Raw genomic sequence first — 576716 nt, 5'->3', positions numbered from 1 at the left:
GCATGCTAAAGAATTTAGGGATAGAGTGAACTGATGCTGCACAACTTACTTTGAAGTGCATAAAAAATTAAGGTGGACTGATGAATGGCTGGATAGATATGCACTAAAGTCAATATAGCCAGCTGTTAACAATAGTAGAACTTAGGTGATAAGGATGTGTGTGTTCATTGTACAATTCTTTTAGCTTTTCTTTATGTTCAGGAGTTTTTACAATAAAATGTTGGGAGAAGAACATGATTAGATGAGGGAAGAATATAAATAATTATAATAATGACTAATAGTTACTGAGTGCTTACTATGTGCCAGGCCCTGTACTAGTGCTTTGCATGCAATATATCTTTTAATTCTCACGATAGCCTATGAAGTAAGAAATTCTATTATCTCTATCTTACAGATGAAGAAAATCAGGCCCATAAAGGTTAAGTAACTTGCCCAAGGTGACACAGCCTGCAAGTAAGCGAGCCAGGCTATGAATCCAGCCTGATTCTAGTGCCCAGGCTGTATATGGAATTAGATAGTAAGTGGGAGAATCTTGCTGATAGTTCATCTAATTAGAATGTGGTAGCACCGGAGTAGCCTAACTCCAAAGTCCACACACTTTATCCCTACTCCTTGTAGTTTCTCTCGAGTGGCTCCTGGATTTCTGGCAAGCACAGCTGAAATAGAGAGGAACAGCAGGTGGTGGCGATAGGTAGACGGTTGGGGGAAGTGATGCAGGATTGGTGGAGGTGACGGTGGAGAATATGATGAGGTCACTTTTGTACATGCAGGTTTGAGAGGTCTTTGGGACATCCAGGGAGAGATGAAGACAGCAGGTACTAGAGCAGAGGACACAGATCTGATTCTGCATGTCCATTAAAGCCTTGGCAGTGAGAAGAGCAGAGAGTGCTGAGGACAGAACCTCATTTAAAGAGTTGATGAAAAAAAAGAGTATGCAGCCAAGCTGAGGATCGAAGAAAAAGCAGGGGAAAGTAGTGTCATAGAGATCAGCATTTGTTGTGTATCCCAATTTCATATCATTTTCACTTAAGAACATCTGGTCTTGTATTGGAAAATACCCAAACAGCTTTATGTAGCTTGTCTTCTATAGGAACATATGAGAAAATTTCCTCATGAGTTATATTCACCATATATATATATATATATATTTTTTTTTTTTGCGGTACGCGGGCCTCTCACTCTTGTGGCCTCTCCCACCGCGGAGCACAGGCTCCGCACGCGCAGGCTCAGTGGCCATGGCTCACGGGCCCAGCCGCTCCGCGGCATGTGGGATCTTCCCAGACCGGGGCACGAACCCGTGTCCCCTGCATCGGCAGGCGGACTCTCAACCACTGCACCACCAGGGAAGCCCCCCCATATTTTTAACAAGATGAAGGAAAAGCAAGTTCACTTTAGGAAACATAACATTGTTTCTGTTGATGGTGAAGTGCGGGTTCTTCCATATTATTCCAGTAATTCCTCTTGTTCTCCCAGAATTTTTCCAGCCCTAGGTTACTTTGACTATATGACAGAGCACTTTGAATGCTTTAAGAGAACGAAAATGTCAAACTGTATCTGTTTTACAGTGACTTCTGTTCTTTTGTTGCTTTGAGTAATTTATGTAGAATTGTGCTTAAAGGACAATCCTGTTTAAACACTCTATGTTGGAAGTCTGGGGTGGTTTTTCAACTGACTTGTCAGGAGCAATTATAATTACTATCTATAGTATTGGTTTTTAAAGTGTATCAAATTTGATTTTAGTACAGTCATTCGACAAAGGCTTAAGCATCTCTAATTTGCTTAAATTGCTTTGGCCACCAAACTGGGGATATTACTAGAGCTATTTCTAGGATCTGCTCAAAAGCATCGACTTGGGAAACACTGTTAAAGTCATTGCTTCTAATTTATTTCATGCATACGTGATGGTGTTCTACATTGAATAATTTGAAAACAGCCATAGTTTAGCTTAATGCATAAATATGTTATTTTAATTTTGACAGAGCTCTTAAATTTTAGGATAGGAACTGACTGTATTGAATGCAACTGGAAATAAGTATACCTGTTTGACAGTAAAAACATATTATCAGTAATTTTTCTAAAGACAAAAACTTCATAATGCCCCCAGGCTTTTAGGTGCTGATTTATGTTATACCATGGTTGATTCAGACAAAATTTATAATCTTTAATATTAATAATTGGAAGCAGTATTTGAATAAATAGCGATTCTTTCTTGAACATGAAAAATATCTTAAATCAGAAACCAAGAATATTGTTTTTGCTTCATCAAGTTGAGCAACTCTCACTTCCTTTCTTCCTGGCCCAACTGTATGATCTTCCCCACATTTCACAGTATAACTGAAACATGGCTTAAACTTTTACTTGTAGGTACATTATTAACAATAAGCACTTTTGAAAAAGTTTGACTACCGTGATGGTTGTGTGTGTGTGTGTTTAGCACTGTGTTTTTAAAGTGTGGTCAGATGAGGTTCCACCAAGTGACCTTAGGGGAACTGGCCTATCATATAATAATCTCTATTTTAGCTTAGTACAGATTCTTTAGGATAGTGAATCTCAACCACAAACCATCACATTATTCTTGACAAAACCAGCAAAACCAGCATCACTCTATCAATTAGTGTGTGTGTGTGTGAGTGTGTGTGTGTGTGTGTCTTGTGATGGGATAACCAGTCAGTAGGGGTTTTAGTTATGCTGAATTGATTTTTTAATCATCACCCCAGGCAATGACTAGTCTAAGCCAGAAAATAGTGGCAAAGCCACTATTGAATTCTGGTCTGAGCTTGCTAGCAAATTTGCTATGTGACCTTGTGTATCAAAATTAAACTCTGCTAGTCCTTCACCTGTAAGTGGAGAGAACCACAGCCTCCTTTCCTTATTAAAGGTTTCTTTCACCCTACAGAGAAATCAACGTGCCAGATCCTTGGGCAGTACAAGGATCCAGTAGTGGATATCTCTCATAACATTTTGTTGAAGGTTAAGTCAGTGATAGGGAAGTCTAGCTGGAACCAATCTGGAAAATTACGGGACATTAATTCGCTGCTTTGACAGCCGACTATTTATTTACTTACTTACTTACTTACTTACTTACTTACTTATTTATTTAGGCTGCGAGGCATGCAGGGTCCTAGTTTTCTGACCAGGGATTGAACCCATGCCCCCTGCATTAGAAGGGCGAGTCTCAACCACTGGATAGCCAGGGAAGTCCCAGAAAGCTGATTATCTTAGAGTAAGGCTTATCCAGACTTCATGATGGGGTGACACTAAATTGAAGGCATCTAGATTCAATCCTAAAGTGTAAGCGCATATAATTTTCGCAAATTTCAGGGGTGACGTGATTTGTCCACTAAATTCCTCACATTGAACTAAGTAGGTAAATACCTACCAAAGCAGCTTATGTGGCCTTAAGCAATTTTCAGGCTGGAGAACATCAACTACTCAAGCTAGAAGGGAAAAGGAATGAACATTTATAGAGCGCTTACTATGTGCTGGATGTTTTATACATATTGTCTCATTGGATCATCACAACGATCCTGGGAAGTAGGAGTTATGCCCATTGAGGCCCAGAGCAGTTATCTATTGTATTTTTTTAACTTACTGTAATTTGGCCAAGATCACAAAGCTAGTAAAATAATAAATTGGCTTAAATGCCACTTCTTTTTTTTTTTTAGCTTTTCAATTTTTATTTTTATTTATTTAAAAAATTTTTCTATTTATTTATTTATGGCTGTGTTGGGTCTTCATTGTGGTGCACGGGCTTCTCATTGTGGTGGCTTTTGTTGTGGAGCACAGGCTCTAGGCATGAGGGCTTCAGTAGTTGTGGCACATGGGCTCAGTAGTTGTGGCTCGCAGGCTCTAGAGGGCAGGCTCAGTAGTTGTGGCACACGGGCTTAGTTGCTCCGTGGCATGTGGGACCTTCCCAGATCAGGGATTGAACCCATGTTCCCTGCATTGGCAGGCGGATTCTTAACCACTGTGCCACCAGAGAAGTCCCTATTTTTAAAAATTTTATCTTATTGAAGCATAGTTGATTTACAATGTTGTGTTAGTTTCTGGTATATAGCAAAGTGATTCAATTATACACACACATATATATATTCTTTTTCATATTCTTTTCCATTATGGTTTATTACAGGATATTGAATATAATTCCTTGTGCTATGTAGTAGGACCTTGTTGGTTATCCATTCTATATATACTAGTTTACATCTGCTGATCCCAAACTCCCAACCCCTCCCTCCCCTCCCCTGCCCCATGGCAACCACGAGTCTGTTCTCCATGTCTGTGAGTCTGTTTCTGTTTTGTAGATATGTTCATTTTTGTCGTATTTTAGATTCCACATATAAGTGATAGCATATGATATTTGTCTTCCTCTCTCAACTTACTTCACTTTGCATGATAATCTCTATGTCCAACCATGTTGTTGCAAATGGCATTCATTCTTTTTCATGGCTGAGTAATATTCCACTGTGTGTGTGTGTGTGTGTGTGTGTGTGTGTGTGTGTGTGTGTATTCCACACCTTCTTTAACCATTCATCTGTCAATGGACATTTAAGTTGTTTCCATGTCTTGGCTATTTTGCAATAGTGCTGCCGTGAACATATGGGTGCATATATCTTTTTGAATTATAGTTTTGTCTGAATATATGCCCAGGAGTGGGATTGTTGGATCATATGGCAACTCTATTTTTAGCTTAGTGTTTTGGGGGTTTTTTGGCCATGCCGAGTGTTTTGTGGGCTCTTAGTTCCTCAACCAGGGATTGAACCCATGCCCTTGGCAGTGAAATGTGGAGTCCTAATCACGGATCGCCAGGGAATTCCTTATTTTTAGTTTTTTGAGAAACCTCCATACTGTTTTCCACAGTGGCTGCATCAGTTTACATGCCCACCAACAGTGAAGGAGGGTTTCCTTTTCTCCACACCCTCTGCAGCATTTATTGCTTGTGGACTTTTTAATGATGGCCTTTCTGACTGGTGGGAGGTGATGCCTCATTGTAGTTTTGATTTGCGTTAAATGGCACTTTAGAGAAACCTCACTTGATACTCTGTGAAAAGTAGATTTCCACCTCCCCCCATCCCCACAGACTATTTCTATCATAGTATTTACTGTATGACATTTATCCAAATTTATAGTTATTTGTTCATTTGCTTGCCTCTTGCCTGTTTTCCCAACTAGAATGTAAGCTTTGTAAGGGCTGGGACTACCCCAGTATCAGCCTTGTTCATCTCTGTCTCCAGTGCTCAACTTGGTGACTGACACATCATGGATACACCATAAATATTCCTTTAGTGAATGAATGAATGAATCAAAAAGCTTGTCTGACACAGACTCTTTTTTCTTTCCACAACATAACATTGACTCACATGTTTAGAGGTGGAAACGCTGAGAGTCAGAGATGTTAAATAACTTGCCCAAGAGGCCTAATACAGGTCAGACCATGAAGGCTGATCGTGGTCCAAAGACATGTGATTACATCAATTCACACTGGCCCCAAGTTGCTTGTATTTTGGTTTGCTATAGAACCATCAAACAAGCAGCACAATGGATCTGGGATCAAGGACATAAGCAAGGGAGTGGAAGCAGTTCCCAATGACTCAGTTTCTTTCAGAGGTCTGGTGGTCAAGGCAGTCTTCTGGGGGTGAGAAACCTGCCAGGTGGGAAGAGCCCTGGAGCCAGGCTTACAACTTTGTGTAATATTCTTCTGGGAGTAGCCACATCCTTCCTCAAGGGGCTTCCCACTACAGCAGGCAATTCTTTGCTGCACTGTGGTGGCATGCTGAAGACTTCTCTGTCGTACTGGGTCTTTGGGCTCCCCAAACGTCACAACTGGCTAGTGGCAGAGCAAATTCAGCTCTCTTGACTGAAAGCCAGATTCATGTCACAATGCATACTGATGTAGTTTGCTATTACTGCCCAATATAGTAGGATATGATGTGATCATTATCTGGGAAATATCCATATAGGAGAATTAGGGAAGAGTCAAGTTGTAGGGCTGCAAGAGTAAAGTCAGAATCATGAGGTCATGGTCCAGAAATGGCCCACAGTGGAAGAAGTGTGTGCTCGTGGGCAATTTACTTAACCTCTCTGTGACTCAGTGCCCTTATCTATACAATGAGGATATGGGAAAGTTTTTAACACCCTTAGTTTCAGCTCATTTCTCCATTAAGTGGAGATAATGAGGGCTAGTGTGTGGTTTTAATGAAATAATAAGACATAAATTTAGCAAAAGTCTTGGTCTATAGCAAGCACCCAATAAATGTTAGTAGTTATGAATACTAAAAAATAATAAAAAGAAGATGAAAATTAAATGAGTAATATCTGTAATTGGAATAGTGTCTGACACATAGTAACCTACATATTTGGGCTTGTTAAATAAGACAAATAAAAATAAAAATGAGGGACTTCTCTGATGGCACAGCAGTTAAGAATCCATCTGCCAATGCAGGGGACACGGGTTCGATCCCTGGTCCAGGAAGATCCCACATGCTGCGGAGCAACTAAGCCCGCGAGCCACAACTACTGAAGCCTGCGTGCCTAGAGCCTGTGCTCTGCAACAAGAGAAGTCACCGCAATGAGAAGCCCGCGCACTGCAACGAAGAGTAGCCCCCTCTCGCCTCAACTAGAGAAAGACTGCACACAGCAACAAAGACCCAATGCAGCCAAAAATAATAAATACATTTTTAAAAAATTAAAAAATGAAATAAAGTACAAAGAAAGAAAGTTATAGGTAGGGTGCCTTAACCTATCTTTTTTTTTTAAACATCTTTATTGGAATGTAAGTGCTCTACAATGGTGTGTTAGTTTCTGCTTTATAACAAAGTGAATCAGTTATACATATACATATGTCCCCATATCTCCTCCCTCTTGCATCTCCCTCCCTCCCACCCTCCCTATCCCACCCCTCTAGGTGGTCACAAACCACTGAGCTGAGAGCTGATCTCTCTGTGCTATGCGGCTGCTTCCCACTAGCTATCTATTTACATTTGGTAGTGTATATATGTCCATGCCACTCTCTCACTTTGTCACAGCTTACCCTTCCCCCTCCCCATGTCCTCAAGTCCATTCTCTACGTCTGTGTCTTTATTCCTGTCCTGCCCTTAGGTTCATCAGAACCTTTTTTTTTTTTTTAGATCCCATATATATGTGTTAGCATACGGTATTTGTTTTTCTCTTTCTGAGTTACTTCACTCTGTATGACAGTCTCTAGGTCCATCCACCTCTCTACAAATAACTCAATTTCGTTTCCTTTTAAGGCTGAGTAATATTCCATTGTATATATGTGCCACATCTTCTCTATCTATTCATCTGTTGATGGACACTTAGGTTGCTTCCATGTCCTGGCTATCATAAATAGAGCTGCAATGAACATTTAGGTACATGACTCTTTTTGAATTATGGTTTTCTCAGGGTATATGCCCAGTAGTGGGATTGCTGGGTCATATGGTAGTTCTATTTGTAGTTTTTTAAGGAACCTCCATACTGTTCTCCATAGTGGCTGTATTGATTTACATTCCCACCAACAGTGCAAGAGGGTTCCCTTTTCTCCACACCCTCTCCAGCATTTATTGTTTGTAGATTTTTGATGATGGCCATTCTGACTGGTGTGAGGTGATATCTCATTGTAGTTTTGATTTGCATTTCTCTAATGATTAGTGATGTTCAGCATCCTTTCACGTGTTTGTCGGCAATCTGTATATCTTCTTTGGAGAAATGTCTATTTAGGTCTTCTGCCCATTTTTGGATTGGGTTGTTTGTTGTTTTGATATTGAGCTGCATGAGCTGCTTGTAAATTTTGGAGGTTAATCCTTTGTCAGTTGCTTCATTTGCAAATATTTTCTCCCATTCTGAGGGTTGTCTTTTCGTCTTGTTTATGTTTTCCTTTGCTGTGCAAAAGCTTTTAAGTTTCATTAGGTCCCATTTGTCTATTTTTGTTTTTATTTCCATTTCTCTAGGAGGTGGGTCAAAAAGGATCTTGCTGTGATTTATGTCATAGAGTGTTCTGCCTGTGTTTTCCTCCAAGAGTTTTATAGTGTCTGGCCTTATATTTAGGTCTTTAACCCATTTTGAGTTTATTTTTCTGTATGGTGTTGGAGAGTGTTCTAATTTCATTCTTTTACATGTGGCTGTCCAGTTTTCCCAGCATCACTTAATGAAGAGGCTGTCTTTTCTCCATTGTATATTCTTGCCTCCTTTATCAAAAATAAGGTGACCATATGCACATGGGTTTATCTCTGGGCTTTCTATCCTGTTCCATTGATCTATGTTTCTGTTTTTGTGCCAGTACCTGGCTTAACCTATCTTAATACCTTCATCATTTTGGGTCCCTAATTGTCAATTGGGAGTTTTCCTTCAATGGGTATATATCTCTGATTTTATCACTTTCTTCATAGGTTTCCAAAATCAACTTTATAGGGACATACTTTATAATCAGCTTTATTAAAGCAAAGCAGTTTCTCCTGATTCTCACCCCAGAAAGGTTCAAAGAGGCCCAGGGATCCCAGGGGTGTAATGTCAGAATATCTTGCAAGAGGACAGGGGAAAGCTAGAATTATATGTTTCAACAGGTGTTTTATGATGGAAACTCATTAAACTACATGAACATGTGAAAATAATACCCTGCACTTGTATGATACTTTTCACTATTTCCTTCAAAGTATTTCATGTCTAGTATTTCTTTGTTCTTGTAAGGTCTGTGTGTGGTAGGGAGAGCAGGTATTCTCATTTGACATAAGAAGAAACTGAACCTAGAGACGTTCAATTTAGTCATCCAACATTTATTGAGCCATTACAGTGTGTGAGGCATTTGTGATACAAAGATGGATAATACATAGTATCTGCCTTTAATTAAGCCATGTCTTGAAATCGAGTATGTTAAATGCTGTCATGGGGTATAGGAGGGGCATGGTGATCAACTCTGTGTGTGTGTGTTTGTGTGTGTGTGTGTGTGTACGTGTGTGTAAGGGGGAGGGAATCGGGGCAGGCTGCACAGAAGTGCTCCTTGGATTGGGTTATAAACAGTGGTGTGCTGGTAAATACTTAACAGTGGGCTCTCTAGGGAAAACCAAGCCCTTACTTGTGGCATTTGCTGATTTCTGTGCTGTAAATACTCCCACCAACTTCAAGCTACCAATGTGAAGTCAATGAATGCAGAGTTGGGAAGGGATGTACAGCAGCACGTCTTTTTTTTTTTTTTACTCATCAGATTTATTTATATAATAGAATATTAAACATTTGCTTATAAAATATTTTTCCTATAATTCACATGCCTTTATGTGTGAGATTTTTATTTGGGATAGACAAGGGTTTTTTTCTAACTTTGCCTAAATTTATCTAATAAGTTTGTAACAGAGTTAAAAGCTTTTCTTGGGTCACATATGTAATTTGTTTTATTTTTTTAACATCTTTATTGGAGTGTAATTGCTTTACAATGTTGTGTTAGTATCCAGCAGCAGGTCTTTATAGAGTATTTCCACCACACAGATGCAATGGACATAAATAGCATCACAAACATGGATAACAGTGAAATGTGGAAAAATAATTAGGAAGTGATGAGTTTTGAGTATTTATTACCTTTACGTTTAATATAATTTACTTAATTTGAAGTTTATTTAATTTACCTTTGAATAATGGCAGCGTTTAACAACCAGTTCACAGAATTTGTGTTTAACAATCAGCTCTCATGAGCCTGTGATCTGATTCCAGCACACCACTGGCAAAGAGTGAGTTGCTAGGTAAGTAAGCAGGGGAAGGACATTTCAAGTAGAGAGAATCACAGGTGTCAAGGCAGCAAGCATATGAAAGAGCATAGTGCTTTTACAAAACTGCACATGATCTGGTGAGTGTTCTTAGAAATTGATTTTCTGTGATGCTAATGAATTTTAAGCTTCAGGGCTCCTCACTTTTGGGGCCTCTTCCCCGCAGAGAGTCTCTTACCTAATTTTGTATTTGTAATTTTGTATTCTTTTTCTTAAAGATACCTCATTGAGTGGTATATACTTCAGATGCCGAATTAACTCAACCCCTGAGTGCCCTATTTAAGAAAGAACAGAGCCAGAGATGAAGTTGTTGAGGATAATGGAGAATCTGTTATGTCACACAAAGAAGCGGACTTGGTCCTATTGGCACTAAGGGAAGTGATCTGATCAGATATGTGCTTTGCTAGCAGCAGCTTTTTCTGTGTGTGGAGAATGGGTGGAGGTGCTCTGGTAGCAGTCCAGGTGGTTTGGACTGGAGACGTGGTGGTGGAGATGGTGGGATGGGTTCAAAGATATTATGAGGTTAAGTCAGCAGGACTTGGTAGTGAATTTGATTATATTACATGGGGAGGGATAGTGAGGAAGAAGAGACAAGGATAACTCTCAGTTTTCTGGTTTAGGTCACCCGGTGGATGGTGGTTCCACTGAGCAGGACAGAGCCTTGTACGTAAGGTATATAAACTACAAAATTCTCAAAAGGCACTCTTGAATGGAGGATGGGATTTTCAGTCAGCCAGACTTAGGTTCAAATCCCAGCTCTGACAATTGTAGCAGAACTAGAAACGGGCAAGTTGTTTAAACTGAGCCTCGGTTTCCTCATCTCTAAAATTTGAGGGTTCTCATGGAAATTAAAGTTAAGTTTGTAAAATAGGTCTCAATACATTGGAAGAAGACCACATAGGGGGTGGGGAAGAAGATAAGTTGGACAAATCAATCGTGCTGGATCTGAAGTGCTTGTGGAATATCCAAGTGGAGATATCCAATATGAAGACAGAGCCCTGGAGATATGAATATTTTAAAGGACAGTTGAAGAAAGACAATCCAATAAAAAAGACTGTAAATGAGTGACCACGAAGATAGAAAGAGGACTAGGAAATAGTGATGTCATGGAAATCACTGCTGAGCCTCTTAGCCCCACAGCCTCCCAGTCAATTGGCTTCAACTCTGCTTACTTCAAACCCCGCATTTGCACTATCTTTTTTCCAAATCCCTATCTTTACCATTGAGTCTAGCGTCCATGGTCCATCCATACAACATCTGTCATAGCATACTCCTACCTCCCTTGTCCTTGCACTGATACAATACCCATTGTGCAAAATCCAAACTGTGGATCAATACAACAGCCCCCCTTTCTCTGCTCCCACACCTGGGTGGCTGGACGCTGCCAGAGAATATGATACACCCAAGTGGGGACTGATGTCTTCATGATCTCAGAGGAGTTCACCATGCTGCAGTTTAAGTGTTCATATCCTGATTCTCCCAATTTTCTCACAGCACTGGCTTGTGAGAATGCTAGGGAACCATTGACCAAAACAAAAACCACCCACCTTGGCCAGGCATGATGATAATCACTTGCATGAGTTGTCTCACAACAGGAGGTTCATAGCGCTGCCACCGAAAACTAACTGGGAAAGTTTGGGAGGGGGAAAAGAGGGAGGAGACTCCCGCCCATAATATGTCTTGTGAAACTAACTGGAAGAATCCAGGAGGGGCCAAAAGGAGGGAGGCAATGCCAGCCCATAATATTGTCCTACCAACCTCCCAGAATCCTTCTCGCTGGAATCCATCTTGGCTGAGGGATGTGCGTGCCACCAGGAAGGACCCTGAGTCAGATCAAATATGGGCACAAGCATGATGACTGGCCAGAGACAAGCCGGGAACTAACCCCATTCCCATAAAACCCGAGACTGCGAGCCATGTGACAGAGCAGTTCTCCTGGGTTCCCTCACCCTGCTGCTCTCCGCCCGGGTACCCCTTTCCAATAAAGTCTCCTGCTTTGTCAGTATGTGTGTCTCCTCAGACAACTCATTTCTGAGTGTTAGACAAGAGCCCACTCTCAGGCCCTGGAAGGGGTCCCCTTCCTGCATTAAGAACAGCTGAATTTTCCTGTAACCTCTAAGAAGCGCACTGAAGTTATCTGAGAAAGAGAAGAAGCTGGCAGATTGGAGGAAGTCTGCTTGTCATGACTGTATGCATTCAGGGCATGACTGTAAGGCTGGGAATAAGATGAAACTGGTCTTATCTCAGTGGAGCAATGTGGAGGGGTGACAATAGCTAAGATCCAATAGAATAATACACTCAGCATCAGAGGCTGATTTACCTTGAAGCTATTGAAGTTTCAGCTTCAGGGCCCCTCATTTGCACAGATGAATTCCAAGGCCTGTACTTAATTTTTTATTCATAATTGTGTGTTATTTTTCTTTAAAAGGCTCTCCAGGGGCTTTCCTGGCTGTCCAGTGGTTAAAACTGCACGGTCCCACTGCAGGGGGCACAGGTTCAATCCCTGGTCGGGGAACTAAGATCCTGCATGTCATATGGCGTGGCCAAAAAAGAAAAAAAAAAAAAGGCTCTCCAAACTGTACATTGGGTCCCATCAAACCTGGATCCACCTCTGATCTGAGTGTTACCAGCTTAAACAGCTGCTTATTACTGCAGCCACAAGGCTGTGTAAGCCTGCTAGAACTGAGATGCTAGCCAAGGAAGAAGGAGGATGATGGGAAGATTCTCAATTGATGAAGTTTGTTTATTTAAGTGATATGTTCTTTATTTTTTAATAGGCAAAATATGTAGATTGTAGATCATCTTCCATTCAGTAGGCACCAAAGAATATACAGTGAGACACAAGTCTCCCTGTCACCACCCCATTCTTTACCAAGACATATCCACTTGTTACTAGTTTCTTGTGTATTCTTTTCAGAGATAGTTACATATATACATGCAAGCATGTATATTCTTTTGTTTGGCTTCTCCTTTTTTACACACCTTTATAGTATGCTATACCCAATGTTCTTCACTTTGTTTTTTTACTTTACAATATGTTTTGGAATTCATTCCACATCAATCCAAAAAGAGCTACCTCATTCTTTTTTAACAGTTGTAGACTGTTCCATTGTGGACATAGACCATAATTTATTTAACCAATCCCCTATGCTGGACATTTTATTTGTTTTCAATATTTTGTTATTGTTATCACAAACAATATAGACTGAATTGAAATCCGATTATGACTTGAGATAGAGACTGAACTCTTATTGAAATAATAGTCACTTTTTTTTTTTAGCTGCACTGCACAGCTTCCGGGATCTTAGTTCCCCGACCAGGGATTGAACCTGTGCCCCCTGAAGTGGAAGCGCAGAGTCCTAACCACTGGACCGCCAGGGAATTCCCTAAAGTCACTTCTTGTGCACAACTGAACACAAATCACTTAAGACTTGTACTCTTTACAGTACTCACCTTAAAGTGTTATGATGATTAGGTTAGTTAATATCTATAAAGCACTTAGTACATAGAATGTGCTCAACAAATGTTAGTTCTTGTCCTCTTCCTTAGGGCTCACAGAATGAGAAGTGTCTGTTCATAACCAAAGCAAATCCCTCCATCTGTGTCCCAGGTCTCCACCCCTCCCATGCCTTCATTAACCTTGATATGTCAAGTGGGTCCTCTATCTCCCTTTCTACTGACTCCTTTCTCTAGCTATAAACATTATCTTGTGTCTCCCGTCCTGAAGAAAACCACCCTTTCTATTTCTTAGGATTAGATTCTGCTGTGAGTAACAAATCCACCCTAACAATGGCTTAAACAAAATTGAAGTTTATTTCTCACGTGAAGGATATGAGGAGGGCAATCCAAGGCTGATGTGGCAGTTGTACAGTTATCAGGGACTTGGGATCCTTCCAGCTTTCTGCTCTGCCATTCCCAGAGTGTGGCTCTGTTCCTCAGGGTCCAAGATGAAGTGCAAACCATTGTATCCATATTTCAAGCAGCAAGAAGGAGGAAGGGGTAGGAAGAGGCAAGGGGCACACATCAATGGTCTTTCAGGGAAATATGCTATTATATGACATTTCTGCTTATACCCCACTGGCCACACAGCGCTTCAAGAGAGTCAGGAAGCGCAGACTTTATTCTACTTTAGATGATCGTGTGCCCAGCTTAAAACCAGTCTTCTATAAGGAGGACAATGAATGTTGGTTAGGCAACTAGCAATCTCTGTATCATCTTCCCTCAGCCCTCCTTTCTCTTTTCTTTCATTTTTTCATAGTCATGCTTCTCAAAAGCATGGTCTACACTCATCTTCTCCATTTACTCCCCCTTCAGTTGTTTTTTAGCTCATTGGAAACTTCCTTACTCATGAACTTTTCCAAGGTCACCATTTTTTCACAAGTTTATTTATTAATAACTTATTCAACAGCATTTATTGAATGCCTAGTAGGTGTCAGGTACTGGGCTACATATTGGTGATATAGAGATAAATAAGTCAAAGTTGTCCTTGCCCTACAGGATTCTCATGGTTTCATGAAAGAAACAGAAAATAAAATGAATGATTAACATACAGAGTAGTAAGTGACAGGATAGGGAAGGCATGAGAACATCTGGAAGCACAGAGGCAGCTAGGATGGTATAAGAGAAGAAAATCTTAGAAAATGACGCTTGAGCTTGCTTTCTAAAGGTAAGCAGTAGTAAGCCAAGTGGATGAAGAAGTCAAGGGTGGGGAGGGGGAAGGGTAATCTGGGACGGAGTGAGAGAGTGGCATGGACATATATACACTACCAAATGTAAAATAGATAGCTAGTGGGAAGCAGCTGCATAGCACAGGGAGATCAGCTCAGTACTTTGTGACCACCTAGAGGGGTGGGATAGGGAGGGTGGGAGGGAGACACAAGAGGGAGGGGATATGGGGATATATGTATACGTATAGCTGATTCACTTTGTTATACAGCAGCAACTAACACACCATTGTAAAGCAATTGTACTCCAATAACGATGTTAAAAAAAAAGAAGTTAAGGGCTTCTTGGAAGAGTGTCATGGGCAAGGATACACAGCATTCTGGGAGGTGCAGGTAGTCTGAAATGGTTAGGGTGAGGGATGCAGGAGGCAGCGTGGAGAATAGGTCAGCTGGGTATAGATTACAAAGGCCTTGAGGTATACGTAATGCCACAAAGCCAAGTGGGCTTTGTACACATGTTTATGGAGCTCCGTCTTTAACTTTCTCCTGGGTGTAAGGTGCAACATGGAGAGCTGGTGAACAGAAGGACCTGATTAGATTTGTGTTTGGATAGATCACTTTAGCTACTGGGTGGAAGGTGGAGAGTGGGGCAAGAGTAGAAGCAGCGAGGTCAACTACAACTGTAGCCCAAGTGTGAGATGATGCTGGTCTGGACTAAGAGAGAGAGAACTTGATAAATCTGAAAGATATTTAGGAGGGAGAAGGGTAGGATTTGGTGACTAAGTAGCTGCATGAGTAAAGGAGGAGTCGAGAATGATTTTTGGCAAGTAGGTTGACGATGGTGCCAGTACTGAGTAGGGGAAGACTAAGAGGAAGAGTTTGGGTGGTGGGATAATTACAAATGTTAAGTTTGAGATGCCTAATAGACCATTAAGCAGATAAGTCAAGTAGCTAGTCATTTATGCAAGTCTAGAGTTAGTAATATCTAAAAACATGGCTAGAGACATAATTTTGGGCAACATTGGCATCTGGAAATTGAACGCTCGGTCATTCATGAGATCTCCTTAGAAGAATGCAGATTAATAAAAGAAGAGGTCATAGGACCAAATCTTTTGGATTTCCAACATCTAATGGTTTGATAGAAGAAGATGAGCCTGAGAGGGATCAGCCAGAGAAAAACAATGACACTCTAGTTTCATGGAGGCCAAGAGGAAGAGGCCAAGTGAAGAGACTGCTAAAAGAAAGAGGAAAGAGTTTCCAGTGCTGAATGTGTGGAAGATGATAACTAAAAACATGCCCACTAGACTTGAGGACATGTAGATCATTTGTGACTCTAATTAAAGATGCTGTGGTGGAGTTATGGGGAAAGAGGGTTGATTGATTGAGTGGAGAAGTGAGTAGAGGGTGAAAATGGAGATTTTCAATATAGATAACACTTTGAAGAAATTTGGCTTATGATCAGGAAGACAGAGCAACAGTAGGAGTAGGAAGGGAATGGAAGGATTCAGTTGAAAGGGAGCCATTGCATATATTCAGAAGGAAAAGATAGTTGAGAGTGTAAGGTTCCTGAGAAAGTAGGAGGGGTGAGGTCAGTGGTTCTCAAGTGTGGTCCCTGGACCAGTTGTAGCACCATCACTTGGAACTGCTTAGAAATGCAGATTCTTGGGCCTCATTTCAGACTGACTGAATTAGAAACTTGGGGTAGGGCCCAGAGTGCTGTATTTTAACAAGCATTCCAGGGGATTCTGATCTGCACTCAAGTTTGAGAGTCACTGTACCATAGATAAAAGGGAGGATATCTCTTTTACTGTAACTGGAGAGAAAGAGAATCAGAAAAGTACAGATGTGGGGAATACCATGACGGGCCAGTGGTCAGGACTCTGCGCTTTCACTGCCGAGGGCATGGGTTCAATCCCTGGTCGGAGAACTAAGATCCCACAAGCCATGCAGCGTGGCCAAAAATAAATTTAAAAATAAATAAATAAAAATTAAAAAGAAAAGTACAGATGTAGATAGATGCATCAGTTTGGTATGGGGAAGTTCATTCATTCATTCATTCAACAAATATTCATAAAGTATCTAACATGTTCCAGGCACTAAGGCTACAGACCAACAAATTCCTGACCTCATGCAATTTACATTCTACTAGGAGGAGACACAGTAAGCTAATAAATAAAGAACTCTATCATAATAAAGACCTCGGATCTTATTCTGAGTGATCAGGGAAGTCATTACTAGAATGTAAGCTCCATGAAAGCAGGAATTTTTATCTGTTTTGTTCACTGCTGTGTCCCCATGGCTTAGAATGGTACCTTGATTATGTTTGTTGAACGAAAACTTTGGAGGGTTTTGAGCTGACATGATTTGGTTTACAGTTTTAAAAGTCTCACTCTGTTGAAAATAGATATTTGAGGTCAACAGTGGGAGCAATGAGACCAGTTGGAGGCTGCTGCAATATTCCAAGCAAGAGTTGATCATGGCTTAGTACCTGGTGCTAGTAGTAGAGATGGTAAGAAATGGTCAGATTCTGAATATATTTCGAAAGTAGAAGCAGCAGGATTTTCTGACATACTGGATGTAGGGTGAGAGAAAAGGAGGAGAGTCAATGATGACTGGAAATGTTTAGGCTTGAGAAGCTTGAAGACTGGAGTTGCCATTGGCTGGGAGAGACAGGTGTGTGTGGCGGAGGGGAGAAGTAATGCAGACAAGGAGCAGAGGCAGATTAACGGTGAAGCTAGTGAAGCTTAGGTCTCTCATTTGCTCTGGCTCTAGCAATATATTAGGAAGTGACTTTTAAGCTCTTTTTCCTAAGTAAGGTACCCTAAATTGTATCAGTTTCAGGAACCAAACATTTGGATCTGCCCCTGATCAGAAGTTCCATTTTGGACGCATTAATGTTGGCATGTCTATTAGACCATCTGTTATGGACTGAATTGTGTTCCCTCCAAATCATATGTTAAAACCCTAGTCCCCAATGTGATAGTATTTGAATATAGGGCCTTTAGGGCGGTAATGAAGGCTAAATGAAGTTGAAAGGGTGGAGCCCTAATCCGATAGGATTCGTGTCCTTCTAAAAAGAGAAAGAGACACCAGAGAGCTCTCTTTCTCTTCATGAGCACACAGAAGAAAAGCTATGTGAGGACACAGCAAGAAGGTGGCCATCTACAAGCCAGGAAGAGGTCTCACCAGACACCAAACCTGACAGCTCCTTGCTCTTGGACTTCTAGCTTCCAGAACTGTGAGAAAAATAAATGTCCATTGTTTAAGGCATCCAGTCTGTGGACATATCTAGTGGGCAGCAGAATATGAGTCTGGAATTCAGAAGAGAGGTCTAGGCTAAAGATATAAATTTGGGAGTCGTCAATGCAGAGACAGTAGTTAGTCATGAAACTGGATGAAATCATCAAGGAAGTAAAGGTAGATGACAAGAGAGGAGGTCCAAGGACAGAGCCGTGGGGCTCTCAAACATTAAAAGTTGAGTTGATGATGAGAAACCAGCAATGGAGGGTGAAGAACAGCAGCCACTAAGGGAAAAGGGGAACAAAGAGACTGTAGTGTCTAGAAACAAGGGATGAAAGTGTATCAAGGAGAGGAAGAGACTGTGTCAAATGCTGCTGACAGGGCCAGAAAGAGGGGCACAGAACATACTGACAATCAGATTTATGAACATTGTATGAGTGTTTTGCATCTGATGGCTTCAATTTGCTGTCTGAGGTAGGAGGTATGGTCATCCATTGAGAGATGAAGGGGGAGGGGAGGGTTGTGGAGATGGCAAGGTGGGAGACTTAAGAAGAGTGAGGAAAGTTTGAGAAGGTCGTTGGGGAAAATGAAAGCACAAGTTGCCCGAGAGAAGGAGTAGGATTTGGGGGCAGTGTGGAGCGCCCGTTTGAGACGTACAAAAGGCAGTTGACTTCATAGCCGCAGTAGGGGACAGACTGTTAAGGGTTAATAAAGTTTTTTCTTTTCATCTATTTAAAAATCAGAACAGCAGATCCTTGTTTAGGGCCTCAAAGACAGTTTCAAGATAAGAAAGAACGGGATGCTGACAGTGCAGGAGAGGCCACTTGGACCTCAGGGGGGTGTCACGTAGCAATGCACAGCTGTAAGAAATCTCACAGCCAGAGTTTGCTGAACGAGCTTTTATCCCTGCACAAAGAGCTGCCCCTGAAGCAGTGTGACACTGGGCTGCACCAGGTGACAGTTGTTGTCCTGATGGTGCTTCCCATTTCCTGGCTGGCCTCAAGGAGCATGTATACATGTGTCTAGTATATTGCAAGTGGAATCAGGAATGAGATCCAGATGGCTGTGCTCTGACAGGCTCACAAATGCATTCCTTGCCTTTCTGGGGATAATAGTATCGTCATTTTGGAGCACTCTTCTCAGTGTTATACATGTCCTCTTACTGAACGTCCAGCTTAGCCCTCAGGGGTAGGTACTACTGTTTCCCTCGTTTTATAGAGGAGAGAACTGAGGCTCAGAGAGGTTAAATAACTTGCTAATGGGCACACCAGCAGGAAGCGGTAGAGCCAGAATCCAGCCCCAGGCTGACTATAAAACATAGTGAGTGTTGGCCATGTATGCACCAGGCCATGCACTAAGCACTTTACATGGATTATCTCATTTCATCCTCACTGGAACCTATTAAGGTTGACACCATTATTAATCGCATTTTACTAATGAGGTCAAGTAACTTAATCCAGATCACATAGCTAAGAAGTGATGCAGGGCAATTTTGAACTCGGCAGAGGGGTTAGGAGCAGAGCTAGTACCAGCGCCTGATGAATTTCTTGTCCTGTAGATAGATGTGAAAAGAGATGGATGTTTCTTGTAAGTGTGTGGGTTTACTCTTAAAGGGCCCTTAGCCCCGGTGGTGATAAGGGCTCTATAGCCCACAGTAGAAGACCAGGCTGGAGATATGAGGGCAGAGAGCAATTTGCGCTGGGGGGAGAAGTCAGTGGGTGGTGAAGAAGTGGAGACAGTGAGTACAGACAACTCTCTGAAGAAGCTTGACTGTGAAAGGAATGAGGGATATGATTTAGAGCCAAGAGAGAATTGTTTTAAGATGGGAAAGAGTTGATTTGAGCATGAGTATGAGCTGAGGCGATGGGGCGGGGAGGGGGGAAGATACAGGTGAGAAAAGGGAGGAACTAGCCTGGGTAAAGAGGAGTGGCACCTCATTCTGGGAGACTAGAGGCAAGTTAGTACAGGTGGGTGTCCATCAAGTTTGTAGGTTCAGGGGGGTACGGCTCCCCACCTTCCCTGTACCCCATGACTTCTCTTTTCTCTATGAGGCAAGGTCATTTGTTTAGAGTGAGGGAAATGCAAATGGTGTTGGGTGTTAGAAAAGTGGCAATTCACGAGATATGTATATGAATGGCCTGCAACGTGCCAGGCCATTTTTGTACATACCTCAGTTATTCTTCACAACAACCTGCAGGATAGATATTACCACCCCAGCTTGTTGATGAGGAAGCTGATACTCAGAGGCATAGAAGGTTGGGAATAGCTGAAGGATGACGAGAAGTAGCCGATGAAGGACAGATAAAAGCCAAAGGAAAGCTCTGGAGGCTGAGCTGAGCTGGGCTATCGTAACTGTGGACTGGCACCTGTCTGCCCCCCTCTTGCTTCAGCTATGGTCATCCTCCTGGAGTAGAGGGCAGACAGATGATCAGACTGAGGCAGAGTCGGGGGCCTGCCTGTCAGACAGAGGCTGAGGCGTTCCGTCACTGGTGAGAACGCAGTTCAAGTGGTCATGTGAGGCGTCCAAGGTGAGGGAAGGACGTGAAGTCAGAAGGGGCTGGAGGGGCTGGGAAAAGAGGGACAGCTCTCGGTTCTGAAAGTCTACTGGAGGTTCAAAGAATAGGTTCAGGGCTTCCCTTGTGGCACTGTGGTTGAGACTCCACCTGCCGATGCAGGGGACGCGGGTTCATGCCCCGGTCCGGGAAGATCCCACATGCCGCGGAGCGGCTGGGCCCGTGAGCCATGGCCGCTGAGCCTGCGTGTCTGGAGCCTGTGCTCCGCAACGGTAGAGGCCACAACAGTGAGAGGTCCACGTACCGCAAAAAAAAAAAAAAAAAAAAAGAATAGGTTCAGTGGGACAGTGAGAAAGTGGGAAGAACAGAAAGTCATGGTCCAGTGTGAGAGTGAGATTTTAGAGTTGGAGAGTCAGAAGAGGAGGTGTACCCAGAGATGGCAAAGCCAAAGTTATGTCCATGAGTATGTGTGGAAGGTTGTGAGTGAAGCCCTGGAAGAGAGGAGATAAAGGAACCATGAGGCCTGGTGTTTGGAGGGGTGTCCACTTAGGCGCTGGAGTCACCTTGGATGATGGCAGCACGTAAGGTTTGGAGCTGAGGCAAAGAGCAACCTCATCCGTTCTTCTTCTCATGGTTGGAGAGAATGGACCACCGCCACCGAGTTAGGAGGACTGGGGAGGAGACTCCATGGGGACTGGGCTACCTGCTAAGGTTAATGACCAGGGGAGGCACGCAAACCAGGCTTTCCTCACAGCCAAGGTCACCATGGTGGCTTTTGAAAATAATTAATTAATTTGGCCATGCCACGTGGCTTGTAGGATCTCAGTTCCCCCGACCAGGTATTGAACCCGGGCCATGCCAGTGAAAATGCCGAGTCCTAAGCACTAGACCACCAGGGAACTTCCCGCAGGGTGGCTTTTAATTGACAACATTTAAATAGTACTTTACCATTTAGAAAGTGTGTCTCAATTTAAATATTCTACTGGACGGATTTTAGGCAGCTTCTTAAAATATTTTCTCACCAAAATAGCTTGGAAACAGATTATGCTGGCTTGCACAGAGTTACAAATGCGTTTTAAACCGTTTTAAAAAGCTGCTTGAACAACACTCTCCTGGCATCTGAGACATGAAGCCTATTCATCTTTTGTTCATTCCTCCCCTGTCCCCACACAAACAAACAAGCAAACACACTCCTAGCATCACATCCTCCTTTCCAGATCGCCCACCTCTGTGGAGCCTTTTGCCCCAATGTGCTGGAAGACCAGAATTAAGGCTTCTGGACTAGTACTTTTTTTCTACCACATGAGGGCAGGCTTTTTAACAAAAAAGGGGGAAACAACTGTTTACCTTGTACTACATAGAACTGAAAATCGTGCTGGGGATGTATTGTACACCATGATGACTATAGCTAATAACGCTGTTTTGTATATTTGAAAGCTGCTAAGAGGATAGACCGTAAAAGTTCTCACCGCAAGAAAAACGAATTGTAAACTATGTGAGGTGATGGATGTTAATTAAACTTATTGTGGTGACCATGTCCCAATAACTGCATATATCAAATCATTATGTTGTACACCATAACCTTATACAGTGTTATATGTCAATTATATTTCAATAAAACTGGGGAAAAATGAAAAAACAAAGAAAATAGTGAGAAATATGTTAAGGCCATCAGTGGATGAACTGGCTCCTTTCTTCCCTGCCTTTCTTCTTTTCTCCCTTCTGCCACTCCCTTACTCCCACAGAGATTTATTGAACATTTACTCTCAGTAGGGTTGCCAGATAAAATACAAGACACCCAGTTAAATTTGAACTGCAGATAAACAACAAATATTTTGTAGTCTAAGGATGTCCCACACATACACTCAGGGAGTCCTTAGACTACAAAATATTTGTTGTCTATGAAATTCAAATTGAATTGGGTGACCTGTGTTTTTATTTGCTAAAGAGCAGTGCTGGAAGCTGACAGGGTGGGCTGCGTCTAGAGGCAGAGGCACGCCTAACAGAGCGAGCAGTGCAGTGCGAGAGCCATGGGGCCGTCCAGGAAGATGGCCTCGCAGCCTCCCCTTCAATGCTGCCTCTTGCCTCTTCAGCCTGCAACACCCAGCTGGAGGGTGTCCTCTTCTGTGAAGCCTTCCTGGAAGTCTCCAGGGACAGCTGTCACCTCAACGCCTTGTATCCATGCCTCTCATAACACCTATCACACTCTATGATTTACATTTCTGTCTTATTCACCAGACTATAGGGAACTAGAGGTCAGAGATTTTTCTGTTCATCTCTGTTTCCCAATTGCTTAACACTGAATAAGCACTCAGTGTGTGTATGATTTAGGAAAGGAGTGATTTTAGCTCTAGACCTTAAAAGACTCAACTAATTTTCTTTGCTGCTGTTTGGCTAACATATACAAGAAAGGGGTCTGATTAGATGACCTCTAATGTCCTTTACAGATCTAGAGGGAGCCCCAGGTTCAGCTGGAGACCTGCAGAGCACACACAGTAACCCCAGCTCTATTGCTGGTAGCAGCAAACTGCTCTTTAGAGCTTTTGGCTTCAAGAAGCCTGGCTGGGGAACACTGGTTACAAAGTGCTTCAAGTTTGGCATGTGGCTTAAAATCAACTGGAAAAATGCTTCATTAAAATGGACTTTTTACAGTATCAATGGCTCAAAAAATTACTGCACGTTTAGATTATAAAAATATCCTCAGAAATGCAATAGAATCCTCAGCATTAGAGAAGACTTTTAGCTCTTTTATACCTGGTTGAGTGAATAGAATTTGCTGTGAATGGGAAAAAAACAAAACAAAAAACCCTTCTTCACTTCTTATTGAGTCCCTTCTAATCTCCTATCTCCCTGGCTTGAACTTTTATTTTTATAAACCTCTATGCTCTTTACCTCCATCCCATCCTGGCATTCACTGGTTGAATCACACCTTAGACTTGCCCTTCAGGGTTAATTAAATAATAGCTACCACTTTTTGAGTGCTTACTCTGTCCCGGGAATTGTACAAAGTGCTTTACATGTATTAACTCAGTTAAGCTTAAAAGGAGGTAGCACAGCTCTGGAGCCAGACTGCCTAAGTTCATGGTTCAGCTGTACCATTTCCTCCCTGTTGACCTTGGACAAGTTGGATAGCTTCTCTGTGCCTCGAATTCTCCATCTGTGAAAGGGGGATGATGCTAAATCCTACCTCACGGGGTTGTAAGACGATTAAAATAAGTTAATGTATGTAAAACACTTAGAACAGTGGCTGACATCCTGTAAATATTATTTGTGTATACACAGACATAAATAATAAAATCTGTATGCATGTATACACATACAACCCTATCAAGAAGATACTCATTTTACAGATAAGGAAACGGAGATTCAGGAAACGCAAGTACACTTGACCCTGGAACAACTCAGGTGTTAGAGGTGTTCGCCTTCCAGCACAGTCAAAAATTCAAGTATAACTTATAGTCAGCCCTATGTATGTGCAGTTCCTCCATATTTGCAGTTCCTCTGATCTGTGGTTCCAAATCTGTGGATTCAGCCACCTCAGACTCTGTAATACTACTGTATTTTACTGCTGAAAAAAAACCATGTATAAGTGGACCCACACAGTTCAAACCCCTGTTGTTCAATGGTCAACTGTTGTTTCTTAAGGTCACCGAGCCTGCCATCCTAACCACTACACGATACTGCTTCTGTTTTTGTTTGGTTTGTTTTAAATAAACTTTTCATTTTAAAATAATTTTAGGACTTCCTTGGTGTCGCAGTGGTTAAGAATCTGCCTGCCCACACAGGGGACACAGGTTCGAGCCCTGGCCCGGGAAGATCCCATATGCCGCAGAGCAACTAGGCCCATGTGCCACCACTACTGATCCTGTGCTCTAGAGCCCATGCTCTGCAACAAGAGAAGCCACCGCAATGAGAAGCCTGCTCGCCGCAACTAGAGAAAGCCCACATGCAGCAACGAAGACCCAACGCAGCCTAAATAAATAAATAATTTTAGACTTAGAGAAGAGTTGCATAGATAGGTCAGAGAGTTCTGATATACCTCATACCCAGCTTCCCCTAATGTTAGCATCTTACATAACCAATCCACATTTGTCACAAGTAAGAAACTAATGTTGGTGCTATTATTAACTAAACTATAGATTGTTAACTATTAGCAACCTTAACTAAACTATAGACTTTATCTGGATATCACCCGTTTCCCCACTAATATCCTTTTTTGGTTCCAAAATCCAATCCAAAATACCACATTGCATGTAGCCATACTGCTGCTTCTTTTTTTATTAATTAATTTATTTTTATTTTTGGCTGTGTTGGGTCTTCGTTGCTGCGCACAGACTGGGCTTTCTCTAGTTGCGGCAAGCGGGGGCTACTCTTTGTTGCAGTGTGAGTGTTTCTCATTGCAGTGGTTTCTCTTGCAGAGCACGGGCTCTAGGTGCATGGGCTTCAGTAGTTGTGGCACGCAGGCTCAGTAGTTGTGGCTCGTGGGCTCTAGAGGGCAGGCTCAGTAGTTGTGGCGCACGGGCTTAGCTGTTCCACGGCATGTGAGATCTTGCCGGACCAGGGCTCAAACCCATGTCCCCTGCATTAGCAGGCGGATTCCTAACCACTGTGCCACCAGGGAAGTCCCTGCTTCGTTTTTTAAATTAATTTTTATTGGAGTTTAGTTGATTAAAAATGTTGTGTTAGTTTCTGCTGTATAGCAAACTGAAACAGTTATACATATACATATATCCACTCTTTTTTAGATTCTTTTCCATATAGGTCATTACAGAGTACTGAGTAGAGTTCCCTGTGCTATACAGTAGGTCCTTATTAGTTACCCATTCTATATATAGTGCCATACTGCTTCTTAATACCTACTGAGCAACTATTCTGGGTCAGGCCCTATAGTAGGCATTGGGGATAGGGAGATGAGTAAGAAACCGGTCTGCCCTCAGAAAGCTCACCGTCTGCCAGAGGGAGAGAAGCAAGCTCTCAGCTATAGTAAAAGGTAGTCAGTACAATTACAATTAAGCACTGAGGGCTGGGGCGGAGGGCACAGGCAAGGGGCATCTGATCCAGATGGGGTCATCCAAGCTGAGACCTGAAGGAGGAGTAGGACTTAACCAGGCAAAGTCAGGCTGTGTGTGAGTGAGTATGGCTAGTTTGGGGAGTGCTACATCTCCCAAGATTTCACTGCAAACTCTGAAACTCCCATTTTCACCACAACCTTCTACACTTCATCTAGACCTCATCTAGGCGTCTAAGTTCTTTCTATGCCTTGCGGCTCCCTTCTCACCTCCCCCCGCCCCCCACCCCCACTCCCCACACCATCCCATTCTCTTGGCTACGCTCACTTCCCAACTGAACTTATGTTGTCTCACCAGAACTGAGCTCTGAAGTCCTCTGGCCAACCCCAGGCCCTGGGAAAACCCCACACCTCCCACTCTCAAGTAAAAGTCTGCTGCTGTTTAATTTTGTTATAATTTCCTGCTAACCTTGGCCAAGCCTTGACTCTATGATATATGGCAAGGACCTGAGCTTTAGAGTTCTACAAACATGGGTTTGAATTCTGACTCCTCTTACCATCTCTGTGGCCTTGGACAACGTATTCACCATTTAAAATTTGTTTCCTCTTCTGTAAAATAGGAAAACCAATACTATCTACCTCCCAGTGCTGTTGAGACCATTCAAAATAATATAGGCATATAAAAATTAGCTCAAAATGGATCAGGGATCTACATGTAAGACCTAAAAGAATAAAACTCTTAGAAGACATGGGATAAAAGCTCCATGACATTGGATTTGGTAATGATTTTTTGTATATGACATCAAAGGCACAGGTAACAAAAGAAAAAAATAGACAAACTGGACTTTAATGAAAATTAAAAATTTTAGTGCATCAAAAGACACTATCCAGGGCTTCCCTGGTGGCGCAGTGGTTGAGAGTCCGCCTGTGGATTCAGGGGACACGGGTTCGTGCCCCGGTCTGGGAAGATCCCACATGCCGCGGAGCGGCTGGGCCCGTGAGCCACGGCCGCTGAGCCTGCGCATCCGGAGCCTGTGCTCCGCAACGGGAGAGGCCGCAACAGTGAGAGGCCCATGTACCACAAAAAAAAAAGACACTATCCACAGAATAAAAAGGCAACCCACAGAATGGGAGAAAATATTTGAAAGTCAAATATCTGATATCAAGAATATACAGAGAACTTCTAAGACTCAGCAACGAAGAAAACAAGCAACCCGATTCAAAAATGGGCAAAGGACTGGAATAGACATTTCTCCAAAGAAAAATACAAATGGCCAATAAACACATGAAAAGATGGTCAACATCACTAATCATTAGGGAAATGCAAATCAAAACTACAATGACATACCACCTCTCACTGGATGCTCCCATTACCCCCTACTATTGGGATTTTTGTGGAGGTTTCATCATGTAGGCATGATAAATTATTAATTCCATTTCCAGCCCCTCTCCCCTCTCCAGAGAAGTGAGGGTGGGGCTGAAAATTCCAAGTTTCTAATCATGGCGTGGTCTTTCTGGTGACCAGCCCCCATCCAGGAGTCCACCAAGAGTTGCCTCATCAGAGAACAAATGACTTGGGACGTCCCTGGTGGTCCAGTGGTTAAGACTCTGTGCTCCCAATGCAGGGAGCCTGGGTTTGATCCCTGGTCAGGGAACTAGATCCCACATGCATGTTGCAACTAAGAGCCCACATGCCACAACTAAGACCCGGCCCAGCCAAATAAATAAATAAATATATTTTTAAAAACCCCAAAACAAATGACACTCCTATCATCCAGGAAATTCCAGGGGATTTAGGAGCCTTGTGTCAGGAACAGGGGTCAAAGACCAAATATTAGAACACAAGATGCTCCTTGTGCTCTTATCAGTTAGGATTTTACAAGGGTTTCAGGGGTCCTGTGCCAGGAACCAGGGATAGAGACTAATATATATATTTTCTGTTATCTCATAGTGGTATACGCATACAATGGAGTATTATTTAGCCTTAAAAAGGAAGGAAATTCTGTGACAACCTACAACATGGATGAATCTTGAGGACACTATGCTATGTGAAATAAGCCAAGCACAAAAAGACAAATATTGTATGATTCCACGAATATGAGGTACTTAGAATAGTCAGAATCATAAGGATAGAAAGTGTAATAATGGTGGCTAGGAGCTGAGGGGAGGGGAGAATGGGGAGTTATTATTTAATAGTTTTAGTTTTACAAGATGAACAGAGTTTTGGCGATGGACGGTGGTAATGGTTGCACAACAATGTGAGTGTGTTTAATACCACTGAAATGTACACTTAAAAATAGTTAAGATGGTAAATTTTATGCTGTGTAGATTCTACCATGATAAAAACATAATCTAGGCAAAGTTCTTGTCATAGTGCCTGCCACATAATAGGTGCTGAATAGTTGGTGGCTTTCTTTATTATCGACCTCTTTTTTTGTTTATCACTAGGTGAATCCCCACAGGTTTCAAGGAGCTACCCCAAACCTTTCACTTTCCTCAGCCTTCAGTTCTCACTTTCTTCCTTTGCCTTCTATGTTCTTGGTTCTCCTCCTACTTCTCTGACAGTCTCTTGTGTTGCCTTTACTGGTTCTTCTTCTTTTTCTTATTTCCTAGATATAGGTATGCCCTCAAGATCCTGTGCTCAAAATTCTTCTTGTTCTGCATTCTCTCTCTTAGTAATGTCATTTCAGGCTTATGTGAATGACTTCTAAATGTGTATCTCTGGTTCCGACTTTCCACTTGGGCTCCAGACCTGATTTCCGGGCTCCCAACTGGCCATCTTCACCTGGATGTCCCAAGGGCCCTGCACATCTGGTATATGCTAATGTCATCACTTCCAGTTCTGCTCCCCATCCCACCTCAAACCTGTCCTTTTGACTATTTTATGTCTGTTAATGGCATCACCATATTCTTAGACCCTAAGGTTAAACTCTTGACCTCTTAGGGTCCTAAGGAATTGCCATGCAATTTTTACATTTCTATTCTCACTGTCGTCAGCCAGTTTCATACTTCAGCATCTTGTCCTCCAATAGAGGCAATCCCTTTCCTATAAATAGGCTGTTTGAGTACCGTGTTATCCAGAGTACTCCCTTTTCCTGATATCAAGATTGCTGGGAAATCCAATCAGAAATCTGCTTGGTGAGCTAGGATTTAAAACAAAGGGAGGGGAATATTCTTGAGGGATATTTTATTCCAGCTATGATGAAGCCTGAAGAACTGCCCCTGCTTTGCAGCAAATGGTACCTAAAGTTCAACTTTTCTCTACCCCATATGGTGCAAGATACATGTTGCTAAACTATGCTCATGGAACACCTTTTTCAATGCTGAGTTCTACGAAGAGACATTATTGAGAGTTGTTAACACCATTGGCTGAGTGACAATGGAGTTGACAGTCTCCTTCCATTATGAGATGATGTAATCAGCTGACATCTCAAAAAAGCAATCTTAATCCTACCCATAAATTCCACTCTTAAGCCATTATCCCCTAGGAAAACGCTTGCATCTGTGCTCCAAAGACATATAGATGATTACTTATAGTACCAAACTGCCCCAAACTGAAAACAACTAAAATGTCTATCAGTAGTAGAATGGCTGAATAAATTATGGCATATTCATAAAATGGAATACCAAAAACAAAAAGAATAATCTACAAGTACACCCAATATCACAGGTAAATCTCAAAAATAACGTTGAACAAAGTAAGTCAGAGAACATATGCAGTATAATTCCATTTATATGGAGTTCAAAAGAAGGTAAAACTAAGTAATACCTTATTGGTTGGAGATAAACACATGTGTGATAAAAAAAAAAACTCTAAACATAAGCAAGGAATAATTAGCACAGAATTCAGGAGAGTGGCTAGCTCTTGGAGGTGGAAATAAGAGGATGTTAAGCTGAGGAGTGGCATGGAAGGCTTTGAAGGCATTCTTTCTTAAGCTGGGTGGTAGGTCACAGATTTCCATTTCATTTTGATTCTTTAAACTGTGTATTTGCCTTACATACATTATTATACACACAATATACTTCACAGTTTTTAAAAGTTATTTTTTAAAAAGGTACTATTATCTCCAAGTTCTTTGCGATGAGAGGATGGCCTTTTTGTTTTTTAAGCTAGATAGCTCTTGTCCACCTTCAAAACTCACTTCACATCTCCTTTGGGAAGCCTCCTCTGACTCCGTAAGTTGATTTATTGAATATGGAAAATTTCAAACATACACAAAGTAAAGAGAATAATATGATGAACCACATGTAACTGTCTCCTAACTTCAAAAATTATTAACACATAGTCAATCATGTTTATTCTGAGACTTCCCTGGTGGTCCAGTGTGTAAGACTCCACACTCCCAATGCAAGGGGCCGGGGTTTGATCCCTGGCCGGGGAACTAGATCCCGCATGCATTCCACAACTAAGAGTCTGCATGCCCGCAACAAAGAAGTCTGAATGCCACTGCATGCCACAACTAAGAAGTCTGCACGCCTCAACGAAGATCCTGCGTGCCACAACTAAGACCCAGCGCAGCCAAAATAATTTTTAAAAAATCATGTTTATTCTATGCCCTGCCACATTCCCCTCCCCCTATTGGATCATTTGAAAGCAAATCTCTACCATCCTATCACTTCATCTGTAAATACTTTGGTGAGTCTCTAAGAGATAAGGACTCAAAAAAAAAAAAAAAAGGCACAACTTCAATACCATTATCCACTTAAAAATTTTGACAATGGGCTTCCCTGGTGGCGCAGTGGTTAAGAATCCACCTGCCAATGCAGGAGACACGGGTTCGAGCCCTAGTCCAGGAAGATCCCACATGCCGTGGAGCAACAAAGCCCATGCGCCACAACTCGCACTCTAGAGCCCGTGAGCCACAACTACTGAAGCCTGTGGGCCTAGAGCCCGTGCTCCGCAACAAGAGAAGCCACCACAATGAGAAGCCCACGCACCTCAACAAAGAGTAGCCCCTGCTCGCTGCAACTAGAGAAAAGCCCACGCGCAGCAACGAAGACGCAAAGCAGCCAAAAATAAATAAATAATTAACTAATTAAAAAAAAAATTGACAATGACTCCTTAATATCAAATATCCAGATAGTGTTCAATTTTCCCTGTGTCCTATAGCTTTTGATTTGTTTGAATCAGGATCTAGACGAACTTCACACATTACATTTGGTTGTTATGTTTTTCTAGATCTCTTTTAATCTAAGGTTTCCCCTCCCTCTTTTTTTTTTTTTGTCTTGCAATTTATTTGTTGACAAAACCAGATCTGGTCATTTTGCTACATTCTGGGTTTCTGCTCATTTTATAACCCTCTCTACCTTTCCTTTTTCTAGAATTTTCTATTTCCATCTATACATTTCGGGGGAATAGATGAGAAAGGATGCCTGGAGGGAACAGAATGAAGGTGGGGGTAATCCCTGTGCAGATACACCCTAGGACTCCCTACACTTGACTGGAATCATGGCTTTATTTGTTTGTCTCCCTCCAACACACCTCTTGGGGGCCAACACCGTGTCTTCCGTGATTTTGTATCCTCTATGTTTTATACAGAATTTTACACATAGTAGGTGCTAAATAAATGTTTATTGAATGAATGAATGAATGATGTTGCTCTCTTGTACTGCTATGTGCTACTTCTTTTTTTCCAGCTTGATAGGAAGATTAAGAATTTGTGAAACTTTGATTTCAACCCCCTGGGGTAAGGTATTATGCAAAATTCTTTTGATAGTTACTTTTCTCAAAACGTTTGACAAATTTCATTGTGAAGAGCACTTTATTTATTGTACTTTCCTTTGTTGCCTATTTCCTGAACCACTGTGGTCTTGATAAGCTTGTTTGAATTGAAACACAAAAGTCCCTGCTCTGTAACTTGATGGGGGGGGGGGGCTCCCAGCAGACTTGCCCTCAGGGGGAATTGTGGGTTAACGGCTTCTGAGTAATGCATTACTCACCACAGCTTCTTCGAAACTTCTTTTGAAGCGAATTGTTACTTTCTGAGATATCATTGCTCTGTTCCTTGAATTTCATGGGTCATCCCCTCTTGTAGATTTTTCAACTTCTCTCTATGAAAAACAAGTCACTGAGAAAGCTGGAAACAAACTTCCTTCTATGCACTTACTCTAGTATTTCCTCCTGATTTACAGTTGAGGCATATGTACTCTCCAGGGCCCACGGCTAAACATCCCTTCTGTTAGCTCTGTAGCAGGTACTTGGACTTGTATTTATTGTCTGTTTTACTTTGTCACAAACACAAAAGGTACCAATCCCACCAAATAAGAACACTTTCCTATCTGCTATTGGATTTTATATTATTGTACTCATCCATTTGATACTGTGAATACCACTGATGTCCTTAGACTTGTTTTAGAAGTACTTCCTGTTTTCCTAATTCCAGGAAATGAATCTGGTTCATGGGACTTGCAATATTATTTTTGTGAAATTGTTATGAACTGGACTCAATAATTTAGAATCCAACCAAACTAATCATGCTATAGCTCTGAGTGTGTAGGGTTTATCGAATTATGTTTGAAATGATAGGTGATGAAGTCCCTCCCTCATTATTTTTTAATGCAGCAGTTAGATAATAGTGAATTAAGATTTCCTGGAGAGCCAATTTTAAGCCATCAACTGACAGTGAAAGATGAACAAAGACTAGATGACATATTGAAATTATACCTAGTACATAAACTTATATCAAACACTTCTAATCTGGCAAACAATACAATGAGTGACAGCAAATGCAATAAATCAGAAACCTAGATCAATTATCTTAGAAAGATTGTAGTCTGCAGATAAAAATGGGACTGTGGAGTCTTCTAAATTAACTAGCAATGAGAACATGAATCAGTCTTTCATCTTTTATTATTTCATCCTTTTCCTTTGAAGTAAACTTAAAAATAATCTTTTTGCCAACTCCTCAAAATTAAATATTCACTATATCACTCTTACTCCCTATTAAAAACTGGTATTAGTGTGCCTTTATACTGAAGACATCAAAGAAACTATGGAGTATACTTGTATAAACATAAGGAAGCCTGAAGTATATTGTTTATTTTCCTATGGAATAAATGCAAAATCATGATCCTTCATTGTGCATTTACTGAATTCTACTTGGATTTGTTGAAAGAAATTCCCCCCCCCTTTTTTTTACATCTTTATTGGAGTATAATTGCTTTACAATGTTGTGTTAGTTTCTACTGTACAACAAAGTGAATCAGCTATATATATACCTATATCCCCATATCCCCTCCCTCTTGAGCCTCCCTCCCACCCTCCCTATCCCACCACTCTAGGTCATCACAAAGCATCCAACTGATCTCCCTGTGCTATGCAGCAGCTTCCCACCAGCCATCCATTTTACATTTGGTAGTGTATATATGTCAGTGCTACTCTCTCACTTCATCCCAGCTTTCCCTTCCTACCCTGTGTCCTCAAGTCCATTCTCTACGTCTGTGGTTTTATTACTGCCCTGCCACTAGGTTCTTCAGTACTGTCTTCTTAGATTCCATATATATGTGTTAGTATATGGTATTTGTTTTTCTCTTTCTGACTTCACTCTGTAGGACAGACTCTAGGTCCATCCACCTCACTACAAATAACTCAATTTCATTCCTTTTTATGGCTGAGTAATATTTCATTGTATATAAGTGCCACATCTTCTTTATCCATTCATCCATAGATGGACATTTAGGTTGCTTAAAAATATGGAATGCTTCACAGGTTTGTGTGTCATCCTTGCACAGGGCCCATGTTAATCTTCTTTGTATTGTTCCAATTTTAGTACATGTGCTGCCGAAGCAAGCACTCCCTGCCCTTTTTGATCCGATCTTTGTTGAATGGATGAAATATGTGGTAATTTGTTTCTAGCATTTTGAGGTCAGCTCCACTTTTCATCCATGATAGTGCCCACCAAGTAGACTACTGTACTAGTTTAGTTTTTCCAGTGGGTTTGGATTTTAATAGTTTTATTCCACTGCTAGCTAGTATCTAACTATTTTATCTATAATCGCATAAGTACATCTGGGTGTTATCTATTCATTCCACATTTTTAAATGTCTGAATATATCCTGGGACATGTTGTAGACACCATTGATTGCCTACCACCCCCACGTTTTCCATGATAACAGAACCCCAATTTGTACTGGTGTGAGGCACCACAGGTTTTAACAGAGGCTCGGTGCCTTCCAGCTCAGCCCTTAATCCAGCTAAGCCAGCCTTGGTAATTTTTTAAAAATTAAAATTGGAAGATTGGGATTGACATATATACACTACTATATATAAAGTAGGTGACTAATAAGGACCTACTCTATATAGCACAGGGAACGCTACTCGATACTCTGTAATGGCCTATATGGGAAAAGAATCTAAAAAAGAGTGGATATATGTATATGTGTCACGGATTCACTTTGTCATACACCTGAAACTAACACAACATTGTAAATCAACTATTCCCTAATTTTAAGAAACCTTATTTTATTTTTTAGAGCAGTTTTAGATTTGTTACTGACCCTCCCGAGCTGGGCTCCAGCAAGGGTCCTCCTGCCTGGTGTCCTTGGAGCCAACAGAATAAGACCAAGTTCGGTTCAGAAGCAAAGGAAAGCTTCATTTTCTGATCAAAGCATCGACAGGTGTGAGCTTGTGCTGCAGAGTACACGCCTGTGGGCAGGGCTGCTTTATAGGGCTCTTGTCAGTGGGGAGGGGCTGGGAGTTCTCCCGGATGGGGTGGGCGCAATCGTGCAGCTCACAGCGCTCACTCCAGAGCCAAGTGCCGGGCACAGCGCTTCCGCACACAGCCTGCCGCCACCATCTTGGATTGCAGTGTCCTGTGCAGTGTCTCTCTGCACAGGGTCTACCGCTGCCATCTTGGATTGCCGCGTTGTGCGCAGCGCTTCTGCACATGGCCCGCCGAGCTGAGGCGTCAGGCACAGCCGTTTCACACTAGGGACTCTGCTTCAAAATGCCGGATGCGAGACCTCTGCACACAGCCACCCATGAACAAGTGAAACTGGACTAAGCACAAAGGAAAAGAGAAGAAAAAAAAGGTTAGACTTCATTTTATTACCCAGATTCTCTTTTTATTTCCTGGGAATTGTTAATGGGCTTTGCCCGTGGCAGATTCACAGCAAAACTGAGCCTCCCCCGTTACCCACATCCCCCACCAGAGTGGTATGTTTGTTACAGCTGTTGAACTTTCATCGTCACATCTTTATCACCCAAAGTGCATAGTTTACATTACCATTCACTCTTGGTGTTGGACATTCTGTGCATTTGGACAAATGCATAATGACACATATCCATCATTATGGTATCATACAGAGTATTTTCAATGCCCTAAAAATCCTCTGTGCTCCGCCTATTCATCCCTTCCTGACCCCCAACTCCTGGCAACCACTGACTGATCTTTGTAATATCTCCATAGATTTGCTTTTTCCAGAATGTCATATAGTTGGCATCATCCAGTGTGTAGCCTTTTCAGATTGGCTTCTTTCACTTAGTGACATGCATCTGAGGTTCCTGCATGTCTTCTCATGGCCTGATAACTCGTTTCTTTTTAGCGCCGCCTAACAGGCCATTGTCTGGATCTTCCACAGTTTATGTAACCATTCACCTACTGAAGGACATCCTGGTTGCTTCCAAGTTTTGGCAATTATATGTGTAGCTGCTATAAACATCACGTGCAGGCTTTTGTGTGGACATAAGTTTTCAACTCCTTTGGGTAAATACCAAGGGGGACAAATGCTGGATTGTATGGCAAGAAAGAGTATGTTTAGTTAAGGTGTCTGTTAAGGTCTTTAGTCCGTTTTTTAATCAGGTTGCTTGTTTTCTTATTGTGTTTAAGTGTTCTTTGTATATTTGGGATAATATCCCTTTATCAGGTGTGTCTTTTACAAATATTTTCTCCCAGTCTGCAGCCAGGAGAATTCCATTATCCTTGTTAATGGCAGGCTTAGGCCTCGGACATGTAATATAATTCTGATAATGACACATGTGGAAAAGTCTGTTGGAGACCTTTTGGGAAGTCTTTTCTCAGTCTTAGAACGGAGCACCAGGAAAGGATGTCCTCCCTTCTGGCCTTTGGAAATTATTGTTCCAGGACATAGTGCCTGGCCGTGTTGTAACCATTCTGCAGCTATGAGGAGAGTAGCAGACAAACGGAACCTCAGAGTAGAAAATGGAAAGAATGTGAATCCTTGATAATATTGTTGAACCTGTGAATTACTGAAACTGCCTTATCTCCGTTTTCCTTGTCATATGCTTTAATAAGCTGACAATTGTTGAAGCCAGCTGACTTGAGTTTTCTATTACTTGCAATCCACGCATCCTAAGTGACATCCTACATAAACCTGGCGGTTCCTATATTGCATTAGGTGAAGTCACTCTCTTCGTTTCCAAACACTACACTAAAATTTCATAGATTCAGCCTCATTAGGGCTGAATATCAACATGAAATAATTGAAACTGAATTACAGAGTATGCTTTTCTATTATCATTACTTTTATTTTATTAATAAAATGTGTAGCTATAAAAGAAGTAGTTGATGTCATAGAAATTAGAAAAAATTATCTTTTTTTTAAACTGAAGAATTATTGGAGAAGGTGTGTTTATTAAATTTGTGGTGACACAAGATAGGAGAGCACCATATGACGGTCAAAATTCAGAAATATTTCAACAGGCTGTAATGATGAGCCCCAAACAACAAGGTGAAATGTAATAGAGAGAAATGTACGTTTTTGCATTTAGGTTAATGAGATGAGGGCTAAGGCTGTTTAGGATGAGAGTGAAAGGTTGCTTATATGACGAGCATCTGGGGATTTCAGTTTACTGTTAATTTTGTAAGTGCCAGGATTAGGACAAGGCCAAAAAATTACTAAAAGAGTAAATATATAAATCCTTTCTTCATTCAACAAGAATTTATTAAACGTGTATTCAACAGATACATATTAAGAGCTGGTTAAGAGAAAGGGCTTTGGACTTCAACTGATCTCAGCTTGGACTGTGTGATCTTAGGCAAGTTACTTCTTGGTGCCTCCATTTTCTTATTTGTAAAATATGATGAATAATAATGCATGGTGATTGAGAGAACCAAAATAAGATAATATACGCAAAGGGTCTGGAAAAGTATTTAGTAGCAATAATAATTTTTAGTGTTTAGCCTTGTTTTAGATCAGTTGTGATAATTCTTCCACAGTAATCTGCTTTGTTCAGTTTATACCTGGAGAACTTTATTTTTGTACCATATTTTGAAGCACACTGAGAGACTAGGGAACAACCAGGTAAGCATGAAAAGAGGATCTCTGGAAACAATATCAGATAAGGAATAACTTCAGGAATTAAATATTTGACCTGAAAAAACTTCATATATTTAAAAGAGAGCCATATAAATCAGGTAATGAATTTATTTTGTGTTGTTGCAGAGGGAACCCTGGGTACAATAAGGAGAAGCAGAATTCAGCTTAATATACTGAAGATTTTTAGCTATAATTGCTATGCGACAACTGCATGGCCTAATTGGAGAAGCAGTGACCTCCCTATCATTGTAAATACTTGGGCAGAGGCCAGATGAGCATCTGTCAGGGATGATACAGGGAATTCAGTGAGTCCTGCAATTTCTGCAGTTGTATATTTGACTTGAGTCCCTTTTAGCAATAAGGTTCTGATTGAATTTTCATCCATATATCCTTGGAAGGTTTTCTAACCTACAAGGAATATTAACACACCAACAAGAAAACTATTTTGTCTTGACTCTTTTGCAGAATCAAAAATTTCAGAACTGAAATGTCCTTCAGAGACTAAATAGATATATTTCTCAATTACTGGTCCATGAATTGGTAAGGGAATTAAAAAACAAATTATTCTTATTTTTACATTTTATTAACTTTTCTTTCATTATAAAATAATAGAAACATATTAAATAAAATGGTAGAAGAGAAAGAAAAAATAAGTTTCACCACATTACGCATAGTTGTTCACATATAACTTGCATTTATATATACAAATATAATATAAATATATAATATATAAAAATATATATTTTTTGCTATTTTCATTATATAAGGGTTGTATTAGTTTGCTAGGGCTGCCATAACAAAATACCACAAACTGGGTGGCTTAAACAACAGAAATTTAATTTCCTTTTTTCCTAAGGACACTAGTCACATTGGATTAGGCGCCCACCATACTCCAGCATCATCTCATCCTAACTTAATTACATCTGCAACAAACTTATTTCCATATAAAAGGTTACATTCTGAGGTACTAAGACTGAGGATTTCAACGTATGAGTTTTGGGGGTACACAATTCAACCCATAACAAGGGTCAAACCAATTTACAGTGTGATCTGTAATGTATAAGAGTACCATTTTCCTGTATCCTCAATGACATTAAGTTTTATTTTTAAAAGAAGTTGTTTTGCCAATTAGGTGAAGAATTGCACCACAGTGGTGTTTTAATATATATTCTTTTACTAGTGAGTGTGAATTTTTTTTTTTTTTTTTTTTTTTTTGTGGTACGCGGGCCTCTCACCGCTGCGGCCTCTCCCGTTGTGGAGCACAGGCTCTGGACGCGCAGGCTCAGCGGCCATGGCTCACGGGCCCAGCCGCTCCGCAGCATGCGGGATCCTCCCGGACCGGGGCACGAACCCGCGTCCCCTGCATCGGCAGGCGGACTCCCAACCACTGCGCCACCAGGGAAGCCCCCTGAATGTTTTTTTATGTTTGCTTACTAGATGAATTTCTTCTTTTGTGAAATGTCTGTTCCTGTCTACTGCCTCTATTTTTTTAATTATGAAGATAATTTATTACAAAAGATTTGAGAAACAGAGAAAATAAAAACCGCCCATAGTGCCACTATTCCAACACAGCTATTATCATTTTTATTGCCTTCTGGGCTATTTTCATATGCATGTTTTACCCTTTTGTAATTGTAGTGTACATGTAGTCTTATCTCCTGCTTTCTTTTTTACCTTACAATGTATTATAATATGGAAATGGGTTAATCCTCAGTGTACCAGAATAGCTCATTCTTCAACAATTATGAATTTGGAACTAGGCTTCTGATATTAGACAAATAAAAGCTTTTTCAAGGGTATACTACCTGGCCATTAATGGGGTACAAAATACGAGGATTCCAGGTTGCAAGAAAGTTAAAATTACATTTCCATACCATGGCCTATCTTCGGGTACCTGGCACTCAGGCATCCAATACATGTTGAATTAATTAATAGTCTAGTTATTAGACATCACTTTTATTCATTTTTTCGTGAGACAACTCCATTTGCAGAATTTTCTTCATTCTAGGTTCATGCATGAAATACAGCATTAAGACTATACAGCATAGCGTTAATTCATCTCAATCATACATTTAAGAACCAGCATCATACCGGGCAAAACAGAAGTTAAACTAGTATAAGATCCATCATTTTAAAAATATATTTTAAAAGTCATAAGTGAAAAAAGGATTTTACAAAGTGTCTTTCAAAGTAAACTTGTGTGTATCAAAAACTATGGTTCACAAAAACAAATTTATTTTGTGGACAAAATCCAAACATGGAATTCCTTTTTCTCCCTTGTAATAAAAATCTTCACATTAGAACCAAGAGATGATATAAGTTATCATTTGTCTATTGTCTGAGATAAACTGAGCTAAAATGAATATCTGATGGTGTCTGTAATGCTACTGGTGTATATTGGTAATATACACAAATGATTTATTTTTTTCTTTCTTCTCCTTCCTCTTACTTCATTGGAAATATTTTACACATACTGTCACTCATATTTCAGTCTTTCTAATTAAATTATAAAGACTGGCCTCAAACTGAAACTCAAAAGCTTCACATCCTTCTTCTCTGCCATCTTTTCTCCTCAAAAGCTTCGAATCTATAAAAAAAAAAAAAGTGGTATAAAAAATAGTGCTTCTCAAAATGTGTGGTGAAGGATGTTTCTAAAAATTTCCAAACTGCAGTGGACCAATACTTTTATAAAATACAATAAAAATGAACTATTAGAAGAATTTAAAAAGTCAATGTCATAGAAGATAAAAATCAAAAAAATTTTAGGGCTTCCCTGGTGGCGCAGTGGTTGAGAGCCCACCTGCCGATACAGGGGATGCGGGTTCGTGCCCCGGTCTGGGAGGATCCCGCATGCCGCAGAGCGGCTGGGCCCATGGGCCAAGGCTGCTGAGCCTGTGCTTCCGGAGCCTGTGCTCTGCGACGGGAGAGGCCACAGTGGTGAGAGGCCCGCATACCACAAAAAAAAAAAAATTTTTTTTAAAGATCCTATAGACATGAAAATTACCTTGTATAATTTCTATAAAAATTTAAAATGCTTAGGGCTTCCCTGGTGGCACAGTGGTTGAGAGTCCGCCTGCCGATGCAGGGTACACGGGTTCATGCCCCGGTCCGGGAAGATCCCACATGCCGCGGAGCGGCTGGGCCTGTGAGCCTGCACCGCTGAGCCTGCGCCGCTGAGCCTGCGCGTCCGCAGCCTGTGCCCCGCAACGGGAGAGGCCACAACAGTGAGAGGCCCGCGTACCGAAAAAAAAAAAAAAAATTTAAAATGCTTAATCTTAATTCCTGTACTTGTCTAGGCATGGACTGGTAACAAGCAGTCCACAGATTACACTTTGAGTAACATTGATATAAAACAATGACCGTGTCCTCAAGGAGCTAAGACTCTTGTTAGGGTGAACACTACAAGAGTACAAAATTGTATTATAATCTATGCTACCCCAGACCACGCCAGCCTGGAGTAACATATGAGACATGCTCACTGTAAGATAATAGAAAAAATATGTCTTGGTCTCTTCCCTGGTTCCTGGCACAGGGCTCCTAAAACCCATGTCATTTCCTGGGTGATAGGATTGTCTTTTGTTCTAATGAGGCAGCTCTGGGTGGGCTCCTGGCTGGCTCCTAGATGAAGGCTGGTCACCAGAAAGACCAAGTCATAATTAGGAGCTTGGAATTTGCAGCCCCGCCCCCATTCTCTTGAGAAGAGAGAAAGGCTGGAAATGGAGTTAATGGTCAATCATACCTAAGTAATGAAGCCTCCATAAAATCCCAATAGTGTGGGGTTCGGAGAACTTCCAGATTGGTGAACATATCCATACTGGAAGGGTGACATACACCAACTCCATGGGGACAGAAGCTCCTGCACTCAGGACCCTCCCAGACCTTGCCCTGTGTATCTCTTCATCTGGCTGTTCATCAGTATCCTTTATCATATCATTTAATAAACTGGTAAATGTAAGTAAGTGTCACCCTGAGTTCTGTGAGCCACTCTAGCAAATTAATCAAACCCGAAGAGAGGGTTGTTGGAACTTCTGATCTATAGCCAGCTGGTCAGAAGCACAGGTGACAACCAGTCACTGACTGGCATCTGAAGTGTGTGTGTGTGTGTGTGTGTGTGTGTGTGTGTGTGTGTGTGTGTGTGGCAGGGGGCAGTCTTGTGGGACCGAGCCCTTAACCTGTGGGATCTGACATATCTCCAGGTAGATAGTGTCACAACTGGGTTAAATCTTAGGACGCCCAGCTGGTGGCACAAAGAATTTGCTCGCTGGGGGAAAACCTCCACACATCTGGTGCCAGAAGTGTGAGTGTGCTAGTAGTAAGAGTAAAAGAGATACACAGGAGGAGGACTGAGGTTTTTCCTTGTCATCTTACAGGTAAAGATGGTACAACATGGATAGGGGAGCACATGTCTACATTCCCATAGATGCAAAAAATGTTAACAGTTAAAAGAAGTAAAATGGTCAAAAATATATGAAAGCAGCTGTATAAATTGTAAAACATAAGTCCTGGTTCTTTCAGCTGTATGACTGTAAAATTCACAGATTTCATGGAGAACACTTCCATTACCATGTTTAAACAATCACAATGTGGTCAGAATGTCACAGTCATCATTTCTCTAGACTTGCTTGCACCCAGTTCCCTTCCACACCAAGCCCCACAACAGTTCGTGGAATCCCCAAGAATATAATCTCATTCATACTCCCAGCTTTCCATACTTTTGGTCTTCTCCATACTTTTCCATTGTCTGGTGACCTGCTGCCAAGGCTTTTGGTGTAATGAAGTTATCATTACTTCCAGAGACTATCTAAGATACGACTGTCTTCAACTTCTAAGTTGCAAGTATGGGAAACAAAGGTTTTGTCAATGGACCATTAGGTTTAATGGTTCATGAAAGGTGCCAGTAACTTTTCCCACTCCTTGGTTCCCAGTCTCATGTATTCTGACAATGAGAGAAACAGCATTATATGTACTGTCAGCTGGCTCAGAGTGATTCCACATCCTGTAGCACAGCATCCCAACCTTGCAAGGTGTTAGTTTCCTAGGTGGTACCGTAACTGAGTCTTCAGTAACCTTTCCAACAGCCTATGAGACCTGCTGCTTCTGTGATGCTGTACATAAGACCAGTGAATCTCATGGACTTCAACCCAGTTTATCAGCAGCAGCAACAAACTCTGAGCCCCTGGTAAAGTACCATATTTTGAGGTGACTAGTCCTAACCTTATGGCAGGTTGATTGCACCGGACCCCTTCGTTTATGGATGGGGTAGCAATTTCCCTTACTAGAATAGAAACTTTCTGGATTTTATCTCTCTGACCCTGCTGGTACCGTCCCTTTGCGATGGAGACTAAGGCCTTTTAGGATGCATTCTACTTGAGACATGAAAGTTCTCATTCTTGAGGCCCATTCTGAAGCGTTCTTAACATTTTCAGCTTTCAAAGGCTTTGGTAGTCTGGTAAAGCTCATGAACCCATTCTCAGAGTAGTATTTTTACGTGTAACATATAAAATACATAAGATAATTAAGGAAACCAGTATTATATAATATTATATGTTCCATCTTCCAGCCACTTAGGATTCTGTGGACGCCAAATTAAGAGGTTAATCTAGTTACCAATTTTCTACTTTCATGTCTTCCAAATCCATAACCATCTAATCAAACCATTAGATTCTGACAAAGAATTGGTTTTAGATGAGAGGTTGGCAAACTCCAGTTTGTTAACTGCTTTTATAAATAAAGTTTTATTGGAACACAGCCATACCCTTCTATTTACGTATTATCTGTGGTCATTTTTTCACTACAAGAGTAAATTTAAGCAGTTGCAACAGAGATCATATGTGGCCTACAAAGCTGAAAATACTTACTATCCTGCCCTTTAGAGAAAAAGTTTGCCAACCCTTGGTATAGATCATGCGTGGCCTAAAGGCCAAGCAGGCAAAGTGGACCTTAAGTTGTACTCCTTGAAGTTCTGCCCACTGGGGGGATTTTACTTCTCCACTCTTCTTCAGGGATAGCTCTCAGGGCTATAAGGCTGGAACAATTCACTTCTGGTTGTTGCAGGCATATTATGAGCCAGCTGTAAACAAGCCTTGAACTTCCCATGAGGTTGTAGGAATTGCAAAAACAGTTATGTAGCAGGAGTAGATATCCTGGGACTTGTACGTTCAATATCTACTCAGGCCACATTCGAATATACAGCTTCCATTGAAGATGAAATACTTCAGGGCACACCTAAGTTTATAGCTAGGCAACTAATTCTTAGCATTCAATTCGTGATGGACAGTTTGGGTTACATCGTCACTTGAAGATCTATGCTAGAAATTCAAAGTCATCCAGAAACTAGAAGCAAGACATGTATTGGTTTTAATGGAGAAAAGTTACTTCTTTAAGGAAACAGGTTTGTTCGAGAACTCCAGGGACTTCTTGCTGTGATTCTCTGGTATGGACTTTCTACAAGCTATCATAACATCCCAATCTGCCACAGATGTTTTTGGTACCATTGGGTTTATTAGGTGATAATGGCCAGGTGGTTAGAACCACTCCCACTACAGCTTGGACCAGATGGAGCACCATCTCTTGCTCTGGGTTCTCTCAGAGATGGAAGATTACAGCTTTGTAGGCCAGTAGATGGAAGGAAGCAACCAGTCAGATGTGATATATGTTATCTCCAAAATCCATTGAAGTTCTTTAAATGATAGGGAGTCCAAGATGCAACAACTTTTCATTTACTTGGAAGGGATATTCAGTATGTCCCAGATCCTGGACGTACCTGCCCCTCACCCACCAAAATTTTATTGTGTCAGGAGAACCTTGTATTTTTGGGAGAATTATCACCCATTATCTAGCATCTGAGGTACCTGTTAATTTTTGCTCTCCATCTTTAGTCAGCATGATGTTATCAGTGGTAGACTAGCATAATGATGTCCTGTGGGATGGTGAGGTGATCAATGTTCCCTGCAAGTTAGTGGCACATGGCTGAAGAATTGACATATTCTGTGGCAAGACAGTGAAGGTATTCTGCTTCTGTTGTTCTCTGTTTGTTGCTAAGCCTGTCTCTATTTAAAATTTTGCTATTTTGTATGTCATGGATTTTTGTATTAATTTTAGTTTTGTAAATTATTGCATTCAAATACTGTTTATCTTGGTTACTGATTTTTTTTGGCAACTGATTTTTTTTTGGCAATCCCTTAAATTTTATACCAGAGGCAACTGCTTCACTCACTTCACCCTAGTCCCAGTCCTGATTGATATATAGAGAAAATGCTTTCATTAGGTCAATAGCTACTTGCCAAGTGTTTACTAGATCATATCTGGAACAGTAGCCAGAATTAGAGTTGACATACAATTAATGATAATCTAAGGTCACTTTGAGACCCACCTGACTTTTAAAGTAACCAACTATGAATTAAATCGTCACTTCTACATCTCCTACGTTGATGGTAACGTTTATCTCTGCAGTTCTACCAGGGAGGCAATATTGCTTTCTTGTTAGGGAGGTGGAACTCCAGGAGTCTCTACCTGGCGCCTTCTTCCATAATAGCCTTAAAAGCCCTGCCTCTGTGGCTCAAAGAGCCCAGGTGGGGATTCTGTCGTTTGCTGAGGATATGCATTTCATGTATACCTTCAGGAACTGGGGATATTATCCATTTTCACTGGATTGGGTTTGGTGGTTTCATTGGGCCTATGGCGAGGCTGACTAGGGTTAAAACTGCACTTATATCTTGTCAATCCTTATCCTAAAAGTCTATGACTGGTGACCATAGTGTTCTGGCTGTCCAGAAATTAGTGTTAACCCAGAACTAGGATCTACTGTTCTCCAAAGCGTGAGGTATTTCCTTTTCCCCAGGGCAAATGGCTGCAGTTTCACTGGGGGAAAGTGAGGAGGAAAATGTATACACACTTATGGTATTCTTCTCTATGGGTACCTGGCCTCCTTTTCTTTATGGGATCCTAAATCTATAAGCCAACTCAGATATTGTAATTGGGTGAAAGGTTGTGACTCTCTATTGTGGTAGAGCAAACCATGTTTCCCTTCACTAAACCAGGAGTTTTGTCAGTTGTAGAAGAACCTCAGTGGGCTGCCCATCTATATGTCCCTAGGGTGCCTGCTCAGTTATATAATGCCAAAGGACCAGTGAACTACAATTTCTGATTACCATACAGGCCCTGCTACCTATTGTAGTAGCTCCCCCCACCCCATATTATCCCCATTGAGACCAACAAGTTGGTTTTGACTGCAATATGTCATACTAGCATCCCCACCTAGAGAGAATAGCTGTTTTAAAAGACAAGGGACCTTGAGTATTGAATGGTAAATGTGGAGGGAGCCCTAGAGTTGTAAAATCAGTTTTCAACCAACATAGTAAAGATTGATTTAAGCAGGAATCATCAATTGATGCTAAAAACAAAGGGAAATTTTTGATGAGGATCAGAATATTTACATTGCTCTTAAAGTGTCTCTCCACAGACTGCTTATTAGTTAGTTGATAGAGAAAAAATAGTAAGTGTAAAGTGGAAAAATCAGAAAACAACTTGATTGGATGATCAAAATTTACATCACCCATGGGGATCAGATAGACATCCTGTGCCTCCCAGTATTATACCCTATGAAGGACACAGCATTAATTACATAGTTTTCTAGCCAGGAATGCATAATATGGATCTAAACATGAGGAAATATTAGACAAACTCCAAATGAGGAACAGTCTATTAAAACAAAAGGAAAGAGGACTATATTCTTCAAAAATCTCAATGTCATAAAAGAAAGACTGTGTGAAAGTTCCAGACTAAAGAGATGTGACAAATAAATGCAATACCTGATCCTAGACTGGATCCTGTGCTAAAGGGTAATAAAGTGCTGTAAAGGATATTACTGGTCAATTGACAAAATTGTACTATGGAAGTTGGATCATACATACATATACATATATCTAACATATATATATGACATAATTTACCATTTTAACACCCTGCTTCAATGTGGGTAAGAGATATACACATTAATACATAAAAAGATAAGGATCCTGTCACATAGCATAATCTTCGAGAATTCCCAACAGTTTTATGCTGGCTTGTAATGCGTGTGATAATTTGTGATACTGTTATCTATTCAAATCCTAGAAAGCTGCACAAGTTGGTCTAACAACATTTGGTGCAAAGGAGGAGAAAGTAGTGGAGGTTAAAAACTCAGATCTAGATGACTTCAAGAATGGTGAAGTGAGGAACTCTGAAAACCCTCCCCTCCATAAAAGCAATGCAAACACTAGCCAAAAATAACTTTTTCAGTATTCTAGAAAATAACAGAAAGCTTACAAAAATCCAGAGAGCATTTCTTCAAGGAAAATGGCTTAATCTTGGTAAGAACAGCAAGCTTTGTGTCATTAGAATGTCCCCCTATTTCCATGCTCCCTCCCCAGCTCTGTGGTAGCCTTGAAAACCAATAGCCCACAACCACAGTGAAAACCAGCAACTAAGTAGCCACTGGGGGATCAGAATGACAAAGAATGTAGACTTTACACTTTCTAATTTCAAAACTTACTATTAAGCTACATTAATCAAGGCAGTGTGATACTGGCTTAAAGACATATAGATCAATGGAGTAGGATAGAAAGTCCGTAAATAAACCCTCACTTCTATGCTCAATTGATTTTCAACAAGGGTGCCAGGACCATTCAATGGGGAAAGAATAGTCTTTTCAAAAAAAGGTGCTGAGGCAAATGTATTTCTGCATGCAAAAGAATGAAGCTGAACCCTTACCTCACACCATATATCAAAAATAAATTTTAAATGGATCAAAGAGCTAACACTATCAAACTGTGAGAAGCAAAATAGGTATAAATCTTCATGACCTAGATTAGGGAATCTAGGCACTTTTTAGATATGACAACAAAAGCACAAGCAACCAAAAGAAAAAAAAAAGATAATTTCATCAAAATTAAAACTTTTATACTTCAAAGGGTACCATCAAGAAAATGACAAGACAACCCACAGAATGGGAGAAAATATTTGCAGATTATATATATGATAAGTGTCTTGCACACAAAATATATAAAGAACTCTTACAGCTCAACAATAAAAAGACACTCCAATTTAAAAATGGGCAGTGGATTTGAATATACACTTTCCCAAAGATGATACACAAATGGTTAAAAAGCACATGAAAAGATGCTCAAAATCATTAGTCATTAGGGAAATGCAAATAAAAACACGAGATACCCAATGTGATACACCATATTAACAAATTGAAGAATAAAAACCATATGATCACCTCAATAGATGCAGGAAAAGCTTTGACAAAATTCAACACCCATTTATGATAAAAACTCGCCAGAAAGTGGGCATAGAGGGAACCTACCTCAACAAAATAAAGGCCATATATGACAAACCCACAGCAAACATCATTCCCAATGGTGAAAAACTGAAAGCATTTCCTCTAAGATCAGGGACAAGACAAGGATGTCCACTCTCACCACTATTATTCAACATAGTTTTGGAAGTCCTAGCCACAGGAATCAGAGAAGAAAAAGAAATAAAAGGAATACAAACTGGAAAAGAAGTAAAACTGTCACTGTTTGCAGATGACATGATACTATACATAGAGAATCCTAAAGATGCCACCAGAAAACTACTAGAGCTTATCAATGAATTTGGTAAAGTTGCAGGATACAAAATTAATACACAGAAATCTGTTGCATTCCTATACACTAATGATGAAAAATCTGAAAGAGAAATTAAGGAAACACTCCTATTAACCAATGCAATGAAACGAATAAAATACCTAGGAATAAACCTACCTAGGGAGACAAAAGACGTGTACCCAGAAAACTATAAGACACTGATGAAAGAAATTAAAGATGATACAAACAGATGGAGAGATATACCACGTTCTTGGATTGGAAGAATCAACATTGTGAAAATGACTCTACTACCCAAGGCAATCTACAGATTCAGTGCAATCCCTATCAAATTACCAATGGCACTTTTTTATGGAACTACAACAAAAAATTTCACAATTTGTATGGAAACACAAAAGACCCCGAATAGCCAAAGCAATCTTGAAAAAGAAAAACAGAGCTGGAGGAATCAGGCTCCCTGACTTCAGACTATACTACAGAGCTACAGTAATCAAGACAGTATGGTACTGGCACAGAAACAGAAATATATATCAATGGAACAAGATAGAAAGCCCAGAGATAAACCCATGCACATATGGTCACCTTATCTTTGATAAAGGAGGCAAGGATATACAGTGGAGAAAAACAGTCTCTTCAGTAAGTGGTGCTGGGAAAACTGGACAGCTACATGGAAAAGAATGAAATTAGAGCACTCTCTAAAACCATACACAAAAATAAACTCAAAATGGATTAAAGACCTAAATGTAAAGCCAGACAGTAAAAAACTCTTAGAGGAAAACATAGGAAGAGCACTCTTTGACGTAAATCACAGCAAGATCTTTTTTGATCCACCTCCTAGAGAAATGGAAATAAAAACAAAAATAAAGAAATGGGACCTAATGAGACTTAAAAGCTTTTGCACAGCAAAGGACACCATAAGCAAGACGCAAAGACAACCTTCAGAATGGGAGAAAATATTTGCAAATGAAGCAACTGACAAATGATTAATCTCCAAAATTTACAAGCAGCTCATGCAGCTCTACATTATAAAAACAAACAACCCAATCCAAAAATAGGCAGAAGACCTAAATAGACATTTCTCCAAAGAAGATATACAGATTGCCAACACACACATGAAAGAATGCTCAACATCATTAATCATTAGAGAAATTCAAATCAAAACTACAATGAGATATCATCTCACACCAGTCAGAATGGCCGTCATCAAAAAACCTACAAACAATAAATGCTGGAGAGGGTGTGGAGAAAAGGGAACCCTCTTGCACTGTTAGTGGGAATGTAAATTGATACAGCCACTATGGAGAACAGTATGGACGTTCCTTAAAAAAGTAAAAATAGAACTACCATACGATCCAGCAATCCCACTACTGGGCATATACCCTAAGAAAACCATAATTCAAAAAGAGTCATGTACCAAAATGTTCATTGCAGCTCTATTCACAATAGCCTAGAGATGGAAACAACCTAAGTATCCATCATCGGATGAATGGATAAAGAAGATGTGGCACATATATACAATGGAATATTACTCAGCCATAAAAAGAAATGAAATTGAGCTATTTGTAATGAGGTAGATAGACCTAGAGTCTGTCATACAGAGTGACGTAAGTCAGAAAGAGAAAGACAAATACCATATGCTAACACATATATATGGAATTTAAGAAAAAAAATGTCATGAAAAACCTAAGGGTAGAACAGGAATAAAGACACAGACCTACTTGAGAATGGACTTGAGGATATGGGGAGGGGGAAGGGTAAGCTGTGACAAAGCGAGAGAAAGGCATGGACATATATATACACTACCAAACATAAGGTAGATAGCTAGTGGGAAGCAGCTGCATAGCACAGGGAGATCAGCTAGGTGTTTTGTGACCCCCTGGAGGGGTGGGATAGGGAGGGTGGGAGGGAGGGAGACGCAAGAGGGAAGGGATATGGGAACAGATGTATATGCATAACTGATTAACTTTGTTATAAGGCAGAAACTAAAAAAAAAAAAAAAAAAAGAGTCATGTACCAAAATGTTCATTGCAGCTGTATTTACAATAGCCAAGACATGGAAGCAACTGAAGTGTCCATCAATAGATGAATGGATAAAGAAGATGTGACACATATATACAATGGAATATTACTCAGCCATAAAAAGGAACGAAACTGAGTTATTTGTAATGAGGTGGATGGACCTAGAGACTGTCATACAGAGTGAAGTAAGTCAGAAAGAGAAAAACAAATACCATATGCTAACGCATATATATGGAATCTAAAAAAAAATTGGTCATGAAGAACCTAGGGGCAAGATGGGAATAAAGATGCAGACTTACTAGAGAATGGACTTGAGGTTATGGGGAGGGGGACGGGTAACCTGGGACAAAGTGAGAGAGTGGCATGGACATAGATGCACTACCAAACGTAAAATAGATAGCTAGTGGAAAGCAGCCGCATGGGACAGGGAGATCAGCTTGGTGCTTTGTGACCACCTAGAGGGGTGGGATAGGGAGGGTGGGAGGGAGGGAGATGCAAGAGGGAAGAGATATGGGGACATATATATAACTGATTCACTTTGTTATAAAGCAGAAACTAACACACCATTGTAAAGCAATTATACTCTAATAAAGATGTTAAAAAAATACCTTCAGAAAATATTTACTGCTTACTTTGTGCTGGTTTTAAATTTTCAAACCTTTTATAATTTGGTAGTATATTTTTATTAATAAAAAGACAGAATGCTATGTGAGATAAAAGAATAGCAGATTTCAGTAAATACACTTCTTGCTTCTCATTATTTATATATATATAAAAAGATGGCTACTATCAAAAAAACCAGAAGATGTAGAGAAACTGAAACCTTTGTGCACTGGTGGTAGAAATGCAAAATGGTACAGATTCTATGGAAAACGGTATGGTGGTTACTCAAAAAATTAAAAATAGAATCACTATGTTATCCATCAATCTCACGTGTGGTTGTAGATGTAGAACAACTGAAATCAGGATATTGCAGAGAGATTTGCACACCCATGTTCATAGCAGCATTATTTACAATAGCTAAGAGGCAGAAGCCCAGTGTCCATCAGTGGATGAAAGGATAAACAAAGTGTGGTATATGCATACAATGGAATATTATTCAGCCTTAAAAAGGAAGGAAATCCTGTCACATGATATAACATGGATGAACTTTGAGTCATTGTGATAAGTGAAATAAGCCAGTCACAAAAAGACAAACAAATATGGTATGATTCCATCTATATGAGGTATCTCAAAAGGTCAAATTCATAGAAACAGAAAATAGAATGGTGGTTGTCAGGGGCTGAGCTGGAGCGGGGAATGGGGGCGAGGTGTTGTTTAATGGGTGTAGTTTCAGTTTTGCAAGACAAAAAAGTTCTGGAGATAGATTGCACAACAATGTGAATATAATTAACACTACTGAACAGGGCACTTATAAAGGGTTAAGACGGTGAGTTTTATGTTAAGTGTGGTTTTTTTAATCACAGTTAAAATTTTTTAAAGAGGAAGAAAAGTTGGAGGTGCTACTTTGCACCACAGGCAGCAAACGCAAGGACTTAATTAGCCATCCAAGAGCTGGTGTTGGTTCATATTGTAGATAAATTTAAGAAAAGTTTAAGTACAATTATAAGTGATAACATTAAAATGGATTTTTAGAAGAATTTGGGATGTTTTGGTGACACCCATATCTTTAAAAGCATCACTAACTAGGGGATTATTAGGCTATCAAAAAACCTAGCTTTTAGTACATGGAAGAGAGACTTCTGGCCTGGATGGACCATAGCTCTGATAGAATGAGACTATTATTATGTTCCAATACAATTTAAAGTCTGCGTGCCTGTTTAATTACTCAGTTGCTTAAATAGTATTATTTTAACTTTGTTAAAGCAAAGTGGTACCACACAGAGCTTTGTAAAACAACCAAACCAAAACAGTACTATATATTTAGAAAACTGAAAGGACCCTTAATCATTATTTTATAGTTCTATATTTTCATGGCAGATGTTGACATTTTACCATTGTTCCAGAATCAAATGTCAAGTTATTCCTGTTCAGAATTTTCCATTTCCATTTTCAAAGAATTCTATCTGCAGCTGTATTTATAAGTGAACTATCTGCTTGCAAAGGCCCAGCATTTCTAAGCAGGTTTGTAAATAGGTTTTGAAGGAGGACATGCAAGCACTAGAGACCTGCCTGGGTTAATTAATTCTCTTTTCAGGCACTAGAGCCTACACAAGTAGGCCAGCTGGAGGTGAATGTTTCCTTTGAAAGAGATAATTATATGCCTTACCAATTGTTTGCTTTTCTACATCTCCCCCAGTCAGATTCCCCAGAATTCATAAACTAAGTATCAGGAGAGGTTTTTCCCTTCCTGGGAAACTGAGTATGTAGATTAGCTGAGATAATAATTGTGGATAATACAGACAGTTTGAAGGTCTGGATGATGCATACAAATAATTACAAAGAGGGGACTGTGGGCTCTGCTAAAAATAGCATGTAGAAACTGCTATGGCACTACGAATACATGATGGTGCTTCAATTCCCGTTTTCTTTCTTTTGTCCACTTTCTTTCCAGCAGGGTGCTGTCCCTGCCTCACCTGGCATGTATAAGAGCCAGGGGGCCAGCCCCTTCCATGGGGCAGGGGTGGTGGTGGTGGCAGAGCATATGGTCCCGGCACCAGCAGGGGGCAGTTAGGACGCAGCTGGGAGCTCCCCGCACAACTGGCCTTTCCGCTCCAAAGCCGACCTCGCCCAGATGGCTTTCCCGTGCAGTTTGTCAGACAGACCAAAGTTCTCATTCTTCCTCCTTGTTGAGGATTCAAGTACGCCCGACACACCCTCAGAGGCACTGGGCAGGCCTGCTCCGTCACGTGGTGTGAGGCTGGGGAGAAGGACCTGTGTCCCAGGCTGCTTATCAGGGTGGTCGCGTGGACTTTGATGCCAGTCTGAATCTTACTCCCAATACTCTTTTCTTTACAGGTGCTTAGAAAATGAGCTGTAAAGGCTACAAGTTTCACGTGTTTCTCTCCTGCCATGCCTAAAATCTTGTTTGTTCTACACAATTGGGCTAGTGGAACTATATAAAGCTAAAGGACTATAGTTACTTGATGTTTTCCCTCTTCCAGCTTTATCTACACTCAAGGGAAAGAATATATGGGGAACAGATCAAGAGTGACTTTGCTTCCCTTGGAGGAATAGAAGGGGACCAGAGCGGGGTTGTCTGGTAGCACCTGAGACACAAGTTAACAGCTTTCTCCACAGTAAAAGCAGCAGGGACAGAGGAGCAGGTCACAGGTCAGTGCTGCTCTGTGCCTCAGGCTCACGCAGATTTCCTTTCTTCTTTTACCAGTACTGCTGTATTAGTGACTCCACAGAGGCAAGGAGCTCATGGTGGCTAATGTCTTCTCCCCATATGGCTGTTCCGAGGGAACGTGTGTGGTGGTTCATAAAAGGAACAGATCAACAAAGACACCAGACTTGCTGGTTGGAATGGAAGTTATCCAAACGGAGAAAGAGTGGGAGGCCCTGATGGGGGCCTCTGGTCTTAGTCCACGATGTGGCAGAGGAGGCGTGAAAGCCGAGCTGCCCTCTTCACACTGGCTCCTTCGTCATGAGCCCCTCATCCTATGGATCCGATCCTATCACTCAGTTATAAAACTAGAGGCCTGGAGTTCCTTATGGCTTCCTTTTTCCTTTACTTTATTATTACATGCAAGGAAGATCTGTAAAAAGGGAGATTGAGGATGACTGAATCTTGCCATAATTGGTGGAATGAAAGGTTCACAAAGGGAGATTTCTGGGGACAGGTACCCAAAGAGTGATGCTATCTGTGTTGATTTGGGAGCAGGATAGAAGCTGGTCTGTAAGGTTTTCTTTATTAACACCAGCATCTCCTTCATAATCCTCTATTGCCCTGGGCCTATGAGCTTTGGAGACCTTGTTCCCTTTCCTTTTGAGACACTGAAAAAGAGCAGCTGTATTAGTGTTTTTACAGAGATTGGGGACTGGAAATACCATCAGATTTTCCATTTTCCTACTGAATAATCTATTTCCAATAGAAACATATGCTGGAAGGTAGCCCAAAAGGAGAATTAGGGGGAGCCCTGGTATATGTTTACAGAGAGGAAGTTGTGGTGGAGGAAATGTTGCTGCCCTGGAAAGTCTAGAACATTGATTACAGGCCTCTGCTGCCCTGCACCCGTGGGCTTTGGATACCTCTCCTCTCTCTATTTTTGTTAAAATAAACTTTTAATTTTAGAGTAGTTTAGATGTATAGAAAAATTGCAAATATAGTACAGAGAACTCCTGTTTAGCCCACACCCAGTTTCCACTATTATAAACATATTATTATGGTCTATTTGCCATAACTAATGAACCAAAACTGGTACATTACTATTAACTAAACTCCACACTTTATTCAAATTTCACTGGTTTCCCCCTAATATCCTCTTTCTGTTTCAGGATCCCATCCAGAATACCACCTGTATTAGTCTGCTCAGGCTGCCATAACAAAATTCCACAGACAAGGTGGCTTAAAAAACAGAAATTTATTTTCTCACAGTTCTGCAGGCTGCAAGTGTTAAGATTAAAGTGTCAACAGGTTTGGTTTCTCCTGAGGCTTCTCCCTTTGGCTTGCAATGGCTGTCTTCTTTCTGTGTCCACACATGGCCTTTCCTCTGCGTGCATGTGCTTTTGGTGTCTCTTCCTCTTCTTATAAGGACATCAGTACTATTGGATTGATCAGTACTATTGGATCAGTCACCCTAATGACCTCATTTAACCCTAATTACCTCTTTAAAGGCCCTATATCCAAATATAGTCACCTTGGGGGTTAGGGATTCAACATGAATTTTGAGGGGAAACAATTCAGTCCATAACACCACCTCTCCTCTCTTTTTGATAGGTTGAGACTGAGCAACCATGTTTCTGCCATTATAGTAGTTGGGGACTGGAACTACTATCACAGTTTTCATTTTCCCAGAAGTATTTTTTTTTTATTTAACTATAGTTGATTAACAATATTGTGTTAGTTTCAGGTGTACAGCTTCAGATTTTTTCCACATAGGTTATTACAAGATATTGAATATAGTTTTCTGTGTTATACAGTAAGTCCTTGTTTTTTTTTTAATCTATTTTACATATAGTGGTGTGTATCTATTAATCCCAACCTCCTAATTTATCCCCCGCAGCTTTCCTCTTTGGTTATCATAGGTTTGTTTTCTACATCTGTGACTTTACTTCTGTTTAGTAGCTAAGTTCATTTGTACCCATTTTATTAGATTCCACATATAAGCGATATTATATGATATTTGTCTTTCTGTGTCTGACTTACTTCACTCAGTATGACAATCTCTAGGTCCATCCTTGTTACTGCAAACGGCATTATTTTGTTCTTTTTTATGGCTGAGTAATATTCCATTGTGCATATGTACCACATTTTCTTTATCCATTCATCCCTTGATGGACATTTAGGTTGCTTCCATGTCTTGGCTATTGTAAACAGTGCTGCTATGAGTATTGGGGTACATGTATCCTTTTGAATTATAGTTTTCTCCAGATATATGCCCAGGAGTGGGATTGCTAGATCATATGGTAACTCTATTTTTAGTTTTTTAAGGAACGTCCATACTGTTTTCCATAGTGGCTGCACCAATTTACATTCCCATCAACAGTGTAGGAGAGTTCCTGTTTCTCCACAACCTCTCCAGCCATTTATTATTTGTAGGCTTTTTGATGATGGCCATTCTGACTGGTGTGATACCTCACTGTAGTTTTGATTTGCATTTTTCTAATAATTAGCGATGATGAGCATCTTTTCATGTGCCTATTGGCCATCTGTATGTCTTCTTTGGAGAAATGTCTATTTAGGTCTTCTGCCCATTTTTTGATTGGGTTGTTTGTTTTTTCCTTATTGAATTGTTTGAGCTGTTTGTATATTTTGGAAATTAAGCCCTTGTTGGTTGCATCATTTGCAAATACTTTCTCCCAGTCCATAAGTTGTCTTTTCATTTTATTGATGGTTTCCTTTGCTGTGCAAAAGCCTACAAGTTTGATTAGGTCCCATTTGTTTATTTTTGCTTTTATTTCTATTGCCTTGGGAAACTGACCTAAGAAAATATTGGTACGATGATTTATGTCAGAGAATGTTTTTCTTATGTTCTCTTCTAGGAGTTTTAAGGTGTCATGTCTTATATTTAAGTCTTTAAACTATTTTGAGTTTAGTTCTGTGTATGGTAAGAGGGTGTGTTCTAACTTCACTGATTGACATGCGACTGTCCAGCTTTCCCAACACCATTTGCTGAAGAGACTGTCTTTTCCCCATTGTATATTCTTGCCTCCTTTGTCAAAGATTAATTGACCGTAGGTGTGTGGGTTTATTTCTGGACTCTCTATTCTATTCCATTTATCTATATGTCTGTTTTTGTGCCAATAGCAAGCTGTTTTGATTACTGTAGCTTTGTAGTATTGTCTGAAATCTGGGAGGGTTATTCCTCTAGTTTTGTCCTTTTTCCTCAGTACTGTGTTGGCAATTCTGGGTCTTTTATGGTTCCATATAAATTTTAGGATTATTTGTTCTTGTTCTGTGGAAAATGTCATGGGTAATTTGATATGGATCACATTAAATCAGTAGACTGCTTTGGGTAGTATGGATATTTTAACAATATTAATTCTTCCAATCCAAGAGCATGGGATATCTTTCCCTTTTGTTGAATCATCTTCAATTTACTTTATCAGTGTTTTGTAGTTCAGCATGTAAGTCTTTCACTTCCTTGGTCAGTCAACCAAGAATTCTAAATACATTGAAACTATACTTCAGTGTGGGAGGGAGACGCAGGAGGGAGGGGATATGGGGATATATGTATACATATAGCTGCTTCACTTTGTTATACAGCAGAAACTAACACAACAATGTAAAGCAATTACACTCTGATAAAGATGTTAAAAAATAGGGAGGCAGGCCTGAATGGAGATCTTTGCCTATCCCATGGAGTCACCCTAGCTGCCAGCCTTGTCCACGGATCTGCATCCTAGTTCTTTCCAGTTTCTACCCAGGAATTTTCCATGGCAGTGGAATATTGGTTCAAGACCTTAAAAGATCTCTTCCAACATATGAAGTGCAAAGAAGAAAAAAAGGGAGAAAAGAAGTGAAGGAGAAAAGAGGACCCCAAAGTCAGATATCCTCCCTGGGCTAGCTCATCCGCAGCCTCCATGAGACTGACTTTCTTACCTGTTGAAGTGACTTGGTGACAAACAGACCATTTCCAGCTATAGCAACAGAATGAGCAGCCTCAGGAGCAGTGGATTAAATCTCCACAATCAACTTGATGTACCCTGCATCTGTGGAATACCTGAATAGACAACGAACCATCCCAAAATTGAGGCGGTGGACTTTGGGTGAAATGATATATATATTTTTTTCCTTTTTCTCTTTTTCCACGTGGCTGACAGGGTCTTGGTGCTCTGGCTGGGTGTCAGGTCTGTGCCTCTGAGGTGGGAGAGCCGAGTTCAGGACATTGGTCCACCAGAGACCTCCCAGCTCCATGTAATATCAAATGGCGAAAGCTCTCCCAGATATCTCGATCTCAACGATAAGACCCAACTCCACTCAATGACCAGCAAGCTACAGTGCTGGACACCCTATGCCAAACAATTAGAAAGACAGGAACACAACTCTACCCATTAGCAGAGAGGCTGCCTAAACCCATAATAAGGTCACAGACACCCCAAAACACACCACCAGACGTGGTCCTGCCCACCAGAAAGACAAGATCCAGCCTCATCCTCCAGAACACAGGAACCAGTCCCCTCCACCAGGAAGCCTACAGAACCCACTGAACCAACCTTAGCCACTGTGGGCAGACACCAAAAACAATGGGAACTACGAACATTCAGCGTGCAAAAAGGAGACCCCAAACACAGTAAGTTAAGCAAAATGAGAAGACAGAGAAGCACACAGCAGATGAAGGAGCAAGGTAGAAACCCACCAGACCAAACAAATGAAGAGGAAATAGGCAGTCTACCTGAAAAAGAATTCAGAATAAAGATGCAAAGATGATCCAAAATCGTGGAAATGGAATGGAGAAAATACAAGAAACGTTTAACAAGAACCTAGAAGAACTAGAGAGCAATCAAACACTGATGAACAACACAATAAATGAAATTTAAAATTCTCTAGAAGGGATCAATAGCAGAATAACTGAGGCAGAAGAACGGATAAGTGACCTAGAAGATAAAATAGTGGAAATAACTACTGCAGAGCAGAATAAAGAAAAAAGAATGAAAAGAATTAAGGACAGTCTTAGAGACCTCTAGGACAACATTAAGTGCACCAACATTCGAATTATAGGGGGCCCAGAAGAAGAAGAAAAAAAGAAAGGGACTGAGAAAATATTTGAAGAGATTATAGTCGAAAACTTCCCTAATATGGGAAAGGAAATAGTTAATCAAGTCCAGGAAGCACAAAGAGTCCCACACAGTATAAATCCAAGGAGAAACATGCCAAGACACATATTATTCAAACTATTAAAAATTAAATACAAAGAGCAAATATTAAAAGCAGCAAGGGAAAATCAATGAATAACACATAAGGGAATCCCCATAAGGTTAACAGCTGATCTTTCAGCAGAAACTCTGCAAGCCAGAAGGGAGTGGCAGGACATATTTAAAGTGATGAAGGAGAAAAACCTACAACCAAGATTACTCTACCCAGCAAGGATCTCATTCAGATTTGATGGAGAAATTAAAGCCTTTACAGACAAGCAAAAGCTAAGAGAATCCAGCACCACCAAACCAGCTGTACAACAAATGCTAAAGGAACTTCTCTAGGCAGGAAACACAAGAGAAGGAAAAGACCTACAATAACAAACCCAAAACAACTAAGAAAATGGGAATAGGAACATACATATTGATAACTACCTTAAATGTGAATGGATTAAATGCTCCAGCCGAAAGACGTAGACTGGCTGAATGGATACAAATGGGACCTAATGAAACTTAAAAGCTTTTGCACAGCAAAGGAAATTGTAAACAAGATGAAAAGACAACCCTCAGAATGGGAGAAAATACATCTCCAAAGAAGATGTACAGATAGCCAACAAACACATGAAAGAATGCTCAACATCACTAATTATTAGAGAAATGCAAAACAAAACTACACTGAGGTATCACCTCACACCAGTCAGAATGGCCATCATCAAAAAATCTAGAAACAATAAATGCTGGAGAGGGTGTGGAGAAAAGGGAACCCTTTTGCACTGTTAGTGGCAATGTAAATTGATACAGCCACTATGGAGAACAGTATGGAGGCTCCTTAAAAAAGTAAAAATAGAACTACCATATGACCCAGCAATTCCACTACGGGGCATATACCCTGAGAAAACCGCAATTCAAAAAGAGACATGCACCCCAATGTTCATTGCAGCACTATTTACAATAGCCAGCACATGGAAGCAACCTACGTGTCCATCGACAGATGAATGGATAAAGAAGATGTGGCACATATATACAATGGAATATTACTCAGCCATAAAAAGAAACGAAACTGAGTTATTTGTAGAGAGGTGGATGGACCTAGAGTCTGTCATACAGAGTGAAGTAAGTCAGAAAGAAAAACAAATACCGTATGCTAACACATATATATGGAATCTAAAAAAAAAGGTTTTGAAGAACCTAGGGGCAGGACAGGAATAAAGACACAGACGTAGAGAATGGACTTGAGGACATGGGGCGGAGGAAAGGTAAGCTGGGACGAAGTGAGAGAGTGGCATGGACTAATACATGCTACCAAATGTAAAATAGATAGCTAGTGGGAAGCAGCCGCATAGCACAGGGAGATCAGCTCAGTGCTTTGTGACCACCTAGAGGGGTGGGATGGGGAGGGTGGGAGGGAGAAGCAAGAGGGAGGAGATATGGGGATATATGTATATGTATAGCTGATTCATTTTGTTTTAAAGCATAAACTAACAGACCAGTGCAAAGCAATTATGCTCCAATAAAGATGTTTTTTAAAAAATAATTAATTAAATAAAAATAGGTATTTCAGGAAATCTCAAAAAAAAACCCACTATACTTCATAAAAGAAGAAGCAATTAAGACATTCCCAGATGAATAAAAGCAAAGAATTCTTTGCTTTTCTTAAGGACCTGCCCTCCAAGAAATATTAAAGGGGGTTCTTCATCCTGAAGTGAAAGCACAGTAGATAGTTACTTGAATCCACATGAATAAATAAAGAGCACCAGTGAGGTTAGCTCCACAGATAGAGATTAAAGACTGTATATATGTATGTGTGTATATATATATATATATTTATTTATATTTATATTTATACACACACGTATAGTTTGTAACTTTTTTCCTATCTGATTTAAAAAGACAACTACATAAAGGAATAATTTTAAATCTATGTTCATTTACATACAATGTATAAAGTTGTAAAGCAAAAAGGAAGGGAGAAGGAATGGAGTTTTTGGAAAGCATACTTTTTGTAAACATTAAAATTAAGTTGATTTTAATACATACTGGATTGTTATAGATTAAGATGTTAATTGTAATCACCAGAGCAACCACCCATGTTACTATGCCATGCACACAATGTTAGTTTATTCTCTTTACATCTGCTCTCTGCCTGTAGCAAGCATGGTTTGCTCTTCCTTACTGAGTTCCCTGTGTTTTCCCTCCAGTGCTACTAAGTTAGAACCTTTACAGAGCTGGGGGTGTGGAGTGAGGGAGACGTTGTATACTCTGCTTTATGCATATCTAAGGTAAAGGAACTCATTATGTCCAATTCTGTATTAGTCACAGGTTATTTTCATCTGAAGTGAATTGAAGTGAAAATAATTCTTTTGTGGAATTATCTTTGGTGAAGAAGTTCCGGCTGGAGGGCTTGCCTTCTTGGGCCCTCTCTCCACCTCAGTCAGGCTGACATGCAGGCCACATGCAAAGGATCTGTCTATAGTCTATATGTATATAGTTTATAGCATGTCTGTGAATGTAGGCGGTCACTTGACAGAGCCTGGGGACTAACGAGGGATTTTCAGAGGCAGTGTCTATATACCTACTGAGTCACAGTACAGCTTAGAAGGATCAAATGAGTTCATGAAAAGATGAGTCTGGACGTTTCACGGCAGCTTCTCCTTCACAGGCCTTAGCTGCTTTGTGTCAACGACCTTTGTCAAACTCTCCGCATTTAATGTCCATTTTTAAACTTTACTTTCCTCTGCCCCCTAAGTGCTGGGTTAGTGGTTTGGTGCTTTGGTGCCTCTAAAATAAATGCACTTTTTACCCCAAGCTTGTAGTACTCACATGCTGCCCTACATTTTGAAGGGAAAGGAAAAATATTTGTTGTGTTCCCTCTCTTTCTTCCTTCTCTGCCTTCCTTCCTTTCCCTACAGGCTTGGGAGGTTATCTCTATCCCTAGAACAATGGGCTGTGGCTCATATTTTGGCCATGGGGATCTGAGGAGTGCCACGAGGGAATCACACTGGTATAGATTGGCCCCAAGACAACGAGCAAGCAGGTAACATTTGGAAGTGTTTGATGTAAAGGCTTCTGTTTTTTCTTTACTGTGAGTCTGGCGCAAAGGCCAGACCAGCAGGCCAAATGCAACCATAATAGGCAATCAGTAGCAATCAGTGGTGGGGGAAGGAGTGGTGGTCAATATCTGTGCCCAAAGAAGTGGGAAGCACCACCAGACGGGTGGGTTACTGTTGCAATGAGGAATCTGGTTAGATGACATGAGAGATCAAGGTAGGTTGACAGTCGGAAACTGTGAACATGTATCAAAGTCTGGACACAAATAGGATTTCGGTCCCTAGAAGGGGAAAGAGCAAGCCTGGTGTTGTGGGATCAGGGTATTTGGTAGGACACCAGAGTGAGGGCTTTGGCTCAGGGAGGAGGCATAGATCCAGTGACCAGAACTGGAGCACAAGGAGGGCCTGGACCTTAGGACAAGGTATGTACAGACCAGTAAAGAGCACAACTTTGTAGGCTTTCTTTCATCTTGAGCTTCTACCCTCTGCCAGGTGCAAGCACTGGGCTAGGTGCTGGATATATAATGATGACTAAGACAGGATGATCCCAGCCTTGCAAAGTTGGGGAATAAAAATGACTCTACTACTCTATGACTCTACTAGCTGTGTGACCTTGGGCAAGTCACTGAACTACTTTACAACTCAGTTTTCTCAACTGTAAAATGTTTTGAGGCTATGGCAGCTCCTGAATTTCCAGTCTGGTTTGAATGAACAGAGGTGTAGTAGGCTAAGGAACTTGTTTTGAAGATGCTTTCACAGAGCAAGCAGAGTTCGTTTTTTCTCCAACATTTTGTTATGAAAATTTTCAAATGTAAAAAAAGTTCAAAGAAGTATAGAGCAAACACTAGACACCCACCCCCTAGATTCTACAGTGATTAACATTTTACACTATTTACTTTATCACATATCTATCCATACCTCCACCCATCAATCAAAGTAAGTTGCAGACATTGGTATACTTCACCCCTAAATGCTTCAGCATGCATGTCATTAACTATAATTCAATATTTATTTATGGTACTTTTTCTTTTTGAGGTAAAACTCACAGACAGTGAGTTGTTTTTTTTTTTTTAACCCCAGAAAGTTCCCTAATGCTTCTTTCCAGCCAGTCCCCACTTCCCCCACCTTGTATTAGTTTCCTAGGGCTGCTGTAACAAATTATTACAAACTGGGTGGCTTAAAACAACAGAAACATATTGTCTCACAGTTCTGGGGGGTAGAAGTCCAAAATCAGGTTCTCAACGGAGACACGCTTCTCTCTGAGGGCTCCAGGGAAGAATCCGTTCGATTCCTTTCTTTTCACTTCTAGTGTTGCTGGCAATACTTGGTGTTCCTTGGCTTATAGATGCACCACTACAACCTCTTTCTCTGTCATCACATGGCATTCTCCTTGTGTTTCTGTCTTTGTCTCTCTTCTTCTTATAAAGACACCAACCATATTGGATTAGGGCCCACCCTAATGACATTATTTAAACTTGATTATATCCACAAAGACCCTATTTCCAAGTAAGGTCACATTCACAGGTACTGAGGATTAGGACTTCAACATATATTTTGGGGGGACATAATTCAACCCATAACACATCCCAGGTACAACTGCTATTCTCATTTTTTCCACCATTGATTTCGCCTGTTCTAGAATTTCATATAAATGGAATCATGCAGTATATATTGTTTTGTGTCTAGCTTCTCTTACTCAGCATGTTTTTGTAATTCATCCATCTTGTTGTATGTATCAGTTTGTATTTCCCTTTTATTGCCGAGAAGGATTCCGTTGTGTGGATGTACTGCAATTCATCCACTCTTCTGTTGATAGACATTTGGGATGTTTCTAGTTTTTTAGCTATTAAAAGTAAAGCTGCTATGAATATTGATATTCAAGTCTTATTGTAGACATGTTTTCATTTCTCTTGGGTAAAAACCTAGAAAGTGGAATTGCTGGGTGATAGGGAAGAAGGAAGGAGGGGAGGGAGAAAAGGAAGAAGGGAAAGGAGTTACATTTTAACAAACAAGGACAGGACTTGCAGCAAGTTGATGTTGAGTCCTAGAGTGTTGGGGTGACAGAGCTGTGTCTGGGGTTAGTACTAAGCCTGTAGCTGGGATCAAATTGATGTCTCAGCTATGGGTAGAGGAGGCCTTGGAGATTGGAATCAGGCCCTTGTAAATGACCTTAGAGCCAGGGTCAGGAATTAAGATTAATTTGTCGTGAGCTGTGTGTATTCCATCAGCCCCTTACTGTTTTTTATGGATAAAACCTGTAGTGACTGGGGTCCATGTGTTTCAGGTTTGGTTCTTTTTTTTTCTTTTTTTGGCCGGCTGCACAGCTTGCAGATCTTAGTTCCCTGCTGTGGAAGCGCGGAGTCCTAACCACTGGACTGCCAGGGAAGTCCCTCAGGTTTGTTTTTTTAAGCATCAATTGCTGTTTCTTTGTCTAATATATATATTTTAACCAAAGATCTTAGAGGCTTAAAATAAATCATATTCTGGTCTCCAAATGTCATATTAGTGGCCTTGTTGTGGCCATGTTTTCACAAAAAGAAGGAGGAGATGAAATTACACAGAACTGGAGAGTCCAGTTCTCTAGGAACCACCTCTCGGTACTCTCTGGCTACACTGGAGGTGAGTGATCCCTGCAGACAATTGGAATGGCTAGCCTATGCAGCTGGCTGGGATCCAGTTGCTTGGCTGCAGCCAGCCCTTGCTGCAGACCATGTTTAGTTCATCTCTATGTCTGGTATTCCTCTGACTCTTCTCCTGGATTTATTCCAAGTGGGTATCTTTCTTGCTCTTAATGAGTTCCAGGGCAGAAGATTCCACAGTCTCCCCTGACAGCTTATATTATAGAGCTTTGTAATATTGTCAAGAAATGCCTATTTCTATTACATCTCATTTCCTCTTTTTATGAATTAGTGAAAATAGAGATGAGGCCGCCACTGCTTTCTTCCAAGGTAGCCCTTATGTCCTATAATCCTGTGAAGGTAGTTTAGTGCATTAGCCCTCAAAGTTCTTTCTAGGAAGAGTAGGGGAATATATCTTTGTATGCTCCCAATCTGATGTACTACTAAGGGTAAACGAATCAACTCTTTGAGAGTTGAAGTGACTCTTTTGGGTACTTGTTCCAACTGGGCTATTATCACACAAAGACTTGTTTCTTTTCCTAGTTCACGTTCAATTAACACTTTGGCACAAGCCTGGGGAGGGCAGACGGTTTACTTTACTGATGATTGGGCAAAGCTCATTGTTCCGACACTAACCTGTCTGGTCCTGCTTACATCCAGCTCTTTGAACCCATGTCTGATCCTCGATTCTGGAACCATGCCTGCTATTTACAGTATGGTCACCTCAATGTCTGTGGCTTATACTGACAATGGCTTCTACTTTACCTTTTTGTGTGTGTGTGAAAGGATCTTTCAGCTTATTAGGGGAGAAGGACCTTGATCAGCCTCCAGGGCTAGACTATAGCAAGAACTAATATGTTGTTGGCCATGGTGGCAGCACATATTTGGTTAAAAGTACAGCTAAGTCTTTTCAGTTTGGAAAGACAGTGTAGCATGGTGGTTAAAAGCATTGACTCTGGCATTGGACAGACCTGGGTTTGAACACCAGTGCTATTACATACTTGCCTGTGATTTACCTCCATGCTTTACTTTTTCACATTTGTAAAATGGGCATGAATATAATATTACTTGTCTGAATAGGTAAACAAATTGTGGTAAATCCATACAATGGAATACGATTCAGCAATATAAAAAGGAATGGACTAAAATGGCGAATTTTATGTTACCTATATTTTACCACAGTTTAAAAATTAATACTGTAATATACCAAAACCATTGCATTGTATACTTTAAAAAGTATATAGATTGAATGGTATATAAATTATATATCAATGAAGCTGTTAAAAAAAGAGAATGGACTATTAATAGATGCAAGCACTTGGATGAATCCCAAAATAATTATGCTGAGTGAAAGAAGCCAGATAAAACAGTTTATAGCATATAATTCTATTTATATAAAACTAGAAAATGCTTACTAATCTATAATGACAGAAAGCAGAACAGTGGTTCCTTGGCAGGGGGATGGGAAGGGTCAGGAAGGAGGGATTATCAAGGGGAATGAGAAGATGTTTAGAGATGATGGCTATGTTTTCTTGATTGTGGTGATGGTTTCACAAGGTGTATACATGTGTCTAAGCTCATCAAATTTACAAATATGTGCAGTTTATTGTATGTCAATTATATCTTTAAAGAGCTGTTTAAAAAATAGTACTTTTGGGCTTCCCTGGTGGCGCAGTGGTTGAGAGTCCGCCTGCTGATGCAGGGGACACGGGTTCGTGCCCCGGTCCGGGAAGATCCCACATGCTGTGGAGCGGCTGGGCCCATGAGCCATGGCCACTGAGCCTGTGCATCCGGAGCCTGTGCTCCGCATCGGGAGAGGCCACAGCAGTGAGAGGCCTGCGTACGGCAAAAAAAAAAAAAAAAAAAATAGTACTTTTTCATATGGCTGGTGAAAAGTTGAAATGAGACAATGAATGAAAATGGCTTGACACATGGTAAATGCTTAATAAATTATAACAAAGAAATCAGATACAGAGAACAAAGTAATAGTTACCAAAGGGGAAGGGATGGAGGGAGGGCAAAATGGGTAAAGGGAATCCACTGTATGGTAATGGATTGAAACTAAACTTTTGGTGGTACGCACACTGTAAGGTATATAGAAATAGAAATATAATGTTGTACACATGAAACATATAATGTTATAAACCAATGTCACCTCAATAAAAAAATTTTTTAGGGGCTTCCCTGGTGGCGCAGTGGTTGAGAGTCTGCCTGCCAATGCAGGGGACACGGGTTCGTGCTCCGGGAAGATCCCACATGCCGCGGAGTGGCTGGGCCCGTGAGCTATGGCTGCTGAGCCTGCGCGTCTGGAGCCTGTGCTCCGCAACGGGAGAGGCCACAACAGTGAGAGGCCCGCGTACCGGAAAAAAAAAAAATTAAAAGGTAAAAAAACCAATCAGATATACAAATGGCCAATAAGCACGTGAAAAAATGCTCAACATCATTAGCTATCAGGGAAATGTAAATCAAAACCACAGTGAGATACCACTTCAGACCCACCAGGGTGGTTATAATAATAATTTTTTAAAAAAGACAGACAATAACAAGTGTTGGCCAGGATGTGGAGAAATTGGAACCCTTATGTATTGCTGGTTGGAGTGTAAAACAGTGCAGGCACTCTGGAAGATGGTTTAGCAGTTCCTCAAAAAGTGAAACATAAGAGTTAACATATGACCCCCTCCTAGGTATATACCCCAGAGAATTGAAAACACACACCCACCAAAAAACTTATACACGAATGTTCACGGTAGGATTATTCATAGTAGCCAAAACATGGAAACAACTCAAATGTCTATCAACTGATGAATGGATAAACAAGATGTGGTATATCCATACAATGGAATATGATCAGCATTGAAAGGGAATAAAGTACTGATACATGCTACAACATCAATGAAACTTGAAAGCATTATGCTAAGTGAAAGAAGCCAGTCACAAAAGATCACATATCTAAAATAGGCTAATCCATAGAGGCAGAAAATAAATTGGTATTTGCCTAGAGCTGGAGGGATTAAGGTGAAATGAAGAGCGTTTGGTAATGGGCGCAGGTTTCTTTTTAGAGTGATGAATGTATTCTAAAATTAGAAAGTGGTGATGGTTGTACAACTCTGTGAATATAATAAAAACCACTGGATCTATACACTATAAATGGGTGACTTTTATGGTATGTGAATTATGTCTCTCTAAAGCTGTTCTTTAAAAAAGCCAGTCCGTCAATAAGTATTTATTAATTATTTTCTTTGTGTTTGATATGGGGTTAATGTCCCTTATGCCAGCATCTACTAGGTAGTAATGTGAATAGAATTTTATTGAAGTATAGTTGATTTACAATGTTGTGTTAGTTTTTGCTGTACAGCAAAGTGATTAAAGTATACACATATATACATTCTTTTTCATATTCTTTTCCATTATGGTTTATCACAGGATATTGAATGTAGTTCCCTGTGCTATACAGTAGGACCTTCTTGTTTATTTATTCTATATATAAAAGCTTACATCTGCTAATCCCAGCCTCCCAATCCTTCCCTCCCCTACCCCCTAGCCCCTTGGCAATCACAAGTCTGCTCTGAATAGAGAATATTTCTTTTCTTTTTTTAAAATAAATTTAATTAATTAATTAATTAATTAATTTTGGCTGCATTGGGTCTTCGTTGCTGCACGTGGGCTTTCTCTAGGTGTGGCAAGCAGGGGCTACTGTTTGTTGCAGTGCACGGGCTTCTCATTGTGGTGGCTTCTCTTGTTGTGGAGAATGGGCTCTAGGCGCACGGGCTTCAGTAGTTGTGGCTCGCGGGCTCAGTAGTTGTGGCTCGCAGGCTCTAGAGCGCAGGGTCAGTAGTTGTGGTGCACGGGCTTAGTTGCTCCACGGCATGTGGGATCTTCCCAGACCAGGGCTCAAACCCGTGTCCCTGCATTGGCAGGCAGATTCTTAACCACTGCGCCACCAGGGACACCCCCTGAATAGAGAATATTTCTATCCAGAGGAAATATTTAAAATTTTTGTTGAATATGTTGGAAGTATGAATGAAAGGAGTGGGGTCTAAAAACATATTTGTTATAAAGTTTCTTGCAGAATATAAAGTTTCTTGTAGTCCAAAGCCTTGCTACTCAAATTGTGGTCCAGCAGTATGAGCACCACCTGGGAACTTGTTAGAACTGCAGAATCACGGGTCCCATGGAAACTTACTGAATCAGAATCTGCATTTTAACAAGATCCACAGGTGTTAGGCATGCACATTACAGTCTGAGAGCACTAGCCTGAAGTTTAGCAGGATGACTTCATGACACTTTAATTTGCCTTGTAATCAGTCTGTAAGTGAGATGGTGGCAGCATATTTAATATTGTATTATGTTGAATATTCTCTATATAGATTAATCATAGATGTAATCATAATCTTAAAAATTGAAGGTGAGCCCATTTTAACATGATTTCTGTCTTTATTTTAATCTATTACTTTCCATAGCTCTTTGTAAAATGCTATGATACATTTCTTTTCAATAATATTTCAGTGGTAATTTGTCATTATAATGATTAATATTTGTACACTCCAAGAAGGCATACCTGGTTAGCGTACTTTAAAAAAATTCTTCTTGGAACTTTAAATTAAAAGTATGGGTACAAAGATAATTCCCAGGTTTTTTTGTTTTTTTTTAAACATCTTTATTGGAGTATAATTGCTTTACAATGGGTGTGTTAGTTTCTGCTTTATAACAAAGTGAGTCAGTTATACATATATATATGTCCCCGTATTTCTTCCCTCTTGCATCTCCCTCCCTCCCACCCTCCTTATCTCACCCGTCTAGGTGGTCACAAAGCACTGAACTGATCTCCCTGTGCTATGCGGCTGCTTCCCACTAGCTAGCTATTTTACATTTGGTAGTGTATATATGTCCATGCCACTCTCTCACTTTGTCCCAGCTTACCCTTCCCCCTCCCCGTATCCTCAAGTCCATTCTCTAGTAGGTCTGTGTCTTTATTCCCATCTTACCCCTAGGTTCTTCATGACCCTTTTTTTGTTACATTCTATATATGTGTGTTAGCATACAGTATTTGTTTTTCTCTTTCTGAATTACTTCACTCTGTATGACAGACTCTAGGTCCATCCACCTCACTACAAATAACTCAATTTCATTCCTTTTTATGGCTGAGTAATATTCCATTGTATATATGTGCCACATCTTCTTTATCTATTCATCTGTTGATGGACACTTAGGTTGCTTCCATGTCCTGGCTATTGTAAATAGAGCTGCAATGAATATTTTGGTACATGACTCTTTTTGAATTATGGTTTTCTCAGGGTATATGCCCAGTAGTGGGATTGCTGGGTCATATGGTAGTTCTATTTTTAGTTTTTTAAGGAACATCCATACTGTTCTCCATAGTGGTTGTATCAATTTACATTCCCACCAATAGTGCAAGAGGGTTCCCTTTTCTCCACACCCTCTCCAGCATTTATTGTTTGTAGATTTTTTTGATGATGGCCATTCTGACCGGTGTGAGGTGATATCTCATTGTAGTTTTGATTTGCATTTCTATAATGATTAATGATGTTGAGCATTCTTTCATGTGTTTGTTGTCAATCTGTATATCTTCTTTGGAGAAATGTCTATTTAGGTCTTCTGCCCATTTTTGGATTGGGTTGTTTGTGTTTTTGATATTGAGCTGCATTAATCTCCAAAATTTATAATTCCCAGTTTTTAAGTGAAACTCAGTAGTAGGGAAAACTGGTATTTAGTGTATTATTTGTTTAATATGCCAAGTAGGTAAGTTATACTACTCAGTTAAGAGCCGTTCATTTTCAAAGGGTTGTTGTGTCCTTGTTAAATTGCTAAATTACATTTTCAGTTTTATGGGACTGCTCTTTCGTTCATGAAGAAATTAAGATCAAACGACAGACTGGTTTCATAAAATAAAACTGTTAGGTACATTAATTTGAGCAATATTTGATAACTATATATTGCATATATTTTGGAGGAGGGACCATATAATAAACTTTGAAAGCATTTTTGAGGTATCAATCATATATGTGCATTTTGTAAAATCCAAATAATTATTTCCTTGCCTTCCTATAGCAATATTAGGCCTTTTGAATATCCATTTAGATGATAAAATGGTTTTCTTGATCTTCCTATATTGCTGGGGATTTTATTTTGCAATTCAACTGCAAAATCTCTTATGAATGATCATTATTAATCATCACCAAGGCCAGAACCTGTGTACATTTTCTTCCTAAGTCATTGTGGCATAAACAGAATGTAGTTTATTTGTGGTTTATTTTAAGTATCCTTCATTAGTATGGTTTGATAGTATATATGGCCCCATTTCTTCTTGCCTTTGCTCTCCTCTGGCCCATTATTTACGGAAGAATAAGGACAACTTACTCTTTAAGAATTACTCTGTTGGGGTAATCCATGGAGATTGTGAGGGAAGAGTTTAGGTGTGAAAGCGAATGGTCATCCCAGTAGAACATGGTCAGAGCTGTCCACTAGTATTTTATTGTTGAAAACATTTTTGAGTATTAATTGCATTGTAAAGGCCAAAATTCTTCTTTTAAATTAATTAATTAATATTATTTATTTACTTTATTTTTTTGGCTGTGTCAGGTCTTAGTTGTGACACGTGGGATCTTCATTGTGGTGAACGGGCTTCTCTCTAGTTGTGGTGTGCGGGCTGAGTTGCCCGGCGGCACGTGGGATCTTAGTTCCCCGACCAGGGATCAAACCCGCATCCCCTGCATTGGAAGGTGGATTCTTTACCACTGGACTACCAGGGAAGTCCCCAAAATTCTTTTTTTTATTAGTTTCTGCTTTATAACAAAGTGAATCAGTTATACATATACATCTGTTCCCATATCCCTTCCCTCCAAAATTCTTAATATGATCTACAAATCCCTGCATCATCTGGCCCCTTCCTCACTCACTGCGAAGAAAATTTAGGAATATTATAACTATTTTATTTTGCCTAGTCTACGTCTAAAATTTAAAAGAGCCCTTTCCGTAAATATAGAATAAAAATTCCAAATGAAAAGAAATCATCAAATTTTTGTTTGATTGGCAGTGTTTATCTTTTCTTAGTATTGCATAAAATAACAGTGTGTCTTATAGTCACTGGTGGCTTAGATTCGCTGAAATTTAGTACTTGCTATTGTTATGTACATCTTAGTGCATTTTCCTATTCAGTTACCCTGGCCTCGAATCTTCTTCCCCTTTCTATGCATACTACAACCTCTCCCATCTTTCAGGCCCCAGAAACTCCATCACCTCCTCTATGAAGACTCTCCTAATATCCTCAGCTAGAAATAATCTTCTGCCTTGAATTTGCATATCATTTAATCCCATTTATGTACTTCTTATTTTCATCATTTTATTATAGTTATTTGTGTACAGGCCTATCCCTTTTTTTACTCTGTAATTTTTATTCATACTTATATCTCTCACAATGTCTTGAATTTAGTAATTAAATCAACATTTGGATAATAAATAAATATTTGGATAATAGACACACGACAAGTACTGGAAGACCTCTTCTCGTCCATCTCCAAAACTGAACTGAACAGAAGCATCAGCTCTCATCTCTTGATTTCTTTGCACTGAGCATTTCCATCCCCAGTCTGTAAGCCCTCCCACCAGGGAACCTCAGTGAAAATGAGTTTCTAAGATCTTTTTGACAATGACTGAAGATTCCAGGAAACATAGAGATCAGTGGAGGAGGGGGTGCAAAAATGGAAAAGGAAACCAGAAAGGAAAGTGAGTCTTTGGTGATGATGACAGGCCGACAAGTTGAAGACAAGTTTGCCAAGGGTTTGATGGAGCCATTGGCTTAACCTAGAATCTGATTTTATTGTTCGAGGACACATGCTTCTCAGGAATATCTCAGTTGTTATTGGATTGTCTCTCTTTGATTTTAAAATTTCCTGTTTTAAAAACTTCCTGACAAAATTAAAGGCAATTTTAGAAGGGAAAAAAAAATCACCCTAATTCTGCTACCTAAATATGACTCTTTTCAACTTTTCGTGTCCCATTCCACTGTTAGTATACACAGAATTTTGTATTCAGTTATTTGTATTATAGTATATATGTATATTATGTAAGACTGTTTATATATATATATATATCTTAGTGTCATTACATAATCTTTATAATTATTACCTCTAATAGTTACATACTATTCCATTGAATATTTATTTTTTTAAAAGATTTTTTTTATGTGGACCATTTTTAAAGTCTTTATTGAATTTGTTACAGTATTGCTTCTGTTTTATGGTTTTGTCTTTTGACGGCGAGGCATGGGGGATCTTAGCTCCCCAACCAGGGATGGAACCCGCACCCCCTGCATTGGAAGGTGAAGTCTTAACCACTGGACTGCCAGGGAAATCCATGAATATTGATTTATATAGCATAGTTTCTTTAAATTTTTCTCAGTAGTTGTGCATTTACGTTATTACAGTGTTTGCTACTATAGGTTAATACAGTTATTCATATAATACAGAGATAAAGTAAATATTGATGCATATAGCTTTTCTTCATTTGAATTTGTTGCTCAGGATAAATTCCCAGGAATGTGATTACTAGGTTAAAGTTTCTTTTTTTTGTTTGTTTATTTTGTTTTGTTTTTGTTTTTGTTTTTGTTTTGGCTGCATTGGGTCTTCGTTGCTGTGCGCGGGCTTTTCTCTGGTTGTGGCGAGCGGGGGCTACTCTTTGTTGCGGTGCGTGAGCTTCTCATTGCGGTGGCTTCTCATGTTGTGGAGCATGGGCTCTAGGCGCACGGGCTTCAGTAGTTGTGGTGCATGGGCTCAGTAGTTGTGGCTCGTGGGCTCTAGTGTGCAGGCTCAGTACGTGTGGCGCATGGGCTTAGTTGCTCCACAGCATGTGGGTTCTTCCCGGACCAGGGCTCTAACCCGTGTACCCTGAATTGGCAGGCGGATTCTTAACTACTGCACCACCAGGGAAGTCCAAAGGTTCTTGATAGGTATCTCCAAATTGCTTTCTGCAGTGGACCTTGTGGTTCTCTTCTTAGCAATCACTATGATATGTGTGGAATTGATTCTACAACCACCTGCGACTGTGAACCCTCATTACTCTTAACCAGTTTGGGTAATCCATTCTTTTTGCCATAGTATTTGGTTGAAATAACCCAGGCCTAAACTATTCAGCATATAGTATTCCCCTGGTCACAGAAATTGGTTCAGTGGTGGCCCAGTCAGTATGAAGCTCAGGACTTCCTTCCATGCTTATAAAACGCAGCAGACTCTCTTTCCCAAGATATTCAAGAGGAAGCACATAGTCTCATTGTTTTGGCAGACATTTTGTAGCAATGAGGAACAGCAGCCTGAGAATGAAGCCAACACAAAGAGGCAGGCAGATGTGAAGGAATTACAAAGAAACAGAGCTAGAACCATAATTAAACTGTGTCTTAAAACCTTCTTAGCCCTGAACTCTTGGTTATATGATTCAGTAAATTCCCTTTAAGTGAATTTGAACTGGGCATCCTGTTACAAGCGGAAGCATACTGACATATTTTTTAAAGAGAGGTCTATCAATTTATATTGCTGCTATTTGAACTGAAACTTCATTAAGCATTTTTAATTGCTAATTTAATTGTCCTAATGCCTTTTTATTTGAACATTTTTTCCATGTTTGCTTCCTATTTTTATTTTCTCATGTGAATTGGTTGTTCATGTCCCTTATTCATTTATATACTCATTCATTTGTTCAACACACTTTTCTTGACTGCTTACTATAAGCCTAGTCTTAATGTCATTTTCACAAATTCAGACAAATTCTTTATATAGAAGAGCCATTAAGCCTTTGCCTATCATGTCTGGTGGAATTTTCTCTATGGCAGAGTTTTCCTCTTATTTTAGTCTTTTTGTTCATTCATTCAGCAAATATTTATTGAGCTCTACTATATGCCAGGTTTGATTTCAGGCCCCAGGTGTATAGCAATGAAGAAAACAAGTTTCTTGCCTTCACAGTCCTTAAAATCTAGTAGGGTCAACAATTAAGAAATAAATAAACAAGTAAATTTATAGTATGTTAGAGATGATAAATGCCATATAGTTCAAGAAAAATAATGGTCAGTAATGAGGATAAGGAGTGCTGGGTGGAGGTGTTGCTATTGCATATAGGGTGGTAAGGGACATTTGAAGGTGTGTATATGAGTGGAGAACATTCCAGGCAGAGGAAAATAGCAAGTGCAAAGGCCCAGGAGAAGGATCATGCATAGTATGTTCAAGGAAGCCAGCATGGTTGGAGCAGAATGAGTAGATGAGGTCAGAGAGAAACTAGGAATCCAGATTATATAGATCTTTACAGGTTATCATAAGAATTTTTTATTTTACTGTTCAGAAGTTTACTTGTTTAAACAGTACAATCATAAAAGTTTATCATTTCCTTTTAAATTTCTTCTCCTGAAAAATATCTTTCCGAAGATATAATATGTGTTCTTTCCTAGTTCCAGTTTGTTTTTAATTAACTCAATTCTCAATATTTAATATTTTATCCATCCAGAATTTATGTTGCATAATGTAAAGTATGTAATTCAACCAATTTTTCCCCCAAAGTGGCTATAGTTATCCTAGCAATATTACCTAAATATTTCTTTCCTCGTGTTTGATGGTGCTTACCTCATTTGCATAGTAAATTCTTATTGGCTGTGTTGGGTCTTCGCTGTTGCATGTGGGCTTTCTCTAGCTGCGGCGAGTGGGGGCTACTCTTTGTTGTGGTGCTTGGGTTTCTTGTTGCGGTGGCTTCTCTTGTTGCGGAGCATGGGCTGTAGGCATGTGGGCTTCAGTAGTTGTGGCTCGCGGGCTCTAGAGCGCAGGCTCAGTAGTTGTGACACACAGGCTTAGTTGCCCTGCAGCATGTGGAATCTTCCCGGACCAGGGATCAAACCTGTGTCCCCTGCATTGGCAGGCAGATTCTTATCCACTGCACCACAAGGGAAGCCCCAGTACCATATTGTTTTGATTATTATTGTTTTATAATGTGTTCCAATATTTGGCAAAATTGGTACCTTCTCCTTTTTCTTCCTTTGCAAAATATTCTTCTGATATTATTGACTTGTTTATTTTTTCCAAATGAAGTTTAGAATCATTTTGTTGAGTGTCATAGCAAACATTTTGGGATTTAGATTAGGAATTTATGAAATTTGATACATTATCACTGAGGAAAGATCTATTATAATGGGAAATATAATTTTAGCTGTGTTAGTATACAACTAACTGAATTCTTCCTTGGTCTGGGGATTTGTTCAAATGTTGATTTTACTCTTTGTGGGGATAAGTCAGTATCAATTAACTTGGTTTAAATTTTGGGATTTAAAAGTTTTGAATAAGTAATAAGTACTTTATCTTAATTTCTAGGGAGGCTAATGGCAGGGGAGGGTGTGGCACACCATAATATAAAATTGAGAATGTAGTTATTTATCCATTAAAAAATATTTGTTGAATGCCTCCTATGTGTTCTATGTTCTGGGAACACAACAGTGGATAAACAGACCCAAATCCCTGCCCTCATGGAGCTCACAGTCTAATCATAGAGTGTTTAATGATCAGTGGTAACAATTGAAATACTTGCTCCCAGGCTACAGTAGATTTTACTGAGAAATACTAGAATGTCCATAATTTAGTGTGCTTTCTGCTTGTTTTATTTGGAACTGATTCTGAGGTTTTGTCAAGGATGGCTGGGAATGACTTGAAATGATATTGGGTGATATCCAGAATGTAATATGAACATAGAACCATCATCAAAATATGCTACCCCTGCACCTGGATTGCAGCTGTACCCATGAATCTTTATTCTGAGAGGAATGGATTTCTTGTTTGGCTTTAGATGAGTTCTGTGATCTCATGCTCAGTGACCCAGACACTATTGTGAATGTTGCATTGGGCTTATGGAACTTGTTTAGCTTGAACTTCTTGGTATATTTCCCCTAACTGTTTTTTAATATTTGATTTGATTCTTTAGCCTGATATTCTTTTTTTTCCTAATAAATTTATTTTATTTATTTATTTTTGGCTGCATTGGGTGTTCATTGCTGCACGTGGGCTTTCTCTAGTTGCAGAGAGTGGAGGCTGCTCTTCCAGTGTGGTGCATGGGCTTCTCATTGTGGTGGCTTCTCTTGTGGAGCACGGGCTATAGGCACGTGGGCTTCAGTAGTTGTGGCACGTGGGCTCAGTAGTTGTGGTTCACAGGCTCTAGGGCGCAGGCTCAGTATTTGTGGCATGCAGGCTTAGTTGCCCCACAGCATGTGGGATTTTAGTTCTCTGACCTGGGCTCAAACCCGTGTCCCCTGCATTGGCAGGCGGACCCCAACCACTGTGACACCAAGGAAGTCCTTGTCTCATATTCTTGATTGGCTATTTTAATCTGCTTAGGGACTTGGAGGGAGTTGAAAACAAAGGACAAAATGCAAAGGCAAATATTAGATGGCATCAGTATGTAGTGGTAGCTGGCATGGGGACATGGGAATGTTGAGAGAAGATGGCAAGGAAGTCCAAAGTAAGGGAAATGAAGGTTTGTAGAAATCTCCAGGTCACTGATGAAGTTAGACTCAGCCTAGAAGTTAATTAGGGCATGCTCAGTGGTGAAAAAATTTCTTTTGGCATGGGTCTAATCTGAGCAGTTTGGATTTCTCAAAAACAGCAGTTGTGGTAGAACAGCTGTTATTTTACATCTGTGAATCTCCAAAGGACAAACCCTGTGCCCTGTATTTGGCTATTTTTCATTAATTGGGCTAGAACCCCTGGAAGAGCATGCAATCTTGGGTCTTGGGATTGAAAAGAGTACTGACCCTTGACACCCTGGGGCTTTAACAGCAGCTTGCAAAAGGGCATTCGGCAGGGAGGGATGTTTGAAGAGGCAATAAGAGAGGTCAAAGAAGAAGAGGGGAAGGAATCAAGAGTAAAACTTCCTGTTACAAAAGGATAAGCAATTGGATCAGTGCAGTAGAACATGAAAGAAGTAATCTTGGGGTTTTTGCAGAGGAGACAGAGTTTATTAACAGCTACCTTATACATATCTCATTTATTCCTCATAACAATTCTCTGAGATAGTTATTATTATTACCATATTTTACAAATAAGGAAACTAAGGAACAGACAGGTAAAGGAACTTATCCAAGGTTACCCAAGTAGTAAGTGGCAGAGCTGGGATTCTAGTCTCAGCAGTCTGGTCTTGAGTCTATGCTCTCAACCACTACACTACACGGTCTTTCTCAGACCATGTGGAATCAGAGCAGGATTTTGACGTCATCCGAAGCCCAATTTTTTCTTTAGTTATTATTCTGTGTTTAGTGTATGAGGATTTATTTTGTGATACAGGATGCTTTGGGCCTCTTGGGGGTCCTCTTTGAATGAAGGCTACTTTTGCATTCTTTTTTCTTCAGACTGCACAGTGGAGAACAGTTGGATCTCTATATTCCTGAGCTAATTCCAGGATTAAATCCATGATCACTGGGCTGGCCCATGCTTTTAATGCTCTAAGCATTTTATTTGTGTACCCCTTCCATCCTCGAAGCAGCTCAGAGTGTGCAGGGGAAATGGCTGTCTTGGATGATTTAATGTGCTTCTATCCATCAGTATAAAAGCAACAGGCTTATAAAGCAGAAAAAAATGGCAATGTTAGAAGTGATTTTAAAAGGGGGAAATCAGTCTTGAGGACAAAATTCTTGAGAAAAGATGGAGAAAGCAGAATCAAAGCAAACAAGGGTCTTAGAGATGAGGGAGCTGAATGTGGATGAGGGTCTTAACAGCCAGGTACAAGGGTCTTCCTGTGTTCTGAGGATCTCTGGCATGAAGTTACCAGGGGAGAAACATAGCTATAGAACTCTATATGTCGGACAGGGCTGAAGTAGACACCCTTAGTGGACTTTGAGGTATCTTCCTTAAGGGCGTCAAGTAAAATATATTAATAAAAATATCCAAAGATTCTCCTTTCATAAGCAATCTAATTTCTGTGCATTTCTGGAGTTAATTTTACTCTAGAATGTGGTGCTTAAAAAATAACAAACTTTTCGTTTTGTTTATGGTTTCCTTTGCTGTGCAGAAGCTTTGAGCTTAATTAGGTCCTGTTTGTTTATTTTTGTTTTCATTTCCATACAGCAAAGGAAACCATAAACAAAATGAAAAGACAACCCGCAGAATGGGAGAAAATATTTGCAAATGATGTGACCGACAAGGGATTAGTCTCCAAAATTTACAAACAGCTCATGTGACTTGATATCATCAAAACCAACAACCCAATCAAAAAATGGACAGAAGACCTAAGAGGACATTTCTCCATAGAAGACATACAGATGGCCAAGAGGCACGTGAAAAGACGTTCAACATCGCTAATTATTAGAGAAATGCAAATCAAAACTACAATGAGGTATCACCTCACACCAGTCAGAATGGCTATCATCAAAAAATCTACAAACAATAAATGCTGGAGAGGGTATGGAGAAAAGGGAACCCTACTACACTGTTGGTGGGAATGTAAATCAGTGCAGCCACTGTGGAGAACAGTATGGAGGTTCCTTAAAAAACTAAAAATAGAGCTACCGTATGATGCTGCAATCCCACTCCTGGGCATATATCTGGAGAAAACCATAATTTGAAAAGATACATGCACCCCAGTGTTCATTGCAGCACTGTTTACAATAGCCAATACATGGAAGCAACCTAAATGTCCATCAACAGAGGAATGGATAAAGAAGATGTGATGCATATATACAATGGAATATTACTCAGCCATTAAAAAGAATGAAATAATGTCATTTACAGCAACATGGATGGACCTAGAGATTGTAATACTGAATGAAGTTAAGTCAGACAGAGAAAGAGAAATAACATATGATATCACTTATATGCAGAATCTAAAGAAAATGATACAAATGAACTTATTTACAAAACAGAAACGGACTCACAGACTCGGAGAATGAATTTATGGTTACCTGAGGGGGAGGGACAGTTAGGGAGTTTGGGATTGTACAAAAGGCTATATCTAAAATAAACAGCTGGGGATTTCCCTGGTGGTGCAGTGGTTAAGAATCCGTCTGCCAATGCAGGGGACACGGGTTTGAGCCCTGGTCCGGGAAGATCCCACATGTCGTGGAACAACTAAGCCCATGTGCCACAACTACTGAGCCTGCGCTCTAGAGCCCATGGGCCACAACTACTGAGCCCGTGTGCCACAACTACTGAAGCCCACACACCTAGAGTCTGTGCTCTGCAACAAGAGAAGCCAGCACAATGAGAAGCCCGCCCACCGAAACGAAGAGTAGCCCCAGCTTGCTGCAACTAGAGGAAGCCCGTGCACAGCAACAAAGACCCTACACAGCCATAAATAAATAAATAAATAATTTAAAAATGCAATTGATAAAAAATAAAATAAAATAACCAACAAGGACCTACTGTATTAAAAAAAAATGGAGAGAGTACAAGAGAATGATACAGATGTGATGAGATTGGCCATGTGTTGATAATTCTTGAAGCAAATTGATGGATTCATTGGGATTTATTACACTACTCCTTTCCACTTTTGTGTATGTTTGAAATTTACCCTAATAAAAATTTTTTTTAAATAAACGGATTCAAGGAGAATTTATATCCTTACATTATTTAGGGTTTCCATCTATGAACATAGCATGTGTATATTTAATTCATCTTTTTTATCTCATAAAGGAAAACGTCTACCTTTGTTAATTCAGTTAAGCCTAGAACCCTTAACTCTTGTCCTCCACAAATTGTCTTTCCCTGGGGGTCCTTTGAAGTAGGTAGCAGTGGAAAACATGGCGTTTGAAGTTGGACAGAGCTGTGTTTCTTTTACCTCTGCCATTTCCCTTGCTGTATAATTTTAGGTACATCACTACACTTTTCTGAGCTTCAGTTTTCTCATCTGTAAATTGAGATTAAAAAAGTACCTACCTCACTGGTTTGTTGAGAGGTTTAAGTGAGATTATGTGGGAATTCCCTGGTGGTCCAGTGGTTAGGACTCCCTGCTTTCACTGCCGAAGGCCCGGGTTCAATTCCTAGTTGGGGAACTAAGATCCGGAGGCCAAAATAAATAAATAAAATGAGATTACGTAAAGCAGTGCGTAGCTCAAGCACTCAGTTACCCACATAACTACCCACAACCCCATGACTGCCTGCCTATGAAAGAGGAGGTTCTGCTCCTCGCTCAGCACTTTGGTCTAAATGTAGATACGTTAAATTTTCCTAAGTACTGTCTAGCATAGTTGAGATAAGGCTGGAACATTTAACAAGATTGTTCTAAAACCTAGGGAATAAAAATAGATAAATAAACACAGAGAATAATATGAAACCAGATCATTATATTTTACAACATAAGGCTTGCTTTTCAGAGCCCCATCTTATCCTTGATCCACAACTATTTCCACAAAGTTGGTATCATCTTAGCAACCCACCACCCAGGAGCATAAGGAGAGAACGTCTGAATCCAAGAGCACTAGACTTAGAGAAAGACAAGCAGTTCATTTCCTTGCCCACCTAAGACCTGCCTTCTTAGTTTCACATTCTTGTCTTTTTGCTCAGATGATTGATAATCTGGATTAACCACTGTTTTCCAGGGAGACTCCATTCATACTTTGCCCACAGGAGTGTGGCCTTTTCCTGCAGGCATTAACTTGACAACAATTTTAGAAAATAACACAATAGTATCATTCATTCATATTAAAAATATACATATGGTTGGTTGAGGTGGGGGCTTTTTGTTATATCTTCCAATAGTTTTTATAGTTTTATTTATATAGGTTATATAAGTTGTCTTGTTTATTCTTCAGTTCTTTATATTTTGTATTTTCCATAATTTATTTAATACTTACACCTTATATCTCTTTTATATCTTATTGAATTGATCAGTTCTAAAACAATATTAAAAATGCTAGAAGATAATTTTATTTTTCTTGTTTTTTTTAAAAAAGAAATACTGATAATGGTCTTCAGTAAATATTATTTTGCTTCATGTTTAAAATAGATGCTCTTTGTCATGTTATCCTCATTATTTTCAAATATACCCTTAGCATATTTATCATTCCATTCCTAATTTTAAGGAATGCATATTAAACGTTATTATTTGCTCTATTGATTATCTCTTAGAAATAAATCTTGATCCATCTGGCGACCATTTATTAAGCTTCTGCTCTGTGTCAGGCACTGTACAAGGGTGCTAAGAGAGAAAAGGATGAACAGTGTCACAGACTAGTCAGAAGGACAAGATGCCAACCATTACAGTACAGGGTGGTAAGTCCTAAAACAGACTAAGAGTGCAGGTTAACCCAGATCTTCCCAAGTGATGCACATGACGGATTGGGTCTGGGTTGCAGGCAGAGCTTATATATTCAGCTGGTCCATACTAAAACAATTAGATCCTTTAAAAAATTGAAATACTTCCGTAGCAAATCACTGTTGCCCTAAGCGTCCTGAGTGCTCCCTCACTGACCCAACTATTTCCTGGGACTCCCCCCGCCCAGACCTCCCAAGAATCTACCAACTAAAGGGGTAACACCTGCTGTATGAGGCCACAAGGTCCCTGATCTAATGCTACTTCCCAGAATCCACGTACATTCTCATTGTTTGATTTGTGTGCCTTACCACTTGATAAATACTGTGACTAGCACCCTTGGTTATGGATGTACCAATATATCCGTCCCCTTGACTCTCAGGGTGGCCAGTGGGCTTGAGACAGCCAGAAACCCCTCTCCCCTCCTCTAGCTAGGAGCAGCCTCATCTGCATACACCAATGGCCCATACAAATATTTTTATTTTCTATCTATGCTCTGAAAAAGTTGGCAAGCACTGATTTTACCTATAGATAGTCTTATACTAATAGACTGCTTTAGTCTGAACCATTGCTTTCCTAGAATCAGTCCTTTGTGATTGTAATGTTTTGCTCCTTTCAAGCTTTGCTAAATCATGACTGCTAGTATCTTAAAGCATTTTTCCCCCTATATTCAGAGTTTATAGTGGTCTCTGATTTTTGTGTTTTATTTTATCTTTGTCAGGTTTTGGGATCAGGACCAGATTTGTTTCATGGAATAAAAAGTTAAGTGTATCCTAACTTTTTCTATGTTTTCTTCCTTGGAGATTTGAAAATATTATTAGATTTAAGAATTTTGTGTGGTGACAGTTTCTCAATTTATTCAAATTTTCTACTAGTTGTACTATGAATTTTAATATTTTGTATTTTTGTAGAAAAAACCATCCATTGCATTATATTGTAAAAATTTATTAGCATACAATTGTGCATAGCAGTTCCTTACAATTAAAAAATATTGTTTATACTGGTTGTTACATTCCCTTTCTTATTTCTAGTTTTGTGTGTATGTTTTTCTTACATAGGTTTGCCAGAGGTTCATCTACTTTATTAGTCCTTTCAAGCAACTAGCGCTTGAATTTATTTATTAATTCCACTGTTTTTACATCCTCTAATATTTTTTTGCTTTTATCTTTATTATTTCCTTCCTCCCATTTTCTCATGCAATATTTTTCTCTTTTTCTAAAATGTTAAGCTCAATGTTTAGTTAATTTTATTGGCCTTAAATTTTAACAGTGAGAGGTGAAGACGATGCCGTTGTACATCTGTCAAAAACCCCTTTCTCTGAGCTAGATAGGTGTTGGGGGAAATGGAAAATGGGGACTGCTAGAAGCCCAAAGCCAGAAAGAAGAATATGGCAATGAATGTTTTTCCCACAATAATCCCTGCACTTAACGCTTTCCCAAAAGCGTTTCTCCACAGTGGGGCAGTAGGGAGTAAGAAGTGTTGGACCTGGCTTTCAAGAGAGGAAAATGTATCCCTCTTTGCTCTGAAACCTGCGCGTGTTTGTGCTAGGTGCCCTCCACCCAGCCTGTCTGCTGTTTGTGCAGAGGCTGTGCTGGTAATTCTTGTCCCCGGTGTTTGCTTTTTCTGAGTCTTGCTTTCCTTCCTGCTCACCATAGTAGTTAGGAAGCTCAGCCCTCCAGACTGCTGTTTTAGCCAAGCTAAAACGGTCTGAATCTCTCCAGGGGTCAGGCAGAAGAAGCCCTGAAGCTTTGAACTCAAGCTGCGACGTGGCTGCTGCCACTGTCACCACTACTCCCTCTTATCTGACTCCAGGGCTTTAGCATTAGAGGCTCAAGGCACAACTTGGCTGTCTCATGGCATCAGGGGGAGTTGAAGGGTATGGCTTGCATGCTTAAATTGTTTTAGAGATGTGTGTGGAGGAGGAGGTGGAAGGAGGGTAAAAAAATGCAAGTAGGCTACACAGAAAGGTATTCCCCGGGAACAGAGGAAGCAGGTGCAGGGAAGGCCCATGCTTTCCTTCCCAGGGCCCAGGAATCTTACCTCTGAATATCCCCGTTCATAAACTTGTTTCTTCCAGCCAGGCTCTTGTTATGAATCAGTAGGGGGCAGCAGTCCCAATCCTAAGTGTAGGTACAATCGGAGGTGCCCAATACCTACAGAGTCCTGTAAGGTCTGACATCTATCACTCACCCCTCTGCTCCCTGTGCCCCACCCATACTAGCCCTCTTTTCCCCCCTTCAATGGGCCGAACGCTTTCTCAGCTCGTGGCCTCTATACATTCTGGTTGCTCTGCCTGGAACATGCTTCCTCTGGAACATGCTTCACCTATCATGGTTGGCTCTTTCTCATCATTTAAGTCCCAGCTCAAATGAATCATCACCTACTCAAAGAAGCCTTCCCTGACCTCTTTAGTCTCATAAAGCACTGCCCACCGCCATGCCCAAGCTACTCTTAATTCCATTTTCTTGCTTTATTTTCTTCATAGAAAATCTTGTTTTTTTTACTTGTCTGTCTCCTTCACCTGAATGTAAGCTCTACTAGGCCAGGGATCTTACTGCCTTGTTCACTGATGTATGGTCCAGTCCTATAACCAGTGTTCAGTATATAGTATGCACTCAGTGGATCTCTTTTGAAGGAATGAATGAACCAATGTGCCAAGCACTATGCCAGGTGCTGGTGGCACAAACTGAGAGGGAGCTCATAGCACAGTGGGAGAGGAAGATATGTAAATGAATAATTACTAAATAATGGGAGGCATGTGGACTGTACCATCGTAAGCCGTGCCTCTGCATTCAGAAAGGCCTGGTTTTAAATCTTGGCTCTACCATTTACTGGATGTGTGACGTTGGGAGGTTGCTCAACCTCTCTGTGGCTCGGTTTCCTCATTCGTAAAATGAGGATGATGATAATAATAATAATAATACTTTTCCATGGGATTGTTATGAACATTATATTATAAAGGGTCAATAGAGTGTTTGATAAATGGGACTTATTATACTGAAGCCTTAGAGTGGTGTGTATAGAGAGTGTGTTGTGATTCTAAATTTTTTTTGTTGCTGGATCTTTAGCTCTAGATCTTTAGCTCTAGTTGCTCTTATGGAAAGCAGTCCAGACCTAGACGGAGCCACAGTGATGTTCATTAACAGCAAGCCCACTCAGAATAGGTCGGGCCTTGTGGATGGAGCTGGGAAATGCTTCCCCGAGAGGGAATGCTACCTCCTACTTTCCATTCCATCTTACAAAGCCAGGCCAGTGGAGGGAAATTAATTGCTGATAAATACAGAGGCACTTACTGCTAATAATTCAATCAAGTGTCAAGATAGAACTGATTAAAAGAGGATTCAGAAGCTTCTAGTTGATGGAGGCTGCATTCCTTAACCATTGCAGTGTAAGACATTATTTTAATGACATTATTTATTCAGGTGAACCCTTTATTTTGTAGAGGAAAAACCGAAGCCCAGCATCTTGCTTGAGGACATTAGGTTTGAAAAAAGCAGAGTTTTAGAAAGTTTAGTCTGGTACCACAGCAGAAAACCTCCTATTGGTCTGCTACCAGTAGAACCTCCACTTTTCTGTTCTGGGCCAGCCTCTCATATTCCCATTTCGTTAATTCAACAGAGTAATTCAGTGCCTACTGTGTGCCACACACTCTGCTGGTGCTGGGTACGAGCAATAAACACACAGCCCCAGTTATTGTTCACCTGGTAATCTGAAAGAAAGACAAAAAGAGAAGCAAGAGGGGATGTACAGGATATTGGGGGAGCACCCAGGAAGCTTACTTAATTCAGGCTGGAGCGGGAGGGGATATGGAGGGGGCTGTCATCAAAGGCTTCCAGGAGGAAATCTTATCATTCCATCTAAATTGAGAACTGAAGTTTAAATGGGAGTTAGCCATGTGAGTCATGGGTGGAGAGGAGCTATGTGTTACTACCAGACGAGATACCATGTACAAAGGTCAGTGAAAGAGGACATAGTGTGGCCATAACAAGGAATGAAGTACTGATATATGCTACCACATGGAGGAACGTTGAAGACATTATGCTAAGTGAAAGAAGTCAGACACAAAAGGCCACATATTGCATGATTCCGCTTATATGAAAAGTCCAGAATAGCTAAATCCATGGAGACAGAAAGTAGATTAATTAGTGGCTGTCTAGGGCAGATGGGGAGGGGGTTGGGGGGTGATGGTTAAGGGGTGTGGGACTTCTTTTGGGGGCGATGAAAATATTCTAAAGTTGAGTACGATGATGGATACACAGTTCTGTGAATATACTAGAAGCCATTGAATTGTGCACTTAAAAAAAGAGAATGTGTTATGCTGTAGAAACTAAAAGACATATGATATGGCTAGAGGATGGGGGGGAATAAGTGGCAAGAGATAAGGTTGAAGAGATAATATTACTACGAAAAGCTAACATTTTATAGAGCACTGTTTGAATACTATGCATATATTAACAAAATATTAAAAACAACCCTAAAATGTAGGTACTGTAATTAACCTCATTTTACAGATGAGAAAACTAAGACATAGGGAAGTTAACTTGCTCAAAGTTACACAGCTACTAAAAATGGTAAAGCTGGGATTTGAACCCAGCCAGTCTTGCTCCCCAGTCTTACCATTACAATTTACTGTGAAAACAAGAGCTGATCATGAAGGACTTTGGAAATCACGTTAAAGAGTTTAAATTTTTGGGACTTCGCTGGTTAAGAATCCGCCTTCCAATGCAGGAGACACAAGTTCGAGCCCTGGTCCGGGAAGATCCCACATGCCACGGAGAAACTAAGCCCGTGCGCCACGGCTACTGAGCCTGCACTCCAGAGCCCGCGAGGCACAACTACTGAGCCTAAGCTCTAGAGCCTGCAAGCCACAACTACTGAGCCCGCATGCTGCAACTACTGAAGCCCACGCGCCCAGAGTCCGTGCTCTGCAACAAGAGAAGACACCGCAATGAGAAACCTGCGCACCACAACCAAGAGTAGCCCCTGCTCGCTGCAACTAGAGAAAGCCCACGTGCAGCAATGAAGACCCAGCACAGCCAAAAAAATAAAAAGAGTTTAAATTTTTTGTTGAGGTCATTTTGAAGTGTTTTAAACAGAGGTGGTAAGATCAGACCTGTGTTGGAAAAGACCAACTGCATTCTTGTTGTGGTGTGACCAAATGGATTGGGTGCAGGGCGGGGGGAGTAGTGGTAAGGTCAGAGGCAGTGAGTTCTGTAAGGAGTTGGTCTGAACTTGGGGCCCTGAAATAAGAATGGCAGTAGCAATGAAGATGAAGAGAAGTGGATAGATTTCAGAAATATTTACGAGAATTAATCGACAGAACTTGTTGATTGAGTGAACGTAGAGAGGGAGAGAGAGAGAGTCGAGGTTGACTCCGGGGATTTTCACTTGGGCAGCTGGGTTGATGGTGATGCTGTTTTCTGAGATCATAGAAAGAGGATGAATTCAGATTTGGGCATGCTGAGTATAAGTTCAAGTTTAAATGTTGAGTAGGAAGTTGGATATTAAGGTCCAAAAACCAAGGGGACAGACCACACCAGAAATACAGATTTGGGGAGTTATCAGCCTATAGATGGTATATGAAGCCATGGGAGTAGGTGCGTGCAGGATAATGTGTCAAGTGAGATGAGAAAAGGGCCTAGAAGAAGACACAGCCTCAAGGTACACCACTATTTAAGGATTGACAGGTGTGAGGAGACTGAGCTGGGGGAGCCAAAGAAGTAGGACGAAAAGCCGGAGAACCTGGTTTTCTAGAAGGCAAGCAAACAGAACGCTTCAAGAGCGAGGGCGGGTCAACTGTGTCAGTTACATCTGAGAGCTAATGACAGAAAAGTACCCGCTGAGTTTTGCAACGAGGCGTCAGCCCATTGGTGAGTGTAGTTTCAGTAGCGTGTGGGGAGAGAAAGACTGATTATAGTCATTGAGAGAGTGATTCATAAGAAGCTTGCTTTTTGCCCTCTTCCACAGATCCCACTAGTTGATTTTTCTACTTGACTTCCTCTCTGCCTGGTCTCGCCTCTCCAGCCCTTTATCGCACTGTAAATTTGGTAGCGCCTATTGGACACTCAGCCTCCTTTCCTTTTAAAGCTCCATTTTGCTGGTGATAACTAAATGGAAACAGGCAGCAGATTTAAACAAAATCTGGGAAGGGATTTAAGGCTTCTAGAAATCTGATAACTTTCTTATCATGGTTATTTCCTAGACCAGTTTTTTTCTAAAATATTTTCCGCAGATATTATATGATAAAAGGGTTTTATGATTAAGCACGTTTCTTTACTGTCTGACATTTGAAAGCCTTTAATATGCTTATATAACCTGTGAATCTGTGGGTGCACTGAGTGTAGAATTAATGAGGCTGTGTTTCTCAAACTTACTTGATCATGGACCTTTTGTTGAGAAGCACTGATAAGATTAGTGTTCCACAGAAGACACTTCGGGCAAGTCTACCCATGCTTATAATTCCAAATACACTTTTTTGATGGTTCTAGAAGTTTTAAAGCCCTCTTACTATTACTCTTCCACTCCTGAGGGTGGAGCTCATGCTCCTTCACCACTTCTTCAAAGTCTACATTCTCTTGCTCTTACCACCACCCAGGTAAAGCCTAATATGGAGGTGCATACAGGATTGGAGAGACTGAAGGATGGAAGCCCAGCCAGGATGCCATTGCAGAGGTCCAGCGTTTCATTTATTTATTCATCCATCCATTCATTCAGAGACTAATTAAGCACCTACTATGTGCCAGACACTGTGCATGGTCCTGGAGAAATATCAAAGAATTCGACAGCAAAAAAACCACAAAACTGCTCTCATAGAACTTATATTCATAGTAGAGGGTGAGAGACAGTAAACAGGTAGACAAAACTATAGAGTGATTTTAGGCATGAAGGGATGAACTCCTAAACCAAGTAAGGTAGAGGAGATAAGAATGGATTAGCGAAGTCTCAGGAGTCGATATAGGGAATAGGGAGAGAAATTTCAGTTTGGCAAAGCTGAATGAATGAAACCCAGTCCAGAGCTTAGCGTCACCAGTCCTATTTTTTGCTTACACTTTTCTCCTTCAGAGAAGCTTTGGGCAGCTGTTTCTCTGCTTACTTAGAAAACCAATTGCATTTCTTCGTATCTATTGCCTGGGTAAGGATGTTAAGGAAAGCACAGAACATTCTGAAGAGCATCAGAGGGGTAGTTTTAGACCCCTTGACACAAGTTGAATGATAGTAACTTGTCCTGTGCCTTGTAGTTGTCAAAATGCTTTTCATCCAGGGTATGATTTATTAACCCCATGATATAGAAAAGGACATTGAGGCTCAGAGGCTGACTTGCTGAAGACTGTGTAACTGTTCATCCTTGGGGTTGGGGCTTGAATTCAAGTCTAGCTGGCAGAACATCCACACATTGGTTACATTATTGCAGATTTAAAAATTCTCATGCTCATGGATATGTCTGGATTTTTCTTGTGTGTGTGTGTGTGGTAGGGAGAGGGGAGGGTAGAGAAGAGGAGGTTGGGGTAATGATTAACTCTCCTCAGGGGAAAAATGGTTCCTGTTAATGTTTTTGGATCGAATGAAAGAGTTTTCAGGGCAAGGGCCAAGTAGCGATTAGATCTTTTTCCCTCCGAGTAATCCCCATTCAGGGCCACATAAATTGCAATCCTGAGGGGAGGAACTGTGAAGCAACAAACCCTTTAGTCTCTCTCCCAACTAGTCAGACACTTCGAATGAGAGAATTTGGATGGAGTTTGTGTGAAGGTTTAGGTTCTTAGATAAAGGCAGATGTAGTGAACTTGAAGAAGGCTCAGAGGAGCTGATAAAAGGATTGAAGAATATGACTTGAATTAAAAAGGTTGAAAGGATTGGAATTGTTCTGCTTTAGACCTGCCTACCTCTCACATCATCTCTCATAGCTTCCTGCTTGCACGTGTGTTTCTGAGGTACTGAAATGCTTATGCCATTTCACATCCCTCCCCACCTTTCTATGGCATTTCTCACCACCCAGTCTGTGTATCATGCTGTCCAATCTGCTCAGAATGCCCTTTCTCCACATATCCATCCTTTACTAAGAGCCAGCACGTAATGAGCTCTTACTTGGTATCTAGCACTGTGCTAAATATTTTAGATGCAGTGGTTCATTTCATTCTCATAGAAACCTTCTGAGGTAGACACTGTTACCTCCATTTTACATACAGGTGAACGGGGTTCAGAGAAGTATGGTAACTTGCCCAAGGCCACACACCTAGTAAGAGGAACCAGAAGTTGAACCCAGATATTTCTGATTCCAGGGTCTGGCTGCCTATGTTAGTCTGGGTCCTCTGAGAAGCAGAAGCCCATATGGGATTAAACATGCAAGGATTTCATTAGGGGAGACACCCAGTATGAGAGAAACTGGCGAGGTTGCTGGAGAAGGCTGAGAGCCATCAGACTGAGATGTAGATCTGAGCCCTGGTGAAAAGAGAGGGGGAAAAAGGTCTGGTAGGAACACGGTAGATTGTCAGGTAGTCAAAGAAAGGTTAAGAGAGGCCTTCGCCGAGTCCTTGAGCCAAAGTCTGGTGTCAGTGGATTCCTTCATCTCCCCTCAATAGGAGTACCTTAGGGTCCCTGACGTGCCCAGTCCCTTCACTAAAGACAGCCCGCGGGAAGTGCAGCCTTGTGCACATTCAGGGATGGATTTCAGGACATGGCACCTCAGGCCCTTGATCAAATTATGCTCCTTGTAGTTCAGTATCATCTGGGCTAATTTTGTCCCTCCAGGGGACATTTGGCAACATCTGGGGACATTTTTGATTGTCACAAGCTGGAGGAGGGAGCTCCTGACATCTAGTGGGTGGAGGCCAGGGACGCTGCTCCACATCCTACAGTGCACAGCACGGCCCCTACAGCAAAGAATGATCTGGTCTAAAATATCAGTAGTGCTGAGGTTGAGAAATGCTGCTTAGCTGGAGGCCTGCAAGGTACATTCTCATGGGCTCTGTGATTCTTCCCCTCTCCATCATATTGCACCTCCCAGGAAGCTTTCTCTGCCTTTCCCCCTTACACTCACTCCATTAGATGCTCTTCCTCTCCCGCTCTTATAGCACTCTGCAGATATGCATCATAACACTTATCAAACCGCATTATTACTGCATGTTTACCTATCTGTCTCCCTCTATGGACAGTGAGAACCTTGAAGGCAGGAGCTCTGTCTTACTTTTTTTTATATCCCTTGCACCCAGCCTAGGGTCTGGCACCTAGTAAATGTTTATTAAATAAATGAAGGCAAGAGAAGGCTCTGAGCTGTTTAGTAGCAAATGTAGTAGTATAGGACAGGCTGTCACTTAGCTCCTTTTCAGGACCCGTCTACCCCAGTAGCTCCCATAACTCTCTGCTTAATGCTCACCAGTATGGCAAATCCCCTTCTGAACATTTTCACTTGAATGTCCTATAGTAGCTCAAACTCAACATGTCAGTAATAAAATGTATGGGCCTCCCCAAACTGATTTTCTTCTTATGTTTCCTTTATCTGTGAATGGCCCCATAATTTATCCAATTACTGAAAATAGAAACTTGGGAGTCACATCTTTATCTTCATCCCCTCCAACATCCCTAAATCACTAAATCCTAAGAATTTTACTTTTCTTCTTTTTTTTTTAAAAAAACATCTTTATTGGAGTATAATTGCTCTACAATGCTGTGTTAGTTTCTGCTTTATAACAAAGTGAATCAGTTATACATATGTCCCCATATCTCTTCCCTCTTGCGTCTCCCTCCCACCCTCCAGGCGGTCACAAAGCACCGAGCTGATCTCCCTGTGCTATGCGGCTGCTTCCCACTAGCTATCTATTTTACATTTGACTTTCCTTAATATCTCTCAAATCTTCCCTCTTTACTCCATTCTTACTGCCATTGCCTTAACACTGACTCTCATCACTTCCCTTCTGGATGATTGCAAGAGTCTCGTGACTCATCACCCTGCTTCCAGTCTTTCTACACATCCCCTTCAAATTTGCACTCTACACTGCTGCCAGAGTGATAGTCTTAACACACATCTGAGCATATTATCTTCTAGCTTGAAATACTTCAAGGGCTTCTTGTGATCTTCAGGATAAAGTCCAAACTTCTTATCACAGTGCACATAACTTTCATGACCTGGACCCCTGCCTGGCTTTCCAATCTTGTTTCCCATCACTTCCTCACACATACCTTTGGCTCTAACTGTTTCTCAACTAGGGGTGATTTTGCCCCCAGGGGAACATCTGGCAATAACTGGTGACATTTTTGGTTGTCACAGCTCAGGGAAGTGAGGTGCTACTGGAATAGTGGATAGGATCTAGAACTACTGCTGCCAAACATCCTACAGTGCACAGCACAGCCTCCCACCACAGTGAACTATCCAGGCCAAAATGTCAATAATAACTGTATCAACTACTTGTAGTGCCTTGGAAACATCATGCTAAATGCCTAAAACATGCCTGGGATGCCTTTCTCTTTCTCATCTTCGTTAACTTCCACTTGCCCTACAAAAATACAGTTAATTCTCATCTCTCCTGGGAAGCCTTTCCTAACCTCTCAGCCTAAATTAGATATCCCTCCTTTGTGCTCCCACGGCCCTCAGTGCCTGTCCCCTCAAGCACTTATTAGATAGCATTGCGATTATTTTATTGTCTATTCCCTAGACAGATTGAACTCCTTGAAAGCTGGGACTACAGTTTATTCACCTTTGTATTCCCCGTACTTAGCATGGTACCTGTTTCAATAAATGCTTCTTACATGAATGAATGACCACATGATCTAAACCCATGACTGCTCAGATCCAAAAGAGAGTAGAAGTTATTCCTCGTCATCATCCTCACCACTGGTCTTTCTTTGGGAGATGCCTAAAATATTTACTGTGATGTTTGGCCAGCAAACTTATTAGAAGTTGATCTAGAAAGGATTCCTTCATTTATTCATCAGTATTTCGTTGGTTACCTGCTACGTGCCAGACACTGAGCTAGACACTGAGGACACAGCACTGAATAAGACCGACATTTGTAAGTGGTCTCAAGGAACTTACAAATCTAGCAGGTTATACATGTGTGACTGAAATCTAGTTAGTCTAAGTAGACCACCTTGGGGATCTCAGTTAAGGGTCTGGAAATAAAATCTATTCAAAAGTTAGAGTGCTTCCCAGTCTGGTTTGATTTGCTTGAAGTAAATTGACCGTCTTGCAAATCCTTGGTGTAACAGGCATGTCCTTCCCCTGAGCAATACACGGAGTATAAATGCAGCTAAACTTGCTCTGTTTCTGGCCCTGATTCTCCAGCCATAGGAAAGAATGTATCTGAAAGGAAGAAAGAAGGTTACTGATCTGAATAAGCTGCAAAATAAGTGGAGACCACCCAGTTCCTTAATTGGCTTTGTATAAAGAAAATGAAAGCTCATTACCCATCTTGTCAGTTGCCCCACATCTCTGGAGCTGGGGCAGCACTTGAATAATGAAAAGCTCACTAGTGCAGAAACAGTTAACATTAACTATGGTACTGGGTGTCAAGTGAGGTTTGGCCTGTTATCTCTTTTCTAAGAGTCTCTCAAACTCAACTACAACACCAAGATATCCAAAACAAGGGAGTAAATCATTAAATTTTTTCAAGTGGGTCTAATGATATTCACTCGACTTATCTGAGTAGCTTTGGGCTGAACTAATGCTACTAAAAGACTTATTTTGACCACGATTGGAAAAAATGCTATGACAAAGGTTGTGTTAAACTCCAGTATATGAGAGAATGGGAGGGACAGTATCCTCCAGATGCCCAGAGCAATTTCCAACTGACATAACCTTGGGAGTTATTATGGAGTCTTTGGGCGGCAGAAGAAAACTTCAGCTTCTTTAATTTAACAAATATTTATTGAGCACCTACTGTACATCAGGCACCATGCTGGGTGCTAGAGATATTGCAATGGAAAGGGGTGGCAAGACAAAAATCCCTGACCTGGTGGAGTTTACATACTATTGGGTAAACATTTGGTGAACAAAGATAAGCTGCTCTGCGTGTATGGGGGAATTCCTACTGGGCTTATGTTCAGCCTACCTCCCCACCCGTGCACCCACTCCCCCAGGAAGGTCTCGTAAGTAGAGATTGGATTCCTTTACAGATTCTGTAACTTTTGGGGAACTGAACTAGATGGATATATCAAATCATTGATGAAGCTGTCTTGACCCTTAGGTGCAATTGGAGTTGTCCCTTAAACACTTAACCTTGCCTTTCAGGACTTTAAGGCTATAAATGGAATCATTCTCGTTCTCAGTATCCATAGTTAAGCTCCTCTGTTTGCATGTTCAAATCCTGAGGGTGCCCCTTGGGCATTTGGAGAGAGCATTTAGCACACTCAGCAGCCTCTGCAACAGAAGCCAAAGCGGCAGCGGGAGTGCATTCCATAAAAGCAGCTCTCTTCCGAGAGCCCATAATTAGAATGTGTTAACCACATCCTCTTTGCATCTGGTACACAGCAATTGAAGGGTGACAGAGGCAGAATGGAAATGGTACCCATAAAAATGTTCCACTATCTGTAAAGGTAAGAAGTTGGTGTTTATTCTCACTTGTCCACTGGAAGTCAGGTTTTTCTCCTGCCCGAGATTAGACACCTATGGACTCTACACTATTTTCAGAGCAAGGCATTCTATGTAAAAGACCAGAGTTCCTGGCACATCATAAGAGTTCAAAAAATGACAGCTATCATCATCATCACCATCACGATGTTAGCAGAGAATGAGGTACTGTAGAAGGAAACACGTTGGATTGAGAGTCATTCAGGTCTGTGATCTGATTTCGTCACTAAATAGTCATGGAGTCTTTGGGAAACTCACTGAATGTAAAGACTGGGCTGTCTCACGTGGCATGGTAAGAAGTGCTCTCTGGCGTATGGAGTAGGCAGGAAGGAGGGGGTGGAAGGAATCTGCTCTCAGGAGCAGATTGGGGTTAGGGAGGAAATAATCAAGTTGCATAGTGTTACTAGATATCCAGATCTGCCCTTCACCCTACTCTGTGCCACAGAAGGCTGACCCATCTGGATTGCATTAATGGGCTCCCTTGCCTCCTGACTTCTGGTTGTGTTTGGCACCGACTGGAGATTGGAGGGTGGAAGGAGAGTGAAGTTGGAGTATTTATTCCCTAGGCTCTCTCTTGATGGGTTGAGTACTGGCAGCAGCTGCTTCCCTCTACTGAAGGCCACAGCTCCTATAAAACCACACTCTTCACACTGTTCCCTCTCCTTGGCCCTTCGGGTGGATAATAACTCCCTGCTATTACTATTTCCTGGGTACCACCCTGTCTCTTGTGAGGTTCCTACACTCTACTCACAGCTTTTTAAATATCCCCTTTATGAAATTCTCCCTACGTTACTCAATTTGAGTATGCCATCTGTTTCCTGCCCAGACCTTAACTGATAAACCTGGGTGATTCTTGTACTATATCCCAAGCCCAAGACATCAGCATCACGATGGCGTAAGATATCCCTCCTTTTGGTCCCTCAGGCCCCTACCACAGTGCTTGGCAAATGGTAGGCACACAGTAAAGATTAGTTAAATGAATAAATTAATGACCTTTTGTCAGGATAGCTGGGTGGTCCAAAGGAAATAGCTAACTCAGGTATAATTCTGGTCATCAGGAGTTCTCAAAGGGCCAGTCTGGTAAAAGGAGCAGCCTTATGGTGGAGGCATAGGATTTAGGGAGAGCAGGATCCAGCTCTCAGAAAAAGGTTGGCAGAAATTGAGCAAGGATAGTATCTAAGACTCTAGTCACTGACTGAGGTTAACGATAGGGTCCAAATATGGGTATTTAAGGACAGAAAAAGCAGCAAGGCAGAGTTAGTCTTAATCATTGACGTTTTGGAGGAGAGTGTCCTGATTGATTGACTTAAGGTCTGGAATCTATGGAGCAGGGGTGAAGGAGTCTAATTCACTAGGCCGGCATAGTTTGAGACTCTTAACTAGTCATCCATGTAAGGTATTTATTGAGCTCCTTGTTCTGATTTTGACACTTAGCAAACAATCTTCAGGACTTAACTCGGTTTTCATTATCTTCCTTCTTAGGGAGAGAATGCACAAAGTAGCAACAAGTACTATTTTTCAGTATAAAAGAATGAGTGACTGTGTGTGTAAGGTTAACAACATGGGCATTAGAATAAGACAGACTTTTATAAGAATCCTAACTTGACCAGCTTGGGCAAGTCTTAACCTTTCTGAATCTTCGTTTATTTACTTTAAAAATGAAGGTGGTGATAGTACTTTTCTCTTAGTGTTGCTATGAGTGTTAAATGAGATAATTCAATATAAAGCACTTAGAACATTTCTTGGCATATAGTAAATATATAGTAAAGTAATTTTAGTTTATCATTTATATTAATATTTGACTTGCTGTTTTATCATGGAGCAATCCCTTTGAGTTTGATTAGCCCTAGAGCAACACATAAAATTAAGTTTCTGAATCCGCAAAACTGAGGAGATCCACGACCTGTGGCCAATCTTCATGATGCCACCGCAGCCATTCCCTAGCACATTTCTATGCCAATCACTAGCATTGGCCAGAGGAGAAGAGTTATCTCTCCTCTTGGCTCCCCCAGCTTTTTGTTTTGCTTCTGTCATAGTGAGCTCTATAAGAGAAGGGGAAGACACAAAAGTAGGGGCTCAGATACACTGGTTGAAGATTTTTAAAATAAAATTTCATTTCCATACATCCTTCTAGACCTCAACCTCTTCTGAAGAGTAAGTTGGGCACTTTCAACACTTTCAGGGCGCCTGCTTCTCTCTTCTGGTTCCCATCCCTATTCCTTCCACTCCCAGACACCTGCCTCTTGCTCTGAACAAGTGTTGGAAAGCAAATATGGCCGAAATAAATACCATTCAAGCAGTGCCTACACTGCAGGGAGCCCATAAAAGGAGAAGGCCCCTCTTAACTGGAGATCTGTTTATTTTGCAATTAACAAAAGGTCAGGAGGCCTGGCATAGAATCCAAGTGTTACTCTGCTGTGCTAGCAAGAATTGTGGGGTTTGAAAGTTATTGCTGGGGATTTGGAATTTTTATTATGAATTCCAGGAAGCCAAAGGTTTCTGGGTAATATGTGAACCACAGCAAAGTATTCTGCCATCCTTTGACCCAAAGTTAGCTCCTTTTTGGTGATATAAAAGGTCAATAGGTCATGGGAGCTCCTCTGTGTTACCTTAAAATGACCCCTTTTGAGGATGTAACAGATTATTAATCAGGAGCCATATCAAGGAGCTATGGCTACGGAGGAGCGAGCTTTCAACCTTTGATTTAGGAGCTGGGAACTTACAGTTCTCTTTCTTCCGTGGAGCCCTAAATTGACTTGACATAAGTTTAACGGGAACTTTTATTTAGCTGTGGTTCTTTTCATCACAGGGTATTATGGGATATCATCCATTCAAAAAAAGTGTTGAGCACCTACTGTGTCCTAGGTACAGAGCTAGAGTGATGAAGACACATAAAAGAATATGAAGACTTTGTCTTCAAAGTACTTAAAGTCCAGTGGGGACACAGACACGGAAACAGAAACGCAGTAAGTTGTTATGGGTGATGTGGTGGAGTGTGTACAGAGAGACCCAAAGGAAAGAGTGGCCCAATGGAGCCAGGGAAGGAGTGAGGGACAGGAAAGACCTCATAGAGGAGGGAGCAAAAAGCATCTTTTAAATAAGAAAAGCACCTCCCTAAGATTCACTTCCACCTGCTTTGGCCACAGCATCACTGATCCTGCATTTACTTTAGCCCTCTTCTATTGGCTTGTACCTACTTGTACTTTGAAGATTGGTTTTGAAGTCTTAATTGTAAGATTGTGCATCTCAAATTCGTTGACTTTGCCTTTGAAGCTGAAATGCTTATGCTCTTCTATCCCTCAGTTAGTGCATATATTACGTTGGTTAACAATGGAATATTTCTGTACTACGTGTGTCATCTCAGACCGGAAACTTCTTGGAAGGGGAATCCCTTTGTTGTCATAAGCTGCCTACCTCATAAGCATTTAAAGCTTATTTCATGAGGTGCATGCTGGGAGGTGAAGGATGATAAAGTATTTGGGCTACAAATCCCAGTTCAGAGTATTTTCCTCTTAGCACCAAACTGCCTCAGACCCTCAGTCACATTTCTCACCTGCTGCTCGCCAGGTAAGCGCCTATCACCAAGTCTTGACTCTCCCTTCCTATTAAAGAGAATCAGAACCAGAGAAGCATCATTGTTTCTTTTTCATTCCTATGGCTCTCAAAATGCTTTCTCAACAGCAGGTCACAATTCCTGTCATATAGGAAACAAATACAACTATAGATTGACGTGTGTGTGTGTGTGTGTGTGTGTGTGTGTGTGTGTGTGTTTATAAACACATATATAAAACCAAAGACCAAAAAAAAAACAAAACAAAAAAACAAAAAACCTATTTAAAGCTTCTGAACCTGGCTTGATGTCTTCTTGGGAAACTCCAACTACTGCATAAAGACTAGAACCCTTGCAATGGTGGGCTCCCACATGCTTTAGAGATGAAGTGCTCTTTATCTGATTAGAAAAATGAAATTCTCATTTAAATGTTCTCTTTCTACATGTCCGTTAAATAGCTTATGGTTAACTTTTTTCTGAGCATGCATTTATAGCTTGATGGTCTTAGAAAATATTATTCAAAAATAACACATCACAGGTATCATTGCAATCCAAAGAGATGTTTCAAAGAGAGTGAGTGGCCAGAGCATCCTCTAGGATACCTCTAAGTTATCTTATTGATGAGCATTTGGGCTTCATGTTTACAAATGAATGAAAGCTAATTTAATTTGACATTAGCTTAATAACTGTCATGAGACCAAAAGAGAGTCAGTCAAAGAAAAACAAATCTGTTTGGCACTCTGCAAGAAAGTCAGTGCCCATTCTTGCTGTAATGCAACTTTCTAGTGAGAACCAAGGTAAATAACAAGTTGGGAAAAATTGTCACCTATTGGTCCTAATAGTGAGATGTCAAACAATGTGTCTCAAATTAAGAGAGAGGGTGAGAGAAATCCCCTCTTTTTCTTTACCACTTGCAAACTACTTGAAACTCTGCCTCAGCAAAATCTCATCTATTTGGACTAATGGGGGTGGAGGCAAGCAGACCAATGTGAATTAGTGACAGGTTGGAATTCTGGAATGTTTTAAAACATGCCCTTTTATTAGTTGAAGTCTATGTGTACAATAACTCAAACTAACTGCTCACAGTGGTTCCCAAGAGAGATACTCAGAGACTTGCTTTCGTGAATAGATAAGACCCATTTGTTATTAGCAGTTTCCATTGACTCATAAACAATGTGCTGAAGTCCTTAAAAACAGTTTTTTTCCTTTACGGAGATAAAAATGCATTTGCGATGTGGTTTAAAGAATCCTGCCCAGCAAACTTCTTCTTCAGGGAGAATGCAAAGAGATCCATCTGTTTCTAGAATCTCTCACACACAGTTGGTGTCCCCTGAGGGACTGAGGTGTGACTGTGCTGGTGGGGTGAAGTAAAGGAGGTTCACCCACCTGTCTCTGTTAAGAGAGGCATAGAATGTAGAGTTAGGAGAAATACCCCTTGCCCACCCCCGCGTCTGCTAGAGCACTTCTGGTAGCAGGAATGGAGATCACTACCTCTGGAAGCTGGTCAGTGCTACTGTTTAGAAATGGTTTTCCTTTACTCTCCATTATTCGAAGGGAGAACAGCCCCTCTAAGCCTCTGTGAATGTGGATTTGCCTCCCTGCCTCCTCCACTTGAGTGTGAAAGTGGGAAGTTGATCTGGTTGCCCACCCATCTCCTTTCCTCCCCCACTTCTTCCTCTCTCATCCTGGAGCCCTGTAATAAAAAACAAGAAGCAAACTGTTAGCTGAAAACCAGTCTTGTCCCTTCTTGGGTTATTTGCCTACTCGTTAGGAATTGTGGAAGATCCTAACCCTTCAAGATTCGAAAGAAAGGACTATAATTTTAGACTGTATGACAAGCAGTGGCGTTGATATATTTTTGAGAAATGGATCAGGAGCAGCATCTAGTCAAATCACGCGGTGTGGACAGCCTGCCGTCCTTCCATCCCAAAATGCACTCACCTTTGCTCTGTTAGGTAATGTAAATATCCAGCTGCCTCTCCATATCTGGGCTGAATGTTTGTGTTCTCTTGTCTGTATGGCCTTGACACGCCTGGCCACATCATGAAGGGTCTGTATTACAATGTAAACTCCAGCAAAGGGTTTGGGTTTGTTAATCTTTGAACAATTCTCACAAAAAGAGGTTTAATAAGTGCTTAAATTTTTTTTAATTGTGGTAAAATACACGTAACATAAAATTTACCGTCATAATCATTTTTACGTGTACAGCTCAGTAGTATTAAGTATTTTCACATTGTTGGGCAGCAGATCTCCAGAACTTTTTCATCTTGTAAAACTGAAACTCTATACCTATTATGTGGTAAACTCTCCATTCCTCCCTCTTCCCAGCCCCTGGCAACCAACTGTTCTACTTTCTGTCTCTATGAATGTCACTACTCTAGACACCTTATTTAGGTGAGATCATACAGTATTTGTATTTTTGTGGCTGGCTTAATTCATTTAGCGTAATGTCCTCAAGGTCTATCCAGTTGTAGCATGTGTCAGAATTTCCTTCCTTTTAAAGGCTGAATAATATTCTATTTGTATGCATAAATGCTGCTATGAACATTAGTGTACAAACAGCTGTTAAAGCTTCTGCTTTCAATTCTCATGGACATATACCTAGGAAAGGAATTACTGGATCATATGGTAATTATATTCTTATCTTTTTGAGATAATAAGTTTTTTAATGAGACCAAGGAGGCAGAGAAACATAAAGTAGATGCATTATTATATTAGAGTGTCCCATTTCACCACATAACTATTGGGTTCTTACCATGTGCTCAGTGCTGTGTCTGATATAACTTGGAACCTTATGTTTCCTTCTTTTCTCTCCCTACAATATAATCTCCATAAAAGTGGGGATTTTTGTATATTTTCTTCTTCTTTACTGCTGAATGCCCAGAACCTAGGATAGTGCCCGGCATTCATTCATTCATTTGTTCAGCAAATACCATTGCATATCTAGTACGTACCCGGTGCAAAATGGTCATGAAAGTCAGTGAGGAAAGCAGTGTTTCCTGTCTTCTTGACTAATGGGCAGAGTGGATGGAAGGAGGTAACAGGGTCTTTCCCAATCACTTTGTGCCCTGTCAGGTAAACATTGGTGATCCCCTACTTGCAAAGGGAGGAGGGGTGAATTTAGAACTGAGAGAGAGCAGCTCAGCTGGAAATGAAGATCAGTGGAGCCAGAAGCTTTTTCCAAGTGGTCCTGGACAGACAACTGCCCATTCACAATACTGAAGCCATATTGAATTAGGAAGAGAGCAGAGAGCAGTACTTGATTATCCAATCAACTGCTTATCTTAGCAGGGCACAATCAACTCTTGACCGAAAAGAATTTTATTTCACGTTTGCATCAAATCTGAGTGAGGAAATGGGGAGCCACTATGGCCCAAGCAGTGCTTTCAAATTAGGGGGCTTAAGATGTTACCTCATACCTAGTCAATCCCACTGACTTCAACAAGGTAGTATTTACAGAATATTCTCAGAGTTCTCTGGGGTTCACAAAATGGTGCATTCATTTAACAATGCCAATTTAAGTCCCCTTCCCTAAATAAGCATGAGATATCCTATTGAAAAAGTTTGGGTGGTAGGAAAATACCTAGGGTTCCTTACAAAGCCCTCAAAGGCATTTTGCAGTCCTGTGCTGGTTCCAAATATGCAGCATTTCTTATCCCTTCTGTGAGCCTCAGAGATTTTCCTTGTCTATTTTTCTACTTTTAAAACCACCACCACCGCTTATTCCATTTCTTAGGGCCCTTTTCACTTCCTTTGGGGTAGGCTGTAATCTCTCCCTTATCCTCTTCTTGCTGTCCTCCCAGTGTTGCTACTTCAAGGGAATAAGGAAGTCTCCAATACGGAGAACTGTTATGCAAACTCAAGCCATTTCACAAAGTTCTTGTAATCAGTGTCCCTGCTTCCTTTCCTTTAAGGTACCCAGAAGCCCCAGTGTTCTCCTGCTTTCTTTTATCTGTGACGGTGGTGCTCCTTATTGCTTATAGGATAAGGCCACACTAATTAGCCTAGCATTCAAGGCCCTCTATAAGCAGACTAAGGTCTACCGCTCCATTATTATTTCCCACTCGTCTTCCAGTCTACAGAAACTGTCTGCTCGTGTCAAACGGTCTCCTAATTGTTTCCCCCCAAACTATTTTCATTCCTGTTTCCTGGTCTTTGTTCACATTAATTCTTTCAGGCTCTCTGCTACTCTTTCTTCAGGGCTTGGAGTCTTACCTTTTGTGACCACCCGGGCCCTTTGGGCAGAATTGCTCCTTCCTTGGAATTCCAATAATCCTTCTAGTGTGAGCCACTTCTCTGGACTTAGCACACCGGAGTACATGTGTGTGCAGGTGTGCCTAACGCAGGTGCTTATTATATCTGTAGGGCTAACAATGCTACACACTGAGTAGGGACTCAGTAAACATTTATTTTTAATGATGATGTCATGTTCTTGAAGGCTGTTCTTTCTTTCCCTAGGTAATGTTTACTAACGTGAATGAAGCGCTGCTGAGACTTGCTCATGTTTTTAAAAAGATGAGGATGGTGATGACTCAGTGGCAAGATCTTTTGGCAGAGAATTCATCTTGAAAATACTTGTACTATCCTAGCAACACACATGTAACAAGGGGAAACAGCCCAAATAGTCTTAAGATAAAGCAGGAGAGATTTTTAGGATTTTAGTAAGCAAGATATTTTCTTTCTTTCTTTCTTTCTTTCTTTCTTTCTTTCTTTCTTTCTTCCTTCCTTCCTTCCTTCCTTCCTTCCTTCCTTCCTTCCTTCCTTTCTTTCTTCCTTTCTTTCGTCAAGGTGATTAAACACTGGAATGAGCTATAGAGGTAGATTATTGAGAAGATTTGGAGGGGTGGACAATTTATTCATTCATTCAAAGGAAAACTGGGAGGCAAAGTAAAGGAAGGGGGAAAAGTTTAAGTATGAGGGATTTGGCATTTATCCATGGAAAACAGAGGAAGGCGGATACAATCTTTTTTTTTTTTCTTGCACTTTTTGGTCTCTCAACTATGTATGGCTTCCCCAGCAGGATGAAGAGCTTGTGGTGGGTGGAGCTGCTTCTTCGCTGTGTTGTAGAGCCATCAATCAAGCCAATAAAATAAAAGAAGGCAGCAGATGTTTTTCTCCCCAAAGAAAGGGTTGGAATGGTTACCGAGTAACTGTTTTTCTTGAAATGTCCATATACCTTCAGTCACAAAAAAATACAAACAAACAACCATAGCTCTGATATACTTCACCCAAAGGAGTGTTGTGGGGGACGGGTAGGGAAGGACGTGCTATTACGAAGAAGGGGCAACGGGAGTTGGAAAAAGATAGGCTCGAACATGTGGCAGGACAGGAAGTATAAGAATAAAAATAAGTGGTGCAAAAAGTCACTGAAGGAAAAATATGAAAACCAAAAAAAAAAGTTAGTGGGACACTCACTACATAGAAAACAAGTTTGGAAGTTTGTGATTAGATTCTTGGAGGAAAGTGTAGACAATGTGGCATATACTGCACAAAAAGCTGATGATCAAAGCCAATATGGAACACGTCAATCCCAGAAACATCTGAGCTTGGACTGCTCGTTCACGCAATAATTTTAGGTGTCCAAGAGCAGGAATCTGTATTTTTAATAAGTGCTTCTGCTGATTCTTAAGATCAGGCAAGTTTGGGAAGCACTCTCCTGTAAGGTAGTAGAAGGAGTTTCCATCAAAATGTGAAACACCAAATGATTTCACTTGAAAGACAACTCATACAAAAGACAGAAGGAGAAGCGGGATAAAAGACTGAAATTTTGATTTGGGGAATAAGTAATTATTTTTTTGCCCTGCTTGCTCCCAAAATGATTTAAGGTAGCACGGTTATAATATTAATAATGAAAGTGCTTTTTATCAGCTTGGCACTATACGTGTATTTTATTATTTGATGCCCACAACGACTCCCTGAGGTAGAAAGTACAATTGTTATCTCCATTTTACAGATGAGGAAACTGAGACTCAGAGAGGTTAAACTAGGAAAAGGTGGAGCTGGGATCCAGAGCCTCTGCTGATCGTAACTGTTTCATGAAACTGCTTGCAAACATCAAAACAGACCAATCCAAAAAGCCCAGAAACAGCAACAAAAAACACAACTACGTGAAGAAATTTGGGTGAAGAAAAGATAAGGGAAGGAAAATGGGTGAAGCTGGGATAGGGTCCTGTTCATTGATTACACGTTTGGCTCTAAGCTTTCCAACGGTCAAAGGGAGAAAGGAAACATCTCTTGATTCAGAGCATCTATAACACAAAAGCAAACCTGCTTTTTAGGAGAAACATAACGATTTCTGGTAGAATTTCCTGAGACAAATGTCCCATGTGGATCCTCAAAAAGAGGAGAAATGCTTCTATTGAATGTATTTTTGTCACAGGAGAAAGGAAACTTTACTGTATTAATTTTTTAAACCTTGGGAAAGCAAATGTTTAAAAAAGGAAATAATTTAAAGATGGATTATAATATCATTCCCTTGTAAATACGTTTTACAGTTCACACTTCTTATAATAAAAGAACTACATGTGGAGTTTTTGTCTTTGGAGATCTTAAAGAGAAGGGTGGCTATTCCTCTGGCCTGGATGCCTGAAGGCAAGGACTGCCTTAATGGGCCCCCTTCCAACTCGGGGGCTGTGATTCTATACTTTTTTTTTTTTTTTTTTTTACAGTACGCGGGCTTCTCACTGTTGTGGCCTCTCCCATTGCGGAGCACAGGCTCCGGACGTGCAGGCTCAGCGGCCATGGCTCACGGGCCTAGCCGCTCCGTGGCATGTGGGATCCTCCCGGACCGGGGCTCGAACCCGTGTCCCCTGCATCGGCAGGCGGACTCTCAACCACTGCGCCACCAGGGAAGCCCGATTATATACTTCTGTAGCTGTACAAACACTTCTACCTGGGGCAGCTTAACCAGGCTTAAATGTAAAGACTCAGCCACAGCCATGGCAATGAATGCTTCCATTGTGAGAATCCTTTCTGATAAAATAAATGTTTTTAAAAAAACACACATACACACACACACACAATAAAACAAAACCTCCACAACATTCGGGATTAAGACACACCCAAGTAAGACATTTGCAGTAACAAAAGTTTCACTTAGTAAATGCTTGTCACTGGGGATGGAGAGTCAGCACTTAGGCACCACTCATTTAACTTGGAACGTTTGCTGAAGTCCTTTGTGTCTTAGATGTCAAAGAAATCTTTTCTAAGGGGGCCATCAGCACCCCCTCAGGGGTGATGTTTTAAGCCTAATGTGAAAAAGAGAGCTTCTCTAAAACTTCTTATATGATTAACACAGTTGAATGCCCTTTATGACAAAGCATGGGGAGTGCAAATAAAATTCTCTTCAGGAGGAGACCTTCGTCCCCCCTTTTTTTCTTAAATCATTTCTTAGCCATGTAACACGGGGAAAGAACTTTCATATTTCAGGGGGGAGAAAGGCTCAGGGAGATACAGCTGTGCCGTTTAAACTGACCCAACTCTTCACGAATCGGGTCAAATGGCTCAGACGAGGCTTCCTTGCTGTATGTAGTGAGACTGAAACCCGTAACGGGAGAGAGAATCGAGTTAACATCACTGTGTGTGTTAGGAAATGTGTTATGTGGCAATAGCTAACTGAAGCGCGTTTGCCTTTGAGGGTCTATTTGAATCTTTGGCCTTCTGGCTAGCATGGCACGTCCAGGAAGAAGGCACACAGGAGGTTTGCCTAAAAAAAGAATGAGGTGCTTGCCTCTACAAAGAAGGGTATGGTTATGCTGCTGTCAAGTGAAAGACTTCATCCTTCCAACAGAAGGTGTCACCCTCTGGAGTGCTTGATGGACTCTGCTACCCTAACACATTTCCCCTTTATAAACAGAGTCCAGCCGCTTTGGCCTTATCTACTTGATTCCAAAATAGCTCGTCAATTTAATAGCATTCAGGTTGTTTATGCACACACAAGGCCCTTTGAAAATAACCCTTTTCATGTCGCCAAACAGGCATTTTGAAATCAACTAATTGGATGGTTGTCTGAATTCAACTCGTTGTTTTAAAAATAACCAGTTGTTCCACTGAATTACATTTTTTTACCCCCAAGCCAATTGGTGTGTGTAGACAGAGTTTGAGTCAATCCAGATGGCTGGCTGCATTTTTGACTTGAACTGACTGGATGTTTTGTGGTCAGATATATACAGCTCTTGATAGCCACTGGGGAAATGGAGTAGAAGGGAAGGAAGGTGTAGGAAAGTTAGGAGAAGTTATATCAACAAAAGTTTCCATCTTGAGTGCTGTGGATCCAGACATTTTCTGCAATCAATCCTCCCTCCTCCTCAACACACATGCACACGCACACGTGCACACACACACATGCACACACACATAGTTAAGAAAACAGAAATAAAGTAATAACATCCCTCCCAGCTGGCTCTGCTCACGGCTGTGGGTCTTTTCTTTCTTTCTTTCTCTCCATGAATTTCTTCACTGCTTGGGTGGCCTGTGGAGGGATTCTGGCAACTCAGCATCATTGGTTTAGCTCCCTCTTAGGCTAACTTTTCCTTCCTGTGGGGAGCTCTCCTTTGAGAGACTTAGTGCCCCTCTCAGTCTGTAAAAGCAAGGCAGGAAGAAGAGGGCTTCAGTCAGACAAGAACCCCCTAATTCCAAGCATGAGGCCTGACTCTGACCCATGGAACCACTTTTCCTGAGGGAAGCTGTGAATTTCCTGTAATGAATGGAACCAGTCCTCCCTACCCAGGCGTTACTACTACATTTTGAGAAATTCTGAGTTTTGTATCATCTATGGTCTCCGTAATTAGCTGTCAAATTCTGCTGGCATGAGGAAGTGCAATTCAGATGCTTTCAAAGGCTACTTCATGTGGACTTAATTTGATTTCTTCATTTACCTTACTGATAACATGATGAAAGTAGAACAGAGAGACTTCCCCTGAACCATCTTAGGTTTTTCACTTACAAGGAAGAAAAGGTTCTCCAAACATTTAAAATCAAACTGCAGGGATTTCCCTGGTGGTCCAGTGGGTAAGACTCTGCACTCGCAATGCAGGGGGCCCGGGTTCGATCCCTGGTCGGGGAACTAGATCCCTCATGCGTGCTGCAACTCAGAGTCCGCATGCCACAACTAAGAAGACTGCATGCCGCAACTAAGACCTGGCACAGCCTAAATAAATAAATAAATAAACATTAAAAAGAAATCAAACTGCAGGGGTGATTTCCAAAATGTCTTCCAGTTTTTTCACAAATTTTGAGTGAATTATATGACACAAACTCTCTTTTCTACTGCCAGCATTGTACCTTTTCTATCTTGTGCAAAGGTCATTGCTTGCAGTGAATCGAAGAGCACAAGAAATATTCTGTTTGAAACCTGGCCCTGCCTCTGTTGTCCCCAACTTTTCTCTGTCATCCAGTCAATCCCAAATTGGCATGTTTTTCATAACATGTCATTTTTCATGCCTGGCTCTTTAAGGTGAGTATTGATTCCCGTGAGGCTTTCAAAGACACCTGGATAACATTCAAAAGTTTTTGCCTATGACATTTAGGTTTTAAACCACTGCCACATGGCTTGTTGGGATTTTTTAGTTTGGGAGGTATTGGAGGTATATGACTTGGGTTATGGTCCTGTCTTCACTGCTGACCTGCTATGTGACCTTGGGAACATCACTTTACTCTCTGAATCTCAGAGGTTTTCTCATCAGTGTTATGGGGGTAATAATATTTGCATGCCTGGTCTATCTCAGAGGGCTGTTGGGAAGAACAATCCAAATAAGGTATGGGGAAGCCCTTTGTAAGAAGAATGAAGTCTTAAACAAATGTAAGAGATTCTAAAAGGAGACAATTTAACTGGGATTATCAGGTAGTCCTGAAAACTTGACCCTTCCTTCTCAGATCATGAGGTTTGTTGTCAGGTCACAAAATTGCACTGTGTGTTACCGTTACTTTAATCCCTGTTTGTTGGATTCAAACACCCCCGAAGATCAAATTCTACGGAAAAATGGTATGAATGGATATATTGCCTCAGTTTTGAGAATCCACAGTAATATTAGCATAGGGATAAGGAAACTTGGCAGGCTTAATTTTTTTTCAGTATTAATGACACTGCCAATGTGTTAAAGTAATCAGTAATATTACAAGTTCTATTTGCAGCAGAAGTAAAGTGAGAAAGAGAGAACTTCTCCCTGGATTTCAGAATCATGGCTGCTTCAGTTGTGAAGACAACTGTTCATAGAAAGATAACCTGTTGTTCTTCTCATTTTAGAGTCAAGAACTAAATCATATCTGTGAAAATATGCAAAAGGACAATAGGCAAATCCATGCTTCATTCTTTGATGTGTCTGTTTAACTGTCCCAGGGTTTCCCATCCTTGAGTGGTGTAGGGGCATCTGATAAACCCGAGATGATTTAGAAGCACACAGAATCCTGCTTTATATTTTCATCTTACCTAGCTGCTTGCATGGGATTAAATGACCTTTTGGCCATAGGAGCAGTTATGCGGAGGAAGATGAACTTTCCCTTCTATCTGTGGGGTAAACGTTGTTCCTCCACATGCAGACCGTCAGCCAAGGGACTGGCATTGTTTCCGGTTGTCAGGATATCATTGGCCTGTTTCCTCTGAAGAAGAGTCAGTTCATTGCCTGGTATCAAACAGAAAACAAGAAAAGTAAATACAGCATGATATTTCCCTACAATGGTAAATTAGAAATGGTATGAGTGTATGTGAGTATGACTGTGAAGTTTAAATCTGGGGTAGATCTGGCTGCAAGCTCAAGTTTGAAAACGTTTTTTTCAGAAGTGAATTTGAGCTCCTGTAGTTACATCCAGGAAATACGAGCCATTACCAAGGCTGGGAATTGAGGGTAAGGCCAAAAAAAAGGTCTGGAAATGTAATTGTAATTGGGGAGGCCAAACGACAGAGGTTAAGCCCTGGGAAATGGAAAGGCAAATCGGTGTCTGAGAATTCCTGGGCCTGTGGCAGGTCTCTTGCTGGACTCTGGCCATCACCGAACACTGCTTAGCTCTTATACCCTCCAGGTGGACCTGTTTTAAGGGAGGCTGAAGGAGGACTGAGCTGGGGCCGAGACTGTGAAGTTAAAGGAGACCCTCTGAGAGCATATGCCCCCTTCAAACTTACGAATCATGTGAAACCTTGATAATCTGGCGTTCCCAATGCTGGCATCGTGGTAAACCTGGCAATGAACTCACAACCGAAACAAAACTGGTTAAGGGTCAAGAGGGCAAAAATTTTGCCCTCATCACTATATCACCAGTAATTAGAACATAGTGACTGTTCTACAAACGTTGGTAATAAAAAATTAATTAACGTTTATTACAAACAAACAAACAAACCTGGCTTTGATGGCCTTTAAAAGAAATAGCCTTAAGGTTCACAGGATAATGTGAATACCTACAACGTGCCAGAAGCTTTACCTATTTTATCTCTAGTCTCTCAAAGACCTTCCAAGGTTATATTTTTCCTAGCATATAGAGAAGTTGAAAGAATATTATAGTGGACACTAGTATCCTGACTACTTATATTCTACAATTAGCATTGTACTATACTTGTATTATCACATGGATCTATCTATTCATCCATTTATCAACCGAGGTTAAGCTTTTAATCCTCATTTTGTAAGTGAAGTCTCAGCCAGGTAAGGCGGCTTGTCCAAGGTCCCCCAGCTAGTAAGTAATAGAGCTAAAATTTGGACTTGGGACTATCGAACTCTGCAACCTATGCCCATTCCACCACGCCGAGCGGACTCTTGTGATCACTGTGTTGCAACATAAGTTAAAGCAAGTAAACTGGAGAGTGGGTTGAAATCGACTGAGAGGTTGAAGTTACTAGTGCTAAAACCAGAGGAACATCCCAGGAAGGGCTAATTTAGCCTTTGACCCCAGAATTATAATCTGTAAAAAGCAGACTAATGCAGGAGGGCATGTGTCTATGCATTCTATATCATATGTTAAAGAGGAAGGGACAAATCATTACAGGGGATTCCTGTTGTTGTTTTTAAGAAAGCAAGTTTCATGATGTGTAGTAGGCCCAGTACAGACTCAGCTCACTGTCTCACTATTTCTGTAGATTCGTAACATAGTACAAAAACTGAATATGATATAACAGAGCATCAAGAATAGATTAGATTAGATTTCACACACTTTGTTTACTAAGGCAGGGAAATATGTAATACATTTCAGAAAGATTTCCATAGATAGGATTGACACAGGTTTTCAACAGGGAAAAATTAATAATAAACACTCCCAAAAGTTTATTACCATAATTTCCAAACAATATAATAATTTGTTAGACCCCCATACACTAAGATTTAGGTAAACATAGTCTCTTACCTTTAGTAGTTTACAATCTTAAAGAGTCAACATCAAAGCCTCAGTTATTTAAAAATTTTAATGACTTAATTACAAAAGTCTCTGACTTAGATTTCTGGAGGTAAAATACAACAGCAGTATGTCTGTTTATATCTCCACTCTTGCAATATTGCTTACAAGAAGCATTACTGTGCTGCTCGTTAGGAAAAAAATTAGATTTTAAATGTTGTACACAGTACTTTGTTTTTGTTTGAATTTTATTTTATTTATTTTTTATACAGCAGATTCTTATTAGTTATCTATTTTGTACATATTAGTGTATACATGTCAATCCCAATCTCCCAATTCATCCCACCACCACCACTCCCCGCCCCCCTGCCACTTTCCCCCCTTGGTGTCCATACGTTTGTTCTCTACATCTGTACACAGTACTTTGATTAAGAAGCGCACTGATGAATCAACAAATATTTCTTGAGAATCTCCTATGGAGCCATTTCTGGGGTCTGTGTTTTGAGGGATGCATTCAGCCATTCATTCAATAAATATGTACTGGGGCCCTACTATACATTCTAGGCACTGCTTCAGATTCTGGGTACAGAAGTATAAGAACCCTTCCCTCAAGGAGTTCACAACCATAGAAATACAGACTGTCAGAGGTAGGAGGAACCTTAGAGAGCGTGTAGTCCGCCATCCTCAATTTACAGTTAAGGAGGCTGCGGTTCAGAGATGTTAAGCTACTGATTCAGGGTCACAATGCTCAGAGTGGCAGAACAAGAAGTAGAAACCAGCTCTTTTGACTGCTGGTCCTCTGCTCTTTCGATTATTCCAGTCTATTTGGGAAGACAGGGTACTCCCCCATGAAACGACTTCAGAACAATACCAGACAAAAAACTGCTAACAAACCATATGACATTAACCATAAGTTTAACAGCAGTTAGGGAACGACTGGAGACATCCAACAGAGCTTAAATCTTCTGAGTAATGACATACAATTTATTTATGGCAGGGGAGACTTGCTATACTTCTGACATGTTATAAGAATGAATGAGATGAAGGCATTCCAAGGAAGCAGTACTTCCCTCTGGATCTTATCATCTTGCTTTGTTTTGGTATGTTTGCTATGTTTTGGTACACAGGCTAGCATCTCTTTCATTTACAACAGAAAACGACATAAATTAGGGGGGAAATAATGGAGAAAATAAAACACGAAGGTAGTGGAGTTCAACCTCCAATCTGTAATTTACACCAAGCTCTACTGAGATGCAAAATCTCATGCAAACCATATTTACTGACTTCTGAGTATTGCTTGAATAAGAGCGAGCCACAGAAGAAGAGTGTCCCTGTGGGATACTTTTTGTAGGAGAAATCTTTTAGTTAGACATTTATCCTCAAATGGGCTACCTATTATTGGAAAGTTTTTATGCCTTGTGCTTTTAATAGGAACTCTCTATCATTAGGGAATGCAGGAATTTATTTTTGTAAATAAAAGCATTTCAGGGCTTTATTTAAAAACATTTACTCAGTGACTACCATGGGCCAAAGCACTGTGCACATACTTAGCATAATGCTTCTCAAACAGTCTGTAGTGAAGGGTCAATTTACTTAATATATTATTTTTATTTTCTGATATTAATATGAACTCCTGTGCATCTAAAGCTCACAAGTCATGGTAGAGACAAAAATGTAAACGTGCATTTGCTACCCAATGTGGCAAATGTAGTGGTCACCCCAGGTGTTGGTACAACAAGTATAGCAGACTCTGGGCTTGGTTGGTAAGGTATGGAATGGTCTGGTACTGCTCTTCCCCTCCTTCGGCTCCAGGTCCCAACCATACTGCCTCTCAAAAACACAGTTCCTAATGGATAGACTTTACAATAACTATAGAGTTAGGGGTAGGGGTGGGGATGGCCTTTTCATATGAGATGCTACTGTTGAAATTCCCCAAGACTTAGGACTGTGGGTGAGGCTTGGGAAGTGGGATGGACGAGGCCACTGAAAGTATGAGTTGCTGTCTGTGGTGGTGGCTGGCTGTTGACTTCCTTCCATGTGTTGCTGGGAATCCAGGGAGCTGTGGGGATGGGAAAGGACCTTGAGGGAAGCAAACATGTGAGAGGTCAATGGTTAGAGACCAACTGTTGACCTATTGGGGACCCAGGTTCCAGAGCATAAAGACCCAGAAAGAACTTAGTAAAATTACTTACAGATTCTACACACCATACAGCAAAGTAAATATATTACATTACCTGAACCAATGTGTTTTGGGGGATACAATAATTCAAAGCAAAACAAAGTATTCGTGAATTGCCATGTGGCACATAAAGCTGTGCCTCAGGCGTCACCAGCCTTTAGATTTAAAGCTACCATCTTCTCAATCACCAAAGTACAAACCCCTTAAATTTTAATAGAAAACTGACCCTCCTATGCAATAGAGACAAAATGTTAGATATACATATAGTATATCTGCCCAATCAAAAAAAAAAACAAACTCAATGGACTAGGGGTATGAAGAAATATGTTAGGAATCTAGATCAATATTCCTTATACAAACGAAGACAGAATAGAATAATTTTTTATTTGCAGCAATCAACATGATGCCACAAATAAAAATCTCAATAGTTTTTTTTCAAAGTCTTGAACTCTAACTTACAAGAACCTCAGTACGTTTTGTGGATTTAGAGAGGGCAAAGCATAGTCCCGGCCTGGGGAGAGGCTATCCATCCACAACTCATAATGCAAGCATCTCAGCCGGTCCTATTAATTTTCCATACACATAGAGCCAAATTCTACCTGGGATTATTATGCAATTTTCAAAATGGCTTTAAGTCTTTCAACTTACAAAGTTACCATTTACATTGCACTGGCCTGCTGGCTGGGGTGAATGAATGAACACTCTTTCCCAAAGGACCATAATTCATTCTCTGATCATAGCTTATACATTTGGGAGAATTGGGATCAGTGTGCCTGGCGCCTCCCCTCCCCTCTGTCCCACAAAGGAGTCATACACTGCAAGAGAAGGAGACAAAGTGGCTGTGTGCCAGAGTGCAGAGGTGTGGCTAGGGAGGTGTTGACTGTGAACAGCACCCGTCTAACATAGAAGCAACTGTCTACATGATGTGATTTCAGGTGTACCTAAAAAGGCCTCATTGCCCCTCAGTTTAAACACTCCCTTCCCACTGGCAAATGCCTGGAATTCCACAGTTTTTAGAGCCCTGTTCCTTCGGTTTAAAGCTTTGATCCCTGTTTCAATACCCCTACCCCTGGGTGAGCAGCCCCATTGTATCCTATCAACCGTATACCCTGTAAGCGGATGAGTTTTAAAATTTCTTCTCAGAAAGCAGGTTTGGAGGGTGGTGTGAAGGGGAGGAGATACTGTGTACCTCAGGGGGCTGGGGAGGGGAGAGCATCACCTGTGGCGGCAAAGGGAACCAGGCCCAAGACAAACCGTGTGTGCGTGTGTGGCCGTGTGCAGGGCTGTGTATGAGCCCCTCCCATGGCGGCAGCTGTTGAACACCCTTTCTTAGCCCTCTCCCAGAAACCTTGATTTATGCTGCTTTTGGAGCCATGGAACCAGACTCTCCTCCCAGATACAGCAAGATAATAGCTGCTGGCTACAGCTGGGAATTCTCGAATTCTTTCAAACTGGAGACTAGGAACGAAAGGTGAAGAAAAGTTCTTCTGGGCCTGCTGTGCTAGGTAGCCTTCCTCTGAGGCCCAAAGAGGAAAATGGGGCCCAATGGTGTTATCTAAATGCTTCCAACTGGGCCTGAAAGCACAGAGCCATGAATTGTAGAAAGTGAACACCGGCTCAATCAGCACATCCTTTTGTGTTTCTAGACTGATTGTTTCTCTTTGTCTCTTCTAGTTGAAGAATAAGGATGAATCATTGGCCTGACTTCTAATATGAGGAAGGGAGCCTTGAGAAGTAAGACAGTTGTTTATGTAAAAGGGAAGGGGAAAACCCAATCTTAATTCATAATCACCCATCTTAGCAGTATACAGCATATAAAGGAACAGATTTGACGCTTTGGTAAAGGAACTGGATTTTGTCAGTAAAATTCCACACACTCGATAGACAGCTGTCCATAGTGCCCCTGCAGGCTTTCCTGACCAAAAACCTATTCTTCGGTGCTTATTCCAGTGCTTGAAATTCCACTGTTAGAGTTACAGCTTGTGGGCTGGAAGGCTAGAAAGTCTTTGAGAGTCACTTATTAAAAAAATGCAACCACTCCTTAAGCCTAGAAAGTTATATTAACTTCTACCTTAGGTCGGTTTAAAACCCTCATGTAGCTGCTTGGAGGGGGCGCAGAAGCTTTAAGGCCAAAGAAATATTTGCCAAAACCTCAGGGTCAGTTTGCTTACGACCTAAGTCCAAATCCTTGTCTTTCACATAGCACCGCACAAGTTTTTCTATATCCTCGTATTCTCAATACTGTTTAATATTTTTTTAAGCCAGCTCACATTTTTATTGAAGTGAATTTATCACAGTACTGTCTATGTAGCTTTGTCCTAATGAAGTCATGGGTTGAACGCACTACTATGTATATACATAATTTCTGATCCACATTACAACAAATATTTATTTTTAAAAAACCCGAAAACTTCACTGGCCCACATACCACCAGGGATTCACTTTGGGAAGCACTGCTCTGGTTCATACAAAGTGTATTAGATACAAAAGTATATATTAAAAATGAGAAGTCGTGGCTCTTTTCAAGGTACTCAGTACCCAGTAGTTGAAAACAACTGTTGCCTTTGTAGTTAGTTGCATGAGCTCTGGAAGATCATGAATTTATGGGAGGTCATGTCTTCCTCTGCGAGGTCATGAAATTCAATCAATGCTTGCCTTCCAATCTGCCCTTTGGTCACAGGGCTCCACAGGTGGAACATATCAAACTCACCAGCCAAATTATGACTCTTAATTGGTGTTTCTTTTAAAGTGGATATGTCATTTGTCAAATGTTCAATGCAGGCGCAGGCCTAGCCCCAGGCAAAATTATGAAGTAGGAGAAGAATGCCAGATACGTAGGCTGCACTCAAATGTTTGTTGAAAAAAAAAGAATGAATGAGCCCTCCGTCCTTGAATCTCTCTCTCCCAACCCCCAGATCCACTAGGTGCCTTTTGAATCCTGTCTCCTAAATATCTCCCGTAGTTTTTTCCCTTTCCAAGTCTCCTCTGACACAGGAGTTTATCATTTCTTGTCTGGATTATTTTCACAGCCTCTTAACTTGCTTCCAAACCTCTTCCTTTTCCAAGCCATTCTCCACAATGCTGCTGGAGAGATCTTTTCATAGGGCAAATAAGGTCATGTCACCTGTCTGCATAGAGTTTCCTTAAGTGGTTCCCCAGGCTCCTTTGCATGGTTTGGGGACTCTGCATAATCTGACCCTTGCTTACCTCTGCTGCTGTAGCTCTTCTAACTCCCCAGCCTGAAACCATTACTTGCACCTCCCACCATCCCACTGGGCCACGCCAGGCTCTCTCCTGTCAGAATCTTTGTTCATCCTGATTCTTTTCCCTTGGCCCCCTTCCCCCCATCTTCTTTTCTCACCTCAACTCCTACTGGTCTTTCAAGCCTGAGTTTAGGGCATCACCTCCTCTGGGAAGGTTTCTGTGACTTGCCTTCTCTCCCCCTTAGAACTCTGCATTTGCCTCTATGTTAGCACTTACCACATGCTGTGTTAACATTTTTCTGTTTAGTTGTCTTTCCCACAAGACCTGTAGCTCTTTGAGGTCAGGTGCCACAGGTTAATCTTTGTATCCCACTGTCTGTTTGTATCTCACAGTGTCTGGCACGTAGCAGCAATTCAAATATTTGTTACTGAATGAATGAATGAGCTCCTCGGCCATCTGTCTTTCCTTTGCCTCTCTTCTCAGTCCACAAGTTCTGGCACACGACCTCTCCCCCTGCCCCTGGCCTGGCTGGCACTCATTGGAGAATTCCTGGGGTGGAGGCTCTCCTTTTTCTTTCCTTACCTAAACCTGCTTTTACCTAGATCAGAGACAACACGATCAGATGATAAACTAATTCACACTGAGGTGTTAAATCATTTCATTGTACAAATACTTATCGAGTTCCTGCTATGTGCCAGACATTGTGCTTAGGTGTGTGTGGGAGTCACCAGGAAGAACCTGGGAGTTAAAGATCCCTACTTAGAAGCATATGGGTAATGACCAAATACACTCCTCCTCTGAGAGGTATCTGATTTTCAAAGAACTGGGTTTCAAATGATGAAACTTAAACAGGAGAGGTAGGGATTTGGGTCTCGGAGACCTCTCAAGCAGGCTAGCTCTGGCTCAATGAATTTGCTGTGTGAAACGATTTTCTAATGAGTTAGGCTGACTTTAAGTCCCAGGTTATCTTGTTGTCACCAGTTATGCTTTGCTTCATGAAAGGTCACCAGGGGCTACCTTACAGGATACAGATTTCATCCTGGATCAGGTGCCTTCTCTGACTTTGCGTGGTTCTATTAAATTAAATCTAGTAAGCCCCACGGGCTGTCAGACTTTCTAGGTACAGTATTCAAAGATGAGGCAGGTTGTGAACCTCCTGCCCCTCTCTGCCAGCGGTCCCCAGCTGCCCCTGAATGTGACTCTTTGTGGGGTGGGTTTCCGAACCCGGCCAGAGCTGCGTTGGGAAAACGGTTCGAGGGAAGCTCCTCAGAGAACAGGAAGAGGAGGTGGATTTTGTGCGGAGGAGGAAGACCTCTTGCGAGGCTCTGGTGGCCAGAGACGAGCTGGACCGGGCTGGGAGGAGGGATACCTAAGCCAGGGACCCCCACGCACCCCCAAGGAAGGATGGAGAGGTTGCAAAAATCCTAAAGGGAAAAGCCCTCTCGGCTGTAGGCCAATGAGCGGCGGGAAGGAGGAGTGAGGCTGGGGAACTTCTCCCAGAGCCAGTCAGAGGGGACGGCTGCTGGGAAGCCAATCAGCGCGCCCGAGCCTGCAGCCCCTCTGCAGTAGTTATGCCAGAGCTCTCTGTGTAGAGCGGCGGCGAGCCAGCAGCTGGGCTGCGGGGCCAGGAGCCACCGCACGCGCTCCGCGTCCTCCTCTCGCGCCGCTCCTGCCCGGTCCCCGCGCCGCGGTGCCCCAGCACTCCTCGCAGCCCCGCGCCCCGAGCCCGCAGCCTCTCCGCGCGGCGGCCGCCGCCGGCCCCCGGCCGCGCAGTTCGCCTCGCCCCGCCCCACCCGGTCCCTCCTCGCCCCGCCCCAACCCGGTCAACCCCGCCCCGCCCCGAGCCGCCGAGCCGTTCCCGCCCTCGCCCAGCGCCCAGGTAGCTGCGAGGAAACTTTTGCAGCGGCTGGGTAGCGGCACGTCTCCCGCTCCTTAGGGCCACTGCCAGGCTTGCTGAGTCCTGGGACCGCTCTCGCCCCCGCTGCCACTCTCCCGCTCTCTCCTCGCTCCCGGCGAAGCAGGATGGCAGGGCCCGTGCGCACCGCGTGCTTGGTGGTGGCGATGCTGCTCAGCTTGGACTGCCCGGGACAGGCACAGCCCCCGCCGCCGCCGCCGGACGCCACCTGTCACCAGGTCCGCTCCTTCTTCCAGAGACTGCAGCCCGGACTCAAGTGGGTGCCTGAAACCCCAGTGCCAGGTGAGGAGTCGTCCCTCGCGCGTTCCCCGCGCCCGGCGGTGAGCCAAGGGGCGCATGGTGGAGGTAACCCGAGCGCGCTAGCCCCGCGGGGCCGCGATCGTGAGCCTAGCGGCCGGGCACCTGGGAGTGGTCGCTGTGCCCGGGCCCGGCCAGGTCTCCCGAGAAAGGGAAGAAGGGTATATGTGGGCCGTGTCCGCATCTCCCAAGCTCGCTGGGCTGTCAGCGAAGGTGCGACTGGGAGGAACCGCGAGCATGGCCTTTCTAGCGAGCGCCCATTTTTGGGGGGAGGGCGGGAAGGCTGGAGCTGGTTCTCCCCGCCTCAGCGAACTGGCGCCCCACATCCGAGCTGGTGCCTTGCCTCTGGAATTTGCCACCCTCGCTCGCACGTACGTGCCAGAATTTCAGCCTCAGCTGGACCGCGGCTCCGGCCATTCTCTCCCCAACCTGCCCTCACGCCCTCCTTTCCGCAGCCTGGGTTCCCGAGGCTCGCGGGCCCAAGTGCAGGCAAAGTTGAGGACAGATCTCCGAATCCGCAGTGGCAGGTAAAGACACACGGAGGGAAACTTTTGAGTAGGTAGGAGGGTGCCCCAAATGAGGAGGACTGAGCCTTTTCCTTCAAAACAGCGTCTCTTCTCTAGGCTGGCGAAATCGTTTCCAAAACCGGGCCGCTGGCCCGGGGAGCAGGAGTCCAAAGATGATTTAACTCCTCCCCTTCTCAAACTCATCTGCCTTCTTGACAGGCTGGACCCTGAAGGGGAGATGATTTTAGGTGGAGGAAAGTTTCTGAACGCTTGCCTTTTGTTCTGCACAATCAGGTCGTGTTGTAAGGGCATATTTTAACCTTCCCTGAGCGCTGCCGCTGTCAACAGATGAATATTAATGGCCTTGTGTGATTGACTGTCCCACGGTTGGAGTCCTAAAAGCCTGCCTTAGAATCCAATTAGGACAAGTTGTTACACTGGCGATGCAGGCAAGAAGAGTCGGCTTCAAACAGGTTTATTTATCAGAGGTGCGCTCTAAGAAACGGCTGGTTGTATTCACAAACCGTAAGACGTTTGTGGCCTTCGGTGTCTCTTCGCCACCCAGGCATCCAGCGAGGCGCGCGTCCCGCGTTTCCGAGGGATCGGGGAGCAGCCCTCGCCAAAACTTGGCTCGTGGCTCTCAACAAGTCAGGGAGGCGGGCCTGATGGTTGGGCCAAGTTGTGAATGCGATGCGCGCCCTGTGGGCGCTGCCGGCGAGCGTTCACTAGCGGGAGGTTACCTAGGCAGCCAGCGCGCCCTCAGCCTTTTCTTTAGGTGGATGAAAAGAGCCGAGCGAGCCTGCTGTTTAGTTGCAAAGGTAATTGGTCACCCTTTTTGGTGACTGAAATGCATTTGCGCATATGTTAAATATTGCTTTGCAGGATTTAGCTCTAAGGAAGGGTAGAACTACCTCTCACTCTGTTAAGTGTTAATAACGTACCACGTGAGCGTGCGCAGGAGCTGTAAGGGGCAACCTATGAATCAGCTCCACAGAGCTGCAACAGCAGGCGAATCCCTCTCCCCTCGAAGTGCCCTGGTAATTAGCTTGGTAAGGCCAAAGAACATGCTTTTGTTGGTAATGTAAAAATTGGTCCTCACAGGATGAGCCCCCCACAAGATGAATGGGTCCAGGGTTGGATCGGGGGCCACACTGGGCGGGTTTGAAGCCAAGGGGTAAAGATTGTGCTTAAAAGAGGAAAAAGACCAGAGGGAATGCACAGATACTCATTTAGCAATCCCCCTCTACACAGGCTCAAGCAGGAGCTCACCCTTCCTTGCCCTCCCCCAGCTCTCTGGCTGCCTGCCTCTTTGCAGCATCTGTATAAAAGTGTTGGGAGGGCCCACACACTGTGTGTATGAGATTTGGCCTGGGCTCCCTCCTTCCAAGCTCCCTTACTCCTGGCCTAAGGATGGCCATGTTACATACAGAGAGCAGGGACTCGTAACGGAGATTTTTCATTTTCCTCAAGTATTTCCCAAACTCTATAGGAAAAAGCCCTTTCCAAGGGTCTTTACTGTATAAACCCAACATTCCCTACTTCACTTCTGTTTAACAAACATATGCCCTGTTGAGCACCTTCTACGTGGCAAGCACTGTTCTGACTCACCCTGGAGCAAAGCCAAATTTCAAATATGGCGATACCCACACAGCTACCATATAGCCTGCATTTTCTGGGACAGTGCAGATTTCCAATACTCTGTCCTGGCATGGAACCATGTGTCCTGAATTTTAGTTGGGCACATATGGTCACTGTAGATATGGAAAGCATGGTAAAAATCCTAATGTCCGTGTGTGGAAAGAGCTCATCAGTATTTCGGAGAAGAGACGATAATGGCCGACTAAATACAATGGCAAGTGCATAATTTCAAAGTGAATAAATGTGTGATTTGCTGCTGTCGTTCAGTGGTTGGAAATTGAAAGAGAGCTGCAAATTATTTGATAGTTATGAACCATCAGGATGACCGCTTGACTTTTCTTTCCCATCTATATTTTAAGCCATGTTCAGTTCTCCCGCTCCACTATATTAACTGCATTAAAGCTTTCTTTGTCCCAGATAAAACGAGATTTGGTCACAGTAAGGAGAAATCCTCAAGAATGTCTTGTCTCACTTAGGGGGAGCATGGGATTGACTGTTAACTTAGGCCATTAGCAGAATTGGGTTAGAGTGGATAAGGTACATTTCTTATGCTAATATGGATGAGACTAAATGGCATTTGAAATCAGCAGGCCTAAAAAATAAATCACTGGTGCTGAAGGACTACACTAGACTTCCACAAAGCTGATCTAAAGCCTTACGATCTCATGTTCCCATTTCTTTTAGTGTTCAAAGGCACAGGATAGCAATTCTAAATAGCATGTCCCCCAAATCCATAGATCTTTTCGTACCCCACTCTTTTTTTTCCTAAGGATTTGTAACTTGGAAAGCACCACAGATGGAAACCAGGCACACAGAGTTAGCATTTGGCAGAAAAATCCATATAACTGACTTTCAGTGCAGCTCTTTTGCCCTTATTTAATTTAGAAAAATTCAGAAAAAAGCCAATGAGCTCATAAGTCTAGATGTTTATTTTGTTTTGCTTAACCTACCCACAGGCGCAATCAAGAATGGATACAATTTTAGGCAAGGAAAGTGAGCTAGTAATCAGACAATGATGTTTCCAGTTGTCTCAAGGGAATGTTACAGAAGTCTGAAAAAAAATTCCTCTAAACAAAAATCAAGTGTAATTCACTTTATGAATGCCATACACCACTTTTGTAGGGGTGGTGGTGGTGAAGGGGACGGATGGGAATGAGAAAATCAAACAAACCGTGGTAGTGTTGCAACTCCCCAAAGACTGAGGAATCTTGCCTTAGAGGGCCTTGGAAAGTGCAAGAACCAATCCAGAAGGCCAAATGCCCGAATGGGTAAAAGGCAGCCTTGAAGAGCCAAAACTGACTTGGACTTTCTCAAATAGATGAAACAACATAAAAATAAAAATCTACGTTCTCGAAAAGAGAGTTTGGTATTCATTGTTGTTGCTTTAGAGTATGAGAACTAGCAACCTCCTCCGGGTTGCCAGCTGTGGTTCCCCAATTAGTTGGAAGCAGTTAGCGGTCCTAAAGTCGGGAGGGAGAAGAGTGAGGTGTGGGAGGGGTTTCTCTCCTCTGAGATTGCACTGGACAGTTGAGTGAGCAGGTGATTTGTTCAAACTTTGAAAAAGTGGTATCCCCATGTGCTAACTTGGGATAGTTCAGAAAACTCTCTCAAATGTGGTCTGAATGTATTTATTACGCTAATCCTGGTGATCGGTGATGAGATGTTCTCAGAGGGAAGCATCGATCTGATTGAGGAGAGGGCTGATGGTCAGTGGAGCGCCTTGGCCTGAAAGGAGTCTCAGACTGCCTGCTGCTTGGCAGGCTCTGTGTCAGGTTTTGGGGGTGCCAAGAGGAGTAAGACATAGTCCCTTTTGTCAAGGCGCTCACAGTCTAGTGGGGGAGCATACAAGTAAACAGGCTTCTCAGGAAACTTGTGGGATTAAATAGGGTGAAAAGGGCTAGAAAATACCTCCAGGAAATTGGCTGAAATGGTCACAATAGCCAGCCTGGGCAAGGGAAAAGAACTGACGAGATGAAGTGGGAGATAGGGAGAGGTCGCTTAATAGGGCCGCCATCTTAAAAAGTTTTCTTAATTCTTGGAGCAAATTCTGTGTGTAAGCATTAGGAAATACAAGCATAAGAGGATTTTGATGGATGCTAGATGACACAGATGGTGTCAGTTTTGCAATGTGTTTTTTTTTTTTTCTTATGGGCTGGTAGGTTGTATCCAATATTTTGATGCAATATTTTTGAGCATTCTGCTGCTCCCATCTTTGGAGTTGCAATGTTTGCTGTTCACTGTAGCCTAGAAAAAGGCTGCTTATTACCAACCTGGGAGAAAAGAGGTCTGGATTTGTCTGATGTGAGACAAGACAGAAAATATGTTCTCCTTAAATGGCAGCTATCAATAGGACCATGCCAACTGTAGTGTTTGATGCATATACAAAAGCATGGTTCTTAAGAGGTATCTTATTACTCATTTCTAAGAAAATTGAAGATAATCACTTATAACTTGTGCACACGATACATCATTTGGAAAGAATTTCACTGGGGATCATATTGCTCAACTGAAAAGTTCTGGCATGCTGAATTTGTACATTTTTGTGAATGCTTCCTTTTACTCTGATCTCTCGCTTTTTTTCTGCATATGGTTATTTGTATGTTTTAGATTATAAGCTCCTTAAAGGGAAAGCACTGTATTTGATGCAGTGTTGAGCACAATGCTAAGAGTACCATAGAGCATTTAGTAAATAATTGATAATAGAATTTCTAGATCGTTATGTATTCTTCTGTGAAACTCTCAAATAACTTTCTTAAGCTATGTGTCATCTTACTTATTTTAAAAGTCTAAGTCTACATTTTTATGAGACATTATTGGGGTATATGGACAAACTTTTCAAGCTGCATATATTTTGACTGGAAACTGGTTCAGCCTTACCTCAGTTAGCTGGCGACTCTTACCATCAGGCAGGGTTTATTAATGTTGAGTACCCAGAGAACAAATTGAAATTAGCAGCATTGTTATGACTGGCTTAGTATCATTAAAGATCAACAATTATAGCACATAAATTGTAAGACATCTCTTAAATCAAACTCTCTTTGATTTAATGTCGGCTAGACCTTTCTCACTAATGTTGACATTACCATATTTGGGGGTTGAGCTGTGACACATGCATGGACCTGTTGATGTACCTCACAGGTTTCTGTAACCTGGGGTCAGAATTGGTGCACAGGCTCAATTCCAGAGACCATACCAGGAGCCAGCATCTCTTCAGCCCTAGCTGAGCTTCTAAGGAGGTTTGATGTTTTTGGTAATCTAGGGTCTAATGGAAAGTGTGGGCAGAAAAATCCCCCACTCATCTGCCCATGTTTAGCAAATTGTCAGGCTTGAAACAGGATCCCCAGAACTCCATTAAGAAATGAGCATCAGAAAATAGTGTCCAAGTCATGGGCCCCAGACTGGCTTTAGAGACAGCATAAAGTAATGGGAATTTATCTTCTGAAACGTAATGACAGGAAGACTGCGATTCACAAAGCAACGCGAAGGTGAGCATATCAGCAGAGAAAATGTGCATTTTGAAATGCTGTGTGTGAGGGGAAAACGCTCACTGGGACCTTATAGTCTCACTTGAATACCTTGTTGAATATACAAAGTAAAGTATTAGTTCTCTTCTTCGAATTAGGCCAATTAAATATTGATTATCCAAGTGCTAATTATTAGAAATACTTGTTTGCCATTTTTAAACAAAAGTGAATCCGCATTGATTAACAAGGAAGGCACTTTCACTTTTGCCTCTCTATGTGTGTAGCTACATAAAGCCTTATTTGAGAGTTTGTATTTTTTCTCATGAGGAAAAAGGAGTCAATGTTAGGACCAAAATGCTTTGCTAGTGTTCTGAACAGTTAATTATGCCTAGTAGCTGAAATTGTATTTATATGCTAGATTAGTAAATCTACTAAGCTCTTTGAAGTATACTTAATAGGCTATATTGATAAATAATTGATAGGAAGAGAGAGAAAATACAAGTGAAAGTGGCAGTAAAAAGGGACAGAGAAGTTAAAGCCATTATAAATGAAATTTCCACCCACTGTATTCCAACCATTCACCTGAAAGTTGAAAGATGTACATTTCTCAGAAGTGATGATTTTGAGAGTATTCTGTATTTTTCAAAATTTCCACAATGAAGCATGCATTTATTTCTTATAAATTCAGCAAAATAGAGTAGAATTTTAACTGGCCTTTTGACTCTGCCTTTTGAATATAAGTTTATTACTGGAAAATTAGAAATCCTGATTATGGTATCTTTAAGGTACGTGTTTGTAATTATCTGTATCTCCCTACTAGACTGTGATCTCCTCGAGGTTATAGGGGCTGTATTTTATGTATCTTTGTATCGTCAGTGTCTAGCATAGTGCATAGTACAAAATAATAGGTACCCCATAAATATTTGTAGGCTAAATGAATGAAGGGAATTATAAATGTATTGTAACCATAAAATTTCCGTAAAACCAATATTTAAGTAGTTGATTCCTTTTTACCAATATACTAAGGTTTCTAAAAAAGTAACTACTTTTTCAGGTCAAAAATCCATTTGTTGTCTATGGGTAAGTGATAAAGGACATTGACTTAATTCATTTGGCTGTACTGTAACTCCCTGGAAAAAGTAGACTAGCCAAGTCGTACAAGAGGTAAGTAGCTTGTGCTTGTTTACAAGGCTATTTTAAGTAGTTTAAAAATAAATATATTTACGTATACATAAATGCATATATTTATTTTCACTTTACAGATCTGTGGTATTTAGTGTGAAAATAATGCAACTGGTGTCAGTTACAGAAACATACAGTAAATGTGTATGAGTTTTTCCTCAGTGTTTGGTGTTTCTTACCTATACCATCAAACTTCATAAATGTACATCTAAAAGGACATAATCCAAAGTGGTTTTCAGCCATGGGAATTTTATTGGAGTAGTCTAAAGGGCCTCATGAGAGTCCTCTTAATTTCTGTATGCATTAGGGCATACTTTCAAAATTGGCTAGCAGTGACCCATCGGGAGTTCTTTCTGATACAGGCCCAAGTAGGCAAGAGGGGAAAAGAGAAAGAAATGATGATCATTTAAAAATAATGTTAGAATTCTATTTGCATAGTTTCCTTCTTAATTATGGTTCTCTTCCCTCTCTCCCACACTCTGCATAATACATACTTCCAGTATGTATTATGGCATCCTGGGATTCTCCATTGCTCTTTGTCAAATTTTGGTTTGGATGATTGAAGCTGAGGGAAACATGGTGAAGAGAGGAAGAGTTAGGGTGATAGATACAGGGAGTAGGTTAAGAGCCCTCATTCTGGTATATATCAGAAAGTTAACTGGCACATAACAGACTGAAAGGATTGGAAAACATTTGAACGTGGAAATTATCATGTGTGCAGAGATAATACAGAGATATGCCCTAATTGCATTCAGCTCCCAGAATTACCTTATTTGTACTTCTTACTTAGTATCCATGTTTTTTGAAGTCCATAGTTTATTCATAGCCTCTGACAGACCCTATGCCCATTGAATATAGGAGCCATGTTTGATTGTCATGGTATCCTCTAGAGTGGCGAGTAGAGTGCCTTGTACAGAGTTATTATTAAAGGTTGGAATGACTGTAAGAATAAATACCTAAAGACATATTCTAGAGGACTTGATCACTGTCAAATGAGGTCCTAGGATGGCATATACTTAGAGAATGACTGATTCTCTGAATGCATCATTTTCTAAACTGATCTGCAGCAGAGACTGAGGAAGGGGGGTGGTGAAGTTGAAGCATATTTCTCTATTCTCTGTGGCCCTGGGAGCCTTGTTGCCCCTCTTTCAAAACTAACGTTTGAGGAGGAAGTGACAAGTAGAGAGAGATTTTAGCTGCAGCTTTATCTAAATGTGGTATTTGCATATGTTTTACATATATATTCATAGATTATACATGTGTATAAATATATATTTCTATTATTTTGATAGCAACAATTAGTAATTATGTGTTATTTAAACTGTTTGAAAGTTGTGAATTGCTACTCTTAGCAGTGGGCAGTCTTTCACAATCATACCTTACATTTGTGTCATGAAAGTTTTGCTTTTATATATCTTATGTACAAACAATGCAACCACTCAGAGTGTCTGCAGGTTCTGAGTGCCACAGATCTGCTTGGTTCCACACACACACACACATATTTGTATACTCATACATACACACATATAAAATATCCCTACAACTGTACCCCCTTAATAATCTAGAGAATAAGCCTAACCTACACTGGGAAGAACTGGGGGGTACAGCTTTTCAGAGCTTGAGTAAACCATGTTCAGCTGGATTGGCCCCAAATTGTTGCAGAGCTAATTGCCACTGATACCATAGAGCTGCTGCTCATTTATAAAGGTCCATCATTTCCCAAGTACAGAGGTGTGATCCCTGTTGAAGGAGTGATGGTCAACCCATACTGTGAATTTGGTTCATTTTGGAGAACTACTTCTAGCACTGGCTGGGTTGCATGTTGAGCCCCATAGAAATGAGACCGTGACCCAAGAGGCACTTCAAGTTAGGTTTCATGGAGTGATTTTATTGGGGAACCACATTTAACTGTTTTGGAAAACAGATGGAAATTGTCAGAAAATGAACCTACTAATAATGAACTTTATATGCTATCTCTGCATAAATATTTAAAAGTTTTCCATTCATTCTTTACTTCAACCAACATTTATTGAGCACTGATTCTATGCCAGGTACTGAGCTGATGAATAAGATAAAACCGTTGCTTAGGGAGGGACCCAGTAAGGAAAACCATGGATGTCAAGGCAGCATGATGAGCTGGGTGCCCTGTGGGGACCTGGGTGCTGCTGAGCTATGGAAGAGGGTGCCTAGTTGCCTTAAGTGGGCTGTCCTGTACGGTATGTGCAAAGGTACAGATTTAAGAGACAAAAGGACATATTTGTTGTATTGGAACAGTTTGGATTGTTTGGAGTACAGATGTGGGGAAAGTAGAGGAAAGATGAAAAAGAAAAGTAGGTAGGAGATGCTGAGGAGTTTTGTTGGACTGTATCCAAGGCTGATGATGAGCCATGAAAACATTTTAAGAAGAGGAAACGCTATTTATTATGGAGGATAACTGGGGAGTGAGTGGTGGCAGGGAGTTTTAATAATGCAGGTGAAAAGCCAGGGCGATAACTAGGAGAATAAAAGATAAAGTTGAGAGAATAGAGGAAGTAGAGTAGACATGACTTGGTGACTGGTTTTGAGGACAGAAGGGAGAGTCTAGAACTTCCAGTTATGCGGGGTGGTGAGGCTACAGCAGATAATAGGTGCTCAGTAAATATTTGTTGAATAAATGAGTGAAACACAGGAGGAACATATTTTTGAGGGGTGAAATAATGAGTTTGATTTTGAACAGGTTGAGTTCGAGGGGTCCTTTGATCATTGAGGCAGAAATGTCTGGTAGGTAGTTGAGGTTGTGTGTTGGATAATAGAAGAGAGAGCAGTCAGGGCTGGAGATAACATATTTGGACATTGTCAGCATGTAGATGGTAATTGAAAGCTGGGGATAGATGAGATCACTGGGAAAGAGTGTATATACTCTTCTGGAGTTCAGGAGAAGCATAGTTGGGACTCACCGACATATAGGCTCAAGTTGGAAGTCATGGGTGTGGATGATATTTTCCAGGCTTTTGCATGTGACATGTCTTAAAATGTGTTTTGCCAACATCTGGTGAGTTTTTTTAAAAACTGCCAAAGACTTTAAGAACTCTTGATTAAAAGTATGAGTATATGTTGTCATAGTCCAAGACTTTGCGAATAAGATAATGTACTCCAACACACACACACACACACACACCCCACACACATACTTCTGTGTAGAAAAATACATTAGAATCAACGGATCAGATTTCTATTATTTTTGATAGCAATAATTAATAATTATGTGTGTCATTTAAACTGTTTGAAAGTCGTTGTTACTCTTAGCAGTGGGTGGTCTTTCACAATCATACATTACATTTATGTCTGGAAAGCCTTGTTTTTATATATCTTATGTGCAAACAATGCAGCCACTCATAAAGTGTCTGCAGGTTCTGAGTTCCACAGATCGGCTTGTTTCCAACATGTAGGCCCCTCTGGCTCTCCCCCTTTGGAGAAAGAATGCTGTAATACTGTGTAGCTTTGGGGCTCTGGTCTCTATTCCATTTCAGACTGGGCCATGCTGGCTAGCCTTTGAAACATGTGGTTCCAAGCAAATACTAGGAATACTTGTGTAATTGGGCTGATCTTTTCTTAAGTGTCTATGGGGATGTGATTTTTTTTTTTTTGGTTGGTTGGGGGAGAGGCTTGTATAATTTTCTGTTTCTCTGGCATAATGGTTTCTTTAATTTCCCTGTTCATGAGTTTACCTTCATCAGGGTACCTATTTTCATTCAACATAAGCTTGAAACTCCTTGTTCTTAGGTAGATTTTTTGAGGCTACTTTTAGGTTGATGGAATATTTTGGAAAGGCCACAAGTGAAGAACATGAAAACTACAATTTACTGAGTGCCTACTATGTGTCAGTTGTTTTATATTTAATCTCTCATGTAATCTACACAGCAAAGCTGAAAGGTAGGTGATGTCATATCCGCTTTACAGATGAAGAAATTGAGGCCCAGAAACGTTTACTTTCCCAAAGGTTGTGTAAGTGGTGGAGCCAGGATTTATTATACATCCAGATTTGTCTCACTCCATAGCTCATGCTCTTTCCAGTGTACACATTGGATTATGAGGGGAAGGAATATGGTCTGGATATAATGTCTTTGACTTAAATTCCCACACTCCTCTGACTTTTGGGATATTGTACATGCTGGGTTCCCCTCCTACTTGTAAAGCTGATTCTTTCTTTGCTTGTTTACGCTCTTCCTCCCACCCTTTATTAGATGCAAGTGTTCCAGTCGCGTTTGTCCTTTGCCCTTTCTGTTCTCTCTTTGTTCATTCCCACAACCATTCCCATGACTTCATTATCTTCGCTGCTTGAATGACTCCTCCATCTCTTTCCAACCTGACCTCTTCCTTGCTGTCCAGTTCAGTATTTCCCAGTTTCCTGCTAGATATCTCCATCCAGAAGTCCTGCCAGTGCTTCACTTTCAACACAGTACAAAATTAGTCCATCATTTTCTTTTCCTATCTGCACAAACCGGCCTCTCTCCAACATTCTGTATTTCTGGTGATAGCATCTCTGCTTGAGACCCAACTTGAAACCTTGAAATCAACTTTGACTTTTCTTTTTACACATCTCACATCCAAATTAAATGGCTAAGTCCTGCGAGTCTCCCTCCATCATGCCTCTCACTCTTATCCTGTTGACATGTGTGCCCTCTATTTAAGCATAACAGGCTGGCAACTCATTGCTGAAAGGACCCTGTAGTTGTCTGTCTCCAAGCCTCTGCTTACAGACCACCTGACTGTCTTCCTCTCATCAGCGCCTGCTGCTGTCTTACCCATTTTTCAAGGTGTCAGTGCAATGTCATCTTCTTCATGAATCACTTCATGTTTCCCCATGACTAGATGTGATCCTTTCTCCCTTTGAACCCTGCTATCAATGAACTTCTCCCATGGACTTGGTTCTCCTTTGCTCTTGTAATTATTTATGTACTTTTCTGTTCTTACTAGAGCCTTGCTCGTTAAAGTGTGGCCCATCGATGCTGCATCAGCAGCATCTGGGAGCTTGTAAGAAATGCAGAATCTTGGTTCAATCTGGGGTTTCGGCACACACACACACAAAAAGCAGAATATCAGGTGCCATCCCAGACCTACTGAATCCGAATTTGTATTTTTTTAACAGCATTCCCCAGGTGATTTGTAGGCAAATGTAAACCCCTTGAGGGTAAGAACCTTGAACACTTTTTTTTAAGATGTTGGGGGTAGGAGTTTATTAACTTATTTATTTATTTTTGCTGTGTTGGGTCTTTGTTTCTGTGCCAGGGCTTTCTCTAGTTGTGGCAAGCGGGGGCCACTCTTCATCGCGGTGCGCCGGCCTCTCACTATTGAGGCCTCTCTTGCCGCAGAGCACAGGCTCCAGACGCGCAGGCTCAGTAGTTGTGGCTCACGGGCCTAGTTGCTCCGCGGCATGTGGGATCCTCCCAGACCAGGGCTCAAACCCGTGTTCCCTGCATTGGCAGGCAGACTCTCAACCACTGCGCCACCAGGGAAGCCCGCAGAACCTTGAACACTTAAGAGAGGGTGTTGCATATAATAGATCATTGTTCTTTTGATTTCTCAAGTTTGTGCTGTGCTTCAGCTGTTTATTCATTGATGTGGATCGGTGGAGTCGGGGAGGAAGGGAGGGTGGGAGGAGGGGGAAGGAGAGAGAGAGATTCAGAGAGTGTTGGGGGGAGAGGGAGAGGGAGAGAAGGAAGGGGGCATAAGAAAGTGAGAATGGGTGGGCTAGAGAGAGCCTACGGGATCTTTGCTCATTTGCTGGTAACTTCGTGACAGTTTGAAAAACAGTCTTTGCTCCCCTAGATGGATAGAACCTCTAGTCTAGGCCTTGGCTTAATTTAATGTGGCCAGAGGCACATACGTCTTGAGATCATTTTGCTCTTACCCTAGGGAACTATTGGTTTCCCATGTCCTCTTTTGCTGGCATTCTGAGGTGTGTCTTCTCTGGCCACCCCCAGAAGTCAGAGTGGAGCTCACGAGGAGTTTCAAAGAGCCATGGGAGAACTGTGCTGAGTGTTTCAGATAGTCCCTTCTGTTTTCAGAAACAGATTTTCTGCTTTGTTTTCAAACTTCAAAGTCTATTTCTGAAATAAAGGTTTATTTCCCCCCATGGAATTCTGAAGGTTTTATACAAGTGTTAATTTTGAAAACCCAAGTCATTTCTTGCCTTTGAAACTTCAGTACTGTGGGTCAATTTAATAACATTGCCTGAAGGTTCTTTTGGCCTTCAAAAGCTGTCAGATTGCCTTTTTGTTCTTTGAGAGAGTAAGGTTGCCTCATTCGCAAAGCCTGAAGGTGATATTGGAACCAACATTTATTCAATCATTTGTAGTCTTCCCCTACCCCTCAACAATATTCAGTTTTATTTTCAAGTTAGGTCCTAGTGGCCATGAGATGTTTTGCCAACTAACGATTTTGGGAAAATTCCCCAAAAGCTCATCAACATTTCATGGGGTAGTGTTAAGAAGTAGCCCAAGTTACTCTGATGCCCATGATAAGGGGAAGAGTGGGTCCCCCCTTCATCGTCTGTTGGACTGCTCCCCACGTCTTCCCTTTTCGCCTTCCTCTTTTCCACCCTCACACTCTCTCAAGTGGTTATAGTTTAGAACAGAAGGTGTTTGATGGTTTGTTATATTTATTGAATGCTTTTGTGTTTCTTGTTCTCTTAAAAAAATAGATGAGTGGAACGTTTTTTATTTTCCTCTCTATTTTAAGTTGTGTTTCCTTTTCCTATAGGTCCTGATTTCCTTTTCTCCCCTCTCTTCCCCCATCTTCCTCTGCCTTCTCCACATCCGCTTGCCCTCAGTGATCCTGGAGAGAAAACAGGCTTTGCATTTCTGCCCACATATTTGGGTACCTGGTTACTTCTCTTGGGATATTGTGAAATTCAATTCCTTAGTTTGGAAATGAAGAGGTCTAAAATATGCACTGATGCATTTACATTCCACTTTCTAAGAACTCTGAGTATTTAAAAGGCTTTTGTACAGATAGGACAAGGCTAAATATATCTGACTTGAATACCTCAGATCCTTGCAATGTAGTTTACATTCTCTCTCACTTTGTCATAATTCTCAATGAATGCAAATTGCATCTCTGTTCTTAGAAATCTCTTTTCTTACACTGAATGCCTTTCCTTTTTCTAAAGATAAGGGAGCCCCTTTGAAAGACTGCTACTGTGGGGTAGAACTGACACCTACCTTGTAGGCTAACCAAATTGTAGCCTGCTTTTCCCTGATGAAGTTATCACGTTTCAGGACATTGGATTTTAGTGTCCTAGTTTCAAATTTGACTACAGGTTAGAGAGTGTATTCCAGTTGGAGTATTCCTTGGTATTTTTTTCTTTGTGTTTACACTTCGGGGATCTTTGGTTTGTCCTGTATCTATTATCTCTTCCAAGCTTGGCCAAGGTTGTTAGGTTATGCAGTTATGTATAAATATTTAACAAGATAAGTTAGACAAAATGTGCTTAAAGATACTTTAGCCCCTCCATCCCCCCACCTCCTCACTGCCCGGGCCCCAGCTCAGTTTTTGTGTGGACTCACAGATGGTTGCTTTATCTCAGATGTTTAGATTTGGAGGACATTCCTTTGCACTTTGCTTGATGGACACAGTGAAATGGAAGCTTTTCAGTCAATCTTGCCTACCAAAATGGTAGCACCAAGTAACAGATAACATTAGCCTCCTCTTCCTTTTTTTTTTTTTCTGACCAGTTATCCAAACTCCCCTAAGCCAGAGAGTTTTAAGTATGAGATTGTGTGTTTTTTAAGAAAATATTTTGGATAAAGACTAATGTTCTCAAGTCAGGAATAACAATTAGTACCATTCATTAATCAGGGACATGTTTTGACTTTGAGTCCTGGCTAGGAAATATAAACTGTGAAAGTCACACGTATATATGAACCTCAGGCAAATTTATGACTTGTCAGCCTTTTAAGGTTAAATTCTTAACCCCAAATCGGGGCTGGCTTTATATGTGGGGTTTGGCACATTCCTCTGGGCCACTGAACAGCCCCCTCCCTGAGCCCTTTGCTTAACAGCAGCTAATGGCCTAATGAGCAAGAAGGATTTCTGCCTCTTATCAGCTGCCTAAACAGCAACAGGAAGGCTGATATACAGAGTATAGGTCAAAACCTGAGTTCTTGAACCAAAAAACTACAGGGTCAGTTGAAAACTCTGGATACGTGGCATCTCCGTAGTCATCAATACCAGTCAGTAAAGGAACTGGACACTTGAGTTCAAACAAATAGTAATAGTTGTCAAAAGTATGAACAGTCTAATTAATTTTGCTAGTAGTTCTTTCCTTCTTTGTTTAGCTCTTCTATAAATAGCCTTCATATAGTCTTTAATGAGCTTTTAGTTTGTGCCTGGAGGTTGTTATGGTCATGTGGCCAGAGTGTCTGATTGTCAGATGGTGATGATGGAGGCAAGGGTATTTATATCCTGGCCCAGATTTTGGAAGGGGCTGCCAAATAAACGTAAATAGATATCTACTACTACTTTTATTTCTTTTTAAACTGAATTTTTGAATAAATATGCACTCACTTGCCATGGAGTCAGAGGATCCTTGGTGCTTCTTCATACTGTACTCAGACCTTTTGAGTCATTGCTTGTTTCTTAGATCCACTTGGAATCCAGGCTCAGACTCGCATAGAATAAATAAATATTTTAGGGTATTCTGTGCCCAATCATAGTGAAAGCCCCTTGACTTTCATCTTCTGCATTTGCATTTTTTTCAGAGACAATAATGCAAACATTTTTTTCAGATTCTGTTCTGTTATTGAAAATCCTATTTACATAAACAGGCATTGTTGTGGCTTAGGGAAGAATGTGGGGTCCCATTCCTTAGCTCCTTGTATATCTTTGCTAAGGCTTGTCTAAATAGAAGTAATGACGCTTTAGTCTAAGCAGCTTTTCTCATTTAGGTAAGCAGGGCGGTTTGAAATTTCAGTTTACTAGATAATTGAGTTTCTTCTTCTTAATCATTTCAGGCATGCAGGTTGCTCTCTTGATAGTAAAGACCCTAAAAATCTAGTAGTAATCTCCTCAGGCATCCATTTGGTAATAAAATCCTGTGCGTTTTCAGGGGTTAATTTTCATGACAATTGGGCACCCTCCCTACCCTCAACCCAACCTCCACCCTTGGAAAGATTCTGCTATCTTTTAGGGCTTTGGTCTTCTCACATTTGCAAAGGAACACTTAAAAATATATAAGGATGATGCTGGAATTACTGGATCTAGAGGAAATTTAAATGTATTCAGATTCATGCTCATTACGCAACTTTCATTTAGGGTTTTTAATAGCCGTGTCATATTTCTCAGAAAATCATCTGCCTGGCTTTGCCAGGCTTGGTTTTCTGCCCTGAATGAAAAACTGAAGATTAGCAAAAGCGGAGCCTAACTATCCCCTATTCTATCCTTTTTCACAACAACAACAAAACAAACAAACAAAACAAAAAAAAAAAACAAAGAAAGAAAGAAAAAGAAAAGAAAAAGAAAAAACATTCTCAGAGGTCATCTGGTGTAGAGCGAGGTGGGGAAAAACGTTAAAAAATACCCAAAAAACTCAAGCTGCCTTCACATCTGCTAGTCATTCCCACTGCTGTGACTTCAATTCAGCAAGTTTTTATTGAGCACCTGTGGTGGGGGCAGTGCTAATAATCATTAACATTTATTGAGCCAGGCGCTATGCTGAGCCCTTTATGGGCAACATCCCATTTAATCCCCACAATAGAACTACCAGGTGGGTGTTATTATTTCTCCCATTTTACAGATGAGGAAACCGAGGCTTACAGAAGTTTAGTGACTTGTACAAGGTCAAATAGCTACAAAATGAATTAAATCCACTCAGTCTGCTTTCAGAACCATGTTCCTAATCACTACTCTTGTGGTGGGCTCAGCATTTCTGGGGATTACTTCTGAAACCAGTTTTGAGAACCCAGTATGTGTGAGATGCTGGGGATTCGAAGAAAAAAACTCCCCTCTCTCTGTTCTTGGTGGGGGAGGCAGACATGGAGACAGATGAGGACCATGCATGGAGGGTCTCTGTATCTGTTGAGGGGAAGGAGGACGGCCTGGGAAGAGTGATGGCTTGAATCTGTGGGAATGCTGCATCCCAAATGCAGCCCAGCAGCCCGGGGTCACGGGCATTTGATTTTCCCGTTCAGTGAAGGTTATCGTCTCTGAGTTGAACTGCCTCAGTGACTGCATCAAACTGTTTCCATCACTGCCCTAGTTGACTGTAGCCTCAGCTACCTTGAACCCCGCACTCCTTAGACATACATGCGCGGTCAGCATGGATTTGGGAGAATTGGCTCCATGGTTCCCATGTCATTTGTACTTTATTTCAGTTCTTTCCTGAAAAAAAAGTAAAAGTTAAATGAGGCAGACATTCCCAAACCAAATTGCTGCAGTCTTGAGAGCTGGTGGCTCTCAGGAGGCAGGTCATACAATACTAGCAGCCCACAGGGAGATCCTGGATCCAGGCTTGGTTCTTTTAGCTTGATCTGGAGCCCTCCTGGCATTCCCTCTTGGAGCCCACACTGGGCTCTGGAGAGCTCTGTATCTGAATCACCCCCAGCTTGACAGGAGAATGAAGTTACTATTAGAAATTTTTGAGTTTTTCGGTGAAATCATGGGAATGGAAGGCAAATCCCCAAATTACCTGTTTGGGTAATTTATTTTTGTTTTTCATGGCTCCCAAAGAAAGCAAGGAGGAAAAAGTCACTACTGAGCATCATTGAAAACTCTTTTATGTGTTGCATTAATGCAACTTAAAATTTCCTCAATTTTAGGAAACATTTGGTTCAGGGCAAAGTGAATTCACCAACGTGTGTGTGTGTGTGTGTGTGTGTGTGTGTGTGTGTGACTCTGTGTGTGTGTCTCTGTGTGTTTGAAACCATATTCTTTAGCTTCCAATCTCAGCTTACCCAAAACTCCTTGTGCCTCCAAGTTTCTTATAGCTGCTTTGCAGTGGTTTGCTTGCCAATTCCCCTCCCATGCACTTTCTCCTTCATTAAATCTCTTCCACAGAAGGGGTTGCCACCAAGTCTAGACTTCAGTAACAGGCAGGAGGAGGGCCAATTAATGAAGATTTTGATTCATATTACATGAGAGTGGGGGAAGGAGAAGGAGGCGGAAAATCTGTCCTTCTCAGTCCTTCAGACACTCAAGTTCTAACACAACAGTATGTTGAAGTTGTATAAAATTACTGGAGCATTTACACAGCTAGTCCCCAAGATGGCATAAATGCCACAGCACTAGAGCATGTCAGTGTAGACGCTCAGATCTGCTGAAGGATAGGAAAAAGGAAAAGATCAATAACGTTGTTTCTCACTCAGGGATCAAGAGTGAGTGTTTGATTTTCTTTTGGTTGCATTTTGCTCAGGTGCAGTGTGTATGTTGTACTAACAAGGCAACCGACTCCCTTTTCCACAGGTCCCTATCATAGGGAAAGGGGAAAGATAAAATAGAGGGCACAGATTATTTACAGTGGCTGAGAAAGTAATTACAAGGTGCAATGGCTTGAAACTGAAATTTAGGTTAGCCATTAGAGCTGGGAGAAGCATCTTAACAGTAAGGGCAATTGGACATCAGAAAGATTTGCCTGGGAGCTGGTTAAACAGCGTCTCCAGAAGTGCCGGAAGACTAGGGCAGGTTTAATGTGAAGAGAAACTCCTACCAAATTCACGGTTGGGCTGGAGGCCCAGACTGATAGGTATATTCCATTGCTGCCCAGCTCTGTTTGTGATTATTTGATTGCTAATAGCTCAAAATGCTTTTTTTCATGTATACAAAATATACTTAATGTATCAGGCTTAAGAAAACAAACATTTTTTTGTATTTTATTTTTTATACAGCAGGTTCTCATTAGTTATCTATTTTATACACATCAGTGTATATATGTCAATCCCAATCTCCCAGTTCATCCCACCACCGCCCCCCCACCCCCGGCCCCGCTTTCCCCCCTTGGTGTCCATACGTTGAAAACAAACACATTTGAGCAGTGAGAATGAGGCATTTGGATTAGTCTGAGCACCCTGCTAACGGACTTTCTGGAATATGAACCAAGGACTGAGGCAATATTGTTATTTTTTTTGCTTCTGCAAGACTTACGTTTTATAGTATGGGACTGTGCTGTTAAAGTAACATTTGGGCTTCGTCAATATGACTTTCTCAAGGCTGAGCATAGATAAAATTTGGTTTTGGCCCCTTTGATCTTTTTTTAATCTTTCCCTTTGACATCGCCCCATGTCCCTATCCAGGTGTGCTGGGTTAACTCCCCCACCACACCCCCTCTTTCCTGTGCTCCAGGAAGCTCCCAGGTAAACTCTTTAGCCTTGAGGTATGAGGGAATTACTCAAGGAATGTTATGCTTTAAGACAACACCTGATGAAATTGCTTAACCAAGTAGTAACTCACCCATGATGAAACATTTAGACATTACTAGGCAGGTACTTATAGGTGGGAGAGAGAGGGTGTACTAGTTTCCCAGGGCTGCCATAACAAATTACCTGAAATTTGGTGGCTTAAAACAACTGAATTTACTATCTCACAGTTCTGGCAGCCAGAAGTACAAAATCAAGGTGTCAGCAGGGCTGCATTCCCGCCAAGGGCTCTAGGAGAATCCTTCCTGGCCTCTTCCAGCTTCTCTTGGCTCCAGGCCTGCCTTGGCTTGTGGCTGCATCCTTCCAATGTCTGCCTCTGTCTTCACATGGCCTTCTATTCTTCCTGTGTCTCTCCTCTGTGTGTCATTCCTAAGGACATGTCATGGGATTTAGGGCCCACCTGGATTATCCAGGATGACCTCATCTTGAGATCCTTCATTTAATTACATCTGCAAGACCCTTTTTTTCCAAATAAGGTCACATTCACTGGTTCTAGGGGTTAGTACATGGACATAATCTTCTTTGGGGGCACCATTCAGTCCACTACAGAAGAGAACTTTCTGGGCCTCTTGAATCATCCCGATTTACCAGAGCTCTCTACTCTAAGGGGAACTTGTTCTAGGGAAGCTTAAAGTTGGTTACAAAATTTCAGTGTGTTTCCTGAAAGGGATGTGGGTGGCAACTGCTGTTAACCCACTTTCTAAATGGTTAAATCAAGGACCTGGGGAGTGAAATGACTTACCTAGTCACTCTGGATCAGAAGAAGAGTTCTGAAACTGAATAGGCTACCGTATTGTTATTCAGCATGGACTTTGTGTCTTTAACTCATGGCCTTATTGGATGTTTTTTCTTAAAAAATATTTTTGTAAACACTTTAGCCATAAGAAGGCAATCATTGCTTATTAGTCACTTGAAAAACCTTTTCACAGGACTTGTAGGATCAAGGTGATGGTGTGCTTTCAATCTACCGTAGCCTTCTACCTAGTCTTTGTGGTTTGCAGAAACATCAGGCACAGGGAGTTTTAGAAGCCAGAGACATCTGTGAAGCAAAAGACTGCCTTTTTAGGGTCAGGTATACTGAGTTTTAGGTACAACTTGCATGCAGAACGGTAAATATATAGTTGTCACAGATGAGACATTCTCTGAAGAAATACTGTCACACTTGCTTATGACAAAAGGACCAGTTCTAACATTTGTGGCAGTGACAGTCTTGGCATGTAAAGAGATTAGTGAGTTAGAGTGTGGTCTTCATGGAAACGCAGAGAGAAAGGAACGTTGGAGGTCACCAGGCACAGAATGCTACATAGTGCAGGAGTCCCTTTTGTGGTATCTCTGACATTGCTACCCAAATTATGCTTGAATGCCTCAAGACATAAGGAGCTTACTATCTATAGGAAGCAGGGTCTAACTGTTGAGTATTTGTTCATCCATTCAACGAGCATTAATTGAGTGTCTACTATATTCCGGGTACTATGCCATGTCAGGAAATACAAAGATGGCCAAGATATTGTTCCTGTCTACAGAAACTTACAATTTAATGGTAGGGGTATAAAAGTATAACAATAGCTATAAAAGCTAGATTGCAAAATGCAGTATTAGAAGTACAAAGTGTGCTGAAAATTCACAGAGTTGACAGCTCCTGGGGTTTATTTGGTGGAGAGACTACCTGGGGGAGGAGAGACAAACATTATGAAAGAGACAGTTGAGAGAGACCTTATGGATGAGAAGGTTTTAATAGCTGAAGCTAGGGGAAGAGCAGTCCTGGGACAGAAATAGCATGAACAAAATAGGGAAGCAGGAAATGAAGGCACGTGTTTGGGAAACATTAAATAGGAGTTTAATTCTCACAACCACCTTGAGAGGTAGGTGTTATTGTTCCCGTTTTATAGATAAGGAAGCTGAGGCTCAGAGATTCAGTAACTTGCCTAAGATCACACAGTTGTTACGTGGTGAAGCTGGGATTCACAACCTGGTCTGATTCCAGTGTCCTTCCCTTTGCTATTGCGTGCCATCCATCAGGAAGCTATCTGACATTAGTTGGCCTCTGGAGACAAAGGGGTATATAAAAGGGAATGTGGTTATTACATGGGGTGAAGCACTGAAAAGGCTGAGTTGTTGGTCTTTGCCTTGGCCTCATATCCATGTTCATGTATAGCTATTGTCAAGTGCTATTGACAGAGCCTTCTTAGAAGGGCAGAGGCAGGTCCTTTGCTTCTTTTGTGTCCTCCCAATGCCTAGTCTAGAATGGGCTTAGTGACTATTGATTGACCTATAGTTGAAAGCAGACTCTCAGATCTGAAATTGTCTGCACGGTCATCTAGTCAGGCCCAGATCTGAAAAGGTATTTGGTTGAGTCACACAGCTGATTTGGTAGCAGAACAGATAATAACACTTTAGTCTTGGTAGGGAAGGGTTCTTTCCCCCCACCCACGATGTGATTTCATACACAGGGGAAATGGCCTAGCACTTAGATTGGGCCTAGGGTGTTGAAATTCTCAGCTATGCTTCAGGTCTGCGTATTTGAATATTGTATCTGAAAAATAAAAATTATACATCTCCTAAAAGATGGGATCTCCGCTACTTATCTGAGTAGAATAACAATTAGTGAAAGAGTGACTAGGGAGAGACAGGAAAATTGCCTTGGTTTAGTCCCTCTGGCAGAATTCTAAAAGATTCTTTATCCCGGAACTTCCCTGGTGGCACAGTGGTTAAGAATCCGCCTGCCAATGCAGGGGACACGGGTTCGAGCCCTGGTCCGGGAAGATCCCACATGCCGTGGAGCAACTAATCCCGTGCGCCACAACTACTGAGCCTGCGCTCTAGAGCCCGCGAGCCACAACTCCTGAGCCCGCGTGCCACAACTCCTGAAGGCTGCACGCCTATAGCCTGTGCTCCGCAACATGAGAGGCCACTGCCATGAGAAGCCCGCACACTGCAACGAAGAGTAGCTCCTGCTCGCCGCAACTAGAGAAAGCCCGCCTGCAGCAGCAAAGACCCAATGCAGCCATAAATAAATAGATAGATAGATAGATAGATAAATAAATAAAAGATTCTTTATCCCAACTGGCATATCCTCCAACCCAATTTTGTTTTTATTAGGGTTTTTACCCTGTCTAAATAATGTGTGTGTGGGGGGCGGGGTGGAGGGAAGAGACGAAGGGAGAAGAGGAGGTGAGAGAGAGCTCCATTTTGGGCTCTGAGGATTCTTTATTTTTCCTGGAATACCGTTCTTCTATGAGTTGCTCTATTAGCATCAATTAATCTGACCTGGTTCCTTTAAAACTGAACTCTCTTGAAGTTCTGGCATTGTTTCCAAGTCAAAGGGGAGGGCATCAAACCAAAACCATCAGCGAGCCCCTTGAGATACAAAGATAAGTCAGTCAAGGGTCTTTCCCTGAAGGAACTTAAATGTAGTGAAGATAAGGCATGCAAATGTAACCATGATGCAAGTTAGAGAGTGTGAGAAGTGTCTTTATAAAGGATGCGGAGTGCTATGGGAATTCAAAGGACAGAAAGCTTGTGGAGTGCATCTCTGCCCCCGCGAACACTCTCTCCTGTGAGAATCCAATCCAAAAATAACTCAGAGTCAATTATACCTCAGGAAAGCTGGAAAAAAATGTAAAAAGACAACAAACAAAAAATAGCCAAAGGTAACTAGGAATCATCTGGTGGCGGGGCTCACATACTCCTCCTTATACGGCCCCAGCCACTTTCCACCAGCTCACTTTTCCCTCTAGCCTTACCAGGTTCCTTGGCAAAGCCTGTATATGCCACCCACTTTCACACGCCTGTGTCTTTGCTCTGTTTTTTTTTTTTTTTTTTTGCGGTACGCGGGCCTCTCACTGTTGTGGCCTCTCCTGTTGCGGAGCACAGGCTCCGGACGCGCAGGCTCAGCGGCCATGGCTCACGGGCCCAGCTGCTCCGCAGCATGTGGGATCTTCCCGGACTGGGGCACGAACCCGCGTCCCCTGCATCGGCAGGCGGACTCTCAACCACTGCGCCACCAGGGAAGCTCTGCTCCGTTTTTAAGAAGGAGAACGATGTGATCAGATATGTACTTTAGCAACGTTTCTCTCCGGCTTGGGTGGAAGAGAGGGTAGAGGCAGGAAGGCCAGTTTAGAGGCTGTAATAGTTTTCCAAGTGAAAAGGGGTGAGGTGATGAGGCAAGGATGGAAAGGAGATGAATGATGAGGGATATTTAAAAAGCATAACCAGTAGGATTTAGTGACAGTTGGCTATAGGGGATGAGGGTGAATGAGGTGTCCAGAGTGACCTAGAAATTTCTAGTTATTGATAGTTTGGGAGTCCATTTCCTGGACCAATCTGTGAACCCCAGGGCAGGGACTGTGTCCTGTTCATTACTGTATTCCTTGGGTTGGGCAGAGACCCTAGCACAAAGTAGGCATTCTGTAAATGTTGTATGAATGAATTGTTTACCACTTTGGCAGGCTGAATGTAATCAGTGAATCTGTGTTCCCAGAGCACATGTTTGACTGCTGCTTGGGAATGTGGTCCAGAAAGAACCTCTTTGTGGGAGAGTGTAGTGATCTAGGGATTCAACCTTTACTGGGCATGAAATGATATGCAGTTAATTGACAGTTGGCAGTAGAGATAAAGGTAATTCGTTCTTTAGTTCTCAGGCTTATCTCCAGGGTTGCTTTAAACTCCCAGTACTCCAGTGTGGTAGGACATTTTGGCCTGCCTTTTACAGAGGCAGAGTCTGTCACGGCCCCAGGCATGATCTTTGATTTAAAGTCTGAGCTCGTGATACCCAGGTGTGCCCTTTGCAAGGTCATGTTCTTTCAGGCTAAATAACAGAAGGGTAACCTTCATCTGGGTTCCCTAAGACAATTTCTTCCACCAGCAATCCTCACTTTCCCCACTGGTTTCAAATGCAACCATTTCTTTCATCTGTATTCCTATCTTGATTAGTAAGAAATTAATGAGCATGTAAGATTTGATTTAGATAATGATTAATTAGGGGAAAAGGCACCGTTCTAATAGCAAGTCACTGTTATATGCTAAGGAAATTAGTTAATATTTCTGGATGGCAAATTGGCTTGTTCTCTGTTAAAAAAAAACCTTTTAGAAATGGTTGATATGTTATTTTTTCGTTCATTTGTAGAGCAACCTGCACTTAATCCTTTGGATAATTCTAATAGGCATCTATTATTTTCCCTATAAGTCATGAAGCAAACCAGTTTTGGATATCATTCATTCTTTGTTTAGTATTACTTTAATGATAATATTACATTATTATTTTTAGCACAGCATAGGTTTGTTAGCAAAAAAATCTGCCATTCATAAAGCAGACCTTGGCAATAAAATGTGTGAAATCATCATACACACACACACACACACACACACACACACACACACACACGCGTATATATAGGGAAAATATTTCAGTTTTCATTGTTACTGAGCCCTGACGATTTAGTCTCTTCTGTTGCTGTTTGAATATGTTCTATCTGCTTTTAGAAAAGTATAAGGATCAAGGTCTACATTAATACTTCTTCTGTTCTTTAGCGTGTTTTTAAATGTGATTTTTGACAATTTATAGTCATTAGCTAAAATTGCAGTGTAGTAAAATAACCAACATATAGAACATAATAAAGGTAATTGGAGAATCGGAGGGCTGGAAGTGACCTTGAGGGGTTATTTAGCTCATTTCCCAATTTCAAGCTGTAAGACTAATCTTCCTAAACAGCACCCTTCATCATATCATGCCTCTGCTTGAGACTCAACAGTGGTTCTTTATTGTCCATGGAGTCAAGCCCATAGTCTTTTGTCTGCATTCAAGGCCCTTCAGACTCTGGCCCATCTTGCCTGATAAGCTAGCTATACCCCAGATTCTAGCTTCTCTCTAGGCAGGTTATTTTTGCCCCACTATTCCACAGGTGCCAAATGCATTCCACCCATTGACCTTCTCATCTTTTACCGTGTAGCTCAAGCCCTACCTCCTCCTGGAAGTCTTCTTTGACCCCTAGAGCCTCTGGTGAGCATTTACTTATCCAGCAAATGTTGTCTATATTACATATTTGAAAATTCCACTTTATTGAAATATAATTTATACATAATAAAGTACACTCATTTTGAGTGAAGAATTTACTGAGTTTTGACAACTTTATATACCCATGTAACTACCACCCCAATTAAAATATAGACTATTTCTGTCACCTCAGAAAATATACTGCATATTTTGTCACCTAACCATATATCAGCTTTTACTGTTCTCTAGCTATTTTTGTGTGTGAAAGTCTGGTCTCTTAGCATGAATTTGTTTTTTGTTTATTTTAATTTTACTTAACATATATTGAATATTTACCTTGTACCAAGTAGGCTAAGAGCTTTACATGCATAATCTCACTCAGTCCTTGCAACAACTCTGCAAGGTAAGTGGTATTGATAATAGGGACAAAAAGGCCTGTAGAGGTTAAATAATCTACCCTTGGTTGCAAGCTAGTAAGTGGTGGGGCTAGGACTAAATTGTAAGCTACTTGACCAGAGGGACCATAAGTGTTTTGCCTACCATGACGCTGGCCTCCAGGCCGTTAGTACTTACTGACTTGGAATAAAATCCAATAGAACAGATACAATTAAACAGCCTTATAGATAGTGTTCACTGTCCTCTTCCAATTAGGGACAGAGCTCAGGCCTGGAATGGGGTCTCCAAGTGAGTGTGGTGCACCTGTGACTGGCATGGCAGAGAGGAACCTAAGTCCCAGTCCTGGTGGAGGCGGCTAAGGGTAACCAGAAGCAGTCTAAAATGTCAAGTCCTTGAATGGAGCCAAAAAGACTAAGAACTAGGCCCAAAGGAGAGAGTCTGTGTTATAGGTCAAGCAGGCAAGGACACAGGTAGCCAAACCTAAGAGATCCCCTTACACAAGAGTACACATCAGGAGGGAGCTTTCGGTGGACCACCTGTGATTTAGCTTCTGGAAGGGAAAGCAACTGGTAAGGGTGCCCAGCTTGGATACACATGGGAATAATCCTCCAGAGAAAAGCTTCCATAACTCAAATATCCCTTCTCAGTTGTAAGACCCAGAACTGGGCCCACTGTGCAAGCAAGACATTGTCTCAAAATAACTAGAAATAAATTACTTTATAGTTTCTTCAAGCGAAACATCTGTTTGTGAATCTTCAAGATGCTTGGAAATTGATTTTTGTGGTATTTTAATATATTTTTCCAAGATCACAGCATACAGATGTAACATTTTCAGGGTCATCTGTCTCCACTCCTCCTTTTTAGATCAGACAGACAGAAAGTGTTCTTTCTGTGTTCTCAGTCTGCAGCCCTCATTAATGCACCACTACATGCACAGGGCTGGCTGAGATCGCCGGGGCATCCCAAAGGAGATGGGAGTCATTCTCTGCTCTCCAGGAACTAAAAATCTAGGAGATGAGATTATAGTATGAAGGTACTTTTTAATCCTCCAGAATAAATGGGAACTAGCAGCCCTGTAATGACTTCAGTTAATTTTTTTTTTTTTAGCATCTGGGAATGCAACTTATTAAGCCCTAAAGAGTTGAACCTTTCTGACTCATTCGAATAGTCAATTGCTAAGTCTTCTCCTTATCTCCATCCCAGGCTATAGTGCTTGTCTCTATTCCCATTTCCCAGCTGAATTCCATTTTTACAAAAAAAAAAAATGTGAGCACCTCTTTGACGAGTGTGGTCCGTGATTACTTTTCCTTCCCATCTAATAAAGGAGCTATTTTCCCTTAACCTTCTTTTGTTCCTGACATACTTAAAGAATGCTTTGCTGCTTACTATGTCTTTTGTAAGTTACATCTTATTTCTTGAATTGGCCTTTCTGCTTTTATTCACACAAGTATGTACCAGTTCTCAGTGTACCTCCTTAGTCATTTGCCCTCGGTTCTACTTTTTATTCATCCCACTTGGGATTTGGTTCCCAGAGTAATTCTTTGTTTTGTTGATGAGGATTCCCCTCTAAATTCTTTCTCTATTTCTTTCTGTTTTGTGTGTTCTTTCTGTCTTGTTTCTTTCATGGGCATGTTCATGCATTAAAATGGTTATATTTCATTTTTGTCATTTCATATAGGTGTGTCTAGCTCTCCTGGCTCACTTCGTTCCTTACGCTATCATGTACTGAGGCTTATTTTAAGCTGGCCTGTGAGTTATATGAAATTTACTTAAAACAAAATGTTTTTCCCTTTGGCATTTAGTTCTCTCCTTCCTGGTTTGGAAATCGTGAATTCTTATCAGTTTATAGATGTTTTATGTCCTCAAATCTATAGCTAACTCATAGCCCCCAGATCAATTATACTGGTTTATTGATTAACCAGGCTGTGATAAGTTGGTGGGAGGATAAATATTGCTATATATACATTTCTTATATTTGGATATAACACGTACCTTTCTTCGTGACATCTGACATGTTTTCCCATAAGTTCTCATTTGAGGTTTTAGTCCTTTAAAGATTTTGGCTAACCGAATTCCTGAGGTAGTAGGAGTTTATACAATGATGAGACTTGACCAGCTCAGGGAAGGGGTACCCCTATGCATGCTCTAAGTTACTTCATGAATTATCATATTAAGGCAAACCAAACTGGCGTCATGGTCATTTAAAGAGTCATTCCTGGGCTTCTGTTGGTACATTGAGTGGCAGTTTGTTACCTTCTAAGATGTAAGTAACTCACAGCACTTCACAAAGAAAAGATCTGAGCCCTATTATAACTCCCACTAGCTAGAGCTGCTGGGAGTTAGAACAGTACTAACAGCCACCCTGCCAAATAAACCCTACCATTCTTGAAAACAGGAAATCATCACCAATGGAAATTTAGCAACACAAAGAATTTTATCTATAACGTTTAATTTTATGAATGTATGCAAATACAGGTATTTTAAACCACACACTATTTAGGCATCAGTTTACTAAGAAAATAAATTGGTGTTTGGAAAGTACCTGCTATATAGGATTTTTCATATCTACACATGTGTCCCAACTACCCTTGTTTAAATAAATCTAGATTAGCCACTTGTCCCCAAGGGGACTCTTTCCCTACTTGGTCCAATAAACTGAATCAGTTTCTACTTCTAGAATGGCATTACATTTTGTAACCTCATGTAGAAAGAACACAGTGAGCTAGAACTAGCTCTGTTTTTTTTCTTTTTCTGAAGATAATCATAAAGCCTTTGAGCTTAGACCCTATTTAAAATCGGTTTAAGGCTTGTATATGAGATTGACATTTATAGGAGATAAATCTGAACTCTGCGTCTCCAGACCGCAAATTGTATTTTGACACATTAAACGTCACCTTTCCATCCAGTACTATAAACCGCAGTGCTGGGTTAGGTTTGGTGATACGCATTATCCATGCTCTCCTTTACTACTTTTGTCAGCAGCTCCCTTGAGGAGGAGGAAGTGGAGAGCTTGGAGTCAATACTGTGAGGTTGAACTTGATGAATTTCATTCCTAAATTTAGAAAACTTGGACACATACGTTGGGGCCATGATAACTGGAATTCCTAGGGAAATCAGAGATTGTTACAAAAGTAAATTTTCTGGTAACTTAGGGCTAACTAGTTCCCCCCACCTTTTTTTTTTAAAAAAAAAACCACCTCAGTCATTGAAAAGCTAAAACGTCTGAATATTCTTTCTAGCCTCACTTCAGTAAGATTTGATGTTTATTATGAAAGCTTACTTTGCCAAGGACTTTATGGAACTTTGGGGGTGTCCCCCCTTGGGGGGATATCCCATATACATGTTTTGTCATCCTAGCTAACTACGTCGCTTTATCGCACCGAGTTATATGCACTAGGTATTCATCTCTGTTAACCCCTCTAGGCAGTGTGCTCCTTGGGATAAGGACCACGTCTCTCTTGTTGAAAGCTGTACCTCTACCATGTAGCACAGTGCTTGGCACACAGAAGATATGTTAGACTGGGTCCTCTGAGAAGCAGATGCCAATATAGCACTAGATGTGCAAGAAGTTTCTTGGGGAAAACACTTGGGAAGGAAATGAGCCATTCGACTGTGGTGTAGGTCTGACCCCTGTGGAGGAGAGAGGGAAGGAAGGAAGGTTGAGTAGAGAGAATGTAAACTGCAGTACAGTTTTAAGAAAGTTTTGTCAAGGTCAGTGGGGAGTCCTCAAGCCAAAATGCCTGTCAGCAAAGTCCTGTGTCTCACAGGACTTGGCATCTTTGCCATGCTCAGTCATTGGCTGGGAGCAGCCCCTAGGGATTGTGGCCTGGGCACAACATGGTGTTGAATTTAGAGCACAGCAGCTGGGACCGTTCGTCAGTTATACTCCCTGCGGTAGGAGGTCTGAGATGCACATTTTCATGGCCACCACAGAAGAGCTCAACAAATGCTTATTGAAGGGAAAGTTTGAGTAAAACAGGAGTTACAGAAGAAGAAGGAGATTGGACTTAAATATGTACTGAGCCCTAATATTTGCTAGTATTAGTAGAGGATATAAAATCTTGGGACTCTCCGTTGTTTCCCTCATTTCTCCTCAAATGTCACCTTCTGAAAGAAGCCATCCCTGATTACCCTACATAAATAGAAGCGTCCCTGCAATCACCACATTCCCTATCTACCTTACTTTGTCTTTTAAACATTAAAAAAAGCAGCTATATTGAGGTATAATTGACATACCATAAGCTATACATATTTTAAGGGTACAGTTTGATAAATTTGACATATATTTACAGCCATGAAACAATCATCACAATCAAAATAATGAACATATCTATCACTCCCCCAAATTTCCTCACTCTCACCCGCTGAACGTCTTCATCTCCGCCAACAACCGCTGAACTGCTTTCTGTCACCATAGATTAATTTTCACTTTCTAGATGGAACCATACAGTATGTAATTTTTAAAATTTGGTTTCTTTCACCGAGCATAATGTTTTCGGGGTTCATCCATGTGGTGGCATGTATCAATAGTTTATTTCTTTGTATGGCTGAGTAGTATTCCATTGTGTGAGTATACCACAGTTTGTTTTCCCTTCCTTACTTAGTTTTATTTTCTCTGTAGTACTTATCACTGCTTGACCTTACATATGTAGTTTGTTGTCTCCAAGAATATAAGCTCCACGAGGGCAGGGACTTCACAGACTGCTGTATCCACAGTGCTTGTCACATAGTGGATACCCAATAAAATATTTGTTGAATGACTCTCACCTACTCCCATGGCTTCAATTTTCTTTTATATGCTGATGACTTCCATGGATACAGAAGTGTGTTGAGTCACCAGCGAAGAGCTGAAAACAACAGAAAGGGTTTTTATTATGGGGAAACTTGGTAGACGATAATCATTAACTGAGGTACAGAATACAGGAGACGTAACTTTGTGTGTGTTTATATGGGATATATTGAGTTCAGTTTGGGGTCTGCTGAATTTGAGATTCCCACAGAGTAGTTGAAAATGTGGGATTTTGGAGCTCAGAAGAAAGGTGAAGGCAGGATTAGAGAGTTCAGCAATTACAGGGTTTAGGTAAGACCATTGGGGTTGGGCAGAGATGTAGAATGAGAAAGAGGGTCAACAACAACAGACGAAGAGGAAGTAAGAAAAGATAGATAAGAATAGCCATAGTGGGACTTCCCTGGTGGTCCAGCGGGTAAGACTCCACACTCCCAATGCAGGGGGCCTGGGTTCTATCCCTGGTCAGGGAACTAGATCCCACCTGCATGCCACAACTAAGGGTCTGCATGCCACAACTAAAAGATCCTGTGTGCAGCAGTGAAGACCCAGCGCAGCCAAAATAAATAAATAAAATAAATAAATATTAAAATATATATATATATATAAGCCATAGCAGTTGTGGGGGGTGTATGGGGTGTGTGTGGATAGGTTTAGTGAACTGGGTAGGTTCACTAAAGCAGGGTGGGGGGAGTGTTTTAAGGAGGGATTGGTTAACTGTGAGGACTGCAAAGGGTCACATTGGTTGAGGACTGAGAAGAGGTTCGGATTCCCTAACTTTGGAATAATCAAGAAGATTATTCATTTGGCAGATCTTTATCGAGATACAGAAATAAAAAAGCATTCTGCATCATAAGGGAGCTCAGGAATTCAGAGGAACAGGAGGTTGGCATTTGTGCTACAGCTAGAATTGTTAAGAGTTGTGAGGGATTTTGGTGATTGAATGTTAATGTTAGTGACATTGGATTGGCCAGACATACATTTCATTGGGAAATCATAACTGGAAGTTTGAAAGTGGCTTCTTGGTTGTGTTTTCATTCATAAATTATAATCAAGAAAAAGAAATTGTAGGAGTGAAGATTAGTCTTTTAACAGACAAATTAAATATTGGTGTTCAGTGATGTATACTTTGTGCTATAAATTAGTTTATACAGCATTTATGAGTCAAACCTAGGCAATTAATTCTTACGGTTATTCAAAAAGAATCAGTCATAAAGATAATTGGGAGAAAGCAGGGATTAGTTAAGGTAAATGCTGATTTTGGATAATCAAGATTTTACTGTATTTTAAAAGAAATGCATTGTTTTGCCTTGTTTGCCTCCTGTATATGTGTGTGTGTGTGTGTGTGAGAGAGAGACACTGTGCTTACTGAAACATGAAAAACTTGTTTGTTTCAGGATCAGATTTGCAAGTATGTCTCCCCAAGGGCCCAACATGCTGCTCAAGAAAGATGGAAGAAAAATACCAACTAACAGCACGATTGAACATGGAACAACTGCTTCAGTCTGCAAGTATGGAGCTCAAGTTCTTAATTATTCAGAATGCTGCAGTTTTCCAAGGTGAGTTCTGGGGATCATTTGAGATGTGCTGCTCAATGGCATCATTATTTGGGCACTGGGCTTTCAAATGCTAAGTATGATTTATAAATTACCATTCCAACATTAATACTTGTTATAAAAACCTCCCAGTGAGGGACTTCCCTGGTGGTGCAGTGGTTGAGAATCCTCCTGCCAATGCAGGGGACACGGGTTTGATCCCTGGTCCGGGAAGATTCCACATGCTGTGGAGCTACTGAGCCCGCAAGCCACAACTACTGAGCCCGCGTGCCTAGAGCCTGTGCTCTGCAACAAGAGAAGCCACTGCCATGAGAAGCCCACGCACGGCAACGAAGAGTAGCCCCAGCTCGCCACAACTAGAGAAAGCCTGCATGCAGCAATGAAGACCGAACACATCCAAAATATAAACAAAAATTAAAATTAAAAAAAACCAAACAAACCTCCCAGTGAGAGATTCTGGTTAAGGAAAAACATGGTTTTTAGAGAAGCTGCATTACAATCTTTGGAAAGGTGGGTATTGTCAAAAATCATTGTCTAAGGACATTCTGTTTACCTGTATGTAAAGGATGAAATCTCTGAAGAAGGAATAAATGGTACTTTCCCTCCACTAGCCCATAAAACTTGTTTAAAAAACAAAAATGTTTACTTAAATACCAGTTTTCTCCAGGAGTTAGTTGGATATTTGTGGAACATGCACAAACTCTTTCTGACCACTGGGACTATTTCCATTTAAGTGGGAAAAACTGGCTTAATGGCCCTACATTTTCTCATTTGTGTGAGTGCTTATCCTTTCTCTTTTTCTGAGTCTCAGTTCTTACTACACCTGTGTATGACTGTAAAAGATAGCTGTTGTGGTGTTGCCAGAATGGGTAGGAAATTACATTTCTCCTTATTAACTTGTAGGACTGTCATGGCTGGATGGGGAGTATCTCCCTTGATTCAGAGACCCAGCTAGGAGGATGATGGTAGTGATGAGAGCAAACACTTATATAGCATTATGTGCTAGGTACTCTTTTAAGTGTTTTACATATATTAATTCATTTAATCCTTACAGTAAACCCTATGAAGTAAGTAGTATTATTAGGTTCCCCATTTTATGGATGAAAACTCAAGGCACAGAATGGTTAAGTAACTTGCCCCAGGTCACACAACTAATAAATGGGGAAAGTAGGATTTCAACCCAGTTGGCCTGGCTCTCAGAGTATATGCTTTTAACTACCTCATTATGCCACGTCCTGTGAAAGAAAGTTAATTATGGATATTGGGGCTTTCTTCTATCCTTCCTTAAGCAGATGGAATCAGCTGCCTTTTTCTTGTCCCACAAGGAGAGAATTGGGGTCAGATAGAAAAATAACACTTCTTACTACTTGACATTCGAAATCTTTAGATTTATGGCACCTTTATAAGAATTAACCTGTTTGAATTGTAAGGTGGGTTGATTATAGCTTATTTTGCATATTATAATGAAATACTTAGAATTAGCTGAGAAAATTATTCAAATTAGCTAATAAAACATACATTCACAACAGTTTCTTGGGTCAAAGCCTCAGGATGTTGGGTTGATTATATGAAGTATAATACGGAAGCTTGAAGTATTTGTTAACCTATTTATGCAGTCAGACTCTTGTGAAGAGTTTGTTGAGACTAACAATTTGGCAAAAGAATGAATAATTTAAGCTCATTTTAAAAATACATGTACCATTCATGTACTTCTTAGATTGATTTTGGAGCTGATCTACTGGCTGAAAGTAGGGTGATGAGAAGTGATGTGACATGAGGATCGAGTTGAAGTGGAGGGCTGAATCTTACTCTATGGGCTGTGGAGGTGCTTTTCTAGAATGGAGTATTTGTGATTTGTTTCATTCCCAGAATAACCAAGCCCACAGATGTTATCTTACCATTGCCTGGCTGGATGGGGGTGGTGGAGTGATCACGCTGGTATTCTAGCGTGAAGAGTAGCTGACGTGGCTGTCTATCTGAGGGCCTTGCATGTCAGCATTCACATCTCTGTCCAGTTCTGCATTTTGCATGTTGTGTTTTCTAGTTCTGGAACAGCAGAAGACTAGGAGAGAAAGGAAGTTTTGACAAGATTTTGATTGGATTAGCTTCCAGATATGGCTGCTATAGAATGGAAGCTGAACGCTTGTCTTGTGAACAGAGGGTAGAGAGTAGGGGGGCAGCACCTACTAGTTCTCTCTCTCTCTCATACACACACACACACACACACACACACATACATATAAATATATTATTTCTCAAATTGTGGGGACAGGCAGAAGGACAGCCCTGGCAAAGGAACATGGAGAAAACTAATGTCTGAACTCATTGCCGGTGACTTCTACCTTGTCACCATATGTACTCATTCTTTAACTTGTTTCATTCTCTCTTCTTATTCTTTTCCTGCTTCACTCTTAGAAAAAATAAACCCCATAAGAACAAAATAAAACATGGTCCTAGACCTCAAGGCAATTATGCCATGTTTGTAGAGACATTGCCCCAAATCCCTTCTGTAGGATTGTCTCCTTGTCTGGAGAGACAAGACTAAAATCAGGGATTGCTACAAGATGATGTATTACTGATTGCTGAGAAAAAGAGAGTATCCACCTTTTTCTTATAACTACTTAGTACTCCAAAGAATTTAATTGGCAGACACAGTTGCTTTTTCCCTAAAATACACCCCCTCCCCAAGATTCCGGTAGAACAAATTGTTGAGAAAATTGCTCCAGTACTTCACTCCTATGAAATTTGATGTGAGCTGTTTTCACCACATGAAATTGAACATAGCTCATCTTGATCTTGGCCTAGATCCACAATCTCTTTAGGGTTCCTTCACTAGTTCACATTGGGGGTATTAAGCAGTGAGTGCTTTCTGCAAATACGTGCACAGTTCCACGAGCAATCCTTACTGCCTCGATTTGGAGTTTATGTCTTCATTTGTAGGAAGCCTTTGCCCTCATAAATGAGCCTGGGGCCCTTTGCTACAGTGGTTGGAGTGCTCTGTTGCTAATGTTGTCTTGATAATGATTGAAGCATTTAAAAAGTTGTTCTTTATTTTCAATCTTTGCATTGCCTCGTTTCCTAAACTTAATTTACTTTGATGCGCTTAGTAAAATGGGACAGCACAATCGTTTTTTGTTTCTGCTTAATTAATTCTTTTTTGAAAAACTTGGCTGAAAGTAGATTTTCTTCTCTCTTTTTCTTCTCCCCTACCTAATAATGATGATGATGATGATAATGATAATAATAGTGACAGTTATATTAAGTGCCTACTATATGATGCTTACTTTTACATAATTATCTCATTTAATTGTCCCAGCAGCCCTATGAGGTTCATACTGTAATTGTCTCCATTTTACAGATGAGGAAACTCATTGATGCCACAGCTTCTTCCAAGCCATCATGTGTCATGGTTTTCCTGTTCTTAGTGTGCTTGAGGTAAAACAAAATTAAGAAATTGTAGTATTTGTGGTCCTTGAGAAGAAAAATGGGATAGAATTCTGAGTTTTTCATCATATCTCCACCACCTCTGCACTTTCAAGCCTTGAGTTCTGTTTTCCTTGTAGAATTTCATTATAACTTTCAACCTTGTACCATCAGGAAATATTTGGGGTGTGTCCGGGTTTTTTCTGTGCGTTGGAGGATTCCAGTCTTCGCCAGGGTACCACTGACTTTGAGTGAGAACAGACTCTTCAGAATGCAGCAACACTTCGCTTTTCTGGAAGTTGTCTCTCTCACAACGTGAACTCTCTTTATCAGAGAGGAGAAATGATGGTTAAGCAGAAAACATCTCTGTGCGCCTAGAATGACGTGGAGCTCCTGCTTTATGTAGTTGACTCATCTGAGAGCTCCTGGGTCCTTGCTCAGAGCCTACTACCATTCTGAATTTATGCACAGTCTTTACAAGCTTGATTTTCTAGTTTTCCAGCCAGTAGTAGATAAGCAGTTAACTAGGAGGGCTTTGAAAGACTGCCAGAGGGAGGTACATATGAGCAGCGAGAAGCTAACGAATGACAGTAAGAGTGGAGGACATAAAAGTGACTCAAGAACTCACTGAATGTGGCAGTTGGGGGCATTTTATGGAGGGGTATATCCCTACCTGTCTCAGTAGCCCCTATGTTGTAATAGATCCAACAACTAATGTTCCTAGTGATGGCTGTGAATTGATAAGGAAAGATCAAGTTATGTTCACTGTTTTTCCCTTAATATTTCCATTTTGAATGGCTAAAAATATTTTTGGTGCTTAAAGGCAATGGAAGAAACACTGGACTTGGAGTCAGAAAAATCTAAGTTCTAACTCTAGTTCTCTGTTTATGGCCTTTATGACTTTGGGTGGTTACTTAGACTCTAATAGCCTCAGTTTTCTTATCTGCAAAATGGGGATAATAATTACAGTCCTGCTTTCCTCAGGAGTAGAAATAATGTATGTGAAAATGTCTTGAAAACTGTAAAGCACTCCATACCTGCATTATTATCTAGACAGCTCATTTTTGTGGACCACTTCACCCCACATGGGGCCAGGTAAATGATGCATTACCATTACAGACATAATCCTAGACAAAGCTGGACTTCATGATGTAATTCAACAACTTTTGCCCCATGTAGATGACATTGAAGCAGCTCCAGTGCACAGGTGAGAGAGCACTTAGGCAAAGGACCCTTTGAAAGAGGGGTTTATTTTATGCATTGTTAGATGTGAAGCTGAGCTGTTTGAAATGTCAATACTTCCAGGAGCAATCCTTTTTTCAGCTTTCTGAAGCTTCTCTTCCAAATATACCTATCTGGTATATTTTACACACAAGCAAGAGGCTAGATCACGAAGGCGTTGTTGTGTTCCGGCCATTTTTTCGTTGCATTTTCTGGTGCACGCTATCATGGCAGAGAGGAAGAAAAGCGCTATCTTCATCCAGCGTTGGAAGGCTTTCTCCTACCTGCTGTCTGTGGAGGAGATGAAGGAGGAGGAAGCAGTGTTGCTGTGCGTCTTCTCTTTCTCTGCTCCCTTATTTTCTGTTTCCATCTGCTCTTGGCAGTTCTTCTACTTTTTTTTCTGTCAGATTCCTGTCTCTCCCACTCCCCCTAAGTAAAATTGCCCTTGGTTAGAGCACCCTTTTCCATCAGCTCAGAGCAATTTCTCCAGTCGTTTCTGCTTGAAATAACTGTTTAGGGACACTATTCAAGCAGAGCTCTTTTCCTTCGCTGTTAATATGTGACTAAATAATTGCTTGAATGTTGATAAACATGTTTTTGAGATTCAATCATTTGTTAATTTAGTTTTTATAATGTAGTGGGGATTTTAAGTGAGTACTGAGCAATTTTTCTCCATTTCACGCTTTTTTCCTCTTGACTAGTCTGACAGTTCTCCTGCCCATGCTGTGAGCCCCACTGAACTCCTCGGCTCAAACTGCCGGCCATTCCATCACAACCCTTTCTTTTTTGAAAATAATGTATACGGGAGAGAATAATTACATTGATGTCTAATCAGAACTTAATTCATTTGCCAGGGCCAAATATAATGACATTAAACTGAATAGGAGAATTTTAGGAACGCAGACCATGACCATGAGTGAGGTTATATATCCTCAAAAATGTAAATTATTAATCAAACCACTCATCTGTACAGCAAAGCTCTAGTAATCCCATTATAAAGGGGTGAATTTCTCATCAGAGGCCAGAAGATGCTGGCTTTAATTAGTGTACTTTTATGGAGTTGACTCAAAGAGATATTTTGGTTACAAAGTTATAAAAAATGTGATTCTTTAATTATTAGTGCTGTTGGAAAAACAACTGGAAACTGGGTGTTTAAACTTATTTTGGTTTTAAACTAAGAACTTTCTGGATTTAATTCAGTTTCAAAATTCTGTGGCTTTAGCAGAGCCAGAGGCTGGGGAGAGTTGTAAACCCTTCCTGTGCCCTCTATTGATTTAGAAGTCAGTCATTAGACCGAAAACTGTTTAATAAAAAGAGCCTACAAAAATGGCGGGTGCAGAGTGTTCTTGGGCCAACAGTGAGGTGAGGAGATTATGTAGATTAACTCCTTACCCCAGCGCGTGCCCCTTGGTTCAGTAGGGCTCTGAACTCCCCCCTATAGCTGCCATTATCATGGCCCACCTTCTCACTAGTGGGCCCAACACAGCAAATTAAAGGACATTGTCCCTGCCCTATAGAAGCTTCCAGGAAAAATACGACTTTTTGCCCAGAGTAATTATTCCCCACCCCTCCCCCACTGGGATTTGTTTACTTTCTGAAAACATATGTTCCTTCTCCTCTTTCTGTCTCACTGAATTGCAGTACCTGATATTTGAGTAATGAAGCATATGTTTGAGAGATTTGAATTCTCCTGTCAATCGAGTGGAGGTAGAAACAATTTTCCTCTAAGCTGGAAGTGGTAACATAGAAATTAAAAACACCTCTCCTTCTATTGACTGTGAGATGCTTCCAGGGGCTGCGGCACACCCTCATACTCCTGCTTTTCCCTGTCTCCTCTTTCAGTCAGTCACCAGCTCTTGTTTCTTCTTTCATACTTCCCCCCATCTTTTCCCTACATTCTGTTCCCCTTTGCCCTCCCTGGGCCTCAGTTGTCTCACTGATCACATGCCGTTGCCTTCTAGCTCTGTTTCTCTGATTTTAGTTCCAGGCTCCATCAGCTTACAACTAGACTACCTGCAAAGGCCGAATGGGGTTTCATGCCTTTAGTCTCCTCCTTTGCTTCCCAGTCCAGCAGTGAAGTGTAAGTTTAAGAGGGCAGGCTCTGGAGTCACTTGGACTGGGTTTGAATGAGTCTAGGTGGCCTAGGTGGAAGATGTGGAGCTGGTGTGGAGAAGAGAAAGTTGAAGGCTTGGGGTGAGAATCAGAAACCTCCTTCCTCACTGAATATGTATTTAAGTCAGGGAGAGATGAATGAAAGATGCCCTGTTCTGAAGTGTTTTACTTATATTATCTCATTTAGACCTCACAACAACCCAGTGAAGTTGGTATTATTATTAGCCTCATTTTATTGCTGAGGAAGTGGAGGCTTAGATTAAGTAAGTTTTCTAAAGTTGCACAGCCAATAGATAAATGGCAGAGACAGGAATTGAACCCAGGACATACAGCTCCAGGGCCTATGCCCTTAATCACCATGTGTTTTATAGCCACTGTGTATTTTGTTTCATGGTCACAGACAATCTCCCCAGCTCTAGCTTTCTTTCTTGCAGGGGCATTCTATTATATTTAACTAAAAGCATTTGCTGAGCAAGTACCTAGCACGTCTGAAGGCAGGTATTGTAGGGGATTCAGAGATAAAAACTACCTCATGCCTACCTTCAAGTAGCTCAAATTTCAGAAACTGAGACTTTTATGCGTGAGTAATTTGGGTACAAGGCATCCTATGGGAAATGCGGTAAGAAAAATTTTAGCAGGTTTCTAAGGGAATGGGGTGGATCCAGGTTTTTTAAGGCTCAAAGCTTACACAGTTTGAATGCCCTCTTAGAAAAAGGAGACAAAGTGAAAAAACAAAATGCCTGTGGGGTTGGAAGAGATTAATTCCAACTAGAGGGTAGAGGTTCTTGGAGGAGATTGCCTGTATGAATTCTCCAGACAGACATGGCTTTTGATCAAAGAGAAGGGCCGGTAAGGGAGTTAGGTAAATCAGTGCACATCTTTTTCTAAATTTAAATTAAAATTTAAACATTATTAATTGCCTACTAGATACCAGTCTTTCTGGACTCCCTAGCTAGCCTTACCGTCATCCCTTTTGAAAGGACAAAAAATCTAGGTGAGAGAGGGGCATAGTGAGACGGGCATGCACTCTGCCTTCAGGCAGACTGGAGTCTAAGTCCCAGCTCTACCACCTCCTCTCTTTGTTACCAAGGGCAACTCACTTCTCTCTGGGCCATGAATTAAAGAGGGTTAAATCCAGTGAGGACTGTGAAGAACTCAGGCCTGTGCTGCTCTATAGGAACCAAATGCATGGTAGCCATTGTTTTTGTTATTCCCTCTCATACATTTATAAGCATAATTGTATATGAAATATAATATCTGCTTTGTGGTACTGAATGTCACATATCTGGTACATATACATTTAAAAATGCTTTTCATGCTTTAATATAATTTAATTAATATTGAAATGCTCTAATATACCCACTCATAATCTTGTCATTCAGAGAAAACTGCTAATAACATTTGTGTGTGTTTTCATTCTTTCTCTGTGTCTATGTGTATGTTTAAGACTAAATAGTATATGTTTTCTGCATGGTCCTCTAGTGGTCTGAATGAGTTAACGTAGCCTCTAGATCTAACTAGCAATGGCAGACCCTGATTTCATTGAGTTGATTAGGAGAGGAAGGAGAACAAAAATGATGAAATCAGGATGTTTATCATTCTTCCCTCCTTTGGTTGAAGTTCTTTAGCATTAGTACTGGACCTGATTAACCGAAATGTAATTATCAGATTAGACCAGGTTCTACAGTATTCCCTCTCCTGGGATCCTGTGTTTTTTCTTTCTAGCACTTATCAAGTTGGTAGTGATATATGATGGTTATTTGATTAACGTGGGTCTCCTTTACTAGAGAATGATCTCTCTGAGGGTAGGGCTTATGCGTATTCTACCTCAACCCTGTGTCTCCCAATGAGATAGTAGACGCTCAGTAAATATTTCAGTGAATACACACAGACACACACACACACACAATTAAAATAAGTAGTATTAATAGAAACAGGTTACTATCTCTTCCACTTCCTCTGCAATAACTACTGATACCACTATGACCAGGTGGACAGAAAAGTTATAAGCTGTTGCCTACAGCATTTGTTTCTAGGTTTTGAAATCTACTCAGATATAAGATCTTAAAAGTCTATTGAGGGGCTTCCCTGGTGGCGCAGTGGTTGAGAATCTGCCTGCTAATGCAGGGGACATGGGTTCGAGCCCTGGTCTGGGAGGATCCCACATGCCACGGAGCAACTAGGCCCGTGAGCCACAACTACTGAGCCTGCGCGTCTGGAACCCGTGCTCCGCAACAAGAGAGGCCGCGATAGTGAGAGGCCTGCACACCGCGATGAAGAGTGGCCCCTGCTTGCCAAAACTAAAGAAAGCCCTCGCACAGAAATGAAGACCCAACACAGCCATAAATAAATAAATAAATAAAAGAAGAGATACCTATTAAAAAAATTCATTAAAAAAAGTCTATAGATAGTGGATCGATGCTTGCCCATTGAGATGGAATGTAATAGAGCAAACTTTGTTTCAGGATATTCTTTTTTTTTTTTTTTTTTTGCGGTACGCGGGCCTCTCACTGTTGTGGCCTCTGCCGTTGCGGAGCACAGGCTCCGAACGCGCAGGCTCAGCGGCCATGGCTCACGGGCCCAGCCGCTCCGCGGCACGTGGGATCTTCCTGGACCAGGACATGAACCCGCGTCCCCTGCATCGGCAGGAGGACCCCCAACCACTGCGCCACCAGGGAAGCCCAGGATATTCTTTTTTAAAAAATAATTTTTTACTGTACAAATGAGTATACATGTTTATTAGATAAAATGAAAAAAAAACACAAAGAAATGAAAAAGTAGAAAATAAAATGACCCACATTCTATCCTCCAGAGGATAACTACTATTAACATTTTAGTATGTAATCTTACATACTTTTTTTCAGTATTGTACATATATAGTTGTGTGTGTATATATTTAAAAAGTGGATTATAGTGCTCTTTCATGTAATGTATTATAGCCATCTTTCCATGTAACTATTTCTATATTATAATAACAATAGAGTATTTAGAGGCCACCTACTACTTAGTCATGCTGTTGTCTCATATGTTATTAATCCAACCCTTTCTATTGTTAGAAATTTAGGTTACTTTCAGTAGACCATAGTGAGATAAATAATGTCCATGTAAGTATATTTATGCATATCTTTAATTATTTCCTCAGGATAAATTCCTGGAACTGGAATTGTGGGGTCAGAGGCTATGCAGTTTTTAAGGTTTCTCACATTTATTGCTTGTTTGACTTCTGTAAAGTTGTATCTCTTTTCACTCCCGCTAGCGATGTATGAATGTCCATTTTCCTGACCATTTGCTGTTTGCCCTTTTACAATAACCCCAGTTTAGGTGAAGAAATAGTACTCTTTTTTAAATTTATTTTTTTACTTATTTATTTTTGGCTGCATTGGGTCTTCATTGCTTCACACGGGCTTTCTCTAGTTGTGGCGAGCAGGGGCTACTCTTCATTGCAGTGCGAGGGCTTCTCATTGCAGTGGCTTCTCTTGTTGTGGAGCCCGGGCTCTAGGCGTGCGGGCTTCAGTAGTTGTGGCACGTGGGCTTCAGTAGTTGTGGTTCGCGGGCTCCAGAGTGCAGGCTCTGTAGTTGCGGCGCACGGGCTTTGTTGCTCTGCGGCATGTGGGATCTTCCCAGACCAGGGCTCGAACCCATGTCCCTTGCATTGGCAGGCAGATTCTGAGCTACCAGGGAAGTCCCCTCTTTTTTTATTAGGAAAATTTGTTGGTCATTTGTACTTTTTATTTTGTGTTTTTTCTCATTAATATTCTTTCATCATTAAAAAAAATTAGCTGTTCATTGTTCTTATTGAGATGACCTTTTCTTATTGATTTTTAAGAGCTCTTTGTATATTCAGGATGCTAACCCATTTTATATGTTATAAATTGCTTTTACTGATTTGTTAATTCAATTTTTATTTTTTATGGTGGTTTAAAAGCACCTTCAGTCAAATATGTCGATATCTTCCTTTGGCTTCCAATATATTGTTTGACTCTTTCCTAATAGATGTTAGCCTTAGATGAATCAGACATGTGTTGTATTTCCTATTCTGAGAGTATCTGTGTAAAAATTGGTAATAAAGTGTCTGAGTTTGTTTTCTTATGTGTAAGATAACACCTGATCTGCCGACTTGCCAGAGCTTCTGAGGATCAAAAGAGGTAATGTATATAAAAATGCTTTGAAAAGTTTAAAGGATGATTGTTGTTGTTATTCAGTTGTCTTTGACACTGACCACTAGTCTGAATGAGTTCCTGTTTACTGTACTGCTATCAGCATTGCCTTTTTTCCTCCTGGATTTGAGACCTTTCTGACCATTTACTAGGACATAATCTTGGTCTAGAGTTGCACTTGAGTCTGTGCTCTGGTAGCTGGAAAGGTGCTGGGAGGGTGGTGAAACGTTACCTGCAACCAGTCTCTTTGCCTGGAGCATGGATTCTGGGCATCCTTCCCACCTTCCCAGCTGGGAAAATGGGCCCTGGAACTATTCTTTGATGTAGTGTGTGTATTTACTCCCACATGCCCCAGCCCTTGAAGGGTAGCTAAAGAAACTCATTCAGTGAGGCCAAAGCGCCTGTTCCTGTCCAACAGAGTAGTAGGTGGGGGAAAACCCAAAAGCCTTCTGTCCACACTCCTGTTCCTGGGGGCTGGAAAAACAGTACTCTTTCTAGCAATTAACATTTGAAACAGATACACTAGCCTATCAAATCAGTGGTTTAGCACTGTTTTGTGGTATACATTCTGGTGGGAAAACCTTTTTTTTTTTAAATTGTGAGATGACCAGAATTATCCCTCTCTAAATGCCAGCTTAAAAAAATCAGTGGCAGGAAAGACAAAGTATCTCATGCATCAAAGTAATCATTAGTGGAAAAACAAAGTATGTTCTTTCTGGCAATCTCTGCCAGAAGGTTGAGATGGCTGATAGTGAAAGAAGAGGCTTAAATGATGCACGTATTATTTCAAATATAACCTTTAGGACTTCTGTTTTTGTTTTGATGGGAGGGAAAGATAGTGCATATTCAGTTAACTTAAGCCTTCTTGAAGGTCAGAGGCCTCTGGAAAGTTGGTGAGGTTAGACATTTGAACTCATCTGGGTCACTTACATGAAGGAGAAGCAAGGTTAACTAAGTTTACTGAGAGTCTACTATGTGCTAGGTTTGATTAATCTTCCTAATGGTAGTGATACCGCTAGGTATTATTATCCCCATTTCACAGATATGGAAGCTGGAGCTAGGAGCCATTAAGCAATTTGCCCAAGGCCACATAACCAGTAAGTGGCAGCATTAAGTTTCTAACTACAAAGTCATTGCTCTTTTCATTGAGCCACACTGTCTCCCTTGGAGGTAGACGATAAAAATAAGATTTATGAAGTGATAAAAATGATCATAGAGAGTTTTGAGAAATAGTAAGTGCTGTTAGGAATCTGTACAGTAATGTAGAAATAAACAAAATGCCCCAAGAATGGCCCCCAAATTTTATTTGGCATAGGATTCAAATTCCATTGATGTGAAACAGTTCTCTGTAGGGACATACTAGGGCGAGTTAATTGTACCCCGAGTGTTCTATGGCAGCGCAGCAGCCTTTCCTGTTGCCTCATAAAGAATCGCACACACCCCCTTCAGAGTTCATTTTAGTACTTTTCAGCCTGACATCTAAAGGAGCTGCTACTCTGATGAACACAACCTGGCCAGATGTTATTATTTTGCACTACATTTAATTTCTTCCTGCTAAAGATTTAGACTTCTTTTCCCTGATAAAGATCAGGGGAAATTGTCTGGTATTTACAAAATCCCATCCAGGCGTATCTGTTACAATGTTCACTTAGCAAAGTTTATTAGATTATTAGGGCTTTAAACCCTTGGGCTCTTTCGGTATTGAAATTAAAAAAAGAAAAACCCAAACATCTTCAACAAATTTAAGTGGCATAATTAGACCCTGGGCTTGTCTTACAGGCATTTTAGAAATATGAAAATGATTTAAATAGTATTTGCTTCCTGAGAAACTTGCTGAGTTTGACAGGGATGAAAGGAAGGCGGTTATGCTCCTTTGGTCTCCTGAGTTAATGGGGAAAGTGATATCTGAAACTGAAATAAATTTGCTAGAGTTGTATGGTGAAATTACTCCCATAAGTAGTTAGCCATATTGCACAGGGCCTCTCTTTCTTGGCCTAGTTAAAATGCGGGCACTACAGTGTTAGAAGAACACGTGGGTCTGTCATTTCCTTGCTCATGAAATCTGTTGGTACTTAGAGGAAACACTGAACTGGACTCTTCGAACTCTAATTCTTTGCTCATATCTACAATTCTAGGCGTATGAAGACCATAACAGAAATATTCAATATTCTCAAGGTATAATAAGTTATGGTTTGTACACACTGTAGTTTTCCTCAAGGGATTTCAGTGTGCTTTACGTGCAATAATTATATTTTCAAGCATTTCCAAGTTGAAAGTTAGTGGCACTCCTGTTATTTTCTCTTTTGTGTGAATGTAGACATGGGAGGGTTGAGATGGTGACCTGAATTAGTCAAAGTAAGGAGCTAGGAACTGATCTGGAGCTTTCGCTATATGATGTACATAAGAGAGAGAAGCTAGACAGAAGCAGTCTAGTTATGCTTATTTGTTTTGGGTAATGGGATGGAGTGGTACTAATTCAGGCACCAGAATTTTGGACCAGTAGACTTGGCATAAGAAAGAGAGAGGAATGTTTAAGAACATTGAATGGAAGTGTTAATTACATATGCCAACTTGAGCATTTTATTCTGTTGTATATTTACTTGGCATTAGACTAGGTTTTAAACAAATTATTAAAGCCTAGTACTTTAGAGACTATGTTAGAAATGTCTCACAATAAAGCAGGACCACAATTGGCCTTTTCCTTCTTATTCTGAAGGTGGTCAGAAGCCCTTTATATGAAAACTGTAATAATGCAAACATATGTCTGTACATTAAATATACAAGCAATAAATGCTGAAATGGCAGAAGTGAAGGCAAGGCAGGAGGTAAATATTTTGTAAAAATTAATGATCTTGAGTGAACTCATTAACTGTGGCTCTGTTAATTTGAATATTGTGATAGTTTGACTGGGACTGAAGTTTACTTTCATCCCATTTATGAAGAAAGAATCTGCTAAATAAATTAATAGTGTATATAAGATTTGTAGGAAGGCATGTTTAACTTGCTTGAAGGACTTGAGCAAGCCCATTAATTGGGGCTGCTAATTACAATGAGCTTTGCTTATTAAAGCAAATCTGATAGAACCTCTACTTGGAAACACTTTATTAGCAGTGATTTTGAGTTACTCTAGGTATGGAAAAAAATAATAAAAAGTAGTCTACTGTTTAAGAGAATAGATTCTGGAATAAATCTCATTACCTAGGGGAGCCCACTTAACCTCTCTAAGCCTCAATTTCCTCATCTCTAAAACAAGGATAATAAATAATAGGACCTAACCACACACAGTTGTTGTGAGAAGTAAATGATATGATGCATATAAAACTTAGCATAGTGCCTAGTATACAGCAAGTGCTCAATAAATGTTCGCTGGTGTTTGTTATTCTTGGAAAGTAGTTGTCGGTCACACTTCACTTACTTAAAGTACTCCTTCCTTCATCAAATCAGATTAGTGGAGATGCTCCCAGACAACATCCTGTTTGTTGAGCTAGCCACTCCTGAATTTGAATAAGAGGCCCTCTGGGGACAGTAACTTAATAAATTTTCCTACCTGTTCTATAGACCAAATATATACATGGAAGGGGATGATTACCAGGTTCGAAGTCTTTTCAGTTTCCCAGGAGGGAAATTCTAATTGAGCAGATTTTATGTTATAAGCCTAGTTGACCATGAGTTGAGATTGTGAAGTTATTTTGGAGCCTGAAAAATACCAAGAGTTTGTATGTCTGAATATTTTATTATAACATTTCTAATATTATTCCTCTTCTTCTATCCTATTGATAGTACATAAATTATAAGTGTTAGTTTTGAAAGAGAAATTGGTAAATACTGGTAAATATAAAACAGAATATAAATACCACCCAGAATTCTAACACCTAGAGATGACCATAAGCTTTCTGCCTTTCTCTCTGCATATACTCAAATACATACATGTAGATTTCCTTACAAAAATGGAATAATACTGCACACATTAAAAGCAGCTCTATCGATGAAACAGAGAGGGTGCATGTTATTTTCAGGTGTGCCTTAAAATAGGGCATTAATTTGTAATCATGAGATGGGCTTGAACTTGAAAAATTGCATATAATTTTACATCTGAGAGTCCTTCTCAGATCTGTTTCTGTTGAGACCAGTAGAAATTCAGCACAGAGAATATGGATTCAATTATCTTTATAGGTCATTATAATTTGGAATTGACGTGTGTGTGTGTGTGTGTGTGTGTGTGTGTGAGCGAGAGAGAGAGAGAGAGAGAGAGAGAGAGAGAGAGAGAGAGAGAGAGAGAGAGAGAGGGAGGGAGGGAGGGAGGGAGGGAGGGAGACTGCCTGTGTATCTTGGGTGGAGATTTTTCCCTGTTGTGTGGTCTAGTGACAAGAGCATTGGACTGGGGGTAAGAAGATATGGCTTGTAGCTCTGACTCCATCGTGACTCACTGGATGACCTTAGGCAATTAATTTCATTTCTCTGGGCTTTCGTTTTCTCATATATAAAATGTGGGGTTAGACCAGGTAATTTCTACAGCTGCTTGCAGCTCAAAGAGTCTGAGTTTTTTAAAATCAAAGTTGCCTGTCTGCCTGGAAGAACCTGAGGCTCTGTGGATATCTTCCTAGAGAGAGGACAGTGATGAATCTCAACAGTTTCTTTGGCGCCAGATAGACCAAAGCTGTAATTTTTAGCCTATCAGGCATTTGACTTTTGAAAGTGCTAAATCCTCCATTAGGAATAAATGTGGAAGCTGCAGGTTATTTATTGTTATTTACACTTTCCATTCATAACTGTCAGCATCAAAGGCTCTGTCGACATAACTGCGTCAATGAGGTTAGCTTTAATCAGTTTAGTGGCGGCTAAGTCACAAATATATCAAATAGCCAATCATAATGCAGGAGTCCTCTAAAGCCTGACTGAATTATTTATTTTGTTATGATGAAAATGTCTGGGCTTTATTGGGTTTTTTTTTTAAGAACTTGATTCGGCTTGAAGTCTAGAAGATAAAAGATCAGTGATTGTCTCTTAGATTTTTATTCTGCCTTCCTTCAAGGCTTTTCATTTTTCACAAGCCGTTGTTAGCACTTTTAAGTCAAGGTGAGAGAGCTGTGATATTTTTTATCTTAGGGGTTTCAGCACGTGTGAAAAACTTTTACTTTTGATTTCTTGTCCCCCGTCTGACATGTGGAAGCTGTGTGACCTTGAACTAACCACTTAATCTGTTTGAGCCTCATTTTCTTTGTCTGTAAAATGGGGATAATCTTAGTCTTTTCTAAATCTCAAAGTGTTATGAGACCAAAATAAGATAATGCTTTAGTTGCCATACAAATGTATGATAAACTTATTATCATTAAGTTTATTGCTATTATTTAAGCCTTCTGTAGGTACGTCTGACTTGATATAACAGATACCATGCTGAAAAATTATGTGGAAGTCAGTTTAATACATCAGAACTCTTCTGTGTCTTACATTATATCGATATATTACCACAGAAAATTTTGTCCTCCAGAGGTCATTAAAAAATTAAAGGATTCAACAAACTTAAAATATACTCAGTACTGAAAAATGAGCTATATTCAAATTAAACATGCATACTGCAAATCATTTGAAATACAGTGCTACAAATATAGCTCCAGAGACTCTGAAAAGGGAAATAATTCATCTTGATTCAAAAATGCTCAGGACCTTTTAGGCGATGGGATGAGGCGGGTGAGGGAATGGGTGGCTGGCAGTGGGAGGTCAGGGAGAGGAGAAGAACAAGAAGAAAAACATTTAAAATATAGCTGTCCCTGAACAGTCCTCTCTGTGTCATTATAATAATGTCTGCACACTTATTATTCTTTTTCCAGACATCTTTAATACAGACAGTGAAACTATAGTAGAAATGTGCCTTTGTACTTACAATAAAGTTGTATGGGCTCTCTACGAATCACTTTTGTTTCTTTTTTTTCTACCCAGCCATTCAGAGGCTCTGGTTACCAGCATAGCAGGAAAGAAAAGAGATAAACAGTTAGAGCCAAAGCAAAACACAAAGGAAGCAAGATTGGAAAATGGAGAAGCGTTGGGGGAGAATATTTGAGTATAGTAACATGGTCACTAGTAGGAAGAAACTGTTTCAGGTTTACATACTGAATTATCTCATGTTTAAGTTGAGTCACAGCTAATTAATTTTCATGTGCTAAAGCAAATTTGCATGTATTGAGCATGTACTAACTGAGAGCGGCATTTATTGAAAATTGAAGAGCTAGGCGGTTTTATTCCTGATGTGACTGAAGCTGTGCTCCCAAGAATGATTCTTCAGCCTCATCTGATTGCAAGGCCCTTGGGAAGCTCAGCACACAGAGAAGTGCCGGCCTTGGAATCAGAACACGTAGGTTCCAGTTCCAGCTTGATCTTTCTTCTAGCTCTGGGACCTGTAACCAGCAGGGATCTTTTCCCAAATCTGCAGGTTAGGCTAGGTCTCTTTGCCATCTTGCTCCTTCCCGCCTGCTCCATGCTCCCTTCCTTTATCCTAGCACTTTCCATACTGGAAATGATGTGCTGTGGGTCAGGGAGGAGGATGTCTGTCCCTTTCACTGAACTGAAGCTTCTCGAGGATCTTCTTTGAGCTCATCTCTGTATCTCTACCTCCTAGTTGGGTGTTGGTGAGTGGATACACGGAGTAGATTTTCAGCACACGTTGGTGGAACTTTATTTAATGTCTCTAAACCTTGGGTTTCTCATCTATAAAATGGAGCTACTACATGTTCAGTTTATATTATTTAGGAGAATATGAAGATGTGTATATAAAATTGCATATTAAACCAAACAGCAGTATACACTCACTCATGTAAGGGCTATTACAAATTAGGGTTGTTATGTGTAAGTCACATTTAAAAATATAGGGCTATCTTCTTAATGGAATTTGGGCAAGTTAACCTTTCTGAAGTGCAGTTTGTCTGTCCAAAGAGGTGAGTAGACTAGCACATTGTTCCTTAACTGGATGGGTTGGAGGGGGTCCACAAAGCCCCTGAAATTGTATATAAAATGATTTGTGTATGTGACTTTTTTTCTGGAGAGAGAGCACATATCTTAAATCAGATTTGGGGGTCTATGCACCCCCAAACAGTTAAGAACCACAAGGTAGCTAATCTCTAAGATTCCATTCCACTCTAATCTGATTCTATTAGAATCAGAATCCTAGTCTGAATAGATTCAAGTTTCTGATTATTTAATGGACTCAAATAAGTAGCCTCAGTTATTTTAACAGCACTAAAGTCAGGATTCCCAGATTTAATAATATCCTTTTGGGTACTGATTGTTGGTATATTCTGCTACCACTCAGATGCCAACTTGGCTTGAGGGGAGAACTATCATTTCGAATGTTGCCTCCCATCTCCTTTCTCAGATGTAGTTATTTTGTCCTCACCTATGTTGCTTTTAAGAGGGGCTGGATTTTGGTCTGCTGAATTAGACGCTTTACTCATGTTTGTCAACTGAGTGCAGTAAACATCGCTTAAAGAAATCAAATAGCAAAGCTAAAGCCCAGGAGAGGCATTAGAGGAGTTGCACCATTTAGGAGCCCAGCTGTGTTTGTTCTGATCATAATGAAGCTACTATATACCACTTAGTTCTCTTGGGAAGTGATACAGTTAAAATCCAAACATCTGTAGAAATAGCAAGGTGGATTCAAGTTAGTTATGTACACTGAACTTTCTCTTTTAATAAAGAGAGGTGGGAGAAAAAGTATCAGATTAAGATGTACGGGCAGTTTTTACAGTGAGTAAAAGGAAGTAGTCTTCCAGTCTGTTTTAGAATCCTATTCATTGCTGGCACCGGAAGGAGAAGACTGCTGACCATATGGGTGATGTCATCATAATCTTTGGGAGAAGAGCATCCTCCAGCCAATCGCTTAAACCAGTATAGTGGGGAAAAAACCAATCAGGGAATAGGAAGCAGAAGACAGACTCTATTCATGGCTCTGCCACTAAGCAGATAGTGTATCATTGAGTAAGTCTCTTCCTGATGCTGAGCCTCCTGGCCTGGTCATCATCTAGGGGCCTGTTCCAAGACTGCTGTAATTATTAATTGATTAATTAATTTTTAATAGATCTCTTTTGGAGTATAATTGCTTTACAATGGTGTGTTAGTTTCTGCTTTATAACAAAGTGAATCAGCTATACTTATACATATATCCCCATATCTCTTCCCTCTTACATCTCCCTCCCACCCTCCCTATCCCACCCTTCCAGGCAGTCACAAAGCACCGAGGTGATCTCCCTGTGCTATGCAGCTGCTTCCCACTAGCTATCTATTTTACGTTTGGTAGTGTATATATGTCCATGCCATTCTCTCACTTTGTCACAGCTTATCCTTCCCCTCCCCATATCCTCAAGTCCATGTTCTACTAGGTCTGTGTCTTTATTCCCGTCTTACCCCTAGGTTCTTCGTGACCTTTTTTTTTTTTCTTAGATTCCATATATATGTAACTTGCCCATGATCACAAAGCTATTGCATACCAGAGCTGGAATTGCAAACGCAGACATACTTGAGAGCCTGGTCTCTCAGCCTCTGCTCTATACTGTCTTTTGCTTCAAGTACTGCCTTCACTATGGCCCTTTCTTAAATTACTTTTTAAAATAATTTGGATTTCGTGAAATCCAAATTAAAGTTTGAAGCTGAAAATGAACCATTCTCAGGCATTTTTGATAGACTTGAAGCACTAAAATGACCCCAGGATCAGGTAATTCTATACTTATATAAAGCTAAAAACACTTTAGAACATTTTTACTTCCAGGAGACACATGGTTCCTATTTTCCAGGTAACAAAACTGAGGATAGAGTTGCCTTCCATTCACATTCTGATGAGGAAGACCTTGATCCATGAGGTGCTTTTTCACGTGAACCTTTTCTTTCATGAAACATAGAAATCGTTTGGTGTCTAACCAGAGAAGCACGAGTGATTTACGGGGTTGGGGGGGGTGCTTTGTTGATTGAATCTAGTTACTTGATGCTGTCTCATTTTCTTTTCCTAAACAACTTGTGCGTGAGCGTGTCTGGGAGGATGTGATAGAAAAGGACATGCATATCAAGGTTTTATTGCCTGGAGACTTATGTGAATCAGCACCTTCATTTTACTGTTTCTTTTTGCCTCAAGTTCCAGATTTTCTCCATCTTTTTTGACAATGTCAAGTATTTTGGTAGGTGCCCTACATAACTTTAGTAGTGGGCACTGCTGATGTTTATTATGAGAAGGCTTTGAGAAAGGGTTCTTATGAGAAAGGGTTCTTACGAGAAAAGGTTGTTGATTCTCCCAGGGTTTTGACCTTCTGAGAAAGTCACTTATTCATAAATCGTCCCTCCATTTAGGTCCATGTGCCACCCTGATAACTGGTCTCCTCTGCAGCCCCCACCCCCGAGAGAGTGGGAATGACTTGGGTGGAGCAGGGAAGCTAAGTAGGTCTGGCTGGACTCCTTCGCCAAGGCCCTCTATGAAGTCCCCGGAGGCTTGGCGAGAGAGTGAGAGAGTCCTTCATTTTTTTATATTTTTTCAAATTACAAAGGTAATTTTGTGAGATGGAAAAATGAGTCCAGTTTTTAGATGTGCTTAATGTAAAAAAGAAAGAAAAGGCAATACAGAAATATCTAGAGTAAAAAGTAAAAGTAAAAAAGTTGCAAGTCCCCCCTTTGTCCCTGTCCCTCTGTCTTAGTGCCTTTGCCGAATGGAAACACTGTCAAGTTTGATGTGTGTATCCTTCCAAACCTTTTCCCATGCATTTGTATATGTACACACACACTCACTAGTCACTCACAGTTTTTTCACTACATAAATGTGATCGTACCATATGTACTGTTTTGCAACATACTTTTCCACTTCATATATCTTTGACATCTTTCAAACTAAGTACTTAAAGACTTTGGCCTTTTTAAAAACAGTTGTGTAATATTCCTATCTGTTTCCTCTCCTACTGGCAACCATTTGGGTTTGTTGTTTACCTTTTTTCTCTGACACACAGTGCTGAAGGGAATATCTTTAGTTATATCTTCTCATGCACTTGAAAGGCTATCCCTGGAGCAGAATCCCCTAGAAGGAGGACTCTTGGGTCCAGGTCAAGGTTTCCAGGGGCAACAGGCCAGTATTACACTCTCTGCTGCCTCCCAACGTGCACAGAGAGCCAGCATTTTCCATAGCTCACTGGGGAAGCACCTAATTCATTGCTCCAGAGGACTGATCCTGAGCAATCTGCCTAGGGAATTGTGTCCTTTTTTCAGTGTGCCAGAAGCTAAGGAACACCAAGCTTCTGGCTCAGCTCTGTGAAGTTGTCTCAAGTAGAAGACCTAAATCCTGCTGTCATACTACAGGCTGGAATTTCGAGGGCATTTTTTTAGATGCCTCAAAAACTTTATTTCTCTGTTTCTGTCAGCAAGTCAACAACTATTTAGTGAGCACCTACTGTATGCCAGGCACCTCAGGGCACCTTCAGACACACACATGGTAGTATGCAGCTGTATTCCTCAAAAATGTAGTCTTGGGCTTCCCTGGTGGTGCAGTGGTTGAGAGTCCGCCTGCCGATGCAGGGGACGCAGGTTTGTGTCCCGGTCTGGGAGGATCCCACGTGCCGTGAAGCGGCTAGGCCCGTGGGCCATGGCTGCTGAGCCTGCGTGTCCGGAGCCTGTGCTCCGCAACGGGAGAGGCCACAACAGTGAGAGGCCCGCATACCGCAAAAAAAAAAAAAAAAAAAAAAGAAAAAAAAATGTAATCTTGTCTGCTTATGGACATGCTCTCTCTGTGTTATTTTTATGTCTTAATTAAGGGCTCACAGAAGAAGTGCTTTGATTTAGATGGAGTTTCAATTGTATTTCACAAATAATCCTCTTAAAGTGGGTTAGTTTGTTGTTTGCTTTTTGGCCCTCTTCATATAAATCACTCTCTCTATAGAAAAACATCAAATCTGTTTTCACAGAAGGCAGGGAAATAAGTTGTTTACACATCACCATTTGACTCCCTTTACCCCCATCCTCGTTACAAACATCTCAGCCACCCAAGTGAAGTTTATTTAAACTCCCAAGCTATCCATGCAAACAAGACCCCCACAGCTAAGGAGTTTGGAGGAAGAAAGGACTGGGGTTGTCTGCTATTTCCCTAGTCTCTCTTCTGGGTTCAGAATATTTCTCTTCATGTGTTAATTTACTACCCAGAGGTGGGTTTTGTGTCCTTTTCCGGTTTTATAAATTAAGGAAGGTGGTTCCATAATGTCACAGTATCTCAGAGTTGACAGGAAGTTTTAGAGGTCATTGAATGCAACCCTTCTGCCTCCATGTGATTCCTCTGTACAACATATTCCAAGGCAGTGATCATTTGGTCTTGGCGTGAAAAACCTCTTGTGATGAAGGAATCCTCCCCTTTAAGAAGCAGCCCGTTTCATTTTTGGTCAGCTTTAATTGATAATTTTTATGTGTGTTGGGCCAAAATGAGTCCCCTTGTAACTCTTTCACCATACTGGTTGCTCTCACGTGGATAGGCTTCTGTTTGGTGATTATTCCCCTAAATTGTGGTGCCCAGAATTGCCCAATAGAGAGCACAGAGTAGCAATCACCTCCTATAGTCTACATACTACACTTTTATTGAGGCAGCCAGCCTAAGACACTCACCTGTGAGTCAATGAGTGTTGAACTTAAAGTCAAGCAAAATTCTCCAAATTGATGTCGCCAGCTTTCATCCCATGTTTGGGGTGTTCGTCTTATATGATAATAGCATCTTGTTAAATTTCAGCTAAAACTGTAGCCTGTTGAGATCACTAGGGTTTCAAAATGGGTTAACTGTGCCTTGTAGCTTCACGTAATTTGTAAATTTGGTCAGCGTACTATTTACGCCTTCATACTAGTCACCGATAAAAATGCTGAGCAGAGCAGATCACGTAGGTTCCCCCTCAGAAACTTCCCTTTAGATTGACGTTAATCTATTAACTAGCACCTTTGGGTACAGCCATTAAAGCAGTGAAGGAACCAGCCAGCAGTATTCTTTTCAATCTATAGCAGTCTATCTTGGACATGACTCCACTTTGTTCTAAGCCCTCTTGAAATCCAGAAGCAGTATATCCACTGTTTTCCCTTGGTTTTCAGCCCAGTACTCCCATCATAAAAGGAAATGAGGTTACTCTGGCATGACTTGTTCTTATAAAACTATGCCAGCTTCTTGTGACTGCTTCTTCCTTTTTGAAATGCTCACAAATCTGCTTGATGCTGTGTTCTGAAATCTTGCTTGTGATTGATGTTAGACTGATGAGATTATTACTTGTGACCACCTTCTTTTCCCCTTTAAGGAATATGGGAACCAGAGGGGCTTTGTTTTCACTCACCCTCACCATCTCTCCCACACCTGTGTTTCCCAAATACTCCTTTCTTTGTCACCTTTTCCCATGCTGGGTGACTCTCCTCCTTTCCATTCCATCAGAACACTGCCCTCAGTTTTCCTAGGTGAGACCTACTTAGTATGCTAATGGGTGCTAATGGGCTAAGACGTTTTCAACAATGAGTAATCTGTTTGCTTTTTGAGCAGGGCCTAAATCCCAACATGTGATTAGGATGGTGGTAATTTTGGGCATCATGGCGGTTATTAATGTAGTGTGGCAGGCTAAAACCTTTTGTTTCCTCTCAGATAGGTGACTGCCATTTAAACTCCATGTATGGCTTTCTGCCAATTGTGTTGCGGGCGATTTCAAGCCAAATTGATTGGCTAATTGCTTGTGGTCATCCGGCTTTTCAGCTGCCTGTGTAGCATCCCTGGAGGTAATTAGCACTTCCAGAATTGGGGGTGAATTGGAGTTATTCATGGTCATGGCTTCTGTTTTGGGAGCCAGGGCTGCACTAGCTTAGTTATGAGTGAATCATTTTTACTTTAAAATGATTACTGAGGATTGATGAGTTTCTTTAACAATTTTAAAAAATCCATTATGGGGGAGTTTGATATACAGTTGCCTTCTAGAGTCATTTAAAGTGGCCAGTTGGGTTCTATATATTGTGTGATAAACTCATTGGTAGGAAATAGCTTCAAAAATGTTGAGCATTTTCCAAAAGCAACTGGAATTTCAATTGCAGCCCTGTAACAGCACACAGAGTGGAATATTTTTCAGCCAGTGTTATGCTAAACAGTATAGAATATATTTTTCATTAAGAATGTCTTCATATGTAAATGTCCTGTAAAAACCACTGGAATCTGACAGCGATCCCCAAATTTAGAATCATCAGAACGTCAAGGTGATTGTTCTCTTTCAAAAACAGTGTTCCTGGGCTTCCCTGGTGGCACAGTGTTTAAGAATCTGCCTGCCAGTGCAGGGGACATGGGTTCGAGCCCCGGTCCGGGAAGATCCCACATGCCGTGGAGCAACTAAGCCCGTGCACCACAACTATTGAGCCTGCACTCTAGAGCCCATGAGCCACAACTCCTGAGCCCACGTGCCACAACTACTGAAGCCCAGGCGCCTAGAGCCCGTGCTCCGCAACACGAGAAGCCACCGCAATGAGAAGCCCGCGCACCGCAACGAAGAGTAGCCCCCGCTCACCACAACTAGAGAAAACCCACGTGCAGCAACAAAGACCCAACACAGCCAAAGATAAATAAATAAATAAATTTATAAAAACAACAACAACAACAACAACCAAAACCCCCAGTGTTCCTGGGCAACTTACAAGGGCAGAGAATGCCCAAGCAGAGCATCTCAGGGTTCTGCCATTTCCCGCTAAAACCTGGCATTTGTCAGGGTCAGACAGCATTGAAATTCTACCTGTGGCAGTAGAGGAAAGCCCAGAGTCATCTGCTTATTTTTGATTGTTCCTTTTTCATGATTAAATGGGAACTGATGTTATCATCTTTGGAAGATCCAGCTTGAGGGTGATACGCTTTTGCAATGCAAATAAACAGTGGGTTTGGGTCAATGCCGAGCCTCGGGCTGGGAAGCCTTGGCCCAACCAGCTGTTATGTTCCAGTTGTTCCCATGCTTTTCAGGGTGGTCCCCCAGTCTTCGACCTGCTAGCCACAGTGTACAGTCCTTCTCTTAGCAATTCTTCTAGTTTTCCCTCTTTCTGTCTTGGATTCCCAGCCTTGACTAATGTTGGAATTCAGGGAAGGCTAGAAGGAAAAGGCAGTGATTCCCTTCCTCTGTCCTCCCAATGACCAGTCAAGTCCTACCCTCGATTTCAGGGTGAGGTTCTAGAGATGACATGATTTAGGTGATTCTCTTTTACATTCTTGTTTTAAAGCATCTCACAAATGGGGAAGCAGTGTCTGACATCTACGTGTCTCATCTCTGATCAGAGCTTCCAGCCTGTTTTCTCTACTTCCTGTTTTCAGCAAGTCTGATTTTTACTTTCACTTGCTTGTCTATTCTCAGCCTGTCTCCTCTCCCTGACTAAATTGGTCAGATTTTGTTTCCTAAAAGGAGATTAAATTGCTCTTTGCTGGAAAAGACAAACAATCACTGGCATGGTGTGTGTGTGTGTGTGTGTGTGTGTGTGTGTGTGTGTGTGTGTGTGTGTGTGTGTGTGTGTGTGTGTGTGTGTGTGTGTGTGTTGGCAAGGGGTGCTTGGGTGGGGAGTGTAAGGCTTCTTTTCTAAAGTCTGTTTTTAATCCTAATGACTCTCTTAGTTCTAAGACTGTTTGAGTTCACATCCTAGTTCTGCCTCTACGTGATCTTGGGCAAGAGATTTACGTTCTCAGAGCTTCAGTTTCCCCATCTTTAAAATGGATGGTAGAAGAATCTATCTCATACAGTTGTAGTGTGGACCAAGTGAATAAACCCATGTGAGCTTATATATATATATTTTTATTAATTAATTAATTTTTTTTTTTTGGCTGCGTTGGGTCTTCGTTGCTGCACATGGGCTTTCTCTAGTTGCGGCGAGCGGGGGCTACTCTTCATTGTGGTGTGTGGGCTTCTCATTGCGGTGGCTTCTCTTGTTGCAGAGCATGGGCTCTAGGCGCCTGGGCTTCAGGAGTTGTGGCTTGCGGGCTCTGGAGCGCAGGCTCAGTAGTTGTGGCACACGGGCTTAGTTGCTCCGTGGCATGTGGGATCTTCCCGGACCAGGGCTCGAACCCGTGTCCCCTGCACTGGCAGGCAGATTCTGAACCACTGCGCCACCAGGGAAGCCCCGTGAGCTTATATTGATGGTTGCTAAGAAGGTCAGAGGAAAAGGTGGGAAGAGGGTGGTGGTGGTACCTTTGTCGTCACCCCCTTTCACTCCCAGCAACAGAGAGCACTGGGGAAAGTTGTTGTTTTCTCTTGAGGAGCCAGTGTTTGACCCAGAGGAAATTGCACAACCCATCTATCCCCAAACCGTTTCTGTCCCCAGAGTACAAGCTAGATCTTCTGAGGGGGGATCAATCACAGAGCTGTCTTTGGCAGTGGGAAGTGTCATGAGAATAAACAGCTGCTCCCTTCACCTCGCAGCCCCTCCTGCTGCTAAATGACTCTAGGGAAGAGGAAACCAGTCATCAAAGGCTTCTGCCACCTGTGCACAGCTGGTAGTTCCTGAGGTCATTCCTGTAGTGACTGGAGGAGTTTAGAAAGTATCCACGGGGCCAAGTCACTGATGTATCCATTTCCCTAAGGCTCAAGGACTTGCTGCCTCCTCTGCCCTTCACTCCCAGGGTGGGGAAGCTCCTTTGTAAGCTGGGACACGCTAGTCTGAGATTGCCCTCGAGTGATGCTCAGTGTGAAGAAAAGGAGCAGGACTAGCCTTTCTTCCTCCTTTCCCTCCAGCCTTCTTTAGAAAAGGAAGACAAGAAAGTCACTTCCCTTGAGCTACTTGCTGCCAAGTGTCACTCTCCCAGGAAATCCAGGCTGTTTCAGCTAGACTTCCCCTTTCCTGGCTCTAAGGTTACCAAGCCAACTGGCAGAGTACAGGGCCCAAAGGTAAAGCTAATCCTGTGTTCCAGATGGGGCAGAGTAGCTGGTGACTCCTAGAGGGCAGCAGAGGGCCAGGAGCTGTTCTAGAATTGCTTAATGGCCAGAATGGCAACCAGACTGGCTGACAGAGCAAAGGACACTGGAGGCCCCTCATTGTCGGGGACAGGCAGGATGGTCCCCAACCAGAAGAGGCAGGCACATCCGGAAAGCTTTTAACAGAATATGACTGAGACACATTACAGAGGGGTCAACTGGGTTGGTATATATACAGCACATCTGAGTAGGGAAGGCCAAGGTTTAGTAAAAGGGGTAGGAAGGCACATGGCCACAAAGATCAAATGAGAACCAGTGCTGGGTCAGAGTTCAGTTCAAGGTTGGAATAGTCAGGGTTCAAGAGCTAGAATTGGAATGATTCAGCTCCATCATTTACTGAGAGTCTCTCAAGGGGGCACAATAATAGAATCATTAAGATCATGGATTTAGAGTCACATAGGAACTGGGGTTTGAATCACTGCTCTGCCACCTATTAGCTAAGTGACTTTGTTGAGTTAGCCTCTCTGCACCACTCTGATATCACACACATGATACTAAAAATGTTTTTTTGCATAGATGCTAAAGAAATGTTTGTTAAGTGAATCATTTTCATCCAGAGGTTGTTTCTAGCAAGATTGAGGTTACTGATGGTTGCTCCCCACCTTAAAGTTCTACTCCGTTCAGTTTAGTACTTGTTCTTGTTCCGTGTTTGAGATGTTGCTGCCCTAGTGCCCAGCCACCAGGGGCCTGATTATTAGGGAAATGTGAAACCAGTTAACAGGGACCCAGGGACCATAGGAGAGGGAAAACACAAAGTTCTCTGGGAAGAATCTGAGATAAATAAATTCATGTGAAAATCAGGAGAACAGATTATTTTGACTTATTCTAAAATGGTATCTTCTTTATACTTTCATGGCTCTTCTAATAGAAATGACTTAAGCTAAAAGAAAACCTGATTAAATGAATGGGCATTTTATGAGTCTTGGGGCAAGGTGAAAGTTTGAATTATTTTGTTAAAATTAAGTGACCAAGTAAATGCAATGGGGTATCTTGAATTAGAGCCTGGAACAGATAAAAGACGTTAGTCAAAAACCCGGAGAAATCTGAATAAACGCTGTAGTTTGCTTAATAGCATTGTACGAATGTCAGTGTTTTAATTTTCACAAATGGTCCATGGTTATTTAAGATGCTAATATTGGGGAAACTGACTGAAACTAGCTTTGTAACTCTTTTGTAAATCCAAAATTATTGCAAAATAAAAAGTGTTTTTTTTTAAATCAAGTGACCAAACTCTTACTTTCAACAGTGATGAGCTCTGCTTTTTTAAAAATTGAAGTATAGTCGAATTACAATATTATATTAATTTCAGGTGTACAGCATAATGATTCAGTATTTTTACAGATTATATTCCATTAAAAGTTATTACAAGATAATGGCTATAATTCCCCTTGCTATACAATATAAGCTTGTTGCTTATCCATTTTATATGTAGTAGTTTGTATCTCATACCCCTAATTTGCCCCCTCTCCTTCTGTCTCCCCAATGGTAACCAGTAGTAATTTGTTTTCTATATCTGTGAGTCTGTTTCTGTTTTGCATATACATTCCATTTGTATTATATTTTAGATTCCACGTATAAGTGATATCATACAGTATTTGTCTTTCTCTGACTTATTTCACTAAGCATAACATTCTCTAGGTCCATCCACATTTCTGCTTTATTTTTTTTTATTTCACTGCACTGTGTTTAAAGATGTTTTTGAAAATACATAGGATTAGGGGACTAAGAAACTTGCTTCTACTACATACAGTTTTGAACTTGCCTTTTTCTTAACAATATATACATGCATTTTCCCGCGCCATTAAAAGTTTGTGTAAGTGTGATTGTTAATATGCATAACATATTTAACCAACCCCTTACTGATGTACATTCAGGTTGTTTCCAGTTTTATGATAGGATAAACAATGTTGCAGTGAACATTTGTGTACATATATCTTTGTGCTCATTTCTCATGTTTCCTTGGGCTAGAGACCTAAAAGTAAAATTACTGCATCAAAGAATGGATTTGAGGATATGGGGAGGGGGAAGGGTAAGCTGTGACAAAGTGAGAGAGTGGCATGGACATATATACACTACCAAACATAAAATAGATAGCTAGTGGGAAGCAGCCGCATAGCACAGGGAGATCAGCTCCGTGCTTTGTGACCGCCTGGAGGGGTGGGATAGGGAGGGTGGGAGGGAGACGCAAAAGGGAGGGGATATGGGAACATATGTATATGTATTCACTTTGTTATAAAGCAAAAACTAACACACCATTGTAAAGCAATTATACTGCAATAAAGTTGTTAAAAAAAAGAAAAAAAAATTAAAACAAAACAAAACAAAAAAAGAATACAAACTTTTAGGAAGATCTAGGTACTTAATACCAGATCGCCTTCCAGAAGAGTTTTACCAATTTATACACCCAGGAGCAGCATGCAAGTGCCATCTCTCTACATCCTAATCAACACTGAGTCTGACTATTAAGAACAAGTATCTTTTTCTGCATGCACTTGCTTTAACTTGGCTCCCTGCTTAGAATCTGAGTTTCACCCCATGGCCCCTCCTCCCTCATCCTTTTACCATTTTTGTACATAATTCCTTAACATGGTAGCTAACTGGGACATAATCTTTTTTTTTTTTTTTTTGTAGTATGCGGGCCTCTCATTGTTGTGGCCTCTCCCGTTGCAGAGCATAGGCTCCGGACGCGCAGGCCCAGAGGCCATGGCTCACGGGCCCAGCTGCTCCGCGGCATGTGGGATCCTCCTGGACCGGGGCACGAACCCGTGTCCCCTGCATTGGCAGGCGGACTCTCAACCACTGCACCACCAGGGAAGCCCCCAGAAAAACATTTTGATTCTTTTTTTTGACATTTACATGCGCATACACACACACACTAATACCACTGAAGGGAGGGTGTTGGGAAAACAAGTGACAGTTGTCCTTTAGGGAGTCATTACATACCGGGGTTCAGAGAATGGCAACTTCGCATGGCCTGGATTTACTAAATGCACCATTGCTTAGCATTGTACGCTCCTCACGTGTGGTAAGTAGCTTCTCAGTAAGCAGGACTAATGACTAAAATCTGCCTGTTTAACCTGCAGGAGTATAAGGGAGGCAGAAGGCGTAGAATGTTTTTGGTGGTGACAATGTCATTTCTGCTTCTGTCTCACTGTGTTGGGTCGCAGTCGAACTCAGGGACTTCCTTTGACACCAGTGGTTCAGGAGGAACACACCCAAGCCCGCACGCTGGCCTCCTGTTCTGCTGCAGGGACCGCTCCGTCAGAAAACGAGCTGCCGTCACTGGGGAGGTAGTTCTTTCCACTTCTGTCGCCCTTCACAGTCTTAGCTCTTCTCGTATTTATAAGACTGCTTTAATAGTCTTGTAATTACATCTGGAGACAGGAGACAGCATCTTTTGATAGTTCAAGTCCTAACGCATTTAAATTGCCCTGCTAATGCTGTAAAAGAGTCAAATTATATATTCTGGTTTGGACTAGACAGCAATAAATGTCAAGGTGCCATCCACTCTGGTATTTAACTCCTTGATGCCATCTGTTTTGGTGTTCCTCACACCGACTATGCACTAGTGTTTTCCCATCTCCAGGCTCGAAAGGATCAAGTTGGGAGATAAATTTCACTATTCAACATATATTAAAAGGCAGAGGCAGTTTGTAAACATTGCTTTGGAAAGCTAGGCATAGCAATAAAGTCAAGGACAGGAACCTGATTCAGTAAAGGAAACATTTCACAAGATTGTCATCTATTTTATTTTTAAAGCTGCAATAAGATGTAACGATAAAAAGGCCAATGATGCATTTTAGCCAAGTGATATGAACTCTTGCTAAACCAATTAAACTGTCAGTATACTATGGTTTCACATTTTCTATAACATACTAGGTCACCTTAGGACACTTAGTCACTTATGACTTTTTACCACTGATGCAAAATCAATTTGGCAATTTATAATCTTACATTTCATTATGAAAGTATATTATTCTGTAAGAAAGCTGCTGGAAAAATAAGAGGTTTCTGAAGCCCATTCATTCCTCTCCTGTTCAGGTGGAGTCATAAAAGAATAAACTCAATCATATTATCTGATGTTTTGAGACTTCTAGTAGTTTTTGATCTATATGATGTTTAAAGAAGACGTACCAAGTATACAGTTCTAACCCTGGATGCAATTCTGAATGTTAGATAAAATTGCAGACGTTAAAAAGTGAGAATTTTGACTGAAGAGCTCATTTTTCACATACCTTTTTAAAATGTTTGAGCGTGTGGACTGAAAGAACCCTTTTGCTTAAGTATGCCAGAGGGTGGGCTTTTTGTTGTCCTGTATTTGGAGTTTGGAGCTCCAGCTCAAAGCGATGGAACAGATGGTTATTCATATTTAATACCGTCACATTTTTCAGTTTGTTTTTAGAAATTGTGAGTGATAGAATGATAAACCAGCTTATGTGAGAGAGAGGTGGGGAAAAAGGAAGAGGAAGGGTTGGAGGCTTATTACTATTATAAGTTTCATTTGGAAAATACCTTCCTTTTTTCTCTCTAGGACAAATATGACGCTGCTTTTGGAAAAACCAATGGCAGTAATAAAATGCACATGACAGAGCCTTAGTTTTAGGTGCTCATTAGCACAGGAATGGACAGAACTGTTCTCATAAGATCATATGGCAAACGAGAGCATAATTAACATTGACTGTACGTATAGCCCTTTTCTTCTGTATGAACTCAACAAGGGTTTCCTTTAACCTTCCCTTATGACTATTAACCACACTTGTAAATATATCTCCCCCACTCCCCAAGCAACTATGGCTGCATTAACACTGGACCATTTAAATATGACATTTAAACCTGAGGTTCTATTCTTTTTTGGTTTAAGTCATGGTCACAGGGTAGGTAGGGGCAATCAACTGTATTAATTTTGATTCAGCTTGTGATCAAGCATCTCCAGTTTGCATATGATACAAGGACTGTGTGGTACTCAGATATTTGCCTACTCCCATTGTCTCAGGTATTTCCACTCTCATTGGCATCTCTCCTATTTGTGTATTCTTTCTCAGACTCCAGTCTGAACACAGGAGGACACATTGAACGAAAAGAGAAAAACAGAATAGGAATTGAATAATTAAAATGAGAGTCACTTTGCACTTTCTATATTGCTGAGAAAGGTATTAGAACTAGGTTTAACCGACTTTCTGTGCACCAGGTATAGGAACAGGCACTTGCACCTGCAAGGTCTCACTTAAACTCACAACAGCCTTGTGAGGTAGATAATACATTTCGTACTTGAGAGATGAGGGCTGTGGCTCAGGGAGATTAAGCAATTTGCCAAGGGCATAATGTTGGGAACAGGTAAGAGTTTAGTTTCCAATTCAAGACTTGGTCTCTAATTCCAGTATTCTGTTGGCTCCATTAGGGTTATTTATTACTGTTGATATAATTAAGTCTTTTTTAAAAAGTTAATTAATTTTTGGCTGCGTTGCGTCTTCGTTGCTGTGCGCGGGCTTTCTCTAGTTGTGGCGAGCGGGGGCTACTCTTTGTTGCGGTGTGCAGGCTTCTCATTGCAGTGGCTTCTCTTGTTGTGGAGCACGGGCTCTAGGCTCCCGGGCTTCAGTAGTTGTGACACGTGGGCTTCAGTAGTTGTGGCTCATGGGCTCTAGAGCACAGGCTCAGTAGTTGTGGCGCACAGGCTTACTTGCTCCGGGGCATGTGGGATCTTCCCAGACCAGCGCTCGAACCCGTGTCCCCTGCACTGGCGGGCAGATTCTTATCCACTGCGCCACCAGGGAAGTCCAGATACAATTAAGTCTTGACAAGCCAGAATATATAGATTCCCTACTATGGTAGCACACACCATAGTAGGGGTTTAGAATGTGGGCGAATGGACAATTTCGCCTTTTTTAAAAGTAAGAATAATTTATTGGTATGATACGTGTTAACTTTGGAAAATTGAACAATACAGATACGATAGTAAAGAAAATAATTCACTCATGATACTAAAGCCTAGAGATAGCCACTCTTAACAGCTTGGTTAACAGACTTTTAAATTATATGTATACATTACAAGCCTTGTAACATACATAGCATTTTATACCCTGCTTTTTAAATAACCTAACAATATTTTCAGAATATTTTCCCATGTTATTACATAGATGTCAACATTATTTTAATGGCTATGCAATACTCTATTGTCTGGTGCACCATAATATATTTAACCAATCCATCTTGGATATCTTAATGAGAACCAGTCCTCTGGTTCAGTAATGTTCCTCTGATGTCACAAAATGAATGGTAATGTGGTTTGTTAACATGTTCAGAATATGTATTTTATTATTAGTTCGCTGTGGTTAAATGTACATAATGTTACATATTTTTCAAGCTAGTGGTTGCCTTGGACATGGCCCAAAAGTCTAACTTTTAAAGCTTCTGCTTAGATATATACAGGTAACACTAAAGCCAGTAATCCCTGACAGAGACAGCTGGAAGCATGGTGGCTGAACATGAGGTGTAATTTAAGGGAAATGGAAACTCTCTTTTTCCTGGAATTCTCATTGGAAGAATCCTCTGGGTTGAGCTACTGAGGACTTTGGTTAAAAGTCAGTTGTTTTGTTTAATCAGTGTTGCATCTGTTAAATCAGTTACGGTACATTTATACAATGGAATATTATGAAGCTGTTAAGAGTGATATTTTCAAAGAATATTTCATGATATATGTTAAAACTTTATAAAGAATGGGATACACACACACACACACATATATATATATACACACACACACACACACACACACATACATATACATATTGGGTTTTTCTATCACATCTTATGAAGAACCTGAACGAACTTTTTGGCCCTATATATATATAAGTTTTGGGGGAAAAACACATGTACATCTATGCTGAAATATCTGGGGGCCTTTTTTTTGGATGGTGGTAATGATAGTTCATTTTTTTCTCTTTATAATTTTCTGAAGTTTTCAAACATTTTACAGCTATATATATATATATATATATATATATATATATATATATACACACACACACACACACACACACACCACACACACACACACACACACACACACATAAGAAATAGTCTTACTTGAATGAGGGAAACATCAAACCATTACTTAATGCTAAAGTTTTTAAAAAGTAACATTTTTTATTATTCACTATGTGCTAGGCACTGCACTTAGTATCTCAGTCTTCACAGCAACACTGGAAGTTACTATGATTGTCTGTTTGGCTAAGACCACACAGATTGGATGGGGCAGAGCCAGGACTTGAACTTGGGGTCTATATATTTCCAAAACCTGTATGATATAAGCTAGAATGGGGACAAGATATATTTTTAATTTTTTCTTAACTGCTTGAAAACCAAGCAGTCAAAGCAGTACTGGGACAAGAAAATACAAGTACATGGCCAGGGTATAGATATAGGGCATTTATGCTGGTGAAACCTGGGAGGTCCTTTGGCACCAGGGGTTAGCCTAGGGCCTCTTCATCCCTGGGATTAATAATATCTAACCTCGTAGAGCTACTGTGAGGATTAAATGAAACAATGCATGTAAAGGGCACATGGTACATGATTGTTCAATAATGGTAGCTAGTATTATTATTTCTCTTATTTAGGACCTTGCTTGTTATAGGGATTAGAGGCTCCAAGAAGCCTGAGTCAGGACATGTTTACCTAGGGAATCCTGTCCCATCTTAATAGTCTTCAAACATTCCTGACCAGTTGAAATGCCTTTTATTTGAAACTTTCAAATAAACAAGCCCTAATCAGCTTTGTGGACCCTACCAGCTTTTCCAGAAAGCTACTCTGCTTTTTGGGGGGTTATTTATTTACTCACTGAAAATAGGGACTTTGTGTAATACAAGGGAAGCAGGAGGTGATTGGTTTGGAGTTAACAGGGAAGCCTTTTTTTTCCCTTCAACCTGAGGAGGCTTGATTGGGTTATACTCCTTAAGACTTGGAGAGTCTGGGAATTCTGAGAACAAAAGCTCCACAGGGAGGCCACCTAAGAGAGCAGGCTCTTCACCAATCTTTGTACATTCTTGAATTTTTCATTCTGTTTTTCTCCTCTCTTCAGTCCCTAGAATTGAGTGGTGTTATCTTGAAGCCATGGAGATTTAAGAAACTGCCAAGGTTGGCCTCTCTTTGTTGAGCTTATGAAAGCCATATTTAGTTTTAGTAGGAATGTGTTTTCCCCTTGGGAGGCCCCTCTATACCTGCAGCCATCAGAAATTCCATATTAAAATCCAACATTTAGGTCTTTATGGCTAAAGTCTGTTCTTGCGTGCCTGGACCAAGTCCAGCTGTCAGACTGAGACATTATTGACTTTCTCTTCTCAAGTGAGTGGTTTACATCTGCTGGCTCCATTTCTTTACCACTCGTTCTGAAACACCTTGTAATCTGGCTTCGGCCACTGCCTCTTTACTAAAATTGTTCCCCTTCAGGTTACGAACAACTGACTTTTTACTGAATTCAGTGGGGCTTATTTTTCTTTTTCCCCCTTGAATGTTTCTCTTCCCTTGGCTTGTGGCACTGCATATATCTGTTTCCCTCCAAACTCTGTGAGCATTCCTTCTCTCCTTTTTGATGACAGATCTTCCTCTTCCATTCAAATGTGACTGTTCTTGAAAAGGGATGTCTTTAGTGCTCTCTTCCCCCTCTACTCTTCCCTCATTTTCATGGCTTCAGCTGCTATCTCAATGTCATTAACTCTCCAGTTCTGACTTCTTACCCATGCCCCAGTCCTATATATCTTATGGACTAATAATAATTAAATTTGTCTTTTAGAATCAGGCTCTGTACTTTATATACATCATCTCTAATTCTCACAACACTCTTCAAGGCAGATAGTCTTAAGCCCATTTTACATAAGAGGAAACCAGCTCAAATAAGTTACATACGTTTGTATTTTTCCATTCAGATCTCCTACCATCAACTGAAACTTAGCAGGTCCAAAAGAGAATTCCTTCCTCTCTGGCTCCAAACTTCTTCTCACTTTAAGGCAGTGTCACTCTCCCACTTTCTGTTATATCACTTACAGGCTGAGAGAATTGAAAATCAGACAGGTATTTGCTTTGGAATAATGCCCTCCCTCTCCAATAAAACCAACCCCCTCAAAAATCCCCCAAGCCCAACTTATTACAACCTCATATCTTGAAAGTTCAAGCTATCCTACAGATGAGCAATTCCCAACCATTAGGAGAGCTAAGTTTCATAACTTTCAAACTGCTTGTTCTGGGCTGCCCAGAGTTAAGCATAATTCTCAGCCCTAGCTTTGCTTTCCTCAGTCCTCAAGATACACTTCCCAAGTGGGTCCCTCACATGGGCGGGGCTATCCTAGGTTCTGCGCAGTTCCCTGTGTACCAGTGGTAATCCCGCCCCTTTCTTCTCTCTTGGACTAGAAAGCCTATTGGAATGTGAGTGATTTAGTGATGGTATTTCTGTAGTATAGGAGCAACTTTCAATTCACTATTTTTTAAACAGAAAATTACTTACAAATGTTGGTAGTTCAGTATTAGTAACAGCTGATGCAAAACATATTCACAGCTGATCTGCACATACCAATGTGTTGAGACAATGAGTTTGAAAACACTTCCACAGATTATCAGGGAAGGCCCAAATGCCCATTGGTGAGGGTCAGCTTTCTTCTCTGTGTGGTGCATTTGCCTAATGCTACAAAATTTTAAACTTGATACTACTTAAGAATCAGAGAAGTGAGAAACTCCACATCTTTCTGAAGTCCAACAATAGGATCACCAGGCGACAAGATCTCACTGCAGATTCTTTATGTGCCAAACTAAATGCTTTATTTGGGCTGTTTTTACTAGTACACTAGCATCTCTGTGACCATTTCATTTAAAAGCAGAAATCTTCCATAGCTGCCATCATTTTTTATGGAAGCAGTACAGAAAGTCAAAAGTTCACTTATATTTTGTTCTTGTGAAGTCAGGCTAAGGGAAAGCATAGACCCATTGAGAAATTTTGGTTATCTGTTCAGTACTTCAATCTCTCCTATTAGTAATGAATGGGAGCCAGTGACACCACTCTTTAATCAGACTTGACCAAGAGGGTAGTAGCATGGTATCAAAAGAGAAACATACTCAGATAGCCTTTGGTGAATTGTCTTCTTAATAAGGAAATTGGAACATACCTTTTTAAAAAAAAAAAATCTGAGGAGCTAGGTGTTTAATCACTGTCATGTAAAGAAGATGAAAAGCTGATGTGTTTTCCAGGATTTTAACCTATATCTAGTTGAACAAACTAGCAGCTAGTGCAGTGCCTAGCATATACTTGGGGTTCAGTGAACATTGTAGAATGAATTTGTTACTTTAGCAAAATGAAGATTAAAAAGTTCTGAATTTTTTTGTGAGATAAAATGCATTCTGTATTTACTTAGTGTTTAAAATAAATAAATTAAAAGGATGCAAATATCTTTTAGTTATTTGGCTGCCCAGTCTTGCTAAAGTTTTCTTCTCAATGGTCATCCCCCAAAATGTTCATCTACATATAATGTTAACTCTGAACCATTTGTTACTTAAATTAAAATTTTTTTCTTTTGGTCCTGAATAATTGCTGCTATTTTTTCTTAATCTATTAAATGACACAATTCTTAAGAGGTAAGGAAGTCCCTTCCTTATCTCTCCTCTGCTTACTTCTCAACAAAACCCCAATTTTGTGATTAACAGTGGGCAGACTTTTCTCTCAAAAAGTTCTGAATTATTAAGGCATGTTCCCTATGGTCGTTAGCATAAATAAAAGTTTGATAGGAGTAAAATCTAATTTTAAAAAATATCACTGAAATACTTATGTTCTAAGAAAAGCTTTATTCTAAAATGTAAAATATCAGTGATATCTCACCAGGCCACTTTTTTTTCTTCTTGGACTATAGAGTGTTTTTCATCTTTGACTTAGCATAAACCAATTAGGACAAGGGCAGTAGAGAGGAGGTGAAGTCGAAAGCAGGGTCACTTGGAAGCATCAATCCATCTGGCTAGAGTGTACCATGGAGGACTCTGCATCAGATTCACTTGGAGGGGTGGTTCAATATTTTCTCAGTCATCCCTGTAATTTTTATGTTCTGTGAGCAAAGAGTTTGGCCTGATGGTGGTTAGAGTCTTACCAGCAGCCAAGGTTACCTGTGATGTCCTATGCTCTTCAGAGTAAAATTATTGAATAGAAGCCTAATTATAGCCAGTTTAGCTCACAGATGGGAAATCAGTTCAATTGAAAAATGGTAAGTGCCAACTATGGGCTCAGACTGTGTGATGCCTTCTGTGGAAGTACGAGACATGGTGCATGACCAGAGATGCTTAAAGACAAGGTAATTGCAAATGAAACAGTTAAATAACAGTACCAGGCAGTCTGAGGATCATAGCTTGAGAAGAAACTATGAAGATCATTTAGCCCAAACTTTCCAGTTACAAGGAAGACAGGCTCAGATTAGGAATAGAATTTCCCAAGGTCTGCCAGACGATTGGTAGAAATTGGAACTAGTACTCAAGTCTTCCAATTCCTAGATACTTTCTTCATTCTATCATATAGGTAGTTATAGAACATTTTGACATGCTTGCTTTGATCAGCTATTTTGATGCTGGGAACTTTTTGACAAGACCATTTTAACATGAACGGGGGAGACTTCTGCAAAAGCCTACAAAACAAACCAATAAAACGTTCAGCTACTTTTTAAACATTACCAAGTAATGTGCAAAACAGGCAGCCTCACCCCATCCCTCAGCTTCACTGCATCCCGTAGTCTTGAGGGTGGAGATCAGGGATGAGGTGGGAGAGGGGGAGAGGAGGTCAAGGATGGGATGGGCGTCATGGTTGGGCTAAAGCTCTGAGAAGGGATGAGGGATGGGGTGGAGGGTCAGGCACCATCTGGCAGGCAAAGCACACATTGCCAGGAGTCATGTGTTTCCCACACTTGCTCATCTTTGAAGGGCCATTAATCATTCTGGGCACATTATCTGCTCATTCTCTGAGAATTCTTTTATTTCTTGGATAGTCTATTTCTTTTTTTTTTTTAGTCTTTTTTTTTTTTTTGGTCTATTTCTTAAAGTCTCTAATTCCAGACTTCCAAGGGACAGGAAAGGAGTGGGGAAGGATATTTGGGTGACAATGTGGTTCTGTAGTCTCAGACCCAGGCTTCACTGATTCCTTGAGTCAATGTCTGTCAGTTCTCTCATTAATATTCCATGTAAAATACTATAGGAAAGTAATATGCTTCTGCTGTTTTAAAAATTGTAAAACTTTGATAGGATGGTTTGAGGGAATAGGACTGGGAGTCTGTTTTGAGGTTTATCTTCTTTCAAAAGCTAACAAGCCTAAAAATGCATCTAGTTTTTTTCTGATGATAAATGTATGAGTTTTTCACTTTCTCAGTGCAGTTTTTAACGTAAAATTATTTTTAAAAATTTGCCTCTCTAATGTAAAGAACCTAAAGGCATACAAGGACTGAATATTCAAAAATATTCATGTTGAAGAAAGCAGAAAATGAAAGTCCCCCATAATCTGGGTAAGGATTGAGGAAAAACTGTCAGGGAGGTAAATGATAAACAGCCTCTAGTAGTCTGTTTTTTTCATGGCTGCATCGTGATGTCTGCATCCTAACAACTGTGCCAGAATGTCAAATACAAATATAGGATGTCTGGTTTTTAGCAGAACATTTGAAAGTCTTCTGTAATATCCTTGTGCATAAGATTGTGAAATTTGACTGCATAACCAGTAATTAGGCAAACTTACAGGTGGTTGAGCAACTGATTTATCGTCAACCTGGAGGAAGATGTTTTAGTGAAGGGCCACAGGAATGTTTTGGCTCTGCCTGGGGTTTCATTCACGCAACAAATACTGAGCACCTACTGTGTAAAACTCACCCTACTTAGCACTGTGAGGGATACAAAGGTGTCCGTATCATGGCCCTTGCCTTAACGGAGCAAATTCTTGGTCATAATTGATCACAAGGACAGGCTTTTCACTTTACAGATAATATAAAGCTGGGTGGCATAGTTTAATATATAGAGTGACAGAATCCAGATTTAAAATGACCTCAACTTGTAGGAACTCTAGGTCAAAACCTACAAGATGAAATTTAACAGTGATAGATGTAAAGTCTTGAATTTAGGTTTAAAAAATTGCATATGTACAGGATATGAGAGATGTGACTTGGCAGCAGTTTATGTAAAAAGTTCTTGGGGATTTAGCTGATCACAAGTTTAATATGAGCCAACAATGTGGTGTAGCTTATTTTTTTTTAAAGCCAAACAATTTTAGGCTGTATTAGAAGCATGTGTGCTGATCAGACCACATCTGGAGTATTATGTTCAAGTATAGTCACCACATTTTACGAACATTGACAAAGTTGAGTATATCCAGAAGACAGTGACCAGGATGGGTTTGAAAATCATATCACATGAGAAATAGTTGAAAGAAAGAACTGGGGGTGGGGGTGGGAGCTTCAGCTTTTGCTTTAGGCCTCAGCTTAGACCCTTCAAGTCTTGTTTAGGTTCCCTGGCTATGTACTTTCACACTCCACTGGACAACCCTCCTGCCTTCTGCACTAGACTAGGGTTTTGTTAGACCAGGATTGGGGCTCTGTTCACTGTGGCATTCATGGGCCCAGTACTGTGTTTGATACAGGGTGGGTCCTCAGCAATGCTTAGAGAATGATGGAGTGAAATTTCCAAGTATGAAGGCCCTACGGACAGCTGGGGGATACTGATAAAGAACTATATAGTGCCTGGCATCCGTAGTCATTAAATGAACAGAAAAGGAACTTCAAACTGCCTAAAAGTTTTTGCATGATTCTTCTCTTCTCATTTTCTTTTGGCCTCTGCTAGGACCTGATACTAGATTTGCATGTCTGCTTTAACAGAAATCCTAAAAAAGCATTCTCTCCAAAAGGAGCATTTTAGAAACTGAGTTAAAGTTCACATACGAGTATCAAGGAGATACAAACGAAAACAATGCAATAACATTTTTTTACTTGCAGATTAGGAAAAGAGTGGATAAAAAATAATATCTACTGCCAGTGAGGACTTAGTCAAATGGACACGCTCGTGCATTTCTGGTACAACCCTTTTGGAACAGTAATTTGGCAATATGTATTATCAAGGGCCTGAAAATATTCATGGTTTGATCCAATAGTTGGACTTCTGGGACTTTCTCCTATGAAAACCATCCTGAATACAGAAAAAAAAGAGCCTTATGAACAGAGGTGTTTTCTGATAACAAAAAATTGGAAACAACAAAATATTTAATAATAGAGGAGTGAATGGTTATATAAACTGTGATATGTCCCTTTGATACAATGTTATAAAGCCATTAAAGTTTATAGTTTCCACAGGATATAAAGCTGTACATATAATATGATACAACTGCATGAAAATAAATAAAACTAAACTTATATGGAGAAAAATCCTGGAAAGTCTTATACTAAAAAATCAACAGCGGCTGTTTTTCAATGTGAAATGATCACACTGAAATTATTTTTGCATTGCATTGGTCTTCTTTTTTGCATTTTCTAAATTTTTTAAAAGCATTTTTATATTGAAGACAATTTATAGTGTGCCCTATGATGTCTAGGAATGGACCCGTAGAATCCAGGTCTTCAGTACGCCTATGTAATACCAGTTACATCACAGGCATTCAGAAATTGTGAGGAAAAAACAAACCCAAACAGCTTCAGAGCAAAATTGATTTTAATTCTAAATTTACTTAAAATTAATTTTAATTCACTTTAATTCAAAGCACATAAATGTAAATATACATTATGAACACTTGGATCAAGGGTATGTTAATGAACTTTGCAAATAAAAGGTGATACAACTCTTACAAAGGAAAAAGGTCAACATTTCATATTCTAAAGAGCCAGGTACCTTTTGCAAATGGACATGAAAAAGTGCCTTGTAGGTAACAGGCACTTAATAAAGTCTTGAATGACTGCCTCCTGGAGGTGAGGAGGGAAGAATGAGAGATTGATTGCAAATGGATAAGACTGAATGGCTTGATGTGTCCTGGAAGAACCTGGATATCCGGTATTATCTTGTTAAATCAAATCTGTTCTAATGGGTATTTACATATTGCTCACATGTATGAAAGTTCAATCTGTCAGACCTCTGTATACTGAAAAAATGCATCCATTACAAGTAATTTGCATTAACCCATGACTCTAGACATTCAATTCAGTCCAATTTTCTTCTATCAAAATTACTAGTAGCTTTACCAATATCCATTGTTTAATTTAACATATGGTTTACCTTCCACAAAGAAGACATGTTCACAGGCATGTTTGATGCAAACTTCATTGTGGGCTACATATTAATGCAGCCTGGCCCCTCCTCTTTCTCTGAGATTCTTGGTCCCTGAGTCACTTGCATCATCATTTTTTTCTTCGTTCCCACTTTAAATAAGGACCATGCAGACCTCAGAAAACTAAACGGTTCTAAGTTTTGTCTGTGATGTTGGTGGGTGAGGGTGACAGGGATCAGGTAAATAACAGATCCAGTTTCATTGAGGATGTTCAGAATGTTTGAAGACAATCTAGATTTGAAGAAAATAGAGTTTTTATACATGTTCACATTTGATAATCCTGGTTTTTGTGACTTACAGTTCTGCATAGCATGTATATATTTCTGTGGAATTAATTTTCTTCTCTGTTTTCTTGTATATTGCATGTTAAGCATAATGAGACACTATTAAGTAGATGAATTCAATAACAACTGTTATTTCTGTTCCTTGCCTCTCTTTTGTCCTTTTTTTCTCCCTCTCTAGTATTTCCCCCGCCCCTCTTATTTAAAAATACGTCCTTCATCTTTTCTTGTATCACCTTGTTTTCTGTCTCAGTGGGAAGCAAACTATGTTTCAGAATTGGTCGATTCCCTTGTTTTTTACCCCAAATCTCTGCTAAATGAAAACTTTCATACAGCATTGAATTGACATTTCTATAGAGCCGAAGAACAGAGAGTCTTTGAGAATGGATTTGATATGCATTTTCTTTTAAGATGTCCTAGGTTGGTTGATACTGACAAGAGATTTTCCATATGATAACCTGAAGATGTGATCCCTGGGATGAGTATACTTAAATGGGGATCTGGATAACTTGAAAGAAAAGTATGTACTTCAAAGCTCCTTTTACCTCAACTGCAGTTAACTTTATAGTCTTACTGGCCTGGCAAGTGTTAATAGCTTGATCATTTGCCTGCAGATAACTCCACTGGAACTGTAGATTATTTCAGTGGGGGAAATAGCCAGTGGGTCTTTGATCCTCCATATAGATAGAGAATAACTCAGAAAGAATTCTATTGGAGTGATTTATGCCAGAGACAGCACAATTTTATGAATGTTTTCCCCCAGTATGTCCAAAATATGTTGGCAGATTTGGTAGAAGATGCGCTCTTTCCATTGCTCCAACTTTCCTATGAAATGGGCTTCTTGATTACATGATTTTTCAGCCCCTGTTTTTTTTTTAATAAAATGGTTTTAAGAAAAAGTAAGTATCTGCTGATAGTTAAACATGTGAATTATTGGTGCTTGATGAGGACAGGGGAAAAATTTCTTTTGAAAGGAGCAGATGGTACCCCATGGGGTGAAGATGATGTGGTAAATTTGCTTTCTTTACCCTGTGCATAAGGTCATGTACAAATGGCCAGAAAGCAAATGAAAGGTACCCTGGAGACCGTTTGCACTTGGATGTCAACCTTCTTTCAGAAAAGGCTATTTTTCTTTATTTTTGTTTTTATACAGATCTAGGCCACAATGTTGGTTGTTAGTTTCTCTTTTTTATTGCTGCTTATTTAGTGCTGCTTCATCAAGGGCTTAGGTTTCTCTTTGAAGTATCTTGGTCTTCCTACCTCTAGAAAGCAGCCTCTTAAAGCCTCTAGTGCTCAAGCAGCCTCTTAAAGCCTCTGGCAACATTTGAGTCTGTGGGGATAGATATGCTAGATTGATTATTGGTGGGGCGCATTCCCTCTTTAGTGGCTTTGTTAATCGTAGGGACATTTTCCCTGTCTCTCTCTGGGTAGCCAAAGACTATCCATTTTCATGGCTCTTTACCATGTCTGACCTCTCAGAGCCCTTACTGCTAGTCTGACAATAGCCTCAGTGCTTAATTTTATTATTCTCTAGTCCTTTCTTGTATTTTCCTTTTTGCTTCCCAATTAGTTTGCAATGCTCTGAAAAGAGAGACCATGTTTTACAGAATAATTCCTTTATTAACAAGATGTATGTGGTCCAGTGACACACTTTGATGTCAAACAGTTTTTGACCAGAGGAAGAAATGCTATAAGAAACACAGGGCTCCAGGAAGTCAAAGAAAAGATTATGTCAGATATATCAGAAAAAATAAACTGGACATTGATGAGAGTGTTAAAGTTTACTTTAAGGTTATAGTACATTGAGTTTTTGAAGCACTTCAGCTGTACTTCTTTCTGTCCTCTGGATTGCTTTGGGAATTTGTACCTCAGTAATGGCATGGCTGTTGCCAAAGGCTCTGGGGCTATGTGGATGGAGATCTTGCGGTCTCTTTGCCACCCTGACCCAGGCTAGGAAAACCAGTCACTGCTGGTCTGGTGCCCAGCGCCATTCAGATCACCAGCCAGAGAGCAGACAGCACCGTGGGCCAGGTCATTGGTGCCTCCCCTGCTTTTCTAGCTGCAGCCTTCTGTGTGTCTGCCTGTCTCCTCAGCCACTTCTGCTCAGTGCATCAGGGTCAGAGTCAGTCAGAATCCAGAGCCAAATTTAAGACAGTGAGGGAGAGGAAACTGAGTGCTAGAAGGGCAAGTAAAAAAGGAGAGGGGTGGGAATGGTGCGAATTAGCCCCTTACTGGCTCCCCACAGTGTTGCCCTTTCCTTCTTGGCCAGTGAGTTGCTGCAAAGGAGATACAAGTTCAGAAGTACCTGAGATGTGCACAAAACCCAATTTATATGGGAGTTCACTGCAGCATTGTTTGTAATAGTGAACAGTTGGGGACGGTTGTATAGAGTACACTATGATGAAGCCATTAAAATGGTGTTTTCAAAGGTTTTTAATGACAGTGAAAAACACTCACAAAACAATACATGTGAAAAAGTAAAATATCAAATAATATATCTGATCCCAGTTGACTATCTATAATACACTAGAGAAAATACTATAAGGAAATGTACTAAAATATTAATAGAGATTATTTTTGGTGGAATCATGGATCATTTCTTTTTTGTATTGTATATTCTAAAATTTCTATAATGCAGATTTATAATTTTTATAATCTGAAAAAGAAAAAGAAAATGTTCCTTATCACCACCTTTAACCTCCAAATCCACCTGCCATTATGGAATTATTTTTTCTGAGAACAAAAGATATATTTGCATTATGGAAAGTTTTTTAAATATAGGAAAAATAACAGCAATGAAGTGTCTTAAAATGCCCTTTTCAGAAGGGCTTACTATGAAGTATAACTGTAGTTTCTGTTACCTAACAAAATAGTGAGGGCTCAAATAAAAGATATTTTAAAATAGGTCCTTATATTTAGATGGCATCTTCATGCATGATTTTTAGAAATGGAAAGGACCTATATACCTTCTGGCCCAACCCTGGGTAAAGTTCAATGGTAGGTTTTGACACTATTCTTTGCTAGGCACAGTTCTAACATACCTGAAACTCAGAGAGAGTCTAAGTGACTTCTTTCTGGTTATACATCTAGCTCTGGAATCCTGGAGATACCCAGTCCTTTGCTCTATCAGTCATATTTCCAATGGGGAAAGACATTTTGACATTCCTAGGGGTAGTGGCTTTCTTAAAAACATATACCTCAAATTTCTTTTCTAAAAAAGGAATTACCTTTTGTTTTCCTTTCAGATATATAACCTTAACTCAAAACTATCTAGAGACAAACTAAAAAATGTGTGTGTGTGTGTGTGTGTATACATACACAAATGAACAAATCATTTGCTTTGGTGAAATAAAAAAATTGGTGCTTGTCTTTAAGAATGTTTCAAAATTTAAAAACACTAATATTAAGTAAAGATGTGGTGTAAAAATTCACTCAGGTTAGTGTCTTCTAAGCCTTTTTGTTATACCCTTTTTAAAAACTTAGAATTATTTGACTTACAGTTAATTTTTGATGAAAAGGTAGCATTTCACATGCCTTTAAATACGTCTATCATAGAAATGGTTCTTTCGGTAGATTTATATTGTGGTATGTTGTTGGATTAACCAGAAATGCAATCATTCTTTTATTGAATGTGTTTCAGAAACAGAAGGAGTTGGTTTGATTCAAATAGAAATTCCTGGAAAACCTATGTGATTGTCTTTATGAGCAATTCAACAATATATTATTCCAAGGAAAGAGAGAGGTGGACAATACAAAACATAATTTACTTTAAAAAATGAATCCTACTTTGTGAAAAAATTCCCAGATTCTTTCTGGATGGTGCTTGGTGGGCCTTTTTGTATTAATAGTTTGTTCTTCAACAGCTCTGGCCCAGTTGGAGCTTGTTTGGAAGCCTGCTTTGCTCAGTGGTGGTGGCTCTGGACAGTCACTGAGCAGGGGGGTCTCCATGAGAGAAGGTTCCAGCAAATGGGGAACCCTTAGAAGACCTTTAAAATGGTCCTAGGTAGGATCTTATATCCTGGCATCAGTTTCCCTCCTCGTCCTTGTCATTTTGTTGGAAGAGCATTCAAGAAGGACATTGGCTTTCAATGTAGGTTGGTAAAATGTTTAAAGAAGATGAAACCTTGTACCTCTGTTTTGTTTAATCTCCAGACCTTCCACACGGAGTGAGGTATATACATCTGGTATTTTCTCAGGCTAGTCTGTCTGGATGGCCTCTGACTGTTAAGAAGAAGCGTGTAGAGTTGATGCTTTGTTCTTGCTACCACCGCTTGATTGCATTGCTTTATTGAGAACACATCCATTTTTTTCTCACAGACGTTTTGCACAGGGCCCTGTATGTGCCAGGCAATCAATAAATACTTGATTGATGGTTATCTTTTAAATGCAGATTCAACATTTAACATTCAAATATTGAAGTTGCCCTGTGCCAAAAAACAAAGAAGTCTCTGCTAGGAGAATGCTGCTTGGATACTTGGAACTAGCTCCCCATAGGTCAATTGGTATGTGTGTGTTCTGCTTCTGTGCTTTAGCTTATGATGAATTTAACAACCACTAGACTATTAGTCAAATCACTTGTTTAATAGCCACCCAGAGAATTAGGATCTTCTAGTAGCTGGTGGGCAACCTAGAATCCTGAAATTCAGTTAAACTGTTTATTGAACGTTCCTTGAACCAGGCTTCTGGGTTGGGTGGTGGAGGGTGGGAGGTAGATTTCATTGGGTTGGCCAAAAAAGTAACATCTTACAGAAAAACCTGAACAAACTTTTTGGCCAACCAATACATATGCTAATGGTTCAGACTTAGTCCCTGTTCTCTGGGATCTTGTAGTGTACTGGGATTCATTGAAGAAGACTGATGATGTCCAGTTTGAGGAAGACACAGTTTGACAACTAGAAGAAATGTGTACTGGAGTTGGTTGGTAGTGCCTGGGAACGCCAGGCTCCTTGAGGTACTGGGACAAGGAGGAGAAAAAGGAGATGTGTGAGTGGAGGGAATAGCAAGAAAGAATAGGGGCTGTGAGAAGGTAGATGTGGTCCCAGGGAAGTAGGGCTCTGTTCAGTAACATGTGCTGAGGTGGTTGGGTATATCATGAGGTCAGTGCATACCCAGCTCCATGTCCCACACTGTGTGAGACTGATGTTCATTATAATGAACCAGAGCCATTAAACAGTTTATGTTTCATATACAGAACTCCATTTACAGAGACAAACAAATGTAAGAAATATCCATACAGCAATGTGTAAGTATTTAAAAAGTTACTTTTCATCCAGAAGACCTTAATCTGCAAATACTTAACAAGGTCAGACATCATGGGGGATACAAGAAAAAAACATGTGTGTGCCTTTGAGCAGTTTGTTTAGCTGAGAAGACCAGACATATACAAATGAAAAGTTGACTCTTGTTACAAGGCAGTGTAGGCCAATTGCTTATAGATAGCCACTGCCAGTGGACTCCAGGGGATGGCCAGCTCCCTGGGGCCTTGAACAGTCAGGAAAAGTTTCCAGGTTCTTGACTGGCCTTGGTGGTTGGCCAAGATTTAGGTTGGCCCAACATAATGCAAAATCTGCAAAAACGTTGTCTTTTGCCCTCTGAGAAGCTGCAGTGTCTGACCTGCTCTCATAAACTCCTCCCCAAAAAGGCTTGTGTGCTTAGCAGTAATAGATTGAACCATCGACTCCTTAAAGCACACCTGGTTGATAATTAGCTCAATCACATTGTGTTTCGGTCATTACCCTTGGATTTCCCAAGGATGAACTTAATTCATCTCCCACATTAAGGTGAGTGCCTGCATGACTAAAACTTGACTGAATACAATTTCTGTCTCTATTATGTCAATTTAATGCTGTGGTAGTTTTATTGCAAAATAGGTATTGGGTTACGATTTGCCACCCAAATATCTGCACGGAAATTGTTAATGTATGCTGTAAAAAGATCTCCAATGGCAAAAGGCTCTCTTTTTTCCTAAACAGTGCTTCATCTGCAGGAAGACAAAGAGGAAATGAGCTGAAACTCTGATTTGAGGAATTTAGAGTTGATAAGATCAACTGTTGTTTATTCAGAGACTACTTATTCTGGTTTTATAGCTTATAAACGTATAGATGATGGATACAGCCCCTTGCTTCCCGGGTTTTACAGAGCTTATTTTGTGTTTTAACCACACTTTCTTTGCCTCTGACCTGCTGCTGGATGTGAAAGGATAAACTGGTGGTGCATATGCTGTGTTACCAAAGTGGGAAGGGAAAGGGGTACCTTTATTATGTTGGATTACTAGCCAGGTGCCTGGAATGATCAAATCTACTCACTGGTTGCTTTTAAAAGGGAAAAATACAGATCTAATCATTTCTAGGAATGGTGCCAGGTGTCTGTACTAAGGCAACCCAACTCCAGAAGGCTATAAAAATAGCCCCCAAATAGTAGGTTCTGATTTCCCACTGAGCTGACCAATAAATCCAACAACCAGTTAATTAAAAATGCTGGGAGGGAACATTCATTCTCCATTACCCACCTGTCCTTGTGAACACTCATTGGTTACAAATGGGAGGCTACAAGTTAGCGTTTCAATGTCCAGATTAGGAAACTTGCTCCTTCCTTTTTACAGTAACCTGGAGATATAAATGGCCTATGTGGTTGCCTGGTACTCCTACTTGGGTGTCAAGGTTTATTTGAAGCTAAAGTGATGTGAACCTTCTAAAGATGAACCCAGTTCTTTTACTTGTCTCAGGGCTTCCTGGAACCATCCAGAAGAGCATGTTTAGATAGACTACCTCATCTCTCCCTTGTTCAGGCTATGAGTTTTCTTATAGTCTGCCGAAACCTAATGCAAAACCTTCCTGTCCTGACTGCTGCTATAGGCAGGCTGTCATCATAGTCTAATATGCAAAGAAGATTGCTAGAAGTTGGACCTTTTAGAATTTCAACCTGATAAAACTTAAAAAAAAAGAATCAGTTTGTGAAGCAAGCAAGCAAAAACTTGGATGAAGTAGACCACCAGTACCATCCGAATCATCAAAGTCATTAAAAGGTACACAGAGAAAGTAACAGAGAGAGTACTGGACTTGGAGTTGAAAGTTCTGAGTTTGAATCCTGACTGTACTATGTGGTCTCTCGGAGCTGAGCTCATCTGGAAAATGGGCATAATAGCACCTACTTCATGGAGTTATTATGAAGAATAAATGAGATCCTGTGTGTGAAAATGCGTGGCACTTAGTGGATGTCCAGTAAATATTATTTGAGTCTGAATTTGTTTCCACACTTAACGTCTTCTGTTGCCTTAGGTGGATACAGAAAGCACACGTTTACAGGGAGCTAAAAAGAGGAAAAGTGGTGGTGGTTAGGTGAAGGAGACCCAAACTCACTGAATACAACTTTGATCACCAGGAACCTTTTTTCCCAACACACCACTGTTGGTTGAATTATGTCTCTTGATGTTTTTTGCAGACTTCTTTTTTTTTTTTTTTTCACTTAGAGGCATTTTGATAGAAAACAGAGAAAAGTAATGAAACTTGAGTTCTAGTTAGGGCTCTGCCACTTACAAGTCACTTTCCCTAAGGCTCACTTTCTTCTATCTAAAAAACATATTGGACTAGAGAAGCACTGTGATTCTCTGTTCACACCCTAAATTCATCGGGACTATTGCATCTTTAATAATTGGAACTAGAAGTTTTTATGTAGAGTGAAAAGTTATGGGAGAGACTGCTGAGTCCAAGGGTACAGAAATTCAATAAGGAAGAAACTTCTCTTGCAAGTGAGCAGTAATCAGGAGGCCTGACTGCGATGGATATACAGATTGCTTTTATTCATGCTTTTGAGCTGTGTTATGAGCGTGTGTTCGGTTCCAGACCTTGCTAAAGCTGAAGCTCTTATGTGATTTGCTGTGCATTAGCAGGATATGAATTATTAATTCTGCTTATACTTGATCATGAAGACCACAAACTGAGGCCTAATGCATCCCATTTTCTCCTTCAAAATAGGTTTGTAAATTGTTGTCAGGGCCCAGCTACCAACCTTCTAAATAACACCTTTATCTGTTGCTGCCTGAGATTTCTTTAATAAGGAGTGGCAGAGGAACTCAGAATCACATTATATGAGAAAAAGTTGAGAGAACTAGAATTTTTTAGCTTGGGAAATTTGAGTTTCATGGGGCCACGCTGGCTGATATAAAAAGCATGAAGGTTTCTCAAGTCAAAGTAGCATTAAACTAAGTGTGTGTGTGTGTGTGTGTGTGTGTGTGTGTGTGTGTGTGTGTGTGTGTGTGTGTGTGTGTGTGTGTGTGTGTGTGTGTGTGTGTGTGTGTGTGTGTGTGTGTGTGTGTGTGTGTGTGTGTGTGTGTGTGTGTGTGTGTGTGTGTGTGTGTGTGTGTGTTTGGTGTGGAAGGAGGCAAACTAGGATTAGTGGAGGAGAGCCATAGGGAGATATAGCTTTCTCAAGCCAGGCAATAACTTTCCAGCAATCTAAGTTGCCCAAAGAGGGAACAGGCTACCTCAAGGAGGTGGCAAAATTCCCACCAGCAGTTCCAGTTTATAATCTTAGCTGAAGTAAACAATTAGTCTCTTCAAACGGAAGTTGGACTCTGTTTTCTGGAGTAGATCTGTGGGGACCCAATGGTCTGGTGATGTCTCCACTACACTGTGAACACTTCCAGGGCCCAGACTATGTCTCATTGGTGTCCTCAGCACCTAGCATAGGGCCTGGTCATAGAAGGAGCTCAGAGAATGTTTGTTGATGGATTGATTGATTGAAATTGCACTTGCAAGTAACCAGTAGATGCTTTTGGTCCCTAGATCAAGTGTGTTAAATTGATTTCCATGTAACTACAGTGTCCCCGCTTTTCTTCAGGTGTTTGTATGCATTTCACTCACAGAAATCCACCCATTATCAACTCGTCATTGTTAGAGAACTAAAGTAGTTCCATCAGCACAAGGCCCTTCTATACCAATATGGAAGAGAGGAGAAATGTAATTTTAATATTGGGTAAGCATTATTAGAGTCACATGCATGTAAGGTAGCACAAAAATGACTACAAAGTCCGGAAAGAATTTCATGCATTTTGATGGAGAAAACGTTTATACAGAAAAGTAGAAGAGAGAACAATTTAAATCTTTTCTTGTTTCCTTGAGAGATAAGAGGATGTACCTTGTGTTCATCTTGTGTATACCCAGAGACCTCTGAGCTAATTCTGAAGGGAAGTATTTGTAGTTCCAAGGGTTAGAGGCCCATGAACAAGCATTATAAGACCAAAGGGTCGAGACTTTTTATCAGACCTATTATGTTCCCAAGGAGATACCCTAAAGAAAGGAAGATGAGTAGGCAGGGACTTCCCTCCTCAACAAAAATTTCATCATTTTAGTCTTACATCACCTGGCGTGATTGGATAGCAGGTGTTCTTGGTATTGTCAAGTTTCCTGAGGGTTAACTCATTTGTCGGGTAAAACATCTTCCCTACAAGATGCCATTGCATTGGAGCTATAAGCCTGCCTCTCATTACTTTATTGGTTCAGTCTATAATTACTAGGTTTTTGTTTGTTTTTTGTTTGTTTGTTTTTTGTAACTTTTGGCCACACCGCGGCATGCAGCATGTTAGGTTCCCGACCAGGGATCGAACCCGCAGCCCCTGCAGTGAAAGTGCTCAGTCTTAACCACTGGACCATATAATTACTATTAAAAAATTTTTTTTTAATTTATTTCTTTTATTTATTTATCTTTGGCTGCACTGGGTCTTTGTTGCAGCACGCGGGTTTTCTCTAGTTGTGGCAAGTGGGGGCTACTCTTTGTTGTGGTGCTCGGGCTTCTCATTGCGGTGGCTTCTCTTGTTGCGGAGCATGGGCTCTAGGTGCACGGGCTTCAGTAGTTGAGGTGCGAGGGCTCAGTAGTTGTGACTCGCGAGCTCTAGAGCGCAGGCTCAGTAGTTGTGGCGCACGGGCTTCGTTACTCTGCGGCATGTGGGATCTTCCCAGACCAGGGCTCGAACCCGTGTCCCCTGCATTGGCAGGCGGATTATTAACCACTGCGCCACCAGGGAAGTCCCTAGTTTTTTAAATAAAGCACTTTGAATGTTGCCTCATAAAAATAAGTGGAAATGATATTAAAGGACTAAACAGGCTAAACCTAATGGGAAAATGCAATCTTCTTCCCCAAATACCTCACAGGTATCACAATGGCTTTAGAAATTATTGAGAAATGACAGAAACCCCCAAAATATAATTTGATTAGAAACCTCAGAAGATACTGATGGCTCTCTGAAAGACTGGGCCCTGAGAAATATTTGGGCTAGTATCTAATAAAGTAATTAAAGATGCATATGAATCTTTGGTCGTGTTTGGCTGGTGACTTTTATGACTGTGGCTTTTACCTAACCTAACCTGCACCCTGCTGGCAACAATTTTCCTGACTAGCCACTTGTGTGGACACTTTTGTTCCTCTCTGTGGTGTGTAAAGTTCTTCACAGGGACTTCCTAGGCATTTCTCCCCAAGTATTCAGATAGGAAGCTTTTGCGGGTAGTTTATCTCCCTCTTTCCAGCTTGTCCTTCCCTCTCTTTAGGTGTGGCATGGCTTGAGGGTGTCATCATAGGAATACTGCTGTTGAGCCACCCTGGTCACCATTTAGAAAAAAAATCCAAGCATCCTGTTTGGACAGATTGTAAGCTGTGACATTAGACCTTCCTGGTATGTAGAATGGCTTTCATCACTCTCCCACCCCATTCAACAAGGTTAAAGGTCTCAGGAAGGTATTTGACTTGTGGCTCAAACTTGCCCTCACTGCTGAGCAATGATGGGTCTTTTTGCTTGAACCACTTAGGAGGTGCCCATGGGAGAAGCATACCAGAGAGGAGAAGTGAAGAGCAAAAATGACTTCATTGCAGCATTTGAAATGAAGAGGGCACCAACGGGAAAGCAGAATGTACACTGAAGGCTTTGCCTTTAGTCTTTTAAAAAAAGTTCTGCTCAGGAAGTGAAATGGTGTTTAGTGGTGTTTTGTTCAGAGACAGTAGAAGGAATCTGAAAAAGTGATGTAATTTATCTGAGATGAGAAGACCCTTAGAGGCAGGGACTAATGTCCCTTCTCCCATTTCTGTCTTGACCCAGGATCTGGCATTTTGAGTGGTAACACTACAGGTAACCTTACTGACTATTGAAAACTGTTGTATACTTTCGTGTTAAAAAATTGTGTGTGTGTGTGTGTGTGTATTACCCAAAAAAGTATTCTGGGGACTTCCCTTGTGGTCCAGTAGTTAAGACTTCGCCTTCCAATGCAGGGGGTGAGGGTTCTATCCCTGGTCTGTGAGCTAAGATCCCATATGAACAGAAGCAATATTGTAACAAGTTCAATAAAGACTTTAAAAATGGTCCACAAGAAAAAAAATCTTAAAAAGAAAAAGCATTCTGTCCTTTCTGGATCTTGTAATATATAAATAATAAACCTACAGGTGTTCATGATATTAACATTTTTATGCCAACGTTAAGAAGTCTCAGTCTAGGTGATTCCTAGCTAAACTATTTATTTAGGTGATCTCGCTAGTGGTTGCATACCATTCAGAATATTCTCAAAAGAAAATTAATTTTAGTTCATTTTAAGAATTTTGGGGGGGGGCTGTGTTGGGTCTTCGTTGCTGTGTGCAGGCTTTCTCTAGTCGCGGTGAGCGGGGGCTACTCTTCGTTGCTGTGTGCAGGCTTTCTCTAGTTGCGGTGAGCGGGGGCTACTCTTCGTTGCGGTGCGTGGGCTTCTAATTGCGGTGGCTTCTCTTGTTGTGGAGCACGGGCTCTAGGCGTGCGGACTTCAGTAGTACTGGCACATGGTCTCAGTAGTTGTGGCGCACGGGCTTAGTTGCCCCACAGCACGTGGGATCTTCCCGGACCAGGATTGAACCTGTGTCCCTTACATTGGCAGGCGGATTCTTAACCACTGGACCACCAGGGAAGTCCAAGAAATAATTTTTTTACATTAAGAGCTTAAAATTTTTGCATAACCTTTAAGCAAACAATAACGTGCCTCAGAATTTTTAAAATAATAGCTTTATTGAGATAAAATTCATCCTTTTAAAGTGTACAATTCAGTGGTTTTTAGTATATTCGCATGGTTATGCAGCTATCACTACTGTCTAATTTCAGAATCTTTTCATTAACCCCGAAGAAAGCTTACATCCATTAGCAGTCCTTCCCCATTCCCTATCTCCGGCAGTCCCTGGCAACCATTACTCTACTTTCTGTCTTTATGGGTTTGCCTATTCTGAACATTTTGTGTAAGTGGAATCATACAATATTTGTCCTTTCCTATCTGACTTCTTTCACTTAGCATAATGCTTCCAAGGTTCATCCATGTTTTAGCATGTATCAGAACTTCAGTCCTTTTTATGGCTGAATAATATTCCACTATATGGATATACACATTTTATTTATCCATTTATCAGGGTTGTTTCCCTTTTCTGCATGCCCAGGAATTTGTCCTGGGGAAATAACCAAGTAGGTGCATAAAGAATTAGTTATAAGGATATAGTTAGAATATATATATATATATATATATATATATATATATATAGTATATATATATATATATATAGAATATATATATAGAATATATATATATAGGATATATATATAGTTGAATATATAAATAAAGAATATAGTTATATTCATTGTGACATTATACAAGTGAAAAACTGGAAATAACCTGAATCTCCAATATTAAGGGATTGGTTCAATTATGGGATATTTATATGATGGAATACTGTACAGTTCTTAAAATGCTGCTGAAAAAGAATTTAAAATGACACAGGGGGCTTCCCTGGTGCGCAGTGGTTAAGAATCTGCCTGCTAATGCAGGGGACCCAGGTTCGGGCCCTGGTCCGGGCAGATCCCACATGCCGTGGAGCAACTAAGCCCGTGCGCCACAACTGCTGAGGCTGTGCTCTGGAGCCCGTGAGCCACAACTACTGAGGCCCGGTGCCTGGAGCCCGTGCTCCACAACAAGACCACAATGAGAAAGAAGCCTGCTCCCCGCAACTAGGGAGGGCCTGCGCTCAGCAGTGAGGACCCAATGCAGCCAAAAATAAATAAATAAACAAATAAATAGATAAAATTTAAATAAATAAATAAAATGACAGGAAAATGCTGACAACTTATTATTAAGTGACAAAATAGTACATAAAGTGTGATCCCATTTTTATTTAAAAATGTATTTAATATGCATAGAAATAAGGCTGGAATCACAGATAACAGAAAACAGTGGTTTTCTCTGGATGATGGGATTATGGAGGTTTTATTTTCTTCTTTTTTTCATCTATGTTTTCTAATTTTTAAAAAATTATATCATAATTATTTATTGAGTACTAGTATGTGCCAGACATTTTATGCTGTATGTACATGTATTTTGTAATAAGGAAATTAAAAATCAATTTCATTTTTTAAAACAATCCAAAAGGGAGTGTGGGGCGGTCATGTATTGTGTTCACACACATAGGCATACACCAGCTTCTGGAGATGTGACAGGATCTTACAAGCAGCACTAGGGTGTTATGCTTGAACTCCAGATAGATTAAGATATACTGATAATGGCATATTTATCAGATAAGAAAGACATTGAGTCACTTTTTTGAAGCAGTTCTGTGCATTTCTGTTTTCTCAGTGGAATGTCTAGCTATTCTTTCCCTACAGGAAGTGATTGGAGGTGGAATGCAAAGTTTATTTCCACCTACATGGTCTGACATTTTGACATTTCCTGAACTGCAGGATGTTTGAGCACAAACAATTTGGCTTTTACTGAAAAAATTAATTATACTGCCACTTTCACATAGTGATGGGCCTTTGTAAGAGGACGAAGCTATTCAGGTGGGGAAAAATGAGATGGTGAGCAGGCTGACAGTAACATAAAGGTCTTGTGTCTGGGGAAAAGCACCTCATTAAGCACTGATTATCAGCCCCGTGTAAACTCTTTCAGAAAGTGTTACTACATTCCGCGCCACTGTTGAGCGGTGGAAACTTAAATCTGTGTTCCATTTACATCATAAATGAGATTTGTGTATTCTAATAATAGGCTGGTCTTGCCTTTGGGTGCATCAGTACACAGAAACTTGTTCAGTTGCTCTGACTGGCTTGTCACATCAAGCCAGTCGTTTGTGTGTTGACATACAACCCTTCTGACTGCCTGTTGGGAGATGAAGACAATTTGGTCCAACAGGAAATATGTATACTTGAGTTACTTTTGTGGGCAGGATGTAGCGTAGAGTGGAGGTTGAGATTTCTGAGTGTAGTCAGACCAACCTGAGTTCTAATTGCTGACTAGATTGAGGCTCTGCGAGCCTCAATTTTCTCATCCATAGAATGGGAATGATAATATTTGTCTCACAGGGTTGATGCACAGATTAAATGAAGTAATCCTTTCAATGCACTCAGCATATTGCCTGGTACATTGTAAGAGCTCAATAAACTTTTATACTTTTAATAAGTATGCGAAGGAATTTTAAGAGGAAAATTGAGAAAATTCTGTTATTTTTCTTTTTTCCCTCTTCAGTACATTCTCAACTTTCCCGTTCCTTATTTTTTTTGCCTAAAGTGGATTGTTAAAATTTCTAAAACGTAAAATTTTTATTTTTATTTATTTATTTATTTATTTTGGCGGTACGTGGGCCTCTCACTGTTGTGGCCTCTCCTGTTGCGGAGTACAGGCTCCGGATGTGCAGGCTCAGTGGCCATGGCTCATGGGCCCAGCCGCTCCGCGGCATGTGGGATCTTCCCAGTCCGGGGCACAAACCCGTGTCCCCTGCGTCGGCAGGCGGACTCTCAACCACTGCGCCACCAGGGAAGCCCTAAAACGTAAAATTTTAAATGTAGGCTTTCAGGTTATTTTATAGCACAATGATGAAATCCTGACATTGGCATGTAACAAAACAAAATGCACAAAGACGTATAGCACTCATACCCAACAAAGCTTATGCTGAGTAATCATGAAATCTTGTCTACTTATAGTCATCTAATTTTTGCTTTTTTCTTCTCAGCCTTTCATAATGATAAGCATATATCTAGATTTTAACAGATTTGGCCTCTTAAAATATAAGGCGTTTGTGGGGTTTTCTATAATTCTCCCCAGAACACAAGTCTATTAGTGCATTCCTTTCCCCCTCTAACTTGCTGCTTTTAATCTGTTTGGGGCTCAAAAACTAGGTTACAAAACTTATCACGGCTCCGGGTAAATGAAAAGTATTCAACTCTGAATGAGGGCTTGGGTTGGAGGGAGAGGGATCTACATTTTTGCTGCTGAGATACCTTTTCTTTGATTATATTCTGATTTTTCTCTATCTCTAGCCACTGAGGATAATCTATAAGGGCAAACCAAATAATATTTCTCAGTAAAATGTGTGACCCTGTTAACATAGGAGAGGAATGTTCTTTGACTCACTAAAAGGAACCATTCAGGAAACTACATGTAATGACTCTATGACAGATAACCCAACACTGCAGTGAATTGTTACATTGGGTCAGGTATTGCCAGGATCACCACAAATAAGCTTTCCAAAAGTGATAGGTGATGTGGAGTCAAATATCTAGGGGAGGGGGAATATTTGAAATTAAGTCAAATGACATGTTTACAAGAATAAAATATTTAGTGCTGTGATATTGTCATCTTGATAGACAAAGGGGAAATATTTCTATCCAAAATAATCTGGTTGATATTTGACAATAGACAGTAGTCAGAATGGCAGGCTACTGGGTTTTTTTGTTTTTGTTTTTGCTTGTTTTTGCGGTACGCAGGCCTCTCACTGTTGTGGCCTCTCCCGTTGCGGAGCACAGGCTCCGGACGCGCAGGCTCAGCGGCCATGGCTCACGGGCCCAGCCACTCCGCGGCAAGTGGGATCCTCCCGGACTGGGGCACGAACCCGTGTCCCCTGCATCGGCAGGCGGACTCTCAACCACTGTGCCACCAGGGAAGCCCCAGGCTACTGTTTTGAGAGTAAACTAAAAAGACCAGAAAGCACCCATTTTAGGTGTGAATAAAATTTTGACTTTGTGATTTGTGTCTTTCCTAATTTGACATGATCAATGAGCAGTTCATCTCTGATATCTTTCAGTGAATTTTATTGGATTATGGTTTACGTGGAACATTGATTGGGCTTTCAAGTGAATGCCAGATGCAAACTTTGACAGTTGTATATTTACATACAAATGGCTTATAATTTTCATTAAGGAAGATTCCTGTCCTGAAGAACCCCTGCCCGGCGTTCTCTCTGTAGATACACAGTTACAACGTTGTAGCTGGGACCTTGCAGTCAACATCTATTGGCTGTGTAATTTGGGGCAAGTTGCTTAATCTCAGTGTCCCAGTTTCCTGGTATGTATAATGGAACGGGTAACAACCAATTCAAAGGGTTGCTATAAAGATTAAATAAGAGAATATGTGCCAAGCACCTAGTACCGTGCTTGCACATCGTAGAAATCCATAAGTTAATATTACTAAAGCTAGGCTTGGCTTTGATGATTGGCTAAGGAGACATCCAGCAAGTGCGCTAGCTGTGTCTTTTTCTTGTGATTTGTTAAATCTCTTGAAGGCCCAGGGGCTCCTTGCAGTCTAGAGGAATGAGACTCTGTGGGAAGTGAAGACAGCCTGCTTGCAGAAAACTGGTAGGCAATGATAATGGAGTATTCTTGACTCGCCAAAATGAAAACTTCTTAAGGCAATCGCTAAATGTAGTTAGAGGCTGTTTATTTCTTTTGCTAGCGAAACCTTGCTATTTGGTGCCTCACAGCTCTCTCTTCCTCAGGATATAGTCTTTTATTTTATTATTATTATTTTTAAAAATATTTATTTATGTATTTATTTGGCTGCGTCAGGCCTTAGTTGCAGCATATGGGACCTTTTAGTTGCGGCATGTGGGATTTAGTTCCCTGACCAGGGATGGAACCCAGGCCCCTTGCATTGGAAGGGCGGAGTTGTAGCCACTGGACCACCAGGGAAGTCCCAGGATATAGTCTTTTAGATGAGGACCTATGGAAACTTTTCATGACTCTGGGATCTCAGTGAGCTCTGGACCAGAGTCTTAATAAAGTTCGTCTATGAATGAGCCATCATTACCATAATAAAGACTCACTAATCACTGTTGAAAGCCACAGGTTAATTATTGCATAAGCATTGTATAATGTAGTTTCAGGAACTAAATAATTAAAAAATTTAAAAGACCATTTAACATATCTTTGACACAGAGCCAGAAAGTAGAAGACAACCTTACTTTAATCATTTAGCAGGGATTTAACAACCCATGCAACACATATCTGAAGCAGTTAGTATATTATTGTTGCAGTGTTGAAGAACAACATTTCCTCGGGACAAATGGAATTCAGTAATGAAAGCTAAAATTGAATACAAATGGGGGGGTTACTGGGGGAAGAATATCGGTAATGAGTACCTTACAAGTGTTCAGAATTTGAATGCCTAGATTCTAGAACATATCCCAATCCACTTTTTTTTTTTTTTAAAGAAGATGTTGGGGGTAGGAGTTTATTAATTAATTAATTAATTTTTGCTGTGTTGGGTCTTTGTTTCTGTGCGAGGGCTTTCTCTAGTTGCGGCGAGCGACGGGCCGCTGTTCATTGCGGTGCGCGGGCCTCACACTATCGCAGCCTCTCTTATTGCGGAGCACAGGCTCCAGACGCGCAGGCTCAGCAGTTGTGGCTAACGGGCCTAGTTGCTCCGCGGCATGTGGGACACGAACCCGTGTCCCCTGCATTAGCAGGCAGATTCTCAACCACTGCGCCACCAGGGAAGCCCCCCCAATCCACTTTTAATTTCTACCCCAATATAATTGCTTAAAAGATTTCTTCAGCTTAATGGCCCTCTCTTTCATGCTCTTGTCCTTCAACTTAAATTACTTATATTCTATAAAACCTGACTTTATATTCCCCTATCCCATTCTGTGTTCTTTCAGTACATATACATTCAGTATATCTTGCATGTAAAATTCTGTCTAAGGGCAGGATGGCAATAATGACCACATTGTATTAAAACCTCATTAAACAAACGCCTACCACAAAACCTGCAGAGTTTTGATTTGGCCATGCTAAGCTGGGTACTGTAGAAGCTTGTACAAATGAAGGGATAGGGAAGATTGTACAAAAGAGGCTGTTTTGCTGATTCCAGAGCAGTGGTGTTTGTAAGTAAATACCTCTATAACCTTCTACTGTAATTGTATTGGAAAACAATACAAGTGGGATCTATAAGTATTAAAAGGTCCATAATAAAGGCACAGTCAGAATAAAGGTATTCTTAACCTTTTGCAGGTTTTTAAATTTGTTTAAAAGGTGATTAGGGAAGGGCTTTAGATACACATATTCATATATATATGTATGTACATATACACACACATATATTTCTAAATTTAGACTAGCAGACTGTGAAGGCATTTAGAGCAAAGTTCAGAATCTGTCTTTCAGTAAATGATGGCTCAGCTTGAGACATTTTGTTGGACCTAGGGATCTGTTTTAGCAGAAGATGGGTATGATCTTAGGCCATCTGGAGAAGGGAAAGTGGGAGCAGCTGTGGAAAAATCTATTTGTGTTACCTTACCTACTGGGAGTCAGATTGGAAATAAGGCTCTCAAGGGATTGGATAGCCCTTCCTCCACTATGCATCCTGCCTCTGAGCAGGACATCTTCCCATTTGACCCTGTCCTGTGCATTGTTCCCTTCCTGTGTGCACAATTTGCCCAAGGTCACCTGATGAGTTAATGGCAGAGCTAGACAGTAATTCTCTGTAGGCAAAGACTTGGTGTGTGACTTTGCTCATGATTAGGGGCAAAGTTGGCGGGCACAATTTAGGTTCTCAGTAAATGCTTGCTGACTGGTACCCCAAGGTCAACTCCTTGTTAATTAAATTGGCAGCTAAGCCACAAAGAGTTGTTTCAAATATCTGGTGGCCATTTAAATGGAAATCAAGCAAAATTATTTTTCTTTCATTCTAGGGGAAAGAAAGGATGATGCATCTAAACACGTCCAAAGGTATAAAAAGCACGTTTTTTGAAGAGCAGGTCCAAGGTCCAGTGTCTTTCAGGAGCGAAAATAGACAAATCCAAGCAGGATTTAAGGGCCGTTTTGCTCAGTAGCACCTAGAAACAATTTTAGTCAAGGTCCAGATTTAAATGGCTGTTAGCCAGGTCAAGCTAGAGATTAGGAAAGGTGGCAGATGAAATCAACTCAGGGTCTGGCACCAGTTACAAAAGGAAGCAGGTCATTGGGTTGTGTTTATAGAGGAAAGAGAATGGATTGTAAGATTGTTATCACTGGAATCATGGTGGGGGGAGGGGGAGACCCTCATTTGAAGCCTTGGCCCCCAGACTAAAGGAGCCCAGAGTGCTTTAAGGACTCATAATAATTGGCCATACATTCCACCGGAAGAAGCCCTGCCTCTGGCTACATCCCTCGGCCTTGAAGAAACGGAAAAGGAGGGGAGGGGCTGGGGAGGTCCCTCTGGCATCCTGTGAAGACATTTCTAAAGCATCTCCAGATTTTCCAGCCTAGTTTCAGGCTTTATACTGAAAACTGGCACATCTTTAGAAGCCCCAGCTAACAACTTGGGGAAGAGTTTCTTTTACTGTTGCATCACTAAGCAGTGGCATATGTAGTTTATATACAATCTGGATTTTTGGAGCTGGGTGATCTCCTTGTCCTTTGATGTAAATGTTTTGTACTGCTTTATAGTTTGCAGCAAACACTGTCCTTGACCCTAGAGGGAGAAAAAAAGAAGTAAATTCTTCACTTTGAGGATCCAGGTAACAATGAAAAGTAGAAAGTACAGTTTCACTAGCCAGAGGCCTTGGGTGTAGTTCACCCTGGTGAATCATACATGATGATCAACATGAATACAAGCAGCTAAGTAGTTTTCATTAGGATCCAATTAGTAGGTGATTTGGTTGCTAAATGTGTTTGCTAATTCATTAACAATTAGGTAAATTAAATTTAATGGAAATGATTTAAATCTGAAAATAAAATGCTGTACATATTAATTTTCACTTTATAGATTAAAATCCACTTGCTGCCTCCCCTGTCCCCTTCCTCCCTCTCTCTTTTAAATCGTACACAGTACACAGGCAATTAGAGCACGCAGGGTAGATTGTTTTTCTCATTTAAAGTATTCTTTGCTCTGGAAATTGGTCCTCCAGTGGAGCATGTCTGTCTGTGTCTCTGGTTGAGTGTCAGCGACAAATGGTGCATGTGCACATAATACTGATGGGGATTCTTGGTGCACAGAGAGAACAGGAAAAGCCCTTTGCAATACTGTGAGGGATTCTGGAAGGTATTTTAGAATTTGAAGGGGCTTAAGGCTTGATTCCGCTGCTGATATTGAATTGCAGCATGACCAAATGATTAACAAACTTGTCTTTCTTGAAATATCTCAGGGCAGAGAGGTTCTCAAATGATTGCAAATTGGTTAATGACTTTAAAAAGCATGTTTCTTGCTGCAAACAAGTAACTTTGCTGCATTTTCCTAAACAATTGGGTATGTTTAGAAGATAGCTATATAGATCAAGATATACTGAACTAGAAAGATTGTGTTACTTTTTTGGTAAATCTCAGAAAAAGCTCTACTGTTCAGGGTGATACTTTGAAGACTAGTACCTCAATTTATTTTAAATAACTTTATTTCAGTATTACTATCAGTGATTATAAAAGTTGCGACACATTCCAATTGTAAAATTTTGGGTTGTTTTCATTATCTTTCTGACTTTTTTCTGATCTTTGGATAGATCTCATTTACAATTTCCTGGAAAAACAACCAGTCTTTTCCCATGGGGGATCACATTATATAATTTTCCCTCATTATCAAGTAGAAGATCGAGTTAGCAAAGCTAAACAGGTAGGCAAGGCAACCGTCAATGTCGATTGGTCTTTTCATTTTTAAACATCAGTATTCAAATGAGGAAGGTTGTTATTGTTGTAATCTATTCACTGTGTGAGAGTGAAAGCAATAAGATGCTGTCTGTGGGCCTTTGATCTTTACCAGGGAATGGTGAGAGAGAATATGTGGCCAAATGTGGTTGGTGACTTGCCAGGGTAGGTTCACATTTCTGAGAAACGGGCTGTGGTTGTACAGTTAACATCAGTATTTTGTTTTCAACTCATATTAATAGGTTGTTGAAAGTTCACGTGAACATTGTTGAAGTTGAGTGAGTGAAAAATTATTTAATAGCGTCTGTTAAGTATAAGAGGAGATCATTCACTGCTAGCTTCCATCAGGATATCTAATTTCTCCTTGAGGACCTGACCCGATTTTCTATCATATGAGGGTCAGATTACCATTTACCTCAAAGTCAGCTACTGTGCTCATAAAAGTTGTGTTTATTTTCTCTCTTTCAGCTATTTGGCCGTAAACATTGGGTTAGAAGCATCATTGGATTTTTGTCCTCCTTTTACAGTGCTTTGACTTCGTGGACTTGTCCTGCTTTCTCCCTTACCTTTACATTCAATTTTATGGGATTGTACAGAAAAATCTTCATAAAAGGAAATGGTTGATGACTTTTATCTTTTTAAAGAGTTTAAACTATGAAAAAAGGGATAGTGTTTGAGTCAAACAAGGTAGTGATAGTTGGTTCAAAAAATGATAAGGATGCTAATAAGGATTGTATTCTTGTTTTTCTTTAAAAATATATAGATCAAGGGCTTCCCTGGTGGTGCAGTGGTTGAGGGTCCGCCTGCCGGTGCAGGAGACGCGGGTTTGTGCCCCGGTCCGGGAAGATCCCACATGCCGCGGAGCGGCTGGGCCCGTGAGCCATGGCCGCTGAGCCTGCGCGTCCGGAGCCTGTGCTCCGCAACGGGAGAGGCCACAACAGTGAGAGGCCTGCGTAGAGGAAAAAAAAAAAAATATATATATATATATATAGATAGATAGATAGATAGATCAATTCATTGGATTGTCCTTACTGTTTCCATTCATCAGCCTTCTCAATTGATCATTTGACTGATAGACCTCTCAATATCACCAATTCTTGAATTTTCATTTAGGTGTTACAGAGATAATCACTGAGTTGTTTGATTTTGCATTTGAAGCATGCTCTGTAGAAGTTTGCATTCTATACATAGATAGACTAAACCTTTAAAAAGCCATAGATGGAAATTTGGGTAATTTTCTTATCACTCAGGATGGGGGAGGGGATGGGGAGGCAAAGCACTTAATCCTATGCAGATAATTTACTGATGTCTCAGTTTTAAAATGTCTCCCTAAATGTACTGTGGCCCTTTCTCTTTGAGGTTTTTTCAATCCAACAAAGCACAGTAATCCATTGAACACATTTAAAAATTCTGTCATTTATACCTCTAATTTGTTTTTTTAAAAATTTTTATTGGAGTATAGTTGCTTTACAATGTTGTGTTAGTTTCTGCTGTACAGCAAAGTGAGTCAGCTATACGTATGCATATATTCCCTCTTTCTTAGATTTCCTTCCCATTTAGGTCACCACAGAGCATTGAGTAGAGTTCCTGTGCTCTACAGTAGGTTCTCATTAGTTATCTATTTTATACATAGTAGTGTACATATGTCAATCCCAATCTCCCAATTCATCCCACCTCCCCTTTCCGCCTTGGTATCCTTAAGTTTGTTCTCTACATCTGTGTCTTTCTTTCTGCTTTGCACATAAGTTCATCTGTACCATTTTTCTAAATTCCACATATAAGTGATATTATACGATATTTGTTTTTCTGACTTACTTCACTCTGTATGACAGTCTCTAGGTCTATCCACATCTCTGCAAAGGGCACTATTTCATTCCTTTTTATGGCTGAGTAATAATCCATTGTATATAGGTGCCACATCTTCTTTATCCATTCCTCTGTCGATGGAACCTCTACTTTCTATATTTGCCTTGTATACTCCCATTTTCCTACATTTTGCCCAGTGGACATTTGACTTTTGTATAATTTTCTAGTATTACTCTCTTCTCTAGCAGTTTATAGGTTCTAAGTTTGTCTTATGGACTGGAGGCCTTGCCAGTGATGAGAGATAGGTGAATGTACTGCATCCTCATTTGTCATACTTACTGAACAGAACACTTCTTCACTTGACTCCTGCAGCCATGTGGACATTTTAGCTGTGTATCTAACTGGGCAAAGTAGTGGCACGTCTTTTCCCATCTTAGAAAACCAAGATGTTGTATAGCTAAAATAACTCTAGGGAGTTTTCAACAGATTCTGACCCATATTATTAGGTACTATGTATAGAATGAGAAGAAAAGAAGTACATTTGGGGGGTGGAAAAGTCAATCAAAGCCAACAGAAGGAACTTTCTCAGTGCAGTTCTTTGCAGAAACACTTTTTTTTTTTTTTTTTTTTTTTTGCGGTACACGGGCCTCTCACTGTTGTGGCCTCTCCCATTGTGGAGCCCAGGCTCTGGACGCACAGGCTCAGCGGCCATGGCTCACGGGCCCAGCCGCTCCGCAGCATGTGGGATCCTCCCGGACCGGGTCATGAACCCGTGTCCCCTGCATCAGCAGGTGGACTCTCAACCACTGCGCCACCAGGGAAGCCCAGAAACACTTTTTTTTTTTTTTTGGTATGTGCTCCAAAGTTGAATTACTTAATTTTTGTCTGTTGACAGTGAGGATTTGAACTTCTCTAACAATAATAGTATGATCTTATTCTTGTAATATTATCTTAGAATTTACAAGTATACTTTCACAAATATCTCATATAGTTTCCAAAATAGTGGTTGAGAGGCAATATTACTTAAAATTCTTTTTTCTGATTATAATTGCAATGCATGTTTTTTAAAGAAAATTTGAAAATGGTAAGTGTAAAAAAACAATAAAAATCATCCATAATTCCTTCTAAAGATAACAATGGTTCAATAGTTCATATCTTGGCTTATTTCCCTCCAGTCTTTTCTCTTTGCAAATGTGTGTCTGTATTACAGTTTGCATTATGTTGTACATACTGTTTTTTAAATTTATTTATTTTTGGCTGCATTGGGTCCTTGTTGCTGCACGCGGGCTTTCTCTAGTTGTGGAGAGTGGGGGCTACTCTTCGTTGTGGTGCGCGGGCCTCTCATTGAGGTGGCCTCTCTTGTTGCGGAGCACGGGCTCTAGAGTGCAGGCTCAGTAATTGTGGCACATGGGCTCAGCAGCTGTGACTCATGGGCTCTAGAGCACAGGCTCAGTAGTTGCGGAGCACGGGCCCAGTTGCTCCGTGGCATGTGGGATCCTCCCAGACCAGGGCTTGAACCATGTCCCCTGCCTTAGCAGGTGGATTCCCAACCACTGCACCACCAGGGAAGCCCATACATACTGTTTTGAAACCCACTTTTCTGCTATTTATTTATTGTGAAACTTCTAGTTCACTAAGTATTTTTCTAAATACTGCATAGTTTCCATTGTATGGACATAGCCTAATTTATTTGGACTTGATCATCTATTTGGATTGTTTCTGACTTTTCCAATAAGAGCTCATGCTGTGATTAACATTCCGGTACATAAATATTTGGGTGCATTTCTGATTCTTTGATCAGGATAAATTCTTAAAATTTCAGGATTACTGGGTCAAAAAACATGCATGAAGTTGTAAAATTCTTTGATGTGTTTTCCAAATTACACTTTGAAAAGTTGTTTCTGTTTAGTCACACCAACGTTGTATAAGTAAAAAACAGTTGATATTATCCCTACTTTACAGGTGTAAAAGCTCAGGTCTAGAGAGATTCAAGACTTGCCCAGGGTCATAGGACTAATATCACTTGTCCTTTGGTTTTCTGATAGTTATATATTCTTTCCACTCGACCACTGCTATAGTAAACTTAGTGACAGATCTATAGTGATTTAGCTGTGCAATTTGTAAAGGAAAACTTCATGCAGCCATGGCCTTAAAATAAATTTAGTTCTGTTATTATTTACAAACTCTAATGTGTTTGGAATTTGATATATAATGAGGACTAAACATGAATGCATGGGTCACTTCCCAAAGGCACTCTTTTATATTTGCAATATGTTTTCTGACTTACACCTAAAATATCCACTACAGAGGTTATGCTTAACTGAGAAATAATAGCCTAAAGTGATTTTGTGGTTCTTTTTCTTGGTCACAAAAAGGTGGTTTAAAGTATTATTCTTTATTAAGTAATAGTGTTTCCAATTCAGCATCAAGACATTGAAAAGATTACTTCTGTCAGGATTAAATCTTCTCTCAAACCATAATAAGTAACTCTTAACATCTACAAAGTGAATTGAAACTTTTATTGACTCTCGTTTTTGGAAAAATAAGGGAAAAAAACACATAATTTTTATGTCAAGACTTCAGAATGAGATGGGATATAGTAATTAAAGATGGTTTCCTTAATTGGAACATAACCAAACCAAATATGGGAAGTAAAACAAACATCTACCCCACCACCACCAAAACAAAAACAAAACAATACTGCCAAAAGGAAAAAGCACATCAGTAGCCTTCACTTCGTTTCCATAGTACGCACTCAGTTCTTAGAACAGCTCGGCCCCATGGCCTTTGAGGATGGCCCATTCACAAGTTCTAGTTCACCAGGGAGCCATAACTGGACTCTGCCGAAAGCCTCTTGCTCTTTGTGTTAGAGAATCAATGTGCTAACATTGTTTTGCTTCTGGATTCCAAGGTACTGGAATAGATAGGACATAAACTGGAACTAAAACATTTAGATCCTGAAAGCTGGGGTAAGGCTTTATCTTATTTGAGGCTGTGTTTTCTTTTGTATCACCTTAAACCCTGGGAGCCCCCTCTAAGTGTTTAATAGGTACCATTGCTTCTGGAGTTAGGAGTACATTGGTGGAAGTCTTCTTTTTGTATCCTGATATGCCTTTGGGGGGAAAGAAGCTTTCCAAGTGTTAACAGGTCTGTATTCTGTTTTAGGCCCTTGTCATTATTATTTCAAATCATATTATCTTAATGAAATAGGAGTCAATGTAATATGAATTTTGTTATGTTTGACAAAAATTAAAGATGCCTAGGAATGGTGATCATGTTACACTAATCGCCTAAATGTGGTGTTAATGTTCCTTACTTCAGTTGTTTTGTGTTGGTTGAACAACTTTCGGGTAGATGGCAAATCTCCATGGCTTCAGTAATAAAGATCTAAATAGCCTAATAATGTTTCTGAATGTAGCAGTTCTTCAGTGTTTCAGGAAATGACTATTTTTTCCCAGCTTTATTGAGACATAATTGACATATTGTCTGAGTTTAAGGTGTACAGTGTGATGATTTGATATATGTATATATCATGAAATGACCACAATAAGGTTAATTAACACATTCATCACCTCACATAGTTACATTGTGTGTGTGTGTGTGTGTGTGTGTGTGTGTGTGTGTGTGTGTGTGTGTGTGGTGAGAGCTTTTAAGACTTACTCTCTTAGCAACTTTCAAATACACAATACAGCATTGGTAACTATGGTCAACATGCTGTATATTACATCCCCAGAACTTATTCATGTTGTTACCCTTTGAGCACCATCACCCAAGGAAATGACAATTTCTTATCAAGGTGTTTACACTAAATTCAGGCAGTGATAATAGTGTAGGTCTCTGTTGCTTAACTGTTTTCAGACAACAAGAACTATATTTTGAATACGTGCATCTTCTGAAGTTAGATTTGCAAGAGTGTCCATGTTACAGTAAGCATCTTGAGACAGATATCAGTTGATGGGTTCATTCAATCTACAAGTATTTACTGAGCATCTACAAAGTGCCAAGCACTGCGCTAGGTACTGTGAGGGTGGTATGTAAGATGCAGTTTCTACTCTCAAGGGGGGTTTATAGACTAGTTGACAAAGAGGTCATGCACATGCTATTCCTTTTTGAGCTAAACCCGAATGATGAAGAGAAGTTATTAATGAAAGGATATGAGAGACTGTGATATGTATTGTATATATAACGGCCTGAACAAAATCTTTGAGCCAGGAAAAATGAGCTTTGTGGGTGCCAAAGTAACTATTTGGGCTGGAATAAAAGGTTCCTTAAAGGGAATAGTGTAGTGGAAGAGAAAGTTGAAAAGGCAGGCAGGGGACAAAAGACCCTCATTTCCATTTCCCAGCTGTTTTCTAGGGATATATGCCTACAACTCAATAAATGGGAATAAATTTTTAAAAACTTGTCTAGTTTAAAGCAACACCCAGGGAACAATATCTTGAGTTAATCTGTACAACACGTAGCATTGTAAAATAACCCTTCACGGTGTCCTAGTTTAAACAGCCCCCTTTTTAGTCTCTGCATATATCATGTGGGCCACCCAATGAGATCAGTTGGAAATGAGAGACTTGGATTAGAAAATTTGCCAGAGTGGTTAACATCTCATTGGATCAAGCTGAGCAGCTGTGTGATTTCAAACTCACTACTTTCTAGTTAAATGATGTAGTATGTATTTCTGGATGTTTGGAAGTAAAAGTTGTTGATCAAATGATCTCATATATGAGCCCTTCATATGAGACACTCGACTAGCCAGGGGATGGCTCAGAATCTGTCCTTGTCACATTATCTGTTTTTTTTTCTTGTTCTGTCTTGGCCACTGCCTTCATCTGTCATGTTCTTTTAAAAGCAAGACCCTAGAACTTTACCTTTCACGTCAACATTCTAAGGTGAATTTTCTGATGCACTTAATTAATGACAGGGAACCAGAGGTAGGGGCAATTGCAAATGGCAGATGATGAATAACTCATTTATATGTGACTTGGAAAGTCTGTTTATACTTACATTTGACTATGGGTGAGTCTGTTTTTGAAATTCACTTTCAAGCTAAATAATGAAGTCTTACTGTAGAGGTCTGACTTGAACTGCTGAGAGGCTGGCCTAATTTCCTGCAACTGCTCCATGCTGGGTAGAGAACAAAAACATCGCCAACATATTACTTACATAGTACCATTCTAAGTCTAACTGATATGTCTAACTGAAATATTTTATTCTGTGGCTTACAGCTATTTCCTCTTAGTTTGTTCTCAACAAATATGGAAGGGATCACAGTCAGAGGACTTAAAAAGGAAAAGTAAGATAGTTGTGTATAGGGAACTATAGGGAAAGAAATATAAGCATAAAATGGAAGGATTAGAGTTCAACGACATAAACAAATCGTTAAAAGATTGTATGAAATAAAGGAATTGAAGCAAAACTAAGATACAATGACATTTAATGCTCAAGTAGTTGTTGGTCAAACCAAACAAAAAAAGGTGTCTCTGAGATTTAAAAAAAATGGATGGTTTATGCACTCCCAAAATGCAATTGCAAAAGATTGGGGGGTGGGGGCAGATGGCTATAGAACATGGAATAGGAGGATTGTAAAATTATTCTAGAAAAAGACAATAGAGAATAATCATGTTCCTTAACAAGAAGGACATGTCCATAAAAATGTCATTGTGATTTAGTGATTTGGGGGTACAAATTAGATCCCTGGTAAACCTTGGGAACTCTTCTTAGGTATCATAATTAGAAATGGATCATTTCTGTGCTTTCCAGGAGTCTGCTTCTGAAGATCAGGGTCTATTTTGTAATTCAATAAGCCATTGTGGATTTAAATCTTATGGATGTGTCTAACCCAATTTTGGGGAAACTATGTACTTTCAGTCATTAGAACCTCTAGGTTTGAATAATGTAATGCATTCCATATACTTAAACCAGCTTCTTCCCACGCCATCACCCATTTTAATCTGTTTCAAGCTTAACTTTGTTTACTTTCAAAAGTCTTCTTTATCTCTACTGCATTAGGATTTGGCGAATGAGTTCACTTCACCTCATCAATATCCATTATTTGACAGACTGATTACATCCCTTCTTAACCTCAATCTATTTTGACTGAAGTGCCTGAGGTCTGTAATCTGCCTTCATATAGCACCCCCTGAAGATATCAGCCAACTTTCTCAAGCTTTATTCTGTCTTGTCTCCAGGGAGCCCAGAATGGTATGTTGCAACCCAGGTGAAAAAGCCTCTTGCTTATACCCCTGGCACCATTTTGTGCATTTTAATACTTTGTGGATGGTTGACATACCAGCAACATTCTTTGGATTTTTTGTGGGGGGAATATACACATTGGGCCTGGCATAGTATTTTCTGTACTTTGTATTGGCTTGTATACCTGGGAATCTGCAGAGTTGTCTGTGATATTTGTTCAATGACAAAAGAATGCCAAAGAGTAGTGTTTATGCCTGGCATCATTTTAAAATTCATTAGTCTTGCATTTTACTTTTGTAGTAAACTTCTGGGACGGCAGCCCGCCAGGGCCCATTAACCAAAGTTGAGAAGACTACATGGTTGAGGTTCCAGCCGTCTGTTACCTGTACAATTCCTGCCAGTTAGATGACTTTCACTAGGGCTACTTTATGAGGGTATAAAAACTTCTTAGCAAATTCAGCTTTTTATTAGGTACTGCACAGTTCCTATTTCAGGAAGACAGTCTTTACCAGGAAATATAAAGGAAAGGAAAGACTTTTAAGTTCTCTCTGTGGATGCCTTTTAAACATGTTAGCCACCTTGGCAGTTGTCACTAAGTGAGGGAGGCAGTTGTCATTTAAAAGGGATGGCTTTTGCATCTGTGATTTGGGGACACAAAGTGAGGTAAATGCCCTAGCCACTGGGCTTTTATGTCAGGCAAGTTTCTTCAAACATTGTTGCCATTCCTACCCAAAATTTCTTTAACAATAGTTAAACCCTTACAGCAAAATAGAACTGAAGGAAAAAGAGAGGCTGACTTTGAAGCCAGAAGGCAAATGATCAGTTGAAGTAGCCAGGCTCACTTGAGTTGTGAAAACTTAGAAACACCATCTGTATCTTCCTTTCTTCCTCTCTTCTCATCTCTATTTCCCTCCATCCCCATCCCTCTCAAGGTCCCATCAAAAGCCCAAAGCGGTATAGGAACAAGGAAAAGACAATTGGGAGGAAGGAGAAATCATTCTAGTTTTTTAGCTGCCTTCTCTCCACGTCCACTTTAGCACTCCTTATTACATGAATAGTGTTGAGCTCTAAAGGACCATGAATTATTCTAACAAAACCAGGAATGTGTCTTTAACTGATGATATTAAATGTTTTAGTGACATCAGGATGCCCACAGAGGCAGTTAGGTAGCCATACACAACTAGTTTTTTTTCTGCGAGAAGCTACATTCGCATCCTTTAACATCCCCTTGACATTTATATACCAAGGAGAATGTCTGAAACTCAGAGAAAAAAATACATGAGGTTCATGGGTACTTGAAACAGAAAATTGCACTTTTTCTTCCTGTCATGTTTCTTAAAAGTGTTTGAGGAAAATGTTGTATGATGTGCCTGGAGACGGTTAATGTAAAAGGTAACCTGTTATCATCTTCAAGTTCTTTGGATATTAAACAGGGTTGAAACCAGTTTAAGGGACAATGTCCTGTTTGGGATCCTTGTTGCTCCCTTTGGAAGGGACTAGATATATCGGCCCCATTTTCACTATTGTATGGTTATCTTTCTCAGTGTGAGGTAACACGATTCTACTTAATGTGTACTGTACAGTTGCACTACTCAGGGATAGTGAACTGCCACTTTATACCACCTAATCACTTCTTTCATCTTACTTTATATGTGGTTAAAAATTCTCGCCTGGATTTTTTTATTCAACGCTTTTATTGTTTAAAAGGAAATTCTGCTGGGAGTGCCAGTTCGTGGTGATGGTTGTTAATAGTTGCTTGGCATCATGTGTAGGAAAAGGATGGCGTGTCAAACAAAGATTTATTGTGCACTTGCTATGTGAGCTGTGCTGTGTAAAGCACTGAGCACAATGTCCCTTGCATTGGAGGTGACAGATGATGAAGATCTTAACTTGGGCAGTAGCAGCGGAGATAGAGAAAAGCTGGAGATGGGTGTGAGAAACACTGAGGAAAAGAGAACTGATAAGCCTTGATGACTAGATGGATATGGATGAGTGAGAGGAAGGAATGAAAGTTTTTTTACTTTCACAGCTGTTAGTAAGTGGGAACTAGCATGGTGATGCCGTGACTAGAAACGGGGAGGTCAGTTGAAGCAATGAAGATTGTGGGGCAGTCACTCCAGGAGGGAAGATGATGACTTTAGTAATGTTGAGTTTGCTCTATGGGTGATCGCCCCCTATGGGGAGGTGTCCAAGAGGGAGATGGAAATATAGACCTAGAGCTCTGGAGAGAAGTTGAGACTTACAGAGAAATCTAAGAGTTACCTATATAAGGCATCGTAATTGAAATCACAAAAGTTGGAAAGTTTGCCAAAGAAGAGCTTTTAGAAAAGGACCAGCAAAGCAATGGCCAAAGCATCTGAATGAAAACCTTGTGAGTATGTTAGCATAGAAGGCAGAGAGGCTGAAGCAGGAGCAGTGTCAAATACTACAGAGAAGTAGAGAAGGATGGAGGTTAGAAGTAGCCATCATGTTTAGCAACTCTGAAGTCGTGGGCGACATTTGAGAACCAAATTTCATTGGAATGGTAGGCATGAAAGCCACGTTAATTGGAGTTGAGGAAGTCAGTGTTGATTCCTCTTTTAGTGTATTTGGGAGTGGAGGGCAGGAGAGTGTGGTATCTTGAGACAGGAGGGAAAGAGAAAAGATTGGTGAAGAGACGGCAAGTGTTAAGACAGAGAGGCAGGACATCATAGGAACTCTTGTCTAATGTCTTCAATTGTATCCAGTAAAGTCAAAGAGGAGTGTCATTTGCTAGAAGTAAAGAGGACAGGATTGGGTTTGGGGCTTGGGAAACTTGGGAAGAGTGGAAAACGGGAAAGGCTTAGACTGGCTGTCCTGGAAAATGCTGGATAGTCCACAAGATATAAATAAAAGGCTTGCTTAACATCAACCAGGGCTCAGCTAAGGTTAAGCTATATTTTGAATTTATACCGTCAAAATGGCAAAATTTCAAGTTTTACTGGAGAAAGTCATGAAATTAAGAATGGGAACAGAGAAAGGAAATGATTTGGGAGTTGGCAAATTGATGATAGAGTCACACAGTGAGGACTTTTGGGGGAGTACCAAGAGCGTTGGATATTTGGAAAAAGAAAAGTGATTACTTCAATCATACATTTTCCAACCATGCATTCCTTTTGAAATAAGTGAAATTAATTGTACTTCCAAATGTGGCTTGGAAAAAAAAAGAGGATCCCCTCCACCCCCTAACTTATTGCTGTTAGAGTGATGATTGGTACGTCATCACTAAAAAAAAATCAGAGTTGAATTTCCATGTGTGAAAATTCATTGAAGCCATATGAAACATAAAGTGGTGATTTCTGTAGTTGCCCAGGACTCTTAGAACCAAAAAAAAAAAAAAAAAAAGTCACTCTCCTTCTCCATCCCTTGCAAAGTTCATGTTACTATTCTGAGCTCGTTAGTTATTAAAGCAGGCTGGGCTATTCAAGCTTGAAATGTGTTTGTGTTGCCATGGTTTGTGTCAATATTCTTTCCCATCATGCTTACAGTTGCTTGTGTTCAGTGAACCCCAACAGGTGTGACTTAATGTAGAACCTAAAGAAAGACGCATGAAAACATCTGTTAGCACTAGATTCTGTGTGCACTTCGAATGAAGTTATAATTGTGACATTTACTATTACTTACGAAGGTTGATTTTGCAAGGCATTCCTTCTAAAACTCATTAGTTCTTCCTAGGCACCATGCATCTGATCTAAGATGACTATTCTTTTTTTTTTTTTTTTTTTTTTTTTTTTTTTTTTTTGTGGTACGCGGGCCTCTCACTGTCGCGGCCTCTCCCGTTGCGGAGCACAGGCTCCGGATGCGCAGGCTCAGCAGCCATGGCTCACGGGCCCAGCCGCTCCGCGGCATATGGGATCCTCCCAGACCGGGGCACGAACCCGTATCCCCTGCATCGGCAGGCGGACTCTCAACCACCGCGCCACCAGGGAGGCCCTAAGATGACTATTCTTATGAGCAGCACAGAAGCTATTAAATCTAGCTCATATTTTCTGAGATGTAGAGGACTGTCATGTTGACCTCTAGAGACATCCAGTTTTCTACCATTACATTTCCTCTTCAAGTTTTAACTGTGTGAAAGAAAAGGATGGGAACAGGGGTGAAGGAAGGTGGGTAGTGCTGGATACCGGAAGAAGCCTTGAGATCAGTGAAAGGAACTAGGGAAATCAGGCCTAATCTCATCTCCATTCCAGTTAAGATCTGTGATAGTTGTTTCTGGAGGCTTTTTAGGTTTTTTAGAACTTCTCCGTGTGTGTTATTAAAACTTGTCTGTTCCCCTATAGTTATTAGCTGTAAAACCCTTTACAAAACCTCAAAAGGGTTTCTGGGCTTAAGTGGATACAGATGGGGAAACTATATAGCTGTGTTCTGCTTGGCAGTGAGCCCAAGAGAAAACCTGAGTCAAAGAATAAGTGTTGGCAGCAGAGGAATGGAGGCAGCGGGCCAGCACCTAGGGCCTATTGAAAAGAAAGTGAATGAAGGTTGATGAGAAGGACTCCAGAAAGGGCCCAGGAGAGGGTGGGTGCCCTTTTCAAACAGCACCTTCTTATGGGGTCTTCTCTTTTTCCTCCAGCTGGAACTCATCTTCCCTTGCTCTAGACTTTATGTGTATCTCTTTAAAGGAACCTATTATTTAGTATCTTTTATTTGTTGTTGTTATTATTTTGTACTTTAGCAGCTAATTGTAAATGTGTCTTATCTCCCCAGTCAGACTCTGAGCTCCTTGAGGGGAGATATGATGACTTTCTCTTTCTCTCTCCCACAGCATCTGCCCCAGTGTCTTGCCCAGGGTGACTATTTGTGAAATTTTGACTAGCTGAACAAGTGAATGTGGGCTACAGTATGCCATTTCTCCCAATGATTCTGCAAGTATTTTTTGAGCACTACCACTATGGGGATAGACGAGATTTTTGAGATGGAGGCCTGCTCTCCAGGAGCTGCCTATCTAGGTGGGAAGACCAGACACCAAAGACTATTCTACCTGTGATTCCTTAGGCTTCATTCAGTTCTGTGCTTCCGGTGACTTGTTCATGTGTTTTTCTCATTTCCCCAGTTGCAATTTTAGCTAACATTCCCTTTGCTCTGAAAACTATTATCAATTTTCCTTCAGCCATTTATTTTCTGGGCCCGGGAGCCTAGTAATTCAGTATCTGATTCAGTGAAGACTCATTGCCAGACCTGACAGTGACGGTAACAAACTCCTTCCTGGGAGTTACTCAGCCATTTCAAGTCACAAGAGAATCTTAGAGTAAGTGATCTTATTCAGGTACTAAATGCCTAGCCTAGGAGCCTGAGAGAGAATGATTGGTTCTTTCCTTAGTAGCTTTGACCCCAGAGGGCCACTTCCATCTCTTATTTACCTGTTCCCTTTTCTAGTTCTGATGATTGACTAGAGAGGTTTTGAGGCTTGATCTCCAAAAAAACACAGAAGTTCTTTGAAAATGACTTTAGTTTTTTTGAAGAACACTGAAGTAGCAGGTTAGTAGGGCCTTTTTTTTTTTAATTGGGGAAATTCCATTTCCTGTATTTGCTAAGAATGTTATGAATGAGTTAACATGTTACTGTAGGTTAAGATAATCTAGAAATGTATCTGGAAAATCTATTTCAATTACCTTCTGGGTGCTTTTAGTGAAAATAATAAATTTCAAAGAATTAGGAGAGTCATAAAAATAAGTGTTATGAGGGGAGTATGTCTCGTTTTTCACCTTCAAAATTAAATATGCACTGTGGAATTATGCACTGCCAGGGTCACTGCATTGCTTGTGGGCATTAATAGCTGCCATAGGTAACTTCTGAAGGAGGTGAAAGGACCATTTCCCATAACACAGAGATTAAAGCATGCAATTTACTGAAAATCTCCTGAATAAATAGCGACCTAATGCTCGATTGTGCATTAAAAGGAATGCTGCTTCATATTTGCAATTTGCATATGGATACCCTGTTGAAACTTGTATTTGCATATATAAGGTATTGATTTTGGTTAATGGAACATGATGTCATTTCTCTTTAGTTTCTTTCGATTTAAGTATCATTTTCTTCCTCTTATTGCTCACATAGAGGAAGGCAGAAAAATAACTTCAGATGATTGTGTCTGGAAATACTACATATAGTGGTCTGTTTTTATTTCAATTTTTCATATTTAAATTGTCTGTATACCTTAGTAATCTCAGTAGCCGGCTACTTCTTAAAACTATAAATTTGCATGACAAGTAATATTTACTTTACAGAGCTACATAAGTGGATCTAAAATGCCCTCAGGCATCCCCGCAGCATTGTCTAACTAAAACCAGTAAGGCCCACCATCCCTGGCCCGTGTGAAGTGGTTTGGTTGAGTTTGTTATTGTACAGTTCAGTGAACTGCCTGGCCCTGGTAATTGTGCTGAAGATTTAATGTCAAAATGGTGTCAGGGCTTACTTAGATGTGGGCTTCATATTTTTGTAACTATCATGTTGGTTGCTTACCAATTACCACATGTAAGAAAGGATGAAAAAGGCACTCCATTTTACTGAGACAACAGAATCAACTGACTTACATCTGCCTATACATTTTAAAGTAAGCAAACTTTATATAGGTTTTTGTTGCATCAACCAAAATCCAAACTGCTTTCTCCTTCTATGTGTGCTTTTTCCTGTGTGAAACGCTTCTTGTCCTTTCTTCCCTCCTGCTTGATTCAGTAACATACCCAGCTCATTATAGAGTAGGCATTCCATAGAGAGGATTGCTTGTGATTTTCCAGCATAAAATGACAGCATTTATATGCATCTATTTTGTGAAAAATTGCAAAAGTATTTTGCAAAATACCATCTGTAACACTGTAACTTTAATTACATTGTTTTGTTGGCTGATATGTAAAAAAATGAGAATGACTCTTACTGCTTCTCAGTACCAAAATCACACAGTGTAATGTTATCCCTTTTAGAATTTATGGTTTCCATGATAGGTTTGACTTTTTAACTTATAGAGGGAGAAAACATTAATATTAAAATATCTTTATTTTGTGGGGTATATAGATAAAAAGACATCCCACAGATAACTGTAATTGAATTTTATCGAACGAAGATAACTTGTAAATAGGGCAACAGCTGGACATGTTAAATTAGAAAACAGAAAACAATACCACATTTAAAGTACTTGTGTCTAGGAGTAAGTTTATTGTGCCCACATCACATTTTCAATTCAAGAAGATCACGGACATCCTATTACCCTTTGGCAGGTTGTAATCTGTGTAAAACACCAGGTATGTTTCCATAGGCTATTTAAATGCAGGGACATTCAGAATGAAAGAAGACCCCCAGATCAACATTAGTTATTTTAGTTTCATTTCATTCACAGTTTGAGAGCTGTGTTTCACACTTATATTTGAATCAGAAACTTTCTGGCTTCGTGAATAAAAATGTTCAACAAAAAAGTCAAATCAAATGTTGGGAAATTGTAACACATTTCCCCATAAATTTTCACCAAAACTTCAGAATTGTATTCGCAAGAAAAAATATTTTTAAATTGGGCATCATAGCCAATCTGTCAGTTACACTTGGGTTCAGAGTAGACAAGGCTGCCGGAGATGTGAGCGTTGCCTGTTCACAGAGATTAGGGATGGGGTTGAACAGTGATCAGGGCCAGGTGGAAATGAGAGGCGATGGGAGTTGCAGCTGTTTGTATCTACCCACCATCATGATATGCCAACAGCTGGGGAACAACTTTGCTATAAATTCCCAGGAGCTACTGTCGGTTAATGCGAGCCTTCCAGGAACACATACCAAATAATAGCCTGCTTTCCTAATTCTATTATGGGAAACTTCTTCGGAGTCAATCCCTGTGAAATGGGATCAGGAAAAGTTTTAGTCAAAACCGTGAAGTGAGTGCAATTTGGGTTTCATTCCCTTTAACCTTTTCTTCAACTTTCCTCCCTTCTTCTCCTTTCCCCCCCTAAGGTGCCCATATCCGATGCCTTTAACATACTTTAAAATACTACCCCAACTGTCCTTATTCCTCCCACCCCAACACCAGTACCCTGTTGCACTCTTTCTAAAAAATACCCTGTGTTCAAGGTTTTGAATCTATTGCCCTATGCTGTTCTCCCTCTACTTAAAGTTAGCTGGGTATTCCTTTTCTTCCAGATACTGTCTGTGGGAAGGGAAATGTGCCAGTAATCAAAGAGGCTTAATGTGTTATCTCTCTTAGGAATGTTTTCATGTTAACTAGGGGTGTGTGTGTGTGTGTGTTGATACTGGTTGGTGGTTGCACACTGCCCTTAATACAGTGTGACGAAACGTAAATGATAGCATTTATTCGTTGTGTGGCCTTCTCAGCACTCTTCAAATTCCATCACTTGGGTGACCCCCTTCTCTGCCGGCTAACTCTATCCCTGAATAGGAGATGTTTGCATCCATTTATTTCCTGCCTGCCAGAAATACAATTTAAAATTATTCCTGTGGCCCAGTGGAACCGAAAAGAAACTTTGAAGATTATCAAAATGTTCATTCTTACTTAGAGAGAGAGAGAGAGAGAGAGAGAGAGAGATGACATCATTCTTTAAAATTCTCTTACCATGCTTAAAATATTTTTTTCCTTAGAGCATTGGTCAGAGTATTGAGACCCAGATTTATGGCTGTTCTATTGACAAGGGATTATTTTTTTTATTTTATTTATTTTTTTTTTTTTGCAGTACATGGGCCTCTCACTGCTGTGGCCTCTCCCGTTGCGGAGCACAGGCTCCGGACGTGCAGGCTCAGCGGCCATGGCTCACGGGCCCAGCCGCTCCGCGGCATGTGGGATCTTCCTGGACCAGGGCACGAACCCGTGTCTCCTGCATCGGCAGGCGGACTCTCAACCACTGCGCCACCAGGGAAGCCCCTTGACAAGGGATTATTGCACAGATGTTTTCTTTGCTATTTCTAGGGGCTTATCAAAAATAATTGACTGGCTGTCATTTTCTACATGAGACCAATTACTATTGACCCAGCTTTGCTTATTGTTTTCATTAATGTCTAATAAAGAATGAAAATGTTGCTGAATGTTCTTAGAATCAACATGAGAAGAACAGTGCTAAGAACTGAGTGGGTATCTCTTGTGCTTTCCTAGTGCTGCTAAGCGGAGCCAGTGTTCAGTGCCAAGAGGTTGTGTGAACACAAGCGTCTCCAGTATGTGAAAATCAAAACTGCCCAAACCATGTTTTGGGGTAATTGGGGGTGGAGGTGGGGAAAGATAGTAGGCTGCTGTATGCAATTGTGCAGGTTATGCCCTGCACATAAACATCATAGTCCATGTGCAAGGCACCCTCTAGAGTTGTGCAAGGCACAGCCATATGTGGAGGCCTGGGAGGCAGTCGCATAGCTTCTGTCCCTTCTGTGATTAATATGGACCAGAAGTGAGATGGCTGTAATTTATGACTTGGCACCTTATAAAGGTGAGAGTTGCCTGTTTTCCTTTTGCTATATAGTCTATTGGTTGGACATTAACTACATGTTGATACATCTTTGTGCTGTCATCTAGGGATTTTTGTTATTAGTACAGTGGGAGGAGCCTGGCAAATGATTTTTTTGGCATATGTTGATTAGACAGGAAGATAGTTAGGACATTAAATTAAGTGTTCCATTCTTCAAAGGTAGAGTGGAAAGTAAAACCGCTCAGTTACTGAATGGCAAAGAAATCCCCCCTTTCCCAATATACTAAGACTGTAGCCAATAAAGAGGAAATGCAAGTTTATATTCACATGTAAGACTAATTTATGAGTTTGGTTTAAGGAGCTGAAAACTACCCTTATATAAATCGGGGCTTTCCCCCTTCAGTTTCTCTAAGCATCTCCAAATATATTTAGTATCATCCATGATCCAGTCCCCATTTAAACTAGTACAGAAGACATACTTTAGCTAATCAAACTTTGGGGTTGTTAATCTTATAGAAACAAGAACTCAAAGTTGACACTTTACATAGTAACTGGCCAGATTTCAGCTCTCAGGATCCAGATTTTGGATATGCCTAAGTAGGTTTCATTCTTGGATTTAAATTTAAATTAAATTAAGTCATAGATCCTCTGTCTGTTTTTGAGAGCCCAGCAGCCCCAGGTTACCCCAAGTTAAGGGTAACCAGACTAGATGCAGATTAGTCACTTACTATGATGAGATTATCTATAAATAAAAACTTAAGCCCCTGCGGTTTTGTGCCTATATAAATAAAGCCTCATCCCATCTGGGTTAAAATGAATATTCCAATCAACATATTTTCTTCCAGTTTTATTGAGATATAATTGACATTTCTCACTGTATAAGTTTAAAGTGTGCAGCATAATGATGTGACTTACATACGTCATGAAATGATGACCACGATAAGTTTAGTGAACATCCATCGTCTCATAGAGATACAACATTAAAGAAATAGAAGAAAAATTTTTTCTTGTGACAATCAAATATAGAGTCATGTGACAAGTAAAGCCCCTCTCTTTTCTTTCCTGTTGAGATAATATACATATGAGCATGCTGTCAGAATTTAGTTTTTGGAAGCATCCCATCCCTGCTAAGCCATTCTCTTCCTCTTTTCATTATTATTTGCCAATAATATTTGTTGCTTTACATCAACTATTGATTTTTTTTCTTGTGAACTCTTAGGATTTCCTCTTTTAACAACTTTCATATATAACACACAGCAGTGTTAATTCTATTGATCATGCTGTACATTACATCCTTAGTACTTATTTATCTTATAACTGGAAGTTTGTACCTTTTGACCACCTTCATCCAGTTCCCCTTCCCTCACCCCTCACGTCTGGTAACCACAAATTTCGTCTCTTTTTTCCGAGTTTGTTTGTTTTTGAAGTATCAAACAAACACTATGTTAGTTCCTGTTACAGAACATAGTGATTCTATGTTTATTGCATCACTATTTACAATAGCCAAGATATGGCAGCAACCTAGGTACCTATCAGTAGATGAATGGATAAAGGAAATGTGGTATACATATGCAATGCAATATTAGCCATAAAAAGGAATGAAATCTTGCCATTTGTGACAACCTGGATGAACCTAAAGGGTATTATGCTAAGTGAAATAAGTCAGACAAAGAAAGACAAATACCATATGATTTCACTTATATGTGGAATCCAAAAACCAAAACAAATGAACAAACATAACGAAACAGAAACAAAGTCATAGATACAAAGACAAACAATGGTTGCCAGAGGGGTGGGAGGTGGGGGGGAGGTAAAGAAATAGGCAAGGGAGGTTAAGAGGTACAAACTTCCAGTTCCAAATTAAATGAGTCACGGGTGTGAAATGTACAGTGTGGAAAATATAGTTGATAATTAAGTAATATCTTTGTATGGTGACATATCATAACTAGATTTATCGTGGTGATCATTTTGAAATATATAGAAGGATCCAATTAACTTTTAAAAAGAAGATTTACTATGTGTGCTGGAATATGAAGCTTAAGATGCTCTCAGTGTTGAGTCCATAGGACCCTCTAAAATTAACTTCGTAGTTATCAGCACATCTGTTGTCAAACCAATTTGAGTTAGAATTCTGGACTTATTCTTTCCTAGCTGGTCAACTCTGCAATAGTCAGTTCATCTTTCTCAGGCCTAGTCTCCTCATTTTTATTTATTTATTTTATTTTATTTTATTTTTTGTGGTACGCGGGCCTCTCACTGTTGTGGCCTCTCCCGCTGCGGAGCACAGGCTCCGGACGCGCAGGCTCAGCGGCCATGGCTCACGGGCCCAGCCGCTCCGCGGCATGTGGGATCGTCCCAGACCGGGACACGAACCCGTGTCCCCTGCATCGGCAGGCGGACTCTCAACCACTGCGCCACCAGGGAAGCCCTCTCCTCATTTTTAGAATGGGAATAATGATAGAACCTTCTTCCTAGGAATGTTGTCAGGATTAAATAAGATAATATACACAAAGCACTTAGCATGGAACCTAGCATGTAGTAAGCACTCATTAAATGCTAGCCATTATCATGATTTTTAACTGTCATGGTAGTATTCACAGTGTTCTGAGCGCCACTTATCTGCTGGTCTCTCTCATTAGGCTGTGAATTTTTCAGAAAAGGACTATATCTGCCTGATTCTCCTTTTTTTCCCAACACCTATCCAAGTGACTGTTATAAAGTAAGCACTCCGAGCCTCAGTTTCAGAGTGTGGAAAAAAGGGGGATGATAATGGCGCTTACCCTCACAGGTTTGTTACGAGGATTTAAATTAGTCACTAGGATAGCATATGGATGAAAGTCTCAATGATTCACATTTATACTAGGAATTTATTCCCTTTTTTTAATTTAGAGGATTGCCAAGGGTCCAGTGAGATAATGCCAATAGTGCTTTGCAAACTCAAAATCTTGACATAGATATGTACGACGGGTGGGGAGGGTGTCTGTAAATCTCTGTTGAAATTTTCATTTTGTCAGAAAGCTGACACTTGCACAGACATGTACTCTCTCTCTCCCAAGCCTCAGACCTTGTTTTCTAAAGTCAGTCATCACGATCTGAAGCAGCCAGAGATGGTTTCCCCTTCATCTCCACCCACACACACCCAAACAGAGCCCTGGGGTCCCTGGCAGAGCCAAATTCCTCGATAATAGCTTTCTGTCACCTAGGCCCATGCCTGGGCATCCTGAGGGACACACTGAGCCCAGGAGTTCCAGTCTGGAACTGTTGCTGTCCGGGAACCCCTGCCTTAGGCCCCAGTAGCTCTGCCACCAGAAATCCTTTCCTCTCCAGGAAGGCTGGCCAAGGAGAGCAGAAGGCCTGTGTTCTCGGGAAGTGTCCTGAGAATGAAGCCTGGAATGGACGGAAGATGAAGGCTTCTCAGTAAGTTTCCATGGTTAATAAGTTTGAGAAATGGTGGGTGAAACAGAGCCTTATTTACTAATGTGTGATTTTAATTTCCAAGAGATACAGTATATAGGATTTCCTCAAGTTATTAGACCAAAAGACTTATTTTCCAAGGAGTAGTTCATGACACTACCACTGAGACTCATTCAGGTTTCCATATTCTAAAATGATATCCTTTTCATTAAGATACTGACTAAAATCTTTAATTTTCATTCACTCAGGGATGAATCTGGTCTCAGTCCAAAGCACAGTGAGAAGTGACAGTAGTGCCTGGTATAATTGGAGCAGGGACGGAGGCCGGGCGGGTGAATGGGTAGCAGTTAGTCAGAAATTAACGTGGCCTGGACTAATGCTGGAGTGGGGGCGGGGAATTGGGGGTGGTAATCCCAGAGTATGGTAGATGCCAGCTTGAGGAGGTACCTCATGTAGGAGCTGAGATCCAGCCATGGTACTGGTTGCCAACCAATGCTTTCTTTCGGCAGGTCTGCCCAAATAGGGCACCATTTGCAGTCCCTCCATCCCTTTTGCAGCTGGATGGGCCAGAGGGGCACCTTTTGTGACAGAGGGAAGTCTTTTGTTGCTTTGCACAGAGGCACACAGTGTGCTAGCAGCGGCCCTAAGCGTGATGGCAGGAGGGGGTATTAAGGCGAGATGGGTGCAGGGAACATCAGTGATTGTTGCGAATTTTCTCTGGATAACGGCAGGGCACTACCTCAGCAGCCCACTTTTCTCAATTGCCCACTGTTTCACTTATTAGACTCCATACCTATGACGTGCTCACTGGACCCAGATATCCATTCATCTTTTTTTTTTTTTTTTTTTTTTTTGCGGTATGTGGGCCTCTCACTGTTGTGGCCTCTCCCATTGCGGAGTACAGGCTCCGGACGCGCAGGCTCAACGGCCATGGCTCACGGGCCCAGCTGCTCCACAGCATGTGGGATCTTCCCGGACTGGGGCACGAACCCGTGTCCCCTGCATTGGCAGGCGGACTCTCAACCACTGCGCCACCAGGGAAGCCCATCCATTCATCTTGATAACAATCTGATCTCACATTTACCAGACTATCTCAGAATACCGTCTGGCAGACTACAGTATTTCCTCGGCTTTGCTCCCTCACTCTTATAACAAGACTAGCTCCCTTTCCCCCCTTTTATCCCTTTATCTATAAGTACCTTTTAAAACAAGGGCTGACAGCTTTATTGTTCAGGAATAATTGCCAAAGGGCTTAGTGGACTGTACTTGCCAGTAAAGGGTTATTTGCTGGCTCGTGATATGGGCTCCTGTGCTGTGGTGTGTCATTCTGATTATGATGTCGTGCATTGAGCCCCTGGTTTGTGCCTTGTGCTGTTCTAGGTGAGGGCAGCTCATTTGTACAGCGGTACTTCCCCATTTCGTCTCTATCATCTGGGCCTTTTAGATAATCCAGGCAGCTCCTTTCATCCTTGAGGTGAGGAGACAGGCCCAGAAAGGAGGCGTGATTTACCTAAGGCCACACTGTGGGTTGGTGGTGAGGCCAAACAGAACCCAGCTCCCCTGACTCTGAGGCAAGGAGTCTTGAACTCATAGCTTTTGAGCCTGAACTCATAGGATGAAAGGGGTGATTACATTCATATTTGAATGTTTTCTGACATATAAAATTTCTGTAGATAGCTATACCTAGCAGGAGCCAAAGAACAGTAATTTTAACATAATATCCAAGTTAATTACACAAACTTATATTGATTCAAGATAAACTGGTTAATCAAGTTCATGATTCATTCATAATCAACTTAACTTGCTGTGACAATATTTGTGGGTGCAAGCAAGAGATGTAGGGAAAAAAAAGAGATGTAGGAAAAATGAGCCAGAGAACAAGAAGAATAGGACAGAAGAAGGGGGATTTAGGGAAAAGAACTGTTTTGTCTGGGGTGGAGAGTGGTAGACAGAGATTTGGGAGTCAATCTGCACAAAGATGAAGAAATGAGAGTGGGTGAAACTGCTGAAGACAATCTAAACACAAACGTTACACCGTTAGAGAATTAAAATATCCATTACTACTTGCTGTATAGCTTTCTTTCCTGAGTTCAGAGCATTTCACCACTGCTATCACACTCACCATCACACAATCCCTTTGAAGCATGCAGTAATTATTGATTTCCTAAAACACGCACAAGTTAAGCGACTGCCCCAAACCAGAGTCACTGGAGACAGAGCCTAAAGGTATTGGCAGTAGAATGGACTCATTTAAATAATATATGCTTATTCATTCTGTCTTTGCTAATTCATCTGACAATCTAGTTTTTCCTAAGTGAGTTTTAGCCCTATAAAGTTAGTACATGTTCGCTCTAGAAAATGTTTTAAAATACAGAAAACAGGAAGAGCATAAAACCCATACCATCACCCTGCTATCCGAAGAAAATTGCTATTAACATTTTAGTGTATGTTTTTCCTTTTTATATGCATTATAATACCTTTTTATTACTAGAAAGCAATAGTACTGTTGCAGAAAATTTGGGAAATTCAGGGAGACATTAAAAAGAACAGTAGAATTACCTGTAATCACACTATCAAGTAATAATTACTGTTAACATTCTGGTATATTGTTTTCTGTCGTTGTTCTCTCTGCATTCACAAAGAAAAATATATTGCTTTAACAAAGTGTGATTAAGCTCATATTCAGTTTGATACCTGCTATTTTCTCTTATTATTTCATCATGAATATTTACCATGTCATTACATATTCTTAAAAACTTTATTTTTAATGGCTGTATAGAATTCACCTATGTGGTTGTGCACTAGAGTTTATTTACCATTTCCACTAACAGTGTGTGAGTACCCATCGCACCACACTGTCATCATTGCATTTTATCTTTTTACATCTTTGCCAATTTGCTAGGAGAATGATGGAATTTCATTGTTTTAACTTAAATTTCTTTGATTCCTAATGGGGTTGAACTTTTTTTTTTAAGCAGCTCAATTTTTGACATGTGGCTTTCAACGCCTACTGAATGCACAACTGCTAGTCAAAACCACATGTACATGTTGAGGACTCATGGCTCCAGTTGTGACAGAACAAAGATTGCCTTGCTAATATGTTTTATATAGCACTGGGCTCAGTGCCACAGCCGCTAAATAAATCATAAACTCCCTGACAACCAGGCCCATATCTTAATCATTTCTGCATCTCCCATAGCCCCCAGCCTAAAGCCTGATGCAGAGAAAACCTTAATAAATGTTTGTTAAATGGGTATGGAGGTGGATCTTTTGCGAGGGTCAATGTTAAGTTACTAAAATAGTTTTTGAAGTCCTGATATGTAACAAAAGAATCCGTGGAGTTAAAATTTTAAATCATTGCTCAGGACTCAACCTATCATCTTATTTTACAAGGAACAAGGAAGAAACTGATCCCTTCATACTAGGGAACTTCCTTTTGCAGCCATGATATCAAGTCCATAAACACAACACCATCATGATAGAAGAGAGTCAAAAACAAAGCTACTAGAAATGACTAGCTGGCTGCAAGGGAAAATGAATGGATAAGAAGAAACAGGGGGGAAAGAAGAAATAAATATGGAAGTCAGAGTTATTTTCCCTTCATTTTCCTACTTGGTAAAAAGTTATAGAACATTAAAGCCACGAGGACTACTGGAGATTGTTGAGTCCCTTCATTTTTCTGATAAGGAAAATGGGGCTCAAAGGGGTGAACTGAATTGGCCAAGGTGATGCAGCTTGTGTAAGAGCATAGCTAGGACTGGAACGAGTGTCGTTTTCTGAGAAGTCTTCCTTGAGTACCATCCTACTCCCACCCCCAAACCCCACATAAGTACAATACAGCAGTTTGGGTTTCCCCATCCTCCTTGCCAGCTTTGTACTTATACATTCTCTCTGTCTCTGTCTCTCTCTCTCTCTCTCTTTTTATTGAAGTATAATTAGCATACAACACTGTAGTAGTTTCAGGTGTACAACATAATGTTCCATATTTATATATATTGTGCAATGATCACCACAATAAGTCTAGTTAACATCCGTCACTCTACACGGTTACAGAATTTTTTTTCCTGTGATGAGAACTTTTAAGATCTCCTCTCTCAGCAACTTTCCACTATGCAGTACAGTATTAGTAACTATGGTCGCCATGCTGTACATTGTATCCCCATGACTTATTTATTTTATACCTGAAAGTTTGTACCTTTTGACTTCTTTCACTCATTCACCCACCCTCCAGCCCCTGCCTCTGGCAACCACCAATCTCTTCTCTGTATATATGAGCTTTTTTGTTTTTTTTCAGATTCCACATGTAAGTGATATCATACAGTATTTGTCTTTCTCTGTCTAATATTTCACTAAGCATAATATTCTCTACATCCATCCACATTGCTGTAAATGGCAGAATTTTGTTATTTCATTCTTCTTATGGCTAAGTAGTATTCCTGTGTGTGTGTGTGTGTGTGTGTGTGTGTGTGTGTGTGTATGGCACGTTTTCTTTATCCATTTGTTTGTTGATGGGCACTTGGGTTGCTTCTATATCTTGGCTATTGTAAATAGTGCTGTTATGAACATTGGGATGCATGTATCTTTTTGAAATAGTGCTTTCTCTGGATATATACCCAGGAGTGGGATTGCTGGATTGTATGGTAACTCTATTTTTTTAAATATATTTTATTTATTTATTTTTGTCTGCGTTGGGTCTTCGTTGCTGCATGTGGGCTTTCTCTAGTTGTGGCGAGCGGGGGCTACTCTTTGTTGCGGTGTGTCGGCTTCTCATTTTGGTGGCTTCTCTTGTTGTGGAGCACGGGCTCTAGGCACGCGGGCTTCAGGAGTTGTGGCACATGGACTCAGTAGTTGTGGCTCACAGGCTCTAGAGCGCCGGCTCAGTAGTTGTGTCGCACGGGCTTAGTTGCTCTGCGGCATGTGGGATCTTCCCGGACCACGGCTCGAACCCGTGTCCCCTGCATTGGCAGGAGGATTCTTAACCACTGCGCCACTAGGGAAGTCCCGGTAACTCTATTTTTAATTTTTTGAGGAACCTCTATACTGTTTTCCATAGGGACTGCACCAAATTACATTGCCACCAACAGTGTACTAGCATACCCACATTTCTCGCTTCTTGTACTTCTTACACTCTAGTACAATTATTTGTTTTTATGTCTGTCTCCCCCAGTAGACTCTGAACTCTTTGAGGACAGGGTCTGAGTCCTCATCTCTGTAACCCCAGTGTCTAGCATAATGTTTGATGTATTTAGGTACTCATGTTGATTACCCATGGTGTGCTGTTACGTTCTTGGCATTTAAGCCCTAAGCATCTAGAAATCTTTCTAGTCCTATTAATCTGCCAGGTATGCAGTCACTCCCAATAATTACTGATAATTGCTAGGATTTTACCATAAGTAAGGCTTCAGTTGGAAAGGAGAAGAATAACTATTTTTTTAACTTTTTACTTTATATTGGAGTATAGTTGATTAACAATGTAGTGTTTCAGGTGTACAGCAAAGTGATTCAGTTATACATATACATGTATCTATTCTTTTTCAAATTCTTTTCCCAAATATGGTTGTTACATAATATTGAGCACAGTTCCCTGTGCTATACAGTAAGTCCTTGTTGGTTATCCATTTTAGATATAGCAGTGTGTAATAACTATTGTAGAGAATTGAAAACTGGCTGGGGAAGGAGAACATGAAGGAAACAGAGGAGATTAAGGAAACCTGAGGAGGCTAGAGGAAGGAGATAGTGGGTAGAAAGAGATCCTAAGGGAAATGAACAGTTATTGTTAACCATATGCTGCTGTACTATGTGCTTTAACACACACACACATTCCTCACAGTAATTTTTACTGTAGTATCACAACCATTTTACAGATGAGAGAAATGAGACACGTTAACTGACTTGCCCAGGGTCACACAGTCATGAAGTGACAGAGCTGGAATCCAAATTCTTGTCTCTCTGATTTCAAAACCTCTATTTTTCCTTGGGTTTTTCTGATACTCCATGCTGCCTCTCCCTCTACAGTACAAGGTCACTAACAATAAAAGGAATAAAACATAAGATGCTTTTCTTACAATTTAAAAAATTACATGTCACATTCACCAAATATTAATGATATGGCATACCTTCTTCTTTTGAGACTTTCCCCTAAATTTCCTTGATAATTTTTAGCCCTTTGGATTTGCCTATTTATGTAACATTACCTGTGACGTGCTCTACAAGGAAAAGTTATAGGTGACAGTGATATTAATGAAAGGCGATAGCAATATTTAAAAGCACTGAAGTTATACATGTTATCTTGCCTTATTATCGAAGGGACAAAATAGCAGCCTGTGTGCGGTTGTTGGAAACCTGGCTACCTTGAGACCACTTCCCACACTTTTGCCTCTCTCTTGGCTCTACCAAATTCCACCAGCTCTATGATCCCCATCTCAGCATGCTGTTTATCTCTTGACTGGCAAAGTTCCTATTTGTTAGTCTCTCACAATCAATTGTCAGTTAATTAGAAATGATTAGCTGCTTGCCAGGATTTTAAAAATTTAGGATGTATTTAGTTCCCCAACAGTGAGGAAATCTTGCCCGGATCTTCAAAGAATTCCATTTTAGCAATGTGTTCTCAAAAGTGAAATTAATGTCCACAGCAGTTGATTGCACCTAGTTGGTTGAACAATGCTCCAGACTCAATAAATTTTCTAATTATTCCCCTCCTCCTTTCTAGAGGCAGCCTGGCACCAGCTTTAAGGAAAGGCAGGAAGACAGGTCTGTCTCACTCCTCCACCCTTCCACCCTTCAAAGGCCTTATTAAATTACGAATTCTATCTTTGCCCAAGAGGAACTCAAACTGAATAAAATATTGGGTAATTTGGTATAATATCTTGACTTGGCTTTTTCTTAATGAATTTTATCATCATTCTACAAGGATCTAAAGTTTTCTTAGCAAAATTTGAGACATGTAGTTAGATGAGTATATTGTAGGATCTTAGACCTTGAGTAAACAAGCCGCTCAATGCATCCCTCTGCTTAGGTATCCCTACACCTAAATCATATATGAGTTGCGGTTTTTCATACAATTTGAAAAGATTTCTAAAGATAGATATTTTATATCTTTTTTTTTCCTCATGGTCTGTTTTGGTGTTTAAGTCTAAATGTCTTTCATGGTCAAGAAGTTATTCCTAATGTTTGAATTCTCTTCTAGCTATGCTTTTAAGCCCAAATGATATATGAGCAATTTAGAAATCTTAGGGAGATGCATGACATTGAAATTTGCTGAAAAGTACTCAGAGTTGGGTTACAGTAGAAACAATGAAGAATCATGACAATCTGCAGGGATGTAAACAGAAAAGGAAAATGTGTAGCTGATTTTATCATGGATTTGCATGCAAATAAGGATGAAGCCGTGTATGGGTGGAGAAAAAACAACAGGTAGGGAAAGTAGAACTTATATTAATGTCACTGGAAATGAATCAGTAAAGGAGAAAGACTTTAGAGTAATAGTGTGAAATAATTGGAAGAAATAAGGCCCACTTCAGAGAGAGTAGTAGCAAGATGTGAGGGGATAGCTTTTCAGTGGAGAGAACAAGATTGATTGTACAAAACCCATGCAATCTTCACTATAACCAGTGTACTTGGAAGTTGGAAAATAGATAAAATATTAAGTGGTTTACCAGGAGGGTGGGGTAGTGGTGCAGTATCTAATGAGCTAAACAATCCACTGATTTTGAAACACAAAGTGAAGAAAAACTCTTTGATGCTGTAATTGGAGTGATGTGCATTATGGGGTTTTACTTAGCAAGAATTTATGTAAAGCCTTGGCAAAATTAGAAGTCACGTTTGAGAAGTATCCATTTTGAACAGGTATTCATGTCGGCCAGGGTAAAAGTCTCTCTGGAGGATAGCTGAGAATAAATGAGGAGTAGGATCTCTGAGGGGTAAATTTTGGAATAACTCTTTTTGACAAATGAAAGTTCACTTTTAGTCCTGAATGTTATCACTGTTTTACTCCTAACTGGAGATTCTGCCCAAGGAAGGAAGAAGGTGAACTAGAAGAAGACTATTCTCATCCAAAGTCCATTGTTGGGCTTGGGCCCCTAATCTGAGGATTTGCCATTGGTGAGGAAAGATGAACTCACCAAATACATACTGACGTTGCATGATCATTGTGCTAGTACTTAAATGGAACTTGCACCATTCTGCTCAGCTCAGCTAGCATTTCTTTGTACTTAAAGTTGGAAGTTTTTGACTGAGGCTGGCAGGTGTTGTAAGGATTACCGAGTAAATACCACATCTGTATTTGGTAGAGTGGTATTAGCTATTGATCTGCTCCCCCCTCAGAAATTGGACAGTAGTGATCTTTTTTCATTCTTCAGGGTACTTCCCAAGATTTGGAGGTTCTGATAGTTGTGTGAAGTTCTGAATCTTCACTTTTCAAATCATTTTATAAGCAACTGTGGAGAAGCTAATGAGAATCCTGTGAATTTGCTGGGTTTGAGCAGTAAAGTTTGAACCTTTTTTTCATCTTAAGCTGTAAGGAAGAGCACAGCTAGCTTTATTAAAAAAAAATAAACACACATAAGTCAGACCATAAAGAAGAACATATCCAGTGAATAGAATTTTAGTATCTTAGAGTTTAATCTCAGGGCTCAAAGTAAAGGTTATTGATTTTTATCCAACACGATATTTTGGACAATAATCCAGACTTGAAAGAAATAGATAATTAAGTAAATTCCTGTCCAGTGAACTGTTGATTAGCTAACCATGTCTTTAAATCTAGGAGAGGGCTGTAGTTCCAACTCATTAAATTTCAGTACCCAGGCAGTTACCTTGGAGTCATAGGGATCCTGAGATGAGTCAGCCATAATCTCTGCCCTCAAGGGACTTCTAGTCTCATAGGAAAGAGAAGACACAGACCAGTAATAATCCAAGATAGAATTTGTCAAATGTGGTAAGAGAGGTAAACAGGGAGCTCTACAAGTTTAGGAGTGGTTGAGGTTACCGTTGAGTGGGGGTAGGGAGATCAGGTGAGGACTGGACCAAAGGATCAGGTGACAGTTAAGTGGGTCCTGTCTCCGGCAAGGATCAGGCAGGCTGGGCACAGGAAATGAGATTTTTCTGTTAGTTTTTTTGCCAGATGGAAAAGATTTGAAAGTGGTTGAGGGGAGCTTACAAAAAAAAAAAAAGAAGAAAGAAAAGAAAGGTCAATGAAATAGAAATGGTTACCTCTTGAGCTGAATGCTGGTATTAAACTTTATTAGAAAGTTATGGTGAATTATGGGCATATTATTGTTATATGTTGACAGATAAGGATGGATGTTAAGTACCGTGATTGGAAAAAACGTGTACCTCCATGGTCTCTTTGTATTTCAATTTTAGAGTTCTTACTAGAATTGGTCAGAAATTTATCAGAGCCATATGGAACTGCAGTGAACTTATTTAATCTGTTGTCCAGCCTAGTTTATCTTGGTTAGGTGAGAATACATTTTATTTTAAGATACCTTCAGTTTCCCTTAGTAATCTGTTCAAGTATTTGACAAGAAGCCTTCTTTATATTTAACCTAACTCATTTAAGCAGTATTTCATCTTGTTCTGTCTTCAGCAGAGATGGAGATCAGCCATGTGTATAATATCCTGGAAGACTTATTAAATGTTTTTCCCATTTTATCTAAGCTTAAATAATTCTATCATTACCTTTACTTACAAACCTAACTCCCCAACTTTTTGATGATCTTTTTTCTCTAAACCTCTTTATTCTATACATCTTTCCTCCCTCCCACAGATACTTAGAGAGCGTGTGAGTCATCATGTTAAGTGCTACAACGTATCAGCCCTCCTTTCCCCCCAAACACTGACGTTTACCTTGCTGGTTATGGGACCACATGGATCTTACAGGGATACTATACCATAAAGGAAGGGTGTGCCTTTGAACCTTACAATTGTCATGACATCCCTGAAGAAATTCCTCAGTGTCACTGGAAACGTTGGATTTCTTACCTGTTTCCAATTGATTTCAGTTTCCTCTGGGAATGTGATCAGCATTGATATTCTTGCGGTCTATCAGCATGCATGCTTCAATGCTGCTTTTGTTTGGTATGACCACTTCAGTTGGTTTATGTGAAGATTGTGTATCTCCTAGTTCATCTTCCAGTCCATTACCCTTCTGCATCTGTGAGCTGTATGGGAGGAATACCATAGAATTTTTTAGGAAGCAGGGCTATGATGGATTCTTTTTAAGGTAACAAATTCTTCCTTCTGTTGGTTCCTTGACCCCCCCTTGCTCCAGCCTCTTCGTTACCCCCACCCCATATTTCTTTTTCCCCAAAAACAAGCATAAAATCTGTGGCCATGAAGTGTCAGTGGACTCTGATTTAGGTTAGCCTGAACTAATTTTGAATTCTTGGTTGTCATGAATGTTTCTGCAATAATTATTGGCAACATCTCTTTCCACCTTTGTTTTTATTAATACTGACTGACCTTGTGTAGGAAATACAGAAACTATTTCCTTTTCCTTTTTCTATCATTTCATGTATTTGAAATGATACCCCCTCTCTTCCTTCATTCAAGTGGCAGCATTGATTTTCTTTTGTTAATCTATGCTTCCATTTTCAGAAAAAACAATCAGACAGACATTGTCTCTATGAGTAGCTGTGTCTTTTGTCTCTTCTCACTGGTGTTTTTAATACAAATTTCCTTGCTTTTGATCAACTTCTTTTGTACATTAATAGAAGCAGGCATCAGAGAAATAAGGAAGCACATAATGTTAATCCTGATTCTGACTCCCGTCCAACAAGTCAGGTACTCTGCATTGTGCTTTTCTCTCTGTAAGTAGGCACAATCTTGAGTATTAACTCATTCTAGTTTGGAAAACAGTTCATTCTTATTTTTGAGCGTGACTTATGAAAAATTTCCTGTTTGTAGATATGTGTCTATGCTAACTGTTGCTGTAAAAGATCTTTATTTCAGATTCAAAAGCCTCGAGCTGGAGAGCTGTCATGGCAAGGAGGCAATGGAAAAGTCTCCTATAATTGTTTCAGTTTAAGCCAACTTGTTCCATTTATAAAACCATTATATAGGCAGTTGGATTTCTACTTTCAGTGAGTGCATATACAGTGGTATCTGAAAATGAGAGCATATGAAATCCACAATTCATATAAGATATCCTTCCTGAATAATGAAAATTATGGCAGGGAAATAAATATTCAAGCAGGAATCAGCTTTTAAAGTGTTCTTTTTTTTTTTCCTGAAGGTATCTATGCCCACTCTGAAGTAAGAGAGGATAAGATATCGCCTTTGGTGAGGGAAATAAAAATACTCCTTATTACAGATGGCAAATGGTAGAGAAATGCCCTATATGTGGTATCATGTATAATTATATCATTTCATCTTGAAACATTTTATGGGTTTTGCCTTGCTGGATGTCTGTCTTTATCTTATGTCATATGCATATATTCAGTGTGTATACATATATATATATATATGTATACACACACACACACACATAAAATTTGATTCTATAAATCCACTTACATTAGGTACTCTTGGCTTTTTCTTTGCTTTGTGACTGGAAGGGTCACATACCAGAGATTTCAAAATAAAGAACATTTAAGGCGTCAGCCTTTTTTTAAAAAGTCTGTTATGTATTAGTTCTTATAAGGAGCAGTTTGTGAAATGGAAGCTTCAGAATGAGTTCTATAGGCAAAACTAGTTTAGGTGATGAAGTTTTGTTTGAGAAAATGATATTGAATCTTGTGATATCAAATCTTAGAATTATTCATTTGTAACTCATAAGCACAAAAAACAATATAGTATATATTTATTAGAGCTGGTTAACTATAAAAATAAAACATTTTGGAGGCACTTAGGAGAACAATGTAAAGAAAGTAAAAGGGGCCATTTTTCAGGATTTTCTGAAAGAACGCAGTTTTGCAGAACTGAGTGAATTCTGCCTTTTCATGTTGGATATCATTCTGGTTCTCATCCAGACTGGGTCACAAGTTCAGTATAATAAACTTATGATGACTGCAAAACCAAACCATCCCTTCAGGTCTTTGGAGAGAAGTATGGAAAAAGTACTGGAGAAAACAAATATGTATTTTCATTAGCCAGGTCGTGTATAAATATTGGAGTATTTGTCATTCACTTCAGAACAGTGCCATTGGAAACTGAATCTCTGGCAAGAATTATTCAGTAGCTCCCAAAAGAAAAGTTATGTCTTTGAGGTCCAGTGTATCATTGGGGTGGGAGGAGAATTATTTCCATATGTGTTAAAGTTAGCCTGTATTTGAAGTTATTTAAAAAGAAAGCAGTTGGACCTCATTAATTCAGAATTCTGTTAATGTGTAAACAAGATTGCCTGATGAAGCTTTTAAACTGCTTAAGAGTCTAAACTTGTCAGATACTTTAGAAGTAGCTCCTGGTATACTAATTTCAAATAGTTATTTGCTCAGCTGCTGAGCCCGCGTGACACAACTACTGAAGCCCGCGTGCCTAGAGCCCATGCTCCGCAACAAGAGAAGCCACCGCAATGAGAAGCCCGCGCACCGCAACGAAGAGTAGCCCCCGCTCGCTGCAACTAGAGAAAGCCCACGCGCAGCAACGAAGACCCAGCGCAGCCAAAAAAAAAAAAAAAATCCTTGCTAGGCCACATTTTGTTCACTTCACTCTAGGTATGGTATATACAGTAATCCCTCCCTAAGTCTGAATTCAAAATTACAGCCTGTACGGACGTCCACCTATGTATTTTTCCCACCATCTCAAGAATTTTGGATCAAGACTATAGAAATCTCCACTTACTCTCAGTTGTGAGTTAGGGACTGTTATCTAGGGACTCAAAATCAAAACATTTAGATAGAGGAAGGAAAAATGTATCTTAATATTTTATTTATAGTATAGAAAAGTGAATTTACAAGGCTGTCACTCAAACCATGCAAGCAGAAGATCCTGGAAAGTCTGCAGTCAGCAGATAATGATAAATAAAAGTTAATTGTAAAGCATACTTTAGTGCTCATTTACCAAATATCATTGATATTATTTTCACTTAATGTGCTGTTTTTATTGTCTTTTTTTTTTTTTTTTTTTTTTTGCGGTACGCGGGCCTCTCACTGTTGTGGCCTCTCCCATTGCGGAGCACAGGCTCCAGATGCGCAGGCTCAGCGGCCATGGCTCACGGGCCCAGCCGCTCCGCGGCATGTGGGTTCTTCCCGGACCGGGGCACGAACCCATGTCCCCTGCATCGGCAGGCGGACTCTCAACCACTGCGCCACCAGGGAAGCCCCTATTGTCTTATTTTGATGAACATTAACAAATATTTATGAGTTCTCCTAGGACTTCCCTGGCAGTCCAGTGGTTAAGACTGTGCACTTCCAATGCAGGGGTTGTGGGTTCGATCCCTGGGCGGGGAACTAAGATCCCACATGTGGTGTGGCTCGCCCCCCCCCCACAAAAAAAGAATTCTCCTAGGGTCACTTCTACCACAGTCTCCTGAACTCTAGGGAGTATGGCATTCAACTAAACAGAGACTTCTGAAGGAGTCCTGAAGGTACTAGGTATTTATGTTCAGCTACCCGGACCCACACAGATCTCAGACTTGGATCTTCTTTTCCTCAGTATCTAAGAAGTGGACTTTCTCTTTCTAGTTTTATTCTATTATTCTTGTCAAAGGCGGAACTTTTCCTAGACTCCCCTCATCTTTGAAGAAAGAAAAGCTTTCATACAAACCCCAACCTTCTGTCCTTGGTCAGGCACATTGGTACCCCAGACCTAATTCTCATCATTTTAAGTCAGCAGGACTTCACTGGTTTGTAGCTATGCACTCCCCATGCTTTATTTTGGACTTTTGTCCTTTTTCTCACAGTTTTCAGCTCCTTTCAGGCCTGACTTCCCTTTTCACCTCATCTGATCTATTATTAAGTCTCAGCTTGTTGTTTCTCCTGACCAGCACCTTATTGATTTGAAATTAGCATATACAAGCGGAGTCATTTGTCTAAACTTGGAAGGTTGCATCCTAGCTCCAACAAGGAAGAATGTAAGAGGAGTGCAAAAAAGGGACTTGGTACTTATGCTCTATCCACTGTTGCCTACAACCTCCTTGCCTTCTGAGTCAGGACCCTCACAGTTTGACCCTGGATTAGTCATTTTTTTCTATAATTTCTTCCAGTAGTCTCACTGGCTTCCTTACCCTTTATCTGCAGTGACTATTGCTTTCTGCAGTGAACATGGTGGGGGCATGTGGTGTAAAGTAGGACCAAATATTTAAACATCAGAACTGTTCTTTATACACTGCTACTCTTGCAAGTGAGCCATGTCTTTCCATCTTTCCCCCAACTTCCATAAGCATGAGGGGGAAGGGAGGCAGGAAGAGTGAGAGGGTTTTGTGAAATAAGTTTTACCTCCCTTTGAATGTGAAAAATAAGCTCTGATTTTTTTTTTCCTTTTTTTTTTTTCGGAAGCAAAGTGGATTTACCAAATAAGGTTTCACAAATATCTGTGCTTGGTCTTCCATTGACCTAGGCTCCTGTACAGTCATCCCTGGGTTTGTATGGTTAGTATGGCCTCCTCATACACTTTCTTATGGAGAACAAGTATAATCAACTCACCAGGAGTATCCAGTCACTTTTTAAGGTTCTACTGGCCTTAGATGTCATGGTTAACTTGTCTTTTTTCAAAAGTATATTTTGCCAGTCATAGTCCCTCTTTTGGAAGATATGGGGATTATTCTTTTAACTTTCTTACAATGATTGTCTTCTGTGCCATCTATTACTTAGGACTTCATCTCTTGCTAAAAGGATGTATAAACCAAGGAATGACTCCCGGCAACAGCCATGTAGTTCATGTAGTGTTAAGATATTAACTGACATAAAGGACGGGGGTGGGGAAAGGGTACTGAAATGTACCAATAATGACTGTGTGGAAGAAACTTTTCATACCAGGAAATGTATGGTTCCCACTACAGTGTTCCAGGTTTTTAAAAATTGTTGTTTAGATTTAGGAGAGGGAAACATTTGTACAGTTATCTATTTCTGCATAACAAATCACTCCAAACTTACTTGCTTAAAACAGCAATGACAATTTATCTCCCATGGTTTCTGTGGATAAGGGATTGGGGAATGGCTCAGGTGAATGGTTCCGAGTGGGGGTCTCTAGTGGGATTGCAGTCAGATGTTGGCTGGGGCTACGTTCATCTGAAAGCTTGACTGGGGCTGGAGGATATATTTCCAGATGGCTCAGTCACATGGCTGGCAAATCGGTACCGACTGTACGTGGGGAGTCTCAGTTCCTCTACGGAGGCTTCTCTGTAGATTGGCTTGAATGTCCTTATAACATGGTAGCTGGCTTTTCATAGAATGAATGATCCAAGCGACCAAGCTAGAATCCACAGTGCCTGTTTCGATCTAGACTTGGAAGTCATACATTATCACCTCTACTGTATTCTCTTGGTCAAGCAGGGCCGGGTTGGATTCATTTTGGAAGGAGACTGTACCAGGGCACAGATACCAGGAGATATGCATCATTGAGGGCCACCTTGGAGGCTGGCTACTGCATCATCCATGAGAATGAGGAAAAGCCTTCCGAGTATTGAAAATAGGAATAATCATAACAGTAATAGCACTTACTACTTTTCTGTCTTATTGATTTCTATATAGAAGCTCCTTATATAATTTCTGGACTGGCATTCTCTCCTGATCGTTTTCTTTACTCTTTGCCTCTATTTTGTCTATCTCTTTCTTTCATGGATTCCTTTCGTCAGTTTACCCTTTCAGCATGTTTCTTCAAGGGGCTCATCTTTGCTTTTCTGTTCTCATTGTATACAGTGTACCTGGGTGACTTCACAGGTGCTTACTGCCGAGGACTCACGTACATAGTTTCAGCCTAGACGTCTGTCATTACAAACAGCTATCTAAAGGCCTTGCAAACTGAACATGTTTAAAACATAACCGACCACCTTTGCCCTTCCTGCACCCATGACTCATCACTGGACTGTGAACTCCTTGAGAGTAGGGCCAGCTGCTCATTACCTTTTTAACCCCATGCCTAACCTGATGTCTGGCATGAAGTAAACATTGGAGTGTTTGCTGAATGAATGTATGCATTATGAAATCTCTATCTATAGGTATCTTTATGCTTTTAAGGGTAGTGGAATGCCACACTGGTAAAAAAATATTGATAAAAATTTTAAAGTATAGGTGCATTAGGATAAAATGGGATATATATATATATAGTTATAATATTTAAGAGATGTTTCAAGTGCTTATTTATGAACCAAAAGAGATGTCTGAGAGTCATTGTCAATTATTCCCTGACATCTCAATGTCCAGTTCTAACAAAAGGGGCCCACAATCACAGGCATCATCAGGATGGGAACAAAGCTTTACCTTTTAAAAAATTCCTGGACTTCCCTGGTGGCGCAGTCGTTAAGAATCCGCCTGCCAATGCAGGGGACACGGGTTCGAGCCCTGGTCTGGGGAGATCCCACATGCCGCGGAGCAATTAGGCCCGTGAGCCATGGCCGCTGAGCCTGCGTTCTAGAGCCCGCGAGCCACAGCTACTGAGCCCGTGTGCCACAACTACTGAAGCCCATGCGCCTAGAGCCCATGCTGCGCAGCAAGAGACGCCTCCACAATGAGAAGCCCGTGCAAAGCAATGAAGAGTAGCCACCCCTCGCCGCAACTAGAGAAAGCCTGCACGCAGCAATGAAGACCCGATGCAGCCAAAAAAGAAAAAAAATTCCTTTATTGGGTACTTCACAATGTGGCCCTTTGCAACCATTCCTTTCTCCAACCTCAACAGAATTCCAGTTTTCTCTTTTGACCTATATACTCTCCATATAATGCACTGGTTCTGATATGCTTAGACTGAAACCGCTGTCAAAGGAGAAGGAAAGAGTGGTGACGGCAACGATGACGACAGTACTGTGCTAAGTGGTCTATCTGCATTATCTCATTTAACACAGCAGCTCAATGGAAAAGATGCTGCTACCTTTAACCCCATTTTAGAAATGAGGACACTGAAGTTCCCATCACGCAGTGAAAGAGAGATCGGTTCAAGTTGGGATTGAACAGTGTCTTACTCGGGACCTCTCTGTGGCCCCTCCCTCACCCCTCAGCCTCACCTTAATGGTTGCTAGCTGTATGCCTTCATAGAGAAGATAAATTTGCCTAGACTCATTAAGTTAGAGGGAACTCTAGGTCATATATGTTATCTATCAATATACATATGCTCGATACAAGACAGTGTAACTTTCTTTAATACTTTGGTATCCTCTCTAATTTGAAACTCTCAGCAGTTCAGTGAAGTATCTCTGACAGCTGTTATCATCATTTATGGAAGAAAAAGATCTAAAGCAGCTAAGTGGCTTGTCAAACTTCATCCAGTTAGCTTAGGACAGAGCTGGGACTAGGGTCTAGGTCAGGTAAAATGTAGTTCATTGTTTTTTCTCTATTTTAGTGTTTGTAGCCACATTTCTAATCATCATTAGCCTGTAGATACACATGACTCCTTTGTGTTCTGAGATATCTCAAATGATGTATATTTTTAAAATTGGGGAACAAAGGACCAATATTAGTTGTGAGATTGAGAATCACCCCAAAGATTTTGATGACTCATTTGCCTTCACCCAAGCACCCTCTTGATTCCTTTAACTTAATGAAGATAAGTATATTCTCCCAGGATTTTGACTCTCCTGATAAAGGTTAACTCCTGGGTCCTCACACAAGGTGCGCTTTAATACAGCTTCTCCCCACAAGGGGGAGCCAGAAATGCTTCGGGGCTAGGCGAGGTACGACTCAAATACCAGGTTCTGAAAATCCAGCGTCCTCTTGTTTGTTTTCCCAGTAAGGACCTCCCAGCACAATCTCCAGAAAGGAAAAGCAGATGGTGCTGATACTGATGGTGATGTGTTTGTATATGGGCATGGGATGAGGGTGGGGGATTTCCATGCGAAGAAACACAGCTCTGAGAAATAAAGCTATTCCGAGTCAGTACTACGCTGTCCTTACCTGTTTCCCCTGCTGGAACTTTGTCCTTCAAAGTTGGTCTTTGGCCAACGTATGTGTGAATCAGATAGCTGCCCGCTGAAGCCAGCTCCCTTAGCCCTGGATCAGTAATCTTTCCCCGTCATCCCACTGGAGCTGCTTCTGCCGCCTCCCACTAAGGGACGTAGGGAGGACCTGGTAAAAAGGCTTCTACTGCTTTCTTTGCAGAAGGTGGGTGGAGTTGGGGAGCAGACTCCACAGGGTTATGCCCTTTGCACTGCTTTAACTTTAGTGCTTCAGTTAGGCCAGGAGCAAACATAGTTGTTGTGGCTTTGACAGATACAGCAAACGTCTGAATTCGCATTTGAAGAATAAATTTGCACAACAACCAGGAGTATAAGGGGTGGGAAAATGAAAGCTTTTTCTGTACATAAAATTTAATTAAACTATTGTTTTCATTGATACCCTGTGGATCTCTTTTCTATCAGAAATATTTAAGAAGCTTATGTGTGACGATAACTTTCCAATCCAGTATTTCCAAGTGTCAAGTTAACGTGTTCAGGGAGCAGAAAGACTCAAGTACTCAGTGTGCGTCTCACATAACATCTGCTTCCACTAGTACTTTGGGGATCCTTTGAGGCAAAGACGGTGGGGACCCTTGGCTTATTTGCTAGACATGGAGGTGAAGATGGGAACATCCCTCCCATCTCCCTTCCTTTTTAAAAATAGAGATGAGGATTTCTGAGTATAACCTATCATTTCAGGAAAAAACAAATTATGAGTCATTTTAGTTACATAGATAACAATGTTCATAAATTAAAAGTGGGGTTATTTTTTAGGATGGAAAGAAGTGGGCTATTACTGTGCTATATTCTGAATACTGTAAACCCCCAGCTAAGATGTAATTACTGAGTTTTTAAAATAGTAAAGCAATAATCCAGTAATTCTAAAAAGCCATTCAGCTTTCTGTAGGCATTTAAGAATTACCGTTTGTTTTTTGGAGTGGAAGTAACATCTTTCTCAGTTAGTTTTTGGAACATGGCCACTGCTGAATGAAGGGGTCCAGTCATGCATTGTATTTCTTCTGCATAATTGCACTAAAAGAATACATTGGCACATTGTATGGTTTGTAATGAGCTGGAAAAAAAAAACCCTCCAGAAACCCTCAGCAATGAATTAGTTATTCTGAATAGTTTATTTTTTAAGCAGTGATACTATGTAAATTGAACAGTGTCAAAAAAGACTTGTTGGTGTTCAGGCTGAGAGTTAAACCGAAGCTCTCCCAGGTACAGAACTGACCAGTGACTGGACTTTTTGATTCTTCCAAGGAGGTACTTCATAAGGCAGTTCAGCTTCTGTCTAAACCTGCCCTTGAAGACATGTTGGGTTAGGTCTAAACCTGTTCTTTTATCACTATGGCCCCAAATCAAGCACTGATGAGGTTTTATGACCCTGTGGCCCCAGTTGCAACTAAAGTAGTTAATTGTCAAAAACACACACAGTTGTTATATCAGGATGATTATCTTGAGCCACGAGCAGTCCTTTAACCTTTAGGCTGCAGGTTCTGTACGTGCTTCCTAATTACTTCCATGGATTTTATAGGAGTCCAGTCCCAGGGAGTGCAGATTGTTAAGAACTATGATGGGTCGAATTTTTACTTGACTTGCTGGCAGGAGGAGCAAGACTCCTGGATCAGAGACGAAGAACAGTTCATTACTCACGGCAGTAGCCAGGGTATCAGCATTTTTACCCTGGCCCTCTGAGCCCCAGTACCCACAAGATGATGTGAAGACAGCCAGGTGATAGCTGCACACCCACTGGGTTGAATTACAGGAGAGGAACCCTGAGTTTAGGGAGCTCAAATCTTTTATAATGGACAGTAAGTACACCAGCCCTTTGCTCCAGGGAGAGACATTATCTTCATTATACTTGACCACACTCAGATGTATCTTCTAAGCAAACCTGCTCTTTCCTTCAGAGTTAGACACTATCTCTGTCTTCCGAGGCTGTTCGATACACAAACATCCTCGAAAAGATATTCCAGAACAAAGGCACTCAGTGCTTCTGTTCACAAGATAGGCAGAAACACAAGAGTTCCATGGAGAATTGTCTCCCAACACAGACCAAGGCCAAGAGGTCCTCTAAAGAACTGTTGGCCTGGCCCATCTTTGGGAGTTGCTGCTGAGAGGACAAAGCACTACAGTCGTCACCATTATTACTATTTCTATTGTCTGCAAGAGTATGGTCCTGAAGCTATGCTATCTCCCCAAAACAAAAAGTCTGTAGTGCATACTTGACTCCATGTTCAGCCAGGAGTTTAGGGAGGATGTCTCTTGGTCACCATAATTTGTCTTGTGACCAGAGATTGGGAGCCGATGGTCCAAAAGTTGCCATGCTCCTTTGATTTATCACCATTCCCTCACTTAAAAAAACAATAAACTGATCTGACTGAGGCTTTATGTAGCCTCAGCTCAGAGGCTCAAAACTTTTAAAAGGAAAGACCATTCTACTGGAAGGAAAGAGGTGGAATTTGAAAGCTCAGGCCAACTCCTAGTCCCTGAGTAAAAATCAATCTCCCAACATATCCGTTAATAAGCTCTGGACCAAGGGGTCAGGAGGCCAGCCAAAAGATTTCTCTTTATCTGCCATATTTTCTTCATTTAGGTAGAAATTTTATTTTTAAGCAAGCAAGATGTACAATCTGAAATTAACAGAAAAATATATTGAATTCTAGGACTGTGTCCGTTCCAGAGGTCCAAAAATGATTCTCTTTGAACATTGTTTTGCCTTAAAAATACTTTTTATTTGTTTCTCTTTTGTCTGACTCTAGGACTTCCAACCCGAGAGAAGGCTGTATTGCCAGATTGTATTTCATAGACTCTTAAAGTTGGAAGAAATCTTCGAGTCCTGTAGCTTAGCCTGACCCCTAAAGGCTAAGTCCTTAGTGTCTTTCCAGAGCTCAGACAGGTAGCTGGGGCATCAGAGCACTGTACTGGATGGAGCCCTGGATCTGTTCTAAGTTCTGCCATTCACTGGCTGTGACACTTTGTGGATATCATGTGTCTTCTCACAGCCCAGGTGCACTCAATCTAAAGAGAGAGGCTTATATAGTATTCTACCAGCTCCACCATGCCTCCAGTGGGGTCTCTAATGTCTGGAATATGTGAATATTTGAACTGTTCAGAAGAATGATTCTCTTTTCCTGATGACAGAACTAACACATGCTTATCTTATTTTATTATTATTATTTTAATAAATTTATTTATTTTATTTATTTATTTTTGGCTGTGTTGGGTCTTCGTTGCTGCACATGGGCTTTCTGTAGTTGTGGTGAGCAGGGGCTACTCTTCGTTGTAGTGTGCGGGCTTCTCATTGCAGTGGCTTCTACTGTTGCGGAACACGGGCTCTAGGCATGTGGGCTTCAGTAGTTGTGGCACACGGGCTTCAGTAGTGGTGGCTTGCGAGCTCTAAAGTGCAGTCTCAGTAGTCGTGGCACACAGGCTTAGTTGCTCCGTGGCATGTGGGCTCTTCCTGGACCAGGGCTCAAACCCGTGTCCCCTGCATTGGCAGGCGGGTTCTTAACCACTGCACCACCAGGGAAGCCCCACATGCTTATTTTAGAAAAATAAGAATATATTGATTTAAAAAAAGAATAATTTTTAACCCTATTGTCAATTTCAGTGCCCATTTTTGGTCTATTTTATTTGTGTATGTGTGATAAAATTGAGATCATATTGTTCTGTAATTTGCCTTTTTTACTTAAGCTAGCATGAACATCTTACCATAGCCGTTGGACTTTATCCCGAAGATAAAAACTCTTTTTAAGTGGAGAGCCATTGAAGGGTTTTAAGTAGGTTTAACTGTAAGTCATTTCTCTTCAGATCAGAGGTAGAGAAGAGAGAAGAGCACACTCATACAATTTTGAGTTGGCTTCGTTCCATTCTTTATTGCTTTCTGCACAGAAAAGGAACAGCTCAGGGTTATATTCATTAAAGATGGGAGTTATAGATTTCTCTCGAGGTTTAGTCATCTTGAGATGCTACATCATTAGCACTTGCATGTGTACATTTATATGTTATGAAAACAAATTAGAATGGCACATTTCAAGACATTAATCACATGGAGACTAATTACACTGCAATCAAAACTATCACCTAACAAATATCAAGTCTCACAGCCCCAGTCAGATATTGATAACCATTGAGCCAGGTTTTAGTAACATGTGGCCCAGTTGTTAAAAGCTTTCAGTGACAGATTTATTTAAGATTCCTTCCATTCCATATACCTTCAAAAGGTTCTGAGGTGGTGGTACAAAATTAAACAGTATAAACATAGGACCTTTAAAACATAAAAACGAAGGAGACAAACTAAAGGAACCAGAAAGGGTGGATGCCATGAAGTATTTGGACAGGCCAATCCAATAGTCTGTTTCCTAGCAGCAAAAAGTAAACAGGAAGATACATTGGCTTTTATAGTTTTTATTGTTACTGTAGAAAAAAGTATGTATACTTCTTTTACCCAGACAACTTTTATCATGAAATTTATTATATGGACCCTTCTGTGAGAGATAATAGATTATATCAGACATCTTCAACTACAGTTTTGCAAAGGAACAACAACCCTGTTGAAATGGATAATTCCTGTATCGACCTTGTACATAAAGGGTGAGAATGTAATATTAAATCGTAATTCAGTTTAGACATTTCTTTGGAGGCTGAGATAATATGGTCCAGGTACTTGGCTTTCTGATGATTTAACTTAATATGGAAATAGGACTTGGGAAATGTAGGTGATCATCTAGCTACCGTGTCCAGTCAGTTCTTTGTCAAGGGTCAGATGCCTCAAGTGAACCATTGACTGATGATAGCTTGCGTAGGAAATCATATTGGAAACCTTGGTTAGCTTATTCTAGGATCCAGAGTCTGAGGTGATTCATATGTTCTCAGTAGGCATTCAATAAAGTTTTTTTGAGTGAATAACTTAACCAGGGCCCACAGCATGGACAGAGCCTTTCCTCCCTCTTACTCTTCTCTCTGTAGTAGGAACCGCCTTACATGAATCCTTTTTTTTTTTTCCACAAAATGCCCAACTTCGGTCCTTATTTATCATTCAATGATCTTCTACTCTTCCTTTTCTCTTTAGCATTTCTACCCTGGGGCAGTCTGAAACTGCCATGTTTCTGGACAACAGCTGTCACGGAATGCAAATACGATTGCATTTCAAAAATAACCGCTACTATAATTGCAAAAATAGGAAACAACTCGCAATAAAGGACTGGTCAAATTATGAAATAGCAATATGATAGAATCCTATGCAGCTATTAAAAAATGTTGTTGAAGAAGATTTAATGATATGAATAGTCATTCTATATTTTTTAAGTGAGAAAAACCCTCTGTGTGTGTGTATGTGAGAGAGAGAGAGAGAGAGGAAGAGTGTACACATATTTCTCTCAACAGATGTAAAGAGTGAGACATATCTATCTATCTAGAAAGAGGGAAAGACAGACACAGACACAGAGAGCGTGCAGCTTTGGGTGGTGGAATTACAGGGTTTTTTTTTAACATTTTGTTTTCTGTATTCTTAGAATATTGTACAGTAAACACGGATTATTTGTGTTTAAACAAAAGACATAAAATGTAAAACTCCTTGGCATAGAATACAAAGCCCTTCAGTATGTGTTCACTGCATATTCCTTCAACTTCTGTCCTGCCCTTGGGGCATTGCCCAGCACTTAGCAGGTGCTCAGTGCCTGTTAGTTGAATGAATAGCAAATGTATCACACTGTCCTCCCAGTTTTCATCAGAACCTCCCTCCTCCTTCCTGGCCCCTGGTGCACTTCTGCCCTCACACTTTCCAGTCACTGGCAGAGTCATGCATTTGAAATATAAACAGGCAGTTTAATTCTCAAATGGTGGACCTTAGAAAGTACAGCTGTCTGTGGTATGTTAATGTGGATTTGAGGATAGTCACTGAATGTGTCCAGGGTTGTTTAACGATGAACTTATATACATTCTTGCTCTTATACATTTCCTAACCTCTAATCAGGCTCATTCCCTGTCTACTTCATGAAACTATCCCTTCATTTAGGACTTATTTTGAACACATAAAAGTAGGAAACGATCCAAAGGCATCCTAACTATAAAAACCCACAGGATCCATTTCCTTCCCAAAACAAGATATCTGGCTTTGTTTTCCCCTCGAAGTAAAATCAGACCTTGAAGAGACAGTATGATTTAAACAGCACCACCCAATTAATTTTTCTGGTCAAATTTATTTCAAAAACAATAACTAAGCATGGTCCTCTCTAACATCTATTCTTTCTTTTCCCCAAGGAGAGATTTTGTATTACTTGTTTTTTGTCTTTGCTCAGCACTTTGGCGTGTGTGAGTTTTCATTAACTTTTCTGAATGGAGGCAAAGGCAATGCGGTAGGAACAAACACAAATCAAGACTGCATAAACTAATAATCTTTTTAGTACCATTGTCCTACATGCCTTTAGAAATTAATTTTAATACCAGCAAAGAAGTTAAAAAACTGCCCCTTCTCCGCTTCTCCAGCTACTGTAAGAAACCCAAACTTCCTTCAGCAATTTTGCGAATGAGAAAGTTTCTTTTTTTTTTTTTTTTTTTTTTTTGTGGTAGGCGGGCCTCTCACTGCTGTGGCCTTTCCCGTTGAGGAGCACAGGCTCCGGACGCGCAGGCGCAGCGGCCATGACTCACGGGCCCAGCCGCGCCGCGGCATGTGGGATCTTCCCGGACCGGGGCACGAACCCGTGTCCCCTGCATCGGCAGGCGGACTCTCAACCACTGCGCCACCAGGGAAGCTCCGAGAAAGGTTCATTTTTGTCTATATTTAAATAGCAGGTATTGTATGGATTTATGCAAGGAGTACAAAAAAATTCATGGCAAGAAACCAGCCACCTGTGTTAATCAGTATAGTAAGTGGGAAAGTGAAGTGTAAATTATGACAGATCTTTTGCTTCCTCTTTTTGTCCCTTCCTGACTAGTTGGATGTTTGAATTTAAATCTTAAGGGCTGTCTTTAAAATGTATCAGTTAATAAGTACCTCAATTAGGTTTATTAATGAGGAGAGAATATCTTCTAAAGAGCTCATAGCATATAGCATAGAACACGGTAAAGCTTCACAGTTAACAGCAGAGACTCTGGACTTAGACTGAAGCGTGGCTGTAATCGCAGCCCCACCACTTTCTAGCTCTGTCATCTCAGACAAATTGTTTAACTTCAATGTGTATCACTTTCCCAGTGTGTATAATGGCGAGAATTCTAGTACTTACCTCATAGGGTTATTGTGAAAATTAAATGAGTTAATATTTGTAAAATACTTAGAAAAATGCCTGTACTTTGTAAGCACTATGTGCACACGTGCTCTTAGTTTTAAATCTCTAGATTGTGAAATGATAGTATTACTGGCATAATTAGGTTAATTTTATTAAAAATTAACATACAGTTAGTTAGCATACAGACTCTTTTGGTATACAGGTTTTTGATTATTAACACATCTATAAATTCATGTGACCACCACTGAGGATGAAATGAGGATACAGAACCGACATCACTTCAAAAAACTTCCTCTTGCTACTCCTTTGTAGCATCCCAGTCGTAACTCATGGCAACGCTGATCTGGCAATGCTGATCTGTTCTCTATCACTATGGTTTTGCCTTTTACAGAATGTCACACAAATGGCATCTTACAATGTTGCAGCCTTGTGAGACTGACTTCTCTCACTCAGCATAATGCCTTTGAGATTTATCCAAGTCGTTGCATGTATGAATAGTGTGTTCCTTTCTATTGCCGAGTAGTATTCCATGGTTTGAATGTACTACAATTTGTTCTTACATTCTCAAGTTGAAGGACATTTGGGTTGTTTCCATTTTGGGGAACTTACAAATAAGGATGCTATACACAATTGAGTATAGGTTTTTGTGTTAACATAAGTTCCATAAGTTTTCATTTCTCTGGGATAAATGCCTAGATGTAGGATTTCTAGGCCATATGATAAGTGTATGCTTAACTTTATCAGAAGCTGCCAAATGGTTTTCCAGAGCAGCTGTACCATTTTGCATTCCCACCAGCAATGGATGAGAGTTGCTGTCACTTCAGATCCTGGTCAGCACTTGGTATTGTCAGCAATATTTACTTTAGCCATTTTAATATGTGTGTAATGGTATCTCAACAATGACTTTAATTTACATTCCCACAGTAGCTAATGATTTTGAGCATCTTTTTATGTGTTTACTGACCATATATGTATCCTCTTTAGCAAAGTGTCTGTTCAAGTCTTTTGCCCATTTTTAAATTGGATTGTTTGTTTACATATTGTTGAGTTCTTTTAATACAACTTTTAATTTTGAAATAGTTACAAATTACAAGAAATTATGAAAATAGTACAGAGAATTCCTATGTACCCTTCACCTAGATTGCCCCCATGATGATATTTTACATAACCATAATACATTGTCAAAACCAGAAAATTGACCCTGGCATAATACTGCTCACTCAGGTATAGACTTCATTACAATTTCACTAATTTTTACATGTACTTTTTTATGTATTGTTCTCTGAAATTTATTACATGTGTAGATTTGAATACACATCATGAAAATCAGGGTACCAGACTGTTCCATCACCACAAGTAAACTCCCTTGTGTTACCCTTTGATAGTCACACTCTTCCCTCAACTCTAACGTATGTAGTAACCACTGATCTGTTTTCTATCACTTTAATTCTGTCACCTCAAGAACATCATATAAATGGAATTGGACAGTAACCTTTTGGGATTTTTTTTTCTCTCAGGATAATGCCCTTGGAGATCTATTACTCAAGAGCTCTTTATATTATTGTAAATACAAGTCCATTGTGGAATATATGATTTGCAAATATTTTATTCTAATCTGTAGCTTGTCTTTTTGTTTTCTTTAAAAATCTCTTTCTCGGGCTTCGCTGGTGGCGCAGTGGTTGGGGGTCCGCCTGCCGGTGCGGGGGGCGTGGGTTCATGCCCCGGTCCGGGGGGATCCCGTGTGCCACTGGGCGGCTGGGCCTGCGCGTCCGGAGCCTGTGCTCCGCAGCGGGAGAGGCCACGGCAGTGAGAGGCCCTCGTACCACAAAAAAAAAAAAAAAATCTCTTTCTCAAAGCAAAAGTTTTACTTGTGATGAATCACTCCAAGTGATCATTTTTTTTTGTAATAGATTGTGTTTTTGGTGTCATGTAAAAGGACACTTTGCCCAACCCCAGGTCAAAAAAATTTCTCCCATGTTCTCTTCTAAAAATTTTATAGTTTTACCATTTTGAATTAATCTCTGCATTAGACATGATTTTAAGGAGAGGTTCATTATTTTTCCATGCAGGTGTCTAATTATTCCAACACCATTGTGGAAAAGACTGTTTTTGCTCCATTGAATTGCCTTTGAACCTTTGTGAAAGCTCAATTGGTCATGTATGTGTGGACCTATTTCCTCAATTCTATTCCATAGATCTATATCAATACTATACTGTCTACTGTCTGTAGTATTGGAGCTCTATAGTAAGGCTTAAAATTGTGTGCAGTGATTTCTTTAATTTTATTTTTCTGTTTCAAAATTGTTTTGGTTATTCTGGATCTTTTTGATTTCCATAGGAATTTTAGGATCAGCTTGTCTGTATGTACAGAGAAAATCTTGCAGGGACTTTGGTTGCAATCATGTTACACACATAGATCAATTTGGGGAGAATTGACATCTTTACTATATTGAGTCTTCATGTATTTTGAAGCCCTTTTGTTAGGTGCATGCATATTTATAGTTGGTATGCTTTCTTGGTGGATTGACACTTTTGTCATTATGTAATGTGATACTTCCCTGATAATTCTTTTTGCTCTATAGTCTACATTTTCTGATTTTAATATAAGCACTCCTATATTTTAATATAGGCACTAACACTTGATTAGTGTTTGCATGGTAATTTATTTTCTATAGTTTTGCTTTTAATCTCCACATATGTGTGAATTTCTCAAATTTCCTTTTGTTATGATTTCTAATTTCATTCCATTATGGTCAGAACATCCTTTGTATCATTTCAATCTTTTAAAATTATTTAAAATTGTTTTAGATTTGTGGTCTATCCTGAAGAATGTTCCATGGACACTTGAGAAGAATGTACATTCTGCTGTTTTTGGAGGGAGGATTATATAAATGTTTGTTAGGTCTACTTGGTTTATAGCGTTGTTTGTGTCTTCTGTTTCTCTGCTGATCTTCTGTCTAGTTGTGCTGTACATTATTGAAAGTGGGGTATTGAAGTCTTTGACTATTATTGTTGAATTGTCTATTTCTTTCTTTTATTCTGTCAGCTTTTGCTCCATGTATTTTGGAGTTCTTAGGTTCAGATATGTTTAGAATTGTTACATCTTCCTGATGGATTAACCCTTTACCTTTATACAATGTCCTTCGTGTTTAGTAACAATTTTTTGATATTGTTATTAGTATAATACTAATATTAGTATAGCCACTCCAGCTCTCTTTTGATTACTGTTTTCATGGTATATCTATATCTTTTTCCCTCTGCTTACTTTGAAAATATTTGTGTTTTTTAATCTAAAGGGTGTTTCTTGTAGACAACATATAGTTAGATTATGTTTTTATATCTATTCTGCTTATCTCTGCCTTTTAATTAGAGAGTGTAATAAATTTCCATTTAATGTAATTACTAATAAGGTAGGATTTACATCTGTCATTTTACTATTTGTTTTCTATATTTTATGTCTTTTCTTGTCCCACTATTCTTCCATTTCTGACTTCTTTTGTTTTAAATATATATATTTTTACTATGCCATTTTAATTCCCTTGTCACTTCTTTTGCTATATATTTGTAGTTATCCTCTTAGTTCTTGTCCTATTAACTTCTTTTTTTTTTGCTTTTTTCTTAACAGCTTTATTGAGATACAATTTACATACTACACAATTCACCCATTTAAAGTGTACAATTCAGTGCCTTTTCGTATATTCAGAGAGTTGCACATCCATAATAACAGTCAATTTTAGAGTGTTTTCATTACCCCAAAAGAAATCCTGCACCTCCTAGCCATGACCTCCAATGCTGCCATTCCCTCTAGTCCTAGGCAACTACTAATCTACTTTCTGTCTCTATAGATTTCCCTATTCTAGATATTTATTTTTTTTCAGTATCCAAGCAAAAGCCCTTTTATTTAAAAAATTATTTATTTTTAAAAATTTTATTGCAATATAGTTGATTTACAGTGTTGTTTTAGTTTCAGGTGTACAGTAAAGTGATTCAGTTATACATATACACATATTCATTCTTTTTCAGATTCTTTTCTCATATAGGTTATCACAGAGTTAACTTCTTAATTTATGACAACCTAGTTCAGTTAATACCAACTTAAAATAATATACAAAAACTTTGGTCTGTTCCTCCCTCTTCTTTATGCTATTATTTTCATAAATTATATATTTATACATTGTGTTTCCATAAACACAGACTTATAGTGTTTGCTTTACGTCATTGTTTTTTAAATCAAGTAGGAGGAAAAAATTATAAACAAAAATACATTTATACTGTCTTTTATATTTACCTCTGGAGTTACCTTTACTGGTGTTCTTTGTTTCTTCATGTAGATCAGAGTCATTGCCTATGTCCTTTCATTTTAGCTTGAAGGATTAGTATTTCTTATAGTGCAGATCTGTTAGTGACAAATTCTTTTAGTTTTTGTGTTTCTAGGAATGTTTTAAATTTATCCTTCATTTTTAAAATTGAGGTGAAATTCACATACCATAAAGTTAACCATTTTAAAGTGAACAATTCAGTGACAATTAGTACATTAACAATGTTGTACAACCACTGTCTCTATCTACTTTCAAAACATTTTCATCACCCCAAAAGAAAACCCTGTAGCCATTAAACAGTTACTCCCAATTTCTCCTTTATTTGAAAGATAGTTTTGCTGGATATAGAATTCTTGGTGTTTTAGGTTTTTTTCTTTCAGCACGTTGAATATGTTAAACCACTGCCTTCTAGCCTCCATGGTTTCTGATTAGAAATCAGCTGCCAATTTGTCGATGATTCCTTGTAAATGAGTCACTTCTTTTCTTTCTTTTTTTAATATCTTTATTGGAGTATAATTGCTTTACAATTTTGTGTTCGTTTCTGCTGTGTAACAAAGTGAATCATCTGTACATATACATATATCCCTGTATCTCCTCCCTCTTGCATCTCCCTCCCAACCTCCCTATCCCACCCATCTAGGTGGACACAAAGCACTGAGCTAATCTCCCTGTACCATGTGGCTGCTTCCTACTAGCTATCTATTTTACATTTGGTAGTGTGTCCATGCCACTCTCTCACTTCGTCCCAGCTTCCCTTTCCCCTTCCCCATGTCCTCAAGTCCATTCTCTACGTCTGCGTCTTTATTCCTGTCCTGCCACTAGGCTCTTCAGGACAATTTTTTTTCTTTTTTTAGATTCCATATATATGTGTTAGCATACGGTATTTGTTTTTCTCTTTCTGACTTACTTCACTCTGTATGACAGACTCCAGGTCTATCCACCTCACTACATATAACTCAATTTCATTTCTTTTTATGGCTGAGGAATATTCCATTGTATATATGTGCCACATCTTCTTTATCCATTCATCTGTTGTTGGACACTTAGGTTGCTTCCATATCCTGGGTATTGTAAATAGTGCTGCAATGAACATTGTGGTACATGACTCTTTTTGAATTATGGTTTTCTCAGGGTATATGCCCAGTAGTGGGATTGCTGTGTCATATGGTAGTTCTATTTTTAGTTTTTTAAGGAACCTCCATACTGTTCTCCATAGTGGCTCTATCATTTTCATTCCCACCAGCAGTGCAAGAGGGTTCCCTTTTCTCCACACCCTCTCCAGCATTCATTGTTTGTAGACTTTTTGATGATAGCTATTCTGACTGGTGTGAGGTGATACCTCATTGTAGTTTTGATTTGCATTTCTCTAATGATTAGTGATGTTGAGCATCCTTGCATGTGTTTGTTGGCAATCTGTATATCTTCTTTGGAGAAATGTCTCTTTAGGTCTTCTGCCCATTTTTGGATTAGGTTGTTTGTTTTTTTGATAATGAGTTACATGAGTTGCTTGTATATTTTGGAGATTAATCCTTTGTTAGTTGCTTCATTTGCAAATATTTTCTCCCATTCTGAGGGTTGTCTTTTCGTCTTGTTTATGGTTTCCTTTGCTGTGCAAAAGCTTTGAAGTTTCATTAGGTCCCATTTGTTTATTTTTGTTTTTATTTCCATTTCTCTAGGAGGTGGGTCAAAAAGGATCTTGCTGTGATTTATGTCATAGAGTGTTCTGCCTATGTTTTCCTCTAAGAGTTTCATAGTGTCTGGCCTTACATTTAGGTCTTTAACCCATTTTGAGTTTATTTTTGTGTATGGTGTTAGGGAGTGTTCTAATTTCATTCTTTTACTTGTAGCTGTCCATTTTTCCCAGCACCACTATTGAAGAGGCTGTCTTTTCTCCATTGTATATTCTTGCCTCCTTTATCAAAGATAAGGTGACCGGGCTTCCCTGGTGGCACAGTGGTTGAGAGTCCGACTGCCGATGCAGGGGACACGGGTTCATGCCCCAGTCTGGGAAGATCCCACATGCCGTGGAGCGGCTGGTCCCGTGAGCCATGGCCTCTGAGCCTGTGTGTCCGGAACCTGTGCTCCACAACGGGAGAGGACACAACAGTGAGAGGCCCGCGTACCTCAAAAAAAAAAAAGAAAAAAAAAAAAGAAAAAAAAAAAAGAGAGAGAAGGTGACCATATGTGCGTGTGTTTATCTCTGGGCTTTCTATCCTGTTCCGTTGATCTATATTTCTGTTTTTTTGTGCCAGTACCTTACTGTCTTGATTACTGTAGCTTTGTAGTATAGTCTGAAGTCCGGGAGCCTGATTTCTCCAGCTCCATTTTTCTTTCTCAAGATTGCTTTGGCTATTCGGGGTCTTTTGTGTTTCCATACAAATTGTGAAATTTTTTGTTCTAGTAGTGAAAAATGCCAGTGGTAGTTTGATAGGGATTGCATTGAATCTGTAGATTGCTTTGGGTAGTAGAGTCATTTTCACAATGTTGATTCTTCCAATCCAAGAACATGGTATATCTCTCCATCTGTTTGTATCATCTTTATTATTTTTTTAAGGTATTTAAAAAACTTATTTATTTATTTTTGGCTGCATTGGGTCTTTGTTGTTGTGCATGGGCTTTCTCTAGTTGCGGTGGGGGGGGGCTACTTTTCGTTGCAGTGCGTGGGCTTCTCATTGTGGTGGCTTCTCTTGTTGCAGAGCATGGGCTCTAGGCACCCAGGCTTCAAGAGCTGTGGCTCATGGGCTCTGGAGCGCAGGCTCAGTAGTTGTGGTACATGGGCTTAGTTGCTCTGTGGCATGTGGGATCTTCCTGGACCAGGTCTTGCACCCATGTCCCCTGCATTGGCAGGTGGATTCTTAACCACTGCACCACCAGGGAAACCCTCTATCATCTTTAATTTCTTTCATCAGTAGTCACTTCTTTTCTTTCTGCTTTCAAGGGTATCTCTTTGTATTTATCTTTTGAAAGTTTGATTATGATGTGTCTAGGTGTGGATCTCTTTGAGTTTTTCTAATTAGAGTTTGTTGAGTTCAAGTTCACTCATTCTTTTGCCTGCTGAAGTTTGCTCTTGAGCCACTCTAGTGATTTTTCATTTTAATTATTTTTTTTAACTCCAGAGTTTCTATTTAGTTTTTTAAAATGCTTTCTCTTTATTAATATTCTCTTTAGGTTGAGACAATAATTCTCATGCATTCCTTTTGTTCTGTAGATGCAGTTTCTTTTAACTCTTTGAACGTATTTAAAATAACTGATTCAAAATCTTTGTCCAGTAAGTCCAATGACTATGTTTCCTCAGTATGTTTCTATTGATTGTTTTCTTTCCCTTCTGTATGGGCCACAATTTTCTTATTTCCTTGCATGTCTTGTTATTATTTTTGTTAAAAACAAAACATTTAAAATAATACAATGTGGGAACTCTGGACATCAGATTCTACCCCCTTCCCAATGTTTGCTGGTTTTGCTACTTGTTTTATTCGTATCTGAGAGTTTTATGAATTAATTTCCTAAGTCTGTGTTCTTTGCTGTGTGTGGCCACTGAAGTTTCTGTTTTGTTAGCTTAGTGTTCAGCTAATGATTGGACTGAGATTTCCTTAAATGCCTGGAACAATCAATATTTCCAGTCTTTGCTGTGGCTCTTTGTGTGTGTTGGGCCATGCCTTCAGCACTCGGTCAAGCAGTGGACAATTCTGCCTGAGCCATCACTTGTTGCTTGCACAGAACCTCAAAGTCAACTGTAAGTGAGATCTTAGTGCCTCCCCAGGTCTTTCTTGAGCATAAGCACAGTCCAACATATGTGCATAACCACCTATATTCCCAGGAATATGTCCAATAGTTTAAAAGCCCCTATGGATATGACTTCGCCAGGTTTTTCTGCTAAGCTATAGTCTGTTCTTTGCTGTAGCTGTTATCTACAACCTCAGGCAGTCACAAACTTAAAATACTTTTCAGTAATTTTCTTTGAAAAACACTCCGTCCCACCCCACACAGGGAAAATGCTTTTTGTACTAGGCGTATTCCAAATCAGGTCTAATAGAGAGAGCCTTTAATTTGGGTCTTCCAGGGAATCTCCAGACAGGTCAGTTCATGACAATTCTTCAGGAATGAGGCTTTGAGAGATCTTAAATTCCATTTTGCTCCTTTAGGAATTCAAGCTTTTACTTTTTAAGGCTACTGCCAAGCTGGAGAACAGGAGATAGTTTTAGACAATTAAAAATTTCTCAGAGTTCATTGTTCTCACCAAGATACAGCCATTTAAAAAAATAAATGCTCTTTGGATTGCTCCAAGCCTTTGGTTAATTTCCATTATTTTGATTCTCACATTTTTGCCAGTTTTTTATTGCTTTTATGGAGGAACAAATTTTCAGAAGTTCTTACTCTGCCATTTTTGCTAAGTTACTCTCTATTCTTTTACTTTTTAATGTAGCTATATCATCATATCTGAAATGGATCTCTTGTAGACAGCTTAGTTTACAATCTCCATCTTTTAATTGGTTGTTATACCATTTACATTTAATGTCATTATTGATATATTTGGATCTAAAGCCTATCAATTTATTGTTTTCTGTTTTTTCCCTTCTGTTTCTCATTCATTTTCTCATTTTCTGTTTTCCTTTGGCTTATTTGAACATTTTTTATTATTCCATTTTACTGTATTTTTTACTATATGTCTTTGTATAGTTTTTTTTCTTTTAGTGGTTGCTCTAGGGATTACAATATGCACACTTTACTTTTCACAGTCTTTTTACAATCCATAGTTTACCACCCTAAGCTGAATGCAGAAATCTTCCACTGTATAGACCCCTTTTTCCTCCATTTTATCTTGTATTGTTTTATCCAAATATATTGAAAATCCTGACAGACAGTGCTATAATGGTTGCTTTTAACTGTGATGCATATTTTAAAGAACTCAAGAGGAGAAAAATAGTCTATTTTATTTATCTGGATATTCATTATTTCTGCTTCTCTTCCTTCAGTTTTGATTTTCCAGTTTTCCTTCTGGTATCATTTCCCTTCTCTACAAAGAATTTCCTTTAGAGCAGTTCAGTGGCTTTGAATTCTCATAGTTTTCCATCACCTGAGAATGTTTTTATTTCATCTTCAGTTCTTTTCAGCTGTTTAAAAATGTGCTGCTTTTTTCTTACTTACCTTCATGGTTTCACATGAGAAATCCACAGTCATTCCAACTGTTATTGCATGGTAAGCAATATGTTATTTTTCTCTGGCCATTTTCAAGATTTTTTTCTTTTTCTTTAGTTATCAGCATTTTGATTATTATGTGTCTGTGTATAGATTTCTTTGGCTTTATCCAGTTCGAAATTTTCTGAGCTTCTTCAACCTGTAGATTTATGTCTTTTTCAAAATTTGGGAAAATTTCTGCCTCTATTTCTTTAAATATGTTTTTCTGTACCATAATCTTCCTTTTCTTTTTGGACTCTGATTGTACAAATATTAGACTTTGTGCTGTTATCTCTCAGATCCATGAGCCTCTGTTCATTTTCTTTTTTCAATCTTCTTCCCCTCTGTTACTGAGACTGGAGAATTTATATTGTTTCATCTTTATTTGTCATCTCCATTCTGCTATTGAATGCACCTAGTGAGTTTTTTTGTTTGTTTGGGGTTTTAAAAAAAATTATTTTATTTTATTTTATTTATGGCTGTGTTCGGTCTTTGTTGCTGCACACGGGCTTTCTCCAGTTGCGGTGAGTGGGGGCTACTCTTCATTGCGGTGTGCGGGCTTCTCACTGCGGTGGCTTCTCTTGTTGTGGAGCATGGGCTCCAGGCATGTGGACTTCAGTAGTTGTGGCATGCAGACTCAGTAGTTGTGGCTCATGGGCTCTAGAGTGCAGGTTCAAAAGTTGTGGCTCACAGGATTAGTTGGTCCATGGCATGTGGGATCTTCCCTGACTAGCGATCAAACCCGTGTCCCCTGCATTGGCAGGCTGATTCTTAACCACTGTGCCACCAAGGAAGCCCCTCTCTTTGGTCTTATTTATAGCTTCTATTTCTTTGCAGAAACATACTATCTTTCCATTCCTTTCAAGAGTGTTTACCCTTATTTATTGCAGCATTGTTATAACTGCTTTAATATCTTTGTCTGATAACCCTATCATGTGTGTTATCTCAGTGTTGGCAACTATAGATCATCTTTGCCCATGTGAGTTGAATTTTGTTTTTTGTTTTATTTTAGTTTTTTGTATGCCAAGTAATTTTGGATCGTATCCTGGACATTTTGTATATTATACTGTGAGACTCTGGATCTTGTTTATATCCTATGGTAATTAGGTTAATTGTATCTTCTAAATATGTTTGAATGTTTGGCATGTGTTACTTATGCATGTCCTTTAGGAAGGTAAAAATGCATAGTCTCTGCAATATATAGTTACCTGTTTACTGGGTCTAGTGATGCCAACTCAAAGATGAAGTTTAAATCAGGTCAAAGCAATCTATTTCAGTAAAATGATTTTGAGTGGTGTGATAATTGTAGAATTATTACAATATTTGTTTTTTAATATGAGTGTCTTTCTGGCAAACACAAAATTCCAGGGTCATAAATTACTATCTTTTTTTGAAATTTTCATCACCGTGCAACAGATGTTTCTTGGGCATCTGCTCACTGTTTGTCTGGCACAATTTTCAGGTCCATCATGGATATAAAGATGAATAATACCTACACTGAGAGAGGCAGATATTATTACCTTTGTTACGTAGGTGGGGGATCTGAGGCACAGAGAGTTAGCTCATCCTGTAAGTGGTAGAACTAGGCCTTGGTCTTAGGTTTTCTGACTCTAAATTATTTGTGTCTCTATAGCCCCAGGTTGTCTCTATTAAGTACATAATCTAGAAAAAAGGAAGGAAATGCTTCAACAGAAATATAAAGTAACTACCCATTCCACTACAATTTGAACAGAACCATCAATGTGCTTATATTCCCAAATGGTCGATACAATTGACTATATAAGGATTGTAACATTGTTGCTCTTCATTTACTTGGGCCACTTAAGAATGTGCCAGGATTATACAGAAATTCAAAATATGGATAACTGGCTATAGATTTAACCAAAATTCTTTTTTCTTTCTTATAAAGTCAGAAAGCTTATAAATCATTGTAGTACACATGTTGCTAGCTGGCAATAATTAGTGTACATTTGTATTTCCAAAATAAGCTATTTTGAGGTTATCCTTGGTCATTAACTTACCCTCATTTTTAGTTATTATGTGTTGAAAAATACAATTTTATCAAAAATGTTGCTATGTATATGTGTGGCTAGAAAGATCACTTTGCATACACTTGGAAATTTTCATCCTTTGGTTTTTAGGCATAATCCTTTTTGCAGGACCTAAAAAATTTGTTGAGATCTTACTGTATGCTGGCTATTGGACTAACTTCCTGGTGTACTTTCTCAGTCATAACTTTGACCACAGTCATTTTGAGACTCTATTGCCAGAGTGCCTAATCACATTTCTGTACTATCTCCCACCTACCAGCTTGTTATTCTGTGTCTTTTTTGCTCAGCCAGACATCATTACCCCCTTTGCTGCTAGCTGAGGACAGCTGGTATATTCTTTCTTTGAGAGAAAGTATGTAAGAGTATGGTTCAAGCTAGGTGCCTCAATTAATGGTTTTTTGTATGGACTTCTCCCATTTACTCCACACAAACACATGACCCCACTGCCTGCTCTGACTTCTGATGTCTGTGTATTTCTTTATCTCTGTCTTACTTCTTTGGCTTCCTGACCTTTTAATTGTGCCAACTACTAGTATGGTCTTAGAAAACTTCCCAGTCCCACAACTCATCTGGTGGCCCCAGTTTTACTGTCACTCAAGAGCCCTAGCATGATATTTTATGGAAAACAAGGCATCCTATTTCTGATTACTTCACACAAGATTGAAATGCCTCCTTCTGTTACCCCCAGCTAAACTGCAGCATCTGATGTTATGATCAGTAAATACTGAAGTAATTTGCAAGAAAAAAATGCATTAGCAGCATTACTGGAAAATCAAGTGAAAACTGACTGTATAAAATATACGTCTTATGCTGCCCTTTGCATTCTTGTTACAACTTCCCTTTTTGTCCTTAGAGTTGGGACACTTGTTTCTCTTCAGTTAGATATATTATTATGGTGACACTGGTAACAAACATGGCTTGAAGAAGTGAGGTTTCCATGTTTTATTTCTAAGCATTTCCTGAGCAGGCATTTAAGTTTTCATTGGCTACTCACTCTGTAGATGGGATTATACAGTTCTGTTGTGGTTAGCTGTGTGGCCCAAACTTGATTTCTCAGTGACCAGAGAGACAGTGAAGAAAATAACTGATGCTTAGATTGGAGTAGCAGGACTGTAGCCTGATGGGAGTAATGGTAAAATATTTTAGAACCATCTTGATCATGGTTTGAATACAAACTCTACAACACGTATGACTTTGAATACAAACTCTACAACACGTATGACTTTGAACAAGTTTACTTAAGCTCACTGAACCATTTTTTTCATATTAAAATGGAGATAACAATCTAATAGGATTGTTATGAGGATCAAATGAGATATGTATATGTACATATCTATATGTACATTTAGTACATTTATGTACAGCACATTTGTCATTGTGCCTGCCACTGATGTACAGAGAGGCTAAGTAACTTGCCCAAGATCACACTGCTGGTAGTTTGCAGAGTCTACCCTTTGGCCCAAGTCAGTTTAATTCCAAAGACTTATGCTCTTTTTACTCCTTTTTTTTTTTCACTAGCAATAGGGCATGTGAGCTGTTATTACTTAGAAACATAGGCGTTCAGGACTGGAAGGAATTCAGACATCATCTGTTATGCCACTGATTAGATATTTGAATTCCCTTCACAATATATTTCACAAAAGCCCTCTCAAGATTTCATCATGCTTCTCGTGGCCACCTTTACTTTATCTGTAATTTACCTAATCTGTGTTGAGCTTATACTCTTCGGCAAAAAAAACCCCTGTTGTCAAATAAAGTGCCTAACCATGTTTGTGTTCTGTTGCAGAGGCACAGTAGAAGGGAAGGGGCTATCAGAAAGATATGCAAGCAGAACAGGGACATAGTTTAATGAGGAGAAGCCCCTGCCTACTTCAGTGTTGGTAGCAAGTTTTGAAAAACCCATCAGTAGAGAAAATCACCAAGGCAGTCTCTGTTCCAGCATTCCTGGGAACTGATTTTATCATGGTGTGCCGTGATACAGGGTTGGGGTCGTGGTGCACCAGTTTTAAAAAGAACTCTTTTGACCTGGACCCAGCTCCATTTTTTGCTGAAGTAATCTGCCCAGATTCCCATGGAGATTGGGCAGCCTTTTGATGCCATAGTGGAGATAGCTATGACTTTACAACTTACCCAGAGTAGATACGGCCTAACCACTCTGTTGAGCTTGTTAAGTTGTTTGGGTAATTTGCTTTTTAGTTTCCTGTAACATGATTATATTCTGGGGGGCAACCAGTCTATTTCACTCTTCATTACCTATTGTTCAATACCAACATCTAAGGAATTCAGGATGTTTGATTCTAGAGTCCTGGTTTAAATCCTCATTGTTGGGATTACACAGCTGAATCAGTGCTCTGAGATCTAGTAGTTAGACTAACTCTGGAGATGCCCAGCTGCTTTAGACCAAGGTGGGAAGGGTGTTCCTCCATTCTCAGCTCATTTCAATTCCATATCTTGGGGAGGATGCTACTCTGTCTTGTTTGAAGTCGTAATTTTAAACCACTTGGAATAATATTCTCCTTTGCTTTAATGTTATACATCCCTGTGCATGCTCTTCAGTAATTGAAAGGGATATCAGACAAATCTGATCTGTCTAGCTTTGACTTATGCTGTCCTTATCTTGGCCTTTGTGTCATTAAGAAAAAAATTGGTATTGATCTTGGACCATACCACTACATTGTGCTGTAATTTTTCTTCCTTGCTAGTGGAATATAAATCGATAAAAGGCAGCTGCTTTAGACGAGGGCCAGATATGGTGCTGTCATTTATATATTGTAAATCCAATGATAGCTGATCAAATCAGTGCCTCTCCTGTTCCAAACTTGACATGATTGAATTGTCGATAAAAAAGATTTTACAGTAAGGGAAAGAGAGCTGACAGTGTAAATGTCTGAAAACCCAATGAAGTTCAATATAAAATGAAACAATGAGCTAGGATATCATTTTATAATTTCCAATGGGAAAAAATGTTTAGTGAATCACAGCTGAAATTGGGGATGATCACGGGAGGGGGGAAGCAGGAATGAAAAGCAAGCTAACTTGCATTATAATTTTTGAGAAATCTGAAATGCAAATTTGCAGATGCAAATTTTCAGAATTATGCATCATACTCACTGACTTGTTTATTTACAGAAATGGTTCAAATACTCTCCACCTCCTCCCTCTTCCATGCACATATTTTCTAGCGCTAATACCCGGTTGCCGGGGGAAAAATAAGCATTTCCTTCCCCAGGAGTCCTGCTGACTTCTAATATTTGATTCAGGAGCAGACTGATAGAACTTAACCCTACATTCTTTTCTTTTTTTAAGAATTTAAGGAAGTTTAATAAACATATTATACAATATCTGAAGGCCCCCCTCCTTTTCTTTCATTGTTTACCATTTTATTTATTTTTTAAATGTTTTAATTTATTTTTTTTAGTTGAGGTATAGTTGTTTTACAATGTTGTGTTAGTTTCTACCATACAGCAAAGTGAAGTAGAGTTCCCTGTGTAACCCTACATTCTTAAAGTCAACCAGTAGAGCTCTAGTTTCACTTAATAGCTCCCTAGAAGTAGCAAATTTGTTTGTTTGTTTGTTTAGGAAAAACTATAAATAAGAAGCTCAGAGAGCTACACCTCTCTTGGTATGTGGCCCATCAAACTTAGTTTAGGAAACTAAGATCTTACCCCTTGAAACTTGAAGAAATCCTCCCAATTTTTCAAGAGACCTGATTAATCTATTTGCAAATGTAAGAGCATGGCACTTATTTGTATGTTGAGAAGCATATGCCGGGAGGGACCAGGCTGGGAACTGATAAGAGGATGCTGTTTCATTTAAATGCTGCCAGCGGCATGTTTGCATGACATTTTTGTCTCCATAGTTGTTCTAAATGCATGGGACCTGATTAGCGGAGAATTGACTTCTGAGAGATGCTCGACTTCTGAATTTTCAGCTTGAAAACTGTATTCCGAGTTTGTTGGAATATTTTTTGGAGGGCTCATGTTCCAATTTTTCTAATGATGACAGAGTTAACTTATAAACTGTAGCAACCATCACTACCACTGCAACAAACTGGTGTTCTTGTGTCATCACGAGGCACCTTATTGGAGAGGAGATTAATCACCACTGTGCATCTTGGGAAGTAGTACTTTGACCTGGAGTAAGAAGAGTCTTCTTTCCTGATTTTAACTCGAGACAATTTAAATAGAATTTAAAATTATTCTCTTCCTCTTGTTGAGGCACATTGTACCACTAACCATCCTCTTTCTCCTTCTGTGGTATGCTCATCTCCATGGGCTTCTCTAATATAGCTCTTTTTTGAAACTTCTCAAGGCTTGATCTTCGTCTCAGTCAACGAATTTCTTTCTTCTGTTTTTCTCAGCTTGTGATCATGGCTACCATTTGCTAAGAGCGATTTATAAGCTAGGGACTGTGCTGTTCAAGTTACATGTATTATTTCATTTGATATTCACAAAATCTCTATAAAAATCAACCAACTGAACCTGTATAGAGGACAAAAGAGGGTCAAGGATATTCTAGATTCTTGGTTAGTACCCAATTTTACTGGACAGGGAAAAGAGTAGGAGCCAAACAAAGAAATGGAAAAGTAGTGATCGGAGAGGAAGGTGGGAACCAGAAAGGCAGGATCCTGGAAGTCAAGAGAATTCCCTGATACCCACTATCACTTGAAGTCAAGAGAAGCCCACTATGCATGAGACTCCCCAATCTGTATGTCTTCATCCTCAGTTTATTATTCATGGTTTGTGCCAAAGGTACTGTGGATGGGTTTTGAAGAGTCACTGGCCCTCTGAAATGTGAAGCAGAATTTCAAGTATGCACATGTGTACGTTTTCTGGGGAACGAATTGGCAGATTTCTTTAGGGAGCCATACACAAAACAAAGGTATATCTTCAAGCTCATACCATCAGCTTTCCACTGGACATTTTCCATTGTCCCCTCAAAGTCAACATGTCTAAAATTTAATTTAGCCTTTGTACCACCTCCCTGCAAACTAATTACTCATCTCACCCCTCCCTCACTTTTGCTAGTGCCATTACTCTTCTCCACGGCATCTTTTGCTTTCCCCTACACATCCAGTACATCACCATTGCCTCTAGGATTTATCCTTTCTCTGTTCTTCACTTTCACTACCTTCTCTTGGGACCTTTTCCCCTAGTTGACTGGATTATTGAGGTTACTCTTAACCAGTATCGTTGCTTTCTAACCCTCTCTGGTTTACAGTGATGCTAGGTTTATTTTTTGAAAATTACCCTCATCACATAGAGCATGGTAGCTTAAGAGCACAGTGTTTATATCTGGGTTACAATTCTGATTTTACCTTTTATTTGCTGTGTAACCCTAGTCAAGTTGTTTAATATTTCTGATCTTCATTTTCCCCTTAAGAAAATAGGAGTAATGCTAGTACTACCTCCTGGGTTTATTGTGAGTACTCAGTGAGATAATCCCTGAAAGGAGCTTAGCAGAGTACTAATACATTGTAAACTTTCAGGAGAGAGCTATGATTTTCTATCAAAGAACGTAAAATGTCTCCCTTATGCTTACCTCACAGCACATAAAATCTTCTGTCTGATTTTTCAGACCTAGCAGAAACTGGTCCTCACTGTTACCTCTCCAGCCTTACCTTACTCCCAGAAGACATGTACATCAAGGCTCTCTCTCCTAAATATGCTCTCACAATGCATACCTCAGTGCCACCTCTGAATTTTTACTCATGCTGTTTCCTCATCCTAGAATGTTTGAGCCCATTCGTTCAATCTTCCTTCAAGCCCCAGCTCCCGAACTTTCCCTGGTCACAGTCCCCCCACCGTTCTCACCATTTTGTAATTTCTTTTGTACTTTCAAATTGTCCGTACTGCCCAATTAGTACCTTATAATACACTGTTTTGCACGGTTTGTGCTTTACTTATGAGTTTATAGTGTTGCAAAATATGAAGCTGTTCACTTTCTTATTGCTTGTTCAGTGCTCATTCCATGTTTCTATGTTTTGTTTTGTTTTTATTCAGTCCGAGCACCTTGTGGACAGGGATCAGGTTTTGCCATTATTCTCTGTTCCATGACTTGCAACAGTTTCTTGGTAATGACTTGCTGTATTTCTTGGTTTCTTTGGTTGTTTTATCAAACTATCAAAGTTTGGATGCAGAAGACATGTTATTAAAAACTTGCTGCCATGACTTATTTTTTATGAACTCAGGTATTTGGAGACTTGGAATGTAAAGCCAAGGTGGGTGGCTTGGGAAAAGCTGGGTGCCTCCTTTCTCTCATTTCTGGAAATGCTTGGTTAAGCAAAAACATTAGGCTGGGGGAACTCTCTAAGTCCTCTGATCTCCTAGGACTCTGGGATTCTGATAAAACTAAGAATCTGCTCGGAAGAGCTTTCTCGGCTTTACTCTCAGCCTTTGCTCTGGCTTGCTTTTTCTTTTTTTTTTTTTTTTCCTGCGATACGCGGGCCTCTCACTGTTGCGGCCTCTCCCGTTGCGGAGCACAGGCTCCGGACGCGCAGGCTCAGCAGCCGTGGCTCAGGGGCCCAGCCGCTCCGCAGCATGTGGGATCTTCCCAGACCGGGGCACGAACCCGTGTCCCCTGCATCGACAGGCGGACTCTCAACCACTGCGCCACCAGGGAAGCCCCTTGCTCTGGTTTTGACAAAATGTAGCATCTCAAACAAGGCTTACGTGCTGTCCTTAAGTGAAACTGTTTGTCTCTCCTAGTGAGCAGACAAGGCTCAGTTGAGGAAACCACATCAGCAGATTTCATTCCAGGGTGGGGAACTGTTTCTGACAAGGAGCCCCACAAAGTATGTGTGCTTCAGAGAAAAGGGAAAACTGAGTAAACAAATACTCCCTTTGCTGAAGGAGGATGTGGGTTGAAAATCATATTATAGAGGAGGTATCCCGGAGTGTCCTGGGTAACCAGCCAAAAATTTGATCTGGTTTCTCTTAGCATGGGGTAACTCACCACGCCAACTGACATATTTCTCCAGTGACCTCTGCATCCGAAAATGTCCCCTAAAAGCACAGCTGTCAGTTCTCCATGCTCCAAGCCTCACTGTTTGCCGTAACAGCCTGCAAGATGCCATTGTGCAGATATTTCTTCAGCATTTCTTGACACGGGCATATTCGGCCCCTTTACATTTCTGACATTTGTGCAATTCCTCCCTGCCTGGAGATCGGGAGTGGCTTTTATATGATGCAGGCCCTCCGTGCTTGGGAAGCCTGGGCATTGTTCTAGCAGCATCTTACTGCTGCTTATCCACTATTTCTACCCAGTGCCTAGATCTGTGTCCACAATAAGTTGCAGGTTGTTTTCTCAGGATATTCTAGGAAGCAGAGTGGAAAGAAGAAGCATTGGCATGTCCTCCAGAATTTTAACTAACCAGAGAGCCGTCTGCTGATGGGTGTTCCATGCACCACTAGCTCCAAACCCTCACTAATTATACAAGCTCATCAGGAATGTCACCTAGTGTTCTTCCATTTAATGGGTGGTTGTGCAGCACACTTCTTTCATTCGTCTTCAGAATTATTGACATAATATTGACGTTCACGGGCAGGTTGGGTTTCTAATGATGGTCAGAGAATCAGAGTTGTTTTTTTTTTTTCCTGGCTTTACCTGTCCTTTCAGAAAACCTGAGAGTGTTATTAATACTTAATGCTGCATATAGAGTTTCCACCAATAATACTTTCCCCGGAGGTTAGTCCTCAGAATATGTAGGACAGGGTAATTAGGTCTATTGATCTTTGCTACAGCCAGTGTTATCGGAATGGCGATCAAGTTTATAAGTAAGACGTGGATATTCATTTTAGTTAAGGAGCTACGACAGCTCTTGCTTCTTGAGCATTCTTTACCCGAACAGAGGCATTGCTAAGCGGCTCTCAGGAGGTCCTGCAGAGCTGAAATCTCTCTTCTCTAGGACTGGTATCAGGGGCCAGAATGAATATGCTGTGCCAAGAATGGGAAAACCTTGAACTTAAATAGATTTGGCCCATGGGGCAAGTTTCGTAAAGTCAAAAACTCTCTTAAGGAGCACCTGTCCCCGCCATTTAAGTTGACAAGTGAGTTCTCTGAAAGAGAATTTCTCAGGTAAAATGTTCAGCATCGAACCCTTCTCAGGAGACCCTTCTTTCACTTCACTGACCTTCCGAGTGGGGCAGGTAGTAGCTTAGCTCATAGCTGGAGATGTCTTAAGCAGGTGGCTTTGACAATGGTATTGGAACTTAGAGAGGTACATAAACATCTACCCAGACAGCCAGAGAGTCTGAGCACTGGGCAAGCTTGTTTCCTGGATTGTCTGGTGTGTGATTCCTAGTGTCAAAGAATATGAGCTCGCTGAGCCAGAGAGTGGCACACAGGGAGCCAGGACACCTTGTGTTTATTGCTTACGGTAGCCACCCTGTGCTCCTTTCTCTTTGGTTTCTCAAGGAAGGATTGTTTTAAGAAAATGGAAGCTCAAATATTCAGAGGCAGTATGTTCAGGCATTTGGCTGGCAGAAGATGTGGCCGGGGGAGGATGGAGACTAAACTACCAGGCAGGCATATACTGAGTGGACAGGAGTCCAGTTACAAGAGAAATGGTCTACCAAAACCTGAATCAGGTCCCAGGCAGCAAGATCAATTCAAAGTCAATCTAGGAAGATCTAGACTGAGGTCTCTTCATATCTCCTTGACCCCCATGCCCACCCTCCACCCCCGGTTTCCCATAGGGCTTATGGAAATTATGGCCACTGCTTTCCACACACATCAGTATATCTATATACATAGTCTGAGTCAGCTATATCAAGATCCAATATCATTTGAGTTTAAATATTAATAGCATTTTGTTTCTCAGATGGCTTTGTAATTAAAAAAAAAATAGATCCTTCTGGCTAGAATGGTAAATAGTTTTTGAGATTAGACCTGTCTGCCAGGTACCTCTTCACCAGAAGTATCTAAATATTTTTTATATGATGAAGTCCATTAGACACTCATACGTATCTGTTTCTAGCTTGACAAAACAAGCAAAATATTCAGATTCCAATGAAAGTTCAGTAAGATTTAATCCAAATATCATGAATATTTGTCAAAATTTTGTTCTATTTCATTAGTTTAGATATGGCTTTGGGTTTTTACAATAGCTTGCGGTAGACTTTTTTAATCTCAGAAAAAGGAAGACTTAGGATCTTTCATCACTATTTCCAACAAAATCTCTTTTCCCTTATCTGATTTTGAAACTAAAACTTTTATGTAAGACATACATGTTTAACTAGGTTTAGGTACTTGTTGAAGGATTTCTTTTAAGTAGTCTCAATAATAAAGAAGTTATTTAAGCCTGAAATTCTCAAGACAAGTTTAAACTAGTACCCTAAACTCTGTGATTATTCGGGTGAGAATTGTTTGTGGATACCCAAGGGCAGACTTCGGCCTATGTGAGCAGCTATGTTGATTTTTATGACTTCAAAATGGCTAGTTTTTAGCATTAGACCCTTTTCTCTCAATTTAACTTATGTGCCTTGACCAGCACTGTATATAAATGATGTCTGATGATAAAAGGGAGTGAGTCACACTTAAGCAACAGCATCAGTGCCCATTAAGTAGAATATAAATAAACATTTCTAAATATGCAATAGAAATTTCAAATGGTCCCATGGGCAATTAGGGAAATATAATTATCAGCTGGGGACTAGAATTGTTAGTTTTGGTAGGTATGACAATGCATTTAGTGATTATGCAGGAAAACGTTTTGTTTTTTAAAGAGATTTATAATGACATATTTTGGGATAAAATGTCATGATATCTATGCTTTAAAATACTTCAGCAAATAAAGTATAGCCAAAGCAATAAATAAATAAATAAATAAAATGGTCCCATGTGAGCTGAATTATGTAGGAGAATTTCCTATGCAATTATTCTAAACCAAACAAACAAACAAACACAAAACCCTCAGTAATTTCAGTTAGGAGAGTCCTTAAATCTCTTTAGCCAAGTAGGTGAAACTCAACTTTATACTCCCCTTACTCACACTTACTTCTTTCTATGTCACTGGTTTTATCCTCCCTCCCTCCCTCCCTTCCTCTTTTTCTTCCCTCCTTTCTTTAGGAATGAAGCACTGTAATTTTAAGCATGCTAGCTAGAGATATGTAATTAGCTAGAGCTGTGTACCAAAGTACAAAGCTTACATTTAAAAATGACTCAGAGGTAGAATAACAATGTAAATTATTGTCCAAAAAGGGACACTTTTGAGAAGGAAAGAAGGGCTGAAAACAATCAACAGGTTGGTTGATCTAAAAGGTGTAAACTGAGAGTGTAGCAGGTTAATCCGGGTGTATGGTCACCTTATTCACAGGGAAGACTAGGATGTTAAGGTGTAAGAGGCTTTTTTGTTGTTGTTGTTGTTGTACGAGGGCCTCTCACCGTGGTGGCCTCTCCCGTTGCGGAGCACAGGCTCCAGACACGCAGGCTCAGTGGCCATGGCTCACGGGCCCAGCCGCTCCGAGGCATGTGGGATTTTGCAGCCGCTCTGCGGCATGTGGGATCTTCCCAGACCAGGGCACGAACCCGTGTCCCCTGCATTGGCAGGCGGACGCTAAACCACTGCACCACCAGGGAAGCCCAGGTGTAAGAGGTTTTAGAAAGCATCTAGCCTACACCTTTTCACAGAGGAAACTGAGACTCTGAACCCACAATGACTGGTTCTAATCCAGATCTTCTAGCTCCCAGCCCAGGCTTCTTTTAGTTACTCCCCCTGCCTCACCACTCTACCAAGATGGAAGGACAGACAGCATTGAGCCATCTCATTCTCATAGCTTTTTTTCCCCCTGTCTAACAGCTAGCGTTTTAGATGTGAAACTTCTCAAACATGAGACTCACTAGCCCCTCTTCCCTCCAAATCAGTGCTTCACAGCTAATCAAATGCACTGATTCTTGTTGAACCTTCAGTGCAAATTCATTGTGGTCTTCCTCTCACTTTCTTGCAGTTTAGTTAGGATGATAAGTTCCCAAAACATAATCCAATTAGATATTATAGAAACATTTGGATAGTTTAAATTCAAAAATATTTTTCTTTTGAAAATGGAACCAAGTGAATCTTTAATGGATTTCGAGGCGTACTTTTCAGACTAGCTAAGATTGGGCAATGGAGTACAGTTTTTCCTGAGATAATGAACTTGAACTTTTGCATCTGGGTGAGAGGTGACAATGAGTAAGACTCTTAGCTGTGGCTGACATGTTTGAAACTGAACAAAATGTAACTGAAAGAAATGGGCCAGAAACTGGGATTAAGGTTATAAATGTAATACTCATTGTCTCCTCTGGCTTTTATCCTGGGTGTATTCTTTCATCCCTGTTCACACACTGGATTCATTTTCCCTGGTGATAGATAGGCAGTGTAATGATAACCTCATTAATGAAGAGCATGGGCTCCAACAATACACTTTGTTGTCAGAAACTTCATTACCACTGGTAGAGATGACAGAGAAAATGTACGGATGAGTTTAAGGATCCATGAAAAAAAAGATATAGAATAAAAATATTGTCAGATCATAATAGAAATCTGGATGTGACTGATCTAAGGCCCTCAGCGTTGATATCAATATGTCACTCCCCCCTTTTTTTTTTGTGGTATGCGGGCCTCTCACCGCTGTGGCCTATCCCGTTGCGGAGCACAGGCTCTGGATGCGCAGGCTCAGCGGCCATGGCTCACGGGCCCAGCTGCTCCATGGCATGTGGGATCATCCTGGACCGGGGCACGAACCTGCGTCCCCTGCATCGGCAGGCGGACTCTCAACCACTGCGCCACAAGGGAAGCCCATCACTCCCCTTTTATGTATAGCTCAATAATCATTTGTTGACTGAATATCATTGCTAGCTGCCACCACTGATTCTCCAAGCTAATTAGAGTCCCTCCTTTCATTTGTCTAATGACTCTTAGTAGGAAGCAGTAACAACATTGGCATTTGTTTTACCAGGGACTATACGTTTGGATGACAAGATCAACTAAGTCTAGGAAGCTGGGAAGCTGTAACCCACCATACCTGGACTGGCCCGGGATGGAATATGAGGGTGTCTCTAGCTCCTTCTCACTATCCTCCCTCTTTTTTTCCTTCCTGGTTGGCACTTTCAAACTAGTGAATTCATCACCTTGGGACCTCCTCTCTCATCCACATAAACCTCTGGATATCCAGGCAGGGTAGCCATTTGGCTTCACAAGTTACAAAGTTTAATGAATAAAGAGGCACTCCAACATAAGGAGCTTCATTGTAAGTGAACGTCCTAGAAAGTTTGATGGTAGAGGCATATAAAATTGTGTAAGTATTGCTGTCGGTTAGTCCTTTATTTCCTTGAGTCATTTGTTTGTGCATTTGTTGGTCCTTCCCACCACCTTATGTCTCCTCATACACCTCTCACATACTTTATAGAAGGGACATTTCTCTTCTTGGCCCTCATACTGGTTCACTTTCTAACCTTACTCTTATATGCTTGCAGTTTTTCTCCATCTTCTGTCTCTTCTCCACATCATTGACCTTGTTTAAATTAAGGGAACAAGGATTTGAATAGGAAAAAGAATAACCTGAAAGATAGAGTTAAAAACTAACTTTTCTAATGCATTCAGAACATACCTCCATCTAAATACATTGCCTTTGTTTGTATTTGGGAATATGTGAAGCCAAGAACTATCTTTTTATTGAGTATGAAGTTTCATTTTGTATGTTATGCATCTTTGTGTGTGGAAGGATATGTAGGAATACAGTCAGAACTGTAGGTGGTGGTATTATCAATTTGCAAAGTTAGAACAGGCATTTGGTTGTTTTCTGGTTTTACAATACTTATTGTGTGAGCGGTTCTTTAAATATATTATCTCATTTAATTCTCACAACAATCCTGTTAATGGAGTCTTTCCTGTCGTCTCACAGCTAGTAAGTGTTAGAACCAGAATTGGAATGCAGATTTCTCTGGCTCCAAAGCCCCAGTCTCTTTCCATTATATTATATTATACTGCTTCCAAGCATAAATGATTCTGGGTTTTTCTACTTCCTGATATTATAGCATATAAGGACCAGGCATATTTCCCCACTGACCTCTGTGTTCTTACGTTCAATTTCTTTATATCCCAAAGTCTGTAATTTTTTTTATTTACAAAGCATTCTAAGCTTTGATTTGTATTTTGGAATTGGACCACCCTTCCCCCATTTTCTTTCCCCAACACATATGGATTACTTTGAAAAATCAAACTGTCATTTGAGACTAAGAAGGAAAGGCAGAGCATGTTAAATGTCTCCTTGTCATGAGGGCATGTTTTTCATTAAGCTCTCTGCCTTTCTTGTAGGGAACAACCCTGTGGGGCTGGGCTTATGTTTAATTTTGTTTTATGCGGACATGGTCTCCTCCCTATTCTCAGCGTCCTTTCATGATTGCTTCATAGTAGTGTAGCCAAGTCATGCCAATGGCATTGTAGTGCTTTGGCCTTCAGCACTCAGCTGGTATTGTAAACAGAGTTATTTTCTATCTGTTCTGCACTAAGCACCAGATACTCATCCTTCACCTGCATAGTCATTCACTTTCCTTAACTCCAAAGGACCAGGTTGTGCATTTGCCACATATAACCAGGTATTAAACATAGTGTTCCCCTTTTCCAGGATACGCTTCTTAAAATTTTAGGTTGTACCACATAAAATAGCTGATACTTGACTTTTTTTAATCTGAAAAAATGGCAATTTGGTATGATTCAACCTAATACTTTCAGATAATACAATTTAAAAGTAGAAACATAGAGTAATTCCTCAAGGTATTTAATAATGATGCTGATCATAATAGGGGTAAAAACTAGCATTTATACAGGGCCTGCTATGTGCCATGCACTTTATATGTGATTTCTCATTAAGTCCTCTCAACAAACATGAAGGAATTGTTAGTACTATTAGCACTCTTTCTTTAGAAAGGAAGAAACCAACTCTCAGAGAGGTTAAGGAATTTGTTCAAAGTCATACACATTAGTTAGCAAAGCTGGGATCCCAGCCTAGATCTGGCTGACTCCAAAGCTTGGGCTTTATCCAATGTACCGTCATTCTTATGTTGTAATTGAGTAGAGGGGATTGTGTATGGTGAGACAGAGGAATGACAGAGTTCACTGCTGACCACATTCAAAGATAAGCTGTCTTGCATCCAACTCTAACTTTGGCCTAGAACTTGACCTTATATTTCACTTTCACCAAGTCGGGGACTGCCTCTACTCCCTTTCACCAGTTCAATTCCTTTCCTGAGGCATTCTGGGAGAGGGAGTACCAGGACAAGCCACCCACTTTTATTTTCTTCCTAGTGTTAGATGGGGGTGAGGGACAGTCGGAGAGGTGGGAGAAGGATCAAGATGAAGCCATGTAGATGACCCAGTTTTAACACTACTGCAACTTTCTGTGTCTGATATTTGTCCTCTTTATATTTCCCTTTGATTTGCAAGACTAAATGATAATTCAAACAAAAGCTACAGCTTAAGTTCTATTCTCATATACTCAGCACAACCCCAGGGCCAATTTTAACCCAGATGTGCTTGCTTCTGTGTAATCTGGTGAATAAACAATCTCTCTGAAAACCTGATGATAGAACTTGCCTCTCCTGATACTCTACTGATACTTTAATCAAGACCTATTTTAAAGGGACACCATTTGGTATCTAATGGTAATATTCCATGTCTGCATACAAATAATATAATAAGCCTTTTAGATTTTTGTAAATAAAGCAGAATGTTTCCTAGAGTCCATTCCTTTAAAAAATATATGTGGTCTGAAGAAAAATGGCAAATACAGGATGGTAACGGTTTATAACAAGTTTTTTTTTTTCTTGTTTTTTCTTTCTTTTTTTTTTTTTGCGTTATGCGGGCCTCTCACTGTTGTGGCCTCTCCCGTTGCGGAGCACAGGTTCCGGACGCGCAGGCTCAGCAACCATGGCTCACGGGCCTAGCCGCTCCGCGGCATGTGGGATCTTCCCGGACCGGGGCACGAACCCGTGTCCCCTGCATCAGCAGGCGGACTCTCAACCACTGCATCACCAGGGAAGCCCAACAAGTTTTTTTAATTGTCAGTTTAAAAAAATTATTTTAAAGGAAGATTAAGGCATAAGGTTGGGAGCCAGCTCTAATTCTAGGTCATAGAAGTGCAAGTGATCTTGGCGCATGTCTGTTTTTCATGTTAAAAAAAAACCACCTGAAATCAGACTTAAAGAAGGAACAAGTTGGAGAGGAAAATAAATAGATTCAGTATTTTGGCCTTGGTGCATTTGAGGTGCCCCTGAGATACCCAGAGGGCTTGTCTGGAGCTCAAGAGAAAGGTCAGGGCTGGAGAGAGATAGGAGCATCCTCAAAAGAGAGCTGAGTTGACACCTGAGGATGGGATGAGTTGGTACAGATGTTTTAGAACTACTTAAAAATACAGATTTCTTGGCCCTGCCTTGGAGGTTCTTGTATGGGGCCTGTTGTTACTTCACTGTCTCCTCCAACAACTCAGGACTTGGCTGTTGCTTTGCTGCCTCCTGTCCTTTCAAAAGAGGGTAGTTTCCAAAGCAAAGCAAGTTTTAGAGATAAATTTAAAGGAAATATTTATGAAAACTCCAGAGACAGTGGAGCCACCTCCATTGAAATCCTGGGTTTAATTTGTTTATCTATTTAAAGGAAAGGAAATCATTTTTGTGGACTTAACTCAGATATTGAATGGGTAATTTTTGCATATTTTCCAAAGTTGCATAAAGAGTAATAATTTAGGGGAAAAAAAACAGGATACTGGGTTAATTTTATTATGTTAAATAAATAGAATATACTTAGCAACTATTAGTGGCGTCCACACTAAAAATACTGTTTTATTTCAAAAAAATAGAACCCTGTAGATATGAAAGTCATGTGTGGACTTTGGGAGAAATTTGTCTTTGGATAGTAATATAGGATAAATGATAGTTCTGGTACAAATTAACCTGAATCAGGTATAGTTGCCAAGCCATATTTGAGGTTGAATATTGGATATTTTCCCCTAAGGGTTGTCTCCAGATCTAAGTATAAGCCCAAGGCACTCCAATTTTCTTGAATCAGATCTGTTTCTCATTTGAGACAGATGGAACCATCAAGGATTTTTCCCATTTGCCTATGACTTGGGAGAAGAGGATGCTATTCCCTTTGGGTACATTTAAGGCAGTCCAGTCAAATTGAAGGATGGAGGGAGCAGTGGCTGTTTTAGGCCCCAAAGGGTTAGAAAGGGTCTGTGAACCAGACTTGGCTTCTCAGATGACCTAGAAGCCCAGAATGGGAACATTTGGACCATGGTAGGGAACCTGGAAATTTCAGTTGGTCTAAATTCTTGGTCATGGAATTAAAACAAATTATATCTACTTTGGTTATCAATGTAGTCCAGTATTTTGTTTTGGCTGAGTCCTGCTGGAGTCATATTTTACTCTGTGAATTTCTTCTCTTGTGACCTTGCTTCTTTTACACATCTCCACGTCTTCTGCTCATCCTCTCCTTCTGTTGATCGAGACAGATGTTTCCAAGTAGAGCTGGACATATTCCCTAGTCTTTGGCAGGAAATTTCATTAGATAAGAAACTTGGAAAGATTTCTGAATGGTTGATCAATCACTATTGTATAACATATAGATTGTTTATATATATTTTTTTATTTATTTTATTTGGTTGTATCGGGTCTTAGTTGAGGCAGGCTGGCTCCTCATTTGGGGCTTGCCAGCTCCCTAGTTGCGGCACATGTGCTCCTTAGTTGTGGCATGCGGGCTCTTAGTTGCGGCACGCATGTGGGATCCAGTTCCCTGACCAGGGATCGAACTCAGGCCCCCTGCATTGGGAGCATGGAGTCCCATCCACTGAGCCACCAGGGAGGTCCCTAGATTGTTTGTATTGATAAAGTATTATTGTTGCATATTTGGGGGAAGTGTTTTAGAACAGTTTTATGTGTGTTATCTGCTTCTCACGATACTCCTGTGAGATAGAGAGGGTAGGGTATGTTTAATACCACCATTTTCCAGACTGGAAACCAAGGTTTTAGAATTATCTTAGTCCAGAGTCCTTGCCATTCAGCCTTCCTTTAGAATCAGGAAGACGAGGAGTGGTGGATAAGAGAATATATGTGCATGGGCTTTGAAACAGCTTTGCAAATATGCAGGCAGGGGATCATCATCATTATTAGTTTGCCCATAGGAGGAAAATTATTAAGCCCACTCTGAAGAACCACACAGTTCATACAAGACTGTTTACAGGCTGGGCTGAGTCACAGATTTGGCTTTTAATATATTATGTTGTTTTGAATATAATACCTCCTTCTTAAATGCTATTAACTTTTCATGAACTGATGAGGGTGTGTGTGTGTGAGTGTGTATACAAACTAGAGTTCCTTGACTTTTCCCTCGATGATGGAGGGCTTTTGCACTTAGCATTGTGCTTATTTTACATACTGTATTTAAGGTATAGAATACATGATCCTGTGAAATGCTGCTTATGTCCAGACCTTCAGCAAGTTAATTATTCAACTCACTGTTCTATTTGTATTTTTTAACATCTTTACTGGAGTATAATTGCTTTATAATGGTGTGTTAGTTTCTGATTTATAACAAAGTGAATCAGCTGTACATATACATATATCCCCATATCTCTTCCCTCTTGCGTCTCCCTCCCACCCTCCCTATCCCACCCCTCTAGGTGGTCACAAAGCACCAAGCTGATCTCCCTGTGCTATGCGGATGCTTCCCACTAGCTATCTATTTTACATTTGGTAGTGTATATATGTCCATGCCACTCTCACTTTGTCCCAGCTTACCCTTCCCCCTCCCCATGTCCTCAAGTCCATTCTGTAGTAGGTCTACGTCTTTATTCCTGTCCTGCCCCTAGATTCTTCATGACCTTTTTTTTTTTTAGATTCCATATATATGTGTTAGCATACGGTATTTGTTTTTCTCTTTCTGACTTACTTCACTCTGTATGACAGACTCTAGGTCCATCCACCTCACTACAAATAACTCAATTTCGTTTCTTTTTATGGCTGAGTAATATTCCATTGTATATATGTGCCACATCTTCTTTATCCATTCATCTGTCAATGGACGCTTAGGTTGCCTCCCTGTCCTGGTTATTGTAAGTAGCACTGCAATGAACATTGTAGTACATGACTCTTTTTGAATTATAGTTTTCTCAGGGTCTATGCCCAGTAGTGGGATTGCTGTGTCATATGGTAGTTCTATTTATAGTTTTTTTTTTTTTTTTTGAGGTACGCAGGCCTCTCACTGCTGTGGCCTTTCCCGTTGTAGAGCACAGGCTCCGGACGCGCAGGCTCAGTGGCCATGGCTCACAGGCCTAGCCGCTCCATGGCATGTGGGATCTTCCCGGACCAGGGCACGAACCCGTGTCCCCTGCATCGGCAGGTGGACTCTCAACCACTGCGCCACCAGGGAAGCCCTCTATTTATAGTTTTTTAAGGAACCTCCATACTGTTCTCCATAGTGGCTGTATCAGTTTACATTCCCACCAGCAGTGCAAGAGGGTTCTATTTGTATTGACTCTCACATTGGGGAAGGGGTTGTAAGGCTTGGGATTTATGATTAAGAGCATTAGAGTTTATAATTAAGTGTGTTAGGAATGGTCATCAGAAATGCAGATGTCAGCAAGGGCTTTTTTTCCCTCTACGCCCGTTTTATGTTTCTTGGTTACATTCTCTCACTATCTTTAAACACACACACACACACACACACACACACACACACCCACCCCTCTAGATGGTTTATTCATTCACGTGCAATTAAACTTAGAATGCAGACTTCATGGAGACAACACATAAAAAACCAAAGCTTAAGAGACCTATTAGTGAAGTTCATCTGAGTGCCTGAGGTATAAAGGATCTTTACAGCCTTGACAAAATGTATCTCTAAGTGTTCTTTGTTTAACCAAGATGTGCTAATACATGTTGTGTTGTATTTTAGTGTTCTTGACCTTTTAATTAAACTCCCTTGAAAGGAAGACTTAAAGACATGACTTAGACTTAGTTGAAGCTACCAAAGATTAGTATTTGTTAAGGTAATGCCAGTTTTGCTGTCAGTTTTTAAAAACACACTTCCTATTTCTTTCCCTAAAGGGAGGGAAAGAAGTGCTTTTTCCTGCATGATTTTATAAAATTGTACTAGACTTTATATGGATTTACTGTATTCCTAAGCAGAAAGATGCACGTATAAACACGTTAGCAAGCATATATATATATATATATATTTTTGCAGTATGCGGGGCCCCTCACTGTTGTGGCCTCTCCCGCTGCAGAGCACAGGCTCCAGACGCGCAGGCTCAGCAGCCATGGCTCATGGGCCCAGCCACTCCCCTGCATGTGGGATCCTCCCAGACCGGGGCACGAACCCGCGTCCCCTGCATCGGCAGGCGGACTCCCAACCACTACGCCACCAGGGAAGCCCAGCAAGCATATTTTTATGAAAAATTAGACTTATGAACCTCCATTTTCCTAAGTAGGAAAGGAAGCAACCAGCAACCCCATTGCTTAGAATACTTGCAATTGAACCCTACAAAAAGTAGAAAATGTATTTCAAAGAGCATCTCTGCATGAGCTAGTTAAAGACGGGGACCACCTACCTGTCTAATTTCTATGGCTACTTCAGATGAAAAGCTCTTGGTGGTAGACATTTCTCTTTGAATTAAAAGGAACCCCCTTGGTGAACTCTGTTGCCACATTTTTTTTCTTGTGAGGTACTCCTTACAAGAAAGTTTCAGGAGTCATTGATCAATTGTGCCATTCCTACTAACCTTGATTACTAGTGCTCAGATCTCCTAGTTCATTTACTGGGGAGATTCTTGTTTCTTCAATTAGTTGCTTGTAAGGGAAGATATCATACATGAGTAGACTTCAAATGAAAGCAGTGATGGCATCATTGCAGCTTAGAGTATTTGAAACGGACACATAGATGTGCTTAAAGAAAAGGTATACCTCTCCCATTAAATGGCCATTTAATGCTTCCACTAGGGAAATAGGTGGAGTTCAATTCGATTTGGGAGTTCTCCTCTCAGACACTGGTGGTCTTCTTCGATGATGCTTTTTAATTTAGTTAAATTCCCAGCCAGCTGCTGGCCCTGTCTTTTTATCCAACTGGACCTTCCTACTGTACACAGCTCCAATGGCTCTCTCTATACAGTCTTTCCAGAATGCACTTAGGACATTTCCTTTTGCTTTTGCTTTTTGAATATGCAGCCCACTCTATTATTTGCAAAACAATTCACCTGTGCTTTTTTCTTTTGTTTCTTTTTTTAAATAAATGACCACCCAAAGATTTCAGAACAAAATGAACTCCCCAAAGGCTAGATTGACAGTGTTCATCAACTTACTGCCTGTCTCCGGTCACCATAATAACCGATATCTCAGAGTTATGCATTCTTGATTTTTATAATGTAGTGGATGAAATCAGGTTGAGAGTGGAACTTGGAATTCTTTGCTCAAGTCCACAGAAATGTAAATGCCCTGATTTGGAATCTGTAGTACCTGGGCCGGTCTGTGTATTTATAAAATGTCCTCTGTGTGGAGAAGATGAACATTTCTGTGGTACATTCAGTAAAGTACTTTGGCTCTGGGGAATGCTTAGATGGTGGAGGAGGTCAGGTGAAGCCAAAAGAGCCATCTAATCACACGACAACGTAATTATTTTTATCTGTTCCAAATACTGAATTTGACTCTTTGTTTTTTTTGTTTTGTCTATCCGTTTGTTTTTTGCACTACCTCTGTTTCCCCAAGGCAGTCAATCTTTGGGAGGCCTAAGAAAGAAGGGACTAGAGGTGTCACAGGTCAAGGAAAATGCAAGGTCAATTGGCCATCTCTGTTCAGAAGGGCACTGCCACCACACCAGTAAGAAAGCAGAGGCCTCTCTCCCAAGTCATTCATGTTCCTTTGTGTTGACACACTGACCCATCAGGTCACCTTGGAAAAAATGGAACCTATCCTGTAGACGGGGCTAGATAAAGTGCCAGTGGAAGACTCTGCCTTTCCTTCTTAGTCTCAGACCTTTGACCTTTTAGTCTGCAGGAATGTGCACCCTGTACAGTCATACAGGGCCCTGCACTCAGGAGGGCATAGCGCTTGGTTTAATGCATTGCTGTTGCCCACTTGCAATTCTTAATTTTTTTAACAAAAGGATGTCCCGCATTTTCATTTTGCACTGTGTCCCACAAATTATGAGGACCATCCTGCTTGTACCTCATACTACTTTAACAAATGTTGGCCTGAGGTGAAAGGAAAATATCCACCACCCTTTTTTGCACACTTCCATCTTCTGTATGCCACCCTACCTCTGTGCCAGTGAAGGAAGCACCAGATTATACTCATTTCTACCCAAGTTTAGAGGACTTAATGGCTTTCCTTTCCAAGGACTATTTTCCTTATAAAAGAAGGTAGCAGACCAAAGGTAGTGTTCAAAGGAATGCATTTTTTAGGTAGATTTTTTGGTTTTGGCCTTTAAATAATATACGGTGTTTATCATAGTTACAGCAAAAGCAGCACCAACAGCAGCAGTTGAACTGAGCTGTTTACAAAACTCATTATTGCATATTATTCCATACACAAGGCACAGGCAGTGTGATGGTGTCTGTGTTCTGTTCACAAAAGGTAAATACACAAGCTAGATGGATCAGCTAAATTCCTTAAAATAAGCATGTTCATCCTGTGTCCCATGGGGTTCAAATGCCTGTCCTCAATGTCTAGAAGCATTGGTGGTGGCTGTAGGAGGAGTGAGGCCTACTCTTCCCCCCTTGGCAGCATCAATTCAGGTGGAAGCTTTGAGTACCAAAGGGGGAATGTAGTGTCATGCTGAGGGGCCCTTTCAATGTGTGGACACCTACCATATGGGGCATCTAAGCCAACAGACCCGAAGATACATAGACCAGGATCTTCTCTCTCATGAACATCATCATTGTACCATCTGTCTGACCAGCACCTCTTTTAATTATTTACAATCTGTTCTTTCAGAGAAGGAAAGCTGGCTTGCTCTGTTATTTTAGCTAGATAAACGTAAAATGAAGTGTAAAATCTTAATGTGTTATTGAGCTCCAGTTGAATTTGAAATTGACCTTTCTTCACTTTTGCTAAAGAAGCATTATAAAAAGGGATTTCTTGACGTTGTGACAAACTTACTCTATTGAAAAAAGATTTGTAAGCATGAGATATCAGGAAATCGCTTATAATTTCTTTTTCAGAAAGAAGAAATTTTTTCTTAATAGCATCAGGAGGATTTGAGAGGAGACTTAAGAAGAATAGAAGAACTTAGATTTAACAATCATTTATGTACTTTAGATAGAAAAACTAAGATACTTGTCCCCTAGCCTTTAAAGAGATTCAGGGAAATGGGGCTGGTGATCAGAGAAAATTCCAGGGGCTGGTAATAGGAAGAAGTTTAGCTTAATGGGGACAACATCAGGTTCAAGTAAGCGTGGCAGCAGGTGATAAATATAGTAGAGGTCTACTGATTCAATCCTCTCTGCACTTTCTATATGCTGGCCATTGTGCTCTGTTCTGTGGAATAAAATGAATATAGTAAGGTTTTTGTTCCTGAGTGCAAAGTCTAGGAGGGGAGATAGACGTGTGCCCAGTTGGGACATCTGATTGCAGCTGAGCCCATCTGACTCTAGTTAAGAACATGGATTTCTAATCCATGGCTCTAGTGGCAGGACCCTAAGGAGCAGCAGTAAGGGAATCCAGAAGAACTAGAGTTCTGGCCAGGAAACCCAGATGGGAACTCAGCCAGGCAAGACAGAGTGTCAAGGGCAGGCACAAGATTGCTGGAACTGACCAGAGTATATAAATCTCAAGGAGTTACCAAAGGCTCAGTTACTGAAACTGGGGTAAAATGTCAGAGCAGGACTAGAAGCCCAGGAGACTTGATGCTGAGCATTATACTTCTTAAGAGCTTCCCTGGCTTTGGAGATTATCCTGAGCCGAGGTAGGATTGGGCTCGTCTGTGGTCACTCAGAAAATAGTGGTGATGAAATTGAGTTACGTTAACTGTGAAGGCAAAGTGAAAGTGTTATGGCTTCTTGAACAAAAAAGAAAAAGTTATCTCTGACAGTTTATAAATTGTACCACTTAAGCTGTTGGTTAGTTTGAGAAAAAAAATGTGTCCTCAGAAATCCTAATTTGACTGGTGACTACCCAAGTAATTGAAGCAGTGGATGTTAGAGAAACCTCATCTAAATAAGCACTGAACTGATCTATAGGAATAGAGAATGTTTCAGACTTTGAGAAGGCTGCCTTTTAAGCAGTTTCTGTTGTGAGTCCCAGATAAGGTATACCCAGTTCCTAATTACCATGCTTTCACTTAAAACCATTTGTCTTCTCCCAGTGCACCCCTTTCTTGGTTTTACTATGGCTAATGTCAAACTTGTCAGTACATTTGTCTTCAGGCACATTTAAGGATTTGTCATACATGGTGGAAAGTACTACTTTTAAACTGGTACTTTAAAAACTGTATCAGCTTAGGGTTGATTTTGTACTTATACTTCAGCATACAGAAATTAAACTTTGTTGATGGTGTTGAAAATCACTCTTATTTCCTTCTAAGCTTAAAAGAGAAAACATAAATTACTGAAATATTAAACTATAAAAAATGGCTCTAGTCACTGCCCATGAGGACTTTGCTGCATGGAATGTACTTGACTCCAAGTACTATAGAGATGATGACTGTTTATTCGAGATGCTTATGAGAGGGTTGACCCACCATTTTTCATATAGTAGCAGCTCAGGGAAGTAGAATAGTATTCTAGCACATAATGTGCTTTTCAAATGCTTCAAGGTAATTTATATTACTTGTAATATAGTCTTTTAAAAACAGATTTTTAAGTCCATAAGTATTTAGCTACATATACAAGATAATAAACTTGTTTTACTGGTTTTTTTCTTTTTGAAGATTTGAATGAAAAATTACATTTCATTGGATAGTTTTCATGACAGTCTATCTTATCAGACCTAAGCCAGGTTGTTCAGAATAGAAGCTGGAAATTTTCTCTTGTCTCACCCCACCTTGACCAGGCATTGCAATATGAATTTGGAATTGGGACCATGTGTGACCCTTATGCATTAATTTAATATCTAATCCTAGCAAAGCATAAGCAGACTCTCTGCCTTTGTACTTTTTCATGGCTATGACCACTTTATGTGAATTACCACAAGGGGAGGACATGTTTCCTGATAGGAGGATAAAGGATAGTCTTCCCGAAGGACATTGTTCGTGAGGAATACACCTTTTTTTAAAAGATTTATTTATTTATTATTTAATTTATTTTTGGCTGTGTTGGGTCTTAGTTGTGGCACAGACTCTTTGTTGCGGTGTGTGGGCTTCTCTCTAGTTGTGGCGTGCGGATTTTCTCTTCTCTAGTCGTGGTGCGCGGGGTTCAGAGCACATGGGCTCTGTAGTTTTGTGGCTCGCAGGCTCTAGTTGAGGCACACGAGCTCAGTAGTTGTGGCGCGAGGGCTTAGTTGCCCCGTGACATGCGGGATCTTAGTTCCCTGACGAGGGATCAAACCCGCGTCCCCTGCATTGGAAGGCAGGTTCTTTACCACTGGACCACCAGGGGAGTCCCTGTAACAGTTTTTTAAATGTTCCTTGCTTCTTTTGATTATGTCAGTTGTTTTCTGGTCAGAATAGTCATATATCTTAACTACTAAGTTTTTGAAAACATTCTATGATCCACACATCAGATTCTTTTCAGTTGGCATATTTTAGGCTGAAGCCACTGTTTTGTTGCCTGTTGATACAGAGCTTGGTTCAGCTAAACATACTTATCAAATGCCCTCTTGTGTGTCAGGCTCTGAGGTAAATACTGAGACACAAAGAGGAGAGAGACAAAGTCCCTACCTTTTAAGGTTTCACAGTGCAATGGGGTAGACAGGAATGAATGGATTTTTTTTTTTTTTTCGGTACACGGGCCTCTCACTGTTGTGGCCTCTCCCTTTGCGGAGCACAGGCTCCAGACGCGCAGGCTCAGCGGCCATGGCTCACGGGCCCAGCCGCTCCACGGCACGTGGGATCTTCCCGTACCGGGGCACAAACCCGTGTCCCCTGCATTGGCAGGCGGACTCAACCACTGTGCCACCAGGGAAGCCCTGGATATTTTAATGTATTGAGATAGACTCAGATGGAGTATACAAAGATGTGCTACTGGAGCCAATACAGACACGGTGTCTGCCTCTTAGAGTCTCTTCTCCTACTTGCTACTCACCAAATAGATTTTTAAATATTCCTTAAGCTAGACTGGGAAGCCAATAGCGTCTTCCGCTACTTAGTAGGCAACCTTCTGTCATAGGGAAGGGTATTTACAGTGGAAATGCTGTTGAGATCAGGTACATTTAGGCTCTGGGATGCCTGAGGCCATTGTGCAGGCAGTTTTCCAACCCCACTTCAAGGTAGTTACTTTTGGTCTTTCTCTTCCACAAGGTGGAGAAGGAACAGACAATTAGTGGAAGCAGCAGGAGGAAAAAGAATGGGAGAAAAAGCTAAAGAAGCAATGGAGGCAGGAGCAGAGAAAATAAAGAGGCACACCTGGTGCCCGCTCCCACAAATCTAGTGCCTTCAAGGCTAACAAGGTGACTGACCCTGGTGTAGACTTCCTACATTTTCAGTAAGCTATATTTAGCTGTCTACCTCTTCAGTTCCTTCTTAGCAACTTTCACACAAAGGAGGCCTCCTTTGTGCTTAGGGACATTCTCAAGCACTTACGTTTTTTTCCCTGGAATTCACAGGCCCTGCTCTGTTTTGTGTTTTATTGCTTTCAGCTTACTTCCTGTTCTCTTGATTAAAAACTAAAGCCTCTGTACAAATGATAAGGAGTTAGAAATGGAGCAGACACCAAACATTGCTTACTGGTGTTCACACCCTGTCCAGGTGAAGTGAATCTAGGGCAGCTGGGATAAAAACACTAAATGGAACCGGCTTTCTGCACGTCTTGTTCAAAGGAAAAAGAAGTGCTTTAGAAAAGGCTTTGCTTTTTCAAATTTTCTATGGAGTTATTTACATAAGTTTAGAGCTCTTTATTTTTTTCTTTCATTCTGCAGCCTTGTGAGCAGATGGAGGAGAAGCCTCCTATATTAGCTTGGTTTAAATGATGCTAAAAGGGATACATTTGCTGGCACTATCAGGGGGCCAACTGAAAATGATCACCTCTGACAGCACAAGATGGACCAGCTCTTTCTTTTTACCTCCTGAGGGTTGAAACACTCTCAACTTTATTAACAGGAACGTGTAGCGACAAGCCTGCTAAGCTTATCTAGTTCCAAATAAACACTTTAATTCATCAAAAGCTTACAGGGAGGCTCTGCAGGTTTATAGAAGAAACACCATACAGAAGCTTCACAGAGGTCCAAGGCAGTGATCTAGTTCTGAAGCTAGAGATTGTTGATTTGCCACACAAACATATAGAGGCTGTTAATATTTTGAGCAGACTGCAGTTTGTGGCCTGGGGTGTTGTGTTTAAGATCCGAGTCCATAAAAGGATGTACCCAGGGAGCAGAATTAGGATATTCTGGGTTTGGTGACTTACAAAAAAAATATGAGGAAAATCTCTTTAGGTATAAGACTTGGAGTATATTTACTAAGGGCACCAAACCTTTTAGTTCACAAGAAGGAATGGTTAAAGTTAAATATGTACCTCACAGGAGCTAAGAATTCAAAACCAGTAGAATATGCCATCACGATAGAAATTCATGTACTGAATAGTTTTGGGTTTTCATTAAGCCCTTAAATTTCTTAATAGAAATTATGTGCATATGCCCAGTTAACTGTAATAAGGTTTTCTTTATATATATTTTCATACACACCTTTAATATTGTAGCAGAGTGCTCAGTTTTGGGATTTAATTATACTCTTTTAAAAATGCCCCAATTTATAATGGTTACAGTGTTTTAATCAAAATGCTCTTTCAGCAAGTCACAATGATAAATCTTTTGGAGAGGCAAATAATCAGCTTGTAATGTCACCTTACTTTGATGCCGGGAGTTGGCTTTTTGGTTGGGTGGGATTCGGGATAATCATAAACCAAAAGATTATCATTATCATTTTATTACATTACTCTAGTTAAAGAGAATGCATCGAAACCAAGATTGCGTTTGGCAGCCCTTTACATAATGGACTTTTGTTATAAGGAAACGTGGCTCCCTCCCCTAGTGTGTATAGAACAACCCAGGACACTTCTGGCAGCTGGCCATGGAGTCTGTCCTGGCTTTGGCAAGAACAGATGGTTTTGGGGTCTGTTGTTCACATTTGATTTCCATGTTACAAATTTTGAATGAAGTCTTTACTGAACCCTTTGTCCTGTAGTCTGCAGCTCCTGACATCAGGGGGCAGTTAGGCGCCGTTCCTGACATGCCAATTTGACACCCGAGTACTGCCATTTATCCCGAACTTGGATTCCCCCTACCTCTGGCCCTCTACCGGATGGAAGCAGTAAGTGTGGGTATACTGCCCTCTGGTGTCCAGCTCGGAGAGGTGCCGAACAGCCTAGCTCTGAACTCTAGGAACCTGGGGGAGACAAACGCCTGAGCTCTCTCTCTGACTCTTGCGAGTAGCTCTGGAGGTGCCTGTTTGAGTACCAGATTCTTATCAGAACGTACTTTCTCCTCTGGGAAGGACCTTGAGTCTCTCCACTTCACCACCTTCATTGTCCCATTCTATATACATTTATTGAGCATCTACTATGCTTTTAATTTTTAATTCAACAGATATGTATTAGCACCTACTGTGTGATAGGCACTGTGTTCTGAAGCTAGGGATCTAGCAGTGGAAAGGATGCAGTGATAAAGAAAAATCTCTGCCTTAATAGAACTCAAATTCTATTGGCAGGACAGGAGGTGGAGGGCAAGGAGACAGCAAAGAAGGAAATATATAAATAAGGCAATTAAAAATTTGTGCTAAGAGCTATGATGTAAAAGTAAGGCAGAGCAAAAGAGGGAGGTGGGTGGTGATGATATTTTAGATAGGGTGATGAGGAAAGCCTTTCCAAAGAGGGAGTGTTTGAAAGGAGAGCTGAATGAAGTGGGAGAACATACCATTGGGAGCATGCTAGGGAACCGAGGCCAGAGAGGGGGAGAGACTGGCCTAAAGACTCACAGCTTTTTCACGGCAGAAGTATGACTAGAATACGTGCGTTCCCTGACTCCAAAGCCAATGATCTTATTTCTGTGCTGCATCCAGGTAAAATAACAGAAAAAAATTATGATTGAGCTTCTTCTATATATCAGGTAGACACCAGGACCCTGGGTTATGAGGAGACACACAAACATGAGTTAAAGTTAAGAAAAAGGCTACATGTCTAAATGTTTGTGTCTGGCAGGTATCTTTTGCATAGAAAAGTCAGTAGTTATCTGCATGAATGGCAATCTTATTGTTCAGATATGTCATTGTAATCCTGTGGTGTCTGGCACTAGCCAGGTGAGTGCTGAGTGGCCTGTGTGCCTTAGAGGATATGGGTTTCCAGGGTGGCTGCAACACTGGCTCACTTGCTGTTCCTCCCGCCACCTCCTAACCCCGACCCCAGCAGAATGGCTGCCCCTTGTGTTCCCCTGGACTCCATGTTGGGAGGGAGAGGCTATCTTGGCTTGCTTTGAAAGGAGCCAAGTCAGGAGGACTCTGTGGATGGAAGGTCTCTATTATTCACAAAATGGCGGTGGTGATGCTCAAAGGTCATCAGATTCAGAAACAGGGTCAAAGCACTAATGAACTGGAACCCTCATCCACATGGCAGTCCAGTCACTTAGGATAGATGGAAGGGACACTGCCTTTGTTGAGAGCCTGCCCCACGTGCACTTTCTGGCATGCCCTTGGCCCTCCCTGCTTTTACCTCCCAACTCCCGTTCCTTTCATGGGGTTATCTATACTATGTGTTTTGGCTTAGGATCTTTCTTTAGAAGAAATAGCCTCCTGTTCTCATTTCTTTTTACATAATGGTTCAAAGATTGGAAGGGAGGCTTTTTCTAGTTGACCTTTAAGGCCTGATTTTCATCTCTTTAAAATCTATTATCATATGTAGATATGCTGTCATATCTGACTGCCTAATTGAGGACATGCCTTTGAACATGCCAGTAGGCGTGTAGTATAGGTGTAGTAGGTGACTGGCTTAGCCTTTATTTACCTCTGGTTTTTCTACTACCAAAAGGAATTTTTTTTAAATGAGCATTTTTGGGGTAAAGAAATTTCTAGCAGAAAACATGTCCTTTTGAAAGATAAGGATGTCTCATCTCCTATAATACCATACCCTTTTATGTCCCACTCCTCCAACTCATAGAATGACACATATGACAGTCAAAAAATGAGAGTTTGAAATGAAATGTGATGAATATAATTTGAGGTCAACTTTTAGTATGGCCTCTGTGAGTATAATCAGTCTCCTGAGGAAATGGTCGCCTCCTCTTCCCAGGGAGAGAAATGCTCCTTGTGGTTGGTAGGAGGGGAAGAAATTCTTTCTTTGACTCCAGTGCTTGCTGATATCCAGGGCCTCTTTACTACATGTACTTCTTTCTTGGGGCTTTATGGTTCATTCTCATTTTCTCTCCCCCTCGTCTTCTTCCTTTCCCTCTTTTTCTTTCTCGTAAATCAGCCAGTGTATATATATATATATATATATATATATACACACACACATATATATATGTGTGTGTGTGTATATATGTATATGTGTGTGTATATATATATGTGTGTGTGTATGTATATGTGTATATATGTGTGTATATGTGTGTATATATGTATATATGTGTGTGTGTGCGTATGTATATGTGTGTGTATATATATGTATGTATATGTATGTGTGTATATATGTATGTGTGTATATGTGTATATATGTATATGTGTGTATATATGTGTGTATATATGTGTGTGTGTGTATATATGTATATATGTGTGTGTGTGTATGTATATGTGTGTGTGTGTTTATATATATGGCTGATCTCTACTTCTTCTATGTAATCCAGCCAATTGACCAATTGGCTCCTCATTTATCAGTTAATAACTAATTGTGCACTGATTACCCTAGCCTGGCTCCCGGAACCTGCCCTCATCGACCTCATTTCATTGTATCTCTTGCATCAGCACTGTTTTGGAAATAAGTAATAGCCTTGGGGAGCTTAAATAAAAACAGTAGTTAAGCAGGAGTTCCCCAAGTTTTTAGCTGACTGAGAATTTTTCCCTTTTGGAAATTCTTCCACTAAGTGCTCTCTGCTCTTATTGGCCACTTTATTTGGTGAAGTTGAAGGATAGCAAAATGATCCATTTGTGATTTTTCAAATGATAATAGCTTATATTCACATGGTCCTTTAAAAGCATTTTTGTATTTCGTTTTTCTCCTGTAACAACCTCGTGAAGGATATGGGACCATGCTGTTCGATGGTGAGGCAGCAAGATGTAGTTGGAAGCATTGCAGACTCAGAATCAAAGAACCTGGACTCAGTTTGCAGTCCATGGAGGTGACAGGTGTCCCCTGAAGACTCTAGAAGTAGGTTGTTCTCTGATAATTAAACTTTAAACAAGATGCAATAGATCAAAGCAGAGAGGTGTCATCGGAAGGTATTAACGTTGTTAAAGAAGTGATATGTCAACAAGAACGGAGGCTGGAGAGAGTAACTGAGGGCGTTCTGCAGAGCCTGTCTAGCTCTGTCCAAGCCTGTCCTATGGCAGGTGTATCTTCATTGTAGAGATGGTTCATTAGATTACAAAGACCTGATACCATTGAACATTTACATGATTTCACTAACTCATGTGGTAATGTTCCGAACTCACCAATCAACCTTCTGATTATAATTCATCTTCTCATGTAGCTTGTCTCTGGAGAGTATGGCCAAGAATATGAGAATCTAGTCTCCCTAGTAGTAATAATTCATATTGCAAATGAATACTTAGGCATTCTGGTTGCATATGCCAGTTACTTGGGATCTTTCTTAGCATGAGTCAGATGAACACCGGGACACTGACAAACTCAAATTTCTTGATGGGTAAAGCTGAGCACCAAATTTTGGACCACAGTAAATTTGTCAAAATGAAGCCTCTTCTGTGAAGCTTTGTAGTGGCTGCCTGGTTGGTTGGCTTTCCCTGGTGACATCCTTCATTATCACCATGCACACCTTCTTTTGAACATTTAAGGATTTTTGTATTTATAGGCTGTGCAAGCTTGGGCAAGTCATTCCTCCTCTCTGAGCCTCGGTGTCTGTATCTTTAGAGTGCTTTGGAAACTGAACAAATGTGAGGTAGTAGTAGTATGATGGAAAAAAGCAGGTTTGAGGTTTGGCGTCAAAGGTAATTTGCCTAACATCACACGTCTAGCTGACGGCAGCCATAAGTAGCATAGGACCCTCGCTATATTCTGGGCACACAGGGGCGAGAGGTGAGGATAAGAAGGCAAAAACAGAGAAACCTCATGAGTGGGTGAAGGGGTGTGGCTCTTGGATCAGAGGTGAAACAGTAAGGCTGAGTTCTACCTGAGAAGAGGCGTTGGAGGACTCATAACAGTGAGAAAGCGCCTAGTCCCACAGCTGAATACCTTGGCGTGCTCTCCAAGGATCTGAACAGCCCCCTAAAATCAAATTTTCCTTCTGCTCACCGTCTAGGTTTTGGACTAAATCCCAGGAGCAGAGCTTTCCCCCTAAATTTCCGTCATGCCCTCTGCTTGGTTGCTAGGTCTCTTTACCTGGGAAGCTAATGGCATTTGCCTTGGACCACTGCGGATACTTCTATATGTTATGTATATGTCTCGTAGAAAATCTTTGAGGGCAGAAACATATTCATCTTTAATCCCCAGGGGCTAACACAGTGCTTGGCAAAATGTTAATAAAAGCCTAAATCACTGACTTATTTAGTGAAGGTCTCTTTGTGAGTAGGTCTGTCCTTTCCTCTTCAAGTCCTGATGATAAGAGTGAAACAGAGAGTGGCGAGGGTTATTGGAAGTGAATCACAGGATGCACAGAAAGATAGATCATCTAGTTCCCGCTACACATTTTACAGATGTGGGCACAGAAATCCAGAAGTTTGAAGACACCTCCTGAGGTCCTACAGTTAGTGACAGAGGTAGGGCCAGAGGCCAGATCAGCTGATTTAGGATAGAATAGGATAGGATGGGATGGGATGGGATGGAATAGAATAGAATAGAATAGAATAGAAGTTGTTGAGCAGAGGACTGACCTCACCTCTACTTGGCAACAGCCTGTGGTTCTTTAGGCTCCTGCCACTCTCTGTTTAGTCAAAATTTGTTCAAAACTTCTTTGTGCTGGAGGGAAATGGTTAATTGGATTCCTAGGGGTTCTTCACCACTTGTTCAGTGTTCCTCCAAAGCCTGATTGCTGGAAGAAGTAAAAACCATCCCACATTGTGGGGAAAAAAATCCTAAAAGTTAATCATTTCATACAGTCATGGACTTTGGCATGGGACCCTCAGAACCTAACTAGAATCCAGGAATGTTTCCTTTAGATGATTTTGCTGAGTGAGAGAAAAACATACACATCCCAATATCAGGTTAATGATACACAATTGTATCCTACTCCTCATTCTTTTGACATTGATAAATGTTAGTGGCTCCAATCTGTTCTTCCTGGATGTAATTTTATGAGGCTCAGGTAGTGTTGTGGACCAGGGATTCAAATGGCCCTAGTTCTTAAAGATTATAGGAAATCCTACAGAAATGGAATTCTGTTGGGAACCCACTGCTTTGTGATTATTTTCTATTGCTATAAACAGTATTACGCATCAAGTTATTGGCCATCAAACCTGAGAAAGTAAATAACCACTTACAGGTAGGGACCTATGGTAATTACCTAGTTTTTGTCCACCTTCCAGATGGACTGTGTATGCAGTTATAAAATATTTGACTTTGAACTTTTTATTAGTGAAGATACATGCTTGATTGTGTTTAAAGTATCCTATCAGGTTTTCACACATACTTTATAAAATATCTATTCTTATTTTGACAGGATTATGTTTAAAGGAGCCTTTTGATGACAGACATTTATCTTTTCTAGATCTTTTGTCCCTGGCGATTTGCTGTAACTTTTATAAGTCAAAGGGCTTATTGATCTATAGATTTTATATTATACTGTGCCTGAATAGCTATTGCTATATTACTGTAGAAACTGGCTGCTATATAGTCAGGGTGAAGCATATTGATTTTCATAGACTGTAGTATTCTTCACAGAAAGAACATGTTGAATTTTAATTTCCTGAGAATGTCAACTTGCCTTGCCTGTCAAGAAATTAAGCTGGGGCTGGTGTTTACTGGTGTGATAGCAGTCTCATACTTGATCAGACATCATGTCATCTTATTATATCAATATCTTTCTTAGGCATTCGCCAATCCTTGTATTCATAATCCCATCTTTCCTTTTAATGGTGTGTACTTAGCACCAGTAAGTAAGCAGTCAGTAAATGCAAAAACCAGTACCTGGCACATAATAGGCATTTAATTTGAGATATTTATTGAGATATTATTAATGGCTGCTATAGTACCAAGCTGTCTGTCTATATCTCTATTTATAACTATCTATCTATATCTTATTTAGTCCTCAAAATAAACCCTGTGAGGTAGATACTACCATTTCCCTTTTACAGGTAAAAACTGAGGCTCAGAGAGATCATGTAACTTGCCCATAGTCACACAGCCTGGAATCCATAAAAAGTGACAGAGATACGGTTTGGACCTAGTTTACCTGATTTTGGGGTCTACTTGGCTATACTACTTCCAATAAACAGGTTGGGACTGACTTTGAGATGTTCAAATCTACCCTGTCTGTGATAAACAGCAAAATAAGACACTCCCCCAACTTCCCCAGCCAAAGGGGGAAGAGAGAATTATACCTGGTGGGAAGGTCTGTGCTCAAGCAGTGCTATCTGTCAGCAGCTGTCCATATCCACAAGTAAAGCCCCCTAAGGGAAGTTTCTCTGAAGGAAGTTCCCATACTGGTTTGTTCAAAGACCTAAATTTTATTTTTTTTTTTTTTTTGTTTTTGTTTTTTTTTTTTTGCGGTACGCGGGCCTCTCACTGCCGTGGTCTCTCCCGTTGCGGAGCACAGGCTCCGGATGCGCAGGCTCAGCGGCCATGGCTCACGGGCCCAGCCGCTCCGCGGCATATGGGATCCTCCCAGACCGGGGCACGAACCCGTATCCCCTGCATCGGCAGGCGGACTCTCAACCACTGCGCCACCAGGGAGGCCCAGACCTAAATTTTAAATGGGACCACCTTAACATTTCCTACTGATTTATTGCTTCCTGAAGGGAAAAACGCAGTGGTTACTTAAAAAACAAAATAAAAATCAAAAACCCTTATGCAAAACGGAATGATGGGCTTCCCTGGTGGCACAGTGGTTGAGAGTCCGCCTGCCGATGCAGGGGACACGGGTTCGTGCCCTGGTCCGGGAAGATCCCACATGCCGCGGAGCGGCTAGGCCCGTGAGCCATGTCCGCTGAGCCTGCGCATCCGGAGCCTGTGCTCCGCAACGGGAGAGGCCACAGCAGTGAGAGGCCCGCGTACCGCAAAAAAAAAAAAAAAAAAAGGAATGATTGTCCAGAAGAGGCAAATCCATACAGACAGAAAGTAGAGTAGTACTTGCCAGGGCTGGGAGAGGGGAATGAGGAATGAGAAGTGACTGGTAATGTGTCTGGAATCAGACAGTGGTGATGGTTGCACATCTTTGTGAATATATGAAAACCCACTGAATTGTACACTTTGAAGGGGTGAATTTTATGGTATGTGAATTATATCTCAGTATTGTTTAAAAAAAGGAAATGGAACATCTGCTTAGAGCATCCATGTCCTTAGGTGTTCACAGTGCTCTGGGATGCCATTTGTGCCTGTGACTTTTCACCAAAGGTCAGTGAGTAACTTTAAAATCAGCTCTGCCCAGGAGCTGGTCAGCATGGGCTCCTAGTTACCAGTGGAGATTTTTAACTCTGATTACAAATTTCCTATGAAAGTCAGAGAGCCAGTTTGGGTCCCTGACACTCTGCAGGATACCCAGGTAAAGGCTATTTTTTTTCCTTAGAAGAAATGTGAATAGAGTGTAACTTCCTCAAACAACTTGATTTATCTTGAAGTGCAGCAATTTGCTACACGTGCATTTTTCAGAAAGCACTAATCAATTCCAGGTCAGAATCAGTTAAAGCGCCCCACAAATTGATAGTGAGGTCTTAAAAAGGCTCAGCAGCTTTGGAACGTTAAATTTACTTGCTGTAAATTTGGAATAAGAACATAAAGAATCACTTTCCAGCAAGATGATGAAAATTCATCATGTTCATTATGTGTTTCTTCAGAAGCACACTACATTAATTTTCCAGCTCAACTAAGTGGAGGAAGTAAGGTCTCTTGTTACTAAAAAGTTGCTCTGATGTTTAGAGAGGCAGACCAGTTCCATTAATGAATCCAATCTGCTCTGACTTGTGACACTGCTTAATGTGTCCTAAAAACCCTAATGTTGATAAGTGTCATACAAACCAATATCAGGGTTTTTCCCCTTAAAACAAGACCCGGAAGGTGTTTATAAAACTTAGTTTTGTTTCCCAAGGATCCAAATGCTTACAGTCAGCTCTTGATTATGCGGGCTAATGGGGGAGAGCAGTGGTGTGGCTCCTCTGAAAATCTCTCTTCGCCTTTGGGGTATGTGTTGGCACTCATTTGACTCGGGGGCTGCATCAGAATGAAAGAAGGAGGAAAGTAAAGAAGTCCCACTGGTCAGCATCTCTCCTCAAAGCCCTCTTCAGACATCTGTCCCACTCTAGGCTGTGCTGAAGAATTATAGCATTCCCTCTCAGCCCAGAGGGGCCTTCTCCTAGCTAGATGAAAATAATGAAGTGTTTTCGTGTTTAAAAGGCCTCCTGCTTGGTTGCAGGCCAGCATAGAGAAGTGAAAAGAAAAGCAAGGCAACATCAGGCATTCTTTCAACTGCTTTGCTTAACTTTGTTAATAAGAACGTGAAAGCAAAGTAATTCACCTTAGGATACCTGAGATTTGCTGGCTTATCTTTCTAGGCCCTATAAAACACAGTTTTGGGGGCTTCCCTGGTGGCGCAGTGGTTAAGAATCCGCCTGCCAATGCAGGGGACAGGGGATGGAGCCCTGGTCCAGGAAGATCCCGCATGCCGCGGAGCGACTAAGCCCGTGCGCCACAACTACTGAGCCTGCGCTCTAGAGCCCTCGAGCCACAACTGCTGAGCCCGCGAGCTGCAACTACTGAAGCCCGCGCACCTAGAGCCCGTGCTCTGCAGCAAGGGAAGCCACCGCAGTGAGAAGCCCGTGCACTGCAGCTAGAGAAAGCCCGTGCACAGCAATGAAGACCCAACACAGCCAAAAAATAAATAAATAAAATAAATAATTCTTTAAAAGTCTTTAAACAAACAAACAAACAAACAACACACAGCTGTCCATCACATCTTAAAGGACCCCCAAAAGCTTTGCAAATCTACGATGTGGTCTAGCACTACTTCACACCTCCTGAAATGCAGCCTGTGTTGTTGTGAATGATAGCAGCTATTTAAATAAATCCTAGAAATGTTGCCCAGAAGTTCAGATCAGGAAGGGGTGGCTGTGCCTTGGCTTCCTGTGGTCACAGCACCTCCAGGTCTATGATCCCTGGCTCTGTTTGGCCCCTATCTGCTTGGGCTCTCCTGACCAAGCTGAGTACCCCGACAACTTTTTTGGCCTGATGTCTGCTGTGGTTGCACAGGCCTCTTTGTCCACTCCTTGCCTACTGACTCCTTGACATCTGCCAAACTCTGCAGGCCTAGCAAACTCTCAGGGCTGCCCTCTGTTAACCTGTCTCCTTGCTGTCTGAGCTGAAAGCTTTGGCAGCCCGTTTGCATAGATGTAACACCTATTCTTGTGACGGATCTCTATCTGTTACCATGGGAACTAGGCACAGGAAGCCCATATGACAGGCATCCAGTCTGAATCTCTATGGTCATTTCTTGGTTGCTAATGGAGGGAAGCCGGGGCAGAGGTAATCTGATCGAGTGGGTGATCCCAAATTCTTTTGCGTTTGGTGTTGGAATAGACATGCACAGTCCATCAGGCAGCCATGTATAAGCAGACTGCTGTGAGTCTCATTAGGGCTTCTATTTTATAGCGAGGTGCTGGGAGAGGATAGAGAAGAGGAAATGGGGAAAGGGGACAGAATAAGAGGGAGGGAGAGAGGATGGGAGGGCAAGTGGAATAGGAAATGTACAGAGACGTACTTAAAGAAGGAGTGTTTCTGTGAGTTAAAACAGGTGGAGCTCTGAATGCTTCTTAAGGTAACTGACTTGCTCTGCTGGGCTCTCCTTTTCCTTCTGTTCCCTAACTAGCAACCTCAGATTTGCATTTCTATCATAGTTTCAAGCTTGGTTACTCTAACAACTGCTCCTCAGATAGATAGCCACCTTTTTATGATACTTTGCATAGAGATGAAATTTAGCAAGTGGTGGTAATTACCGTGAAGGTACCAGCCCCTAGCAGAGAATGTGAGCATGCAGGGTACGTGCACGTGCCACGATGTTGCTTTGGTGCTGGGCCAGGGGCTTAGAGCTAATCCTCTGTCTCCCACAGAGAAGATGGGAGGGAATGTCTGGGGTTTTCAATAAGTAGGATCCCTATGGTAGCATTTAGGGCTGTCTCTTCTCAGAGCAATTGCTATATTGGGAATGGGCTCTCTGATGAATCACTAGTTTGCGTGATTCATGGATGTCTTTGCAAATGACAGTGCTTCTGACCCAAAAGGAGTTGTGAATTTCTGTCCTCGGCAGGGCTGGGAAGATTAAAGCCCCCCAGGAACACTAAATAAACTGTTGAGGGCGTAGTAGAGGTTGGATTGCACACCAGGCAGGAAGGTCCTTCTGGACAAGAATCATGCCTGATTCTCTTTTGGGCTCTTGGCACCCAGAGTATAGTGCAGGCACTCACTGTACACAGCAGCGGAGGCTAAACAGGTAAGGGTAGCTTTTAGCTATTGCGTTTCCCTGGCCTTGGCCAGTTCCTCACTACCAACTTGCCTCTTCCCCACTTTCCTGTGGCTTGCTTACACCTAGTTTCTATCTACTTCATCAGCCTTGTCCAAGGGTTTCAGAAGAGAAGTCTACTCTAATGTATCACTTCCGCTCAAACAATCTAGAGTTCACCTTTGCAAATAGAAGTCCACTAGTAAAGATAGGGGTACAAGTTATTATTTTCTCAGTTTGTTTAAAAAGTGTTTTATTGGCCTCCTGTCATCCTGGCCTTAAAGTCATTTCATGGAGTCCCAGTTGCCTCCTTTTGAGCCGTGACACCTGGCCCAGCTTTAACCTCTGTGATCCTGGCAGTGTACCCAGCCAGCCGTGACAGTTGCCATCTGGCCTGTCCTTTCACTCCTCCTACATGAGGATTGACTCATGTGGCAGGAAAACATTCCCATTACCTTTTTGTGGATGAGGGAAACCAGTGGATTTACTTTTGAAGTGAAGGAAGTGAGACTGAGAGACTTTTCCTTCTAGCCTATAATGCCAGAGGACATCAGCGAGGCAGTTGGGAAAGAAAATATAGAGCTACCTTTGTGGATGCAGAGGATCGATTCAGAGAGAAAAATAATTTTAAAAAAATAGAATTAAAAGGAAACAAAATGTAAGGCTGTAATTGGGGGAGGAAATATGATATCTTTCATACTGAGAACATCATTTCTGCAATAATTTTCAATAAGTCAGTGAGAACATTGTAATTCCACAGGGATTTGAGATATGAGAAAAATATTTGGAATAAGCCATTATGGAGAAAGGTCCCTGATGAGTTGCTATTCACTATGGCTATACTATAATGATGCTAAAACAGAAATCCTTTGGAGCCTCCGTTTTAGAAGTTTTTATTGAAGTACTCCAGTTCATTGTTGTCTATCCCTTTGGGGTTAACAACACCCCAAGTAGACTGCGAGGGGTTTGATCAAGGTGGTGATGTTGCCCATCGATCTCTTCCTAAATCACTAGCAATAGAACCTGTTTCATTCCCAGGCTAAGGACCACATTCTGAAGAGTGCCTGTCACTGAGACTGCAGTTCCAGTGCTGCAGAGGCAAGTTGGTGGATAATTATATGTTCTTATGTAGATTGCTTTCAGAGTTGGGTAATTATTGTGAAGCTGACCAGCTGGAACTCACAATTAGCTCAGGTCTAGACTTCCCAGGTCACCAGCAACTACCTGTCCTTCAGGCAGGGTAATCTTGGACACAAATTGTTTCTCTTAAATATAAGGCATATAGGCATTTAAAATGAGTTATGGGTGAACCCTTTAGAGAAAAGAATCTGTTATTAAAACAAAGTACAAAGGCAAATATTATATCTTTTAAAAAGCCTCCTTGTGGAGGGACAAGTAAGAAAAGGGATGCTCTGAAGTTGTGCCAGGGTTAAAGAGAAATCAACTTTACTACTGAATAGTTAGAAAGCTATAAACTGCTTTTTTTAGCCTTCAATTAGCATTCCCTTTTTCTTTTCTTTCTCACTTTTATAACTCAGAAAAATGTAGTGGTTCTCCATAGCTTATAAGATCAAACCTAAATTCTCTAGCATGGCGTCTAGGTCCCTTCCCAGCCTGGCCCCAGCCTGCTTCCAGCCTCCTCTTCCATATGGTCCCATAACCATCTCATTTCATCTATCCATATGGCATTTATAGAGAGGCGCCATGTGCAAGACATGGCTAGGTGTGTTGTGATCTAACGCCAAAACACTTCACTTTGGTGAGGGCTTTATTAGTTCACCGTGCATCCTACATGAGCACCGTTAAAAAATTATGAGGTGCTGAGTGCCTGGGCTGGGGTTGTAGCAATTGCCTGGAGAAAAAAAAAAAGGAGGCTAGGATGTGGTGGGAGAGGGAGGAGTTGAATCAGTGAAGGAGTTTGAAGAAATACCATTGAATAACAAAAATGATGGATATGATCTATCTCCTGTTTTTAATTTTCAGTGATTTTCCAAACTCCTATGAACTCACCTAAAATTATGCAAGATGAAATTAGCTAAGCAAGCTGTGATATATTAACACAATGAAACATTGCAGAGCTACATGAAAATGTACATATGAAATGTTATTAGTAATACTTAACATTGAGTGTTAATATATTATGTGCCAGGCACTGTTCTAAGCATTTTTTTTTGGCGGTACGTGGGCCTCTCACTGTTGTGGCCTCTCCCGTTGTGGAGCACAGGCTCTGGACGCACAGGCTCAGCGGCCGTGGCTCACGGGCCCAGCCACTCCGCGGCATATGGGATCCTCCCGGACCAGGGCACGAACCCGTGTCCCCTGCATCGGCAGGCAGACTCTTAACCACTGCGCCACCAGGGAAGCCCCTCTAAGCATTTTTATAAATATTTTATCATGTAACCCTCACAACAACCTTCTGAGGGTAGGTAGTATTATTTTTCCAATCTTACAGGTAGAGAATCCAAGATACTGAAAGTTTAAGTGACTGACTGAAGGTCACATATCTAGCATGCAGCAGAGCCAGGATTTGAAAGTATGTATTCTGGCTCCAGAGTTCATGCTTTTAACTACTATAATGCAGCTGTCTCTGTAAATGGAAAAGAACATCAACAAGTATGTAAACACAGCTATGTGCATATAGATACATTGACCAATACAATTTGCAGTAGTACAGATGAATGGATTTAACATTAGATTCATTCTTTAGTAAAGAAGTTTAGATTCATGAGAAAAGGAAAAAAGTGAGAATGGTTTAGTGTCAGGGAGGTCAAGGGAAAGCAATTTAGGAAGGAGGATATCAACAGTGTCAAATGTCAACTGAATCAGTAATGAACTGATTAACTTAATAACTTTAAGTCACTTAGCCTCCTTTGTCACTGTTTCCTCATCGGTAAAAATTGCTATTGCCTTACAGCTATGTTTTGAAGACTAATGAGATAATATTATTAAAGTCTTTGTGGTTTCCTTTGATAATAAAGACTTTTTCAAAATATTGCAGAACACGTCCTAATGGATAAAGCTAAAGGCAGAATATGTGTGTGAATTTTCGAAGTCTTACGCAGTAGCCTAAGGTGTTTTATGTCCTTAAATTCTAGTTGAGTGGCGACATAACCTGAAATGCCTTGATATCTGGAGGGAGAAGAAACAAGCGTATTGCTAGTTTGATATCCTGTAGAAAAACCAATTGATGGATTGTCTAATTTTTCATTTTTCAGCATTCATTGTGCACAGTGTGAGCCATCTATGATGTCTGGTTAGCATCCTTTGATTTCTCATTCATCTGTTCACTCATTCATCCATCTATTTAGCAAACGCATGTTGAGAGCCTCCTATGTAACGAGAATCTATCTAGGTGCTGGAGTTAAGATGAATGAGACACATAGTCCTTGCCCTTAGAGCACTCGTGCTGGGGAGATGGGTTTGTAAGTATAGACTGTCGTTACACTTTAGTGAGTACAATTTAGTATGGTGGGTACACACAATGTACTCTGGGGGCACAGGAGAGGGGCGGGGGGAGACTAAGGCAGGCTGTTGATTCTTTTTCGTTAAGTTGGAAGTTTGTGTAATTTTTCTTTCTTTCCAGGTGACTAAAATACTAATGTGTTGAGAAGTAGAGAAGATGACTAAAATTTCCTGATCCTAGCAACTATACACAAAGCACAGACTTCTAGACTCTAAGGCCCTGTGCCTTGGTAGGCAACTGCCATATAAGTGTTTCCCAACCTGTATGACATTTGGATCCAGCTGAACTCATAGCCAAATACTTTTGGTGTCTTCTCTGATGACATATATAAGCCCTGTGCCTTTGTCACATCTTTGTATAACTCTTTAGAGTCCCATCTGCTATTTCTTGAATCATCCATGGGCCCTATTCTGTCATTATATTCAAACCAAGGTCTCAGAGGCAGTCAGGCAGTCCCAGGTCAAGAAGACAACCTGGTATTTCCAGTTGAGTCTTGCATGTCTTTGGCTACTATATTTAACTAAGTTTGAAGTGACCTTTTACATTTTTACCAAGTGGGAGATCATGATAATGCCATAATAGACTTTATGTTCAACTCTCCCAGGCCCAAAAGTACTTGATTACTATCTTAAATTCTCAGTTGTTTATATTATCTAATAATCACACTGCTGTTTCAATTAATGTCACATGCTAAGGGTCCATTACTAATTTTGTTTCCAAAATATTCATCTGTAATGGGAAAAATTCTTTGTGTAAATCTCTTCTGATGGTTGCATGTAAGTTATAGCTAAACTATAAGCAACTAAAGAGGAGGGCTGTCTGAAGGGCTAGGACCTATTAGTTCTTTCTTTGTTAGTGCTTCTTTTCCTTTTGCTTTTGGCTGTTTGGTTCTCGTCCTATAGTCTTTATAAAGAAGGGGTAACAAGTAGTTTAGGTAGCTCAGGTAAGCATCCTTGTATAACTCTCTGGTGCTTCCAACACAATGCTCAAACTCAACAGTCTCTCCAGTTTGTGACCCATGTAAGTTTTGTGGGGGAGAAATCGTAAATACACAGAAGTTAATATGTGTCACCACGAGGAATGTTAGTCTTCAATAGTGTGCAATGCTTTTTGAAAAAATAAATTTATTTATTTTATTTTTGGCTGCGTTGGGTCTTCGTTGCTGTGTGCAGGCTTTCTCTAGTTGTGGTGAGTGGGGGCTACTCTTGGTTGTGGTGCACAGGCTTCTCATCACGGTGGCTTCTCTTATTATGGAGCACGGGCTCTAGGCACGCGGGCTCAGTAGTTGTGGCTCGCAGGCTCTAGAGCGCAGGCTCAGTAGTTGTGACGCACAGGCTTAATTGCTCCGTGGCATGTGGGATCTTCCCGGACCAGGGATGGAACCCGTGTCCCCTGCATTGGCAGGCGGATTCTCAACCACTGCGCCACCAGGGAAGCCCTGCAATGCTTTGAAAAGGAGGGTTCTGAGAGAGTTTGAGAGATAGGCCACTGTGTTCTTTACAAACAAGCTTTTTATGGTAATGGACTTTATAACTAACTCTTATGCAAGATAATTCCAAATACTTCTCCCGGCAGGAGAGAAGGTGGTATGATAGAAAGAACAAAAGATTGGGACTCATGAGATTTGGGTTTTAGTTCCTTCCCTATCAGTTTCCTCACCTGTGAAATGACAGGCTTTGATAATCAGTATACCCAGACCTACCTCTAGACTTATCATGGGAACTGGTTAAAATGTGCATTCTTGGGACCAATGCCTAGAAACTGTGAATTTATAGGTTTGTAGTAGGGCCTACAACAAGCACCCCAGGAGATTCCGAGATCATAGATCTGCAGACCAAAACTGTCTGGGAGTCTCTGAATTCAGTGACTTATAAGGTCCCTTTCAGGTTTAAACATGTATATGTCTAGTATCAAAGATTTCTAATCTAAATGGTAGATGAAAATAAGCAGAATTGATCAGAGGAACCTTATATTAATATTTGCACGCTAGGCTTTTGTGTTCTGGCCCAACTAGAAGATGTTGGTAAGGTTGTCAGTCCGGGGAAGGGGAGGTGAGTGCTATGAGGTCATGATTTCAGGTCAAGAAATTGGCATCCAAAGGCCTGGGGCAGACAGGAAGGCATAGAGAGGAGTAGAAGCCTACCTTTTATGGGAGTTGGTTGATATTTGGAGTGGAAGTAAGTGGATCAAGAGGGGTGGAGACCAGGGGAGAAGTGGAGAAAAAGGAGTTGAGACCAGGAGAATAAGATTTCAGTTCTTAGAATGGCCGATGGTCCATGCATTAGTAAATAAAGGCTGTGATGATGTACTTTCTGTACTAGTTTTGGAGTACACTCATTGCTACAGTGCTGTATAATGAGCACAAGCAAGTGCATGGACTGTGATTGGAACAGAAATGTCCCTTTGGTCATAAGGTATTAGAGATGTGCCTGGCTCAGTATTCTTCTGTCCTTTGGACTGTCACTGCAAGGGCTGAGGAAAATGATTCTGACCGGAAAGGGATAATAGCCAGACAGTGTGAGCGGAGAAATAGGAAGATGAAGGTGGATCTGAAGGAGCCTGGAATGTTCAGCTCTAATGACCCAGAGAGATCTGATAACAGAATAATCAACAGTAATGAAGGGTTCTTGGCATTAGTAGCTAAATTTAAAGGACAGGCTCTTCACTTGTTGGTTTTCCACATATAAAGCAATGATCTGAATAGGTAGGTATTGCTACTCCAGTTGAAAGCCCGGAATAATAAAGGCATTATACAGTTGCTTGTCTTAATGCTGGCAGTAGGACACTGTGGATCTCTGCATAGTAGGCATCGGCCAAATGGTGCCTGAGAAAGGTTCTGTAAAGGGCAGAGGCGTGAGGAATGTTTTATGTCATCCCTGGGGTGGCCAGGAGGGGGAGCCAGTCATTTGGTTGATACCTATAATCCATGATAAGATTCCTTTTTTTTTGATCAGAAATAGCAATGAATTTAGTTTATAATATCTCCTCAGTTTTCTGCTATATATATATTATTAGAAAGATATATTTAGAGTAGATAAACTATAAAAATAACTCCATAATGACAACCTTGGAAGTTTAATGTATCACAGACTGAAAAAGGCTTCTTTGATTTGATAGAAAAGACGTCTTTGACCATTGTTCACTGTGCTCACTTGTTGATATTTACTATGCACACCACATTTTTCCCCTTCGGGGAGGCTTTTTCGTTTCCACTAATTTTGTGGTTTTATCCTTTCCGCAGATACCTTTTAAAAATAGTTCTGGCCATGCATCTTTCTTTAAACCCATAAAGCAACACCCCTTTTAATTTTTGTTTTGAAATAAATATATACCAAATGTCATTCATCAGATATCATGAATTATGTCTGTGAGTTTCAGAAATGTTCAGGGGTGCTTCTTAATAGCTTACTTTTCTGTTTCCAAAATATCTCTTTTTCAAAATGATGCCCTCAGTTTCGCCAGTCACCTATGTAGTTAATTGTTTATTTCCAACCCTGTAATTTCCTTGTCAAAATACAAATGCTTTTGCTTTGTTGGGGAAAGGCTGTGTAGTCATTGACCCCTGCACAATACCGATTTTCACAATCTTTTGTGCTAATCTGGATTTGCCTTGACAATTAAGAGTTAGGCAGGCTAGACAAAGTGTACGGTTTTGAGCTCTGACGTTAACAAGATGGTCAGTCTTATCTACCTGTTTTTTATACCAATCTCACCATATCTGGTAATGTGTAGCTGGGGCATGGCAGCAGCTTGGAGGGACCTCCTCAAGGACCTGAAAATATTGAAGATGAAATTGCCCCCTAAGAGGCAACAAGTTATGAAGGAGAACGGAGTTATGCAAATTCCCTTAGAAGTGAGTGAATTATAAAAGAAGAATGTCATCACGTATTATTTGTAAACTTTTGTAAAGCATAATTGTAGAAAAAAGACTGGAAGCAAATCAGTGAAAGTTAACTATTGTTGATAATAGTTGGCAGGAATATGGGTGATTATTATTTTACTTCTTTGAACTTTATTTTTTAAATTTCAAAAAGAGAGAGAGCGAGACTGAGACAGAGACAGACAGATTTAATGGCTCCTAAAGAAAAAGACCAGACAGTAGCCTGATTGACAGTGTTAACACAGCTGAAGAAAGAAGTGTCAGTCAGGCAGTGGGGGTCAGGAGCCGTTGGTCATGAAAGCAGAGAAAAAGGAGAAAGTCACAGAGAAAGATAGTAGCACTGATCAGCCCACTCTACCCAGGAGAGAGACTGCCTTGTACAGCTCTGGACTAGGCACCAAGGCAATGAAGCAGCGTGATTATGAGTGAGGTCCCATGATCAGACTGATTAGGGTTCATGTCTCATGCCTAGCACTCCCCAGCTTTATGACCTTGGGCAAGTGTCTATACCTTTCAAAGCCTCAGGTTCTGTCTTTCAGATGGGAATTTTAATAATGTTACTGCATAGCGCCTTTGTGAGAGTAAAGGAAGATAATTTATATATTTAGCACAGTGCCTGGCACATAGTAATCCCTCAATAAATGTTAGCTATTGTTGTAACATGTTATTACAAAATCCTATTTATAGGGATATATCTTAACATGTTGCCATTATTAAACACTCAAATCTTATAACTTGAGTTGATATTGATTCTATGTTTATTAAGCAGGACTTAGATGATAATTTGGCTTCCCATGTTATTTACCAGTAGGGAGATTAGTGAGGATCTGTCACTTTGTAAATTATATTTATCATTATAAATTTATACATTGGCATTTAGCTTTGATTCAGCAGTCTTTGGAGGGTTTGATATTATGCGTTCAATTAATCTGGGACATTGTCGAGACTGAGTTTCGAGTCTCCAAACCTTGGGAATTTAAAAATTTTAAACATAGCCCTTTGTGAGCTTGGTTGATGTGAATCCACACCTGAGAGAAGTATGTAGTTGAGAAGTACTCAACTCTGGACCTAGTGAGGTTTCCTAGAAGCCAGTCTTCCAGCATCCTCCAGCCAATTAACTCCCTCTGTTTCTATAAAAAATTCCACAGAATTAAAATAAAAATCTCATGCTCTCTTTTTATGTGGTTTGAAATTTCAGTAATAGTGAATATGCCATTTCAAGCTACCTTCTTCTCTCCTTCTCCAAGGAGACTCTAATCTTCCATATTGGGCATTAGAGAGAGGTGCTTAAGAACTTTGGAACCAGACAGATCTCGCTCTGAATTCCACCTGTGCACCACTTACTAGCTGGGTGGCCTTGGGCAACTTACTTCTTCTCTATGAGCCTCACTTTTCTCATCTTATAAAATGGGAATAATAATAATAATACCCATCTCATAAGGTGGTTGTGAGGATTAAAATGAATAAATGTAAAGGGGTTAGAATACTGCCTGATTCAAATGAATGCGCTCAGCAGCTATTAGTTGTTGTTACTGTTGTCATTATTATTGTTGTTGTTAGAATACTGTCATTTAGTCACCATTATAGAACCAGTCTGCCGACATCATGTTAACCAATGATACTCAACCTGGATTGTCAATATTGGCACTGGCTCCAGGGTTGTCATGGCGTTCTTGAGACAAAAAGGACTTTCATTTTTATTTAAAGAAGAAAGGACACATGGCATTTACGGGGGACGGGGTATGATGATAGCATCAGCCAAAATGAGCTGATGACAGAGACACAATTTCAGCTAGGTTGGGACCAATCATGGTGACTCTTTTCACCAGGTTGCTGTCAGCAGCATACCTTTCTCAGTGTTGGTATGTGCTGGCGGAACACACCAGCACCTTTCTTTATCATCAATACTGACAAATGTCTGCTCAGATAAATTAACATTCTCATCTGGCCTGACTCATTTTGTGGGAACAAGTTGGCAAGCCAGTGTGTGTATGAGCTGACTCACAAAACCCCTCAGCTTAAAAAAAAAAAGTACTGTATATTGTTTTACTCTAACAAGCATTGAGAAATGGCAGATAGACTTTTGTTTTCTCCTTTTGTGGCCACATTTGTTGACTTCCACTTGGTGTTTTTGAGAGGCACATAGAAGACTGAAAATTCAATAGAGGAGGAGGAAAGGGGCACAAGGAAAAGAGGCATATGTTATATTTTGTCAGCATATGAGTACTGATAACTTGTTCTATAGTAAAAGCGCAGGTCCAAACAGTTCTAAAAAGCTTAAAGATATAGCACAGGAATGGGGCAGCCTCGTTATGGGTCTATCGCAGGGGCAATTTGAACATCATTCACATTAATATTCCAATGACCATTGATGTCATGGTATGCCAAGACCACACAGCACTGATATTTCCTTCCCCCTTCCCTGCCCAGAGAATTTAGAGCCTAAGGAAGACTAGAAAACAATTCACTTCTCTACTTTGGTTTCAGTCATTCTGGGCCAGAGGCATTGACCTTAATGACTTCCACAGGCAGATTTCAGAAAATGACAGAATTGAATTTTAATTCGTCCTTTTGTGTTACATAGCTCACACTGGAACAATAATGTTTTAGGGGTTTCCCCTCAACTTTCTTTCTTAAAACAGAGAGAATTTTCAGTGCTGTCAGCTCCACTGTTCTAGACCCCGTGAGCTGGAATTTATAGCTCAGTTGAGGCCAGTTAGGTCAGCAGAGGACACGGTGCAATTGTGCTGTGTCTTCCTTTGGCACAGGCATCGGGGCTGCCCCCAGACCTGCACAGGGAACCCCTAAGCATGTTTAAGGAAAGTGCTAAGCAACAGGATCAGAAGGCCTCATTAGGGAAAGCGACTGTAGCTTATATTTTAGAGATTTTCTTTAAAATGCCCAATCTCAAAATCAGCTTTTTCCAGGCACATTGCCAAATTACAGCAATGGACCCGTTTTCAAATGTCCATTTAAAATAAGCTCTCTTAATAGACTTGAGGACATGGGGAGGGGGAAGGGTAAGCTGTGACAAAGTGAGAGAGTGGCATGGACATATACACTACCAAATGTAAAACAGATAGCTAGTGGGAAGCAGCTGCATAGCACAGGGAGATCAGCTCCATGCTTTGTGACCACCTAGAGGGCTGGGATAGGGAGGGTGGGAGGCAGACGCAAGAGGGAGGCGATATGGGGATATATGTATACGTAGAGCTGATTCACTTTGTTATAAAGCAGAAACTAACACACCATTGTAAAGCAATTATACTCCAATAAAGATGTTAAAAAAATAAAATAAGCTCTCTTGAATGTAGCACTGTGGCAAAGGTCCTTCTAGCAGGAAGCCACTTTAGACATCAGATCACTCCAAGCATTATTTTAAAATAGTGCCCAGGCCTTTTAATAATTTAGGCGCTGTTTTCTTTGAACCCAGAAAATGTCAATGTACCAGAAGCAGACATAAATGGGGCCGCCTGGCCAACAGCTGGATTTCCTTTCACACAGATGTTTCCTTAACAGGGATTGAGCCTTGAAAGTTGTTGATATTGTCCCCTGTCCATCTACCCCATGGAACTATCTTCCATTGATTCAATCATTCCCCCATTCCCTCCCAGATTTAAACTTTAGGTTGAGTTTGTGGAGGTTTAGGAATGGAAGGGTTAAAGGGAAGGAAATTCATTGTGACCTATTGAGGGTGAAACTCCTAGAAGATAAAAGAAAAGCATCCTGCTATGAGGAGGAGCCTGTGCTCAGCCGCCCCCTTATCTGGAATAGCTATGGGGAGGGAGTGGCAAAGCCTGCCAGAGGTTTTCCAAAGAGACTTCTAAAATCATGAGCTTGGGTCTTCTTCAAATAAAGACCTGCAGTTTGTTAGAAGCTCAAGGACAAATGGCAGCCAAAGTCGTCCATGTCTCTGATGCTACAAGTAACCAAGGTAGTGCTGAGTGGCTTGCTTCTGATTTTCTAGCTCAGGACCTGGGGTTCTCTCATTGGTTTTAATATATTGTATATGATGGTTGCCAGAGGTACTCAGACAATTCAAAATGGGAAGCTGAATCAAGCATTTATGTTTGTGGGAGTGGCTGCTTGTCTTTCTGACCACACCCTCTCTTCTTCCAGGTTGTAATTCTAGGATTATTTCAGTCACTGGCTCTCCATTTTTATAACTTCCTGTTAAACCCATTTCCACATTTTATTAAAATAATCAACTGTTCAAGATTGTTTGGAAGGTCAGATTCCATTAGGTCCCCTGGTCCTTAGTCATTAACGTCACATATGATTGTTCAACAGTACAGTACAGACAGCCCTTGTGGCTGGTGATGTCACGCTTCTGTGGAAGGAGGGTGGTCTGCTCTTGCATGCATGGCCTTCAGCATTTGCTACAAGGAAATGCTGCATGTCCTTCATAGGTCTTAAGAAATGTTCCCTTTAAAAACAAATACAATTGAGTTTTTAACAAAAGAGATGTTTCCCTAACTCATTTCTTTGAATTTGCTCTAGGGTTTTAGGCTCTTCAGATAGTTGCTGAAGCCCTCAATAACTGCTATAGACCAGAATTCAGGTAGCCTCAGAATTTAGCTGGCTTCGTGCAAATAGGTACCAATTAGTAATTTATTCAAGCCTAGAGAGATTAGATGACCTGCTTCATAGATCATAGTGATACTGTAGTATTTTTTTCTACTGCATCTCACCATTCTAGATGTCACTAGAACTGGTTCTTCATCCAGAAATTAAGGTGGAGAGGAAGAGATATGGAGGAGGAGAGAAATCATAGGCAGCGCTCAGATATGTTCACACTGTATTTTTGGATACATAACAGTAATTTTCTTATTAAACAAAAGAAAGGCAATGTCAAAAAGATTATCAAACATCTGTTGCTAGAAAGAAGAAAAAAGTGATTCACGAGAACGTCCATGGAGTCTCCTTTACTTACTCTCAAGTTCTTCCTGGAGGAAGAATTCTTTACTTTAGGTACTTGATGCTCAGTAAATTGCGAAGCACTTCCCTTTTTACACATAAACATTTTTTGACTTTTTGAGAAGCATCCAGCATTTATCAAACCCTCCAGTAGTCAAGTCATAGTTGCAAATCATAGTGGTTGCTTCAGTGCCTTGATGTCCTTGTGAGAACCTGAGGGAAAGAGACTACCATGCCCAGCTTCACCAGGGGCGTCTTTAGGGATGCCATTTTTCCTACCGGCTGACTTCTTTTGTCAGGTTCTAACCTTAATTCTATAGATCCACCCCTCCTCCCATCCCATTCTTTCACATAGACTCATACCAGATGCGTACACAATGTGATTCAGTTCTAATGTGGAGGCAAAAATCATTTTATAAAGTTTATAGACTATAATAGCAGTTTGCTAAAAGTGAAATATTCCCTCCTTTTGACAAGCTCAGGGGAAAGCCACATGGTTGACCTTTGCTGGCATTCCATGCCTTCCTCCCTGCCACTGAATTCAGCTGAAGTCATAGTGGTGATACTGACCTTCCTGCCAGGTCTTTGGACGCTGCCAGAGCCCACTGAGTACGCCCGAGCAGCTCTCTCCCACTGAGTTAATCAAGCCAGCCTTCACCTTCCTTGTGTTCCCTAAGCTGGTGTGCCCTGCAGGAGACTGAGTCCCAAGAAACTGTCAAGATCCTGGCCCTTGAATCCTGTCTCTGCCAGTAGCACTTTGAAGGAACTGTGGCTCAAGGGAGGGCCTGGCCTTTTCGCAAAGGCTAGCTTTTCAATTAAATACCATAGTTTTATGATTAGAGCTGAGAGCTCAGAGATTTCATACCCATATCAATAATCCCAAGGAAATGCACAGTATTGACCTCTTTCTCTTATTTTCTTATAATTTCCATTTCATTATGGCTATAAGGCACTGCAGACTATGTATTCCTGGGCAATTATTTTTCTTGGTAGGTAATTAGAATCATTCAGCCTTTTGCCTTGTTCCTCAAATCCTACCCAAATTATGAAGTTATTTTCCTGAGATGTCTTGTAAAAACCCAGTATAGCCAAACAGCCGAAATATTTTTTTCTTTTAGAGTTGAACCAAGAGGAAAAAAAAAATCAATCTCCTCATACCTCAAGGAATTATTGTGTAGTGTTTTAGTGGGTAAGCTCTGGAGTCAGATTGCTTGAATTCAAGTCTTGGGTCTTCTGCATACTGACTATATAACCTTTGTCAAGTTAACCTCTCTGTGCCTCATTTTTCTTATTTGTACAATAGAGACAATAGTATACTCATCTCATAGTGGGGGTCCTGATAATACATGAATTAATTCACATAAAGCACTTGAAACACTGCCTGGCAGAGGTAAATGCTCCATACATGCTAGTTCTTACTATACCTAAAGCTAATCCTTAAGTGCTGTGCAATATTTTCCTTGGAAGGAGATAAACATAATGGAAAAATCATTGTACAGTCAGGAGTCCTGTGTTTTGTCACTGCCACCAACTGCCACATAGTTCTATGACTTACAGCCAGTCTTAGTTTCAGTTATCTCATCTGTGAAACTGGGATAGTAATATTTCCCTTCACTACTTTTTGCATACATGCGTGTGGGCATGCGTGCACACAACACACTCGCACATGCACATTCACTTCCTGTGATAGAGAAGGAGGAGAATTAAATGAGAACACAAATGTTAAAACTCTGAAAGGACATGAAACACTTCACTTATGGTGATCGTGTTGCCATGTATTCTATGTTTATTTAAGCTATAACATTCTCAGAACAAAAGGTACTTTCAAATCTATAAGGTATTCTATGCTTTTCAAAGAAAATAGACCATCCAGTATTTTATCACAGCTGGCTATTGCAAGCCTCTAGGGCATAAGGAGCATGTTGTTTGCTTGGTTTATTCACAGTCTAGCAGATAGTGTACCTTCAGTAAATGTTAAGTGGAAAAAGTATAATTTTATACAAGTGCAATTGATCTAATGAGACAGCTAAGATGCTTCAAAAATGGTCTTTAAATAGTTTTCTACCAAGTGGTTAATGTTGACTTCACATAATGTCAGGGGCCTGTGATAATTTAGGTCCCAAACAAGTTGAAATTTGGTTCAGACTTATATCTTGAGAGAACATGTTATGGCTTAGCAGGAGAAGCCATAAGGGAACTCTTCCCAGATCTTTCTCATCTTTCATGAGCGAGTACACAGTAGTCTCCTGGCTCTCCATGTGTAAAAAGTGAAAAAAAAATTGTTATAAAGAGTTCTCAGTGAGTACTTGTAGAGTGTATGAATGAATAAGGCCTTGGCAGGGTGCGTGAATAAATTTTAAGCCAACTCCGATCTGGTACTTCTCATTAGTGTGAGTGGAAGGAGGATGGGATTGCATCTTCCACTAACCAAGGGAAAGAGGAGTCTGTTGCCTTTATAGTCACTAAAGCTTTGGCTGTGAAGCACTTGAAGAAATACAAAGTGCTGTGGAAATCCCTAATAATAGGTTATAGAGAGAACTCTCTCCAGTAACAGTGGTTGCATAAACTACGGACAATTGACTTTTCTTAAGTTACTCATTTAGTGCCTAAGTGGTTAAAGGAGGAAAGAAGAGCAGAGAAGAGCAAGACTGTGTCAGATGAACACATTAATTGTCCTAAAAGCAACAGAAAAATCCCCTAGTTGTGCTCTTTCTTTTCAATACCTAAAGGTATATTGAAAAGAAATACAGGTTTTTATTAGATAAAGGCACTACCAGAATGTTTGCATTTAAACCTTTAAATGAAGCCATTCCCTCTTTATGCAGCAGAATCTTTCATTCATTATATCCTAAAAAGACTATTTTCATTGTCCTAAAGTATGGTTACAAATAGTAGGGAGTTAAGAAACTCTTTAGCCTTGATTCATGGAAAAGTTCACAAGTTGAGAAGACAATAGTCAAACCTAGAATGTCTTAGTGATTTTTTGGTCTGGCTAAGACACAAGCCATGCTTCTTGTTACTGTTCGTTTGGAGCAATCCGTGTCCCATGAACTCTTCGGAGAGGAATTTTTTTTTTTTTGCAAGAAGATTTTAGTTAAGTGGAATGATTTGGAGAGCTCTGGGGGCTTTTAAAAACTATTTAATTATGGATTCTGGGAGGAACTATAGAACTTTACTTCCTTGGATACTGTCAGGCTTTCTGTTGTAAAGAGTGAACTACCAGATCTAAGAATGTGACCCTGATGCCTCTTTTGGTAGGTGTCATTTTTTAGCCATGGGAACCTTGAATATGTAAGAATATTTCCTAATCAACCAAGAATTGGCTTCTTCAAGTGAAAGCCTGGGAGACAGAAGAATGAACAAAAAGACAAAAATTCAAGTCTGATAACAGAACTAACTCACCAAGATGAAGGGCAAGGTATGGTCTAGCATGAAAAATGCTGGACCACAAGATGATCTCATAAGAGTCAGAATTATTCTTGATGTGTCCACAGTAAAATGAGTTCCAAGACAAATTGTTTGTAAAATTTTATCAATATTAGAAACAAGTCATCATCTGGAATTCCCTTACGTTCTTCTGTTTAGCCACTTTTCCTGATTTCTCAAGTGTGGCTTGTCCCGGAATCCATTGTGAAAACAGACATATTCTGAGCCATGATGAAGCCAGCCTTATTACTGCCTACCTAATTTTAACATTGTTATATACACTTGATCAAAATTTTAAGATATAATAAAAGGGTAGAAAGATAAAAGATTTTGGAAGGATCATGTATGCAGGTTCAATCTCAAGCCCTGACAACTGCTAGGGAAGACAGTGTTGGGCTGCTTAATGAGTCCCTGACAAGAGTCTGGCATTTATGAATATAAACATTTCTATCATTGCTACTAAAACTTGTGAGAATACATTGTTGAAATGATATTTTGTCTTAAGTGGTAGGTATAGCTTCTCTTTTTCTCATTCTCCTTATTTATCTACCTACCTATTTATTTATATCCTACCTTCTCCTGAAAAGAGTTTATAAAGTGCTCTACAAAAGTGTACATAATAAAACTAAGATACAGTGCAACTAAAATACATAGGAACAATTAGGCAAAGGGGAAAATACAGGTAGGAAGTAAGATGGAGCCAGGATTAGAGCTGTGGCACAAAATGCATGACATGAAGTTTACTGTGCTTGATAGAGGTAGACGATAAGTTTGGTTTATGCTTTCTAGCAACAAAGGTGAAGAGGGAAAAATGATCAAATACATGAATCAGAATGTACAGAAGCTTAAAACAAACTGGTTTTTCAGAAAAGCTAATGGAGGGTAAAGAATAAGAACTAATTGGGCTAATGCGGCAAGGGTGGTCAACTGTTGCAGAGTCATAAATTTTCTAGTATCTGTGGATATTCATTTCTATTCCTGAGGATCTGTTGAGTGAATCATTTTAATTGTCTTCTCTGTTCTGTAATAGAATAGGCTTCAGGGGAAAATTCATCCTGTCTGTCCCTATCTATCTATCTATCTACCTATCTATGAAATGATACAAGTAATAGCCCTTCAAAAATGTTTCCTTCATTTTGTCTTTCACTCATTTCTTTATTTCCAATTCATGTACCTTGTATTTAGTAGCCTAACATGTGAAACTTAAAAAGCAAGACTATATACATTTACAGCCTGGTCATGGAACTCTACCAACCAATGGTTTATATTTAATAGCAACTTACTTCTAAGCTTCATCAATTCTATCTAAATTAATGTGGAGCATAAAATTCCAGAAAAATCTAACAGAAATTGGAGCAAAACTTCTAGCGTCTTCTATATGAACTACTGTGAAAAATGTGAGAGCTTTTCTTACCACCTAAACTTGCATTTTTATGTGGTTTATTTTTTAAAAAATCGTTCAGTATTCAAAAATAACATTGAAGTGTGTTACCTATTTGGGTGTTTTGGTCCATTAACTTTTTCCAGTGGTTTTTCCAATTAAAATTACATTGATGCCATATGGTATCTCTTTGTATGCTAAAACTCCCTAACTCATGAAAGAAATGTCAAAGCAGATTGAGCAGAGGGAGTGAGTTAACACTTTTCAGTGGTTGTAGTCACTAGTTCCATCAAGGACTAATTTCCAAGGTCCAGTTTTTCTCATTTAAAAACAATGAAGAGACTTCATTTTAGAACAGTTTTACATTTAAACAAAAATCAAGCAGATAATACAGAGGTCCTATTTGCTCCCGTTCCCCTGCACACAGTTTCCTCTATTATTAACATTATTAGCATTAGTGTGGTACATTTCTTGGAATTAATGAACCAGTATTGATACATTATTATTAACTGAAGTCCATAGTTTACATTAAAATTTACTCTGTGTCGCACAGTTCTGTGGGTTTTAACAAATGCATTATGTCTTGTATCCTCCATTAGAATATCATGCAGCAGAACTGTTTTACCACCCTAAAAATATCCGTGCTTCACCTATTCACCCTTTCCCCTCCCCTCTCCCCCCCGCCCCCAAATCCCTGGTCACCACTGATCTCCCTAGTGTCTCAATAGTTTTGCCTTTTTCAGAATGTCAAAGAGTTGGAATCATATAGTATACAGCCTTTTAAGACTGGCTTCTTTTACTTAGCAATAGACATCTAAGGTTCTTCCAAGTCCCTTTGTGGCTTGATGGCTTATTTCTTTTTATTGCTAAATAGTATTCCATTGTATGGATATACCACTGCTTATCCTTTGAAGGATATCTTGCTTGCTTCTAGTTGATTATTATAAATAAAGGTTCTATAAACATTCATGTGTAGCTTTTTGTGTGAACTTAAGTTTTCAACTCAGTTGGGTAAATATCTAGGAGCACAATTCCTGGATCACAATTATACTTGTAAGAAACTGCCAAACTGTCTTCTAAACTGGCTGTACTACTTTGCATTCTCACCAGCAGTGTTGTGCTGCATCGTTGTCAGCATTTGGTATTGTGAATGTTATGAATTTTAGCCATTCTAATAGCTGTGTAGTGGTTGGTATCTCGTTGTTGGTTTAATTTGCAATTCCCTAATGACAGGAGATATTGAGCATATTTCCTTATGCTTATTTGCCATCTACATATCTTCATTGGTGAGATGTCTGTTCAGATCTTTTGTCCATTTTTAACTGAATTGTTTGTTTTCTTATTGTTGAATTGTAACAGTTCTTTATATATTTCAGATACAAGTCCTTTATCAGATATGTTTTGCAAATATTTTCTCACAGTTTGTGACTTGTTTTTCCATTCTCCTAGCAGATGTTTGTCTCTTCATTCTCTTAACAAAACAGATGTTCTAAATTTTAACAAAGTCCAACTTATCAATTGTTTATTTCATGGATTGTACTTTTTTTTTTTTTTTTTTTTTGTGGTACGCGGGCCTCTCACTGTTGTGGCCTCTCCCGTTGCGGAGCACAGGCTCCGGATGCGCAGGCTCAGCAGCCATGGCTCACGGGCCCAGCCGCTCCGCGGCATATGGGATCCTCCCAGACCGGGGCACGAACCCATATCCCCTGCATCGGCAGGCGGACTCTCAACCACTGCGCCACCAGGGAGGCCCCATGGATTGTACTTTTGATGTTGTATCTAAAACCTTATTGCTAAACTCAAAGTAATCAAGATCTTCTCCCATGTTATCATCTAGAAGTTTTATAGTTTTGCATTTTATATTTAGGTCTACAATCCATTTTGAGTTATTTTTATAAAAGGTGTAAGGTCTGTATCGATTTATTTCTTTGCATATGAGTGTCCAGTTGTTTCTGAGCTATTTGTTGAGAAAACTATACTTTTTCCATTGAGTAGGCTTTCTCCTTTCTGTCAATCTATTTCTAGGCTCCGTATTCTGTTCCATTGATCTATTTCTTTATTCTTTTGCTAATACTATGCTGTCTTTTTTTTTTTTTACAGTTTTCTGCTCTTTTTATTTAAATTTTTTTAAAATAATTAATTAATTAATTTTATTTTTGGCTGCATTGGGTCTTTGCTGCTGCATGCGGGCTTTCTCTAGTTGAGGCGAGTGGGGGCTACTCTTTGTTGCAGGGTGCGGGCTTCTCATTGCAGTGGCTTCTCTTTGTTGTGGAGCAGAGGCTGTAGGCGTGCAGGTTTCAGTAGTTGTGGCACGTGGGCTCAGTAATTGTGGCTTGCGGGCTCCAGAGCGCAAGCTCAGTAGTTGTGGTGCACGGGCTTAGTTGGTCCACGGCATGTGGGATCTTCCCGGACCAGGGCTCAAACCCATGTCCCCTGCATTGGCAGGTGGATTCTTAACCACTGCGCCACCAGGGAAGTCCCATTATGCTGTCTTGATTACTGTAACTTTATAGGAATTTATTTTCCCTCTTTGAAAGTTTATGTTGGCCTCAGTGTTTTTTATACATCTGATTGTAGGTACAGTCACTTTGAGAAAACAATAATTAACAATTTATTGATTGTCTAATAGTTCTTCTTTTTTAAATTTAAATATTGTATTAGTTTCAGGTGTAGAGCATAGCGATTCAGTATTTTTTGCAGATCATACTCCATTATAAGTTATTTATATTATAATAACATAATATAAACTACTATGTATAAAATAGATAAACAACAAGGATATACTGTATAGCACAGGTAATTATAGCCATTATCTTGTAGGAATTCTTGAACCTGGGTGTCCCAGTCCTCTGATTTTGTTATTCTTCAGTGTTGTGATGTCTATTCTGGGTCTTTTGCCTTTCCATATAAACTTTAGTATTGTTATCCACAAAATAACTTGCAGGGATTTTTATTTGGATTCCACTGAACGCATACATCATGTTTGGAAGAATTCTTAATAATATTGAGCCTTTCTATTCACGAACATGGAATATTTCTCCATTTATTCTTATATATATTTCATTAGAATTATACCTAAGCATTCCATTTTGGGGGTGCTAATGTAAATGGTATTGTGTTTTCAACTTGAAATATCAGTTAATCATTGATGGTGTATAAAATTTGTATATTAACTTTGTATTCTGCAACCTTGCTATATGCGCTTATTAGTTCAAGGAGAGTTTTATATCAATTCTTTGTAACAAACTATATAGGCAATCATGTCATTTGTGAACAAAGGCAGTTTATTTTTTCCTTCCCAATCTGTGTACCTTTCATTTCCTTATCTTGTCTTATTGCATTAGGTAGGACTTTAAGTACAATGTTAAAAAGAAGTGCTGAGAGGGACATCCTTGCCTTGTTCCCCAATCTTAGGTTAAGGAGCAAGCCTCTAGTTTCTCACCATTAAGTATGATATTAGCTGTAAGTTTCTTGTGGATATACTTTATCAAGTGGAGAAAGTTCCCCCCTATTCCTAGTTTGCTGAGAGTTTTTATCATGAATGGTGTTGGGTTCTGGCAAATGCTTTTTCTGTACCTATCGATATGATCATTTGATTTTTCTTCTTTATAGCCCATTAATATGATGGATTACATTACCTGATTTATGAAGGTTGAACCAGACTTGCATATCTGGAATAAAACCCACTGGGTCATGGTGTATGAGTCTTTTTATACATTGTTGTATTTGATTCACTAACATATTGTTGTGGATTTTTGCATTTATATTCATGAGAGATCTTGGTCTGTAGCTTTCCTTTCTTGTAATGCCTTTATCTGGTTTTGGTATTAGGGTAATGATGGCCTCATAGAATGAGTTAGGAAATGTTCTCTCTGCTTCTATTTTCTGGAAGAGATTGTAGAGAATTGGTCTTCTTTCTTCCTTAAATGTTTGAAAGAATTCACCTGTGAAACCATCTGGACCTGCATTCCTTTTGGAAGTTTATTAATTAATCATTCAGTTTCTTTGATAAATACAGGATAATTCAGATTACCTGTTTGTCATTGTGTAAGTTTTGATAGCTTTTGTCTTTTAAGGAATTGGTGGTGCATTTTATCAATTTAATCAAGTTTGGGGGCATATAGTTGTTCATAATATCCATGTATTATCCCTTTAATATCCATATGATCATTAATAATGACCCCTCTTTCATTTCTCATATTACTAAATTGTGTCTTATCTTTTTTTTTCTTGATTAGCCTGGCTAGGTATTTTTAAATGTTATTTATCTTTTCAAAGAAATAGCTTTTTGTTTCATTGGATTTCTCTGTTGATTTTTGTTTTCAATTCCACTGAATTCTGCTCTAATTTTTTATTATTTTTTTCTTCTGCTTGCTTTAGGTTTATATTGCTGTTAATTCTCTAGTTTCATTTGGTGAAATCTTAAATTATTGATTTGAGATCTTTTTTCCTTTTCTAATGTAAGCATTCCGTGGTACAAATTTCCCTCTAAGCACTGCTTTTGCTACATCACACCCATTTCAGTAAGTTGTATGGTCATTTTCATTTAGTTAAAAATATTTTAAAATTTCTCTTAAGACTTCTTTTTTGTCCCATGCATTGTGTAGAAATGTGTTGTTTAATTTGCAAATGATTGGATATTGTCTTGTTATCTTTCTGTTATTGACTTGCAATTTAAATTCATTGTGGTCTAAGAACATTCTTTGTATGATTTCTGTGCTTTTAAATTTGTTAAGGTGTATTTTATGGCCAAGTATATGGTCTATCTTGGTGAATGTTCCAAGTGAGCTTGAGAAGAATGTACATTCTGCTGTTGATAGATGAATTATCCTATACATGTCAATTAGGTCTAGTTGATTGATGATGCTATTTGGTTCAACTATGCCCTTGCTAACTTTCTGCCTGATGGATTTATTAGTTACTGATAGAGGGGTGTTGATGTCTCCAACTATAATTGTGGGTTTGTACATATAAGGATTATGTCTTTTTGGAGAATTGACCCCTTCAACATTTTGTAACACCCTTTTTTTTATTCCTGATAATATTCCTTCTTCCAAAGTGTGCTTAGTCTGAAATTAATTTGGCTATTCCAGTTTTTTTTCTACTTAGTGTTAGCATGATAAGTCTTTCTTCATCCCTTTACCTGTATCTTTATATTTAAGATGTGCTACCTGTAGACAGTCTATAGTTGGGTCTTATTTTTATATTTACTCTGATAGTCTCTATCTTTTACTTTGTATAGTTAAACTATTCACATTTAAAGTGATTAGTGATGTAATTGGATTAATATTCATAATGTTTATAACTGCTTTCTCTTTATTGCACTTATTCTTTGTTTTGGTTACTTTTAATCTTCCTCTCTTTTCCTGTCTTCTGTGGCTTTAACTGAACATTTATGTATGATTCCATTCCTCTTAGCATATGCTTCTTTTTGAAATTCAAATTACACTAGATTGTTTCACTGGTAGTTCAGTTACCTTATAATTTTCATTTTACTTATCCATATGCTATAATCACCAACACATTATTGCTGTTATTACTTTGAACAAAGTTATATATTAAATCAATTTTTTAAAAAAGAAAAGATTTTATTTTCCCTTTATATATTCCTTCTCTGATGCTCTTATTTTCTTCATGTAGATCTGATTTTCTGGCTTATATACTTTTCCTGAAAAACATATTTTAACATTTTTTTTTGCAAACCAGGTCTACTGGTGACATTTCTTCCATTCTTGTTTGTCTGAGAAAGACTTTCTCTTTTCCTTTTTGATGATAATTTTGCTGGAAATAGAATTCTAGGTCTTTTTTTTTTCTTTCAACACAAAATATTTCATTTACTCTCTTCTTCCTTGCATGATTTCTGATGAGACGTTCAATGTAATTCTTATCCTTGTTCCTCTACAGATAAGATGGTTTGTTTCTTCTTCTAGCTTCTTAGAAGATTTTCTCTTTGTCTTTGGTTTTCTACAGTTTGAATATGATATGCCTAAGAGTAGGTATTTTGGTATTCAACCTGCTTGTTATTCTCTGAGCTTCTTGGACCTGTGGATGTTATCTATCATGAATTTTGTGAAATTTTGGGCATAATTCTCTCAAATATTTCTTTTTCTCTCTTCTCTCTCTCTTCTCTTTCTGGAATTGCAATTACACATATTATACACCTTTTGAATTTGTCCCACAGTTCTTGGATATTATTTTCTGTGTTTTGTTTGTTCTTTTTTTTTTTTTTTTTTTTTTTTGCGGTACGCGGGCCGCTCACTGTTGTGGCCTCTTCCGTTGTGGAGCACAGGCTCCGGACACGCAGGCTCAGCTGCCATGGCTCACGGGCCTAGGCGCTCCACAGCATGTGGGATCTTCCCGGACCGGGGCACGAACCCGTGCCCCCTCCATCAGCAGGCGGACTCTCAACCACTGCGCCACCAGGGAAGCCCTGTTCTTTTTTTTTTTAATCTCCCTATTGTGGTTTGAGAAGTTTCTACTGACATTTCTTTAAGATCACTGGTTCTTACCTTGTTTGTTTCAAGTGTGCTGATAAGCCCATGAAAAGCATACTTCATTTCTGTTTGTATTTTTGATTGCTAGCATTTCCTTTTGATATTTCTTAGCATTTCTATCTCTGTATTTACATTATACATATGTTCTTGTATATTGTCCACTTATTCCATTAGAGTCCTTTACATATTAATAATAGTTATTTTAAATTCCCTGTCTGATATTTCCAAAATCTGTGCCATATCTGAGTGTGTTTATGATAATTGCTTTGTCTCTTCAGACTGTTTTCTTGCCTTTTTTCATGGCTTGTAATTGTTTGTTAAAAGCAGAATATGATATATTGGATAATAGGAGCTGAGGTAATTAGACGTTTAGTGTGAAGTTTTATGTTAATGTGACTAGGAGTTAGGCTATGTATTGTTTGCTGTATCTATAGATGCTAGAGGCTTTAGTTTCCTCTAGTGTCTTTGTTTATTTTTTCTCACCTCTTTTTGGTGGGTTTCTCTAAGAACTCCTTCTTAAATAGGATCTGTGTCTTTCTGGTGGAAAGGTATGGGGGGGAGTGAAAGTGGCCTATAATATTACGATTAATCAGTCTGTTAGTAGACTTAAGTCCATGAGCTGTAACCCTCATAAGTTTTTCTCGGCCTTTTTTTCTTTCCCTTTAGGTGTTACAGGAAGGCTAGGAGGGACTGGAGTTGTCTAATTGCCCCTCTTCTAGGTATATTAGGCTTTGGTAAAGTTGTGTCTGTTGGAGAACAGGCATTTGTTATGGAGAATGCTCATGGTGTATTTCTAAATTATTACTTTCCCCCTATCCCTGCCAGAAAAAACAAGGAGATTTTTCTTAGATCTTAACCATGAGAACTTTGTGTGTTTTCTTGAGGTAAATCCCATGGGAATGTGGGGGACCCATAAAACTGAGGACCCAGGAATTTTCAACTCTCAGGATAGTTCACATTCAGCCTCTATCAGTTTGTCAGAATTACCATTTAAGGGTTTCGACTAGTTTATAGCTTCAATGGCGTCTGCTGCAGGTGTCTGAGATCCAGCAGATCTCAACTGTGATTCTCTGTATTTGCCTCTCTTTCCAGATTTCAGGGTAGCAGTTTGCCCTGTGACCTTAACTCCCTGATGGGTCTAAGAAGAATCATTGATTTTCAGTTGTTTCAGCTATTATCTTGTTGTTGAGAATGGGAATGATAATTTCCAAGCTCTTTACATGTAGCCAAGACCAGAAGTCTCCCAATGTCCAGTTTTCAAGGCTGGAGCATGTTGTGGAATTAGCAAGGGTATTGGTGTTAGAGTGACCTACACTTAAATTCAGGCTGTGGCATTTAACTAGAGATATTATCTTGTATGAGTCACTTAACCTGTCTGAGCCTCAGTTTCCTCACCAAATAAAAATAATTCCAAATACATATGTTAATGTTAAATTTAAATGAGAGGACATATGTGAGCAAGTTCATTACAGATCCTGGCGTATACTTTGCAGGTATCACATAAATGTCAGTTTTCTTCTTCCATTAAGGTACCTGTGCTTGAAAACAAAGACTGGAGTCCAACCCATTGTGTGGCATTTATCCTAGGAATTTAAAAAGTTCTTATAAAGTATTTGCCATTCTCACATGCTGGAAAAACTACCTTGAAAAAAGTAACCTGCCTTTATCAGGACTGTTTTATTCTTAAGGGCTTGAAGGGAACTCAATGGTTCATTTATTCCTGTCTTCCAACTACAAGTAGACTCTCCTTTTTAAAAAAAATCTAGTCTTTTACTGAAAAGGTCCATGAAAACACATTTTTTTATGTCTAGGTCTGGGTAAAGAAACATCAGCGCCAAGTACTAAGGATACTCATTTTTCTACGGTTATAGGATATATGTCCTGGGTTGGGATGGGGGAGAACTTACTGAACCATTTAAAGAGAGGTGATAGCCTGATCGCACACTTTACATATCAAACCATATTGGAGAGTTGTGTCCCTTTTTGAGCACCATAATTTAAGAAGGAAGTTGATAACAGTAGAGTGTGTCCAAATAGGGGTGACCAGAATAGTGATGGGGGCAACAATAAATCTAGAAACCTTGCTATATTTGGATGTGTATTAATTTATTAGATCTATTTATCTGTATCATATATCTTTCTATATATTGTTAAAAATAGACTATTTTCTGTTTGGTGCCAAATTTTTCGTAACATCTCTGATTTTACATTGTTCCGACTTTTCCTGGATATAATGCTTGACTTTTTCCCAGGAAAGAGACAGAGGAAAACCTCCCCTAGCTTAAGCATACATTATTATCTGACCAAAAAAAAAAAAAAAATCAATCGACTGAACTTCCTGGCCCATTCTAGCCCTTGGCTTCATTTCATGAAACCTCAAGTTGCCAACCTCAAGCTGAGCATCACTTTTCACCTAGTGTTGGTTCCTATAAATCCCCAAGGAGCCTTTGCTTGAGCGGTTATGGTTTGGTCTGTTGTCCCATGATACAGAAGTAAGGGGGTTGGGCAAAACCCAGAGATGTGCTAAGTGGATTCTGAGCTGTGAAAGTTGGAGCAGGAAGCACATGTGAGCATATGAACCCCTAGCCCTTTCCCTCTGCAATATGTGTTGTTGTTATTCTTTCTGGAGAAGTGTTCATGATCTTTTGTAATTTTCTTTTTCTATCGATCCAGCAGTGCTAGTAACAGAAACTTAAGAAAAATGTTATGGCAGTAGAGTCTGTGGAATTTCACTGTCATATATCTTGCACGTTAGAGAACAAATGCACTGTGCTAGAGATGAAATTTGACTTGTAGAGAATTAACTGTAGGGTACCTTAGATGATTGAGATCCACAGGGTAGTATCTCAGCAGCAGTCTTTTCTTCTCTGAATTCGTGCTGTCCCAAGACAAAGGTGAAAGTATAACTCTGCTTTGTTGGTCTTTGGGCTGCAATTTCTTCCAGTACATTTCCATTTGGAGAGGAGAAGCCAATGGGAAAATAATGAGCCTAAAAATGAACTTGACTTTCAAAGATTTTTGAGGATGTGTGTGTTAGCTATAGGGCTGAGGGCAACTAGAGTGAAACCGTTGCCGGGAGACACTAGTCTGAGTTGACTACTTCTACTTTGCAGTTGTGTGACCCTGGGACAGTGCTTAAATTCTGCTGAGCCTCAGTTTCATCACCTATAAAATGGGGATTGCAATACCGAATTCAGAAGATTGTTGTAAAAAGTAGATCTCGTAATATACTTGGAAATGCTTTGTAAATGCTAAACCATATAGCTTGGGAGTACTTTTAAGACAAGGAAGGTGTATTATTTATCTCCATCTACCTAGCACTTATATACCCCCAGTACTTAGTACAGGGTCTAGTATATAATAAATGATTGGTAGCTGAAATTAAAATGAACGAATAGTTTTTAATCTCCAAATTTCTGATGATTTTAAAGAATTAATTGACTGGTCCTTTGTATTGGGTTAGACGATCTCTTGGCTTCATTCAATCTTTAGATTCAAGGATTGAAAATAAAGTAGCGTGTGGCGTTAGGAAGAGACTGTTATAAGATAGATAAACTTTCTAAGAATTGCTTAACGTTCTAAACAAAATAAAAGTAACAAATGAACATTTAGCAATTGATGAAAATGAAGATTAACTTTCTCAAGTGGGCTTGGAAACCCAGTAGAATTGCTCTGACAGCTGCTCAACATTCCTCGGCATGTCAGAAACCCAAGGGAAGAATCTAGCAAGTGTGTTCTACCTTGTGAGGGATCTGGGGCAGATGGTGGTGGTACAACCTAGAGCTCACTTCTGCCACAGATGACTGAGAAGTTTGGCTAAGTGATCCCAAGGAGCTGTTGGAATGCAGTCTGTCTAGTAGTCTGAAAGTGGTAATAATTTGATTTTTCAAGGCTCATGAAATAGCATCATTTGGGGTACATCTGTCATGGACCTTTGCGCTTTGGAAGGAAAGGAAAGAAACTACTAAATTAATTTTAAATGTCTTGGGAAACTTGGTTGTTTTTGTTTGTTCTTAAACTATGTCTTATTTCTTTGAAAAATCTATTATTGAAGTTTTATCCTTTCTCTCATATAAATGTGGGACTCTGGTTATTTGGGATAAATTGTGTCTGCAGTGCTTCAGTTTGGAGAAAATGGGATGGTGACATTATTACTTTCTCTCTCAAACCAATGACACTGATCAGGCCTTATGCCAAGGGGTAGGGGCAGCAGATGTAATCCTGAACCCGTAGTCTCTGTAGAGTAGATAAGGTTTCCAAGCCATGTGGAAGCCGAACTTACCAAGGAAGCTTAGCAGTTATCCTTCCAGATGTTCAGCTTGCAAATACCAGAGGTGTTATTTTCAGTATCGAATGTATAGATGAGTGCATGTGTTGTTTTTTTCCATCCAGATACCCGTTTAGGGGATAAATTCCACTTTCAGGACTGTCAGTCTGTCAGATAGCTCCCTTTAAAGTTATCTAGAGAAAATCTACCTACATGATGAAATTTGTGATAGCTTTTATTCTTGGCTAAGAACTTGCCTTTCCTCCAGGGATGAACAGGCTTAAATTGTTATGTGAGTTTATATAGTATATGGTTTGTTGTCAAATATTTATCTCTGTCTAAAAATGAAATGTCTCTCTTTTTTTTTTTTTTTTTTTTTTTTTTTTTTTTGCGATGTGCGGGCCTCACACTATCGCGGCCTCTCTTGTTGCGGAGCACAGGGTCCAGACGCGCAGGCTCAGCGGCCATGGCTCACGGGCCTAGCCGCTTCGCGGCATGTGGGATCTTCCCGGACCGGGGCACGAACCCGTGTCCCCTGCATCGGTAGGCGGACTCTCAACCGCTGCGCCACCAGGGAAGCCCAAAATGAAATGTCTTGAAATACAATTTCTTTTTAACTGAATAACTCAATGTGAGAAAGAGAAAGAACTTCTCATTTAGCCAATTTTTAATCAATATTTTTATGAGAGGCCAGAATGTTAACTGAATCCTGGCTTTTGTCATTTGAAATATAATTTGTGTGCTTAAGAATCTATGTGCACATCGGGGTTTGGACTTCATGTTCAGAAAGGAGAATTGGTTTATAGGAACAAACAGCTGCAGGAGTAGAGGCAATGCCAGAAGTAAACGAGTCAGTTATTTAAGGCAAATGGGACCTTAATCACTACAGCAATAGAGAAATCTCAAATTCAATTACACACTGGATTTTCATGCTTTAATTTGTGGGCATTTCTTTATCTCTTATTTTACAGAGGCCTTTGAAATCGTTGTTCGCCATGCCAAGAACTACACCAATGCCATGTTCAAGAACAACTATCCGAGCCTGACCCCACAAGCTTTTGAGTTTGTGGGTGAATTTTTCACTGATGTATCTCTCTATATCCTGGGTTCTGACATCAACGTGGATGACATGGTCAATGAATTGTTTGACAGCCTGTTTCCAGTCATCTATACCCAGCTAATGAACCCAGGCCTGCCGGAGTCCACCTTAGACATCAATGAATGCCTCCGAGGGGCAAGGCGTGACCTGAAAGTATTTGGGAATTTCCCCAAACTTATTATGACCCAGGTTTCCAAGTCACTGCAAGTCACTAGGATCTTCCTCCAGGCCCTGAATCTTGGAATTGAAGTGATCAACACAACTGATCACCTGAAGTTCAGTAAGGACTGTGGCCGAATGCTCACCAGAATGTGGTACTGCTCTTACTGCCAGGGACTGATGATGGTTAAGCCGTGTGGTGGCTACTGCAATGTGGTTATGCAAGGCTGTATGGCAGGTGTGGTGGAGATTGACAAGTACTGGAGAGAATACATTCTGTCTCTCGAAGAACTGGTGAATGGCATGTACAGAATCTATGACATGGAGAATGTACTGCTTGGTCTCTTTTCTACGATCCACGATTCCATCCAGTATGTCCAGAAGAATGGAGGAAAACTGACCACCACTGTGAGTACCATTCTACAGTTTTCAGAGGAATTGGATTCTACTGGGAGTAGGGCAGCCTGGCCAGTAGCAGGTGCTGTTGGAGAGAAGTGAGAAAAAAAGTGGGCAGGGATGATAGAGGGACTGAATAACCTCACAAAGCTAGGCAGCACGTGAAGTCCACAGGTTATGGAGTCCTAATGCCTGGCTTTGGATTTTAGCTTCACCCACTTTCTTGCTGTGGGACCTTGGGTGAATCATTTTATCTGTATGAGTCTCATATTGCTGATTCATAAAATAGGGCTAAAAAGAATATCTTCTTCATAGGGAATAACATGTGTTAAAGCACTTAGCATGTGCCTGGTACATGGTAATTCTTCAGTAATTATTAGCTATTATTACCACTGTTGTTAGTTATCACAACCTTCATGACAACCCTGTGAGGTAGGAACTGTTATCTCCATTTTGTAAATGAGGAAACTGAACCTCAGTGAAACTGTAACTTGACCAAGCCATGATTCAGAAGTTGATCAGGTCTCCCTTTAATTAGGTTATCACCACTTTCTTTGATTCTGATTTCACTCTTGTGCTCTTAATCATATATATCACATTACTATTTTGAGTAGTGACTTTATTTTTTAAATTTATTTTATCGAAGTACAGTTGATTTACAATGTTGTGTTAGTTTCTGGTATACAGCAAAGTGATTCAGCTGTACATATGTATAATAGTTTGCATCTGCTAATTCCAAACTCCCAATCCATCCCTCCCCCCCCACACCCCCTTGGCAACCACAAGTCTGTTCTGTATGTCTGTGAGTCTGTTTCTGTTTTGTAAATAAGTTCATTTGTGTCATATTTTAGGTTCCACACATAAGTGATATCATATGGTATTTGTCTTTCTCTGATTTAACTAGTATGATAATCTCTAGATCCATCCATATTGCTGCAAATGGCATTATTTCATTCTTCTTTTTGGCTGAGTAATATTCCATTGTATGTATATACCACATCTTCTTTATCCATTCATCTGCTGATGGACATTTAAGTTGTTTCCATGTCTTGCTTATTATAAATAGTGCTGCCATGAACATAGGGGCGCATGTATCTTTTTGAATTATAGTTTTTTCCGGATGTATGCCCAGGATTGAGATTGCTGGGTCATATGGTAGCTCTATTTTTAGCTTTTTTAAGGAACCTCCATACTGTTCCATAGTGGCTGCACCAACTTACATTCCCAACAACAGTGTAGGGGGGTTACCTCTTCTCCACACTCTCTTTAGCATTTGTTATTTGTAGAGTTTTTAATGGATGGTAATTCTGACTGGTGTGAGGTGCTACCTCGTTGTAGTTTTGAGTTGCATTTTGAGTAGTGACTTTAAACATAGGAGACCCAGCTAGACCCCACTAACTAAACCTACACAAGAACACAGGTGAGGCAAAACATTCATGTTTTCCAACAGTTGTTTTTGCAGCCTTGATTTATACCAGTGTAAGGCTGATAGGATTTGTGATGGGGGTGGGACAGTTTTGTGAGGCAGAAGCTTGATTGATTTCAGTCAGACAATGTTAGTTACATTGTACCTGCTAAGCTAGGGTGCACACATTCAGAACCACAGGATGCACACACTTTTCAATACAGAGCAGAACATACAGCCAAGAGCTACCAGCCAGATCTCACTAAGGTGATGGTGACTGATTCCTGAATGTTGCCAGCTTTGTAGAAGGACGTGGCATAATAGTATAATACACTACCCTTGTTGAGCTCCTACCACATTTGAGGTGCTCTGCTGTCCAGTTTATGTAATATTATTTCTTAGTAATCCATGGGATAGGTCCTAATATAGTATTATCCCCATTTTACACAGGAGTAAATGAAGCTTAGAGGGCTTAAATATCTTGCCCAAATGTCAAAGGTAGTTAAATAGATGTGGGGGAACTGGGATTCCAACCCTGGCTTGTTGCCTTGCTCGATTCGTGCTCTTATCTTCTATATAGTGCAACTACTGTGTACTCCGAACCATTGCTTACCCAGAATGTGGACAGCAGAATGGGCCATTTAGCCCTGTCTTTAAACTCTGGAAGTACAGAACGATAGGGGTAACTGGTTTCTTTGGTGAATTAAACTAGAAAGGAGGACAAAAATGATGCAGCCCACAGGATGGCTACTTACGGAACTGCTCTAATTGCCCCATTCACAATGTTAGCTGTTTGAAACACATTTGCTGAGAAAATATTTTATAGTAAAATGAACAGAAATGTCCTAACGATAGTGTTCTTCAGTGGCTAATTATTCCTTTGATTGCTTTCTAATTGAAGGCCAGATTCTAGGGCCTTATACAAAAGTAAATCTCACAGAACTAGAAAAAAGAAAAGTCAGTGCATTCGTATGTTCATTCACCTGAAACTGATTGAGGGCCCACTATGTGTCAGACACAAAGCAAGAGTGCCAGGGGTGTGGAAATGTCTTCAATAAGAGGAAAAATAAGGAGATACCATTAAAGACAGGGTATGGGAGTGTTTAAAGTTTGCCTCTGATATTGGTCACTTGACAGCAACGTCTTGAAAACATGTATTCTCCTCTAATGCTTTTAAACACAGAAAAATAGGGTGGGGAGCTGGTAGGGGATTAAGTCCACTAGTTTGATCAGGCTCTAGACATGAAGGTTTGTTTAGTAAACATTTATTAAGCATCTGCTCTGTTCGTGGCTCTTTGCCAGGTACTGGGTACTCAGTTACCCAAGACATAGTTCTTAAGTCTTTAAAAGGTCAGTTTAGCTTCATTGACAGACAGACATGTAACTGAATAAATTTCACCACAGTGAACATCTCACTATAACGTGAATGTTAGAAAGGCCGTAAGAAATTAGTCTAGTCCCACTGATTTACAAATGAAGTAAAAGTTCAGTGAGTCTTGCCCAAAGTTATAAAATTAGTGGAAGAGCCAGAAGTAGAGTCCAGGGTCTTCTGCTGCTACAATCTAGCACGCTTTCCACCATGCCCCCTCCCAGACTTTCACTCTAAAAGCTCCATAAGGATTTTGCAAAGACATCATGAACTTAAATTGAATAGCTATTTTGGGATGCCAAACATGCTATGTTTTAGGTGCGCATGTGCCCGTTTGTGTGTGTGCACACGCACACCCACAGAGGGAGTACATTTCATGTCATTATCATTCAGGAAGAAAGGCCTTGGCTGTCAAGAGGCGCTCAGTGATGCAGTGCCTTTCTGTTTTGGCCATTAAGGGCCTGACTGCTCCCAGCTCCCAGCTGGTGATGAAAGCGGTGAAGCCTGCCTTCCCCGGGGAACGCCTAAACTAGAACAGAAAGCATATGTAAACTCTGCCTTGTTACTGTTTTATGATCGCCAGCTCTAAGTAATATATACCAAATGGTGGGGGTGGGGAATCATTGGCCAGGTGTGATCCAGCTATACTCTGTATGGGCCAGAAGGGGGCTGGGCCATCTATGGGGGCTGAGGGGAAGTGAGGGCTGGGTGGACTGCAGAACTCTATTCCTGCTAACAAAACCACAGAATGCCCCAAAGCCAAAGCTGATTGAAAACTAAAACATTAATGAGATTCTGCTGTAGCACCTTCGCCTTCCTGTTGTGATAAAGTGTAAGAGCCTGCCAGTTAGTCCTGCTTGAGGTTAAGCTGTGGCGAGAGACCTCTTCGAAAATAGGCTCTTCCAGAGCTCTGTTTGGGACAGCCTTTTTAGCTAGCTATAAGCCATGCCATGAGGTCTGCCATGCAGGGACTTTGCTCAGCTGTTTTGGTGGCCACCATCTACCCCAGATCATAAAGGACATTTTGGTCTTATATAAATGAATGGGGCACTGTTAATTTTTTATAATTATGGCCTATTAGTGTTTTAGTTTTCCATAAGATGGTCTTCAGTTCTTCAGACTACCAAGTGAAGGCATGCAAGCAAATGTTAGGGCGCTGTTGCTGACAGTGCTCCTGTAGGTGGTAGGCATGTAGTTCTCATACTTGGCTCATCACCACAATCATCTAGGGAACTTGTTAAATAGATTCCTGGAGCCTCCCCACCTCCCCCCGAGGATTCTGATACCATAGGTCTGTGGAGAGGCCAGAGAATTTGTCACTTAAAAAGTACTCCATTTGATTCTGATACTTCCTTGGAAGCAACTCCAGCCACCTTGTTTAGTAGACAAGGTAAGGCCCAGAGGGTGGAAGTGAGTGACAGTTAATGGCAAAGCTGTGACCGTGGACTCTTCATCTGTCAAATGGGGTTGATATATGGGGATTCACTGAAATGATAGGTTCAAAGTACCTGGCAGAGTTCGAGGCACATGGCAGGTACTCACTAAGCCCCAGTGCAGTACTCTTTCTACAGCAGTTTTCTAAGTGCCAAATAGATAATGAGATTTTCTTAAACTTGTTTTTAAGTGCCAAGATGTTTAATGTTATTTTAATTTAAAGGCGTGAATAAAAATAGCAAGTATGTGAAAATGTGTGAATGTGTGTGTGTGTGTGTGAGAGAGAGAGAGAGAGAGGAGAGTAAGGGAAAGAAAGAAAATTTTTACTGAAAAGTTCAAGAAAGTATTAATTATGGGACTGTAAATAGATCCATCTTGATTCTTCATCTACATTTGTGAACTAGGTTAAGCATCATGGCCCCAAGTGAGTACTGAGTAGGTCTTTAATAGTATTTGGGGGACTTCCCTGGTGGCTCAGTGGTTAAGAATCCACCTGCCAAGGCAGGGGACACGGGTTTGAGCCCTGGTCCGGGAAGATCCCAAATGCCACTGAGCAACTAAGCCCATGCGCCACAACTACTGAGCCCACACACCACAACTACTGAAGCCAGCATGCCTAGAACCCATGCTCCGCAACAAGAGAAGCCACCACAATGAGAAGCCCACTCATTGCAACAAAGAGTAGCCCCCTCTTGCTGCAACTAGAGAAAGCCTGTGCGCAGCAAAGAAGACCCAACACAGCCAAAAAATAAATAAATAAAATAAATAAATAAATTTATTTTTAAAAAATAGTATTTGGGTATCATATGGGTAGTATCTGAGGGTATCATTGTTAAATTTATCAGCATGTTATTGAATTCCATATCTTATACCTTGAGGCAAATACAAATATGTACAATTTTCAATACATATACTTTCAACATTGTCGTTACACCACACAAATTGTTGAATGCTACAACCTTCTTTTTGAAATGCAATTGTTCTTATTCTGAAACCACTTTGATTGTAATTACTATATCCCTATATGTGGATTATATGCATAGCCATTGTACATTTCAGATCCATTGATAAAATGAGTAATAATCAGCATATTGGATGTTTATTGCTATTCCAGAAAGTTTCCCAAAACTTTCTGTGATTTCATTTATGATCCCCCCCAAAGTAATTACTCACATATCCTCGCGTGGCTGTTTGCACTTTTATGTTTCCATTTGTACTCGTGTTCTTTATTGATTCATCTCAGAACTTCTCGGCATTAGTGCTTCCTCTCCCATAATTTCATTATCTTGACTTGTTGTATGCTTCATTGAATGTTGTGCAAAACTGCAACCTTTTCTACCTTCACTGTTTCTCCCTTTCTTTCCTCATTGTGATATTCCTTTTAGCACTATCTGAAATAGGATTCATTTCAAGGAACATTTAGTGAGCATCTAATTGTGGAACCACTGATAGACACCGGGGGCACAAGAAGTGGCTGGAAAGATGACCCTGACTGTTGTTGTCCTCAGAGATCACTTGGCCAGTAGGTAGCGGAGCTAGGATTCAAAGCTGGATCTGTCTGACCCCAAAGCTCATGCTTTTCCTAATTACTCCATATTGCTCCTTCAAAGAGTTCCATTCTCTTTTCACCAGAATCTTCATTCCTTGAACATAGGTTAAGTGGATCTTTATTATCTTATTTAATATCCTGTACTACTCTCTACTGTTTTTCCAGCTTCACAATCAGCTTTTGAATTCATTCTCCCTCCTTGAAGACTTTTGCTATAGTATTTCCCAATGAAGTACTAAAAAGCATGAGATTTTTCGTCTTCATAACACTTAAAGGCACAGAGTAGTTTCCAGGGGAAGAAGGAATGTTTATGTAGGTGATGGAAGACCCAGTCACACAGTAAAATGACTTTGTCTAGAATCTCTATGCACCATGCCAGTGGTGAGGTATAGGTTTTCTTCCAGTTGCAATGTTTGGAATCTGCCTGTTGGCCAACAGATAGTTTTTAATGCATTTGCCTTTGATTCTGGACCTTAGTACGTCCAGGTCTCCATTATTGAGTTTCCTTAGTAGTAACGTTGCCTACTGAGAACCTAACATATGCTTTTATTTTTTTTAACATCTTTATGGGAATATAATTGCTTTACACTGGTGTATTAGTTTCTGCTTTATAACAAAGTGAATCAGTTATACATATACATATGTCCCCATATCTCTTCCCTCTTGCATCTCCCTCCCTCCCTATCCCAACCCTCTAGGTGGTCACAAAGCACGGAGCTGATCTCCCTATGCTATGCGGCTGCTTCCTACTAGCTATCTATTTTTTTTTTTTTTGTGGTACGCGGGCCTCTCACTGTTGTGGCCTCTCCCGTTGCGGAGCACAGGCTCCGGATGCACAGGCTCAGCAGCCATGGCTCACGGGCCCAGCCGCTCCGCGGTATATGGGATCCTCCCAGACCGGGGCACGAACCCGTATCCCCTGCATCGGCAGGCGGACTCTCAACCACTGCGCCACCAGGGAGGCCCTAGCTATCTATTTTATGTTTGGTAGTGTATATATGTCCATGCCACTCTCTCACTTTGTCACAGCTTACCCTTCCCCCTCCCCATATCCTCAAGTCCATTCTCTAGTAGGTCTGTGTCTTTATTCCTGTTTTACCCCTAGGTTCTTCATGACATTTTTTTTTCTTAGATTCCATATATGTGTGTTAGCATATGGTATTTGTTTTTCTCTTTCTGACTTACTTCACTCTGTATGAAAGACTCTAGGTCCATCCACCTCATTACAAATAACTCAATTTCATTTCTTTTTATGGCTGAGTAGTATTCCATTGTATATATGCGCCACATCTTCTTTATCCATTCATCTGTTGATGCACACTTAGGTTGCTTCCATATCCTGGCTATCGTAAATAGAGCTGCAATGAATATTGTGGTACATGACTCTTTTTGAATTATGGTTTTCTCAGGGTATATGCCCAGTAGTGGGATTGCTGCATCGTATGGTAGTTCTATTTGTAGTTTTTTAAGGAACCTCCATACTGTTCTCCATAGTGGCTACATCTATTTCCTTTGGTAGAATTTCTGAAGATATCTTCAGTGAAATCAGTATTTATTTACGTGTGCCAGGAAGGTCTGGGGAAGATTCTCTGTTGATCCTCAATAATAATTCACTCTATCAAATTCTTATATTTTGCTGTCTGTGTGAGTGACTGTAACTCATCAGAATTTCCAAGATTAGCCGTACCTTCCTCTCTGCTTTTGAAGGCTGAGGTTATTTCTCAGGTGTCAGAATGTCAGTGTTTTTCTCCTCATGCTATCACTTTGGACTTTCATTTTTTAGTCTCCTATAGAGATAGATGCCTTGTCTGAATTCTTACAAGCTGTTTTCAGTACCAGGTGATTTCAAAGTGATAAAAACAAGTACATGGCTAACCACCTAATTACTGTCTGTAGGTCAGCATCTAGAACTGTGGTAGGCAACTTTATCTGCATGAGGTCCATTTCTGGAAAGACAAAAATGTTTACAGGCTGCCATCTTTTTTTTCGTTCTCAAAAAAAAATAACTTTAGTGATTCCCATGGGGAAAATATATAGTTTTAAAACATAGATTACCTACTTAATGATGAGAAGAATACAAATGAAAAAATTGGCATCACTTTCAGGCACTAAATGTTAATTTTAGGACAGGTTTCAAACAGTGGTCACACAAAGGAAGCTTCTTATAATGCTTCATCCTGAAATTATGTATATTATGGGTCATATTAGGGAATTAGATGGGCTCCTCATAAATCTAGAATTACTTGCCTTTCCCTTGGCAAGAGTGTCAGCGTGATTATATGTTGTGAATCTTTAGAAAGAAGTTTTTCCTCCTTTCTGTGGTCTCTGGACTGATGTGGCAGGAAAATGTCCTCAAGAACTGTGAAACATCTGAGATTTTTACCCTAATTGCAAACTAACAAGTTACCTGGCCACAGTTTCATGGATGCTGGATAAAGACAGGAGATTCCTGGCTCAGAGATGCTGGACAGTTTACTTCTCACAGCGATAGCAGTAGCCAGAGTATCAGCATTTGTGCCAGTTCCCCAAGCCTCAATTCCCACTGGGAAAGGCAAAGAGGACCAGATGACTCGTACACACACAGTGAGCTGCATTACAAGAGAGCAGCCTTGAGCTTAGGGAACTCAAATCTTTTATAATAGGTAGTAAGAGTACGCATTCTTTTCTCTGAAGGGTGACACCATCACTGTCTTCCAAGACTATTCGCTATACAAAGATACTTGATAAAGACAGTCTGGGGGGTAAAGTGCCTCTGTTTATAAGACATGCAGAAACACAAGAGACCCACGGAAAATTGTCTTGCAACATGTGATTCCCTAGCCTTGGATGGCTGCAAAAACCTCTCAAGTTCATGATGCTTTTGGAGGATCAGGCAAGAAAATAAGAAGTTAGTGAAAGACACTTAGCTCAGCCCTGACTGGTTGGTCAAAAGGCTGGGCTATGTCCCACCTGTTGGAGGGTAGCAGAAGGCACATCCAAAGATAGAACGGTGGCAGTTTTCTCAGCGCTTCAGAAAATACTTTAAAAAGTATAAAAGGGGCACTTGACTAGTTGCCTCTGGTTAGGAGTAAACTCTGCTATTTTGGGCCTCCAGCCACGACCTATTATTGCTCTCTCTTTTGGTCCCCAAGCTATTGTTTCCTTTCTTGCTTGTTCAGGCTCTGGGGTTGGGAGTTTTGTATCGCTAAGTAGCTTGGCTGATAGTTTTCTCTTTTACTGCAATTCTAAGATGAAGCAAGTGATAACCACAGAGTAGTAAGCAGATGCTTATCCATGTCTGTTGGGAGTGACGTGGAGCACTGATTTGTGCTCAGAGTATATTCAGAAAGGTTAGCAAGTCAGGAATATTCATCCAAGTGGGCAGAAGTCCAGGAAGGCCTTCCCCATGACCTGATATTCCGAGAATCCTTGTGCTCCCAGGACGAGAATGAGGAAGTCCAAAATGCCTTTTTAATGTTCAGTGGCCAGGGAATCAGAGCAGAGGGAAAGCAGCCTTCTATCTGGCGAGGGCAGAAAAGGCCCCGAATTCTTGCTTTGATTTTTATTGCAAAACCTAAAACGCCTCCGAAAACATGGAGTCATGTATACAGTGTGATTCCTCTGATTCCTTTTTACCCACTCAGAATAAGGTTACTCTTGGCAACTGTAGTGCTACATCCTTCACTCACAATAGCGCCACAGTGGCCTTGGCTCACTAACCTCTTAGGCCTCTGCATTTTGCTGTCTTGCTCAGGTCTCTGGCAGAAAATGTTTTCTACTTGGCCCGTTTCTTAAAAGGCAGTCCTAACCCTAACCCCACGTTAAAACTTGAGCACATATTTTGAACATCACAGATGTTTGTTTTTGTTTTTTAGTTTCTTTTTTCCCCACATCTTTATTGGAGTATAATTGCTTTACAGTGTTGTGTTTCTCCTGAACAACAAAGTGAATCAGCTATATGTATACATATATCCCCATATCCCCTCCCTCTTGCGTCTCCCTCCCTCCCACCCTCCCTATCCCACCCCTCTGGGTGGTCACAGAGAACTGAGCTGATCTCCCTGTGCTATGCGGCTGCTTCCCACTAGCCATCTGCTTTACATTTGGTAGTGTATGTATGTCCATGCTACTCTGACACTTCATCCCAGCTCACAGAAGCATTTTTAAATGAAGTCACACTGTAGTACAGTAATTTCTTCCAGGGAGGGGGTAGTTACAATATTTGCTGTAATGAAGAATTTCACAAAAGGCCAAGATGAGAAAATCTGAGGCAGATTTCTTCCAGTGTGTTACAGCCTTTGTAAGATAAAACACAAACTTTCATCATCACCAGCAGGCACAACTTTCTGAGTCCTGGTACTGGGTACTGTTCTAGGTCTCACTGTTTGCCATTCCTTTCCTTACTGGGGGTACTGTTAATAGGGTAGTACAAGTAACCTTTGTTTTGGTGAAGGTAAAGACTTCTTAATGTTCTTTTAAAATGTCCCTTTGGGGATTGGGCTTCAGAATGCATCAGACTTCTCAAAAACAGTGCTGGAATGGGCATGAGGGTTCTTACTGGGGAGATGCAAATGTTGCAAAACTGGTTTGTCATGATCATTGCACAACTTGGTAAATTTAGTAAAAACCATTAAGTTGTACACTTGAAATGGGTGAATTGTATACATCCAAAAATATACCTCATTCCAATAAATTACTATATAAAATAAAACAAAAACAAATAAAAGTAGTACAGGAAGTTAGAAGGCAAAAAAATGTCCCTTTGGGGGCTTCACTGGTGGCGCAGTGGTTGAGAGTCTGCCTGCCGATGCAGGGGACACGGGTTCGTGCCCCGGTCTGGGAAGATCCCACGTGCCGCGGAGCGGCTGGGCCCGTGAGCCATGGCCGCTGGGCCTGCGCGTCCGGAGCCTGTGCTCCGCAATGGGAGAGGCCACAACAGTGAGAGGCCACGTACCGCAAAACAAACAAACAAACAAAAAAACAAGCAAACAAAAAAATGTCCCTTTGGGAAGTGCATAATCCAGCAAGGCTGCTTTCATATTTTATATGGGGGCATGGGAGGTGGGGGAGGGTTGATACTGACTTCTTATTACCCAAATTCAAATCCTTTCTGAAGAACATTCAGAAAGTGAATTAATTTTTCCTTTTTTCATTCCACTCAGAATGCCTAAAACAGATAAAGTAGGAGACGGAGTCATTATATTTGGGTGCTGTCTATTATCATTTACTGACTGAGAGTCTGTCTAAGCCTTTCTGCTTTTTGCAGATAATTAATTTTGTTCCTAAATGTAGGAAACAGTGATTGTAATCAGTATGTTTGTACTTTCAACCACAAATAGAGCCCATCACAGATATGCAGTACAAATAAACCTCATAAAATATGCAGCCCAAGGACTGCTTGAAGTTAATGTGGTATCTTTTTTTTTCCAAATAAAAAAATTATATGTATGATTTTTAAAAGTCGTTCTTAGTATTCTTGTATAGTTAATAGATGAACCCTTCTTTTTCTAACTCAAGCCTATGCTGTGAATTATTTTTATCATTAAATCTCATGAAGTAGAGCTGAAGGAGAAACTGATGTGGCACGGAAATCACCTTGTCAGCATATACATATCTCTGAGTTCTGGGTGCAGGTTGCTCTTATGCTTCTAGAAAATTATGAATAATCAGATCTAAGTTCAAGGCTCAGGTTCATGGGATGAAACCTAAGAGCGTAGTGTTTTTGAAGGAAGTCCTCTAAACTCTCTTAAAAGACTTTTGCCCTTCTTTTCCAGCTGCCTGGCCTCCACCTCTGACTAACCTCTCTTCCAAGCCTATACCTTCTCCCTCCCCTTCAAAATTATACCTTGCTCAGTGTCTTGTTCATTCAGACCCTGCATTCGGTTTAAAATGATGGTGTTTGATCACGGTTTAGTCATCACAGGAAGTCCATTTCTGCTTCTGCTAGTTCTCTAATATGTTCCCTCTCCTGAGACAAACTCACTTCACTTAACACAATTTTATATCACCAGAAAACTCTTCAAAAGGGTTATCAAGAATGGAGATCTCAGTCACAGTGACACAGTTGTAGGGGGAAATGTATGAGGTACCTTTCGGTGCTTTTGAAATCACCTGCTGTGCATCATACAGTGGAACTAACATCAGTCCAGGAATCAGAATATTGACATAGGGTCTCTGCCTTGTGCTACCACAGGATAGTGGCCTTGGAAAAGCAACTTAATCTGTACAATGAAGAAGAGAATGACGATGAAAGTGATTATTTATTAAGCACTTGCTATGTGCCACACACAGTTCTAAGCCCTTTACATGGATTAACTCGTTTAATGTTTCTGACAATCCTGATAAGGAAGGAAGAATTATCATTAGTACCATTTTCCAGGTTAAAGGACTGAGGCAGAGAGACTTGGAAGTAGGTGCCAGCTACAAGGCTACCTCAGCTGCTTTCTGCTGCAGGGGCTTCTGAGGGTCATCTCTTGCCCAGGGCCACACCCGGCCTTAGAGCGTGTGAGTGGAGCCTGGCTCCCTCTGCAGTTGGACACAAGCCGACTTAGTTGGTAGAAATGAGGTAGAATGTGGAGCCAGGGAATTGCTAAGGCTCTTTCATTCCTGCCTGCTCTCTGTTATCATTCATCCTGTTTCCTATATGTGGCCTTGAGAACAGCATAGAAACTTCCAATACACTTACCTTTTTTTTTTTTTTTTTTTTTTTTTGCGGTACGCGGGCCTCTCACTGTTGTGGCCTCTCCCGTTGTGGAGTACAGGCTCCGGATGCGCAGGCTCAGCGGCCATGGCTCACGGGCCCAGCCGCTCTGCAGCATGTGGGATCTTCCCAGACTGGGGCACGAACCCGTGTCCCCTGCATCGGCAGGCGGACTCTCAACCACTGCGCCACCAGGGAAGCCCTAGACTTACCATTTATTCTCCACTTTTCCGTATTAATCCTAATGAGATTTTTCTAAATCTGTTTAGAGCTCAGGCTTCCCCTAGGATCAGGGTCTATTCCATTTACCTTTTTTTCAAAAAAATCTATTTTTGATAAGCTTAGGTTTAAAAGATACTTTAAAAGATATATGGCACTTAAGTTTTCCCCCTTTCAGATCAGAAATCCAAAGAATGCTGAAATACCAAGCTCTGTGGCTTTCTTATTATGCATAAAACCCTGTAATGATCTCTTTCCAAACAGGGAAAGGAGTTCCATAGTTAACTGAGTTTCTGATTTACTCAACTGTCCCATGCCCCTTAACAATTCTTTTTTTTAAATTTTAATTTATTTAATATATTTTTATTTTTGGCTGCATTGGGTCTTCATTGCTGTGCACTGGCTTTCTCTAGTTGTGGCGAGCGGGGGCTACTCTTTGTTGCGGCGCATGGGCTTCTCATTGCAGTGGCTTCTCTTGTTGCGGACCACGGGCTCTAGGTGCACGGGCTTCAGTAGTTGTGGCACGTGGGCTCAGTAGTTGTGGCTCACGGGCTGTAGAGCGCAGGTTCAGTAGTTGTGGCGCCCTGGCTTAGTTGCTCCGCGGCATGTGGGATCTTCCCAGACCAGGTCTCGAACCCGTGTCCCCTGCATTGGCAGGTGGATCCTTAACCACTGCACCACCAGGGAAGCCCCCCTTAACAATTCTTAATGTAAAATGAATGGGTTTCTTGACTGTGGCAACCTTCTAGCAGATTGTTTTTTAAAAATTATGAACATTTTAAATTACCCTTGAACAGTCTCTTCACAAGTTTTCTAGACATAAAGTACTCTGGACAAAAGAGCAGGAAACTAAATTAGTGCCCTTACTCTGATTAAAAATAAAGCAGTAATTGTGATAAATTGGCATAATCAAACTTGACAGATAGAAGCTATAGAATGCATGTTATATTTCCTTCCAGTATGAAAAGGATGCTAACAAGCCCCAGATCACAGAGGGTGAAAGAATACACACTGGTGGAAATGTTTCCCTGACACATCTGTGTTTATCAAGTTTTAAAGTCTCTTTCCTCCCCCATCATTTCTTCTGAATCTGTAATCCATTGATTTTAAAAAAATAATGCATGACTCAAACTGCTCTGCTGTGAAAAGCCCCATTCAGAATGGTCTCAGCTCTGGTTATCATTGACCAAAGACTCTTCAAGATAGCAGGAATAATAAATTGCAGCATTCATTTTTAATAGCACCATAGAGTTTTTTGTGTTTTTTTTTTTGCGGTACGCGGGCCTCTCACTGTTGTGGCCTCTCCCGTTGTGGAGCATAGGCTCCAGACGGGCAGGCTCCGCGGCCATGGCTCACGGGCCCAGCCGCTCCGCGGCACGTGGGATCTTACCGGACGGGGGCACGAACCCGTGTCCCCTGTATCGGCAGGCGGACTCCCAACCACTGTGCCACCAGGGAAGCCCCACCACAGAGATTTTTAAGAGCAAAACTTTCAAGATGGAAAGCCGAGTCGATACCCTGCCCAGGAATGGGTCAGCTTGGTATTGCAAGGAGCAGGGTAAGAAAAGGTTGTGTGATGTAGTAGAAGGAACATGGGCTTCAGGAGTTATGATGTGAATCTCTGCTAAGTCATTCCTTATCTTAGTGACCGTGGGCATAGTGTATAATCTCCCTGGACCTTAGTTGTATCATCTATAAAATGGGGATGAAAACGCCAACCTCTTTGAACTACTGTGAAAATTAGCAGTAATGCCTAGCATGTAGTAGCACTATAAAATCTGACATGTAACATGATAGATTCCATATGCTGTGGGACAAAGTGGCCTTTTTCTCCTGTCTTCCCTCACATGGGGGTGTTCATCTTTGGGGTCCTCTCATTAGCAGCACCATCATTGATAAATATTTACTGAGCTCCTGTGACAAAAACCCTATGACAGAAGCTGGCAACACAGATATCAGGAAGCTGTTTCAAGAGACAAAACCAGTTGGATTGCAGCAGAATTTCTGGATTCTTTTCCTAACACTAGGATAGCTCTTTATGGTGAGGCTGCTTGTCCAGATACTCCACATTTCTCCTGCAGACTTGAAGTTCCTACTAGTCTTTCCATTCAGAGCTTGGTGCATTTTTGAACAGGTTTATTCAGCCTGTATGGCTGCAGGCCTCTGCTTCCGTTTGCCCAGCTCTCGCCACTAATAACCAGGACTATCAATCATGTTCCTCCAGATGTTGAGGTGAGTTGATTCCCAGCCAGGCAGACCAAGTTGAACATGTAAGTTTTCTAGCCGCTCAGAGTGATCTTCACAGAATACTCATGGATAAAGGGCAGTGTGATATATCTAGATTCCCAATGGGATTTTTTGCTCGGGTTTAGTGCTGAAATCCTTGGGAGTAGAGGAGGATTCAAACTGTGTTTATGGCTCCTTTGTTTGGAGTATGTATTGTACAGTATAATGCTAAATTGCTTTTGCTGGGTACCACTGTTAAATGGTGATTAAATTTAGGTTGGTATAAAAATGAACAGATATCGATTACATATTTTCGGGATGATTTAATGATATGCTCTTTAGATATTATCCATTTATGAAATCCCTAAATTTTCTTGTCCATTCTTATCCATCCTACCTACTCAGAGTCTCTTCCCCCGCTTTGTAATAAATGGCAACTACCTTTCTGATTTGGGGGCTTTGGGTTATCAGTATTTCTTTTGATGTAGGGAAAGGAAGAAAACAGTAGGGGAGGAATTGAAGGGAGTTTTAGGAGAGTAAAAGGAACCTGGGAAGTGAATCAAAGCATTTGAAAATGAGTTTTTCTTGGCACACGTCATCTATAGTATTTATTTAATATAATCATTGTCCCACTCATGGTAGCACAAGACAAATAAGTCACAAATTCTAGATTTAAAAAAAGTACAGGGCTTCCCTGGTGGCGCAGTGGTTGATAGTCTGCCTGCCGATGCAGGGGACACTTGTTCGTGCCCCGGTCCGGGCAGATCCCACATGCCGCGGAGCGGCTAGGCCTGTGAGCCATGGCCGCTGAGCCTGTGTGTCTGGAGCCTGTGTTCCGTAACGGGAGAGGCCACAACAGTGAGAGGCCCGCGTACCGCAAAAAAAAAAAAAAAAAAAAAAGTACAGTATGTATCAACTATGACTTACCTGCCATTTCTTAAGTCAAGCATCAGTTTTAGGGTGTGAGACCACCATTCTCTTCTCACCTCTAGTATACAATGTCTTACCCAGGGTAGGGGTTTAATTTTTCTCTTAAATCAAGCTAAAGGGGAATGGAGTCCCTCCTTGGGGTAGTGAGGAGCCATCAAAAGTATAGAGAGCATGAATTGCTACCCACAAAATCAGAAGTATAAGAAACAGTGCATTTTAATTTTTTTTTTTTTTTGCTTTAAAAAAAAAGACTATTTTAGAGCACTTTTAGGTTCACAGGAAAATTGAGCAGAAAGTACCGAGATTTCCCATATACCTCCTGCTCCCCCAACACCCACAAGCCCCCCCCCACTATCAACATCCTGCACCAGAGTGGTACATCTGTTATAATGGATGAGCCTACATTGATATGTATCATCATCACCCAAAGTCCATCCTTTATATCAGGGTTCACTCTTGGTGTTATACATTCCGTTCGTTTTGATAAATGTATAGTGCCATGTATCTACCATTACAGCATCATACACAATAGTTTCACTGCCCTAAAACTCCTCGTGCATGCCTATTTATCCCTCCCTCCTGCCCCACCCCCGCTCCAAACTTCTAGCAACCACTGTTATTTTTACTGTCTCCATAGTTTTGCCTTTTTCAGAATGTCATATGTTTGGAATCATACAGCATGTAGCCTTTTCAGATTGCCTTCTTTCACTCAGTAATATGCATTTAAAGTTGTTGCATATCCTTTCATGGCTTGAGAGCTCATTTCATTTTAGTGCTAAATAATATCTCATTGTCTGGAGCATCTTTTATTTTTAAATCAGTTTAATTTCCAGTCGAAATCCTTGTTCCCACTGGGTTAGTGGTAAACTCCACGTCATTACTTCTCTTTAAACAAAGCTTTATTGAGATGTAATTCATATAGAATACGTTTACCAATTTACCCATTTAAAGTGTACAGTTCAGTGGGTTTTAGTATATTCATGGAGTTGTGCAACCATCACCAAATTCAATATTAGAACAGTTTTATCTTTCCAAAAGAAACTCTGTACCAATTAGTTGTCATTCCCCATTCTCCCTCCCTACACCCCCATCCCAGGCCCCACCCCTGGAAACCACTATTCTACTTTCTGTCTCTATGGATTTACTTGTTCTAGACATTTCATATCAATGAAATCATACAATCTATGGCCTTTTATGTCTGGCTTCTTTCACTTAACATAATATTTTCAAGGTTCATCCATATTGTAGTATGTTTCACTATTTCTTCCCTTTTTGTGCCTGAATAATACTCCATTGTATAAATATACCACATTTTGTTTATCTATTAGCAGTTGATGGACATTTGAGTTGGTTCCACTTCTTGGCTATTATGCATAGTGCTGCTATGAACCTTCATGCATGAGTCTTTGTGTGGATATATGTTTTCCTTTCTCTTGGGAATGTACTTAGGAGTAGAATTTCAGGTCATATAGTAACTCTATGTTTAACCTTTTGAGGAACTGCCAAACTGTTTTCCAAAGCAATTGAGTCATTTTGCTTTCCCTCCAGCAATGTGTGAGTGTTCTAATTTCTCCATGTCCTCACCAACAATTTCTCCCATGCTGTGGGATATCTTTTCACTTTCCTAATAATATCCTTTAAAACATAAAAGTTTATAATTTTGATGAAGTCCAATTTATCTATTTTTGTGTGTTTGTCATATCTAAGTAATCATCACCTAATCCAAAGTGATGAAGATTTACACCTATGGTTTCTTCTAAGAATTTTATAGATTTTGCTCTTACATACAGGTCTATGATCCATTTTGAGTTAATTTTCTGTATTCGGTGTGAGTAGGGGTACAGCTTCATTCTTTGGCATGTGGATATCCAGTTGTCCCAGCTCCATTTGTTGAAAACACGTTTTTTTCCCATTGAATGGTCTTGTCACCTTTGTCAGAAGTCAATTGACCATAAATGTATGGGTTGAACCTCCAGTGCCATGTTGAACAGAAATGGCAAGAATGGACATCTCTCTCTTTTTATTAATCTTAGAGAAAAAGCCTTCAGTCTTTCCCCATTAAGTATAGTGTTAGCTGTGAGTTTTTCATAAATGCCCTTTATTAGGTTGAGGAAGTTCCCTTGTATTCCTAGTTTATTTGTTGTTTTTATTATCAAGGCCTATTGTTTTTTATCAAATTCCTCTTCTGCATCTAATGTGTATGTGTCTGTTATTCTATTAATATAATAATTATAATATAGTGATAATAATTACACTAATTACTAGATGTTAAACCACCCTTGCATTCCTGGGACAAACCTCACTTGGTTATGATGTATGATCCTTTTTATATATTGCTGGATTCTGTTTGCTAGTATTTTGTTGAGGATTTTGGTATTTATCTTCATAAGCAATATTGGTCTGTAGTTTTCTTGTAGTCTTTGTCCAGTTTTGGTATTAGGGTAATACTAGCCTCATAGAACGAGTTGAGATGTGTTCCCTCCTCTTCTGTTTTTTTGAAGAGTTTTATAAGGATTGGCATTAATTATTCTTTAAATGTTCAGAAGAATTTGCCAGTAAGGCCATCTGGTCCTGGGCTTTTCTTTGTGGGAAGATTCACATTGCTAATTCAGTGTCTTTATTTTTTTATGTGTTTCTTCAGATTTTCTATTTCTTCTTGAGTCAGTTTTGCTAGTTTTGCTACTTTTGTCATTTTAGGAATTTGTCCATGTCATCTATGTTATGTAACTTGTTGACATACAATTTTTCTTAGTAATCCCTTAAAACCCATTTTATTTATGTAAGACTGGTAGTAATATCCCCTCTTTCATTCCTGATATAGTAATTTGACTCTTTTTTTCTCTTTGTCAGCCTAACTAAATGTTTATCAATATTGTTGTTTTTTTTTTCACAGAACCAGCTTTTGATTTTGTTGATTTCTCTCTATTGTTTTTCTATTCTTGTTTTCATTAATTTGTGATCTAATTTACTATTTTCTTCCTTCTCTTTTGACTGGTGTGTCTAATGCATTTATATTCAATGTAATTACTGATATGGTAGGATTTACATCTGCCAGTTTACTCTTTGTTTTCTACATGTCTTTTGTATTTTTGGTCCTCTATTCCTCCTTTGCTGCTTTCTTTGCCATTAAGTGAATATTTTCTAGTGTAACATTTTCATTCCTTTAAAGATTTTTTTCCATTTTTTTTTGTTATTTTCTTAGCAGTTGCTCTAGGACTTACAGAACATAACTTAATTTTTCAGAATCTACTTCAGAATTATACAAACTTAATTCTAGTGAGATACAGATATATTACTCCTTTGGTTTTCCTCAATGCCCTGTCCACTCTGGTGGCCAAATAATTGTCTACTTGTTTTTCTAGAGTTTGAAAATGATCTGTTATGCTGGAAAAGTCCCTCTCATTGTTCTTTTCTACTATCAGTTCTGCCAACTGATTCTGAGTCTTGTTTTGCAGCCATCCACTTCTTTTGTGCTCAATCTTCATGGAATTCTAATTTTCCTGTCTCCCTACAATTCAATATATTTTGTACTTTCTTTTGGTGCCATTGTATCTCAATGTGATGTCCAGGTTAGTACTGCTCAATAGAAATATAATGCAAGCCACATAAGTAATTTTAATTTTCTAAAAGCCACAAAAAAAGTAAGAAGAAATAGGTGAGATTAATATTTTTATTTAGCCGAATTATGCCCCCAAATTAGCATTTTGGCATGTAATCAGCATTTTAAAAATAGTTAATGAGATATTTTACGTTCGTTTTTCATCTCAACTTGGACTAGTCACATTTCATGTGCTCAGTGGTCACACAATACAGATTGGCCAGTGTAGTTCCAACCTCCCCTCTGGGAAGGAATGTAGTTGACAATGCCAATCCCACCCCAGGAAGGCCACTTTCTACAAGTACAACTAACTGACCTTCTAGCTGCCCTGCTGAGAAGTGCTCACAAGCTCAGAAGAAAGTGTGTGGTCTCTCTGGCATACAACTGCTCATCCAGAGCACACTTGCAGGCAATCGAAAATTAATTTGTGGGAACTAGTTAATATTTTGGTTAATGATAACAGTTTTTTTATGTCTGTAGAAAATAAAGGGTAGAAATTAAAAAGCCTTTTCAGGTTTGCTATGTGAATTCTTAACACTAACACTCTGGGGTAGATCACCTGCAAAGGACTGAACCAGGCCCAAGCAAGGTGAAAGCACTCAGGGACTGGACAGATTTGAGTCATTGCAGGTGCCATTTTGGGTGATCCAGGCCCTCCAGAGACCTCTCCTTCCTGAATAGTGTTTTTTTTTGGCTGGAGTTTAGGAGGTGGTGAGATGAGTAGAACCATCTGTACATCTGCCTCAATCTCTCCCCATTTTGTCTGATTAGGATGATTAAAGGTTTCTTGTCACTTGAATATCGCTTATTCTTAACTTACCTTTGCCTTTTAAGGAAGAGTTACCACTTGCTCTCCCATTTAATTCTTAAGTTTTCTTAGTCACTCAATTCGATGCCTACCCTGTTTGCTTAAGATTTGGGGACAGTCCAGATGAACTAATTTAGGCCTCTGACTTTTTTTTTTTTTTTTTTTGTTACGCGGGCCTCTCACTGTTGTGGCCTCTCCCCTTGCGGAGCACAGGCTCCGGACACACAGGCTCAGCGGCCATGGCTCACGGGCCCAGCCGCTCCGCGGCATGTGGGATCTTCCCAGACCGGGGCACGAACTCGTGTCCCCTGCATCGGCAGGCGGACTCTCAACCACTGCGCCACCAGGGAAGCCCAGGCCTCTGACTTTTTATAAGGTTATGCATGTTCTCTCTGGCTTTGACAGTAAGTGGCTTAGCATTCATGCTCCCTTTTTGCTAATTTCATCAGTCTGCCATTCAGACTGTTTGCCTAGATGCTGCTTTCTTCTTACCCATATTCTGTGATCAGATCCCTGGGCTCGTGTTTTCTAGATCCTTATCTGGATCCTTGAAACTTGTGGCTTGAGTCTAAGATCTAAATTACCTGTCTGTTTATCCTTCCCTTTCTTCACTCCCATCTCTTAATACAGCATCTAGATTTCCTTGCTTAGAGTACTAGCCAGAAACCCCACCCCAGCCAACCTTCCTGGGCCTGGCCTTGGATTTCAAAGTGACAGCAGAAGAGGAAGAAAGAAAGAAACACTCCTTGAATACAACTTTCAAGGCAATACACAACTTTCAAGAAGTAGCGAGTGAAGACATCTATATGGGGAGCTTTGCTCTGCAAAATTAAAGAGCCTATCTGATAAAAAAGGGAAGAAACCTATCAGCCCAGCAGCTAGAAAGCGTTAACATAGGGAAGATATTTCCTTGTTTTATCTTTCAAGCCAGAATGGGGAGATTTATCTTTCAAGCCAGAATGGGGAATGGAGTGTGGCAGACAAATCAGCAAGACAGAAAAGTGAGGTTTAGAAGCACAGCAAAGTAAGTAAATGAGATATGGCTGCATGTTGTAAAGACAGGAAAAACAAATACTAAGTGGGTATTTTAGTAGCATCTGTAAGTTCTGGGATCAAAGGAAAAATCCATAAATACTTCAAGATGTTTGCTTTGTACTGTTTGGCTAATTGGCCAAACGTAATATCAACTTATAGGGGAAAGTGAAACACTTAAGTGTAGACATATAGACAAATAGCCCAAGTTACCACAAGCATACGTGTCCATAAAAGAAGACCATAAGAACCTGGAACTTCATTCTTGGGATTGGCCTCATGGCATGTTTGAAAGCTGGGCTTCTGCTCTGTCAGGGGTGCCACAGGAAGTATCTTCCCAAACCACAAGCTTCCCTTAATGGTCTGTTCTTAAAAACATCCTAGGGAAACACTGACCTTGGGTTAGGACTTTTGTTTCTGTTATTGAAACCTCTCCATCTCTGATCCCGGAAAATGGTCTCACTTTTCTTGGTCTCTCCCCCTTCTTTGTCCTGTAGGTGGTATAAAGTTGTGGGTTTTTTTCAGTTATACATATATATTCTTTATCATATTCTTTTCCATTATGGTTTATCATAAGATATTGAATATAATTCCCTGTGCTATACAATAGGATCTTGTTGTTTATCCATCCTATATATAATAGTTTGCATCTGCTAATCCCAAACTCCCAATCCTTCCCTCCCCCAAATTCCCTCCCCCATGGCAACCACAAGTCTGTTCTCTATGTCTGTGAGTCTGTTTCATAGATATGTTCATTTGTGTCACATTTTAGATTCCACATATAAGTGATATCATATGGTATTTGTCTTTCTCTTTCTGACTTATTTTGCTTAGTATGATAATCTCTAGGTCCATCCATGCTGCTGCAAATGGCATTATTTCATTCTTCTTTTATGGCTGAGTAATATTCCATTGTATGTGTATACCACATCTTCTTCATCCATTCATCTGTCGATGGACATTTAGGTTGTTTCCATGTCTTGCTTATTGTAAATAGTAATGCTATGAACATAGGGATGCATGTATATTTTTGAATTATAGTTTTGTCTGGGTATATGATGACCAGGAGTGGGATTGCTGGATCACATGGCAACTCTATTTTTAGTTTTCCGAGGAACCTCCATACTGTTTTCCATAGTGACTGCACCAATTTACATTCCCACTAACAGTGTAGGAGGGTTCCCTTTTCTCCACACCCTCTCCAGCATTTGTTATTTAATGATGGCCATTCTGACCGGTGTGAGGTGGTACCTCATTGTAGTTTTGATTGCATTTCTCTAATAATTAGCGATGATGAGCATCTTTTCATGTCCCTATTGACCATCTGTACGTCTTCTTTGGAGAAATATCTATTTAGGTCTTCTGCTCATTTTTCAATTGGGTTGTTTGTTTTTTTTGTTATTGAATCACATGAGCTGTTTGATGTTTTGGAAATTAAGCCCTTGTCGGTTGCATCGTTTTCAAATATTTTCTCCCAGTCTGTAGCTTGTCTTTTTGTTTTGTTTATGGTTTTATTTACTGTGCAAAGGCTTATACGTTTTATTAGGTCCCATTTGCTTATTTTTGCTTTTATTTCTATTGCCTTGGGAAAATGACCTAAGAAAACATTGTTACGATTTATGTCAGAGAATGTTTTGCCTATGTTCTCTTCTAGGAGTTTTATGGTGTCATATCTTATGTTTAAGTCTTTAAGCCATTTTGAGTTTATTTTTGTGTATGGTGTGAGGGTGTGTTCTAACTTCATTGATTTGCATGCAGCTGTCCAACTTTCCTAACACCCCTTGCTGAAGAGACTGTCTTTTCCCCATTGTATATTCTTGCCTTCTTTGTTGAAGATTAATTGACCATAGGTGTGTGGGTTTATTTCTTGGTTCTCTGTTCTGTTCTAGTTATTTGTTCTAGTTCTGTGAAAAGTGTCATGGGTAGTTTGATACGGATCACATTAAATCTATAGATTGCTTTGGGTGGTATGGCCATTTTAATAATATTAATTCTTCCATTCCAAGAGCATGAAATATCTTTTCATTTCTTTGAATCATCTTTAATTTCCTTTATTAATGTTTTGTAGTTCTCAGCATGTAAGTCTTTCACCTCCTTGGTGAGGTTTATTCCTAAGTATTTCCTTGATGAGATTTTAAAGGGGATTGTTTGTTTACATTCCCTTTCTGATATTTCATTGTTAGTGTAAAGAAATACAACCGATTTCTGTATGTTAATCTTGTATCCTGCTACCTTGCTGAATTAGGTTATCAGTTCTAGTAGTTTTTGTGTGGAGTCTTTAGAGTTTTCTGTATATCGTATCATGTCATCTGCATATAATGACAATTTTACCTCTTCTCTACAATTTGAATGCCTTTTATTTCTTTTTCTTGTCTGATCCCTGTGGTTAGGACTTCCAATACTATATTGAATAGAAATGGTGAGAGTGGGCATCCTTGTCTTGTTTCATATTTTAGCAGGAAGGCTTTAAGCTTTTCACTGATGAGTATTATATTTGCTGTGGGGTTGTCATAAACAGCTTTTATTGCGTTGAGATATGTTCCTGCTATACCCACTTTCGTAAGGGCTTTTATCATGAATGGATGTTGAATTTTATCGAATTAAAGTTTCTTTTTTTAACCAGTTTTTCACTTTATATTTAGAGAATGCTACATTTGAAATGACCCTCAAAGATCTAGTCTAGTCTCCTTACTTTGAAGGTGAGAATACTGAGGCATATGATTTGAGGCAAAGGATTTGCCAAAGACAAACCGATTAATGTCAAAGCAGTATAAAACCTATGGCTTCTGACAAACAAGCCAATATTCTTTCTACCATACTATCCATTTCTTTGATATGACATAGTGAGTATGCTTCTAAGGTTTGCTTTTAGAATTATTCTGTCTTCTTCCACCTAAAAATATTCAAAATAACATCTAAGGTGCTTCTTGATTTTCTTTGCTTTTTGATTGTAGGATTCCTAGAAATCACAATAAGTACATCATTAATACAGATTTCAATGCCAGACTATTATGAGCGTTTTTATGTGAAGAAGAGAAATAAAATAGGCAGAGGATGAAATTTCTTGCCAATATATTTTGGATCTGTGTTTTTACAAGTTACCTGAGAAATTGTTTATGCAGAAGGAATCAAATATAAATATGCAGTTGAGGCTTGGAGAACGTCTTAAATATGGCTCTCTATATAAATAGTGAGTAGAAACTGTCAGTCTTGTTTCTCCCTGCTTAGACCCTTGCGCAAGTCTAAGCAAATCAATATAAAAGTGTTGCTCAGAATGTGCTCCAGTTACAGCCAATTAAAGGTCAGCATATATAGTTTACACAAAATAGATGAGCAGGAACAAAGATATCTGTTGTGCCATGAGGAATGATTCTATTTCATTTGCAGATGAGTACTACAAAGGTCATTGAAAATGCAAGATGTAAATCATTGTTGCTTTTTTAATAAAGCATTTTTTCTAGGTTTGGTCTTTCAGCCAGTTTTATTCTCTTTTTTGCATGCATGCCATAGTCATTAGTACAACTGAATTATAGAATGACCTACACTGTTAGACTGTTAGGCTGCTTGATTGAAATTATCTTTATAATGGAAATCAGAGAATACTTTTAACCTTGTTAGAGCACCACTGTACCGTTGATTAATATATAAAGCAAGTCATAAATTTCACAGTGAGCTATTTATTTCCAGACAATCTTGTGAAAGCAGTTTGGGCTGTATTATAGAAACTTTCTTCATACCTTTGTCAGGCTGACACTAATGGTCCTGATTATTTCTAGGACTTTCAAAGCATCAGTGTTAATTAAACTAATGCTTAAAAATACTGGTAGAAAAGAACATTTGACTATTATATCTTAAATGTTTGACAATGTATGTAGCATTTCTTTTGTTAGCTGGTGAATTTCAGAAAACTGACTTCATTTGATAAGGTTTCTCTCCAGTAGCAAATGCTTGCCTGACTCAGTGGTAATAACCAATAATACCAAGGTCACAGCTTTATCTATATATCAGATGAGTACTTTAGATATGTTCTGTACTGGATTGTATGATGTGAATAAAAAGACTTTTTAAAAAGCCAGCCCCTGCCCTCAAAAGGGTTCGTGGTCTAGTGAGGGATACAGTCAAAGAAACAGAGCTCATCCTATGCACAATCTAAGGACGCAGGTTAAGGGGGCATCTAACCTAGCCTGGGGACATCAGGGAAGGTGTTCTAGAGGACTTCCACCCAAATAAAGGCTCTTCTAGCCAGTGAAGAGGCGATCACAGAGTTTGTGGGGAATAGATGACTGTTGGCAAGGAACCACAGAGGCATGGGGCTTAGGTAGAGACTAAGGAATAATGGAAGGAAGAGGGTCTTTCTTACTCACTTCCAGAACTCGTCCCATGGCCCAGACTTCTGTCCTGAGCAGTGCCAGGCCACCCAGATCCTGATGCCTTGTATCAACTCTGGAAGAAAGGAGCCTGATATACTGCCTTTCCCCAAGACCCGCTGTAGCTGGCTCCAGCAGCAAGAAGGCAACATGGTGGCTGGAGAGGTCAAGCCTCCCACACTGGACCAGCCACCTGCATATATGGGAGGTTTGGAAACAGGAGCTTGTACATCTGGGAGGGCCTGGATTGTTTCCAGAAAAGAAAAAGAAAAGGTTTGGTGGGTAAGGGAACTGGTTCTGTTTCTAAAGAAACCACTTTCTATAGAATTTTACCCTTGCTTTTAGACTCCTATTAGTGGAATGTAGAACTAATTAAGCCACCTGAATATCATCAATAATTTTTCTACTTGAGTTTTATGACTAGTAATTTTTTAAAAAGCCCTCATGAAGTCACTGAAAAGCTAATGCACAGCTTTTCAGCATATTGCCCTTCAAGACTCAAGTTTTATTTGATCATACATTGCATACAAATAGTTAACTACTAGCTTCCAGAGTAAAATGTACTTACTGTCTCAGATTGGATACATAGCTTTAAAAGTCAAACCATAGCCAATCTTTGTTTTTAGAGAACATTGCTAAAGGAGATACCAAGCAAAATGGCCTGGGTGATATGATGCTGAGGCCACTAGGCTGGATTGGTGCACTTTTAGTTAATGGGAATGGAATTGGGAAAGCTCATTGAGTCCAGGATGGTTTTAAATAAACTTTGCACTGGTAGAGATTCATAGGATGATTCCTGGTTCTCACTTGAGAAAAATATATCCTAATAGGTAACTTTGCTTCCTGTCTAAATTCTCCTTCACCTTCTCCTCCTTCCCTTCATTCCTTTCCTTCCCCCTCACTCCTCCCTCCTCTTCCTTCTCATTCTTCTTCAAGAAAGATGTACTAGTGAGAACAGATTGCAATTTCCTTTTAAGGGAAGACCTGCTACATGGTGTTTTATCTCCAGAGGCCGATTTTTAACTGAAGAAGTGAAGGCAGAGGATGGGCATTGCCACACAGGCCACTGGCATGGGAGTGTAGCAGTTTGCTTGTGGGGAGAACTAGAGCTAGCCTTGTGCCTTTCCATTGCCTTTAGGACAGTTTTCAGGACTCAAAGTGGAAACTCAGTAAAACTTTCAGAAGCAAATAAATAGAACCTAGATGGCTTGTTTCCCTGCGGATGGGGAGGTACCATATGTCAGTTTCATGTTTTTAATCAAAAAGCCATGGCTTCATCTAAATTGTAGTAAATAAGTATTTGCTTTCCAGAGATTTTCATTGAAACGACAAATGTTTTAGCTCTCAATATTTCTCATGCACTTTTCCCTGACCAGAGAAAAATCCAATATAAAATAAAATGCTCTTAAGAATTTCCGGTAAGACAATTTCCTGTATGATGTGCTATCATTATCTAACATATTTATGAGGGAGTAGTTATAACATTTGTTTGCCCAGGAAACACTGGGACCCAGACTGTGGCTATAGTTGTGCTGTTTGCAACCTTTAGAGCTTGTTTAGTCCAGTTGTATCCTTGTACCAATGAGGAACGGGAGAACCAGATCAGGGAAGAGAGATGCATATAGAGGAGAACAGGAAGGTGGAAAAAACCGTGGTAAGAGAGAGTCAAGAGGAAGAATCTAAACTATGTTAAGAAGTACCCTGTGTCACTTTTAAAATTTTTAGGTAAGATTAAGGAGTGGAGTGACTGGGTAGGCATGCAGAATGGATTGGGGGAAAGGGAATTAACTGTTTATCGAGTCCCTTTTATATACCAAGCTTCATGCTAAACACTTTATATAGATTCTTTCATTTAACCCTCACCACAACCACATAAAGCGGAACTTATTATTGTCCGCATTCTACAGATGAGGCAGCTGAGTCTTAGAAGAGTGAAATCACATATATTTTCTTTCCCTTTAAGACGAAGCAGAAGACCTGGGATCAGATGTCTGTGTTTTGGGGGCTCAAGTGAAGCACCTTGCCTCCTGGCCCATGTTGCCAAGTCTGTAACCTGGGAATAAATACAAAGACTGACATGTCAGTCATGAAGTCAATACACAGAGAGGGGCAAATCAGAGGTAAAAAAGTTAGATCTGGAGGGAGTTCTTTATAGGAAGAGCACACGAGTGCCCAGCTTTTTCACTGGACAACATACAAGGCCACTCAGATAGGGACTGACTTTGGAGGATCCATTTCAAGTAAAATCCTCCTTACAGAGTAAACAGAAAGATTTGTGAGCATGGGGGTGGGTGGGGAGAAGGAATATTTGAACACATAAGAGCAACAATGGGAAAACAGACAGGAGAGTGACTGTCTGCTGAGAGGGAACCCTGTGAGAAGAGGACGGGAGACTGATACATCAGAGAGAGGAATGACTAAGAAAATGAATGAGTAGTAGGTGGCTGCAAAAGACTACAGGGAATTCCTCATAGCTTGGTTTGGTCTTTGGACATTTGTGTAAGGAATATTTTTATGGAGTGATCCATAAAACTGAATGCTAACTTCATGTAGTCATTCTACTTCATGTGTTTTTATTACGATTATTTAATTATTTGCTTTTTAAGTGTTTATTTTGACTCATTAATCCAGATTCCTTGTCTCAGAGTTGATATATGAGGCAGTGTCCTGAGGGAGACCTGTTCCTTTTGCAGAGAAATTGGAACCTGAATGTCAGTGTGTTCTTTTGTTGCTGAGCCGCCAACATTTGGATCAAAACAATCCATTTCTGATTCATGTATGTCATTAGCTCTGACAGGATAGCAAGACGTGAGGCAGATACTGTTTTGTATATTAGAGAAACGTAGATAAGGAAACAGAGAATGAAGAGATTGTCTTTATTAGAAAAGCAATCTTTTGTGAATATATCTTAGCACCAAGCAATGAGTTTTTAATAAAACTGAGTAGATAGAGCACTTATATGTCCAGCCTCGCTCCCCCTCTTTGGCTCCAGATATATATGATTTCATGACACTAGCAAGAGGCCTGCTGATTTGTCAGTTAATCAAAAGTTGCTGAAGGAAAGTCAGTACAAAAGACGCTGATCATCATCTTGTCTTTTCCAAGTATCTCTAATGGACTTCCAGTGTCTGAGCTGCCCGTTCTCCACGGCAGTGTTACTAACACTAGTACCTGTGCCCATGTTGTAAAGGGTGAGAATCTCATTTTGTTTCTCTTTCTCTTCGTAAAAGAGTGGGGGCTGACTCCTTAGAAGATCTGGAAGAATTATTATCACCAGCTATGTGTAACCAAGTGTTGCTTTTCCTCCCTTTCTTCTTTGGTCATATTCTCATTTCCTTATCACACTTGCCCTCCTCTGGACCTAGGAGCCCTGCTCTCACTCCCTGTAAATTGACTCCAAAATGAAGTAATTTGATTTTTCTTCAAGTGGAACAACATGTTTCAGGTGTCCCCAATCCAAATGGGGTTGTGCAGCTGCCATGCAAGCTGTGGGACCAGCATAATTGCGTCTACTGGTATTTTGTAAAAGAAGTCACTAAGTTTGTGCAAACAATCCCCACATGGGCAGAATCCGATGTTACAACAGGGATTTTTGTCAAAAACACCTTTCATCCTTGGAACAAACCTGTTTTGCAGTTCTCCTGTAGAGGCGAAATGATTTGTCTAAGGTGAGTCCGTAGGAGAGCTGAGATTATTTCTATTTACAATATTCTGGGTTTTTTTAACATCTTTATTGGAGTATAATTGCTTTACAATGGTGTGTTAGTTTCTGCTGTATAACAAAGTGAATCAGCTATACATATACATATATCCCCATATCCCCTCCCTCTTGCGTCTCCCCCCCACCCTCCCTATCCCACCCCTCTAGGTGGTCACAAAGCACTGAGTTGGTCTCCCTGTCCTATGCGGCTGCTTCCCACTAGCTATCTATTTTACATTTGGTAGCATGTATTAGTCCATGCCACTCTCTCACTTCGTCCCAGCTTACCTTTCCCCCGCCCCATGTCCTCAAGTCCATTCTCTACGTCTGTGTCTTTATTCCTGTCCTGCCCCTAGGTTCTTCAAAACCTTTTTTTGGTGGGGGGGTATCATAAAAGGGACTTTGAAATTAGTGGGCGATTCTCTGTGGCCTGACCTACAAATCTGCTCTAAGCCCTAGCTGCCCAAGGTAATGTGCTCTCCTGACATGCTGCAGACTGTCTGATCTGATGGTCGTATCAGGAGCCCCATATATGGCCCCCAAATTTCTATTTCTTTATTTTTCATTAAGGTTTGTCACATCACTATGCTAAATTATGAAACCTGTTAAAAGATCATGGTACAAGGAACAAACTTCTTGTCCAAGTCTTACTTTATTATGGCTGCTGTAAAAGCACCAGGGGAAATTACTTTATTATGGCTGCTGTAAAAGCACCAGGGGAAAAATGGCAGAATGATGGGAAAAGAAGGAGACATCCTCTACTTTCAAAGGGAAATTACCTCTTATTCCTTGCACCAGTCCTGCTCTTAGAGCCATGGAATTTTAAGATGCCAGAGTTGGGAGTGATTATTTAATCCAATCCCTTCATCTTATAGGTGAGAAAACTGAGGCCCAGAGAAGACCTTACCAAGGGCACAAAAATCCCAGTAGCAGGGCTAGGACCATAGCCTTGGATATTCACACTCCTAATTCAGTGACTCAGAAAGAATGAGATGGCTTTTAAAGTTCAGATATGGGGCGCCTAAGACACATGTCAAGTAAAGTCCTCATTACTCTTCAGCATAAGTAAAAATAGGTCCCATTTTTTTAACCCCTGTGTCCAACTGGAGATTCATGCAATGTGGGTGTTACTTGAGACCATTCATTGTTAAGGAAGAAATATAGAAAACACTTGGCCAGGGTTATTTCTGTTGCTACTCATTGTTTTTTCCATCTTCTTGAAGACCACAGTTTCTTTTTTTTAATTTATTTTTTAAATTATTTTTTATTTATTTATTATTTTTGGCTGCATTGGGTCTTCGTTGCTGTGCACCGGCTTTCTATAGTTGCGGCGAGCAGGGACTACTCTTCTCAAGCTTCTCATTGCGGTGGCTTTTCTTGCTGCGGAGCACGGGCTCTAGGCGCATGGGCTTCAGTAGTTCTGGCATGTGGGCTCAGTAGCTGTGGCTCGCGGGCTGTAGAGCGCAGGCTCAGTAGTTGTGGCACATGGGCTTAGTTGCTCCGCGGCATGTGGGATCTTCCCAGACCAGGGCTCGAACCCATGTCCCCTGCATTGGCAGGCAGATTCTTAACCACTGAGCCACCAGGGAAGCCCAAGACCACAGTTTCTTAAGTATTAACCTTCAACTAGGTGAATCTTTCTTTGATCTTCAGTTACTCCCAAAAAGTTTCCTCAGTAGGGACTGTAAACAAACATATTAGGATTTGGAGTTTTAGGTCCTGGTTTCAAGGCCCTATTTTGTCCCTTATTAGCTGTGTGGCCTTCAGCAGTCACTTAACCTCTTGAAATCTCTCTTGGTGAAAATAGGCATAATATCTTGCTTCACAGACCTGGTTATAATGCTCCTATGTCATAACGTAATATGGACGAGTGCTTTGTAAAGAGCAAAGGGCTATAACTAACCAGAACGTTGATTATGAGAACACCTACCATACAGATTTCTTGAAAGTAGTCTGAAATATCCTCAGTTCTTGAATGATCTATTAAACAATAGAACAGTTATCTCTCGATTATTCACACTAATGGTGGGGTAGAGGAGCACAGATAACACAGAAGAGCAATGCATCTAGATACTACTTCTATTTGAGTTTATCGTATTTGGGAAAGCTTCTGAAATCTCTTTGCAGAGAGCGAAATTCAGCTGAGATGTAATTCCCTGGGCCTATCCAGCACTTACAAAAGCAGGCCATATGCAAGTCCCTGACCTTCCCTGGGCCTTAGTTACCTACCTGTAAAAGGGAGAATTGCCCTAACTGACCACACGGTGCCTGCCAGCCCTGACATCCATGTGTCTGTGAGTCTAAACATATGGAAGGCAGCAGGAGAAAGCTAGTTTTAGATGATGCCCAAAAGTTCTGTGAGGTGGCTGCAAGTTGTACGAATACTAGGAAAAAATAAGAATCACAAGCTGCCAAAATGGTATTACCTTACTAATTGAATAGGCAAAGAGAGAAGACAATCCAGGGTATAAGAAACCATGACTGACATTTAAGGCCCTGACCAAAAGAAGAGATTGGAGGAAAAAGTGAAAATAACATATGTAGAAAGAAAGGGTTAGAATGATAGCAATGTTCAACGCTGCTGTCACAGAGGAAATGTCCAAGATGAGTCTCTGTGCTATTTCTGTTCAGGGGTCACAACTGTTCTCAATTTACCTGATTTTTTTCTCTCCTTTCAATCATGTCCTTTTCAAAATTCATCTCAGCAGTGTTTCTGAGGCATTCTGATTATAACTTTTGCTAAAACCAAGCAGCAGAGGTCTGTCTATAGTGCAGGGCAATCAGCAGAGACTCAAGGTATTGATCAGACTATGTCTTTATTTAGATGGACTGTAGCTAGTGGGTTTGACTGAAGTTACCGTAGGAACAATCTTAGAACAGTGTTGCTGCCTATCAGGTTCACAGCTTACCATACAATTTTCGGAATGGTGCCTGGCTACGTACAGTGTTTTTCTTTGTTTGTTTTTTTTTTGCGGTACGCGGGCCTCTGCCTGTTGTGGCCTCTCCCGCTGCGGAGCACAAGCTCTGGATGCGCAGGCTCAGCGGCCATGGCTCACGGGCCCAGCAGCTCCGCGGCATGTGGGATCCTCCTGGACTGGGACCGGGGCATGAACCCGTGTCCCCTGCATCAGCAGGCGGACTCTCAACCACTGCGCCACCAGGGAAGCCCCCGTACAGTGTTTTTTTAATGTTTGCATGAGAAATGGAGTATGAAAATAATGTATGTTGCATTCTAATATTTTTTCCTTTTAACCCATTTAATACCCCTTCAGCCTGTCAGAATTTAACAACAGTGATAATGATAGTGAGTAAAAGAAGATCCAAAATTAGGCTCTCCTGACATACTGTACTGTGTGGTGGTCGCCTGTACCCTGGGTCTTTTTGAAAATGGGGACAGCAGGGACCTTGTTGTATGTGATTTGGGATTCTGTGATAGGGTGGTATGTAATGTTACACGATAGTCAGCCCCAGTTTTATATACCATGCATTCCCAGAAACTACATCTTAAATCAGACTCAGGTTTTAATTGTGCATAGTGAATAGGAAAAGAAACATGAATAGCAACGAGCTATGACAAAAGAAGTACAAGTGCATAATTAGTATGTATCAGATAAGTGACAAACTATAAAGGGGTTAATCAGATTGTATCCATGTATATAATGTTATTAGTAGTATTTCATTGTTGAGTTACAAGAGTTCTTTAGCTATTCAGAATACTAGACCCTTATCAGATATATGATTTGAAAATAATATCTCCCATTCTGTAAGTTGTCTTTTCACTTTCTTAACAGTGGTCTTTGAAGCATGAAAGTACTTAATTTATATGAAGTCCAATTTATGTTTTCTTTTGTCATTTATGTTTTTAGTGTCATATCTAAGAAACCATTGCCAAATAAATCCAATGTCACAGAACTTTATGCATATGTTTTCTTCAAAAAGTTTTATATTTTTAGCACTTAAATTTAGGTCTTTATCCATTTTGCATTGATTTTTGTATGTGGTATGAGGTAGGGGTCCAAATTCAGGGATATGTTACTGGATGCAACTTGTTAGAATTTTGTCAAGGATTTTTTAGTCTATCTTCGTAAGTGTTATCTGTCTGTAGTTTTCTTTTCTTGGGATGTCTTTCTCTAATTTTAATATCAGGCTCATGCTGGCCTCCTAGAATGCTCACTACTCTTTCTGAGGTTCAGCCATTCTCTTGAATAAACGCTCCTTGGATCACTGCAGTCCTTTTGGTAATTTCCAGAGCTATGAAAAAGTTGATTCTGACTTTTTTTGCCAGTTTTTTTCACAGTGTTTGTGAAGGAGAGAATTCTTCCAGATCCGTACACTGAAAATTTTGCTGATGTCCTACTATTAATATTTTAATAATATGTGATATAGCATTTTATTGCTTAATTTATCATTCATTCAACAAATGTTTATTAATCACCTTATACATAGAGTGTTTTGCTAAGCACTGGAAATACAGTGATGAACAAAACTGCTTTTGTCTATATCCTCATGAAGCTTACACCCTTGTGGAGAAAGAGGCTAAAAGAAGTAATTACAGTGTAGTGTGATAAGTGCCATGATCAGGGAAGTATAGAGGACTGTAGGAGGTTGTACAATGGGATCAAATTCAGACTTTGGGGAGCAGGAACAGTTTATGGGAGGAAGTCAAATGTAAATTGGAACCCAAAGAACAAGGGGATGGTTTCCAGGCAGAAGGTAGAGCATGTGTAAAGGCTGGTGATGCTATGAAGGAACTAAGCATAGAATGTGATGGGAGGAGGGTGACATGAAGCTAGGAGTTTTGCAGGAATAAGATCATCAAGGATCTTGTAAGTGAAGTTAAGATATATGCTTTATCCTAAGGGCTATGGGAAGCCACTGAGGGCTTTTAAGCTGAGTAATGATGTTATCTTTGCTGTGACTCCATCACTCATAATACATAGTAGGTGATAAATTAATAAATTAGTCTTAATAAATAATATTTTATTTACTATAAATACTTTATAATTTACTCATAAATTATTATTTTCAGATTATTCTGGGTGTTAGTGTAGAGCACACTTTTGGTGTCAGGACTCTTTTTCACACTTAAAAATTACAGAAGCCTCCAAAGAGACTTGTTTATGTGAATTATACCTATTGTTATTTATTGTATTGTAAATTCAAACAGGATTTAAAAGATATTTATTTACTATTTTATTTAAAAAATAATAAGTAAGTTATCACATGTTCACATATATTTTTTTCCTAAGAAAATAGGTATGTTTTCCAAAACAAAATACTTTAGTGGGATGAGTGGTATTGTTTTTTACATTTTGTAAATCTCTTTAATTTCCTCTGACTTAATAGTAGACACCTGGATTCTCATATCTGCTTCTGCACTCAATCTGGTTAGACTGATGAAAATTCGACCTCACACGGATATACAGGTGGAAAAAGAACAGTGTTTTAATACACTTTTAGGATAATTAAGGCTATATTTCTCTGATATTACACAAAAATTTGACAAGTGATAGTTTCTTAAAGGTTAGCTGCAATATGGAATCTGAAATCATACCAATTAACTTTTCATTTTCTGTTACAAAAAAAATATTTCTTGCAGTTTTAGTGGATCTTTAGCCATTGTGTGATTTTGTATCATTTGAAGAATATTGGTTCACTGAGTTATGCAGATCTGCCAAAGGTTAATGCACTTCACTATACAACATCAAAATATCATATACGTTAATATTACTACATCCTCACCAAAAGCCTGTAAATATGAAGCTGTCAAGCTCATAGTGGAAGATATAAGTTTTTCCAAATTCTAATTTTTGCTCGATAGTGAAAACATTTTTTTTTAATTTAAAGACTTTATGTTTTAAGAGCAGTTTTAGGTTTACAACAAAATTGAGAGGAAGGTACAAAGATTTTCCATATACCCCCTGTCCCCACACATGCATAGCCTCCCCATTATCAACATCCCTCACCAGGGACTTCCCTGGTGGTCCAGTGGTTAAGACTTCACCTTCCAATGAAAGGGGTATGGGTTCGATTCCTGGTTGGGGGAGCTAAGATCCCACTTGTCTCATGGCCAAAAAAACAAAAAAGAAAACATAAAACAGAAGCAATATTGTAACAAATTCAATAAAATGGTCCACATCAAAAAAAGCCTTTAAAATAAAAAAGCCTTAACAAACAAATAAAAAATAAAACCAAACAAACAAACAAACAAAAAACCCTCACCAGAATGGTCCTTATTTTCTTTCTTTCTCTCTTTTTCTTTTAAATTTTAACCAAGGCTGCACCTACATTGACACATCATAATCACCCAAAGTCCATAGTTTATCTTAGGGTTCACTCAATATTGTATATTTTATGGTTTTGGAGAAAAGTATAATGACATATATCCATCAATGTAATATCATACAGAGTACTTACACTCATCTAAAAATCCTCTATCCTCTGCCTGTTCATGTGGGCCCCTATCCCCCACCATGGCAACCACTGATCTTTTCATTGTCTCCCTAGTTTTTCCTTTTCCAGGATATCATCTAATTAGAATCATGTCGTAAGTAGACTTTTTCATATTGCCTTCTTTCACTTACTAATATGCATTTAATATTAGTAATATGCATGCATGTTCCTCCATGTCTTTCGTGGCTTGATAGCTCATTTCTTTTTGTGCTGAATAATATTCCATTGTATGAATGTACCACAACTTATTTATCCATTCACCTACGAAGAGACATCTTGATTGCTTCCAAGTTTTGGCAATTATGAATAAAGCTTCTATAAACATCCTTGTGTAGGTTTTTATGTGGACATAAGTTTTCAGCTCCTTTGGCAAAATACCAAGGAGTGTGCAATTGCTGGATCATATGGTAAGAGTATGGTTAGTTTTGTAAGAAATCACCGAACTGTCTTCCCAAGTGGCTGTACTATTTTCATTCCCACTAGCAAAGTGTGAGAGTTCCTGTTGCTCCACATCCTCTTCAGCATTTGGTGTTGTTAGTGTTCCAGATTTTGAGCATTCTAATAGCCAAAAGAATTCTATGGCCATTCTAATAGGTGTATAGTGGTATCTTGTTTTAATTTGCATTTCCCTTATGCCATGTAAGGGATCTTTTCATATAATATCTTTGGTTTTGGTATTAGGGTAACGAGTGGCTTCATATAGTGAGTTAAGATATACTCCCTCTCCTTCTATCCTATGAATGAGATTGGAGAGAATTGGTATAATTTCTTCTTTAAATGTTTGATAGAATTTACCAGTGAACCCATCTGGGCCTGGTGCTTTCTGTTTTGGAAGGGTATTCATTATTGATTCAATTTCTTTACTAGATATAGGCCTAGTCAGATCATCTACTTCTTCTTGTGTAAGTTTTGGCAGATCATGTCTTTAAAGGAACTGGTGCATTTCATATAGGTTATCAGATTTGTGGGCATAGAGTTGTTCATAGTATTCTTTTATCTCCTTTTAATTTCTTTTCATTTCTGATGCTAGTAATTTGTGTCCTCTGTCTTTTATTCTTAGCCTGGCTAGAGAATTATCAATTATATTGATTTTTACAAAGAAGTAGCTTTTGGTTTCATTGATTTTTCTCTATTGATTTCCTGTTTTCAGTTTTACTGATTTCTGCTCTAATTCATATTGTTTCTTTTCTTCTGCTTACCTGGGATTTAATTTGCTTGTCTTTTTCTAGTTTCCTAAGGTGGAAACTTAATGATTTTAGAACTTCCTGATTTTGTAATGTATGCATTTAATGCCATACATTTCACTCTAAGCACTGCTTTCACTGCATCCCACAAATTTTGATAAGTTGTACTTTCATTTTCTTTTAGTCTTCTTTGATCCAACTGTTATTTAGAAACGTGTTATCTTATCTCCAAGTATTTTGGAATTTTCTGGTTATCTTTCTGTTATTGATTTCCAGTTTCCTCCTATTGTGGTCAGAGAGCAGACATTATATGATTTATTTGCTTTTAAACATGTTAAGGTGTGTGTATAGCCTAGAATGTGGTCCATCTTGGTGAATGTCCCATGTGCATTTGAGAAGAATGTATATTCTGCTGTTGTTGGATGATATAGTCTATAGATGTCAATTATATCCAGTTGATTGATGGTGTTGTTAAGTTCCACTATGTCCTTACTGATTTTCTGACTGCTGGAATCTGTTTATTTCTGAGAGAGGTGTGTTGAAGTCTCTAACTATGATAGTGGATTCATCCATTTTCCCTGGCAGTTCTATCAGTTTTTGCCTCCTGTGGTTTAATGCTCTGTTGTTATGTACATACATGTTAAGAATTGTTATATCTTCTTGGAGAATTGACCCCTTTATCATTATGTAATGCCTTTTTTTTTTAATCCCTGATAACTTTCCTTACTTTAAAATCTGCTCTGTCTGAAATCAATATAGCTACTCTTGCTATCTTTTGATTAGTGTTAGCTCGGTATATTTTTCTCCATCCATTTACTTTTAATCTATGTGTCTTTATATTTAAAGTGGGTTTCTTGTAGACAACATATAGTTAGGTCATGTTTTTTGATCTACTCTGACAATTTCTGTCTTTTAATTGATGCATTAAAAGTCATTGACATTCAAAGTCATTATTTATGGAGTTGGATTAATGTTTACCATATTGGTTACTGTGTTTTCTATTTGTTGCCCTTGTACACTTTTCTTGGTTTTGTCTTCCACTCTTCCGCTTTTTGTGGTTTTAATTGAGCTTTTTATGTGACTCAATTTTTTCTTCTTTCTTAGCATATCAGTGATAGTTCTTTTAAACTTTTTTTATTGGTTGCCGTGGAGTTTGCAATATACATTTACAACTAATCCAAGTTCACCTTCAAATAACACTATACCATTTCACAGGTAGTGTGAATACCTTATAATAACAAAATAATCCCAATTCCTTCCTCCCATTTCTTGTATCATTGTCATTTCATTTATATATAAGCATATATAATGATATATGCATAAGATATATACATAAGCATACATAATCAAACACATTGTTACTATTAGTAATTTGAACAAACTGTTATCTGTTAGATCAATTAAGAGTAAGAAAAAAAGTTTTCATTTTTATTTCACCTTCACTTATTCCTTCTTCAGTGCTCTTCTTTCTTCATGTAGATCCGAGTTACTGACCTATATTATTTTCCATCTCTCTAAAGAACTTACTTTAACATTTCTTGCAAGGCAGGTCTACTGACAACAAATTCTCTTAATTTTTGTTTGTCTGAGAAAGTCTTTATTTCTCCTTCACTTTTTAAAAAATAAATTTATTTATTTTATTTATTTACTTTTGGCTGTGTTGGGTCTTCATTGCTGCATGCAGGCTTTCTCTAGTTGTGGCGAGTGGGGGCTATTCTTCATTGTAGTCTGCGGGCTTCTCATTGTGGTGGCTTCTCTTGTTGCGGAGCATGGGCTCTAGGCGCCCGGGCTTCAGTAGTTGTGGCACATGGGCTCAGTAGTTGTGGCTCACGGGCTCTAGAGCACAGGCTCAGTAGTTGTGGCACATGGGCTTAGTTGCTCCACGGCATGTGGGATCTTCCTGGACCAGGGCTCGAACCCATGTTCCCTGCATTGGCAGGTGGATTCTTAACCACTTTGCCACCAGGGAAGCCCCTCTCCTTCACTTTTGAATGGTAATTTTTCAGATAACCCTCAGAATTCTAGATTGGTGATTTTTTTTTCTCTCAACACTTTAAATATTTTACTCCACTCTCTTGTTGCTTGCATGGTTCCTAGAGAGAAGTCAGATGTAATTCTTATCTTTGTTTCTATATAACGTATTCTGCCCTTCCTGTCTTCTTTAAGGAATTTTTCTTCATTTCTGATTTTCTATAATTTGAAAATTATATGCCGGTTGTAGGGTTTCTTTGCAGGGGGCATTTATCCTGTTGGATGTTCTCCAAGCTTTCTGGATCTGTGATTTGGTGTCTGATGTTAATTTGGAGAAATTCTCAGTCATTATTATTTCAAATATTTCTTCTGTTCCTTTCTTTCTTCTTCTGATAGTCCCATTATGCATGTTACACCTTTTGTAGTTGTCCCACAGTTGTTGGATAGTATATTCTGTTTTTGTCTTTGTTCTCTTTGCTTTTTGGTTTTTGAGCATTCTATTGACATATCCTCCAGCTTAGAGATTCCTCAGCTGTGTCCAGTCTACTAATAAGCCCATCAAAGGCATACTTCATTTATGTTAGTGTTTTTTGTCTTTAGCATTTCTTTGTGGTTCTTTCTTAGGATTTCTATCTCTCTGCTTACATTGCCAGTCTGTTCTTGCATGCTGTTTACTGTAGCCATTATTAATAAATCATAGTTGTTTTAAATTCCCAGTCTAAATTCCCACATCCCTTCCATGTCTGGTTTTGATGCTTGCTGTCTCTTCAATTTGTGCTTTTTGCCTTTTAGCATGCCTTGTAATTTTCTTCTTGATAGCTGGACCTGATGTACTGGTAGAAAGGAACTGCTATAAATAGGCCTGTAATGAGATGGTAGTAAGGTGTAGGGGTGGAGGAGGCATTCTACAGTCCTATATTTAGGTCTCGGTCTTTTAATGAGCCTCAGCCTCTGGACCATGAACCTCCCAACTCTTTCTCAGCCTTTTTTAATTCCACCTCCACTATTAGGTGGGACAGGATGATTAGAGTGGGCTGGAGTTGGTTATTTCCCTTCCCCAGGTGAGTTAGGCTCTGAAAATACTCTAGCAGGTTAGGCTTTGGTTAACTAGTTTCTCCTGAGGACAAGCCTTGTTGAGAAGAACAGAGTGCTCTGGTGTATTTCAAAATGGTTCCTTTTCTCCTCCCTGTGCTGGAAGCGTGAGGGAATTTTTCTCAGATATCTCCTCTGGGATTCTTTTACTCTGGGAATCTGGTCAAGCTCCTGAATGTAAAATTCACAGCATTGTGGAGATTTTAACTTTCAGAGTTGTCTTCGTTGAGCCTCCAGCAATTTGTCGATTACAGTTCGTTTTCCTACTCCAGCACTGGGTCCCAAGGCAGTTTCTGCTCCTGAGCCTCTGCTCTGGTAAGCCCTTACTCCCTGTATTTGTCTGACTGTGTCTCCAACCTTGTTGGCAGTGGTTTACCATCTCTCCCCTCTTATAGATCCAGGAAGAGTTGTTTTTCCATCGGTTTAGCTTCTTACTTGTTTTTAGGATGGAGTGGCAACTTCCAAGTTCCTTATATGTGGAACTGGAAACCCTGATAGTGCAAATTTTATCATTGGTTACAGTGTCAGTTGTTTTCTTTAAAGTAACCGGCTCACTTTGCTCCTTTCCAAGAAAATGCCTGCCAGATACTTACGTTTGATTAACAGTAGTTTGCTTGTCAGTCTTTCAGGTGAAAATAATGTTTCATGAAAAAAGTGTCTAGTTCATCTCATAACTCAGTCAGCCATGGGCTTTTCCTCTAGATGACCATCATACTGCAGTATGTAGCAGAAGTACTTTAGGCATACTTCCCATTTTCTCCCACATAATAATAAAAAGACGTGTCAAGGGTCAACATTTACTAAAATTTTTACTGTTTCTTCAAGTACATTCTTAAGTGAAACAGGCTTTTTTAAGAACTGGGAGTGCTTAGCAGAGAAAAATACAATGACTACTATTAGAGTTGGGTAACTCTAACCTGACTCACGCTAAGGTGCCAATAGTTTTACCTGCCGTATCTTTTGCACCGTCAGTGTAAACGTCCTCACATTTTTGAGGATAAATCATGAATTTCAACAACATTATTCAACCCTGAATATTTCAGCACTACTCATGTTTTTTCCCCCAAGCTCTCATATTATAGATCTTTTTCAATGATTACTTGGTACTGATACTGAATGGATACAAGCAAAACAGCAAGTCCAGCCTCATATCTATAGATTTGTCCATTTGAAAGGCAAAAACACAATTCTGCTGGGGAGATACTGACTCCATGTTTATGTTGTCAGCTAAATCTTTAATTTGGTGAGTTAGCCTCTTTTGCTGGAAGGTGGTGTGATTTCCTCTACAGTGTTTATTAGTTTCTCTGCTACTAGGTGTAGGTCTCCAGCGACTGTACTACAATGGCTTACCCTATACTATGTTTCAGTTGCTTTTCCATTTCTATTTTGAAAAACTGTAACAAATAATTTTGGCTTTTAAAGATCTCATAACATTACTTTTAAAGATTTAATTCCTTTTTCTTTAAACTCTGATTTTCAAGATGGCTCTACAAGTTAGCTCACACTACAATACTATTCTGAAATGTTCTGTTGAATCAGACCGTCAGATGAATTACTAGTGTCTGTAAGGCCAAAGGAATGAGCTTTTGTCATATTTTTGTTTCTTAGAGTTTAATCTATAATAATAACAGTTATAGTTAATCTTAAAACTTAGATTTTTTCAAAAAATGTTTAAATATTATTGCAAATAAGACTACAAGCTGTATGTACTTATGAGTAGCATAACATAGACACGAAACTTCAAGATTTTAAAATAATTTATTAAATGATAAAGAAGTTAGAAAAATTATAGTAGGCATAATCTAAGTGGCCAATGAGAGCACTAAGGACTGAGAATAAATTAACCTTTGAAAAATATATATATTCGTGCCCTTAAACTGCTATCTTAGAAAATTCTAGAATACACAAACACATATTCCAGAGCAAGGATGTCATTACACAACATGAAGCCTTTGGAAAATTACTCTATATATTTGTGAGGGAATAAGACTGAAAAGGGCAAATAAAGTCAGTATTTTTATGATAATAGGTTTGACTTCTAGGCCCTCCTGAGAGGATCTCAGAGAACTGCTGTTAGTAGGAATGAATTGGAAGAGGTCAAAACTGGAGCTTGAAAACAAAAAACAAAAAAACCTGGAGCTTGGGAGACCAATTAAGAGGATGTTGGGATGGCCTGTGTAGTGGTGGTTTTCCAACTGGAGTGTGCATCAGATCCCCTGGAGGGTTTATTTAAAACAGGTGGCCAGACCCTACTCCAAGCGCTTTTGATTCAACAGATTTAAGGTCGGGCCTCAAACTTTGCATTTGAAATGAGTTCCCAGGTGAGACTGATGCTGCTTGTTTTGGAGCCACACCTTTTTTTTTTTTTTTTGCGGTACACCGGCCTCTCACTGTTGTGGCCTCTCCCGTTGCGGAGCACAGGCTCCGGACGCGCAGGCTCAGCGGCCATGGCTCACGGGCCCAGCCGCTCCGCGGCATGTGGGATCTTCCCGGACCGGGGCAGAAACCCGTGTCCCCTGCATCGGCAGGCGGACCCTCAACCACTGCGCGACCAGGGAAGTCCTGGAGCCACACTTTGAGAACCACCGCCCTACGGCCCGGCTACTCACCTCAGACCTCGGCACAGATCTGCTGTGTATGAATCTAGATGGGTAAGATTGCCAGGTGATTTGTATACATATTAAAGTTTGAGAAGCACTGCTCTAAGAGTTAATGGTATCCTAAGCCTGATTATGGAGAAAAGTACAAAAGTTTAAAAGTTATTTAGGGAGAGGGAGAATTTACCAGAAACGCTTCAGTTTCTTCCAGTTTGTGCAACTGAGTAGGTGATGATTCGTTTTCACTGGGACAGGGAACACAAGCAGATGCGTACATTTGAAGGAGTGGTGTTTGAATTCAGTAATGAGTTTATTGACTACATGAAGATCTCTTTTAACCTCCACAGTATTTGTCATATGTGATTAAGCAATAATGTGCTGGGCTCCTGGTGCTGAGAAGGGATTGGTATTGCATGAAAAGCGTTAGGCACACATGCAGGGTTCTATTTTCTGCTCAGAATCCACTTGTGGCAGCTCTACATTAGTAAAATGCAAGTCTCATCCACAAAAGGATTTTTTAAAACCTTTCTCCCATCCCCACAGCATTCATTTCCATGGACACAAGCAAACAGGTAGAGGCACAGGGTAACTGGCAAAGATCACGTACCACCCATCAGTAACTAGAGCCCTGAAGAGCAGAAGGGGATATTCCAGGTGTCCCAGAGCAAGACAGATCAGACTGTGATGCATGAACAATGCGGGCAAACTCAATATGGCTCCCTTTCAGAGTGGGAACACAGTCTCACCAAATACTTGCACTGTTTTTCCAAAGTCCCCCTTTAAAAGAACTCCTCCAAATATTACTTATAGCTAGCTATGTACCTGACCAGCTGAGCCAGGACTCTAACACACAAAGTGGGCTGCAGAAGGTAAGCAGTTCCCTCTTACTGAATGAATGAGTCAGATTTCTATCTGGATGTGGGAGACATTACACTTTCATCCATTGTTTCATTTGATCCTCACACTTCTGCCAGGTACGGCAGGTGTTATTATCTCCAGTTTTCAGGTGAGGAAGCTGAGTTTGAAGGAGATTAAAAGACTTATCTAGAGTTATTGAAATGGTAAGAGGATGAGCTGGGACTGGAACCAAGGTCTCCTGACTCCAACTTGCCTGCTCTTTTCACTGTAGTATAGTGCTATAGTTCAATTTAACAGCAAATTGATCTGTAGGACATTAGTTCCTTTTTAAAAAAATTCCAGTTTATTGAAAAGAGCTGACTTGAATGGAATGTTCAAACAATGGCACCTGATTCCTTAAAATAGCTTGGTTCAGAATGCATTACAGATTATTAGTGAACTTTTATTTTAATGGTCAAGCAATTAATGATGAGTCACAGCAAATCTCTGGGGGGATAAAATGCTTACATTGTTACCAGATCTGTTCATTATCCTCTGTGCTCTATATCCAGATCAATCAATAGTTAATTAATAATAATGTGCTTACTGAAGTACAAGGTTATAAATTAATTTAATGCTCATATGCATATTTTCTGGAGGATAAATGAGTGGAAACTGCCTGCCATGCCCATCTCATTGTACGAAAACGTATGTAATTATTACAAGCATATAATAAGAATGGTTTGCCCAGCCAAATGTTTGTACATTTCTGTTAATCAGTATTCATTTGAGCTACTTCCATGCAGTTTGTGGAAGCAGTGCAATCAGTTGAGTAGTGTGGCAGATTTAAATCAGTAATAAAAGCCCTGGGGAAATTAACAAGACAAAACATTAACCACAGACTAAGCATTAACATATATTAGCATTTTTATTATACCTGTAGAATTGTTAAATGGGCACCGTTGCTACTATTTAAAAGTTTATGTTGTATATCACATAATTTCAATGTATATTTTGTTTTAAAACTTTTAAGATTTAATTAAGTGAAATTGAACAATGATACAATAGAAAATTTAACAGAATGAACTGAAGTTCATTATTTTATTTTAACTGGAAATGTATGGCATTCCCACCCTACACTACCCGCAACCCCAAGATACCCTAAAACAAATGCCACAGGTAATATTCCTCCAGAGTGGACTGCAGGGTCAGAATTGATATTTAAATTGCACAACCATTGAGGAAATTTTATTTTTATTTTTTTAAGTAAATTAATATTTCTGAAGTAGCATGATTTCAAGTTTTCAAATGCACTTAAAGCTTTACCAGAACTTTTAAAATCATATATATTTTTAAAAATAAGACGTAAGATACAAACATATCTGTTTTATCTATTAAGTATTTTTACAGGAGAATATCATGATAGATTATGTTTAAATCTCTTGTTTTAAAACTTTATTTTTTAACATCTTTATTGGAGTATAATTGCTTTACAATGTTGTGTTAGTTTCTACTGCATAACAAAGTGAATCAGCTATATGCACACGTATATCCCCATATCCCCCCCTCTCTTGCCACTCCCTTCCACCCTCCCTATCCCACCGCTCTAGGTGGTCACAAAGCACCGAACTCATCTGCCTGTGCTATGCGGCTGCTTCCCACTAGCTATCTGTTTTACATTTGATAGTGTATATATGTCCATGCCACTCTCTCACTTCATCTCAGCTTACCCTTCCCCCTCCCCGCATCCTCAAGTCCATTCTCTACGTCTGTGTCTTTATTCCCATCCTGCCCCTAGGTTCATCAGAACCATTTCTTTTTTTTTTTAGATTCCATATATATATGTTCACATACGGTATTTGTTATTCTCTTGCTGACTGACTTCACTCTGTATGAAAGACTCTAGGTCCATCCACCTCACTACAAATAACTCAATTTCGTTTCTTTTTATGGCTGAGGAATATTCCATTGTATATATGTGCCACATCTTCTTTATCCATTCATCTGTTGATGCACACTTAGGTTGCTTCTATGTCCTGACTATTGTAAATAGTGCTGCAATGAACATTGTGGTACATGACTCTTTTTGAATTATGGTTTTCTCAGGGTATATGCCTAGTAGTGGGATTGCTGGGTCGTATGGTAGTTCTATTTTTAGTTTTTTAAGGAACCTCCATACTGTTCTCCATAGTGGCTGTATCAATTTACATTCCCACCAACAGTGCAAGAGGGTTCTCTTTTTTCCACACTCTCTCCAGCATTTATTGTTTGGAGATTTTTTGATGATGGCCATTCTAACCCGTGTGAGGTGATACCTAATGTAGTTTTGATTTGCATTTCTCTTATGATTAGTGATGTGGGAATCCTTTCATGTGTTTGTTGGCAATCTGTATATCTTCTTTGGAGAAATGTCTATTTAGGTCTTCTGCCCATTTTTGGATTGGGTTGTTTGTCTTTTTGATATTGAGCTGCTTGTATAATTTGGAGATTAACCCTTTGTCAGTTGCTTCATTTGCAAATATTTTCTCCCATTCTGAGGGTTGTCTTTTGGTCTTGTTTATGGTTTCTTTTGCTGTGCAAAAGCTTTTAAGTTTCATTAGGTCCCATTTGTTTATTTTTGTTTTTATTTCTATTTCTCTAGGAGGTGGGTCAAAAAGGATCTTGCTGTGATTTATGTCATAGAGTGTTCTTACTATGTTTTCCTCTAAGAGTTTTAGTGTCTGGCCTTATACTTAGGTGTTTAATCCATTTTGAGCTTATTTTTGTGTATGGTGTTAGGGAGTGTTCTAATTTCATTCTTTTACATGTAGCTGTCCAGTTTTCCCAGCACCACTTATAGATGAGGCTGTCTTTTCCCCATTGTATATTCTTGCCTCCTTTATGAAAAATAATGTGACCATATATATGTGTGGGTTTATCTCTGGGCTTTCTATCCTGTTCCATTGATCTGTATTTCTGTTTTTGTGCCAGTATCATACTGTCTTGATTACTGTAGCTTTGTAGTATTGTCTGATGTCTGGGAGCCTGATTCCTCCAGTCCGTTTTTCTTTGTCAAGATTACTTTGGCTATTCGGGGTCTTTTGTGTTTCCATACAAATTGTGAAATTTTTTGTTCTAGTTCTGTGAAAAATGCCATTGGTGTGGTGGCTTGATAGGAATTGCACTGAATCTGTAGATTGCTGTGGGTAGTAGAGTCATTTTCACAATGTTGATCCTTCCAATCCAAGAACATGGTATATCTCTCCATCTGTTTGTATCATCTTTAATTTCTTTCATCAGTGTCTTATAGTTTTTGGTACACAGGTCTTTTGTCTCCTTAGGTAGCTGTATTCCTAGGTGTTTTATTCTTTTTGTTGCAATGGTTAATGGGAGTGTTTCCTTAATTTCTCTTTCAGATTGTTCACCATTAGTGTATAGGAATGTGAGAGATTTCTGTACATTAATTTTGTTTCCTGGTACTTTACCAAATTCATTGATTAGCTCCAGTAGTTTTCTGGTAGCATCTTTAGGATTCACTATATATAGAATCATGTCATCTGCAGACAGTGACAGCTTTACTTGCTCTTTTCCGATCTGGATTCCTTTTATTTCTTTTTCGTCTCTGGTTGCTGGGGATAAAACTTCCAAAACTATGTTGAATAAGAGTGGTGAGAGTGGGCAACCTTGTCTTGTTCCTGATCTTAGAGCAAATGGTTTCAGTTTTTCACCATTGAGAATGATGTTGGCTGTGGTTTTGTCATATATGGCCTTTATTATGTTGAGATAAGTTCTCTCTTTGCCTAGTTTCTGGAGGGTTTTTTTTTATCATAAATGGGTGTTGAATATTGTCGAAAGCTTTTTCTGCATTTATTGAGATGATCATATGGTTTTTCTCCTTTAATTTTTTAATATGGTTTATCATGTTGATTGATTTGCGTATACTGAAGAATCCTTGGATTCCTGGGATAAACCCCACTTGGTCATGGTGTACCATCCTCTTAATGTGCTGTTGGATTCTGGTTGCTAGTATTTTGTTGAGGAATTTTGTATCTGTGTTCATCAGTGATATTGGCCTGTAGTTTTCTTTCTTTGTGACATCTTTGTCTGGTTTTGGTATCAGGGTGATGGTGGCCTCGTAGAATGAGTTTGGGAGTGTTCCTCCCTCTGCTATATTTTGGAAGAGTTTGAGAAGGGTAGGTGTTACCTCTTCTCTAATTGTTTGATAGAAATCACCTGTGAAGCCATCTGTCCTGGGCTTTTGTTTGTTGGAAGATTTTTAATCACAGTCTCAATTTCAGTGTTTGTGATTGGTCTGTTTATATTTTCTATTTCTTCCTGCTTCTGTCTAGGAAGTTTGTGCTGTTCTAAGAATGTGTCCATTTCTTCAAGGTTGTCCATTTTATTGGCATATAGCTGCTTGTAGTAATCTCTCATGATCCTTTGTTTTTCTGCAGTGTCAGTTGTTACTTCTCCTTCATTTCTAATTCTATTGATTTGAGTCTTCTCCCTTTTTTTCTTGAAGAGTCTGGCTAATGGTTTATCAATTTTGTTTATCTTCTCAAAGAACCAGCTTTTAGTTTTATTGATCTTTGCTATTGTTTTCTTTGTTTCTATTTCATTTATTTCTGATCTGATCTTTATGATTTCTTTCCTTCTGCTAACTTTGGGGTTATTTTGTTCTTCTTTCTCTAATTGCCTTAGGTGTAAGGTTAGGTTGTTTATTTGAGATGTTTCTTGTTTCTTAAGATAGGTTGTATTGCTATAAACTTCCCTCTTAGAACTGCTTCTGCTGCATCCTGTAGGTTTTGGGTCATCGTGTTTTCATTGTCAGTTGTTTCTAGGTATTTTTTTTATTTCTTCTTTGATTTCTTCAGTGATCTCTTGGTTACTAAGTAGTGTATATTTTAGCCTCCATGTGTTTATGTTTTTTACAGATTTTTTTTTCTTGTAATTGATATCTAGTCTCATAACATTGTGGTCGGAAAAGATACTTGATACGGTTTCAGTTTTCTTAAATTCACCAAGGCTTGATTTGTGACCCCAGGATATGATCCATCCTGGAGAATGTTCCATGAGCACTTGAGAAGAAAGTGTATTCTGTTGTTTTTGGATGAAATATCCTATAAATATCAATTAAGTCCATCTTGTGTAATGTGTCATTTAAAGTTTGTGTTTCCTTATTTATTTTGATTTTGGATGATCTGTCCATTGGTGAAAGTGGGGTGTTAAAATCCCCTACTGTGATTGTGTTACTGTCGATTTCCCCTTCTATGGGTGTTAGTATTTGTCTTATGTATTGAGGTGCTCCTATGTTGGGTGCATAAATATTTACAATTGTTATATCTTCTTGGATTGATCCCTTGATCATTATGTAGTGTCCTTCTTTGTCTCTTGTAATAGTCTTTGTTTTAAAGTCTATTTTATCTGTTATGAGAATTGCTACCCCAGCTTTCTTTTGATTTACATTTGCATGGAATATCTTTTTCCATCCCCTCACTTTCAGTCTGTATGTGTCCCTAGGTCTGAAGTGGTCTCTTGTAGGCAGCATGTATAAAGGTCTCGTTTCTGTATCCGTTCAGCCAGTCTCTCTCTTTTGGTGGGAGCATTGAATCCATTTACATTTAAGGTAATTAATGATATGTATGTTCCTCTTACCATTTTCTTAATTGTTTTGGATTTGTTATTGTAGGCGTTTACCTTGTCTTCTGTTTCCTGCCTAGAGAAGTTCCTTTAGCATTTGTTGTAAAGCTGGTTTGGTGGTGCTGAATTCTCTGAGCTTTTGCCTGTCTGTAAAGTTTTAAATTTTTCCGTCAAATCAGATAGAGATCCTTGTGGGTAGAGTAATCTTGGTTGTAGGTTTTTTCCTTTCATCACTTTAAATATTTCCTGCCACTCCCTTCTGGTTTGCAGAATTTCTGCTGCAAGATCAGCTGTTAACCTTATGGGGATTCCCTTGTATGTTATGTGTTGTTTTTCCCTTGCTGCTTTTAATATTTTTTGTGTGTGTTTAATTTTTGATAGTTTGATTAATATGTGTCTTGGCGTATTTCTCCTTGGATTTATCCTGTATGGGACTCTCTGTGCTTCCTGGACTTGATTGACTATTTCCTTTCCCATATTAGGGAAGTTTTCAACTATAATCTCTTCAAATATTTTCTCAGTCCCTTTCTTTTTCCCTTCTTCTTCTGGGACCCCTATAATTCGAATGTTGGTGTGTTTAATGTTGTCCCAGAGGTCTCTGAGACTGTCCTCAATTGTTTTCATTCTTTTTTCTTTATTCTGCCCTGTGGTAGTTATTTCCACTATTTTATCTTCCAGGTCACTTATCCGTTCTTCTGCGTCAGTTATTCTTCTATTGATTCCTTCTAGAGAATTTTTAAGTTCATTTACTGTGTTGTTCTTCATTTTTTGTTTGCTCTTTAGTTCTTCTAGGTCCTTGTTAAATGTTTCTTGTATTTTCTCCATTCTATTTCCAGGATTTTGGATCATCTTTACTATCATTATTCTGAATTATTTTTCAGGGAGACTGCCTATTTCATCTTCATTTGTTTGGGCTGGTGGGTTTTTATCTTGGTCCTTCATCTGCTGCGTATTTCTGTCTTCTCATTTTTCTAAACTTACTGTGTTTGGGGTCTCCTTTTCACAGGCTGCAGGTTCGTAGTTCCCGTTGTTTTTGGTGTGTTTCCCCAGTGGCTAAGGTTGTTTCAGTGGGTTGTGTAGGCTTCCTGGTGGAGGGGACTGGTGCCTGTGTTCTGCTGGATGAGGCTGGATCTTGTCTTTCTGGTGGGCAGGACTGAGTCCAGTGGTGTGTTTTGGGGTGTCTGTGAACTTAGTATGATGTTAAGCAACCTCTCTGCTAATGGGTGGGGTTGTGCTCCTGTCTTGCTAGTTGTTTGGCATGGGGTGTCCAGCACTGGAGCTTACCAGTCATTGAGTGGAGCTGGGTCTTAGTGTTGAGACAGAGATCTCTGGGAGAGCCCTCACCGATTGATATTATGTGGGGCCAGGAGGTCTCTGGTGGGCCAGTGTGCTGAACTCGGCTCTCCCACCTCAGAGGCTGAGGCCTGACACCTGGCCGGAGCACCAAGACCCTTTCTGCCTCATGGTCAGGTACGTGGGGAGTTTCTTGCTTTATGGGAAGTCTGAGGTCTTTTGCCAACGTTCAGTAGGCGTTCTATAGGAGTTGTTCCACATGTAGATGTATTTGTGTGGAGGATGGTGATCTCCATGTCTTACTCCTCCGCCATCTTGAAGGTCCTTCCTTACTCTTGTGTGTCATAGTCCAGAGGAAGATGGTACGACAGTAGATGTCATTATGGTGTTTCAGTTACCCTCTGCTGAGCCAAGGGCAGTGAGAAAGAGGAAAATCCATAGCATTCTACCATCATCCAGTTGTGCAATCCTTAATAATCCTGTGTCTCTCTCTTCTTTTAGAGCACACCCACAGTGTCTCTGGCAAAGTCCACTAGGGTCCCCGGGAAAAATAAGATGGAGTCTAGGTGATAAGGTCTACATTCTTTCATGCTTAGTCTAGTTTCACTTGTCTATAGAAGCCAGAAGTTTTATTTTTAATTCTTCAGGGTTCTGATGAATCCATTGGGGATCAAAAACTAAATTTATGCCAGTTATATAGCAACAGTTTTCAGAAAAGCACTCCTTGGTACCACAGTCACCAGCTGGATTCTAGCAGAATAGTTATTGTATAATTAAATAAAACTGAAAAGGTCCTCTAGAGGTCCTCAAGTCTTGGTGGCCTCAGGTACAGCTCTTGAGAGGGAACGAGTTGTACTGCTCCCTGAGTACAATTCAGTGCGACCTCCATCTTCTCTGTCAAAAGCTGTCAGATTTCTGAGGGCAGACTGGTGTGTCCCTGGGTCTTCTCCTGCCACAGACTTAGTGATGGGAACTTTTCTCTTTCCACTTCTGCTTCCTCCTCTCCTTCCTCCTCTTCTTCCCCGTCCCTCCTGCTCTTCCTTCTGTTATGGGCCATATAAGTTAGAACACACAGACTCACATACACACACACACCCCTCTTATCCACTTCTTGAGAAGGAGAATGTAAAGTCATACATCTGATATTTTTTGTTGTTGTTGCGATATGCGGGCCTCTCACTGTTGTGGCCTCTCCCGTTGCGGAGCACAGGCTCCAGACGTGCAGGCTCAGAGGCCATGGCTCACGGGCCCAGCCTCTCCGTGGCACGTGGGATCCTCCCGGACCGGGGCACGAACCCATGTCCCCTGCATCAGCAGGTGGACTCTCAACCACTGCGCCACCAGGGAAGCCCCTGTACATCTGATTTTTAAATTGAGAGCAGAGTAGATCTTTTAGGGCTAGTTAAGAGTAGGAGAGAGTCAGAGATACTCTTTAATGTAGTTGCACCACCCCCCCATTTTCTAATCTTTTTGGCTCTTATAGCTAAAAGCTTAAACCCGTTTTGTTTTTGTAGTCATAGGATCAACCTGGAATCTCCTTTTAGGGGGAAACTATAGAGAGTATACTCAGGCCAGACATCAGATGAGCCCTGGGGTAAATTGTAGAAATTACAGAAGATTTTGTAGCCAATCCAAGAATCTGACTTCAGGAAGCTGGCTCCAGGGGTATCCTGCAGGCAGCAGCCTGGGCCTACTTGAGGACCATCTTTCCCACAGCACACAGAAGTTGACATCCAGTGCTTTAGTATGGTTATGAAATCACTCTTGCCTGGCGGGTCAAAGAGTTTACATCATTTCACAAGCAATACTGCCTGAAACTTAGGTTAAAATTGGATGCCAGTTTTCTGTTTATCTTTAATAACTGGCCCTTCTTTGAAGTACAGTTTTACAGTCTTCATAATCATTATCTTTCTCCAATTATGGATGGGATGTCCACAGGACTGTAGAACTGGGCCACACCCAATACTGGGAGCCCCAGAGTCTACCCTCTTGACAGAAATCCATAGCATAGGGGGAAAAAGTTAAAAGAAAAACATAGGTTTTAAAGTCAGACAGGTCTGGGTTCGAGCCCCAGCTCTGCCCTTTCCTAGCCATTTGACTTTGTTTCAGTTCCTTAACCTCTGTGAGCCTCTTTCCTTATCTCTAAAATGAGGTCAATAATACCTGCACTGTATGCCTCAGAGGGTTGTTGTAGGACTCACTGGATAGAATGGAGAATGGATATAGAAGTTTTCTGTGAAGCATTAGCCTGGAATGAGGTATTGGTGTTGATGAGAAGCTTACAGTATAGGCTCACTTTCTCTGCTCAGCCATCCTCGGGGAAAGATCAAGTCTGAGTTTTTGTCACCTGAGAGTTCCTAGAACCAACAATGAATAGGGTTCCGAGGATGAAAGTAACCAGTGGAGTATCTTGACATGTCAGTTATGGGGTGCATGCGTGAATTGCATCAAATCCAAATGCTTGGCATGATTTCAGAATCTTTGGTAACATACTCTACTTGCAAAGTAATTCCTCCCTCCCTTTTTCAAAGGAGCCCAGAATAAAATATGGCACTTCAAATACCATATCTTCCGGCACTTCAAATACCATATCTTCCTCTTCTGTTTGAGACTAGCGTGGAGTGAAACTGTGGGAGCAGGTCAAAAGGAAGTCCTTCTGTGAGTGAGAGGTAGAAGTGGGGTTGTAGGCTGCACTTCGTGATGTCCGGTCTACCAGGCTCTTACTTACGAATACCTTGCTGGGCCCAGCAGTGTATTTTCCTCATGTATGTATAAAGCCAGTGCTTCTGGACCCTGCTTAGAGAAGAATGGTGCTAGGGTTACTAGAATGAATTGCTGGCCTGGATATGGTCAGAGGCCCTGCCTTCTTATAACACTTCAAGGTCTTATAACATTTCAGAGCACTGTTGCTTTCCTTGCCACAGGTTCTGGCACATATATAAAGGTACCATTAGGAATCACAGTTCACGGAAAACAAAAAGGTTTTATATTCCAGGTCTATTGATAGAGACACCTTTCTGTCCAATAAATTCAGTCCAACTAACTAAATTTAAAGATAGTGGTATCCTTGACTAGGTACATTAGTCCATGAAAGGAAATTGGATTGCATTTTTTATTTAAGAGCCTAAAACTCCTGGGCAGGATACTGATTTCTCAATTGCCGCTTGGGGGGCTAGCTTCTTTAGCAAGTACAGTTGTAGAATAAGACCCAGGTCTCCCAGCATAGCCTGATGTTTCCCAAGTATAAAGCTGAAAGGACCTCTTTAATGTTAATACCCCACCTCTTTGTAAATTATGTTTTCTTTTTGTGTCCACTTCTCAAAATAAGCTCGTAATATTCACCTACGGCTCACACAGTGTGGAGGTAAAAGATGTGGAGAGAAGGGCCCAAAGCGGGTGTCTACATTTGAGAAATACTTTGTATATGAGAAGAATTTGCTTCATGGTAGATTTGTGGAAGAAAATACAGGCTTTCTGATAAGACCTGGCAGATTTCAGATGGGGATGTTGGCAGGATACCATTGTTTGCCCCTTATCCCACACAGAGCCTTGGGAAGTCGGCTTGATAATGCCACATTGAGTGGCTTGGGAAGAAGGGTCAGACTGCAGGCTGGCTACATTCTCACTTGTTCTTAACCTTCCTACTTTTGCCTCAGTTGCAGCCCTTTCCAATAGATTGGGAGGGGCTAAAACCTTTCAAGTCTTGCTGGGTTCCAGTTAGTATTCACTGATACAAGGGGCGGTCTTTCAATGGGGAGGGAGATTTCACAGCTATGGGTTGCAAGTAGGCAAGTTACTGTGAAAGATTTTGATTTTGGTGCTGGATTTGGAACAGGTGTGTCAATCAAGAGAATGTGTCCTGTGCTCCCCACCGTGCTGATGAAGAATACTTTGATCCTGGTGAAATAGACTCTCATATTGATGTATGTTCCCAGAGTCACAAATAGATATTTATGGAAGGAAAAATCAAGGTTTTGTTCCATGAACGCTCACCTGCAGTTTAACAAAGAAACACATATGTGTCTATGGACATAATTTTATGATGTACAGGCTACCCTCAGTTATTTGTAGCTGCATTATGTGCTTTGGAAGTGATTGGAAGTTAACTCCGCAGCACAGCCGGGCAGTCCCCTACCTAAAGTACCCTACTGGACTGCTACCAAGTAGGGCAAATTCAGCGATTGCAGATTCTTCATTTGAAGTTCATATTAGCCCAAGTCAAATAGCGTTACATAAACACATCTGAAAAATTCAGTATCATACATTCCAAAACCAAATGGAATATTTTAAAGTGTCTGCAACCTTTGTTTCATTCCCATTAAGATAAACTATTCAGAAGTAGTCTGAATATCATACTATAGCTGCTGTCTTTCATAAAAGATGATGCTACTGCTGATTCTAGATTTTTTTCTAATTCAAAACTTTATTTATATATGGATAACTTTCCAAAGCTATACAAACCAAGTGCCATTTATGCTTTTATAAAGAGATACATAACTTAGAGAATATTTCAGGGCTATCTTCAGGAATCCAAAAGCTGGGATTACAACTCAGAGCCCATGGCCTATCAGTGGAATGGTGTGCCAGATTGGGCACGAGGATTTTCCTTCAGTTCACTTCAATTAATTTGTCTTTACTAAGGGCCTAAGTGTACAAAATCCAGTGTGAATTCCATGGAGGTACAGAAGTGACAAAGATATAACTTGTTTTCACAAGGTATTTCTAGTATTTTTCCTAAAGTATATACAATGTACATTTTCACCTTGGCTATGTTGGCTATGTTTTTGAGAACTGAGAATTCTTTTTTTCCCCCCAAAATGTAGAGTGTAAGCAACTGAAAATAAAGCATTATCTTCTCAGAAGGTGATATTGCATTAGCTTTGAAGTCAGACAAATGGGTTCAAAGTCAGACAGTGAATCCACTGCCTATTTGTCTTAGGCAAGTCACTTAACTCCTCTGAGCCTCAATTTCCTCAGCTATAAAATGGGGCTGTCTGAATCTGATTATGAATTGAAAAGCCCTTTGCCTTAGTAAAATAACACACAAAGAAATGCAACATAGTGTCTGGCACAAGGGAGACATATGTTAATATTCATACTTATTTATACAGAAGTTCATTCAGGCTTTTGACCAAAAGTGAAAAAAATAGCAAATCTACAAGTAATTTAACCAAATCAATCATTTAGAATTGAGAAAAGTAAGAAAGCTGATGCCATTGTTATCGTTACTACATGAGTATAAAAAAGCTAAGCTTTAAATTATAATGCTGTACACCTGAAACTTATATCATTAAAAAAGAGCTAACAAAATAGAAGAATCAGGAGCACTTTGTGCGCAGGAGGTCGCTCTTCTATTAACAGACTCCTCTACACATCTCTCACACACCCCTCACTTCCTTCACCAGACTTTCCTAAACTTGGCAGTTCCCATTTGTGAACTTCATAGGGATAAATATCAAGTGCCATTGAAAGGTATCAGTAGCATAAATCCTGTGTGGAGTGTCCTCTCAAATGTGTGCTTCACTATAGAGAAAAAGCATTTTCATCTTAGGAAGTCTCTGAATAGACTGTGCTCAGAGTGCCCCCTACCACAGTCTTCAACCTTCTTTTCCACAGATGGTTCTTTGCCCTAAAAGCATTATCACCTTTTTTGACTCCAGTAATAGCTTCGTTCTGCTCTTTAAAAAGAAATTGGGGAAGAAATTGAAGTGCGTTTCAGAATTTGTTTCTACTATCATGTCTGCGAAAGTATCATATAATTATATTGCATTTCTTTTTTCAGATTGGCAAGTTATGTGCCCATTCTCAACAACGTCAGTATAGATCTGCTTATTATCCTGAAGATTTGTTTATTGACAAGAAGGTATTAAAAGTTGCTCATGTAGAACATGAAGAAACCTTATCCAGCCGAAGAAGGTAAGAGATTTTTTTTTCTTTACTTCAGCATACAATTAGCAATTGTGTTTTAAGGTCAAAAACCATTGGAGGGAAGCTTCTTAAATACATGTTATTTAGTTCTTCTGAGTAGAGTGTTTGATTAATTAAATCTATCATCTGTTAATGTTAAAGAAAAAAGATATTGTATTATATCCAAGCCATATTTAAATGTAAATTTACCATATGTAAATATCCAGTACAGCAACACAGGGTGGAATAGACTTCTCTATTCAGGATCTTTATTGATTAAACAAAACCTTTTCTGTTTATGATCTGGTCTCACAATTCCCTGGCTTGGTTTGTGCCTTTCCACAAACAGTGAGTCAGTGGTGAGTTCACCAAAGAGAAACTGGCAAGACACTCATGTGTATACACACACACTTCACACTCTACACACTCTTTAAAAAGATTTTTTTTTATTTTATATTGGAGTATAGTTGATTAACATGATGTGTTAGTTACTGCAGTACAGCAAAGTGATTCAGTTATACCCATACAGGTATCCATTCTTTTTCAAATTCTTTTCCCATTTAGGTTATTAAAGAATATTGAGCCGAGTTCCCTGTGCTTTACAGTAGGTCCTTGTTAGTTATCTATTTAAAATAAAGTAGTACCCACTCTTTTAAGAATGATAAAATGAAGGATTTGGTTTCTGTTCCTTAAGACAGCAGTCAAGGGACCAAACTAAAGTTTGTTGCTTATTCTCTTCATTCCTCCTCCCCCATCCAGATTCCCTCCTTCCCTATTCTAGTTTCATGGTTACAAATAAGGGGTGAAAATTGGATTGGGAAGCTCAACACAAATCTGGGAGAATTGATTTCCCCAAAAGGACTGCACAGGTAGCCAACCCTGCCCGTGGCTTAAGAATGCTAGACATGAGTTCTGCCTCATGATGACTTTGAGAGGATTGGGAGAGATTGGCCTAGAGATGGAAAAAGTAATAGTCTCATATTTGGGCTAAATTATTCCTTTCATGTCCATTTACCACAGGAGATTTTGAAACGGTAACTTAGGCATATATGACACAGTTTAGAGTGAGAGAGGGCAGTAAGGGCACTTGGGAGATAGTCCTCCAAAGAAGCATTTCAGGAAGTAACATTTTCTTTTGGTGACTTCCAACCTAATAAATTTCTAGTTTCCCTGTAGCAGCAGTTTTGAAGTGTGATTTGAGAACTCAGGGAGTCCCAGAAAAACCCTTTCAGAGGGTCTGTAAGATCCTCCTTTTACTAACTACATATCTATGTGAAGCTGGCTTTTATTCATACACTTCAACCAAAATAAAATATGGCAACACATTAAATGCAGAAGCCAATGGGGGAATTTAGCTAACTCCTATTAAGACAGGCAGTAAAGATATTTTGCAAAAATGCAGAAACATTACCGCTTTTCTCACTTTTTTCATAAAAATGTAATTTATGCTAACATATAAAGACTTATTACTGTTAGTTTAAAATTAATAATAAATTAAAAAATATTTTTCCTGAGTTTTAATTTCTAAAACAGTAGATATCAATAAATATATGTCATGTAAACAAAAGCTCTTTGGGGTCCTTAATAATTTTTAAGAACCCTTTGGAAAAGAAAAAAAAGAAAGAAAGAAAGAAAGAAAAGGGACTTCCCTGGCGGCCCAGTGATTAAGAATCCACGCTTCCGCTATAGGGGGCGTGGGTTCCATCCCTGGTCAGGGAACTAAGATCCTACATGCCGAATGGTACAGCCGGGGGTGGGGGGGACCCTTTGGGTTATGTTGGTTATCTAGTGCTATATAACAAGTTACTACAAAACATAGTTAGTTAAAACAGCAAACATTTATTATCTCACAGTTTCTGTCAGGAATTTGGGAGTGGCTTAGCTGGGTGGTCCTCAGTCTCAAAGAAATTTTGGCCAAGGTGTTACCTAGAGCTGCAGTCCACTGAGTGTTGACTGAGGCTGGAGGGTCCACTTTAATGGTGGCTCATTTACACATGGAGCAAGTTAGTGCTGGTTGTTTGTTTGAAGGAGGCCTCAGTTTCTCACCACACAGACCTTTCTGAGTGTCCTCAGAGCATGGCTGCTGGCTTCTCCAAAATAAGTGAGCCAGGGAAGAAAGCAAGGAGAAAGCTGAGATGTCTTTCACGACCTAGTGTTTGAAGTGACATACTGTCACTTCTGACATATTCGATTTGCTAGAAGCAAGTCACCAGTTCTAGTCCACATTCAAGGGGAGGGAAATTAAGCTCCACCTCTTGAAAGGAGCAGTATCAAAGAGTGTGTCGACTTTTTAATTTATTTACTTATTTATTTTTATTTATTTATTTATATTTTGGCTGTGCCACACGGCACGTGGGATCTTAGTTCCCCAAACAAGGATCGAACCTGGGCCCCTTGCAGTAGAAGCACAGAGTCTTAACCAGTGGACTGCCGCGGAAGTCCCTGGACATATTTAAAACCACCACAGGGGTCCTGGCGCCAAAATACTCTGAGAACCATTTCCATATACCATAGGGGTTCTTTGGGAAATTTTTTGTCTTTCTGGGAAGACAAAATTAGGCCATTTCTCCAGGCCCTCTTTAGCCCCTGTCTGTCCTTTGTCCATTGCTCTCCATTGCTTTCACTCTTTGCCCAAACCACCTGAGGAATTAACCTCACTTATTGACCTTTAACTAGTGGAAACCTCTTGCATATTGCACTGAAGTGAGGAATTTATATAATATTATAGATTAATTATTTATAAAATATAAAATAAAATAGAAATTATAAGTAATATAATGTTTGTTTTATATATTATTATATTTATATTACAGTTATAGTATAATATTAATAAAATATTATATATATATAGCATTATTATATATATATTATATATATTATATACATATTATATATTGTTCAATTCAGCAGAAATTTGGGAAACACCTATTATGTGCCATAATGTATACTGTGCACTGGAAATCAAGACACAGTCTCTGCTCTCCAAATCAGTCTAATGTGGAAATAGACTTAAATAGCGATCATTTCAAAACAGTTTTGTAAGTGCAAAGAGGCAGCCTACAGGGAAGGAGAGAACCTCTGCCCAGGTATAGTGGAGGCTTCATTGAGGATGTGGTATATTAATTTGTAACAGAATCACATGCAACGCTTTTTCAAAATAAACACAGTATTCCAGTCGCATTTTGAGATCACCCTGTCAACCTAGACACATTGATAAGTAAATAGGATGTTCGTTTATTAAGGTCCTGCTGCCATGGCTTCTATCTTGGGCTCTATGGGACCTATTCCCTTTCGCCTTACCAGGGAGGGCTCTATGGATGTTGATTCCTCCAGGGAAAGAAAAAATCGGTAAATGAGTTTTTGGCTAAGCACCCAGATTTGACACTTTGTTTAGATTGGTTTTTGAATGTGTTGCTAACCCCCAAAGAAAAGAAAGGATAGTAAGAAAAATTGCAAAAGCCCGTAGACTTAAGTAAGTGGTAGTCAGGCAGGGCTCCTTTGGGTGTTGGGAACATGAGCCCACCCCATGGTATTTCTCATCTTTTTTGCACACTGAAGCAAAACTTAGATGGAGCCCTTCCTTCTGAATTCTCTGGCAGAATAAGAAAATAAAACAACAGGAGAGTGTCTGATTTCATTTAACTCTGTCAAATAGCATTGTAACCCCTCTTAGGGAGAGTGGAGAATAGGGGATTAAGATGATCTCTTGCTAAATGCACTGCACCCTGCAATCTGATGTGGCAGGGTGTTAGAACCTCTGTACATTTCTCAGTATGTTCTGCACAGGATTTCACACTGTCCAAAAAAAATACGTACCTCCAGCATCCCTCGCACCCATGCTCCAGCTCCATCCTCTGTGGTTAAGAATATGATAATTAGAAAGGAACCCTATTGTAGCATTCAGTCTGTGGAGGTTGTGAGCAAGCTGTCTGAATTTGATTATGAGTTGAAAAGCCCCGTTGCCTTATTAAAATAAAAACACACAAAGAAACGCAGGATTCCTTTGGTAGCATTCAGAAGTCATCTGTTTGTTTTGTCTGCCCCCAACTGGGTAGTCTGCAACACACAACTAATCTTAGAAATAGCTTAGTTCAATTTAAAGGCGATTTGATTCTCAACTGGTGGCCTAAGTATGGGACTCAGCATTCCTTTCGGATACAAATATAGAAAATATCTGTCATCAGATTTAAAACAGTGAGTGTAGGACAAGATGCATAAGTAGTACAATCAGAATAAAAGAAATGACATTTTCACAGGCCTTTCCAACTCTAATATTTTCAGCTCCTCTCAGATGTCAGGCTTTCCCTCCTTTGCCCTATTGAATGTCTCTTTCACCACTTCCCCTATGATAATGTGTACCCTGTCATTTGCATATCGCCCATGAAGTTTGGTATTTTATGACATGAGCAATATCTTTCCCTTTTCCAAACACAAAATCTGTAGTTGAATATAGTCCATTCAGCATCTACACACCAAGCTTCTGGCCCAGATGCTAACCTGTGAGAAAGTCACACAGTCCCTCCACCCTTGTGAGAGTACATCTACGTATTTCCAGCCTTCCCTGTCCTGCACTCCCCCTCCTCCCTTTCCTCTCTGACTTGGTCTAAAGGGGCAGTGGATTAGGTGACACTAGTAAATGACCTAGAAAGAAAAGAACAAAAGCTGATCTCAGCTCCCTGGTCCAGAATCAATGCTTACTCCCGCTCCCTCTCAGACGGCTGCCTTCCACCCTCTGAACAAAACAAAGTATGTCCTGAGTGAATCGACGAGTTTCAGGTCTGGTGCAAGTCATTCTGCCCTAAATAGGACTCTACCTCTTTCAACTTTTGTGAACACCATCTATGCTGGTGTAAGGATTAGGCTCTGAGGACTAGGAGAAGCTCCTAACGTAGTTAGGGAGACAGACACACAAATCATTTTGATGCATTGAGGGGTGAGTGCCAGAACAGAGCTGTGTACAGAAGAGTGGCCGCGTCATAGATGGGAAGGTTAGCAGCTCTCCTGCGAAAAGGTAACTCTTGAGCTGGGCCTTGAAGGAAGAGTAGAAATTCAACAGATGGAGGAGGGAAAAGAGGGTATTCCAGGCAAAGGGAACAGTATGAGAAAAAGTGTGGGCTAGTCTCTGGAATGTAGAAAATTATAGCTTGGGGTCAGGCCATGAAAGGTTCTCTGCAGCAGAAATAAGTGTGATTCTGCATCATTCTAATGATAAATAGTTTATGGGCTTTTCTGTGTTTTTTTTTTAAATAATGAGCTCATATTATTTTATATTAAGAAAAATAAGATCCTTAATGATAAAGGAGAAAAGTTCAGGATCTGCAGCTGGGGATGAAAGGCTGCTTTTTACTTGCAGTGGTTTCCAATTAGTGCTGCTTTGATGCTTGCCCAAGCAAATCATTGCAAGAAAGCAAAGGGAATCCCCTCGGCCACAACCCAAGAAGGGGACGCTTCTCTTGAGGATGGTGGGAGCCCCCCAGGGAAGATCACGGGCGCCTAGCTGCAGTATTTCAAAATGGCTCGTGCATGCAAAGGGGCCCTGTCCTTTAGTTCCACATTTAACACATTGAAGAGACTCTTTTTCCTGAGTAGACTGCTGTGAGCAAGCATTGGGTTTGTCCCAAGTGAGAGCCGTAGGGTTCACTGTTTATATGTCAAATGGTATGTTTGGCATGTATGATTAGAATAAAGTGGAATTCGAATCAAAGAGCATTCCCTTCAATCAAATTGTTTTCCCATCCCGGGCAACTAATTGTCCAAACTTTTATCCTTTTTTTTCCCAGAGACAATTCAGTTGAGCAGACTGCCTTAGTTCATGGGTGGAGATTCTTTTGTTGTCTGTCATGGGTTACTAGCACAAAGAAAAGAAATCTGGACTGAGTCATACATGGGTAATTAATATGTCACTTAATTTAGTTTCAGGTATCTTTCTTCAAAGAGATAAATAGAAATATATGCAACTCACCTCCTTTTAAAATTATAAGCAGGGAGATAGAAAGCTTTATTTAAGAAAAGGTAAAAATAAAATACACTTAATTCCCATGCCAGAACAAGTTTAGGAAGGAGTGACGAAGAAGAGAAGAAATAAGACAGGCGCAGTAAACCCAGTAGGCAGTAAACTACTCCTGTCACACTCTGCTGCTTTCAGGGCTGTGATGTCAGAGGACGTTATTACCTGTTGTCGCCCTCTTTTGAAAAGCTCATTAACTCTCCAACAGTTTAGAAAGTCTTCTACCCTGAAAAATAGTATGTCTGGCTTTCCTTTCAAAAATCAAAGTTTCTTTGGAAACCAAAATTTGTTTTCTCACAGTATTTAGAAGCTTTTGCATGAAGGAATGGCCTGCACCGTAACACTGTATTTGGGGAGTCTTGGCCAGTTTGCTAAATGTGCTGGAGCCCTGCTCTTTGTTCTCAGTGAAGTGGCTACTGCCTCATCCCACAGGTCCTGGGAATTACTTGAAAACCAGCATTTATTTCATTATTTTGATGTTCTTTTCTAATCAAATCTACCTGGGATTCTAGGTGGGTTCTAATGGGAATAATATACACTGAGAACCAAAAAGAACTCGGTGAACAAGCCTATCAAGAAGAATAGGTTTTAGAGAAATAAACATAAAACTTCACTGGAGAGGAAAGTCTAGAAAGGAAATATATCCAAATATTAAGTGTGATTATCTGGCTGGTAGCACTATAAATAAGGTTTTTTTCCCCCTTCTACTTTTCTATATTTTATAAATTTTCAATAGTGACCATATATTTCTTTTATGATGAGAAAAAAGCAGACTTCATTTTATAAGATGAAGGAAGAAATAGATTTTTAACACTGTTTGCAGCTCTTGCAGTGCTGAAGTTGTGGCCCTTATAAATTTCTTTTCTCACCCTTCACCCGGGCCGTTGTTTCATGTCCATCCAAAGCTGGCTCTTTCCGAGCTCTCCTGATCGTCTCTTTCCACTATTCCAAGGAGTATCTCTTTGTAGACAAAGCCTCTCTTTCTCTGAGACATATTTCACCTCTTCTCTACCCTTTTTTGGAGGTAAATCTCAATAACAGCTTTATTGAGATATAATCCACACGCCATACAATTCATCCATTTAAAGTATATAATTCAGCCGTTTTTATTATATTCACAGAGTTGTGCAACCATCACCACAGTCAATTTTAGAACATCTTCATCACCTCAAGAAGAAATCCCATACCTTTTAGCAATCATTCCCCAACCGTCATCCCCCCAGCCCAAAGCAACCACTAATCTACTTTATGCCTCTCTAAATTTGCCTATTCTGGACATTTCACATAAATGGAATCATATAATATGTGATCCTTCATGATTGGTTTCTTTCACTTAGCATAATGTTTTCAAGGTTCACCCATGTTGTAGCATGCAGGAATACTTTTTTTAAGACAGAATAATATTCCATTGTATAGAATATGTGTTTGTTTACCTATCTGTCTTGTTCCGCCTTTTGGCTATTGTTAATAGTACTGCTATGAGCATGCGTGTACATGTACTTATTTGAGTACTCGCTTTTAATTATTTTGGCTATATACCTAGTAGTGGAATTGCTGGGTCATGTGGTAACTCTATGCTTAACTTTGTGAAGAACCACCAAACTATTTTCCACAGTGGTTGTGCTGTTTTACATTCCCACCAGCAATGTGTGGGAGTTCCAATTTCTCCCCACCCTTCCCAGCACTTGTTGTCTTTTTTATTATAGTCATCTTGAAGTGGTATCTTACTGTGGTTTTGATTTGCCTTCCCCTGATGATTAACCTACCTTTTTAAACTCGACTTCATCTTAGCTTGGTCTTCCACATTTGATACTCAATTTCAGATTCTTAGACACAAATCCTTGTGAAGGCCACCACCACTTTCCTACCAGGCAAAGACCATCTAAACTGCTATACCAGATTAGTCCAGTGATTTACCCAGCCCAATAGCTAGCTAATTTTTGAAAAAGAATAACAGGAAAAATATTTAGGGAGAAAACTTGGTTGTACTCTTTAATACCCACCTTACAAGATGAAGTATTGTTTATCTTGCGCATGTAAAGTTATCTGGAACTTGAAAACAACTTAATTCTCTTGCATACATAAATTTATCTGGAATATAATATATATTTCATATATATACTATATTTATATTCTACAGGCTCATAATAATGGAAATAAATTGCCAAATGGCTAACACTGTGGAGGTATTACTCTGGGCCAGGTACTATGCTAAACACTTTACATGCATTGTCTCATTTAATCATTCCAGCAACCTATCACTTGCTTCATTTTACAGATAAAGAAACTAAGCCTCAGAGAAGTTTAGAATCTGTCTAGTAAGGTTTCACTGCTAAATAAGTGAGAGAGTAACTGGCATTTGAAACTTACGTGGGTCAGACTCCAAAAGCAGTGCTCTTAGCTCCTACTCCTAATGGGTTTTAAGGGGCTGTTCTGAGAATCCAGCCATCACTATATCATAGTTCCTAAATGAAGCTGTGTTCTAAATTCAAAATAACTAATTCAGAAGCAAGTTTTAAAAACACTCTCTCTCCCTAGGTCCATCCTGTATGTAGTATGGAGGTATTGAGTACTCTGTGAAGCAGGATGGTCTTTTATTTCCCCAAGTTACCTTGTTCAAGTTTCAGAGAGATCCCCGAGTTCTAGAATTTGATGACCTAGACATTATTCACAGTCTTTGTGGCTTTCTTAGACTTTTATTTTGACCCTACCAAGTAATATTCCTTCATACTAAAGTTGGAGGTCTTAGGTTTATCTCAGCCCTTTGGCCCCTCGACACTTAGATAGACCCTCTCTGCATCTTCTCCAGTTTGTCAATGATCTTTATGATCAGCCAAGAAAAAAACTGCAAGAGTTGGGAGGCTGGAAGAAGTTCAGAGTGTTCTGTTTGTTTGTTTGATTTAACTTCTAGGGAGGTCAAATTGGAAGGCTTTGCTATGAGATTCAATTTTTCTTGCTATGTGCTATGTTAGCGGGAGAGAGTTTGAAGGTAGGAGGAGGCCTAAGGGAAACTCTTTCATTAAAGGGAGGGCCATCACTTCCCATAGACTAATGGCTGTATTCCATTTCCTCATGGAATGAGGGGAATTACTCAGCCTTTAGTCTTTCAGTTTCCACTCTTGGGAACCATATTATTACCTTGTAAAACAGAGCATCTCCCCTATTAGCATTAACTGAACCCATCTTTTTCCTCTGTGAGAAACTATAGTGTTGACTTTTATCTTCAGAGCCCTATATTGAGCCTCTTCACTTTGGAGATTGATGGAGCTCAGCAACCAGCAGTAGACTGTGAGGGTTTGAGCACAGCAGGAAGTAACTGCTGGGGTATCAGGAGTTATATATGTCTCAATAACCCTTCTCGAGTTGTTCTGTACATCACCCTGGCTTTACTGTGACTCGAGCCTTTGTGAAGAGGCTGAGTGTCGTAAGCGCACTCTCTCTCTCTCTCTCTAAATTATTAGTTGAAATGAATTGTTTTATGGTAATAAAATGGAAAATGGCATTAAATGCAAGACAAAATTTCCACCAGTCTTCCTCTTTTGGCCAGATCTGAGAACAACCCCCAGAAGGCATTTCTGGGCTTCTCTAGAGGCCTATGTATCAGGTCAGTCCATTGTTAGCCAGGAGACAGTATTGCATAATTCCTCCACTGCCAGTAAATTCCCTGGTGAGAGTCTCTAAAAACTTAGTGAAGACTTAAGATAGACTTGAATATATATGAAGTACTCTTTAACTTCCTTTCTACAAGGAATATTGCTTTAGAAAATAAAGAGTATTTTATTTTGGTTTGTTTACTACTGGACATCTATTGCATAGATATTTTAATATTTCTTAATAAGCATAAATACTTCTTTCCAGTCTATAGTGTCTTATTTTGTATGTCCATGTACATCTGAAAGAAGATAATAGGCCAAAAGTTTTGCTGGGTATTTATGGGTGTGTGTTTATACATATTTGCATATATAATACGTTCGCTTGGTGTGTGTGTGTCTCTCTCTCTCTCTCTCTCTCTCTCACACACACACACACACACACACACTCATAACATGAAAGCCAGAGCAAATATATAATAAAATATACTAGGACCCCTCCCACCCCCATAGGAACCACAATATATAAACAAAGAACAAAGAAACTTTCCTCCTTTAGCAAATGTGAGTTTCTCTGATGATATTGTCAGGAGAATTTCACAGAGCTTATACTGCTCTGAGCACCCTGTGATTCTGATCTGCAACTATTAGCCAGAGTCTATATGGAAAGGGGCCATCTCTAGGGTAATAGCATTGTAAATTACAATCAATGCACTCAGTTACACTCAGAAACCAAAAGATATGTAGTGCTCCAGTGTGCCTTGTAATCAGCACCTTTGAGAATGTGGGTAACAGCATCTGAACAAAAAATGGAAGCTGAACGTGTTAGAAAAATGGATGGTGGAATTAAATCATCCTTCTGAGAGGAACAGCACCTTATATGGCAGGCAAATTTTTTTTCTATCATTTTATTGATTTAAAAAAAACCCTAAATTGTGACCTTGTAGCCAAGAATGTCTTTTTAAATCATTTATTGCTCTAATCAGCCTGGCAGAGCCTTTCTGTCATGCTGATAAGGAAATTAAACTTTCCTCATACTGGGTTTACTTGCATCTTATACACAGATGTTTTGTTTTTCTTTCAGAGAACTAATTCAGAAGTTAAAATCTTTCATCAGCTTCTATAGTGCTTTGCCTGGCTACATCTGCAGCCATAGCCCTGTGGCTGAAAACGACACCCTTTGCTGGAATGGACAAGAACTCGTGGAGAGGTAATCTTTTTCTAATGTTAAATATAGCAATATTTGAGGAATACTTATCATATGTTCATCTCAATGTTATGTCTTCTCTCCATTTCATGAGAAAAATTCTAGAAAAAAACATACACATGAACATCTCTGACATGGCGGATGCCATCTATAACTTATAGCCCTCATAGAACTTACAAACTTTGAAGCACATGGAGAACTATGGATTCAGGAACATTTTACAAATTGTAAAGCATAAAACAAGTCCTGTTTTTGGGGGGGGAGGTGTCTTTGGCTTCTTCCATCTTCTCATTATGTGGGCCCTTATTGATTGATTGATTGATTTGAAGAAATCATATTTGTACTAATAGCTGTTATTTATTGAGAGTTAACTACATGTTAAGCACCATGCTAAGTGCTTATATGTATTAACTCTTTTTATCCTTACATCAGTCCTATGAAATAGCATTATCTCCCCCACCCTGTGCCCCGTGTTCTAGATGAAGATAGAGGAAAGAAGAAAGGGGAGGGAAGGAGGAGTACCATTTCACAGTATTTTTACTGAAATGTTTAATCATTTGAGTGTTTCTTAGTATAATCTGTGCTAACATTCGTCATCTACGAAGAATTTGCTTATCGCTGGAAAGGAAATAATATATATTCATTTCTTCAGCAAATATTTACTGAGCATTTTCTAAGTGCCAGTCGTGTCGAAGTGAAAAGAACAGGCAAATTTTCCTGTCCTCAGTGAGCTTTCATTCTAGTGGGCTAATGGTATTCCTAACCTCCATTGCTTTGCATGTGTAAGGAATAGCTTACAATTAAAGAATTAAATCGGGAGGGTAGAATGCTTAGGAAACCATATGGAGTTGATGAACATGCTTTCAAAAATGTCTGTGCAAGGGGTAGCATGTTGTAGAGGAGAATACAGAAGAGACCTGGATGCAAGTTCTGAATCTTTCACTGACCAGTTGTTTAACCAAGGGCAAGTGACTTAATCCCTCCGAGCCTTACTTTCCCCATCTAAAAGCCGAGATGGTTGGATTAGAGCACCTCTAGCTCTGGCAGTCTGTGTGTTTCATTTCCTTATGGATTTATACATTCATCCATACCTTCAACATTTATGTTTGAGATACTATGTGTTAGGCACCAAGGTAGCAGTTAGGGATATGAGGGTGAACAAGATAGGCAAGTTAGGGTTTCCCTGGTGGTGCAGTGGTTGGGAGTACGCCTGCCGATGCTTGGGACATGGGTTCGTGCCCCGGTCTGGGAAGATCCCACATGCCGTGGAGGGGCTGGGCCCATGAGCCATGGCTGCTGAGCCTGCGCGTCCGGAGCCTGTGCTCCGCAACGGGAGAGGCCACAACAGTGAGAGGCCTGCGTACCGCAAAAAAAAAAAATAATAATAATAATAATTTTAAAAAGATAGGCAAGTTACTTGCTTTCAGGAGCTTACATTCTAGTGGAACCCAATATCCGGACACAGGATAATTAATCATTAATTAATCATGGAATTAATTAATGTAATGTCACGGACAGAGGAAGGCTTTGGAGCCAGGTGAACTTGGATTTGCACCTCAGTTCTGTTACTGACTACGTGTGGCCTGGGGTGAGTCACTTCACCTAGAAAGTCTCACAGTCCTCTTCTGTAAGGAAGGGGCATCTCACAGGGTTGTTGTACCTAGTAGGTGAGGTAAAGCCCCTAGCAGACTGGCAGATACTGGAAGCTCAGTTCGTGTTACTTCTCTTCTTTCTCCCTCCCCCCCCCACCCCTCCTCTTCCCAATGCAAAGTAGAACACATGCCTGAAAACAGCTTGTTTCTCAACTAAGCTTTGTACTGACCTGGAACAATGAGAATGAGGTGCTAATGAGACTGAGGTTGCATGCCACCCTGGAGATAGACTTCTCTGTAGCAAATGTGAATCAGGCTGGAGGGATTAATGGCCCCATGCAGCCCACTCTAGAGAAATGGTGTATCTTTATCACCCTAAAATCTCTGTCAGGTACTGAATAGAATCATGGAAATGTACCTAACTGTTACCACATATTCATTTAAATTGTCAAAGAAGAGCAGTTGGTATTTGGCTTTATAAAAAGCAGACGCCTTAGAACAGGTATAAAGGATATAATATTTAAAAAGGAGAATGCCCACAGGTCAGATATGTGGTTCTTGCATAAACTTGATGAGAGGCCATCCCAATGGCTTACCCACTGGTATATTAAGATGGTGAAAAGTGAACAATCCCTGAACACTAATTTGTTTTAAGCAGCATATCTTGTAACCATGGAAATTTTGGTTTATATTTCTTTACTAAAGTAATCATTCATTTATTTACTCATTTAACAAATATTTGAGTACCTCCTGTGAATCAAGCACTAATATGTTTCCTCATTGTTGTGATTGTTTAGAGCAAATGTTGTAACCCCACTGGATATGTCTTCCGATATATCAGATGATCCAGTTTTAGTTAATTCAAAAGAATTTCTTGTCAGGCAGGCCTATGTTTTTTTTATTTTTTATTTTTTTTTTTGGCTGTACTGGGTCTTCACTGCTGCGCGTGGGCTTTCTCTAGTTGCGGTGAGCGGGGGCTACTCTTTGTTGCAGTGCGCGGGCTTCTCATTGCCATGGCTTCTCTTATTGCAGAGCACGGGCTCTAGGCGCATGGGCTTCAGTAGTTGTGGCACGTGGGCTCAGTAGTTGTGGCACGTGGGCTCAGTAGTTGTGGCACGCAGGCTCTAGGGTGCAGGCTCAGTAGTTATGGCGCACGGGCTTAGTTGCTCCGCAGCACGTGGGATCTTCCTGGACCAGGGATGAAACCCATGTCCCCTGCATTGGCAGGTGGATTCTTAACCACTGCGCCACCAGGGAAGTCCCGAATTAGTGGGATTTTTAAAAATTGAATTTTACTCATATAAACTGCTTCATGTTCAGTATACTTTCATGAAGGATGTTGTCCTGGAACCAAGAAAGTCCTTTTCTATCAAATGGAAGAATCCAAAGCCTGCTAACTTTGAATGAGTCCAAAAGCTAACTAAATGCACTTCTGCACCGTTAAAATAACTCTGTTAAACGTCTTTGTTTAATTTGCTAGCTTTTGATATCTTAAGATATTGAAAATGATAAAATAAAATAAATATTATAGTATGGAGGAAAGCCATTATTCCAAACTCTTACTTGTACTTCTGAAAAAACAATTTTTTCGGAACAACTTTTATTGTTGATATATACTCTGCAGGAATAAAAGAAGGAAGGAAGACAAAGAAGGTGGGAGGAAGGAAGGAAATCAAACGTGTTGGTAGACAGAATAAGGATAATGTAATCCAGGAAGTGACCCTTCCATGGTTGGCAACCTCGGGTTATAATTAACCGGTACTTTAATCACTGACCTAACGCAACGATGGGACTAGGGAATAGTGTCGAACTAGATTTTTACCAAATTACTCAAGAATATATATTTAATAATATGAAGTTCTGTAGCCTGAGGACACGTGTGCCCTCTGTTTGCACCATTTATTAAGATTAGCTTTGCGCTGCATGTCTCATCTATAGTTAAATCCTCTTTCCAGTGCTTTTCATTTAATTTCTCATTTAATTTAGTCTTAAGTAACAGTTGCCAATTCATATTGTCAAGTGGCTTGTGACTTTGTTGCCTTTATAGGTTGGATTTGTGTTCCTTTGAAAATATTTTACTTTTAGTCAAGAAAAGTTATGAAAATCAAGGATCTTGAAAGAGAACAAGACTTGTCAGTGGAGACACCTGATTAAAAAGAAAATATTGACGTTGAAGAAAATATTGATCATTATCCATGTCAGCTGGGTTGTCATAGCTGTTTATACCCTCCTACTATGGACGTACAGATCTTTCAACTTTTAAAGAGTCAAACAAGTCATTGTCTCTCTAAATAAGGTCATATTTCACATCCTTTCAATTTTTATCTCTTATGAATAAAATCAGTTGAACTATGCAGGAAAAGAAAGTTTTCACAGATCTAGTCTCAGGGAGTACCACATAAGCATCATTTGTCCATCTCACCTCCCCCTCCCTCCACCACCTCCTCATCTTGGCTGGAGATAAATATTGGCTTCCAGGATTTCACAGAGAAATCTTCAAATTAGCAAGCTTGGCTTGTGTGAGGTATACTCCATTATGAGAGTCACCATGTATCATACAGGCAAAGATCTCCTACCATTGCCAAAGGCAGAAAATTCTCCTTCTTTTGCCTTTGTAGAACTACAGTGAATTTCAATTACAGAATCTTTGAGACCAAGAGAAAAATAAAGGAGCCCATAGAAGTAAGCTAACACTGGGCTTAACAGCTAAATGTAGGGTTTGCCTGTATGAAGAGTGAACAAATTAGCAAATACATTCTCAAACACCTTTTTAGAACTGTTAGGCCAAATATCTGGATAATTGGCTGAAATTTTCACCCTTCTTCTGGATGGTTTGATACTATGTAAGTTCTGTTTTATTGTTTAATCAAGTTTATTTTAAAATAGCATAAGAGAGAAACTGAACCTATACATGTTCAAAAACCTTAGTTAGAAAAAAATACTGGTTTTTTTTTCTACATTTAACATCTGATAATGCAGGTTCCTTCAACAAAGATTGAGCACTTACTATGTACTAGGCCCTGTGGGGCATCCAGTGATAGGCAGAATGCAGTGCCTGCCCCTGCTGAGGAGTTTACAACTTAAGGAGAAGAATGAGAGGAAAAAAGTCAACCAGCCTCCTTCCTCAGCAGTCCAGGGAGAACTCCCCTCAGAGCCGTCACAGCAGAGGCTCCTACCCATTTGTATTGGGTGTGCATGCTAGTGTGTGTGTGTGTGTGTGTGTGTTTTATTAAGGTGAAATTCATATAATATAAAATTAACCATTTTAAGGTATACAATACAGTGGCATTTAGTACATTCACTATGTTGTACAATCATCACCTCTGTCTTGTTCCAAGACTCCGTCATCACCCCAGAAGAAACCTTATACCCATTAGTGATCTCTTCCCATCTCCCCTTCCTCCAGCCCCTGGCAACTAACCAATTCTGGATATTTCATATAAATGGAACCATTCACTTAGCATAATGTTTTTAAGGTTCATCCAAATTGTAGCATGTATCAGCACTTCTTTTCTTCTTGTGGCCAAATAATATTTCATTGCATGGGTTTAGCACATTTTCTTTATCCAGTCATCAGTTTTCCACCCATTTTTATATTAACCCTGAGCAACTACTGCTCTAATCAGGCTTTTCCCACCATTTCTGAATCAGCTTGGTTCACCCTTAACCTTGAGGACAGGACAGCCTTCAGGTCTCCCATCCCCATCATACTTGACCACCACCTAAATGCTAGCCTCTCCTCCACCTGGCCTCATCTCTATATTCCTTTGCATGTTTTCTCCCCTGAGTCTTTTTTCTCTCAGCGCTGCATGTATAGTTAGCTGGTCTCTCCTGCAGTCCGCATACCTCCTACAGGAGTTTATACTTCCCTAGTGACTTTGAGGTTTATCAGTTCCACATATACAACTACTAATACTTTGTGGCACGATGCCTCAGTTCCCTCTGTATCCAGTCCTAGCTGGTTTTTTTGCTCCTCTGCCATTTTGCTGTGCTCGATGGGCCTGGATCAAGATGTCAGCCCCAGAATATTGCTGTTATCTTCTGGCTGATAGATCTGCGTGGCCACTTTTGTTCATTATGGATCAGTATCCATTTTGTATTTTCTCAGCATGACTCTGGGACTGTCAGTGGAGTACATGGGGCACCTGGCATTAGAGAATAAACTCCCTGAGATCCGCAGGGGCACATTGCAGTGAAGGTGTGTCCTCTCCCTCCTACGCAATCTTACCTTCCATTTCACCTGAGAAATGATATACGCACACACTCACTGCAAATTCTCCCTTATTTCCACTGATCAGACAAGTCTTCCAATGTTTATAGCACCTCTCCAGGATTTCTCTGCTTAATTGGAAAGGCAGAAGCAGGAGTATACAAAGCAATTATTTTAATTCTCAAGGAGTTTTGTTCTTGTCTCTAAACCTTCTGGATGCTTCAGAAAAATAGCGTAACGAGACTGTTTTTCTTCTGCTGAGTTGGAGGGATAGACTGTGTCATATCAACAAGTGGGAATGAATGAGAGAACCATTAACACCCAATTCCTGACATGTACAAAATAATGTTTTCTTAAATGAGATGAACAAAACGGCTGGGTTTTGCCCTATAATGTAGGAAAGGTGAGGGGAAATAGTGGATTCTGTTTTTATAATGCAGTTATTTTAAGAACACTGTTTTGAGGACTTGAGGTGGGGAGGGACCAATTTCTAGCACTAGCAAGGTTTTCACTGGTTTAAAGAGCAAAATGGAATGACCTTCAGGATCTTCAATCTGGTTATGAAGGAATTAATTGAAGAAAAGACCACTGTGTGGAGTGTATACATATTCAGACACACCTATGCACTTGCACAGCTCATTCCAATCACATCAGCACAGGCCAGTGATATGCAGCAATCGCTATATATAGCTCCCATGGTGTCATGCTAAAATAGGTTATTATTTATTATTTGAGTTTTGTTTGTTAGTTTAGGTTTACGTTGTAGCTTTTCTCCAAAAGGCTCAAGGCAGTGTACATAGAACTCTGAATATGGGATAGCCAATGAAAACACCAATGGGGAGGCAAATATAAAATAAAAAACAGAGCCAAGAGGAAGTGGGCACAGGAAAGGAAGTAAACAGCGGATCATGGAAATAATATTGAATGGTATTGAGTCAGGTCCTAAAGTCATTTACTTCTGAACTTGTTTAGGCACAAGTCAGACTGAACTCCTGCTGTAGCCAAGGCTTATAGCTCTTCTTAGCAGCCCCTGTTGTGATGGTCGGAGGGTTAGAAACTGTGGTGCAGCCTTCAATACCCCAGCTCTTCTCATTGCTAGTTCTGTCCTGCAGGAAGCTCTGCTTATGAAAGGCTGGCAGGAGAGAGAGAGGGACAAATACGGCTTTGGTATATATATATTTTTTTTTTTTGACTGGGAAAGTAACTTTATTTTGTTTGGAGCACTGTCTGCCTCCAAAGCTCTTGGTCCCCTTAAGACATTTTTGGATTTCATTTCATTCAGTTTTCCTGGAAGCAGAAACATGACACTTCACTTTTTTCTGATTTGAGTGTATGTCCTAGAATGAAAATACTGAGGTATAGCTAGTATGGCAGCTTATATATTCTAACTTGCTTTAGGTAAGTCAAGATTTTTCATGGAAAAGTTTTGAAGGAAAAATAGATTACATAGAAAATGACTTAACTTGGTGTAGCATGAAATATTTGTGTCAGCTAGAGATTTTTTTATAATCTGGTAAGGTAAGACAGATAAATTTGGGGTGCACCCCCATGTAATAATTCCTCTAAGGGCTTAGACTGACATATTTTCCGTTATAGATTTATGTCAAAAGTTGTCTTTAGTGACAGCTATTTTTCAGAACCTACTCTATGGCAATACAGTGACATTTATCCCTTAAGATTATAGTGTCACATACAGCAGCTCTACCTGCAGAATTGAGTGAGAAAAACCCAGCTTATCCTACTGACTGACAGCATAATATGGTCTGCCACGTTCAGGATGGGCTGTACTTGTCACCTGTCAGGTCTGAAGTAGCAGGAGGAGACATCCTTGTGGCTCAGCAGTGATGTCTGTAGCCACCTGTTGAAGGCTGGATGGCTTATTCTTGAAGCAGATCATGTTCTCTTAGTTCTTATGCCAGCCCCACCGTGCTCAGTTGGATCATCTCATTATACGGAGAGCATTTGGGGCCCCCAAGGCAGGTCCCAGCATATCCGTACCGTCAACAAATCAATATCACCACACAGCTTCCTCTTTGAAATGTGATTCTGAAGGTGGAGTAAGACCTGTCTCCTCTCACTATCACTGCTCTGTGCACCAGAGCTCTTCTATTTTTGCTGGGAAGGTTTAGGAGACGGGTCCATGAAGGACTATAATGGCTTTTAGGAAATTATTTATTTAACACATCAGGGCTTTTATGTCCTTGAAGTATTTCTCCTTCCGACTAGGCACTTTGGTAGGTCACAAACTGATTTCACTGAGGCTGCCAGTCTTCAAAATATCTTTCGACATCTTCTTTAGGAAAAGCCTTGAGGGCATATGGCCATTCCCGCAGTCTGCAAGTTGTTGGTGTTCGGCCCATTGATCATCAGTGGTACAATTATAGGGAGAAGACCCTGAGAGGTTAGGATGCATGAACCAGGTGATGGGTGCATTACCAGGAAGAGTAAGCACACTCATTAGAACGATACAGATGGAGATTTTCATCCTGGTTTACACATTGACTCTGTGCTTCTGGCAAGTCATTTAGCATCATGTTCTGTTACCTTGTTTGTAAGATGGGCATAATGGTACCTATTGTGCAGGATTGTTGTGAAGCTGTGTGCTGGCCCGTAGGCACTGAATAAATGATAGCTGTTGACGTTATCACGTTATTAGAGTGTGGCTGAGCAGGACAGGTAAAGGTCCAGAGCAAGGGTGAAGAGCTGTAGGCCATTCTTCCTGTAAAGGTAAACTGGATTCGGGGTAAATATCTCTACGTCTTCTGGAACCAAACTGTTGAATGGGGAGGCTGCTCAAGAAGGGTCATACCATTTGGGATTCATTTGGGGTCAGAGGATAATAAGGGGACTCTTTATTTCTTGTGACACTTAAACTGGCTTTACGTGGGCTTTCCAGAGAGGCATTCCAGAAATGTTTTAAGTAATGTCAGAGTCGTCGATGGGACCCAACATGGTTTTGGCTGTATACATTCTGGTTGATATTTATTTACGAATTTGAAATCTGCCATTGCTTTTTATTCACCCCTCGGAGAGCATGTAAGGGAGGTGACGAATTGATTGAAACAAGGCTGCTGGAAGGCACAAGTGCCCTGGCCTTTTCCTGGTGAAGTAGACAGTCAGTCCTTGAGTGATAGCAGTGTCACTTCATCAGAACACCTTTGACTGACACAAATGGGACACACCTGAAACATTTTCATCCAGGTACTCTGACCCAGAAGTGTTATTTCTGGTAGTCAGTCGCTGAGTATCAAGAAAATGGACTCTTGCGACTCCGAGTTTGAAGGACAGGGAGAGGCCTGTTAGGGAAGCCTCTTTCTTGGGAGCCTCTTGCCGACGGCTCTGCTCTTACACCCCTCTGACTGCCTTGTTGTTGGGACTTTTGTGGTTGTGGTTTTCATTTTTCTCCCCTGCAGGCTGCAGGAAACGGTCGGCAGGTGCCACTGGCCCCAGTTCTTCCCCCAGGGTAAGCTTTTGGGGACTCCATTGAAAGGAACTCAGCTCTCCAGTCTTTTTGCCCTTTCTTCCTATACTTAAGCAAATACAAAATATTGCTTGAGTTTCTCTGATGATTTTTACTGATAAAGCCAAGCAGTTGGGAGTTAACAAAAAGCACACAGTGGCAAATTGCGAAGTTACATGGCAGTGGTAAAAAGCCATGGGGTAGAGTGTTTCAGCTCACAACTTTGGGGTCAGCAAGCCTGGGTTTGGATTTCTGCTCCAGTATGTATTAGCTCTTTGTCTTCTCTGAGCCCGTTTCCACATCTGCACAATGGAGTTAATAATCTCTACTTTTAAAGGATTGTTGAGAGAATTCAGAAAGACTGTGAAATACAGAGTATAGTGCCTGGAACACAGTCGGCCCTCAAGAAAGGGGAGCTATTACTGCTGTTATTCGATAAAATAAGCCTATAAAAATGGTCCTTCCAGTTCTTTACTGGAAGAGAGTTGGAGCCTGACTTGAGCTCCCTTCAGTGATCCATTTCTTAATCCTTCAGGGAAACAGCTTTACGTGCTCCCTCTCATTTGTATCTTTTTTCTTCTCCCTTCTGCAAAAACATTAAAATCCTCATCCCTGGCCCTACTTGGCACAAATGGTGGGCATTTGGGTCCACTGGTGACCAAGGGAGAGTTATTTGAATCTATGGGTATGTACTGGACTGGACTTCCTACCTTCAATATCTTGTTTTATAGCAAAGGCAGTTTCGACATTTCCTCCTAGAACTTCTTAACAGTGATTGACTCAGGTAATCTTCCTATTTTACTTACAATAGAAACCAGGAAGGGTCTAGTCGTCCAATGCTCTGAAGTCCTTTCTGTCACCCTTGGATTAACCTTTGTGGAAAAGGAGAGAGGTCATTAAAATCGGTCATGATTTCCCAATTTCTCAAGCCAATGAATTTTACTTTTTTACGTGAGTTTGGCTTTGATCCTTGGATTTGTCACCTCTGTAAGGAAGTTTCATTTCCCTGTGAAGGAAAATGTATTTTCATTTGTAGCTCCGGTGTCACAGGAGCTTCCTACTTTTTGCCTCCAAATATTTTAGTGATCCACGTGTCAGATGGATCTTAAACCACCCTAGGGGCTTCCGTGGTGGCGCAGTGGTTGAGAGTCTGCCTGCCGATGCAAGGGGACACAGGCTTGTGCCCTGGTCCGGGAGGATCCCACTTGGGCCCGTGAGCCATGGCCGCTGAGCCCGCGCGACGGGAGCCTGTGCTTCACAATGGGAGAGGCCACAACAGTGAGAGGCCCACGTACAGCAAAAAAACAAAACAAAACAAAACAAAAACACCCTAGTTTGAGCCATTCATTGGCCCGTTTTGTCCCCTTTCTCACTTCTGGGCGCAGCTTCAGGCCTGGAGCTGGGATGAGTCCCCGTTTCATGAGAGCCAGAGTGATCTGGCCTCACCCGAGGTCAGGGTACACCAGCCTTGAGTTGGAGGGATGTGTAGGGGGTTATGCTGCACAAGAACTCAGCCTGAAAAGCTAATGACCAGGACCATCCTAGAAGGGGCCAGAAAAAGGTACTGTGCTGGCTCACCTTCCCTTATCCTTGACTCAGTGGCACCTCTTCTGAGGAGCCTGAATCCTCCTGCCCCATATGCCCTAGTCTGGGTTAAGACCCTCAGCACATAGGTGTCCCTCTGGCACACCTCCGGTTACATGTCTTCTCTAATCTTCCACTAGAAGACAAGTACTGTGTCTTCTAGCTGTATATCCTCATTGCTTAGTTGTACCTTCCATAGAGTAGACTCTCCATACATTTTTATTGAATTCAATAAATGAACCAACAAACATACTTGTTGGTAACGAACCAAAGTACCAGATCTAGCTTCCCCATGGTATGTCTGTGTGCCTTTGGACAGGTTTACTTAAACCCTCTGTTTTGTTTTCTCCTTTATGAAATGGTGAAATTAATGACTCCCCTGGCAACCTCATAGGGTGTTGTGAGCCTCCAATAAGCAAACATGTATGAAATAGCTTTGAAAATTGTGAGGCTCCCTCCATTTACTAGGTGTTAATGTAGAAAAGTAGATCAGATACGGAGGGAAGTTCTACCACGAATAAATGGAACTATATGTTGGCTAATTAACACAGCATTACTGGCTGTCTTTATAAACACAGGGTTTTTAGCAGCTTCCCGAGTATCTCTCTCTATGCATCTCTCCAGAAATATTACTTAAAAATGTGTTTTTCTTAAGCAAATTCACCTATTTCCACAAATTCTATTTTTAAACAAGTCATTCCATGGTGTTGAATAAACCAGTTGACCCTGCATAAGGAAATACTTTGAGGGATTTGTAGCATCAGTTTAAATTAATGAAAAGTCTGAGTGACAGACTTTTACAATAAATGCAGCTTTATTACTTGCAAACACATATAAATAACAGTGCTGGGAATAGAACATGGAGAAAGACAGCCTGCATCGGAGAATCGAAGTGAACAAATAAGAATCATTGATAATGAGGCTATTGCTGTGTGAATGTCCTGCTAAAGCCCATCATCCTCAAACTGGCTAACGTTCCCCTGGTGAAACCCATTTATTGAAGAAACTCTTTTTTTCCCCTTCATAGACGCGAAGAAAATCCTATTAAAACCCCCTTCGCATGGCTTCTGGATAACGCAGCTTTTCCAAACCCCAGTAGATGGCATTTAGCAGTAATGCTCTGCACTCTAGTTATAACAAATAGCAATTCTGAACAGCAAACACCTTCTGGCTGTTACAGCGATCAGCTTGTTCCAGTTCACCCAAGACTTTCCAGTTTGGGCACAGAAAGTCCTGAGTCCCAGGAAATTTCTCAGTCTCAGGCAAAGAGGGACAGTTGGTCACCTCCTGGCACCTGTGCCCTTAGGAGCTACTAAATATGGGAAAAGGTGCAGCTGTAGGAGGTTTACATTTGGAGGGTTGAAGGAGAGCTGGGGAATTGCAGCTCTGTTGGTTTTTCTGCCTTCTCTATTTACCTTCTCTTACCTTTTCTTGCCTGAGGCATTCTGAAAACTTCTCTCTTCCCTTTGCCCCCTCCAAATCCTGTCTGAGGGTGCAGTGTTACTTCAGAAAGTAGGACTGAGCAGAGGGGGTATAGCTCAGTGGTAGAGCATTTGACTGCAGAAAGTAGGACTGAAACAGTGAAGGTGCTTAATGATGATAATAGCTAACATTTCTATGGTGCTTACCACGTGTGCATTAAGTAAGTTAATTCTCACCACAGCCTTCTGATCTGGACATGATTTATTGATACGGTTAACAACAAAAGCCACAGCACTAGTAAGAGAGGTGGGATCCAAAGTCAGACAATCTGTGCTGTCTTACCCACTCTACTGCCTGTCAGATGCTTGGCTTCTCTCCTTCACGGGTTCAAAACCTTCCTACCTTCTTCCTGTTCTTGATGGAAACCCTGATCTAAGCTTTCTCTCCTCTCTAGTCCAGCAGACCTGGGATGGGTGTCCTGTCTGGCTTTCCCTGGCCTGTGCTGCGAAATCCTATCCTTTCCTTGGTCTCTCCCCAGTCCAGACCCAGTAAAGTTGCAGTACCTTTCCTGCCTCTTGCACTATGCTTCTGTGCTCTCAGATTTTCTCAGGGCCGGAAGGTGGCATCTCCTGGGAGAAAGAGCCGATGACCTCCATTCCATCTCCTCTACACAATATCTCTTATGATGAAGCCATTGCCTATGTATCCCCTATGGAGCTGTGGAGCCCATGCAAGTAGAGACCCTTTAGCCCTAGACTGGAAGTCCAGCCTGGGTCTTAACTCTACCATGAGCTGGTTTGTGTGACCTTGGGCAAGTCACAGCCCTTCAGCATTTTATTTATAAAATGAAGGAGTTAGACAGGATGACCTCTAAAGCTCTTTCAAGCTCTAACAGGCCATGAGATCCTATGGCAAGGATATTTGAGGGAGGGAGGAGTCTGAGAGGAGGAGGGATGCCATAAAGCCGCCTTGGTGGCTTTGAATTTCCAGTTCTTTCCCTGATGGCTTCCCAAACAGACCAAAGTGAAAGCGATTCAAAAGGAGCCCCGGGGTGTAATCATTCTCATTAGAAGAGATCTTCCAGGTATCTTTGGGGCTACAGGGGAGCAGGTAGGCTGGCTGAGATGTTGTCAGAGGTCTCAGTTTCTGATATTGGAGAGTTTGGTGTGAAACTCACATAATTAAACCTTAAAGAAATTGTCTTCCCCCATAGCACCTCACGACCCCAGTGGAGCTTCTGAGCAAAAGGAAGGGAATTCAGTGTCTGTTGCTCCTAATAATATTTGACACAAACCACCCAGAATGAAAATTAGAAGCCCTCTAACCACAGAGATATATCACTGAGGAGAGAGATACATCTAGAGGAGTGCCGAGGGCTGAAGGGCAGGTAAGAGCAGAGGGATACAAAGTGGATGAGAAAACCCGAGGGAGGGAGAACATTCTCTCTTTTCCGAGACCCTCCGGGCTAGAGAGCTAGGGTAATTTTTGACCTCGTTGTCCTTGTGTGCATTGCTGTGAGCTTTTATTAAGTATTTATGTATGTAGCAGTTTATATTTCACCAAGTGCTTTACAATCACTTTTATTTGGCTCAGTAAAGTTTTCCTGGAATCCCATCTCTTTTACAATCAGGAGAGTCACTTTTGTTTGCTTAGCACCTCCCTGTGTACGGCCTCACACAATAGGCCACTTGTTCCCACAGGAGAGCAGGTGCAAAGAGTCAAGGAGCTAAAGGCACCTGCAGCTCCTGGGGCGGTTGGAATGGGGGTGGTTTACACTTCAGTTCACCTTTCCTTCCCTCCGTTATTCTTTAGTTTTATTGCTGGCAACTAGACAGCGGCAGTGCTAGGCTTGGACCTGCCGAGGGCAGAGCTATTCTGCTAGACCTTGGCAGTGTGGTAGGCTCTTTCCCCTGTGCTCGTGGCTCTGTTCTGGTTCCTCTGGCCATGCCCACCGTGGCCGCTGTCTTCCACCAGGCAAACACCTGCTGAGTGTGTTTCCTTCTGCTACCCAGGGCTCTCTGACTGCAGCTTAGATTCTGGGGCTCTGAGGCTGATTTTAAGAAAAGGCAGCAGAAGTGGCAGCTCCACTTTCTTCAGACCAGACCTTTCAGCGTCGTTGGGCAAGTCTAACACCTTATTCTTGCTAGCTCCTTCTCCCTCCCATCAGCCACAGTGGCGCTCTATGCCAGCTCTCTGGGTGTCACGATGTGATGTAGGCTGCTGTGTGTGTCCTCGGCTCATGAAGTGGTAGAGCTGCATGCTCTCAATCACAAGTTTGCAGGGGGATCCAACACAGTCACTAGTTGAAGATTTCATTTTCTGAGGACCAGATTTGCCAAAGCCAAAATCAGGATCTGGCCCATGAAATACAAACTGGAGATAATGAGCTAGAACATTGGAAAATTCAGTACCTCCATCTGTCAGGGTTCTGTGGCTGAGCACAGGGCTATGTAAGTGCTTAATAGGTAAGTGTGGAATAAAGGGTATTCGCATTCTATACTAATGGAAGACAGCAAATCCTTTCTCTGAACCCCCAAACTGAGAACCTAGACATTTCACCATCAGATTTGAAACTCTCTCAAAGTTATTGCCTTGACCATAGCAAATATAACAGATGGGTTAGAAGATTTGTTTTCACAACAGTAAAATCTCATTAAATAAGGCCCAGAAGTGGGCTAAAGTTTACAGTATTGGAAAAGGGTTTGTGATGCAAATTGATATTACTAGCAGGTGTGTATCTTGGGTGGGCTCAGTGTCGGGGCCCAGTGATTGGTCCCTGGGGATGGGACAGAGGCTGAAGGAGTGGTGCTTGGGCTATGGGAACTCTCCTGTCTAGCTGGCCCAAGTGGGAAGTGACCCACCGCCTGAATACTGATGTTTGCTGGGGCACTGGGCAGGAACTCTGCCATTCCCTAGCTAGCCGTTGGTTTCCACAGTGGCGTAATCTAGCAGGTGGGACACGGGCAGGTTTTCCTGGCAGGACCCAGACAAAAGTCCAGTGTAAGACAGGTCCTCAGTCACTGGCTGCAGATCTGGGGGGAAGACCCCAGGGGAACAGACTGACAAGAGCTGGGCCGAATAGGTCAAAGAGTCTCCACCACCGAAGGTGAGCTTCGGGTGAGGTCTTCAGACTCAGTTCAGTTCAACAGACGCTTACTGACTGCCTACTGTGCGCTGGGCACTGGAGAAAGCAGAGGGCTGACTTGGGGATGAATACAAACAAGGAAACCAAGGTGGAATTCAGGCCGTATGGCCCGGAAAAATATAGAGGGCAAAAGGAAGTCATGCCTGAACATCTGAGATTCACTCTAAAAGCATGAAATACTGGCTCCGAGGAGCAAGACTAATTCCAGAGACTGGGGCCTGATAGGCCGGGCAGCTAAGCTATCACCTTCCTGCCTTTGTCACCATTGGCTCAGGATCTTGGGAGGGGCCTAATCCTGCACATTGAAGGTTTCAGCGCCTGTAAATGACTGTGGCTAAGACAGGAGAAGCTGACAGCAGAATAGTGGCAGGAATGTTGAGCTTTCTTTTAAAGTATTTCAGCAGTACCCATTCATGTGAAAACAGTTTATCCTTTGCTCATAATCTTGGGCGGTTCATTAAATAAAGTTCAGCAGGACATCCGACACAACATTTAGGAAGCTTTCCTTTGTGAAACGCAACGCGAGAAAAAGGTTCACAAGTCGCACTCTTCCCTAACTCAGACTTTGCCTCTCCCTCAAACTGGTCTTGGGTCAGAGAAGTGTGATTGGAGGTGGACTTTTTGTGTGTGTGTGTGTGGTAGGTGGGCCTCTCACTGTTGTGGCCTCTCCCGTTGCGGAGCACAGGCTCCCGACGCGCAGGCTCAGCGACCACGGCTCACGGGCCCAGCCGCTCCGCGGCATGTGGGATCTTCCCGGACCGGGGCACAAACCCGCATCCCCTGCATCAGCAGGCGGACTCTCAACCACTGCGCCACCAGGGAAGCCCCATGGAGGTGGACTTGGAGAATCCTATTCTTCATTTTGAAGATCCCTGCATTAAAGAATAGATGTTTGTTGCAGACCCCTCAGGGACCCAGGACAAACAAAGCAGTGTTCCAAAGAGAAAGATTTGAAAAAGTGACTTTTCTGTCACAGAGAGGAGGAATATGAAATGTGGTGGGAGGAGACAGTGAAAAGGCTTCTGGCACCCAAAGTTGATCACTTGGGAAACTTGTCTATCTGCCCTGGGCCACAGGTAAACAATCTCTTCTTCAATGGACTAAAATTAATTCTGAACCATTTGAAGTCCTAACCAGTAAGTTCTCCGCCTCAGATGCCCCGTCCCCTGGAAGCTTTGTGAGGACATCTCTGCTCAGTGCTAGCTACTCACACTTTCTTAAGTCCTCTCAGTGTGGGGATGAGCAGATTTAAAGCTTCCCCTAACTACTCATTGCAAGGTTTACTCATCCTCTCTCAGGAAATCCTCTTCCAAATAACATTTATTGAACACCCATTGTGTGTTGGGTGCTTTCACATAATACCAGCCCTCTCATAGATGTTCTGAGCCCTCTGGTAAACACTTCACCTATGTTATCTCAATTTACTAACATTCATTATATCAACTAATCCTCAAAACAAATGCAGGTGGCATTATCCCCATTTCACAGATAGGGAAGCTCAAGTTCAGCAGGGTTTAGTTACTTGTCAAAAGTCACACAGTACCAGGTTTTGAACCTATGTCTTGACTCCAAGGCCAGTGCTTATTCCACCACATGACTCAGCCTTTCTAAAATGTATTGTCTTTGCTGTCTCAGTAAACTATTTAGACCAGACTAAATTTTACATCTTAAAAATAATTATTGGGCTTCCCTGGTGGCGCAGTGGTTGAGAGTCCGCCTGCTGATGTAGGGGACACGGGTTCGATGTAGGGTGCCCTGGTCCAGGAAGATCCCACATGCCGCGGAGCGGCTGGGCCCGTGAGCCATGGCCGCTGAGCCTGCGCGTCCGGAGCCTGTGCTCCGCAGCGGGAGAGGCCACAACAGTGAGAGGCCCGTGTACCACAGAAAAAAAAAAAGAAAAAAAATTATTGATCATTATTTTGAAAATCAGTTACTTTCATACAATGTTGTTATGTGTTGAGGTGTGTGACCTGTTCTTTGACCCCTTCTTCTTGGCTCTTCTATTTGGGGGAAGTTACAGCTCCAGTCATGTTCCACCAGCAGCGCTGCCAATAATAATTTGCACGGCTACTGCTTGATCTCTCTGGGGCTCAGTTTGCCCATCTGTTAAGAGGAGTGCATTGAGCTAAATGATTTCGGGGGTCCTTTCCAACTCAAATATTTTTGAGTTAAAATCTAACTTAAAAAAAAACAGAACTAACTTCAAAACAGGTAAAGATCATTTCCTTTTCATTTAACTCCAGTGGGACAAGAAAACATCTGGTTTTCCGGGCTACTTCTCTGGGCTAGAAGGACTCGGTAAATGAGTTTGGGGTGATTTAATAATAATAATAATAATAATGTCACACACCTTGCTCTGACATTTCCACCCCCAACTATTGAGCTTTGAATTACATATTTTTTTTGTTGTTTTTATAAGCCTTACACTGGATCAAATTCCTTTCCTCCTTGGTATGTTCCCCTCAAGGACACCCCTCAGAGAACCCTTCACCAGCCCTGCTTGCCCTGGCTTAGTATCCTGGCCGCTTGTGGTCAGGGCTCAAAGCCCAGAAAGCAGTTCTCACCAGCGTTCCCACACATCAGGCTCTGTCTATCCCGCAGTTCTCGCAAGAATCACTTTTGCTTCCGTATTTACTTTTCTCTCTTCTTACCTCCAGGCTCCTCTGCAGAGTCTGCCTCTTCAGACAGACATTCAGGGGCTCCCATCTCAGGCATTTTCTCTCTATCTCCCCACAGCCACAGACTCTTCTCCCTGTGGTGGGTGATATCAACTCCTCAAGCTCTCCTCACCATCTGGAAAATATTCTTCGCTTCTCTAGGTCTAAATGACTTCTTGATTATATTCCAAGACCAATCTTTTAATCTCTCCTCACAGTGAGGTTTGAAAATAGGCTGAAAACAGATTCTAATACAGTTATTCCCTTATATAGGTAATGTCCACTAAATGAGGTGTAAATGGGTTTACATCTCCCTGATTTCTTCTCTAGCTTTTGCTTCCTTTCTGTTGAAATCTATTTATAGTTTCTGAAAGGCTGTTGTTTGAGAATAGAAGTACTTCTTGGAGTATGATGGTCATACCTGTTTCTAGCACTCTCCTGGCTGAAATTTGCTCTGAAGTGGTACTGCTGTACCAACAATTATGAAAAACATTTTTCTTTAAATATGTGCATAAATAAATGAGAAGCAAATTGTTGCTTTCTGTATTAAGCATATTTACAAAACTCAGCTATTTCCACCTTTATTTTTCTGTTCATTTATGTAAATTAATACTGCATCTTGGATAGAAAAAGAACATTTTCTTAGGCCTATTAATAAGGGTTTTCTACCCTGTGTTCTAGTTTTTTTTATTCATTCATTTATTCATTTATTTATTTTCAGCTGTGTTGGGTCTTCTTTGTTGCTGCGCACAGGCTTTCTCTAGTTGCGGCGAGCGGGAGCTACTCTTCGTTGCGGTGCGCGGACTTCTCATTGCGGTGGCTTCTCTTGTTGCAGAGCTCGGGCTCTAGGCGCGCGGGCTTCAGTAGTTGTGGCACGTGGGCTCAGTAGTTGTGGCTCACGGGCTCTAGAGCGCAGGCTCAGTAGTTGTGGCGCACGGGCTTAGCCGTTCCACGGCATGTGGGATCTTCCCAGACCAGGGCTGGAACCCGTGTCCCCTGCATTGGCAGGCGGATTCCCAACCACTGTACCACCAAGGAAGTCCCTCTAGTTTGTTTTTAAAGCTACTTACACTCTTTAAATTATCCCATTTTTTCACAGTGATTGTTGCAGCCAGAGTACTTTCCAAGCAAACAGTCTGATAAATCACTGAATTTGGAGAAAGGGCTACTTGCAGTACTGAAGTCTCTCCATAAGATGGCGCTCTGAGAATGCGAGAGCTGTAACTTATTTGTAGGTCACCTATAACCCCGGCAGCAAAGTGAAATTAAATAATTGGTGGGGGGAGGGTGACAAGTTGGTTTTTCTAAGACTTGCTTTCAAATACTTGTCACTAGTCTAATGCCTAGGAGGAGAAGGAAAGTGAATTTTCTAGGAACTTCTCTCCCCAAAATCAGCAACGTGCATTTAAGGAACCTTTTAAAGAAGGAATTTCTTCTAAAGGTGGGAGTTATGATACTAACTACTAACTACTTGGGAAAGTCCCTCTCAGGGTCTCAGTTTCTTCATCTACACGATGAGTGGATTGGACAAGATGCACTCTTAAGTGTGCTTCCATTTTGAATGTTCTATATTTGAATCCACTACACCCGTGCTGCCTCAGCCAGTACAGAGAGAGGAAGAAAAGTTTGCCCATTTTACACATGTTTGACTCTATTCCTCTTCTACAAGTGCTCTCTTTGCTTCAGCTGTCCCAAGACCAGCATGCCCAGATGTCCTGTTTTAATTAGGTTCCTTTTCTCTTTACAGCTTTTGCACAGGTTTTCCTCCTCCTCCCCCATCCCTGACCAATCTGCCTGAACAGAGGCATGTCCCCCTTTCACTTCACAGATCAGGTTTGCTTGGTATGAAGGCAGTCATTTTCGTGCTAAGCAGATACCACACTGGGTGGGGGAAGGAGACACCACAAGTAGCGCTTACTGACATCACACGTAACATGTCCAGTTAAGAAAAGTTTCCATTTAGGAGGTAGGAACTTCTCTCTACTTTTCCTCCTCCACTGGCCAGTATTCGTTGCCAGAACCGTGTCAAAGCTTTAGGAAAAAGCAGTGTTCTGGAGACAGGACAATTAATCTAATTAGAGATGAGCGTTACTAAGTAGATAACCCATCCTTAAAATCCCGCATGGCCGTCAGTGTCCCCATTCCTGACACTCTAGGCAGTCTGGATGAGGAGACTTGTGGCTGCAGTGGCTCATCCTCATTCGAAGCCTGTCATGAACCATTGTACATCATTGGCACAGAGGGAGTGAGTGGAAATGAAATGTTGAATTAATGAATTCATTAATGCAGCTCTACAGAGACACCCCTAACTGAGTCCCTCTGACCTTGAAGCTCCGAGTGTACATGTCACCTAAAATTCCCTGGGGTTACATCACATATGTTGCATTGCTACAAGGCAGGGAGACATTCTCCAGCATTCATTTGCCTATTGTCCTTAGAGATTTCAGATCACCTTTGGTGTTTGTCTAGTGCCGGGTGGTGGTGGTGTATTACTTATTTCTCTAACTTCAATACCTTATCTTTCAAGAATGCAAATATTTCACTGAATAGTGATGCTGTTGGATTTGTTTGGGAGAAGAAACTCCGTACACAGGGCTCTCTCCAAGGGCTTTTAAAGGGCAAGCCCAGGAATCTGTTGAGTAGATAAAGACAGCAGTTGTTGCAGGCACTGTTGCAAGGCTTGTAGACCATTACCAGTAGCTGGCTAATTGTCTCATACAATGGGGCAGTGTGGTGTGGAAACGTCAAATATTTAGTCAGCATGCATTATCTCTAAGGAAGCAATAGCAGCAGAGTGGTTAAGAACAGAGGCAGCTGGACATGGACTCAAAGGTTCAAACTCCAGCTTTTCTATTGACTAGCTGTGTGACCTTGGGCAAGTGGCTTCACTTTGTGCCTCAGTGTTCTCATCTGCAAGAAGGGGCTGATAATAACACTGTCTGTCTCATCGGGTTGTTAGGATTAGGTGTGGTGATGCAGGGTTTTTTTCCCTCAGTGCTTGGAACAGTATTCAGCACAGAGGAAGCACTCAGTACTGACAGCTTGTGTTATTACAACACCAGGAGGTGCTTTAGGTGGTACAAAAGAGGACTAACCAAGCCTCTGCCTTCAAAGAGCTCACAGACTATAGGGGCTGGAAAATGAATGTACGTAAAAGGAACACGAGCAACTCAGCATGGTACCCACAATACATTTGGGTGCAAGGGCAGCAGTTCAGAATGAATCAGAGTGGTTCTAGGAGGCCCTCAAGTCCCATCAGAAGACTTTAGGCATCTGCCGGGAAGGTGGGTAAGAACTTGAATGGGTTTTTTTGCCTCCGTTTTGAGAGGGGGTACTCAGAGTAATGCACATTCTTAGTCACATCCTCGCTAATATATTGACTGTCCTTTTGAAATAGACAGGTTAACGTTACCTCATTGAAGAATAGAAAACATATAAGCTGTGTTAAACCTAACGAAGTAGAATTTGTGACCTGATGATAACCATCTGAGGTGTGAAGAAATTCCAGGGTGACATTGTGTATATTCGCCCAAATATGTGTTCTCATAAGAAATCACCTTAAAACCGGGGTTCTAGTGAGGGCCAACATAACTCTTATTAACAAGAAAGATTTCCCAGAGGCCCTGAGCTATGCATAGGAGTTAGGCCCACTTTTTATTTTCCTTTTGTTTGTTTTTTGTTCTTTTTTTTTTTGAATTTTATTTAATTAATTAATTTATTTATTTATTTTTATTTATTTTTTTTGCAGTACACGGGCCTCTCACTGTTGTGGCCTCTCCCGTTGCGGAGCACAGGCTCCGGACGCGCAGGCTCAGCGGCCATGGCTCACGGGCCCAGCCGCTCCGCTGCATGTGGGATCTTCCTGGACTGGGGCACGAACCCATGTCCCCTGCATCGGCAGGTGGCCTCTCAATCACTGCGCCACCAGGGAAGCCCTATTTAATTTTTTATACAGCAGGTTCTTATTAGTCATCCATTTTATACACATCGGTGTATACATGTCAATCCCAATCACCCAATTCATCACACCACCCGCCCACCCCAGCCGCTTTCCCCCCTTGGTGTCCATACGTTTGTTCTCTACATCTGTGTCTCTATTTCTGCCCTGCAAACCGGTTCATCTGTACCATTTTTCTAGGTTCCACATATATACGTTAATATACAATATTTGTTTTTCTCCTTCTGACTTACTTCACTCTGTATGACAGTCTCTAGATGTTTTATGTTCTTGCTATGGTTGTTTCGTTTTGTTTTCTTTTGCCTTAAAAATAACTACTATATAAAAGTTCGCTCATTAAAAATTAAATTATTTTAAAGATTTTAAAGTGCAAAAGACATAGAAGGACGTAAAAGAAAAAAGTCAAACTTCCTCCAAAATCTTACTCACTGGAAGTAACCACTTTTACCATTCTTTTATGGATCCATCTAAAAATTTTCTGTGTATATTTGAACACATGTAAAGTGTATGAGAGTAATGTGTATGCAGACCCATTTTTACCGCAAATAGAATCACACTGTACATTCTTAACCAGTACTTGTATTTGTTACAATGTATCTTGGATTTGGGTCTATATCAACACATATAGATCTACTTGTTCTTTTAATGTCTGCATAGTATTCCATTTTAACACTCCTGGCTTTTAAGATTCTGTTCTACATTTTGTCTGGCTAAGGAGAAAGAGTAGAGACGTAAGAAACAGAACATGATATTGCGGATGGGGGAGAGATATTGAGACACCTAAAGGGATAGGGCAAGATCAGAGTTTTTGAATAGTTTTAAAATAGTGCCACTAAATTTTAGCAGCTGTAGACATCAGTTGAACCAGTACTTTTGGTTACTGCTTCATGGAGTAAATAAAATAAAGTTTTAGAGCTAAGCCATAGGCCAGCTCTTCCCAACACTTCTGTAACCAGAAACCATGCTTAATTTACTAGAGTCTTTTGAGGATTTAAATAGCACATGGATAGAGCAGAACAGTGGATGCTATTTCGACTTTCAGAAAGTTTGGCAAGCTTTTAAACTCAAAGCTGTTTTTAAAAAACTGAGTCACGATGGGATTGGGGAGCAGTGTTTAGTGCTGTCTCCTTAGCACCAAGTCCATGGCTTGGAGGTAAGAAACAAAAACAATAGAGCTAAAGGGGCATTTTTCTGAATAGCAGAAAATAGACAGTAGGGCCGCAAGGGATCAGCTATGGGACTGATTTGACTTAATATTTATAAATGATTTGGAAGAGGGAGTACAGGGCAAAATCAGTAAGTTGGCAGATGTCTTTACAGTATTCCAATGAGGATAATAAACTTCAGGAAGAGGTTTGTTTTGTAGGAGTGGGCATAAAAGTGGCCGGCAGGCTTCGATAGGAACAAGCCCAGGGAAATGTCTCTAGGGACACATTCCTGAAGTTCATTTCAGAAGATTTATAATGAGCCTTACGTCTTTGCCTGTGACTTGGGTCTCTGCTTCAGGTATCAGTAGATGTAAAGAAGAAGGAGATGGAGTTGGCAGTATCATCGAGAGAGAGATTGTATTTAAACAGACAGCATTATATATGAACAAAAAAAATGAGGCTAGTGGGGAGCTGATTCACACCAGATATATAAACAAAGAATGTTGCTTTACATTTCTTTAATACAGCCCCCAAAGGCAATTGGTATTTGGTGGTTGGTGATGTGTGTATTCACTAACTTTTAAAGTTAGGTAAGCTGAATGTGTTAGGCTACCATTTTAGAAGAAATGCAATCAGATGTTCTCTTCAACGTTCCTACAAAATATTTTTCTTCTCAGAAGATGACTTTCAGTTATAAAAGTCAGACCTTGATTTCCTGACCTCCTCTGCTATCATGCATGGTAGCATCAAAGCATGTCCTTAATATTGGCAGATGCATTATATTATGGAAGGGAGCATCTAACACAGTCCGATCAATATCTTCTGAAGTTGTGAAATTTTCAGTAATAAAGAGATAATGAGGTCTGCCCTATCACCTCACACTGTGGTTGAGAAGCTCAAATGAGCTGAGTGATACAAAACTGCTTTGTAAAATGCTTTGCAAAAATACAGTAGTATTAATGATTCATTGCATGTCATAATTTGGGATTAGAAATACAAACTGATTAAATTCTAGAAACGTATCCTTTATAGAAATGAATGTAAATGTACAAAGATTGGTATGCAAGAATGTTCTTTGCAGCATTGTTTATATTAGCAAAATATTAGAAATATCTCAATTGTTTATCAGTAAGGGATTGGCTAAATAAATTGTGATCTAGCCGTACAGAGGAATAAGAACAAGGCAGTTACTTATGTTCTGACGTGGAAATATATCCAAGATATATATTAAGTGATAAGTTGCAAATCAGTATGACTAGTATGATTCCAGTTTTGGTTAAAGCTACATGTTAGTATATGCATGTGAAAACCCCTAGAAGAATATATATCAAACTGTTAACCATGGTTCTCTCATGGAAGGATAGGATGATACAAGGACTTTTGCTGTGTGCTTCGTTTATTTCTGTATATTTGAATTGTTTATAATGAGCACTATTATTTTTGTAATTAAAAATATTAGTAAAAGAAATATGAATTTACCCTTAATTCTACTGCGTTATTGTAATTGTTTTTAAAAAATGTATAAAGTAGGGGCAAAGGGCTTCCCTGGTGGTGCAGTGGTTGAGAATCTGCCTGCCAATGCAGGGGACATGGGTTCGAGCCCTGGTCTGGGAAGATCCCACATGCCACGGAGCAGCTGGCCCCGTGAGCCACAACTACTGAGCCTGCGCGTCTGGAGCCTGTGCTCCGCAACAAGAGAGGCCGCGATAATGAGAGGCCCGCGCACCGCGATGAGGAGTGGCCCCCACTTGCCGCAACTAGAGAAAGCCCTCGCACAGAAACGAAGACCCAACACAGCCATAAATAAATAAATAAAATTAAAAAAAAAAAAAAAGTAGGGGCAAAAAACCTGCAAATTTTTCCATTTCTTTAAGAAAATATTCCATTATCAGGATGAGCAAAAAGCAAAAAAGGGATCAAAAGCCTCTTCCCCCTTTGGTAACAGTGTTCTGATCTTTCTTCATGATGGAAGATAAAGGACGAAATGAAATCTGTTTCTTGTTCTGTTTTGCGTTTGTTTGCTTTGTTTTGCAAGATGAGGAGTAAATCTACGTAGAGGCCTGAAACCATGAGGGCAGCAAAGCAACCACCTCAGTAGTGAATTACTGTCCCAGTCGAAGTTGCCAAAGCCCCACACTGAAAGGCAGAATTGCCCAGGATTGTTAATATCCCCATTCTCGCATTGGTGAGGATGTCCATAGATACCTTGAAACTTCAATCCTGAGGCGAAAGCCTATGGCTTATCCGGGGGCAGCACGTTAAAACCTTCCCTTGAGCTGGTGTTCTGTCTTCCTGTGGAGAACACAGACAGAAGCTGGCCGGCATAATTTATGCTGCAAATGGCTTAGGAAAGCATCCTGAAAAGCAACCCAGCCCCCAGACCTGCAGGAAATGATGGGAGGAAGAAGTGGAGAAGAAGGAAGAGGTAAAGAACATGCAAGAGTCTTTCTTCTTCAAATGAGGAGAAAGCATACTCAGAGTTAAGGACCTTCCTGTGTGCTTCCCTGGCCAAGACCCAGCAGCTCCCTTAGCATAGCTCTTCTCACTCTGCATGCTCTTCTGGACTGTACACTAGACTGAGGGCACAATAAGGACAGAGACCTTGTCTGTCTTGTTCATTGGTGTATCTCCAACACCTAGAAAAAAAGGATGTTGAATGAATACTTGTTGACTGTTGAATGTTCTCTACTGCAGGTAGACTCTATCTGGAGTGGTCTACCTTTGTACCCTGCAGTCATCCCATGGGTTGGAAGGCTGAAGAGAGCCTGCGGTCAGCTTGACCATTGGTGCCAAATACGGTCAACTTGCACTTTGCTTGGAGCTCTCTTGTGACAAACCTTTTCTTTATCTTCATGTTTCCCAGGTACAGCCAAAAGGCAGCAAGAAATGGAATGAAAAATCAGTTCAACCTCCATGAGCTGAAAATGAAGGGCCCTGAGCCAGTGGTCAGTCAAATTATTGACAAACTGAAGCACATTAACCAGGTATGTGTATATCCAACAAAAATGGAAATGGCAAAAAAGTGGTGGATGAATGATGTCCAGTGTTCAAACTGTATTCTTGGGCTTTTGGAGAGGCAGCCATTGTTCATTTTCTTCAAAGATTCTCTCTGCTAAAAAAAGGACTTCTGACCCTTGTTTTCCACCCCGCTTTTAAATTATAAAGAAAATATTGTAATATAAGAGAAAACAGAAGGAAAAGCACTTCTCACAACCCAACTAGTCTATTTTGTTTTCATTTTTACACGTTCTTTTTAAATATTTGTTCATAAAATCACACACAGACTTTTTACATGATTGGAAGTATACAAGTGATTTCTAGTTCTTAAAATTAACACTATATTGGAAACACTTTTTCATGTTGCCATATATCTTCATATTAATCATCTTCTGTGGCCGCAAAAGATTCCTTTAAGTATTAATTATAATTAATCAATCTGCTTTTGCTATGCATTCAGATTGCTTCAAATTTTTGCCATTATAAATGGCGCTATGCAGGAGAGGTAGCTTTATCTCCTGATCTTAGATCATTTTCTTAAAATACTGGTGTTATTGGGTTAAAGGATATGAGCATTTTAATGCATGTTTCCAAACCACTCTCCAATGGGGATGTATCAGCTTTCACTGCCACCAGCAAGATACGAGAGGACCAGCTTCACTGCACCCTTGCCAACTTCTGACTCACTGCCATGCACCAAGACACCCACAGATTCCCTTAACCTGTACACAGTTTTTCCTCTTAGAAGGAGTTTAGTAACTAAGACACAAATAGAAGTTAGTTGTACCATCTGCTTGTGATTGCTTTGTGGCCACAATTTTTTAAATGCCATCAAAAATGCCACCAGATACCAGAGTGACAGTGTTCCTACCCCATGGTCCATGGGTGGGAAGGCGCTGGCACCACTGACTTCTATTTGTAGCCTAGGAAGAACTTAATAAAACTAAAATCCTTATGCAAGGACAGAGGTTTCTGTATGACAACGCTGGCATGATTTCATTTTTTAATATGAAGTTTAGCAGTGAAATATTTGCGGTTTTTAGAAAATGTTTGGAAGGGCTTTCTAATAGTGCTGTATTTCACTGCAAATGGCATGTGAAAGTATTCACTACACTTTTGAGTAATAAATAGTTGTTACTGCTGCTGAGCACAGGATAGTGGCAGTATTTGCATAACAGATCCTTCTTTTGGTGAACTCACAACTTCACTAAGTTCTATAAAGCCTGGTTAGATATAGTATGATTATTTCAAAACACACCTCTGAAGAGTTCAGAGCACAATGTAAACCACTCACTGCTGAACTGGTGTGCTTTACCTGGGGACAATGGCAGTATTTCTCCTCTGAATTATTTCCAAATTATCTCAAACCAAATGTGTCTGTGTGGCTCCACTCAACTGGCTAGACCCAAGCACTGGTGAGGCTAAAAATCTCAGGGTCCATTACTGTGCCCCTAATTCTAAATGAAGAATATTGTCAACAGATCTCTTTGGTCAAGAGACGTTAAGGAACACCTACTGTGTGCTCAGCCAGGTACCAGGGAGTTTGAGGATTCAAAAGAAGTCTAACCATCTGTTTTCACAGCTTCCTTGGAGGAGACGCACAAGCATGGAAAGTGCTTAAATACAAATAAAAGGCAGCCTATAATGAAGAGCCAGACAGTGATGTTGCTCGTCAGTTTTGGGGGGTTTGCTTAGGCCTAAGGTGGGCTAGGCTAGTGTAAGAAGGATTTCATAAGAAATATCAGAGAAAGACCTGTGACTGGATGCCCACCATGAAAAAAGGGAAAGCTGCATCAGACCATATGATCCAATAGTCACTAAAAATATTTATAGCAAGCCCCTTTAGTAAAGACTTTGGATGTTTGATATTAATGCTGTGGGAGACCATGTAATATCATGAAAAGAAGATGGGCTTTGGATCCAGATGGATCTGAATTCACCTGTGTATCTTACTAGATACATAACCTTGGCCAAATCATTCAACCTTTCTGAGCTCTAGTTTTCTCATCTATGGTACTTAGAGTTGTCAAAACAGTCCCTTACAAGGTTATTATGAGGTTGAGAAATTATATCTATGTATCTATATCTATTTTATTATCCCATTATATAAAATGTACATATAATTATGCATCTTTACATATATACACAAATATATAGTTGCATGTGCGTGACAGAGTTAAGATGATTATTACATTCACGATTTTCTCTATAGGCAGGACTTGAGTGAGTTTGAAAGGGAGCAGTATTCCAATGCTTTTTGCCAGTCTAATTCTGCCACCCAAATTTTGGGTGGATCAAAAAGATCCCTTTGATGCATCTCTTTTCTCTCCCATATTGTTTCCTTCTTTCTCTTTACACTAACTTCCAGCCACAAAAGCTGAAGCCACTTCATATGTAGGGAGGTGTATATTGTCAGTGTCAGAAAGGTCACCATTATAATTACTTTTGCCATGGTGTATGTGTGAACATTTTTGGTTCCCTTACAAATACCATTGAGCAACCAATTAATTCTCATTGATAGACCAGTTTTACCTGTTTCAATTGAGCTGTTAAATTGGTTGGGCTCCAAACACCCACATTGATTTTTTTTTCTCATCTGTGTTGCTTTACATGGCCAAAGCATGTCTTCTTTCAGACCCTCAGTAAAGTTCATATTTTGGCCATGATTCAATCTGAAAGTGAGATACTTTAGGGAAGTCATAAAGAAGAATGTTAGGACGATGATGATGATGATGATAATGTGTTGTATTTGTATAGCATTGAACCATATTTCAAAGTGCTTTCATGTCCTAAAAGTCTAACTGCTCATGTTGGAAAAAATATCCAGCCTGGAATTGTATAAGATATAGTAGTGTCAAAGAATCATGCTTTTCAGGAACTCATTGTTACCCTTGGATATTATTTCACCCTCACTACCTCCTGCGAGGTAAGTGATAATGTTTGTCCCTTTTTTATAGCTAGGGAAACTGAGGCAGAAAGCCATTAAAGGCTGTGCAGACATGCTGCCAAATCATCCAGTAAGTTCAGTTGAAAATTCAATTAATCATCCAGATGTTGTTTCCTGTACACTGCCAAACATCTGGATTCACTGAATGCCAGGCTAAATGGACCTAAAGTTTTAGTGATGAGGAGGTAGAATCAAGTTAACTTGCCCCAGTTCACATGTAAGTGAGTGCTGAATCCAGGAGTGTAATGTTCTTTTTCCTAAGCCCCTCACTTGGTGCTGCATCTATTAAACTACAGTAGGATGCTCCAGTGTACACAACTGTAAATGCGGAGATACTTGTGTCTATGCATGTATGCCCATGTGTGTCCATCCAGATGGACTGTAGCTAGGCCGTTTATGAGCACATCCCAAAATAACTCTTCACTTTCTTCCATGGAAATTCTCAGCTGCCTCCTTTCAGGTTATGGTTACTGTTGATAGCACTGGAAATAATATATTCATTAAGGGAATAATGTAACATTATTTCCATATTGACAGTCTCACGGTGTAACCTTGAGGGGATGGGTTCAGGGTCAGGCCTGGGCCCCTTTCCTGGGAAGGCCTGCAGGTGTGGAATGTCCTCCCCTCCTCCTTGCAAGCCAGAGTTCTTGTGTAACATTCCCACGATTGGAAATGAAGACCCTTTTTATTTCCTTTTCAGTTTCTAATTTGTGTGAGGATTTATTGTCTTGTGTTAGGAGAGGAATTGAACTCTTTTAAGTCTTCAGTGTCCGTCCTGGAATTTGCTGGGCCATATTGCTTTAAAAAAACCAAATTTTGTTTTTCTTAGTATCCTGCTCCAGGGCTCCTGCATGGAGAGAAGGACCCACAAATACCAGGAATGATCACAATACATTCTTTCACACATGACACCGTGGGCCGTTTGTCCTCTAACCCACTTCTGTTGGTAACATTTTCTAAGAGTAGCTGTGTAGTTAGTGTTAATTTAGCAGTACCTAAACTGCTACAGAAGTTATTGTTCCCAAGGAAAATCTAGCTTGTTTATTGTTTTTCCCATTTCAGTTCAGGTTCAAATGAAATTCCAGAAATTGTTTCCCTGCCTGTTGTAAACAGTTGAAGCCACAGCAGTCAATACCTGCTCATTTAGTGTCAGAGCTTTTCATTCAAATTTGGATAAAGTCTCATCTGTTTGGGATGGTTGAAATGCCCTACTGAATGGCGGGGGGTGTGGACGAGGTAGCCTCTTAAGATTCCTTCCAGCCGTGTGATTCTGTGATTTGTGGCTCAAGGTCAGGCTTTAACCCAGCACCCTCTTGTGAACAAGTCTTGTGACTTTATTCTCTGCCCTGCCACTCTTTTTAAAACACCCTGTTCCCAGGTCACCCCTTTCTACTTTGTAACCTCTCATCTTTTCAGAGATTCTTCCCTTCCCACCAGTCATCCAGCCTGGGCAGATGGAACTTAAACTTGCCCTTCCCCCCATGCAATTCTTCTGTTCTACTGCCTTGTTCTCATTAGGCTATGAAAGCATTAAACTGTAAAAACACTTTTGCATTTATCACGCTCCTCCAGAATCAGATAGGTGACCTGTCTTCACATCTTGTTAGCCATGTGACTCCATATGAATGATAATGATTCTGCCATAAATTTGCATAGCACAATTCAGTTTGTAAAGCTTTCATGTACATTACATAAGTTGATCTCCACAATGACTCTCAGAAGCAGACATTTTTACCTAGATTTACCAGATGAAGAAACTGTGGGCACTGGAAGTCTAAGTGATCTTCATATAGTAAGTGGTAGAACTAGACCTAGAATCCAGGATAATGGCCTTCAGTCTCTGTGCTCTTTCCTTCGACATCTTTAAAGCCATGGCACACCTTGCTATGGTTAGCGTGATCCATATATAAAAGACGGGCAGAAGTACAGAGAGCAGAAACTCCTTAATTTGTCTAATGATTTCCAAGTCCCTGATATAGTAATGTCTATGGTCTGAAGCTCTAAAATCAGCAGCAGAGAAAGAGTAAGCACGTTGTTTACCAAGTCTCAGTTGGGAAGAGTCTTAGAAAACTGACCACCACAGTGTACGGTGTGGAAACTGAGGCACTTTGAGTTACAGACAGCAGACAGACTTTTGATTAGCTATCTCGAATTCATAAAATGATTTTAAATGGTAGAAGAAAATTTTAAATGTAGAGCAGACAGTGGAACGTATCCACTTCCATCCCCCTTCATCAATACCTGAAAAATGTTTTAAGATGGCTGACAGATTACTCTGGTGTCATGAAAAGACACTGACCTTTTTTTGGGTGTGTGGTATGTGGGCCTCTCACTGTTGTGGCCTCTCCCGTTGCGGAGCACAGGCTCCGGACGCGCAGGCTCAGTGGCCATGGCTCACGGGCCCAGCCGCTCCACGGCATGTGGTTTCTTCCCGGACTGGGGCACGAACCCGTGTCCCCTGCATCGGGAGGCGGACTGTCAACCACTGCACCACCAGGGAAGCCCAAGACTGACTTTTGAAATAGAAAGTTACACGTTTTGTTTTATAACTTTATTTATTTGTTTGTTTATTTATTTTTGACTGCGTTGGGTCTTCGTTGCTGCACGCAGGCTTTCTCTAGTTGCAGCGAGCATGGACTGTTTTCGTTGCGGTGCTTGGGCTTCTCATTGCGGTGGCTTCTCTTGTTGCGTAGCACGGGCTCTAGGTGTGTAGGCTCAGTAGTTGTGGCGCATGGGCTTAGTTGCTCTGCAGCATGTGGGATCTTCCTGGACCAGGGCTTGAACCTGTGTCCCCTGCACTGGCAGGCGGAGTCTTAACCACTGCGCAACCAGGGAAGTCCCAAAAGTTATACTTTTAATCAGTTAATTAATAAAGTTGTTACATGTCAGAAAAGTACCCAGGACATACCTTAGTATGTATTTTTTTAAAAATCTTTAAATGAATCTCAGGCATGATCGAAAATGCTTTGAGTAACTTTTTCCATAGTCTTCTCACAATAAAACCAGTGAGGGTCATAAAATGCTAGCCTACTCCAATGGTTGCTAGAAAAGCTAACACTGATCTCAAGTTTCTAAACAAAAGGAGAAACCTTTTGAGAGTCAAATTTTAAAAAAGGCCTTTCCAAATGAAAATATGTGTCAGTGTCTGTCACACTTCTTCACATACAAATAGTGTGGCAGAACTCTAGTAAATGCCATTTCCATATGGAGCCAGAATATGTGTGTGTGTGTGAAAGACAGAGTATCTACAATGGCATGTTTGGTTTTTTTCTTTGACATCTTTATTGGAGTATAATTGCTTTACAATGGTGTGTTAGTTTCTGCTTTATAACAAAGTGAATCAGCTCTACATATACATATATCCCCATATCTCCTCCCTCTTGCATCTCCGTCCCACCCTCCCTATCCCACCCCTCTAGGTGGTCACAAAGCACCCAGCTGATCTCCCTGTGCTATGCGGCTGCTTCCCACTAGCTATCTGTTTTACGTTTGGTAGTGTATATATGTCCATGCCACTCTCTCACTTCATCCCAGCTTACCCTTCCCCCTCCCTGTATCCTCAAGTCCATTCTCTAGTAGGTCTGTGTCTTTATTCCCATCTTACCCCTAGGTTCTTCAGAACCATTTTTTTTTTAGATTCCATATATATGTGTTAGCATACGGTATTTGTTTTTCTCTTTCTGACTTACTTCACTCTGTATGACAGTCTCTAGGTCCATCCACCTCACTACAAATAACTCAATTTTGTTTCTCTTTATGGCTGAGCAATATTCCATACAATGGCATGTTAACAAGAGCCAATGAATGACTTCTGAGTTACAAAAGGACAATGTGAATTGGTCTTTAAATACCAGATCTAGACTCTGTGGAGCTAACCATGATTTCATGAAGTAAAAGGGAATTAGCTGATGCGTTCCAAAACACATTTATCATTAAAAAAATCTTCTGTCATTTTGCTTAATAGACTGAAAAATAATTACAGTGTCTGGTGGCTTTGGGGAGCATGTGTTTTTAATATCTTAATTACTATCTACAGTTTAATAACAGTGCACCAAGATTAATTCCCAAGTATTTCATATTAAATTTCTTGAAAATGAACTATTTGCTTTATTTAGAATATACAGGATTAAAGGTACTTAAATTGGGTCATGTATTTTAGTCCTTGCACATTAAATTAAATTATTCAAAAATGGAAGATGAGTCAAGAGTGGTAGGCCAAAATGTTGTTGATAGCAGTGTTGTGGTGATCTTGACTTAGCAATGAAGGAAAATACATGATCTTTTTTCATTGCAGTATTGTACTCTTTCATAAACTTTTTTTAAAATTAATTTATTTATTTATTTTTAGCTGCCTTGGGTCTTCATTGCTGCACGGTGTTTCTTTAGCTGCGTCGAGCAGGGGCTACTCTTCGTTGTGCTGTGCGGGCTTCTCATTGCGGTGGCTTCTGTTGTTGTGGAGCATAGGCTCTAGGTGTGCGGGCTTCAGTAGTTGTGGCACGCGGGCTCAGTAGTTGTGGCTCGCGGGCTCTAGAGCACAGGCTCAGTAGTTGTGGCGCACGGGCTTAGTTGCTCTGCGGCATGTGGGATCTTCCTGGACCAGGGCTCGAACCCATGTCCCCTGCATTGGCAGGCGGATTCTTAACCACTGCACCACCAGGGAAGCCCCATAAACTTTTTTTTTTTTAGTAGGAAGTATTAGAAGTGTTAGCTATGGGAAGACAGGTTTTACGTGTGAAAAGGAAATTCTGTCAAATTATGAAGACTACCAGGTTTACAAAGTTAGAAATGTATTTCCAAAATATCTTATGAAATCCATAAGGTCTCATATTCTATTTACATCTACCTACTGACCAAATGCAACACAGCAAACATAAGCAGTTACAAACGATTGCTCTCTAGCCCCATAAACCTGGATTATAAGCAGTATAATGGTATATGTATGTTCAAATACTATTTGGAAACTCAGAGACAACTTTTACCCAGATATATTTATGAATATATATATATATATATATATATATATATATATATATATATATATATATATATATCTATCCTGCCTCTGGACTGTCAGCTCCTTAAGTCTGGGATCATGCATACAACTCTTTGTCTTCTGTAGCACCCAACATAGTGGCATATACAGAATAGACCCTCATATACAGTATTTTATTGATCAGTTCATTCAAAGAATGCAACCTGTGCTGCCCTCAATTTATTTCTAAACTTTTATTTAACTTAAGGTACTTTTCATATTCAGTATTAACCAGTTTCTGTGCTAAAAGGCAGGGTTACATAAGTGCAGGATTATAGTTTGCAGGGGCCTTTAGGTCATAGGGTCCAACCCTCTGATTTTATAGATGAGGAAATGAAAGCCAAGAGAGTGGAATGACTTGTCCAAAGTCATGCTGCTAGTAAATGACAAAGCTGGGACTGGAAAATGAACAGATCAATATTGTACAGTGACTTTGCTCTGCTTCCAAAGGCTCTCGTATAATGCAAAACATGCTGGCAGACATGTGAGCACATTTTCTTATACAGTACTCCCAATCATAGCAGAAGCCCCTACTTAAGCCGTTCATCTTTGGAACAAAAAGTGGTATAGCACAAGGCATGAATTTGCCAAGTTTTTATCTCTTATCATATCTATTAACTAGTGTTTGGTTGTAACAAGTACACATCAGTGCCTCCTGCCTCATTCAGCCCAGTGAGCAGTTGTTGCACGTGGGTTGGGAGTGGGGGTGGGCTCTCTGCTGGGATCACTGGACCAGAACCAAGCAGATTCAGCAGGAGCTGTTGCTCCTGGTCTTATACCCACTCATAGAGTCTGACTTGGGCTCCTGTCCACATTCAGGATTAGTCATCCTTTCACTCTCATGTTCTGAATCTCAACTCCTCCACCTTCCTGGGCACCCTGTAATAACTTATCCAGTGCCTTCTCCCTCTTTCCAGATGGCAAAATTAGCACCATATTACTCAGTGGGTTTCTGTGCCAGTTAGCTCAGTTGTTCAGGCAGTGTATTCAGATCGTATTCCACGGGGAGTAGAGATGTGGGAGAGATGCTGTGGGGGTTATTCTGAGCCCCCCGTTCCTATTTTAACCAGAGCATGTCTAAAATCTGCTTTACATATGGGTCTTCTAAGTAAGATTTCACTTAAACAAAGGGTTTCAACTGCTAAAACGATAAAAGTCTCAGGGAGCCCTCGAAGCTAATATTAAAGGTTTAATCCCATATGAGCCATTTCTTCATTTGAGCATTCACTCGATGAATGTACTAAGTATCTGCAATACACAAGGCAGTCACAGAATGCCTTCCAATCCCCATTAGGCACTTCCTAAAATGAATTGTTAGTTAAAATGGAGACAACATGGAAAGTATGAATGGCTTGGTGGTGACGTTATTCCTGTTGGAAGTGACGTTCCTATTGGAAGGCCCATTATTCTTGTACTAGTGAGCCAAAAGCATCTTCTTTGAAGCTGAAGACCAACACAACTAAGTATTCCTTGCCCATGTCATTAGGATTTTGACAAAGTTCAATAGGAATAAAACTAGCTTCTCTACAGAGAGCAGATACTTTTGCCCCTGGACGGCAGCCCCATGTTAACTGGCTCAACCAAAGGTTTGGCCTTACTCCTTTATGCCCGTGGTTATTTGAGACCTAACCTTCAAATGTAAACTTATTTGCCATATGACCAGGGGTGTTTCCATAGTCCATGTAGACTCAGTGTTAGTACTTAGTGAATGTAAAATAATAATAATGGGGTCAATTCTGTATCCCTAACTATATGCTTTCTTTAGATAGCAACCACAGTGATTTTGCATAGCAGCTATTAAGTGGAATATTTCCAGCAGAGTTGTAATTAATGTCCAAGGTGAAAATTGCATTATTATTCATATGTACTTCATTTTATTGGATAATTTCCTAACATAGTTAAAGTATGATCTTATTGGTATAATTAGTTGATCTAGATATTATTTTCTTCACAGTCCATATTTTGCTAGTTCATCAGTTTTCAAGGTAATATCTATTCTGTACCATGGGTAAGCAGTTGACAAAACCAAAAAAGCTAAGAGAATTACCACTGTGGTATGTCATAGATAATGAGGCCCAAGTTCAGATCAGTTATATCCCAGGGCACTGAAGAGTCTTCTGGTTATTATCATGGTATCACTATTAGCAAATTTTGAGTCATCATAACAAGTAGAAGAAGAGTCAAAAGACTGGAGATAGGCACAAATTTTTACCCTCACCTTTAATACGAAGTGGAAATTGGACTGTGGAAACCACAAGTCAGGTAGCCTGGTATCACACGTTCCCAGGATTCTAGACTAGAATCTTGGAGAGCATGAGCATTCCGAAGCCGCTCATCCCAGTGATGATTACTGGGAGCCACTGTGGGCTCACTCCGAACAAATCAGGCCATTTCCACTTACGTGTGTGTGCGTGTGCTGCAGACATGGTATATCGAGATTTCAGCAAAGTGTTGGATAGAAATTCCTATGATCATTTTTAAACAAGTGACACAAAATGTTGGCTAAGTAATCATATAGTTGGGTAAATGTGTAGCTCATTAACCATCATTCCTAAAGAGTGTTTTCTTAACATATCAGTGTCAGCCTGGAGAGAGGCTTTTAGTTGTTTGCTTTGACCTTTACTGCCTAAAGTTTTTACCAGTGACTTCACTGCAGACAGAGAAGGCATACTTCTAGTATTTAGTGATGGCATGAAGCTAGATGGGGTTAGCTAATATGTAGATAACACAATCAGGATCTAAAAATGTCTCAGTAGGATGGAATGGCAGAGAAAAGTAGCAAAGTGAAATGTTACAGGGAGAAATGGGAAGTATTACATGTAGATTCACAAACATGACTTAGCCACTCTTTTGATGTTGGGGCCATTATTGGTGGGGGGAATGGAGGGAGGGGCATGCAAGTAAGTAGCTAGAGAAATATTTGGGATTGTAAAGTTCACTATTCCACATGAGTTTTTAGTAAACCAGTACTACCTGTTTTGGTTGTAAAGTCTTATTGGTATGTGATTTAGAGTCATAATGAGAAATTTGAGAGCCACAACACTGTGTAATCTAGTTTGGGGGAAAGTACAAAGGATTTAGACCCAAACATAGATCTGTGTTTAAGGCCCAGATATGTCACTTTGTAGTTGCCTAGCTAATGGCCAAATTATCCAACCTCCCTGTACTCAAGTCTCCTAATCTGTGAAATGGGTATACTACAATCTATCCTGAAGGGTTAGTAGACGTGTTAGAGATGATGCATGTAATAACACAATAAATTAAAGCTACTCTTCTTCTTTATATTATGATAGTATGAAGAGTTAACATAAAGGAAAGTCAGAAGTAACCTTTTAAATAGCTTGATTCACTTTGCCTCAATTTATCACTTTCTGGAATGTAGAGACTACAACTTTTCTAGTTTGGGTTATTGTTTAAATGATTTTAGAATTTTGCACATAATTATCTAAACCGTAAAGGTTCTTGGAAAAATATATCTAGCCAATCTTCAACAGATTTTTGAATTATTTAAAGTTTAGTTTGGCTCAAAGTAACTGAATGGAAAATGAAGATGATAAATTTTAAAAAGTATATATACATATATACATACCTATATATGTTCATATGTACATATATATATATATATATATATATATACACACATATATATATATGAAGGAGTGTGTGTTTAAGTTCCTCAGTTTTTCCCAAGATTGAACTCTGCCCTGAAGTGGAGCATCTATAAATAGGTAGGCTATCCTTAGAGTACAGCTTAGAGATCTTACAGATCATGATCCAGAAGTCCCATTTTAATCTTCAGCCCCACCAGGACCTTTCATGGAAGGATGGTATCAAGTGAAGAGACTTCAGAGCTATAAAGTTCAGGGCAAGTTAATCTGCATTCCTTTTGCATCTTGCTCTCTGGTTGAAGATGGTGAGAGGTTCCTATATTTAAAACCCGGCTGACCTGATATCCTTATTGGCAGATGTCTCGCAGGAGGTATTTAGAATGATTTTGAGCGGCATTATAAAATGTTCATGAGTGTGTGTATTTCACATGCCGACAGAGCAGAAAGAATTCACAGGGCTTGGGGCTACTAGCTTTCTTGAGACACCATCACTTTCAGCTGTCAGGGTGATGTCACAAATGCCAGGAACACTGCCTAGGCCCAAATTCCCAAAGCTCAATTTTGCATTGCAGAGCCTAAGGCAGACAAGACCCCTTCCATGGGCTCTACCATCAAAGAACTATGGAATTTGTTAGCTACAGGCTGGGACCAGCCACCACTTGTTGTCAGGCAAAAGGAAAGCTGTCCCCTGCTGCCTGAGCCTTTGTCCCTGCCTGGGATACCATGGAAAATGGGGAAGGAATCCAGACTCATTAATGAGCTAATACAAAAGATTAAGCCAGGCTAGAGGCAGTTCGTTATAGCTGCATATGGATGCTTGAAGGCAGTTGAGAGCCGAAGGATCTCTAGACCAGAATCCAGTGGTGCTGCTGCCTTTGTCCGCCAGACCCAAGTGTAGGATAAGGGTATCCCTGTGGGGAGCAGTTTTCTTATTGCTGGTGTCTTTTTTACAGAATACCACTCCCTGAGCTATTGTGTGGCAAATTGCTTGATCAATAATTGCAATCTGATAACCCACAGTACAAATTATTGCTAAAGCTACAGGTTTCATGATAAGATGCTGAGGTGGAGCTCGGCTCTGACCTTCTACTTGGTTGAATAGCCTTTGTTCTTGGAAATCAGTTAAACCATGACTACTTCTATGACCCCTTTTCAAAATGAAACTCATCAGGAAAAAAATAAAGTAAAATAAAATATGTATATATATATAATTTATATAATATGTATATTTTATATACATATACATATACATTTCCTCACTGTTTATTTAGCAGTTATTTACTGAATGCTCACCTTATGTGTGGTGCAGAGTTTGGTGGGCTCTATTGATAAAGACATAGAGAACCCCTCCTCCTTATACAGACTTATCACATATACATATATCATTATCATTTGAATTCATTTGCTCAGTATTGAGCAGCTCTATGTACTGGGGGTAGGGGCTATGGACAAGGCTACAGGGATAACGTAAGCACAATTCTTGCTTTCAAGGAGGGTGATGAAAACATACCTCCGTACCTATAATCCAAGGCATAGTGTAAGTGTCACAAGAGAAGCATCAACCAAGTGCTCTGCTCACCCAGAGAAGGGGAGGATTAATTTCTACCAAGGGAATTAGACAAGACTTCAAAAATAGGTAGCCTTTAAGCCTTTAAGGCTTTGAAAGATGAGGAGAATCTTGACAGATAGAGGTTAGCGGGAAGGATCTTCCTGGCAGAGGAATGTGGTATGCACGGTGGCACAAAGACATGAAGGTACATCAATAGCCAGAGTGGAAGAGGATGTAGGCAGTGAAAGATGAGACTGAAAAGGTGGTGGTACAAAATTGGGGAGGGCCATGAATAGTATAGAGAATCTAAACTTTTTTAGCAGTGGAGAGCCAGTGCAGGGATAGGAGCCAGACTGACACGGTCAGATCAGTGTTTTATGATGTTAGCTCCACGAGGAGCTTGAAGGGTGGCTTGGAGATCAGAAATTGGAAGCAAGGAGTCCAGTTAAGCTTGATAGGTTTTACGAGGCAGAGAGGCGAAGCTTGTTATTAAAATTCATTAACCTTTCTTTCCACTTCCGGACGGAACAGTTCAGGGGATGAGAACCGCGCTGTCCCTCGAGTCGGGCCAGTCATCTTTTGGCTGTTAGCCAGGACATGGGGAAGCTGCAGCGGGCAGTGGATCGGGTCTCAGGAGCGAGGGTAGCGTGGTGTGACTGCACAGCAGACCAGTACCTAATCCAGGTCTCACAGTAGAAAAAAATTTTTTTTTAATTCTAGTACCTCATTGAACCTTAAGTAGAAGTTCTCACAATGGAGTATTTAGAGCCCCTGATGAATGTGTTAACTATTACTTTTTGAATCAATTTGTTACACACTTTTTATAGTCAGGATTCCAATGAAAAGTGGCTCTTTGGCTGTTGAATGTTGAGCGCCATCCATTCACCCAAGTCTCAAAAGTTACCGAAACTGTGAGAAAGATTGAGAGAGATTATAGTGGTTTTTCTTCAGCTGCCACTGTGGGTGCTTAGAAGTGTTAGAAAGATGACTGTGTTTCGTGACAGCCTCACAAAGAGCAGGAGGGGAGCCGAGGGGACCAGTGACTGTTTGCCTTCCCCAACCTCCTTAAAACATAGTTTCCCAATTTGTTATCAACTCCTGTGTTTTTCTAATTACGGCAGCTACTTACAGTTTGTGCTGTTGCCCTAGAATGGTCTCCAAGAACTTTATACACTGTATATATAGGACCATGCTTGATCAGTTTACTCAAGCACGTGCTGACAATGAGCTGACCTGACCTTTCACCAACGCGGGCTGGCTGGCAGGCACTGGATGCCGCTTTTTCTCTCCACCTGAGCACTCCCGTGCCCTTGCTGGTCAGAGCAGATGCGAAGAAGGCAGGCAGCGTAAAAGCTTGTTTACAGCACTTCTACAAGGGTAGGGTCTTCTCTGCCCCATTCACCACTGTATCTTCTGCTTCTAGAGCAGTGCCTGGCACATCGTAGGCAACAAATAACTATTTATTGCATGAATAAGTGAAGGATTCTGTTCCCACTTTTGAACTGGCTGTTTAGCTCCAGTTTAGGGAGACTGTAACTTTTATCCTATGCCTGTCCCAGCATTGTATTTTGGAAGCAGATCACTTGTTTCCTAGTTCCACAGGTACGCAGACAGAGGGCAGTTTTGACCCAGAATGGACCATCTGCGACATTTCACTAGTACTTGATTGAGATGGTGAGATTTGGGACTTTTGAGCTAAGACAATTTAATGAGATTTGGGATTTAGATTGATACTGTAATGGGTTGAGACTTTACAGGCTATTGGAATAGGGTGAATGTATTTTGTACACGGGACAGATGTGAATAGGGGAGAAAGTGTACGCACATGTACAGAGAGAAAGAAAGAGAGTAGGGGGATTCTTTCCAGCATTAAAGAAAATATTAAATGTTACACTACAGTTTTACCATAAAAGTATGTACAGAATATTCTAAAGCTGCCAAAAGTCATCTAGAATAGTCCTTCCTGAGAGAGTGGCATGGACATATATACACTACCAAATGTAAAATAGATAGCTAGTGGGAAGCAGCCACATAGCACAGGGAAATCAGCTCGGTGCTTTGTGACCACCTAGAGGGGTGGGATAGGGAGGGTGGGAGGGAGACGCAAGAGGGAGGAGATATGGGGATATATGTATACGTATAGCTGATTCACTTTGTTATAAAGCAGAAACTAACACACCATTGTAAAGCAATTATACTCCAATAAAAATGTTAAAAAAAAGATGTGGCACATATATACAATGGAATATTACTCAGCCATAAAAAGAAACGAAATTGAGTTATTTGTAGTGAGGTGGATGGACCTAGAGACTGTCATACAGAGTGAAGTAAGTCAGAAAGAGAAAAACAAATACCATATGCTAACACAGGTATATGGAATCTAAAAAAAAAATGGTTCTGAAAAACCTAGGGGCAGGACAGGAATAAAGACACAGACGTAGAGAATGGACTTGAGGGCACGGGGAGGGGAAGGGTAAGCTGTGACAAAGTGAGAGAGTGGCATGGACATATATACACTACCAAACGTAAAACAGATAGCTAGTGGGAAGCAGCCACATAGCACAGGGAGATCAGCTCAGTGCTTTGTGATCATTTAGAGGGGTGGGATAGAGAGGGTGGGAAGGAGGGAGATGCAAGAAGGAAGAGATATGGGAACATATGTATATGTATAGCTGATTCACTTTGTTATAAAGCAGAAACTGACACACCATAGTAAAGCAATTATCCTCCAATAAAGATGTTTAAAAACAAAAGAAAAATAGAATAGTCCTTCCTTCACTTTAAAATTTTATTTTTTCCAGCTTTATTGAGATATAATTGACATATAACATCATGAAAGTTTAAGATGTACAACATGTTGATTTGATACATTTATATGTTGTAAAATGATGACCACCATAGCATTAGCTAACATCTTCATTCCATCACATAATTACCGTTTCTTTTTCTATAGTGAGAACATTGAAGATCTGCTCTTTCTTCCCTTTCTTGAGAAACGTGGTGGAATAGTAGTACCGTGTCCTCCCCGAGAGTCCTCATTCCATTTGTTCAGAAGTTCCTTAACTTGGCAGAACCTGGGGAATCTGTGTACCCACTGTTCTGTCTCCCTTTTCTGACCTCCATTTGGCGGCTCTGCAATGATCTTTGACAGAGACCCCAGGCTGTGGCCTGCTCCCTCCTGCTGTGCCTATTCTGTCACTGTAAAATACAGTATTGAGCGAAGATGGAAAACCTACTTTTTTTTTTTTTTTTTTTTGGAAAACCTCCTTTTATCTGTCAGAGCCTGAGTAACGGGAACTTGCATTTTCTGGCTGTCTCCTTTCAACTCCAAGCTCAGCTTGTTGAGGCTTGAAGCGCTAAGTTGAAATAGGAATTCATTCATGTGTCTCTTTTATTTCTGGACTCATCTTTCTGGATCCTGAAGACTCTGGTGATTCACCCCTCAGTTATACATGGCTAGATATTGGGAAACTTTCTTATTTGCAGCCTATGAAAATGAATAAAGTGATCAAAATCTTTATCACCACCTAGCCTGTATACACAGATTTCTCGTGCTTTCCCCTAGGAAATAGTTTCTGTGAAGGAGGACAAACAGGTCTGCGACCTTGTCTACTTTCAGCATCTTCTTTGGACCTACTATGTGCCACTCACTGAAGTTATCACTTCTCTGCTGACGTCACTAGTCCTCAAGTCTCTTCCCTGTAGCCATTCAGTCACCCAAGTGCTTTCAGATCATTCTTTGGAACCTTCTTTGTCTGAGATCCTTTTCCACCTGTATGCCATCACCCTAGTCCAGGCCTGCCTTACTGCACCACCAATCCCCTGATGGGCACAGGGACTAGAAAAATCGATGAGACACTCACTGCCCTTGGCTTCTAGGGACCCGCATTCATTTTTTACATCTGTTTCCTTGTAGCACTGTAGTCTCCAACATGGCTTTATATTTTTCTTTTGTTGATCCATTTGTATAACTTCTGTCTCTTCCAGAAAAATACTTGTTGCCTTCCTTTTATAGGTCCCCCAAATATGGGACTTGACTCCCACTTATGCCATGCTACTTTCCCTGAGGGAGGGGCACCTCTTTCCCCACAACTCCTCACTCCGCTTCTTCCTGTCCACCCACTCTCATGTTCCACATAATGTAAGAATTTTTCTTATAGGTCAATTTTTTTTCTCTATGCCCTTAGTGATTCTGTCTTTAATGGAAAGTAAAAAATGGCTCCTGGAAAAAGACAGTAATCAAGACTAAACAGCATTTATCGAGCACTTGCTGAGCACTGGTACTGCCGGGTGTTTCGAAACATCTAATAAAAAGCACCATGCATGCTATATGTTCCCTTCTAGATTAAAAAAATCCGTAATCTATAAATGCTTTTGGCTAGTGATGATGAACAGCAGCAGGTTTTTTTTTCAAAGCAAAAACACCAGAAGTTTGGAAAGGAATTTGCAAGTTGTGTTGTAATGCAACTGATCTCTTTCTTCCTGAGAAAGTTGGTTTTTTGCCAGAGTGTTCAATTCAGGCCCACACAAACTGGGTGTATTTATAGAGGGCCAAAGGAGGAAGAGAACATGATAAACTTTTCTCCCCAGTACAGCAGAGAATGGTAAACAGTCACCAGGTGAATGCCATGTAGCACACAACTTGCGGAGCCAAGTGCCATCGTGGTATGTGGCAGCCAGACATCTACTAGGTTGAAGGGTTCCCCTCAACCCTGTAGGCAGCCAGTTCAGGTCTGGAGACTCAGAAGTGTTATTTTGGATGATGGCAAGCCCTCAGAGGTTTCTTGGAGCCCTCTCAGTGTGGGGGACATCTAGGAGGATGTGCTCACTAAAAGTGCCTCCAGATTCTTAATATAAAGATGTTAAGAAACTAAAAATCTCTGCATTTAAAGTGTTTTAAAGTTTATGAGGCCCTTTAATTTATATTACCACATTTATTTCTCACTAATATTCTGTGAGCTAGCCATCATTAATATTCTCTTTTACAGATGAAGAAATTGACACTCAGATTTTAAGTGATTAAAAGGTTGCCTTTACCCTAAGTTCTGTGATCTTTCTTCTACTCTTTGGAGGGAAGAAGAACCATTAAGACAGTCTCATCATGTAGCAGGTCATTGGAAGTAGCCTAGAACTAGCAGCTCTACCTCTAGCAGTTTCTTCCAAGGCAAGAGTGTGACACTCCACAAAGGTGTGTGTATAGGATATTTCAATGGTGGTGTCTGCATAGAAAAAAATTAAAAGCAACCCAGATATCTGTCAGTAGGAGATTTATTATGTGAACTGTGTCATTTCTATACGATGGAGTAATCTATAGGCATTAAAAATATTTTTCAACCATTTTTATGGATAGAAAGATATCCACAACATATTGTGAAGTAAAAAAGCAGGTGATGAGACAGTAGTAAAGTACAGTCCAATTTTAACAAAAATTAGCACATGTATAAATGTATTTATGGGGAAATAGTCTGTAACAATACATATCAAAACATTAGCAATATCAGGGTAGTTTTCATTTTCTTTTTTACCTCTGTGTACTCTGCCCAGATACGTTTTAAAAATCATCTTTAAATCAGAAAAAGCAGTGTTCTAAGACATAAGATTATAGTTAACCTACCCATCACAACTGTATGCATTTCGCTCATTTTCCCCATTAGCCTTCATCTTTTCAGACTCAAAAGGCCAGTGATTTTAGTCTGTCATCATATGGCATTGCCTTGTTCTCCACCTTTCATTATCTTATTTCCCCTTCTCTGGACATTTTCCTGTTGCATTTTGTCTTCTTTAATACACCATCAGCAGAAAGTAATCCCAAATATTCTGGGAATTATGTACAGGAGCACATACATAGTAGCTCCAAAATCAGTACTGCAGCTTCAAAGCAACTTCTCTCTTAGTGGGTTGCTAGGTGCAGTCATTCAGAAGTTCAGCTGTCAGTGGGAGAAGAGTAGTGATTAAAGAGCTGTGAATGCTGGTATGTTTTGTCTTAACTTCAAGATGTGTATGTGGTCTCCACTTTATATTGTCTACTACACCAGGATCCAGCTAAACCCCAAACTAAGTTTGATTTGGGGGGAGAAAAAAACTTTGAAATCAATGAAATAAATGCTGATTCCAAATATAACATTCAGACTCTATGAAATAAGACAGCCCTAATCTCTCAGAGACCAAAGATAAGGCCATCTGACAGCTTTGCAACGTCAGAGACTTTCAGTTATTCCTTTACACACATGTAAAACCTTCAGACTTTCTTGAGAAAATAACCTTTATTTCAAAAATAGCTTTGAAGTTTGAAAATCAAAGCAGACCAGCTGTTTCTCAGCAGAGAAAGGACTTTGCCTAAACTGCTAGAAAGCTAATAAGGATTTCAAAGGGCAGTGAGAACTTACTCTAATGCCCATAGTACAGGGAGCACCAGGGGTGGGACAAGCTGTTTACTGTAACTAACACGTTAACTAGGGAGCTTGCCAAGCCTTTCTCTGTTTTCCCCTCTTTTCCTTTCTCTCAGGGTCTGTTTTTCTCCTTCCTTTCACAATCCCCTGGCCTCTTCCTTTCTTTTCCTTACCTTTCTTTTTTTTCTTCTTTTCCCAACTTTTCTCTTATCTCTCTTTTCTCTCCCTCCACATCGTTTTTTTTTTTTTTTTGGTTTGTTTGTTTGTTTGTTTGTTTTAGCACCTCATTGCCCAAACTTGCTATAGCATAGACCTGGAGTATTTTTTAACTATTCATTATATCTTTTGAATGGAGTTTTTTTCCCCCTCTGTTCTTTTTTTTTTTTTTTTTAAGGAAGTGAGGTGAATATTTTACATTTATTCCACAAAAACTAAACTAAATCCAGTGGCTTCTTACTTGTGTGTGGCCCCCATTGATTTTTTTTTCCCTCTGTGGGTCAGTCGCCCTTGATAGAATAAAGGTTCCCACCCTTGCACTAAGGGGTCTTGCCAATTTAATTCTTCTTCAGAAAAGGAGATGAATAACAGTATGGACAATTAGTTACTGTGGGTGGGAGAAGGAATTTGACTGGAGGCAGTTTTCTTTGGAAAGAGATAGGAAAGCACAAGAGGTTGCAATCCTTTTACTTGTGAAAAACAGAGGGTATGAAATAACTTGGTGGAAAGTTCAGCTGAGAACGGGAACATCTGGGGCTTATTCATGGTTTTTCAGAAGTTTTTGAAGTTTTTTTATTAGCTGGGTTGACCTCAGATTGAGGAGGAGATTTTTCAACTGTTAAACAGTTTTTTCTTTGCATTCCTAAAGTCATATTGTGTTCAGCTTGTTAATATGTGCGCAGGGGGCCTTGAGCAGAGTCGGCCAGAGGGGCATGCTTTCAGGACATATTTCCCCATAGCTGGTATTTCCCTTTCTTGTTGAGGATTTGCATGTGTCCCTTTCATCCATTCGTACAGCAGATTCCTCGGCAAATAATTGCATTTGACATCACAGTTGTTGGAGAAGATGCAGGGGAGGGGGAGACATCCCCATTTCCCCCACACTGAGACAGCTGGAGGGAGGAAGCAGGTTAGACAGGGAAATACATAAACATACCTGGAATGTAGCAGCAGGTAATTCTGTCTGTGCTAGTCATTAATAACTTGCATGTTGGAATATCAATGGCGTAGGTTCCAAGATGTCTAGAATTCAGAAAGGGGAAAAAAATCCCACCACAAATCGACACCTAACGACCCATTGACTTATTGGGCCTGATGCTGGAAATATTGGCAGACATGTTTAGTTAGTGTCAGTGGAGCATGTTCCAAGGCACTTTCCCCTAATTTTTTTCTAGAGAAGGATTTTAGGTCATTTATTTGGAGCTTCTGGTGGCCACAGCAAGAACATCCTGTAGGAAGACCCCCAACCCAGCTTCTGATGGGCTGAAGGGGGAGGGGGCATCATCAGATTGCACTCCTGTAGAGGTTCCTATTATTTGGGACCCTCAGAAAGGCAGACTCTCCAAAAAGGAGTGTTTGTTCAGGGCGTGACAGTGTTGAGAAAAGCGAAAAATAATGTATGCACTATGACCAGAAATAACTTTCTGTGTTAGAAATTAACCAGTACTGCCTAAACAGAAGCCCTCATTCTTAATGGTCTGCAAAATGTTCTGTGGCTAAACGCTTGGAGGTATAAGTCAGTGATTTTTTTTTTCTATTAACTGCCAGGCCTACAAAGGTTTCGTGCAAGCAAAAGAATTTAAACAAATTTCCAAAAATTTGACATTTAAAAATTTGGGGAGTTATTCCGACACAGATGTTCTGTGTTCTGTATTGAGTTTGTGGTCTATGCCAGGCTCCTTGATTAACAGCTAGAAGACATACAGACAGTTCAATAAATCAACACATTTGATTTCTAAATGCTTATTGTTTATTTAGCTACTGAGTACCAGGCACTTGGCTAGGCCCTGGAGTCTGTAGAGGCACAAAGATGAATCAGACACAGCTCCACCCTCAAAGAGCCATTGGTCTCATAGAGGAGACAGACACAGGCACAAATAATTACAATAATTGGGCTTCTACCATAGGTCTAAACAAAGTGTTGCAGGAGCACAGACGAAACTATTAGACTCAGCTGCAGGAATTGGGGAAGAATTTATGAAGGAAATGATATATGAGATGATTCTTGGAAGATAAATAGAATTTTAACTGAGGAGGTTACTCAAGGCTAAGAGAACAGCATGGGCAAAACATAGAGGTGTGAAACCATATGGCGCCTTCGGTGATTCGTGAAGGTACCTGGAGAGAATTGTGAGAGTTGGGGGACCCAGGGGAAGTATAGCTTGGACAGTTATAAACCTGAGTTAGCGGCCTGAGAGAAAAGTCTAACAACAGATTTTTCTTTTTTAATCTGAACGGTATCATTCCCTTGCAGCCAGGTCCCTTGGGGACAATATTAGAACTCAGCCTCTACTCTTTGAGGGTCCACGACTGAATTAAGAGGCAAGGCATTCATATATACGAGAAAACAGAAATACTTACAATATGCACGGACACCGGCTGAGGAGTGACAGTGAGAAAGCGCAAGATATATTATTGGTGATTTATTGTTTTTGAGGCCAACTTGGAGCCTTGGTATACCCCCCCCCATTCAAATATCACACCCTTCCTAGATAAACCCTGCCACAAACTACGAACGGACTTCATTCATCAACACTAGTGGTTGGGAAGGAAGGGGACAGAGGAGAAAAGGTTGGCAGGCGAAGGAACAAGCAATTCATTTTTTGGTTGGAGAATGAGAAAATTAACTGATCATAAATTCCAGGTGATTGGTTTTTCCCCTGTTTTATCATGAATAAAGGATCTGTTCAGATTTTTAAAGTAACACCTCATAGTACAGAATGGAATAAGCAGGCAGGCCATATTCCTTCTTTGTTTTTGTAAAGGTGTGAGAATAGGAAGTTTGTCTGACCCACATGTGTGGACTCCCTAGGGGACAATAAACCCTTCTCATCATGTGCAAATACATAAGTATTTGACACTTCCTGCTGTATTGAAAATAGATTCAGTTAAAATATTTAGTAATGAGTCATTTTGAGGACCAGGTGCTTACACATCCTTACTATTTTGCCTTCAAGAATTTCATAGATAATCCTTGGGTGAATTTATGTTGCCCCCAGTAGAGTTTCTTTCTGGAGACCACTGTGTAGGTCCTCATGAATGGCCTTAGAGAGGAAGCCCTGGGGAGAATGCAGTTTACTAAGAGTGAACTTCCTTACTCTCTCTTTGGATCTGGTTGGCTAAGGCATCTGCTGCATCATTTGAGAGCATCATTCTTCCCAGTACATTTCCATGGTCCTACACTACAAGGACCAGTGCACCTGCCTTGTACTGGAAAGGAAATAAGTGTCAAAGTGAGAACGAAATAAGGACAATTGGCTCATTCCAAGTTTGTGTGGGACTGGAGTACAATGCTCTTCCCAGTGTGTTGGAGGGGGGAAAGGCAGCCGCATGGGGGAAGGAGTGTTAAATTGCGGCTTGTGTCCAGATCCACTCTAGCTATCATCCCTTTAAATCACTCCAGATAATGCCAAGTCATTATTTAGAAGTGAATTTTCCAGAGAGCCTACCTTCTGAATAGCAAGGGGAGATGTGCTAGTGAAGCCATTTAAGTCACCCACGACCCCCACTCAAAACTGGATTGATGCAACCACAAAGGGTCAGGGCTCCAGAATATTCCATTCTGAATAAGATGTGATGCCAAGTTTGCAGTGACTCTGGGACATTAAAGGTCCCGTGGCACTTCTTAAAGGAGAGTTTGCCCTGACCTCCTTGGCCAAAGTTCACATCTGGTAATTGCATCTGTTGACATTGGCTTCCCTTGTCCTTTCAGCTGCATACAATATTGCCTCTCTCGCATCCTGTCTTAGACTCTTGCATAGTGTTGCTATGTGCTATTAAACAGCAATTGCATCTCACCCAGCGGGGGATGCATGTGGAAATCCTTCGGGAAAAGTGGTGCAATAGAAATGTTGGATCGACAGTGTTTTTTCTTTTGTGAGCCAGGAAGTGTAAGTGTAAGAAACAGATCCAAACACTGAGCAGCCTAACTGTTAATGTGTACAGCCGAGTAAGAAACCACCATATGCAAGGCCAGGTATGGCAAGGGTCAACAAGACCCCTTAGAGATGGGGAAATGAAAGCAATGTTTTTTAAAGTAATTTTGGGGGGTGCCCTATAAGTTCAGGATAACATATAAAGAATTTTGGAGTTTTCTGGAAAGTAGAAATCTTCTATTTGCATGGGTCTCTGCAGTTTACAAAGTGCTTTTTATATACACAAACACATTTAATTCCCATAACCCTGTGAGGTAGGTATTACTGTTATCCTAATTTTATAGCATAGGAAACTAGGGATTAGTGAGGTTCAGTGATCTGCCTAAGATTTCACTTCTAGCAAGCGGAGGAAACAAAGAAGATGGGAATCCAAGCCTTCTGACTCCCAATTCTTTACTCTTTGCAGCATACCATAGCTTAATGAATGTGTTGGTTGTGGTTTGATGAACAAATCATGTATGTAGCATACCTTCTTAGGTACATTTTAAACATTGAGTTACTAGAATTCTTGGGACCCTGGAAGCCCAGGTATTTTTGACACCTGAAAGTTAGGACCAAAATGTCAAAATGCTAACTTTTTTTAAAAAAGAAACCTTTCTAAAATAGACTCCCTTACCTTCTATGATTGCATTGTACTGCAGATGGAGATGCTTTACGTTGTCACTTGAGTGTCAAAGACTCTTTTTGGCTACTTCTGCCTTTGGCTCTGTCTCAGAGGCCTCCAGTCCTCACCGAGTAACTCAAACAAGTACTGTGTAGCTGGCCTATTTTCATTTTCTTGTCACTCCTGCATTGTTGGATAAATAATGGTATTTTGCATCCATAAAAGAGTGAGTATACACTGGAAATGACTAGTTCTACAAGTAAGTAGTTCACTTATCTGATGGGATCTGTCTGTTCCAATATAAATTCATTGCTATGAAATACTGGCTGTAAGAGCCATGAATATGGAATTAGGTAAGAGGTAGAGAAAAGAGCTCATGCATTCTGTAGAAGAAAGAAGTATGTATAAACTGAGCAAAGAAACACATTTCCTGGGGGACAACATAAAATAAAACAAATATTGAGAAAAGTGAGAGACATGGGCATGGAAAAGAGAGATTTCAGAAGAATAGCAATTGAGTTTTAAAAAGTATCAACTTGAACTTCCTGTAGTTAGTGTGCCTCCTGGCTGATGGCATGATTTTAGTGGCTGAAAGCTAGGGTAAGAAAGGAGTCTGGTAAGACATTGCTGGCTTCTTATTGGGTTTTCACTCTAAGGGCAGGCATTTTCATCCAAGCTTATGTTCCTCCCTTGTCATGTTGACTAGCATTTCTCTCTTTATTACAAAGATATTTTTAACCACTTTATTGAGATACAATTTACATTTCATAAAATTCACCCATTATAAGCATACATACAGTCTGAAGAGTTTTACTAAATTTATACAGTTGTACAGCCATCACCCCAATCCAATTTGGAACATTTCCATCAGCCCAACAAGTTTCCCTATGCCTGTTTGCAGTCACTTTCCATTCCTATTCCCAGCCCTAGGCAACCACTAAACTACTTTCTGTCCCTATAGATTTGCCTTTTCTGAATATTTCATATAAACAGAATTATACAAGATATGGTCTTCTGTGTCTACCTTTTTTCACTTAGCATAATGTTTTAGAGGTTCATACATGTTGTAGCATGTATCAATACTTTGTTCCTTTTTATTGCTGAGTAGTCTCTCAGTGTCTGGATATATACCACATTTTGTTTATCCATTCACCAGTTGATGGACATCTGGATTGTTTCCAGATTTGGACTACTATAAATAATGCTGCTACGTACACGTAGAAGTCTTTGGGTGGACATATGTTTTAATTTCTTTTGGGTAGATACCCCGGAGGGTCATATGATAAATAAACATTAAATTGTTTTCCAAAGTGGTTCTACCATTTTATATTCCCACTAGCAATACAGGAGGGTTCTAATTTGTCTGCATCCTATTCAACACTTGGTACTGTTATTCTTTGAGTATAGACTTTTTGGTGGGTGTGTAGTATTATCTCATTGTGGTTTTAATTTGCATTTCCCTAGTGAGTCATGATGGTAAGCATCTTTTCTTGTGTTTCTTGGCAACCTGTATATCTTCTTTAATGAAGTGTCTACTCAAATCATTTTGCGTGGATATTTTGTAGTTTAAATAAGGGGGTAGAAGTGGAAAGAATGTGACTATGCTAGGAGAGTTGTGCACTCCTCCCTTCCACAGATTAATTAGACTTTGTTTCTTTTTAGAGTTGTTTTGGGTTTTTTGTTTTGTTTTGTTTTGTTTTGAATAAGTAGAGGACTAAAATGGTCCATAGTAGCCACTGGGCTAAACACAATTTCTGAAGACATTGATAATTTTCTAAGTATAGTAAGACTAGAGTTTCTCTGTTCCAGAGCAGAGATAAAGTTACCTTAAATTACTATGGGTGACATGTTACAAAATGCTTTCACATGTCTCATCTCATTGATTCCTCACAGTTGCTCCATGAGGTACTAGAGTCAGCCCTCTGTATCTGCAGGTTCCACATCTGTGGATTCAACCAACCTCAGATCGAAAGTATTCAGAAAAAAAATTCTAGAAAGTTCCAAAAAGCAAAACTTGAATTTGCTGTGCATGGGCAACTATTTATAGAGCATTTACATCGCATGTACAACTGCATTAGGTATTGCAAGTAATCTATAGATGATTTAAAGTATACAGAAGGATGTGCTAGGTTGTATGGAAATACTTTACCATTTTATATAAGGGACGTGAACGCCTGAGGATCTTGGTATCCACGTGTGGTCCTAGAACCAATACCCAAGGATACAGAGGGATGACTGCACTTTTATTATCTGCTTTTTACAGGTGAGACTCTGATTAGGGAAGTGACTTGTACAAGTGTAATCAGTTGGTAAGTTGGTAGAGTGGAGTTTTGACCCCAGGTCTGGCTCCCAATCCTCTACTTTTTCCACTGTATCAGGCAGCCACACTTTAAAGTCCACTCTGGTTTCATGTATCAGAACTGCAGCAAAGCTCAGACTAGCACCTTCAGGATATTACTTGTAGGAATAGCTGCTGGACAAACTTTCAGGAAGCATTTCCTCCATTACCTGATTGAATGGTTTTGCCCATTTTCCCTTGGCCCAGATGTCTGCATCTCTGTATTATGGACAACCTGATTGTAATCTGGAAACAATGAGGACTCAGAACATCTGTTGAGAGGAGGAAAGCTAATAAATGAGACAGCATGTTCTGATTGGAGATTATTTTAGGAACAAATCAGTTTACATAAAACCAACTAAACAATGTTTGACAAAATGCTAAGTTGTAGGGTCAAAATATTGTAAAAAAAATTAAATGGAGAAATAAGAATACTAATGTCTGTATAATGGGAGAAATTATTTTTTAATTTATTATATTCAGTGGCCTCTAAGGTCTTAAGAATGTTTTATTGTAGGGGTTTGGGTAACAGTTCTGCATCATTCAAGGGCAAACTTTTAAACATTTTTATCTGTTTTGCCTCATACATCACTGAGACTGCACCAGAATTTCAGTATTTTAATATCCATATGAAGACTCCCAAACTGGCTCACATACTCAGATACAGCATGCACACACACACAAACACGTCCTTTGTTAGATGTTATGCCTTGTTTGGGGTTGGAAAATGTGGTTATTACTCCTGGGGTATACAAAAGAAATATAAAACACAGTGCCTTCCCCTAAAGAGCTTACAAGTAATGAAGCAGTCACTGTTCACACATAGAGAACAATTAGGAAATGATATAAGTCAGAACCTAAGAAACTGCTAAACTGAGCACAAGAGCATAAGGATTGTGACAAGGAAAGGATCATTGGAAGCTGAGTGCTACGACCAAAACAACTAGCACAGCACTGCATTCTATTTATTTAACATCAAGTGTATTAAACTTTAAAAATTACATAATACAGATTCATTGTAGAAATTTAGAAATTACAGAAAAGTGAAAATAAATTAATCCACTCCTAATCCTGCTAGCCAGAGATAACCACTGTTTGGACACATACTTACTGTATGTGTGTTGCTTTCAAACTAGAAATGTTAGCTGCTCTTAAAATAAATTGACAAAAACTCCTCTATTCTGAAAAACAATCATTATCACTCATTCGCTCTAGCAGTATATCGCCCAGTGTGTTCCCCAGAACTTATGTCGGCGTGATTTTTTTTTAAGCGTTCCCCTAACAAGCATATGAAAAGATGCTCAAAATTACTAATCATTAGGAAAATGCAAATTGAAACCACAATGAGATAACACCTATTTGGGTGTCTACTCTCATTAAAAACAGAAAATAACAAAGAGTTGTCAAGAATGTGGAGAAACTGGGATCCTTGTGTCCTGTTGATGGGAATGTAAAATGGTACAACCACCATGGAAAACAGTATGGCGGTTCCTCAAAAAATTAAAAATTAAATTACCATATGATACAGCAATTCCATTTCTGGGTATATATCCAAAAGAATTGAAAGCAGAATCTCAAAGAGATATTTGCACACCCATGTTCATAGCAGCATTATTTATAGTAGCCAAGAGGTGGCTAAGCAACCCAAGTGTCCATCAGTGTATGAATGGATAAACAAAATGTGGTATGTACATGCAACGAAATATTATTCAGCCTAGAAGGAAATCCTCTCACTTGCTACAACGTGGATGAACCTTGCAGACATTATGCTAAGTGAAATAAGCCAGTCACAAAAGGACAAATACCGTATAATTACACTTAAATGAAGTACCTAAAATAGTCTAATTCATAGAGACAGAAAGTAGAATGGTGGATTGCCAGGAGCTGGGGGGAGGGGGAACTGGGAAGTTGTTGTTTAATGGGTGCAGAGTTTCAGTTTTGCAAAATGAAAATGTTCTGGAAATTGGTTGCACAGCAATGTGAGCATACATAACACTACTGAACTATATATTTTTAAATGGTTAAGATGGTAAATGTTATGTGTATTTTACCACAATTTAAAATTTTTTTCAAAAGCATTCCATATGCTCAAATAATTTAGTTTGTTTATATCAGGACTTAGAACCTTTACTATGCTGATGTGCATTATTTTGCTCCAAGAGGCGATGTAGCATAATGTGTTTTCCTGACTTATCTGACCATGGATCTTTTTCCACAGTATTATGGAACTAGGGAAAATATATTAAGGATTTCACCCTAGGAAATATTACTATAAAGTGTTGGTGATTTAATATCTTACCTCTCCAACAGACATTTTATTTCAAGAAGACACCTGGGATGATCAATGTTTATCCCAAAGGAGTGTGTCTCTACAGATAGAATGTCAAGCCCTGCAAGTGCCTAAGAAGGAAAAGATTTGGGGGTATAGTGCCACCCAGCATCTCTCTGATTTCTGCTTGTCAACAGCCAACTATTCTGCCTGCTTGCAAGGTCAGCCCTGCATTTTGGCAATTGAGAGAGGAGACCATCAAATTTAGAAAGTATTCTTGGCGGGGGGGTGGGGGGAGCAATCTTTAGTACCTCATTATAAAGTTTCATGATTTCATTAAGGCATCCAATCCTTCTAGTACAGATAGCAGGCACTTCTAAGCAGGAACTTTAATGCAGTGCTGGATACTTTGGATGAACAGGATTCAGGTCAAGGGAAAGATAATTCTCTGGGTTGAATATCTTCGTGTGTAATTCAAAACGAGAGGTTGCTAGTAGGTTTAAATGTACTGTAGTTGAGTTAAAGGAGGATGTCATGGTTAAAAGCCAAGAATTTCCTCTAGGAGCAGGTGAAAAAACAGCTGACATTCCCGATTGTTTTTCTAAGTGTTTAAAATGACTTTTCCAGACCTAAAGCCTGTAAGCATTTTATTAACATTTGATTAGCAATTATTCCTTACTGCCTTGAAGCTGAAATTAGATCAGGTTTCCTTGCATTGCCATCAAAAAAACACAAAAACCCCCCCACAAAATCCTGAGCCCCCAAAACTCAACTCTCTTTCACAAAGAATCATTCCAAAATGATTTCCCCTTTTCCTCTCCTTAACAATCTCTAAAAATCATAGACTGTCAGAGCTAGGAAAGACTTAGAGTTCATGCATTCCAACTTCCTCCTTATATATATGGGGAAACCAAGGCCCAAAGAGGGGAAGAGATTTCCCCCAATACCCAAAGAGTGACAGAGCTGACAACACCTGACTGTCCTTTGCCAATACACTGTGCTATCTCATTAGAAGATGATCTGCAGGGGCCCAATATAGCTATGACTCCAGGTCAAATTTGTTTATAATTTATTAGACAAGCAGATAACAAGGGTTCTTATTTGAACGCCAGAATGCAATTTCTCTTAGGTAATACAATTTGGAGGCAGAGCATGAAACTTAAAACCTGAAATAAATCAGTGTTCACAACATGTAAGGATGTACAGTCAACTATAATGTGACATTTTGTTTTATGTGTAAACATATAGCAATTAGGTCAAATATATCCAGTGGAATTACTTGGTGGCTTTGATTTATGTGGATGCCCATAGCAGATTTATTCAGATACTGAAGGGAATTGTTATTGTGAATTAACAGGTTTTATAGGAACTCTGTATGATATACCCTATTTGTAAATGATACACAGACTATATAGCTAAATACAAACCAGGAAATAGTTGACTCTATAGGAAAGTTTGGTTAGAATATAACAGAGATAAAATGTATGTTGCTTGAAAAAATGGGGGTGGGGTACTTTTTGGTAATGTTCGTATTCACTTGCTAATTAACATATTGGTGTATATGTATTTAAGGCCATATGCCATTAAGCAGTTTAAAGGCTATCAACAATCAACCAACTATTAGGATGACAGTTCTGATGTCAAACAGTGGTTTATTTCATTGTTCTCTTCAGAGATTCTTAGTACGTTAGAATAGTTAGAATTGGGACGTGCGGGTTTCAGTGGTTTCTTGGGAGAAGCCATCAACTACATAAACAACTCCATTGGTTTATAAATGCAGATGTTGAGATAGGTTCAGTCTAGTTATTTTAAGGTAGCTAAACTTTATCTATACAAAAACCTCAAATGGAAAATTTATAAACAACAGTAACAACAAGAAAAATAAGGGTGGACTTAAGGATTGTTAAAATGCCTAAATCATCAACACTAAAAGTCAAACTGATTAAGCCATATTTTCCCTCTGTCCTAGACTCTAGGCTCCTGGTGTGATTGACAGATGTCAAAAAGGTGCAGTGGTGCAAACAGGAAGCCTAGTAGGCAGCTCTTTCATAAGGAGAATTAATGGCTTGGTAAATACGTAGTATTTGTAGTAAAAAATTCTACGCCTACACCCTGTGTCCATAGGGCACTCTGTTAACTCAGGCAATAACCGTACATAGATTGCCCACAGAATCATTTGTTTTCCTTATATAATTGGAATGTATTTAGAATTTGCCATTTTTCTGTTTTTGAAAAAATAGGCTCCAAAATATTACATGTGGTGTCCTAAGTTACCTGTGGATTGGAACAGATAAAGCTTTGACTCATCCAACCAGGTTTAGCAGTAGGCCTCTTGTTAAATTTGTACCTATCAGACAGAAAACCAGCACCATTACTTTAAAGGAAAGAGTGTAGCCATGTTCCAAAAGCATCAGATGGTAATATTTCTTTTCTAAGTTGAAACCGGAAATATTATGGAAATTTCAGAAATGTAACAACCTCATAGGCCAAGTTTACCACTTGATATCCAGAGACTCATTTGCACAGCCCTATTACTATTTTTTTTAACATCTTTATTGGAGTAAAATTGCTTTCCAATGGTGTGTTAGTTTCTGCTTTATAACAAAGTGAATCAGTTATACATATACATATGTTCCCATATCTCTTCGCTCTTACGTCTCCCTCCCTCCCACCCTCCCTTTCCCACCCCTCTAGGTGGTCACAAAGCAACAAGCTGATCTCCCTGCGCTATGCGGCTGCTTCCCACTAGCTATCTACTTTACATTTGTTAGTGTATATATGTCCATGCTACTCTCTCACTTTGTCACAGCTTACCCTTCCCCCTCCCCATATCCTTAAGTCCATTCTCTAGTAGGTCTGTATCTTTATTCCCGCCTTGCGCCTAGGTTCTTCATGACCATTTTTTTTCACAGATTCCATATATATATGTTAGCATACGGTATTTGTTTTTCTATTTCTGACTTACTTCACTCTGTATGACAGACTCTAGGTCCATCCACCTCACACAAATAACTCAGATTCGTTTCTTTTTATGGCTGAGTCATATTCCATTGTATATATATACCACATCTTCTTTAGCCATTCATCTGATGATGGAAACTTAGGTTGCTTCCATCTCCTGGCTATTGTAAATAGAGCTGCAGTGAACATTTTGGTACATGTCTCTTTTTCAGTTATGGTTTTCTCAGGGTATATGCCTAGTAGTGGGATTGCTGGGTCATATGGTAGTTCTATTTTTAGTTTTTTGAGGAACCTCCATACTGTTCTCCATAGTGGCTGTATCAGTTTACATTCCCACCAACAGTGCAAGAGGGTTCTCTTTTCTCCACACCCTCTCCAGCATTTATTGTTTCTAGATTTTTTGATGATGGCCATTCTGACCGGTGTGAGATATCTCATTGTAGTACTGATTTGCATTTCTCTAATGATTAATGATGTTGAGCATTCTTTCACGTGTTTGTTGGCACTCTGTATATCTTCTTTGGAGAAATGTCTATTTAGGTCTTTTGCTCATTTTTGGACTGGGTTGTTTGTTTTTTTGATATTGAGCTGCATGAGCTGCTTGTAAATTTTGGAGATTAATCCTTTGTCAGTTGCTTCATTTGCAAATATTTTCTCCCATTCTGAGGGTCGTCTACTCGTCTTGTTTATGGTTTCCTTTGCTGTGCAAAAGCTTTGAAGTTTCATTAGGTCCCAATTGTTTATTTTTGTTTTTATTTCCATTTCTCTAGGAAGTGGGTCAAAAAGGATCTTGCTTTGATATTTTCCTCTAAGAGTTTGATAGCTTCTGGCCTTACATTTAGGTCTTTAATCAATTTTGAGTTTATTTTTGTGTATGGTGTTAGGGAGTGTTCTAATTTCATACTTTTACATGTAACTGTCCAGTTTTACCAGCACCATTTATTGACGAGGCTGGCTTTTCTCCACTGTATATTCTTGCCTCCTTTATCAAAGATATGGTGACCATATGTGCGTGGGTTTATCTCTGGGCTTTCTATCCTGTTCCATTGATCTATATTTCTTTTCTGTGCTAGTACCATACTGTCTTGATTACTGTAGCTTTGTAGTATAGTCTGAAGTCAGGGAGCCTGTTACCTCCAGCTCCGTTTTTCTTAAGATCGCTTTGGCTCTTTGGGGTCTTTGTGTTTCCATACAAATTGTGAAATGTTTTGTTCTAGTTCTGTGAAAAATGCCAGTGGTACTTTGATAGGGATTGCATTGAATCTGTAGATTGCTTTGGGTAGTAGAGTCATTTTCACAATGTTGATTCTTCCAATCCAGAAACACGGTATATCTCTCCATCTCTTTGTATGATCTTTAATTTCTTTCATCAGTGTCTTATAATTTTCTGCATTACAGGTCTTTTGTCTCCTTAGGTAGGTTTATTCCTAGATATTTTATTCTTTTTGTTGCAGTGGTAAATGGGAGTGTTTTCTTAATTTCACTTTCAGATTTTTCATCCTTAGTGTGTAAGAATGCCAGAGATTTCTGTGCATTAATTTTGTGTCCTGCTACTTTACCAAATTCATTGATTAGCTCTAGTAGTTTTCTGGTAGCATCTTTAGGATTCTCTATGTATAGTAGCATGTCATCTGCAAACAGTGACAGATTTACTTCTTCTTTTCTGATTTGGATTCCTTTTATTTCTTTTTCTTCTCTGATTGCTGTGGCTAAAACTTCCAAGACTGTGTTGAATAAGAGTGGTGAGAGTGGGCAACCTTGTCTTGTTCCTGATCTTAGTGGAAATGGTTTCAGTTTTTCACCATTGAGGATGATGTTGGCTGTGGGTTTGTCATATATGGCCTTTATTATGTTGAGGAAAGTTTCCTCTATGCCTCCTTTCTGGAGGGTTTTTATCATAAATCGGTGTTGAATATTGTCGAAAGCTTCCTCTGCATCTATTGAGATGATCATATGGTTTTTCTCCTTCAATTTGTTAATATGGTGTATCACATTGATTGATTTGTGTATATTGAAGAATCCTTGCATTCCTGGGATAAACCACCCTTGATCATGGTGTATAAACCTTTTAATGTGCTGTTGGATTCTGTTTGCTAGTATTTTGTTGAGGATTTTTGCATCTATGTTCATCAGTGATATTTACCTGTAGTTTTCTTTCTTTGTGACATCTTTGTTTGGTTTTGGTATCAAGATAATGGTGGCCTCGTAGAATGAGTTTGGGATTGTTCCTCCCTCTGCTATACTTTGGAAGAGTTTGAGAAGGATAGATGTTAGCTCTTCTCTATATGTTTGATAGAATTAGCCAGTGAAGCCACCTGGTCCTGGGCTTTTGTTTGTTGGAAGATTTTTTTTTTTTTTTTTTTTGCGGTACGTGGGCCTCCCACTGCCACAGCCCCTCCCGTTGTGGAGCATAGGCTCCGGATGCGCAGGCTCAGTGGCCATGGCTCATGGGCCCAGCCGCTCTGCGGCATGTGGAATCTTCCCGGACTGGGGCACGAACCTGTGTCCCCTGCATCGACAGGCGGACTGTCAACCACTGCGCCACCAGGGAAGCCCTGTTAGACGGTTTTTAATCATACTTTCAATTTCAGTGCTTGTGATTTGTCTGTTCATATTTTCTATTTCTTCCTGGTTCAGTCTCGGAAGGTTGTGCATTTCTAAGAATTGTCGATTTCTTGCAGGTTGTCCATTTTATTGGCAAAGAGTTGCCTGTGGTAATCTCTCATGATCCTTTGTATTTCTGCAGTGTCAGTTGTTACTTCTCCTTTTTCATTTGTAATTCTACTGATTTCAGTCTTCTCCCTTTTTTTCGTGATGAGTCTGGCTAATGGTTTATCATTTTTGTTTATCTTCTCAAAGAACTTGCTTTTATTTTTATTGATCTTTGGTATCGTTTCCTTCATTTCTTTTTCATTTATTTCTGATCTGATCTTTATGGTTTCTTTCCTTCTGCTAACTTTGGGGTTTTTTTGTTCTTTCTGAAAGTGCTTCAGGTGTAAGGTTAGGTTGTTTGTTTGAGATGTTCCTTGTTTCTCAAGGTAGGATTGTATTGCTATAAACTTCCCTCTTAGAACTGCTTTTGCTGCATCCCATAGGTTTTAGGTCTTCGTGTTTTCATTGTCATTTGTTTCTAGGTACTTTTTTATTTCCTCTGATTTCTTCAGTGATCTCTTGGTTATTAAGCAGTGTATTGTTTAGCCTCCATGTGTTTGTATTTTTTACAGATTTTTTCCTGTAATGGATATCTAGCCTCATAGCGTTGTGGTTGGGAAAGATACTGGATACGATTTCAATTTTCTTAAATTTACCAAGGCTTGATTTGTGACCCAAGATATGATCTATCCTAGAGAATGTTCCATGAGCACTTGAGAAAAATGTGTATTCTGTTGTTTTTGGATGGAATGTCCTATAAATATCAGTTAAGTCCATCTTGTTTAATGTATAATTTAAAGCTTGTTTTTCCTTATTTATTTTCATATTGGCTGATCTGTCCATTGGTGAAAGTGGGGTGTTAAAGTCCCCTACTCTGATTGTGTTACTGTCGATGTCCCCTTTTATGGCTGTTAGTATTTGCCTTATGTATTGAGGTGCTCCTATGTTGGGTGCATAAATATTTACAATTGTTATATCTTCTTCTTGGATTGACCCCTGATCATTATGTAGTGTCCTTCTTTGTCTCTTGTAATAGTCTTTATTTTAAAGTCTATTTTGTATGATATAAGAATTGCTCCTCCAGCTTTCTTTTGATTTCCATTTGCATGGAATATCTTTTTCCATCCCCTCACTTTCAGTCTGTATGTTTCCCTAGGTCTGAAGTGGGTCTCTTGTAGAAAGCATATATACAGGTCTTGTTTTTGTATCCATTCAGCCAGTCTGTGTCTTTTGCTTTGAGCATTTAATCCATTTACATTTAAGGTAATTAATGATATGTATGTTCCTCTTACCATTTTCTTAATTGTTTTGGGTTTGTTATTGTAGATCTTTTCCTTCTCTTATATTTCCTACCTATAGAAGTTCCTTTAACATTTGTTGTAAAGCTGGTTTGGTGGTGCTGAATTCTCTTAGCTTTTGCTTGTCTGTAAAGCTTTTAATTTCTCCATGAAATCTGAATGAGATCCTTGCTGGGTAGAGTAATTTTGGTTGTAGGTTTTTCTCCTTCATCACTTTAAATATGTCCTGCCACTGCCTTCTGGCTTGCAGAGTTTCTGCTGAAAGATTAGCTGTTAACATTAAGGGGATTCCCTTGTGTGTTATTTGTTGTTTTTCCCTGCTGCTTTTAATATTTGTTCTTTGTATTTAATTTTTGATAGTTTGATTTATATGTGTCTTTGTGTTTCTCCTTGGATTTATCCTGTATGGGACTTCCTGGACTTGATTAACTATTTCTTTTCCCATATTAGGGAAGTTTTCAACTATAATCTCTTCAAATATTTTCTCAGTCCCTTTCTTTTTCTCTTCCTCTACTGGGACCCCTGTAATTCAAATGTTGGTGCATTTAATGTTGTCCCAGAGGTCTCTGAGACTGTCCTCAGTTCTTTTCATTCTTTTTTCTTTATTCTGCTCTGCAGTAGTTATTTCCACTGTTTTTTCTTCCAGGTCACTTAGTCGTTCTTCTGCCTCAGTTATTCTGCTATTGATCCCTTCTAGAGAATTTTTAATTTCATTTATTGTGTTGTTCATCGTTGCTTCTTTCATCTTTAGTTCTTCTCGGTCCTTGTTAAACATTTCTTTTATTTTCTCCATTCTATTTCCAAGATTTTGGATCATCTTTACTGTCATTATTCTGAATTGATTTTCACGTAGACTGCCTATTTCCTCTTCATTTGTTAGGTCTGGTGGGTTTTTACCTTGCTCCTTCATCTGCTATGTGTTTCTTTGCCTTCTCATTTTGCTTATCTTACTGTGTTTGGGGTCTCCTTTTCGCAGGCTGCAGGTTTGTAGTTCCCATTGTTTTTGGTGTCTGTCCCCAGTGGCTAAGGTTGGTTCAGTGGGTTGTGTAGGCTTCCTGGTGGAGGGGACTGGTGCCTGTGTTCTGGTGGATGAGGCTGGATCTTGTCTTTCTGTTGGGCAGGTCCACGTCTGGTGGTGTGTTTTGGGGAGTCTGTGGCCTTATTATGATTTTAGGCAGCCTCTCTGCTAATGGGTGGGGTTGTGTTCCTGTCTTGGTAGTTGTTTGGCATAGGGTGTCCAGCACTGTAGCTTGCTGGTCGTTGAGTTAACCTGGGTCTTGTTGTTGAGATGGAGATCTCTGGGAGATTTTCACTGTTTGATATTACGTGGAGCTGGGAGGTCTCTTGTGGACCAGTGTCCTGAAGTTGGCTCTCCCACCTCATAGGCATAGCACTGACTCCTGGCTTCAGCACCAAGAGCCTTTCATCCACACGGCTCAGATTTTTGGGAGGTCTGAGGTCTTCTGCCAGCGTTCAGTAGGTGTTCTGTAGGAGTTGTTCCATGTGTAGATGTATTTCTGATGTATCTGTCGGGAGGAAGGTGGTCTCCGAGTCTTACTCTTCCACCATCTTGAAGCTCCTCCACTGTTACTATTAACAGTAAGAGTGACTTCAACTCTCCCAGGAAACCATATCCTTCCAATACATTATTCATCGTTTAGGAATCATTTTGATTTTCTACCTCAAGAATTTAGCCAAATGACAACTATTTAGTGAACTCTTGTTTCCAGTGTCTCTTAATGTGCTAAAACTCTATAGGTCCTTGTCATATCAGAACTAGCTATGTTGCATCTCCTTGGTGGCCCTTCTCCTTGCGTGACACACTTTCCATGATCTGAATGAGTACTGAAAGCAAATCCATGAAAGATTTTTGTGGAAGACTGAGGTCACTGAGACTTTGGTGTAATAAGATAACTGATGTGCTGGTATAATAGTTTTCAGGCAAATTGAAATAGAAAAATAAAATAAAGGTTTTCCCTTAAAATTATTCCAAGAAATATCTTTTCACAGGAAGGGACACCCAGTCGTATCAATAAAGAGTAGAATTTTCAGTGACCTCTGTAATGCCAGCAACAGGAAGTTTATTTCTAAATATGGGGTTGCAAATTTTTCCCAGTTGGTTGCTTCCCTTTTTTCTCTTTTTATTGAGATAAAATACACATGCCATAAAATTTACCCTATTAAAATGTATGATCTACTGGTTATTAGTATATTCACCAAGTTGTACAACCATCACCATCATCATCTCCAGAACATTTTCATCACCCCGAAAAAAAAACCCATAATATTAGCAGTCACTCCCCATTCTCCCCTCCCCCAGCCTTTGGCAACCACTAATCTACTTTCTATGAATTTGCGTATACTGAACATTTTATATAAATGGCATCATATAACATGTGGTCCTTTTGACTGGCTTATTTCACTTAGCATAATATGTTCAAGCTTCATCCAATGAGGTGATAGCTCATTGTGGTTTTGCTTTGCATTTCAGTAATGACTCACGATGTTGAATATCTTTTCATTGGCTATTTCTGTATCTTCTTTAGACAAATGTTTACTCAGATCCTTTTTGCATTTTCAAAATTGGGTTGTCTTTTTATTTTTTTTACTTATAAGAGTTCATTAGATAATCTGGATACAAGACCCTTATCAGATATGTGGTGTGCAAAAAATTTTTCCCAGTCTGTGAGTTGTCTTTTCACTTTTTTGATAGTGATTTTTAATTAAGTTTTATTGGAGTATATTGCTTTACAATGTTGTGTTGGTTTCTACTGTACAGCAAAATGAATCAGCTATACATATATCCCCTCTTTTATTTATTTATTTTTGGCTGCATGGGTCTTCATTGCTGTGCACGGGCTTTCTCTAGTTGTGGGGAGCGGGAACTAATCTTCGTTGCAGTGTGTGGGCTTCTCATTGCAGTGGCTTCTCTTGTTGCAGAGCATGGACTCTAAGCATGTGGGCTTCAGTAGTTGTGGCACACAGGCTTAGTAGTTGTGGCTCGCGGGCTCTAGAGCACAGGCTCAGTAGTTGTGGTGCACGGGCTTCGTTGCTCTGAGGTATGTGGGATCTTCCTGGACCAGGGCTCGAACTTGTCCCCCCTGCATTGGCAGGCGGATTCTTAACCACTGTGCCCCCAGGGAAGTCCCTATCCCCTCTTTTTTTGGATTTCCATCCCATTTAGGTCACCACAGTGCATTAAGTAGAGTTCCCTGTGCTATATGGTATGTTCTCATTAGTTACCTGTTTTATACATAGTATCAATAGTGTGTACATGTTAATCCCAATCTCCCTTGATAGTGTTTTTTGATGCACAAAAGTTTTTCATTTTGATGAAGTCCAATTTATCTCTTTTTTTCTTTTGTACTTATGCTTTGCCTCCCTGAAGTTCACAAAGATTTACCTCTGTGTTTTCCTCTAAGAGCTTTATTGTTTTACATTTTGGCCATTGGTCACTTTGAGTTAATTTTTGTATATGATATGAGGTAGGGATCAAAAATCATTCTTTTACTTATGGATATCCGGTTTCCTCAGCACCAGTTAGTTTATAATGTTGTTTAAGTCTTTTATGGGCTGTTGATCTTCTGTCTAGTTGCTCTCTCCATTATTTAAAATGCGGTATTACTATCTATAGTTACTATTCTTAAGTTGACTATTTTTCCTTTCAATTCTGTCAGTTTTTACTTCATGTCTTTTCAAGTTCTGTTGTTAGACACTTATACATTTATAATTGTGAATTATTGGTATTGACCCTCAGTCTTTTAAAAAATTACCTTCTTTGTCTATAGTACCAGTTTTTGTCTTAAAATAAATTTTATCTGTTATTAGTATAGCTACTCTAGCTCTTTTTAAGTTACTCTTTGCATAGTATATTTTTCCATCTTTTTACTTGCAACCTATTTTTATCTTTGAATGTAAGGTATATCTCTTATAGGCAGTATATCATTAGATCTCTGCCTTTAGATTGGAGAGTTTAATCCAATTAGTTAATGTCATTACTGATACAGTAGGATTTAGATTTGTCATTTTGCTATTTGTTTTCTACATATCTTATGTCTCTTTTTTTCCTCTCTATTCCTCCATTACTGCCTTTTGCGTTAAATATTTTCTAGTTTGTCATTTAATTCCCTTGTAATTCACTGTATTACATTTAAAAATTATTTTATTAGTAGTTGCCCTGTGGATTACAATTAACATCTTAATTTATAACAATCTAATTTGCATTAATACCAACTTAACATTACTACTATATAGCTTTGTTCCCTCTCTCCTCCTTTGTGCTGTTATTGTCATACAGTTTATATCTTTATAAGCCCATCAACACATATTTCTAATTATATCTTTATGCAATTGTCCTTTAAAAGCAATAGGAAAAAGTATTTACTAAGCAAAAATGTAATAATAATAACAACAACCTATGGAGTTACTTTTTCTAGTTTTCTTCATGTCTTCCTACTGCTTTTGGGTTACTGTCTAGTATCCTTTCATTTAGGCTGAAAGGATTCTCTTTAGCATTTCTTACAGGGCATGTCTAATAGTGACAAACTCCCTCAGCTTTTGTTTATCTGGGAATGTCTTCATTTTTTGAGGGACAGTTTTGCTGGATATAGAATTCTTAGTTGACAGTTTTGTTTTGTTTTGTTTTTTCTTTCCGTGTTTTGAATCTCTTACCCCACTGCCTTCTGGGCTTCTTAGTTTTTTATGAGAAATTAGCTGTTAATCCTGTTGATTATTACTTGTATGTGATGAGTTGCTTCTCTCACTGCTTTCATAATTCTCCCTTTATCATTGATTTTAAATGCAGAGCTGTGAGAAATAGTAGGTTTGGATAATTATTTAACATAGAGCTAGAAAGTGGAATTTCACAAAGCAATACAGGGAATGATTATGCTCCTCTAAAAGGAAGGTAGTGTTTCTAAGTGTACAGGTTCTGCTTGCATAAAGGAGGTATTATCTTAATGACAGAAGTGAAGGAGCTATTTCCCAGTTGAGTTGATGGAAAAATCTTTTTTCTGGCTGGTATAACTAGAATAAGAAACAGAAGTCAAGCTGGAGTGATGTGGAGTAGGGACATGTTTTGGGAAGGAGAAGAACTTGTTTAGCAGTAACAGCAGCCTCCTATAAACCCCTGTGGCCCTCTAGGTTTATACTACTAATTAAGGCAGTTGTGCACTTGTTTTCCATTAATTAAGGTATCTGCATAAGTGTGAGTACCCAAGTGTGTGAATATGTTGGACACTTTGTCCCTGATGTTGTGGGTGGTGAATTTATAGCAGAAGGTTTCTGTACTGTTAACTCACAGATAATGATGCTGGAATTTAGTTCAAACTTGTAGAGTCAATACGTATAACTTCACTGATGGTTACCCTGTATATATCCCTGTCTCTTTCTGGAACCATGAAAATACAAGATGTCGACCATCTGAAATGTCAGGGTAGTCCTTAAATATAGTTGTTATTTAAAGATGTATAAATTACAACCAGCCCACCAAATCTAATCTTTGGGACAGCAACATATTTGAAGTTTCAATTTAGTTGAAAGCCACCATAACTTAGGAATTCACTATTTGTTTTAACGAAATTCATCAAACACTTAAATGTGCATAAGTAAAGAGAGTAGGAAACAAAATGGAATTATATTTAATTGAACGCAAATGCAAGAATTTCAGTATGACTAAGCCTCTCTGAGATGTTTTCAACCAGAATTACTTGGGAATAGACAGAAGAGATGAATGGGAGAAAATAAGGAAGTACCAATAGTTTGGCAGGTGGATTTATCCACCTAGATAAGATGAGGACTTTGGAAGCTTTTATTCCATTGCTTTTCACACTTTCTAGAAAAGAACTCCTTGTGGACTATATATTTCTTTTTTTTTTTTTTTTTTTTTTTTTTTTGCGATATGCGGGCCTCTCACTGTTGTGGCCTCTCCCATTGCGGAGCACAGCCTCCGGACGCGCAGGCTCAGCAGCCATGGCTCACGGGCCCAGCCGCTCCGCAGCATGTGGGATCTTCCCGGACCGGGGCACGAACCCATGTCCCCTGCATCGGCAGGTGGACTCTCAACCACTGTGCCACCAGGGAAGCCCTGGACTATATATTTCTTGAGGGCAAGCTCCATGTTCTATTATTATCTCTTGCCCATGCCAACCTGGAAATCGGCTGCCACATGTTCCCAGGGGCCATGCTATCCTCTTCCTAGCCTGTGCTTTGACCAGCTTTGGCTAAGGATCCAGGAAGAAGAACCTCATTGCCCTTTTTTCTGTAACTAAAGGCATTTTGCAACTCTCAAGTCCCTTTGCCTCTCTCTTATCTTACCTGTTCTCAACTGATTCTCCTGTGATATCCCCAAGGATTAGGCAGAAAGCTAGCATTACTTGCAGCACTGGTATGTTGAAAAGCTCTACTAACAATTGTCTGTGTGGGCTTGCTATGCTCATCTGTAAAATGGGGGGATTGGACGATATCTCTCAGGTCCTTTGTAACTCACTTACCATTCCAGGTCTATGACCTGATTCCCTTAGTAACGTGTTGAATATAATGCTGAGCACTTCTGGGTGCTCAATACATGTAATATCTCCATTTCTGATACTGGACACCATTCTCTAGGAGGTAGGTTCTCTGCTTCCCAACCATCTCCTTACCTGTTGCATGTAGCTAGGGTATGCAAGTTAATTTCTTCAAAGATGAGAATTACCATGGCTGTATCCAGAAGTATGTTGAACAAACATGATGTTCAGAATGTGTGCATATTACCTGGTATATCAAAAGGGGTTAAACATTGTGGGGGAGGGAAACAGGTGTTTATTTAACAAATTGTTAATTGAATATGACTAAAAGGAATCTCAGAAGATGGTGGAGAAGCCCATGTTAGACATAACTGGTCAAGACATTCTTACCTACTGAGCTCCGTGAAGAGAAACAAAGAAAGGTGAAACTATAAATGTGTATTGGCTGCAGTCTGTTATACACTGTCCTTTTCCCCTCCCACACTTACATTCTCCTATTCTTGCTACTCTGTCACCACCATCATCACCAAATAGTTTTGTGAAATAGAGAAGAAATCCAGGTAAGACAGCCAGCCAAGCACTTCAGTCCTAGGAGCAAGCAAAATGTGCATACCCCATGCACCAATGAGAGCCAACAGGGAAAATAATTCACCATAACCTCTGGGACATATACCTCACCAAAATAGCACAGAATCAAGCCCTGCCCAACACTGAGTACAGATTAGCTGACATGTTTACATGGTGCTCTTCCCAGACTTTGTGGTTAAATTCTAATGAGCTTCTTAGGAAAAACAAGGGGCCTGTCTGAGGAATGGATTCCTAGGCAGAGCCAATAGGAGAAATGCTTGATGAGGTTTGGAGTTTAAGCATAAGAAGCAATGATGAGAGAGACCTAGATGGGAATGAAAATGATTGTATCTGCACTGGATTCCAACCCTGTGCTTAACTACAGAGAAGTGAAATTAATCTAAGATTTGCTACCAAATGGCAAGTATTTAGATATACTAAATTAGTGAGTGTTTTATGTAGGGATGAAAGGTGAGTGTGAACGATAGTTTAGCCAAATGCTAAGTAGGAAGTATTTTGTAAGTATACACAATCAACCCAGTAGAAAATTCTGCAGCTGGAATTTCTGAAACTAGAAGTGACCAAGCTAAAATTGGAAGAATGATCACCAATATCAATAAGAAGTAGATGTAAAATGGCTGTGAATTTTGTTAAAAGACCATCTGACCAAATAATACAATTCCAGCAAGGTAGTGAATATATTCAAAGTGTTAATGGCCACGTTTGAGTTATCCTACAGTGTTCAGTGATTTCCTTTAAAGCAGTGTCCTAAACAGTTACCAAAAAAGTAGGGCTCGAGGGCTTCCCTGGTGGCGCAGTGGTTGAGAGTCCACCTGCCGATGCAGGGGACACGGGTTCGTGCCCCGGTCTGGGAAGATCCCACATGCCGCGGAGCGGCTGGGCCCGTGAGCCATGGCCGCTGAGCCTGGGCGTCCGGAGCCTGTGCTCCGCAACGGGAGAGGCCACGACAGTGAGAGGCCCACATACTGAAAAAAAAAAAAAAAGTAGGGCTCGAATTCCTTTGCTATCGGGGAACAACAGCAGTTCCATTTCACATTCCTCCATCCACCGTTTGACTACTCCATTCAAACCACTCAAGGTACAGAAAGGAAAACTACACCATGATAAGGAAGGACTTAATCATTTGGTAGCTGCAGTACACAACTAGGGATGCTAGTGGCCCTCGTAAAATTCCAGTGCTCTCCCTAGTTGTCTTCTGTGACCAAAGTGTTACAAAACCTATACACGGTGGATTCAGAAAGAGTCAATTGTTCTAGCATCTTTAATGCTGTGTTTACCACACAAAGCACTGTTTTAGTACACATCCTAGTTTTTCATATTTAAAAGAATTACCCAAGCGTTTCTTAAGTTAGTTAATCTTCACTTAAGGAGTGACACTAAAAAATATACAAAAGCACCATTCTTTTTTTTTTGAGAGTTCTCTGAGTATTTATTACTGATTTCCAAACTTGCAGAGTCAAACTGGTAGCCTGTTGTAAAATGACATTGAACAACACTCCTCATATTCCTCATGATCATAAGTAAAGAAAATGCTGTGAGAATGTCTTTTTAAAATTTAACCCTAGTTGATTTACAATACTGCGTTAGTTTCAGATGTACAGCTTCAGATTCTTTTCCATTATAGGTTATTACAAGATATTGAATATAGTTCTTTGTGCTATACAGTAGGTCCTTGTTTATCTGTTTTATATATAGCAGTGTGTATCTGTTAATCCCATACTCCTAATCTACCCCTCCCCCTCCCCTTTCAACTTTGATAGCCATAAGTTTGTTTTCTATGTCTGTGAGTCTATTTCTGTTTTATAAATAAGTTCATTTGTATCATATTTTAGATTCCACATATAAGTGATATCATATGATATTTGTCTTTGGCTTCACTTAATATGATAATATCTAGATCCATCTATGTTGCTACAAATGGCATTATTTCATTCTTTTTTATGGCTGAGTAATATTCCACTATATATACACCATGTCTTCTTTATCCATTCATCTGTCAATGGACATTTAGGTTGCTTCCATGTCTTGGCTATTGTGAATAGTGCTGCCATGAACATTGATGAAGAGCACCATTCTTTTGCTTCTTCTATTTCAACCTTTAAAAGTATGTGATTAGATATGAATACTAAAATAATTTTACTCATGTTTCCTGTGGGAGCCTACTTCCCCCTTAGGAATCTATAGCCTAAAACTTGGAAAGGGAAATGTTTGAAGTTCTCTGACCTCCAAGGAAATAATAACTAGAAACTCAGAATCTGGTTTTTCATCAAGTCCCAGCTAATTTATTGGTACCAGATGCACCAGGCCATTTATTACACTTCAGAATAATACAGTGCAGCCTTAATTATCTGAAACATATTTTAACTTCATATTTTTCAAATAGTACACCAGAGAAGGAAAACGGTTTTCGCTGAAAACCTATTTGTAAATCCTGATCTAGACCTAGCCTTTAAAGGCAGGAAGCTTTGACAGGGAAACTAGAGGCATCTCACTAATCCTTGGTGGGCCAGATGCATTCGGTTGACTCTTAAGGCCCTGTGCTTGATGACATAGCTGCTGTGGTTCATACACAGAGGTTATTTTTAGAGGCAAGAATTCTCATTTCCCAAAAGTATAACCACAAAAAGTCTATTTGGAATGAATCAGATTTATACACTAAGACAATAGTAAATGCACAAATCATGTCTGTGTAACCTCAGTTCCCTGAGGAAACGTGATATCTTGGTATACTCTCACCCTGGGACCCTTATCCTCTGTCAGTGGCCCTCATCTACTTACGGCGATCTTTTGGAAACCAAGTGGTGCTGCGGGGTTTCACAGATGTCTTTGAAGTAAGTTTTCCTTCCAGAAAAAAGGTATATTTCATTCTAGGCTTTTCACAATTTAAAACTGACATAGGGACAAAAAGTCACTAATCTTCAGCCATGGTGGTAGCCAGGGTCAGATGCCTTCAGAGGGAAATTGGACTTGGTGGCCTGCAAGGTTACCCTGCTGTATTTGCATTTGGCTGCCACACCTGGCCAATCAGCCTTATCTAGCCAGCTTCTGTGTTCTGTGGGGCTTTTGGACCCTTAAAATGAGATTTATTCTAGTAATGCTAAAGACCCTAAAGGAGGTCATTACAGAGCACAGAACTAATACACAATAGGCCAACTAATCTAGCAAACAGAGTACTCATCTGGGGATTGGAAGAGGCTCACCAGGTGGCCTCAGGAACCCTGTTCAGCCACTTAGTGCTTTGGTTAGCCACATCCCTTTGAATTAGTTGGTTCATTTGCTTAAAAAGATCAGTTTCCTGCCTTCCTCTTTCACTTGGCCCTGCTTTATCAGAGGAGGGGGCTCACTCAGCTGGAGGGGAATATGGGACCCACTGGCAGTCAGTCACTCAGTCTATCTGTACATCTGTCTAGCCTCAGTGTATCCAGGGCTCCCTGGCAGGAATCAGCTATTTCCATACCAGAGCAATAGCAATGACATATCAGACCAGGGTTGAAGAGAGAGAGATTGAGAGAATCAAAAGTCGGTCAGTAGGGCTTCCCTGGTGGCGCATTGGTTGAGAGTCCGCCTGCTGATGCAGGGGACATGGGTTCGTGCCCCGGTCCGGGAAGATCCCACATGCCGCGGAGCGGCTGGGCCCATGAGCCATGGCCGCTGAACCTGCGCGTCCGGAGGCTGTGCTCCGCAATGGGAGAGGCCACAACAGTGAGAGGCCCGTGTACCACAAAAAAAAAAAAAAAAAAAGTCGGTCAATAAATTGCTTATTTATTTTGTTAGCCCATTGGTTCATTTATTCTTTTGGTTACCAAGCATTTCCTAAGCACCTGCTATGTGTCAAGCCCTGTGCTAGTCCCAGGGCCATGCCCTTTCCAATTTAATGCTGGATTACAGAAGCCCTCCTCCCTGGCCCCATTCCAAATCCTAACCACCTTACAGTAACTACCCTTGAACTTTTTCAAGATAAAAGTGGGCACGTTGCCTCACATCTCTCTCAGCTCCAATTTCCTTATTTGTAAAACGAAGCTAATAATACTTGCCTTGCTGCCTCACAGGGGTCCGGAATGGATCAACCGAGAAAACAGATATGGAACTACTTTTAATTATAAAAATAATGAAATACTGATAGTAATGACACAATAACTAAGATTTATTGAGAGCCTACGGAGTTCCACAGAATGAGCCCTACCCAGGCCATAATTGAATGTTAACTGGAACCAAAAATTCAGAATTCATCCTCTTCAGAGATTCAGGTCTTATAAACATATTTTTAATATATAATATTAATATAACATTGTGTAAGTACTTACTGTGTGCCAGATACTAAGCTTAATCCTTTACATGGTTTACCTCATTTAATCCCCATGATAATGCAAGGTGGGAGATAGGTATAGGTATTATTATATACGTTTTATAGATAAGAAATATAAGGATCAGAGAGGTTAAAGAATAACTTGTTTATAATAACAAAGCTAGTAAATGATAAAGTCTAGATTTGAACACAAGTTTTCTGTCTCTAGAGGGTGTGAGCTTTTAACCACCGTGCTTTGCCTCCTCTTGGAAAAGCATAAAGCTCTATACAGTTCTAAGCTATTGGTAATATTATTGTAAATATTTTTATTTTAAGGCAGTGGACAGTTTCCTAACTGCAGAGAACCATTTCTGCCAGTGGGAGCGAGCCCCACCAAAATAGTTTTAATTTCATCCCGAGTTTGCTTCTTTCACATCATGGTTTGTTTTACTATCCAGGTATTTATTGAGTTGGGAGGACTTATTCTCACAAGTTTCCAGGCTACATTAACAAATGTAAAGTAAGAATCGGGGAAGCTAGAAGTGGCAGAGAAAGTGTGTGCTGTGGATAAGAGGCAGACATGGAAGCAATGCCCAGGCAAAAGTGTATCTGGGTGTGGGTGGCCTTCTTAGTGACACCACATGGAAGCGCAGCCTCTGGCGGGTCCCATTGCTCTTTATTACTGCACATCTCTGCATGCATCCTTAGTGCACAGACCCTTATCTTACTGGGAGCATCCAGAAGGTTTTCCCCAGACTCTTACAAAAATTCCACCCACCCTTTTTTTGCTGGTGCCTCAGTGTTTGGCCAGGGGGTGTTACTTGTTTTGCTTCACGAGGCATCTGTACTAAGCTCTTCGTGTCTGCCTCCGTGGCTGCTACTGCTCCTCCCTCTCCTCTTCCTCCCTTTCTTCATCTTCAAGATCATCATCATTATCCTTAGCAATAGGGTTAACATGTTCGAGAACAAATTACCTTGCCAAGCAATGTGCTAAGCACTTTATATGCATTCTATTTATCTGTTCATTCATCCATTTAATGAATATTTATTGAACATTTACTTTGTACCAAACACCGTGCAGCACATTGAAACAGACCATTATTTCTTCTGTTAGTCTAGTCGGGGTGCAACAGGGGAATATATAATTACAAACTGTGGAAAGTTCTATGAAAGAAGGATACATGGGACTATGAAAGGTGAAAGGTGCTGTTGAATTTAATTCTTCAACAACCCTGCAAAGTTAATGAATAGCATTAACCTCTGTTTTACAGGCAAGGAAACTGAAGCTCAGAGAGGTTAAGTGACTTGCCAAAAGTAACACAGCTAGTAACTAGGCTGAGTAGAGATTCATACCCATGTGGGTCAGATTCCAAAGTTCACACTCTTAAGGGTTATACTTTATTGCCTCTCCAATGTGTGAAGTGCATATATAGCCATTAATTCTAGCCCTATACACTTTGGTTCTGGCTTCTCCTCACATGTGTGGAGTCGCAATTGTTTCCAATTAGTTGTGGCTGTGGTTTGGTGCATTCGTTCAAAGAAAGTGTGCATGCAAAGCAGAGGTCACATGCCCTAGGTCTTGTGGATGTGCACAGCGTATAAATAATAATGGCATTCCCCAAAAGCTGGGATTCATTGGAGTCACACATTTGTTTCCCATTAGCTTATGCTACTCAAATACAAACAGTAAAGCATGTATTTACATTGCTGTGGACATGGAAAGCCGAACCACCAAAGCATTCCTTGCAGGTTGTATAAAGCTGAGCATCCAAATAGTTCAAAATCAGTTTTGTAAGCCCAGCTTAATAGCTTTAAAATGAAACCTGGATTCCAGATATTTTTTAAAATGCCTAGAGAGAGGTATGTGAGCAGCCAAAAGAGACAAAACCAGCTAAATCCTCAAAATATGTACCAAGCCCCATATTTGTAGTATCTACTCTTGTTACTTGTCCTTTATTTTTAAAATGCTGAAGAGCTTAAAGTCAAGAAAACTCTTAACCATGTAACAGCAGTAATGGAATTTTTCATTGTATTCTAACCAGCTGTCTGAAGCTTTTCAAAACAAACCTGTTTGTGATGAGATGGTTCAGTTATTTAAGTAGATGGCGAGGCTGGGAAGAACAAGCAGGAGGCATCCAATGTCATTATCTCCCCCGCCCAGCTCTCCGGCCCAATAACAAAAGATTTTCCCATCAAAGTATAGTTCATGGATAGCATCTGAGAAAATGAGATTGGAAATTATCTTAGGTAAAGGAGTCAGGATGGCAAAAGATGTGAACGAAGTCCCCATTAGTTGATGTCTTTACCTAAGAGAGCATTTTTTTTTGAAGACCTGTGGACTTGGAAGCAGAAGACTTTATTTTTAATGAGGTCACTATCACTTACTTAGTGACTTGGTCAAGTCTTATCCCCTCTCTGAGGCTCCCTTGACGTGGGAAATGGGGATGACAATCTTCCCTATTACACAAATTGATGGTGCAGACTCGAGGATTACATGAGAGAACCTATGTTAAGTCCTAGCACAGTGTGTGGCTGATAAGGTTCATATCTTTGCAATCAAGATAATTCCAAGAGGCACATTACTTATACCATATAGACAGATCAAGAGTTGCTGCTCTCGCTGGTCTAATTTCAGCATATTTGATCCCCCTAAGAACAACAAGTGTGTCGTTTGATCTTTGTTCTCCTGTCAAGCAAGCATGAAAAGAGCTTTGGCCAAATCACATCGTCCCATGCTGCAGTGCTCTTTTGTTATCTTGGTTATGGTTTTAAGAACATGAAATTGCTGTATTCTAGAAAGCCTTTTTTCCTCTTATGCTGTGGTTTTAATTTTCTTAAGTAATTATTCCAGGCTTTTTGTTTCCTTTTATCACACAACCCTGAGTACCTGTTCCAGGGCTAGCTTTAAATATTTCCCTTTCTAATCAAACAAAGTCACTCACTTTACACAAGGGTATTTTCATTAACTACAAAGACAAAAGGTCATGATGTCCATACCTAAGTGAAAAGGAAATCATCTGATTGCATTTACTTTTTTATAAAATGGTCTGAAGAACATGCATTAAGAATTCAAACACACGTGGGGCTGAGGTGACCCTTGTCCAAAGATGGTTTCACCAGATTTCTGAGAAGTGGAGTGACACTGGAGCAGCCTTTCTTAAAGTGTGGTCTGTGGTTCACTCACAGAAAGGTTGGGGCAGGGGCAGGGGCAGGGGTAGATACAGTTAACAGTGCAGATCTGTGCTCCACCCCAGACCTGCTAACTTAGAAGCTCTGTGGGTGGGGCCTGGGAGCCTGAGTTTTTAAGGAACATCCTAGGTGATTCTTATGGAAATTGAAGATTCACTCCCATGGTGTATAAAAATGTACATACCATTTGACCCAGTAATCCTACTGACCAGAAACTAAGGAAAACTATGGCAGGAGTTATGGAACGCTCCTGATGACTGATCCATCTTTATTTATAAGAGCAAAAAGAACTAGAAGCAATGTAATATTTTATACATTAGGAAAATGGTTAAGTAAATTTGGGTAGATCCCTGAGGGGCACTGTGTAGGTGTTTTAAACACATTTAAAGCATTTCATTTATCACATTTATTCATAACAACCATTCTATGAGGCAGGCATTATTTTCCTCATTTTACAGATGAGGACATTGAGATTTAGGGAGATTAAGCAGCAAAGTTAGTAAGTGGAAAGAAAGAAGTTAATAAGGGGAAAAAAAGAATTCTAACCCAAGTCAATCTGATTCTAAAATGCAAGTTCAACCGTGTAGAAATATAGACATTAAAAACAACCCTACCCCAGAAAATACAAACATCGGTTCTTAAAGTTTGGGAATTGGGGTTTTTTCCCCTTATTTCTCTTTCCTTTCCTCTTTCTGTATTATATTAATACTTACATAATGAAAATATTATAAAATAAAAAATGATTGTATATTTAAGCAACCATGATAGTTTTATGTGAGTCAGAGTAGCAAGGAGGGTAGAAACTGTGGAAAAAGCTGGGCAGTGGGAAGGCCTCGTGTACTTCCTGCTAAGGAGGCCCAAACAATGCACGACAGAAATGTCAGGTTTAGGGAATGGTTCTGGGGGTCGTGGAGTAAAATCATTGGTGTTTTAATAAGAGAGTTTACATTGATAATCATTATTCTGAGCCCTGGCTTTTAAAAAGCTAATAGGATACTGTCCTTTGAAAATGGCAAACAGTTCATCAGAAGTATCAGGCACCTAAAGTTAACTGATTTGTGTGCAAGGCCCTCATAACTTTTCTTTTATAAAGTGAGCGTTCAGTCTGGAAGACATTGTAAAGAGTGAGAGAGGGAACAAAACGGTCAATATTGTAAATTGTAATTAGCTTATTTGATTTCTGTGCCAAATTCCAGGCTGTGCTAAATCCACAGTCCTTGCTGGTAATTCCTCATCTCTGACACGTTACCCTTCTTTCAACACTCTGGAGCTTCAGACTCTTTGAGACTTTTGCATTAACAATAGCTTTCTAGGTTTGGATTTGTTTTGTTCATGTGTGAGGGTTAGGCTCATCAACAGATGTCTGTGTAATATGGTTTGAAAGTATGCTGTAATCCTTCTTCAATGCTGAAGTTGTCTCCAAAATGGGAGTAATTTGAGAACTAAAGTAATTTCACTGGCAAAGTTTTAAAGTTTTTTTAAATTGCACTTTAAAAAAACTGAAATACCGGAGAATACTGGGGGCATTGTACACGAGGTTGGAAAACGGCCTCTCGAAGATTAGCTACAGATCTTAGCCAGGGTCGTCCAAAAGGGTTTAGTTATTCATTCACAAGTTTTTCTATAATTCATCTGTGCTTTGGCTTTCTCCTTTTTCATGAGGTTGTGGAAGTAGCTTTTAAAGAATTAAAGGTGCCATGCCACTTCATTTTGCTTCAGTTCAATAACACATTTATTGAATGCCTACTATGTGCCAGACACTGCCTTAAATGCTATGGGGTTCAAAGGTAAATAAGGCACAGCCCCTGAGCAGCTCACAGTCTGGTGGTGGAGGGAAGCCACATGTACAAATAAATAATACCAGGTTGCATACGTAAAGTGCTCTTTAGGAGGTACAGATAAAGGGAGCAGTGCTGGAAGAGGGAAAGGGAGAACTATAATAACTATCTGTGGTGGCCAGGAAGGCTTTATTAAGGAAGTGACATTTGAACTTGGCTTGAAAGGATGGAGTGCTTTCAATAGAAATGAAAACAACTCACATTAGGTGCTCAATTAATGTTTGCTGAAGGGATTAATGAAAGGCGCAGTTGTGAGACATGCTTGAGAAAGAGCAAGTTCACAAAGCTGTATCTAACCGCAGATTCCCCTTATGTGAACAATTCTAATTCAAGTAATCCATGACATACACGAAGGATGCATTTTTCAAAACTGACCTTCAAATGTGTATGTCAAAAGCAATTTTCCCATATGAAATAATGGTAATAGAAGAAGTTGGGGTGTTTTGGTCAAACTGAAATGACATTATAGTCTAGGTTAGTAGTACTCAAAGAATAGTTTATGAACCCTGGTAGTCTATGAAACCCAGGGATCCACAAGGTCAAAATTACTTGCACAACAATACTGTTACTTGCCTTTTTCACTGTGCTGATATTTGCACTGATGCTGCAAAAGCAATAGTTAGTACAACTGTTGGCACCACAGTACGAATCAAGGCAATGGCACCAAACTGTACTCGTCATCATTGTACTCTTCACTGGCATACACCTGCAGGAAAATAAAAGTCATTTCACTTAAGAATATCATTGCTGAAGCAGTAAAACTGATTAATGTATTAAACCTTAACGCCTGAGTATACTTCTAAAGAATATTCTGTTATGACATTTGACGTATGTTTAAGGTACTTCTGCTGCAAACTGTTGATATGTGTCTCAAGGAAACGCACTTGTGAGATTATTTAAGCTATGAGCTAAACTAGCCTCTGCAATGACTGACAAACTATGATTATACAGACTTGAGTATTTGCTAGACATTTTCTTCGAAAGGAACAAAGAGAGCCTGACAGTTAAAGGAAAAACTGACAGTATTTGTTGCCAAGGATACCATTTGAACTTTCAAGATAAAATTAAAATTTTGGAAAACTTGTATCTGCCACCATGACCTTGAGAGGTTCCCAATATTTAAACGACTTTTTAAATGAGATTGGAGGTGATGTTAATCAATGTGATTTTTTGACATCATATAATGAAAGATTTCAATATTTGGAAGACCTGCAGAACTCAGTGAACCAATATTTTCCGGATAATCCATACATGATGAGACAAAATGGGTAAAAAGCCCACTCAAAGTTCAAAACATACCAATGGATTTTAATGTAACAGAACATGAAAAGTTTATTTATATGGTTTCATATTCAACATTGCAAGTAAATTTTCCTCCTTGTTGAATTTTTATGTAGTATCAATGAAAAATATCCACAATTATCTGAAAAGGCTACTAAACTACTTCTCTCTATTCCCATTACATACCAGTGAGAGGCTGGATTTTCTGCAAATGTTTCAATCAAAACAACATATAAGAACAGATTGATTGAAGGGAGAAGCAGATATGACAATCCAGCTATCATATGAAACTAGATATTAAAGATATATGCAAAAATGTAAAACAATGCCACCCTTCTTCTAATGGTTTTATGTCAGGGGAAAATATATTTATTTTTCATTAAAAATGCTATATATATATTTTTTTTTTTTTTTTTTTTTTTTTTTTTTTTGCGGTACGCGGGCCTCTCACTGTTGTGGCCTCTCCCATTGCGGAGCACAGGCTCCGGACGTGTAGGCTCAGCGGCCATGGATCACGGGCCCAGCCGCTCGGCGGCATGTGGGATCCTCCGGGACCGGGGCACGAACCCATGTCCCCTGCATTGGCAGGCGGACTCTCAACCACTGTGCCACCAGGGAAGCCCAAAAATGCTATATTTTTAAACATCTTTATTGGAGTATAATTGCTTTCCAATGGTGTGTTAGTTTCTGATTTATAACAAAGTGAATCAGTTATACATATACATATGCTCCCATATATATTCTCTCTTCCCTCTCCCTCCCTCCCACCCTCCCTATCCCACCCCTCTAGGTGGTCACAAACCACCGAGCTGATCTCCCTTTTCTATGCGGCTGCTTCCTACTAGCTATCGGTGTTACATTTGGTAGTGTATATATGTCCATGCCACTCTCTCACTTTGTCACAGCGTACCCTTCCCCCACCCCATATCCTCAAGTCCATTCTCTAGTAGGTCTGTGTCTTTATTCCCATCTTATCCCTATGTTCCTCATGACCTTTTTTATTTTCTTAGATTCCATATATATGTGTTAGCATACGGTATATGTTTTTCTCTTTCTTACTTACTTCACTCTGTATGACACACTCTAGGTTCATCCACCTCACTACAAATAACACAGTTTTGTTTCTTTTTATGGCTGACTAATATTCCATTGTATATATGTGCCACATCTTCTTTATCCATTCATCTGTTGATGGATACTTAGGTTGCTTCCAAGTCCTGGCTATTGTAAATAGAGCTGCAATGAACATTTTGGTACATGACTCCTTTTGAATAATGGTTTTCTCAGGGTATATGCCCAGTAGTGGGAATGCTGGGTCGTATGGTACTTCTATTTGTAGTTTTTTAAGGAACCTCCCTACTGTTCTCCATAGTGGCTATATCAGTTTACATTCCCACCAACAGTGCAAGAGTGTTTCCTTTTCTCCACACCCTCTCCAGATTTATTGTTTGTAGATTTTTGATGATGGCCATTCTGACCGGTGTGAGGTGATATCTCATTGAAGTTTTGATTTGCATTTCTCTAATGATGAATGATGTTGAGCATTCTTTCATATGTTTGTTGGCAATCTGTATATCTTCTTTGGAGAAGTGTCTATTTAGGTCTTCTGCCCATTTTTGGATTGGGTTGTTTGTTTTTTTGTTATTGAGCTGCATGAGCTGCTTGTAAATTCTGGAGATGAATCCTTTGTCAGTTGCTTCATTTGCAAATACTTTCTCCCATTCTGAGAGTTGTCTTTGGTCTTGTTTATGGTTTCCTTTGCTGTGCAAAAGCTTTGAAGTTTCATTAGGTCCCAATTGTTTATTTTTGTTTTTATTTCCATTTCTCTAGGAGGTGGGTCAAAAAGGATGTTGCTGTGATTTATGTCATATGTTTTCCTGCCTGTGTTTTCCTCTAAGAGTTTGATAGTTTCTGGCCTTACATTTAGGTCTTTAATCCATTTTGAGCTTATTTTTGTGTATGGTATTAGGGAGTGTTCTAATTCCATACTTTTACATGTAACTCTCCAGTTTTCCCAGCACCATTTATTGAAGAGGCTGTCTTTTCTCCACTGTATATTCCTGCCTCCTTTATCAAAGATAACGTGTGTGGGTTTATCTCTGGGCTTTCTATCCTGCTCCACTGATCTATATTTCTGTTTTCATGCCAGTACCATACTGTCTTGATTACTGTCGCTTTGTAGTATAGTCTGAAGTCAGGGAGCCTGATTCCTCCAGCTCCATTTTTTGTTCTCAAGATTGCTTTGGCTATTCCGAGTCTTTTGTGTTTCCATACCAATTGTGAATTTTTTTGTTCTAGTTCTGTGAAAAATGCCAGTGGTACTTTGATAGGGATTGCATTGTATCTGTAGATTGCTTTGGGTAGTAGAGTCATTTTCACAATGTTGATTCTTCCAATCCAAGAACATGGTATATCTCTCCATCTATTTGTATCATCTTTAATTTCTTTCATCAGTGTCTTATAATTTTCTGCATACAGGTCTTCTGTCTCCTTAGGTAGGTTTATTTCTAGATATTTTATTCTTTTTGTTGCAGTGGTAAATGGGAGTGTTTTCTTAATTTCTCTTTCATATTTTTCATCATTCGTGTATAGGAATGCCAGAGATTTCTGTGCATTAATTTTGTATCCTGCTACTTTACCAAATTCATTGATTAGCTCTAGTAGTTTTCTGGTAGCATCTTTAGGATTCTCTATGTAGAGTATCATCTCATCTGCAAACAGTGACAGCTTTACTTCTTTTCCGATTTGGATTCCTTTTATTTTTCTTCTCTGATTGTTGTGGCTAAAACTTCCAAAACTATATTGAGTAAGAGTGGTGAGAGTGGGCAACCTTGTCTTGTTCCTGATCCTAGTGGAAATGGTTTCAGTTTTTCACCATTGAGGATGATGTTGGCTGTGGGTTTGTCATATATGGCCTTTATTATGTTGAGGAAAGTTCCCTCTATGCCTACTTTCTGCAGGGTTTTTATCATAAATGGGTGTTGAATTTTGTCGAAAGCTTTCTCTGCATCTATTGAGATGATCATATAGTTTTTCTCCTTCAATTTGTTAATATGGTGTATCACGTTGATTGATTTGCATATATTGAAGAATCCTTGCATTCCTGGGATAAACCCCACTTGATCATGGTGTATGATCATTTTAATGTGCTGCTGGATTCTGTTTGCTAGTATCTTGTTGAGGATTTTTGCATCTATGTTCATCAGTGATATTGGCCTGTAGTTTTCTTTCTTTGTGACATCTTTGTCTGGTTTTGGTATCAGGGTGATGGTGGCCTCATAGAATGAGTTTGGGAGTGTTCCTCCCTCTGCTATATTTTGGAAGAGTTTGAGAAGGATAGGTGTCAGCTCTTCTCTAAATGTTTGATAGAATTCGCCTGTGAAGCTATCTTGTCCTGGGTTTCGTTTGTTGGAAGATTTTTAATCACACTTTCAATTCAGTGCTTATGATTGGTCTATTCATATGTTCTATTTCTTCCTGGTTCAGTCTCGGCAGGTTGTGCATTTTTAAGAATTTGTCCATTTCTTCCAGGTTTTCCATTTTATTGGCATAGAGTTGCTTGTAGTAATCTCTCATGATCCTTTGTATTTCTGCAGGGTCAGTTGTTACTTCTCCTTTCTCATTTGTAATTCTATTGATTTGAGTCTTCTCCCTTTTTACTTGATGAGTCTGGCTAATGGTTTATTAATTTTGTTTATCTTCTCAAAGAACCAGCTTTTATTTTTATTGATCTTTGCTATCGTTTCCTTCTTTTCTTTTTCATTTATTTCTGATCTGATCTTTATGATTTCTTTCCTTCTGCTAACTTTGAGGGTTTTTTGTTCTTCTTTCTCTAATTGTTTTAGGTGTAAGGTTAGGTTGTTTATTTGAGATGTTTCCTGTTTCTTAAGGTAGGGTTGTATTGCTATAAACTTCCCTCTTAGAACTGCTTTAGCTGCATCCCATAGGTTTGGGGTCGTCATGTCTCCATTGTCATTTGTTTCTAGGTTTTTTGGTTTTTTGGTTTTTTTTGCGGTACGTGGGCCTGTCACTGTTGTGGCCTCTCCCGTTGCGGAGCACAGGCTCCGGACGCACAGGCTCAGCAGCCATGGCTCACGGGCCTAGCCACTCCGTGGCATGTGGGATCTTCCCGTACCAGGGCAAGAACCCATGTTCCCTGCATCGGCAGTTGGACTCTCAACCACTGCGCCACCGGGGAAGCCCTATTTCTAGGTATTTTTTGATTTCCTCGTTGATTTCTTCAGTGATCACTTCGTTATTAAGTAGTGTATTGTTTAGCCTTCATGTGTTTGTATTTTTTATAGATCTTTTCCTGGACTTGATATCTAGTCTCAGAGCATTGTGGTCGGAAAAGATACTTGATACGATTTCAATTTTCTTAAATTTACCAAGGCTTGATTTGTGACCCAGGATATGATCTATCCTGGAGAATGTTCCATGAGCACTTGAGAAAAAATATGTATTCTGTTTTTTTTGGATGGAATGTTGTATAAGTATTAATTAAGTCCATTTTGTTTAATGTATCATTGAAAGCTTGTGTTTCCTTATTTATTTTCATTTTGGATGATCTTTCCATCAGTGAAAGAGGGGTGTTAACGTCCCCTACTATGAATGTGTTACTGTTGATTTCCCCTTTTATGGCTGTTAGTATTTGCCTTATGTATTGAGGTGCTTCTATGTTGGGTGCATAGATATTTACAATTGTTATATCTTCTTCACGGATCATTCCCTTGATCATTATGTACTGTCCTTCTTTGTCTCCTGTAATAGTTTTTCTTTTAAAGTCTATTTTGTCTGATATGAGAATTGCTACTCCAGCTTTCTTTTGATTTCCATTTGCATGGAATGTCTTTTTCCATCTCCTCACTTTCAGTCTGTATGTGTCCCTAGGTCTGAAGTGGGTCTCTTGTAGACAGCATATATATGGGTCTTGTTTTTGTATCCATTCAGCCAGTCTGTGTCTTTTGGTGGGAGCATTTAATCCATTTACATTTAAGGTAATTATCGATATGTATGTTCCTATTTCCATTTTCTTAATTGTTTTGGGTTTGTTATTGTAGGTCTTTTCCTTCTCTTGAAGGAAGAGACTTGCCTAGAGAAGTTCCTTTAGCATTTATTGTAAAGCTGGTTTGGTGGTGCTGAACTCTCTCAGCTTTTGCTTGTCTGTAAAGCTTTTAATTTCTCCATGAGATCCTTGCTGGGTAGAGTAATCTTGGTTGTAGGTTTTTCTCCTTCAACACTTTAAATATGTCCTGCCACTTCCTTCTGGCTTGCAGAGTTTCTGCTGAAAGATTAGCTTTTAACCTTATGGGGATTCCCTTGTGTGTTATTTGTTGTTTTTCCCTTGCTACTTTTTATATGTTTCCTCTGTATTTAATTTTTGATCGTTTGATTAATATGTGTTTTGGCGTGTTTCTCCTTGGATTTATTCTGTATGGGACTCTCTGTGCCTCCTGGACTTGACTGACTATTTCCTTTCCCATATTAGGGAAGTTTTCAACTATAATCTCTTCAAATATTTTCTCAGTCCCTTTCTTTTTCTCTTCCTCTACTGGGACCCCTATAATTCGAATGTTGGGTCATTTAATGTTGTCCCAGAGGTCTCTGAGACTGTCCTCAGTTCTTTTCATTCTTTTTTCTTTATTCTGCTCTGCAGTAGTTATTTCCACTATTTTATCTTCCAGGTCACTTATCTGTTCTTCTGCCTCAGTTGTTCTGCTATTGATCCCTTCTAGAGTATTTTTAAATTCATTTATTGTGTTGTTCATCATTGCTTGTTTCCTCTTTAGTTCTTCTAGGTCCTTGTTAAACATTTCTTGCATTTTCTCTATTCTATTTCCAAGATTTTGGATCATCTTTGCTGTCATTTTTCTGAATTCTTTTTCAGGTAGACTGCCTATTTCCTCTTCATTTGTTAGGTCTGGGGGGCTTTTACCTTGTTCCTTCATCTGCTGTGTGTTTTTCTGCCTTCTCATTTTGCTTATCTTACTGTGTTTGGGGTGTTCTTTTAGCAGGCTGCAGGTTCGTGGTTCCCATTGTTTTTGGTGTCTGTCCCCAGTGGCTAAGGTTGGTTCAGTGGGTTGTGTAGGCTTCCTGGTGGAGGGGACTGGTGCCTGTGTTCTGGTGGATGAGCCTGGATCTTGTCTTTCTGTTGGGCACGTCCATGTCTGGTGGTGTGTTTTGCTTGTCTGTGGCCTTATTATGATTTTAGGCAGCCTCTCTGCTAATGGCTGGGGTTGTGTTCCTGTCTTGCTAGTTGTTTGGCATAGGGTGTGCAGCACTGTACCTTGCTGGTCTTTGAGTGAAGCTGGGTCTTGGCATTGAGATGGAGATCTCTGGGAGATTTTCGCCATTTGATATTATGTGGAGCTGGGAGGTCTCTTGTGGACCAGTGTCCTGAACTTGGCTCTCCCACCTCAGAAGCACAGCCCTGGCGCCTGGCCGGAGCACCAGGAGCCTTTCATCCACATGGCTCAGAATAAAAGGGAGAAAAATTAGAAAGAAATAAAGAGGACAAAATAAAATAAAGTAAGATAAAATAAAGTTATTAAAATAAAAATAAAACATAATTACTAAGAAAAAAAAACAACAACGGACGGACAGAACCCTAGGACAAATGGTGAAAGCAAAGCTATACAGACAAAATCTCACACAGAAGCATACACATACACACTCACAAAAAGAGGAAAAGGGGACAAAATAATCTATCTTGCTCTCAGAGTCCACCTCCTCAATTTGGGATGATTTGTTGTCTATTCAGATATTCCACTGATGCAGGGTACATCAAGTTGATTGTGGAGATTTAATCCGCTGATCCTGAGGCTGCTGGGAGAAATTTCCCTTTCTCTTCTTTGTTTGCACAGTTCCCGGGGTTCAGCTTTGGATTTGGCCCCGCCTCTGCGTATAGGTCGCCTGAGGGCGTCTGTTTTTCGCTTAGACAGCACGGGTTTAAAGGAGCAGCTGCTTAGGGGACTCTGGCTCAGTCAGGCTGGGGGAGGGAGGGGCACGATGTGGGGCGAACCTGCGGCAGCAGAGGCTGGCGGGACGTTGCACCAGCCTGAGGAGCACCGTACGTTCTCCCGAGGAAGTTGTCCCTGGATCCCGGGACCCTGGCAGTGGCGGGCTGCACAGGCTCCCGGGAGGGGCAGTGTGGATAGTGACCTGCGCTTGCACACAGGCTTCTTGGTGGCAGCAGCAGCAGCAGCAGCCTTACCGTCTCATGCCCCGTCTCTGGGTTCCGCGCTGTTAGCCGTGGCTCGCGCCCGTCTCTCGAGCTCCTTTAAGCGGCGCTCTGAATCCCTTCTCTTCACGCACCAGGAAACAAAGAGGCAAGAAAAAGTCTCTTGCGTCTTCGGCTGCTCCAGACTTTTTCCGGGACTCCCTCCCGGCCAGCCATGGCGCACTAACCCCTTCAGGCTGTGTTCACGCCGCCAACCCCAGTCCTCTCCCTGCGATCCAACGGAAGCCCGAGTCTCAGCTCCTAGCCCCCGCCCGCCCCGGCGGGTGAGCAGAGAAACCTCTCGCGCTGGTGAGTGCCAGTCGGCACTGATCGTCTGTGCAGGAATCTCTCCGCTTTGCCCTCCGCACCCCTGTTGCTGTGCTCTCCTCCGCGGCTCCGAAGCTTCCTCCCTCCGCCACCCGCAGTCTCCACCCGCGAAGGGGCTTCTAGTGTGTGGAAACCTTTCCTCCTTCACGGCTCCCTCCCGCTGGTGCAGGTCCCATCCCTATTCTTTTGTCTCTGTTTTTTCTTTTTTCTTTTGCCCTACCCGGGTACATGGGGAGTTTCTTGCCTTTTGGGGGGTCTGAGGTCTTCTGCCAGCGTTCAGTAGGTGTTCTGTAGGAGCTGTTCCACGTGTAGATGTATTTCTGATGTATCTGTGGGGAGGAAGGTGATCTCCGCATCTTACTCTTCCGCCATCTTTCTCAACTTCAAAAATGCTATTTATGTTAACATATCATGGGTTTATTATTGTTACGTTTAAATTAGTTATTAAGTATATTTTTTAAATATCTCAGTTATAATTTCTAAGATGGTAATGTGGATAGATATAGCTATGTATAATCAAAAGTTCCCTGGGATTCCCACTAAGAGTGTAAAGGTGTCCTAAATTCTAAAAGTTAGAGAACTGCTGGTGTAGCTTATCCTAGCCTGTGTGTGTGTATTATACATTTAGATGTGTGGGTTTCACAGGTGGGGAAGCGAAGCACATGACTTAGAGCAGCAGGGTGGAGGTGCTGCTGGAGTGGGTGATGGGAGGTGGCTTCACTTCTCAGACAACATTAGAGGTCGTTGGCCAGGAAATAACCAACTTTTTGTTGTGGACTTTTCTTTCTTTGCTTAAAAAGAGAAACCAACCTGCAGTCACATTTCTCTATGATACGTAGCTTGTTGCAAGTAGATCGTGGTGTAACAGCTAAATCACAGGTGGAGAACCTAAGAGTATATTTTGCAGTGACAATGAACACAGACAGTGGAAGCCACAGAAACCAAGATGTGCCTGTGTTATGTATGCAGCATTTTTTTCTTCCAGATACCTCTTCTGCAATCGCAGAAATCTCACTTTCTGCATATCCAGCATCTTTTGTTGTCCATTATTTAAAAATGAAAGGTGGGACTGAGATTTAGAACTAAAAATGGATGATGGGGCAGAAGCTAGAGGAGGAATAGAGGATGTTGGAATACAGCCTTGGAGAGAGAGGGTGAGGAAAAGTCAAATTGCTCTCAGAGACCACTCATGCTGTGAGCTGGGCTTCTCAGTCAATGGAGAGACATTTGGGAGGCGGGAGTCACCATAAAATTAGAAAGGCATTGATTGTGTGACTGAAAACCCAGAAACTGAAGGACAAAACAGACATGCCTCTTATTAGGCATATGGTCTACAATGAAGCAAAATGAATTTCCAAGCATCTTTTGAAATTGTGGAAGAGGGAGATATTTTTAAAGTTTTTCTAGTGGTCAGGGCATAATACGAGGCAATTATAAGTATTCATTTAAATGTGTATAAAATGTCACTGCTTGTTCTCTTCCTTTGGTGGGATGTGTTTGTTGCTTTAATTTAGTGAATGTAAATATAGTTAGAGAGGGCTTCCATAGACATCTTCTCTGAACGTGGTGTTCTCTCAGCCTATAAATATGCCTTGCCTATCATGTCTTAACTTCCTCATCAGTGAGTTCTCCTCCCATGGAGGCTTTCAGGAACTTAAGACATGGGAACGTTCTGATACAGTATACACTCTGGCTACTGGATGGTGGAAGTAGAGTGGAAGGGTGGAGAATCATGTCAGTTGCTATGGAATGGTCCAGAAGTATGCAACTCTAGAGAGTATAAGCAGTGTACGTCTATTTAAGTTTGAAAATGATTTTTAAAACCTCTGTGTAACTCTTTTAACGTTTTTTAATGCCTCCTGTTAATAACAGACTGTTTTAGCCCTGCCTGAGAAATATGAAGAGTTGCTACAATCCTGGTTGTTTTCTTTCAGCTCCTGAGGACCATGTCTGTGCCCAAGGGTAGAGTTTTGGATAAAAACCTTGATGAGGAAGGGCTTGAAAGTGGAGACTGCGGCGATGATGAAGATGAGTGTATCGGAGGCTCTGGTGATGGCATGATGAAAGTGAAGAACCAGCTCCGCTTCCTTGCAGGTAACTGATTAGTGCTGGCTCAAATCTGAGCTAAAATGGTGATGCTTAGGAATTAAAGACCAATTGAATCTGCTCTCTATAACTCCCCTAAATCTCTGCAACACACAATGCCATCAATTCTTCAAGGAAAGACTACACTCTAGAAAATGAAGTTTTCAGGTAACCTTTCTTTTCTTTTAAATCTCTGGACCTGGGTAAAGGGTAACTTCCTGTTTCTCATTGTCTAAAATGAACTGACCTAAATCAGTTGGCTCTGTTTCCTACTGGAGATTTCCTTGGTTCTTCTCAGTTATAAAAAGAGATGAAAAAAGAAATGCAATCTTGAGAGTCTGGTGAAAACCAATGATGGGGTAACTTTCAAAGGAAAAGACCCGCTGACCCTCTCTTTTTAGAATGTCATATTTGGTTTTTTTCTCACAAGTAGTCCAGGCTATGACACGTAACTGCACGGCTAGGTGAAAACAAATAGAAGAAAAATAGAGAGCTGATGCTGTCAAGAAAGCAAAACAGCCACAACAAAAAATATTCCCTCACAAGTCACATTTGTATCGATTAGCCCAATTTACAAAATACTTTCGTATGGATAGGTGTTCGTGTTTCCATTTTACTGATAAGAAAACTGGGGCTCCGAGAAGAAATGAGTTTCATCTAAATGGCAGAGCTGGAAACCTAACTTGGGTCTTAAGACTTCCAGTGTCACACTCTTCCTTCTGCAATGCACAGCCTTCTCCTTGAAATCCTATTGCCCATGGCCTCTGAGACCCTGCAAGCTCCTCTTTCTTCAACCTCTTTCCTTCACTAGTTCTTTCTAATCCTACCTGAAACTGGGTCTCTCCTTAAGCCTCTATCTTTTCTCTCTTTTCCAGAGAAAACACAGATCTTATCCATTTTGGCAGTTTCAATTTTGTTTATGATTTCTCTAAGTTCTTTCTTTTTTCGTTCTCCATTCTGGCAAAAAAAATCTAGCATGAAATCTGCCCTCTTAACAAACTTTTAAGTGTACAGTATTGTTAATAATATGCAGATTGTATGGCAGATCGCCAGAACTTTTCCATTTTGTATGACTGAAATTCTGTCCCCATTAAACACTAACTCCCCTTTCCTCCTCCCTCAAACCCTGGCACCATCATTTTGCTTTCTGCATCTATGAGTTTGGCTACTTCATCTAAGTGGAATCATGTAGCCCTTCTGTGACTGGCTTATTTCACTTAGCGTAATGTCCTCAAGGTTCATCCATGTTGTAGCATATGACTACAGGACTTCCTTCTTTTTTAAGGCTGAATAATATTCCACTACATGTATGCACCATGATTTCTTTATCCATTTAGCCATCAATGGACGTTTTGGTTGTTTCTACCTCTTGGCTGTTGTGGATAATGCTGCAGTGAACATTCTTTAACTATTATACCACTATGGGGATAATTCATAAAATCATTACCTCCAATGTTAACTGCTCTCCTGAGCTCCCATTCCACATCTCCAGCTGCTTACTAGTCATTTCTTCCTGGCTTTCCCACCATTACCCCCAGCTCTATGTGTCTGAAATCAAACATATCAACAGACCATCCCAAACTGGCTCCTCCCTTAATAACCTTATTTTTCTAATACCACTACTATTCTCCCAGTCGCTGAGGCTTAAAACTGAAGTCATCTTTGACTCTTCTCCCTTGCCCTTCATATACAGTTGGGCACCAAATCACTGTAGATGATCTGTAATTTTTTTCTGCTTATCTCACTGTTTCCTTTCTATCCCCCTTTCACCCCCCCTACATATGCTATTTCAATCACATCTTAAGTGGTCTCCAGGCTTCTAGGCTAAGACAGGAGTATTGAGAGCCTTAGGCTAGCAGATTAGAGAACAAAGAATCAGAGACCCAGGCAGAAGATTCCACCAAATTTATCTTGTACAGCTGCCAGGTTAATCTCTCTAAAGCATCTCCTACCACTCCCTAGCTCAGCTACCTTCATCCTGTCCCCATTGCCTGGAGGATAATGCTCAGACTCCTTAGCAGAGTTCTGAGGGCCTTCTGGTCTAGCCTAAAGTATCCTTTTGGCTTCATTTCCCACCAGTAGCCCCACAGAAACCCTGCACTTTGGCAAGAACGACCATACTCATGCCCCATGAGCATGAGTGGACATACTGTTTGTTTATTTTTTTTAACATCTTTATTGGAGTATAATTGCTTTACAATGGTGTGTTAGTTTCTGCTGTATAACAAAGTGAATCAGCTGTAAGTGTACATATATCCCCATATCCCCTCCCTCTTGTGTCTCCCTCCCACCCTCCCTATGCCACCCCTCTAGGTGGTCACAAAGCACCGAGCTGATCTCCCTGTGCTATGCAGTTGCTTCCCACTAGCTATCTATTTTACGTTTGGTGGTGTATATATGTCCATGCCACTCTCTCACTTTGTCACAGCTTCCCCTTCCCCTTCCCCATATCCTCAAGTCCATTCTCTAGTAGGTCTGTGTCTTTATTCCCGTCTTACCCCTAGGTTCTTCATGACATTTTTTTTCTTAAATTCCATATATATGTGTTAGCATATGGTATTTGTTTTTCTCTTTCTGACTTACTTCACTCTGTATGACAGGCTCTAGGTCCATCCACCTCACTACAAATAACTCAATTTCGTTTCTTTTTATGTCTGAGTAATATTCCATTGTATATATGTGCCACATCTTCTTTATCCATTCATCTGTTGATGGACACTTAGGTTGCCTCCATGTCCTGGCTATTGTAAATAGAGCTGCAATGAACATTGTGGTACATGACTCTTTTTGAATTATGGTTTTCTCAGGGTATATGCCCAGTAGTGGGATTTCTGGGTCATATGGTAGGTCTATTTTTAGTTTTTTAAGGAACCTCCATACTGTTCTCCATAGTGGCTGTACCAATTCACATTCCCACCAGCAGTGCAAGAGTGTTCCCTTTTCTCCACACCCTCTCCAGCATTTATTGTTTCTAGATTTTTTGATGATACTGTTCTTATCTGTCTTCATAGCATTGCCCACATTTATTTCTATATAGATACCCCTCTTTTATTTTTTCTTAAATTACACCCATCCCTAAAAGTACATTTCAAGTATGATGCAGTGAAAAAAAAAGGTTTAGGGGTAGAGTAAATTTGTATTTGAATTCTGGCTCTATTCCTTATGAGCTAGCAGGACCTGGGTCGGTTCTTAGCCTCTTTTCTAAGTCTGCATTCCCTTATCCATCATAGTGGGGATCATTACCCCAACTTCATAGGACTATTTCAGGATCAAATCGAGGGGGAAAGTTTGTAAGGCATCTAACCCATTATCTGGAACATACTAGGTGCTCCATAATTATTAGTTTCCTTCAATGAAGTCTTTCACAACCATCTCAGTCTACAGTTATCTCTGTCCTCTGAATTACTAAAACAAATTCTGCCAGTGCTTTCAAGAAATAGTCTGCAGTGGCTCCCAAGTTCCATTCCTAGGGCATAACATGATCGCTCAGAGCCTGGCATCCTATAAAAAGAATGTTGAATAAACATAATAAGTAAAAATAATAGAAGCTTATGTTTATTGGACACTTACCATGCTGCAAGCACTGTGCCAGGACTTTCCAGGCACTGCCTCATGTCATTTTCACAACATCACTATTATTATTCCCACTTTACAGATGAGAAAACTGATGCTGGAAGAGGTAGAGTAATTTGCTTAAGGTCATGCAGTGGCTAAGGTTGAGAGTTAGAATTCAGATTTCAGAGGCCACTCTTTGGACAAATCTGCTTTGCTACCCCCAAAAGCTTTTGGTCATCGAAAGGTTGCCCAGATGATTTAGCAAACTGGTAACTGGTCTCCACACTGATCTCTAGTTACATACCACTGTTGATATTTCTCCAAAAGTCCCTGCTTATCCCTTCTCTTGCTTTCCTGCCTATAAGCCACTTCCCTATCCATTTCAAAACACGATTCCACAGTTCCATGGTGACTTAACTTCTTAAAACAGTGTTTGGTCTGGGACCTTGTCAAGGGCCTTTTCAAAATCTGAATAGATTACATCCACTGGTTTCCCTTTGTCCAAATGCACATTTATCTTCTCAATTCTAGTCAATTAGTTAGGCGTGATTACCCTAAGTGCTTTGTAAACTGTAAAACGCTACACAAATGGTGGTTAATTTAATTTATGGGAAAAATGATGCCTTACTCCCAATAGGTTACACTTGCCTAACATGTTCAGTGATCCTACCAGCCTGGAGTTCCTTGGGTCCCCTTTTAAATGCTTCTCATGGAGAGGAGACTCATTGGCAATCTGCCAGGCTCGTGGCACAATAGCTATTTGGAATAACAAGCTATACACTTCGGTCAGCTGTTACACAGTTTTACCCAAAATCTGGGTAGATGCCACCTTGTCCTGGTGATTCATCAACATCCACTTAGTCAACTAGACTTGGAACACTGTGTGTGTTTACCGCCATCTCATTTAGAACCTCCAAATTCCTTCCTCCGAAAGACAACTTGAAAATAAAAAACAAGGCTCAGAGTATGTTCAGGCTCTCTTCTATCTCCCTTTTGTCCCTCAGCAGTTCTTTTGCACTCTAGCCAGCCAGGTCCTATTGGCTGGCTTCCCCGGCTCACTTCTTCCCATCTTTCGTTGCACTGGATGAAGTGCAGGTCACCGAGGTTCTATTCTTGGCTTTGCTTCTAAGTCCCATGTATCCCAGGGCAAGCCCCTTCCTCTCTTTAGAAGTCAGTTTCTCCATTTGTAAAATGAAGAGGATGCCCAGACATCTCTCGCCGGCCTTTCTCGTGCCAGCAGTCTGTGATTATGTTCATTTATTTGGCTTTAGTCCCTGGCAAGGTACTTATTGGAGTCTTTTGGGGACACCTTCTTCTGAGCTTGCAGGTTCCCTGTTTTCTTCTCCTGAGCTATTTACACGTGAAAAAAGATCTCATTTTCCCTACTCTGGCTCCTTTGACTTTTCCAGTCAAAGAAGCCAGGCTTCTTACCAAGGGCCCTCAGCACACTTGTATGCCAGGATGCTCATAAGAAGTTCTGAGTAGTTTCCAGGCCTTCTGGGCTATATTCACTTTTAAAACTCTTCATCCTAAAGTTCCCCAAGTGCTCTCTTTTTCTATAATTCTTATTTCTATGCTTAGAGTCTGACCCTTCTTTCTGATCGTTGAATTTAATTGCTGCTGCAATGACCATTAGACGATGTCTTCTTACCCACAGTTACAGCTTGACCTGTTCCTTTCACTTCTCAGAACGAGGCTAATATGCTTCCCTTTTGGTGGGTTATTTCCTTTCTCTCAGCCTGTTTCATAGGGTTGTGGCCATTAAATAAAATAATCCATGCAAAGCCATTGGAACAGTGCCCGGCACCTAGTGAGCACTCAAAAACTGCTATCTGCTATTAAAGCAACTGGTCTGTTGCTGTTTCTGCCGACCTATGGGCGCTCCAAGAGCCGGCAGATACAGATTAGAATTAATCGCCTTGGTTTTTTGTTTGTTTAAGACTCATAAAAAGCAACTAAAACCAGTTAACCAACATTCAGCAACATCCCCTTATCCCTTGCCATTCCAAGTGGGGTCCGTGGAGCAGCAGCGTCTGTATCAGCTGGGAGCTTGTTAGAAAAGCAGATCTCAGGCCCCACTTCAAGACCTACTGAATCATAATAGGTCATGTTAACAAGATCCCTAGGTGATTTGTTTACAGTCGTTACCACCTTCTAATTGAGCTCTTTTGGCCTTTAGGCTTAATCCTTGAAGCATCGAAGAAGCCACTAACCTGCCCCCACGGTGGGCTACGTATTCTAGGAAGTATAAAATAGGCCCAAGACCCGTCATCCCTGTGATAGATTAGGTCCCTTGGGTTCTAGTCATCCCTGTGATAGATTAGTACACTTGGGTTCTAGTCCTAGCGTATTTGCTAACAGTAGGACCTTGAGCAAGTTATATAGCCGCTCTGAGCCTCAGTTTCTCCAACTGTAAAATGGGGATAATCATCCTTGCCTACCTCAGTGAGTTTTTGTGAAAGTCACATGCGATAATGAGTGTGAAAGTGCTTTTGTAACCTGTGCAGCTCTACAAATATTTATAACAACCATAAAACTGTTGTTACTGTTCCAAAGTCTCTGGAAGCTCTTTGGCTTTTTCAGCGACCTTAGTTCGGCATGTATTTTCTGCAAAGACTGAATTTAGCCCATGAGTTATAAAACACTTACACTGAACACACGTGTTCGGACTCCCTTCCAAAGATAGATCATCCATGATGGACCTGGTGTGATAAGCTGACTGTTTTGTTGCCAGGTTGCCATCAGCATTGTTCCTAGCTTTGGGCCTTGTCAGAGCTCTTATTGTAAGCCGTTGGGGAAGCTGGCTACTCCCAGTGCTTTGGCTGGGGCTGATCCCTGAGAAGCTTTGCAAGCTCTGGCCATGTGTCCCTGGCCAAGACATGATGATTAAGCATCTGAAGCATGTGCCGCCTCTCTGCCAAGTCTCACCCACACAGAAACACACACACACGCCCATGCACACACATGCACACGTGCGCACACTCTTGTAGGCGTGCACACCTGCATGCCTACTGTTGGAAACACATTTTGAAATATACACTCACAAAACAACTCCCAGCAAGAAATACCTATGTCAGAGGCATCTGTGTTACCACTCCCTCACCCCTGTCCTCCCTGGACCTGTTCTCGCTCCAGCTTGTGTTATGCTGTGGGTACAGCCAGAGCATGCTGGCGAGCCTAACATCTTTATGGCAACGAGTCAGAAAACAAAGATATTCTTGTCTCAAGCTGGGCCAAAGAATGGATACTGCGAAAGCCTATTTCTTTGGCTGAGGAAATCGGAAACAGACTATAGAAGACCGAAACATTCCTTGTTGCTGCATGGGAATAAGAGGGGCTTCAGCTGGTTGGTGGCAGGGTGAGGAGGACAGTTCATGAAACACGTCTTGGGCTTAGGACTTGAACCAATACTAAAACCAAATGGCTGTTTCTTGCCGCATTAAACAAACATTTCTTGTGGAAATATTTGCCCGCAAGAAACTTTCGGTCTCTCCATGTTAGCGTGAGGACTGAACAGAGAAAACTTGTCACTTGTTCCTCGTCTGGGAGTGAGGGTGAAGGTGAAATCCAGGTCTAGGTAGGCCCCTCTGGCCATTCTTTTCTGTCATCCCCAGCTGTTGGGAGGGACAGCAGCTGTGTGCTTCCCCGCACCAGTCACCCGTTCGCAGCAGTTCTGGAGTGAAGCCACGAAGTCTTCACAGCTGTGGCCCAGGAGTCTCTGCACCCAATATTCCCTCCGTGCAGTTACTTTAGAGTCTAGAGGCGAAAAAACAATGACTCCCCAAAAACAGAGATTAGAAAATATTTTTTAAGCCAGTGACTTTTATTCTTTTTCTTTTTTTAGCAGATCAAATGTAACCTTATATTTCTGTTCCTAACATGCTTGTGCACATAGAAGAGAGGAAGGACACTTCAGTGGCTTAACTGTTCTTCTAAACTGTCAGATCAAACTCTCACAAATGTGGGCTGGTAGTCACACGTTTTAATAAATTCACTAATGGGTTGGTTTGGTGAAAAGCGTAAAATCAATGGAAGAGTTCTCTGATGGGCTTTTATCGTGGGTGGCATCTGCAACATTTTCATGCTTTAGAACAAAACATATTGCCTGCTGAAGAATGAGTAGAAGGTTTGTAGGAGAATGAAATGTCCTGGGGTTTTTTAATGGGAAAGTTATTGAGTCCTATTCAGAGCTCAAAATACATGTGGATACAGTAATATATCTGTTTATACTCCCCTGCTCGTAGCAAGTCCAGGAATAGAGTATGGCAGTTTTCCCAAAATGTATTCTATCCCACTTCCTTTGCACTCCTTGGAAACCCACCGTCAGATCTTTGGCGCTTATGTTGAAGGTTGTTTCCCACTAAGTAACCCATCTCTGAATTTCTCAGGCAAGATCTTGTAGTGACTCCCTCCGCCCGTCTTTCTGGGATATCAGTCCCTCAAGCATGAGACCTCAGCGTAAGGGGACCCTATGTCATTCACACTGGGAGGTAGATCCCATCTGATGGGTGAACAGGATACAGTCCTACACTTAGGCCGCTGAAGCTTGAGACATAACAGGAAGGAAGGACATTTCATCTACAGGGTCAAAGAAACTGAGTCTCAGTTCTGCTTCTGTTACTTCCCAGTGTTGGCCTTGGACAAAGTCACTCAACTCCTCTGAGCCTCATATTCCTCATATGCAAAAATAATGATAAAATATTTCCTGACCTGCCCACTTCATAAGTTGTTGAATGAAACACACATGATAATGGATATAAAAGTACTTTGTAAACTGTAAATAAGTTACCCACTTAGAGTAATATTATTAATATTATTTGGTACCACTGGGTTATAAGTTAATTTTATTCACCAAAAGCCTGCAGCTAAAATTAAATTCTCGATGTTCTGGCCAACAAATTTCCTTATAATGTGCTCCCTCTTTTTCATCCTCAAGGTGGCATTTTCAGTTACTCATTAACTTGTTTTTAGCCCAGTGAGAAGGTATTTAAACAATGACAAATATGTCTGCTGAGTTGTGCAAATAACCAGTCACAAAAGTAGTAGTCACCTACATCTTGAAAGAATCTCAGCTAGTTATGTTTTGTTTTCTTTGGTGTTAACGGGGCAGTGAGGGCAGGGGTGGACAACGAGTTGGGGAGGGTCAAGAAATGGGGCCCCTGATTCTTTCCATTCTCTCTTGCTCTTAGCCAGAAGCAATCTGCTCTCATGCCTTGATCTTTTCTTTTAGAGATCAAATGCCATAGGGAAGCTGAAGGAAGCAAAGCTCACTATAATAGCACTTTTCTCCCAGACACAGACCAGGTGGTCCTGGCTAATAGATTGACAAGACAGCCATTCCCACCTCACCCCAGAGCTTTGTGTAGTTCCCGTCGCTCACAAAGAGGGATTTAGATGCAAGCTTTCACAGTGATATCACCTGCCAGTTGAGTAAGTTTACCCAGAAAGGGGCCATCCCCACGCCTTAGTGTTGACCAGGGAATTACTTCAGGTAAGCTGGTGATAGATGAGAGTAAAGAAAGGTAAAAAACTTTCTATAAAGTTACCATCACTTGAGGTGCTTTAGGGAGTTTGTTTCTTATTATTTGCAAGGACATACGCTGGGGTTCACTTTTGTAGGTCTACTGCCCTCTGATGCTTCCCATCTGAGCCATCAGGCTGTGAGGCTTTCATCAGGGGTAACGCTATATAATGCTTATACTTGTCAATAGACCTTCTGCATAACTCTAAGAATTGGGGGAGTGTTAGGGATAGTGTGAGCAATTTGTGACCATTGTATTATATTTTGTAATCAGTTTTCAAATTAAAAGGCAGCAGTTGACTGTATGAGTGTGGCTAAATGGTGCGATTGATCTCCTCTGGATGAAGCCATGTCTGCCAGTTTAGCGACAGCCTCAACTAATTGCCATAATCTAGTGTGGCTAGAAATGAATAGAAGGGAGAGGTTCAGTACTCACTGGTGGAAAAGGAGAGGCAGAACCGGCAGGAAGGCGGCAAGCCCAGAGCCTCCGGCTGAGCTGCCACATAGAAGTGAAGGGATCTTCACTTCATCCCCAAGGGATCTGGGAGCACCAGCTTGTGTGCCCTCCAATGGGAAGTGCTCCCTGCAAGAAGAAATGTCACAGCAGAAAGAGAGAAAGATGTGATGTCTAATTAAACCTGTGTGATGGCCCTGCGTTCCCCTGATGAACAATGGCCTCTTGAGGGAGCCAAATCAGAGGAGCCCAGGGTAACAAGGAACCATGAGCCTGCAGAACAAGACAGAAGCTGAAGGCTTCTGTGGTATGCACAGTCCCTGTGGCTGCAGGTGGAGATCAGATATGAAGCCAGGCTGACGTCCTACTTTGAGAGGAGGAGGGACTCAGAGCCATCGGATGCCTTACAATCACTGACCTTCCACAGAACCCCTGAAACTACACATATGCACACGCCCATGTGTGCACAAATGTTATCAAGTCTTTTTCCAATTCAGACAAGGCTGTCCATTAACTTTGTTAGTATGGCAGAAAGAATAGAGGTACAGCCATCATCTCTCTCCCCCTTATTTGCCAAGGAGATTTCCAATTTGCTTTGGTAGGAATGAAGTTACTGGCAAGTTTTTGTTTTGTTAGTCTTTTTGAAAGGAAATCTTGTTATAGAGGCTGCCTACGTACACACCTGGGTAAGAGATGTTTAATGATCCAGAAAAATGATCCATAGCACTTGTGGTTCTTAATGTTTCTAAATATACTTACTGATTTTTAAAATTTTGTGGGTTTTTTTGTTTTTTTTGTTTGTTTGTTTTTTACAATCCTAATGGGTACAGGTGATGGTAAATAAACCTTTAAAGATGAGAACGGGACTACCGCGCAGACAGAATCTCTTAATTTGTAGCTCATTGGTGGACTTAAGCAGTAATATAATTACCAAGCAAATAAAAATGGAGTAGAGGCTACTCTACAAATTCTGGTGTCTGGGAATAGTCTATGTTAGAGCAGCGGGCAATCTCATTAGCAACTTCAGGATGGCTTTCAGTATGAAGTGGTTTCCTTGATTAATGATGATCTCCTCAGAGTGTAGAAAGCAAGACTTTGTCATCTTATACATACACTTATCAGCTCTCAGTCACCAAACTCTGCTTCCTTCTGCCTTGCCCCACGACTGTCACTTAGTAGATGTTTGATAAATACTTCAGTTATCCATGTGCAGTGTTTACTTGTCAGCATTTGCTTCCTTTTGCCTCCTATTTGGTAGCTTTCACCGTCACTGCTTCTTTCATTAGCTTCCTCAAAGTATCTTTCAACCTCTAGCAGTGGAAATTGTAAGCAAAGAGATATGAGAGCCCTATTCCAGTCAACAGAGGGGTAGGGGCTCCTGAGAGGGGGAGGACACACTGTGTGAGACATTGTGTGTCTGTAGCCTAGAGTGCATCCTGCAGAGAGTGAGCAAGATAGTGAAGAATCTGGAAACAGGGTCAGTGGAAGGACACTGAAAAAAAAGTCACGATGTTCAGTCTATACAAGAGGAGAATTAGGGAGACGTGAGTGTTGTCTTCTACTATTTAGAGGTCTTGCACGTGGAAGATGAGGGAAGATCTGGAACCAATACATGGGATTTTTTTTAATTTTTAAAATTTATTTATTTATTTTTGGCTGCGTTGGGTCTTCGTTGCTGCATGCGGGCTTTCTCTAGTTGCGGCTAGCGGGGGCCATGCCTCGTTGTGGTGCGTGGGCTTCTCATTGCTGTGGCCTCTCCCTCTGCGGAGCACGGGCTCTAGGGGCACAGGCTTCAGTTGGTGTGGCTCCCAGGCTCAGTAGTTGTGGCTCGTGGGCTCTAGACACGCAGGCTCAGTAGTTGTGGTTCACAGGCTTAGTTGCTCCGCAGCATGTGGGATCTTCCCGGACCAGGGCTGGAACCCACGTTCCCTGCATAGGCAGGCAGATTCTTAACCACTGCGCCACCAGGGAAGTCCCTAGATTTTTTTAATTAATTTTTATTGGAGTACGGTTGCTTCACAATGTTTTGTTAGCCTCCACTGCGCAACGAAATGAATCAGCCATACACATATAGGTAAGTCCAAAAGTCCCCTCCCTTTTGGACTTCCCTCCCATTTACGTTACCACAGTGCATTAGGTAGAGTTCCCTGTGCTATACAGTATGTTCCCATCAGTTGTCTATTTTATACATAGTATCAATAATGTATATGTGTCATTCCCAGTCTCCCAGTTCCTCCCACCCCACCCCTTGGAACCAATACATGGAATTTATAAGGGAGATATATTTTGACTGACAAAAGGATGAACTTTCCACCCTTAAAGCGATTCCTCAGTGGAATGAATTGCTCTAGGTAACAATCAGCTTCCTGACTCTGGAGCTATTTGACTAGAGAGTAAGTAACCATATATCAGAAAGACTGGCTGGGTAGGGGTGGAGTGGGGTGTCAGAGAATGGATAGATACCTCTATCATGGGCTCTTGACTTCCATGGAACTGAATAGCTCTGAGATGCTGTGGTTTTATGATGCAAACATGTAAGTACAGCAAAAGAGAACCAAGATGGTGGAGCAAACCAATGAGGCAATTTCTCAGGCTCCGGGAAGGAAAGAGGAGTGTAGAAGAGATTCTTTGGTTGTATTTGAGTACCTGTCACCAATTATGATTTTCTACAACTATTTTCCTAAGCAAATGGATCCTTACGAATGGCAGACTTTTCCAGGGAGCCGTTCTTTGCAACATCCTGTCTGTCACTCACAGCCTCTAGATTTGTTTTACTACTATGAGAATCCAGTTCTCATTTCTCCCCAATTATTTCCAGGCTTGTGGCCTTCCTGTTCCTGTGTTAGAAAAGCAAACGGGGATACAGTCCCTCCTCCAGCTACATGTCTTTAGCCCTAATGGCTGAATGGTCAATATCAAGGTTGTCCAGTCCACCCTTATCTTCTCCACCACTCTCTCCCTTCCAACTCTGGCCTCACAAAATAGACCAGTGCATCTCAAGTTATCTAGTGAAGGACTGGAGTGTTTTTGTGTCGATTTTGTTGTTGTTGTTGCAGTTGTTGTTCCTCCCAAATCTGTCATGGACCAGTACTTTTGTAACATATAATAAAAATGAATTACCACAAAAAGGAAATGACAAAAAGGCCTACAAAAATACAAGCCACAGTTTTTAATTATGAGACTCAACAGACCTAAAAATCTCTGTCAAATTGCTGTAAACATTTCTAAGAGCTTACTTCAACTTCTGTACAGAGTGGCAGTAAAGAGCAGAGCAGCAGAGCCCACGCTGAGTAGGGAGGAGCAGCCTGCTCTCTGTGTCTCTGCCTTGTGTCTGTCCTTACCCTTGGACCCAGTGGTGGAACAGATTCAAACAGCAGTCTAAATGGGGGTGAGGGCAGTGGGATCCTGGTGCTGCCTTGCACTGGCTCATAAGAGCCGATTGTTAATTTCAGAATTTTCATGAGCCAGCTGTTAAAAATAGTCATTATTAAAAATTAAATTCTATAGATTTATAATTAAATACATTCTGTTAAAAACAAAGAAAACATACTCAAAACTCATCACACTCTAATTATTTTAGTACATGTACTGTTATCTATGCTCTTGAGGTTATTTGTGTCTGATTGTGCCTGGGTGGTGGAAGTTTTTTGTTTAACATCTTTATTGGAGTATAATTGCTTTACACTGGTGTGTTAGTTTCTGCTTTATAACAAAGTGAATCAGTTATACATATACATATGTTCCCATATCTCTTCCCTCTTGCATCTCCCTCCCTCCCACCCTCCCTATCCCACCCCTCTAGGTGGTCACAAAGCACCGAGCTGATCTCCCTGTGCTATGGGTGGGGCTACTTCCCACTAGCTATCTATTTTACATTTGGTAGTGTATATATGTCCATGCCACTCTCTCACTTCGTCCCAGCTTACCCTTCCCCCTCCCTGGAAATATTATATACTCTTCCCAACTCTGTGTGTAGTGTCTTCACATTGGTAGCTTGAATTTGACCATGACGGAAATAATTACACCCCAGAAATCACCAAAAACTACTCATGGGGGCTTGAATTCTTGTTTTGTGGATTGTCTAGAATCTAGACTTAAGAGAGTGATGGGAAGAAAATGTTAACAGTGCAGATTAAACTTTAAATTGTGTTGTCTCTGTAGCCATTACATTGCGAATAAATAGCACAATACATTGAGAAACTGTTCTTCCAGTATTTGAAAACTATTGTCCCATTATCAGAAGAGTCACTCCCGTCATTGATGAAGGAGTGATGTTCCCACATACATCTTTGTCATTTCATTTTTGTCTTCCTCCTTAATGTAAACCAATATATCAAGTAGTGTTCCTGCAGGAACCACACTTGCTTGTCAATTGCAACCCTGGTTTGGCTACAGATGCCAGAGTCTGACAAAAATCAATGAAAGCATTCTGTGAAAATCAACTGGCTATATGGAATTTACAATAAAGAATATTGTATAGTTTTTTATTATTTGTGAATTGTATGTTCCACATCCTTTATTCCACCAAAATTTAAAATAAACTGACATGCATGCTTTTTTATTTATTTATTTTTTTGAGAGCCAGTTGTTAAACATTTACCAGCACACTGTGGGGTGAACAGAGTACTTTGAAAGATTATTTTCCTTCCCTCATCCTTAAATGTTCTAGGCTTAAATCAGTAGCTCTTTCTACCACAAGTGGGAGAGAATTTCTCTCTTCCAAAGTTATGCTAGCAAGTGCAAGAGCCCCTCACTTTCAGTTACTCTGAAATCTAGGATTCCTTTGGAATTCCTTTGGAATCCTAGAGCTGGAAACTTAACTTGGAAACTATTAACCAGATCCGTAAACTTTTTTTTTTTTTCTCAAAACCCCTTATTCCCTCTTGAGGTTGACGGGCTCCCACTGAAATCTCTCTGCTAACCAGTGGCAATCTCTTCAGCTCCATTCCAAACCTGGATGGGAGTCTCCTAGGCCAGCTCGTGGGGCACCCAAGCGAGGCCCACTTTAAGAGTTGAGTCTCCCTATATCAGCTGGCATGAAGACAAATTAATACCGTGTGCTGGTATTAGCCCTGGTTTCACAGACTTAGAGTGGAACTCCTAATATCAGGTTACATTTTGTTGGCTTGGTACTCATTTTTTTAACCACCAACCATATGGGCAGAGGTTGGAAGGAAAGCTAAATTTGGAACATACCCCCCACTCTCCTTTTTAACATTTCTTTCTTGTTTGTGCAGGGAGGCAACATATTACTCATACTCACATAACAGCACCAATTGCTAGAGGACTGAGGAATGAGATTCTCCCAAAATGCGGTTGGATCAGGGAATTGGAGGTTTTCTATACAAGTACGCAGCAGTGCAGTCAGAACGTCTGCGCTTTGCTTCTGCAGATTTCTGAACCTGTCTGTGCATACAGCACGAGAAGACTAAATCAGGAATGAAAAGGAACCTAGGCATTTCATGTCTGTGGGCTCCTAAGTTCTTTCTCATTTTTAGTCAACATCCAGAGATAGCACTTTGCTGCACTAATATCTTTCTGACTCAGGCTTTTTGGAACATGGAGCCATGAATTTCTCTCTCTGTTTAGTTTTTTCCTGCTCTAGCTTTCCTTCTCCCCACATGCCACTTCATGCGTCCTGGTAGTTGGAGCAGGGAAGATGGATTTGGTTGGGGCAGTGGTAATGATTTGGGCAGTATCTGTGGAAGTCATGCACATTTCAGTTCTGGGGCTTTCTAAACCTGAATACACAAGTCATAGGTCAACCTAAAACAGGATTGTTTAGCATCTCAAAGGAATTTAGAACCAGGTTCAGCTTAAGGAATGGAAATTAGCCTACCTGCCTTCAAGGAGAGGTTGTAGTCTTCCTGCTGTGCCAACTTGAAGTCAGAAGGGCATTCTCCTTGCTGGCCCTGGATTCCAGGCAGGAATGAGGGGTCATAAAGCCAAATCTCACAGCCCAGCCTTTCTCAGTCGGGTCCAGCCTCCTTCTCTAACCTTGTCTCCCACTAATCCCTATCCCACCCTGTGTTCCAGCTACCTTGAATGTCTCCCTGTTCCTGAACTTGCTGTTCTGCTCTTTAAGGCCTGCCTGGACCTTGATAAATACCTGTATTTGCAACACACATAAAGCACTTCGCTCCGTGCCTGCCCCTTGGTGGGTTCTAATAAATGGTGGCTGTTAATACTCTGCACATGCCGGTTCCTTAGTCCATAAAGGTTTCCCCTTCTCTACCTTTAAAGCTCAGCTCAGATGTACTTTCCTCCCCAGTGAGTCCTTGTCCTAGGCACAGTGCTTTGTTAACCCATTATAGCAGTTACCAGTTTGAAGTCAGGTAATTCCCAGTGCCTGCCACATAACTGGTGCTCAGTAAGTTTTTGCTGCGTGGCCCTGGCCATACCACAATGAATAAGCACAGTACCTGCCCGTGTAAGCTTCTAGTCTACTCAGCAGCTGTGCAGAGACAGACACTTAACTAGATAATTGTAATATGGTTAAAGTACTGACTGCTGTATGCACATGGGGTTGTGGAAACACAAAGGAAAAGCTTCATATCCGGACTGGGGTGGTCAGAAAGTGAGCTGAGTCTTAAAACAATGTGTAAGAGTCAGCTGAAAAGGGGAGAGCCTTGCAAGCCAGGAGGACAGTATGAGAAAAGACATGGAGGGTGAGAAAGAGCATGGTGGTTCTGGGAAAAATATGCAGCTTGGTGAGGCTACAGCAGAGAGAGGTGAGAGCTGAGGCTAGAAGATTAGTTAGGGTCAGAGCATGAAAGCCTTCTATGCCTTCTTAAGGATCTTGGCCTTGATCCTATAGCAGGGTCTATAAATTCATAACATATGGGTCATCAGCATCCCCACCCCCACCCCTCTCATGGCAGACGTTGATAATCAATCACAGCACCCCATTCCACTGGGTCCAGATGTGACCTCGTAATCCTTCTCAACATAGTGTGGCAGGGAACACCACCAAGAGGTTGGCGGTAGCACTCTGGTTTGCTGGTGTGAGATGATACACGTGTGTGTATGTGGAGGTTGGAAGTGTGAGAGAGTGCCAGTGATAGGAGAATTGTGACATGGTCAGACTTGCATTTTGGAAATCTCCATGCACATTGAAGAAGAATCAACAGAACCTGATTGTTTAGATGGGGCGCGGGATGACAAAGAAAGAGTAGTCAAAGACCAGGTCATTGTTCCCACCTTGGGCAAGTGGGCAGATGCCAGTGCCATTCAGAGAGCATAAAGGAGGTAATGATAGGTTTGGCGTGATAATAATAGCTCACTTTTTCTGAGTGCTTACTATATGGCAGGCACTGTTTTCAGCATCTTACGTGAAGCAATTAATTTTATCCTCCCAACAACACTGGGGGGGTACCATTATTATTTCTGTCTTGCAGATGAAAAAACTGCACAGAAAAGTATAAAATATTAAAGAGCTAACAAAATCAGTGGCACTGAGGAAGAACATTAGGGCAAGAAAAGCTGAAAACATATCACTGAGTCATTTGGATGAATATGGATAGAGCCAACCAGCTCACCATGCACCCGTGCTAGGGTTTATCAGTTCATATTTAATGTTCTGGAAACCAAAGCATTTATCACTTGGAAGAGGACCACTGCAATGTGTATAAATCCATCCTGCCTTCACCACATCTGTTCTACTCATAGGGGCGGACATCGGTAGGAAAGTGAATTAAAACAAGCCCATCCAAACAATGGCCTAAATGATTTGCACGTAAAACACCTCTAGCATTCGTAAAATTAAAAGAGCAAGGTTAGAGGGGTATTGGATTTTAAGAGAATACATCACATTAAATTGTGCTGTGTTTTTCTAATGATTAACCTTTTCTTATTTCAATAATGATACAATGTACATATGTGTGTATGTAAATGTATATAGTTGATTCATTTGTTTAGTAACTTCCTGCCTTCCAAAGCACTTTTCTCATTCCCCATTAAAATGTTCTAATCAGGAATCCAGTTGCTTTAAGGAATAGGCTATTTCAACGGCTAATAGGCTAATGGTTATTTTCGTCTTAGCTTCCTGTCTAGCTATCTGGGCTGCATCGGTGGCACAGTGGCAAGCACTACCAGGAGAACAGGCATCTTGGCCAGGAGGGAACAAATGTCCCTGCCTTGTGACCCAAGCATGCAGCTCAGCATTGGAGTCAAGGGATAGTGAGGACTGTGTAGCTTGGATTTCCAGATCCCCAGACCAGGTTGCCTATTAACCCTGAACTCAGACCTTGAGACCATGGGTTTGCTAATGATTTCACAGTGTCCTCTGGAACTTGCGATAGCTATAAATGTCTGCCTTTGGCCTGAACATACCAATCTCATTACCACCTCTTTCCCTTTGCTCAAGTCATTCGTTGCATCTGCTTGTGATGCCCTCTGTTCTCCCATCCTGACACCTCCCAGTACTTCAAGACCCTCCTCCACAAAACTCATACTTGATGGCCTCAGCCTTCCACGACGTCTCTTTCTTTTCCAAAACCCTTGTACCCACCATTCTGCACACAACAACAATCAACTAGCAGATTGTGATTTACAAATAGCTTTCAAATTCATCATCTAATTAAATCCTCCTTACAATCCTGTAAGATAGGCTTTAATATTAGCCCTTGTACAGGAGAAAACCGAGGCTCAGAGAGTTAGATGACTTGCCCGAGGTCAGTGCATGGTAAGAACTAGAATTGGAGCCCAGCTCTTTGTGATGACAAAACGCATTTCCATAACTACCTTGCTACATGGCCCAGCATATGTAGCTAATGAACATATGTGGATGATGGTGACAACAGTCCTCTTGTGCCGGTAAACAGCCATTGACTTTTTCCGTGGACTTGATGCTCAGAATCAGAATAGCCTCAGCGGGAGTAGTTCAAGGCCTCTCCAGCCTTTAGGGGTTACGTAGTAAAGGGAGGAGCTGAAAGCACAGTGCTCAGCCCCGTTTTGTTGGACTAGTCTGGGTTCCCAGAAGAATTTTCTCCTTTCTCTCTCTCTATATATATAACCCAGTATCTTTCCCATGAATCACAGCTCCTCTGGGTGCCTGAGCCTGGCCCTAAAGGAGGGACTATAGCACACATGGTGTTCAAGTAACTTACTATGCATGCTTGGGAGATCTGGGTTCACGCCTCTCCGCTCCACTTGAGACCTATAATTATTGATCCACAGCGCATTCCTGTGCTCCGTGACCATCTGGCCTAAGTACATCCTAGGCTATCATTTGCTGGGGCAGAAGTTGGTTTAGACAGCTTATCCTGAATGTAGCTTTGGAAGCCTGCATAATCTTGGTTCTGGGAGACTGAGCAGGTAGCCAGGCTAAAGGCCCCATGTGCTGTTCTTGGGCCCAGTGCCCCAGCTAAAATAATACATTTGCAATTATTCATTATCCCTTCAGTGCAACTCTGAATTTTAAATTGCATACTCGTGAGCGAGCCTGGCTTTTTGTAGGTCTTTCGTACATTAGAGAACTGCAGTTATAGAGATTCACAACGAATTGTGGGAGTGATCATTCTAGCAATAACAACAACAACAATAGTCAGAAACATAATAACACTTAACACTGATTATTCTTTCTGTGATGACACTGGCCTGAGTATGGCCACATTTAATCTCTACAGCATCCTATGAAAGGTTGGTGATATTTTAACCCCCATTTTACAGATGAGGAAAATAAAGCTCAGAGACATTAAGTAAATGTCTTAAGGTCATACAACTAATAAATTGGTGAACCAAGATCAAACCCATGCCTTTTTGGCTCCAAAGGCCATGAAATGATTAATACTAACCTCTGCTCTGCCACCTCCCTTTCTGCTTCATAGTACATTTGTCTATGCCATGTAAGCCTTCAGTTGGCAGCCCCCGAGACCCACAAGCACTGCTTCAGCCAGTGTTGAGGTCAATGAAATGATCGTGACCAGGATTCAGCACTAAGCACCTGCAACTGGTCGTTCTATCTATGCTGTGCTCCACTGGCCAACCCTTGCGCCTCCCTACTCTTGGTTCTCCCAGCAAAAAAAGGTAGAAGAATACAGATGTACTGCATGGGGTGATACGACTAAGTTAATTTGGTCATCTTGAACTTTTGTAAAAATATAAACATATCTTGTCTAGTATTTACTCCTCTTTGCCTAGGGCCCAGACATGCTCACAGAATCGCAGCCAGCTTTTCTGGCAAGGAGATGTTCATGAAGAAGAGATCAGTTTTAAAAATCTACAACCTTAGCTGAAAAGTATAAACTTGTTCACAGAAAAGTCTAGTAAGAAATGACCAGCAAGTCTAAAATAACTTGAACCAGTGGTTATCTTTGGTTCATGTGATGGGGCCAATGAAAATAGATAATCTCCGCTTTATAAAGAATGTTGCATTTATTAATATGGGTCTCTATGGAATCTCATTTTAAATATGGGTTGATGAACTAGTCATTTTTTCTCTAGTAACAGCTTTTTTAAAAGATATAATTCACATACCTATATAATTCAGCCATTTTAAGTGTAGAATTGAGTGGGTTTTAGTATATTCACAGACTCGTGCAACTATCACCACAATTTAATTGTATTTATTTACTTTTATTTTTTTAGCATCTTTATCGGAGTATAATTGCTTTCCAATGGTGTGTTAGTTTCTGCTTTATAACAAAGTGAATCAGTTATACATATACATATGTTCCCATATCTCTTCCCTCTTGCGTCTCCCTCCCTCCCACCCTCCCTATCCCACCCCTCTAGGTGGTCACAAAGCACCGAGCTGATCTCCCTGTGCCATGTGGCTCCTTCCCACTAGCTATCTATTTTACGTTTGGTAGTGTAAATATGTCCATGCCACTCTCTCACTTTGTCACAGCTTACCCTTCCCCCTCCCCATATCCTCAAGTCCATTCTCTAGTAGGTCTGTGTCTTTATTCCCGTCTTACCCCTAGGTTCTTCATGACCTTTTTTATTTTTTTTCTTATATTCCATATATATGTGTTAGCATACGGTATTTGTTTTTCTCTTTCTGACTTACTTCGCTCTGTATGACAGACTCTAGGTCCATCCACGTCACTAAAAATAACACAATTTTGTTTCTTTTATGGCTGACTAATATTCCATTGTATATATGTGCCACATCTTCTTTATCCATTCATCTGTTGATGGACACTTAGGTTGCTTCCAAGTCCTGGCTATTGTAAATAGAGCTGCAGTGAACATAGTGGTACATGACTCTTTTTGAATTATGGTTTTCTCAGGGTATATGCCCAGTAGTGGGATTGCTGGGTCGTATGGTAGTTCTATTTGTAGTTTTTTAAGGAACCTCCATACTGTTCTCCGTAGTGGCTGTATCAATTTACATTCCCACCAACATTGCAAGAGTGTTCCCTTTTCTCCACACCCTCTCCAGCATTTATTGTTTCCAGATTTTTTGATGATCGCCATTCTGACTGGTGTGAGATGATATCTCATTGTAGTTTTGATTTGCATTTCTCTGATGATGAATGACGTTGAGCATTCTTTCATATGTTTGTTGGCAATCTGTATATCTTCTTTGGAGAAATGTCTATTTAGGTCTTCTGCCCATTTTTGGATTGGGTTGTTTGTTTTTTTGTAATTGAGCTGCATGAGCTGCTTGTAAATTTTGGAGATTAATCCTTTGTCAGTTGCTTTATTTGCAAATATTTTCTCCCATTCTGAGGGTTGTCTTTTGGTCTTGTTTATGGCTTCCTTTGCTGTGCAAAAGCTTTTAAGTTCCATTAGGTCCCATTTGTTTATTTTTGTTTTTATTTCCATTTCTCTAGGAGGTGGGTCAAAAAGAATCTTGCTGTGATTTATGTCATAGAGTGTTCTGCCTACGTTTTCCTCTAAGAGTTTGATAGTGTCTGGCCTTACATTTAGGTCTTTAATCCATTTTGAGCTCATTTTTGTGTATGGTGTTAGGGAGTGTTCTAATTTCATACTTTTACATGTACCTGTCCAGTTTTCCCAGCACCACTTATTGAAGAGGCTGTCTTTTCTCCCCTATATATTCTTGCCTCCTTTATCAAAGATAAGGTGACCATATGTGCGTGGGTTTATCTCTGGGCTTTCTATCCTGTTCCATTGATCTATCTTTCTGTTTTTGTGCCAGTACCATACTGTCTTGATTACTGTAGTTTGTAGTATAGTCTGAAGTCAAGGAGCCTGATTCCTCCAGCTCCATTTCTCGTTCTCAAGATTGCTTTGGCTATTCGGAGTCTTTTGTGTTTCCATGCAAATTGTGAAATTTTTTGCTCTAGTTCTGTGAAAAATGCCAGTGGTAGTTTGATAGGGATTGCATTGAATCTGTAGATTGCTTTGGGTAGTAGAGTCATTTTCACAATGTTGATTCTTCCAATCCAAGAGCATGGTATATCTCTCCATCTATTTATATCATCTTTAATTTCTTTCATCAGTGTCTTATAATTTTCTGCATACAGGTCTTTTGTTTCCTTAGGGAGGTTTATCCCTAGATATTTTATTCTTTTTGTTGCAGTGGTGAATGGGAGTGTTTTCTTTTTTTTTTTTTCCAGTATGCGGGCCTCTCACTGCTGTGGCCTCTCCCGTTGCGGAGCACAGGCTCCGGACGCGCAGGCTCCGCGGCCATGGCTCATGGGCCCAACCACTCCGTGGCACGTGGGATCCTCCCAGACTGGGGCATGAACCCGTGTCCCCTGCATCAGCAGGTGGACTCTCAACCACTGTGCCACCAGGGAAGCCCTGGAGTGTTTTCTTAATTTCACTTTCAGATTTTTCATCATTAGTGTATAAGAATGCCAGAGATTTCTGTGCATTAATTTTGTATCCTGCTACTTTACCAAATTCATTGATTAGCTCTAGTAGTTTTCTGATGGCATCTTTAGGATTCTCTATGTATAGTATCATGTCATCTGCACACAGTGACAGCTTTACTTCTTCTTTTCCGATTTGGATTCCTTTTATTTGTTTTTCTTCTCTGATTTCTGTGGCTAAAACTTCCAAAACTAAGTTGAATAAGAGTGGTGAGAGTGGGCAGCCTTGTCTTGTTCCTGATCTTAGTGGAAATGCTTTCAGTTTTTCACCGTTGAGGAAGATGTTGGCTATGGGTTTGTCATATATGGCCTTTATGATGTTGAGGAAAGTTCCCTCTATGCCTACTTTCTGCAGGGTTTTTATCATAACTGGGTGTTGAATTTTGTCGAAAGCTTTTTCTGCATCTATTGAGATGATCATATGGTTTTTCTCCTTCAATTTGTTAATATGGTATATCCCATTGATTTTTTTTTGCATATATTGAAGAATCTTTGCTTCCCTGGGATAAACCCCACTTGATCATGGTGTATGATCCTTTTAACATGTTGTTGGATTCTGTTTGTTAGTATTTTGTTGAGGATTTTTGCATCTGTTTTCATCAGTGATATTGGCCTGTAGTTTTCTTTCTTTGTGACATCTTTGTCTGGTTTTGGTATCAGGGTGATGGTGGCATCGTAGCATTAGTTTGGGAGTGTTCCTCCCTCTGCTATATTTGGGAAGAGTTTGAGAAGGTTAGGTGTTAGGTCTTCACAAAATGTTTGATAGAATTCACCTGTGAAGCCACCTGGTCCTGGGCTTTTGTTTATTGGACGGTTTTTAATCATAGTTTCAATTTCAGTGCTTGTGATTGGTCCGTTCATATTTTCTATTTCTTCTTGGTTCAGTCTCGGAAGATTGTGCATTTCTAAGAATTTGTCCATTTATAAGTTTATAAAGCTATGCAATAATAAAAATCACAGACTTTCACAATAGGTAAGTTTAAGTTTGAAACACAGGAGAACCATTTCTTAAGAGATTTTTTTGAGTTCTTACATGAATGCTCTTAAAATCAACCACAGAATATCCTGTCGCTAAGTAATAAAATTGGGTACACACTGGCTACAGCAATATAAAGATGGCCAAAGACCAACTTCGAGTGGTGAGTCACTTTAAGCATTTGGTCATGGGGCCAAAGACCAGGTTCTTGGACTTAGACTGTGTATTCTAATTTTCTTTCAGTAAATCAAGCTAGCAAAGGCAGTGGATCTCATGCTGAGAAAAGACAGAAGCCCAAACTGAACAGGGCCTAATTCTACTGGGAACTTAGAGGTTGGATGCCTTTAAGACCATTCTTTTGTTCAACCTAGAATGAGTCATCCACAGATGTGCCCATTTTATATTACATTTATTAATACCTCTTTTTAAACTGTTCTTTTTTGATACAAATATGTTAAAGCTGATATTTCTAGTGTAACCAAAATTTATGTAATCTAGAAATAACTTCCGTCTGCTAATACTCATTATTCAATATGGAGATGGCTCTTAAGAGTGTACTGTCTGTATCTATAGGGACACTATGCAGATAGGTGTTTATGGCCACATGTGTCTCACATTTAACCGTAAAATGGATACCAACATCCATTCAGCATGGAATGATTTGAAATACAACATTTAATTCCCAAATGCTAGTTTTGCTCAGAAAAATATAAAACCTTTCTGGTTGGAGAAGAATTTATAGAATGATGCTTCAAGGCTATTATAACTGAAGTTGTATCTTTACTTCAATTAAAGTTCCCATCAGCAGTATGGTGATGAACCAAGTTCATGGCAGTGGGCTCTCCTGTGAGGAAAGGCAGCTTCTGTCCTGAGCTTCCAGGAACTGGGATCATGGTTTCTGAGTCTCTCCCTCCCTCTCCCTCTCTCTCCCTCCCTCCCTCTCCCTCTCTCCCCCTCTCCCTCTCCCTCTCACACGCATGCATGCACGCACGCACGCACACACGCTTGCACTAGCAACGCATAGTTGGCCCTAAAATCTCCCCAGTGTTTGGCTGTAGACAGAAAAGAGCAGGAGCACCGCAGCTTTTAAAGGATTGTAGATCCGAGGTTAAAAGCTCATCTGCATTGGAGAACTGCTTTAGATTTGTTCATTCATTTCTTCATTTGTTACTCTTTGTTTTTCATGGCCCTCTACAGTTTCATCTTACTCAGCCTTTTCCACTTAATCCCTTGCTTCTTCTCACTCAGTACAGCCAAACTGTTTCCCGAGGATTTTCCATTTTTCCATGTCTCTGTGCCTCTCTATATACCATTCTTTTTCCATCTGAAATACTTACGTCTGTCCTTCCACTTCCTCCTACCCCTTAGTCTCCACATATCCAAACCTACCCATGCTTTTCAGCCCCCATTTCAATGCTTCTTCCTCCATAAAGTCTTCCCTGATCTTAAAATACTCATACCAGACCCAGAAGTGATCAATCCCTCCTCTAAACTTTTTCTGTTTCTCTGTACCTGGTTGAGACTGTATAACACAGTAGATACGAGCGTAGCAACTTACAAGTTTTGTGGGTTTGGACAGCCATACTTCTCTGAGCCTCAGTCCCTACATTTGTAAAGTGGAGATAATAACACATACTTCATAGGATTCTTATAAGGATTAAAATGAAATTATGTATGCTCAGAACTCACACAGTAGATGCTCTATCTATTGTAGCTGGCCTTGAGGACAGGGACCATGGCTTGTTCAACTTTGTACCCTCAGCAACTTAGCATTGTGCCTGGCCCAGGGTGGGTACTATGTGATTGTTTCTGGAGTGAATAGGCACCCTTTCACAAAGGGAACGTGGTGGAGAGGGAGGACATGCTTTGCAGACATCTGGGAGGTAATCTACTGTGTCTGCCACTTGCCTTCTAATGGCTTCCTTGTTAGCCTCCAAAAGGGAGCTGCTCTTTGTGGCCTGAAGCAGCTTCTCTCTTCTTAAGTTGGCAGTCAGGTTGAGCAATGCAAATTGGGTGTTTGGTGCTTCATTCTAGCCTTCTGGTTATTCTCTGAGGATTTGTTCTCCCATGTCAGACCTGGAGCTTATCCTTTGCTAAGGACTGAATTCGTTCCGAATTTTGCATTGTTAGGTCTTTAAACCAATTTCAACTGGTTTGGTCGTTTGTTTATCATTGGCCAATATGACTTCCTTGTCTCTCAAAATCTCTTTGAAAGGTTCCATAAAGTTTTCAGTACATTCAAAAGAACATGAAATGTTTTATGTGTAAATAAATGAGAAATGCTTTGGTTTCTCTTAAAGTACCCCTCTGGTAAAGTCAAGAGGAAAACATGTGTTTTAAATGGGGCCTAGTTTTTATTTTTTGGATCTGGGCCTCTCTGTAATCCCTTTTTGGCAGATACGTGGAGCATGTTGAATTCCAAGTTGACTTTCAATTAAACTGCATTTCTATATTTCCTTAAGAAAAGTACACTTAGGGGAAAGGGAAAAAAATCTTCAGGGCCAGAGACACTGGGCAATAGCTTTTGACCACATTTTTAGGAGATAAAGGCAAGGATAAATCCCGTGGATCAGGGAACTCAGATGGAAGAAAAGTAAGCAACTGAAAGGACTCTGCTATGGACCATTGGTTTGACCGCCAAGGAGAATGTGAATTTGGTCCTTCACAGGCAAAATGTACAACTCTTAACTGTGCTCTCAGAATTGGAGGATGCTGCTCAGTGGGATGTGATTTGACCACACCCATAAATTTGGCCATAATTTTTAAGTGTTCAGGGCGTTTAGTCTGTGTTGTTGTTTCTCTTTTCTTAGAGACAAGGTAAGGGTCTAGTGGTGAGACAGACTGAGTATGCAATACTGTGCCACCGTTACATACTTATCCTCCTCACTTATGTGCACTCTAGGAAGGGGAAGAGACAGGGTCCACCCGGAAAACTCGGCATTCGGTCCATGGTCTGGCACACAGTAGACACTCAAAAGTATTTGAACAAATGAAAAGTACTTGCCTGACAAGAATGCCTTCCTTACACCTGCTGGCATCAGTGCAGGAGAAATGTTGGGGAAATACTGACCTTTTCTCTGCCCTTTTGACTCTTGAGATAATTCCTGCTTGGGCATCACTGAAGTTAGGAAGAAGGCAGAAGGAAAGGGGAAGATTCCCTTTTTAATTTTATTCTGTCTTCCCTGTCTCTGGTTGAGAGCTATTGATATCTGGACAGACTTTAAGGTTTTTGTTTTTGTTAATTGTTCATCACTTTGAACAAATCTCTTCCTGTGGCCTAGAAGTCAAGCTTGAGCTAGATCACAGGGCACAACAGTGTTAGCCTTCTTGGTCTCTGTGTATCTGGTGGTGAGAGGTGAGGTGAAGCTGAGGGGATGAGGCCCTCTCTGTAGGAGGAAGAGGCCTGAGGCCATGTTTTGGCCTCAAGTCTGCTCACCTTCCTCAGCACAAATCAGTTAGTGAGTATTTTATTTGCATAGGACACCTGCAGCTATACATGTATGTTACATTCACTATGATACTCCATGTGGCCTTGGTAAGTTTCCTAGGCTTAGCCGCAATACAGCTAAAGATTTTGGAAGAATGGGAGACAAGTAGTGGTATCGGTACACGTTTGACTTCTATACCACCATGTGGGTAGAGTTTGTGTGTATGTGTGTTGTTTTTAATTAAAAATTGAATTCGGTTCCCAGTCAGGGAACCAAAAAAAAAAAAATTGAAAAGCCACAATAAGTCCTAGTGCCCCATGTTATGAACAGAAGTGCCTCCATATAGGTCAGGCCCCATCTGTCTTCTCCTGAGGAGGGCCACCCTGTTGGAGTCCGGAAGTAGATGACAGTTCTTAAGCTACACATCTGAATCTCTCACTCCCTCCCTCAGCACCTGCATGCTAGACAAAGAAATGGCTTGCCCACTGTACTAGAAGACACAGCATCATCAAAAGAGAGGGCATTCTTCAGAAGAATCCATTGGGCCAGCAATACACACTGGGGGGGTGGGTATCATGATGGAGCCTGGCAAGCTGTACATGGAAAAGTGGTTAAAAGGAAGCACTATGGCCACTGCAGTTCTGAGGCTGACTGCTTTATTTGGAAAAATTAGTCATTCTTCCACTTTTGACCAACAAATATTTATTGAGATGCCACTAAATATCAAGGCTTCAGTGAGGAACTTTACATAAATGCTCTCATTCACTGCTCCCAGCAGCCTTGTAGGGGAGGTAATTATGCTCACTTTAGAGATGACAAAACTGGGGCTAAAAGAAGTGAAGTGGCTTGCTCAGAGCCTTACTGCTGGCAAGGGGTGGAGCTTGGATTTGCTCTCAGGTCTGTCTCTTCCTCAAACTCTCCCTATTCTGCTTGGTGGCATCCCAGGAATTCTTTTTCCTTCGTATTTCACATTATTTCAGAGCTCAATTCTACCAAAATGCATAAATCTGTTAAGGGCTCCACAGTTACAAACGTCCCTTGAGGATGGGCCACTTGATGACTTTTAGTGGTGACCTTCAGAGTTTCCCAAATCCTCTCTGGTTAATTGGCTGCAGGTAGCTGATGGCACAGGAATCTTGCCTCGTCTCCATTAACTTGGGAAGGTGTGAGAGATGAAGAGAAGGTGCTCAGAGAGAGAATTCAATTCAACCAGTTATTTCAGCTCAACTCACACTTTTTTTTTACTCCATGGCTCTCCCAGCGTTAGGCGCCGATGGGGATAAAGAGGCTACATGTGACAATACCTGCTCTCCAGGAGGAAGGGAGGTACAAAAGAACCAAAGGGTTTGTACTTAATCCTGGGAACAGTGCTGAGGCACTGGTGACTTGTGAGCCGAGATGTGACAACTGCTCCCGAGGTATGCTTTTATTCACTCCCGCCAGTCTACCGCGGAGGTCAGGAGTGGAGCCCGGGGAACTGAAAGAGCGCAGGGCGGTGGAGACATGACAGTTTCTGCATCTTTGCCCAGCACCTCGCATACATGTGAAATCCCACAGTTGAATGGAAAGGATATAAACCATCTGCAGCAACATATTTGTTTAAAAAGGAGACACCACCATGAAGACTTAGCAACTTTGAACCAGTTGAAAGAAGAGCAGCTGCCTGACATTTTTGTAGTGGTTATATTGATTGTTCATCTTCCATTCTTCTTGTGGTTTGTGTTACTAGCATATTTGTATTGGTTCTGCCAAAAGAATCCTTGAGAGAAAAAAGAACTTGTAAATTGTTACTTTAGAGAGATTGAAATCTACATCAGAATTAAAGTTCCCTGTAGCTTTGGTCCGCTGGCATGCACAGTTGAAGTACATAAGATGATGAATGGCGTTCTACATCTCGAGGGCCCTAGGGGGACCAGGAATCTCCCATCCCTGTTCACCTTTTCATGGAACGTTTACATTTTGGAGGTACCTGCTATGTGCCAGACACCATGCTAAGGGCTCTCACATAACCTCACAGAAACCCTGTTTTACAAGTGAGGAAACTGTGGTTCAGAGAGGTTATACAACTTGCCCAAAATCAGAGTAGATATATAGTAGAGCCAATATTGACAGCTGTTTTCTGGTTCCCAGTCCAGTGCTTTACCACTGTACTACACTACCTCACTCCCTGATCTATTTGGCACTCCTGCAGTGTACACACTATGAGTCGCTGGAAAGGGATGAGGTTCTCTGATTTGTTCATGAGCATCCATTGCCACTTAAACAAAACACAGGGCCCAGAAGAAATGGGGCTTGAGACTGCTGTATTTTGATGGGGGAGAGGGACACGTTGAGAGAATTGGGCACTGATGGAGCAGTGCTAGCCCAGGAAAGTTGCTCTGATCTGCTACAAGACAGCATGAAGTCAACAAATCTCTTGAGAGGATAAGGAAGGACTACAGTGCGAATGACATTAACAGGGGAACAAAGATACACTTGTCTTCTCAATTGTGTCCCAGGTAGAAGCATAATAACGATGGGGCTATCAGATTTGTTGGTGGGTACAGATCCCTATTCCTTCTGTGGATGTATATCTCCCAAGAAACTGGTGAACTGGTAGCAAGAGTTCAAGGTTGCTAAATGGCCCCAAGCCAAACTAACAGTGGCAGGTCACTCCAGGGTGGGCCAAAATCCCAGTTCTGGCATCGCTTTAAGCTCCTTCACTCCTCTACTAGGTTATGAATTCATAAGTTGGAGTTGTCGCAACCTCTCCAGCACACTCTTCTCTAAAGTACTTCTAAAAGAAGCCTTGGAGTGGGAAATGAAGTCTGGTGAAATGGTTGGCCAGAGCCCCACCCCTACCTTTTAGAGGGCCAGGGCAGAGGAATACCCCATATCTTTAGAAATGGTCTTGGTACGCACAGTGGAAATGTGAAGCAGGGCCGAACCTGACTAAATAAAATACTCACAGATGCCTGGGCCCAGGGTCCTGGCTGTGGAGGAATAAAGTTTAGGGAAGCCTTGTCAGCAAATGAAGGGTTAAATAGACTGAATTGCCTGGAAAGAAACAAAGCAAGTATTTGAACTTTGTTATTTCAAAAATGCTTGATGTGCTGGCCTGTTGTTTTTTTACCACTCATAAAGCTATGAGGAGTGACAACTTGATTTATATCTGAAAATCTAGTATCTGAAATTTCAAAATAGTCACTGGAACTTTAATGTAAAAAAACACTTCAGGGCTTCCCTGGTGGCACAGTGGTTGAGAGTCCTCCTGCCGATGCAGGGGACGCGGGTTCGTGCCCCGGTCCGGGAAGATCCCACATGCCGCGGAGCGGCTGGGCCCATGAGCCACGGCCGCTGAGCCTGTGCTCCGCAACGGGAGAGGCCACAACAGTGAGAGGCCCGCATACCGCAAAAAACAACAACAACAACAACACTTCATATATTTAGTTTTAATCATTACCTGTAACCATCTGTTTATTTTCTCATTTGAGCAGAATTTGTAAATCAGATTATTTCTAATATTTTTAACGTTAAGTACGACTAACTGGACGTTCAAACGCAACCTATCTAGACACAAATCGGTTTGGTTGACTTTCTAAGAAAGAAACTTGAATTCAATAAAATGGTTCTTTTGTCTTGCGTCCATAGCATTAGATAGCCAGCTTGCCTTTTTTTCCCCCAAGTGTTTTGGAACCTTGTAGCTCAGCTTCACTCACTGATTGCTAAACAAAGTTTAAATACACCCAAACTCAGCCTCACATAATTCTCCCCTACTCCTGTTGAGGGACAGAAACGTATTTCTGTTGTCTTTTTTCTTTCTCCCTAGTCCTGACCATTTCCCTCTCTTTGGTCCACGAACTGGGACTTATGTATTAGCTCAGTTAATTCCCTCGACAAGCCTGTGAAGGCAGTGGTATTATGTCCATTTTGCAGATTAGCAATCAAATGCTGAGATTTAGAAGACTGTGGTCACATAGCTCGTAGGTGAGGGACCTGGAAGAATGAGGGTTAGGAACCTGGGACACTCAATCCCTCACGCTGCCCTTCAAGATCCTAACGTTCCCATGATGGTCCCACGGTAGTGATCCTCACTTCTAACTAATCCAGTGGAAGCAGACTAGCATCTATTCAGAATGGACTTGCCTGTGCAAATTCCATCTGAGTCCTACTTTACCACATTACCTATATTGAAGAGGGAGACTAAGGCACAGACATCAAGTAATTTATTCTTGATCTTGGGGAAAATCAAGACTAGAACCTAACACCTCTGAGGGGAACTGAACCAGACCGCCTCCTTACTTTAATGCTGCTTAGAAAGGTTCTCATGACTCCTTCACCTTTTGATTTTACACAAATATTCCAAGATGCCCAAAAGTTTTTCAGGCACTAATTTCATTCTTTTGGGTTCTCTTAAAGTTAAAACAGAAAGCCTATACACGCGTGCACGTGTATATTTTAGAACTATGTGCTTTATGTACTGTGGCTTGAAAGCCCCCCATATTACTATGATTTTATAAATGTTTTCATAATTAAATGCTGCAGTCCATGCTTTTGGCATCAAATATAAACTAAATTTCCTATTGGAAAAATGCACTTGGTCTGGAACAATGCCAAAAATAGTCCAGAGAAGGTACTTGAAGTTTGCTTCCCAAAATATTTGTTGATAAATTATCAGCTGTTCAATTAGAACTGTGGAACTGATTTTTAATTCCCATGGAAATCGTTGCAAGTGCTCCAAGTTCTATCACTTGTGCACTTTACATGCCTTCCCCATTATTAACATAAAGAAATTAATGTCTTACAAGCTTCAATACTTGATGCCATATGAGTCCTGAGGATATTTAAAGGGAGAAGAAATGTAAATAGAATGAAATTCTTAAGCAAGATTACTGATATGACAGGACTAAAGAGCTTGGGAGTGTGTGAAAAGTGCCTCTTTTCTTCCCTTTAATAAGTCCATTACTTGCACTTGGGCATATTTTAGGGTCCTTTTCATGCTGAATCTAGAGTTGAGCATGCTTTGCATTTCAAGCTTTGTCTATGAATCAGTAGAAGCCAAAGTTATTTCTGCTTTAAAATAACAGGAGCCAGGAACAGCTAATCTCTTTTCATTCTGAGTTCCTTACATTATTTTACTGGACAAAGTTTGTGTTGGCTACAAAACAGGCCATTCATAACATCTATGAGAAGGAATTTAGGTAAGAATGAAGAGAGAGTGTAGGATGTATAAAGACTCCCTCTCCTGAGGCCATTAAGAAATTCCAAATTGGCACTGTTTTGAATAGTGACATTGCATTAGCCTTGCTAATTTCAGTAACTCAAGCTGATAGTCTGTTTACCAATCTGCTGGATGAAACCCTCCCATAACTACAGCTTCTCACCCAAGGTGAGTTGGTATTTTTAGACAGGCGAGTGGGGGGAAGGTAGTGAAGGAAGTTGGAGGGTGATCAGGGCTAGCACAGTAGTGCCTCTCAGCCAGAAACTCTTTGGAAAGTGCTCCATGTCTTTAATTCCTCGGTAAGACATGTCCTACATTGTTGAAGTAAATTTACTTTTCTTTCTTTAAGCAGGAATGAGAATATGAGATACAGGATTTGTCACTCCCTTATCTCACTGCCTCTGACCACTTTGATTATCTCCGTCTGGCTTTTAACTGTCTTCATTTCAATAATCAGGACTGGCAAATAACCCATCCACGTGTGTTTGTTTGTTTTTAAGTGGGCGTATATTTGCTCTTCAGTTCATAAAATGTGCAAATAAGCTGACAGATAGTTAATGGAAAAAACTCCAGGGGGAAGGGAACTCCTTTTTAAAGGAGACTACATTTAAAACACATTCTCGTAAATCTCTCTTGACTAACTGGCATCTCACATCATGCTGGAAAAAATGTTCGGAGGGAAATCTTCAGACCCTCGCAAGCTGAGAAAGTAGCAAGCTGAGAGTAGAAAGATTGCCGAGTGTTTGAAAGGGTTTAGGGTTTCATCTGAAGAGCAGCTGCACCCCACCACGCCTGTGCCCAGATACACCGAACACCAGTGCGGCGGTGTGTTGGAAATCGCCCCGAGTGCAGTGACGGCAAACCTCGCGTGAGAGGGCAGGGCTGCCATCCACGCCTTCTCACATCCAGCCCCGAGTTATTGACCTGGGTTTCCTGGCAGTCAGTGACTAAGACCACAGCGCAAGACAAGACCCTTCCCTGAGCACTGTGGATCATCACACGATAAAGATTGGGGGGAGGAGAGAGATGGGGGACGGGGGGGATGTGAAAGCAGGAGAGGTTAACTTAGGTTCCAGAGCAGTGCTGCTCCAGAGAAAAGTCTCATATTTATGGCTTGCTCAGATAACAAAAACTAACATGCTTGTAGAGCTCGTTCAGGTTTACAAATAGCATTTACATATCTTATCTCTCTTGAGAAGTACTATGACTTTGCTTCTAAATAACCAAGTATTGTCTGCTTATGGGCAGAGCAGTGAAGGTCTGTGGATCAGGCACTGCCCTTGCTCAGAATCCCCATAGCACTGGGTTCTTGCCTCTCCTGTGGCATTTACCCCACTCTAAGTTGGATACGGTTATTTTTGTACCCATCTGGTCTTCCTGACAGGATAGAGAGCTCCTTGAAGCCAATGACTTGAGTTTTCCTCACCTCCGTATCCACCACAGCATCTGGCCCAGCGTGTAGCAAACAGCAGGTGCCCACCGCATATGCATTGGTGCTCCTCCTGAGACCTCTACCAGTGTCGGCCTCCTGCAAGACGGAGAGCGCCTCGAGGGCAGGCTCCATGTCTTCTCCTGTATCCCCAGTGCCTGGCCTGCACGGTTCTCAGGACATCAGTAAATGGTCCTAGTGCTCAGCAAGTAATTGATGAATTTAATTACATCGCACTGACCATACGTAACACGAACCCTTCCGTCCAGCTGTCGCTGCCACACGCACCACTCATCCACGTCAGGGGGTTATTGGTGGTAACACATTTAAACTGAAGTGTTTTAGAAGGACTCGGGTGATTGTAACAAAGATAAGGACCCAGAATTTGATAGATTTTCAACCCTATTTTCCCCCCAAAGAGTACTCTGGCAATGGCAAGGGTTAGAAGAAATTTTAGGGAAAGAGGAAAACGTCGTGAGGTAAACAAGGCAGGCTGAGAGAGACTGGTGGTGAAGAATGCTGCCTAAGTGTGTATTCAGGGCCCTACACCCTCCACATGCCTGCTTGCCCGCCTGCCTGGGGCCTGAGAAAGGTGAAGCCCCCCGCCCCCCAAAAAAGACATCAAATTGAAAAGGAGGCCTCCTAAACTTGGTCTTAGGCTTAATACTAAGGAAAAAAAGGATTACTTACCTTGTTGTTAGTCAAAAGGGGGCTTCGGATTTCTCCCCTGGGTGACCTAAGCTGTAATCTGTCTCTATAGCCCTCTGTTAGTACTTCTTCCATTTGTGAGGAAATTATAGTGACTGCAGAAGCTCGACTTACTTCCCCTAATCTCTTGGCAGAGAAATTAAAAAGACAACAGAAATTGCTGTTCGGCTGAATTCTGCATGACATAGGGGGAATTGATTGGGACAAATCAATTGAAGAAAACAATCTCTATTTGAGGAGAATGCATCTTTAATCATGGTAATCCCTTTAGTAAATTGCTGTCTCTGGTGACATGGCATACCTAATTACAGTTTGCTCATTTTGATTTTCCCTTTACCGTGTTGCTTGCTGCTAATGCAGTTGTGGATTTGCAGGCTGAGCAATGAACTTATTAGTGGCATTAAAAACTCAGCCAAGTGGGTCTCAGGACCAAAATGTCGCCACTTTTAGAAGTGAATGAGAAGTCACAGAACAATTATATTTCTTTGGCGCTTCCTCAGAAGACCTATTTTCCATCCCCTTAATGATTTGGATTCTCTTCTCTGAGAAGTATTCTCAATATCCTCCTAAAATTGTGAAAATAAAAATGGAATACAATAGTAAAATGGGTATAACCAAAGACCATACTGACAGCTTATGTACTAGGATTTGCTCCACAATCCAGTTTATGTAGTTTAGCGTAACATTAGTTTCCTTGATGAAAAGAAACTCTACTGCCAAATCATGTTCAGCAGTGGGTCATTGTGACTCCCAGGTCTTCTGTGGCAGTTGTGCCCAGCCAGATTTGTCATAACTTGGAAGTGCATACTTTGTTTTAAATGAATGTCAGTTTTAAAAGTAGCTGTTGCAACAGGGTGATAGCATGATGATTTTTTCCCCAAAGATGCCTTAGTAGCATCCTATGTCTTTGATATCCTCTACATCATCTTTTTTTATATATATATAGATAGATAGATTTTATTTATTTATTTATTGGCCGTGTTGGGTCTTCGTTGCTGCGTGTGGGCTTTCTCTAGCTGCGGCGAGCGGGGGCTACTCTTCGTTGGCGGTGCGCGGGCTTCTCATTGCGGTGGCTTCTCTTGTTGCAGAGCACAGGCTCTAGGAGCAAGGGCTTCAGTAGTTGTGGCTCGCGGGCTCTAGAGCGCAGGCTCAGTAGTTGTGATGCACGGGCTTAGTTGCTCCGCAGCATGTGGGATCTTCCCAGACTAGGGCTCGAACCCGTGTCCCCTGCATTGGCAGGCGGATTCTCAACCACTGCGCCACCAGGGAAGTCCCTACATCACCTTTTTAAGAAAAAATACATTCATCTCCTTACTCTCAAAATCTTCTCCAACCAAGCTTTCCCAACTTCTGTCCTACTGTCCTGCAACTTACCTCCCATGCAGCCTCCATTCCTATATGCCAGGGTTATTCTAGGAATATACCTGAAAGAAACACACCATGTATTCAGAGGTGTATATGAGAGGATGTTCACTGCAGCGTCGTTTTTGCCAGGGAGAAATTAAAAACAAACTAAATGCCTATCAGTGGGAAAATGGCTAATAGTGCCCTTATATTCATTCATACTGTGGAATTTCTTGCAGTGATTAAAAGGAATGAGGCAGTCTCTATGTATTAACATGCAAAGATTTCCAAGACCTTGTAAGCATATACATATGCATAGAAAATACATTTACCAGTAATTACCTCTGGGGAGTTGTGGAAGGGGGCATGTTGAAAAGGGGGCTTTCTTTTTTTTTTTTAACTCTATATACTCAGGTATTGTTTGAATCTTTAGCTTCAAGAATGTATTCATGTGTTGAGTGGTTTTAAAATTAACAAAATAAAAGCATTCTATCCACTGTGTGGAGGATGGTTTGCATGAAGGAGGAGACAAGGGAAGCTGTGAGCCCAGGGGAGAGATCAGGAGAACGTAATCTAAGCAGCAGTAGGAGCAAGCAATGGCACTGATAAGGGGATGAAGTCACAAAATATTAAGAAAACAGAATTTATGGGATGTGAGAATTAATTAGACCTGGAGGATGAAAAAGGAGGAGGAATCTGGGCTGACTTGTGGGTTTCTGGGTTGGGCAACTGGTTGGCTAGTAGAGGCCTTTACTGAACCGGGTTGGGGGCAGGGCGGCAGGGGCCCACCGGAGGAAGAGCAGCAAAAGGACTCGAAATGCTATGTTGTCTGTGGCTTGTTGAGTCTGAGTTGCCTGAGGGGCATCCAGGTAGAAATGGCCAGGAGCAGTTAGATCTCCAGAGATGTCTGAGCAAGACATAGATTTGGGACTCCTTGGTGATAGATAAAACCAGGGCCATGGATGAGAGCGTTCAAGAAGACTTGTCAAGTGAGAAGAGTGGAGGGTCAAAGAAGAATGAGAGAACACCCGTCTTTAAGAAAAACAGCCCACACAGCAGCCTGAGAACGATTAGAGGAGGGACCCGGGAGGAAGTAGTGTCAGAAAGTAAGGGGAACACCAAGTTTTAAGACAGAGTAGCCAACAGTATTGGATGCTGCAGAGAGCTCAAGATGAGAAGCTAAAAAGAAGCCATGGAGGGATTAACTGTAAACTGGCATGAGGGAGCCACTGGGTAAAGCTCAATGGCTGCTAAAAATGTTCTAAAATTGAATTATGATGGTTGCACACCTCGCTAAATTTACTAAAATTCATTGAATTGTACACTTGAAATTTACTTGAAATGGGTGGTGTGGTATGTACTCAATAAAGTTATTTAAAAAGTAGAAATGAGGAAAAAAAAGAATCTGTTGCAATTTAGTTTGCAGCAAGCTCTGATTCCAAGCAAAACTTTCCAGTCTAACCTCTTCTTCCTAATTGGTTGGGAAAAGCCCCATGAAATAAAGACAGGAAATGCGCATTACTGATGCCACATCCTCATCCTCCCCCCACTCTCTTGCAATATCAAAAACTACTTTACGTGTTTGATTTGCTTTTCACCAAGCAATAAATATTACCACCCTATTCCCTGTCTTCCTTTGGATAGTATACTTGCTGTGTTTATTATTTATTCTTATTCATGTATTTATTTATTTTTAGCGTATATTTCCAGTTTAGGGCGCCAGGCTATAAGGCCCCAGTTCTGATCTGTTTTTGTTGTTCTTAATTGCATTTTAGTGTGTTTAAAGGTGCCCTCTTTATTGGCTCTGCAAGGCCTTCACTCTGAAATCTCATCATTCATTTTCTGATACCTCTATTATACTTATAGGCTGATGCCTTGTTCTTCTCAGTCATTTCCCTTCTTAAAGTGACTTGGCCAAGGAGATATATTTGTCTTAGTTAACAGGCACATTTGCCATATTCTGTAGACAGTTAAAAGCAATATGGAAAACTTCCACCCCTTCTTAGTTATAAGGAACTGGGACTGCTGTTGACCCTATTTTTTAAAATAAATTTATTTATTTTTGGCTGCGTTGGGTCTCCGTTACTGCACACAGGCTTTCTTTAGTTGCAGCGAGCGGGGGCTACTCTTCGTTGCAGTGCACAGGCTTCTCATTGTGGTGGCTTCTCTTGTTGCAGAGCATGGGCTCTAGGTGCGCGGGCTTCAATAGTTGTGGCGCACGGGCTCAGTAGTTGTGGTGCACAGACTCAGTTGCTCCGAGGCATGTGGGATCTTCCCGGACCAGGGATAAAACCCATGACCCCTACATTGGCAGGTGGATTCTTAACCACTGTGCCACCTATTTATTTTTTATTTATTTATTTTTTAATTGAAGTATAGTTGATTTACAATGCTGTGTTAGTTTCAGATATACAGCAAAGTGATTCAATTATATATATATATATATATATATACACACACACACATACACACATATACGTATATTCTTTTTCAGATTCTTTTCCATTATGGTTTATCACAGGATATTGAATATAGTGCCCTGTGCTATACAGTAGGTCCTTGTTGGTTATCTGTTTTATAGATAGTAGTGTGTATATGTTAATCCCAAGCTCCTAATTTATCCCTCCTCTCCCCTTCCCCCTTTGCTAACCATAAATTTGTTTTTTATGTCCGTGGTTGACCCTATTTAATTAAAGTGTTTATTTCTTGCCAATTGCATCTTCTTTTTATTTTGGCTCAGTATCTTCCTGCTGCTTTTTATCCTCCTTTTTAGTGATCTGGCTGCCACTCTTTGTAGTAGTATTTTCCTTTTTCCATTTTACATCTTTTTACCTATGGGTTTGGGCCACTTGGCATCTTTTCACCTTTCCTGGTCTCCCTTTGGGCCTGCCTACTTTGTCCTTATACCACAAAGCTATTTGTATGAGGATCATCCAGCTTTTTATCCTCAGTTGCCTTCCCCTTGGGTCCTTCCAGCTTATGTCCTAATCATGTTTCCCAAATGAAATTTTTCCATCTGATACCTCTTCTTTTCTTCCTCCGGATCATGAGTGATAGCATTATGTGGCTGCATTGAACAAGGTGTCTACCACCTGTGAATTACTGATAATTGTTTCCTATTGATAGGAAAAAAATTTCCATGGAAACAATTCCCGAGTTGGTTGCTCTGTCTGCTATATAGGCAGTGTCCTCTTATGACCATCCCATACCATATATGCACATTTCATATTGCCTGATAAATAGTCACATTATTTCTGAGACTTAGCCCCTACCTTAGTAAGTGGGACAGATGTTGTGGTTCTTTCTCTCCACCCTAGGCAAGTCAGTAGTTGCTCCGTTAAAATTATGTCTTGGTTGATAACTCTTTGGCAGACTTAAAGCCCTCTTCTCTAAGCTAGTCATGGTCTCGAAAAGACACTGATCCCTTTCTTTGAGAGAGAATCCGAAGCAGTCTCTTTAGATTCCTCTCCAGACAGTGTCTGTGTCAAAAGGAGGAATGCAAAGGTCACTTGAACCCTGTCGCTTCACCCTTCATTTCTGCCATGAGACCTCTAAAGACCTGAATGAAATCCTAGAATCTCAGGGTTGGAAGGGTCATCAGAAGCTATTTACCTTCACCCCCTCATTCGATGTTTGAATCCCTTAACCAGTATCTCTACCAAATGGCTGTCCAAACTCATGGACCACCTCCAGAGACAGATCTCACTGCCTAGGCGCAGCCTACACAATTGTCAGATTGCACTAATTATTAGAAAGTTCTTTATTTCTTTTAAGCCCAAATCATTTTCCCCTTAAAAGAATGACAAAGCTGAGAAACAGCAGTACTAAAATGGCATGGCTATGGAGCAAGAAGAATCTGAGATGGGAAAGAGAGAAGGAAAATAACAAAGGGGCTCCAATAAAGATGTTTAAAAACAAAATAAAATAAAATAACAAAGGGGGCATGTGCAGTGCAGGGGATCCGGCAGTGCCAGACAAGGAGGTCGGTGGAGCGAGAGGGGGCAAATGAGGGAGTCTGAGCTGAGAAGCAGGAATGGTGCTGATGGGTAAACAGGAAGGCAATGGAAATGTTGATGGGAGATTAAGGAAGGAGATACTAGAACCTCTTCTAAAACAAATGGAACCCAGGTTAGAGGTTTAAATCAAAGTGCAGAGGAACAGAAAAGCATCTTTAACATTCAGAATCCATCAGAGGACTCCAGCCTTGCCCTTTGCCTAAGGATATGGAAAAGATCACTGTGGAGACAGGAGAGAATGTTTAGTAGAGCAACAACTAGACAGAAGAGAAGGGAATAATTGGACACAGGAAATGAATTTAAAGAGCAATGGAAAGAGAAAAAGAAGTGAACAGAGAAATGGAAAAGGGGGGAAATAAAAACACAGAACTTTTAGGTTAAAGAATTGTATTTATTCCCATGACAGCACGTAATTGTATTTTCCTGGCAGTCATCCCACAGACCTCTGCAAGGGGAAAGGGGCGCCGGCATGTGTGACTGAAAGCATTGAAGTCTTATTGCTTTGTACTTATTACAGCCAAGCGAGGGACTTCATTAGTGAAGCTATATTTTGATGTTGCAGAGACAGGCACTGAAATGCCAATCACCAGCAGCCCCTACACGTGGGAATCGGTGGCAATGGAAAGGACAGGGTGTGGCCCAGGGGTGCGTACATTGTGAGGCAGAGGCAAGTGTCAAAGGTATGGGAACCCAATCGTGATGGTTCGAAGTGAGAAATAAATGGAACCTGCTCACCAGAAATCCTGTTTCCTGCACAGCGTGCCACACAAAATGCTGGCATGTATCCCCTGCTTACATAGTAAGGCATCGAGTTCCAGGCAGCAAAGGGGAGGAAGAAAATAACCTTGTAGGGGCTTCCCTGGTGGCACAGTGGTTAAGAATTTGCCTGCCAGTGCAGGGGACACAGGTTCAAGTCCTGGTCCGGGAAGATCCCACATGCTGCGGACCAACTAAGCCCGTGAGCCACAATTACTGAGCCTGCACTCTAGAGCCCGCATGCCACAACTACTGAAGCCTGTGCCTAGAGCACATGCTCTGCAACAAGAGAAGCCACCGCAATGAGAAGCCCACGCACCGCAACAAAGAGCAGCGCCCGCTCACCGCAACTAGAGAAAGCCCACGCGCAGCAACGAAGACCCAACGCAGCCAAAAATAAATAAGAAATAAATTTATCAAAAGAAAATAACCTTGTAGATTCCACCCACACTGAGTGCAGTGAATTGATGCTGTGGGTAATGAGAACTGCCTGTTGTCAGAGAGCTTTGGCGTATAGAGGTCATGGTTTGAGCCCTGCCATTTGCTTCCTGCACCACCTCCGCCATTGGCCCTGCCTGCGTCTTGTCTTCATCATAGCTCAGTGGGACTCCTTCCCCTAAGGAAATCATCAGTTGATGAAGATAGACTCCTTGGGAAGGGTATCTACGAAGGAGGTAGCCCTTCACCTTCATATTCTCTGTAGACTGGGGATATGTGTTCATTTGTGTGGCCATTGATTCATGCATTCATTCATTCAGTTTTTCAGTGCCTGTGCTAGCCAAGTACTGCGTGGGAGCTACAGAGAGGAGTAAGACTTGTTTCTTCCTTTGAAGGGGCTCCCAGTCTAGCTGAGTGACTAACTCTACTATGCTGCAGATTGAAATTAGTGCTATGAGAGAAGTACAATCCAATTGATAATCATAGAGGGAAGTGATTCATCTGGGCTGGGGTAAGAAGGGAAGCAAGGCTTCCTGGAAGAAGTGTCATGTAAGTTGAAGCCTGAGAGAGAGAAAAAAAGAGAGATACCAATCCAGGCTGAGGGAACAGCATGAAGAAAGACATGGGAACCTCAAAGTACTTGCCATTTTCAGCAAATGATAAATGGGATGGTATGACAACAGTGTATGGTACTTGGAGAAATATATGGGCAGTTGAAACTGGAAAGCAAGACAAGTTGAGATGGAGAAGCTTGCGAATGACATGCTAAGGAATTAGGACTTGATCCCACATGCAGTAGGGAGCCATCAAGGATTTTGAGGAAGAGAAAAATTTAATTCAACATGGGATTGAGGAAGAGAGTACTATCTTATGCCTGCTGTCATGGAATAGAACATTCTTTCTTCCTGGACAGCAGTGGGCCATTGGAGAGGAATGGGTATCATATCTAGCTGGGGCATTGAGAACTGTGGCAGATGGGAAGTACGTGGGGAGAGAGAGGCTGAGGGAGAGAGGAGAAATGGTCACAGTCCAAAGACAGAGGAGGTGGTACCTGTGGGAATGTGAGAATGGCAGCTTACTGACAGTCCAGATCCAAAGATGGGAAGGAAGGAGGAGGGAGCCAGGATGACAATGTGTTCTTCCAAGTAAATTGAGGGGAAAATAGCCTCAGTTCCCCAAATCCCATTGATGATGAGGGAGGCATTTCACAACTGGAGAGGTTTTAGGGAACAGACTTAGATGGAACAACTTAGAGAGGCTTTTCATCTTTCATTTATGAGGACACCTGCCTGCTGTTGATTTCTGGCCTGTGATGTTCCCACACCCAGGCTGAGTGTTTTCAGGGACTTGTGCCATTTTGACCAATTGCCTATTGTACTAGTAACTTTCCTTTCCTGTTGGACATCGCAAGCATTTTAGTTCTCAGGTACATTTTTTGTAAGGTCCACCATGGCTGATTAAAAATGGAAGATTACCAGACTTTGGGTTTTCCCATTCAAGTATATCTAAAGCCCTAAGCCCTGCCTAAAATACTATCAAAGAGCTTTTCATTAAGCATTTTGGAGCCTGGGCTCCAAGAGACTATAAGGCTACTCCCTCACTCTCCTGACCGCCCCCCACCCCCCAGCAATTTGATTTGGCTACAGAAAGTGACATTTTGTGTTCTCCTTCTACATCCTCAAAGCCCAATGACGAATACCTCTGTAGCTGCATCATGCTTGAAATTTACATTATAAACAGAGCTCTGTGAATCTAAACCATTAAAATTTTTAAAGTAATGAGGACAGAGTGTATTCACTGCTTCATTGATTTTTTAAAAATTCATTTTCAGCTTAGCATCATTTGTGTGACTCACAAAAGTAAATGTAAGTTTCCTGAGGTTGTATATAAATTTCTCTTAAAATAGCCTCAGACTAAAACCCGTGACAAAAATTGCCTTCTTCTTTCATTTCCAATTGAGGAGCCATATTTGCAATTCTAAGGTAGTGCTTAAATATACATTTTAATTCATTTGGACGACTTGACTTTCAAAGCACTGAAGGAGTACCATTTGGGGGTTGATGCTTTGGTATCAGGTACATTCACACACCCCTCTACAAAGTAAAATGCCAGAAGAGCGATGCACTCACGCTTCCCTTAGGGACTAGGATGCACCCCAAATCTTTTGGTTTCTATAGTTTTTTAATCATGGTAAAATATATATAACAAAACATTTGTCATTTTAACCATTATGTATACAGTTCACTGGCATTAATTACACTTACAATGTGTGTGCAACCACTATTGCCAAAATTTGCCTAGTCTGCCTATTTATATTTTATGTAAATGGAATCATATGACATGTGGTATTTAGTGACTGGCTTCTTTCACTTAGCATCATGTTTTTGAAGTTCATATACCTTGTACATGTAGGAATGTACTTCATTCCTTTCTATGACTGAAAAAAATTTCATTGTATGGATAGACCACATTTTGTTTATCCGTTCATCCGTTCATCCATTCATGGACGCTTGGGTTGCTTCCACCTTTTGGCTGCTGTGAATAATCTGCTATAAACATTGGTATACAGGTATCTGGTGTCTCATACAGGTTGTTAATGCATCAGAGATAACAAGAATATAGCATTTCCAAAGGCCGTCTTGAGTTGGAACTCTGGAGGCACCTTCTAGTGAAGCTTGGTTGTACAGGTGTTGTGACACTGATAGCACTGCCACAATACCTCAGCACAGTTAGGATGGCAGTGCTTCATTTCACTCACTGTCAAACTTCTCTGAAGGCTAATCAGTATTCAGTGAATCCACATCGGCTCCCACTCTCTTCTCAACTCAATACTATCTGGTTTTTGACCTAAACACCCTACTGAAACTTCTCTCAAAAATCTCCCGTAACCTTCTAGTTGACACTTTCAGTAGCTTCTTCTCAATCCTTACTTTCCTTGACCTCTCTATAACATTCCACCATGCTTCTCCTCCCCTCTTTAAAGTGTTCTCTTCCCTTGCCTTTTATCTATTTATTTGTTTGTTTGTTTGTTTATTTTTGGCTGCGTTGGGCCTTCATTGCTATACGCGGGCTTTCTCTAGTTGCGGCGAGTGGGGGCTGCTCTTTGTTGCAGTGCACGGGCTCTAGAGCACACAGGCTTCAGTAGTTGTGGCTCACGGGCTCAGTAGTTGTGGCTCACAGGCTCTAGAGCACAGGCTCAGTAGTTGTGGCGCACGGGCTTAGTCGCTCCATGGCGTGTGGGATCTTCCCGGACCAGGGCTCAAACCCGTGTCCCCTGCACTGGCAGGTGGATCCTTAACCACTGCGCCACCAGGGAAGTCCTTCCCTTGCCTTCTTGAAGCCTGTTCTCTTCATCTTCTCCCCTGGCCCTGGCTGAACAATGTCTCTGTCACCAGCTGCTTGTATTCCACTGACTCTTAAGCCCATTACTTCCCATGGGAATCAGGTAACCCCTCCTGTGGGAAGGGAAGGCTTTGAGGAACTGTGATTCCTGTGGAGCTGTTAGGTAGCCTCAGGTGAGAAGGATCTGTAGCCATGAGAGTAATAGTCGTGACACTCCTGTGGAAGGTGATGATAATTCTAGGACTGGTGGAGGAAAGCCAGCACCACACCACCCACTCATACTGTCACACTTTCCAGGATGGAGCTGTTCTGTTTCTGGGAAGATGACTTGACTCATGATGTACCTAAACAAGCATAGTAGTGGCCCACATCATAATAAGATTCTACAGTAGAATGATCTGATTTCCAAAGGGATGACGTGGTATTTTTTTTTTCCTGCGGCACGTGGGCCTCTCACTGCTGTGGCCTCTCCTGCTGCGGAGCACAGGCTCCAGACGCGCAGGCTCAACGGCCATGGCTCACAGACCCAGCCGCTCCGCAGCACGCGGGATCCTCCCGGACTGGGGCACGAACCCGCATCCCCTGCGTCGGCAGGTGGACTCTCAACCACTGCGCCACCAGGGAAGCCCTGACGTGGTATTTTTTATTGTTCCTTTCTCAATGGCTTGATGCAATAGTGAAGCATAGTTAGTGGCTGAATCCCCTGGACACCATTTTGTATTAGACACTAAGCAGTCTGAGCCCCAGTTAAGGGCAATTACCATGGCGTTCCCCTCTTGACAAGGAAGTTGTCATCGAAAAAGCTACCTTAAGTCACTAATCAGGACTATGTGAGTCAAAATGCCTAGCTTTGGTAGTGTACCAAGCCCAGGTGACTCAAGTGTCCCAACAGTGCTTTTAAGACCTTTCCACCTAAGTACCCCATACAGGCAGTGAAGAGTGGGAATGAACACCTGTTCCTGAGGATCTGGGACATAACCTCAAGGTCCTAGTAAACAAGAAATATCTTATGAAGTCTTAAATGGGTTTGCAAATAGCACACTTTTGCTCCATCATACAGCCTTGCATGTTTCAGTATAAAATAGTGTGCTTTTGCCCTAAATCCCAGGGAAGAAGAATGCCATGGCTTCACGTACCCACAGCCCACTGCAGTGTAACCTGAAGGTACACCCACCCCAGACCGAGAAACAGAGCCTATAGGAAGAGAGGCCATGCCTATACTAGTGGCAAAATCAATTGTATTCTTTCAACATCCCAGCATTGTAACTGAGGGTATTTGCAGGCTGGAATTAGCTGTAAGAAATGAAGTGGGCATCTCATTGCCCCAGTCCTCTTCCAGGAGAGACGATTGGATTATTCCCAGAATTTACAGTCATTTAGCTGGCAAAATTGGCAGCTCACTTGTCAAGAAGGCATGTTGTGAAATGGGCCCTAAAAGGAGTCCCATTAGACCAATTAAAACCAGAGGCCTCAAGTGTGCCATTTCCCCCTCGTCTGATCTATGAAGAAGAAAATCTAGACTCCTGCAGACCTGAGGCTCATTAACAAAGTCACTTTCCTCTGCTTTCAAGTCCAAGTAGTCATTTCACACCTGAAAGTTCAGAAAGGTTGACAGGGCAGAGGCGGGGGGTGGGGGTATTGATGTGGCAGTAAGGAAGGTTGTGTTGAGGGGAGGACAAGGAAACCAAGATCTATTGGGGATTCAGAAGCAAATGGTGGGGCCCAAAGGCTTCTGTGGGAAGGGGCAGCAGAGTGAGCAGTAGTGTAATGATCACGATTTCTAGTGCTTTCCCCAACTTCAGCCTCTGGGGTCTACCAAGCAAGGTACTGAAGGTTTCGCATATCCATGTCCTGGGGGCCAACTGCGCACAGCAAATACAAAACGCAGGGAGAGCAGTATTGCTCTGTTGCCATATTAGGGCCGGATTGAAGCCATCTGCTGGTGCAGGCTTGGCAAGCAGCAGCATTCACTCCGCTGGTAGTGTGATGGCAGCTCTTCTTCCAGGCTGCCCCGTGGAGTTGGCCCGCTGGTGTGGGTAAGGCCCCTGTAGCAGCGCCTTGCCCTGCTTGATGCCCACGCCATCAGAGGGCGAGCATTAGAATCCTATTATATGCTCAAGACCCCGGTGGCTCTGTAAGGGCCCAAAGGCTCGTCTCACTGGCTGACAGATTTTCCCTGGCTGCCTGTGTAGCCCAGGCCCAGCAACTTCTCCCCCAAAGCTTGGTGTGTACTGCCTTTAGTAGACGTTATGATGCCAGGGTTTAAAGAAAACAAAACAGTCCAGTGTGGATTTATTTATTGCCAGGGTCTCTTATCCACAATTAAACCAGCTTAAGAAGAAAGAGGATTCAGAATTTGGTAGCTGGTGATCACCAGAAAGACTCACATCGCAAGGGAAACAACTGACTGCCTCTCCCTGCTCATAGGTGCTCTGGTGGGGGCAGCCCCCTTGGCTGCTGTGGGTGGAGGAATGATCACAGCCTGAGCAGACTGTGCTCCGCACTGGGCCCCAAGAGCCTTGGAATCAGAGAGGGACAAAACTACTGACAGAAGGAAGTTTAGATTTCATCTAGTCCAATACCCCGATTTAGCAAAATGGGGGTGACTGAGGCCCAGAGGAGAGGGAAATGACTTGCCAAGGGTGAAACAGTAACTCAGTGACTGAGCCTGGCCTGGAACCCAGGGCTCCAGACCCCCAGGAGGTGCCCTCTTCCTTAGGAACTCTCCTAGGAGACTGAATAACTAAGTGGGGGGCGCTCCCCACCTAGTGCTTCGTCCAGTGCAGAAAAACTTTTCCACACGAAGTGCAGACCTTAATGACTGATGATCATTTAAAGGGATTATCTAATCTGCAACACAAAGGATATAAGAGCAAAATGGGAGTCAGGGCTGAGTGTATAATTAGTACAGATTGTTGGGTCTAACCCACTGGGTGTAGTTAAACTGATTACAAATAGAAACAGATTTTTAGATTTAGCATGAAAATTTCCTTGCTGGCCCAAAAGGTTCTCACTGACGTTCAGCTGCAAGACAAAAGCCAATTTATGCGTGTTTTACAATATGTACCTCACCAAACAAAGATATATTCTGGAAAATCAATGATAAACATAAAAATTTGAATGATTTAAGAGTATGGTTTGTGGTTATTCCCATAAGGCATCTGGTTCGTAGCAAAATGAGAAGGTTTTGGTTTGGTGTAGATTTAGCTTCTTCATAGGTTTTTAAATTTTCTTTTAATATTTGCTACTGGCTGATCCCCAGATACTGTTCCCACAGGCTTCTTGTTTTTCCCAAGACAACATGTCTGACAAGTCTCTCCCGCCCACTTAGGGCTGTCCTCCAAACTGTTAACAGTGATTTCTGAAAAACACAAAGCAGATTGTGTGGATTCCTTACTTAAAAACCTGCAGTGGCTCCCTATTGCCCACAGGAGAAAGTCTTAGCATTCCTAATCGACCATGATTTGGCCCTTGCTTACTTGTCCTTCCTGCCCTACCTTTTATCACCCACCAGGCAGGCAACAAACACATACCACAACGATGTGAACTCTACATTCCTTCCCTCCGTAGAGCCTACTTGCTCCTATTGAGTATGCACTATCGACATTCTCAGATATTAATGATTTTTCTCAAGCTGAACCCTCTGCCTGAAATGCATAACCATCTCCTTCAGCCCTGCCATAGTTCCACCCATCCTTTATGGTGCAGTTTGTGGCCCAATTGTCCCAAGAAACCTTCCCAGAACCTTCTTTTATTTGGAATTTTTCTCTCCCTTCTGTCACCCTGGTGTTTCACTTGTGCCTTTATCCGAACCCTTTCTGCTTTCTGCCAACTGTCTTGTTGGTTTGTCTATTGGTCTGTTTTCCTTGCCAGACTGTGGGATTCTTGAAGGCAGACACTAAGTCTTTCTCCAAGCTTCTAGCTCAATGCTTGGGCCATAGTAGACTACTGTTAAGTTTGTTGAATTAAATTGGATTATATTTCTCCGGTTCAGGAATGTCCATAGATATCTTTAACCAAAACCCTAGTTCCTCTGTGTCCCAATAGTGCTTCCTTGTCATGCTAAGCTGTCCCCTTCATCTCTAATCTCCGTGATGGTGGCCCAGGCCCACAGTGTGTCTTTGCTGGAACTCCCATCAGTATCAGCCACAGGAACCCAGCTATAGGGTTGGGTGATAAAGCTTTGCTGCTGCTGAGTGGGAAGCCTCGGGAAACCTGTAGCCACAGCTTAGGAAGCACTAGAAGGTATTATTCTGAATATTCCTTGGGTTTTTTGGAGGTAGAAGACATGGCCCAGCCTTGTGCCAGGGGTGCATGATGGCCTTGGCCATCATTGCTGATTGCTTTAGGTAAACAGAACTGATATAATGGCCATTTGGGGTCCCCAAACCTAGAGCTCTTTTCAGTATTTCACAAAGCTTAACAAAGCTACTTAATCAAGTTTGTGATCAGTTCTATGTGGAAACATTGACTTTTCTCATATGCTTTTTTTTGATGTACAGTTGATTTATACTGTTATTAGTTTCTGATATACAGCAAAGTGATTCAGTTATACACATATATACATTTTTTTAATATTCTTTTCCATTATGGCGTATCAGGATATTGGATATGGTGCCCTGTGCTATACAGTAGACCTTATTGTTTATCCATTCTGTATATAAATAGTTTGCATCTGCTAACCCCAAACTCCCAATCCATCCCTCCCCCATCCCCCTCGTCCTTGGCAACCACAAGTCTGTTCTCTATGTCTGCGAGTCTGTTTCTGTTTTGTAGATAGGTTCATTTCTGTCATATTTTAGATTCCACACATATAAGTGATATCATTAGTATTTGTATTTCTCCTTCGTTTTTTTTACATCTTTATTGGAGTATAATTGCTTTACAATGATGTGTCAGTTTCTACTTTATAACAAAGTGAATCAGTTATACATATACATATGTTCCCATATCTCCTCCCTCTTGCGTCTCCCTCCCTCCCACCCTCCCTATCCCACCCCTCCAGGTGGTCACAAAGCACCGAGCTGATCTCCCTGTGCTATGCGGCTGCTTCCCACTAGCTATCTACCTTACGTCTGGTAGTGTATATATGTCCATGCCACTCTCTCACTTTGTCACAGCTTACCCTTCCCCCTCCCCATATCCTCAAGTCCATGCTCTAGTAGGTCTGTGTCTTTATTCCTGTCTTACCCCTAGGCTCTTCATGACATTTTTTTCCTTAGATTCCATATATATGTGTTAGCATACGGTATTTGTCTTTCTGTTTCTGACTTACTTCACACTGTATGACAGACTCTAGGTCCATCCACCTCACTACAAATAACGCAATTTCGTTTCTTTTTATGGCTGAGTAATATTCCATTGTATATATGTGCCACATCTTCTTTATCCATTCATCTGATGATGGACACTTAGGTTGTTTCCAAGTCCTGGCTATTGTAAATAGAGCTGCTGTGAATATCTTGTTACATGACTCTTTTTGAATTATGGTTTTCTCAGAGTATATGCCCAGTAGTGGGATTGCTGGGTCATATGGTAGTTCTATTTGTAGTTTTTTAAGGAAACTCCATACTGTTCTCCATAGTGGCTGTACCAATTCACATTCCCACCAGCAGTGCAAGAGTGTTCCCTTTTCTCCACACCCTCTCCAGCATTTATTGTTTGTAGATACTTTGATGATGGCCATTCTGACTGGTGTGAGATGATATCTCATTGTTGTTTTGAGTTGCATTTCTCTAATGATTAATGATGTTGAGCATTCTTTCATGTATATGTTGGCCATCTGTATATCTTCTCTGGAGAAATGTCTATTTAGGTCTTCTGCCCATTTTTGGATTGGGTTGTTTTTATTTTTCTTATTGAGCTGCATGAGCTGCTTATACATTTTGGAGATTAATCCTTTGTCAGTTGCTTCATTTGCAAATATTTTCTCCCATTCTGAGGGTTGTCTTTTGGTCTTGTTTATGGTTTCCTTTGCTATGCAAAAGCTTTGAAGTTTCATTAGGTCCCATTTGTTTATTTTTGTTTTTATTTCCATTTCTCTAGGACGTGGGTCAAAAAGGATCTTGCTGTGATTTATGTCATAGAGTGTTCTGCCTATGTTTTCCTCTAAGAGTTTGATAGTTTCTGGCCTTACCTTTATGTCTTTAATCCATTTTGAGCTTATTTTTGTGTATGGTGTTAGGGAGTGATCTAATCTCATACTTTTCCACGTAGCTGTCCAGTTTTCCCAGCACCACTTATTGAAGACGCTGTCCTTTCTCCACTGTACATTCCTGCCTCCTTTATCAAAGATAAGGTGACCATATGTGCGTGGGTTTATCTCTGGGCTTTCTATCCTGTTCCATTGATCTCTCTGTTTTTGTGCCAGTACCACACTGTCTTGATTACTGTAGTTTTGTAGTATAGTCTGAAGTCAGGGAGGCTGATTCCTCCACCTCTGTTTTTTGTTCTCAAGATTGCTTTGGCTATTCGGGGTTTTTTTTTTTTTTTTTTTTTTTTGAGGTATGCGGGCCTCTCACAGTTGTGGCCTCTCCCGTTGTGGAGAACAGGCTCCAGACATGCAGGCTCAGCAGCCATGGCTCACGGGCCTAGCTGCTCCACAGCATGTGGGATCTTCCTGGACCAGGGCACGAACCCGTGACCCCTGCATCGGCAGGCGGACTCTCAACCACTGCGCCACCAGGGAAGCCCTATTCGAGGTCTTTTGTGTTTCCATACAAATTGTGAAATGTTTTGTTCTAGTTCTGTGAAAAATGCCAGTGGTACTTTGATAGGGATTGCATTGAATCTGTAGATTGCTTTGGGTAGTAGAGTCACTTTCACAATATTGATTCTTCCAATCCAAGAACATGGTATATCTCTCCATCTATTTGTATCATCTTTAATTTCTTTCATCAGTCTTATAATTATCTGCATACAGGTCTTTTGTCTCCTTAGGTAGGTTTATTCCTAGATATTTTATTCTTTTAGTTGCAGTGGTAAATCAGAGTGTTTTCATGATTTCACTTTCAGATTTTTCATCATTAGTGTATAGGAATGCCAGAGATTTCTGTGCATGAATTTTGTATCCTGCTACTTTACCAACTTCATTGATTAGCTCTAGTAGTTTTCTGGTAGCATCTTTAGGATTCTCTATGTAGAGTATCATGTCATCTGCAAACAGTGACAGCTTTACTTCTTTTCTGATTTGGATTCCTTTTATTTCCTTTTCTTCTCTGATTACTGTGGCTAGAACGTCCAAAAGTATGTTGAATAAGAGTGGTGAGAGTGTGCAACCTTGTCTTGTTCCTGATCTTAGTGGAAATGGTTTCAGTTTTTCACCATTGAGGACAATGCTGGCTGTGGGTTTGTCATATATGGCCTTTATTATGTTGAGGAAAGTTCCCTCTATGCCTACTTTCTATAGGGTTTTTATCATAAATGGGTGTTGAATTTTGTCGAAAGCTTTCTCTGCATCTATTGAGATGATCATATGGTTTTTCCCCTTCAATTTGTTAATATGGTGTATCACATTGATTGATTTGTGTATATTGAAGAATCCTTGCATTCCTGGAACAAACCCCACTTGATCGTTGTGTATGATCCTTTTATTGTGCTCTTGGATTCTGTTTGCTAGTATTTTGTTGAGGATTTTTGCATCTATGTTCATCAGTGATATTGGCCTGTAGTTTCCTTTCTTTGTGACATCCTTGTCTGGTTTTGGTATCAAGGTGATGGTGGCCTCGTAGAATGAGTTTGGGAGTGTTCCTCCCTCTGCTATATTTTGGAAGAGTTTGAGAAGTATGGGTGTTAGCTCTTCTCTAAATGTTGATAGAATTGGCCTGTGAAGCCATCTGGTGCTGGGCTTTTGTTTGTTGGAAGATTTTTAATCACAGTTTGAATTTCAGTGCTTGTGATTGGTCTGTTCATATTTTCTATTTCTTCCTGATTCAGTCTTGGCAGGTTGTGCATTTCTAAGAATTTGTCCATTTCTTCCAGGTTGTCCATTTTATTGGCATAGAGTTTCTTGTAGTAATCTCTCATGATCTTTTGTATTTCTGCAGTGTCAGTTGTTACTTCTCCTTTTTCATTTCTATTCTATTGATTTTAGTCTTCTTCCTTTTTTTCTTGATGAATCTGGCTAATGGTTTATCATTTTTGTTTATATTCTCAAAGAACCAGCTTTTATTTTTATTGATCTTTGGTATCGTTTCCTTCATTTCTTTTTCATTTATTTCTGATCTGATCTTTATGATTTCTTTCCTTCTGCTAACTTTGGGCTTTCTTTGTTCTTTCTCTAACTGCTTTAGGTGCAAGGTTAGGTTGTTTATTTGAGATGTTTCCTGTTTCTTAAGGTAGGACTGTATTGCTATAAACTTCCCTCTTAGAACTGCTTTTGCTGCATCCCATAGGTTTTTGGTGGTCGTGTCTCCATTGTCATTTGTTTCTAGGTATTTTTTGATTTCCTCTTTGATTTCTTCAGTGATCACTTCATTATTAAGTAGTGTATTGTTTAGCCTCCATGTGTTTGTATTTTTTACAGATCGTTTCCTGTAACTGGTATCTAGTCTCATAGTGTTGTGGTCGGAAAAGATACTTGATACGATTTCAATTGTCTTAAATTTATCAAGGCTTGATTTGTGACCCAAGATATGATCTATCCTGGAGAATGTTCCATGAGCACTTGAGAAAAATGTGTATTCTGTTGTTTTTGGATGGAATGTCCTATAAATATCAATTAAGTCCATCTTTTTTAATGTATCATTTAAGCTTGTGTTTCCTTATTTATTTTCATTTTGGATGATCTGTCCATTGGTGAAAGTGGGGTGTTAAAGTCCCCAACTATGATTGTGTTCCTGTTGATTTGACCTTTTATGGCTGTTAGCATTTGCCTTATGTATTGAGGTGCTCCTATGTTGGGTGCATAAATATTACCAATTGTTACATCTTCTTTTTGGATTGATCCCTTGATCGTTAGGTAGTGTCCTTCTTTGTCTCTTATAATTGTCTTTATTTTAAAGTCTATTTTGTCTGATATGAGAATTGCTAGTCCAGCTTTCTTTTGATTTCCATTTGCATGCTATATCTTTTTCCATCCCCTTACTTTCAGTCTGTATGTGTCTCTAGGTCTGAAGTGGGTCTCTTGTAGATAGCATATACATGGGTCTTGTCTTTGTATCCATTCAGCCAGTCTGTGTCTTTTGGTGGGAGCATTTAGTCCATTTACATTTAAGGTAATTATTGATATGTATGTCCTATTCCCATTTCTTAATTGTTCTCGGTTTTTTATTTTAGGTCTTTTCCTTCTATTGTGTTTCCTGCCTAGAGATGTTCCTTTAGCATTTGTTGTTAAGCTGGTTTGGTGGTGCTGAACTCTCTCAGCTTTTGCTTGTCTGTAAACGTTTTAATTTCTCCATGAAATCTGAATGAGATCCTTGCTGGGTAGAGTAGTCTTGGTTGTAGGTTTTTCTCCTTCATCACTTTAAATATGTCCTGCCACTCCCTTCTGGCTTGCAGACTTTGTGATGAAAGATCACCAGTTACCTTATGGGGATTCCCTTCTGTGTCACTTGTTGTTTTTCCCTTGCTGCTTTTAATATGTTTTCTTTGTATTTAATTTTTGATAGTTTGATTAATATGTGTCTTGGCGTGTTTCTCCTTGGATTTACCCTGTATGGGACTCTCTGTGCTTCATGGACTTGATTAACTATTTCCTTTCCCATATTAGGGAAGTTTTCAACTATAATCTCTTCAAATATTTTCTCAGTCCCTTTCTTTTTCTCTTCTTCTTCTGGAACCCCTACAATTCAAATGTTGGTGAGTTTAATGTTGTCCCAGAGGTCTCTGAGACTGTCCTCAGTTCTTTTCATTCTTTTTTCTTTATTCTGCTCTGCAGTAGTTATTTCCACTATTTTATCTTCCACGTCACTTATCCGTTCTTCTGCCTCAGTTATTCTGCTATTGATCCCATCTAGAGTATTTTTAATTTCATTTATTATGTTGTTCATCATTGCTTGTTTCATCTACTAGGTCCTTGTTAAATGTTTCTTGCATTTTCTCTATTCTATTTCCAGGATTTTGGATCATCTTTACTATCATTATTCTGAATTATTTTTCAGGTAGACTGCCTATTTCCTCTTCTTTTGTTAGGTCTGGGCGATTTTTACCTTGTTCCTTCATCTGCTGTTTTTCTGTTTTCTCATTTTGCTTAACTTACTGTGTCCGGGGTCTCATTTTCGCGGGCTGCAGTTTCATAGTTCCCGTTGTTTTTGGTGTCTGTCCCCAGTGGCTAAAGCTGGTTCAGTGGATTGTGTAGGCTTCCTGGTGGACGGGACTAGTGCCTGTGTTCTGGTGGATGAGGCTGGATCTTGTCTTTCTGGTGGGCAGGTCTACATCTGGTGGTGTGTTTTGGGGTGTTCGTGGACTTATTATGATTTTAGGCATCCTCTCTGCTAATGGGTGGGGTTGTGTTCCTGTCCTGCTAGTTGTTTGGCATAGGGTGTCCAGCACTATAGCTTGCTGGTCGTTGTGTGAAGCTGGGTCTTGGTGTTGAGATAGAGATCTCTGGGAGATTTTTGCCGTTTCATATTACATGGAGCTGGGAGGTCTCTTGTGGACCAGTGTCCTGAAGTTAGCTCTCCCACCTCATAGGCACAGCACTGACTCCTGGCTGCATCACCAAGAGCCTTTCATCCACACGGCTCAGAATAAAAGGGAGGAAAAGTGGAAAGAAAGAAAGAGAGGGAGGGAGGGAGAAGATAAAATAAAATAAAATAAAGTAAAATAGTTATTAAAATAAAAAATAATTATTAAGAAAAAAATTTAAAAATTAAAAAAAATGCATGGATAGAACCCTAGGACAAATGGTGAAAGTGAAGCTATACAGACAAAATCTCACACAGAAGCATACACATACACACTCACAAAAAGAGGAAAAGGGGAAAAAATAATCTATCTTGCTCCCAAAGTCCACCTCCACAATTTGGGATGATTCGTTGTCTATTCATATATTCCACAGATGCAGGGTACATGAAGTTGATTGTGGAGCTTTAATCCGCTGATCCTGAGGCTGCTGGGAGAGATTTCCCTTTCTTTGTTCACACAGCTCCCAGGGTTCAGCTTTGGATTTGGCCCCGCCTCTGCGTGTAGGTCGTCTGAGGGCGTCTGTTGTTCGCTCAGACCGGACGGGGTTAAAGGAGCCGCTGATTCGGGGGCTCTGGCTCACTCAGGAGAGGGGGAGGGAGGGGTACGGATGCGGGGTAAGCCTGTGGCTGCAGAGGGCAGCATGATGTTGCATCAGCCTGAGGCGCGCCGTGCGTTCTCCTGGGGAAGTTGTCCCTGGATCCTGGGACCCTGGCAGTGGCGGGCTGCACAGGCTCCCGGGAGGGGAGGTGTGGACAGTGAACTGTGCTCAGTCACAGGCTTCTTGGTGGTGGCAGCAGCAGCCTTAGCATCTCATGCCCGTCTCTGGGGTCCGCACTGATAGCCGCCGCTCACGCTTGTCTCTGGAGCTCCTTTAAGCAGTGCTCTTAATCCGCTCTCCTCGCGCACCAGGAAACAAAGAGGGAAGAAAAAGTCTCTTGCCTCTCCGGCAGGTCCAGACTTTTCCCCAGACTCCCATCCGGCTAGCCATGGTGCACTAACCCCCTGCAGGCTGCGTTTATGCCACCAATCCCAGTCGTCTGCCTGGGATCCGACCAAAGCCCGAGCCTCAGCTCCCTGTCCCGCCCGCCCCGGCGGGTGAGGAGACAAGCCTCTAGGGCGGGTGAGTGATGGTCGGCACTGATCCTCTGTGCGGGAATCTCTCTGTTTTGCCTTCTGCACCCCTGTTGCTGCGCTCTCCTCCGTGGCTCCGAAGTTTCCCCTCTCTGCCACCCGCAGTCTCCACCCGAGAAGGGGCTTCTAGTGTGTGGACACCTTTCCTCCTTCACAGCTCCCTTCCACTGGTGCAGGTCCCATCCCTATTTTTTTGTCTCTGTTTTTTCTTTTTTCTTTTGCCCTACCCAGGTACGTGGGGAGTTTCTTGCCTTTTGGGAGGTCTGAGGTCTTCTGCCAGCGTTCAGTAGGTGTCCTGTAGGAGTTGTTCCACGTGTAGATGTATTTCTGATGTATCTGTGGGGAGGAAGGTGATCTCGGCGTCTTACTCTTCTGCCATCTTCCCCCTCCACTCTGTATTTCTCTTTCTGACTTATTTAATATGATAATCTCTAAGTCGATCCATGTTGCTGCAAATAGCATTATTTCATTCTTTTTCATTGCTGCATAGTATTCCATCGTATATATATGTACCACATCTCCTTTCTAAGCTTTTCTTTTTAAATTTTATTGAAGTATAGTTGATTTACAATGTTGTGTTAGTTTCTGCTGTACAACAAAGGGAATCTGTTATACATATATACACTCTTTCTTAGATTCTTTTCCCATATAGGCCATTACAGAGTACTGAGTAGAGTTCCCTGTGTTATACAGTAGGTCCCTATTAGTTATCTATTTTATATATAGTCGTGTGTATATGTCAATCCCAATCTCCCAAGTTATCCCTCCCCCCTCTTACCCCCTGGTAACTATAAGTTTATTTTCTACATCTGTAACTCTATTTCTGTTTTGCAGATAAGTTCATTTGTACCCTATTTTTTAGATTCCACACATAAGCGATATCATACAATATTTGTCTTTCTCTGTCTTAGTATGACAATCTGTAGGTCTATTCATGTTGCTGCAAGTGGCATTATTTCATTCTTATTTATGGCTGAGTAATATTCGATTGTATATATGTACCACATCTTCTTTATCCATTCATCTGTCAATGCGCACTTAGGTTGCTTCCATGTCTTAGCTATTGTAAATAGTGCTGCAGTAACATTGGGGTGCATGTATCTTTTCGAATTATGGTTTTCTCCACATATATGCCCAGGAGTGGGATTGCTGGATCATATGGCAACTCTATTTTTACTTTTTTAAGGAACCTCCATACTGTTCTCCATAGTAGCTGTATCAGTTTACATTCCCACCAACTGTGTAGGAGGGTTCCCTTTTCTCCACACCCTCTCCAGCATTTATTATTTGTAGATTTTTTGATGATGGCCATTCTGACTGGTGTGAGGTGATACCTCATTGTAGTTTTGATTTGCATTTTGCTAATAATTAGTGATGTTGAGCATCTTTTCATGGGCTTTTTAACCATCTATGTCTTCTTTGGAGAAATGTCTATTTAGATCTTCCACCTATTTTTTGATTGGGTTGTTTGTTTTTTTGTTGTTGAGTTGTATGAGCTGTTTGGATATTTGGGAAATTAAGCCCTTGTCCATCACATCATTTGCAAATATTTTCTCCCAGTCTGTCCATTGTCTTTTCATTTTATTTCATGTGTTTTTTAGTTAGTTATCTTTGGCAGGATATTTTTCCTGAGTTTTTTTTTTTTCTTCAAGAAGGAACCCATTACTATTTACTGACTGCAGTATACTTGGTATACGTATAAAATTTTTCAGTTTGTTTATGATATAGGTCCGTATGAGGTTCAGAGTCAGCCCTGCATTCAAAGAACACCTCTGCCACTTACCAGCTGTGTAAATACAGGCAAAAAAAAAGTAACCTGAGCTTGAGCTTCCTCATCAGTAAAATGGGAATTATAATACCTACTTCATAACATTACTGAGAAGGTTTGATTACATGAGATCATGTATTATAAAGGGCTTAGCACAGTGCCTGGCACACAGTGAGGACTCAATAATTGGTAGTCATTTTTATAATTTCATAGGTTCCAAGAGATAGACATAACAAAAGAGGTATTTGGTGGCAAAAAGATGAGAAACTACTGGATCTAACATAACTGCTGGGTTTTCCATAACTGCTAGAATAGACAAAACTGTGTAGTGTTCATGGATTATTTGAAGAGCAATGTAAATAGTGGAGGAGCTGAGTGGTCACATTAGTAGATGTTGTTTGCTTAATCCTGATGTTAGGCAAGGGGGATATCCGGAAAATGAATCTGAAGGCGCTGCTGAAAGTGCTCTCATTCAGGTCAGACCGAAAAATACTCCTCTTCATTTAAGTTGAGAAGTTGCCATGAGACTCAAGGCTGGCCTTTCAACAGATCCAGCCATATGTGTTCTCGACTTTGGTGAAATCTGATCGGGACCTAAGCCTGCACTATCCTTGCCGACTGACAGCTGACCTTGGCCTGCACTTTCCCTTTCAGAGAAAGAGGTCTGATTTCCAAGTAGAGCATTGCTCTTTGTTCTTTTTCTCTTTGATTTTCTTTGTATCTATTTATTCTGGGGGGAGAGGGAATGGCTATTAGTCTACTGATTCACTTTTCCCTTAGTAAGAGGGTTCCCTGGAAATTTTTATTTGCATCATTATCATCAGCACTCAAGAAGAAACACTTTCTCAGCTTCAGAAGAGCAAAATGTGGTCAGATTCATATATATTATAAGTTAGGACATCATTTCCTTGTACAGCAATGAAAAATAATAAGTATAGTTAGTAACAAAATAGAAAAATTACTTGTATCAAATGTGATAAGCAAAGGACTCAATAAAATATATATTCAGATTAATAGGGAAAATATCAATACCCATTAGGTAAGAAGGCAAAGGATATGAACTGTTATTCATTGAGAACGAAAACACAGAAAAAGTTCTTCTATACTAGTAATCAAATACACTCAAATTAAAGAAACTTTGAGATATCATCTTATACAGGCTACAGTATCTTTTACTGGTTCCCTCATCATTGCTGGTGGCATTATAAACTGCAGTAGCCCTTTGGAAAGTAGTTTTGTGGGCTGTGTAATCAGATCCTCTGGCTTTGATCACCTTGACCTTGCTGCCTGCTCTAAGGAATGCCAGCCTCACAGCAGCCGTGGTCCTGGGCCCTGCTCTGTACACATCCTGGACCAGCTGAGTCCTTACACTTTCTTCCTGTGACTTACTGCGTGTTTCATCCCCTGTAAGAGGAGCTCTTCCTTCCTCTTCCTTCCTTCCTTCTGCAGAATCCCTGTCGTTTCCTCTGTGCCTGTTGCTATGCATCTCCATGTCCCCAAGGGATCTTTCTGGCTCCATTGGCCACAGGACAGTTGGCTGCTGAGGTCACTCACATGCTATTGAAATAGAAACAAACATTGGTGACCGAGTCCAGAAAAGCGAAGGGAGTAGATTTGAACTCTAAATCTGGAAAAGCAAATCTAAGAGAAACTGAGCCCTGGGCTAGGACCAGCTGTCTTTAATTTCCTGACAAACCACTATCTACTTAGATTTACCCTCTGGGAGATTTCCGCGTTAGGCCAACACCAGTACCCCAATTTCTTTTCAGAATCATGAGCATATCTCATAAACAGTAGGCAGTCGAAGAAAGAGGACCCTCACCCATTAGCCTTTCCTTAGTCTTAAATTCTATGCATTATATTGGGCTGGCCAAAAAGTTCGGGTCTTTCTGCTTACAGAAAAAACCCAAACGAACTTTTTGGCCAACCGATATCCTGTGTGGGTGTGGGTATGTGTTAGGGGTGGGCGGTGAAAAGACCATATAGATAAAAGATATTTCTGAGAAAAATAAAACAACTTCCAATGGCAAACTACCCTATCATCAACTCTAAGGCAAGGCCTCCCAGGGGAAAATCTGAACTGGGTGCAGGGCCCAGAAAAGGTACCCTGGGAGGCTACCACATCCCCTCTCCCACCAACACACATACACACAAGGACACGCATGTTGTCACCCACATGGCACCTTACGTTTGGATACCTGTGAGATCTGGTGAAAATGACCTTCAAGCATGGTCTTGCCAGGTGGGAGATGTGGAAAGGGCCAGTGTGCACTCCGGGGTGTGGGTGGAGCCAAAGGTGGGAGGGGAGCAGCCAGCTCGCTCCCTGTTGGTGGGATCTCTGGCAGGAGCTCCACTAGCCATCTTCCTCGGGCGGGCCCCGCACATAACACCCCTGTCTTCTTCCCATCTCCTGGCGGCCTCCCCTTCAATGAAAGGAAGAAATCAAACCTGGGGTATCCCAGCAGTGCAGACAAGCTCTTGGGCCGTGAAGAGTGCAAACCTGAGGCTGTTGTTAAGCCTGTATTTAAATTCTGTCCTTTCTTTCGGCAGAACTGGCTTATGATCTGGACGTGGACGATGCTCCTGGAAGCAAACAACATGTGAATCAGGACAATGAGATAGTTGCCTCTCACAACCTCGGGAATGGCCCTTCCCCCCTGAAGATTCTCACCAGCTTGGCAATCTCCGTGGTGTGCTCTTTCCTCCTGGTGCACTGACTGCCAAGGTCACCCTTCAGCACCCTGTGGTCTCCCTCTATAAAGGGAACCACCTTTTTCTTTTTTTCTATTTTTTTATCTTATATACCTCCTCCAGCCATTAAGTAGAAGACTAACCATGAGTTACGTTTTCGAAAATCAAATGGTATCTTTAAGAGGACGGTAAATTTTAGTGGTAGTATAGATTGTCCTTTTGCAACAACAAAAAAACCAAATTGTGCCAAATTATTTTCCTATGTTTGGCTGCTAGAACATGGTTACCATGTCTTTCTCTCTGTCTTTCCCTTTGCATGGATTTCTTTGGAAAAAAATAAATGCTCAAATAAAAATGTGTTGGGTCCTTTTTGTAAGCCCACACACATGGTGACCATGCAATGCTTTCCCCCTCCTCACCTAGCTTTCTACCCAGTATAAGAAAATCCCCCTCCCTCCCTCCCTGCCTACCTTTCGGGCGAGTATCAGTCTTGGCTCCAAGCTCCAGTCAAAGCCAGTCCGTCCCAACACATACCCAATCCATAATCTCCATTTACAAACGGGGGAGCGTATCTGGCCTATGAAACTAAAGGCATCTCAGAAAAGTGTCCCCGTCTCTCTCTACAAATTTCACTTCACTGAAAATGTTCTGCCCAACTAGAAATCCTCTGTATGGATCATGTACACAATTAATATCCTTCCTTCCCCCGACCCAGAGAGGGGAGCCCCAATAGTGCAAAGTAATTCCCCAAGCTTCTTTGCTCCTTGTCTCCCTTCTCCAGGGGCTGCCACGTGGCAGGGCCAGCAGTTGCCCTAGGTCAGGTTGCAAAGGTTGTCACCAGGAAACCCAGGATTTATAGGAAGCAACACGGCTCTTGGACTCAGACGGGCTCCTTCAACAGTCGTTTGTTCCACAACTAGGCCTTGTGTACCTGCTGGCTGTCAGGCATTGTACCAGCTGCTGGAGATGATACAAAACTAAACAGATTGGATCCCTGCTCTCATGGAGCTGAAGGTCTTTTTTTTTTTTTTTTTTTTTTTGTGGCACGCGGGCCTCTCACCGTCGTGGTCTCTCCCATTGCGGAGCACAGGCTCAGCGGCCATGGCTCATGGGCCCAGCCGCTCCGCAGCATGTGGGATCTTCCCGGACCGGGGCATGAACCCATGTCCCCTGCTTCGGTAGGCGGACTCTCAACCACTGCGCCACCAGGGAAGCCCGGAGCTGAAGGTCTGACACCAATACTAATTCCAACATCAGCTTTCTGTCAATTGTAGGTCCAGTATTATTACTTAAGACTGCTTTTTACACATACGGCACACAAACAATAATGATGCTGATGCTGCTCTTTGAACGTTCTGCTGCCAAAGAACCTCAGGAATGACCGACTTGCCACTGTTTCCAATGCCTGGCTTATTACCCACTTTCCAGGTCAGGTCACCAGAAACGTTGTTGACTCTAATGAGTGGGAACTCAACTCCCACCTGAGGACAAAGAGGGGCAAAGCTGAAGGAGGAGGAGAGAGAAGGGGCTGAGGCACAGGACCAGAGTATGAGTCAAGGTCAAGGAAGGACTGGAATGTCCCCCCCCCCCGTTTTTTTTTTTGCGGTACGCGGGCCTCTCACTGTTGTGGCCTCTCCCGTTGCAGAGCACAGGCTCTGGATGCGCAGGCTCAGCGGCCATGGCTCACAGGTCCAGCCGCTCCGCGGCACGCGGGATCTTCCCGGACCAGGGCACGAACCCGTGTCCCCTGCATCGGCAGGCAGACTCTCAACCACTGCGCCACCAGGGAAGCCCTGGAATGTCCCCTTTGATACTGGGAGGTGGGCCCAGCCAGGTGCTCCCATTTCTGCCCGGTGGCCAGAGGTGGCAGGTGGTGAGCCCACGGGAAGCAGGCAGGGGAGTTTCTTATAACTTATCTTTTCCCCTCCGGCTGTCACCAACACACTTTCATCAGGGTCTCCTGCGGAGTGCAAGTTCCCGATAGCCATTTTCATCCTTTGCAGAAATTTTTGCAAATGCCAATTAGAAATGTTTGGTTTAGTGTTGCCTTCAGTTGGTTTTGTTGAAGTCAAGGCTATGATCAGTGGTATTTGTTAATATGCTTTCAATGATTTATAGCGGTTGGTAAGACTTGAACTGGCATTATCTTTGTCTTTTAAACATCATTATTACTGTATTTGAATGGGATTTGTGAGAATCTTTGTTCTTTGATTCAGGAAACCTAAATACGGCAAAGGTTTGCTCCTTGGACTCGAGTGTGCCAGGCTACCACCACCAGATCAGAAGAAGTCTCGAAAGCCTTGTTACCACCTAATCGTCGTCCCTGTTGCTCTACAGAAAGGTTTTTATTTAATGTGGCAAAAATAATGGGTGACCCTGAGATCACGTTTTATGCCTGCGAGCAGAAGGGCACTGTCTTAAAGTCCATTTCTCCTTTCTGGGAGATGAAGGGGACTTTCTACACATCCTTCTCATTCACTTCCCCTCTTCAGACCTCGGTTTCCCTCTTGTAAAGTGGAGAATCAGGTCAAGATGTCTAGTTCCTTTGTTGCTCTCATTTTGTGGCACCACTGGCCCCAAAAGGAAGTAAGTGCCAGTCCCCCTGCCCAGCACTGGTGTTATGCGTGTTCTGTTCCCACGTGCCTCTCAGGACTTTGCCAGCTTAAGGTCCTATTTGACATACTTCAGTTCCCAGAACGTGACCCAAGCCAGCCAGCGTTTCTGCGATCTTGGTATACTGCCAGCTATGGTCCATGCAGGCTGAGTGATGTGGGGCAGAAGACTCTATAATGTCCAAGGCCTGCTGGCTTCAGTTGAATGCCTAGAATTAAAATGGATAACCGTTCACACTTACAAAACATGGAAAATCCACCATCTCCAACTGACATTTTACTTTTACTCAGTAGCCTTTGTCTTTTAGCATTTTATCCATGCCTTTTCCTATCCCTCTATATTTATTCTTCTAGTTCAGAATCTAGTTTCACAGCTAGTTACTGGTGGCTTTTCACCTTTGAAGTGTTTATCCTACCCTTTGATTTAAACTTCCTACATGAATTTTGTTAAGATGACTATTGTCCTTAGAATAGGCCTGGCAATCGGGAAGTTGCCCCATCTTGTTGTGAGTTTTCAGGCCCCTTTCTCGTTGGATCCACGTGTGAACTTCCACCAGCTCAACTCTGGTATTTGAACAACGTTAAATCATAGAACAACATACTGAATCCCTAGGTTGAAATGTTCCCACTAATTCATCCCACAATCAGTGTTGGATTAGTGCCTAAGGCTGGGCCCTCACTAGGTTGCAAAACAGTTTATTTGGTTGCTGGACACCTCCAATTCTTAGAAAGTTTGTGTTTTTCAAAAGCAATATATACAGGTAATAAAAATCTAATAGTACATCATCACATAAAGTTTAAAAGATGATATTTATCCCATCATTCCATACCCCATAGTTATTATTAAATATTTGATTGAAATCCTTCCAGTCATTTTTCGCTCTCTTTAGGTGCATATTCACACACATGAGATTATACTGAATGTATAATTCTATAATATGAATGAATCTTTGATAGGTTGAGCCTAAATCTGCCTTCCTATAATTTCCACCCATTGGTCTTGGCTCTTCCATAAAGACCAACATGAGATTAAGATGATACCACTTTGGGACTTCCCTGGTGGCACAGTGGTTAAGAATCTGCCTGCCAATGCAAGGGACATGGGTTCGATCCCTGGTCTGGGAACATTCCACATGCCGTGGAGCAACTAAGCCTGTGTGCCACAACTACTGAGCCTGCACTCTAGAGCCCGCAAGCCACAAGTACTGAAGCCAGCATGCCACAACTACTGAAGCCCGTGCACTCTAGGGCCTGTGCTCTGGAATAAGAGAAGCCACCGCAATGAGAAGCCTGAGCACCGCAATGAAGAGTAGCCCCTGCTCACCGCAACTAGAGAAAGCCCGCGCACAGCAACAAAGACCCAATGCGGCCAAAAAAAAAAAAAAAAAGATGATACCACTTTTCACACAGCTGTCCTTCAACAATAATTTTCAGTCACTGACTCTTGCCTCTTCTGGGTTGGTTTTCTCGGCTCCTTCAGCCCTGTTCCACGCTCCAGTGGGTCAGTGGTCCTCTTATGCCGTCATGCCCATAGCTGAGCTCATGGTGCCCCTGCACTGGCGCAGAATGGAGCATGGGTGTTTATGTTCACACAGAGCCCAAGACCTCCACCAGACAGCAGTCCAAGAATGCAGACACTTAGAAGCCACGTCATACCCTTCATGAACGATGAGCTTGTGGCCAACTGAAACCCTCACGTGTGTTTGCCAGAATGGCTGCCAAGCCAGGTCTCTTCCATCCCATACTCGTGTAACTGATTTCTTTAAACTAAATTCCAAAGCTTTTGATTTTACTTGTCTAGACATTGGGCCAGGAAGTATACACTGTGTGTGTGGGGGGTGGGGGAGTGTGAGTGTGTGTGTGTACAGCGGGGAGAAATTTTTTTCTTGCCAAGGCCACACATTTTGGAAGTCCTCTTTTGGAATTGCTATTGAGCCAGTTTATGTACATACAAGAAAATCAACCTCATTTCTTTAGAGTCAAACCTTGTTTGGAACCCAAAATGATGTTCTTCAGCTTGATCAACCACCTCATTCACTAGATTTGCTGCCAAGTAGTTTTTAGCTATCTCCCAAAATCAAATTTACCTTCAAGAAACAAAGGCCTCCCTGAGAAGATTCCAAAGACTATGCTATGGGATATGGAGGGTTTTTTCCCCCCAAAAAAATGTTCTACAATATTTGAGGACACTGTACATCTTGGAAGGACACAGCATTGGTTTGAATATAGAAGGTCTGCTAGGTTTGCCAAGAAACCAACAAAATAAGCTCACTGCTTTTTATTCATTTTTATATGCTTAGAAATAAATATATTGACTCTGAAAGTTTCACATTAACAACAGATGAAAGAGAGCAAGATGGCGGAGTAGGAGGACACAGAATTCACCTCCCCCCCAAAACACATCAATTATACATCTACATTGGGCCTCCCTGGTGGCGCAGTGGTTGAGAGTCCGCCTGCCGATGCAGGGGATACGGGTTCGTGTCCCGGTCCGGGAGGATCCCATATGCCGCGGAGCGGCTGGGCCCGTGAGCCATGGCCGCTGAGCCTGCGCATCCGGAGCCTGTGCTCCGCAACGGGAGAGGCCACAACAGTGAGAGGCCCACGTACCAAAAAAATTTAAAAAAAATAAAATAAAATTATACATCTACATTTAGAGCAGTTCTCACTGAAAACTAATGAGACTGACACAGAGGCTCTTCTACAACAAAGGCTATAAGAAAGATCCACACAGAATCAGGTAGGAAGGGAAGAGAAGTGATCAGGTTGGGACCTATGCCCCTGGGAGGGGACACAGAATGGGGAGGGAGGTTACAAGGGTAGATATCCTCCCTGGGGAGTGAGCAGTTCCAGCCACATATTAGGTGCCCAAGCCCTGGGGTCCAACATCATGAAGAAGAGTCCCCTTAGCTGAATAGAAAACCAGTGGGACTAACAGGAGGGCTGTAAGAAACCTAGACGCTGCTAGTGAAGAGCACACACACACTTGCTTACTCCTGAAACAAGGCAGAAAAAAGAGTGAAAGTGCAGGAGATTCTGGCTGGTTTCCCACGACCACTCCAGTGAGCACCCCAGCCTGAGCCAAGCGTTCACTATGCCCACTTGCTTCACAATGCAGCTCCACACTAGGGCAAAGTCTGCCACGAGAGGAGTGATCAATTATGAGGGACTGTGCCAACCCAGATGCAGAACAGCATCTGAACAGGGTGGGAGCAGCCATTACTAGTGCTTACAGAGGCAGCGCATCAGAAGTGGTCCCAGACTCTGGCCAGGCAGCACAGCCCACGCCCAGACCCACACCATGCACCCGCACCTGCTCCTCTTCCTCCAGCATTGTTAACTTCTGGGGCAAGGGTTCTGGTGCTGGGAGTAGGGAGAGCACACACTTAGAAAGAATGCAGCCAGCTCAGACTCAAACTTCAGGGATTCTGCTCCAGGAACTTGGGACCTGGCCCACCCCCCCAGTAGGTTGTTGGCCACTAAGCAAAGAAGTCCCAGATCATAGCTGGCTCTGGTTCTAGCCCCTCCATCTCCAGCTCCACCTCTTATCAAAGTAATAGCTGCCAGTACACCCTGGGTAAAGACATAACTTGTGCTCATGTCAGATCCAGCTCCTCCACCAAAGCCTCTGGGCACACGCACACTGCACAGAGACACTCCCACACAAAAACACACCTTCAAGAACACAACAGGTAACTCTTTCATTATGTCTAATTTTATAAAGACAAAGAAAGTTAAGCAAAATAAAAAGCAGAGAAATTTGTTTCCATTGACAAAACAAGAGAAAACCCCTGAAAAAAGAACTAATGAAACAAAAGTAAATAACCTACCAGATAAAGAGTTCAAAACATGAGTCATAAGAATGCTAACTGAATTAGGGAAAAGAATAGATGAACACAGTGAGAATTTTAACGAGGAACTAGAAAGTGTAAAAAAGAACCAGTCAGAACTGAAAAATACAACAAATGAAGTGAAAAACACACTAGAAGGAGTTAATAGACTAGGTGATTCAGAAGAACACATAAGTGATCTGAAGACAGAATAGTAGAAAGCACCCAATAAGAACAGCAAAAAGAACAAATTTAAAAAATGAGAAAAGTTTAAGGGACCTCTGCATCAACATAAAGTATACCAACATTTGCATTATAGGAGTCTCAGAAGGAGAAGCAAGAGAGAAAAGGGTCAAAACTATACTTAATGAAATTATGACTGAAAACTTCCCAAACGTGAAGTAGGAAAAAGATATCCAGGTACTAGTAGCACAGAGACTCCCAAACAAGATGAACCCAAAAAGACCTACACCATGACAAATCATAATTAAAATGGCAAAAGTTAGAGATAAAGAAAGAATTCTAGAGAAGCCTGTACTTCAGGGACCTGCTGTAGCATCAGGGTCCACAACAAACGCCCTGGACCCTCACTGAATTTAGGGGGTGAGATGGTACTCGAAGACAGCTGGTGAAGATTCCAGAGACAGCTCCTAGATACAGCTGAAGGTACCCACAGACCCCCTTTGGCTTGCTGCTTCTTTGGCTATTCTACAGCATCTCTGATATTTCCAACCAGAAAGACAAGATCCAGCCTCATCCACCAGAACACAGGCACTAGTCCCCTCCACCAGGAAGCCTACACAACCCACTGAACCAACCTTACCCACTGGGGGCAGACACCAAAAACAACGGGAACGACGAACCTGCAGCCTGCAAAAAGGAGACCCCAAACACAATAAGTTAAGCAAAATGAGAAGACAGAGGAACACACAGCAGATGAAGGAGCAAGGTAAAAACCCACCAGACCAAACAAAGGAAGAGGAAATAGGCAGTCTACCTGAAAAAGAATTCAGAATAATGATAGTAAAGATGATCCAAAATCTTGGAAATAGAATAGACAAAATGCAAGAAACATATAACAAGGACCTAGAAGAACTAAAGATGAATCAAGCAATGATGAGCAACACAATAAATGAAATTAAAAATACTCTAGATGGGATCAATAGCAGGATAACTGAGGCAGAAGAACGGATAAGTGACCTGGAAGATAAAATAGTGGAAATAACTGCTGCAGAGCAGAATAAAGAAAAAAGAATGAAAAGAACTGAGGACAGTCTCAGAGACCTCTGGGACAACATTAAACTCACCAACATTCCAATTATAGGGGTTCCAGAAGAAGAAGAGAAAAAGAAAGGGACTGAGAAAATATTTGAAGAGATTATAGTTGAAAACTTCCCTAACATGGGAAAGGAAATAGTTAATCAAGTCCATGAAGCACAGAGAGTCCCAAACAGGATAAATCCAAGGAGAAATATGCCAAGACACATATTAATCAAACTGTCAAAAATTAAACACAAAGAAAACATATTAAAAGCAACAAGGGAAAAACAACAAATAACACACAATGGAATCCCCATCAGGATAACAGCTGATCTCTCAGCAGAAACTCTGCAAGCCAGAAGGGACTGGCAGGACATATTTAAAGTAATGAAGGAGAAAAACCTGCAACCAAGATTACTCTACCCAGCAAGGACCTCATTCAGACTTGATGGAGAAATTAAAAGCTTTACAGACAAGCAAAAGCTGACAGAGTTCAGCACCACTAAATCAGCTTTACAACAAATGCTAAAGGAAATTCTCTGGGCCAGAAACACAACAGAAGGAAAATACCTACAATAACGAACACAAAACAATTAAGAAAATGGGAATAGGAACATACATCAATAATTACCTTAAATGTAAATGGACTAAATGCTCCCACTGAAAGACACAGATTGGCTGAACGGATACAAAAACAAAACCCATATATATGCTCTCTAAAAGAGACCCACTTCAGACCTAGAGACGCATACAGACTGAAAGTAAGGGGATGGAAAAAGATATTCCATGCAAATGGAAATCAAAAGAAAGCTGGAGTAGCAATTCTCATATCAGACAAAATAGACTTTAAAATAAAGACTATTAGAAGAGACAAAGAAGGGCAATACATATGATCAAAGATCAATCCAAGATGAAGATATAAAAATTGTAAATATTTATGCACCCAACATAGGAGCATGTCAATACATAAGGCAAATATTAACAGCCATAAAAGGGGAAATTGACAGTAACACATTCATAGTAGGGGACTTGAACACGCCACTTTCACCAATGGACAGATCATCCAAAATGAAAATAAATAAGGAAACACAAGCTTAAAATGATACATTAAACAAGAAGACCTTAATTGATATTTATAGGACATTCCATCCAAAAACAACAGAATGGACATTTTTCTCAAGTGCTCATTGAACATTCTCCAGGATAGATCATATCTTGGGTCACAAATCAAGCCTTGGTAAATTTAAGAAAATTGAAATTGTATCAAGTATCTTTTCCGACCATAACACTATGAGACTAGATATAAATTACAGGAATAGATCTGTAAGAACTGCAAACACATGAAGGCTAAACAATACACTACTTACTAACAAAGTGATCACTGAAGAAATCAAAGAGGAAATCAACAAATACATAGAAACAAATGACAATGGCGACAAAACGACACAAAACTTATGGGATGCAGCAAAAGCAGTTCTAAAAGGGAAGTTTATAACAATACAATCCCACCTTAAGAAACAGGAAACATCTCGAGTAAACAACCTGACTTTCCACCTAAAGCAATTAGAGAAAGAAGAACAAAAAAAACCCAAAGTTAGCAGAAGGACATAAATCATAAATATCAGATCAGAAATAAATGAAAAAGAAATGAGGGAAACGATAGCAAAGATCAATAAAAATAAAAGCTGGTTTTTTGAGAAGATAAACAAAATTGATAAACCATTAGCCACACTGATCAAGAAAAAAAGGGAGAAGACTATATCAATAAAATTAGAAACGAAAAAGGAGAAGTAACAACTGACAATGCAGAAATACAAAAGATCATGAGAGATTACTACAAGCAACTCTATGCCAATAAAATGGACAACCTGGAAGAAATGGACAAATTCTTAGAAATGCACAACCTGCCAAGACTGAATCAGGAAGAAATAGAAAATATGAACAGGCCAATCATAAGCTCTGAAACTGAAACTGTGATTAAAAATCTTCCAACAAACAAAAGCCCAGGACCAGATGGCTTCACAGGCAAATTCTATCAAACATTTAGAGAAGAGCTAACACCTGTCCTTCTCAAACTCTTCCCAAATATAGCAGAGGTAGGAACACTCCCAAACACATTCTACGATGGCACCATCACCCTGATACCCAAACCACACAAAGATGTCACAAAGAAAGAAAACTACAGGCCAATATCACTGATGAACATAGATGCAAATATCCTCAACAAAATACTAGCAAACAGAATCCAAGAGCACATTAAAAGGATCATACACAACGATCAAGTGGGGTTTATTCCAGGAATGCAAGGATTCTTCAATACACGCAAATCAATCAACGTGATACACCATATTAACAAATTGAAGGAGAAAAACTATATGATCATCTCAATAGATGCAGAGAAAGCTTTCGACAAAATTCAACACCCATTTATGATAAAAACCCAGCAGAAAGCAAGCATAGAGGGAACTTTCCTCAATGTTACAAAGGCCATATATGACAAACCAACAGCCAACATCGTCCTCAATGGTGAAAACTTGAAACCATTTCCAGTAAGATCAGGAATAAGACAAGGTTGCCCACTCTCACCCCTCCTATTCAACATAGTTTTGGAAGTTTTAGCCACAACAATCAGAGGAGAAAAAGAAACAAAAGGAATTCAAATCGGAAAAGAAGTAGTAAATCTGCCACTGTTTGCAGATGACATGATACTATACATAGAGAATCCTAAAGATGCTACCAGAAAACTCCTAGAGCTAATCAATGAATTTGGTAAAGTAGCAGGATACAAAATTAATGCACAGAAATCTCTGGCATTCCTGTACACTAATGATGAAAAATCTGAAAGTGAAATCAAGAAAACACTCCCATTTACCATTGCAACAAAAAGAATAAAATATCTAGGAATAAACCTACCTAAGGAGACAAAAGACCTGTATGCAGAAAATTATAAGACACTGATGAAAGACATTAAAGATGATACAAATAGATGGAGAGATATACCATGTTTCTGGATTGGAAGAATCAACATTGTGAAAATGACTCTACTACCCAAAGCAATCTACAGATTCAATGCAATCCCTATCAAACTACCACTGGAAGTTTTCACAGAACTAGTACAAAACATTTCACAATTTGTGTGGAAACACCAAAGACCCCGAATAGCCAAAGCAATCTTGAGAACGAAAAACGGAGCTGGAGGAATCAGGCTCCCTGTCTTCAGACTATACTACAAAACTACAGTAATCAAGACAGTATGGTACTGGCACAGAAACAGAAAGATAGATCAATGGAACAGGATAGAAAGCCCAGAGATAAACCCACGCACATATGGTCACCTTATCTTTGATAAAGGAGGCAGGAATGTACAGTGGAGAAAGGACAGCGTCTTCAATAAGTGGTGCTGGGAAAACTGGACAGGTACATGTAAAAGTATGAGATTAGATCACTCCCTAACACCATACACAAAAATAAGCTCAAAATGGATTAAAGACATAAATGTAAGGCGAGAAACTATCAAACTCTTAGAGGAAAACATAGGCAGAACACTCTATGACATAAAGCACAGCAAGATCCTTTTTGACCCACCTCCTAGAGAAATGGAAATAAAGATAAAAATAAACACATGGGACCTAATGAAACTTTAAAGCTTTTGCACAGCAAAGGAAACCATAAACAAGACCAAAAGACAACCCTCAGAATGGGAGAAAATATTTGCAAATGAAGCAACTGACAAAGGATTAATCTCCAAAATTTATAAGCAGCTCATGCAGCTCAATAGCAAAGAAATAAACAACCCAATCCAAAAATGGTCAGAAGACCTAAATAGACATTTCTCTAAAGAAGATATATGGACTGCCAACAAACACATGAAAGAATGCTCAACATCATTAATCATTAGAGAAGTGCAACTCAAAAGTACAATGAGATATCATCTCACACCTTTCAGAATGGCCATCATCAAAAAATCTACAAACAATAAATGCTGGAGAGGGTGTGGAGAAAAGGGAACACTCTTGAACTGCTGGTGGGAATATGAATTGGTACAGACACTATGGAGAACATTATGGAGGTTCCTTAAAAATCTACAAATAGAACTACCATATGACCCAGCAATCCCACTACTGGGCATATACTCTGATAAAACCATAATTCAAGAAGAGTCATGTACTAAAATATTCATTGAAGTTCTATTTACAATAGCCTGGAGCTGTAAACAACCCAAGTGTCCATCATCGGATGAATGGATAAAGAAGATGTGGCACATATATACAATGGAATATTACTCAGCCATAAAAGAAATGAAATTGAGCTATTTGTAATGAGGTGGATAGACCTCGTGTGTGTCATACAGAGTGAAGTAAGTCAGTAAGAGAAAGACAAATGCCGTATGCTAACACATATATATGGAATTTAAGAAAAAAAATGTCATGAACAACCTAGGAGTAAAATAGGAATAAAGACACAAACGTACTTGAGAATGGACCTGAAGATATGGGGAGGGGGAAGAGTAAGCTGTGACAAAGTGAGAGAGAGTCATGGACATATATACACTATCAAACGTAAGGTAGATTGCTACTGGGAAGCAGCCACATAGCACAGGGAGATCAGCTCGGCGCTTTGTGACCGATTCGAGGGCTGCGATAGGGAGAGTGGGAGGGAGGGAGATGCAAGAGGGAAGGGATATGGGAACAGATGTATATGTGTAACTGATTCACTTTGTTATTATTAGAAACTGATAAAAAAATAAAAATTTTAAAATTTTAAAAAGAAAGAATTCTAAAGGCAGAAAGACAAAAACAGAGTCACATACAGGGGATCACCCATAAGGGTATCAGCTGACTTTTCTGCAGAAACTTTGAAGGCCTTAAGGGAGTGATATGATATATTTAAAGTGCTAAAAGGAAAAAGCATGCAGCCTAGGATACATTACTTAGCAAGACTATCATTTAGAATTAAAAGACAGGTAAAGAACTTCTGAGACAAGCAAAAACTAAAAGAGTTTTTATCAATACTAAACCTACACTAAAAGAAATGTTAAAGGGTCTTCTTTACATGGAAAAGAAAAGGCTACCACAAGAAGTGTCTATAAGAAAGGAAAAATCCAACTAGTAAAGGCAAATATATGGTAAAGGCTGAGGATCACCCACTTAAGTAAGCTAGTACAAAGATTAAAAGACAAAAAAGTTGTAATAAACTGTAACTACAATAAATAGTGAAGGGGTAAACATAAAGATACAAAATATGACAATGAAAACAAAATGTGGGGGAGGGGAGTAAAAAATGTAGATCTTTTAGAATGTGTTTGAACTTACATGACTACCATTTTAAAACAAGTAGATATAGTTATTGGTCAACATATAGGAACCCCATGGTAATCACAACTCAAAAACTTACGATACATAAAAAATGGAAAAAGGAACACACACATACCACTAAAGAAAATCATCAAGCCACAAGGGAAGGATTTAAAAGAAGAACAGAGAACTATAAAAATGAGAAAACAAGTAAAAAAAAACTGGCAATAACTAAGCACCTACCAGTAAGTACTTTAAATGTCAATGGACTAGGGGACTTCCCTGGTGGTGCAGTGGTTAAGAATCCTCCTGCCAATGCAGGGGACACGGGCCTGATCCCTGGTCTGGGAGGATCCCAAATGCCATGGAGCAACTAAGCCTGTGCGCCACAACTACTGAAGCTGGTATGCCTAGAGCCCATGCTCCGCAACAAGAGAAGCCACCGCAATGAGAAGCCCGTGCACCACAACAAAGAGAAGCCCCCACTCGCTGCAACTAGAGAAAGCCCACACGCAGCAATGAAGACCCAATGCAGCCAAAAAAACAAACAAAAAAAAGTCAATGGACTAAATGCTCCAATCAAAAGACATAGGGTAGCTAAAGGCATAAAAAAACAAGATCAAACTATATGCTGCTTACAAGAGAATCACTTCAAAGCTAAACACACACACACACTGAAAGAAAGGGAATGGAAAAAGATATTTCATGCAAATAGAAACAAGAAAGTGTGGGGGTAGCAATATTGATATCAGACAAAATAGACTTTAAAACAAAGTCTATAACAAAAGACAAAGAAGAGCATTATATAATGATAAAGGGATCAATACAAGAAGAGGACATAACCCACATTAACATATATGCACCTAATATAAGAGTACTGAAATACATAAAGCAAACATCAATAGACATAAAGGGAGAAATTGACAATAATACGATTATAGTAGAGGACTTTAACACCTTACTTACATCAATGGACAGATCATCCAGACAGAAAATCAATAAGGAAACAGTGGCCTTAAATGACACATTAGACCAAATGGATTTAATAGATATCTACAAGACATTCCATCCAAAAACAGCAGAACGCGCATTGTTTTCAAGTGCACATGGAACATTCTCCAGGATACATCACATGTTAGGCCACAAAATCCATCTCAACCAACTTAAAAGGATAGAAATTATTTCCAACATTTTTTCCAACCACAGCAGCATAAAACTAGAAATCAATTACAGGAAGAAAAATGGGAAAAACACAAATATGTGGAGACTAAACAATATGCTACTAAAAAACCAATGGGTCAACAATAAAATCAAAGAGGAAATCAGAAAATACCTTGCGACAAATGAAAATGGAAACACAACTTTACAAAATTTTTGGGATTCAGCAAAAGTAGTTCTAAGAAGGAAGTTTATATTAATATAGGCGTACCCCAAGAAACAAGAAAAATCTCAAACAACTTAACCTATCACCTAAATGAGTTAGAAAAATAATAAACAGAGCCCAAAGTCAGCAGAAGGAGAGAAATAATAAAGATCAGAGAGGAAATAAATAAAATTGAGACTAAAAAATCAATAGAAAAGATCATTGAAAACAAGAGCTGATTTTTTGAAAAGATAAACAAAATTCATAAACCTTTAGCCAGGCTCATCAAGAAAAAAGAGAGGATGCAAATAAAATACAAAATGAAAGAGGAGAAATAACAACTGATATCTCAGAGATACAAAAAAAAAATCAAAGAACACTAGAGCTCTAAGCCAACAAATTGAACAACCTAGAAGAAATGGACAAATTTCTAGAAAAACACAACCTTCCAAGACTGAATAAGGAATAAACAGACAATTTGAACAGACTGACCACTAGCAGTGAAATTGAATTTGTAATTAAAAAAAAAAAACCTCCCAGCAAAAAAAAATCCAGGATTGGACAGCTTCACAGAGAAATTCTACCGAACAAATAAAGAAGAGGTAATACCTATCCTTCTCAAACTATTCCAAAAATTGAAGAGGTGGGAATACTCCCATATTCATTCTACAAGGCAACCATTACACTGACACCAAAACCTGACAAAGATATCACAAAAAAATAAAATTACAGACCAATATCTCTGATGAATATAAATGCAAAAATCCTCTACAAAATATTAGCAAACTGAATTCAAAAATATAGAAAAAGGATCATACACTATGATCAAGTGGGATTTATTCCAAGGATGAAAGGATGGTTCAATATCTACAAATCAGTCAGTGTGATACACCACATTAACAAAAAGCAGTATAAAAATCACATGATCATATCAACAGACACAGAAAAGCATTTGACAAAATTCAACATCCATTCATAATAAAAACACTCATCAAAGTTGGTACAGAGGTAAAGCAACTATACTCCAATAAGAAAAATACATATGAATTAGAGAGGTTATATATTATCATTTATGGCAAAGGAATATAAAGGACTGGAGAATAAACTATACAGATTATTTCAAAGTAAAAAAAAAGTTGGTATAGAGGGAACATATCTCAACTTAATAAAGGCCATTTATGACAAACCCACAGCTCACATCATACTTGATGGTGAAAAGCTTTTCCTCTAAAATCAGAAGCAAGACAAGGATGCCCACTCTCGCCACTTCTGTTTAACATAGTATTGGAAGTCCTAGCCACAGCAATCAGACACAAAATTGGAAGGGAAGAAATAAAACTGTCACTATTTGCAGATGAACTGATACTATATATAGAAAACCCTGAAGTCTCTACAAGAAAGAGAAATCAAAGAAAAAACATATCCTATTTAAAACCACACCAAAAAAACTAAACTACCTAGAAATAAACTTATCCAAGGATGCAAAAGACATATAGTCTCTGAAAACTATAAAACACTGATGAAGGAAATTGAGGACAATACAAAGAAATGGAAAGCCATCACACGGATAGCTTTGTTCACCTATTGGAAGAATTAGTATTGTTAAAATGTCCATATACCCAAAGCAATCTATAGATTTAATGCAATCCCTTTCAAAAATCTCATGATATTTTTCAGAATTACAACAAATAACCCTAAAAGTTATATGGAACCACAAAAGACCCCAACTTTCCAAAGCAATCTTGAGAAAAAAGAACAAAACTGGAGGTATCATGTGCCCTGACTTCAGACTATACAACAAAGCTACAGTAATCAAAACAGCATGGTACTGGCACAAAAAGAGACACATAGATCAATGGAACAGAGAACCCAAAAATAAATCCACTCACCTATGATCAATTAATCTACAACAAAGGAGGCAAGAATATATAATGGGGAAAAGAATTTCTTCAACAAGTGGTACTGGGAAAACTGCCAGCCACATGTAAAACAATGAGATTAGAACATTCCCTCATACCATATACAAAAATAAACTCAAAAGGCTTTAAAGACCTAAACGTAACAGGGAAACCATAAAACTCCTAGAAGAGAACACAGGCAGACTACTCATTGACATAACCCATAGGAATATTTTCTTGGATCAGTCTCCTAAGGCAAAAGAAGTAAAAGCAAAAATAAATAAATGGGACCTAATTAAACATAAAATGTTTTACACAGCAAAGGAAACCATTGACAATACAAAAAGACAACTTATGGAATGGGAGAGAATATTTGCAAATCATGTGAAAAACAAGGGGTTAATATAAAAAAATATACAAATAGCACATACAACTCAATATGAAAAAAACAACCCAATCAAAAAATGGGCAGAAGGACTGAACAGACATTTTTCCAAAGAAGACATACAGATGGTTAACAGGCACATGAAAAGATGTTGAACATTACAAATCATCAAATAAATGGAAATCAAAACAACAATGAGATATCACCTCACACCTGTCAGAATGGCTATCATCAAAAAGTCTACAAGTAAGAAATGTTGGAGAGGATGTGGAGAAAAGGGAACCCTTGTACACAGTTGGTGGGAAAGTAAATTGGTGCAGCCACTATGAAAAATAGTATGAAGGTTCCACAAAAAAATAAAAAGAGAACTATTCAGCAATTCCACTACTGGGAATACATATCCCCAAAAATGAAGACACTAATTTGAAAAGATACACACACCCCAATGCTCATTGCAGCATTATTCACAATAGCCAAAACATGGAAGCAACCTAAGTGTCCATCAACAGATGAATGGATGAAGATATAATACACACACACACACACACACACACACACACAATGGAATACTACTCAGCCACAAAAATAATGAAATTCCACCATTTGTAACAATGTGGATTGACCTAGAGGGTATTATGCTTAGTGAAATAATTCAGACAAAGAAAGACAAATACTGTATGTTATCACATATATATGGAATCTAGAAAATAAAACAGATGAATGAATATAACAGAAACAGACTCATAGATATAGAGAACAAACTATTGGTTACTGGTGGGAAGGGGCGAGGGTGGAGGAGCAAGATATGGGTAGGGGACTAAGAGATACAAAACTGCAACTTATAAAACAAATAAGCTACAAGGATATATTGTACTGCACAGGGAAATATACCCATTATTCTGTAATGATTTTAAATGGAGTATAATCTATAAAAATATTGAATCACTCTGTTGTACACCTGAAACTAATATAATATTGTAAATCAAGTATACTTTAATAAAAAATAAAAATAAAAATAGAGTACAGGGCTGGCATGCAGTCAGAGCCTAATAAGTATTTGATGAACTAGTGGTTACCAGTGGAGAGGGGAAAAGGGGCAACACGGAGGTAGGGAATGGGAGATACAAACTATTGCGTGTAAGATAGGCTCAAGGATACATCATACAACACAGGGAATATAGCCAATATTTTGTAATAACTGTAAATGGAAAGTAACCTTTAAAAATTGTATAAAATTTTAATTTAAAAAATAAAAAGGGGCAAATATAACCCTGTAAAAAATAATAAAAAGGCAGAAATATAACCCTGAAAAAAATGTGTTTGATGAATCTGGTATTCATTATACAAGTATTCCTTGAGTAACACAATGCCAGACCCTGTGTTATGTCCTAGAGATACAGTATATAAGACAGACACAGTCCCTGTTCTCATGGGGTTTCACATCTATTGGGGGAAGACAGACAAGAAATTATAATACACTAAAAACACTAGAATAGGAATGTACATGGGATGCGTGGGAGAGCATCGAATGGGGAACATATTATGGTCAATGGGTCAGGGATGTAACTCTTGAAGAAAGTGTAGAAGAAAGGACAGAAATTGTCCAGTTTTCGAAGAAAATGTAGAAATTCTCCAGATTACAAAGGAGGCAGTGTCTTAGACAGAATAATATGACACAGGTCCATAGTGGACCATGCACAAGCCTGTCGCGTTATTTGCCATAATGGGGCATTGCAGGACCCCAGGGTGCCCATCCACGGGACAGGGAAGAGTTATCATGTGGAGCGTATACAGAGCACTAAGTAGTGGTTAGAAGCAATGAGCAATATTTACAGACAGCAGAATGGGTCTATCTAAAACCATAGTGTGGGTAAAAAGGCAAGAAGCCAAATGGGCTATATCTCATCTCACCTTTGCAATGAATGAAGATCTATTCACAGAAGATAATACACATTTTACAAAAAACATGCACACTAAAAGACATACATTGAGCACATTAGAATGGTTGCCTTTGCATGGAGGGGAACAGGAGTGAGCTTCAGGGATAAAAAGGAATAAATGAGTAAGTCAAACAAAGCAAGAGAGGGGCCTTGTCTGGACCAACTCTGATGATATACGATGAACTGAGCAGTATCTATAACTCAACCCTTTGTACCAGAGGTCACAAACAAAACCAAACTTAAAGAAGGAAGGGAAGAAGGGAGGGAAAGAGGGAGGTTTAGGATTTCAGGAGAAACATCTTTTCTCTAGGGCTGGGCATATAGTAGGTGCTCAATAAATACATATTGAGAGAATGAACAAATGAGAAATCAGCGTGTTGTACCTCAGGCCACTTGAAACTATTGGCTAATCAAATGTGTCTTCAATTATGTGAAGTATTTGCCACCCAGTTATACACCTACTCGAGTTGTGGAGGTGATTCTGAAGTGACCCATAGCATCCCCGAAGCTTCAGTTCGAGACAACATATTTAAGAGCTCCTTCAGACAAGTGATAATTATTGCTTTCTTTTGGGGCGAAAAGCCCCGATTTCCAGTACCCTTAGGCAATGGAACTGTAATATTTATTCTGCTTTATTAGAGTCTTGAGCTCTTAGAGATAGATGATCAGCTCTGACCCCTTCGTTTTACAGATGTAGAAACTGAGGCCCAGAGAGGCTAGGGGGCACATATAAGGTCACACAGCAAGGTAAATGCAAAGTCACGACTGCCTCAATCAGAGTCTCTCCCATCACATTATATATATATACCCTGTCAACTTGAAAGAGCAGAATTAACAAATGGTTAAATTGGTGAGCTAGAGTCAAGGCTGTTTCCTGAAATCTGTGTGCATACAGATAGAGTTCGTTATACTGATCTTCATTTTGATCTTAGTGGCAGTTAAAAAAAAACACAAAAAACCCTTATTTAATAAAACACATTGCCTTTCCAAATGAATGCGTTCAAGCCAGGGCCTGCTTCGAGAAGCTTCATGTTGCCCTTACAAATTGGAACCCGGGGTGCGGGAATTCCATCCTCCTCAGGAAGACTCCCAGTCACAAAAGCCACATTGTTCTCCTCACTCACACTGTTTGGTTTCATGCCTTTGCTGTAAGATGTTACACATTTGTTTTGTTGGCGCTTTTGTAATCAGTCTAGACGTGGGCCTACATGGAACCATCCAGGAGGCAGATAAAACTCCCACAGTGGAATTGGGTAACCCCTTGGTGCCCTTCCTTCAGGGAAGGAAGGGAGGCAGCTCCCCATCACCCAGGCCCCAAGCCAAAATGGTCATGAAAACGACCACAGAATGGACTGAATTCACTAACGGAGGAGTAGGAAGTGTTCTGTCTCTGAAAATACTCCCGGCCCCGTAGTAATCCTCATTTGGTACTTGGGATGAATTTGCTGCCAACATTTTTGTCTTAGCCAGAGCACTAAATGCTGTCTCACTGGGAATGCAAAGTCTCTTTTTGCATGGATCGCAGAGACTGCGTACTTATGTGTCTCCACAATTGAGGATCTATAGATTTTACTTAACCCTAAACAAGCAAAGGTATATATAAAGACAAAAGCATGAAGGGAGGGCAAAGATGACTCAGATTGAATAGAGGTGGGTGTTATTTGCTCTCTTGATGCAAACTGTTTTGAATTTTTATACTATCACAGAACAAATAGAAACATGACTTAAAGGTTTCACAATTTATAGGGCTGATTATGTTTGCCATTATGATATATTGTTGATAGACAGTAACAATGTTTTGCCCTTATAGAAGTTCAAAAAATGTACATCCTTCCCCCACAGCCTTCCTGCCACCATAATGGCAACAGGAGAAGCTTCTGGAGCATCAGGAATTCCAAATAAGAATGTGTCTTAAGCTTGCAGTCAATGAAACCATTCAGCCCGGGATCCCTCACAGCACTGAGGTCCACCTCTTAACACATGGCAGTGCTACAGAAGATGTTTGTGGAGTGAACATCGATTTGAGTGGCCACAGCTCTGGCAGATAGGGTGGAAACTACTCACTTTCCCTCAGACCACCAGTACCACAGATCCCCACATCTATACAGCAAGGCTACCGAGCACCAGCCAAATGGGACATTTGACCATCAACTTCAAGACTGACCTACTATGGATGAAGCATGCATCAGCAACCTAGGGCATGCTTAACTTGCAATAATATCATATTGTGTTCTGCCATTTTACCAACAATAAAGTTTTATTCTCCTACAATTTTCTAGATCTTTATGGTTACAGTTACAAAACTACCACAGGGCAAAAGTACTGTCTAGGAACAGCAAAAATAGGGCTGTTTCCAAATGGCCACAAGACTGTCTCAACTTCTGAATGACCGTCCTCCTTAAAGCCCTATTTAGAGCAATCAGAGTCCTCCACCATCAAAGAGCCAATGCTTTCCCAATATGTTTTCCTTCAGTGTATTTCACTGTATTTTAATTCTGGGAATATCAGGAAGCTGTGTATATGCATATACAAAATGAAAATGGCATATTTACTTTTGCCAAATCTATAATTATAAAGAGTTTACCACATTACAACTTTTTCAGTCCAGAAGCTTCTAGTTAAAGGTTGTCTTTCCATTATCATGAATATTTAAAAGACAGTTCTGGCTCCCCATGAATTAGAATCTGTCCCAAATAGATTGCCACAAACTCTCCTTTCCAGGGGTAGGTTTCCATCTCCTTAGTGCTTTAATTTGCTGATAAACTTTGGTGTTTCCTCTGCCATCAAAATGGTTGTTTCTAATGTTGATGGTCTAATCCCCTGTGACTTCAGACATTCATTTAGTCCTATGGCACCTGATCATGTAAAATCTATGATTTCCCAGCATGGGTCCCTCATGTGAGTTTTGAGAAACCCTTAGAGAACTGAAGAAGTTTTAGTCAGCACCCTCTCACTGCTTACCATCAGGTCAGCCAAAGTATCGATAAAAACATTTCGGTAAATGTTAAAAGTTCTCATCACAAGGGAAAAAATTTTGTAACTATGGGAGGTGATGGATATTAACTAAACTTATTGTGGTGACCTATACATACAGTCATCACATTGTACACCTTAAACTTAGACAATGTTATATGTCAACCAGAGCTCAATGAAACTGGAAAAAAGAACATTGTGTATTACGTTAAGCCCTATACTACCTCCTCTTTGGCTTGTCCTGAGGCTCACATGAGGGCATGGACAGGAAAGTCTTTTGAGTGGCTTGATACATCCATTAGAGGTTTCTGAAAAGACAAGTACTGAACTTTCGATGGGGAAGAGCATTGTGGTTTGTCCCACGAGAGTAGGAAGCCCTCAGCTTTTTGTAATTGCCTTTGTAATTGCCTAGCACCACCTGACTTAAGCAAGACCCTACCTGTCAGGATGAGGATTCTCCTCGGCCTCAAATTGGCAGCGGGCCTCATATCAAAAGAATCTCATAGAAACATCACAAGAAAAGGCTTCCGGTTTCCGAACCTCCACCCTCCTCACCCTCTTCCAAGCATTTCACACTTGAAGCCGGGAGGTCAACTTCAGAAGGAAGAGAATAAGATGGATAATAATAATCAAACACTTTGGCTTCTTTTGATGCCAAGAATCAATGTTCCTTTTGAAGGGAACATTATTGAAAACTCACAAATGGCCAAGGCCAAGAGCCCGCATGACCACTGCAAAACATTGTTCTTAATCTATCCTGCCTCATCTCTGGTTTTATTTCTCCTGAAAGAGCCTTTTTAAAGCCTCGCCAGTGGTCTGATTCTGCCTGACAATGCAGTAGAAATCCAATTCCCCCATGTTTTGCATTTAGGGGCTCGAGAGTCCTCTTCAGGTATCTTCCACCATCTCTCTTATTGGTCACTCTTGCTTTACCCTTTAGCTAGGGCAGGAGGGAAGGCCCAATGGGCTGCCCATGCACGACAGTCACCTCCAGGAGACAGCCAAATCCAACTGAAATTGCTAGTCGGCTCTTAGTCATAATCTAGGTTTTCCAGAATGCTGGTGTTCATTACAAAGCCATCAACGGTTTAGGGATGTGTATAGGTGACAGCCCGGTAGGACTTTTGGGAGCGGAATAAGGAGAATCTAAAGACGAGGTTCTAGGGAATTCCCTAGTGGTCCAGTGGTTAGGACTCCGTGCTTCCACTGTAGAGGGCCCAGGTTCAATCCCTGGTCGGGGAACTAAGATCCCGCAAACGGCGCAGCACGCCAAAAAATAAAATGAAATTAAAGATGCGGTTATAGAGGGCCAAACTGGGACGAAAGCTTAGGCTCCCCAGGAATTGACCAGAACAGCTAAAGCCTGTGCTCTGAGCCAGCCACAGACCCAAGGACAAAGGTACTCATGTTCTCCGAGGGCCTCCCAGGCCTGGCACCCACTGAATCCTAATGAGAGCTTCAGGTACAGAGCGACTTTGCCCAGCAGTGAGGCAGGATGTCTACCCGCTCCCAGGAGGAGCATGAAGCTCGCACAGTGAAGCTCTGCGGTGACCCTTCTCCTTGCTTGGCTGTGCTGATCCCCGGCTCCCCTTCCTGGTCAGCAGGCCACAAGCCCTGCTCCTGTGGCTTCAGAGAACACATTTCAGCCTGGTCTGTGCCCTGAAGGAGGGACTCACAGGCCTTCTCACATGGTCTGGCCCAGGTCCTTCCAGAAGCTGTACTCCCAGGTGGGATGGAGCCCATCAGCCGATGCGACTCAGTCCAAAGGTCTTCTGAGGGTCCCATGTTGCTTTTGACATTAAGCTCTACAAGGCAAGGCAGAGCAGAGGAACCCGACATCCTCAGAGGTGCCATCCATAATGTTCCTGTGAGTCC

General features: G+C 40.5%; 1 protein-coding gene across 3 annotated transcripts; it reads left to right on the top strand.

The window, feature by feature from the left end:
* Positions 1-116332: 116332 nt before the first annotated feature.
* GPC3 (glypican 3) lies at positions 116333-553612 on the top strand (the record flags this gene model as incomplete). Of its 3 annotated transcripts, none has more annotated exons than XM_079727247.1 (8): positions 116333-116507; positions 148273-148386; positions 336071-336765; positions 392898-393031; positions 403704-403829; positions 429866-429986; positions 492965-493124; positions 553146-553612. In XM_079727247.1, the coding sequence occupies 8 exons, from the start codon at positions 116333-116335 to the stop codon at positions 553310-553312; spliced, it is 1692 nt and encodes a 563-aa protein (XP_079583373.1). In that variant the 3' UTR covers positions 553313-553612. The 3 variants fall into 3 exon arrangements, with proteins under 3 accessions (XP_079583373.1, XP_079583372.1, XP_079583374.1); XM_079727246.1 differs by having other exon boundaries at positions 148273-148434; XM_079727248.1 differs by lacking the exon at positions 148273-148386.
* Between the last annotated feature and the right edge of the window lie 23104 nt (positions 553613-576716).

Source organism: Hyperoodon ampullatus (assembly GCF_949752795.1).
Source record: "Hyperoodon ampullatus genome assembly, chromosome: X".
In the NCBI taxonomy this organism is placed as follows: domain Eukaryota; kingdom Metazoa; phylum Chordata; class Mammalia; order Artiodactyla; family Ziphiidae; genus Hyperoodon; species Hyperoodon ampullatus.
Note: the sequence above shows the minus strand (reverse complement) of the source record. Positions and strands in the feature narration are given on the sequence as shown.